Source organism: Falco rusticolus, chromosome 3 (assembly GCF_015220075.1).
Source record: "Falco rusticolus isolate bFalRus1 chromosome 3, bFalRus1.pri, whole genome shotgun sequence".
Lineage (NCBI taxonomy): Eukaryota > Metazoa > Chordata > Aves > Falconiformes > Falconidae > Falco > Falco rusticolus.
In genome coordinates this window covers 24952168-25528883 of record NC_051189.1, presented here as the reverse complement: position 1 = coordinate 25528883, position 576716 = coordinate 24952168, and the positions used below count along the sequence as shown (strand labels likewise).

The 576716-nt window shown below is 39.7% G+C and overlaps 3 protein-coding genes across 17 annotated transcripts in view; 2 read left to right on the top strand and 1 right to left on the bottom strand.

Annotated features, from left to right (window-relative positions):
• ZFPM2 (zinc finger protein, FOG family member 2) overlaps positions 1 to 23933 on the top strand; it is a 321580-nt gene extending 297647 nt beyond the window's left edge. For 2 of the 3 annotated variants that reach the window (XM_037381536.1, XM_037381535.1), the window contains 3 exons: positions 9520 to 9726; positions 14101 to 14325; positions 19603 to 23933. In XM_037381536.1, the coding sequence (XP_037237433.1) occupies positions 9520 to 9726; positions 14101 to 14325; positions 19603 to 22094 (2924 nt within the window). In that variant the 3' untranslated portion in view covers positions 22095 to 23933. The remainder of the gene's footprint in view (positions 1 to 9519; positions 9727 to 14100; positions 14326 to 19602) is intronic. The other variant, XM_037381537.1, reaches the window with a different exon arrangement.
• Positions 23934 to 197686: 173753 nt separating this feature from the next.
• On the top strand, positions 197687 to 487965 carry OXR1 (oxidation resistance 1). Of its 13 annotated transcripts, none has more exons than XM_037379603.1 (17): positions 197687 to 197850; positions 237779 to 237857; positions 350960 to 351156; positions 421866 to 421948; positions 431013 to 431120; positions 432286 to 432405; positions 437406 to 437558; positions 443359 to 443543; positions 447009 to 447802; positions 451676 to 451844; positions 454925 to 455087; positions 475140 to 475220; positions 478643 to 478768; positions 480506 to 480658; positions 484376 to 484471; positions 485065 to 485138; positions 485918 to 487965. In XM_037379603.1, the coding sequence occupies exons 2-17, from the start codon at positions 237841 to 237843 to the stop codon at positions 486051 to 486053; spliced, it is 2655 nt and encodes an 884-aa protein (XP_037235500.1). In that variant the 5' UTR covers positions 197687 to 197850; positions 237779 to 237840; the 3' UTR covers positions 486054 to 487965. The 13 variants fall into 13 exon arrangements, with proteins under 13 accessions (XP_037235500.1, XP_037235499.1, XP_037235492.1 ...); XM_037379602.1 differs by lacking the exon at positions 197687 to 197850 and adding an exon at positions 198215 to 198232; XM_037379595.1 differs by lacking the exon at positions 197687 to 197850 and adding an exon at positions 343417 to 343582.
• A 3258-nt stretch (positions 487966 to 491223) lies between these two features.
• ABRA (actin binding Rho activating protein) lies at positions 491224 to 499980 on the bottom strand. Its single transcript, XM_037382339.1, has 2 exons — positions 499148 to 499980; positions 491224 to 493813 (listed from the first exon to the last, which is right to left on the bottom strand). The coding sequence occupies exons 1-2, from the start codon at positions 499891 to 499893 to the stop codon at positions 493336 to 493338; spliced, it is 1224 nt and encodes a 407-aa protein (XP_037238236.1). The 5' UTR covers positions 499894 to 499980; the 3' UTR covers positions 491224 to 493335.
• Positions 499981 to 576716: the final 76736 nt, after the last annotated feature.

Sequence of the window (576716 nt, the reverse complement as noted above, 5' to 3'; positions counted from 1 at the left end):
TATTAAACACGCAAATCTACTTTTAATGCCTTTTACTTAGTTGTTTGTTTAGTAAGAGAGCCACTGATTTGTCACAGAGTCTTGTTTCCACTGCAGCCAATGTAAAATGTTCTAATGGCTTAAGTGGGAGCAAGATATTTTTTTTTTTAATCAAGATCTGCTACTTTGCTTCAATGGTTGTTATAGCTGAAGTAGACTAGTTCCTGAACTTCAACCTATGCACTGAACGTTAACATAAGGAAAGGTCTAAGACAGCTAGCAATAATAGCAACTGTTTTCTCAGGGTTACAGTACATGCAACTAAATGCTCCGGCTTCTGTTCATTATAAAAGGTGGCTTTTGTTTCATGCACAGCCTTGAGCTTCTTCTGGAGCATGACCCCTGTATTGAATAAGCAACCAGGTCGCATAGCCAGTATTTTCTTACTTTGACTTTGCTTCCATATAGCTTCCCCATTTGTCCTTATATTAGATGTGTTCATTTCCTTTACCAATACAACCTATCATTCCAGCTCCTTCTATATAATCCTTCCTCCCGCTCAGGTACCTTTGCTATTCTCTCTACGTTTGCCCAGGGGCAAGAAATGAGCCCTACAGTAGCAGGTGCAAGACAGCAGAAAATCCATTGATAAGATGTAGCATACTCTGCTTTCCCTGTAAGAAAAAGGTGCCATTAAAGCGTATCTATTGTCTCACTTAATCACCTCCTTTTTTCATACACTCCAGTCTCACAAAATAACTCTGAAAAGACAATCCACAGGCATGATTGTGTTTGTAAGGCTACAAAAAGGTCACCTTACAGCTGTGCTGTTAGGGAAGGGGGGATTGTAGGAATGTGTGTATCCAAAGCCCTGCTTCAGAGTAGTTGATTTCAGTGGTCCATTTTCTCTCTCTGAAACCTGGTGTATCCACAAAAGCTGAGGGAAGCTGTGGGGATCACCTGGGAATGTATCCTGGGAAGCTCTTTAGAAAATGCCCATTTACTGATTCTCTAAAAAGTAAAAGGGGAGATGAGTTTGCTGTGACAGTAAGTCTTAGCTCCTTTGCAGTGGTGGTGGGAGTGCAACGTGGGCAATGTCAGCAAATGTTTATTGTTGGGTGGGGGTTTTTTTCAAGCTGTTTATCATTTCCTTTCTGAAGGATTAGTAAATCCTGAAATAACACTCAAGTGAGACGCGATTCAAATGTAAAAAAGGTGTAGCACTCAATTCAAAACAAAGGAATTTGAAAAGAGGGGGGAAAAAATGAAGGAATTTCTAAAGTTGTGAAAGAACTCTTTCGATTTCCTTGTTTGAGTTTATGCTGAATTAAGGAAATATAACAGGTTTAGCATTTGTGGCAGGCTTTAATTTCAAACTCTGAGCAGCAGACTTAACTTCTTGTGATGTGGGAGGATATTACAGTTTTCAGCTTCATTCCGTAAATATTGCCATTTGTGCCAAACATTTAATAGTTTTACGCTGTGGACTGTCGTCCACCAGGAACTGATATCACCTAAGACTTTTTAGAGCCATCTAATAGAAAGATATGTATTCACTCTGATTAGCCCAGGATTTGAACGAGGGTCCCAGAAGAGATATATAAGCCTCTTAAATGCATAGAACTTCTAAGGATATGGGTTTAACTGTCTCCCCCTGTGGTAAATAAGCTGTGACAGCTCTATCAGGGGGGAAAATGGCAAATAAAATTACCACATTATTTTCCTGTGAATATTTTCGGAGCACTAATCTATTTTGCCTCTTTACCTAATAGAACTCTGTTGAGTGTTACATGCAGACATTTAATTGGAGGGAACACATAGAAATCCTGAAACTAACAAAAAGCAGGCAGACAACAGTGGAAAAAATAAGAGGTCAAATTTAAGCATTTGTTATAATCCTTGCTTTTCAGAAACAATATACTTCATTTGGGGTTCAGCTGATGAAGCTTTTTGTAGTATTAAAGAGCTGCTGCAGTACAGATCATGATGTTAGCAGTAGTTGTACTGCAGCAAAGACCTACCCCTTACACTGACTCAGTGATGCCAGGTTTTGGAGTCCACTACTCTAGGAATAGCAAGTTCCTTCAGTATTTTTCTTTTTCTCTTCATCAGCTATATAATGCCTGACAGTTTTAACTATAAAATAATCAATTCAGATAAAAACACTTATCAGCTGTCAGCATATGACTAAGCTGAAGTCAGGGCCAAAGCTTAGGTTGAGTCAGGTGCAGGAGTAGGAGCTATATTCTGAAGGAGTATTTTTCTTCCTGTTTCTGGTCAGACATTTTCTATCTCAAAATGCAGGAATTTTAAAGCCGCCTTCTTCAGTTTGGCTAGTGCCTTTAAGCTGACTATGCTTCTGTTTGGTTCTGAAAAATATTGTTGCAATTCCTTTATTTTGCAGCTTGTTCAGTGAGTTAAAAATAAAGCAGGCTCCATATTTTATGCTGAACATAAAGGTAATAGTAAAACTGCCAAAAGAACTGGTTTGTCAGCTGTGTTGGTCTAATTTTATATTTTTTTTTTTTATTTTACATTTTACTGCAGGGTTATAATATGCACTGGTTTCGTTAAAAATAAAGGTCAAGTATCTTTTGGCAATCTCCTTTGATCAGTAAACAAGGAAACATGATAGAAGATGTTAGGAAATCATCTCAGTCATCTTAATGTAGCACTAAAACTATTTTTTGTGAGAGTTTGAGAAGTCTGAATTTGCAGGGGTGATTTTTGAGACACTTCACAGAGAGCTGGTTGGAACCCCAGCATTAAAATACATGAATACAAAAATGCTGTGCAAAGTATGTATTTTGTGTACGTATGTGAAAAATGCGAAGAATTATTTAGCAACTGGAAAGACTGCTCACAAAATGCTTTTGATTTATTGCTGTATATACCACAGATCCATATCACTTATTCTTACATTATTTTATTCAAAAACTTGTATGAACCATGAGTTGGCATGTTGTAGAATACTGAAAAGGCATTAATCAACCTAAATAAACAAGTACATAGATCTATCTAACAACTATGAAGTAGTTAATAATTTTTTAGCAATTTTATTACAGAAAAAAGGTCTAAAAGAGTAGTGCTTAATTATCTGGACTCCTCTGTGCTGGGCTCTCTTTTGATTGTATTAATGAAGCAGCTGGCCCATTGTTTCTCTTTAATTCCTCTATTGTTTTAAGAATATGTCACAGCTCTTTATTCTTTTATCAGGTGCTGTGCAGGAGGATCCACACAATACCTCATATTCCTACTGTATTTGCCAATGCACAAAGAAACCTCCAAAGCATTTTTCAAAGAAGGGGCACACATAATTTATAAGTTCTGTTCCCTGTACCACTCTACTGTCAAAAATTTCAACAGTATTGGATTTGAATTAATTATAATTTTTTATTAAACAATGTGTCTACATATAGATATATGTACTTTGTTCATGTCAGAAATTAGAGATCTGCCCAGTAACTTGTGCCGCACTGAAATGGCATTCATTATGCTGAATCGTCACAACCCCATGGGTGAGAAGCAGGAGGAACCCAAATATGAAGATCCCATCCTATTGTGATGTGCAAATTCTCCTTAAATGCCTAACCTGTGCAACAAAGGATGGAAGATAATAAATTAACTCCAATCCCCATTACCGTTACTAAAAAGCATCATTTTTTACAAGTTGGAATCTTTCATTGGGAGAGGAAGGTTTAATTCAGTTTACAGTGCCCAGAAGTCACTAAGAGTAACAATCTGTTGTTTAAATAAATTCTGATAGTCTTTTGACCCTTCTTGCAAAAAGATGTGTGTACAGGAAACAGGCTATTATGTTGTTGCAGCAACACAATCAAATCCAGTAAGCACAAATTTTACTACACGAAAGCAGTACTTCTGAATTAACTGGCACTGAAAATTGGGTTTAATAGAATTTTCCATTGATTTCCTAAACTTGTATGAAAGATGTGAGCCATTGTGGGGTCAAAAACAAGACTCAAATGGTTCAGCAAAGAAAACCAACCGCTGCTAAAGACAGGAAAACTGGAATTGCCTTTTGCCTTTGAATATATGTTTATATTGTTGTTATGTTTCTTCATCCGTGAAAAATTCTGCACTTCCTTCCATGAAAGCTGTAGTCAATGGAAACATTGTTTTTAGCTACTTCCTTTCTTAAGTCACTTTTCCTAAAAGGAACAGTATGAATCAAGAGGCTTTATGGTTCCATCCATTTTGAAGTTTTTTTCTCCCGGAGGAGTTAATATGGGAGTCTGTCCTTATTCATTTTCATACTGTGATCCACAGATTCCAAATGTTTACTCCTTAAGGTCTTCAAAAAATAAGTGGGGAAAAAAAAGAAGTCCACCATCAGAAGGCTCGCTCTGCTGGGGTCTTTGTCTTCCCTGGAAGTGTTGTAGGGTTCTGAGAATCAAAATGGGTGAAGGGCCATTGCTTTAGTTAAATCTTCAGATCAGAGCAAATTCCTGCTTCCAAATAGGATAACAGAGGTCACTTTTTAAAAAAAAAAATCCAAATGTAGAAGGAAAAAAATTAAGGGCTATTTAAAAAAAAAAAAAAAAGGAAGTTTCTCTTGTATTTTGGATGTCTGTCCTACATAAAATAAAGTTTTTTATTAGCATGCATATCTATCACCACAGTACTCCTTATTCTGAATACAGAAGATAGAGTATTACTGCATCTAAATATGATTTAATTGGTTCAATTTACTATATATTTTTTATACTAAGTGTGGTTCCATATCTTGATGAGCCCAGATGTAGTTGCGCTTGTGGTTTACAGCATCCCATTGCTTGCGTTTTATTACTTTTACAAAGCAAATGTCTATCAATCATAGAGATAAATTAGAAAAAATTGTGCAAACATGACACATCGCTAAGATTTTTCCAGCATGCTATGTAATTATTAACCTGATTTTTGCCATTGAAAGAAGCCATGAATTACAGATAGCATGGGTGAAGTTAAATGCTTTTATATTAGATACATTTTGCTTATACAGTATTCTATAGGTATGGCCATACAATATAATTGAAGCTTTGTCAGCTCTGTAGCCTAGCAACAGATAATACTGTTAGGTTACTGAATTGCTCCTGGTTGACAAGTAGGGAGTATTTTTGTGTTTATCATGTTTGCTAATGATGGGATCCTTTCCAAAAGGCTTGTCTTAATCTTAATTAGAGTTTATCAGCAGAGGTCTGCATGACATTGTGCAGACACTGATTTCATAAATAATAAAAAGTGCAAGTGAAAAATTTGGCAGGAGAAGAAGATATTTAAGACCACTGATTCTTATAAGAGCAGCATGAATTTCCAAAATGTAATCAAGTTTGAACTGTGACTCTATTCTTTATTATCGAAACTTGCAGTACGCTCCACTGCAGTTTTGACAGCAATTATGAGTATGATTTATAAGCTTCCTGTTAGGAACCAGATCTGTTTGCACAAGAATCTTGATCATAAACATTACAAAGAACAGTAAGTCCACAGTTTTTCAGGGACATCAGGACCTTACTTTTTCCTTTGCATAGGAAGTTGTTTTGTTGGGGTTTTTTGTTTTGTTTTGTTTTAAGGGTGTTGGGTTTTATTCAAGCAGCAGAACTATTTGCACTGAAAGATGCAGACAAAGAAGAGAATCCTGAAATAACCTTTCCATTTGGTGGAAACTCTGAAGGTATCAGATAGCTGCTTCAGTGCCTGATGTCATTTGATAAAAAACTCATGCTAATGCAATTGGAATGTAATTTTTTGCTCTAGTTTGCACAATATGATATTATTTAACTTTCCCAACTTTCAATGATTAAATGAGCATTTCTAATTGCTTGCAATGTGAACTAGAAAAAGAGTTCAAGTAAACACATAGTGTTTAAAGGTATTTTTATTCTCTTCCTCTGCTTGATGTATACATGTTACATATCCACATAATTTTCTTTGGTTTAACCATAGATATGAAACAATATGTTGCAGGCTCAAGAAGCTTATTTTCAAATTCACGGAATCAGAACTAGACTTGTAGAGAAAATGGCTTTCCAATGTCACAAGGCCTTATGGTATTTCAGAAACTTTCCTTCTGCACTGGAACACGAGTAAGACTTTTCTTACCCCACCATGTAAAAACAGTAAGACCCTTTTCAGTACAAATGGATGACCAGTGTACTCACTATGGTCGAGAAGAGGGCCAAAATCCCCGTTCTACCATTGTCTTGCCTTCTCACCAAACAGTATAGCAACGACTTAATTTTTGAGGCACTGTGAAGTCACTCATGCCTGTTACTGCTTATCTGGACATTCTTCTTTTCTCTTCTACTGCATCTGTCTTAGGACTGAGAAACTTGGCCTGGTAAAGTTTTGGTAGAACCATTTCACCCCCATAAGCTTTTTTCTGACAAAAGGAACAGTTGGTTAAAATATTTCTAGCCAGCTTAGTCAGGACTTCATCTCATATAAATAACAGGCCTTTATGTTTCCTTATGAAATCTTCATGTCTGCAGATATTTCAAGCAAACATCTTCCCATCTCCTTCTCCATTGTCACCAGTACTTGGCAAAGACTTACATATTATCCTTTTGAAAATCTGTTGTTAACACTGCCCTTTGCTTTATGAAACGATGTTGTACACCTGAGAAATTACTGTGTATGTGTCAGTTGTGTCTTAGCTTGTAGAAATGTTTGCTTGAAGCAAGAAATTTTTTCCTGTTTTGTGACCACTGCCTGTAAGGAAGCCCAATCTCTGACAAGGATGTCTAGGCAGCATAATAATTCATATGATAGTCATGATTGTAACTTCCTATTAAATCTGGAAGCCTCTGCCAGGTTCTCTGCACACCATTTCCCTGACTGTGCAACAGAAAGCTCAAGAAGACTTCTCTTTCACTGTCTTCCTGCTGGGCATTTAGGCCAGTATATTTGCATTCACTGCATTAAGGGAAATAAAGTCGTTTGCATCTTTCAAAACAGCAGCTATTGCCTTACCCTGTGCAAGCAAGCACAGAGGGGGGCAAGGGGGGAGTGTGCTGTGTCCTGCCCCTGGGGGTGACTACTGCTGCAGAGGTGCTATACTGCATTTCCAGTAGCTGAAAGAACGCGTTGTTTGGGAGTTCGTCTGGGGATTTAACTTAACGTGATACCATGTACTGATGAAAACATGGCCATATATGTCATGATCACTTAAATGCCTCATTTTCTATAGAGTGGGATGAAAGAAAACAAAATAACAATGTAATTCTTGGATCTGAATCCTGCTAGGCTGAAGGTTTGTATTGAAACGCAGGAGTGGATTAAACTTCTGTAGTTCTGACTTCCTTAAACAAGCCAAGCTAAAGATTGTTGTGCTTCCAGAGCTGTCACACATCCCACTCAGCTGTGTCTGCCGTAGGTGTGACAGCCTCCAGGAGCTGGGTGGAGCAGACAGCCGAGGTCACTGCTGGCTTCAGCTGTCCAAGTTTAATCTGCTGCTGGACATGAGTCAACACCCTGAGGAGCTCTAACACCAGGAGACTGAGTCAGCCTTTTAGCTGATCCAGACTGATTGCAGCTGGAGACCCAGTAATCAACTACACTTTTTTTCCACCCCCCCAAGGGTACAGCATGTCAAGTTGTTTGCTGGGATAGAGAAAATCTCAGTTGGTTCTTCTGCAGTGACTCATTTTTATTTTATTAAGAAATGCAGTGAATAATACAGTCTAGAATGAGCTCTTATTCTCTATTAAAATGTACTGAAACATGTTGGTTGATTATTACACCTTCTGTATATAAATAAAATAGAGGCATGTGTTAACAATGGAAGCCCTCTTCCTCCCAGAACACAAACCATGTGGTGTTTGCAGTGACAGTACCCCGTTTCAGAGTACCCAGTTTCAGGTTCTCAAATTGCAGCATGCGTATCATGTCTTTTTATCTACAAATCTAATTAAGTACACTTCCAGCATTTAGCCTCGTTCTCTCTTGAACAGGTTTTATACCAGTTTTAACTTTGAAGGCTTCTGTATATTTACTTCTGAGTTATATCAGGCAGTAAGTCAGACTGTGCTCCTCATATGTTTGAATTCCTGCTTGGGCATTAGGATTCTGCATTTGTAGACATTTATGGCACTATCTTCGTATTTCATCTTCTTATTCTCTGGAGGAAATTACTCAGATTTGCACCATTTAATGCTGTAATCTTGGAGGGTAGTAAACCTTAGTATGCTTTGGTCCCATTACGGTAAATTGTTTGTAAACTTTGGAGCCATCTTCAACTGCTGTATTACAGAAGGGTGAATACAAAGACACTTTTTTGCTTTGAAACTTTTACACCACTTTGAGGTCTGGAAACTTAGCTTTTTTTTTCCACTGAAAAGCATCATCACTGGTGCTGTTTTGTTTGCTCATCTTTGAAAGCTAATAGACTGGTTTAATTAATTGTCCAAGATTTCTCTAAAACAATGTCCTAATTCTTCCATTTAGCTGTGGCATATCATACACTGTTGTTATCTCCTCTACCAGATTTTTGCAACAAGTTGTTTTAAAACTATAATCTCGTTGAGGGGAAAAAAATGAAGTGCAGTTGAAAAGGCAGTTATGCCGAAAGATAAACACAGCAATATTACTTATCAAAACGAGTACAGTTTTTGCTTGCCTAATGAATACAACATATAGCTTTTTCTATATATACAAAACCTGAGGAAAAAAAAGCCTTATAACATATAAAGTATGCAACATTATTTCAGGCATAACTGTATTGGATATGTATCTAGGCCTGAGAGTGTAGATAACACAATATAAGTGCTTTGCCTGTCTAAACAAGTTAAATAAATGAGCATTCACTATCACATTCAAATACATTAGTAGATGTGCTCGCATAGTTAATTTTCTCTTTAATGCACTACACGTGACATTTGCAGCACAGAGCTATAGTGTATCTTACTGTTTGATGAAAGTTCTTCCACCTCCTCCCCCTTTTAAACAAACCTTTATTTGAATAAGCCTTTATGAAACAGATCTTTGGCATATCTTCTTTTCAGGAAGTTCAGTCAGTGTAAGCAGAGATAAAGTAGTCATGTTACAAAGAATATTACATAAGGGAAGATTTTTTAGAAAAAGAGGGCAGCAAACATAGGGAGGGGAAGAATGCCCTTAAGAGGAAATCTGATTTCTTTTTGCAGCTGTTCGGTTTTATTGTGCTGTGATTTGGTATTCAAAATAAAACAAACCTGGAGTTACAAAAAAATATACAGGAAGTTTGGTGAAAAATAATGATGAGAAAAGTACCATATAATAGATTTTCACTTATATCTTGGTTTTCATAATGCTGGCCTTTTAGGAGACAACATGAAAAATTAAATTAATTTTCATGACGCAAATAATAAGGAAAAGAATCCCCAAATATACATTGAAGATTCCCGTATTGATAGAAGGAAGACAGTAAAAATAAAAATTATTTGCCTCTTTATCTTAAACAAGCCATCAAAATTTTAAAAAGACTGTGAAGATATGGCACTGATGTTTTAAGTTCTGGAATCTGATATCATCAATTAAATCTTTCTGCTTTTATGTTTCCTGTAGGGGGGCAGCTTTGGTGTACCACGACCAAGGCCATATCAGAGGGCGAAGAGCTGATTGCCTTTGTTGTAGATTTTGATTCAAGGCTGCAAGCTGCTAGTCAGATGACTCTCACAGAAGGGATGTATCCTGCACGCCTGCTGGACTCAATACAATTGCTCCCTCAACAAGCTGCAATGGCATCTATTTTGCCTACGGCTATTGTGAACAGTAAGTGATGAATATTATTCTCTGGTGATTTTTTAAAACAGGAGTACTTCAAGGCACATATGAAGAGCTGATACAGCAGCAGTGAATTCAGGACCACAGAAACCGCATGACTTAAAACCCGTAGCTCAAAGCCTACTTTTGTTCCCCCACCATCTGAAATGAACTCACAGACATAAAAGGAGGAGTAAGAGTGGTCTGGCAGCTGGGCTTTGCAAGAGCCTCACCCAAAGTATCTGACCTGCCCTCCTGTGGAGGTTCTGTGATACACTCCCTGAGGCAATAGGATCAGAAACTGTTAAAAACGTAGATAAGATGGGCCTGCTAGCTCACAAAGTCCAGCCTTTGCTGCTCAAGTAAGCCTGTTGCTTACATCTGCAGCTTCTGGTAATAATTCATGATACCCAATGGAAAGAAAGAACACATCTCCTCAATGGCTGTTTCAGAATGCAGTGGAGATCATGCCTTATAGCAGCCCTGATTTATTGTAGTATCTCTACTCAATGTTGCTATCCAAGAATGTTTTATGTCATTTGGACATCAATAGACCCTATCATGGGCAAAATACAGCATGTAGTTAAGTGCTGTCCTTGGAGAGGAGGGACAGGAGTACCTGATAAGTCAGTTCCTGAACTGGGACAATTCAGCTTGAATTAAATTTAATTTCTTTAACTTTTTCTTATTGCCTTTAAACAGCCCTAGTTCCTTATCCTCCTCTCTAAGAACTTTTCAAATATATTAGCTGTTACCATGATCCTCAGCAGTCATCACTTAGACCTATTGAACATCTTTAACTCTCAGCACTTTTTAAGCCTGTCCATTTCGACTGTGTTGGAGGCTTCACCATGCTTCCCATGATTTGTAAATATTGTAATTAGATACAGTAAACTACTGAACACAGCAATTGCAGGTGTGAATGCACATGCCAGCATATGATCTGCCACTCAGGCTCACACCAAATAACATTGTGTCATGAACAGTCACACCATCTTCAAGCTTTTTTGACAGGACTAGTTAAAACATCTGTGATGATGCATTTCATTCCATGTTTCCCTTTCTCTCTCTCTCTCTCTCTTTCTTTCTTTCTTTCTTTTGATTGCTTGTTTTCTAGGGAAACAATCTTGATAGTTGCACATTTATTGTTACCTGTTTTAAAAGATAAACCTTAAGATATCCAAGTCATCCAAGTCCTCCCTTCCAGAGAGTGAGCTGGCATCAACGTCCAGCCTTTTAGATAAGTGCATTTGTTTTTACCCCAGCACTAGGGCTGCTGTGAACTAACATACCTGTTCACAGAACCAGCAATTAACACTGTACAGGACCTCTCCAAAAGGTGTCAGAAGTCCCTGTAACAGACCACCAAGTTGTCACAGTTAGAGCAGAGCAGTGTTTCTAGACAACAGCTGCAAGGGAGCACCAGTGAGGAAGTTACTTTACCTAAAGGGCAAAGACTCTTTGACAGCTTGTTTCAGCTGAGGATATATTTTTCCTGCAAATCTATACAAGGCCAACTCTGGGCTTTGGCAAAATAGTCAGATTTCTGCAGCATCAAATTTCTGGAAAAACCTTTGCTACCACCACTGCATTTTGCAGGGCCCTGGAAAGCTACACTGATCATTGCAACTTCTGCTGCTAAGAGGAGTCTAAGTTGACTGTGCATCAGCTTTTACTGTACAGGCTTAGCAGCAACTTGGAGTAACCTTTGTACTGTTAACTCAGAGGCTGCTAAAGTAGCAAGTCTCACTGTCTGGGACTTTACACCCCAGTTCTGACTCTGTCTCTGACCAGATGGGGCTGTTCCCACATTTCATTGTCAACTTGGTGAAATTCAGTTTCTTCTGTAAAGTCTTGAGCTAGATGCAAGTCCAGTAATATGCTGAATGCACCTCTAGATATGTAGTGGGACATCTCGTAACCATTCCCTTGCTAGATCTCTGGAAAGAAAAAATCAGTTTCTAGAAAAATTAAGTGTTGTAGAGCTCTGTTTTAAGGCTTCCTAACATTTTCTATTTGAAAAATCAAAATTAGAATATCACCTTTGGGTCATGCAGATTGAAAGTATCATTTCCTGAATTGATCCATTGAAAGAAACTGATTTTTGTTGTTGTTGTTGTTTTTAAAGAATTAAAACATTAACATCAAGTAGCCTTTATCTATTTTGCATCGCTTTAGGGGAGCAATAGTTTTGGATCCCATCCCTATACATTGTTCTCCCTGGAATTCTATCCTCTCACCATGCAGAACTCCTCAAATGCATTTCCTCTGCATGGCATGTAATGGGAGTCATATATTCACCATGCATAACGGGAGCTACAGATTGTCCAGGCCATCTAGCCCATAGGAAATAAAGATGGCTGGAAGTCAAATTCATTAAGATAATCAGAAAGTTCCATTCTGTGGTGGAATGCAGTCAAATGAATTCAAATAAGACATGTTGCCCATATCAGAGTTCCCTATTATTACTTTTGGACTTTCTTTCTGTGGAAAAATGGTTCAACTTTTTTAAACCAAACTTTTCTGAAGCTAAAAACAAATGTTGAAATGTCAGCTTTCACATAAGATGCGACATTTCAAATCATGCAAGCTGTATCACTGATGTTTTAATACTGATATATACTGGAATACTAACTGCTCCATTAAATGTTTGTGTTTTAAATTCATGCACAATTATTCAGTGGCAAAGGGAAATGTGGAATAGTAGTGGTGAAAATATTTTATGCAAATTCATGAGCAGAAAAATAGACAAGCATTAGCAATGCAGTCAGAGATACAAACTAAGTGTAAATTTTGGCTGCATTTGTAGATATTTAACAAACAAAAGACTCATCCATTTCAATGGGTTGGAGTCTTCAACTTTGTTCACCCAAAGGAATTGGAACAAAGCAGTGATCCTATACATGTCAATATTTGAAATTAAACATAAATTGTCATGAATGATAATTAATTACATCATCAGCTACACGTGCCATATTTTCAGAGTGGCCAGCCATTCTTCAAGACTTAATTACAATCAGTAGTAGCTTTTTACATTCTGAAGTCAGTGGGAATTCTGGTGTTGGCCAAGATGTGTTTTGGTGTTCACTGCAATTGTCCATTCTCTGATCCTGAGGTTACCTAGCACAGTCTGGCTGCACTTATAATTTTATCCTCTCTTAGTCTCAAAAACAGGCGAGAAGTGTCCAGAGTAGTTGCAGGTAATGATCCTAGGCCCATGGTAACTCCTGAACTGTATGCAAGAACCTGGAAGATGTCAATTGTCTTAAACCAGAAGTGTGGAAGGGACCATTCTTATGATTTGACAATATAAATAAGAAGTTTTGGTGCTCTTGTCTGGACCCTGTCACTGTTTAATTTACTACTGTAGATGCACCCTAAAGGGCTGGGATTTCTTCCTTGTTCTTACCAATAGGATGGCAAGTCTTTTGTCCTTATGAGACAGATATGCAACATCTACTGTGTAGGTGTCCTTCTGACAGAGTATTAACAACCAAATACTCACTTTGTCTAAATACACAGTATTCATTATTACTCTTCGCATGAGCAAGGTATGTAGTACCTTCAGTACATGATCAAAATGTCTGCTCCTGTTGCTGCTGGGAAGCACTCTGCAAACTCTGCGTTGTCTTCCCCTCAGGGAAGGTGCTGACACTTTGGGATAGAGGACAAAGAAAAAATGCATTATTCTTAACAAATATCCCTTTTGCATAGGGAAAAGTGCAACAGTAACAATTTACGAAAAGTAAGAGAACAAAAGCGCGTTAGCAATTTGAACTGTAATATTATTAACAAAAGGAACCCAGGAAATGTTGCTCAGAGTGATATTACATTCAGCACTGTAGGATCTTAAGGAAAAACAATCTAGTCTGGCCTCCTGGATATCAGAGCAACAGGACTTGACAGTAATAAATGCATAAGCATTCTGAGAATATACATTTTTCAGAATGATCAGCAATTACCACTCAAAAAGTCCAAGGTCCAATGCTGAAAAGACTTGTGCACACAGAAGAAAAAGTGTAATTGAAAGATGTCACCTAGTGAGTAGTGATGTATTGGAAATACAGCTTAGTTCTTGAATTAGAACTGCATATTCACAACAAATAATTTCATTTCATTTTTAAATAATTGCATACCAAAAGCTTCTAGCTGCTTTTTTGTAGTAAATATTTTTTTAAATCTTCTTTTGAAAGAAAGAACTGTCTCCCACATTCAGTCTCTCACCTGAAAGTGACATTTTAATATACCTGTGGCTCTGTTTTCAGTATTTTATTAAATAAGCATGCATTTAATGGGGAAGTGAGGGGAATTAATCCAGCTGTGTTAATTGGTTGGCACTGAGTGCACCATGGCTAACCTGCACCTGGTTATATTTGCTTGTAGAGGACATATTCCCTTGCAAATCCTGTGGCATTTGGTATCGAAGTGAGAGGAACCTGCAGGCCCATCTCATGTATTACTGCAGTGGGAGGCAAAGAGAGGGGCCTCAGCTGTCAGAGGAGAATGAAGATGGTGCTCAGCAGATATCCAGTGTCTGCCCCTTTCCACAGTGCACCAAAAGTTTTTCTAACGCAAGAGCTCTGGAAATGCACTTAAATTCTCACAGTGGTAAGTACAGTACGTTTTCCTGGATTTAGCTATTTGAAGAATTATTCAATATACACATTCATTGGATCAATGTCTCTCCAAATATATGCAGGCATTGGGTGTAGATACCACCAAAATATCAACAGTTTCTTACCTGTGTTCTACACCAAGCACCATTCCAGCTAACCAGTGTAATTTCTCTTATCTAACAATCCTCATTTGAATGCTGTCTCTCTCTTAATGTGTGTATGCTCGCATACAGGCAGCATTTTTTTACTAGTGAAGGTGTGCTAAGGAATCCAGACACAGAATGCTGCTGCTTGGTCTCTACGCTCAATCAATTACTTCAGGATTTCATCCACCAAACGTGAGTCTGCTAGACTACAATCTCCATCTACACTGTTTTGCTGTTCAGTGGAGAAGTACATGCCACCAAAGAGCAAGTCCTGAACTGTGTATGATCTTTGGGTTCTAGAACAGGCTTCTTAGACAGGAGGCTTTAAGGACCAGGGTCCAGAACTCTGTGTCCTTTTCCCAGGACAAATGTTTCGTAAAAACACCTTGTTTGATATCAATATTCTCTTTTCTTCTTACAAATATAAACTGGGGAGAGTATTTTAGAATCATAGAATCATAGAGTCATAGAATCATTTATGTGGGAGATGACCTTTAAGATCATAAAATCCAACCATTAACGTAGCACTGCCAAGTCCACCACTAAAACATGTCCCTAAGCGCCACATCTCCATGTCTATTAAATACCATCAGGGATGATGATTCAGCTACCTTGCTGGGCAGCCTGTTCCAATGCTTGACAACCTTTCGGTGAAGAATTTTTTCCTAATATCCAATCTAAACCCCTGGAACAACTTGAGGCCATTTTGTCTCATCCTATCACTTTGTTACTTGGGAGAAGAGACCAATACCCACCTCACTACAACGTTCTTTCAGATAGCTGTGGAGAGCAGTAAGGTCTCTCCTGAGCCTCCTTTTCTCCAAGTTAAACAATGCCCGTTCTCTCAACTGCCTCTCATACGACTTGTGCTCTAGATCCTTCACCAGCTTCATTGCCATTCTTTGCACATGCTCCAGCACCTCAGTGTCTTTCTTGCAGTGAGGGGCCCAGCATCCCCAGGTCCTTTTCCACCAGGCAGCTTTCCAGCCACTCTTGCTCCAGTCTGTAGCACTGTGAGGGGCTGTTGTACAGGATCCAGCACTTCTCCTTCTTTGACCTCATACAATTGACCTCAGCTCATCAGTCCAGCCTGTCTAGATCCCTCTGCAAAGCCTTCCTGCCCTCAAGCAGATCAACACTCCCCCACAACTTGGTGTCACCTGCAAACTTACTGAGGGTGCATTTGATCCCCTCGTCCAGATCATCAATAAAGATATTAAACAGAACTGGCCCCATCACTTAGCCCTGGGGAACACCACTTATGAATGGCCACCAACTGGATACAACTCCATTCACCACCACTCTTTGGGCTCATCAGTCCAGCCAGTTTTTACCCATCAAAGAGGACACCTAGCTCAGCCATGAGCCAGTTTCTGCAGGACAATGCTGTGGGAAATGGTGTCAAAGGCTTTACTAAAGTCTACGTAGGCAACATCCACAGCCTTCCCCTCATCCATTACGTGCGTCATCTTGTCACAGGAGATCAAGTTAGTCACACAGGACCTGACTTTCATAAACCCATGCTGGCTGGGCCTCATTACCTCGTTGTCCTGTACCTGTCATGTGATGGCACTCAAGATTATCTGCTCCATAACCTTCCCCAGCACTGAGGTCAGGCTGACAGGCCTCTAGTTCCCCAGATCCTCCTTCTGGCCTTTCTTGTAGATGAGTGTGACATTGGCTAACTTCCAGTCTTCTGGGATCTCCCCAGTTAGCCAGGACTGCTGATAAATGATGGAGAGTGTCTCAGTAAGCACTTCCAACGGCTCCCTTGGTACCCTTGGGTGGATCCCATCAGGTCACTGACCATTTCCCCTTGGATTATGGGGGCTTCACCCTGCTACCTGTCCTGTCTTCCAGCTCAGGGGGCTGAGTACCCAGAGAACACCTGGGTTTACTATTAAAGTCTGAGGCAAAGACGGCATTAAGTACCTCAGTCTTTTCCTCATCCTTTGCCACTGTTTCACCATTCATCTAATCAAGGCTGGAGATTCTCTTCAGCCCTCCTTTTGTTGTTAATGCATTTAAATAAACGTTTTTTATTGCCAATTACGGCAGTATCCAGATTAAATTCTACTTTGGTTTTGGCCCCTCTAATTTTCTCCCTGTATAACCTCATAATATCCTTGTAGTCCTCCAGAGCTGCCTGCCCCTTCTTCCAAAGGTGGTAAAGTCTCTGCTTTTTGCCTGAGTTCCAGCCAAAGCTCTCTATTCAGCCAGGCTGCTCTTCTTCCCTGCCAGCTCTTCTTTCAGCACATGGGGACAGCCTGCTCCTGTGCCTTTATGACTGTCTTCTTAAATAATGTCCGGCCTTCCTGGACTCCTTGGCCCTTCAGAGCTCTCTCCCAAGGGACTCTGTCAACCAGGCTCCTAAACAGGCCAGAGTCTGTCCTCCAGAATTGCAAGGTTCTGCTGACCCCCCTCCTTACTTCTCAGAGAACTGAAAACTCTATCATTTCATGATCACTATGCCCAGGATGGCCTCCAACCATCATATCACCCACGTGTGTTGTCTGTGTCCATGTTGTTAAAATTATAGTACTAGATATACAAAAATTGGGATTACAAAATTCTGAGATTAAATATCTGGAATTCAGTGGGAAATTTATCTCCATCCCTGAAGGTCCTTTGTGTGTGTTGTTTGAATTTGGTTTGAATTAGGTCTGGAAACACAAGTTACAAGTTTGCAGAACAGTCTGCATTGGAGTTTTCAGTAGCAGAGAAAACCTACAAATAAGAAAGACTGCAGTGTCAGGCTATGGGTGTGTTGACTCTGTAGTGTAGAGAGCTGTGTCTGGAAAGGGGGAAGTGCATTACAGGAGTTTCTGATCTGTTAAAGGGATGGAGTCTAAAGGACAATAATGTGTGCTTTAGTCATGGAAGAAAGCCTTATTCAGCTACAGTGTAAAAAATCCTGGGAGAGTGGGAGTCTACTTGGTGGAGTTGGTGAAATGAAATATATTCCTCTGATACTTGGGCAACAATTAGAAATCTTGAAGGCACCATGCTGCCTTGAAGAAGATTGGTACCTCCATGAACAGGACTGGAAGATGCTGAGTGAGAAACTTCCTTATGTAGACAACACAGACAACATTTAACCATTCATTTAGAGGTCTGATCTTCTTGTGCTTCCAGACCTTAACTTTGAATATCAGGCTGTTGCCATTTTCTGTCTCTTGCCTAGCAAATATTTCACTGTTCAGTGAACCAGCAGAATAGTAGGAGCTGCTTCAACAAGAGCAGGTGAATGCAGCCCAGCATGTCTTACAGCCTAGTAATTAAAACCAGGTACTCTTCGAAGATAACAAATTAATTTCTCTCCAAGCAGAGGAAAATTCTGAAATCTTAGCCACAGTGTAAGAGTTGCTTCAGCTCTTTGTATTTAGTGATGTACTGTTGGCTTAGATGTTGAGAGGGTTTTCAGCCATGAGCTGTGAGTGACCATGTCTTCTTGCAATCCATAGATAAGCATCTGTGTTCCCTGAAAGACATAGGTCTGAGATCCTACTGAATTTCCAGTAAGAATCTATAGGTATTTCTTAGATCAGAGGCTAAAATCAGTCCTTCCCCTTCTTTTTGGTCATAAACTAGTCAGTTCAATAATTCTTGCTGTCTTTCAGATCCTGTCCATCTTTATTTTTCTGTACAGATTATCACAAGTTCTAGCAGCCTCTGCAGTGAGAACAAAACGTTCCTTTTCCAAAACCCCTGTAAGCTAGTGAAATGTTTGCTTCAACTTCTGTTACTGTTCCTGATGGGGTCTATAGCAGACCCACACCAGTGGAGCATGGAGCCCTGACTGAAATTCAAAGTCTGTAGAGACACCCTACTGTGACTGTGTCACGTGGTGTGGAAGCATATGAAACACCGTCTTATGGCAGTGGAGAAGCAAAAGCTTCATATGGCCTCCTGGCAAAAAAGTGCCTGATGGGGAATGAGCCCTGATGAAAGTGCTGTGTATCTCCTCGGCTCCCTTCTGGCCTCTGAGGCCAAGAGTAGGTCAGGTTCAAATGTCACTCACAACTGTGGGAGTCACTGATGCAAGGGCAGAAGTGAGGACCTCCAACAACAGAGTGACTTCCCACAGATGGAGCCACAATATTCTTACAGCTTGATGTTGCCCAACTACCATAAACCTAGTTTACCTGATCAAAACATGGTATGTGTTCTGTGTAGGCAGAAAAAACTGGTTTAGATTCTGAATATCATCACTGCCGATACTTTCTCAGTTTTTATTGTCTAACAGATAGTCAGAATCTGTGTTGCTGCAGTAGAGAAATTCGGTCCTGTACCTTTTAAAAGCATTTTCAGTTTCAAAATACTGTGAAACCTGGGTGGGTTTTTTTGTTTCAGCAGTGGTTGTAAGATGGCTTTGAATGTGCCATCTTTGAATGTGTGATAGGGAAAGCTGAAGTGATTTCGTGAGGAAAAGGTGTTGTATTACAGCAGTAGTTGCCTACAGCCATTATATGTAGAAGAGAAAATGTTGGTGAAGCCATGTCTTACTCCTCTTCCTCCCTTCACAGTGGCTGCAAATCATCAGTCCTTTCTGATGAGGATAGATTTATATCCTATTCCCACACTACAGCCAACTCAGACAAGCAGAGAGCTGAGCATCACTAATGCTCAAGATGCCACTTCTGCTCTGTCTGTGGCTTTCAGGCACTCTGAGTTTGAGGGCTGTACCTCAAGCCACATCATAAACTTGGGCTTCCTGACCTTGATGTACTTTCTGTACTTTCAAAATCTACAGTGATTGCGTATGGGGAACATTACGTCTCCTTTGGTTAAAACTGTAATTTCTATTCTATGGCCTTTTTCTTTTGGAGTAAGTCTGGTCTATTTTTATTCTTTCCCTTGTTATTTCTTTCCCTTCATCTCTGCTGAATGCATGCCGATGCTAAGGCTGTCCAAAGCAGAGCAGAAGTGTGCAAATATCCTCTAGCAGTTCAAGGAAAGAAATTCTGAAACAGTTCACGTATTTTCAGGGTGACTAATAACATCCGATCAGAAGAAAATTAGTGGTTCTCACTGTGTTTATACCTTCTGTGCAACTGATTTTCCAGTATACTTCATGAAGGGCAAAATAGTTACTTTATTTTGTATTCTACTTGTCTTTATAGGAGTGAAAATGGAAGAATTTCTCCCGCCTGGTGCTAGTCTGAAATGCACAGTTTGTACTTACACTGCAGACTCAGTGATTAACTTTCATCAGCACCTGTTCTCGCATCTTACTCAAGCTGCCTTTAGATGCAATCACTGCCATTTTGGCTTCCAAACTCAGAGGGAGCTACTGCAGCACCAAGAGTTACATGTCTCTGGCAACAAAATTCAGAGAGAAAGTGACATTGAACACTCTCCAAGTGGAAACGAGGAAGGTTTACAGCCAGCAACGGACCTGTTGAGTAGAAATGATGTTCCCCAGAGCCAAAAGACCATGCAGACTAAAGATGCAAGTTCTGATACAGAGCTTGATAAATGTGAAAAAAAGGCTCCGCTTTTCCTTCCAAACCAGAGGCCAGAAACGCAGCCTGCAACAAATAAGCAGAGTTTTTCATACACTAAAATAAAATCTGAACCATCCAGTCCAAGACTTGCTTCATCACCAGTTCAGCCTAATATTGGTCCTTCTTTCCCAATGGGACCTTTTCTTTCTCAGTTTGCTTTTCCCCAAGACATCACTGTGGTTCCTCAGGCTTCAGAGATATTAGCCAAAATGTCTGAACTGGTCCATCGAAGACTGAGGCATGGAAGTAGCAATTATCCTCCTGTAATTTACAGTCCTTTGATGCCCAAAGGGGCTACATGTTTTGAGTGCAACATAACATTCAATAATTTGGACAACTACTTGGTACACAAAAAGCATTACTGCAGCAGCCGATGGCAGCAGATGGCAAAGTCACCAGATTTTTCCAGTGTCCCAGAAAAAATGCCAGAAGCTGTAAGTCCCAGTAATGGTCAAAGCTCTATAAACATCCTGAATGCAGCTCCTCACACATCAGATCCAGAGAATCAGCTTCTGCAGACACCTTGCATAAACTCTTCCAATGTTCTAGATTTGATCGGGCCAAACAATAAAAGTCATGAAAAAGACTTTACAGCACAATCTAAGAAGTTGTCCGCTGCAAGCAATGGCGATGAGAAGATAAACGGGAAACCCTCTGATGTGAAAAATCCCAGTGCTCCTTTAGTAGAAGGGGAGAGTGATCCTAACAAGACCACATGTGAAGCTTGTAATATTACTTTCAGTAGACATGAAACGTACATGGTCCACAAGCAGTATTACTGTGCCACTCGCCACGATCCACCGCTGAAGAGGTCCGCTTCCAACAAAGTGCCTGCCATGCAGAGAACAATGCGTACCCGGAAGCGAAGGAAGATGTATGAGATGTGTCTACCAGAGCAAGAGCAGAGGCCACCACTAGTTCAACAGCGATTTCTAGAAGTGGCTAATCTTGGCAATCCTTGTACATCTACTCAAGAGTCAACAGAGGGCCTTGCAGAATGTTACCATCCACGATGCGATATCTTTCCAGGAATAGTCTCAAAGCATCTGGAAACATCACTGTCTATTAACAAGTGCATTCCAGTTTCAAAGTGTGATACTCCCCACTCCACCATGTCTTGCTTGGAGATGGATGTGCCGATAGATCTGAGTAAAAAATGCTTACCCCCCTCAGAGAGGACGTCCACTTCTCCCAAAAGGCTGCTGGACTACCATGAGTGCACAGTATGCAAGATCAGTTTTAACAAGGTAGAGAACTACCTGGCTCACAAGCAGAATTTTTGCCCTGTCACTGCCCATCAGCGTAATGACCTGGGACAACTCGACAGTAAGGTGTTTCAAAACCCAGAAAGTGAAAGAAACAGCCCAGATGTCAGTTACGAAAGAAGCATAATTAAATGTGAGAAAAATGGAAACTCAAAACAGTCCTCTCCTAATGGAAACTTATTTTCCACACACTTAGCAACACTTCAAGGACTAAAAGTCTTTAGTGAAGCGGCCCAGCTTATTGCTACAAAAGAAGAAAACAAACATTTGTTTCTTCCACAATGCCTTTACCCTGGAGCAATAAAGAAAGCTAAAGGAGCAGATCAGCTTTCTCCATATTATGGAATAAAGCCAAGTGATTATATTTCTGGTTCTCTCGTCATTCATAATACTGATTTAGATCAAAGCACAAATACAGAAAGTGAATCTCCTAAAGGCCAGGCGCCTTCGAATGGATGTGCTGTGCAGAAGAAAGAGTCTCTTCCACTATTGCCAAAAAACCGAGGCATGGTGATAGTTAATGGGGGACTAAAACAGGAGGAAAGACCTGCTGCAAACCCACAGCAAGAGAACATTTCCCAGAATCCTCCGCATGAAGATGGGCACAAGTCTCCTTCTTGGATCTCTGAGAATCCCTTAACTGCAAATGAAAATGTCTCTCCAGCAATTCCTACAGCAGAGGAACAGTTGTCTAGTATAGCTAAAGGCGTGAATGGTTCTGCCCAGGCCCCAACCAGTGGAAAGTATTGCCGACTGTGTGACATCCAATTCAACAATCTTTCAAACTTTATAACTCATAAGAAGTTTTATTGCTCGTCACATGCAGCAGAACATGTCAAATGAAACAATCGGTCACCTTTGGTACCTGTGTTTAGTATATTGTTCCATACAGTCTAAAGAAAGCTGTTTGAATTACATCTGGACAATCAGGAGATTTCACTATTGCCGAGTTGAAGACTTAAAGGTGTAATTTCATTACAGTCCATTAGTAAAGTGTATTATTGGTGCCATTTTCAAAAATATTAATTTATTTTACCAGCAGTATTCATAGCTGTAGTTATGTTATTTTTTATTTAAAAACTTTATATTAAAGTCATTTGTAATGTTATTGTATAGTTATTGTGTAGCACATATGGTTTGCACTGTATAGTAGATTTTAAAGAAAATAGTCGCAAACAATACAGAAAAGCATTTTAGAAATAGCTTCAAAAGCACTTGTGTATCCTGATTTTTTTTCTTATATGCTGTTGCAGATATATGTATATGCTAAAATATAACTTGCAAAGAAGTTTCAACTATGCTGTAAAGTTCGCCTTAAAATATCAATTTTTTTGAACAATTGGGCTCAGTTTGCACTTTATATTTTAGCAGATACAGTACCTTAGTCATTAGGCTTTGCATTTGTATGTAGCAGTATGTTTCTGTCCACTTTCTTAATCTGAAACGTACGTTAAATGAAGATGGCAATTTTTTTCTTGTATAGTACTTGTATTTTCTTTCGCTGATGCATCTCTGTCTCAATTTTTAAACCTTTGCTGTTAAATGCAATACTTTATAAAGAATGAACAAAATTACTGGAAGCAGTATTGTAAGTAATGAGGTCATATCAATCAGTTTTATCTTTTGAAAGGCACAGTCTAAAACAAAACCCTAAACTCAATGCTGCAATTATGAATCTAATTCATATATAAGATATATTTAAATATAAGAGTAGCAATACTGCAACTGGTGATCACAAAGATAAAGTTCTACTTCTGATAGAAATAATTTCTCAACAAATGTTGTTACTATGCATGTATATGGATGGAATAAAATTCCAGATCATTGGAGAAGTTTGGCAGTAATTTCTTTAAATTTGTTTTATTTGTTTTTCAAGGAGAATTTAGAGCTCACAAACTGTAATGAAGCTCTTAGGAACAGGATAACATTGCCCCTTCTTCAATGGAAGCAAAGTGTTCAAAGAGAAAACAAGTACAAAGGATGCCTCCACTTCGAGGGAGACCTTGCTGACAGGTCACTAGTACAATTAAGTCTAAGACAACCTAGTGAACTAAAACTTAAAATGCGAAGGTCTGAAACCATAAAGACTGTTCTCTTTAGTGGAGCTAAGGCAGGCATGCTTCCCTGACAGTACCTCCATACGTCAAAATCAGTGGAACAATCTGCTTCATAACATCTCTGGCATGATTCTTTATGTGTGAAAAACAGTAGCGTTCATTTAAATAGAACAGCAGTTTGCTCCACTAATTCAATATAGAAATACTATTCAATAGTTTATGTTATATTAAAATCTGAACTAATTAGCAATTAATACCCTTCACTTGCAATTGTTCAGTCTCCTGTACACTGTTTTTGTAAAAAAAATTTGTATTATGAAAGTCACCTATTAGTGCATTTTTCATGCCACAAATTTGAAAGCAAAACCATGACCCGAATAGTCACATGAAGAGTTGTATTTAATTTAGTTCCTATATCAGCCAAAGAAACAATACAGAACAAAACACGTAAAAGGATGGTACTTCAGCTAAGCAGCCAGTTGTAGTCTAGCATAACAGTATGCAATGCCACTGACTATCAGCTACCCCATCTCTGTGTACTTTGGAACTGTATTCATCCTTTTTTTATTTGTAAGTGTAGGTACATGTGATCCAGTAGCAAAAATAATAAATACTTCAAAAACTATTATTAGCAACTCTGGTGGTTAGCTGGGCTTTAAAAACAGAACAAGGGTGCTTAAAATTGTGCTAATTCTCACTCTCAACAAAGGTAACAGGTGTCTACAGTAATTTCAGTAGGGCCAAAATTGGTCCTATAGCAAATACTTTGGGTAATAATACTTGTGAAGGAGAAAAAGCATTACAAACACAGGGAGAGTAAAACAGAAACATTCATGACCATCAATTAAACATTTATTAGACAATTCCACACCAATAAATCTAAGACCTCACGATATTTTAGATGGCACATTTTGACCTTTTTGATGGCAAATGTTATTTTGAAGACTATCTATCACACAAAATTGGTTTAAAGAACTGAGTGACTACATCTGAATTGAAATAAGCTAATTCTAAAAGATCTGTATGCGTAGATGAAAACTTTTAGGTGAAGTCGGTCAGAAAACCACAGGAAGTGTAATTTACAATTGCTGAGCTCTAGGGGCATGTTTAGACCATGAGAAAGTAAAGAATACCATGGTTAAAGAGAATACCTAGCTGAAAAGTGGTTCTGAAAGGGAAAAGCCTTATCACGAAACTTTTTTGATCTGGAAATGGGGAGGGTACCTGATAGATTCCAGATGTAAATTAAAGCCTGTTGTGCTGCATTATATTCTTCCCACTGACTACTCCAATTGCTTTCACATGACAGAATTTACCTGGTAGCACTTTCTCTTAATAAATCACCTATTTGGTTGACTGGTCCCATTTTTACAAGTTCAAAACAAGCACAACCTGTTCATCTATGGGTACAGTTACTCAATTTTACACACATTGTACACATTTTACTTACTTCACTGGAGCACCTAGCAACTCTGACACATGCTAAACCCCCAAGTTACACCATCACACTGTCCAAAAGTAAAACTTTACACTAGCTAGGTGGGTAGCAAATATAGATTACTGATATTTGATTTCTTATACATTTGTTAAAAATACAAAGTGTTTAATAAAGATAGCTGCTGACAGCTGGGCTCAGGAACCATGTTTTCCTATAACTTTACACACTATTTTCCATTTTTTCACTATCTTTATTGCACCCATTTTTTAATTTACTCATTTGACATAAGAACATAAACACTTTGGCCATCAAGAAATCTCTCTCCTGTCTCTTAAACCAGTTTGCACAATACTAGCCTAATCCCAGCTGGGAGCTTTAAGTACATCTGTGTTTAAGTCATAAGTATTGTTTCCTTGAATACACTACTTAAGCCTGTTTTCTGATGAAGTGATTATCTGTATTCTCTTGAGATTATATCTATGCATTTGTTCAAAGTGATAATAGAACAGGTAAACTGCCTATTGCTAAAAACTTCTCTTGAATATAGACTCTTCCCTAGGTCTGCTTTTAGGTTTTTGTATGTTTATTAACTATTTATTAAATCACCTATGCAAAAAGAGTCTATCCTTAGTGAGTCTTTGGCACCTGGAACTCAGCAGGAAGCAGAGCACCTCAGTTAAATCGTTTAGATCTGCTAATCCCTGTCAGCTGGAGTCAGTGAATAAATCTTTGGGGCTATCAAGTAGAGATGAATAGCTCAACAAAAGCCATTAAAATATTTCCAGGGTTTATGATACAAAAAAAAAATAAATTGCTCCATGTGAAGACCTAATATTTAGAAGAGCTGATTCCTGCCTGACTCCCTGGGTACTGAATGCCTGGTGGGTTTTGCATTCAACTTTTTGATTTTTTAAGGAAGATGTCCTTATTTACAAAACATCCCATCCACATGCAGAGCTCAGAACTCGTGTTGTGGCTGCATCGCTGTCTGCCTCATGTATTTGTTATATCCTAAAATTCAGACTTTGAAAGGCTGTTGTGAGTCCCCATTCATATCACAGTTTTCACACAATTGTCATGCAATCTCTCAACTCACCATCTGAATTTTTTACACGATGGTGACTTTTTTCATTGTAACCATAAATCAAGTGGACATGTCTAATGCAAGTAGTAAAGGGTATTGCTACAAGCTGATGTCTGTCTTGAATGAGCTGTAATAGCATTAGGGTTATGGTGACATTTTCTCATTGCTACAAATTATCATAAAACTACTTCATTGGTACTTGCTGTGGATCCCCACTGCTAACTTTCCCAGTCTCTCATTTCTACCAGATAATTATTGACTACATTCATTGTCTGACACTGTCCACAGGAATGTATTGGTCACATCCCAAATACAATCTGAGAGCACGTATGAGGTGATCGCTCCCTTGTATAATAAATGCTGCACCACTGAGCAATGCAGAAGGAAAATAATAAGTAAAAAAAAAAACCAAAACCCAAAAAAACCCACCAAAACCAACCAAACAAACCAAAAAAACCCCAAACAAACAAAAAACCCCCAAACTGATGTAGAAATTCAAAAATGAAATCAAAGGCAGAAGCACCATCAAGGTGAGGTGGAAGTGGGCTAATTAATTTCTCTGAATGTACATAAGCTATTAAACAGATTCTACTCTGAAAGGATGGAGCTGAGGTGGATCTCTGAACAGCCTGGAAAATCAGTCTTAAAGAAAATTCTGTGGTGGGTACAATGGAAGAAGGGCGGTGTGGGATAATCTCATTGAGGGGCAAAGGACATAAGGAAAAATGGAATCAGCACTTTGTTAATCCGGGGAGTGTAGCATGGGTACACTGCTGGCTGCAGAAGGCAGCAGTTACAAGGCATCAGCACTACAAAAACAGTGCACATCCCAGGAGGCCTGTTGAGAGAGGCTAAAATAATGATGAGACAAAATTCTTGGAATATCATTCCCAAATGCTGAATATTGCCAGTGCAAAGGTTCTGGCTCCTGCTGGTCTCCTTTTCCCCAAGGCTGACAGCGAGGAAGAGAACCACAACTCTTCCCACCTTCCAGGTCACCTTCACAGCCTGGGCACTGCACTGCCAGGAACTGTCAGGACAGACATCACACAGAACCAATGTCTGTGGCCCTGCTGTCAATTAGACATGAGACAGATACTGAAGCTTCAGCTGTGAAGCCTGTGAGCATGCCTGGTCCTCTCATCTGAAGTCTTCCATGTAGGTTGCTGACGGTGCTTTGAATCCAGAGCCCCTTTGAGACTCCCTAGAGTCACAGCAAAATGAACTAAAATAATACTGGTGGCACTTGTGTATGGAGTGGAGCAGAGCATGGGGCAGGGAGGTGGGCAGGAAATCTGCACTCACATAATTAAAGCTTTTTCATGATATGGAGGCACAAGATGAATGAATTGTGACTGGAGGTGTGAGACAAGGCTTTGGTAGGGGTGAACAGGAAACCATAATTCTGACAGTTTCAACTTCTAAATCCATGTTTTTCTTACTATATACACAGACACACATATACATTGTGTATAAAATGATGAGCATGCCCAAAAGAAGAAAAGAATCTGAACTAGATTGAGAAGGTAGATCAGGGAGCTGAATGAGGTGATGCAATAGCCAGCCCCTTTAGTCCTCACTGCATAGGTAACTAGCATGTTTTGGTGCATGGAGAGTGATGACACATTCATTCACTCCCAAATTTAAATGTGCTCCTGGCAAAATTGCTGAAAGGAGCCACCTGAGCTGGCATGTTGGAGTGGGTGGTAATCTCCACCAGAGTGGTGGTGAGAGGCAGCTGCTGCCAACTCAGCTATGGGGCCGTACAGGAGGGAGCCCATGGAGACCACCGGTCCTGCAGCATTCACAGGACTCCCTTAAACACCTCAGCCTGTCAGGAACTTTTCACAGCCCAATTAATAATAAAAGCAATAGCTCACATACCACTCTTTTGTCTGCAGGTGCATATGGCTATGAATAACAGTTGTTCCTTTCAGACTTTTAGGTGGGGCACTGTAGAAGAATGAAGCTGGGTTAATTAGCATTATAATATACAGCTGTGGGCTGGCTTCAGGGGTGTCAGGTTGGCCGATGTAGATCAGGTGCAGCTGTGGTGGGTTCTGTTAAGTGGTTGAGAGCACTTGAACAAACAGAGAGAGGAGGAAGGAAGAGAAGAGAGAGGAGGTCCTGGATGAGATGAGGAGAAGGCAGCAGAGGGACTGGTGTGAAAAGTGTACTGGTATGTGATGGTAAAAGACCTTGTTGCAGCTGTTAGTTTGGAGAGTGCTGTGACAGGGAACTGAACAAGAAAAGCCACAAGTGTGATGAATAAAACTGGATAAAGCTGGAAACAGTTTCAGAAGTAGTTTTCATCTCAGCTTTCCCAGTTCTAGGTGTTCTTACTGAAACTGTGAAGCCAGGTTCATGTGATCTTGCAGTGATGTCTATATATAGATGTAATAACTTTTTGGGACCACTGGTATTATTACTGTTTTTAAAGCCCATCTGTCATCACAACAGTTTTCTGCTCAATTTTTCATGTTCACTAATAATAACCTTGCTTTAAGAAGAGAAATAGCTGCATACTAGAAGTTCTGTCCTGTTTGTAACCAGCAGCTAGAGAGATTATAGAAACCACAGTCCTCAGCCTACATGATGCCAAAAGCAGCCCTGCCACTCCCAGTCCTGTTTGAAGCATGAGCCTCAAGGGTGGTAAATGGAGAAGCTGAAATGTGAAATGGTAATACATCTTCAAGTCTACGTAACCCTAAAAAAGTATCCTTGCATTGCTGGTTTGTTCAGTCATTTAAGAGTATTCACCATCAATTTGTTTACTTTCCCTTTATTTTGAGCAAGTCTTGTTAAATCCCTTGCAATTTGAGTCCTAGGTGGATACGGGGAAAATACCAGTGGGGTGATTATATTGGCATTTGGCTTGAGGGAGAACAGACTGCTGCTTTGATGCTTTGACATTCTTGATCTTATGCTAATTCTGATAAAACTACCCCCAAGAGATACATTTATGGAACATAATAAAAGACCTGTAGGTTCAAAGACTGATCAAGGAAGAAAACTGTTTTTAGAAAGAAGCCATCTCAGCCTATGATTGAAGTTTCTATATTCAGTTAAGTATGCAAAGGAAAGGGAACATGTTGGTTCATTGCCATAAGTTTTAGAAGCAGAATAGAAAAGGAAACCCCTCAAATGATGTCTTTCAACATAAAGAGCAAGAAAGAAGTAAAAAATCCATTTAGATGGATAATCATTGAACTTTTTTCTAGACCAGAAGAAGGAAACTCTGGATGCAGTTTAGGGAGAATTAATATAACACTCCTTCCCCTTCCGCTTCCTTAAAACTCGCAGCACGACTTACAACAAGGCAGTGCACACAGCAGAAGCAAGGTGCAGGGTGCTGGGATGCAGCCACATGGTGATGAGGGATACTCTGCATGTACTTGCCACACCTCATTTCCCACATCCTTAGTCTGGCAGGTCTCTCATGGCTCAGCCAGGTGAATAAGGTTCCCCGCAGAGCCAAGGACCTTCCTGGGCCTGGGACAGCTGTTCTGGCAGCTGTTCATTGGCACTCCTAGCTGCCAGCAGAAACAGGGTTGTTCTCTGTCGGAACAGCACTGGGTGGAAGAAGCACAAGCTTTCCAAGTATATCCACAAGTATATGAACATTTATTGTTGGACACCTGACATTGCACAGCTTGCTCCCCCAGGCTAACTTGCTCACTTGATTTATAAGAAACACAAGACTGATTTCAAAGGATTAAGCATGTAAAAGGCAAAGCGCTACCTATTGGGAGATGCAAAAGTAAGAGCAGCGTTTATGGTTTTAGGAGGTTTTCAAAATACTAGGTTTTTACCTTGTTGCTTTTCAAATTATGTCTCAAATACATATAGAAATATGTGAGTGAGAGATTTCTCTTTTTGTTATTGCATAAGCACAGTTTGGTTCTTGGCATTTGGGTCTTGTTGAAGGAGAAGGGGTACCTACAAATGAAGAAGCATAATTTAACACAAGAACTAGAGTGGAAATGGATATACCAAAGGCTTGTCTCCTGGGTTTTCAGACCTCTGCCCCTCAGCCTGGACATCTGTCCATGCTCTAAAAGGTAACAGACTATGCAACCTACCACCACAGGAGACATGGTACGCATTCTCCTCTCGAAAAAGAAGTTTACGTGCACTCAGTTGGTCCTTGTCTCCTCCAGTTAAGTCCCTTTGTCAGGGCTTTTATATCCCTCCCCATGTCTTTAAACTCACTCCTCTCTAAGTGCTAGGCACCATAGCCAGAGCCTCAGTGAGTTTGCTTAGAAAGATTTCCTCATGAGAAAACACCATGAAAGAATGGGCACTTTGAATGACACTGCTGGTAATTTTAATGCTCACTGCTTATATAATAACCTAGTATATTCATCAAAAAAGTGAGGGCTGGATTCATCATGCTCCTCAGCAGTTGAGGTCTAGCCAGCTCTTAGGGCTGTCAGAACAATCCCAAGCCTTACGTGAGGGCAGCTACAGGGATGGAGAGAAGTTGGCATTTAGTGCTTTTCTCCTCCCACCTGTGTTACTCTGCAACACAGAGACTCATTGTACTACAAAGAGAGAAAGAGACAGGAGGGACTTTGAGGGCTGTAATGTGGGGAAGGGATCGGGGGGTTCTGTCATCACGGCAGTTTCTGTCTTTTTACATTAAGCAGACTTTGGGAAATGTTGGTTTATCAGCAACTGAGGCTTATTCTCAGTGTTGGAAAACTTGACATAGAGTATGCTTGTGTAAATTATATCAGAAATCCCCTTCCTTTTATGAGAAGTGTCCTTTCTTGGTAGGTAATTTTTATATTAGGTTAAAAAAAGTTGACAGTGTTTGCAGGAGCTATTAATATGTTAAAATACTATGAAGTTACTGAAATCTGTAGTAGCACTGAAATACATTCAAAGCTTTCATTTGACTTGTGGAACTAAATGTGGTTATGTAAGAGATGTTGACATGATTCCACCTATTTGAACTTTACTGTGTTAGAAAGATCCAGTGTCACTTTGTGACAGCCACTTCACAGAAGAAACTCTCTTGCTCTACCGGAACCTTCCTCACCAGTAACAATGTGTGTTCCTTTTTCCTTCAACATCAAAATATATCATAGTTTAGGTCTGTTATATTAGATTTGCTAATAACATTCACAATACAAAAGTAATACTTACATAAAGTATTCAGCTTGCAGTTATCCATTACACCTTCCTGATATGAAAGTGCTGTGTATACTTGCCAACCACGTATTATGGTTAAGCGATAAGTTAAGTTAGGTTTTGCATTTGCTTTAAGATCATGACAAACAAAATTAATACCAATAACCAGCAAGGTTAAAGTAGGATTCATTCTTAGATATTAAAAATATCAGTTTTCTTTCCCAAGCAATGAATTCCAAACCTTTCCTATCATCAGATGAGATTGAAAAGTAAAAATTAAATGTTGTACAGCTTTGTCCAGTGGTACTTATGAAGCATTACTCTGGGCTGTGGAAGATCCTGTTGTAGATGTGTCACTGGTGTGGAGAGGCATAGTTCAAGCACCTTCTACTGATGTTCAGAACCAGCAATGAAGTGAGAGATGTGATGCAGGCTCAGATGAAAATAAATTACTTCTTTCATTACAGTAAACAGTTTGATGCAAAATGAGGCATTCTGAAGACGTGAATTACCCTGCTTTCTAAAGTTCTTTTAGAAATGGAGGTAAAGTTAGTACTCCCCTAAGCATCAAAACCTCTTCTCTCTACAGGATTACCCACTGCTCCTAACAAGTCACCCATAAAATTGCAGGTCAGACATTTGGAACCTACATCTAATGCTAACAAAACTCTGATTGAAATGAATTATGGAGTTGCTCACTCTAGTTGCAGTGTCTATGACTAGATAAAAGAGAATATGGCTTCATGACCCTTATACAGGTTCTGCTGCCTTTATATACTATACCAACAGCTTCTTTTGTATGTAGTACCACTGGCTGTAGGGTAGAAGCCACTTGCTTCTCAAAATTATAGAGAGGTAAAGCCATGTCACAGCATGGCTGAGGCTGGCAGGCACCTCTGGAAATCACCCAGTTCAACACCACCCCTGCTCAAGCAGGGTCAGATTTCCCCCTATTCATTCCATTGCAGAAGCCTATCAGATCAGGCATGATTTTGTCTTCATAAATCCATGCTGACTACTCCCAGTCACCTTCTTGTCCATTTTTTTGCAGATGGTTCTTATGATCATCACCTTCCCAGGGATCAAAGTTAGGATCTCTTACCTGTAGTTCCCTGGATCTTCAAGATGGTAATGACATTTGCTTTCTCTCAGCACTCAGGAATCTCCCCTGGTTGCTATGACCTTTCATAGTTAATCAAGAGTGGATTCACAGTGATACCAGACAGCTCCCTCAGCATCTGTGAGTGCATCCCATTAGGTCACAAGGACTTACATGCGTCCAGTTTGTTTCAGTGTTCCCTGAACTTTTCCTTGTCCACCAAGCCAACCACCTCCCGGGCTGCATCAAAAGAAGCATGACCAGCAGGCTGAGGGAGGTGACTCGTCCCATTTACTTCACTCTTGTGAGACACCACCTGTGGTACTGCGTTCAGTTCTGGGGCCTCCAGCATAAAAAGGACATGAACCTGTTGGAGCAAGCCCAGAGGAGGGCCATGAAGATGATCAGAGGGCTGGAGCCCCTCTGCTATGAAGACAGGCTGAGAGAGTTGGGGTTGTTCAGCCTGGAGGAGAGAAGGGTCTGGGGAGACCTTGCAGCTGCCTTCCAGTACCTAAAGGGGCCTACAGGAAAGCTGGGGAGGGGCTTTTTGCAAGGACATGTAGCAATAGGACAAGGAGGAATGTCTTTGAACTGGAAGAGAGTAGATTTAGATTAGATATTAGCAAGAAATTATTCACCATGAGGGTAGAGAGACACTGGCACAGTTAGTCCAGAGAAGCTGTGGATGCCCTATCCCCGGCAGTGTTCCAGGCCGGGGTGGATGGGGCTTTGAACAGACTGGTCTAGTGGAAGGTGTCCCTGCCCATGGCAGGGCCGTTGGAACTAGATGATCTTTAAGGTGCCTTCCAACCCAAACCATTCCATAGTTCTATGATTCTATGGCACTTATCCTGGCCTCTGTTTAGAAGAAGGCCTAAGAAGTAATGCACGATTTAAAAACTTCTAGGTGAAGTCCCTGTAAATTGTGGGAGCTCATAAGAAAAATGGTCCCTTTCTGCACTACTCTGAGAGGTTACATGGGATTCCTAAGACCCATTCAGAGTCTCCTCACAAAAGAAGTTCATTCAGGAAATTTACGTTCAGATTCAGTAGGGCAGTAGAACTGTGTGATGGGCTGTGCAGATGTAGATATGGGACACAGAAAATAAAGAATCTTGGCTTCAGGGGATATAATCACTGACACACTGATGAGATCTCACTTGTTCAGCCATGAGCAGTTCAGATCCTGAGGGTGGACATGTTGAAAAATAAGATTATTCCTCAGGCATAAAGTATTATGTGAATGAAAATTATTGCTATTTTCCATACTTGGTGGTGAAAGTTTTCTTCCTAACCAAATAACCCAGTTTAAACAAGAAGCAAAAAAGTTGTTTATCTTTGATGTACGATATTTTTCTTTTATTTCACTGCAGAGTATTTAAAGATAATCATTAAAAACTATCACACAAACTTCAAACATGTGCAGATGACAGTTCTATCTTCTATGTAACAGTTTTCAGAAGGCTGAAATATTTTCAATACAAAAAGCATGAGTGTGCCATACCACCATGCTATTCCAGATGTCTGTTCAGCCTTTTGAATTACAATTTAATCAAGCCACCGTGGCAGACAAACGTAATGATATACCTGCACCGCAAGTATTTATTATGTTTGGCGGCTGTAGTGGTCAGGCAAAGTGCAGCTCTGCACAGAGTACAGTATATACTGTATTGTTGGGGTTCAGGAAAAGGATTACATTTGAATTGTTTGCATGTGATTGCTTGAGCAAAAGCAGTATGTTCTTGTAGAGGTGAAATGAAAGGCATTACTTACAAAGATTGACTGTCTCTCAATAGCTCATCCCCTAAACTTTTCCTAACAACAGTCTGAATGCCAGCTGGCGTCTTGAGCAGGAGTATAAATGAGCTGTGAAGAAAGCAGGGAGGACTGTCTTGAATTTGAAAGTGAATTTCAATTTAGCAATGCTCCAGATTTTTTGTTGTTGTCAGACCTCTGAATGTTTTGCAATGGAACACAGAGGTTTTGTGTAACAGGGATCCTCAGTCTGGACATTTTCTAGACCTGAGCTGCAGGCTCCATTTTCTAACTTTTCTCTGAAGAAGGGAAGCTGCTTCTACACTCATGAGCTCAGGAAATACTTTGCTGGCAAACACCAAGTAGCCTGTGACCTACTTAACGTAAAATAAATTTCTGGGTTTTAATGGTATTTATTTCCCTAGTCAATTATTTATAAAACAATTAAAGAGCAGAAAGTGTTCATAAAACAAATTTTGAGTAATTTTAATTAGGAAGGTGATTCAAGAATATTGAGAAATAAAGACAAAGTTAACTGAACGGATCATTCAAAGCATACCCAAATTTCTGCTCTCAGCTTTCCTTGACTACTACTATCTAATGGGTGCTCTGTGTGTGTGTTCAAAACATGGTTTAATAATTTAGGAAATGCAGCTATAGCTTCCAAATAATTGTGTGCTGCAGTTCCTTATTCATAAGTGAAATACAGAACAGAAGAATTGTTAAATAAAATTGTTCTGGGCATGGAGTTTAGCTCTGTAAGATTCATTCATTAGCTAATGGGTAACGAAAGATATGAAACACATTTGTATCAGGAAAATCTCATAAACATATGGAAAACAATTGGTATCATAGACTGTATGTGTAACCTACTCAGGAAAAGCTATGCTAAGGCAAGTGCATTGAAGTACATTGTATTTTCCTGTCCATAAACCATTCCAGAATTTTGGCCTTGTATGTCACAAAGCCAATTGCACTTCACGTTTTTAATAGTTGGTATTGGCCTCAAATCTCTTTTACAGAGAAACCCCTTTACCCCTTTACATTACTTAAGCATGTCACAATAGAATGAGGAAGGTGGTTGTATCCTTCATAGTTGTTTCTAACGTGGTGCATAGGGTATGTTCATCTAGACTGACTGTCTCCACCAGAGTTTCAGGAAAATCCTTGAATAATTTTTACTTTCCACAGTCCCTTTCTCATCTGGAGGGAGCTCTCATCAGCCATTAAAAACTGGCACTGGAATTTGTGGTATTGTCAGAGCACTGTTCAGACCTTTTCTTGGAAATATAGGAGGAAGCCATGACTATTTCTTAGCTCTGGTAATATCAGGAACATTTGGAATAAAAATAAGGACGTAAATTATTCCCATGATATGTCCTAGCACAGACCATTCTGATTAGCTGTTTTCCAGACTGCAAGATTGGTTCAGTTACAGGCAAACACTTCTCAACAGTGTGGCTCATGTGGGAGGGGTGGGTTTAATCTTTATTATTTACAAATCATCGTGTAGATATTTTATTTTAAAAGTAAATGACAAAAAAAGAGCCACATTGTATACTGTGATCAGAAGGCCTATCAATCAGGTTATTCAGTTTTCAGTTAAAAGATAAACTAATACTGATAAATTTGCATTTCCCCCCTCATTCTTTAATCTGACTTTTATCTTTTGTGAATGACATTGGACATATATAGTTATCCAAAATGAATATTTTGTTTATGTATATAGATTCTTCAGATTGCCCGCATTAACAACTCTTAACCTTTAAACTGATTTATAAACATGTAAGAATAAAATGTCAGCATTCATTTGTCATCTCGCAGTAAACTGTCAGCATTCGTTTCTCAGCTAAAATAGAATATCTGTCTAAGAATTTACATTAGGCTTTGTAATCAAACTAGATTAACAGCAGAGCAGCTCAGCATGAAAACTTGATATCAAGCATACACAGTCCATTAATACCTTAATGTGCATTCCAGGCTACATCTCGCCACGATCTGGTGAATTCAGTAGGACTTGTTGCTGAAAAATGTGGCTGACTCATGCAATCTCGTAGTCTAACGTATCGGCATAATGCTGTACTGGTCCATAAAAGGGCAGGAACAAAGTCTTAGAGGATAAATACTGGACATTGGCAAGCAATGGTGTATGTTCACGAGGAGTGAAAGAGAAAAATGCAATGAATGGATTTTGCCTTGGAAGCTCACACTGTATTCTATTGACCAAAACATGAGCAATATCATAGCTATTTGTTGCTAGCTGAAAGAGGACATTCCCCAGGGAGTTTTATGGTATCATCTGTTCAACTGGATGGCGATCAGTTTTCTGCAAATGTTCTGATAATCAGTTACACTGAGTTACTGCTACTTTAGACCTGTGTTTTATTTCCTGGAACAGACCTGGAATGCTGACTGAAATGGCGGAAGGAGCAACTCACTGCATGAAGAGGAACATCAGTGTGAATATACCCTATGTGGGGTTACTGCACTGACTTTATTGGATGCAAAGGAAAGATCAAAATCAGTGGGAAGACATGTGTTTTGGTGGTAGGACCCCATATTTCTGTACAAAATATGAAGGAAAAGAAATCACATAGAAGGACCCAAGCACCGAACTTGGTGCTGTATGGCTGGTAATGGCTGCGCTGACACGTGGCTGATCCTGAAGATATGGAGATGTGTTTGCTAGTGTGCTGTTTCCTCACAGTTCACTTCCAGTCATCCTCTGTAACACCAGCCAGAGTGCAATGCAGAAGAGTTACAAATGTAGGTGTTAAAAGAGGCCTGTGCATTCCTTGTCTAGCTGAGACTTGGCTGAGGGAGGAAGGCATCACACCCCAGTACCTTTCCTGGCCACCCCAGACCATGCGGTGGATGCACAGACATTTCTTGCCTGGTGCTGGGAGGGCTTGGTGCTGGTGTGGTGGTCCAGAGCTCACAGCCTTCACCTTCTGCGGTGTCTGGTGAGACCTCCCAATGTATTACCATTGCTCTGAAAAGATGGAAGAATCATCTCTGAGCAAAGATGAGAGGAGAATGTGTTTCTATAAATGTGTTAAAGTAGAAGTGTAAATGTTATGCTGAAGCCTTGCATTTATATTTAAATATTCAACAGCTACAAATGCAGGGGAGTCTGTATGAGGAAAGCCTGGATATTTAAAGTCTAACAGCTTTTGTTTAAAGCTATTCAGAGTATTGTAAATACATTTCATAATGTTTTATATTGTTTACAATGTATTCTGTGGGTATGTAATGTTTGCTTACTCAGAAACTGGATAGAATTTTTTCTTTGAAGAGGATGGGGAGTTGTTAACATTTATTTATCAGTGTTTTACATACCACCATTCGTGATTTTTAACTGTGTAATTCTTTCTCAAAAGTCATAAAAAATCCTGGCTTATAATTGAACACAGAGTTAAGTTTTGTTGCAGGGAAGTTAGGTCTACAAAACAAAATATAATATTATCTCAGTTCCCCTACTGGTTTGCACAAATATTTCCAAGTATTTAGTCTCAACTGAAAAAAAAAATAATTGGGGGCATTTCAAATACTGATTTTTAAATTAGTCAGAACTTTCAACCCTGTTGTGAGAGGCATGATATTTTTCTCCATTAATTCCAGTGGCAGGCAGCCTAGCTGCTGCCACCCTTGAGGTGTCTGTGTGTCTGTATCAGGATGGGGTAACTGGGCATTACAATTCCCCTGGCCATGTACAGCGTTGCTGCCTGTGGATCTTGACTTAATTAAAAGAAAGAACATTACCTCCTGCATGGCCAGTGCTACTGCACGCAGATTTTTATTTGTCTTTCAGCCAAATACAGACCTGACCAGAACTGTGTTGGTTATTTTGAAAAGATATAACATTTTCTTTAGGAAATTACACAGAACTTCTAAAAAAATCAGTATGAACATTGGAGTTTGGAGCAAGCTGTCTTGCAAGTATTACATACATTTTACTTTGTCCTAAATGCCTGGCACGGTCCCGCTTCAGTAAACTTTGCTTAAAAAAAGGGTAGTACTTTGTAGGGTTTTCATATTCCTAATGTCATGTTTCGATTTGCTCTGAGGAACAAACTTCTGATCCTGGACTTCCCTCTTCTGGCAGTTCAGTATATTCTTCAATCTTGACTTACGTGACTCAAGCGCCATGTGACTTGGGTGGTCAAACAAAACTAAGCAGTGTAACCTACATGATGCATATTGAACGCTCAATGCAAAAATATGAAGTAGAAAGAAGAAGAAACTTACTTCAAATTTGGTGAACAAATTAAAATAATATCAAGAAACATGAAATATTCCTGAACACAGTTATTATTCATCATCTGTTACTGATTCAGTATTGATAAAGCGTATTGATAAAGGTAGCTGTGCAGGATATATTTGGTGTATTCACAGATCATTGTAAAAGAGCAAAATATTCTTTACAATTAGCTGAATCCCCCTCACTCCTAATGTAGCACTCCTGACCATGGGCAGATTAGTGTGAAATTTAATTTGTGCTAATCTGTCCAAGAGCGAGGAAGCACAAAATATATTTTATGCAGTGTTTACCCACTTTACCCTATATAGATAAATGCATGAGTGACAAATCATGCAGCTTCAGGTTTAGCGGAGTGAATATCTATAGTGCCATTAGTCCTGGATTTCATTATTTCATTTTTGTTGCCATGGGAAAACAAGGACTGGACTCACATTCTTAAGCAAATATGTAAATGTAAACCTGTAAAGTTTTAAAATAGGTTTAGACACATCTACTTATATCTACAGAGTAGCTGTAACTTTTCTGCTAGTTTCATATGGGTTATATAGAAAATAGTCCTTTTCTCCTCTGTATGGTATTGCCAGTATTTTAGAGAACTTAACTAAATAGGTCTCTTAGGAGGAAAACCATTAAAAGCTACAGTTTGTGACTGAAACCAAGAGTTTAATTGGTTACATAAACAGCTGCTGCTCTGGTTTTGACTGTAGTAGGAGCGCTGCTGGATTTGCAGGCTCTTGCTGCAGGAATCAGTTCTGATTTGCTTTAGCGTGGTAAAACCAGATGTGCAGAGCGAGTCTGCTCATGCAGCAACACTGCACCTCCAAAAAGTCCTGCAAAAATGTTGTTACTGCTCAGACATTGCAAGGCTCTTCCAGTAATCCTCACATAGTTTGAAAACACACACTTTTTTCCCCTAGAAAAAGCCTGTGAAACGGTGGGATGAATGCTAATATGTGACACGGTTTAACAGTTATTTATAAGTGATATTTGGGAACACGTTTCCTGTAAAAGCGAGGGCCATCTAGTAGCTTCCAAGAGTTGTTTGGCAGTTACACATTTATTAAAAAAAAAAAACAAAAAAACAAACAAACCAAAAAACCTCTTCTCTGATTTATGTTTATGGACAAAATGGAATTGAGTATCTTTTCATTAGGAGTCTGGCAGTGTTCAGCCCATGTTTTGCTGTCCATGGACAAGTCTGTCTCTAATTTACTGATGCAATACAGTAAAACAAGGCAAGGGTTGTGAGCTTTGCGAGCAGTGGCAGGGATGCTCAGGGTGAATAAACAGGTGCCCGGTATTTCTGCAAATTTGGACATATTTCTTTAGGGTGAGATCCAAGTTGGACAACCAGTACATTGTGAGAATTTACCCATTGTGTGATTGCAATCTGCTGTGGACTTGCTTGCAAAAGGCTGCACTGTGATGTCCCACATGGCCTTTACTTTGCATAAGTAATTCAATCCGATCAATATGCACTCCCCAGTAGATGGAAGCAAAATCCTTATTTTGGACAAGTTGCTAAAAGCAGAGGCAAAACATCTTCACATTTGTAGGTACTTTAATTTCTGGGCTGTGGAGATGATTTAGACAGGATAATGGCAGTTTGCATTCAGCCTTTTACAAAGGCAGATTTTGATGGAGCTTTATGCAGCAAATGTTCTTTCCTGGTATTTGCTGCTTTCCTTTTATGACTCCCAGTGTCCACATTTGCCTGTTAATCACGCATAGCCAATATTCAGGTGGCAATGCCATGCTTTGGCAGACAGCAGTTCCGGATCCCGTTTGTTTTTTGTAGCCAAACATAAACAACATAGCAGTTCACTTTGAAAACCTTTGCTGCTATGGTTCAGCAGCCGAGTTACAAAATTAAAGGGCTGGAGTGTTAATGTGTCGCAAGGTCATACGAGAAAATAGGGCATTCTGTAGAACATTCGTATAGTTCAAAGAAAAGATGTATATTTTGCTGTTGTACAGAACCCTTATAGTTAATTAGTCATTATTATTATATATAATTTATTGTTCATATAAAACCACAGAGGCATGGCATATATTTATAACAGGTCTGTACCTCTTACTGTGCTAGCTAGCTGAGTCTGCTCATGAACCTCTCCAACTCAAATACCAATTTGAATTTCAAGCATGCAGAGGGGAAATATTTTGCCTTCCCAAATCCAGCCTCTTTAAGAGCCAATAGACTTCTGGCCTGATTCAGAATTAAATGTGCCTTTGACTTCCCTGATGATGTCCCTGATACCTCCTTGCATATTTATTTATAGCCTGCATTTTCTCTCCCTGGGGTGCAGCCCTTCTGAGGCTAAAAGCCAACATTCAGTTGGAAACTTCTGTGCTTATGCCAGCGAAGGCTTCTGCCTGAGAAGTGAGATGTGTGGCCAATGCACACCTCTAACCTGAAGAAGTCAGCCTAACGACTGGAAATTTTTAAGACCAGCCACTATGCAACTGTGTTTTGCCTTAGGAGCTTCCTAATCCCAGCATGCCCAACCTGTGGATTTTACATGTCAGGCTGTTTCCAGGTGCTTTCTAATACCATCTTATCACCCAAAGTCCTCCTTAGCACTTTATCTTATTCAGGTACTCTTGGAAAAATCTGGTATGCCAGGCTCAGCAAGGAGCCAAGAAAGAGTTGTGAACTGCTCTGTACATCTCCCCAGTGTTTTCAGAGGGACACATGAAGATACTTCTGCTCTGGGATATGTTTCCTGACAGTGCTGCTATTGACCTAGCTCAAGAGAACAGTGAGTGATGTGATAACACAATCAAGACTTGGTATTCATAATATTATTACAAGTGGCTCCTAGTCTATCACAACTAGTTCTGTCACAAAAAAAAAAAAATAAAAAAAATTCAAGCCCTTCTTAGAAGAGTTCACAGAGGTTGGCCAGCTTCTAAAATAGATGTCAACTGTCTCCACTTAACTTGGTTACTAATACACAGCATTACTTTAGCTCCAGCTATTTGAACAATACTTCTGACAGTTAAAGAGACTCAAATCCATCTTCTGTAATGTGGGGGAAAGGGCAATGCACATTCAAGTGAAAAAGAAAGTTCCTAAACTGTCATGTGCAGAAGTGCACAAAGGAAGAACAAAGGAGAAATGCAAATACCATCTTCTAATGGATTGTTGACGTTATGTTCCGGTCAGAGTTTAGCAGCAGTTGAACCAGAGTATTCTGGGTACTCTTTTCTGTCTCACTGATGAAAAGAGATCAAAAACGTAAACTGGATCAAACTCTTTCATGTCTGGATTGTCAGGTAACTTACACACCGTTTTACATTTTTCAAGGTAGCAGCATGTGTTGATAAGAGCTCTCAGTGAAAAGATCCTTGATTACATTTAGGACTGTCTTATTCTTCACCTTTCAACACTATTTTAACCTCTTTCTCAAGTTCATTCAAGAGTTGAGTCCTAAAATTATTTACAATAACTCACTGTGTGTGAAATTTGAAATTACAGTTCAAATTACTTTCTTACTCCCTTACACAGAAAATATATGATACTTGTGCCTACACATAGCAGACCCACACTCCCAGTTGCAGCTGGCATTATAGATTATAGATTATTATCTGTGCCTTTTTACAAGGTCATCCATTCCTTTCTTGTTGCCTTACGGGTTTTTCTGCTCTTGTCATTTAAAACGGTATCATGTCTATCGATCATCATCTTCATGTCTTCAGTTTTCATGTCAGCCTCTTGCTGTCTCAAATTGAAGCTTTAAAAATTCTTATCCTGTGCAAGCATTGTAACTGGAATCACACCTAACCTATTACTACTGCTGTAATATCTTCCACATGATTACTGTAAGTACAGTATGTCTGATATGATCTGGAAAGCAAAGTACAGACTCTGTAGTCGATAGTGACTTTTCTGCTGCCATTGGAAAACAGTTTTATCTTCCCAGGAATTATCATCAAAGGAATCTAAACACCTCAAAAACAGAATAAAATCTAAAACACATCTGCCAACTGTTTCTAAACATTTCACCTCTCCATTTAAGTATAAAACCTATAGATCTCCTACTGAAAGACTGTGATACATTTAAATGATTTGGTTTAGTAAGGAGAAATTAAAACCACCTGCACTACCTGGAATTATAACAATAAAATCGTAACGGTGGTAGTTTATATATTTTGATTACTCCATGAGTTACATGGACTTAAGGAAAATCAACTTTATAGCACTTCTGTGTCTCATTTGTAGCAGAACTTTGTAAGAAGGTAGATGCAAACTCTCTTCTTCCCATTAACCATCCCCAACTTTCGTTTAAAGGCAACTGGGTTTCAATAAAATGTTACAGAAAGGCAAATAAAGACTTAAATTGGTATAACAGCTTTAAAAGTATTAAAAATAGGTGTCCATTAATATTATCCATATTAATGGATATTTACTGTACTGATAAATCATTCTGTCAAGGCTGGGTTCAAAGCTGAATTGAAAAGCTTTAACGTTTATGGTGCAACTAAGCATTAACACATCAGCAAAGCAGAAACTCCTGATAGTTGAGTTTACATACTGAAAAGATTAAAAGTGTTCTAAATTTTTCACACACTACTGATATTTTCAATTGTTCCAGATGTATTTTTACTTCACTTATTGCTAAAAACTGTCATTTTAAAGGGTGTTAAGAACTATTTATGTATTAGTTTTTATACATATATATTTAATAAGGTCAAATTATGTGTTTCTGTGGTTGTTTTTTTCTGTAGAGTAGAACCTTGTAAGTGGATCTGTACATACTGTATTACCAAAATCATCTATATAGTAAATATAAATGCCACATCTAGTATTAATCATTTAAAATATATGAAAAAAAGTACCTCACAGCCACAGCTTTACTTCTAAACTAAGCAGAACCAGTTTACATTTGAGTTGTCTTGTCCCATCAACTGCCCATTCTGTTTAGCTACCAGTATGTTTCCTGGCAATTTTAGCCCATGTTAACTAGCTTTCTCACAGGCAAACCTGAGCATAATTTGGTCTTAATGACATTTAATGAGCAACTAGAATGCTCAGCCTCCTGTAGAGTGCAGCACCCTAATGGATCCTAAAATCCAAATTTAAATGGTCATAGAAATCTTCTGAGACAGAGATCTAAAACATCGCTTAAATTATGTGTTGAAAGAGGATGGGGAGGAAGAGCTGCATATTTGTTTTGAGAGCTTTTCTCCCATCAGAAAATAATATAAGGCATTCAGAATTTGATATTCCAATCCTTATGTGTTGACAGCACACTAATCTTGCTTAAGTTGCAGGCAAATACAGCAACTATGCCTTATTGTGACAGCATGATACCCAAGACTGTAAAAGATTTGGCAGAAGGAGGAGATTTTTATTTCTTCAGTTCTATCTGATCCTGTATGGTAACATCTCTAGGTCATTGTGTATTTAATGATGATGTTGCTTATGAATCAGGTCTGTAATGGCATACCTCCCCAGACTGTTTGAATAAATGCTTTTGTGTCCTCAAACACCTTGATACTACTGGCTTCCAGCCTGTTGCCAAAAGTGAACTGATTACATGGCTGGGGTATATTTTCTTAACTCCAGGTACCTACCAGCTCATAAATTTTGCTACCACCTTTGCAGTATTTTTCATAGAATCATAGAATCATAGAATCACTTAAGTTGGAAAACACCATCAAGTCCAACTGTTAACCCAAGACTGCCAAGTCCATCACTAAAGTATGTCACTAAGTGCTGCATCTACACATTTTTTAAACACCTCTAGAGATGGTGATTCCACCACCTCCCTGGGCAGCCTGTTCCAATGCTTCAACACCCACACAATGAAAAAATTGTTCCTAATATCCAATCTAAACTTCCCCTGGAGCAAGTTGAGGCCGTTTCCTCTTGTCCTGTCATCTGGGAGAAGAGACTGACCCCCACCTGCCTACAGCCTCCTCTCAGACAGTTGTAGAGAGCAATAAGGTCCCTGCTGTATGCAATAAAGGATGCAGATCATCCTTGGTCCTCCTTTTGTTTCTAATGTATTTGCAGAAACATTTTTTATTATCTTTTACAGCAGTGGCCAGCCTGAGTTCTAGCTGGGCTTTCACCTCTCTAATCTTCATCCTGCATAATCTCACAACACCCTTGTAGTCCTCCAGAGTTGCCTGCCCCTTCTTCCAAAGGTGGTAGTCTCCACTTTTTTCCTGAGTTCCAGCCAAAGCTCTCTGTTCAACCAGGCTGATTTTCCCGGCCGGCTGGTCTTTCAGCACATGGGGACAGCCTGCTCCTGCCCCTTTAAGACTGCCTTCTTAAATAATGTCCAGCCTTCCTGGACTCCTTGGCCCTTCAGAGCTCTCTCCCAAGGGACTCTGTCAACCAGGCTCTTAAACAAGTCTGTCCTCTGGAGTTGCAAGGTAGTGGTTCTGCTGACCCCCTTCCTTACTTCTCTGAGAATCAAATAAACTATCATTTCATGATCGTTATGTCGAAGGCATCCTCTGACCAGCACATCACCCACCAGTCCTTCCCTGTCTGTCAGCAGCAGGTCCAGCAGGGCATCTCCCCTGGCTGGCTCCCTGACCAGCTGTGCCAGGCAGTTATCTTCCACACACTCCAGGAACCTCCTAGACTGTTTCTTCTCAGCTGTGTTGTATTTCCAGCAGACATATGGTAGATGGAAGTCCCCCATGAGAACAAGGGCTAGCTATCTTGAGACTTCTCCCAGCTGCTTGTAGAATGTTTCATCTGCCTCCTCACCCTGGCCGGGTGGTCTATAACAGATGGATCCCCTTTTTCTGTTCCTTAAGACGGGAGTGGCATTTGCTTTCTCTTGGTCCTCAGGAGCCTCCTGCAGTTGCCTTGGCCTTTCACAGATAATCAAATGTGGCGTCACAATGACACACCAGCCAGTTCCGTCAGCATCCATGGGTGCATCTCGTTAGATCCCATAGACTTTCGTATGTACAGTTTGTTTCAATGTTCTCTGACCTGATCCTTGCCCACCAAAGTCTTCTTTGCTCCAGACTTTCCCTCTGGTCGCAGGATTATCTTGGCTGTCTGCACAGCCTTTGGGTATCCCACGATCCCTTTCAAAAGGCAAAATCAGGTAGACAAAGCAAAGGGGATCGTTTCCCTGGAGCACTGGGATTTTGAGCCAAGGGGCACAAGTGAGCTGTGTCAGCAGCCTGGACTGAGACTGACCATGGGATGCCTACAAAGACTGGCCAGTCTCTGGAGCAGCTCTGGGTTCAGGTGACTCCAGGAGCAACCTGTCAGCTACACATCTGAAATCCAGCACATGGGATCTTAAAAGGAGTTCAAATTAATGACAGCTTTGTACAGGAGAAACAGAGATCAGTCTGACAGGTAAACAAGCAGTTCTTTATTCTGGGCTTTGGCACTAGCCAGCTATAAGACTTAGACCCCACTATGAAGTCTCACCTCCAGTGACACATCATATGAAATGTAAAAGTCAACATGGGTTGATCAGTTGAGGTTCATATGGCAAATGTAGACTACAGTGGCCCAATTTACATGTAGTCACACCCTGACAAATAGATTTTTCCTTCCTGAAGGTACATTTTTCCACATTTTCTTTCTCTTCTGCCTCTGAAATTAGGAAAACATCATATCTTTTGCACCAAAAACTAGAAAAAAAACCCCACCTTAATTTCATTTCAGAAACTCTAAACCAGCTGAATTTGATGAGCGGCTTGGGCGTGAGTTATTAATGAAGCTGGCATAAAGTAGATAGGAGGTCAATAGGATACACATAGTAATTAAAATGCAAAGTTTGCATTGTTTTTAAGCAATGCCATTGGGATGCAGGATGCTAGTGGTGAATACAGTTTAAGAAACAACCCAATAACATCTATAAATAGCAGATAAAAGGATTTTTGGGGCATTACAGATAGTGAGAAAAAACTTATGGAAAAGAAAGATTAGGGTGTGGTTTTGGTTTTTTTTATTCAATGTTATTTCTTTTTATGGCAGTTTTTTATTAAAGTAAAACTGATCAAATCAGTAGCTGATCAAAACCTAAAATGAACTATTACAAATATTATCAATATGCACGTGTGCATGTGTTTTATGTGAATGTAATTTGCGTGACATAATTTAACTTCTAGTCAAAGTCAGTGGAGCCGTGATAGCCTCCTTTCCTTCCACACTGACAACCATATCTTTCTGCCGTAGCATATCATGAAGACTAATTATCTTGCATTACTTATTTTAATCATTTATCATTTGTTAGCCTCCCTATCAAATATATGTGTTCCTTTTAGATTTCACTATTTTAAGTTTTTTTGGTTTAGCACAAATTGTATTTAAAACAAAAATCTACTGAGCCCTTTCCCTATTGAATATTTTCTGAATTGCAGATACTACAATGGCAATGGTGAATTACTGCAGGATGGAGTTTTCTGTGTGTCTTCAAGGAAATTGCCAGCATGAGTATTTATGTAATTAGGTATTTGCATGAATATGCACAATACTTGCCTTGAACTTCTTTGCAAACCAAATGTTTTCTAACACAGATGTTAGTGTTGAATTAATAAAAAAGGTGTTCAATATCATGAAAGAAGACAGATTTCATTCTGGTAGCAGCTCAGAAAACCTGTTTCAATCTGTTCATTAATTTACTTGTTTCCAGAAACAAACTGCAACATATGAAAGATAGTAAGTGCTGCCCCAAGATGATGTCTTCTACTGCAGCCCTGCACCAAGGGGAAAGAGATCTAATGCACCCAAGGGATGCAGCACAATTTTCCAGCTCCCATTCCTTCTCTGGTGCATACCTGGGAAACCACAGCTTCCAGATGCTCACTGCTATGAATTAGAAATAGACTCTTAGTTTATCCCTGAAAAAATAAAGTGGCATGTGAAAGAGATTACACAGATCCAGAAAGATCCAATAAAAGAAAGTTCACTTGGGAGAAAAAGAAAAAAGGAAAAAGAGTTTCCAAGCAGCATCTGATTATAAAGATAGGTAGCACTTGTGTTGCCAGTTCATTGCATTGCTAGGGTCGCTGAGTTTGACGAGAAAATACTGCAGCCTCTGCTAGAATTTCACACAAAATCATTACAATTCTCATCATTTTCTACGCAAATTGCCCATAAGGGAGGGCTTCTTTAAACAGTCAGCAGCAATCCAACTCATGCTCATTGTACAGTGGTTGCTGTTGCTAAGGTTATATCTACACAGTAGAGTGCATAATAAATTCATAGACTGTAGCGTGCAGGAGTGTTCCTGTTGAGTGTCTGCCAGTGCATCCGCAGTGTTTGAGCGTGATCGCAGTGAGCGGTTTCCTGGCTGGCTCACAGATTCCAATGCGCTGTTGCAGTCCATGCGCATATCTACATGGTGGATGAGATTAAAACAAAACAAAACAAAACAAAACAAACACCATTGGAAAAATAAAAGGCTACCTTTTGCCTAGCAGACCTCCTGCACTATCTCTTTACATAGGTGTGTGGGACAGGCACAGAAAAAAGATAGGAGGTAGAGGGACAGTGGCAGGTTTTCAGATTGGTGCATCTGTATTCAGCTGTCCTATAGGAAATTTAGCATGCCAGAATTGGATCCTCTAGTTTAGGACTTCAGACTGCAATTAAAGGTGATACTTCGAAGCAGGAAGGGAAGAAGTGTAACTGCACCTCTGTAAAAGTGCAAAATATATAGGTGAGTGGGACTGGGAAGGGCTGCTGGCGGTGATGATGAAAAGTGATGTAAGGTATGCATCCTTACCTTCAGTAAGGTGATGCATCTACAAAAAGCAGCCAACCTATATAAACAGGGCTTTCCTCTGCTTCGTTTAAGAGATCAGTGTTATAGTTTTTGTTTTGGTGCTGTTAATCATAGGCCCTGGGCAACTAAACCTAAGCTTAAAAAAATCAGATGATTCAATCAAAAAAACTGGATAGGTAGTAACCACACCAGAAGTGGCAATTTTCAGTTTGTAACAGTCCATGTCCAATCCTCAAACTAAGGCTTTATCAATCCTTTTTTTCCTTACCCCTTTTTTTTTTTTTTTTTTTTTTTTTTCTAGACAGCGTAGACAGCAGAAAATCCTCAGTAGCAGCAGCTATTTAAAGTCCCTGGCCCAATATTGAATCCTCAGATTTGGCAGTAGCAGGTTTCAGCTGGATTTTCTGGGCAGTAAGTAACTCAGCAGCAAATTTACTCTTTTTAATACAATGGCAACAGCCCTTGGAAGTAACAGGAATGACTTCAGATGGTGCCAAAATTTAAATGAAAAATCTAACTATAGCTGGCCTTGCAGCTTGCTGGCAGCACACCCTGTGCTTCTGTGGGAGACCAGGGCTCAGGACCGAGCGGAGGGCTCCTGCCTGGCTGCCACAGGCGGCCCCGGGAGCACCGGGGTGACCAGCCCTCGCACTGCCATGGGCTGCTGTGCCAGCCTGACACAGCGCCTGAAAGAATGGGAGGTGTAAGCATCAGTGGCGGGCTATGGCAAAACATGTATTTTGCCGGACATTCAAGTATGTGTACGTCCAACAGGAAGACTCAAAAAAGCCTGAAGAACCCAGTCTTGGCTGCTTTCTAGTCCCCTGCTGCCATTTTTATTAATTTTTGTTTCTTATTCCTTTACACTGATGAACGCACTATTCCTTTACACAGAAAGGATGTAAGGATGACAAAAGTACCTCTCTTCAAGAACAGATTTTTCCTTTGGGAACTACAGAAACTAGATACTTAGCTTGTAAGATTTCTAAGATTTCTTTTAAATGCAGCTCACGTAGGTTTGCTATCTCTACAGCACAAGAGCACAAGTGCACACAGTCATCACTTTCTGAGAAAAAAATAATGGAAAAATGCCAGTGGAGAAGAAATACTTATAGTTGCAGGTAAACTTGCCTTTTCAGGTGCCCAATAGGAAGGTCCATGTCTTCTAGCCAGGCTAGTCCAGGCCGATACCTGCTTAGGATAAGCCTTAGCTTTCTCCTGGGAGATGCAGTGGGTATGTGAATACATATAGCAATATGTGTGCAGGCTGTGAGAATAGTCCTGGGAGTTGGGAAGCTGTTTCAGGTTTGCTAATACACACACAGCCTGCAAGGCTCTTCTTGCAATGAAATCCCCAGCAGTGTAACCAGGGAAAAGTAGTGCTTTCCCCTGCGTGGAAAAGACTAAGGGTCAGCACATAACTCCCAGTCTCTCGGCACTGTGGGAGCTGCACATTTTTACAACAGCTCAGTCTAATCAGTACAAACTTGAAGCATCTTCCACCACTGAGAAATAAAATATAGGTTGGAGAGTACTTAAGTGAGTCCAATAATCACTGCTTAAGTTAAGCACATGCCTCAGAGCTTTACTGTAATGTGGCTTTGGCAAAAGGACTGAGACATATTAACACAACTGCCTGGATTAAAGTGCACTATACTCACCTGCTTGCTCCTATTAAGAGCACATTATCAACAGACTTCTTTTAAATTTACTTGCTGTGATGCTGGGAAATTGTTTTACCTACTTTTGGGGAAAAAATCAGTTTCCAGTCCAAGTTGTAAACCCCTGAGAAAGGGATTTTTAACAGATCCCCCACTGTGATTGGAATGAAAACATATCGGAAAAAGCACATGTTGGGATGGCTGCCTCATAAGAAACAATGCCTTCTCCTTCTCAATCACGTTGTGATTGCTATTCTTTTAATACATCTCAGTCACCTAGCTAGACACCTTGCTTCACTTCTATATGAGGTATTGCAAGTTTTGAAACACACCCTGCCTGGGAAAGAAAAAACATAACAGCAAAAATGCCTAATAAACCTAAAACTGATCACTTATTTTCATTGTTTTAATGAACACAGAAACAAAGGGATGGAGTCAATACAGATCGCAAAGCAAGAAAATACCAAAAAAAAAGTTCTTGGGAATCATGAATTAGTACCCAAGCAGAGCAGAGTCCGGTAGAAGTTTGTAGTGCAATGAGGGTTTTGAAACATTGAGCAGACCTTACCAATAAAATTTTGCTACAGGCATTCACAGGCACACATTGCCTCTTATTTCTCACCCCCACTCTTGTCAAACACTTAATGCAGAACACATTTCGCTCCACTTCAAACACTGGAATGTTTGACTGTGTAAACCAAACCTCTACAGTTTCAGCTCTTCTAAGTCCCTTTAGGATCTTAACTTTGCCTATTCTGTCTTCTGTGCATGTACTCTTGAACCTTTGAAATTATTTGAATGTAAATTCATTTAATTGTTTAAAACCAGAAAATTAAGAAAGAAGATGACTGACATATTTTCCTGTATGTGTATATGGTATGTATCAACACAATACACATTTGCTGGTACAATGTATGTTTCAGGATATACAATGCCTGAGAGAAGTATTAAAAGAATAGTCCACAGCAAGGGTCTATGACTGAGAAATATTTTTGTCCTAGACTAGGACATAGGATGAGGCAGAATCAAACTTAATGGGAATGATCTATTTTTTAAGTCCATAGCACAGTAGCATGCTGTTACTGTCCATGAAACACATTTGTTCCTCATTTGTTACAGACAAGCCATGAGCAAAAGCTGTTGCAAAGTGTTTTCATTAGAATGAAGGCAACTTGCACAGACGTTTCCTTGGGCAGCACGTTCACTACGACTTGACAACAATCAACCTTATCATCTTAATTATGGTTAATATCAAGCTTTTTATCAGGGTTTCTATGACAGATTTTTTTGTCCAGATTCCTTCCTGTCTTTTCAGGGGCATAGTAACAGTGTTTTATTACTACATTGTATGGAATATTTCATGTGCGTGTTTAAGAAACAGGCTCAGTAAGCAAGCAATGTGATCATCAGGCGGTTTACTGACTGCTTGAAAAGTTATTTAATTCAAAGCAAGTACATAAAGAAGAAACAAAGGCAGCTACAGTTCACATATTACAAGCCTATCAAGAAACTGAATGCTAATACTTTGTCTCCATTTATATATTATGGCAAAAGAGGTATAATGGAGCAGGAAGTAGGCTGATCCCCTGTCAAAGTCATTTAATATTTTCTTGTATTAATATTTCCTCTAAAAAGTATTTGTTTTCTCTAAACAGTGTTAATTCTGGATAAGTCTAAAAAAACCTTTTTTTAATTAATTTATCTAATATTTCAGGCTATAAAAAGGTATCTTCTCCTGGATTTAGCTGATGAAACTAGTTACCAGCCCAGCTCCCCTGGTTGTTCATTATCAGCTATAGGACTGAAGCTATCATTTCTTCAGACCTGCTAGTGGAACTGATTGTGTGTGCTCCCTAATGCATTTCACTCAAAATAAGCTAAGGTTGTAAAGCCCTCCTACATAGGATGATGCACATCTGACATTCTGAGAAATGCAGGTACGATATGGACCATTTTAATTACTTTTCACATGCATGCGTAGAAAGATTAAAGAAATTGCTAATTGTTCTCACACTTATGTCAGTTGAACACCCAGGAAATCGTGTTGTGAATGTTTTCCAGGAAACTCAAGAGGTCTAGGATAAGTGGGATATGCAGAGCAGAAAAAAGAGTCCTTATGGGACTAGCATTTGTATTAGCTTAATGGATCTGTTTTTTAATCACTTAGCATGCCAAAGTGACTTGGCAAATAAGAGAGTAAAAGAGTACTTGCTCCTAGAAAGAGTGTTCTAGGAAGATGGAAGATTGATTACATAATATCTGTAAGAGTACCACATTGTTTTTTCACTTCTTATTTCCCTTTCTCTTGTTATCATCTTGATAATAACAAATCCAGGACTGGATTAGTATAGCCTTACAAAATTGGGGGCTGGATTTTTTTCCAGTTAAGTATAGCAAAGGAGGAAGTATTTTTGGTAAGTGGAGAAGTTTTAGGGAGAAGTGGATTTTATTTGAGACTTTTTTATATTGAAGAAAGACAGATCTTTAATTTGAAAGTTTTCTGCTGATGCAATTGTTATAAATGCCTTTGGAGCTGGAAACTAGACATGGTGGAGGTGGAGGCAGAAGAGCATATGACCACTGCCATGAACCCTGCAGGGGCTGTTTTTCCAGCACAGTATGAACTTCGGTGTTGACTGAATGCCTGCCAAATCCTACCAAAATTCTAACGCTATATCATAGAACTAATACCTCTTACTGGAGTTTGGCAGGTAACTTCTATGTGAGACATTGTGAATAGCTTTCTGAAGAAATAAAAACCTATTGTCTGATTATATTCTCTGCTTCAGTACTCACTTCTGGGTTAAAAGAGGGTGTGCCAATACAGATCTTTTGTTGCCTGGAAGTACCTGATTCTCTTCCTTACAGTTTCAGAGGCCTAGATGTGGTATGGAAATCGCACAAGCCTGTTCTTTGGCAGGTTCCGTCAAAGTTACCAACGGCCTTTGATGTTGCTTTCCAGCCTGACTTCATAAATTTGGCTTTGGCTTTTCTAGGAGAAGGATGACGGAGAATTCCTGCAAGTTATTTTTCATTTGAAGCACTGATTTTAAACAGAACTGTTCCAATATTTTTACCTCCAGATTCAGCATGTTCTGAAGTTCCTGGTGGGCTGCCTAGGGAGGAACGGTTTGCAGCATATGTAGAAGGTGCAGGCCCACCCAAAGGTTTCTCTTTGAATGGGAAAGGGCTCCTGCCCCAGCAGCAACTCTGCCATCGAAGTGCAGAATCACAGGGCTAGTTGGCTTCATCAGACACTGTCTCATCCATCCTGCTATCCCAGAACAGATCCACTTTCCATGTTAGTCAGAAGTTTATCTAAGAGATCTTTTAGGATATCTGTGCTAAAAACACTGTGAACTTTCACCTTTCTTTCTAATTTATTATATCGTCACCATTAGAAAGTTTTCCTTAATATTTAGCACTTCTTGCTAGAATTCATGCACATTTCTTTCCATCCTATTTACCATGGACACGAAGTACAAATTTAGTCCCTTCCTTACTGAAGCAATCTCTGCATATTTGTTAACCTGTTCCCATCAGTCTTCTTCTGACTAAATAAACCCAGTGTATTCAATGTTTTATGTTAAGTCATCTTTTCTAAATTTCTGATAGTTCCTTTTGCTTCCCATTGGATTATCCCCATTTTCTCTAATCATTTTTAAAGGCCCGCTTTAAACTACACAGAATAACCCAGCTGAGGTATTGGGAAGATCAAAAAGATTGACCCCAAGACTGACCCTGTGCACCTTGTAGTCTGTGCTCCTGTTTGTACATGGAAGGTACTGACAGGCTGCCTTTTCCACAACAGCGTGGCATTGCTGAGCTATGTTTTGATCCATTGTACAGCCAAACCTTTTCATGAACTACCATTAAACCAGTTATTTCTACCCTGCGTTTGTGTAGGCGAACAGCTGTGCCTAGCTGTGGCACCACTTACTAATTCCTAAAGGCCGTTTCTCCAGGATTATGTGATCAAGAGCTCAAGTGCCATAATGAATGGAAACAACAAGTAGGGGATACCTTCCCAGGTGGAATCTGTGCCTTGCACTGTGCACAACCAGGACTTCTCAGGCACATTTGCAGCTCAAGGCTCTTGTTAGACATGCTGCTATCTGCTCTTTGGATGAAAACTACAGTAAAGACCATTTCCTTGTATTTGTATTTGAAAAGTGGACCATTAATAGATATATTCTGTTTGTCTTTCATGTCTGTTCTTATTTCCTGAATATGAGAATACTATTACAAGAACCAGTTGAAATTTTGTTCAACGGTTACAAATGTTTTCTTTGAGACAAAAAGTTAATGGAAAAAATCAAAATTTCTATAAGATTTTTTGAATGACAAAAATTAAAGCTAGAGTATGCCCATTAGCATTTTAAAATACTTTTTTTTGAGTCTTCTAGTGGGAAAAAACTTATTTGCTAATCTGGTGCACTTATATTAACTAACTGTTTTCAAAGAAAATATGAAAAGTTCATGTTTGAAAATTAGGGGCATTTTCTTTATCTTCCTGCACCCTTTTTGACATTGTACTTATTTTAATATAATAAAATGGATTGTGTTCATAAGATGGGTGGACTATTTTAAATTTTTACTTGTACTTTTCCATCCTGTAACTTTTTTTAAAAATTCTGATTTTTTTGTAACATCCCAGTGAAATGCAATCTCTTGCTATGAGTCAGCTTGGGGGGAAACGAGCAGGAGAGCTGTGGGATTCTTGCTACTGGAAGGCACCCCAGCACTTGCTAGGTTGGGAGGGGCTCAGCTTGCAGAGGCTGAGACCCGTCTTGTTGAGTGTCCCCCAGTGAATATGGACAGCTCTGAATATGGAGGCTCAAAATCCTGCCAGTCCACATTCATTGCTGAGGGAGGTCAGCCAAGCTATGTGCAGAGCTGGCTCATAGAGGAAAGGGGCTAAATGCTCCAGCTGTTAAAAACTGAGGAAGCTCAGACCCAAATACCAAGCAAGAAGGAATTCTAAAATAAACATGCCCAATGGGACTAGAAGCAAAGGTAGGACTGATTCTATTTAAATCTCTGGTGCAGGCTCCAGTTTGAAAGGAACCATATTGCCACACCTTTGGGAAGAGCTCATTTGTACAGCAGGGTCCCCATCAGTGTCGTTCATTGTCTAAAGAACCCAGACAGCATCGCTGGCTGGTAGGAGATTTCTGAACACCACACAACTTGTACCATGCAGCATCTATTCCCACTCCCCTGCCTGGATGAGCACCTCCTTCAGTGAACGTGAACTATCCCTTTTGGTTTTGAATAGTTTCTTGGTGACGACTCTGAAGAACAAACACTAAAGAAGTACTACCTCCTGCTCTCAAGTGAAGCACGTCAAGAACTGTCCAAAGCTCATCTGGTCAGGTAAGCACCTAGCATCATCTGCACGTCATCTGAAGTGACTGTGGATATGCTGGTTTTACTGTTTCGTGCTTAATTCATGCATTCTTTTTAAGTTCATGTAATACCTGTACGTGGGTGACCTCCCTGCCGGCTCCTGTGACAAACCACAAGCTCTTGGGAACCACAGCTTCAGCTAAAGTGAACCTTCAGGCAGAGGAGGGCAGCAGTTAACGCACCGGGCTGGGACCTCCGCCTCTGTGGCTGTAAAACGCGATGCAAACAGCAGGGGGAAAAAAACAGTTATATTGACAAATACCAGCCATGATAACTGGCCTTATTCCCTCCTCTTCTGCAGTGTTAGTTACTGTGGTGGGGTGCTCTGAGTGTAGCATACCACCATTTTTAGACAACTTGCATATTAACTTTTTTTAGTTTTTTTCAAGTTATATATAGATTTATAGCAACATCACGAAATTTGTTTCTTCCCTTTCTTAGTACAAAATATGTAGTAGGTACACATGCAATACTGCAGAGGTGCTTAGTTAGGGTACTTCTGCTGCTGCCATTAATTTAATTCAATGATTCCTGTGGTGTTTGGTGAAGGATGTGTGACTTTATATCTATATTTAAATATTTGCTTTCTTACTCTACACTGTATTTCAAATCTTATTGAAATAAATAACAAGTTATTAAAACAATAAACCGATTCAAACAAAGTCTCCGGCAACAAAATGAAAAGATGAATGACCATCACAGTATTAATTGTAATTAAATTCACTTAATGAAATTAAAAAAGAAAACAATGTGAGAAGTAGCTTTTTTTCAGTGAGAATTTAGAGGTGAAAACAAGCTTTGGTGAAGCATTTGAAATGCAGCCCTATTGCAAAGCCTAAGACAAAAGCTGGCTCGGTGTAGATGAAGCACTGGTTGTGTTTGCCTCACGTGCAGAACCATGGACCAGGGCATGACACGCTCCCTGACCCTCGTGCCAGGCCTCCCCACCTGTAGCTCAGGCAAGCTCCTTCATCCCGTTCTTACTGCTCCTTCAGCACAGAAACCCTTTTTGTCTCCTACTGCCTTGGTGCAAATGAGGTCAGGCTGTCTGGGACAGGACACACACAATTTTTCCATCTACAACTCGATGGATCACAGTCACTATGCACTATGGATAACAGACCAAGCACAGGTGGTCAGGGCTGTAGCAATACCCATGGTGCTGACTGTATGCAGTAAACCTGTGCAAGAATTCAAGTATTTTTTTTTCCCCCAAAGTTCTTGGGATATGTGCCCAAAGCTCACTCTTGAGCACAGGCTTGCCACCAGTCACTTGGTCTGACTGCTACACTTAAAATATAAACTTTCAGCTGGCAATAGCAAAGAGAAAAACCACCTGATGAACAACAATACAAAAAAAAAATTAATTACTTGGCCTGCATCTGCCCTGCAATAAACCCAGTGATTTTCACTTTGCATTTTTAATCCACGGAATCTTTCCCATTCCTGACAGTGGCATTCAGATGTTCCCCAACAGTCCAGAATAGTATCGTTACGGCCCATGTCAAGCCAAATGTAAGGCTGGGGATTTCTGAACTGCTGGGTTGGGGTTCGGATGCTTTGTGAAGGAGTACGTCTCACACAGCCTCACCTCTGCAGGCAGTGCTGCCCAGCCCAGCAATGCGGCGGGAGCGCTGCCCCGAGCAGCCAGGCCCGCCGCGCTCGAAGTCAGAAACCCGCCTAGACCTTTCACTTCGGTTTTGCTACGGCAGTAGCCTCAGGTGGCCACGAGATGGTGCTACTGTGCTTTGGTTGAGGCTGGAGAGGTGGCAAAGGCAGCGAAGCGCTTGAGCCGGGCACGTCAGAGGTGTTGCGTGTATGCACATTGCACAGTTGACATTTTTTAATTTATTTTTTTGACAAGTATAGATGGATTTTAATTGCAGTGAACAAAACCTTCATAAAAATATCTTAGTGGAGGACACTGGAGTACAATAGACGACCATCTAGTATCTAACACATCTACAAGGGGAAGCCTAAAAGCAATTTTTAAATATCAATTTCAATTTATAACAAAGGATTCTTTTCCAACCAAATCTCGTCTAGATTAAAGCTCTCCGTGTTGGAATATACAGTAAAACAATACTACCGTTACAAAAAGAGGATATAGCTTTTTCGTTGTTGTTGCTTGTTTGTTAAGGATCAGAAGGGAAGACAGAGTCTCTTGTGTCATTTATATGGAAACTAATGACCCACTGGCATTCAAGAAGATCAACAAAATTAAAACACTCCCTTTTTGTCTTCCATATGTGCAGCTTTGAGGTCACTGTACTATTACTGTAATGCAGGGGCGGGGGGTGGGGGTGGGGGGTGGGGATTGGGGGAAGCCTAAGTACAAATTTAATCCAGTAGAAAATATTTGTATTAAACAGGAGGAGATTAACCTGGGCAACTGATATGTGGGAAATGACATGATTGTGCTTTAATTCCCAGGAGAGATGCTGAAGCCTGCCAGCTCCTGTGTTCCTGTGTCAATCTCTTTCCCAGAGTCACTTCATGCTGGCAGTTGGCACAGGTCAGCAAGTTGTGCCTCTGTCCTGAGGAACAGGGCAGGCAGTAATGTCACAGCTAGAGATTCCACATTTACTGCAAAGCTGAAGCTCTCAAAAGTGGGAGAAATGAGCTTGTGCCTTAAGCAAGGAACAGTCACCGTCCTGCCCTTCCCAGACTCATCAAGGAGGAGGAGTTTTGGCAGGATCACAATATAGAGAAGACTGAGGACCTCACCTGCAATGAAAAGGAACAGAATGGGGACATTTCTCTCTTTCTTCTGGTAAGAATTGTCTTCACTATTTAAATGCATAAGGGAACCGAAAGCGAACAGTGACATAAACTGCAATAATCCAAAGAACAGGTCACTCATCTCTCTTCAGTAACATGACTGAATTTGTAACTGCTGTGCTGGGGTCACCATGCTATGAAGTGCATACAAATCCCATGTCAGTCACTGTGTAAAAAGTAGAGCTGGACAGTCTGTAATATAGAAATGGACAGGAACACCTGCTAACCATATTTGCCTCTCGTAACTTTTCCTGTAATACTCACGTAAGATGTATACAGTGGTTGCTTTTTCTTTCAGCACATAAAGGGAAATATTAGACATGCCAGTGACCTATGAGCCATACACTACCTGGTTGTCAGTCGAAATCCAGATGAGGTGAGTAGTGTCTCTTGACCAACATCGGTGCATAGGCTGGATGCTGCCCACATCGTCACAAATGACATCCTACTGCCGTGTGAAGTATGTTTCTCCCAGATCACACTACTGTTGGTGGAGCCAAGAAGCAACACAACTCCTATCTGCATTCATAAGGTATTCGTGCAATTGGCTGTTGCTGTCAGATGGCCCAGGTATTCCAGTGTCCTTAGCAGTCTATGAGAGCCCAGGCATCACATATGATCCCATGTTTGCTATCACTGATAGGCTGAGTTGCTTTGTATGTTTTTCTCATGTTTTTTACTGCCTTAGTAAAGTTTGATTTATAATATGTTGTCAGACTCCATTACTGTTTGGACCACATTAATTGGCATCACAGACAGGATGGAGTCTTTTCAACACCTGCTGGAAGCTTTAGGAAAAAAGCAAAGTTGGAGCTCACCCCAATAGCAGTGGATTAGGTCTCAGATAACTGGACAAACCTGCAAGCTATCAGGAATTAATCTGAATGGTGGCAAAAAGCCAACCATTGCAAACAGGGTAAGGGCAAAGCTGCAGCCTTTTGAGTTGTGCTCTAGATGCAGCCTGGACTGAAATCACTGGGCAGCATGACACCCTTGGACAGGCAGGACAGCTAAGCAAGGGGCCAAGGGGGATGCAGCAGCATGGCGATCCTACTACCTGGCATCTTAAACCCCAGTATCAATGTTGGAGTATAAGTTATCCCCGTTCGCCCAACAGGCCCTTGAGGCACAGCACAATCATCCTGTTGCAACAGCCCAAGTTAGGGCCACCACCTACCAAGATGATAAAAATGATGGTAATTAGGATGAGGACATTTTTGGCCCTGGACCAGACCCTGACTCCTTTCAACTCTACAGAAGACAAACCTGCACCTATCCTGTGATTAAGGAGGAAGGTGCTGACCACACTCCTCAGCCTTGGCACAGTCATGGACTAGAAGTAGGAGCCCCTCCCCTATCTGCCTTGAACACTTGCTTAAGTGATGCTCCCTGGGTGACTGGTTTCATAAAAACCTAGGTTCTGGCACACTGGGCCAGCTCTAGCCTCAATAAGGTAGAAGTGGCCATCCTGCCCCTTGAACCCGGGGTGTAGTTGTAACCAGTCCCAGGGACAGGTAATGTTTCCATCCTGTGGAATGACACCCTTCCCACGGTGTGGGCTCTGCCCCATGACAACTGAGAATGCAAACGCGTATTATGCACCTGCCATAGTTTAAATCCATCTGTCAATTAAGCCCCACACAGCCGCTCACTCACTTCCCAATGGCAGGATATGGAAGAGAATTGGAAGAGTAAAAGTGAGAAAACTTGTCAGTTGAGATAAAGACAGTTTAACAGGTAAAGAAAAAAACACACACGCAAACAAAGCAAAACAAGGAATTAATTCACCCCCTCCCATGGGCAGACAGGTGTTCAGCCATCTCCAGGAGAGCAGGGCTCCATCACGCGTAACAGTTACTTGAGAAGAAAAATGCCATAACTCAAAACATCCTCCCTTCCTTCTTATTCCCCCGGCTCTATATGCTGAGCACGACATGATAAGGTACGGGATATCCCTTTGGTCAGTTGGGGTCAGCTGTCCCGGCTCAATCCCAGCTCCTTGTGCCCCCAGCCCACTCGCTGGTGGGGTGGGGTGAGGAGCAGAAAAGCCCTTGGCTCTGGGTAAGCCCTGCTCAGCAGCAACGAAACCATCCCTGTGTTATCAGCACTGAGCCCAGCACAAATCCAAAACAGCCCATACACGCTGCTGTGAAGAAAATTAACTGTCCCAGCCAAAACCAGCACAGTGCCCCACTTGAGCAGTATGAAACTACAATAGAGCGTGTTAGCCATTTGTGATTTACTTGACCAAGCTGGCATTGGAGGGAATCCCCTGGCCCTCTGGGCATCTGATGGGAGACAGCTAGCTCCCCAGCTCACACCCTTGGGTGTAGCTCTATGGCACCTACAGGCTACTAATGGCAGATCCCCACAGGGACAGAAATTGTTCAGAGAGTAGATTTATGGTCAGTTTTTGACAAGACCCCCACTTCCTGACTACATCCATGGCAATGGCTTCTGTGCCCAAAGGTCAGGTGTGGAGGAACCCTCATCCCCACAGAGGGTTGGGTACCTCCTCTAGCCAGAAGGGGACCACCTCCTGTTGGAAAGAGACTTCAGTCACTCAACAAAATCATAAATTGCAGAATGTTTTGTTGCAGCTTTTGAATGGCCATCGGCAGGTGGCCCCCATGAGCCACGTTAGCCCCTCCTTGCATCCTGGTGTTAACCCCTCTGCCCATCCTTATTCTCTCTCTCGAAAGCACTGCCACGGAACTGCTGGGTGAGTTGTCCACTGCCAGATGGAGATTTGCCTCCTAGATCTGTTTTCCAGCAGATGCCTGTGCTTACCTCGTATCCTAGCCCTGATTATAAAGTGTCATGAATGACCAGCACCCAGTCACCTTTGTTGGAGACAGTGGGGCACAAATCTTGTTGTTGGATTTATGACTCGCCCCTTCAGTCTGTCCTGAGGGTAACCCCTATGTTAATGTGGTGGAAATCTCTCAAGCTCCCAGGCAAGAGCCCAATATTAAGGTCCAACTCTTTTCCTTCTGTCCTTAATGTCTATACAGGCATGGCACTGGGACCATTTCTTAGGTATACACCTTCTCCAAACCCCTGCTCTAGGAGGCCAGTGGGGCAGATTTATCCCAGTCACTCTAAATGCTCTGGTGTTACTCCTTCCAACTGCACCACCTGTGCCACCCACTTCATTACAGCATGTGAAACAGTACCACATAGATCCCATGGCCACCAAGGCAGTAACTGCCCTCTTCAAGGACCTTTAGGCAAGAGGGATTGTTGTCACTACTGACTCCTCTTTTTAACTCACCCTTTTGGCCCATTCAGAAACCAAACAGTGACTGGCAGCTGATGGTGGATTACTGTTCTGTCCACAAGGCATCAAAAAATCCATTCAAGCAGCAGCCCCATCTATCCAGAACCAGAATTTTGCCGTTGAGTGGGTTGCCCATCCTTGGCTGGAGACCCTTGATGTTAAAGGTATGTCTTTTATGATTTCCCTGCAGCCCAACGGCTGTAAGCAGTTTGTGTTCACCTAGAAATCCATTCAATACACATTGACTCACCTTCCCCAGGGATTTATTCATAGTCCTGCAATTGCACATGCCATGTTAGCTAAAGAACTAGCTCCTGTAACCCTTCTGGTAGGGGTGTGCACATATCGATATATCGACAACATCCTTATCAGTCGTCCAGACTGCAATTCTGTACAAATTGCCGTGGACACTATGACCATGTATTTGCAGTCTCTTGGTATTGTCATTCCTGAGGGTAAGTGGAAAGAGCCTGCTCAGGAAGTTACATTTCTGGGACTTTGCTGGATTGGCAGCAGTCAGTACCTACTGAAACATTATCTGAACTCAAAGCTCTATCCTCCCCTAAGTGGCTAAACGATCTCAGTGACCTGTTAGGAACACTCAGGTTCTGGCATCACCACATCCCTGTGTTTGTGCTAGTAGCCAGTCCCTTGTACAATCTCCTAAAGAAGTGGTTGGTCTGGCACTGGGATGAAGTGCATGAGAACGCCCTGCAAATACTTCTTGAATCCGTGGAACAATTTCAAGTTCTGGATCCCATCCACTCTGGTCTCCCTTTTGATCTCCATATTAACATCTCTGATCAGTTTCTCTTTTGGTCTGTGACAGTGTCGACATAGCAACCCTGTAGACCTACCCAGTACATTTGGGAGTAAAGGGTGGCAAGGGACACAAGAGTGCTATATGGCATGGGAGAAAATGGTTGCTGCTACCCATGCAGCACTGTTAGCTGCAGCCAACATTACCCAGGATGACCCAGTGGAACTTAGAGACCCTATCCCAATTTTGTGAAGCATTACCGACTCCAGCACCATTCCTCAGGGCATGGCAAACTCCAGCAACATGCATAAGTTCATAATATATATTGCCCATCATGCTTGGACTGAAGGCAAGCCCTCCTACCTAGCCACCTCACAGAGGTTCACATTCCCTGGAAGCAGGGTGAACCTGGCCTCTCCAATGACACAGCTTCACCCATCAGGGAAGCCCAAACGCCACCACATGGCATGGAATTCATTGACAGAGGCACATACCATCTAGCTTCCACCTGGAAGTGGGTAACTGCCTGTATCAGTGGATGGGGTTGTAGATTGTACTGTAAAGCATTTGCTCAGTCATGGTCAAGCTACTCCTTGAACTGAGTTGGTGGCCACTGGATATAAGCAAAACACCAACCTTACCTAGCTTATAACATAAATATAAAAACCTGCCAAATAATACCCTAGCCTAAAACTTCATGTCATGTGATGATTCGAGAGAATCAAGGGGTGGAAATGACACTGCCCCTTGACCAACATCAGTGCATAGGCAGGATGCTGCCCACATTATCCCAGATGACATGTAAAGTACACTGCCATGTAAGATATGATTCTCCCAAGTCACACTACCATTAGTGGAGCCAAAGTGTGGCAATTCTTACCTGCATTCAAAAGGCATTTGTGCAGTTGGCTATTGCTGTCAGATGACTGGATGTTCAGTGTCCCTGACACTCCACCAGAGCCATAGCACACATCCCATCCTCTGTTTCCTGTCAGTGATAGTGTTTGTCATCTTGTGGGTGTAATGTTGCTCATCTTTCTTACTGCTTTGGTAAAGTTCTATTTATAACATGTTTTTAGACTCCATTACTATTTGCATGACGTCGTGTCATAAAATTATTCACATCTGTTGCCTTTAACCTACAGAAATTAACTCTAAAATCTTGCCCACTGTGTCCTGGATAAACAGTAAAAGGGAACCTCAATATTTGCAATGTTCTCTGTTCCTTTCCTACGCAGCTTGGGCCACATCTAGACAGCTGCAAATATCAAGATCATTTTACTTCATAATCTGATATATACAGCAATATTCCATAGGCAACTGAAGAGTAAAAAGGTATCTGATAAAAAGTAAAGTATAATATACCTCATAGAGACTCCAAGAATTAAATGGATGCAGAGCCTGAGGCATCATGCTATGAAGTCACGAGCTGAGGGTCAGCTTGCGTTCCTGGTACACTTATTTGGTAAACAGACTTACACTGTAGAGTTTATATGGGAATATCTGAAGTTGTTTATCCAGTTTTGCTATTTAAATACAGTGTCCTGATTTTTTAAGTCCTGAGGCCCTCAGTACCCTCCAGAGTGCCCAGGGGCCTCACCTGGGCTTTTCTGGGGCCCATTGGAGACCCCTGCTGAATCCCAGTGGTTTCCCCATTCTAAAAAAATCTAAAAGTCTAAAAAAAAATAAAATCACTTTCAAGTACAAATTTGCTTCTGTAGATATTCTGGAGGATTGTATAGGCTATGTTTATTGGTGCTTTTTAGCCCTTAGCACCCACATCTAAATCCTGTTCCTCCAGAACAGGTGCAAGACCAAAAATATAATAATGGGCATCATTCCAGTTCTTGTTTTCCAGGTCATCATCTGAAACTTCTTCAGCAAAATTAGAGGAGATGATTCCTCTTGTGCCATCCACCAGCTCTCCCACATACCGTCTTCATCCACCTGTTCAAAGACATTAGCATATTGACCAGCAGTTAGAGGAAGCTCTAGTTCACTGGAACCATCAAAAGGATCCAACATTCTATGAATGTTCAGAGCTTTCCCAGTTGCTGTTCCAGAGCCTGCAAGATGACAACCTGTTTTTCTGCTGCCGGTTCTTCTGCTTGACTCGCAGGGTCCTCCTCTGGAAGAAGGCAGGACCCAGGACTGTCCTCTACCCAAGCTGACTCTGAGGGGCTCTGAAACCAATTCTCCGGTTCAGTTACCCGGGCTTGAAACAGTTGTATGGCTTCTCTATTGTCCTTTTTTACTACTGCCAGAGCACTTTCTGCCATTTCTCTCCTGGCTTTCAGATTGTGCTTTGCATCTTCTAGCTGGGTTTGAAGACAGCCAATGGCTTGGATGACAGAATTTCTCTCCTCTGCCACACTTGTTAGTTGCCCCTTCAGGTTAGCATTTTCATCCTGAATCTTTTCTGCCCAGCGCATCTGCCCACAGAGGCAAGGATTTTCTTCAGCCAGTCTGGTGTTTTCACCCATCACCTCCATAAGCTGCACCTGTAACTTCTCACACCTTTGAGGGTGCTCAGATAATATGAGCCTTCTTCCTCTGCAGCCTGTTGCACATGAAGCTTCTCAGCTGCCTTCTGTAAAACTTCATTCTGCTGGTCCTGTGCCAGCAAAGCTCCAGCAGGCTCTCCGCTTTCTCCAGCCCTCTGCTGGAGCCAGCTGCAGGCATTCCCAAGAAGCACCAAGTCTTCCCCTAGAGGCTCTGGCACCTGGAGCATAGCACCTGCCACAGCTGAGCATATTGCCTGCTGCCAGGCACTGTGGCTTTTGGGGGGTGTCTCCTGTGATGCCAACCGGAAAGAGGCTCAGTCTGGCAGCTGGCCTTTGCCAGGGCCCCGGGCCCATTTCCACTGGGGGAGCAGGAGTTCTGCGTCGCTGGATGGCCCTGGTGCACAGGAGGGTCTTTGGGCCAGGTGCAGTGGCACAGCTCGTGGGAGCGGAGGCACTCATCCCCCAGCTCAGCCTGCAGCACCTCCAGCTCCCACCGGTACTCCTCCTCCTGCACAGGGCTGCCAGGGGTCTGCGCCAGGCCCTGGCAGGGTGAGGGGCAGCTGCACACCACAGGTCCCCAGCTCATACCATCCCACCTCGTGGCTGAAGGCATGGGGAGCAGGCTGTCATCCACCAAACACTGCTGCTGCTACAGTCACCACCAGTCATGTTCCCTGGGTATGTGAGGGGCAGCAGCCCCCTGACCACGTGTCTGCTGCTGCCTCCCTTCACCATGCAGGAGCAAAGAGATCATCTGCCATGGGCCAGGGGTGGGTGAGCGCAGCCTTGTATGGGATGTCCCAGCCCCCCTGCACACAATGTAGAGGTGGGCAGTATGGCCTTAGGTGGTGTGTCTTGGCCCCTTTTCTCTAAGTAACACTGATTAGCCAAGTCTGAGTGCCATACTTTTCAGCCGTACTAGCTTGCATTAATGTATTCTGGACTACCACGAGCGTCTTTGCACGGCACTGTGTTGCTTTGTGTAGCTACAGCCAAATATGAGTCTATACCAATGACAGCAACACAGACGTCTTCTGCATTCAGTTATTTTGTTGCCAGGACAGTTTGCAGAGCCGTTAAAGAGCATAGTGTACTTTAAGATTATATGTTGCTGGCAAAGATATCTGAGATCACAAACCCTGCTTGTGACACATCTTACTTGTCTGCAAATGTCAGCCTACACCGAGTCCCATTTGGAAGAGATTAATGGACATGGGAGTCTGCAGTAACGCTGGCTTATGAGATGCATTTCATCAGGCTGTACCATAGCTCAGCTCCTGCCTGTATGGATTATTTTGGTCAGAAACAGGATCTTAATAGCATGCTGACGACATACGTGCCAACATGAAATATACTTACACAGAGATATTCCGGAGACCACTCTCCAGAGACACCACTCATGTCTGATGCTGCTGGACCCGAAGCCGGTAAAGAATGTATCTATGAGAGCATGGCATCTTACTTATTCTGTACATAATTCATTCACCATGACCTCAAAACTGATACAATTTCCAGACTATTTTTAAATATCTCATCTCTTAGGAGACCGAGAAAGAGATGCATCCGTAGCACTCTGCCAACTCATTCCCGGTCTGTGCTAGTTAGTGCACTGCATCACTTTGCTATGAGGATTTATTTACAAAGAAGCAATTTCTCTGAAGGCAGGACAGATCCCACAAATTCAGGGTCTGAGATGAGTTCAGGTAAAGGTCTTTTGTCAGAATATCTGTGGTGCTTAGGGGTTCCTCAGTGAGCTCACTGTGCTCCTGGATCACTTCTTTTAACCTACAACTCACCTAGTACGAAGAAGATACCATTTCCCTCACGGTGGTAAAGGTTCACTGATGGCAATGGGATTTGTTACGTACGCAGCTGCTGTTATCAAGAGAAAGTACGACACCATCAGGGCCTTCTGCAGAGAAGCGTAGTTGTGTCCTAACCTTAACTGGAGAGGCTGATCAGAGCAGCCTCTCTGCTCTCCAGCGCTTTTTCCTGAGACAGACTTTGTGGGCTACAAGAACCTGAGGACACAGTTCAGGATAAAGTCAATAGTGCTATCTTCACTGCATGCAGAGGATCTCAAAAACTCAGTGCTAGAGCAGCTTTACTGCTATTGACTCTGTTGCAGTGGTAGGCAGCAACTTCAACAGTAGCAGCACCTAATGTTAGTGTTTTCTAAAATTCTTTCCTAGGTTATTAACTCTGATGTTTTAAAGATTATTTTCTTGGTAATAATTCTTTATTGTAGGTGTATCTGTTATGCTGTGCACTAGCGATTTATCTGGTGGTACTGTGCAGAGTTTGACTTTCTAGAATATCTTCCTGTGCAATGGAAAAGAGGTGGATAAATTCAGGTTAATATTTTCCCAGTATATCTCATGAAGTAATTACAATGATTCTCTTTTGTCTCTAAACAAGAATGGACGATCACAAGGTTTTGTTGCTACATTTGATTACCAGTTTGGCTTCTTATTTTTCTGAAAGTATTCCTCAGCTTTAGTACAGAGCTTGCATATGCTTAGCCACCTTCCACCCTACAGAAACACTTCCACTAGGATGTCTGTCAGGCTTTTCACACTAAAAAGTCAGTCAACCCACCTGCAGACAGTTGGTCTGGGGCTGCCTGAATCACGAGAAAGCAAAGATTTTAAGCTGCTGATGAAGTCTTTTAACTTCTGCAGTTTCCAGCAAGACACTGAGAATGAATGTACACATCATCACAAAGATGAAAATTTCCACACCACTCCATGAAGGCCAGTTAGTAAGGCAATTATCTTTAACCTCGGCCCCAGGGAGGCAGCAGACTTCCCTAAGAAGTGGGTCCGGTCTGCACACGGGACCTTCAGGAGAGAGTCTCCTACAACAATGTCCTGTCTTTTTTTTTTTTTTTCTTTAAGGAAGCAGTTTTGGTGCAGGGCGTAGGCTGACTTAACCTCAGTGACGCCTCCAAGCTAGAGGAACAATTGTCACTGTTGGGTTCCACTTGCAGAGCTTCATACCTGCCATGCACAGGGCACCTGAGCTGGTGGGCAGTCACAGAGGAGACGAGCCAGCTGTGCCGGGCAGGAGCTGGCCGCCATTGCCCCCCGTCCCTTCAGTCGCTGTGTTCAGCCAGGCGGAGTGAGGATGGGGAATCCTCCCTATCGTGCACCCTGCCTGCCCGCTGGGTCAGTCCCTGGGAAGAGAGGGTGCGATTCCAGTAGTCTGAATCTGCCTTGCGCTCCTGATACCCCTCAGCCTACTGACGCCCTCCCGGAGCTCTGTCACCGAGTCACTGAGAGGGGCAGTTCCTCCCCCCAGAGGCACTTCCCTCGGGAGCGCTCCCGGCTGCTGCCCCGCGCTGGCGTGAGAGCAGGGCACGGCCGGCAGCCCGGCACCGGGGTGGCAGCGTGCTGCCGCCGGGCTCTGCCTGGGCAGCTGCCTCAGGCCTGGCGGGCACAGAGCTCGGAGAGGCCGCGGTGCTCTGCCGGGCCGGTGCTGTTGCTCGCTGGTTGCGCTGGCAGAGCTTCGGTGCCCTTCCTGCACGCCCTTCTGCGCCAGCTGCTGCGCACACCGCCATGCCATGCCCTGTTGCCAGCCACTTCTTTGGTAGGTGCAGGGGACTCAGGCGCTGTGCTCCTGGCCTTGCCCACTGCCATCAGCCACTGCCACGCGAGCTGGGGGGCTCCTGGTGGCTCTTTCGGCTCCCCTGGAGGTTCCCCCAGCCTGGGAAGCGCCCCCCGTGTGCTGCACTTGAGCCAGTCCTGCCGGCACCAGAGCTGCTCGCCTCAGTGACTGAGTGCTGGTTTTGACTAGTATCGGTTGTGGCTTTGGGGGCCCCTTCTCGGCAGAGAGCTATGTGACAGCCCCAGGGTCAAGGTGCCTATGTCTTGGCAGCATGTGGGTGCTAAGCCTTTGCTCAGAGCTGCTGATGTCCTGGGGCCAGCAGAGCACACTTCTTGGGACACAGGCATCCTGCAGTCTGCTCCCAGCTCTGAAGCTTGCAAGGTGTGGGCTTCCACTGGAATTTCTTCCTTCCTGGAATGTTTTCTAATCACTGCAGTGTTAGCTAAGTGGAAGAGTGACTCATCCTCTTGTCTTCCTTTTTTTTTTTTTATTCACTTGCTAAAAATTTTTAAAGGCTTCAGTGTTATTATACGATGGATTGAAAACAAATTATGATTTCTGGAAATTTTCAGAAAACAAAACCTGTGTTTTCTGAGGAGCATTCTTATGAGAGCCTAAATATGGATATCAATTTAAACATGCGTTGAGTTTTATGTCTTTTCACAGCTTTTTTTTTCCCATAGGAAAAAGGGCAAGAATTATAAACTTTCAGTTCCTAATAATGGAAGAATTCCTCCTTTGCTCCTATTACTATTACCAAATTACTACACACATAGTCTCTGCAGGCACTGTTCTGTACTGCTGAGATTTTGAGGCCAGCATAAATTCACTGATTTCAGTGGAGTTACTCTATGTTTACATAGAGTTTGTCACGTATCTGGTTCTGTGTACCTGCCTGCTCATGGAAGAGATTTTTAATCAGAATAATACAATTATTCTCCAGCTTTCTGTTAGCAAAGTGCATATAATGCTCACAAAACTGATACCCTTTCTGATACTTTCAGTACTGTTTTTTCTTTTGTTTACACCATTTCCACCAAGAAGGAATATAATTAATTGCATGAGGTATACCATATAGCCACACGATAAAAGTTTGCACATAGTAAAAATAAGAAGGCTGAGTTTTAATTTTTTTAGTAACTGCTACTAATTGCAATGAATACGCTGTTTCTTTGGACAGTGCAAAAAATTTATGTCAGTCAGGACTTTTGTACACCGTTGTAAGATATGGTTAAATATTTGGTAACCAAAAGGTAGGATGGTGGAAAAGAAGTAGATAGCATGACAAAGTCAGTAGAATAGTAGAGGGGTTACTCTGATAAAAGCTCTGGTCCTCTCTTTTGTCTAGCCCAGTAGTTTGAATCCAGACTGCACAAGGAGCAAATGAAATCTTCTCTTAACACCTAACCAGTGTTCATTAGTCTTTGTGAAATTAATATGGGATTTCAGTTAGTTTTTAAGTGGATAGGAGTTTCAACCCGTGAAGCTAGGGGCCACTGGGTATGTCCGAATCAGTCTCACCCTTCCCCAGCTTCTCAAACTGCTGGGTATCCAATGTTTGTTGGACCACTGCCAGCAGCAGGATAAATTATAAATGAAGGCTGCCCATCCAGAATGAGTCAGACATCCCCATGCCATGCCAGGGAGGGATGTGAGGGAAAGCATGTGTTTCCATGGCACAGGATTACCTATAAGACTTAGGCTGTAAATGCAGCCTAACTGGCTTTCTTCTGGCTGGGACATCACAGCTTTGCCAAACAAACGCATAGACAAATGGCATCCCAGCATGTGAAACGGGCTCTGTGTTATGCTGCAAATTCATAAATTGTATTCTGGGGACCAAAAGACTATGTTTCAAACTGGCAGCTGTGAGCAGACCTCCCAGACCACAGGCAACCTACAGTCAAGTGCAGAGTACAGGACCCCATGCTGGAACTCCCCAGGCTGTGCATATTCCCAGGGAGTGCTGCTTTCCAGGGCTGACACTTCTCCATCCGTTTTAACTTCTGAAACCAGCAAAGTAACAAAACACAGCAGATGGGTTAGCTGTCCTTTGCAGAATCTGCATACAATCTCTCGTATTCAACAAGCGTAGGGAGTGCTGGGCAGCTCAGCAATTACAGCTATAGCTGGGTCACTACATCTTAGGGGTGACAAGACAGACCCAGATAATAACTTTTTAATTACAATCTTAAGTTCATTATCATTAATCTTCTCTGAGTCATCTTCTATGTTGAGTAGAGACATAGATGAAAAGGACAAACAGAAGCCAAATAAAACTGAAGCAATGAAAAAAGAATATAATAACATTTTTGTGTTTAATAATTTCATTATTGTTCAGAATTTGTTGATTCTTTTTTTTGTATATAATTCATCACAGGCAATCAAGAAGCAGAATTAAAACACATAAAAATCCTGTTCATGCTGTAGCCATATTCTAGGAAGTTTGACAGCTGACTTTGTTTCAATCTTGTATTACTTGCACTTGTTAAATAAAATGCATTTCTTTGGCTAAACTCAAGAAAGTATTGGTACTACACCTAAGGTTTTCTGTATTGTCAGAATGTACCTTCAGCCAGCTAGGGACTGATAATACAATGTTTTTCCATTATAAATTCTGTGATTTATAGGATTTAGAATTGCAAGGAAATTGGATAAATTGCTGGGTCCAAGAGGTAATACATTTTGTGCCTAAGGTACCATAGGCCTAAATAGAATTAATAAAATTTTAGACCAAAATGATGAATGATATCATATCCCCAGAATATTTTAGTGCTTCTTTTTCATTTTTCGTTTCTGTGTAATTCTTGGATCTGCACAGATCTGTCAAAATAAGCAGTATTTTATAAATATGGATGAAAAGCTGAAAAGAAGGTAAGATGCAGTGAAGACCATAATCACACTAAGAAGCCATATGTTAGCAGTTGTATTTCTGAAGCAGTTGAGATTAATTATTAGTAAACTTTGTGCCATGTTCAACATTGCACAAAATTTAAATAACCTCAACAACTTATTTCAAGCATGAAAACTTTAAAAATAAGTTAACTAAGTAAAATCTTGTTAACTGAAAGCTACCTTCACGCAGATATTGGTAACAGTGCTGGAGAAGGTGAAGTGTGCAGTCCCAGGCATGTGCAGGTATGGCCAGAGATCACTGCAAACAGGCAAGTATGCAGCAGTGACGCTGGGGAGTTACAACAGGGCTATAGCTGTGTTGCAGCTCTAGCTTTTGACTCCTGAAGTCCATTTAAATTCTCCTTTAGGTATTCAAACTCCTCTGAAATTCCTGGTTTCACACAGTTACTATGGATTGAAACTAGGTCTTTCTTTTTTTTCTTTTTTTTTTTTTTTAATGTAATTTCACATCTACACAGAATACAGAGAATTATATTAAGAAGGATCATCACAGTGAGACCAGCAATTTCTCATCCACTTGATCTGGCCCGAGGAGCCTCTTTTTGCTGGAGAAAACATTCTGATAAATGTAGAGAAGCAGGTAATTTCAGTGAGAAGCACTGCTAACCCACCTTACAAATGTGTAGGTTTTGGCTTTTCATGCCAGACTTCTTACAGCTGAGATATTAATTGGTGATGGTCTTGGCTTTCTGGAAGGATATAATACTTCAGCGGTAAGACAGTGGAAGGATCCTGTCCTAAAATTAAGTAGCTGGATAGCATTTTGTAACACTCAACTGGCAAAATCACAATACTTTTTTCATTATTATGAAAGATGAAAAATTCATCGTTAGTCATACACTAGGTGATGTATTAAATTCTGGAAGAGAATATGCTAATTCGCTTATGCATGAGGCTACAAGAAAAATCCAACTCACTGAATTAGATAATAGTTCTCAACCATTTTGAAATGCGACATTAAAATACCTCTGACACCAACTGAAATGTAATTAGCTTTAATTAAAAGTTTTTCCATTGGTCTGTTGCATGTTAAGTTTATCAATATGCTCATTAGTTAGGCTTTGTTGTTGAGGTTTTTTGTTGTTACTGTTGTTTTTATCTCCTTGGTACACTTAAACTAGGGACTGCAGTTATAAGGCAAGGCTGCTGCATACAGTGAGATGATAAAAAGTCCCATCTTTCACTCTCTTCTTGTCAGGCAAAAAAACTGAATGCATGGAGTACAGGATTATGTATTAATCAAGTTCACAGATGAACTAACTGGGAAATGCTATAAAGCAAATATATGTATGGAAATCTATGGAGCTTAGACTGATTTATCATAAATTACAAAAAAAATATTAAAAATAATCTGGGAAGAGCATAGCTGGCTAGGAAAAGCAAAGTGTGCAGAAATGCACATTTTCCTGTAAGAAAGGAACCTGGAAGGCAGCTCCTCAAAACTACCCCTGACAGGATTGAGTAATGTAAATATCGTATGCTGCAAAAAATGAAAAAATAATCTTGAACTGTCTTTGAAGAGGCATAAATTCAAAACAGAAGAAAAAGATTTATCTCTGTATATAGTCCTTGATTCGGCTATCTTTGAAGGCAGAATCACGGAGGCAGGCTGACAGAGACAATAAGGTGAAACACTTGTAAGAGAACTGGCCTCTGGGCATAACAGTTCAGAAGACCATGACGCAGGCTCATGCCTTTTGATGTCTAACATGAAATCTTGTTCGGGAAGAGGGGATGTAAACTACCTAAAGAAAAATAGCCTGGAAAGGATGAACTTAGTGGAAAGGAAAAGCTGCACTGCTCTGAAAGACTCTGAAGTAATGGTGAATCTTCCTCTGTCTGTTGATAATTATCTTTCAGTTTGCTTTACACACGACCTATGTTGCATACTTTTTGATAGTTCATGTGGTTCTTATGGCCTTTCAATTTCCTGTTGCAGCTTGGAAAATTAGCATCTTTCCGATAGAATGAAATGCTACATTTTACATTCTCTCTGTGAACCTGGTCCTCTAGTTTTAAGTGATACTGCACATGCATATTCACTTTGTTCTGTGCTTTATGATCCATATCACCATAGAAGAACATAATTTGCCTGTAAATTGTAGTTAAAATATTCTCTAGTGTCAATGAAATCCAGGTTTTCCTGTGGTCATCTTCTCAGCAAGGTGATATTTCCAAATGCACAGGTCACTGCAGCCACAGAGTCAGCCTGAAGGGAAATTCACCGTGGAGGGCAGTTCTATGAAACTTCCCATTTTCTACTATGGAACCTGGCCAGTTAAACCCAGGATTCAGCCTGTGCTTTGACCTTAACCTGTAGCATGCATCCGTGAAGACGTATTTGCATGTGGGAAAGGTCCGGGTCAGTCCAATAACTGAGGTGAACTGGAACAGGCTCACTGTATTTTTGTGTGCTCTGTGCCAAGATGGAAATAGCTGATATGAACTTTACGCCCATTTGTTTCTGGATTGGGCAGGGCAACCTTCACCATGTTTGCTAACAAGTTCTTCTCAGCCCTTTTGCATGTATGTGGCCCAAATGTTCCTACATCTTCACAGCTAATCATAGGGATAAGAAGTGAAATGACAAGGTGATCATAAAGATTCAAAAAGGGCTGGATTATGACCTGGATACTCACACAGTTCTGGCTGCAGTAAAGGCTAATAAAACATAAAAGAATTGATAGTTGTTGTGCATCAGGGTAACATCCTTAATATGGAGGTTGAGAAGGAGTCCTCATGCCTTAGTATAGATTATTCCCAGATCTTATTGCCAGAGAAAGGACACTGGATTGGATCTGGTCTGATCAGTTAACTCCATTCCTCTCTAATGGGTTAAAATAAATAGCCTCATGCCTGCCTATGTCAGCAAGGGAAGAAAAGGTGGTCTTTACTGCAGAACAGTAGTTTGAAGGGCTGTAGCAAAGGCTTGATGTCCTTCTCCACTGATGCCACACTTGTCACATTACCTTCCTTCACAGGTGAATACCTGTCTGTGATGATGAGGTTCCAGCAGCTGCAGGAATATGCTTTTACCCCACATTGCTGCATACTCCTTTGGTGGGAGCTATGCTTTGACAGAGACCAGGTATAAGGCACTAGGGACTGGCTTGGTCTGGGTAAATTAAGGTTTCACCCTCCAAACTGGATGCACACTGAAGAAATGCCATTGCAGAGCATAGTCTGATTGATGAGCCCTTTCTGCTTTTCAGGGAACTAGTGCTAGCTGCTGACTTTGACCAGAACAGCTTGGTGCCCCACAAAGTCACAGAGGCTCTTCTCAAAATCAGTAATGTTGAGTTCCCATTTGGGCTAACTGGAAAAATATTTTCCAATTACTGTTGCTGGATATCCTAAAGGACAACTTCTCCAAGGAGACTGCCAGATAAAAATAGGTGCAACCAATATTTTGACTGCAGTTTTAAAGCAGTTCTAAAATTTCATTACTTTATTTAAGACCCCCAACTAAAAGAAGATTTATCAGTCTGCAGTAAGCAGCATCTTCTCATAAGAGCTCAGCAGTAAGCAGACAGCAAACTGCTTTACTTGAATGAAAAACTGAAGTGTTATATAAGCTCTACTCTATTGGAAATGGATTAAAATGGAGCCTGTGGCCTTCTCACTAAATCACAAAAGAGACTTACTGCTGTGAATACTATTTTTCCCAGTTTTTCAAAGGAACCGTTCCTACTAAGAATTCTGGATTCTTTTTTATCCACGCAGATTACCTCCAGAGAAAGCAAGAATGCCTCCAAGGGACAGAGAGGCCCAGGATATGCAAAGGACACTTGCTAATGTTTGGTGCTCAGGGGTCAAGAAGGCTGTCCTCTCCTTATGGGCGATTGGTGCCTGCTGAGTGTTCTCCCTTGCAGAGAGAAAGCTAAGGGACAGCAACATAATTCATCCCCTCTGCCCTCAACAAGATGAAGCTTCTGAAAAGGGTATACAGCTTTGAAGTTGGTCCTGCTAACGTAGCTTCTGGAATAGGAAGTGTCTTTTCAAAATATTTTTAAGCTCTCAAAATGGTGATCAGCAGCTGAAATGTAGGAGATTCAACAATTCCTGACCAAACAGCAAGCACCAACATTCAAGCATCTACATTTTAGTAGACAAACAGTTTACTAACTTTTTTGATGCCCAATTGTTTCCAAACATAAACACAGAATGCCCCCTGTAGTGTGTCTTTGTCAGTGATTTAAGGGATGCTGCCTAACTTGGCACTGATGGAGCACATTGCAGATGTTTTGCCATCTGAATGGTGAGACAGCACAGGGCAGTACAAAGTCAGTAAATACTTGCAGCCAGCTCTGCACTGAATGCCCCATCATGATACTAATTAAAACAGAGGGTCAATCAAAGTGCAAAGTTCAGAAGTGATGTGATTACAGCTTTGCGAGTTCTTCCGTAAGAACGACTCATGCTCGACAGCACTTTGTCTTATGTGCCCTGTCACTGTTTAGCTGCAAAAGAAGCAGGTAGCTCCATGGGATTATTAATTCCCTGCAGATTGAATACCCCAAGAGTTTTCTGGTCTGGTTAGTTCTGATCCAGATAGATGGGGTCTGATAGGGGTTTTTCTGGTCAACATGATTTCATCTTGAGCTGAACAAAAAAGTACAGATAGTACTGAACATACTTTAATTCTCATAGCTTTCCTTATTTCTAGTTTATGATAGCTTTTATACTTTGTCAGGGTCAGTTTTGTATTGTATCTGTGGCCCAGCAGTTTTAATTTCAATCCAAGTGGGGAAAAAAATCCATAAATTTTGTATGGAAGAAAAAATATGGCAATATCCTCTACTGAAAACCAAACTACTTTTTAAATCTGAGCTGAAACAGACATTTCCCTCATTCTCATTTTTGTCCTGAGTATAAATTTCATCCTGCAGCTGAGTTTTTTGTTGTTGATGAAAGCTTAATTAAAAAGACTGAATTCCAGAGACATCCAATTTATGAGGTGAGTCATATTCAAGCTCTAAAAATATTGACAATGTTTGATTCTGATTTTGATTTTAATCATATGCTTCCTCTGTATTCCATTAGTGAATGATGTCAACACGTATTGATTTATATGTAAAAAAGAAAAGTACTGATTCACAGTAAAGGTCAACTGCACTGAAACAGATCTTACTGGCATGCAAAACTGATAGTTACTGTGACTAGACTTTAGCAGCTCTTACAGGGTGAAGAACATGGGGAGAACATTTATGTAATCTGCTGGGTTCTGTCCATGACAAGTGAATAAATGGGTAAATTATAAAAATCAAGACAAGCTGGTCATCTACTAGCCACCAAAGCTACCTTTTAGTTGTAGAATAAAATATCACACAATCTATTTATAAGCTTTTAAAAGATAAAATGGAAAAAGGAATCAAGAAAAAGCAATGTTAAAGCATATATTCCTTTATGTAACAGGGACTGCTCTAAGGAGTAAGGGTGGGGGAGCAGAATTTGACTTCAAAAACACTTTGGACACCATCCCACTTTACAATCCTGCCCCAAACCAGAGGCGCATGGTCTGGATGGAAGCACAGCCAGGTGGGACACAGTCATTTGGAAAAGCTACTTTCAGAGATTTGCTGTCAAAAGGTGTCTTAAGTGGAGTCCCAGGGGAATATGTCCAGAGCCAGTTCTATTTGATATTTCCATTAACCACCTGGATGATGGAAGAGAAGTACGCTTATGAAATTCATTGACAGCTCCAAGCCAGGACGGATGGCAAGCAGTATGTGGGACAGGAACAGAATTCAAAATGAACTTGATGCACTGAAATAGAGTGGGGGAGGAGGAGAGAGAGAAGGGCAAGGGAAAAGCTCTACATTTAAAGAGGAGAAAAAATTAATAAACACAACATGAAGACTAATTGGATATTCATTAGCATAGCAGAAAAGAATGTAGAGCTAGCAGTGGATCAGAAACAGGTTGCAGGTCTGGCTGCACCAAGATGCTGTCATAGAAGAGGCAAGTGACATACTGGGAGCTATTAATGGGAGAGGCAAACCTGAAGAAAATCCTTTATTGTTGATCATGTTTTTCTCTTAAAGAGATTTTTCTAAGTGCATGTGGAAGTTCAGTTGAAATTATTCAGTTACCTCTTTCAGGAGCTCAGCCAGTCTTTTATACCTGAAACATCCCTATGGAAGAACACAGATAAAACACGGGGGCGGGGGGCGGGGTATGCTCAGTCCTGTAGCAGTGATGCTGCTAGCTGTTAAGAATTAGATGACTTCCATTACAGAATCTGATTTTCAAGAGTTTATGTAACTTGGAAATATAAAGAGAAAGTGGCACTGAGGTTAAGGAAGAGCTAGTTTTCCTGGCATACTTATCTTCTAATTTCTGAATCTTTCATTGCAGCCGCCCCCACACCTGGCACTGTCAGTACTTAAAGCACTGCTTTCTCGCAGCTGTATCATCTCTTCATTTATACTTTGTATCGAAACAAAAAACAAAGCAAAAAAACCCAAACAAAGCCCAACAACAAAACCCCTAGACATCCTGATTCAAAATGCTTTAAAATAATATGGTAAATATTTAATGTTTAACAATATTTAAAAAAATAAATATATGGTAAATATTTAAAGCTGGCTTAGACATAGGGAAGTACTACTTAATTCCCTTCAGTACTTGCATCAAGAGGAACGTAGCTCTGCTTTTAATATTAAAATAATTGCATTGTCATTGTGTTCTATTCCCAGAAAGAGGCATTTTGAGGTCTTCCCAATCTTCCATCAAGTATCTAGGTGCTGCTTATCTTGGCTTTGTCATTCAGAAACTGTAAGTCAATGTATACTTGATAGTGACATTCATATTCATCGTGGCAGTTGAGGGAAACACATCACTAAACTATATAGCTAAGTCAATTTATTCTCTGTACAGTTAAAAAGTTATAAAACAGTATTTATAACCTTTGTGCCTTCTCGTGTACAAGAGTGAGCCCTGGAGACAGTTATTATTCCAGAGCAGGTAAGTCATCCTTTTTGCCATTCTAAACCTATTTACAAAATAAATTGTATCTTCATCTATTATCCACTGTGCCCATGCACAGAAGCTGAGAGGTCAGTGTGCTTGACTCATCACAAGTGATATAGATTACTTCTTGTATAGAACTACAAAAACTTATTTAAGATATGCAGAGCTTACACTTCAGAGGCTCTCAGCATAACACTTGTGCTTGAAGTATGCCTATCTTTGTTCTGGTCAGTTCTTGAATATTCACTGACTTAAATACCAACATACAGAAGTGGTAGAATTTGAGGTATTACTAGATATTATTGACCATGCTATAACCTGAGCAGAATCAGCATTTGTGGTAATACAGAACACAAACACCTATATAAATTACAGCACAAACTAGTAGGCTACAACAAGACTTTTACCATTGGTCAGGTTCTACTGTCTGTGCTGTTTCTCCTTCCTCCAAAAGCCAGACCACCTTTCCCACCATCCTCAGTGCTATTTAACTACTTAGTGCAACGAGCTACAGCTACACATCATCCATGTCAATCAACCCACTGCCTTCGAGGTAAAGCCACAGCTGCATATTATCAATGCTAACCAACCCACTGCCTGCATTCCTCTACATATATATTTAGTCTGAACCTTAATAATCTTTTCTCTAAATTCAAAGTATCTTCCCAGCCTTCCCTACTTTTCAAAAAAACAGAAGGCAGAGAAGGTATCTAGGCTGTCAAGCTATTTGTCCTATTTGCTAAAAGGCAGGGAGGTTGATAAGCTTGAGTATGAAAGGAAGAATCTTTATAAGAATATTAACAGTCTAGGTAAAGTGTTTGTCTTTAGGCAGTATCTGGAGATGCTTACCTATTGGGTTTTCTTCTAGTAATCTATATATATGTACAGGTAAGTACTGATTTCATAGTACTTGGGCAGAATTTTCATGCAGTGGGAAATTTTTCACCTTTACCTATAAGAGTTCTTCTTAAAATTTCATTTTCTGGTTTACATGAAGGCACAATGGCTCACAGGAGGGCTTACTGTGTACTTCACAAATGCACTGGCCAGGCTTTGTACAAAATTAAGCTTTCAGTGTGGCAAGACTCGTCTTGCACTGAAGATCGTTAGAAGAAATGCATGAAAAGCAGACGAGACTGAAAGAAGCATATGCAGTTCTAGTGCAGCTCCTTTGCTTTTGTAGCAATGCATCATTGTCTATGACAAATCCTTGTGTTTTCATCTATACATTTGTAATTTTGAAGGGAAGGCATGCCTGACATCCCTGTCAGTATACTGTCCTGTCAGACTGGGTGACGTTCTTTTAGAGACATAAATGTGTCCCTGTTCTGTAAGGCACCGTGATATTCCTGAGCAGAATACAAGAAATTGCAATTACAATACAAGAAATTGCAATTACAATAACTTTGCTGGTGAGTGGCAGCAGCTCCTGACCCAAATCTTAACAAAATATTCGCTCTTTCCTTGCATTCTTCTTCACCTGTCCCCTAATATCAGCAGCCAAAGTTACCCTCTGTTTCACTAATCATTCCTGACTTGTGGTTGTCAGAATTATCTATGAGAGTATGTTTGCTTAGCCGGTGTCTTTGCATCACGGATCTGGAAAGATGGCTAAGATGTGTTTTCTCAGTCTTTAACACACATTATATGAAAGACCTCTTCAATTTTAGGTAACATGCCGTCCAAAAGGAATGAAATGGCCTCATCTGTCAGTTGGATGTGTTTTGCCTCTCAGAACGTTTGCCTCAATCACAAATGTGGTAGATATATTTACAATGGCACCACAAGGATGACTGCACAGCATTTGTTCTGACTTTTCCAGAAGGCCTTGAGAAGGATGATGTACTAGCTTTCTACTAAGTTTAGTAGGTGATAAAGATGAGGAAACCTGGCCATCCATCACAAATGTGATTATGCTATGGAAAGTGGTCCATACGCTATGAGTTGGTCTTACACATGTAAGCAATGAGTCCTGCTTGAGCTGAAGTATTTCATTTGCTGTCCGCCAATAATAATTATCCCTTCAGTCTGGTGTGGCTATTTTTGCTTTCCCTGTCAGTGCACGCTTAAATGGAAACACTTGTCTCCATGAAAAGCAGATATGCTAAGATATTTAGTGCACACATTTTAGGCTACTGTTAGTTGGTAATTGAAGGTAATTGAAAGGAATGAAGAAAGTTCTTGTTTCTTTACTCCACTGTATATTTCTCACAGGGGCAAGGAGGGCACTGATGTTAAGATTAATTTTTCTGAAGCCATTTGCTCAATCCTGAACATTCAAGTTTATGATGACCTAGATAAATTGACAATACTGAACTCTCTGTAAATCCACTGATCTAAATGGATTTATGTCCCTGTACATTAACTGTGAATCTGCATATGATGTGCAGAGCTGTTTTTCCCATATGAATCAGTTTAAAATTCACTGTTTTCCCTAGATCTTCTATGTATACTGCAGGCAATAACAGAGCTCCTTGTCTTTGTCTTTGCTTTTTTCATAGTCTTTTTCCATAGGGGGTTTATTCTTTGAACGTACAGCCATACCAGACTAGCATTATACCCTGAAAAATTTGGTTACAACTACTTGAAATATTATACAAATTACAATAAAGAAAAACCCACAGCAAGCAGCAGGAACTTCTCTGTTACAGCCTCAGCAAAACTTAGACAGGAATTCATGCAGCACTCGGGAGTTAAGATTGCTGTCTTAAATACTCAATTAGCTGATCTCTCTTTAGGAGTGCACAGAGCAAAAGTTCCGATACTGTAAAAGTATTGCTACTTCCCTCTGCCAGACCGAGTTTCATCAAGTCTCTCCATTGCAAATAAATCAAAACTGTTCTCCAATAAAAGTAAGAGATCTCAATACAACTGAAAGGATACTAAGAATTACATGTTTTCATATTTGGATTCATGGAATTGATCGTTTTATCAGACTAGGATCTGCTGCTTTCTGGCCTATTTGCTAAGTGACAACAGCTAGTAGCTGACAGACCCGTATATTTCAGACGCCGACAGAAAATAAAATTTTAAAGCTACTAATACTTTACCCAAGATACTCTATGAATTATCCAGCCCAATCCAATAAAAGCACACATAAACTACCAAAAATGCCATTTGGGTAAACATCCTTTTAAAAACTAAACAATAAAATCCATGAACAAGAATATTTAAGAACCTTGTCTATCTCAATTGAGTTTGGCTTTTGTTATGTTTGAGAGAAATGGAAGCTAAAAAATTGCAACAATATTAAGTGACTCTTCAGAATCACTTCTGTTTTGGTTTACAACTATCTAGGAAAATATAAAAATAACTAATGGAAGAGACCGCCTGCAGCATTTTGAGCTTCTCTGTGTAGGCACCACAGAGCATCTCAATAGAACTACTATTTCGACAAAGTTATCTACAGACTCATCCCCAAACTTAAATGCTTATCTAACTATGTAGAATGCCAAAATCTGGTCTCCTATCCCAGCCCCAGCACCAACAAGCTTAGTTCAAACTCTGCCCTAAATGTCTGATGATTCTGCTTTTTTTTTTTTTTTTTTTTCCTCACTTCTGCTTGGAAAGTCAGATTTTCAGGTTCATTTTCTACCAGGATCTACACAATGTTTTGAAGACTGTTTCTTTTGTCTGTAAAGCCATTCATTTTACTGGTGTCTGGCATGTCCCCATCTTTTCTGTGCCCCCAGCAGCATTTCTGGAACACTGTGGTACTGTATGGGCAATAAAAGTTTCAGACAAATCATAGAATTATTTCAGTTGGAAAAGACCCTAAAGATCAAGTCCAACTTAACCTAACACTGCCAAGTCCACCACTAACCATGTCCCTAAGTGCCACATCTACACATCTCTTAAATTCCTCCAGACATGGTGACTCACCCACTGCCCTGGGTAGGTAGCCTTTTCCAGTGCTTGAGAAACCTTCTGGTGAAGAAATTTTTCCTAATATCTAATCCAAACTTCCCCTGAAGCAACTTGAAACTGTTTCCTCTCATCCTAGCGCTTGATACTTGGGAGAAGAAGCAGACACACACCTCGTTACAATAAAAAGCTGATTGTACTAACTTTATGTTGCCCTGAAAAAAATAAGGAGGAATAAAACAAGAGCTGCTCATGCTGTCATCTTAGAAACTGCAGGAGAAGAGCAAGCCAAGTGGCAGAAATCCCATTTCTCACCAAGAATCACCATAAGAAAAGAGTTGGGTTAGCTGGAGATCTTGCTGACATTCCTTTTTGGTGAGAAATGGTTTTCCTGATATGCACCTAGACAAATGTTTATACTGGAAAAAGACCTGGAAGATACAGTACTAGAAGACAGAAATAATGGGATTGCAAGGTTGGCAGTGGGGAAAACTATTTTACTTAAATATGGCTAGAATTAATTCACTTAGTGTGTCTGAGTGGGGTTTATATCTCTCCGTTAATTTAACAGCTAGTAGTAAACTGGTTGGGTAAAAGGTCATGGGAAACCCAGGTGGTAGTATGAGGGTGGAAAGGTGGAAAGCTCTTCGGATCTTCAGAGAGTTGCCTCTGTTTTATCCAGTTGCAGCATTAGGATTCTCCAGCTGTTAGAAGACAAATTCAATTCTAAATTACCAAATCTCAGCAACCTTATAATTTATGAGGAGCTACAGTACCTATTCAGACTATGTTGACTTTTGTCTCTCATGGTTTCTTACCTCCCCACCTACATAGAACTGTATCTTTTTAATGATCTCTCCAATCAGAATTGTGTTCATAGAACAGTCACTTGAGAAATTATTCCCACCAAGAGAGGTTACTTCTGACTATCAAGTCCCATGCCCCAAGGGAAAGTGAGAGTCAAGCACATTTACCTTACTGATGAAATGAACCTTTCTATCTAACGAGTTGTTTAAAAGTTAGAATAAAACAAATTTGAAGATCACTTATCTTCTAAAGTCATCTTGTGCGTCCTGAAAAGTAACTGATCTTAGAAAAGGTCTCTTGTGTATGTACCACCTTGTTTTACCTGGAAACGTGCTAGCATGCTTTTAAAACTTTTTCACTGTCTTCATCACAAAATGCTAAGAGTAAATAGTAACATTTGAATAAATTTAAAAGCCGTTAGAGAGGTTTCTCAAATGTGAATAAGGCATGGAGCCCATGGAATCTATGCAACTTCACATTTGCTTGGATGTCCCTTTAATCTGTTCTCTGATAGGATTGCACTGAAGGATGGGGGAACAAGGAAAATCTATACACAGGAATTATTTTTTCTGCTTGAGTCTGGAGTAGGTATTTAAACAGAATTGATAGGAAAAAAAAAAAGGCATTCTACTCCTTTCCAATGTTTCCCCTCTATCCTATTTCCATATTGAAGTCCTGGCTCTGCGCACAAATGAAGTATGCCAGCAATAAGACTGATGTAACGCTGATGTTATGAGAGGGATGAGGCAAGCAATCTGGAAGGCTTCCAGCAGAATCAGATAATCAGGATGAAGCACTTCACATGTGAGTTTGTAAACCCCAGTTCAGCAGACAGCATGCATGTCTACGGCAGGGCAGACATACAGTGCAGAGGCTTTTCTTACACTGCCTACACTGTGCACGGGATCATGCTGAAAAGTGAATCGGAGAACCTGAGAGTGGCTAAAGCCACCTTGTTGTACGTGTGTGTTAAATCATGTATAAGCAGGGATTTTGTCCTGCCTTTGTGTCCCCTCAGCCGAGCAGTATGCAGGTGTTTGCAGCAAGACCCTGCCAGGCAGCATACCTGTGAGAAAATACTGCAGTTCATCTGTTAGGTACAAGACCAGTTTTGTAAGCTCAGTTCTGCTACTGCTCTATCAAGGTCTCCAGTTTTCTTACTGACATCTCGGTCACTCCAGTTCTTGGTTGCTAAAGCCTGCAATTTTCTCTTGTGCTACAGGTCAGGTGTTTATCAGCTGTGCCTTTTCACTCCAGCAGCATTTCTGAAGCGTTGCTCACGTAGGATGTTATGTGGGTTTTGGCTGGCATAGCTTCACAGGGCTATGTTTGGGATCTGTACTGGGAACAGCGCTGATAACACAGGGATGGTTTTGTTACTGCTGAGCAGGGCTTACCCAGAGCCAAGGGCTTTTCTGCTCCTCACCCCACCCCACCAGCGAGTGGGCTGGGGGCACAAGGAGCTGGGAGGGGACACAGCCGGGACAGCTGACCCCAACTGACCAAAGGGATATCCCGTACCATGACACCGTGCTCAGGATGTGGAGCTGGGGGAAGAAGAAGGAAGGGGGGGATGTTCAGGGTGATGGTGTTTGTCTTCCCAAGTAACCTCTATGCATGTTGGAGCCCTGCTCTCCTGGAGATGGCTGAGCACCTGCCTGCCCATAGGGAGTGGTGAATGAATTCCTTGTTTTGCTTTGCTTGTGTGTGTGGCTTTTTCTTTACCTATTAAATTGTCTTTATCTCAACCCATGAATTTTCTCACTTTTACTCTTCCAATTCTCTCCTGCATCCTGCTATGGGAGGAGTGAGTGAGCGGCTGTGTGGGGCTTAGTTGCTAGCTAGGGTTAAACCACAACAAATGTCAGACACAACTCAATGACTTTTCATTCATTGCACTGCCGTGTTGCTGGCACTGGTCCAGACACCTAACTATAACAGCCTTGCCAGATTTCTGCTCCACTGGCCATGTGGTAGAACCTGCTGGAGGAGTAAATTTTGGGCCAGTTGTAATCTTGGGTTGCATCTGTCATATCTCCTACTCCTCTGCCAAAGGCACAGCTCTCTCCTGGGGGCCTGCAGAAGTGTGATGTTCTCAAGCTTTGCCTGTTCTATGGATACACTGTGTTTATGTGCATAATTTCTCCTCCTGTAGGTTTCACTTTGGATAGCATGAAAGATGTCACCAGAATTGTAAAAATTTGTTACTCTGTCTAATAAAAAATGGTATTTCAGCTTCTGAAACATTTACCTTTGGATAGCTCTACCTAGCACAGAACTGAAGCAGGAGAGTGCCGATGTATCAGTATTTTACAGGTTGGCGCTGTGTTTGTACCAATCCAGAAGATGTCCACTTGTATGAGGAGGCATCACACACACCCTGGGATGGCTGAGAGGAGGCAGGCACCGCTCATACCTCAGCCTTTGCTGACATGCAGGCTTCTGGCATGCTCTGTCTCCCACCACAGCTGACAGCAGCTGGTCTCTCACACAGGTGGGTGAAAGCTGACTGTTGACTGTGAGACCTGGAGCGCGGCTGATGGGATGGCATCAAGTCCTCTAGTGTTGTGTGCAGACAACAAATGTAGTGTTGCATTGCTTGTTAGAAATAAGATGCCAAACCCCAGCTTAAAACTGGCTAGGCATTTTTGCCTGATATCTCCTATTCAAAGGTTATTCTTGCACCCTATTCTGTCAACTAGATGGTTTCCTCCAGTTTCTAGAGTAATTTATGTTTCCTTAATTTCAGATTTCATTAAAATCTTATCTTTGACTGTAATTTTTCAAACTGATATTAAGATAGCAATCAAAATATAGTAGATGTTTTTACAGGTCAAGACTTATTTGTGAAGTGTCCGTTTAAGTTAGGCTCCAATACCATCTTGATTAGCTAATTAGAGATAAAGTATCCTACAGGATGTATTTCATTACTATTAATTATATCACTGTATTAAGATGCAACTGATCCATAAGGCAATGCTAAAAAATGATTAATTTCTGTGTTAATTATACAAAAGCTGCTTAACAGAGCCCTATGAACCCATCATCTCCCTTTTCATTAAAGTTGTCAAGTTAAATTATATCACAGAAACATTATTATTTATAACTCTTTACAAAATAGCTAAGACATAAATCCAAATATCTTATGAAATCAAAATGCTGAAGAGTCTTTATGCTATTATTTCATTAGGATGGAGACACTATCATTAGGCTCATTCAGCCTAATTGTGTGTTTGGGGGAATCAGTGTAATTCCTATTCCTTTTGTTTAAACATAAAACCCTAAAATCTTATCAGGAAAATGGAACGTGTTTCATATGAGGAGAGACTAATGGAACTTGGATTATTTAGGTCAGTAAATAGAATCACTGTTTCTATAAGCAAAGGGCAGACCAGGGAAAGAAAAAAAAAATATCTAATGGATGATGTTGGCAGAAAAATAAACGGATGTAGACAGGCCGTTATCACAGCTAAGATGAAAATCAGAAAATTTCTGAAGTCAAAGCATCAGGGGTTTGAAATAATTTCTCAATTGCTGCAATAACTGAAAAAAAACCTTACTTTTAAGGTGCTGCTTAAAGAGTTTGTGGAGAAAATTATCTGATGCTGTTGCTAGTGATAGAGGAAGAGTAGATTTGTGACCTTGGCGATGTTTTTCCAGTCCTATGGATTAGGTTATCTTATTAAAAGCTAATCAAATCAACAACAGAGGCTAGGTGATGACCAGAGGAACAGTGACAGGTCAAGAAGCTCAAGTAACCTGAGCAAGCAGCACACTGAATGAGTACCAAAAAAGAAGGATCAGGCCACAGTCCCTGGCTTTAAAAAGCATCTTTAAAAAAAAAAAAAAAAGTTAGGTCAAAAAAAGAAATGTTCTCTAGAGAATTCTGTGCAGACTAAGGGGGATTTTTGTGCAAAATGGTATAGGATTTACTATGGGATCAATATTAAGTGGAATGATAGTTTTTTGTTGGAGCAGAGACAGTTTCGGAGTTGTGCAAAGCTTATTATGGGATGTTTAAGGCATGGATCAAAGGCAGGGAAAAAAGGGATCAGGATGGATCAGGGAGGACCAGGCATGGGAAAGTGGAGGAGGGGTATAAAAGGGGCCAGTGTCATGTAAGCCACTTGCTGCTCAGCACTCTTGTCTCGCATCATCGTCGCTGTCGATCATATGTTCTTATTAAATACCATGTCTAAGCATCCTCTGTGTGTGTGTGCTTACTCTGAGAATATTCATGTGAGCTGCTTGTGAAATTCAAGCAGGGTTGAGGGGAAACAGGGCAAGAGCTCTGAGTACCATCTTTTGGAGAGACTGGGGTCAGAAACGGAAGCATACTGTGGATCCTACAATCCACAGGATTCAGCTACCTCTAACCACATTCCTACGCTCCAATTCAGGTATATAGCTTTATTTTTTTAAGTATTTTATCTTTATTTATTTTGTCTACCTTATTCTTCAAATTCTTCCCCCCACTAACTTGAAAAAAATTGTAGCATTAATGGATATAATATATGAGGGTTTGATGGCTTTTTGCTTAGTCTTATGTTTCATCATCCTTTCATTCTGCTGTCAACAGAGTCTCTACTTCATGAAATGTTGAGAATACTGGACTTGGTTTTGGATAAGAAACTTTTGGTTAAGAAAGATAAACCCCCTCTCATTCCTTCTGGTACTGGTTGTATTTTTCATTACCTTTTATTTATGTTACTCTTCTTTTACAACCTCTGAAACTTGTAAAGAGTACATTTTAGGAAGTTTCATGCTGTTGCTCATTAAAAATGAGCACTGACCCAAGTATGACAATCATCTTGGGTAGCTTTTAGAGGAGCTGTCAACAGGCTTAAGTTGAATGCTTAGAATAATCCTCAAGATTGTATTTATGACTAATTGCATGCACTAGAACTCCAGTACCAAGTTTGTCTTTTCATTGAGGACTCACACACGACATTTTCATGTATTGATGTTAACAGTAATCACAGGTTCTCTTCTTCTGGCAGTTTTATTCTAGGTTTATCTTTAAGTCTTGTAGTTTTATCTTTATAGAAGACTGACTGATTGAAACATTTAGATAAGTGTAAATAGGGCACGTCTCTTGTTTCAGCAACACAGTTTTCTTTTTAAATTCTTTAACAAGGTCTTAATCAATCTGGGAAGCACTGCACTAGATATTGTGTTTAATATCATGTCTGCTTATCTTTGCCTTCCAGAAAGAAATTCTGGGATAGTGCCTCAGCTTGAGTAAATCATTTCAACTGACTGACTTGAGTTAGCCAGTTGATTTGCATCAGTGGAGTAGTCAGTGATGCAACACTATGCAGACAGAGCTATCTATTGAAAGAAGTGTAATTTTTATATTTGATGTCTTTGTCAAACATAAAGACGTTTTTCTCTTGCTTTCCTTGCCATATTTCACAACCACTCCAGCTGGGGAACAGTCTTCCTTACAGTAGTCAGTAATTCCCTCCTACAATTTTGTATCCGTTATCTCCACCAGAATTAGCCCTTCTTTCTATTTTCTTCTCACAAGCTGTCATTTGTTATGAAATAACACCACCTTTGCTATCCACCATAAATACAGCCCTGTGTTTCAGACATAGGAAAGACCCCACATTTGACAGAGCCTGGTAAAAGAAAGGTTTATTCCACTATTTTCTAAGCCTTCAGTCAGGGATCCCCAGCTTGCAGCTGCCAGTTTCCTCCCACTGAGAATAATGCTAGAAGCCTTCTTTAAACCTGACTTGGAAAATAAAAATTCAGCTGCTTCTTTTTCACATTACACTAGAAAAGTCTGAAATATTTTTGAGGGCTTTCAGGCCTTGATTTTTTGCATTATGAATTCAGATCTTTGTCATTCAGTCTACCAGATTTGAAAGTCTGGTAATTTTAAGGGAAAACATAGACAACTGGAGGCATATGTATGATGTCTTCAAAATTATAAAGATGTATTAAAAAAAAAAAAAAAGCATTACTTTTAGTTTGGGTTCAACCAGTAGCCCAAATAAACTATCAGAATTGCCTGTACCTACAGACAACCCAATCAGTAACCCAGTTCTTCAGAATGGATAGTTAGATTTTTCTCTTTGATTTGATTTTAAATTGCAATTTAACCTTTCCAGATTTTCTTCCTTATGTATTTCATCAATGAATGAATGAACAAGGCATCATTTTTAAATATCATGCATATAAAAAAATATCAACTTTCTTTCAGCTTAAATAGTCAGACTGTTTACTACCACTGCATGAAAAGGCAGTGATACTAACCAGTGACACTGCTTCATTCTGTGTATTGTGCAATAACTTTTAAATATAATCAGATTATTTGAACAATATGACCTTGTGTTTTACTTTACTTACATAGGTGATCCTTAGAGTATCTTAGTTGTTGTAGTAGATTCCAGTTATTTTAGAGAGTACTTTTATTACATAATAACAGGCAAAACATTTTAGAGGCACTCAGTTTATTAGTCACAGACTTAAAAAATTCAGTGAAATAAATTTTCACTTTAAAATGTATCATGCAATAGCAGCAGTAAAACTCCTCTTAATACCTGGAAAAAAAGAAAACCAAAAAGTGTTCTCCAGAGGTATATTCAAAGCACCAGGAGCTGGGCTTTGAAATGCCATTTAAATAAGCTTCTTTCTCATCCCTGACAATAAAAGTAGCCCCTTTAGGTTCAGGTTGTTACTTTAATTGATATTTAGATGCTTAAGTCAGTCACAGTCATTGAAAAAATCCTGTCTTTCTTTTAATGCCTGTGTTCCTGATCAGTCTTTGTTCCAGATAATACAACTACTGTTTAATCAGTCAAACACACCTGATAATTTTTCTGTTTGCTCATAAAATGTCATTATTTGCCTATTAACATGTTCAGCTTGTGCATCTCACCACTTTTTTAAGGCTTTAACTGTATTATAACAGAGCTGTCCCTCTGTCATCTTCTGTACAGCACATTTTTAGTATTTCTTCTGTTCATAGCAACTCATTTCCTTAAACAAATCTAAAACCTCACTGCATGGTCTGTAATGTAATTTTAAGCCAGGGGGTTGTTTTTCTCAAATCTTGAGAATGTGTATTTACATTCTAATCTTGAAAATCAATAATTTCAAAAAGGAGCTGTATTAAAAACATATATTAAAGACAGTAATAGTAATACAACTGATGGTCTAATTATCACCTCCTCTTTCTTTGCACAGTGTCTGGAAATATGGTCAGAAAAGGCACAGACAGAAAAAGGTGAATGAGACAACAAGATTATGAAGGACACTAAAAATAAGAAGGTCCAAATTTGTTCTGACAAGACAAAGCCTGATGTGTAAACTTCAGAGTGGTTTGTCTTAGAAGACTGGTTACCATGCAAAGTCATGGCATATGTGGCTACACATACGGGCAACATATAGTGAGTCTAACTAGACCATATATACCACCTCTTCTATAGGGATTTTGCCTATGTGTATTCATATCACATGTAACAGGGTAACTATCTCGCACATGCTACAGGTTAAAAGCCTGAAAAGGTACAGATCCTGAGAAGCAGTCTGCCTTGCAGTAGCCTGCAGTGTTCACACGTGGTTTGTTGCTGTGAGGTGTTGCTAATATTAAAAACTGGTGTGTAGACAGCACCTCTAGATTAAGCAGTCCCTCAGCTGCAAGTAACTGGCCATAAGAAGTCTGTGCAGAAGAAGCATGGCACATTGCACCGTTTGGATACCCACTGGCAGGCACCAGAGTTTGCCCAGACTGCAACCAGGACACTGGACGGTCTGGTCAATGTGTCTCTGTGCTGCTCACCTGCACAGCCCAATAGAGGATGCACAAAAATGGCCTCTCCGCTGGAAAGGGAAAAGAAAAATCGCCTATGGGTTACTGGAGGATTATGTTGAATAAATAGTATTCTTCCAATTTTAAGGCAATTTAGTAGCTACTTAACTTTCTAAAAAAGTGAATGTCACTGACCTTTCCCTTTTAATGTATGAGCCCCCTGACCATGTCTGAGCTTCATAAAATTTAATTGCACTAGGGACCTCATTATTACATTACATTTCAGCATTGGTAGACTCAGGTATTAACTCAAGAATGTTATTTTTCAAGCCGTAAGATCTGTGAAAACAATATCTTCATCTTGGGAATGGAAAGAATAGAGAAGGCAGTTTAATCACACACCTCCGAAGAATCCATTTTGAATTGGTTTGTTTTTTCAAAAAGTCTGTTTTTCTGAGTTTTTACTTTACACACTAGTGTAGATAATGGCAAGTTTATTTTATGTTGGCATGTTCAATAAGACACATATTCTAATATATATTCATTAAGGATACTAACACATCAAAAATTTCTTCTTATAAATGTAGATGAGCTAACTTTCATCTGAAGTACTGAATATATTTATTCTAAAAATGTAGGGAAACAGACTAAACTTAAAATAGTCTTTGGCTCTGCACAGATGGGGTGAGGAAGTAGCAGAGGGATAGGTTTCTCCCTGTTGCAGACTTTTTCCATTTAATTATTTGCATGAATATAATTTAGTTTTCTGAATATCATTAAAATAAAATACCTTCCCATTTTCCTCATGCACTCTTCCTAAAAAACAGCAGGACAGAAAAAGCACTAGCATTTAGAGGTGATAGATAAAATTGCTGAAGCATTATCCTTAGAACTATATATCAAGACTGGAAACAAAAGAAAGTTATATTTTTAAAAGGTTGGGGGGGGTGGTTTTGGTTTTGGTTTTTTTTGTTTGTTTGGGGTTTTTTTTTGTGCCAGAAGAGTTAATCTGAAAGCTTCTCATTGAAAACTGCCCAAATTTTGTTTTTGCACATAACCTTGCAATGATGTTTCTTAAAAAACAATTCCTTCCATTCATTCCTCATTTGCAAATGAACGAGACTGTTTACCCCAGCAAGCACAGCATGTATCATTCTGTTGTCATCCTGTTTCTCCTTCTTCAGGCTGCTCCCTTCATTTTCCCTCAGTGCATTTCTGAAGAGCATATTATGTTCACAAAATCCTTATTTATTCAGTTAGTATTAGGTACTGCCTAAGATTGTTGATAATTCTTCCAGTGTTTACTGTCTGATTTCCTGCTCCATTGCACATGAGAAGCAGCACTAACGTGTTAGTAAATGAGCCAGCACAGTTGATGTGGTATATTCAGTATTAAAGTCTTGTTTAAAATATATCCCCAGAGGAAACCCTACAAGTAATGTTATTTTTTCTCTTGTGCTTTGATTGCTCTCTAATTATGTGACCAATGCTGAATATGTAAAATTTTACTGAGATTAATTTCTCTCCATTTACTGCAACCAAATTTTTTTGAAGTAGCGTGCAATTTGCCCATCTAATTCTTCAAATCATAGGATCTGGATCACATCGACATGCAACAATAAATTTCTATTAAAATCAGTGCAATTACAAGAGAAATCAGGCATTAAATATTAACTGTGCACAATTTTGCTCCATAAGTTAGTAGATATCAGTAATCAAAGTCTATAAGATGTTCTGACATATTTTTTATTAATTTCCATGCCTAGACTTCTGAAGAAAAGAGACTAATAAGATTTGTAGCCTTAATTTTAGCTTTAATGTTTGTTTTGAGAAATATATCCCGTCATGAGATAATCTGATATATTTTAAAATAACTGAATTAAGAAAAAGTCTTTTCTAAGTAATGTTGTACAGTGTGTAGATCCCCAAACTTGATTAAGGAACAGACAGAGGAGCCCGTTCCATGCCTTCCATCTATCACTGATTTGCACCTGCCGTTGGCAGGCACAGAGGCATGCAGGCAGCTGCCTGGAAGGGGCTCTCTCATATTTCAAACAGCAGGAATCTTCTGGCATTTGGCCATGGACTCACCTTTGTAATGACTGAAAATCCACATGCCGTCCTACTGCCAAGATGCCTCTGCTCATCCTTCTCACTCCAGAGCAGGGGAGGATTGAGAAGCCTTTTTATATTTCCTAGCTAACTGCTGAATGGAAAATACCAAACAGGTATTCAGTATTGTACAGACTTCTGAAAGAAAAACCCTGGTGATGCTAGATAGTGCAAACTGGGTTGAGCTGAGAAAAATACTGGAAAATCTACTTGACATTATACAGATACTTTTCCAAAACAGAAAATGCCATGCAGAATATCTTCTTTGTTAAACACAATCTTGCTGCTTGTATAAGAACATCCGCAAGGAGTTTACTTTGGGAAGGAAGCAGCTCACTTGCTGAACTCATCCTTGACATTATGTTCCTCTGTTAGGAAATACTGTACTTGGCACTTCTACAGCACTAGGAAAGACAAATTTTATCAAATACTGAAAAATCCTCAACGGATTCTTCCCTTGTATCTGAGAACTCCATACAATTTGCCTCTTATATTTCAAGTCAGGAAAATTTAAAGCAATTATAACAATTATATACCTCACCAGACTCTGCCTGAGAAATAGGACTGCAGTGACCTCCTCATAGTTTCTCCCAGATACTACCTTTCTTACCACCGGTGCCATTAATCAAAGATGTGCAGTGCGTATAGAACTGGAAATGAGTCAGCCGCTATAGATATATGTGACTCCTTGCAGATGCTCAGGCACCACTGAGTCATGACTTGAGCAACTGACTGCTTCAAATCCACACATTCTTTGAAGTATCCTTTCATAGAACAAAATGAGCAGCAAACTTGTTCCTAGTTTAGTTCTATTACATAACGAGATATGTCGGTGCCACATATTGCTGCACATAGATACCGCAAGGATGAAAATACGAATATGTGATTTTTCTCTTCCTTCTCCTGCTACTTGCAGCTAAGATGAAAGAAACATATATGTAAATTTTAGGTGTCTCTGATCATAAGAATATCACACGTTCGTTAAACAGAACTTGACTCTTACTGTGATAAGTTTTTAATCTTTCAGCCTGTTCAATAAAAGCAGATACATTGTTAATAAAGACATTGAACAACTGGAAATTATGGTTACAGGACATAAAGGCTTTCATTTACTGGTCATAAATTTTAGTGCAAAAGGGGTTATTAAATGCTAAAAGTTGATGCTCAGCCAGCTGACTCTAACCACCTAACAGCTAAGCTTCCAGTCCAAGCTGGGCACTCAGGATCTCTCCATAATCAAAGGTGAAACATTCTGCAGAAACTCTGATGAGCCAGTCACTCATTCCACCTATTATAACATTAAATGAAATGCCCTTGGATTTGCCTCTCTTTCTTGATTAACTAGTGTAGACTAGACGCTCATTTTTGGGTAGCTAAAATTAGTCGCCATGAATCCTAGCTTAGAAATTATGGAATATGCAGCCAGAGATACACTTTGAAAGGGTGCTTGCCTCAGTCCAGTTACTCTTGGCAAGATGTTCCTCATCAAATACTTAGCCCCATTGCTTTCATGTAAAACAGCCTTAGAAGGATAGCAAAACCATAGGCTTAAAAAGCCTGCTGGCAAAGAGTTGTTCTTTGTACCAGTGGACAGACATTTCCCAGTTTAGCGTAGCACTGCATTAAGCATCAAATATTTATTTCTGTTCTGAAAAAAAAAAAAAAGAAAAATATAATTTCTTAACATGTTTCAGTGAGATAGTTGTTGGCAAAGATAGTAAATGTCTAGTTACTTTAGACTGACTGGAAGCACAGCTCATCAGGGCTCATTGAGGATATACAATGTCCAGGTTATCCTAACACTGGAGTGACTGAAAATATTGCTCCTTCCTTCTCATTACATTTCTTTGCAAATGGGTTGGTTAAATCTGTATGTGCTTTTAGTCATCTCTCTGATTTTGCTGCCTGAGCTTACATAAAACCCAACCAAGTCTGTACGATCAGCTGGGGAACAGTAGTTAAGACTGCTTCTGGCTGTCTGAACTATTGTTAAGACAATAACAATAATATGTAAATTAAGAGCCTGTTCACTCATAATATTTCTTTCAGTGCTTTACCCATGCTGCAGTAAATATCACTATTGGAATTAATGCAAAACTAAACAGTTTTTTGTTTGGTTTTTTTTTTTATCTTGATGGAAAAACTATGCTTTAACAAACTTAACTGAGTGTCCTTAAAATAACTAACTAGTTAGTAAAACCTGATTCTTTAGAAAGTAATTAAACCATTCTGTTCTAAGTACAGACCGAGGGAATGAAACAGTATGTAGGTTTGTTTTATAATAAAGGGCAAAAAAATCCTAACAAATCCTTAGAAATGTTAATAGTAAGAACAAAAGACGTTTTAGCATGCATTCTTTTCTACTGGAAAAAATTAAATACCAGTCTACTACACATAATATTTCTATTAAATATATAAATGATATAAAACAGTATGTAAAAATAAGCAAATTCCTTTATCTGGGTGATGGTGTTTGATTTAACTGCCTTTATCAGAACTATAACCAAATCTATACTTTTTCAAAGAGTATCATTCAAAGAGTCAAAGACAAACAGTTTCCAGATTATATAAACAGAGATATTACCGTAGATTTTGGACTTTATTAGATACCCTAAGAATCCTGACATGCTCGGAAAACTGATTATTTCATCAGTTCGTTGAGTCAGGTTGAGTTCTGTCAGAGCAGTCAATATTTTGATCATTTTCCCGGTCATACTTGCAGTCAAAAAAATGGAAATTCAGTCTACTTTTCAAAGAAGTAGAACTGCCAGTTTGACCAAAATATAGAGAAATAAAGCCCATTTCAAGTACTTTTAAAGTGATGCCACTGATCCAAATTAAATGTAGGGTAGGATCACCTCAAGTAATTTCAGACACATGCATCTTAGTCAATGTTTTTTACAGCCTATGTGAGAAACAGAAATCTACAAAGCAGAGTTCCTTTAGGTGCTTTAGACACATTTATCTACTTTACATACATATCGTAGGATAAAATCAATTGCATCCTAGAAGTATATATATTTTCTCCATTGACTCAAAAGGAACATATGGCAACTGCTCATATAGTATTACCTACTTTGCACATATCTGTATTTCACTCAAGGAAAAAAAAAAAAAAAAAAAGCGCCAAAATGTTCATGTCTTAGCCCCAAAAGGAAAGTCAACTGCTATTATTTCTAGAGGGTCTCATTAAGAAATAATTTTACATTTACTTTACAGAATGTTATCCAAAAGTGGTTGGGTTAAGAGAAAAAAATCATATTTAGAAACATGGCTGACTTGGACTTCTGCTGTGATTATCCCTATTGACACAGGGATTGAAAATGCCTTAGAGCTTGGTGCACCTGCAAGTGCACAATGACCTCAGCTGTAGTATTTGCAAACTTCAGTAATCATTACAAATTGGTACCACACAAACCAAGGTAATTATCTTACCTATGTTTTTCAGATTCTAAGTAACTATCTGATTTCAAATATGACTGATTCTCAAACATGGATTATCCAAATCTGAAAGGCCTGTCAATCAAGATAGGAAAAATTAAACAGGAAACCATAGCTGATTTGGATAATGTGAGTAAAGAAATTTAGCCACACAAAGTGAATATATGCTTAAGATTTTATCATCTAGAATAATCTAGAAAGTCCAGGGGTTTAATCACATTGTCACTAATGAGGCATAAACTCAGATATGTCACAGCATTCAAAATAAACAGAGGTGCACCACAGGATGCATTTTCACTACAAAGAGGGAATTATCAGTACTGTTAGACAAGCTAATGAGTATAGTGCATATAAAATGCTCCACAGAGCTCTGGTCCAGAAAGACAAATGCCACCGAAGCTGAGGACTGGTATGACTGAGGAAGGTAAGAACATGTATCAGTGAGGGTATGCTAGAGAATCCAAGTTAATTTAACAAGTTCAAGGTTGCCTAGACTATCCTAACTTCTTAAGTGAGAGACAATGTTGGCGTAAAATGGATAAATTCATTTAGTCTGAAAATTGAAGGAAGGCTCATTAACCACCTGTATTTTGGAACAAAGACTTTCCATATAAGTACCTGTTGGGAGCTAGCAAGTCACTTTAAATTGGAGCTAGATATGTTTACAGAAAAATATCTGAGGCAGCTGTTTCAAGCAGCAGGGGACTTGATCTAATGACCCCGTTAACCTGTGTTCCTCTTACCTTTTGTAAACACCAGACTCCTCCTCACTTCCATGTATTATTAGGTCTTGTGCGTTTCAAAAAGATCAGTAAAGAACAACTACCTTGTTCTATGCAGCAAAGTCTTTTATTTTGAGGCACAAAATTCCAAAGGCTTGAGACCCAAACTGAGATAGCACATTGTTAATAAAAGATATTACATATCTAACACTTCTTTTCATAACTGCATCTAGAAGTCAGGCTGCTTGCACCAGTCTCATTTTTATCTGTTATATTTTTAGTTTGTTTTCATCTTCAGCAAGCGTTTTGATTCAAAAATAAGTATTAACTTGTTTGTTTGTTTGTTTCTGAGAGTTATCAATGTTTTCTCTTCCTTTCTTGCACAAAACCAGCAGATTTAGGGATTCTCTTTCAGGAATGCAAACATGTCCCTACTTCCCAGCATGACCATATTTGTTGTTCTTATGTCTTGTTTTTCTCTCTTCAATGGGATTCTGGTTTTATATTAATATTATTCTTTAACTTTAACTAAAGTTATATTAATAAGATACTGCAACAATCTTCCTCATGGTTAACTAGAAAAGATATGTAGGTTCACAAGCTTTAGGTATAACATAATTCAAGTTTGTAGCTGAAGTGTCGAAGCTAGAGCAAATGCAATTTGAGGTAGCGACATCTAAATGAAAATGCAATTCCTTCATCTCATATCAGCCACATTCCATGCTATTAACAGTTTGATTATTTTTTTTTTCTTTTTTCAGGAGGAAAGAGCAATTTTCCAAGAGGCAGCTTGCCAGCAAATTTATCTGAGGTATTTGCTGTCATTTTCCTGCATGGCATGGTGCCTAGAAGTCTAGCAATAAAATGTGAGTTTAACCTAATAAAGACAAACTGATATGCACAATAATCCTTCTTCAATTATAAAGATTTTTGGTTGTTTTTTTCCTACTGTACAGGACAGTCCACCAGAGGGTTTTTTTGAGCTCTAGTTCCAGCTGCTGCTGTAGATGCACTGTTTGGGCTTGGATAAATCACTGTCTTTCGTCTTCACTCACATTAAAAATGTGGGCCCTGTTGGGTGTCCTAAATTAATTAAGAAAACATCTGAGACACAGGCCCAAGGCACTGATAAGGTTTGTAGCTAACCAAAGTGAAATAGTAAATAAAAACCAACTTGTTCTCTTCCTACCCTTAGTCTCTGGCAGGGAATTACAGCAGTTCTGGACATCACAACTGAAAGCCCTGGAACTGCAGAGGAACTTTTTTTTTTTTTGACAAGGGTTAAGTATATAATTTGTACTGTTTTATAGACAGTTCCTTAAACGGTGTTCCTTAAATTAAAAACCTAGCATATCCTGCTCTTCTTTTACCTCGATTACATGTTCTGGATGTGTTCACCTACCCTAGAGAAATAGGTCCAGATCTTTTGGAAATAATATTTTAAAATTAGATTTATATAATTAAACTACACAAAACATGATGCAGAGGAATAGTGATATGTATTTTAACATCAAAGATTTGCAGATCTTTTCTACTGACCTTCTTTTTAATCACTTTGTCCTTTGGTAATAAAGTTAGCAGGGACTTTTTATTGCAGGATATTTGTACAAGATTAAAAAGATCCCCAGGAACTTGCACACTGTCAAGAGTAAATGAATATTCTATTCCTCTTGCTGTAACTGGAAGCATGGCAACTGAGTCAGGCATTAGCCTGTAACATTTTGACTTTCAGTAGTAGCCTTTAAATGGAATTAGTATGCTTCAAGAGTGCTTCAGGAGATCTTACTTCTAAAGTTTAATGTAGCTCAGAAAATGTAGGTGACATGGACAATATACATGCTACATATGCTTTTATATATTTGCATCTCTGGCTTTCCTTCACCTTTTATACACACAAACACTCCTCTCACATTGTGCATATGAAAGGTATATATAGTAATGAGAAAAGACAGAATGTTAAAATAGTCTAAAATACATGAATATGAATAGAAATTAAGAAGGATTTAATTTCATTTCTTTCTGTATACTTAACATCATATACTAAAATCCAGGACTAAGTCTATCTTGGTTGCAAAAAATGATGCAGTAATGCAGGATGTCAGCTCATACTGCATTACTTTCTTGGGATCTAAAACTTTTAGGCATTTCTTTCACACACATTTGTCCCCTAAACTTTGCAGTGATCCAGTTACAGGTGGAACACTTGCTAGGTCCTGTGTGAATAGCTGTGAGCTCTTAGTTTCTAATCATCAGTTTCTAGAACTCAGTAAATATGATGGGAAAACACAGGGTTGAGGGGTGGAAGAAAATCCAGAGCTTGTGTTCTCAACTTTATTGTGGCTGCCATTGTCATAGTCTTTAAAGATAAGGCTGCTTGGTCTTTGTTCTGCAGCATTCCTATTTTGTTTGCTGTGTAAGGTAATGGAAAGCAAAACCATTTTGTTTTGGTACTTCCTTGGATTAGGACCCTGGAAACCTGGATTCTGTTCATGCTTTTTTGTGGTAATGGGCATGCCTATATCACAATGCACAAATAAAGGGGAAGTAACTAGTTTTATTTGTTAATACTGACATTTCTGCACTTCTTAGTATGTAACTGAGGAACTGTAGCATCCTCTAAACATAATTGTATAGAATACAGTTCAAAATTTAAAGGAGATATGTTGGAAGTGGGGTGGGTAGGTGTCTTGGCTTTTTTTTTTTTTTTTTCCCCCCCAATTTTCTGTCTCTAATTCATCAGATGTAAATTTTCCATCTAGCTAATGGCAGGAAAGCAAAAGTAAAAAAATGCTTAATAATCTTGTGGTTAGTCCAAATGTATCTATCTGAATGATGTAAAATTATATAGACTATAAATTGTATTAATTTCAAGGACTGATTCAGTAAATTGCCTCTACCATCAAATCAACATAGGTATGCATACAAGGGTATTTACACAACCATACTTGATGTTTGTGCCAAAGAATGCCATGAAACATTTATTATAGAGTGGCATTTTTTTGCCATATCTATGAAAGTCACACAAAAATAGAAATTGAAAACTACTTTATTCTACCATCCACAGGAGTTTTCTGGCTGCATTCAACAGCCAATTTTGGCGTGCTACTACTTAGGACCATGATGAACTGCTACATTATACCCTATGTGAGCGAGCCATTCATTGTTCTAAAATCATTCTTACCTGACCGGTACCATATCCATTAAGTAAGCAGATTTTTTTTTAAGCAAACGTTGTTGGTTAATCTTACCACTCATAGCTTTGCAAAAGGAAGATTGTTACTTAACTGCAGTAAACTGATCATGATAAAATCATGAAAGAAGACAGCAGAAACCTTTCAAACAGAAGTGGTCACTAACTACTAGACCTTGCTGTTATTCTAAGTTACTATGAAAAGCAATATCAAATTCTAAGAAATACCTGTAATATTAAATACTACGCAAGCTTGGAAAATACAGCTCATGTTGACAATACTAGTGTTTTCATTAAATGTGACAGATAGACAGATTAAAAAAAAATATATCTGCAGTGTGCTGACACTGCATTGGAAATAATTCAATGATTTGTGATGATATTTGCTCAAGGTATTGGAGTTCAATACTCAAAGAATGTTACAAATAGTTAAGAGTTGCTCATATTGCTGTTTAATTTTCAAAAGCACAGGAAGACAGGAAGACAGTCCTGTGGCTAATACATCAGACTGCAACTTGGGAGGCTGAAGCTGAACTTTAACATTAGTTACTGTCTGTATTGGGTTCTTCATTTGTAACAACATGGCTGACAGGACTGCCTTTCGCTAACCCTTTTCACACCCATCTTAATCATAAGTTCGCAAGAAGAGAAACAGTTTCTTGCTGTGTGTGTGAAAATTACATGGTTTGTAACAAAGCTGTGATCTTGACTGGTCCCATTGACACTAGGATGTCACAAGAAACATAATAGCCTTGCTATTATTTGACTGAGTTTAGTATTTACAGTGTTAACAGTGATTGCATCTACTGCACTGTTACCTGCAATACCTGGTGCTTTCTTTGAGCTCCTTCCACAGGTCTTGGCAGGAACTTTCTCTGTTTGCCAGGTCTTGCAAACTAATGACCCAGTGTACAGACTGTGATGAGAGGATGTAGAGCAGAGCAGTATAACCATGTGACAGTTTTGCTCAGGTTAATTTTCAGTCTTTTGTGTGTCTTCTGGTACCTAAGCTAGCTTCTCTGTATTTGGTGCAGAGCCTGAGTAGTCAGATTTTCTTCTGAACTGAGTCCCTCAGAAGTCAGGGACTATTGCAAGAAGTATTTCTGAGCTGAGATGGGGCTAGAAATCAGAGAACACTCATAAGGATTTACAGTTTAGAAGTGATTCCACAAGGACAATTGAAGCAAACTTTTATTATTTGAAAATACCTCTAGGGATGTTAAAATATTAGAAACAGGATGGTTTAACCTTAGTGCAATGAAAGTCTTATATACAATTTTAATGAACAAGAACTTTTCAAGAAACGTGGTCTGACTGAAGGCATATACTCTCCTGTGGATTGATACTACATTAGCCTGTGGAATGCATCATGTTTCAGCTGAGATAATAGCACTTAGATTTTCAGAATGTTTCTCACATATGGACTGAGTCAAAGGTCCTTTGAAGTCAATGGCATTTTCCCTTTTTATAAGTACGCACTATTAAATCAGTAGAACTGAAATCATAGTCAGACTTAAGTGAAATTTTAGATGCAGATTGACATTAAATCTATGGTTCCTACCTCTGGAATAACTCAAAGACCTTTAATTCTAACTTCATATTACTCCACCCTGAATAATAACACTTCCAGGCACCTCTTGATCTGAAATGTAAACTTATATTGCATGAGCCAATATTTCAGAATTAATGCATCTTTGTCACAGGCAAACGCAATCTACTAAATTACCTAAATCACTAGAGGGAGACACATGCTGTACGTGGGTCACAGGCACTTTGTAGAGAAAAGCAGGTAAAAAGAGGTCTACACCTACCCAAAGAAACGTTTCCCTGTTTATCTAACCAGGTCCTGGCTGCACCTGGTATGATGTAGGTTGCATATAGGGTGTCTATATTAGTTACTTTGTCTACTTCAGAGGTTCCTTTGGTGGACAAATTTTTTTTTTTTTTTTTTCATCTACACTTGAGGAACCACATGGTACACTCTCAAGTACAGCACTGGTGTGCTCAAAACAGGTTCCTTTCTCACAGGACCAAGGTTGAAGTTTCACCATATGGAGAAACAGATACAACAGAAGTTCAACTGTATCTTCAGGTAGTAGAAAAGAAGTTTTTGTCTCTCTTTCTACCTCAATACAAAGTTCCTAAGGATAGCAGCGTTATTTGAGTTTTCTAACTATGCCTGATACCCTAATTAGCTACACAGCATGTATGAAGTAGAAGTCGTCCAGAGGGGAACTACCAATTTGAATTACTAAAGTTATTTTATAAGATTTAAAAAGAAAAAAAAAAAAAAAAGAGAGAAAATACTAACTTTGGTTCAAAGCATAGACAGTATTTAAAGGCTAAATAATTATTTATAGTAGCTGCAGAAGATTGAGCTGAAAGAAATGTAAAAATTTGGTATTTTTAGAAAAATAAAACTTCAAAGGAAATATGAAAACCATATAACAAGGACCCTGCTTTTGCAGCATTTACAATATAAGTAGCAAGAACCTTTCTATTCAGGAACCTGAAATTTGAAATAAAAACCTAACTAAAGCTACTCATAAAAATAACTGCTTTTCAGAAATTGTTTCATCTCAAAAGAATGACTTTTTATGAAGGAAGTAAGGGATATTTTAAAGTGAATGAAAGTTTTGTTTTCAATAATTAAATCTATCTTCATCCACATTTCATAAGCAAACCCACAGGCATTTTTGTGCCTTTCATGGATGACAGCTTTCAAGTTGTGGAAAACAAATCATGCTCATCCTCTTCCACATCTTGTATAGCTCTAGGTATTAGCAACTACAAAACATGTTATTTGTTCCTCATTATCACATGTAAGACTTCCTATGGATTATATCGAAGCTCTTGGAAGTGGCAGCAAAAAAATCCCTGTGGTAGGAACACAAGCAAGCCTTCATACCCTGGTGATGTATCACTGCATTATGACATTTCACAGTGATGGCAGGAAGAGTGTGAAGTCTCACTGTCATTACACTGACCTGAATAATTATTTGCTTGCTTTATAATTAATTGGAGGAGATGAACTTGCATACATGCTCTGTTTCTATATTATCTTACTTCTAGCTATTGGAGAATGGACATTCTCTTAAAAGAACAGGCATAAATTTGTTGCAGAAGTTTCATTTTCTTAGCTAATTTTTGTAGTCATTATTTAGCACTTAATGTTTCAGTAAGAGCAGAGCTCCAGAAAACTAGAGGAGTGAATGCAGATGGAGCCACAATAATCCTTTCTCCCAATTTTGATACCTATTGAAGGAGCAGTGAGAGTAAAATCCTTGCTCCTGTTGTCTTGTTGAGGGAGAACTGTAGTTGAAATAGCTGTCAAGCCCCCAGCCTTCACAAGCCCTAAGTTACTAAGTTTTAAAGACAGGGAGTACTGGCTGCTAGTCAATGGGCAATGTCCAGTTAGACAAATCAACCTTGTACTTGAAGACTTAGTAGCACTGTGTTATGACAGCTATTTGTAAGTATTGATGCCTTGAAATCAAAATAATCTTAAAATAAAGCAGTCTCATAAACCACAAAACCATCTGTGCAATTGGGCATGAAACAGCTGACATGGATGGGTCAAACAGTTACGTCAGTGTATGAAATCTACCTTCCCAAGGACACCTGAAGGAGAGTATTAATCACAGCAAGCAGAGCAACAGCAGCCACAATGACCTCCAAGTGAAGGAAACCCATGCTCATTAAAACCTCTGCCTGCATTTGGCCACTGGCAGTACAATATACTCATTGCACAAAAAAGCCAAAGGCAGAGCTGAACGTGACACCAACAGCAAAAGAACTTTAAAAGAGACATGTCTCCTCATGCAGAAGCAATAAGCTAAAGTCTGTGAGGCCCTTACCACTTTCTTCTTTAGATATTTGTACAGAGGGTATCTGAAGGAAAGACTGTCATCCAGCAGAACCGAAGCTTAAAACCAGAGCTATCATTTAATCTAGAAGCCAGTGAGTAATTCTTCCATTCTTGAACACTTCCTTAGAAAAAGAAATGCTGGTGTTGATTCAGCTAAATTGTCAGCAGCTACTAAGAATATACTGATATAATGCATTCTGCTGTGCCTTTAGTTTTCAGTAATATTACTCCTTATTATGATGTTCCTGTTGTACTGTTCTCGTGCCATGGTTTCTTCATACTGCCGTCATAGCAATGCCCATCCAAAACGGCAAACAGAAATCTTCAGACCATTGGGTAGGAAAACATGTATCAGGAACATTTTTGTTCAGCTGTGTGGACTCTAATTTACTTTATATGGAGAAGTCCCGCCACATGTATCTAAGACCTCAGGGTATGTGCTTTACATTACACATAATGCTTATGCCAAGCATCCAAAAAGCACAAAAACACTTTAATGAAGGACAGTATCAGTTTGCCTCTAGCTTTTATCTAATTTGAGTATAACTGGAATTGTCTTGTGAGAATTATGCTTGTTTGGATAAAATCTGAATTTGTTTTGCCTGCATAAAGACACAGCTTAAAGAAAAACTGCTACATTATCTAATATCAAGCAGCTTAACTACTACATCTAATTATATTAAAGACTCAACTACTGAAGCAATGCGAACACTTCAAATTTGATTATAAACATGAAAGCAAATGGGAAGCAGCATGTTTAACATAGATTGTGCTCTAAGTACCCTTGAAAAAATCTATGTCCTTGCCATCCTTTCCAATACTAAGCTACATTTTGTGGGTCATACTGTAAACCATACTTGGAAGAAACCTCCCTGGAGGAAATTATCAGAATTGCCTCTAGCTATCATCACTGCCTTTAGCAGCAGTACTGCCAATTTTTTAAAAAGAGTAAAAGTGCAGTCTGATTTTCTTTTCTTTCAAGTTCAGGAAGGAAACATTGCCTCAGTTTCCTGCAATTCATCTTGAATGTTCAGCTCTTCACAAGAAGGGTTAGAAAATTGGTCTTTTCAAATTGAAGTCTGAAGATTAAGCACTTCAGATCTGAAAATTAAACAAAACTATCAGGTGGGCTGAATTTTTCAACAGACTAAGCCTTGCACTTGCATGGTGGGAGATGCAGTCATCTTCAGCAGCTGTAGTTATGTGGCCAGAAATACCCCCAGGTGTTACAGAGGTGTTACAGAGACAGGCTTGCAGTACCTGACAGACTTTTAGAAGCAGCTTAATCCGAAGAGAAGCATAACTCAAAAAAAAAAAAAACCCCAATAAAACAAACTTTGTCTTCTTTTCTTCAATTCTCATTTCTTAGAATTTATTCTGCCAAAAAAACCCGATACAGGTGTGCTAATACATGATAGATGTCTAATATGACTGGAACTGGAGCTTGATACAGGATGATTTACTGTATGCTGACTTTCTGGGGTTGTCCTTCAAAGCTAGTGAGAGATGTAGTGAAAGCACAATATACAATATGCAAATATTCTGCAGTGGAATTTGGGGAGAAAAGTCAACAAACATGAACTAAAAGTTAAATATTTTTTTTCTTATGTTATTCTCTTATTACCATCCATTCCATATATTTTTCCTAGAATTTCTTTACTACTAGCATTTACTGTCATGAAGATTTTACTAAAATCACTTACAGGTTGCATTGGTTCTTTTTATTTCTGTGTGTTCTCCACGGGTGCTCCCAAGAGCTATTTGTTGATCAGTACGGACTGTGCGCACCCTGTGCATTTTCTTTGCTACATTTCTGTGGCAGCAGCCTTTTCTTGTTGTACAAGGTGCTAGGTTTTTTCTGATAAGAAGGTCCAGGCCTGCTTGTTTCCCTGACGTTATTCACACTATATTACCACACAGTGTAAAGGGCACCTGAGGCTGGACTCAGGCTGAGCAGTGATGGGGGGCCCTGCTCCTCCAGGCTGATTTGTGTCCAGGCAGTACAACACTTACAGGCAGGAATTCAAGTTCTACTGTAGGCCTGTGCTTAAAGCACTGTAGACAGTATCTCTTTAGGTGTCTGAGTGTACTGCAATCTTTATCACCTGTACGCTAGGCTGCATCATTAAAAAGTTTATATTTATCCCTGTAATTTGCTCTAATTATTTTTAATCTAAAGGATCAAACGAAGAAGTGTAGCTGTTCTGACAGCTGTTTTAGCAGTGAAGAATTTGCCATCTCAAGTGATCTAAACATTTTCGTTTGTCAGTCTCAATGACAGCAGTCATTGTCAGCTCTTTCAGAGATAAACCTCTGGAACATTATGCACAGTGAGAAATACCTTCCTTGTACTAGAAATGTTTTTTTTTCAAAGGCTTAAGGAAACTTTTTGTATGAGTGAGTTTGGGGAGCAGGTATAAAATAACAGTCAGTGTGCTATCTGAATGTAATTAAGAACTAAAGTCTTATAATTGTTTAGTTTGAACATTGTTTTATTCCTTTACAAAGTTTATGATTTTTTTCCCCTTTGTTTTGTGGCAGTGAGTTTCACAGGCTAATTGTGCACATATGAGTACCTGGATGTGTGCAGTATTTATATACACTCTAACGAATATGCTGCCTTGGTATTCCTTTGTTCCCATATCGTAAAAGAAATATCACTGTTCAATTAACATTGTTTGTAGGAGTGAGTGTGGGGGTTTTGCACCATGTTTTGCTTTCTGCCAGTTTCTAGTCAATATTGGTCCCTTTACAAGCCAAACTATCACCAAATCAGGAGTTTAACAAAATATTAATGGCAAATACTAATCCTGTGTAAAATATCCTAAGAAACCAATTAAATTCAAACCACAGCTGTATAAAAGCTGGTATGACACTGTTTTCATATAATTTCATATTCATAGCCTGGTGTCTACACTTGGGGAACTGTTCCTAACTACCACTCATTTTATGAAAACTTTGTGTAATCTTAATCACCAATTATTGTTATTTCTGGTTTGTAGAATATTACTGATCTACTTCAAAATCACCCCCTTTGCATTGTCCAGGTATGCTGATCAAAAGGAGAGAATTTACTGAAAAATGAGAGCTGCAAATGTTTTGGTGAAGCTTTCATGCAAAAATCAGAAAGAATAGAGATTATTCACTTGAACCAAGAGAACATGGTTTTGAGCATTAGACCTCTGTTCTTAGGTGTTCTTCTATATGTAAACATGGATGTAGAAAAGAGGTGTAATTATTTATAGCCTTAGATGAGATTTCTTGAAAGTGGTATTATTTTGCTAATTCCTTTCATAAATCTAAGAATTCAGCCAATCCCTGCCACTGCCCACCGCCAGGTTCTGAGCCAATGTGTGACAGATTGCCCCATACTTGTTTAAATGCTTGTAGAAGAGATGCTGGTGGGTGTAAAATTTTATTTGTCCACTTTGCTATTGGTTTACAGTAGTGGAAGGGCTAATCTTCTCAACTAACATGAACGGGCAGAACTGGCTTAATCCGTTATAGTGCCACTCTAAGTAGACCTGTAACAACAGAGACACTACAGTTTACTAATTTAAGCAACGTATAAAATAAGTTAGTAGTGATGACATAGTCCTGCATTATATGTCTGTCTTAGAGTTTCATAGTGGAAATACTACTGACATTTTTCCTTTTTAGAAACGATACATCTTCACATCACAGCTACAAAGGACACAAAATGCATCATCTCCCCAGGTGACACTTAGAACTCATATGTCAGATTCTATTTTTTCCTAATAGCTTTGCAGAGGTGATGCTGTATTAATTTCAGTAGTGTTCGTCCTGCTTCAGCTTGGAATATGCAGGTTTGGAATTTGCAATATTCGTTTAGAAATGGTCATGTCTGATGATGAAAATCATGAAATCGATTCCATGAAAAACGAAAACAAATGATTATGAGACATGTGCAATGAAATACCATGAAACATATTTTGTGTGAATGCTACTGTGCTTAGGCAGATAGTATGTTATGCTTATATCTGTTCAAACACTTATGTTAAACTCAGAAAGAATTCCATAATACCTAAGTACTGATAGCAAGAGATTTGACCAAACTATAGATTTGCTTATTATTTTAGTTACTAAACTATCTCTGATATTCTTTCATGTATTACAGATACCACCAAAAATATAAAAGCAGACTGTTTCCAAACAGTACAAAACCACCTGTCTTAATTAAGAAATATCCACCTGTTTCTAATATGAAATAAGTCTCAAAGTAATTAACCTATGTAATATAAAACATGACTGAATGAAAAATAATAATCTATAAGAAGTGTGTGTATGTGTGTCCAGAGGGAAGTAATTGCACTTAAACCAAAGTACAGTCAGAATTTATTAGCCTATTTTTACTTTTTTTTGCTGTCTCTACTAACTATTTATTTCAAAATAAAAGATGATAGGCTGTTATCCTAAAATTCTCTCAGATAAGCTTCTAAATTGGATATGCTGTTTTTTCCCAGCAGGAATTCATTTGGTCAAATTGATCTATGAGTCAGTGAACTTTACATCAACATTGGAAATACAGAAAATTCATGACACAGTGTACGTTAATAGCAAGAAAGAATACAGAACTGTTCGCAAATAAATTGGACAAATAATAATGTATTTTTGTTGTTGTTTTTGTTCTCTTGTCATCTATTCCTGCTGAGTTTCCTGTTAAATTTTAATGGCTTATTAAGGAAACTTCAACATAAATAAAATAATAAATATCAACTACTAAAAGAAGGTGAACAAAAATGTCAAGAAGTTTAAGTCACTTTTTTCTTACCTATTTGTGTCACAGCAAAATGACTTAATGTCTATGCAAAATTCAGTTTCAGCATAGTCTCAAAATAATTATTCCTGTTTATTTCTCCTAAAACTGAAAGCAGTATTTATATTATAGAATACAATTACTCCAACAAATTGGTTCCCACAAGATTTGTTTTATCTAAATTGATAGATTTATCCTTTCTTTCACAAAACAGTTGCACAGAAATTGGCCTCAAAAAAATGTCATATTTTACTTTTCATCATTTTGTTGTACTTTCCATACTCAGTGTAAGAAATGCTGCAGAGATGTACATACCTAACTCAAGCTCTGGCCTTTTAGTTATCTCAAAAACACTGGAGAGTACAAATATTTTGTCAGGATATCTACATTAAAGAGTACTTTTAACTCTGATTTAGAGATCTGGAGGTTGTTCTTTAAACATTTAATTGAAGACATCTTATTGCAATTTTTATTTAGAAAAGGAAGATGAAAAAATTAGCCATAGGAGAAAAAATCCGAAGGTAAGGGTCTGTTTTACTCATTATAGAATGTTTTCACATATCACAGGTGAGTTCACAAAAGGGTTCTTAACATATCAAGAGTTGGTTTTGTATTCATGCCAGGAATTATAAAAAAGCAGGAGTTAAGAACTGAATCTTAACTTTTAACTAATTTCTTCTTGTTTAAGATCAGCCCAGATTTAAAAGAAATGTGATTATTCAAGAGTCAAAGCATACTTAAACTTCTTTACGTTTTAATTCTGCAGGACAGCTTCATGTGGACTTTCTTTAATGAGGATACTTTGTAATTGATGGTGTATTTCCTGTTTGCTACAGCAATAATTTTTAACAGTTACAGGTTTGGTTGGGTTAGCTTAAATTTGTGAAAATGGCTTAATTATGGTGGATACAGAGGCTGTACCTATATTGTTCTGCTCCAGCATTCTGAGAAATTCTCAGATGCTCAGAGAAAGGGTCTGTGAACAGCTGGTGATTATTCAGTGCCTTCTTGCAGGTGTATGTCTAAGGTTCACAGAGGGGCACTGAAGCAAAGCCAAAGAACTCACAACCCATGTCTTTGATTAATATCTTTTGGGGAGCTCCCTGGTTCCCAGATTTACCTGTTACAACCCCTGGACAAGAAAGACTCTCTAGTGCCAAAATTCTGAGGGGCTTGCAGGGCCGTGCAGGCATATGAACAGGACAGACATGTGGAAGAACAACTGCCTTGCAAGCACTTGCCGGGGAGCTCCAAAGATGGGCACCTGAGGGCATGAGTCCAAGGCAGTTCAGCTTCATTAGCTGCTCACAAGCTGGGCACAAGTGGAAAGCCTCAGCCCGGGGTGCTCCAGATGGGCCAGTCCTCCCTGAAGGACAAATGCTTCTCATACCATGGAGAAATTAACACCTGCCTTGGGGTTGCTCTCCCTTACCATGGGATGCACTCCATCAACCCAGCTACCAACAACAGTAACGGCAATGACCAAACTAACTATAGCGATATAGGCCTTCACTTGCTGCAGTCAGTCTCAGACGGAGGAGGGAGAAGACATCAGCTAATACAAGTCAGAGTTTGAATGCACTTCTCTAGTGGCATTCACAATACTTGTCCCATCATGTCCTTTCATGCTTCATAGCAGGCCTCTGCAAAAATGAAACTGGATTACACTGAAAAGATGACGTACAGTAAGCCATTTTAGGAGACAAAAGGGATGCTTTAAAGGACAGTTATTTGCCACTGGTTTATGATGACACCACGTAGTGGCATATTTCGAATGCAGGGACAACAGATACCACTTTAGCTCCTACTTCTCTAACTGTGCTAGAGCAGAAATATTGGTCATACAGAGACCACTTGCTGTAACATGCTAAGTATTCATTTCTGAAGTGTATTTGACAGCATATATAAGGGTTTTCTTCATTTACTGTGCACACATGTGTTTCAAGTCACAGACTATTTGTTTTGTGTTAGCAGGGATTATTGCAAAGCACGTATTTCAGCCACCGTGGTAGGCTGGAGCTAGTGGCCAAGAAATAAGGTGTATCTTTTTCTCACCTACAGGAGACATCTTGATAAATAAAAAAATAAAACAGGCAAAACAGAGATGGTGCATCTCAGGAAAAAACATTTCCACTCATAAATGGAAATTTACCTACTCTAGCTGAACGAAAATAATCAATATCATATGTGCCTTGTTCCAGGAGCCTGCTGGGACTGTGCATGAAATGAGCCAGTTATCAAGCTACACTGAAACTAAAATAAGTGAGTGTTAAATAATTCTCTAGTTCCTCTTGGCTTGTTTCAGTGACAAATTCCATTTTAAACAGTTAAATGATTACAAGCTTTGAAATTAAATTTCAGGATGAATAATTAAGCAGCAGTCTCCAGTGTCTGTGAGAAATCACATTCCCTGCTCTAGAAACACTTAGAGTAATAGATACAGGAGTAGATTGGTAACACACTTCTGATTGAGTTTAGTCTGTGTAGAATGACTTCTCATACATTACAGTCAACAGTACGTTGAAGTCAGCTGCATGTTTTATATAATTTAGTTTAATGTTAACAAATTAGAAGAATAAAAATTCTCCAAATTACATTTATATTTAAAAATTAGGTAAATTTAGCTGCTTCTGTGGGAAGTAGCCAAAAGTGTAATCATTTAAAATTAGATGTATCTTTAGCTGAGACACATAAATAGACTGGAGATTTTTCTTTGATGCCAGGTTGAAAACCTTGTTAGAAAGAAATGTTTGCATGTTTGATTTACAGACAAGAGTTGTTTCAACTTAGAAAAACTTTTCTTTTCCTCTTGGCAAAACTAAAAAAAAAGTACTTTACCTTGTTCTGAAATGGAGAGGAATTATCTGTAGTAGAAAAATTATTGACTGCTCCAGGCACTTTTGCAAGTCATCTAAACTGACATTTCTGTGGTATCAGTAGAATTTCAGCATGGTTCTAGAAAAGGAATTTCAGCCAATCTAAATTTTAACTTCTCGAAGGAGACTGGGCAGCAAAGAAAATAAGTAAAGTTGAAAAAAATATGATTTTAAAACAGTTAGCAACTGATGATTAATGCCAAGAATCTGCTTTTCTCATGTGCATAAATGCTCTATTTCGGCTTTGGAAAGTAGGCTTATTGAAACACAGTATTTGCAAAACAGATTCTCATATGATGCAGCCATGCAAGCTACTAAAAAACTTTTCTACTCTTCTCCAGTGAGAAGTATTTTGGGGTTTACATCAAAGTTACTTGTTTTATGCTTCCTTTAAATCACACAGGTAACATTTCAAAAAATCATATGGATCACTGACAGTCCAACAAATACTGCATTAAGCCTTTTTAAGAACCACATTACTACAGGTGCAGTGTTACTACTGCATATAGTAAACTTAGAGCCAGCCTTCCAACGAACGTTGTTAAGTTGAATAATTTAACTGAGAGCAGTCGCAGAGATTCCCCTTAAAAGTTAACAACATGCATGTTATAATAGTAATAATGCATATGTAAATTAGTAACCAAGCCTATAATTCCTAGTACCATGAAACAGCAAATCTAAGACCTCATAAAAGGCCTGACAATCTTCATCATTCCAACCACATTTCTTTCAGGTAGTTTCTGTAGAAGTGATTCCCTTTGCTACAATAATTTCAGAGTCTGTGCAGAACATCAGACTGAACACCTGTCTTCCAACCTTAAACGTCTAATATCACCATGAAAAACCCCAGTGAGCCAGGTAATGGATGCTTGGAAAGGTATCTGTGGCTGAAATTACTCTGCATTGTTTCTTAGAACATGATATTGTATGTTTGGAAGCACCAGGTCAACTCGACTTGTGATGTCATTGAAGTGTATGCAGTACCTGTCACTCCTTCCCTGCATCATTATGAAATTAATACTAGTCAAGAAAAAGCAAGTGACTGCTTGTCACTGGCTTTGCATGAGAACTGATGAATGAAACACAGTAAAAGAAATAATCACAAGGACATGAGTAGAGCATGTTTCTCAGAATTCATGTATTTATTGTCCTACATGTTTCCATGAAATGAAGTTGTCTTGCTGAACCCATGCTATAAAAAAAAAAAAAAAAAAGCTTCTTTCCAACAAAACTCCAAATTCTCTCCTGGCCTTCCATACTGTTGTTGCTCTCTGGAAACCACATCAGTCAAACTTTTCCAATGGACCAGTGTACTGACCTTATTTTCTATCTTTATTTCTTTTTCTTTAACAAGTTTACATAGTCGTGTGTTTCAGAATAATGTCAACCCAGATGGAAATTAAAAGTGAATGTTCTTGACCCAGAGATTACTGAGTTCAGTGACTTTATTGCTTTTTGGCTACACCAAGATTCAAGGAGCAGAAGGATCTCATTAAGCGGTGCAGATTTTCAGAAGCTCACCTCTCATTAAAAATTAAAACAGTAACCAAGTTTTCAAAAAAGCTTAGCACCTTATCTACTGAGCTGTTTAATTAGCCTGACCAGAAGTGTCACAATGGGAGCTTCTGCATGCAGAACAGATTTGAAAACTGGCCTTTGAATTCTGATGATACGTCAGTATATTTCCCTGCATAGTTATTGTAAAGAACAGCCTATACCATCTCTGCTCTTCTCTAAAGCAGTGCATTGGTTCTCACACTTGCTTGAAAATTAGAAAATACTGCTGCTTCCTTCAGCCACTGTAAAGAAAACAGGAGAGCACTTTGTATTCTGGTATAATATTTTAGTATCAGATTCCTAATCCAATAGCATTGTTCCAATTTCAGTAGTTCAGTATTGGACCATTCTTTATTTCCATTTACAGTTTTTCATTTATACACAAATGACACTTTAAACTCTTCCAGTCATTATGCAGACTACATCATTACAACTATTTTATTTTCTTGTTTCACTTGCACAAAGTATTGACCTGCATCAATGTATAGAATGCATATGAGTGCCAAGAACTAATGACAGATTTTGTTTAATTGGAAATTATTACTGCACCTCACTTCCTGGCATAAGAACACAAATCAGTTTCAGAAATAAGCCAAATCATTTAGTTCAGGTAGAACGGTAATCCAGAGGTGAAACATTTTCAAAGGAAAGGAAAGTTTGGTTTCTTGCTGACAGTCTGCTGGAGCCGGAAGACAGGATGTTTGTGTAATGTGTTAGATAGGATTCAAACACTGAAAACATGTTGTCTGTTGTCAAAATCATTTAACATCTTGAAAGCATAAAGTACATGTAATTTATTAAGGTAAGGGGCTCATACCCTACTGCAAAATACCAGTAATTCCCAATGAATCCATACTTAGCCTCTCAAAGAGAACAGTAACAGAGGTGATACAGAATCATTCTATCCAGGAAAACTCTAAATGTAAAAGGGAACTCTAATACCTGCATGCAGACTTGTTAGTGAGCAGCAGTGTGAGCAGATAATCAGTACAGAAACACTTGAGACTACAAATAATCTGATCTACATCTTAAACCAAAATGGCTCACAGGGCTAGACATGTGTAAAGCACTTAAGTTTCTACCAGCAAAAATACATAAAAGAGTCATATGACAAATATCACATCTAGCCAACTTTTGCTTATTAAACTGATGAGTCATACTTCTTCAATTCAGGCTTTAAAATGAGCCCAGAATAAAAATAAAACGCACAAAAACCTGATCCACAGCTGAAGGAGTTCATGGCTCTGCCCTGACATCCTGGAAGGCTATGTTGTATCAATTAATGTACCAGTTTGTAAAATAATGTAAAAGACTGTTTTTCTATTAAGACCTTGCAGACATAGACAGATGTTCATGCATCGAAAGTAATTTCACTGATGGCTTACATTTACTGCCAAAGTTAAATTCCATTGCAGTTAAATTTTTATGCATTGATTTTTTTTCCATTCACGATTTTGTTCCTCTAGTGTTTTTGCTTTAGTTTGCATCAGCAGAAAACCCTGCATAGTGTTTGCATATCTAATAATCTAAACAAAAGAATGAGCTTCGGGCTTCCATTCAACGTAGTTCAACCCAAGCATGTGCTTAATCTCAGAAAATAACTATCCAGCTTGTTCTTGTCATGTAGGCTATGTCTGAAGCCTTAGAAGACAGAGGTGCTTATTGCTACCATGTGCTGCTGAAAGTAAAATCATCTTCAGAATTATTTTATTTATTGATCAGCATTAATCTAGAACCACTATTGTTCCAAGTTACGAGACTAGTTTAAAGAGGGCAGGACTCCTTGTGCACATGATGCAGCATCCCAGGCTTCCACAAGTGCCACGCTCAGAATTCTGGGTGTAGTGAAGACCACCCTTCCTGGAAAGTCTCATGAGCCAAAGCATCCACATGAGCAGAAAAGGGCATAATTCACAAGAACTAGCTCATCAATATCTACAGAAGGTGATTCATTTGTGTAAGTGTAATGCCCAGAATTCCTCTTGCAAGGAATTGAGGAATATCTGTACCTATAAACAGTATTTGTTGCAGACTAGTAATGATTTTCAAGTTAGTAAGTTTGATTGGCTTAGGGTACAACTAAAGCGCATAATTCAGAATATGAAAGTCTGAAAACTTGGTTGATACCCTCCACAAAATATTATCTCCATCAAGTTGTTGCTTTAGTGCTTACTAGCACAACATCTGTTTCCTGGAGTCTACAATCAACAGCAACCTAGAAATGTATGAACCACTTAGGTGCTACCACAAAACCAACAATTACCTCAAACACAGTAAATAAAACAATCCTAATCTACTCATGGTTAGTTTATCTAAGCCTCTGGGTCAGAAATGCGGCTGCTCTGAGGACAGTACTCCATAGTTTCACAGGTGGTGTGTATTCCCCAGAAAATGACATTCTCCCAGGTAAACAAATTAATCTTTCAGCAGAGAATTTATGTACAATCTCAAAAAGCAGAAACAACTTCCTTTTCATACAGAGTAAGATTTCCTAAAACCAGTAAGTTAAATGGAAGTAAACTCTCAAATCAGCAAACTCACAGTTTACAAACGCATCTCATATACCACAGTAAAAGCAACCCACACAAAATTACTGACATTATAGATCTTACACATGCATCCCACAATTGAATCTTTTTCTTCTTGCACCAAGTACTCTTATGGAAACTTTCCAAATAAAAACAAGCAATCCTTAAACACCAAATTATGCTCTCATACAGTCACAGCAAGCAAACTCCCTCACTCTCAAAAAAAGTAACCAAGCCACCTCTGGTCTTTCAGTGCTGATCCTCAAGAGAAACCCAAAGAATACAGAAGTCTGTCTTCCAAAGACCATCTTTCCAGCTGAATTTCATTAGACTGTGAAAAACATTCTTCTATGGCCCATTATGGTTTTCCCCAAACCTTTGTATGACTAATTTTGCACTATTCTAAAGATGTTGTTCCTGTCTTTACACTCCAGAGGCTGTTGTCTCTCCTTTTTTCTAATTTTATAGTGTATTTGTAACTATTCTCAAACTTTAATAAGCTTGATGTTTGTTTTGTCCATATCAGATCTGTTTGTGTGGCTAATAGCTTTTGTTTGCTCTTTTCCATTTAAAAATATTACCATTACCTTGTCTCCCTAATAGCTTCACTTCTGCTTTACATAGGTAATAAGTAATCATTGTCCCTCACTTTCTGCAACATAACCTCCTATGATTTGACATAATTTTGCTCTCTAGAGGGACTAGAGAGTGACTCTTCAGAAGCAGATCTTTAAAGCCTTTGTGCTTCAGGCTCCAGAAGAGGTCACTCGCAATATCTGTCTGTACCTCAACAGCATTTCAGTTAATCCTTTAATGACTGACACGATTAAATATTTTTTTTAGCACAGACTGATGATAATCTGATTCAATTTATGACCCATATTTTGCCTAGTAAAGAAGGACTTATTCTCCTGACTTGTTAGGGGGAATCTATAAAAGTGAAATCTTTAAATGGTGTCATAATCCTTTAAATCTGAAACCAATTTTGAATGGCTACCAACATTAACTATCACAAACACATTAAATCTTGTCCAGTTCAGGCAATATGGAGTTTGATAAACTTGCAGAAACCCACGTCTGACATTAAATGTATTATATATGGTCGTAAAGAAAAACTGATCTAAGAGTTTAACCATTGACTGCATGAACATTGTGATCACATCCCTGTGAATTTGCTCCTGCACCTACCTTATTTGAAAAAAAGTAAGAACTCACAAAGCCCTACACTTCCCACCCTCTGGGGAAGCTTGATTTATCTTCTAATTGGACACAAGATGGCAGAGCTTCCCAATGGAACTAGTACAACTCTGAAAGTTTTGGCTATGCCTCCTTTCCAATTTTAAAAGTTTGCCAATCACCCCTGCAATGACTCACGGGAATGTGAGTGTCTTCTAGTGACTTACTGCGAGATTAGATTTTTGCTGTCACATCTGAGCATCTAAGCTAAAGCAAATTGTATTATAAGCCAATTTCTAACCCACTCACCCATTTCAACCTGATATCAGTTATTTCCATCAACTCAACCAGATGACAATTTAAATGGATAAGATGCAGCAGGAAAAAGAGGGATTTTTCTTGTGTCTTTTTTTTTTACTAGTAAATCCACCTCTGTTTTCTTAATAAAAGTATCTGTTTCATGTAATTGAATTATACAATACAATTTTTTTATTGCAGTGATACACATATTCTTTGAGGCAGCAAGAGTTGGAATCTAGGTGATCAAGATTTTATTCCTAATGATCTGCTAAAAAGGAGTAATGTCTTTTGCAGTGAGCAGTTTGCTCTTCTTAGAAACACCACTATGTAAAAAACCTGGAATCTTAATAATGTAGAACATTATGAGAATGAAATATTATATGAGCCAAAGTATGTGTGACAAAAGAGGTTGAATTATTTACTCTGCAAAAATGATGTGGTGACATTAATTTTAATTTAAGATTAACAAATTGGCTCCATTCTCTTAAACATTTACTACTCATTATTTCAGATGTATCATATTCTAACTTGATACATTTAAATTATTATTTTTTTTTCTGGAAGACATTTTCCAAAAAGCCTAAGATGTCCCTGATTATTTTGCAAACTTAGCTTTAGACATCATCAGTGACAGTTACAGGTCACATTATTGGAGATCCTTTTCAGGCAAAGGATGCAAAACTGATTACCAGAAGGAAAAGTACATTGCATAAGCAAATTTCCAAGGTCATGTTCATTAAATTCATCATTGAGACAATTTGTTACTCAGAGTTGAATGAGATCAAAATAAAAAATTTAATTACAATTTGTCAGATATTTCAAGTTAAAAAAAAACCCAGTGATGCTAAAAGAGAAAAATCTATGAACAGGTACAAGAATGATACAGAAGACAGTATTATTTCTTGATTCTTAAATTGGAATTCTACATTAAAATATTAATATGTACAGCCTATTTTTTCCAGGGAGCATAAACATTTTAAGGAACTAATTACATAGAAGACAAAAAAAGAAACTTGTTGTATACCATATATACATTTTTAATACTAATCAATGGAAACACTTCAACACTCTTAAGAATCTAAAAGATGGCTCATTCATCAATATTTATCTGATGTTAGACCCAGAATGCCATTCACTGTGACAAAGCAATTTAGACAAAAGGGTAAACATTTTTATTCCCCTTACCAATCTGCATTTTCTTGTTCCTTACTTTTAAATTAGCTTGCTATTACAGCTATCAAAGTTTTTTAAAGTATCTTACTTCGCTTTGACCTGGTCTATGAGAGCAGAGTATCAATAGATAATGACATGAATATGAGGAACCATTGTGTAATTCAAACAATTTGGTTTTGTGACCTTGGTACCGAGATTGGGAAACTGGGATGCTAATTCAGTCTCTCCTAGAACCCCTTCAATGAGGTGTGTGGATTAGCCACTAATCTCTTCCTTGTTTGCTACAAGGAAGATTTCATCACAGTAAGAAATAAATTGGCTCTTTCTCACAATGAATGGTGGTGTTTTAGTGGTCACCTCCTCCTGGTCAGCAACAGGAACCAAACTTGGAGATTAAACAAGCAAAAAAGTGTTCTAAATTTGTTTCCTTCTAACATTTTCAATGACTAAATTAAATTCAGCAATGCAAACACCCAGTTTACATGCATTTCATTATTCCCCAACCTTCTACTAGCCTCAGGTTCTTTCTTTTTTCTTTTTCCTGTGAGAAAAACATTTTAACCTGAACATTCTGCCTACAATATTAACACAATCTGTGTTAATGCTGCAGCAAATGCTTCTCTGCAAAGCTTCAGATCCAAATAGATCTCTCATCTAGGAACAGGATTTTCTGGTACAAGGGAGGAATTCATCCAGCGGCTCTCCAGGAGCGATTACATCCAGTCTAATATTAATAAAATTACAGCCATAATAGGATTAAGTTAAGTAAGTTTATTTATTTATTTATTTATTATTTTCTTTGGCATGACTGCATCTGACAGCAGAATTTTCTGTTTTCTAAAATCACAAATTCTCTGGCATACAGCTCTGTCCAGAAATGTACCCAAAAAATAAATACAGATGAAACAGCATGGGCAGGTATTTTTAATAGTTTATACAAAACAAGTCATAGTTTTTTTGCAAGTTAATTCCCATCTCATATTCTGCACATTCTATGAGAAATGAGCTATTTATGTGATTTAAATTATATTGCCTACATTATAAGAAAACACAGTGAATTATGGTGTGCTGGTTTTGGCTGGGATAGAGTTAATTTTCTTCACAGCAGCGTGTATGGGCTGTTTTGGATTTGTGCTGGGAACAGCGCTGATAACACAGGGATGGTTTCGTTGCTGCTGAGCAGGGCTTACCCAGAGCCAAGGGCTTTTCTGCTCCTCACCCCACCCCACCAGCGAGTGGGCTGGGGGCACAAGGAGCTGGGAGGGGACACAGCCGGGACAGCTGACCCCAACTGACCAAAGGGATATCCCGTACCATATGATGTCATGCTCAGGATATAGAGCCGGGGGAACAAGAAGGAAGGGGGAGATGTTCAGAGTGATGTCATTTGTCTTCCCAAGTAACTGGTACACGTGATGGAGCCCTGCTCTCCTGGAGATGGCTGAACACCTGCCTGACCATGGGAGGGGGTGAATTAATTCCTTGTTTTGCTTTGCTTGTGTGTGTGGCTCTTCTTTTACCTATTAAACTGTCTTTATCTCAGCCCACAAGTTTTCTCACTTTTACACTTCTGATTGTCTCCCCCATCCCACTGATGAGAAGTGAGTGAGCGGCTGTGTGGGGCTTAGTTGATGGCTGGGATTAAACAATGACACTGGGAAGTTCCATATCAACAAATAAGAAAAGCTAATATATCAGACTGACGTTGGGAAATGTTTAACTTATCAGAGTTTATACTAATCAGATTTATTCACTTGGAAGAAAAAGAAAATTGCATGAATTTTAGAATCCTGAGACAAAAAGGAAAAGGTCTGGTGAATAGAGAAGTGTGTTATTTTATTAGTGGGTTTAAGACAGAAATAAGAATCTAAACGGAGTTTCCTTTCTCATAAGCTCATTTTATGAACTCCACAGTGTAGTCCATGGGATAGCAAACTTGAGAAGTGGAATCTGTGATCCTAACTATAAGGCAGCCATGTTGAGGGCACAACTTATGAACATGATAGAAAATAGGTCTGAATCACAGACTACTTTTACAGAGCTTCAAAACCTAAGACTTAAGCTTCAAAATATCTGATAGACACTTCTTCACTGTTCAAGAGAAATAAATCTGAAAGCAGCACAAATGCTGATACCCAGGCACAGTACTTATCTATATTCCTTCAATGTAATATACAATTTATATGCTACCTGGAATGCTAATATTTCTCAGAAAATCTAAAACCTTTCCTCTCTGCTACTGAGATATTTCATTTCAAGCAGCATTTGTTTTGTCTTTCTCATCCACATATTTCCACCTTCAGTTACTCCATGTTTTGAAATTGCATTAGACTGCCTAGTAATTCCCAAGAGGGTTTTCTGTCAGAATCCCAGGATAAATGAAAATGTGGCCCTTCTATTAAAGTATCTTTATAAATGAAGGAGACAAAATAAATATAATTGTGCCAATAAATAAATAAATATGAAACCCATCCTGTAAAAGATAATAAATTCACTTTTACATTACATAGAAAACTGCCCAGTGAAATTCCATTGCATGAGTTCAACATAAAGGACATAGAGAATGAGCTTTTTATTAGAATGTTTCTACAACACTTCCTGAATGAAAATGAGTGGACCATGGAAACACTTTTTTTTTAATTCATTCACAATGTTAAAGAAGGGATGGCTTTTTTCCCTCAGTGTCTGAACCCTGAGGTAGTGAATATTTTGGTTCATTTCAGGAAAAATCCTATCTGCAGTGGCCTTTTTTAGGTATATCATAACCTCTTAGTCTAACTTCCATCTCTCAGTAATTCTGTATTTTGCATTCTTCATTAGTCTTTATTCTTCTAGACCACGAAGTCTCTACCCTAATTAATGGACACCTTATGTGCTTGGTAGCTGGGCTGCATGCACTGGGTGGGGTGTTCTCACAGTTTCTTGCAGCCTGCAGGGATCATAATGTCTATTAAGTTACATAAATTGTCAAGACTGTATTTGTTCTCCAGATCAATACACAATGAAATCACCCTCTTCAGATTGTATTCTTTCTAAATACAGAACTAAAATGTCCACAGTTATAATTCACTCAAGAACTTGATCTCCTACTCCTATGATGATATCGCTTGCTTCCCCTCCAGAACACACATTTTTAGGAGGAAGCTTGCCTGGATAGTGCACAATCAATTTATTAATTTCCGGAGACAAAGCTGCTTGTTATTTGTAGAAGCAGACACAATAAAGTGGAAGAGTTTGTCCTATTCCTTTGGATGAAAAAATAATACTATTGAATAGTTTATTTTGACAGATATGATAACCACAACCACATTAAGAAAACTGCTGACTGATACTGCATACATTAAACTGCTATTAGCTGTGGCTTAAATCTAAGCCAAAACCAATCATGACAGTAGCTCTGCTATTAGATTCCTTTGTTGATAGGACAGTTTGCACTGAACTGGCTATCATAATTTCAGGAATGAGTGTAAACACTTTTTCTCCAACCTGCCCATCAAAATGCCATTCGCTTGCATAATTACTGGCCTCTAAATGAAGCTGGTTTATTCTAATACAGACGTGAAATATAAAACATGAGCTACCAAGAGTATCTGTGTGAGACTAAATGTGAGTGATAATTGGAGAGTGATTGCACAGCTGCTGAATATGGCTCCTTGTTTCTTTGAAATGTAAATATAATGTAGAAAGTTGATTACATTACAATTACAAAAAAAGGACAAGTGATAATCCTAGCATTTGGCTTTTAGTGTTATTTGAAGACTCCCCTTTCCCACTGGAAATTTTGAGATGCTTCAGTGTGTGTAAGAATATATTCCATGGGTTACTAATGACTCAAGCAGTGTAAGAACTTCTATCACAGCTACCTATACATTAACACATGCAAACACACATACAAACACACATGTGTACACAAATAAACACAAGTTCATTAGCAGCAGATATGACAATAACAATCCTTTTGAATTTATCAATAAAACTAACAAAATATCCCACAATGTGACTGAGAAGGCTATGTTCAAAGAATTCCTTCCTCTGTAACAAGAGGGTGTTGGGGGTTTTTTTAAATTTTTCCCAGAGTTGGTCTATTGAAACTCGTTCAAAGGCACTGGAGAAAACAAGTAGGAAATCAATTTGGGGGAGTAGATGTATCTAAATGACATCTGGATCACTGCCTTTCATCACCTCATCTTATCTCTACCTCTGTGACATGATTCACATAGCTGAATTACTAATGAAAAATAATCTGTAAAGACCAGTGCCTGTATATACCTCTAAGAAACACAATACAGATAGGGCTTAGGCTTACGTTGCCGCTTGCCTTCAAAACATAAGCATAATACTTGAACAATTTGATTTGGGTCTGTTTCACTACATGCAGAGTTTCTGAAAGCCAGTTCATACGCTATTTATGAGTATATAGCAGTTATTTATACAGTAGAAAAGCAAGACTAAAGTGATATAAGGCTAAGCATAAATTTCTTCGACACCCTGAAAAAGGCACTTGAGGAATGCATGCCAGTGACTGATGACTGATGAGTCAGCAGGGAAGTGCTGTCTTCCATCACTCATTGCAATGGGATGAGCTTCAAAACCTGAGCTAACCCTCCAACTCTGCTTTTTTTCCCCTCATGATTTTATACCTTTTCCTCACTCTGCTTTTTCCTGAGTTTCTGGCTTACTCATACTGGCTTAATAATAATTTCTATCTTTGTTTTTTGTTTCCTTCCCTCACATAGCTTTAGCTCATGAATTCACTTGCAGCTCAACAACATTTTCTTCTTCAGGAATGCTGAGTTGAAGTTACCCAGCTGCCCTTCACCAGAATGGGCCTTGCTCATGGGCAGCAACTTGGGTTGGCAGCTCCAAAAGGGAGCAGCCAAGCATTCGTTGGTTCCTGTGTTTGTTCTGGTGCTAATGTGAGATAACAGCTTCAAGGAATTCACACAGCTGAAAATTATTAACACAGATACTGCATATTCACCAACACACTTTTGTTATAAGATTTTTGGGGGCTACTGGGTGGGTACTTTTGTATACCTACCATGCTTCAGCTGTAGAGAAGACTGGAAAACTACCGGCTACGATAAGCAATAATACAATCAATATTTACCTGCAGAAATAAAACTGTGATATGACTCCTATGAAAATTGTTCGCCTGTTAGAAGCAGGTGTCTAAAAATCTAATCTGCTGTAATAATGAACAAGGCAGATAGCAAGTTAACATGCAGTACAAAGCTTGTATCTGTACTAGATGTATTGATTTAATCTATAAGCAATGGGTTACATGATGCACTTGTTTTTCATTCCTGCACTGCAGCAAAGGTTAACTTGTAGTTACCAGGAAGACAGGAAAAGAAAGTATGCTGGCTCAATGAATCACTTAAAGGATAAAAATACATTCTTTAAAAAGTACATATGGTTTTCAGATGACAGAAATGTCCAGGAAAAAGATTTAATGGTACAAGTGAAACAGCACCAGCTGCATCAGAGCCCTGTAGCTAGAAAGAAACGTTTGGATCGGCATAATTTATAAAGAAAAAAATTACATGAACATTTGATGGGCTTTCTGGTGCTATAAACAAGGATATAGAGCAATACTGAAATATATGTGCATTAATTTGCCCTAGAATGCTATAATGTGGGTAGAAAGGGATTCTGAAATGAACATTATTACAATTACAGAATATTTGTTTGACATGATGTACACTGTACTTTGTGCCAGTTTTTTTATTGCTACTAAAATCAACTATTGTTTCTAGACAATGGCTTTCTGAAGGTGAAGCATTAACTGCCATTGAGGGGCTTATTTCTTAGGGCTCGTTTCTACAGACATAATGTCCCCAAGCAGAATCAAGGTATGGTTTAGGATTCAAATATTTCATCTTCTTAAAATGGACATATATTACCAACCAAGGTGGTAAACTGCCACAATTTGAGAGACTTCTACACGAGATGGAGAGCTCTCGAGAGCTCTATGGCCCTGTTGCACAAGGAGACCCATGGAAAAGCATATATTAGAATAGCCAGATACAAAATGAAACATCCACAAGCAAAGGCTGGACATACTCTTGCATGAGCAGATGCAACATTTGAGAAAAAAAGAAAAATATTTAAGATTTCTGAAAGATCTATGTCCCTAGTGCCTAAGAGACCTAATGCAACTGTTGGACATACGAAGGTGAAACACTGAGAAGCTAAGGGTACCTACATTCCATTTCTGCAGCATATGGCACTGCTGAAGACATTGCTGGAAAACTGTTTTCTGTTAAGCTGTAAGCACTGCAGAAAGGATGCTAGAAAAGTAGAAGAGGTTTACAAGATAGGTACAAGGATTTTTTGAATAATATTTTTTTAATATTATGAATATAATGAATATGAATGAAAAAAATTTTGAACTGGGTAATTTGCTTACCAGTTCCATTCCCTCATCCAACAAGATGCAATTGCTAGAAATTAAAGTCAAGCAAATCCAAGTTAGAAACAGAAGTGATTATCAATTGGCATAACTTCTCTCGAGCAACGTGATCATTCATCTGATGTATGAAAACTTGGAATAGCATTATTTACCCCACCAGCTACCTCAATACCTAAAGTACCTAATTTAGGAGTTTTATAGTAAGCACGGAGGAATAATCATCTTCAAGGGACAACTGAAATTTTAGAAAGCCTGAATCACTGAAGTTCTTTCTTGATGCATCATAAATTCCTAAATTGGGAACCTTAAATGCTTAAAATTCAGTGAGATAAATCAAGGTTTCACTCTCCTAAGTTAACTTGCACAACTAACTGAATACAGTAAAGAGGAAATTAAATGAAAACAAGGGGGGAAATCGGGAAGCAAATGGGTATGAAGGGAAACCAGACAGAAAGAAAGAAGAAATACATTTTAAAAACTAGAGAGACAACACCACCTCACCAGAAAACTTGTCTCAGGGAAAATGATACTGGTGATTGGTCTTGAGAGTCAGTGGACCCAGGAATGGAAAGCTATTCAATGGATACAATAATAGCTATTTAGGGAAATAAGTAACCTGAAATGCATCATGTAATAAAAAGCAGCAGATATGATTACTCTTCTGCAGATGTGTGAAAACCAATTTTTGCTATCTTTGCACTAAAAATAACTGGTAATATGCCAATTGATTTCAATGGAAGTGAGTAATAATGGAGTAAATGACTGCTCATTTTAAATAAGCATGTCAAAATAAGGTCTCCAACAAGTCAAAGGATCGGATAAATGATAGAAGACAGGGTCTGCGTCAGCAAATACAGCCTGGGGATTGGGTAAGAAAAAAAGACATCTTAAAGAAAATTAAATGCAAGTGAAGAAAATGTAGTCTTGCAGAACTGTCACTGATGCTGAACTTCTACACAATAACAAAGTTGATGTTATTTTTGCCCCATAAATGTAGAAGCAAAATGGAAGTAGGATCTATTTAGAGGGCATTCACCAATGTTCTGCGCATCAGTCTCTTTAGCAAAAATTTGAAAACCTAAAGCTAGCAATTCCTCCAGCATTGATATTCTGTCACTAGAGAGGTGTTCTGTCAAAAACAAAATTTTAACTCAGTTCTCACTAAGTATAGCAGGGAGAGGGAATTAAGTAGAGAAACAAACCTAATGGACGTGACAACAAATTCAGATATCAGAAATCTAAAAGAAATATCAAGAAACACACATACTGCATTGCATTGGCAGAAGAAAAAAAGTAGACAGAAGGGAGATTGCATGCTTACAGTGCTAGAAGATATACAAACTCTTCCAAGAGAGATAAAGCATGTTGTAAACGCCTGGCCATTTCAATTATGTAAAACTTTGAAAATAAAGAGCTTTCAGAAGGTTTTTATCTAGATGTGATGATAAAGGTGAATAACAACGATAAGTGACAGACTTGTGTGTTTCATCAATATTTTATCTCCAGTTTTAAAGACAGGCTCATCTGACCTGAAAAGTAATTAAGGGTTTCTGCACTACTAAGTATCTACATATTTGCACAACTGTAAGGAGGATGCCACGTATTTAAATTCAAATACAAAATTGATAAAACCAGCTGGCATATAATCCATATTTCTATCAGTGTAGTTACCTTAGTAGAATTTGCTAAGTGTGGGGGGCTGACCCTGGCTGAATGCCAGGTACCCACCAAAGCCATTCTATCACTCCCCTCCTCAACCAGACAAGGGAGAGAAAATATAATGAAAGGCTTGTGAGTCAAGATAAAGACAGGGAGAGATCATTCACCAATTACCATCACGTGCAAAACAGACTCAACTTGGGGAAATTAGTTTAATTCATTACCAATCAAATCAGAGTAGAATAATGAGAAACAAAACCATATTTTAAAAACACCTTCCCCTCACCCACTTTTCTTCTTGGATTAACTTTACTCTTAGTTTTCTTTTTCTCCTCCAGCCACCCACCCACCCCCACTGCCCCCAGTAGCACAGGGGGATGGGGAATGGGGGTTGCAGTCAGTTCAACACATTCTGCCCTTGCTCCAGAGTGGGGTCCCTCCCACAGGAGACAGTCCTCCGTGAACTTCTCTAATGTTCTTCATGAACTGCTCCAGCCTGGGCCGCCCGTGGGGTCACAAGCCCTGCCAGGAAACCTGCTCCAGCCTGGGCTACTCTTTCCACAAGTACACAGGTCCTGCCAGGACCCTGCTCCAGCATGGGCTTCCCATGGGCTCACAGCCTCCTTCAGGCACCCACCTGCTCCAGCGCGGGGTCCTCCACGGGCTGCAGGTGGGGATCTGCTCCCCTGCCATTCTCCATGGGCTGCAGGACACAGCCTGCCTCACCAGGGGCTGCACCACGGGCTGGGGGGGGATCTCTGCTCCAGCACCTGGACACCTTCCTGCCTCCTTCTGCACTGACCTGGGGGGCTGCAGAGTTGTTGCTCTCACATATTGTCACTCCTCTTCAAAGGTGCAATTACAGTTTTGTCCCCCCTTAAAAACGTTGTCCCAGAGGCACTACCACTGTCTCTGATGGGTTCAGCCTTGGCCAGTGGCAGGTCCATCTTGGAGCCAGCTGGCATTTGCTCCATCAGACACAGGGGAAGCTTCTAGCAGCTTCTCACAGAAGACTGTAGTCCCTTGCTACCAAAACCTTGCTACACAAACCCCGTACACTAAGAACTGGATGCTACATACCATCTCCAAAAAGTTGCACTTGAGAGACATTGTACAGATGTAGCTGATAACACACTTTAGAGTGTATTATATCCATGTACACTACTGAAAAATATTCAGTGGTAGCCTGGACTACCTATTTGGCTGACTTTTTCTCCCATTTGTTCTCACAGCAGTTTTATGGGCTGTTACAAGACCTGATTCTCCACCTTATATCAAGTAAGAAATAATTAAGCTTGCATAACCATAGAGACAAATTCTGGAATGTCCTGACAAACCTACACAATTTCATGCACAGTTCTTACAGTGTGCTCACTTGTGATGCACAGCTGCAGGTTCAGGGAACTACCTCTACAGTCATGAGAGAATGTTTGATCATACTGTGCAGCTCCCTTGCTGCTACCTATATTGACCTGCAAACAACTGGGATGCAACTCTGAATTTGGGGAAATCTGCACACTCTCAATCTGTGTTTGTCCTGGTTTCTCATACTGCAGTCAGAGTACCAATGAATGCAGGAAAAGCCTGCACAGATTTCAGAAAGAGCCCTTATACTGTCTAAATACTGCAGAGTTAATACCTGTATTCTGTCTGGGCACATTGTCATTAGTCCATCAAAAAAATACGCAATAAATATAAATATTTTAGTAAATATCAACCACTCACTTCTGGCAAAGTTAGAGCAATAGTAGTACCAAGGTGTCATGTGTGAAGAGTGCTAAGTGCTTCAACAAAGGCTAGGTTTCCACAGACCCAGTCCTGAATTAACTTCCCAGACAAGTACACTTGCAACCCTGGAAGATGGTGTCCCTAAGCCTTAAAACTCTACAAGTGATTTGAGGTCAAAGAAGACCCTGCCTCGGTGCACTTGAACTCACACAGGGGATCAGAGGTAAAATTTCTACATGCAAGGAAGCAAGGACTAGTTTCCCTTAAACTGCCTATAACTAAGCCTATGAATGTTTCTCCATGTTAGTTATCAGCTGTTAATTTACTATTTTTTCATTCATCTTCTGTGAATGAGTTACAAGGCAGAAGCGATGGGATGGGATTTATCCATGGGAGCTGCAGGCTTTCCCCATCCTCCCTGCAGGCTCCTCTAGTGAGGCTCACCACAAGTCATGCCTCAGAGCCCAGGGCTGTGCATTGAAAACTGACAGAAAACCCTAATTCTTCTCAATTTAGAAACTAACCAAGGGCCATCTTGTACAGTATTGATTTCACACTCAAAATGGGCACCCTGTGTCCTTGAGGCTTAGTTCAAAAATTCAGGTGGAGAAAGGAGTGAGGAGCAGAAGCCATGCTGGCACTGGCAGGATAGAGGAAGCATGTCCATGAGCCTGCTTTCCCCAGGCTCAGTCACTCATCTTCAGTGAGCAACTTGGTCTGCTTTCCCTAGGCAGCTGGGGAGTAAAGCAAAGACATTCCGGTCAAAATGAATTGTGGAAGGGTTTATACTTTCTCTATTAAAAAGGGGGTTAATCACCCCCTTAAAAATTACTCTGTCCATCTCAAAAATGGAAAAATTGTTTTGAGGAGAAAAAGTACAGTTAACAAAGGACAGAGAAATTACATCAATCATAGCTGTGACTGAATGAGAAGCAATGGCCAATACAAGGTGAGGTTCAGCAGCCTGGTAAAGGAAACTCCCAGTTAGTTTGTGCTTGCAGTTAAATAATTTGAATTAGGTTTAATCTTAAAGATGATTAAATAATAAGTAAGCCAGTAAATCATAGTGCAAATATTTCATTATTTTGTAGAGTGTTTTAGCATATACCTCTGAGCACGTGAATTCAGATTTGGACTATATATATCCACACAGACAATACAAATGAGCATATCGACATATGCATAGAATGCTTCCCAGTCAGATGGACCCACTAGACTTCATTAATTTAAGAAGACCTTGCTGAAATTATGTCATGTTCAGCAGATTAGAAAGAAAAAATTAAATATTCATATTTGTTTAATTGCTTGATCGTAGGGTGTCAGTTAGTTTGCTGGTAGATTTTCAGTCATAACAATTAACCTTCCAGGTAACTTTTCCTTTATTTGTTTTAGAAGTTAGTAATTTGGGGCTGGAAAATAATTTCATGCTTCAGATATAACAATATATTGAGGCTTCTTATCCTCTCCTTGCACAGGGAAACGAGCTGTTATTATCAGACACGGTGCACCCACTATGCACTCAAAGTCTACTCCTGCTAAATTATAAGAAGAATTTTCCTGGTGCCACTAGGTTTTGATTTTAACACCCATAATTTATTCATTCTTGGTGAAGATGACTGATAATGTTAGAATGAATGGAAATGTCTCAAAAGAAATTATTTTTTTTGAACTGTAGCATAAGTTTATCCCGATTTACCATGTCTTTGATATGATAACACTGGCAACCCTTATGAAAAGCAAAACCATAGCCTTTGCCTGCCTGCTCATAATGGTTTGCTACTCCAAAATCATTAACAGTATTTTAGCTTCTGGAACAACAAACTTGGAAGTCAGACTGGATGTATATTCCATTTATAGTAATTATAATAGAAATATTAAATATAATAGAAATAATATTAATAGAGTATTTTTATGGAGAAAAGGGAAACAGACATTTCTACAAGGTAATAAAACCATTCTTCTTTGAGTACATGGTCCTTTTGCCACTGATTCTGTCTCCATCATGTTTCTTCCAAAGTTTCAAATATCATTTCCTTTTCAAACTGTCAAAAAAAAATAGGCATAAAAAGAAACAGGTGTCAACAATGCACAATCCACCTGTTAGCTGACATCTTTGGCATTGCATCATTGTATTATTTGCTGTGAAAAAAGGTTCTTTGGGCAATGTCACATTCCCTGATTTAAAATTGAGAAAGAAAAAACCCAGAACTTGTAATTTGTTCCTGTTTTTTTGTTTTGGTGGGGGGTTTTTTTGGTTGTTGTTGTTGCTGTTGTTTGTTTTGTTTAGGTGGGGGTTTTTTTGTGTGTGTGTACTATATACTATATATATAAATATATGTAAATTGCAGCATGAATGGGAAAGCGCAAGAGACCTCCCCCCCCCCCCCCGTTAAAAGAACATTTTATGAAGCAAGGGTCTGTGGAGTAAAGGGATTGTAGTAAGCATAGGGGAGTGTGGTACAATGTATTGGAACAAGCGTAGCTGGCAGATTGGTGGAAGCACAAACAAACAAACAGTTGGTTATGCTGACATTCTTTCTCTAATGTGACTGTTTTGTCTGTCTGTTTATATTTGGCTGTGTAATGCTCAGATCACAGCAATGACAGATCAGGAATATGTATCCTCTGTAACCATGAGCAAAAGCCTTAATGTCATGTTAATTTAGTCATGTATTTAACATACTGGTTTGCACTACATTTCTAAAAAAGGGCTCCCAAAAGCTACAATTGCAGTCTACTAGTTCAGTACATGAAAAGCAAGTGCCTGCATTTTTCCTGGTTTACTGACACATCACAGGTGATATGCCAGGGTGATGGGACATTGCCAGTTTTGCCCTCACTAAAATTATGCATGTAAAATACCAGTCAGGTGTCTAATATGTTGGATCTGTGATCATCAACCATAAACCTAGAATTCAAACCACTGCCAGCAGTGAGAAAAATAAGTCACTGTCACGACTGCAGATCTTGTAACCTCTGTGTGCTCTTGTATACCACAGAAATCTGTTAGAAAAACTTGATGTTATTGATTCTTTCTCTCCTTCCTGCTTTTTTTTAGAACATCAGCAAGGATTATGTAACAGAAGAGAATCTTCTATGGAACAGTTTTGAGATCATTCCTGCATTAAAAAAAAGGGGATAGCTATACTGCCAGTTCCATACATCGTGAATTTATTGTAGTAAGGTGTATTTAGTTTACAGAATTTTGTATAAATTTCCCTGAGTAAAACAAGTAATTCTGGATTTTGTAGAGGCTGATATATCTTACTTTGAAGGGAAGCAAGCTATAATGAAAGATCTAATTCATCTTACTCTCCATACTGCCACAGATCTGGAGACAAACCTAACAGCAGCAGTGAGTATGGGCTTTAAGAAACCAATTATACTAGTGAAGACACGATGGGCTCAGTACCTGCAGTGCTGCTTCACTAAAAAAAACAGAATCAAAAGTCAAGGAACCAAGGAAGATTCTATTATATTGGATGCACTAAATCTTTGAAGTCTCACTTTATCTGTAAGAAAGCTGTAAGACAAAATATCAGTTGTTCTACCTGACCCTTTCATTAGGGGTTTTGGGGAAGCTGTCCTTGGACTGCCAGCTCAAAGCTTTTCTTCTCTTAACTTTGAGAGGTCTTAACCAGTGCTTCTCATGGAGCCTTTCTCCCTGAACCACTTTTAATAATTTTTAAACTTAAACTTTGAAATGTCTCTGCTAGTTTTTGAACTTATAGCTTGATTTTGTTCCCATTTCCTACCTACATTCAGGCTGGATGATGAAATATTTACTTCCAACTTTAGGATATCCAACTGAACCAAGGTTCTTTACCTGAAATACAAACCTGTGTAGTTCAGAACATGCATTCCCTTCAACCCAGCAGAACACTGGCTCTACCTTCTCACCTTTCTCTCCTAATATTATGGGCCTGACTCTGGACATTTTTTTGGGATGACAATTCAGTTCTGCCTTCATTACTGAGAAGTCTTGACCTGCTTCTGAAGAGTGTTCTGTAAGGTAAAGTCAAAAGGCCTTATAAAACCTTTGACCTAACCAATATGAGCTGTGGGCTTAGGCCTAGATCCAGACATGTTCTGAACTTTACTGAATTTAGCACAAAGCTACAGATTAAAAGTGTAATAAAACTCTGAAGTATTTTTCAGCTTCTTCTCTTATGATTGCAATTGTCAGCTGCCCCAGTAAATAGTCAAAGCTATGCAAGACATAGTATGGGCCAGATTTTCTAAGCCATTGAGATCACATTGGGGTATTTATGCTGTATAAAGTGAATTTGCAGAGCACTATGATGCATAGATTTAAAATTCAGAAAGATGCTGTAGTTTGAGTTCTGTGCAGTTGTGAACAAGCTACCACATTAAATAAACCAGTGGCCTAATCAAGCCTGGGAGCTCTTGTATCGATTTTTGTTATATCAAGAAATCTAGCAAAAAAAACCCTACCAACCCTCTCTTCACCTCTGCAGATCTTGTAAATGTATATTCACTATTCCCTTAAATCCGTATCTGGAAGAGAATTAATAGCTAGGATACCACTAAACTGATGCTGTACAATATTGCAGGCTGTAGAGGTTTTGGAGATAAAAAAATACAAGCTCCTTGTTAGCTTTAGAAAAAAAGTTGTGAACCTTTACCACTATCACAGAAGTCATTAACCTAGCCATTTTAAAAGTATGTGTACTTTTTTTCCTCTCAACCATGCCAAGTAACACAAGTTATATCACTAGCTTTAGTGAGCATACAACACCTTCTGTGCTCCCAGTAATGACTGTGGTAGAAAGTCACACCTCAGGGTGTAAATTAATCACCTGCATTTAGACACTGAAAGAGAATCAATAAAAAACCTGTAGTACTCGTTGCTTTAACAAATTTCTTTCTAAATGCGCTTCAGCTCATTTTGGCTCATTATAATGAAAGTTTTCACTTAAAACTTGCAGCCTCTTTTTAACCCGAACCTTGCCAGGGCCCTGAGCATGTTCCCCTCCCAGGGGCACAGCTGGAGGGCGAACGCAGAGGCTAGCGGTGGCCCAGGGCCAGCTCCCTGGCTGAGGGGGAGCAGGGGGCTTGCCATAGCTCCTCAGCACTGACTCTGACCCCAGACCCCCTGCCTGGGCTTTCTGGCTCGGCCTCAGAGCCATCACATCACTGCGGACTGCTGGGCTGTCACAAGGCTGTGCCTAACCCGGGTCACTCTCTCTAGGCCTGATCTGACCTTGGCATGCCACTCAGCTTCCTGGCTCCTTCTTGCTGAGATCAGGGCTCCTGACAGCCATATTGCCTCTCCAGGCTCCCTCTCACCTTAGCTGATAGAGCAGCCAGCCCTCGTAGCACCCTGATGGTGCTGGCTGCCTCTTCTGCTCTGAAGAGGGTGACAGTGCTATAGAAAGTCTCCATGTAAGCTTATGGAAGCCAGAATCCACGTCATAAAAATGGCAAGACTTCTTAAACGAGTGAAGTGTATGAAAGAGCTGTAGAGGGAAGGGGATTAGTTTCCAGTAGGCTGGTTTGGTTCCATCTGAATAAACACCTTTGGTTCACAACATACTGTGAAGTGCAACAGTTGCGCAGCATGTACCAGTGTTATGTAAGGTGATAAAATAATAGAAATTATAGGGTTAATTACTAATTCATGTGTCAACTGTTCTTGAAGTCAGGAGGAGTTCAGCCAGCAATGTATCTGTAACTGCCTCGGCTTTGTTCTCTTTTTCCTGGGAACCCACAGGAAAGGGCAGTGAACTGCCAGCACTAAAATGGAGCCTTTTTTGTTTTGTTTTTGAAACATTATTCTTCCTTTCAGTCAGTAGTATTCAAATGGATTAGAGGCACAATCCTTGCAATACCTTTATGATCTGCTGAAGTATTACAGTTCCCATGGTAAAGGTGAAGCAGTGAAACACAGAAATCTAACACAAGCTCCAGAGACCCTTGGGTTTATTGGCGGTGTTATGAAATTTAGCCTAGTCCTGGAAACTGTCTCAATCTCCCTCTGAGGGAGTCCATCTCTCTACAGTGATTAAAATTCCTGGTGCTTTGTTCTGAAGGGCCTGAATTCCAGGTCACCACAGTGGACCAGTGTGCTGTTACAGAAACAGATAACACAATTTGTGTGGGGTTCTCCCACCTGAGGAACCCGGGGAATCCCACTTTTCCCTGGACAATCAATATGGCAGGGAGCTGCATGGGCAGGCAGTTCCCAGGGGCTGGGGCCTGGCAGGCAGGACCTGTCTCAGCCCCAGCCAGGAGCAGCCTAAGGTGGTCCCAGGGAAGGCCCAGCACCAGGCGTCGAGCACCCCACTGAGGATGGGGAAAGGGTGGGCTGGGAGGTGGGCCTGCAGGTGGGCCCGCCACAGTGGGGCCCCTGGCCAGGCTGGGCAGGGCTGTGGCGGGTGAAGATCAGCCCTGCTGTGGGATCGCTGGGGCAGGGGCTGCAGGTCGGCAGGGCTGTGGTGGGGTCCTGGCCTCTGGGCTGGGTGGGAGACACCCAGGGAGGCTCGGCAGGGACAGTAAGGTCCATTGGTGCCTTTAGGGCCCTGACATACTGATTGATTAATATATGTTGATCCTTTAAAATACAATTCATTTTCCCTTGACTTGTATGGAATTGACTTGAAGGAATTAAATAGTTTTAAATTGAAGTGTAATAGATCTTTTCTTATCTGAAATCATGATTATTCTTTTTCTATCCAATGTGGGCACAATAAAGATTTTTAGTAGGTATTGTTTTGAAGGCCTTTTTTAGCACAGGCAATTTTTTTTCCTCTTTGGAATATTTCAGTTTATATTTCTGGAAGGCATTCTAAAAAGCCCTCAATTTAAATACTAACACATTAAAACACCTTAATTTTTCTGGAACAATTCCCACACGTTTTTTAACTTCAGGTAATGAAAAAACTGTTCCATGGGATAGTAGTTAATAATCCTTTCAGCACATAGAAGCCCACCGCACAGGATACTGCATTGGTGGAGCTAGGGAAGCAGTGAATGGTTCATCTCATCCTGACGTTATACATTACATATTAGCTTGTAATCCAGTACTTATAGAAAAGTGTTTTATATACGAGCTAAGTTGAAATGTCAGGATCATGTCTTTGCTCCTACAGTTGCTTTCTGGAATTTAAACCACACCACCAAGAAATACAGCTTTCTGGGGTCATCTCACACAACTAAATGGAAAAAGGATGAAAAGACAGACATAGTGAATGACAATAGTGAAGCAACCCATCATGTGCCCAGTGCAGGGAGTGAACCTGGGCTTCATAGCATGAATTTTTCCCACCTTTTTACTTGACTACGTGATAGCGCACTGGTCCATTGTGGTGACCTGGAATTCAGGTCCTTCTGAGCAAAGCACCAGGAATTTTGATTACTGTAGAGAGATGGACTCCTTCAGAGAGAGAATGAGACAGATTCCAAGCTAGGTTCCTGTATAACTACTGCCAGCTCAAAAAGCTTCATATTATGAAGGACCAACTGAGTGCTTCAAAGCCTTAACCGTTCACATTCCAAGTCAGGCTTTTAGGTTGCCAACAGAATATGCTAGGAATACTACATGATAACCATCTGTAAATTAGTCACAGCAAGCCCTAAAAAAAGGGGGTGTGAATCAGATGTATCCTAAGGAACTAGACACCTTCTACCCCTTGAATTTCCTAGTGAGGAACCAGGGATTTTATTTCTTCCATTTGTGGTTGAAAGTCAACATTTCAAGTACTGCACAGGGCTTTATTAACTGGGGAGCGCCAAGCCCAGAGGTTTTACTTCCTTGAAAAAATGCCTTTAAAACAGGTACAGAAAAGTAAATCATTGTGTCACCTGCTACAGATTTCTGTTTGAAACTTGGAAATTTTTAAAATACCTAGCGGAAAGAATCAACAGCAAGAAAAGTCAATCGTGTTTGATCTTCTAGCTGCTAAGTCCAAAAGCTGCAGGTATCTAGCAGTGAATTCAGTGCTTGTAAAGTCTTAGAAGGGAGCAAAAGGGAATCTGTCCCTCTCATAAATATGAACAGGAAAAGCAATTTACCTTCACACTCAAAAGATATTGGTTTGGTAGAGGTTTTTTTTCTTTCTTAAGCCTTGTATGAAATAAGATCTTTTCCTAGGGTTATTTTAAAATATGATCTGCTTGAAGGCAATGTGCTCAGTCCCTGGGTGGGAAATATCTTTCATTTAAGTCAACAGCAATCTGTACTGCTGATTAAAAAACAAGTGCTGATGGGCTTCACAGGGAGTCTCATCGATCTTGCCTTAGCTATGAAGTTGATAGAGAAAATGGTGGTGGGAGGAGCGCAAGGATGGTAGACAGTGTTCCATGAAACACTGAACAACAGCAACAACAGCAGATCATGAATTATCTATACTTAAAAGTTCTATCAGTGTGGAAAACTGGCTCTGAAAAGATAATTTCAAACTGTTTGATGACTGCGTATCCAGGGAATTCAAATGAACTTTGTCACCACTGCCAGTTTCATAAAAGAATGAAGTCTCCAGAAAGGCACAGATGGTATTTCTGAATGAACAGATGATTATGCCAAAAGAATATTATGCTTGGAAACATATTTTATTGATATATGAGTAAAGCTCTTAGAAGGACAGCTATGGGAAAGAGGACCTAGCTCTATATGTAACACCTGAATACAATAAGAAAATTAGGCAATGGGTAAAGGTTATTTAGTGCATTCCTCAGTCATACTTACTGGGAATTAATTGGAAAACTATCCAAATGTCCTAAAGATTAAAATGGTACTATAATTAATGAGAACCGCAAGAAGATGTGTGAACAACAACAATTAGATAGTAATCTGTATTTTCCAAAAGTGAAAAGAGATTATGCACTAGCTATTGGATTTCCAGACAGCACCAGTATGGAGAACTTAGAAGAGGGGACAAATTCCACGTTGATTCTGAGTATAGGTTCATTTCAGTGAAGCAAAAAAAAGTTATGCTCATTGATGTTTGTGGATTACAAGCCCAAACATATGCCCCTTGTTGTGCTATAAATTAATGGGGTTACAGTGATTACATGCATGGACTTGGTTAGTAGAGTTATCTCGGATTACAGCTGTGTCATCCACAGCCACAGTGGGTTCACTGACTTCAGTGAAAATGCTGTGACTGTAAACCAAGGATCTGATGTGACAAAAGGCTAGAAAAGGAATGTATGATCTTTGCATTACTGGGTTTAAAACTTCATACTTGATATGACTATTTCTAAGTGAAGGCTGGAAACAACAGGTTTGGATTCTGCACTGGTTTTAAATCCAGAGTAGCTTGCTTGAGGTCCATCAGCTTTTTCTGGCAACTTTAAGATAGTTTATGTAAGGGAAGAAATGTATCACATGAGATTTTTCTCAGGGGTGAAAGGTATGCTGTAGTATATCTTGCAGGGCAACATCATAGGTGTCAGCCTCAGCTTTTCCCATACATTTTCTTGGGCATAGAGGGAAAGCCTTGGAGGCAGATGACCCTGGTGAAATAGTACAATCTCTGTAGTTTGAAGAAACTGCATTAATCACCAACATGACAGAAAAAAGAATACATACCCCTCAGACAATATTTATCTTGATGCCCGTGATGAAAATATGTGAGGGGTTACCTAAACTATTTAAAAAGTATTTGTGTTCAGTTACAAAATTATTTATGATATTAGGAATAACCAAGGGATTTGGCGCAGGGCAGGGGGGGACAGCAGAGATTAAACACACTTTTACAGGTTTCTTATCCAATGTGAGACAAATGCAAATTTTAGTGAGAGAAAAATTAGAAGGAAAAGAAGAGATTACAGGAATCCCTTCCTCCCACATGCTCTCCTGCTGCTGTAACTGACTTTTTTATGTTATCAAATGGAATACATGGGTCAGATTCCAACTCCATTTTTGCATTGGCGTAGGTTGATTTCAATGCCAATAAAGTCATATTAGTGCAAAGCAGTGAGACATCACCCACAAACCCATTTGTATGTGTGAGATGAATACATTAGCTTCTCAGCAGATGTCTGTGAATTCTTCCAGACAGAGCATGTCTCCAGCTTTCAAGAAATGTTTGTCAAAAGGAACATTGAATTGTCTTCAGCTCTGCAGCAACCACTCCAGGGGAGCAAGTGCTGAATGTTTTAAAGATAAGAGGCAATCATACTGCAGGCCATTGTCAGCTCCAAATACAGTGCCCATTGGCCTATGCACCACATCCTTTAGGACTTCATCGACACCTATGGTTGCTTTGTGTTGCCAGAGATATATCTTTTTAGGTATTCCTTTAGAAAATATCCTTCTTTTAGTCAGAGGGGGAAAGAGGGTGTGTAAATTACATTTTGAATATCCAGAGTTATTCACTAGCTCCATTTCCTGTGTTACTTCTGTCATTCCACCATTTTGAAGGAAGAAGTGGCTGGCGGAATTTCAGAAACAGGAGATCTTCATTAAGTAAGCAAGGAAAATATTTCCTAGCTTTCTAAATAGAACTTTTTAATGAATCACAGAAATTTTTTTGGTAATTAGAGTTTAGCTAAAGAGATTCTGTAAAATATTGGTGAAATCATAGGATTATCATTTGTGGTTTTAAAACACCTTCTACTGAACAATGTCAACACAGTGTGCAGACCTAAACTTAAATGACCTCCTAGGAGTCTACTGATGTAGACAAATTTAGTCTACATTTCTCCTGCTCATGTAGGATGAAGGCACACAGCACATGGGGAGGCAAGTCCTGAAACTCAGAGAATTAATAGTGGTATTCTTAATGTGGATTTTCATGGAGTCAGCACAGGATATTCTAAGTGGCTGATATAATACCATATTTTAATTTTTAGAGATCCCATAGTGGTGTCCCACAGGCAGGCTCAATACCTGCTGCGCAGCACCAATTCATACACCGAGGCAAGGTATTCCTTATTTCTTTATTCTAGTTTGCACAAATAGGGAACTAGGTGGTAACCCACAAATGCCTAGCCCCCCAGCTGTAAAAACTTTACACTATTTATACATTTCAGCACACAAAGAAATCACCCCTCCTTGGTTACACGTTACCCAACACCTTCATTACAAAGTACTACGTTTCCCATTTGTCAAATAATTCTCTCATTTCCCATGTTAATTAGTTTGCATGCTCAGTCTTAGCTTCTTTGGGGTCTGGGAGATGTCTTGAGTCAGTGGTCACGATCTCCCCCCACTGGAATTACCTTTCACCTAGTTTTGCTGAGCTCAGTGCCTGTGCTGAGCTTCCTATCAACCCATCCATCCTGTGGAGGTGCTGCCTTTGTGAAGTTCCTTTTCTGAACAAAAGGATTTGCTGGTACCTAACTAAGTGCCTAGCAGGACATACAAAGTAACCTGAATTAACCCTTAACAACTCATTCACTCCAGCTATCTCAAAGTCAAACCGCCAACAACACATTCAATTCCATCAACCACCCAATATCAATGGTAGGCACAGTATGTAGGAAATGTATAATGAGGCATTAGAAAAGTTGAAGCATGAAAATATCTGCAGGGCATTGGTTATGTTTATTCACTGCCATTTAGGCAACAGGAAACAGCTGCTATAGTACAAAGTGAAATCTCAGAATCTTTTAATCAATTTAATATACATATAGGAGGGGTATGCAAAGTCTGGAACAGACAGAACCAGTGACTTCCTCCCCTAATCGCTAGCAATCCCACCTACAGCACTCTGTCACAAACACCTTTCATTTGTTATTTGGTGAATACAACAGACATCATGCCATGATGTACTATGAATGTTAAATAATGCAAGTAACAGTTGAAGTTTATTTTACTGTGTATCAGTGTGCAATTAACTTGGCAAAGATTAGACAAAAATAATCAAATAGTGGCATTATGAGATAAGGCTGTGCATTGTTTTACTAAATGAAAATGTCAGGACAGTTGGCATTTAGAGAATGATGGACTTCCCAGCCCTTCCCAGTCTCTTTTTTACCTCTGTGCCAGCACAAGTCCACGGTGTCAGCTGATTTTGGTGAGAATAATAGAGTTAGTGATGATTTATTTGTGAATAAATAAATGGAAAATCAGATTTTTTTTTCAATATCAAATAATAGTACCAATTTCCTTCGTAGGTATATCTCACTGTATACAAAATTTTATATAGATAATTAAAGTATACTTTTCTGATTTTTTAAAAACAAATTGAATTTTATTGACAGAAAATGTCCATCAAGATTTGGATATAATGGTTCCAAAACCTAAAGTATGCACCAAGATTTCTGTAGCTCCCATGGAAAGTAATATGATCAGATGTTCAAATAACCACCAAAGGAAGCCAATATCATAAGTAATTGAAGAATTCTGCTAGTGCTAAGGACTAATACAGAAACAACAAGAAGCAAAAGAAACATTATTCAAGCTGGGCAAAAGGACAAAGCTCTTTTCCACACAGAGTTTTATAAGTACAACTGTTTCATGCAGAAAAGCTTTTATTAAGTATACTTTTATCTGTTTCAGTAGACAAATATACAGAATCTAACACCAGATATTTTCTATATAAGAGAAAAAAAAACCCTACTCACTCATTTTCTGACCATTCCTTTCTCTCCCATGGTATAGAGGAAACAGAAAACAAAACTTCTTCGGTTTATACCAACTTATCAGAGAAACTGTATGCAAAAAAGTCTGACCCTTTATTCAAAGGAGTGAAAGTTCACAGAACCACCCCATAGAAGAGAAAGACCGAACGAAAACTCTGTGTCTTCATTTAGTGATGATGAGAGGAATAACAGGTCATATCCTTTAATAAAGAACTTCTTTCTTGTCAAGAATGAAGAAGATAAAGTTTTCTTATCCTGTAGCTTTTGCTCCATAAGAGTGGAGTATCTGTGAAAATGTACCTCAACAATTGTTGGTCATACTTCAATTCTTTACCATATTTAAAAAAAAAAAAAAGAAAAGAAAAGGGGGGGGGGGGGTGTTGAAGGCTAGAGGAGATTGACAAGCTGTATCATCACACCAAGCACTCATTGCTCCCTGGTCCTACTAAACTCATCTGGTACCAATAGACTGCACTGCTCAGAAGACTGTCAGCAACCAGGAAGCCTTGTAAAATCAAGGTCTCCTTCATTTCAGAAACTCAGTAAGCCTAATGGATCTGGGTATGTTTGGCTTGAATTGGAATTGATTAGGGTAACACCTATGAGGCAAGAAAAATAGCAATTAACACATTAGTTCCTTAGGAAATAAGCACATCAGTTCAAATTAGCTGGGACCTGCTCTGATTATTACCTTTTTTTTTTCCTTTCCTATTTTCCTGTTTGTCTTCCCTTAACTGTATACCAAGAGAATGGATATTGATTTTTGAAATGCTAGTCTCCAAAACCAAACAATATTAAAAAATAATACCTGGCCAAAAGGTCTAAAGTAAAATCTTACTTTCTGATTTCTCTTGGAGAAATAGTGTATTAAAATATTGAATAAACCAAAACACCTTAAGAATTCAAATGCAGAAGATACCATTTATATATGTGGAGAGAATGAAGCTGTGACTGGCATTAGAATAAGAATGTCAGTATCTTCTCCATAAAGCAATGAAGGTAGTTGATGTATATTGTTGCAACAGTGTTCAGTTTAAATAGTGACCTAAGTATTAATTTGGGATTAGTGATCTACTACACAGTGGGTCGGGTTCATTACTTCCCACACATGCCTCCTGAACATTATCAGCAAACCCTTTAATGTATTCTAAGCACTGGATTCACTTCTGTGCAAGGAACAGATCAGTGAGAATCTTAGGTGATGCAGTGATTGTGGATTACTTTTATTTCATTGACTTCTCTTTGTGCTTGAGGAGAATTTTTTTGTTTTTACCTTGAACATTTCGTTTACACTGCATTGTGGAAATACATCAAATACAGCAGGCTATATAAAACTAATGTAAATGTATGTCCTGGTCTCAGCTGGGATGGACTTAATTACCTTCTTAGGAGCTAGCGCGGTGCTGTGTTTTGGCTTTGATGTGAGACTTTTCAGTTCCTCAGGCCTCGCCAGCAAAAAGGCTGGGGGGGCACAAGGAACTGGGAGGGGACACAGCCAGGCCAGCCAACCCCAACTAGCCAAAGTGGTACTCCATACCATGGGATGTCATGCCTGGTATATATACCTGGGGGGTTGGCCGGGGCGGGCAGGTCATTGCTCAGGGACTGGCTGGGCATCGGTCAGCGGGCGGTGAGCAGTTGCATCGTGCACCGTGTGTTCCTTTCTTCCTTTCCCTCCGGATTTTATTCTTTCCCTTCCCCTTTTCGGGGGGGGGGGGGGGGGCAACAACTGTTATTGTCATCATTGTTATTGTTGTCTTTCATTTTTATTCTATTTCAATTATTAAATTGTTCTTATCTCAATGCTCAGGTTTTACATTCCCTTCCACCTCTCCTCCCCATCCCTCTGGGTGAGGGAGAGTAAGCGAGCAGCTGTGTGGTACTTAATTACCAGCTGGGGTTAAACCACAACAGTGTATGATGAAGTTGAAATTTCTGGAGTCCAGACTTATTGTAAAACAGAATTTTCATTGTGCACTGAGCTAAACACAACTTTAGAAAACATACATATGCTATCCCACCAGACGTATTTGTGCAATTTGTTCTTAAGAGATTAAAGATCTGATGAATATTCTGCAAATATTTATGATTAACAAACACTGACCAAGCAAAGAAATGCTTAAAAATACATATGACTAACATGTAATTTTGATCTAAAATTAGGGCTTTTGATTGGGATAAAATGATTAATTAGAAAGGATCATTTGCATAACTTGTCTGCCAGGCCAGGACTTCAGGCATGACAAATAACAGAGTAAAAAAAGCACTGACACAAAACTGTTAACAGTTTGAGACTTCTGTCCTCTATGGAGGATCATGACCTGGTGATTAGGGATGAAAAATGAAAAAACCAGCAACAATTTTAGAAGCTTGGTGGAAGGAGGACAATCACCCCTTTAACATATATGGATACAAGATTTAAAGTATTCAAACACTACTGACAGAATAACGTGCTGGGAACATCAGGAAACAATTCTGGAAAGGAACAGTACAATTTAGGTCCTGACCTAAAAAGTTCTTTTTATATTTTGGCTTTGAACCAGTTGACCACGTAGAAGAGATTGTGATCTCTTCAGCAGTAGACCCTAAATATAATTACAGAAGCATAACAAAGTTAATCAGCCACAAAGCATACATCTATCTGCAGAGAGCTGCCCACAGAGTTTTAGATTGTTAAACAAAAAATTTAGTGCAACTGTGCAGAAAATCTATTACCGCTTATTTTCCTCTTTTAAAACTGTGTTTCTAAAAGAAGTTGTATCTTCAAGTATATTTTGTTCAAAGAGTTAGTTTTATTTGAAAGTACAGCCTACTAAACTGTAATGATTTTTATGTGTTCTGTACCTTACCAGATTGCGGTAATGGCGACATTACATTCTGCCTCCTATAAATGCTTCAGAGTTGACAGCTTCTTAACAAAGTGAACTGGAATCTTTTTTCTTCTCAATCACCAAGTAATTGGTTATCTATTACAAACAACGGGGTTTTATTAGTACCTATAAGTGACGTATGTAATCCCTGTACAATCTGACTTTCACTTACAAAATGAGGCATTAGCTGAAACATCTTTTCACTTGCAAGACCACTGCATTTGTTACAGAAATCCCTGTGTGGCAGTTTAACCCCAGCCCACAATTAAGCATCACACAGCCGCTCACTCACTCCCACCCGGTGGGATGGGGGAGAGAACTGGAAGAGCAAAAGTGAGAAAACTCATTGTTGAGATAAAGACAGTTTAATAGGTAAAGCAAAAGCCAAATGTGCAAAAGGAAAGCAAAACAAGTGATTCATTTACCACTTCCCATTGGTGAGCAGGTGTTCAGCCATCTCCAGGAAGGCAGGGCTCCATCATGCATAACAGTTACTTGGGAAGACAAACACCACAACTCCAAATGTTCCCCTGACTTTGGGCTTTATCTGCTATGGCAGTGACTCAGGACAGAAAAGGTGGTGTGTTGCAGAGTTCTTGGACCAAAGCCAGCTCAGGTTGTGTCACTGTTGCACTTGCACTGCTTCTTGTAAGGCTTGTTCTCCACTGGTTTGGGTGGTTCTTGCTGTAGCATTCCTATAACACACAACTCAAATCATGGGTTACAACAGTTTAAAGGTATTTCCTTTACAGTCGCCACCCCTGGTCCCTTTGGACCAGACCGTAGGGTTTAACATTGCAATGAATTCCTCCCTGTGTCCAAGCTCCAGCTTGTATTTATGCACAAAGTGGACCATCATCTGTGAGCCACAGTCTCTCCTTTGGTATACCTGCTGTGGCATAGACTTATCCACAGTCAGAATTTCTCTGAGGTGCATCTGGTCCAATGTGGCCTTATCCATGGGCCATAGTCCCATCAGAAGTAAATCTGTGCCGACATGGCCTTACCCCTGGCTGCAGTCCCTTCAGGGGTGTACCTGCTCTGTCATGGGCTTATCCACAGGTCACAGTCCCTTCCACTTGAGTTCACACTGCATTCCTGCCTGTCCAGTACAGCAGCACAGAAACAGGAGTGATGCCCTGGCCTTATGCCAGCCCAGGCACATCACCATTGCTGTTATTAAAATGCTCCCAGGCAAAGCACAGTAAGATGATAAGCAGTGCAGCAGGAGGGCAAGCAGCAAAAGCAAAATGCAGCCACTAACAAGCACTAGACTAACATACAGCAAGGCAAGCAAGCCCTATGGCAACCACAGAAACCTGCCAATTACTAGCTAAACAGCAGTAACAACTGTAAATTTAATCTAACACATTCCAATTGAATCTGTCATTATCGCGAACCCTTTGAGCCCCACACTGGGAGCCACAAAGGACTGTCATGGTTTAACCCCAGCCAGCAACTAAGCACCACACAGCTTCTCGCCTGCTCATTCCCCACTAGTGGGATAGGAGGAAGAACTGAAAGAGTAAAAGTGAGAAAACTTGTGGGCTGAGATAAAGACAGTTTAATAAGTACAGCAGGGCAGGCAGGTGTTCAGCCATCTCCAGGAGAGTAGGGCTCCACCACATGGAATGATTACTTGCAAAGACAAACACCATCACTCTGAACATCCCCCCCTTCCTTCTTCTTCCCCCAGCTCCACATCCTGAGCATGACATCATATGGTATGAGATATCCCTTTGGTCAGTTGGGGTCAGCTGTCCGGGCTGTGTCCCCTCCCAGCTCCTTGTGCCCCCAGCCCACTCGCTGGTGGGGTGGGGTGAGGAGCAGAAAAGCCCTTGGCTCTGGGTAAGCCCTGCTCAGCAGCAACGAAACCATCCCTGTGTTATCAGCGCTGTTCCCAGCACAAATCCAAAACAGCCCATACACGCTGCTGTGAAGAAAATTAACTCCATCCCAGCCAAAACCAGCACACCCTGAGAGACAACAAAACCCACAGGGCTGTTATTTGCAGTGCTACTTTTCAGAGTAGAGCAGCATCTTCAAAGATCTGTTTCCCAACAAGTCAAAGGAAGGAGCAGCCGTGTAACTGTCACTTGCTTTCCCCTTCAGATGTGTCTGTGTTTGGAATTGTCAACTAATGATGAAATAATTTTACTGTGAGGTCACCCCACTGCAGTATTTCTTCTTTATGCATTATATAAAGGTCTCCACAGATGTGTCCAAAACATTTCGATGTTGAGACTGACAAAATCATTTTGCATGGTATTTCGTCTGCCTGCAGCAGCTCTATTGAATGCAAAAACAGAAAAGGCTTTTCTATGAGCAAGTCAGGAATGCCTGGCAACTGTCCACAGGTGCAATTCAGTCTTCATCTTGTGAGGGGAGAGGCAGGGAGGTGTGCAGGGAACCCTTCCCTCTGAATTTTACATTTCTTGGAGCTCATGTCAGCATCAGAACTTCTGCTGATACAAGAAACAGCCAGGTAGGAAGTAGCACCTGATGTGGGAGAATACAGGGTGTTTGGTTCAGGGACAAACCTTCTACTAAAATATAAATATGTGAGTATATTTCAGGAAAAGCTGGACTGGGCCTTGACAGAGGGATTGCATGATAGTGGAATACAGAAAAGTAGAGGAAAGTTTCAGCCTGCTGAGTACAGGTGAGCAAAAATAGTTAAGTGGTTCACTTACAGTTAAAACCATTGTCCTATCCCACTGTGTGCAACTGGGGAATCATAAAGCATGCTGGGCACATAAGATAATTTCCACAGCTGCAAAAAAAGGGTGATGTGTGAAAATATGCATTTGGGGATTTGAGGAATGCAGGTTCCAAAAGAGAAGACATGCCTTAGTGCTGATCCTGAGGTTAGTATAACAACATCAAATATTGAAGAGTACTACAAATCTCACAGGATTTTGCATAGTCAAATGTTGGTAACAGTAGAGTAAGATTGTAGTTTTCAAGAAGGAAGCCTGAACCACTCAGAAAAACAGGTATCAGCTCTGAACAATACTTTCTCATTAGGGAAAAAACTTGTACTTCACACACAGAGCTCATGATAGCAAAATCTAGAACTGCTTATCGCCATGAGTTCTGCTCCTTTACATTTCCTGAAGCCTTTATACTGACTTAGGTAGTGGTGAACCTAGGCTTGTAGTGAAAGTAAGCTGACACTAATAAATACAGATTGTTTGTGCTCCCTTCAAGTAAGTCTTTCACTGCTCGTATTGAATGCTAACAATGAAAGGCTGTAAGGATCTATGAGCCTGCCTCATTGGTAAATTATGACAATCTAAATTAGGAATAGTAGTACTTCAGGAATAATGATAGCAAAACTAAAGTAAATAAAACAAAGCCTTGCCTCAAACTTTAGAAAAGTTAGTAAGGCATAATACGAGGGCAAAAATGGCATTTGAATTTTAAGGCCCTTCTAAACCAATGACAGAAATAGATCAGCCATTGTGGCTTCACTTATTTTTCCTTATAAGACAAAACCCAGATCTCTGGTATGGGATTCTTCTCTTATCCTCATTGGTTTACAGTTCAATCTGTTAAATAAACCATTTTATTTTAGCTCAAAATTACCTGATTTTCTTCCTCTGTCGGTATTTTTTACATTGCCATACAATCAGCTGTAGATGAGCAATTTTCATTAATGAAAACTGTGATGAACTTAGTGCATTGAAATTAGCTATCTGGGGAAAAATCCTGACAAAACTGATACTCTCAAGCCATTGATTGCTGTCTTTGTGACCTCCATTGCATGACCAGATATTTTTTAAAAGAAGTAACTACAAAGATCAGATATAGCAGTGCTGTGAACTCATGATAAATCTATACTGAGACCTTGTGGCTGGCTCAAGGGTATTCTTACTAATTAGTCTGATGAGGCTTTTAGCATTCTTAGTGCTTTTATTGAAGATGAGAGGCATTAATCATCAAGCCACATGATCTGTTCTTGTTAAAGAGGTACAAATCACTAACGCACATTCCCAACCAGAAGACACCAAGAAAGATGACACAATAACTAGCTAAAGACAGAACAGAAAAATTATTTGGATATGAAGCAGGCCAGAAATATTCAAAAACTACCAGCTGAATTTTCAGAGTAACTTTGAATAATTATTGGACTCCTCCTGATGTGTAAGTTCATAAGTGAACATGAAAGAAGAACTGGAGGTGAGATCAAGATCTCTTTAAGTCAGCATTTTAACCCAAATGTGTTTCCAGATTCTAAATAATGATCAGTAGTTATTAACAGTGCCATTCGTCTTTCCTCTAATAATTGAAAATGCTTGCAATCATTGCAAAGTAAAGCTACTATTTGACTAATGTGAAGCTTGCCACACTGGATCATGCCATTTGTTTGAACTAAAGAAAATAGTGCTGGGAGGAACTGTGAAATGTCATCCAATCCACCTTTGTACTCTACTGGTCCATTTATTTTAGTACCTTGCCTGTAGTAGCTGCCCAGCCTATGTGACTAATTCCTGATTTTACCAGTTTATACTGTTTACATGAACTAACAGAAGTTAATGAAAAAAAAATGTATCTGACAGTCTTTTAATTTTCATTTCAGAACTGTAATTATTTCTACTTCTATCTCTTTACATGTAAAGTAGCACTTAACTGTATATTTAACTAATGTCTATTGTAAGGGAAAATGTGGGCAAATATGCTTATAGGCTTTAATCCAGCTACAGAAAATTGAGGGTTTCCAGATCAAGGCAGTCAAGACCCTGCAAGAAAAATGTTTTATAAATACTCTAGAATATTGCTTTTTAGTTTGGGCATCACAGGAGGTGGGGTGGGGGGTGGGGGTGGTTGGTGGTAGCAGGAAAACTAATTGCATAGAACTACATAATGATTGCAAAAAAAACTTGCCTCTGGTGATTTGTATCTTTCACTTCATACATCATTTAAACCATGTTGCAGTGAGGCTCATAAATCAGAATATATCCTTAAAACAGGACTGAAAAGAAGTGAGTCAGTGCTCTCTGAGGTTTTATGAATACCTGCAGTGTTCCTGCCTGGACTTCCTAGGTATGACTCAGTTGTCCAGGCATAAGCTTGTACTGGCATTTGAGATGCCCTAGGTATCTTACCTGTCTTACACCTACGCCTTCTGAAGGGTAGTGGTCTGTTGTACCAGGTCCAGTGTCATTTTTGCCAGGCCCATGCAGATGTCTTGAAAACAGCATCTCATCTACAGCATCTTAAATAGCTGCAGACTGAATGCCACCTACTGTGTTCAGTTCTAGCCATAAGCCACAACTCATGCTAGAATAACGAAAAATGGCCCGAGAGTGCCATTGGCAGTCCTGAGAGAGTACATGACGTCAGCCCCTTTGCAGGGCAGGAACTACACAGACATCTCATATTTGTCTTCTGTCTTGTCAAGATTTGATGATGGTTTTGGTAGTAGTGGAATCTGATCTCTGTGTCCTTCTATACTGTACAGTAGTTCAGGAAACTTCCCTGAAGTTAACAATTTGATAGTGTCTTTGTCATATCTTTTCTTCCAGCTATAGCTGCACGGTTAGATGGACTCCCAACAGTAGCATCATAATTTTATTACAGTGTGTAAAGTAACTGTGATTCCAAAACAGGCTGCCAGCACCCTCTGATATGTTCACCCTTTATTACAGCAGATTTCAATATCTGACCCTCCCTGTAAAGTATGGCTTGCTAAGAAGTTGTTTCCAGCTGTTGAAATAGATATTGTTTGTAGCCTGAGAGGCTTTGAAGGCACCTTAGACCATTGTAATTTTTTTTACTTACTTACATGTCCTTTCATAACTGTCAGTGAATAACTGATTAAGGGTCATATCAATACATGTATACCAAGAAAAGTGGTATTTTTCATTAATCATGGGTTATCCTCAAACTACTGTAAATTAATCTCTATGGAAGTATGCATCAGTTCAGACCACTATTGCAAGGAAAAGGTCTCGCTTCAATTTTAGACATTAACACCTTGTCTTTGTTCATTTTAAAAGTGAAAACATATAGTTTTATTCCTGCATGGGTCATCTTAAGTTTTTGTCTGCTTTTTTATTGTCTTCTTACCTTTTTTTATATGTTCTTTCATTTCCCACTGAAAGAAGATTCTATTCAAAAATCTCATTATAGGGGTTATTGAAAACTTTTCCACAGCATGATTACCTTAGTGATAAGAAAGTTAAGAAAGTCTTTTAGAATCCCTCTTGACTTAAAGCTCAGAAGTCCTTATAGCATCTTGAAAAAAAATCTGTCTAATCAAATGTATTGAGGGAGCAAGAAAAGGAATTAGGTCTCAAGTTATAGCTGGTATGGACTGAAGAAAATAAAAAATAACCTTACCCTTTACTGACCCATTTTCATTTGTATTTGACTTTGCCTTGCTCACCATTCTAGCAGTGTTGTGGTTTAACCCCAGCCAGCAACCAAGCACCACACAGCTGTTTACCCACTCCCCCCTCACCCAGAGGGATGGGGAGAAGAGTTGGAAAGGAATGTAAAACTCAAGGGTTGAGATAAGAGCAAGTTAATAGGTAAAACAAAACCCGCACATGTAAGCAAAGCAATCCAAGGAATTAATTCACTGCTTCCCATGGGCAGGCTGGTGTTCAGCCATCCCCAGGAAATCAGGGCTCTGTCACACGTAATGGTTACTTGGGAAGACAAACACCATAATGCTGGGCATTGCCACCTTCCTTCTTCCCCCAGTTTATATACTCAGAATGACGTCACATGGTATGGAATATCCCTTTGGCTAGTTGGGGTCACCTGTCCTGGCTGTGTCCCCTCCCAATGTCCCGTGCCCCTCCAGCTCTCTTGCTGGTGGGCTCAAGAAACTGAAAAGTCCTTAACTTAGTGTAAACATCACCCAGCAACAACCAAAAAAATCAGTGCGCTATCAACGTTGTTCTCACACCAAAACTGAAACACAGCACTGCTCCAGCTACTAAGAAGAAAATTAACGCTGTCCCAGCTGAAACCAGAACAGGCAGATAAACGCAGAGTATAGAGCTGCTGCTTAAAACACCATTAAAACATGAGAATCATAGAATCATAGAATATTTCAAGTTGGAAGGGATCCATAAAGACCATTGAGTCCAACTCTCTGCTCATAGAACTAGCTAAACCTAAACCATATTGACTAGAAGAATCATCCAGATGCTCCTTGAACTCTGACAGGCTTGTTGCTGTGACCACTTCCCTGAGGAGCCTGTTCCAGTGACCAACTAACATCCCAGTGAAGAACCTTTTCCCAATGTCCAATCTGAACTTCCCCTGACACAGCTTCATTCTATTTCTTGTGTCCTATCCCTGGTCACCAGAAAGGAGATCAGCACCACTCACTTCGCTGAGAAGGTTGTAGGCTGTGATGAAGCTGCATGGCTGAAGAGGTGACGACATATAAAAGGGTGAAGAACATATAAATACAAAGTGAGGGTAAGTAGACAAAGGTTGAATTTTCAGTCTAATTACACGCACTAGGCAAGATTTCGTTTTCCTTGTGCTTGTTCCTGCTCTTAAATCTCTATGTATATATGCCCCCAAGTGAAGAACACTCTGTAGTGTGCCAACTATCTAGGTATCCTAGGTGAAAAATATGTTTATGCTCATAAGGAGGCTGTTTGGACTGCTGCCGGTCATGTGACATGTAATGCTGACCACAAGTGGCAGAGATGAAGGGGGCTACAGCCCTCTAACTGTTACTGGTACTGCCTTATTGCTTATATTTTCTGTCCCTCTTTCTTCCCGTGGTGCTTTAGACTTAGGCAGCCTCTGAAATTCTTGTCTCACAGTTTTCCAACATTGTTATGCTTGTGTCCAAAGACACTAAATAAACTCAGTGGGAGTTTATTGTGTAAATGTGGGATGCTTAATACCATCTTATGTGAAGCAGAGATTTCTGCTCTGGCAAATTACCTTTATCCCTGGTTTATTGCCTTTGCAATGTCATGTAAGTGCTCCTCTATAAATAGAGTGTACTTAAAAACAATGGCTATAAGCTGTTGATTCACAAGTTCACTCTATTGGAGAGGTCTTCTTTCAGAAAAACAACGTATAACCAGCTCTCTGTTTTATAAGAAGGATTATTTCCACTGAAAAATAATGTGTTTTACACAAACAAGTCAGCTTCTGAAAGCATGATTAAATTACTCAAAAGGAAAGAAAAGGAGTCATGTATTCCTTCTGTACATCTACATATTTCCATGCAGTTTTCCTTTCAAAATATGATGAAAGGTATGTCAGGTTCAGTTTGGGTTAAACAGTACACAGCTGGGGGGTTCTCAGCCTTCACTGAATACTGTGCACTACAGGCATACTCTGCTACTTGAAACATCAGTGTGAAGGTTAGGTTCCAGCAACAGCGTAGTACACATCCACAGTCTGTGCACCATTTAATGTGTTTCAGCAGACTCTTCTTCGGTAATTCTTAAGTAAAGAAAGGAAGAGGCAGAACCACTACTTTAGGATGGTCCATGGCCTTTCTTTCTCCTTACATTTTTTAGTTTTTTAGGAAGGTGTCATACCTCTGCTAGCTATTTCCAGTTTCAGGATCATTGTTAAGGTATTTAGATAAACAAACAAAATAATGGCACAGGGAGAGACAGACAACTAGGAACTCTGAAGAAAGCCTTTATTAGCATACGAGATATCTTTCAGAAGAGCTATGCCAATTTCTTTCCAAAAAATTTGATAAGAAAGTCTAATGGTTCCAGTTCTCCTGTTTCACTGTAAATTAAGAGTTACTCCACCACATAAAGCAACATAATTGGCATAGTTAAGCATAGGATTAGTCCCAAGGACTATTGCCTCAAAAAAAACCACAAAAAAACCCAGCTGAAAATACAACTAACAATTTAATTTGTTCCAGATATTTGTTTTTAATATGGGCTGCCTAATACATCTGTACTTTTAGGTTTTTTCAATACTATATATGACATGTAGAAATGTAGGAGGTTTTACAAGCTCTATTGAAGTAACACCCTTAACATCCAAAGAAGGAAAAATTATGTGAGACAGTGGATGTGAAATCCAGGGAAGCCTAGCAATAACATGGACCAGCTCCATCAGCACTGGTGCGTGCATCCCATCCAGTCCAATGGACTTGTGCATGACCAATTTGTTTAAACGCTTCCCAAACTGATGCTCCTCTACTGATCCTGTCTTTGTTGCCACAGCCTCGGGTATGAGAAATTTGTGCTGGAACCCTGGGTTTGTGGTGAGACCCTAAGAGATATTGTCTTATCATGAGCCTTTTATGTAAAATGGAAACAATACCGAACACCTTTTCAAAACAGTTTGGATGCACATGTGAATGCTATAGAAGAATGACTTTTTATTATTACTCTCAGTGTGTACAAGTGAAAATGCTAGTAGAGTTAGAATCACATGTGCTAATTAGTCATGCTATTTTTTATTGCTTTCAAGTCTGCTGTAGTCCTGTCTTCTCTCATATGAACCATATTGTCAACACACTCAATACACCTCAAAGATCCTGTGGGGAATAATCTATGAAGTGTAAGCATTTAAACAAATTGCCTCCTCTACACTTCATGTACGTTACTGGGTGCATACTATTATGCAAATGCAGAATGGAGATTGCCCTTATATTTTTGCACTTGGGCATATTCCCATTAACATATTATTTTCTCATTTTACTGTGAGGAAAGCTTGGGCATTATTGTCACTCTAATCTAGTGTAGGTATTACCCTGACATTTGAGAAGACTGGCAGCATGTTGTTTCCTTCCAGATTTCATAAATCTTCTAGAGAATAAGCAGACTGAGATCTCCATAGTTAATGTTCCCCATACCTATGTCCATGGCCAACTGGTTCTAACCTGTGGCGAAACAGGATTGCTAGTAGCCTGCTGCTGGCATTTCTCAATGTCATTCCCTGGATTCCTACAGTATTGTAGCCCAGATGCTATGATTTTCACATAAACTCAAAGAAGATTGTGAGAATGCAATATCTGCAGCACAGCTCTATGAAATATCTACGGTAAGATCCTCAAAGATAATTAGGCCTAACTGCAGACTAGGTGAACGTCTAAACCAGAGTGAGGTGCCAGGCTTCCCACAAAACACAGACAGCTCTAGTTTTTAAAACAGGGCTCTTTAGAAATCAGATTGTACAGGACGCTGCCTCTGAGTGATATCCAGAGCAGGATTTTCTGATGTAGCACCACCCAGAACAAGCAGAAAATACAGCATGGCTGTTTGAGTAAAGCACTCTGTCAGTCTTTTACTTCTTTTACTAGTGTGTGATGAGCAATTCCCAACATTAACAACTCAGCGAATTGTTCAGCTGCAAAAATATTGCAAATCCAGGCCAGAGTTTGTCAGTGCATATTGTACTGCCTAGAAAGAGAGAGGCTAATGAAAGCTGAAGTTTTATGGACTCCTTGATCATGAATCTGAAATCAGAGAGGAAAATCAACATTCCTAAGAAATTTTTGAATACCAAAGATAGCCACCCCCTCTGCAGGTTTGAAAGCTATATATCAGTTATTCTGCTGAGGGCTCCTTCAATTAATATTTTATTGCACTGGAGATAGCTGAGAAGGGCCTTTGATCCTAAAATATCATAAATTATGTACCCTTTTCAGGTGCTATGACTTATTCAATGGGAAAAAAAGGAAAAATAAACACACCCCTGGACAGACATGGTTATTGGGTTCAGGATCATAATTTACTGACTGTCCTTACTTTAGAAATTCCCTAAGGTTAATGGCCAACATGGCAAAATATTTGTCATCACCTGCAGCAGATATACAGCCAAGATAACACAGAATTTACATCCAAATGTCTGCTGAGGCTTAATCCAGTGAAGTGCCCCATTCAAGGAAACTGTTTTGGAGGTCAGGCAAACCTGTATGACTAAATGTGTAAGATTCAGACCAGAATCATATCCCAGGTCAGTCCCCCAAAGTATTTAATGCACTAAACCAGGTAACTGTCAGTCTCAACTAAATATCTCTTATGCATATTTATTGCAACACAAACACTCCAATCTTTTCACCCCTTAACTGATGTCTTAACTAGTAAGGTACTTCCTCCCCTTTCTCCTTATCTCCTGCCCTGCCCCTGTTGTAATAAGTAATTATTTATACAAAGTATAGCAGGTTGAATGGGTAAAAAAGGTGGTCTTCCCTAGCACAGCCAGTTCTCTTAGGATAGGGGGGACTGAGACTCAAATGCTGTTTCTGAAGTTGATCTAGGTGTAGCTAAACTTATCACCAGAAGAACATATGGGGTTGGGTGTGGATTAAATTTAAATCTGTTAAATAAGCAAGAGCATGTCTACTTTGAGAAAACTCTTTTGAACTTCTGAGGTTTCAGCTTGAGCCATGGCTCTAAGGTGCTTGTTGGGTAGCAGTGAAGTATCATTTTGACAGCCTGAACCCAAGCTAACATACAAATGTAAAAAAAAAAGAAAAAAAATCCATTCATCTTCCTCTCTTCTTTCTTGAATCAAAAAAGCAAAAAGAGGAAATTAATCAAATGCCGCAGTACAACATGTGTGAGTTACATAAGTAATGGTTAAGAACAGCAGAAGTTTCAGAACAAGCCAAAAGGACAGATGTGAGGAGTTCTGAATAAATTATATAATTAAATGTATGTCTAAAGTGAACAGATGATCAGTGACTTGCAGAAGTTATTAATGATTATAGAACATTTTAGTTAGAATCTCCAGAAACCAAGAAAAAAATGTGTGTAATTCTAGGTTTTGGTCAATGAATGTTGGTTTTGAAGTTTTTTGGTTGTTTTTGAAGAAAGCTGTTTCAAAAGATTCTGTCATCCTGAATTTATCACTCATAAAGATAGACGGTGAATGTGCGACACTTGGAAGGAGATACCATAAGCAATTAGTCAAGTCTAAATGGAGCTTTGTGTGTGCTCAGATATACCTTGCTATGTTAGAACATTTTTGAGTAAAAGCTGCAATGGCAATATAACTCCAATATTGTGCCAGCCCATTGCACACTATAGCAATGGGTAAGGTAAGTTAGACAAATGCAAGAGGAATGCAGAAGGAGAGCTGAAAATTTCTGATTTGTAAAACAAGTGTAATTAAAGAAACAAGGTTTTTTGGGGGAGATGTAGAATAACTTCCACAGTGGAGACCATTTCCTTCTCAGTGTACTCAGCTCTGATTGCAAATAAGTAATAACAACTGTAGAGTGCTCTCCATCCAGCACTGAAGACTGCCATTTCAGAAAGCATTTGGGAATAACCTTTTCTCACTTTGATCCTTCTGAATCCTTTCTATCTTTTTCTATTTGATCTGCCTCAGGCTTATATTTTCTTTTTCTTATAAGTGCTTAGGAACACATGAAGAGATGAATCAGTTACAGAAAACTTTCACTCAATACTCAGTAGGTGACTATGCCAGTTTCGTAATAGTGGTCAATGGAGATGATCTGATCCAGCCTATCCAAATCTAAAATGGAAAAGACATTTCCTTCTGAACAGTGAGCTGCCTGATAATGAAAGGCCAAAGAAATAGAGATTTATGGGTCAGCAATATACCCATCTTCACAAATAACTGTCACACAACTATATGTCTTGAGTAATTTCAGTGATGACATACCAATATTATCATTAGCACAGTTGTTAGCACAAGATATTAACACAATGTTGTAATTGTATTGCTATCTGAATATGGTTTCAGTCTCGTGGTGGTCAATGGTAAGCTTTCACTTACTTTCACACAAGCAGATTCAGGTTGTTAAAGAAGCACGCGTAAGCTGTTTGGATTGGATGAATCTCATCCAACTTTAGAAATGTGGATGTTAACCATCATATCTAAGCTACATGTCTATGTTTCCAGTGTAATGAATGGCTGGGTGCATCTCCAGTGTGCTTCATTTCATTCTGAATTTAGCATCTACGAGAGGTGGGAGGAATCACCCACTCTTCTTCCCTTTATTATAGCGAAACCTTTATCACTGTCTTGACTTGCTGCCTAAGTCTTAGATGAATAAAGCTGGATCATTTCTGTGGAATACAAATCCAATCACAACAGCATCACAGCCATGTCATTGTAACAGTATACTTTTCTTCAGATAGTAGAAGAAGTAGACGATTTTCATATTTTTTGGCTTAGTCAAGTTACAAAAGATTAACAGGAATAATATGATGTGGCAGAAAGAAAAAGTCAATATTAGAAAAGCAACCAATAGTAATACTAATGTTATGGATTTTTTTACTTACTAGGATGAGGGTCATCAGCTAATCTATTTCTTGGCTGCCAGTGGTAGCACTTACTTAAAATAACAATATTTCTGATGATATATAGAGAGTTACATCAGTACATCTCACATCCATTACATTGGTAAAGCTCTGTAATACAAAGAGAAGGTTGGTAATAGGTCAAGTTAGTAGCATTACATCAGTAGTATATTTCTAATTAACAACTGAATGACTGCCAAGCTCTGCAAATGGAGTCAACACCAAATGGATCTCTCCATCTCCCACCACTTATTTTATTACCAGATAGAGCTAGCATAATGCATTTCCCTGCAACTCTACAGTCATGATAAAGGTCAAAGTAAGAAAGAAGGAAAGCCTAAAAAGGGATATTAGAGGTGTGCTTGGAACAGAAAAGCTTATCAATTTGTCTGCCAGACATATGCTGAAGTGCTATGATCAAGAGGTGATCTATGAGAGACTTCTGTCACAGATGTATAGGTTCAAGTATAAATCTTTGAAATACAATTATTAATGCTTTCTATGTCCCTAGGGCAAGTATTTCCTTAGCTCTGAAATGAACATCAGTTAAAGGAGATGGAGGAAATAAAACAGAGAGTGGGAAAGGGAGTGGTTCAGCATAGAGGTGTAAGATGGTGGGGTCTGTAAAATCAAGATTATCCCAGTCTGCTTTTCCTTCATCAAATCCTGTGAGGGCAAAGATGAGCACTAAGCTAAGCACAGACAATAGAGCTTCTTCAGGGGCAGCAGCATCAAGAGCAAATGGATGTCTGTTGTAAATGTCTGTTGTGGCTGCTGTAGCAGCTAACAATAATTTTGCAGTCTGGATCCAGAGAACTGGGCCAGATCATCTCTGTTGTGGATGCTCCATCCCTGAAATTGTTCAAGGACAGATTTGACGAGGCTTTGAGCATCCTGATCTAGTGGAAGGTGTCCCTGCCCAAGGCAGGAAGGTTGGAACTAGATGATCTTTAACCATCCCTTCCAGCCCAAAGCATTCTACGATTCTATGACTCTTCTATGATTCTATGATTATGGCCCCTTTGGAGGCTCTGAATTGTTTTGGAGGGTCAATAATTGAAAAATATAGATCCCATAGCAAGGAAAGGTATGAAGGAAGGTAAAATCATTGTGTGGATTATTTCTTCCCTGTTCTAAGATGTCTTTCATTCATATATATACCATGTACTGTATTCATTTTTATATTTTTATCAATAGAAATGTTTTGTGACTTCTTCTTCAAGTATATTACTGCAGTAAAGAGGGAGTAGATTATGTTAGAAGCTGCCTTAGCCATGGAACATACTGAAAGGAACATACATCTCCTCCAGACAAATTTGGATGTGCCAATAGAAACACTGTAATACCAAGAGAATTAAAAATAGCTCCTAGTCACTTTTGAGATCTTGCAGGTAATAGTTAGTGATGTCCTCAGTCTGATGCAAAAGGTAAACCACCAACATGAGACAGGAAGAAACTGGCCACATGGCAGAGAAAACTAAATAGTGTGTTTTGTTCAATACAGGTATTTTTAATCTGTAAAACACATGATCTCACCACTGGCTATACTCAATTTCAGCCACAACTTCTTTCCAGTCCATACCCCCATAGCAATAACCGGTGTTAGTACTGATACTTCTTTAAAATTCCTGCTTTCTGTTTTTCCTTTCATTAGGCAACACTTTTTAATGTACCTTTATATTAAAAAAGTCCATTAGGGTGTCTGCTCAATATTCTAAAAATTGATCTATAAATCTTTACTCTGCTTTTTAGAACTGTTTAACAGTAAGTTAGTCTTTCAAGTTCAACATTCTTCACCCATGTCCCAAGGGTTAAAAAAGCTTAATACGTGATCAAAATCTAGTGCTATTTTTTTCGGCGTGCATCTGACTTTTGATCTAATCTACAGAGAGAGCAGGCTTTTAGAAATGATGCAAGCTGACAATTGATGTCTAGCTTATTGACATTTAGAAGGGTAATAGTTTGCTGGCAGCTTGTCCAGAAGAAGTTTCTGAAGCCTCAGTGTACACATCACCCAAAGCTCTCACCGAAGGCCAGTCTTCAAATGTCACTGCTAGAACATAAACAGATGAAAGGTTATCCTAATTAAAGCTGCACTGGGATAGTTCAAGACTATTAAAAAGAGGAAAAGAAATACTACAGAAGTCGTCTAAATAAATTTTTTTATAAGAAAGAGGAGGGGTTTGTTACTGCTTTTTTTTTTCCTAATTTTGAAATGAGGAAATTAAGACCTGTATTTCCTTTTTTTTCAAGTAAATGCCTTTAAACTTGCATTAATTCTCATTTTAAACAGTTCTTTCTAAGTTATTGAAGTCTCAGAATATTTTTTTCTTTTGGAAAACAAATTCTCATTTGGGAAAATCTTGACAGGTCTTGCAGAAATAAGCAAACGCTAGCATTATGGGGAGCACCAGAAAAGGCTACATAAAAAGGTTCTGTGAAGGATTAGGATAGTGGTAAGAAGAGGACTGACAACCTTTCTCCTGGCTCACTACTGTTTCAGATCCCTGTTCTATGCTGAAATAATTTCTTACTACTGTGCATAAAGACTCCTCTGCCTCATCATTCCCATCTTGTCATAAATGCTTCCCCCTTTTTCAGCCTCCAGCAAACTGTGTGAATGAAGCTGTTCTAACATTATGATACGAGAGCACTGCCTAGGAGTTCACCAACTTGAAAATTCATCTGCCTAATGATCTAAAGAGGCCTGGCCTGAACAACAAAGAAGCACTGGGGAAAATCCATCATTGGTGCATGAACCAGCTCCCCAAGTTCGTTCCCCACATAGGACAAAAATATTTAGCTACTTTTCATGTCTGAACAACTCTACGGAGCACAGTGAAGAAACATCCTATATGAACATATAGTTTAATGTCTTTATCAGTGATCTGGACAGGGGGATTGAGTGCACCATCAGCAAGTTTGCAAGTGACACCAAGTTGGGCAGGAGTGTTGATCTGCTGGAGGGCAGGAAGGCTCTGCAGAGGGATCTGGACAGGCTGGATTGGTGGACCAAGGCCAGTTGTATGAGGTTGAAGAAGGAGAAGTGCCGGGTCCTGCACCTGAGTCACAACAACCCCATGCAGCGCTGCAGGCATGGGGAAGAGCGGCTGGAAAGCTGCCTGGGGGAAAAGGACCTGGGGGTGCTGGTTGATGGCTGGCTGAATATGAGCCAGCAGTGTGCCCAGGTGGCCAAGAAGGCCAACAGCATCCTGGCTCGTGTCTGAAGCTGTGGCCAGCAGGACCAGGGAAGTGGTCTGTACTAAGCACTGATGAGGCTGCACCTAAAATCCTGGGTTCAGTTTTGGGACACTTACTTCAAGAAAGACACTGAGCTGCTGGAGTGTGTCCAAAGAAGAGCAACAAAGCTGGTGAAGGGTCTTGAGCACAAGTCTTATCAGGGGCAGGTGGGAGAAATGGGATTGTTTAACCTGGAGAAAAGAAGGCTCAGGGGGGATCTTACTGCTCTCTACAACAACCTGAAAGGCAGCTGTAGACAGGTGGGTGTTGGGCTCTTCTACCAGGTAACAAGTGATAGGACAAGAGGAAATGGCCTCCAGTTGCTCCAGAGGAGGCTCAGATTGGATATTAGGAAACATTTCTTCAGTTAAAGGTTTTTCAAGCATTGGAACAGGCTGCCCGAGGAGGTAGTAGAATCACTGTCCTCCCTGGAATTGTTGAAAGAATACATAGATGTACTGCTCAGAGGCATGGTTCAGTGGTGGGCTTGTCGGTCCTGGGTTAATAGGTGGACTTGATGATTTCAAAGGTCTTTTCCAACCTAAATTATTCAATGATTCTATGATTCTATTGGCTTTTTTAATGCCTTGCATTATGCAGAGCAGTATGAATCATAAAATCTGTAAGCTGCAAGACAAGAGACATCTTTTCATGTCAGCCTCCTCCCCTCTTGCCCAACACTGTTCCCAACTGAGTTTCTGTGGCTCCCACCACACACTGTTGCACTGTCACTGAAGGGCTGCCATTACAAGAATTGAAGTTTTCTTTGTCATCAATTAACTGGCAAGTTGGTGTTAGCCCTGGATAGGCCTTAGTAGGAATGAAGTTGTTCACAGAATAATGCCTAGTTGCACAAAACAGGAGCTCAAAAAGGGAACAGAGGTGACTGAACACGCACTGCACTAACAGTTTTCACATCAGGGTAGTTGCTGTCAAGCCCTCAGCATGAGAACTGGTGTACCACATTTAGAAGAAATAGAAACATAAAAATATGTAGTTTTCGATTCATATACCCTGATTATTTGAAAAATAGCAATTAAAATAAGAAGCACATCAGCAGTGCATAGACTAATTAATTCCTCACCACTGCACCTCACCCTGTGGTGAGTCAACAGGAAATTATTCCTAAACTACAGCCATTTCCCCCAAGGACAGTGCAATGGTAGAACATTGGTCTGTGTTGGGTTTGAGCACGGGATGCAAATATATGTACAGTTTCTGCTGGTATTTTAGCTCTTGAATACATTCCTCAGTGCAAACCCTACAACAGTCTGGAAGAAATTACTTCAGAGGAGTGGAAGACCAAAAAATGATTCCTGAAATGACGTGAACTTAGGCTCTAAAACCTACATATTCCATCTCGGGGATCTAACTGTATCTCAAGGGAATGTTATGATCAGCCACAGAGGGGCAGTTCCCAGTCTTCAGCTAACTCTTTTAAACATAGCCACACTGTGGAACAAACTGTCCATCCCATTTCCAATGTGTTACACCATGAGCAAATGCGTCAATGCTTACTTCCCCTAGGCCCCTCTGTCTGTGTCCCGTCAAGATTTCCTCCTCCAGAATTGTCACTCACCTCCCGCCCCATCCATTTCCCCAGTTTCTTCTCCAAGCTGTTAATGGGATCTCCCACAGCTTCACCTCTGCTCCACAAAAGAAAGCTGCAGTGAGTTCCATCTTACTTTCCATGAGCCCTACCCAAGTGCCAACGGTGCCCTTACACAATATGCTACTGATTAGAGGGAACTGGCCTTGTGCCTCCTCAGTCCCCTGCTCATTGAACCTGGCATTGCTCCTCTGTCTCTTCCCTTTGGAGAGCCTTCATCTCTTGGTCAGCCACCTGCCGCGTGAAGGCAAGGAGTGCTCCGCAGAGCACACTGCCGCACTGTGGAGGCACCCCAGAACGCTCAGTTCTCTCAGTCTTGCTAAAATCTGCTTATTCACAAAATCCTTCTTCATCTATGAGGCTATCTGTGGGTTAAGAAAGCACGAATATTGCAGATTTATAGCCAAGTTGCTTTGAAGATACTTAAAACTGCAATCTGATTTCAGAACTTTGCTTTCCTGCCAAAAACTTCACCTTTGTCTTCTCCCCCCAAATCCAGACTTGCTTCAGAGCTGACAGTTATATTTTTATGGGCTTTTCTGTATCCTGTTTTGGATTAGGGATTCATAGCACTTTTTTGCCAAATATAGGTCTGCTGCCTACACAGCGACAAAACATTTGGAGATGTGACATACAAGTCAGTATAGGAAGGTGCTTCAAAAGACTATGAAATTATGACAGACAAAAATTGCCAACAAAACCTGTCCATGTAACTTTGTGTATTGGGCTGTGCTGCATTAGACAGCCCAAAATGAAGGTAAATTGCTCATCTATTAGCTTTTATTTCCATTTAAGGATACTGTAAGTATAACAGGAGGAATTCTGGGACATCAGATAAACAGCCAATCTTACAACAAATGTAAACCAGCACCCCTGCACTTCTTATTTAGGAAAAGGAAAAGAGCTAGACAAGTTGTGCCAGTGATGGGTACAGAAATGAATGCACAGCAGGTCTGCAGCATGACCTCTCTGTGGATTTTGTCATGAGTCTGAATTACAGTAGAGCATTCCTATTGTCACAATTTTAGTTGGCTTTTATTTGTGCATGTGTAGTTTCTTGTCAGAAGTTGGTCCAAATCTACAATTACTTCTGAAGAACAACCGAACTCCATCCCTTTGGAATTCAGACTTTCTTTCTTCATAAATCGTAAGAACAGTTCAGGGCCTGACTCCAAATCTATTGAAAGCAATGTCTACTTTCCAACTAATAGCAAAAGGATCTGGTTATGTATAGAAAGATTCACTTCAAAATATGTACTGCTATTGGGTTTTTATGAATCATTTCAGAGGGAGCAAAATCTTCCTTTAATCCCCTACAAAATTGGAATGACATCTATTTCATACATTACATGGAAAAGCTGGACATTTATTGAAAAGCGGAAAGGTCCCTTTTCCAAAAAAGGACTCTTTTGCATGTTTTTTCTCCTGTCAGTTCAGAATACATTAGAATGTGGAAAAGCACTAGGTAGGTATGTAGTGCTATTAAAAAGCCAGAGAAAAAAGGGAACAGCAAAATGGCAAAATTATGAATATGAACATTATCTGTATTTAATTTGGCATGCTTAATATCTTAATTAATAATTTAAATTAATTTCTTCTTCTTCAGTGATATTTCTCAGGAAATATTTATTCTGCACCTGCTAAAAGCTGCCACCTACACAACTTCAGCTAAATTAATGTTGTGAACAAAAATATTCTATTCTTTCATAGAGGATTAGTAACACAGCCTGTTATTGAGGTTGCCTGACACTTTCCATTATAAGACTCTGCTTCTAATTGCTTATAACTATGTAAGACTCTTACCAGTTGCTTGCCAGATGCTACTTCAAGATGACATTCTTGGAACATTTCATGCAAAACAGTTCAGTCAATTATGAATTTAAGATAGGGAAAGAAAACTGATTTCCTACACTGAAAGTTTTACAGCAATATTGTTCTAGGAGTTGCTTTAAATGAAGACTTAAGTTGGCAGAAAGTCTTTCAGTGCTTGAGCAGATTTGCATGCAAAGTTGATGGAGTCAGTCTGATATTGCTGGTTATGTGCTACAGCAGTGACAGGTAATTTCTGAAAACTGTCTTTGCTTCTACAAAAGTTTGGGCTGTCAGACAGGAGAATATGTGGTCTGCAATATGACCCTTTTTTTCAGTAAGGATGGTTTTTGTCCCTGAAGATCATATTCCCTGACCATTTATCTTGTTTTCATTTTGCAGTGAGTTGCCTCACCCCATGAGGGTGAGATGAGAGCAGTCCAGATGGACTGATAAAGCAATAGCTCTTGCATCCACACTAGGTGTTTGATTTTTGAATGTGTTCCTTTCCTCAGGGACACCACGGAGTTCTTGCCCAACATTCCTAGCTGAGAAGTTCAAACATCATTGCTAAGCAACTCAAATTTGCCTCATAAATAGTTGCATATGAAACTGGTCAGCAGGAAAAAAATTGCAGGGTGTTTTGACAGTACATACGCACATACTGCAGCCTGCTCAGATGCCCTGAATGCCTCTTTCATCAGCCAGCCCACACTGGCCTTTCGGAGCAGGTTACTGTGCTTCCCATGGCCAATTTGTACAAAAGTGCAAGTGCACAGACAAAGAAAAACCTACGGAAATTATCCTTATCTGGATACCAGGCATTCTTATAGGTATATACATCTCCCCATACCATCTTTTAGAGGCAGCTGTATTTACAGGTCCAATCCTAGCTGTGTTCTGCTTACTTCTTAGCCTTACCAGCCCCCACGATGCACTGATTTTTCTCGATATGTGTTACAGGCTGTGCAAAGCTTGCCCTGTGGGCAAGGCTGGCACGCTGGGCAGCTGAGAGGATGACATGAGGAGGAGGAAAAAGCAAGGAAGGCTTGTCACTGGCTTCACACTGAGGACATCTGCTTTGTCCCCTTCCTAACCATAAGGACTTGGCAAAGTCTTGCTTTCCCCCTCTTACAGCCGCATCTGAGGCACAATGGCACAACCAAGTGCCTACAGCCTTTCACATCTTCTGTTCCTGCCTGGGAGCATTTGCAGAGGTGGAGTGCATCCTTCTCCGGTGATGTTTTGTGCTGTTCAGTGTCCTGGTTTTGGCTGGGACAGAGATAATTTTTCTTCCTAGTAGCTGGTACAGTGCTGTGTTTTGGGATTTAGTATGAGAGTAATGTTGCTAACACACCAGTGTGTTAGTTGTTGCTAAGCAGTTTTTACTCTAAGTCATGGACTTTTCCGTTCCCCATGCTCTGCCAGTGAGCGGGTGTACAGGAAGCCGGGAGGGAGCAGAGCCAGGACAGTTGACCCCAACTAGCCAAAGAGAGATTCCATACCACAGAACGTCACGCTCTGTATATAAACTGGGGAGAGCTGGTTGGGGGCCACCAATTGCTGCTCAGGAACTGGCTGGGCATCGGTGAGTGGGTGGTGAGCAATTTTACTGGACACCAGTTGGTTTTCCTGAGTTTTATTCTTCTCTCTCTTTTTATCTCCCTTTTCATTACAACAACTACTACTACTACTATGTATTATATTTTACTTTATTTCAGTTATTAACCTGTGCTTATCTCAACCCATGGATTTTACCTTTTTCTGATTCTCCTCCTATTCCCACCGGGGCAGGAGCATGGAGAGTGAGTGAGGGGCTGTGTGGTACTCCGTGCCAGCTGGGGTTAAACCACGACATTCAGAAACAACAGCTCATGACACCAAGTGAGTTACTCTACAGGGCCGTTCTTTGGTGCCAGTCAGAGAAGATCTTCATGGCATCTCCTGCCTTTCCTAATCTTCATTTCAGGCTTCTTGCAGCCTCAGGTTGGCTCTGTCAGCTGTCTGGCTTCAGAACATATCAGGATGGCCAAGAGATGGGGGCTATGAGAAACCAGTAACTCATCCACCTATGTTTTGGGGTATGGAGGGTGTTACTTTGGAGCAGTCTCATCTGGTGCCACAAAAACAATACCCACACAGGTCTTCAGGAAGACAGACCCCTAGTAGCAGGTTCTAGGAGGACCTTTTAGATATACACAAGCAAAAGTGTGACAACTCTTTTTTTTAAAGTGCTCTTCACCTTGGACTATCCCTGACAGCGCCATCGGAACGATCCTGGCTCGCCTGACCTCTCTCATCTCCAGTGATAAATAGTGTCTCGGTGTGGAAGCAACACTATGCCTGTCCCCATGTACTGGCCAGCTATGCAGAAGATGTCTCTTTCCTTGGGAAGCTTTCCCCACAGAAGAAACACCAAAGAAGATGCCAGATCCTTCCAAAGCAATGGCCATTGCATATATGGTAGCCAGGCTGTATGGAGGACAAACTAGCTTGTACTGAAGACACAGGGGTGGGTTGATCTGATGTGGAGGGGGTATGCCAGGAGCTAGAGGTGAGGAGAGCTCATGAACATCATGTGTTACCCACACTTCACAGCCCTACCTTCGCTTCTCAAGTATGCTTGCCATCAGGCTGACATCTGCCTCAAAACCAGGACGCACTTGTGATTTTATGGATGCTGCACCATCCTGCCCCATGTCTCCCACCACAGCTGGTGGAGCAGGGGCAACATGAGAAGACTGCAGGGCTGAGGCCACAGGCCCTTTGCACACCATGCAGCACAAGCAGTGTTTTGCCTGCCGAAGAAAGCCATCCCTGATTCTGTACTGATTCATTACTGTGGATGTTTCTAGTGACTGTAGGCTGCTGTTCGCTGTAATAAGCTGTAAGCGTGGTTGGGCCATGTCTCCTGGCTAGTAGGGAGGTAAGGAGACATGCGGGCAGCCACCACCATGCACGACAGCTGCTGTGGGAGACAATGGTGCCTGGCAGAGCTGTGCTCAATGGGCAAAAGCTGTCAGCATCAGGAAGGGCTTGTAAAATTTAGGTCAGCCAAAAGCTGATCTGCAGGCAGGGGAGGAGGAGGAGGACCTGCAATGTGGGTGCAGTTCCGGTGCTGGGAGCATATGCGGAGTGGACCAGGGCAGGAACCTTTGTGGGACAAGCACTGGTAGGTTCTGGCCCTGCTTTTGCATGTGTAACTTTCCCAACAGCATGGGGATCGCCTTGGGGAGTCCTGGCTCATTATGTTGCAAAGGCAGGGCACCACAGGGCACTGGGTTAAGGTTAGGGATAGACTTTAGGGTTAGAGTTCAGGGTGGCATTAAGGTCTTTCTCAGCTGGGGCTTAATGAAGATTACTTGGTATCACTGCTGAATAGTGAGGGGGGGTTAAGGAGAAGTTCTTGGGGCAGATCTAAGAAGAAAAACTGGGGAAAGAGGATGCTTAAGGAGATACCCATGCAATTTTTAAAAGTGTGTGAGGAAAGTCAGAGTTTAAGAGAAACTGAAGATTATGGATCAAAGCAACAAAACTACAACAACAAGAGGGAGATTGCACCTGTATCTTCTGATAATGGGATGCTGAATGCTTTTCAAACTATCCAAGGCAGTGCCATCTTGTTAGCCAAGTTCCTCAGGTCCTTGAGTGCTCCTGAACAGCAGAGTGTAAGGAATAACCTGTATAATTACCTTGCTGATATGGCTGTGGATTATTGCCAGTGTTGAGTTAATGATAGGGTTAATGACAGTTGAAAGAGAGGTGTTGGGAGAAATTTCTGAAGCGTGATCTTGTGGACTGTGTCTGCATTTTTTTCTTATTATTTTAACCTTACATATAGGCAGTATGTGCCCCTAAGTGTTTTTATGACTAGGAAATGAGGTACAAGGGCAAAACCTAGTGTCTGCTAACTCCTATGATCAAATGTGTTCACCTGTGCTAGCCTGAACTAAAATTAAGTTTTTACATCGGGAGCTTAATGGCATCATTATTTCCCTGTGACATGTATGCGTGGTGAAGTGAGCTATTAGATGTGTGTGCCCTGAAGCTATTTGTAAAAGGATCCTCATTGTGAGATACTTGATCTGCTATGATATGGCGTAGCTTAATGTGAGTAATCAAAGGGAAGACTGTCCACAGGCAGAAACAGCTGGTCCCTGCAAAAAGCCCAGACTGTGTGATGTCTCCCTCTCATCTTCCGTGGATAAGACGCAGAGCACCAACAAGGAGTGGCTGTGCTTGCCTGCCCCAGATTTCTTGCTTCAGGTTGTGCCAGAACACAAGTAGGTTCCATGGATATTAGAGCTGGGAGGAAAGGTTGTTGCTACACCTTTTTGGTAGGAAACACAGATTCTAGCAGTGGTGTTTCAGCTGCTCTGTCAAGCTGAAAAAGGGGGGAAGGTGTGTGTGCTAAGTGTGTAAGTAAGCAGTGTAAAGTCACTTTACAAGCCTCTATTCTCATGCTGCTCCTTGAAGTAATAGATTCTTCTGGCTTTTATGTCATTTGATACACTTGGTAATGACTACACGTATGGATTTCAATAATCAAATAAAAAAATCCATGCCAGAGAAAGTTGCTAAAAAGCTTCTTAAAGCAATATTGGCCTTATCTAATCAGTTACTTTTAGTTTCTTCACTTGCTCTTTCTATAGCTTATTCTACTTTGATTTATGTGGGATTTTTTTACAATTCTTTCAGCTATCTGCTCTTTATTATATGTATTATTCTAGCCATGTCCAGTGCAGAAGATAAGTTTGTTCAAAGCCCAGTATTTCTGTCACACCGAAGGCTATTTGTTACACAAGCATCTCCATTTAGATGCACTTAATGACAACCCTGTCATGTGACTGGTACTTGTAGTGCTCTCAGAACCACAGTACTGTGCTTAGATTCAAACTAACGTAATTGCCTGAAGAAAAGAACATGCGTTAGATGGGAATGTAAGTGTAAGCAGAAGCTGGAAACTATTTGTTTTAACAGGTCTCCACAATCTCTTATTAGAGGAACCAACAGATGTTAAAACAACCCTATACCTAATATTGAATTGTTTTCCAGCTGGTTCTTACTTAACTGTGTCTTATGATACATCAGTGAGTCACCAATATATTATTTATGAAAGCAGGATGCATTTAAGTTATATTTAGAATGCAAGCATATCTTACTAGAAAGATAATATTTAGCAGCTCGTGCAAGGAATACAGAGCAAAGTAATTACTGCTTACAGGCCTGGTTTTTACAAGGTGAAAAAGAGGGTAGTCAATCACATGCTTGTATAGAGAATGTAAAATACTGCCAGAGTGAAGAGGAGAGATATTACTTTATCAGCATTGCTGTTTGTGACTCCAGAAAGTACATAGTGAATTATACAATGTTACATTGCGTTGCAGGAAAACTGCCATGCAATTTTAGGCATTTCTGTCACAAGATGCTTAGCAGTGACTTGTTCCATTATTTGCAATACAGAACCACTAAACAAATAGTGCTGCATCAATTATTCTTGTATTCTTCCCATATATCCTTCATAACTGTGAATCTGGCAGGAAGTTACATACCTCTGAAAAATATTTAAATGTAATATGAAATATATTAACTATGGAAAAACATGTAAAAGTTGAATGTTATGTGTTTAATTCTGCTAGCATACCTCAAGAGTTACAGTGAGTTGTGACTCCTCAAAAGTAGTCTCCCAGTAGAGCAACCTTCTAGTAAGGCACAAGATGAAGGGTCAAATGAGAGAAAATTGGTTCAAAATGCCTTCCTATACACTGGACTGAGGGTGAGAGGAAAGAAGGAAGAATTGTTTGGTTCTTTGCCATTGTTAGGGATTAAATAAAACCTGAGAGAGCAGTAGTCTTGAAGAAAACATTTCTATGACTTAAAAGCTGTAGAGGTGCTCAGCAATATGACTACACCTTCCTGTATTTGAACCCTACACAGAGCTGGCAGGGATTATTCTACATCAGGGGGTAATATTTCTGTCTTCAAGCCACATCTTGCTCTTAGAGCAATGTGAGCCCGAATGAATGAGATCTGGTCTGGCATGTGATATACAGGGGCAGTGCAAATGCATCTTTCCTTCTAAGACATTACCTCTGACAGGATTAAAAAAGGAATGAATCTTCAATATTATCAGAACCTTTTTTCCCCTATATACCTCCATTAAGAATATCTCAACAATATCATGCTTATTTGAAATTTGTGTATTGGAGAATTAATTATATTTTCTCTTGGCATGTGTCAAGTAATTCCTGTTACTGAAAAGACTTAAAGCTATATGCAGATTTCAAAGCAGGCAGTTACTGGAAATTCTCAGTGTCTACTAAACTGCAGTCTGAATTATTCACTAACATGATACCTATGTAAAGTAACTTTACATACTGCTTCCACTAATCAAGAAAGTTTGAAATTAGTCTTACAAGAGTAAAATTTGTTATTCATTGAATACGACAGTAAAGCTATGAGAGATAATTATGTATGCGATTGTCATTCTTTAAAGTATTGCCTTCAATAATTACAAGTCGTGCTGTAGAACTATCTGTTTGTGGTATGTTACTACCCTGGGATTTACATCACTGCATAACATACGGTTTCTGGTTTGTATCATTTGCCAAACATGAACTTTGGTCTGACACAATATACTAAGATTTAGGAGGAGGCTGTTTTCTTTTCAAATGAAGATAACGTATCTGCTCTGGAGAACAAGGCAAGAGAAAAGTGTACATTTCTTACACCTGAAGAGATACGTGTTAAGAATTGAAAAATGGACCTAAAATTTGTCAAAGAAAACTTTGCATCAGCAATATTCCTTTGAAAAGTAGCCCAAACCTGTCCTAGTTATAAACCATTCAAAAATTTATATCTCATACATTCTTTGGCCACCAGAGCTGCCTGTAAATCAACCAAGTATTTAATATCACCAGTCACGCCCTAAGAGTGACAGATCATATTAAACTTCTCAGGTTCAGATTTCTTGGTGCTGCTGCCTGTTCTGACTCCAGCAAGACAACTGGGAGCAAGGGACTTTTTTTCCCAGGGTGCTTCTCATCTCTTCCAGCCAGATCTAGAAGCGCATTGCATGATGCTGTCTTAGAGAAACATAAATAGGATAAGACTAGGAACTGCAGAATAGGGTAAAGGATCAATTGTAGGATGGAGAAGCAGCTGTGACTTTAGCATATGAGAGCCTCTGCTAGAGAAAAAGCCTTTTGAGGAGCAAAAGAAACTGGCAAAAAAGGGTCTCTCCCACACAAATGAAAGAGAAATCCAGTGTTTGAACTTTTTATGTTCTCCTTGAAGGAAAGATAGATGTATTCAGAAATCCTGTGAAATATTATTTATTTGTAATTCACCCATGGTACAGGTCTGTAGACGCTCTTCGAAAGAGCAAGGAAAACACTTTAGGCTGACGTCCATGAAGAGTTAAAACATAAGTTGTCACTAAGTAGGAGACTGTCATAGGGTGGATAAGTTGCTTCAGTGTTGAATCTGTGAATGTGTTGGTCTTTGTGAAACTATGCTGAGGAGGGTGACAGAGACTTGCAGCATCTGCTGTGAAACTTCACTAACGTAGTGCATTACATTCATGCCTCAACTCCATGAACACCTTCATGTATGACATTGAAAATGGATAGTGTTGCACGAAAGGTATAAAGTACTGAGAGCTTAGCTTTAAAACAGGCACTACATGAAGTTCCAAGTGTAATTACTGCAAAAATGCTTTGAATTACATGTCTTTGTACTGGTATTTTGTTAGCATTGATAGAATTCTAACTTTCAGTAAATACCAAGTTTATACCAGTGTTTTATTGCCAAAATATAGCTTATAGCCATGCAAGTTTAGCATTTGTGCTACAAAGTTTACCAGGCTTTTAAAAATGCAGATATATTCCTGACAACGTAAATACAATCTTTCCAAGTTTGGCTCTGAAATGTTAGTTTTGCAATGTCCGTTCTCATATTTTAGGTGTGCTTGATGGAGCTGAATAGTGCTGAACAAACTGCTGATCTTTCATCTTTGGTTCAGTGGTTCAAGACCACAATGAATTGCTGAGTAAAGTGCAGGTTTTTTCAGGTCAGGCCATATTGCATAACAAGAAAAAGTTACCCACACCAGAATCTCTGCATTTAAACTGTGTTGAGCCAGAGTAAATACAGAGGGTCTCTACGGGTTTTGTCCTCTGGTTACTAGTAAGGACTGAAGCCTCCTTCTCTCTGTTTTTTCAGTGCTGTTGTCTATGCTAGCTCTATTAAAGCTATCATAGCTATGTTGACTCTGCCTCAGTGATACTTCATCCTGCTATCATCAGGTTATAGCTATGTTTTCTTCTGCAGCAGTGTCTGAGTTCTTAGACAAGTGACTTCTGTTTAATCTATAGTGTTAAGGCTTAGGGAGAGCCTGAGAGTATATCAGATGAGCTTTTGCTGAAAGTCAATGTAAAGACAAAATTAAGCATGGGAATTGATCCATGTACATTTTCAATTGAACAGTGTAATGTATCACCTGCACGATGCACCTGCTGTCATCCCAGACTCAGGGTGCCCTCCACAGCTCTTCAGTGCCAGTTTGCGGTTCCTGCTCTGTAGCAATACCATTTCCATCCTGTTAGACAAGCCAAGATGAAAGAGGAGACAGTGCTCTTTTAGTTCCTACACCACTGCTGGGACAGATGAATAATGTTGCCTAAGGAATCAACTATTCCTTCCTTCCTAGCTAAAGGACTGGTTAAGAGCCAGGCTTGAGCCACACTGTTGGTTGAAAAGTAGCTATTTTGAAGGAGGGAGATGTGAGATCAAAGCAAGATGCAAGATGCACACTATAAAGAGCTTACAGACCATGGGTGCAAGTAAAGCTTGGCTGTGGAGGATGCTTAGTGCCTTCCTCCAAGATCCTTGCCCTGCCATGCCAGCCCACCTGATCCTCATGTCAATGTGCAGCCACCACATGTTGGCTGTCTAAACCTTTACCAGAACAGTGGCTTGAGACAGGGAAATTCACCCTTCAGACCAGATTCACACGCCATTATTGTAGTTACCTACTGCATCTTGGGCTTCCTAAGGCAATCAACAGTGCTGACATTCCTTACGCCAACGGAGGTGACAAGTTGATCAGCAAAGTCTGTATGCCTGAAGCTCATTTCACTGTGACTTTATGGTGTATTGCTAATGCAGGTCTTCCTAGGTCACAGTGGATTTGTAGGCACTGGAGCAGTACACAGTGTCCGTCTGTTTGCTGCCTCAGTAAGGTGACAGTATGCCCTGCATTATCTACCTCCTTACAGATGCAAAGTTAGTAGCATTGAAGAGACAGCATGTATCTGAGCTGATGGTGCTTGTCCCCTGTAGGACTTTGTCATCCCTTTGTAGATGACCACAGGCCACACAGAAGTTTTAGTAAAGGATTAATCAATATGTAGCAATGAAGCATCTGGACCATAGACTTCATCCAAGGGAAGTCTTGACAACCATTGCTTCACTATAGTCTTATGGGAACAGATTAAGTAGCAGTTCTGCTGGAGCTAAAAGACCCCACAGTGTGTTTTGCATTCAAATGTATACATCACTGTTTAGCAAGCCTGGCACAGAAGGTGTCTTGAGCAGTTAGGGATGGGACAAAGAAAGGAAACAGCTCATGTAGGATGCTTGAGAAAATACATAGAGACTCCACTGTGTTGCCCCATTTGAGGTGCATTTTGTTGCTTGTGAGAACACCAGACTTGCTCATGCCTACCTATGCTGTTCAAAAAGCATGTGTGACTCATGAATAACCTGCAGTCCTCTGCCTTCCATATGGGAAGGAGGGAAAGGGAAGTCTGTCCTGTGGCTTGCCATATCCCGGGTGTGTCCAGGGAGACAGCATCTCTTTGCAGATCTTAACATCTTTTAATTAAAATATATATATATATCTTTTGCATCTCTTAACAGCACACTTGTGTCCATGTGCTCATAACTCTGACCTTTCCCGATCTCAGAGATGCACACATCCCTGGCTCTCAACACTCCCACTCCCACACTCACTCCAGTCAGTGGCACCATGGACACATGAGCCTCTGACCTGCAGTCTGACTCCAGCTGCTGCACACAGACCAAACACACACACACAGAGAACAGAGAGCCCCTCACCTAGAAGAAGAGTTAGAGATGGAGTTTAATGAGAAGACAGACTGCTCTGATCTGTTTTTTCCCCCATACTTGTTCTTCCTCAATTACCATGTTTGCTCCAGTCCCCCATTTTTGGTTCCTCCCTGTAATAAATCCCACAAAATCCCAGAACACTTTCCTCCAAAATCCAAAACACAGCACTGCACCAGGTACTAAGAAGAAAATTAACTCTATCCCAGCGGAAAGCAGGACGGAGTGCCCCCAGGGCAGGGACCTGCCCTGTGCTGTGCCCTGGAAAGCTGCCCCTGGGGACTCATGATGTTGTGTTTGACCCAACCTGTGGGGCTGATGCTCTCCTAGGACAGCCCTGGGAGGGTCAAGGCAGGCTATTATTTCCTTCCCCTGCTGCCCATACTTTTTTCATGGTCTTCTCAGAAGTAGACATTGTGTTAAACATGTGGACACATCAAGCAGAGGGGAGGGAGAAACATGCAAATCTGCCCCTTTCATCTCAGATGTACTTGCCTGCCAGACCTTAGAAGCAATAGCTCAGGGAAAGTAGGAACTTAAGAAAAACTAGCCCTACTGAATGAAGCTTTCAGACCCTCATTTCTCTAAATTTCATTAATATGGTAGCAGAGGTATAATTTGTCTTTTAGCTTTGCTCCTGTGGAACAAACACCTGAAGCTAAAAGCACAGAACTTAGACAACACAAGTCAATGGCATCTTACAGCAGAAAAAGTGTCAATAGACCTTTCCCATGCTGAGGTTCCAGCTATTTAGATAGTTTTCTTTTAAATCTGTTTTGCTTCCTTAAACAACATTGACATATATGTTGTTTATTCTTTGTTTTCACACCCCACTCCCTCCCTCAAATTAAGTAGTGGCAAGCTAACGAATCAATGGAAGCTGCGACACATTTCTTTCCATCATTCGTAATGTTTACTTGTCAATCTCTGTCAGCTAGCCATCGCCAGTCAGCGACTGGGCCTGGTCTGGGGGACAAGGCCACTGCATGGGCATGAGCCATGCTGTGCCACCCGGGTCAGCTCTGCCCCCACTAATTTACTGCTGCAGATATTACTGTGCGTTGCTTATGGATGAGCATGGCTGGGTGAGTGTCTTGGGAGGTAGGAGTTGCAAGTTTTAATTCTTATGGAGAGAAGAGGTCACTGAACTTTCCACTTCCCATTTTGAGCATTTTAGCTGTTTAGCTGGTAGCTAAGCTGGGGAGAGTACTCAGGAAAAAAGGCAAAAAGTCACCCCCATGGCAAGGGTGGTGAGATGACAATAAAACAGACACAGGCATTCAGGGAGACGCTTCATCCTGCTGCAGTACAGCAAGCGTCTGGCGAGAACATGCAGACTGGTGGGGCTTGGGACCTCTGTCCACACTACAGGACCTGATCCAGGGAAAATGCAAGCAGATTCTTTTGTGAAGAAACAAATCCATTTCTTTGGGCAATTTAAGTAAACTATGAATGAGATGTGTCGGGACTGTACAAGAATTATTTGGGCATTTCAAGATCACAAGTAGGCCCACACATGCCTAAATTTTCTATCAGATCTTGCCTGGGAGAGGGCCCTAATCTGCTCAGACCCACTAACCAGGATAGTCTCTCATCCCTCAGCTGTGATGGCTATTTCTCCTTGACTCAATATGACTCAATGATCTCCACACTGGTCATACTGAAATGCAAATTACTTGCTTTCATTAAGTTACTAAACTAACCAAGTGACTTTTCGTTGGTGATTGATAGTCCCTCTTCATCACCATTATCAAAACTTTTGTGCTATGCATAAATTGTTTTGGTGATTTTGTTTTTCTTTTTTTTTCTTCTCTGACAAAAACGTTAAATAACATAGATTTCAAATGACATCCCTGTAGGAAATCTTTATGACACATTACCACACACTCATTTTCTCTTTACAACCCCATTTTAAAATCCATTAGTTGGCAAGTTTTGAATCCATTTAATGTTTCCAGCCTAAGTTCATTATTGTGATTCTAGTTTCCTAATAAAAATGTGAGATGCTATTAGGACAAATACCTGACAGCATTTTCAAAAATGAATAAATTACTGATATTATTTATCAGCTAGTTCTATAATCTAAGAAAAATATCAAGTTAGGGTGAAAAAAATTATTTTGCATAGAATAAAGTTGATATAAAGAATAGAGGAATAAAATTATTTATTAATGATGATGTCAAATATTCTATTATTTGCCTAGGATGGAGATTTGATGTGTAGTTTGCCTTTTTAAAATATTGGCTTAAGATAAGCTTTTTTTTCAGTTCTCTGTGATTTCCCCAGTGTTTTAAACTTTATTAAAAAACAACATGTATAGCTGAAAGCTTATTAGATTATTTCTTTTCGGTGGTTTTAAGTGCATGTGTTTTAGGCCTCTTGGTAAAAAAGAAAATAAGGGGAAAAAAGACAAAAGGAAAAAAAGAGCTTTACTAGCTGCTGTTTCCACATTTTTCAGAAGTCTATTGGAATGGAACTTCTCTCTTCCACTCGTTATCAGCTCAGTCTCCCCTTTCACTTATGGAGTGGTGTTGGGGTATGCTTGTTAAAATCAACTCCAGTTCTTTGATGTTACTACAAACCCTTTCTCCACTATTCCCCACCATCTATTCAGACATTCTTCCAGCTAAGGAGTTCATAACTATTCTTAGCTTTCTGAAACAAAAACATCATGTACAGCTATGCATGTGTATGCTACTGTGTATGGTTATATGTGTAGTAACACATTAATTATGTTATTAGTTTCGACACTCTTCTACCTGCATACAGCAGACGTAATGAAGGCATGACCGCTTGCCCATACACTCTGATAAAATCTTGTTCCGTGATCAATTTCTCTTCATCTCATCATGCTTTGAAGTGGTACTCCAATAAAATCCATTGGCTGGAGGAAGCACAGGTGCTGAGGCAGTGTGCTGAGATCCTTGGTAGTAAGAGCAGAGGAAGAGAAAGCAGAGCACTGCGATTAAGTTACCAAATAGCTGTTCTGAGCCTTCTATAGCTCCTAGCTCAGAGACATGGGTTTGATAATTTTGGATATATATGACTTCAGTGATGTAATATGAATAATATAGGCCTAACATTACATCTCAAGAATATTCCAGATTAATACTATTTCCTTAAAATACATTATTTTGCACTATTATTGTTTTCCATAAGCAAAAATATGCAGCTTTAGTTTATAATGGCTGAGGGACAATATATCTAACTGCTAGTTCCGTTTTGATAGAAAGCGACCCTGACTTTTACATCAAGCATCTAGGCATTTTTAAAAAGAATAGAAAATGGTTGGCTGCAGAGAAGAGAGGAGGGTGTAACACTTGAAATCTAAATGCAGTTACAAATGGGTGGAGGAATGTTTTTGCATTTTCTGCCTGGGTTTGGAGGAATAACAGCCAACCAGAGTTGAATGCTTCTCTCTCTGAGCATTTGACAGTCTTCCTTATAGGATACAAACAGACACAATAAAAAAAAAGGCTTTAGCTGAGTAACAGTTACAGATTTTGTCTTTGTCCCACCCTTATCCAAAATCTTGTCCCCCTTACAGTGATGGTAAGTATAAATGACCATTGCTTTATCTAACGACAAGCTGTTTTGTTGGTTTTTTTTTTTTCCAAAGAAAAGAGGTTAACTGTGGCCAACTACATTTTTTATAGAAAAGAAGAAATTATATGACTCCAGCCAAATACATATAGTGAATAGCATATCAAAACTAACTGTGCAGTAATTTGTACAGAAATCAACTACACGACCATTGCATCACTTCATACATCAGAGTTCTCATTATCTGTATTTGAACCATCAAAAATATCAGTAAGGAATATATATCTGTATTCCAGGAAAGGAATAAGGCTCAAACATGAAGGAATCTATAAACAGTTTTTTAAGGGGGAGTGCAGCACTCAGCATAGCCATGAAAGGGGATATGTTCTATACATTAGCTAGAAAAAAACACAGATGATCCTTCTCAGATAAATTTCACACCTAAATCTTATTTCCTTTATTAGACAGTGTAAGGCCAAATCTTGAGACTTTTCTGTATCACTCTATATTACCTGAGTACTCCCACTAAGATGGTACATCCAAATTACAGCACAGAAATGTGACAGCTTATTGAAATGCAGTGCTATTAACTCTTCCTGCCTGTGCATCAGTCACACAAATCAGCATGACCTGTGTTTACTATTATATGCTTTTATTTGGAAGTATCGTGCTGAGCTTCATCTTTCACTACATTTCTATCCAGGTTTCTGATAAAACAATCTAATCTGCTAAAACAAGATTATATGGTAACTGTAGATGCATAGCATGAACATGTGATCCCTACAGGATTTCTCTATTAAACTTGCCTTGTTTCTCTCATTAATCTTATTGAAGGTTGTTCTGCAATAAAGAAAAGATGTAATCTGCCACTGACAAATTGCTTCAGATTCTTCAGTCCCCATATCTTTCTTTTCAAAAAGCTTTTCCCTCCATGTTTCTTCTGGTTATTTAAATAAAAAACAAGCTGAGGAAAAACAGGTTTTGTAGGTCTTTTCATAAGCCTTTGTAAAAATGCAGTAAAGACAATTCAAGTATTTTTCACACATGCTCAATCACGTTTTTTAAGGTTTTAGTTTCCAAGTGTTAGGGTCTTCCCATTCTGTGTGGTTTGGTCCTGTTGGTAACTTCTTGAACTCGACAAAGACCTGTTCCTTTGTGTTACCTGTACTTGCTGAATAGTGAAACAACCCTCAAATTGCAAACTTTCAGTTGGCTGCCTATTGAATAAAATTTGAAGCCCTAAGCTGGGAAGAAGACAGAAGCAGAACCTATTGAGCCCAAAATGCTAAAAGGTCATTTGTTTTAAACAACTAAAGATAAGAAATACCTAACGCCTCAACTGAATGCTCCTCTGTACACTCATCACTCTTTCTGAGTAGATGGGAGCCTCTTCTCCTCTCGGAGAAGCATCCTGAGCAGCAGAGGCTGTATGGTGTTCTGTAGCAGGACTCCTCTGCAAGACTGTTTCACTTGAAAGCAATAATTAAATACCCATCTGGTATATGTTGAAGACAGCAAGTAAAAGTGAGCTTTGCTCCCCAGCCTGTTGATAAGGTAATTTGTGCAGAAATGGGAGAAACTTGTGTTGTGCACTTTGCTCCAATGCTTATTCAACCTGAAGTATTTGTGGATTCATTAGCTGCAAGTATCCCCCTTCCAAGAAGAATATCATCATTACGGCAGTGAGTGGCATTCATGTTTTCACTGAATAATCCATTGAGCTGTTGATTATGTCAAGCAAAATGAAACAGCTTCTGCAAAAAGAGACAAACATAGCACTTCATCTTAGAGTACCCAGGAGTTTGATTGCTGGATATCCTACAGGGAAGTGGGAGACAGGGATTCAAGGGCTGCCAGGGACAGGAGGCAATTAGACTGGAGATTTTTGGTTGAGTGCTCAAGCTGCTTGAAGACAGGAGAGATGTCAACATCTCCTTTTCTTCTAGCTGTACTCGTGTGTAAACCCAATCTGTTCAGGGTTTAAATCGTCCCTTCACCCACATAAAAGAAACATGCTGTATCTGTGAATACTGACAGGATTCGTGTAAGATAAACTCATCATTGCAGTGGCTGAAAAAATACTTGTAGTCATTGCCAGAACAGACCTGTAGGTATAAGGAACCTTACTATCAAAACCTTAGGTAATGAAGGAGTTTGGACATTACCAGGGTGTGGCAGCAGCATATTGACAATTATTAAGAACCACATTTTCTACTTTGTTAATGCTTTTATCAGAAGCTTTCCTTCATTTTGCAGTACTTCAAACTTGAAACTTAGAGTACAAAAATGCTGTTTATTCCTACAAGGTTGTTGTGAAGTGCTGAAATACTTCACAGTAATGAAATTCCGTAATGCATATCATAAATACAAATTTCTAAAGTAACTTCCTGTAGGTAGCAGGTTCTATTGAGTGCATGAAGTGCTGTGATGCTGGTTTGGTTTATGATAGTTCAGATCCATTCCTTATTGAGAACCTAAGTTTATTTCAGAAGTTTTCGCAAGGAATTTTTACTGACATCTTCAAATCTTTGGCTTCACTTTTCTCTGTTGAGGTAGCTTCAAATGCTGTAGAATGCATTACATCTGTAAATAAGTATATTGTAAATAAAGCTCAACCCAGCATATTACTAAACATCTGAAACGATTCCATAGTTTTGTGACTATCAAGAGTAGCAATAAACAATTAAACCTCTATTAACCAGTGTCCAGCATGAAAGGCTGCTGAGAATGACATTCAGAACAATATTTTCAGAGTTTTACAAGATCATATATTGTGCTAGCATGTTCTCTATAGTTTTAAGACAGGTAAATCCTCCTCTTAAAATCTGTTGGGTGAGTGAACCAGGTAATGGGACATAAATGCTTTGTGCTTCAGCCACTAGGCCACCTCCCCAGAGGCCACTTACCAGCCACTAACTCAATCTGTTTGGGTGCTGCAAAGATGCTACAGGCCTGAGTGCAGTACAGGAAGGGTAAAACCAGTTTACATGGCCATATTATTTCTTCTGGCTGTTAAGGGTATGCTGCAGCTCACAGTTCTAAAATGCTTTGTCAGCTCAGCTGTAGAAAGTAGCTAGCTAGCCTTGCCTAGCTTCAATTAAGCTTCTTTAAAAGGAAGCTGTTTAAAAAAACTTCTGAACCAGATTAAGTGCAGATGTACAGCAAAGGTAGTTGTCAAAATCAATGTAAAGTAAAAGTAAGGTGACCTTATCCTTTCTGTGACATGCCCTCTTATATAGCATTTGTTTTCAGCCCCTCACATGTTTGTCTGATTCACGATCCTGTATCAGAATGGCATTTGCTATCTGCACTGTATTCAAACTAGCTTAGTGAACAGATTCTCTATTCTCATCACTTGCTCACCAGGAAATGTTGTCTTGAAGTATATACATTTTAAAAATACACTGGGCTTTTGTCAGTAATCTGATAAACTGTCATTGATTGTATTCAGTGGAATGTTATAAATACAACATCGTCTAAGTCCCTTGGAAAGCCATCATCTTTCGCTCCAGAAACAGGGAAGAGTATGGCGTGGAAATGGAAGAAGGACTATCTTTTTTTTTTTTTCTGGTTCCCTGAAAATCTTCAGTGGGGTTTTTATCTTCAGGTGAGTGATAGAGTTATGCATTACCTTTAGATGTAGTCTCTATTTAACCAGTTCTCCATGGGTAAGACATCTACATTGTCACAGCAGTTCAATATTCCATACAGAAATGTTAAAATTATGTTTCAGCTGCAGGGGCAAATGTTAGGGTGCCCTTGTGCTTGCTCACAGTTTGTTTTGTAAGTGAAATTTATGCAACTGCAGCCTTGCTATGTCCATTTCTGTCTGTCTGCCTCTGCTTTTTGGCAACTTCCAAGGCAGGAAGATGGCATTAGTATAAGAAAGGTGGGTTTTATGACAGCCAAGCAGAAAGACCAAGGAGAAAGATAATGGCTGTAGTGTCACCTCACCATTTATCTAATGTCAGAGGATCCAGAAAGGAAAGGCTAATCATAAATTCTGCAGATGACAGCAAATGTTTCAATTAGAAACTAATTCCTTGGTTCACAGTAGACAGAAATCCATAGGAAATCAGGCTTTGGATTCTGTTTATGGACTATTTGCTTGGATTACTTTGAAATTTTTAAGGAAGCATACCATAAAAAGCCCAAGAAGTTAAGATACTTAGAGAAAGTTGGGAAATAAATTACAAGAAACGTAGTAATTTCCATTCTGCTTCTGTCTAAATGTTATAATTAGGAAGTGTTAATATTAAATTTGTACTCATTGTAGTCTTCATTGTTAGTGACACAGAGTGTTCAGGGCCTCCTTAGAACTAAAGATGTGGGATTAGATTATCTCTTCCACAATGGGCTGTTTTGTAGAAGTGGGACATCTATTGATGTAGTGTTTATTAAATGAATTTGAACAGTACTGGAGAAAACACCGGTGCAAAGTACTCTGGAGTCACCAAAATACATACTTCTTGTTTCAAGAATATGACTGCTACTGAATTTGTGCTCCAGCAATATTAAACAATAAAATAAAAAATATCACAGGAATCCATTGCTGAATAGTAGCATAGAGTGTGCCAGCAAAGGATTTCAATCCCCTGCCCTGAGTTTATCACTATCCAAGTAACATTAATTTGACATGGCCAAAACTATACCAGCTTTTGCCTATATAGCTATGTTCATATACAGCACGATTATGGTGGTTTTTTTTTTTCTCTACAAGTTCCTAATACAAGTGTGTTTTAAAGCTGTTGTCATGGTTTAACCTCAGCTGCTAATAAGTAGCTCACAGCTGCACACTCACTGCCCCCTCACCCAGAGGGATAGGGAGGAGAGCTAGAAGGGAATGTAAAACTCAAGGGTGCAGCTTATGAAGACACAAACCCCAAGTGAGATCCCCCTTTGCATACAGAAGTGCTGGTTATATAAAATTTTTTATCCATCCAAGTTCTGCCCTGGAACATGCCTACATGCAGCAAAGCACCTTTGCAGATAGGTCACACTCCACCAAGCTGTTTGCTTCCTCCATGCTCACCTGATGAGATCTCTTCTTCCCTGATACTTAAGCTGTGGGAGGCTTTGGGCAGCCCCTCATTGCAGACAGGTGTGCACAGGACTGATTTGGAGGTGAGCTCCGAGAGCCAGATTTGGTGCTAGTGGCTTCCTCACTACATTTTAAGGCATAATCACTCTGCAGCCTGGCACCCAGACAACGAACAAAGCCTTTGCTCAGAAAGGGCCCTTACACGAGGGTTGAGATAAGTACAATTTAATAATTGAAATAGAATAAAAATGAAAGAACAATGATAACAATGAAGACAATAACAGTTGGTTCCCCCCCCCGAAAAGGGGAAGGGAAAGAATAAAATCCGGAGGGAAAGGAAGAAAGGAACACACGGTGCACGATGCAACTGCTCACCGCCCGCTGACCGATGCCCAGCCAGTCCCTGAGCAATGACCTGCCCGCCCCGGCCAACCCCCCAGGTATATATACCAGGCATGACATCCCATGGTATGGAGTACCACTTTGGCTAGTTGGGGTTGGCTGGCCTGGCTGTGTCCCCTCTCAGTTCCTTGTGCCCCCCCAGCCTTTTTGCTGGCGAGGCCTGAGGAACTGAAAAGTCTCACATCAAAGCCAAAACACAGCACCGTGCTAGCTCCTAAGAAGGTAATTAAGTCCATCCCAGCTGAGACCAGGAGAGCTGCGTAATGTAGAACAAGGTTCTAATGTCTGAATGCAACCATCTCTGCAGATAACACACTCAGCTACAAGTACTGCAGCAGAGTGACAGTGCCCTGACAACACAGCAATATTGGAAGCTATCTGCCTTAGGATCATAATTCTAGTATCCAAACTTTCTGCACACATGATCTCTTTTAAAGGAGAACATGTCACTGGTGAAAGCAACATTGTGCTTATCATACTCCTGGGATATCAATCTTAATGGTAAGTGACATTTCTTGCAGTGAAATCTTTTGTGTAGCCTATGGTAGATGACCAGATGTTGTATCAATGAAGTTTCCTGTTGTCTTAAGAAATGAAATGCAGAATGCCATTCATCTTTCATTCTGGCATTAAGATATACATATTGACTTTCTTCCAGTCAGCCTAGATATTCACAGTTTTGAATGAATTCCTTCATATGGCGACTCTAAAAACAACTAATTAGAAACCTATTATACGATATTGTGTCTACAAACAGGAGGAAAGAATCATTTTCCCACCAAGAATTTTCTTGGGGAGAAACACATTTAATTATTCATGACAGTCTACATTAAGGCATTTCTTTTTTACATTTGGAAATCTCATTAGCTTTCCACCCAAGCTGTTTTTGTTTGGATAGGTGTTTTTTGTTTGTTTACATGTTTTACAGATGTGAAACCTTATAATCTGAGGTCAGTGTCAGTCCTCTTATTGAAATTACATGAAAGCATAGCACTACTAAACTTGGACCTTACAAAAATTTATTTGAAAATTCCTCTCTAAATCATTTGCTTAACTTCCCATTAGTCAATGCCTGAGTCAGCAGCAGGCCCCCAGTTCAGAGCTTCAGGCTTTTGGGCCAGTGAGTTGCTGATGGTCTCATACCTTCACAGTCTGCAAGCATCAGACTTTGCATGTAAAAATTGGCCCTTTCATGGTATTACTTCAGTGAGATAGGCATTTTAGGATATTTATATATATATATATTTTACCATCAGGGGAAAAAATTACTATTCCAGAGAACATTTATCTGTTGGTTTAAATTGAGCAAATGTTAAAGGAAATATCCTGAGCTTTCAGCCTGAGAACGTATCTAACAGAACTGTAGGCTATAATTTAACTTTGCAGAAATGTTCTTAGTAGATAATATTTCCCCATTATTTAAAATACCACAAAAAAGAGTAAATTGAACAAGTATTCATACAACTATGCATCTGTGCTCATATTGCCACAGTCTATATATCTCTTGATAGCTCTTTCATGTAAGAGTCCCTTGTAGCTACATTCATCCATCCTGCCCGTACAGCTGGGAAGTTGTGCTGTTTCACCAGAACGGCACAGAAACCCAACTCACAGAAAAGAAGGGAGGTCCATTTAGCACTCATCTAAAACCTGTATCATCAAAATGTAGGTACCTGACTTTTTAGACATTCAAATTTTGGGATATCCAAAGTAGTACAAATCCTGGTTCAGGCCACCTCTTCAGTGGGACTCTGAAAGCTGCCACTTGTCAATGCAGCCTGGTCCAGTAGGAGCTTCCAGAGAGATCCAGAGGGTTGGGCATTGTACAGCTGACATCAGTGCTGCTCTGAGGCCACATTATACCCCATTGTTCAGTTAGCTCACTCCCACGAATAGGAAAGCCTATTTCTAAATCTCTGTTCTGCCTGGTTTGGGCTTCAGGCTTTCCTATTCCTTCTCACCGCATTGTTTTAAAATACTGTGCAGAAGATGCTTTTGGTCTGTAACAGTTAAACTTACTTCCTTTCGGTGGATAACAAAGTGTCAGGGAAGGAACTAGAATGTAACTCTGCTGAGAATTGCTTTAGGGGAGATTCCCATGGGAATGCCAGGTTATCTGTTGCAGAGGGAACCGAGACATGGATCCCTGCTCCACAGCACTGACCAAACACTCTGGCATGTGTGAACAAGACACATGGTAACTGCCACACCCAAATTCCCAGATCCATATTTTCCTTTAAAAGGAAAAAGCAGGAAAGCTCTCACCTGGACTCTTTCCATTATCTAGCATTAAACCCCATCCTAGGGTTGCATCTTTTTGCTTCACCTGTAGTTGATTCATTATCCCCAAGCCAGGGGGTGTAAGCCAGAAAAAAAAACCTTTGTTTCTGTGGGATTTTTGTCTCAAACACAGCACCTTTTGACTGCAACCTGCTTGCATCCAGATGGCTTGGGACGTAGGTGGGTAAAGGGCAGATCTGTGCAACTCCTGTGCAGAGAATTATATCTTAAACAGACGCTTGAGTAAAAGCTGTGAAGGAGAAAAATAAAAATAATTTAAATATTATGTTGACATAGGTTGTTGTTTGGTTTTGTGTTGGGGTTTTTTTTGTTGTGGGGTTTGGTTTTTTTTTTCCTTTGGCAAGAAAGGACTGAGTTTAGCATTCTAGAAAAGGATTCACCATTCCACACAGAATGAAATTTTAGTTTACCTTCAGCAACACAGCTCCTTCCTGATAGCTCTCCCTGGAGTTCCTTATTGGTTTGTTTAAGTGGTTCACTGCATCTGCAAATGTCATCCTCAGGTTGCAAACACTTCCAGTGGGGGACTTCGTACAGGAATCATGAGCACCTAACACAGGGTTATGGATTCTGGTGGACAGGTTAGGAATAACAGTCTACAATATGAATGTCCCATGTACACGCATTGAAATAAGCCTCAGCCTTAGCTGAAAACATAGAGGAAGCCCATGTTGTAAAATCTGGATTTGAAAATCTGAATTTGGATTCAGATCATCTGAATCCTGGCTTATGCCCTGAACTCCTGTGTAATTTTTTTTTTTAATTTTTTTTTACTGTTAAACAGTATGTTCTGATCCACCTGATGGAAGAAGTGTGTATATAAATATCACACAGCATTTAAAGCTTTTCAGCATTCCTAGATGAGTGCTGCTAAAACACTTTGCTCCAGAGTGTGTGAGATGATGGTGTGTCTGCCTTATCACACTGTCTGTGGATGGCTGGTCAACCCCTAGGGAGGTCCCTAGGTGCTAGTAAAAGATTGTGATACACATCTTTCTGCTGCATGCCTGGAAGACTACAGCAGGCCCTGCGCTTCCCAATGCAGTTATGACAGTCTTGCAAATCGCCTTTCTGGCTACATGACTTTAAATGATGAAGGAAACATTTATCATAAAGTATCTTGCTCTCCTCTTCTTTGTCCCTTACAGTTTTTGTATGCCATTGTCATCCTTTAGAAGATTCTGAAATTTTCTTGAAAGTGTTGGAAAATTTTTAGAAAACCTAAGTTTGAGATTTTTCTTCTAATTGCAGTCTTTCAAATATTGCTGTTAAGATGACCTAAAACCCTCAAGCAACTGATATTTGTATCTGAAGATATAGACAGAAACAATAACTGTCAAGATATTCATTTTTTCAATAAAGCATTAACTTTAATGTCTGGCTTGGCGGGATGGAGCATCTGTAAGGTTTTTTAAGTGTATAGCACACATTTGTGAGCCTTTCTCTGAAAAAAAGAAAAGTAGTTTCAACCTCTTCAGATGTAGTTTCATCTTAAACACCCCTAAAATAAGCATGACTTATTTAGTCCCATGCTTTTCACATATCTATCTATGCAGGTTGGTATAGGTAACAAAGAATGCTCAGAATCAGAATAGTATCAAAGAAAAATCAAGTTTAACAAAACTCAGGAAGTGATCATAATTTCATGTTAAAAATGCAGACATATTTAAAAAAACCCAACATACCAAACAACAAACCCAAAACCAAAATAACAACAACAAACTAGATTTCTATTAAATATTGCTAATTTAGTTATTCATTTGTCTTCAGTGAATTTTTGTTTTGCTACAAAATGTCAGTATTGATGCTTTCAAACTCAGGAATGCACTGTGTCATCCTTTGCCCAAAAGAAAAATGCTTACTGTGTTTGCCTTTCTGCATACTTCCCTAGGAGGACCTAAAATGAGCATTCTCAATTACAGTTATGGCTGGTCCTATTTGTTAGGGTCTGTACAGCTGTCTCATGCTTTTTTCTAGTCACATGTTCTCTTACAGTTAAAGAACAGTTTTAGCTTGCTGTAAAATTTTAATTGGAGAAAACAAAAGAAACACACAGGAACACGTAAGAAGTGCCCAGTGTAACATCGAGATCCAAAAATGACTATTTCAATTCCACCTATCCATCCTTTCCTGCCTTCCCCCTCCCCACGTGTCTTTTGAGAAAGCAATAGATCACTGTTCTATAACTATGTATATTGGAGAAGCAAAGAACAGCATGAGAATAAAGCCTATTGTTGCATCTAAATTTTGACATTTTAAAAATGAAACTAATTTGATAATTATGTCAAAAGAACATGGGAGCACCTGGACATTTTGTAAAAAGATTCATGTTTTATTTGTATGTATTTTTACTGCAAAATACCATTAACATTTCTAAGAAGTTAACTGCTTTAATTTGTTACTTGCTGTTGTGCACAGTGAATTCCTAAGGCAAACAATGACTGAAGTCTTAGAAATACAACTCTGGAAAATTTCCTGGAAAAAAAATTATGGCAGCAGACTTTGGTTCTCTCAACAGGGATGCCTCTGTAGTTTTTGTCTCTCATATATATGATGGTAAAACGTTTGCATCTACATCAAGGCTTATGCCATCACCTGTTTGTTTCTCATAATGCTCTTACTGAGCAATGCCATCATCTCCAATTCCTGTCCTTTAGAGTTTGCAGTGCATTGGAGGCCAGGAATTCTAGACCTAATAATATCAGGGATAACCTGCACTTACTCTCCTGGAGCTGGAAAAAGAAGATGAATAAGAAGACGAAGAAGAAGAAGGAGAAGACGAAGAAGAAGGAGAAGACGAAGACGAAGAAGAAGGAGAAGGAGAAGAAGATGAAGAAGAAGGAGGAGAAGACGAAGAAGAAGGAGAAGGAGAAGAAGAAGGAGAAGAAGAAGACGAAGAAGAAGGAGAAGGAGAAGAAGAAGACGGAGAAGAAGAAGACGAAGAAGAAGGAGGAGAAGAAGAAGACGGAGAAGAAGAAGACGAAGAAGAAGGAGAAGGAGAAGAAGAAGACGAAGAAGAAGGAGGAGAAGACGAAGAAGAAGGAGAAGAAGAAGGAGAAGAAGAAGGAGAAGGAGAAGAAGAAGACGAAGAAGAAGGAGAAGAAGAAGGAGAAGGAGAAGAAGAAGACGAAGAAGAAGGAGGAGAAGAAGAAGGAGAAGGAGAAGAAGAAGACGAAGAAGAAGGAGGAGAAGAAGAAGGAGAAGAAGAAGGAGAAGGAGAAGAAGAAGACGAAGAAGAAGGAGAAGAAGAAGGAGAAGGAGAAGGAGAAGAAGAAGGAGAAGGAGAAGAAGAAGACGAAGAAGAAGGAGGAGAAGAAGAAGGAGAAGGAGAAGAAGAAGGAGAAGGAGAAGAAGAAGGAGAAGGAGAAGGAGAAGAAGAAGGAGAAGGAGAAGAAGAAGACGAAGAAGAAGGAGGAGAAGAAGAAGGAGAAGGAGAAGAAGAAGGAGAAGGAGAAGAAGAAGACGAAGAAGAAGGAGAAGGAGAAGAAGAAGACGAAGAAGAAGGAGGAGAAGAAGAAGGAGAAGGAGAAGAAGAAGACGAAGAAGAAGGAGGAGAAGACGAAGAAGAAGGTGAAGAAGAAGACGAAGAAGAAGAAGAAGAAGGAGAAGAAGACGAAGAAGACGAAGAAGGAGAAGAAGAAGGAGAAGGAGAAGAAGAAGACGAAGAAGAAGGAGAAAGAAAGTGGTTTCCAGCCCTGAATTACAAGCAGACACTTCACATAATCCCCTCCATGAAAATTCCTGATTGTTATTGCTTCGTCATACAGGGATACTGTTCTCATTTTCCCTGTCTATATACTAACAGCTCCTTTATAGGAATTTGCCTTCTACATCATTTGCCTTCAGAGGAACAAGTTGTTCTTACTCTCAATAGCCGTTCCTTTTATTTATTTAGGGAAAGTAATAACCTCTCCTCTCAGCTTGTTTTAGAAAGCTAAACAAGACAAACTGTTGTTCCTCTTCTCACACAGTAAGCTCTCTGTATCCCTGGTAAAACTTTGTGATACCTGTTGCAGTTCACATTGCTCACTATTATACACATGCGAGTTGGTTATATTTAGAAATTTAGGTAAGGATATACAGAAATACAGAAGATCTGCTAGGTCATTAATTCCATCATTTTTCATTTCAGACTTTTGCACCCTCGTTTGCTCCCTACAAATATGTTCATTCTGAAATATCTCCAAACATGATAACTCTTAAAATAAAACTTAATCAGAAGAATTGAATCAGAAATTATCATTTAATCAGGAGTCATTTCCCCAGAGTCATCTCCTCAGACATAAAAAAAACAATCAGCATTTGGAACTCACAAATAAGCAAGGACTAAACACAAATCTAAAATGAACTGATGTTTTTTCTAAGATTTTTTTTTATGTTGTAGAATTTAGACTTTAATTTCCCCATAATAGCATAAGTTATACTTCAGCCTTCTGCACAAAAACCTTATTTGAGTAAAAAATAAATAGCATATGATGTTTTAAGATATACAAGACTAATAGCAACGCAGGTATTTATTTTATGAAACTTCATGAATTTCCTATTAGCCCTGTTAGCCCCCCTTTTGGCATTTACAACAATTGGTAATTGTTTATTATATATCCAAAAACATAATTAAAGAGATTTCTCTCTTAAGACATGTAAATAATATACCTCTGAGGATGCAAGCTTGATGGTACAAGAATCAGATAGCTGGAGATCTGTGTATTGAAAGAAATTTGAGAGATTAACTTATGTGACAAAAGATCTAAATTCAAATGAGCACCAACGTCAAACCACTATTACAGTCATTTCCATCTAGGCAATGTAGCAGAAAAAGTGGTTAAAAGCACAGCTAAAAATATCTACTGTGATTCAGAATCTTTGAAAATCCATGACAAAACAGCCAGTAATGTGCACCTGTGACCATTCTACTTGTTTTTGTAAATGCTTTGCCTTCATTTTTAAGAGAAACTATTTGCAATGCAGGACCTGAAAGCAGAAGATGCCAGAAGTTTCTAGCCTGCTGAGAAACAGCAGGTTTCTGTTGCAGCAAAGAAGTAAACAGAAAAAAAAATCAGAGATCCCTTTTTGTATTGGTTTAAATATTGCTAAAAATATAATATGTACTGTTTGCTGCATCATCCAGCAAAGAAAAGATGATGGGAACCAAGAATTCACAGCAGCAGCAAAAAGTGGTATGGACGTTCAGGTATTAGGTATAGAATGGGAAAATTTGTTGTGAAGATTGTGTCAAAAACACAGGTGCAAGATAGAAAACTTTTAAAAACTGGGTTGAATAAAGGAAATAGTTATGTGTTTTTCCACCTTTCCTTCCAACATGGAATTGAAAAACTCTGAAGTATTTCCTTTTTGTCAGTTTGAATCAATTTTTTTAAATAATTTTTTTGATTTATTGCCTATAAATATTTTAAAGAAAAGGTAAACACGTTCTGAAATGTCAAGATAAAAATGTGGAGGAGGTTTCTTTTTTTTTATTCAGATAAAAGGAAATATTCTAATCTTTTTCTTTAAAAATCTGCTATTTTTTCTGTTTAATTTGGGGGGTCTTACATAATTTATATCAAAGGATAAATTATTTTCATTTTTATGTAAGCTAGTTCAGCATTTTTATGGTAGTTGGAGAATTTGCTTATCTATTTATGTATTTTTTTAGTATAGCTTCAAACAAAGCTAGAGTTGAACAAGAAATTTTCAGCAGCTGAGACATATTTACATTGCTTGGTAGTATCCATGTTAGTTGTACAATTTAGTCTTTCTTTTTTTTTTTTTTACCTCCAGACAGAAGTGCACAGTTATTACTATTATGCCTACACCAGATAAGCAGGTCTGTGATCTTTCTGATCCTAAAATATCTGTGTGGTTGTCTGTAGCATCAACAGTAAAACTTTCATCACCTTGGTGCTTTGCCAATAAGCTCCCAAGGACACCTATGACAACAAGCATTTGCAGTTAACTCCTCAGTCTAGGTAGTTTTTCTTAAAGTTTACATGAACCATGCAAAAGGAATTCTGTCTGTTATGCCCAAAGTGAAATTACCAAGTTTCAAGGCAATTTTATCACAGTGATTCCGTGAATGAGGTACTTCAGGGGAACATCTGATCGGGCAGCCAGATTCCTTAATTTTCATTAATATATCAGCAAACTGCAATGCATGAATGTTTCATGGTCCTAGTAGTGCATTCCTTGCCTTTTACCATCCTCTGTGCTCCTTAACTTTGCTTTTGCTGGGTGCCAACCCTGCATGAAGCCTGAATACAAATACTGAAATACAACTTCAAGTACGTACCTTGACCAGCTATTTTTGGGCAGTCTATATGTCATTACATAACAGCATATATGCAATAGACAGATCTTAGCTTAGCTAAAATAATTTTCTCCAGTGGGTTGATTTTATATTCTTAAACCAGCTTGGAAGTAGTTTACCTTTTGGCTTACTGCATCTCTGCATTTTTCTGTCAGGGTCAGCAGAGATCAGCAAACATAGTATTTAAGAAACAACATTCCCCTTTTATTTTTCAGTTGCTTTTGGTTAGTATTGCTTTGGGTTTGTTTTTTGGTTGTTTTTTTTAATGGTGGAACCAGTTTTCTAGGTGGTTAAAACAACACTTCCCAGAGCTGATTGAAAATTCCTAAGTCTCTATCAAACACTGACATGTCTTCTTTTGAAAAGCATGTAACTAACTCTCCTTGTAACAGCATCTGTGAGGTATTGTTAGTTTCAGCAAGTTGTTTGGTTTTTTTTAAAAAAGGCTATTGAAGACTTTAATTATATTATTATTTTTTTTTACTAATGCGTTTTGCTTTATAAATTCACATAGAAATTTCATGGAAGGAAAGTTTTAACAAAGAAAACTTGCAGCTGCATTTTTTTCCCCATAGTATATTATTACTTGTCGGTTATTGGAAGTTCCCCTTTTTAAGACGATCATACCTTGACTGCTGTTAGTTTTTACAATAGTGGGATGCATGACATCATAGATGATCTCAGAGTACTTCTAGTCTTCATACTGATCTACACAAGATAACCAATAGCTCAAAGTCAGTGCATGCTCCTGGCCTGGCTCTGCTGCTACCAGAGGCCTTGCCTGATTTTCCTTTTTAAACAACTATATGACTTGTTTGAGATTACTGAGGGGAATCAAGGGGCCATATTAGATTAAATATTGATCCCAAAGTAGTATGCTGCACTTCTCTTTTTTGGTTTTAGTAGCAGCAATAATAGCCCTCTGCTCTTACTGCTGCTCTCCGAGAGACAGATATTTCCGGCAGCTTCTTAGTGCAGAGTGCTCCACACACACACACACTTCTTCCCACGTTAAAGATCTTATACTGTCTGTTTATTTGGGGGTTTATAATGTCTACAGCAACTTCTATGCCATACAATAAATAATAGAAAAGTTATGATTTCCTATTTTACAGGGGCAAAACCTCAGTAACGTTGAAAGAAGGCTGGAACTGATCTATGATTTATTTTGTTTTTGAAGAGCACTAAGACAATATTTCTGAAGCTTTTAATACATGTACATAGTGATATAAGCCTGCGACTGTATTAATAACACATTGCTCAATTATTGGTCTTTGAAAACAAAGCAAATTAATGTCACATATACAAATCTGCATAATGTGTGAAACTAATGCCTGAGCTGAATGAGTTTCCCATACACTACCAAGAACAGCACATGCACAACCTTAAAGTAAAATGTTCATTTCCAAACCCCCAAATCCCTGGCGGAACTCTCAGTTAAAGAAGTCAGGGATGGATATTTAAATTGCAATGTCTAAGTGAAATAAACCACCTTGAAAGGCCACAGAGTAATAAGTAATAGCAATGGCAGGATGAACCCTCTCTGCTTTACTCTGATCAAACTCCTCTAACTTGTAGGGGTAACAGTAGGAGGCTGTAGAAAATACATGGTTTGTCATTAGTTTCCTCCCAGGGACCAAAAACTGCTGTTCCGTCTGCTACTGACACAGACTGACCCATCAGCAGCAAAAATGGTTGGTTGACATAGTCAGGGACAAAGAAAGGATAACAGAAAGATAATGGGTTTCAGAAGGGTGTATATCCAAGAGTTTCAAACCACTCATGTCCACTGGCCATTTCTTCTGGAACGTACGGTAGCAGAGCCCCTCAAGTGGTAAATGGAATGGGTGCCCAATGGTAACAATCATCAATTATCAAGGATTGTGGGATATGGTTAGAGTCTTCTTTAGAAATCTTCTAAACATGCCTAGCAAGATACCTGTGTATTCAGGACTTACATAGGAGCTAGGAATCTGGCCGCTGTAAACATCAGTGCAGGGAAAGCTATTTATACCAAACCTCCAAAGGCCTTTGCCAGTCATGCTTAATGAATATGAATAGTGAAAGTGGGATTTTTTTATACAACGTCTTGGTTTATCAAATGTAAAAGAGACTATTTGCTGCATTACCCTTAAATTCTAAATAACACAGGGGCATGCCATTAGCTACCTCTACTTAACAGAGATCACACTTGTGGTTTGAAGCATGGGTATTACCCATCTTGGGGATGATACATAGTAACTTGCAACTGAATTTATCACAGGCATTATCTAGCCCAGTATACTGTCTCTAGCAGTGACAGAAGGAGATACCATTTGAAGACAGTATATAAACCTAAACAACTGTTTGTAGTCTGTTCACCTAATGCCCTAGAATCCACAGCACTGAAGGTGCTTCACAGCCTTTCCTTTTACTGTTTACACAGCTGTTGCCTACAGGTTTTGCCAATTATTTTTTGAACCTGCTGATAAGGTCTTTTTCCAGAACCCCTTGGGGTAGTACTTTTCAGAAGACTACTACCCACCGTGTCTAGGTGAGGGTGGTGGAAAGTACTTTCTTTCATGTTTACACTTGGATTAGTTTCACTGAGTTTACACAGTACTGTAGAATCTGGTGAACAATCATTCTCATCCACTTTTTGTCTTACCTACTGCTTCCATAATTTTGTAAACCAGAGCCATGTGCCCCCTTGTGCTTCTCCACATTGAAGGGCCCCAGCCCTTTCCTTCTCCCATCAGAAGCCAGTTGCTTGTTCATGATGGTTGCCTTTCTCTGCACCTTTTCTAGCTCTATCCAGGGTTGCAGATGTAGCCAAGCCTTCACCCCCAATGAAGCTTCATTGGCTTTTTTGACTACTGTTAACACATTGAACTGAGAATGTCAAGGAATGGTCGACCGTGACTCCAAGAGCTCGTTACCAAGTTGTAGCTGCCAACTCTGAGCTCAGTTTCACCTAGGCACAATTAAGATTATTTTCTCTAAATGTATTATCATATTCCTTGTGCCTCCTCCTCTTTCCCCTTCGCTTCAGGGACTCTGTGTAATAGACTCAGTTATTCCTAACAGGAATCCCACATTTCATAATCCCCTATGTCTTATTTTCCTGCTCTAGTAAAAAATTCCTTTGCCTTCTGCTCTCATTCCATACAAAGGCACTCTCCACAGCAGGGAAATTCATGTACCCCACATTCCTGTTCCCACATTTCAGGGTTCCATGCTTTATTCTCAATACCAGCCTTGTGTTGCGACCCCCAGCCTGGGGTTTCCCTACTTCCAGCCTGTTGGGGTTCTCTGGGGGCTGGTCCCCTTCCAATCTCTACTCCATATCTGCCTCCACAGCAGGAGGCCCTTACATGCTCCTTTTCCTCCACTCCAGCCACCCTCCTTGTACTTTTCCTCTATTTCAGTTACTTGATTTTTCTTAAAATTCAATGGACTCATGTCCTCTATCCTCCACAATGTCTTGAACTTTTTCATAAACTTTGGAAATAATCAGATGTGGGTTTTGAAACTTGTGATACAGATACATCATAATAATCTGATACACATTTTTAATGAGTATTTCAGACACTAAGCATTTTTCTCCAATCTTTCAGGTTGGGCTCATTTTCCTCATCTTTCTCTCACAGTTTTTTTCTGAAGGAGTTCAGTTTCAGGGTCAATGTAAATCAATGGTGGTGAGAGGGGAAAAAATAAAGATATTTTTGTTTAGAGGCCTAAGACAGTACTGAGTAAAAAATAGGATGCCTCTCCATGCACTCACTATGAAGCACCAGTCATCTGGTTTTATTTTGTGCTTCTTAGCTGTAACCCAAAAGCTGTGAGTTGAACGGTATCTTCCAGTAAAACTGTTCCTGTTCACTTGAGCACAACTGGACATGCATTGACCATGTCAGCTTTTCTGCTACTCTAAAGAACATCTCTTATTTGGGCCCCAGTCCAATTGCTGGATTCTCCCTGTGCATCTCTCTCAGTTCTCCTGTACCTAATAATATGAACTTTGATTTGGTGCCCTCTTCCTGTAGTATTTAGTTTGGAAAGATGTACAAGAAATGGTCATACAAAGGATCCTAAACCATGAGAAAATAACCGTTACCTTTTATCTGCCTCTTTACTAAAACTTCCAAGTTATATTCCTTGAAAATTAGTTTTGTCCTGCAAACAACTAAAACAAAAAAAAATATTAAAAAATAGATGCATATTCTACCTACTACACAGGAAGATTATGTACTTGACTGGGACAGTGAACTTGAAAAATAAGGTTGCTGGAATGTAGCTTTGAGATACACAAGGAGAGGGTAGAGAAGAGAGAATCTGAACACTGCTAACAGGGAGAAGGGTGAAAATAACAATGAGAGGAGAAAATTGAGAGGGCTGAGGTGAAAGTCTGAGAGCCAGAGCCGGTTGGTGGTATGTCAGAGCCTCAAATCACCAGCAATGTGGAATTATATGAGATACATTTGAAAAAGAAAGGTTTTACTAGAGCCTTCCCAAGTAATATTAAGAGAGAGTTGGTAAGGTGCTGTGCTATTCATGGACACCAAAGCTGCACACCTTTTGATGGCTGAGAAATTGTTCCTTTTCTGTCATTTGATAGGGGCAAGCAGCATAGCAGAGATTTAATTTTTTTTTCTGTGTAGGAACAAAGTGCAACTCCCATGAATATTTCTGCTGAGCAAAACTGGAAGGAGAAAGGGGCAGCATCCAGCTGCAGATGGGTGTCTGCCTCTAAATTTATAGTTCACTGGCTGGCACAGCAGATGCTGCCACCACTTACTTGCTAATGTCCAGTTTGGTAATTTGCATCTGGGTGATGATGGTGTCTTTTGAATGCTGGGACTATAAAAACTTATTATCTTGGGCAAAACCTTTTATAATTTAATGCAATTTACAACAACATGCTTGGGTAAGAAAGATCCATGTATGTTTATCTCTCCTTGTAAAAGCAGTGATATTTAACAAGTTCTGAATAAAATATGTTTTATTCACCATTATTTTAACAGAGACATTTGTTCCCATGATGGATAGTCTTCCACATTCCCTAGACAGTAACAATCCCCTGTTGGAAGCAACTCCCCTGAGACTCAAGATGTCTTTTGGTCTCCCGATTTATCTAGAGCTGTATGATGGTGAAGGCGCACACTGTTCTAGGAAATTCTCCAGAGGCTGCCTACCGTTCCTGCAGATCTCCAGCTGCAGCCAGAAATGCACTAGCCCTCTGTTATCCCAAATCTGAAGCCACACTCAGGAAACTGACTTTTGTGTTTCCCCTGCTATCTATCTCAAGATCAATAGCTTCAGGTGAAAGAATTACATAATTTTTTTTCATCACTTTGTACAGTTATACATGTTGTACAGCTTACAACTTTTTATAATATACAGTGTGACTGGCTGCTGTTAGACAGACTACAGAATATAATGTATCTCATGGCTTCCAGAGAACACACAATGAGGAGAAAATTAGTGAACGTGATTCATTCCCTTTGTAATACTTTAATCTTCATGACATCACCTTTTGTGTCTTCAAGTACTGCAGCAAAGTTACCTAGATAATCTTGTCTAATAATCTATCCCATTGTATGTCACTCTGTGAGGGAAATTGCTTCCTTGCTCTCACTTTATTTGACATTACTGACAAGGAACGTTTCCTTTCCTGATTATACTCAGCAACATGTAAACGAGCTTTTTTTCTGCAGTAGCTTTTGCTGAGGGCTGTGTTAAGAGTTCAGATTAAGATAAACTTCCAGTGGTCTCCTCTCATGTCTAGTGAAATAAAAGGAACTTTTTGAACATGGTAATCTTGACTGTACATACTATTGTACATGACATCATCAGAGTAGCAAGTCATCATTATGCAGATGTTGTCTGATATTCTTTTATCAGTGAGAACTCATTTAGCTGTGTTTTTTTTTTTTTTTTTTTTTAGTCCAGTGTCAATTTTCTGTATCTGTGAAAGCAGAATTCAGCAAAAACTCTGAACTCCTGCCAGGGTAATAGAATTTTAGGCTTTGTGGTATGCATATAGATCTAAAACTATGTGGCGTTGTCATGTTTATTCTTACTGGTCTTTTAGGAAGGCAGGGAATGATAAGCCACAGTTTAAAAACCACATCAGAAACTCTCATTCACAAATACTTCGGGGGCTTTGGGTTTCTAGCAATTATCTTAGGTTTGAAACACAGCAGTGACTGTGAAAGGGGAGCGTGATCGTGTCATTTCTCTTGCCACATAGATCTTCTAGCTTAGAAAATCGTATTTAGGGAGTTGCTCTGCAAGCTCTTCGCCTTGGACCTGTCACATTCTCACCCAACTGCTCTGGGCTTCACTGCGGAGGTCGCATGTGTTTGTCTCTCCCTAAACCTCGTCCACAAAACCGAACACTTCAGGGCAGGATGGAGATGTCTCCTGAGGAATACTGCATGAAAATAGCGCTTGGCACCCTCTCCCACAGTTTCTGACTTCTGGAAGCTGCTGCTTCACCGGGTAGCCCGGCCCCGAGGTGAATGGCCTGTCCCTGAGGTACGCTGCGCACCCCGGCGCTGCGGTGAGGGGCCCGGCGCTGCGGCGAGGGGCGGGCAGAGCCCTGCCGCCACCCCGCCAGTCGCTGCCGAGCGCCCTGCGGCCGCCGCCCCGCGCAGCCCTGCGCGCCTGGCGGGAGCAGCCGCGTGCGGCCCGGCTCCCGCTGCAGGGCGCGGGCAGGACCCGAGCGCGGGTTGCGCGGGCGTCGCCCCGGTTTCAGAGCCTCTCCTCAGAGACCGCGCGGAGGACCCGCGCGGCGGGAGGTGGCCCGCGCCCCCTCGCCGCTGGGAGTCCCCCCTGCGCGGGGCTGCGGGGGGCGAGGCCGCCGCTGCCCCTTTAAGCCCTAGCTGCTCCTTTCTGTGGCGCCTATTTTTAGCTCGTCCTCTTGGTAGCATCCAGCTCTACCCTCTATTCCTTCGCGCGCCCCCCCCCCCACCCCCCCCACCCCCCCCCGCGGTGGTAGGTTCCGCGCGGCGGCGGGGGGACTGAGCATGTCCGAACCCGCTCGGCAGCGGCGGCCGCGCCGAGGCTGCGCTCACGCGCCGCGCTCGCAGGGCGGGAAGGAGGGCGCGCGGCCGGGGGCCGCGTGAGGGAGGCGCGTGCCGCCGCCGCTGCCGCCGCCGCTGCTCCGCGGCGCCCGCCGCCGCCCGCAAGTAAGTTTCTCCGCGGGCGCGGGGTGCCCGCCGCGGGGCCGGTCGGGCGGAACGGGGAGGGGGGGGGCGGCCGGTACCTTGGTGCAGCCTCCCCGCGGCTGGGGCGGCCCGGGGCCGGGGCTCGGAGTTCGCCCCCCGCCCGCCCCTGGGGGCTGGCGTCGGGCGGGACGCGCGGTGCGACCGGCCGCCGCTGCCCGCCGGGGCGCCTCGCTGCCCGCCCCGGGGCTGTCGCAAGTGCTGAGGTGCCCGCGGCCCGTCCCCGCTGACCCGGGGTCAGCGGCTTGCCCCGCGTTGCGCGGTCCTGCCGCCTCGGGCGCGGGCCGCGGCCTGCCGGCTGGGCTCAGCCGCGGCGGGTCGGTGGCGGGCGAGCGCGTCTCCTCAGGTGCGTGCGGCGGCCGCGCCGCCGAGGGGCCGGTCCGGTGCGGGACCGGCGCGGTCCGCGGCTGCGAGCGGGGAGCGGGAGGCTGCGCTCAGCCCGCGCGGAGGCCGCCATACAAACGTACCGAGCGAGTAGCCGCGCAGCCGGTGCTTCGTCAGAACTGGCGAGGATGCGGTGTTTAAAGGAGTTTCTGATTTAACAGATGGTACCGTAGGAAAGAAAGTGTTTGCTGAGAGAAACCGTAACGACATACGGTATTGCTCCCTCGTGTCACAACTTATTCGGGGTGTTCTTTTAGCTTAGTAGGGGTACCGTATTTTAACTCTTGTCAGTAGCAAGCAAATACCAAACTATGTCCCAAGGGTTTTTTCCTCTGAAATTGGAATTTTGTTATTAATTTAGAAAATGCTTATTCCATTGTTGTACCTTTCACCTGTAAAGTCGGCTTTAACACTGCGTTACTGATATTGAGGAATGTAAAGTTAACTAGCTTAATGTTGAAAGTGACGTGATTCTGTTAATTTCTTTTCCCGTGCTCTGAAATGAGGAAAGGCTTTGGAAGCCGCTTCCCTATTCAGAGGCGGCTCGTTGCTATTTGCGAAGCTGTATGAAGACAGCCATCTAATTAAAATGTTAAATTATTAGGGGAAGGGGAATTTGAGGAGCTTTCTGTGAAACTGAGTGTCACTTATGAAAATTCAGCTGCTTGGCGTGTCACTGGTGGAAGAATAGGACCAAGCAAGGGCACTAAGGTGCTCTTGGTGGACAGTCTGTCTTTAATTTTCATTAGACCATTCTGGTAGGTATTCTCAGTTTAACAACCTGACTCTTGACGCTTCTATAGGCACAATTATCTTTGCACATTGACTTAGATTTGGTGGATTACTTAGCGATAAATATTCACATGAACTGAAGTGTCTGCAAGTTAAGCCTTATCAAAATTCTATATGTATTTTAAAGTAGTTAAAACCCCCAGAATTTGCCATCTCTACTGTGTATATTCTTGACTTTGTTAATTAGTGTTACTGTAGGGGAGACAGGAAGACAGCTGTGTGATTGTTTCCATAATTCTGCAACTCTTCCCCTCTCCCAAATGGAGCACCTCCCCCTCAAACAATAACAATTGATCTGTAGGTTTCTGAAAGCCAGTCAGTGTGTGTGATTGGGATCTGACTTGTGCATGATTAAACCTCTGTCCTGTCAGTTCCATTTTTTATGAGTATGCAATAATGGGGACAAAAAAAAAATAATAATCCTTGAGTAGATGCCTTTTGCCTGCCGCATGAGACCATAAGAGAATGCAGCAGGAGAGAACAGCTTGTGTTACCTATATTGACAGTGTAGTGAAAAATAAAGAGTGAAATTTTTCTGTGTGTCAACCTGCCAATTTTCTCTTGTAATCAGATTTCAGCTGAAATAATACCAGGTATTGGAAAAATAAAATTGATCAAAATATCTGAAGCCTTCAAAATCTGAGTGTTAAAAATGTCTTTCCTTACGGTCTTAGAGTAATAATTTGTTCAATCATTTGTGTTGCATTTTACTATTACAGCATTTTAATACTTCTTCTTATAGTTCCAGAGCTCATACAGATTTAATAGAATTATTTCAGCATCCTAACCAGATAAGCATTCTTTGATAGTCAGAACATAGGCTGATAGAGCATATAAGCGTATCCTTAGAATATAAGCTGTGGCATAATTCCTGTAGAGTCTCAGCTGATTCTTTTTTCTTGTCCAGGTTTGAGCCAAAGTACTGGAGATGAGAGAATTATTGGAGTGGCAGTGGGGTTACATATTAATTGTTCGGAAATCTCTAGTTAGCAGCTGCAGCGTTTACACATAGTTATTTTTCCCTTCAGGCAGAAAAAGTAACTAAACTTCTTTCTCCATGCATGCCTTCTGTTTAAAAGTCTTATTTCTCCATTATTTGCCTGATCTAAGGAAATATTTTCCATATTTTTATTTTTTTAATAAAGCGTGGCATCTCACATTATAGGTAATTGTATATATTCATACACCCAGGACTCTGGGGAGTAACAGAATTATGGAAAGAAATGTAAAAATAATTTAAAAAAAACCCAAACCCAAAACCCTATTCATAATGTTGTAGAAATTTCTTTCATAGGGAAGTGATTATTCTCTAAAGCTTATAGCTGAAGGCAGTAGTCTGGGATTGTCAGCATTACTTGTCAGCTGTTAATTTGTGAAAAGGTCTCTTAGCATTTGCTTTTGTTGATGAGCTACTGTAACTTACTACTTCTTTACCCTTTAGCGAGCTGCTGTTTCTTAGTTTAATATAGCAAAAACAGTAAATTAAGCATATTATTGAAATACATGTGAGAGGTGACAACCTTACAGAAGCAAAAAGTTACTGCTGACAAATGTGGTCAGGTGTCAGGTTAGCACAAGATTGCTTCATGTTCATGAATGGGTTCACTCAGGAGATATAGATGCTTTGGTTTAATAGAACTATTTGCTTAAATTTAGGATGGCTTCCTTGTCTGCTGCAGTAGATATTTGTTAAAGTAGGGGTTGGTCTTTGGCACGCGAACTGTTGCCATCAGAGACAGAAGGAGCAGCCTAGTATAGGCAAAGAAACTTCATGTGTTGTAAAGCTCTTGGGGAAGACCTTCAAGTGTTTGAAAAAGACACTGCTATCTTTGTTTCATCAGTGGTGTTTCATGCCAGCAACAGATATGCATGTGGTATGCTGCAGCAGTGAGCTGTAAATTACCCTTTTATTCTAGCATCTGCTCCTACCAGTTTTATTGAAGATTAGACATAGATATGGAGAAGGTATCTCCTGGATATCTCGGGATACGTTATGGATGTGTCGTACGGTTTCTGAGGCAGGAAGTTATTGGATCTGCCGGTCAAAATCTTTCCGATTATGCAGAGGCCTCTGTCACACAGGGGGCTTATCTGTGGCTGCAGCAGTACAATTAGCGAGTTTCTCCTGTATGTAAGGTTACTGCCTGTGTCTCGGTTACATGTTGAATCAAGTAGTGACCTCCTCGTTTCTTACATTGCTCTAGTAAAACAGAGACAGAAGGAGTATTTGCTATTTTTCGTTATTCTACTGCCTGTAATGGGGTTTGAAGAGGAAAATCAGAGAGGGAAGAGAGAAGTAGGGAGGAAAATACATAAACTTGTGTTAATCTTCCACAGCTATTGTACTGAGAACTAATAGGAGTTTTGGCTCCCTAACTCTTAAGTAGCATGAGGGAAAGGACCATTTGACTGTTACTCCTCAGTAATACACTTGTGTATCTTTATCGTTTGATGATTGAGAAATCGTGCAAAGAGAGGGGAGGTTAGACATAAAAGCAACGGGAAGAGAGCGCAGCTATCCACAAGCTGGATGTGTGTCCTAGTGGAGTTCCCAGTGGAATCCTGAACATGGCTTATGAACATGCTGTTTGTCACTAAACAAAGGATTGTACCTTCTCCAGGGCCAATGTAACGTGTTGTTCACATAGCCCAGGGATAGTAACATGGGAAAAAAAAATGGAATTCCGTGTAGCAGGATAAACTGTGCTGTGGTGTTACATGACAGGTGTATTTGTGTAAGTTCCTCCTTGAATGGCTTGAGGCCATGAAAGGTATACTAGTTTGCTCATTTGTTTTCTTTTTTCTGGAGCCAGTTGTTTTCAGGGTTGGGCCAATAAGTCTAAGCCGATTTACGTATTTCTGGCAAACCTTTATGGCTTTTCTATTCCTTATGATGGGGTCCTGTTCTCACAGCTTCCACACCCCCACCCCCCATTAGGGGTGAAGTAACAAAGTACTTACTGAGTAATAGTTAAGTAACATGGGGGAAAACTGACTGACTGATTTTCTTTGAGTTAAAATTGAAGGGACAAGGGGATTCCCCCAGCATTGCCATGGACGTTATAAAAACAGAGGGATGTGTGCAATGACATCCTATATAATAGAAACTGCTGGACTGTTGGGTCAATTCTTGCTTAAATGAGATTTACCATTTGGAAAAAAAAGTTCCTCTTCACTTAAAAATTTGGAGTAAATCTCTGTTAATAAATTGTGAATGCATCCAAATCTGTTCTGGTCTTTTCAGTTATTAATTAGCCTATGTGTTTGCCATTAATAACTTATTTTTAGTTTGGTAGTTGTTTCTATTCAACTTCCAGCTATCAAATCTAACTATCTGCCTGTTCGGAGCTACGTATTGTCCAGTATTTTTTTTCTATGAAAGTACATAGAGATCGATAAAGACCTCTTGATTAAGACAGCTCATCAAATCTTTTGCTGTTTATATTTTTTCAGTTCTATTTGATTTTTGAGACTGGTCAGTTTCTGTCTTTTCTGTCACTTGGAAGTTATATTGTGTCCTGTGTGCAAGTGCTTTTCTTGGATGTGCAGTAACTTCACACACAAAATGATTAGGGCAAAAAAAAGTCAGTGTCCTAATAGGAGGGAGAGAACATAAAGAGAACTTAAATGGTGAAGTATGTGCAAGTTGTTCAGTACTTTGCTAGGCTATCTCAGTGATCAACAGTGAAAGATGGATGAAAGAGGAAATACTGAACACTAAGAAGAGCTTAAGCTGATGTTAGCAAAACCAAGGCCATTTTCTGTGGAAGGTGGAACATTGTTGGTCTGTGAGTGTAAGAGCCATTGTTATAGTTTACACATTCTTCAGTAATCGGTGACCAAGGAGTAACACTTTGGGTCAGCCTGGGACATACCCGTTGCATCCCTATGAAGGCACTGTTGACGTCTGTGCAATCATGGACATACGGTATTTCTTACTATAAAACAAAGCTGTAGCAGTGCTGTGTTGGGATACTTATGTAAGACGAAGTGTTGCCTCTTGGGTAGTGTAGGTACCTTGTTTGCTCAATGGTACTATTTATACATAGTTTTGTTTTGGAAGGTGTTCTCAGCCATCGGGACAGATTACTAGGAACCATCCTGTCTGTCTTCAGTGGACAAATTTGGAGAGAACGATTATGCTATGTGAACATATAGCGTGGCTGCTTAATTGATAGATATGCTTTTTCTTTCTAGACACTTTATATATACAATTCCTATTCATTTCCCTATGAACTTGAGTTGTGGAAATGGAGGAGAAGAAGAATCATGTGTCTCCTCTGCTCCTTTGTATAAAATACTTTTGGGACTCATAGATATGAAAAAAATTCATAGGTAAAACATAGTTCACTTAAGTACTTCTACAGATATTAAGAAACCAGACATGTATATCAAGGTAAGATTCTGCTGCTGTAGTCAGAACTTTTGTTTTTCCCGAAGACATAGCACACCAGATTCCATGGAGACACTTTCTAAAATAACAGCAAATACATTATTAGTTATTTCTTAATCTAACCATAGCTGTACAAAAGCTTAGTAATAAATCATATTTCATAAATAATACAGAGCATACTAAAATGTTAGTATTTATAGTCACTGCAATGAAATTGGTTTCACTTGTGAGTTGTCTTTATACTTCCTTTGTGATTTTAAATTATTAATGTTGTATTTTAGAAATTGGTATTTATATACTGTTGATGTAACCCTGATCTATTCAGTCATCTGAATCTGGCAGTTGAATTCCAGGTTGTCTTATGCATTTTGTTGCATTGAAAAGGCAGGGCATCCGTGTTGTTGATACAAGCACATTCCAAGGTGAATAATCAACGATTATCGTAGCTTCTAAAAAGAGAAGCAGTAACAGCTTTGAAATACCCTTTAAAGAAGGAAAAGCCCTTACCCAGGACTACAAACAGCAATAGCAAGGGAAATGGATGCAAAATGTATTTGTTTCTTCTGGCTTTAATTCTCCTTTGGGATCTTATTGTTAGACTGTGTGGGTTTTCAATAAGTTTCTCTAGGATTATGACTGTATCCCTTTTTTTTTTTTCTTTTTTTTCCCCTCCCTTCTTTCCTAGAGTCAGTATGAACACTAACTGCAGTGAAATGTTATGGACATAGGACTAATGCTAATTCATTAGTAGTCACTCGTGCTTCTAGATGAATCCTCAAGTCCCCTGTGGTACTTTCTGCTTAAGTATTTTTCAAAGAATTACACTGATTTCAAGTGTGGACTTAAACCACTAGTAGAAGTCCCACTCATGCCTTCTGTTGCCATTAGCGTATCACCATGGCAAAAATAGTCTCTTTGCATGACAGAAAGGATGATAGTAGCGGGAGTTACCTGGTCCACATGGAACGCTTGACTGTGAAACACTTTTCCATATGCAAACTGTCATACCTTCTTTTTTTTTTCCTCATTTTTTTCTATTAAGTGTTGTCTCACTTAAAAGCTTATAACCTGAGTTTATGCTCCACTGAAAAATTTTACCTGAAGTAGTGAACGACTTAAGACATCTCTAGAGTGTGGAACAGTGGGAAAACTATGTGTAAGAAATTATAAAGAAAGTTTTGAAGTGGAACTAACATTTATTGAAGCTTCGCTGCTCCACTGATTTTTCTTTTTACTACTTGTCTGTGTCTCCTGTATGTTGTGTATACCCACTGTAGACTCTCTACAGTGGAGCATGTGTGTGGTGTTTGTGAGGCCTACATACAGTCAGCTGTTTTTACAGAATTATAGTGTATGTTTTGTGTGTATCTTCAAAATAAACTCTTAATACAGACTATCAAATCTGAGGCTCTGAGTATAAGATTTTTTCAGGTCTTCCTGCCATAATAGCTGCTTTATGTACTTTCCCAGCATAACCTTGTGCTTACTTTATCCTCAGACTGCACTGAAGTGTTGGGTGTAAAGCAGAATTGTTGTGCTGCATTGCACCTGAGAATACCTCCAGGCATGGCTTTCCATTCAAAGCATCCCTGTGTTCAGAGGTCCCAGAGGGCACAACTTCCTGCTGAGTGTGTGTGCTAACACCTGAGAAGACAGTGTCAAGCAGGACTTACTCAGCATTTGCTCTTTTCTGCAGTTCTTGTCTGTATCAGTGGTGGTTTAAAAAAAAATGTGAATTTGGGGTATGTTGTTTTTGTTCTTAATATCCTTAAAGCATTGAGGCACTGGGATGTCTGGAGTTCAAGTAACCTAATGAGCAAGCATCCTGACTAAAATGCTGAAGCAAGGAGAACTGTCCTTGGACTGGGGGCCATGAAAGAGAAGATCTTGGCTTTGGATCAGATTAGGACGTGGGTGAGCTGACTGAACAGAATCTGTGTTGGCTGGATGAGGTTGCTGGGGGATGGTGATGGGATGGGGCTGAGGGAAGATGAGAATGGCAGTGGACAACTGGGAAGATGCACAAGTAGCGGAGTCTGTGTCTTGTGGGGGCTTTACAGAGTTCAGAAGGAATCAAAAATTTCCAGTTCTTCTTGTCCTGTTGTAACTCAGGCAAGCTTGTTGTTAAGGTATTTCATCTCATTATTCTACCTCCTCACAACCCCTTACCTTTTTCATCTGCTTATTGTTGTAAACTTGTATTTCTGACCCTTGCAGGACTTAAAATACTAGAGCTGAAGCTGCCTGGATATCCACAGTAAATGAAGACTTTCCCATTGAACATAAGTCTGTATCTGTAAAATGAAAATAATAATTGCTGAACAACATAGCATGACATGAGAACATAATTTCATTAATGTTGGCAAAATACTCTTAATACTGTAGTGATGATCACCTTTGTTACAGTCGTGTGAGGATATTAATACTTCTGGCATCCTAGTAGAGCTTAAGTAGAGTACTGTAAGGCTGTGGACTGAACAACTCTGATCAAATGAGATGCTAGATATCTTAACTGCTTACTCAGTAAACTGTCCTTCCCATTCTCTAGAGTGTTGAAGCAGCCTTGTTGGAAAGCAGTGCTATGTGAACACATAGCTGAAAAGTGTATAAAGCTGTTTATGCATCCTCTTTGGGAATATTATGTAGACATTTGGTGACCCATGGTTCTTAAGTTTGTGAAATAGCAGCTGCTGTGTATGTGGGGCTGGTATCTGCTGAAGGCCTCATTAAACTGCAGCCAGCCTTCTGAGTTAAGATGTCTTTGAAGGGTAGAAAAGCTCTTTGTAGTGATAATGTGTCCATGGGAGAAGAGATCTGTGTAGCAGTCCTCATAATCAGTGCCACATATAAATAGTGGAGAGTAGGCGAATAGAGACAGCAGCAAGTGAGCCAGAATTAAGATACAAGCAGTCTTGATTTTGGTGAGTGTGATACTTTTCCTTACATTTTATAAAGGTAATATGGCTTTATGCATCAAAATTACATTACTTGTCTGCTGGAAGACAAATGCATATGTACATTGTATCCAACAACACTAGCAATGGTCTGCAAAAAGGGTGAACCTAGTGATGGTGGTAGTGGATGGAGTTACCCAGATGGAGAAGCTGCATGACTGAATGGAGCTTGCAGTGTTTGGGAGAGTCATGTGGTGATGAAATGTAATCAGAGACTATCTGCATATCTAGTTTGGCACAGGAACGTGGCACAGTGAACACTGAACTGCCTGACTGCAGTTCTGTCACCATCTCCTAATGTTGCTCTTAGCCAGTGTTGCAGTAAGTTTTGAGCAAGGCTTACATTGTACCCAGAGATAAGGCTTGACCTCACTAAAGCTTTGAAGGGGAGGTATTGCAAATATACACTCGTATTGAGAAATAGCCTGAAAAGATACTCTTAATTCTCATATGTATTTTCTCGAAATTTCTCTACCTTCTGTTTTCCCCAGTTTTCAGGCTCCTGTGTAAGGGACATGTCCTAAAACTGTAGCACAGGCAGAATGCAAACTTGTTACTGTTCTTTCCAATCCCTCTGTATGCCCTCAGTTAATTCCAACCATTTGTGTTTCTCAGGTATGCCCAAAGGCAGAGGCTTTGTAAGATGATGTGGCAATGGGCTGTAGAAATTAATTCCCCAGAGGAAGAACCATGTGTTATACTGTGTGATGTCATTCTGTTCTCCTTTGGGGAATGTGAGAGACCACTGGTTAGAATCCATGAGGCATTCTTCAGCTGAAATAAATGAAGTCTTGAGGAAATCTGTAAGTTGGCATTGATAGGGAGAAGTCATTCTATCTCCGTGAGACATGCAAAGGATCCCTGACATCTCTTTCAAGTTCTTATAACTGCTAATTGCTTTCTGCTTTTTAATTCTCCTTCCCAGGTACTTTCACAGCAAAAGAGGTTTTTGCCATGGTGAGTTGCAGTCTGAGTGAATCCAAGAGGAGGAAGGATAAAATAATAATAATAAAAATTTAATTAAATGCCTTGATTTATTCTACTTCCTTGTAGTACCCATTGATGTTTTAAGTCAGTTTTCTGTTTTTAGATCACACCTCTATGTAAACCAGTAGATCTTTAGATAATAGGAGTTGGCTTTAAATAACTTCCTATGACAAGCGCAGTACCTCTTTTCTTTCCCAAAGGTCTGTAAATATTTTCAGTGTGAATTAATTCATGTTTGCCAAAATGAGCTGGATTTACACCTGTGTGAGGCCAAAAGCAGTCACCAATGTGCTTTAATGCTTATAAGTCAAGTCCCTTCATGTAAGTGCATGATTATTTTAAAGAATGGTCTGGGGAAAAAGTGATAGTGTTTTTTTGGTGGGTAAATTATATATAAATTGTGCCCATCTATAGAAATACAGACTGAGATGGTGTGAAGCAGTGAAGCTGGTATAAGCAGCTTGTAGTTTTCCAGATGCTTGTACCTGACATTTTATACCGCAGTGCTTACACAGTAGCACCACACAAATTTCAGTGCATCAAGCATTCAGTTTCCATGCCAGGATTAAATTACTCAGGTTTGTTTGGAGTTCTGGACTGTTGCAATTTTAAACCACTACTGTTTTTTCATGTGTCCTTGTTTAGGAAGATTCCTATTCCATTTAATAAAAATTGAATTATGATAAATTAATGATTATGACCATCTCTGAGCTGCAGCACATATGAAGCCTGCAAATTTTTTTATGCTTAAGATAGATGTAACTGACAATTGTATTAAATCTTCCAGTCTGTTCTTGGTGCATTGTTAACTAGAAGTCTCTAGCAGGTAAAGAAAGACAAAATTCTAGTATTTTCTCTGAAGAAAGCAAACTAATCATTCACTTCTCAATCTTTTGTGAGAAATGCAACGTTATTCCTGAAGGACTTTAAACTATAACCCTCTAAGACGCTTTCCTTGCATAGCTTTTGAGCTGTGCACGGGCACTTAGAAGGAACACAAGAAAGCCTTCTTCATTTGGCGGGTAGATCAGCATAGCTAAGACAAGACTACTGTCATATGGACTTGATAATTCCTTAGCATGTGACATTTAGATAAAGTTCCTGTTCTTTTTTTAAACTGTAATCTTTTGTGTTTGCTTTAATATTGTCTCAGCTAGGCTCTTGATGTTGAAGAGAAGATACTTCTATCGATTTCACAAAATATATACATCACTTTGCATGAACAAAATGTGTAACACTGTGCTTTTATACAATGCAATAATGACTTAATCTATTTGTGAGAGTGCATGACTCCTAATTATGAATCCCAACGATGGATCTGAGGTGACAATTTGGCTCAAAACTTCTTTCCCTGCTCCCAACTAAATAATCTAGCCTGCCTCTGCATGCATACCGTTAGTCATTATGGGTACAATTTTAGTATTGCTAATAGGTCACACTAATTTTTACTTTTTTTTTTTTTAAATGCAGTTAAAAAAAGTGATTTGTATGACATCACTAGGAGAACACTTTAAAAATTGTAGTAATGTGTGATCTCAGTCACAGAAAGCATGACAAGTACAGTTGGTTAAAGGTGAGCTACAAGAACAACATTGAATTCCAAGTTTAAATCAAGGTATTTACTAATAGAGCTTGGGACAGGAGATTACAGAGTCGGTGCCTTAGTCTGTTAGTGTGCTACAACATTGAAATTCATGCCTAAACCTCTGCTTTTTTCCCCCTTCTACAAGTTATCTGTTTTTGGAAGTTCTAGTTCTGATCCTTTCCTACTAAGAGATGCTGATGTTAGAAGTCTTTATTATGAATTGATGACCTAATCCCAATAAAACTGTACAGCGTACTTCCTTGTTGAAACAAGGAAATTTAACCCTTCCCTTAAAGGGCCATTTCAGCAGGGTCTAGAACAGAGCCATGGGAGACAGACTTAGACTGACTGATTCTGTTTTAACATATGGAAGATGCTGGATCATTTTCCCTTAATCAGCTCAACAAATCCAACAGGTGGTGAAAGATAGGTTCTTCCCACGTGTTACTGAAGGGTCAGATAGTGTATTGCTAACAGCTTTGAGCCATGTGTGGAGAATATTCCTACCTTCTGTTCACCAATAGGGAAGCAAAATTACATGTTTATATTTAATAACATTAAGTGCACATGTATTTTCTGTCATCTATCTTCTGGCTAATTGATTATGTGGAACTAAGCTGCCATGGACTGGACATGCATGCTGCTGAGGGTACAATTTGTATTCTTAATCAGTTTTAAAAGTATGTAAAGCTTTTTTCTGGTGCGGCGCCACTGATTTTATGACATTTTTTACATGCGGCTGGTACCTAAATGCTGTTCACCACAACGGACATAAGGGGTGCAAATGTATTGCTGTGGGCAGAGCAGTCAGAGGACCCTGGAAGAGAGAGCTGGCTCTGTGATACAAATCCCTGAGTACTTTAATTGCAGTATAGATAGGAAAAAGTGTATTGTGCTTGTTCTTTGCAGGGTGTCAAGCCAGATACGGGGAGAAAAATAACTTGCATAAATCAAATTTTTACACGATGGCATTTTGTGTTATTCATTTGTTTTGCAAGTTCGAAGTACCTCTGCTGTGCTTACCAGTAAAATAGATTACAGGAAAAAAGCAAAAAAACCCCATTTATTCTCTTCCAGTTAATTTAGTTCCTGTTTATGTTTGGAAAGGAATGACCTTGAAACATTGTGGTTCACAGTTAAAATCTTAGGGTTGATATTGGCTTATATGCTGAGTGACCTAAATAAAAATAAGTGAACGATATAACCTTTTGTTGTTGAAATTTTCCAAGGTGTTAATTTTTTTCACTTCCCTATATTTGTTACATGAAGGATAAATTTAGTATTGTGAGGGCAATAACAACATTTCCAGTTCCATGGTCATAATTCTTACTTTAATGCTATCAGCACAGTCATGTTTATATATGCTTTTCATAATGTATCAGCATGAGCCACATTTTCATCTGTGACTTAGAAGCTGTTGTATTGATGCAGGGAACAGCATCATGAGGCTGTAGTAGTGGTAGAGAGTTTTCTGTGTGAATGGAGAATTTCTGCGCGTGCACCAACATTATATAAATAACCTCCGACAAGTGTTGAAATTCTGTTTCAGTTACGTGACAGTGTTATGTTTCTGTCAGAGGGCTGTTGTTTTCAAGCATCCCTATACATGCTTGCATTCGCAGTGTGCTAAAGGTAATTTGTGCCCTTCTATGTTCTGTTGGGATAGTGGTGAAGTTGCCATTTTAGTAAGAACATACGCTGTCACTCTCACTCCTCTTCTGCCTGGAATCACTTTCCAGGTGCCACAGTTGAATATTTCTAGAAAAAATACCTAATGCAGACAGTCTGAGATTATGTGGAAACTGCTTGTAATGGTCACGGTGTAATACCTGAAACACAATAGAGGAAAGTATTTATGCACAAAGATAGAAAGCTTGAATTAATCATCAGATGATGGTGAAAAACTAGTGTGTGTGTCCTGCCAGGCAGAACACCAAGTGACTTTAGCTGTAGTTCAACATAGTAGTATGAGTTTTTTAAAAATATAGGTGTGGGGTTAATATTATACTGTATCAATAACACCTTAATTAAGAGAAAGGAAGTGGTATGATTTTACATTAATGGGATGTGCAAAGCCAAAAGTGTAAGAAAGAATCCTGTTAGTGAGCTGAGAGAGACAAGGGAGTGTCTGAATTGCCTTTTTCTTGTGTGCTGCCTGTACTTTTTGGGATGATGTTCTCTGGTTCTATGTGGAGACTCTAGCTAAGAAGGGTAATAAGATAAGCCCCTTCTGGCTAAAAAAAGAACATCAGTGCTAAGCTTGAGGTTGAAGCATTGGTAGGCTCTCCTTAGGATTTCCACCTGGGACTGCAAAAGTATATAACAAATCCTTTCCTTCTCAGCTAATGAGATCTAGGGGGTTCCCGTACTGGTTGCCTCCTGTTTTAACCTGCTGAGAACAGCCCCGTAAAGCAGGCAGGTTTCTGACATTCAGTAATCTGTCAAAGTTTTGTGTCAAAGTGAAAAAAAGATATGATCTTTCCTAGTTTGGAATGAATAATTAAGGAGTTTTAAGCATCTGTTTTAAGTGGAAATGGACAAGTAGGAAATAAGTGATGTCCTCATTCAATCCTGATCTCAGTTCTACTCTTGTAATCCTAAAGATCAGTGAACTGAATGTCCAGTGTCATTTTAGTAACACTTGAGCAAGCAGCACTATTATTATTGATATCTTTATCTAGAGAGTTGAATTTAATAATAAAAACCAAGGAATCGCTTGATCTGTTTTGATGCTTTTCACATAGAAATAGTTATTTTAATTTCCATATTAATAATGACTTGCAAAAAAACCACTAGACCATTAAGTAGCAACTACATAGATGTTTTTTGGGAAAAATGAGGAAAGCTGTTAAATGAATTCTAGGTTTTAATCAGAAAAAGATTTAACTGCATAATTGATTTTATTAACAAAGGCATAATAGGGTTCCATTTTTTTCTTCTGTATTGCAGTTGAAATGTCCCATATGAGGATTTATAAACCTTAAAACTCTGCAAATGGAGACTCAAATACTGGCACCTTGTGTTTCACTTCTTTCATGTTGACTTTAGGGTATTATGTACACTCTCAGACAATCCCAGATCCATCTTAAAATTGAAGCACTTGCCATTTCATGATGTTTTTCCATGAGGTTTCTCTCTCTCAAATCGGACTTTTCAGTTACTGTTTGCTGTCATTCAGCACTTCTTGTTCTGTAATTTTATAATGGAAATGCTTTTGAATCCATCAGATTTTATTTCAGTCCCTTCTCTGTTTCCATGCTGTTTTCAGTCCCAAGTAGTTTTTAAGGATTGTTCTCAAAAAAGATGATTGGTAAAGTATACTGAGCTTCAGAAAGTAATAGTAAGAATTCATAGTTCCAAGCTTTTCTGCAAGAATAAAAAGAATGAGACTCTTTCTCTTTTGAATTTTCAGTGAAGTTGAAGCTTCACCACATAAAAACTAGGACTTTAAGAAAATCTAAGTATCATGGTATAAATCATCTTTAAAATGAGCAAACTCCAGTACTGGTAGCCTCCATAGTGATAAAAGCAAAACATAATGGCTTAAGAGTATGTGTGGTACTTCTGGCTCCTGTCTTATACCTAAATATGTAATTGGCCAGAAAACCAAATAAACAAAAGAAACATCACAAGAAAAGATTTGGTTTTGGCTACTTGCAATGCTAAGGCCAAAGCAGTGTAGAGGGTCTGTGCTGATATTTTTTTTGCAGTTATAGGTCTTGGGGGTGAAGATACTCCTAAGTGGAATTGAATTCAGTCATTGTTATGCTTGGTGTTCTACAGTGCTAAATTTCTACTGATACTTTGACCTTTACTGAAGCCAGTAAGAGCTTTGTTTAGGACTGTTGAAATTGGGCAGAAAGTTGTATGCCAGAGCACAGTATACACAAGGCCTAATATCTCAAGGCTCCATCATTTAATAGCTGTATTAGCTAGCTAATGGCTAAATTAGAGCTCTGTGCTTGAATTGTCCTATGAAGGTGTCTGTCTATTTTTGTCTTTCTCTCCATGGGTGAGAAGTAGCTACTTGACATACTACCTTATTTTCTTTAAATCAGCCTATTACCTTATCATCTTAAAATCAGCCTTCACCATTATACCCAGTATCTTAATTTTTCAGTCTACATTTGAAAATGGCAACTTCTGTTTTTGTGTTTCAGTAGTGGCAGTAGAGGTAACTCAGGTTTATCACTGGAACTTCTCTTTTGTTTATGTAGGTATTATAGGAAGATTAATCAGTCAGTCTTTGTTTGGCCACAAAATTGGTAGGTATTAGAAGTGTGCTAACAAGCTGAGTGTTTCCTCAGTGGAACATTTTACATTGATCCTTTTTGAATCATTGTAGCATGTTTTTTAATTTCTCCAGTTGTTCTTAAATGTGAATCCTACGCCTCTTTTTTGAAAGTGCTGTAGTTCTTACTCAATTACTTCCTTGTCAGTGTGGTTCATATTTTTTCTACATTCTCTCTTATTTGACCAAGTAAACCTACATGATATTTTCTTACTGAAGGGGTTAATTTTAATTGGGTCTATAGTTTAATTTCTTCTTGAGAGTGACTTTATGACATCAGTTTTATGAGTAAAGAAGCTACCTTCTGAAATCTGCTTTTTCTCCTTAAGTGGAACAATTCTCTATATACAGAATAAATGCTGAACTGATTTTACAGGCTTTTGTTAGGAAGTTTGGTAGGTTGTTCTGACCCAGCTCTGGCCTTATGATCCCATAATTCCTTAGTTCAGTAGTCTGTTTTTCAGTGAATGGCCTGATGTTACTGTCTTGAGTCATTTGTCATACCACATCCTTCCAAGTGCTTAGGATGAAGAATGTTTTAGGAGGAGCAAGTATTTAGGGTGGTTAGCGGACCATTAAGTGTTCTGTTCATCTCTGTGCTGCTTCCCCTGTTCAGAGTTGAGTGGGTATAATTTTGGCTGCAAGATTTTATGATACTTGTTATTCATTAAGTTGAAAAGTCCATCTGGAGAAGGTATTAATCCAAAATGTTATTCTGGTGCAGCGTGTTTTGAAGTTATTTGTTTTGGAGTGGGACTGATTTGACCAGTGGGATGTTAAATAGCGTGTGACTACTTTGGAAATCTTTTTTAGCATATTTAGATATGGCCATATACTTTCAGAGTGCTTCATGTCCTGTTTGATATATGCTGTGTCTTGAGCATGTCTGTGGCTTTTGTCACTCTTTCAAACATGTATATTTTCAGGGGATTAATTTATTTTCTTAACTTTTTTTTAATAAGGTCTAATAAAAACAATGGCTTTGACCTAGATTTCTTGCAAATTCTTTAGATGCTATTGCATATACTATTTGCAAATTATAGTTTAATATCAATGGGAAGCTTTCATTATTTTTTTAAATTGCAGTTTAACTGTCAGATGAAGTATTGTGTCACTCTTTCATATGTAGAGTTTGAAAGTAGGTAATTTAGAGTCAGCCTTTTGTGAGCAATTATTTTGCAATATTTAAGATTCCTGTCATATAACAGGATCAGTGCAGAGTATTCTTGGAGGGAATAATTTTTTTGGCTGTTGCTAGATTAGTCTTGAGACCTTGTTTCTAATTAACAAAAAAAGCCCAGCAGCATAATTCCATATGGGGCAAAAAACAAGGGAAAAATGCATGGCTGAGATAAGGCAAAAAGTTGTTCCTCAGCAGCATCTTAAAGACAGCTTCATGAGTTGCAGTTTTTCATTTTAGATTTTATTTTTGTTTGTAAACTGTTTAGAAAAAAAGGAAAGATAAGGTTAAACTATTTTTGCAGAAAGAATGATATTTTTTTTATCCCTAGCCTTTATCGGCATTTGGCTGCTGCAAAATACAATACTGAGGTCATAGGCATAGAGAAGTGAATAAACCCACAGTAGTTATAATGATAAGCCTAATCAGAGACACAATCTCATACTCAGTAGACTATGGGAGATGATCCAGTGTGCTCCTGCTGTGCGATCTTTCTATTTTCAATATAGAAAATCCAGGCAAGCTACTTGTCTCACTACAATTTGCTACATATACTTAGTCCTGGGCCACCTAAAATGAAAATACCATAAAACCCCGTAAGTGGTGTATATGCCCCACTAAATTTAAGCATTTAAACTTGGGGGTTTTGTTCAGTTCATTCATTGCTGGATGAAGGGTTTTTAAGTCTTTTTTGCATATGTGCATGTGCTGCAGTTGTAAGTTATTTATAAAATATAGTAACTATCTTTTCAGCTGTTTGAAATCCATTTGCCAACAGATGAGATTGCAGTTGATATGCCTGCATAGATGAATTGTGATTTCTGTATAGTTTGGCTAAATTGTACATACTTTATTGTAAAATCAGGAAATAGGTAGTGAGCTCATAATGAAATTTACAGTGTTGAAAACAGGGAGCAGTTTGTATTCTTTGGACATGAGGCTCTTTAGCTATGTCAGGATGATAAACAGAAACTCCACATTAATCTGACTTAGTAAGGAGCTTTCAGGATCACAAGTCAGCAGATTCATAATCTGGCTGTTTGTAAACAGATACAGTTATTGACCTTGTTCATTGTGGATGTGCTTCATCACTGTGCTTTAGAAGAGCCTAATACATTTTCCCCATTACCTAAATTGCATAAATAAAAATGGAAGCTAGATCTTTCTGCCATATATTTCTCAAATAACTGCATTATCCCATAGCTGAAGACCTAGTGCTGTTTTCCTGTTCTTATGCAATGTTTTTAATCCTCATTGATCAACATGCTTTAAGAATTAGAGCATCTAGTTTTTCACTCGTATTATTTTTATGGGCACACGGTACGTATAAACTTGCCCAGCTTAGAAACCACTGTATCAAATAAATTGATTAAAAACAAGTTGTATTTAAGGGTTCCCCTGATGGACCTGTTGTCTCTTCCTATTACTTTCTATTCTTGTTTTTATTATGCAAAATAAATTGTGTTCATAATCTAGCTGGCTAAGAAAAGATGAACAACAAACTCTTAAATTCTGCCTCTTTAAAGTGCTGAATACTAATTGGGTTTCTCATTAGAAACTGTCTTGAGAGGCAATATGACTATAGTATAATTGCTTGAAAGCAAAACATCTGCAAGACTGAAGCAACACCAAGTAGATTTGTTTTCTAATAAAGTACTTGAAAAGAATTAAAATGATTAATAATTTACATGCCACAACAATAATATTTTTCAATCCTGTGGTTTGTGTCTTCTGTTTCTCACACAGAAAGCACCAAACAGAAGTTTCTTAAAGGGGATACCTGAGACTTCTTATCGTCAGAAGTTTGCTTGCACACCTTTTTCTTTCTGAGATTAAGCTAAGAAAGTGCCAGATTGGGTAATACAGTTCCCATTTTTTGAAGAAAATAGGGCCAGATTTCACATACTACATCTTTTTGCGTTTTCCTAGACCTAGTTTCATGCTGTCAGTCCTGGCTGGACTTGTGTGAACAGTGCTTCAGTCCATCAGTGCAGTGATGGTGTATTCCTGTTGTGTTTTGTGTGAGAAGTTGGGTGCCTGGAGGGCTTTTCATATTTTGTGCCCATTTAGGGTATCGGGACTTGATCTGTGTATTGGAGCTGTGGAGTGAGAGTGTAATGGCAACTGTGGATGTAACTACTGCTCTGTAGCAACCTGTTTTCCTTTTACCTGACCTTTCCACCTCATGATTTAAAAATGTCAAATCCAGAAAAGAGGAGCTGGTTCGTGTGCATTTTTCAGAAGTGCTGGCTGCAGTCATTTCCCACCACTACAGAGAAGTAATCCATTTACACTTGCGCTTTTTTTTTTTTTTTACCAAAAGTATAGCTGTAGCTGATCAAACAGCAGATGACTAGGTAACATCTGATCTGAACAGATTTTAAATGATTTTTTCATTGATTTATGAAGTCTCCCAAAGTCTTGCAGGAGCTGCTGTATTTCTTTATATTTGATGGACTCCTGCATCTTCCCGAAGAAAAATACTATGCCTGGATGCTGGGGAGCATTTCAAAACTGTGAAGGTGGCACACAGCACATCATGTCCTGGCATATTGCTGCTTGCAATTAGTGGACAGATACTCTGTAAAGCACAATTGAGTAGCTCTATAGGAAACAGAAGCATCTGTCTTCCACCTACTTGCTGTCTTGGCTTCATGCCTCTTGCGTTCCTGATAGCAGTGTGTAGCCTTGCATCACTAGCAGAGCTGACTGGGACTTAGGGATGTGCAACCATCAAAGAATGGATTTTGGATCTTGCTCCCAGATGTTCTAGTTCTCCTTACTCAGTGTGGTAGAATGCCAACTGCTGCTATTTTAATTCACACTAAATGACAACTGAGTCCATCCAAGTAAGTGGAACTACCTTAAAAAAATTCAGAGCAGATCTGTGAATTGAGTTTCAAAATCTGATTGAAGGCAATCTGAAAGAGATCTCATGGGAAACAGGAAAAAAACAAACATCTTGCAAACCACTACCTTTGACACACTTGCATGTGTGCACACATACACACATGCACAGTGCTTTAGTGCCTCTGATGGAAAATTTGCAGTTGGTTCCAATTTGACTTAACATACTGTACTGCTGCCCACTGTTCATAGAAAGGCTTTGGATCTGAATTACTTATTTTTCTGGATGAAATTTTGTTGGCTGTAAACCTGTTCATTGTCTTTTTACTCAACTAATGGTAATGACTATGATTGACTCTAGTTCAGCCTCTCCAGCCATTTTAAAGAAGAAAAATAAAAATACAGCAACAGTGATGATTGATCTGCCTATCAAATAAGGAACTGGTAAACAATTGCAATATGTTTCCTGGGTGTATTCAGTTCCTGTTTGGGAGAAATAAGATGTCATAAATGGCAGAGTCCAGGAGAGAACTACAGCAGAGCAGTAAGCAAGTAATGACCAAACAAAAACCCCACGTAATGGAAAGAAACTTTTTTTTTGGTTTTCCTGAACATGATACAGAATGAAAAATGTTTACTAGTGTTCAGGACTAAAAAGAGAACCAAGTCATTCTACCTTTCTTCCCTTCCACTGCTACTTTAAACTCTCTCTAAAACAGTTTTGAGTTTTAGGCATTATCTTGCATGTCATCGTGCTACTACATGGTGCCTTTCCTACTGAGAACCTGTTATAGCACAGTGGCCAGTAAAGGCTGCCTGCTGCGAATGAATGTTGGCTACCCAAGGGCAATGACATCCTTCCTGACTTCACTTCTGAGTTGCTGACTGTGCCTCCCAGGAGGCCTACACGAAAGATCTTAATAACAAATGGTTCTTCAGTTCTTCTACCTATTCTTAGCTGGTGAAATAAATAAGATCTTAAAAAATGGAAAAGTATTACATTTTATTGTGCACAAAATGAAAAACTAACAATTCATTTTAGTTAACAGGTAAGAGTGGAGGAAAAATATTTGTTTATTCTTCTCTACACAACTTGGTGATTTTTTTAAATTTTTTTTTTAAATTGTCGTCCCCCCGCCCCCCCCCTTCATCTTCAAAAATGTATTTTAGCATCTGGCTTGTATATGGTTTCTCCAAGCTGCTCATAAATTCAAGCTGATCAAGACTTTTCATTGATCAGACTTTGATTTCTTCTCTCAGGCAAAATAAACTGAAGAATGCTGTATTTAGCTTTTTGTAGGAATACTCACTTCATTTATTTGGGTAATTGCAGTCGTAGTTTTATTGGTTCTTGAGGATTTTGGAATTTCAAAGTATTTCTAGAGGTAAATTTGTTTCTGTTTTTGTTGTCTGATGCTTGACTTTATTTTACATTTAGTTTTTGGGTTTCTGTTTTTCTTGGTGTCTTGAAAACTTTGACACTAATTAGCATTCTGATTATAAAGACTTTGCAAAGTTCTTTTGTTTTTGCATTCTCTAGTTTTCAAATACTGTTTTTTGTTTGTGGTCGTTTTTTTTTTTTTTTTTTTTTTTTTTCTTACAGAAAGAACACCACTGTAACATTGTCTTTCAACAGAAGGAAAATGGAAATTTTGAGGGTGAAAATATCCTGGGGTCAGTTTGGTTTATCTTACAGGAATAATTTACTGATCTTTGGTGTTGATGTGCTAAGTTTATTTACAACAAAGCTACACTTAGGTTTTGCCTGCTTCCATATTCTGGGTTGTTTCTGAATCGGATTCTACTGTGCAACAGACAGATTTAATTCCTCAGCCTGTTGAAGGCAAGCAGAATGGCCTATTGATTGCTTGCATCTTTCTCACAAACCCTGTAGTTAAGACTGACTGCATTGAAGTTGCAGGGTCTTACAGGACAGTGGCTGCATGCTGTTGTCAAACCAGGACATTCCTGTATCCTAGAACCTGGAAAAAGTGGCGTTTTCCAAAGATTCTTGAATAGTTGTAATACATTTTTACTTAGGGTAACATGCAGTAAGGCCAAGAAGGAGATGCATTAACAGTTTCACTTGTGCACCTTGAGTAATAGTCTCAGCTTTTTAATTAGGTTTGTCAGGATTTGCAGGTTGCCTTGTATGTTGGCTGGTATTCTTTCTTGCTGAATACTGTTGAATTTCTACAAATGGGATTTCCTGGGCCCATCTCCCAGTGTTGTTTGGGTTTTTTCTCTCACTTTTTAAAGAGATGTTCTCATCTGAGTCCTTTGAAGCTGTCTCACCTGATGAATGTGACCCATTCAAGGAGGTTGTACCCAAAATTCATTAGCTTTATCTATATTCTTAACCTGTTCTAATCAGTTTCCCCTATCACCCAAAATAAAGGCTTATTGTGCTTGCAAAACATGAAATACCTACATTATCCTTGACAAGAATTATTTTTCAGTTATTCTCGTGGCTGTCATTTAGAGTCCCAAGGATGTGCCAGAGCCAATAGATATGGAAGCAGAGAGTCTGCAGAACAGTCTTCTGTATCTGGCATACCTGGAAGCCAGAGGATGGCCTTCCAAGCTGGTGTGCTGTGTTGGGGATTCATAAGTTACGAGCACTTGAGGACCTCCAAGCCTATGACTGAAGGCCTATACAAAAAAGATGTGACTTGATAGATTTGAATAGGTATTGCCTGCTTCCATATTCTTTCAATGTATCTATTCCAAATATTTTGAGAGGAATGATTGGTTTTACATAGATTTGAGGCTAGAAAGAGCTTTCCAAAGAGAAAAATTACATAAATAAGGTGAAATTGAAAGCATGTGGTTTCTTCTCCAGAAAACTGGTATTTCAATGTTGATAATGTTCCCTTCTGTCTCAGTTAAGATTTTGAGAGCTGGACTGAAGATAAGCATGAAGGTAATCTATCATTGCAATTTTGTTTTCCTCTTACCTATAAGCCCACTTGTAAGCTCCAAAAAACCAAACTCAATAACATGACTATAGTAAAAAGACACACACACACACACAAAAAAAAACCCACCAAAAAAACCCAAACCAAGCGAGAGGGGTGCGCAGTTGTTCATTCTTATGCTACAAGGTAAATTCAGTACTCCCAGGTGTTACAATAACTCAGGACTATGAGCTATAGGCTGTTAAGTATTCTGCTTACCCATGTGTTTAACAAGTGATAAGTTATCTCAGCAAGCCTTATTCACCTACATCCAGTTCTTTCTTGGAGATTTTATTCTTCCCTTATAAAATAAAGTTTCTGAGTCTCTAGCAGATCACAGCATTTCTACCTCTGTACACAATTCAGTACTGATGCATGTTATGTTTTTCTGTACCTGTCTTAAAGGCAACACGTTGATGTTGCAGCTTTGAACCTTGGATGTGTTCATTTGCATCTCAGAGGAAAATCTTTGCTTCTGGAGATCCCTTGGCTCTACTGTACATCAAGAGAATGGCATGTACTGCAGAGAGGACTATGTGTACTTGTAGTAGTAACTATGGATCCCATGATTGACTTGTCATTTTTCCCCTACCAAGGCCGTAAGAGATACTATCAAAACCTTCCAAACAATTAAAATGAGGTGGGTTTTTCTTTGGTTGATGGGGACTTTTTCCCCTTTCATTCAGACCATAAATCTTGTACCTTTGGCAAAAATATTTTTTCCCATTTCCTGCAGAGATTTGGTGAGGTACCATACCAATAGCTGCCAAAAGACATCTATTCAACTCTTGTGTTGTGTCTTGGAAGAGGATCAATTTCCTTGTCAGATTTTGGCTGGTAAAATAACCACATGCAAAGCTCGTTCCTTGCTCTTTTTGATGTGAAAAAGTCTGAAAAGAAACGTGACATTTCTGAAGTTATTTCAACAAATTATGGACTATTAAAATTAAACTAAAACTTCCTTCAACATCTTTGCATTGATTAGACTTTTTTGAATCTCTTTGGTGTGGTGCTATAAACCTCTTCCAGCAATTACTGTCTTTGGTGAATCAAGGAACTTCATTTAGACAGTAGACAGGTTCACATGTTTATATTAAGATCTCCAATTGCCACGTTTAGCTTTCTGCTGGGAGGAGCTAGATACCATACATAATTTTATTGAAACTGCTTGATATGAGTAGCCTTATGGGCTACTGATTCCAATGGCATATGTGGTCTGCGAGGTGTTTTTATATACTTAAAGGGGTCGTATTAATACTCAGAATTATGTCTAGCCTTCTATCTCACTGATCACAAATTTAACAAGAACAAATGCCGGATTCTGCAACTAGGATGGAGTAATGCCAGGCAAAATGGGAGAGCAGCAGCTGGAGAGCAGCCCTGCAGAAAGGGATCTGGGGGGTGCTGTGACACCAGGCTCAGTATGAGCCAGCAGTGTGCCCTGGCAGCCAAGGGGGCAAACGGCGTCCTGGGGAGCATCAAACAGAGCGCAACCAGCCGGCCAGAGGAGGTAGGTGATTATCCTACTGCATTTAGTGTTGGTCCAGCCTCACCTTGAGCACTGCGTGCGGTGCTTGGCCCCGCAGTTTAAGAAGGATGTGAAGGCCCTTGAGTGCATGAGGAGGGCAACACAGCTGGTGAAAAAAGGGCTGGAAGCAGTGTCCTGTGAGGAGCGACTAAGGGCTTTCGGCTCGTCTAGTTGGGAGAAAAGGAGGCTGAGGGGCGACCTCATTGCTCTCTGCAGCTTCCTGAGGAGGGGACGTGGAGAGAGAGGTGCTGATCTCTTCTCCCTGGGGTCCAGTGACAGGACATGTGGGAATGGTTCAAAGCTACCCCACCCCAAGGGAGTTTTAGAGGGGGCACAAGCATGCATTTGTGTACCGAGAGGGTGGTCAAACACTGGAACAGGCTTCCTAGAGAGGTGGTTGATGCTCCAAACCTGTCAGTGTTTAAGGGGCATTTGGACAATGCCCTTAACAACATGCTTTAACTTGGTCAGCTGTGAATTGGTTGGGCAGTTGGACTAGATGATCGTTGTAGGTCCCTTCCCACTGAACTAGTCTATTTTGATAAAATGTCTTCTAACTTGCTATTAACACCATCTTTCACATTAGCCATTCTTTTTGCCCACTTTTTTAAGCTACAGGCAGGGTTTTTTGTAACCTTTTTTAACTGTCCTTTCAGGGAAATGAGAAAGTTCATTGGAACAGGTTGAAGTTGTTACTGTTCTTGCTACTGTGTGAGTCAGATCCTGTCTGTGAAGAAAAATATGAGGTGAATGCACAAAAATAGGGAAGGAAAAGAGCAGTGAGAAATGAAATGCATCATCTGTTCCTTGTACTGATGTTTATAGAGCTCCTAGTGTGACGTAGGTACCTGTTCAGTGGTTTGGCAAACCTATATCAGCCGAGGACTGTGTAAGACCTTGTGTTAACTGGTCTTTTAGCTGCCTGGCTAAAAGTCAAAAGCTGGTCAAAGGCTCCATTGCTGTTGCAGAGTATGAGGTTCTGGCAGTCTAGGTCTGACCTTTTCTTCCTGGTCTTTCTTCCCAGTCTTGTCTGTCTTCCCTCCTTCAACTGAAGGCTAGAAGAATTAAGAGACAGGAAAAAAGGGACATGTCAAGAAAATTAGCGGGAACGTCTTGTCTTGCATTCTAGGTGATTTTAAGACCTTACCTGAAGCCATAGAAAAAGGAAAATCATCTCCATGTCTCATTCCTTAACTTGGTTTATTCTTGCTGCCTCTTAGCCTGAGGGCAGCAAAGGTGTAACAGCACTGCAGTATTTCCTGTACTTCTACATGACAATGAACATGGTGATGGTGGTAAAACATGACGCATTCAGGCTACCTTTTCTAGCTTTAATGTCAAGGATCGTTTGGCTCCACAGATGATTAATGGACTAGGTATATTATTATTTATATTTATTAATCAAATCTTAAATCATATGAACTTGATGGTTTTCACACAAAAATATATAGGAAGTTGGCTCAAGCAATCACAGAACACATTAATAAATTCTTTTTGAGAACTGTGATATATTGTTGAGCTTCCACAATTTACAGAACACAAGACAGGGAATGATTAGCTGCATAGGAACACCAGGAAAAAAAACCTGTACACAGCAAACTGTATGTGACCTGCTGATGTAGACTACTGAGGTAGAAAAAAGGAAATATCAAACTGTAATATCTAACCAGGATTGACATATGTAAAATGACAGTCTCCAGTGTTTGGCATCCACATTTTAAATCGTGAAGAAAAACAATCAGAAGTCTAGAAAACATGGCCTCTAAAAAAATTGATTTCTAAGGGGTTGTTTGACCTGAGAGAGACATACACTGGGGAGACGTGAGAACAGACAATATGTGAAATGCTTTTGTGAGAAAGAGGGTAAAGAATTATTCTCTGTGTTTGCTGGCAAAGTAGCGATTAGAGATTTTGAGTTGTGACAAAGAATATTCTCAGAAATAGATTTCTGAAACTGTATTTCAGATTGTACAACCTCCATCCTTTGAGGTTTTCAAGAACAGGTTATAGTTAGGCTGATATATATTAGAAATGGCTAGAATACATGTCATTTTGTTTTTGGCAAAGAGTATAAAATAAGTAGTCTCCTGATTGCTATTAGCCCTCCTCTGTGTTCACTAAATTTCTGACACCCCTGTGATCCCCTGATTCTTTGTGTTCCACCTGTCTGCCAAACACAGCCTTAACATAATTGGGCACAAAATTTTTGGATGTTTTTATTTTTGGGGTAAGCCTCTCTTTTTCTCTTTAGTTTTTGCTGACTTCGTAAAATAATTTAATGTGTCTTCTAAGAATCGTTTATTTTGTGATGGTTAACTTTGTAACTTCCTAGTTTACCAAGAATTTTGTTCTGCTTGGAAAGGAAAATAGTAGAACTTGATCTGCTGGTGTTTAGAAGTGGAAAGTCACAATGTGACTGCAGCCAGCATTCTTTAGAATAGGACCAGGTGGGGAATATTAATTAACCTTTAGGGGCCACGATCCTGTATGAGTCTTTTCTCTTATGATAAATCCACTTTTGCTTCAGCTGTGCTTGCTGGGATGAAAGCTGCATAGTGCCAAGGAGTGGAATACTTTGTTATTTACAAAACTGGAAGTGTAACGGTTGATCTAAAAAACCTGTTCACCAGTTTTCACAGATCTGGCCCAAAAGGCTTGAGAGTGGCACAGTCTATATAGTCTGCAGCATTCTTAGATGTGATTCCAGCTGAGAACTTCGATGTATAGTCAGCTTTCTTCTTGAAAAGGAGCAGAGGTGGACAACAGCAAAACTGGATATATATAAATTGTGAAAGGGAAATAAAGTATTGTAAATATTTTATATTGTCATTTCTGTACTTATGGCTTCCAAAAGATAGGATAAAAACCATTAATGTCATTAAATGAATGGTAGTGGGACAACCACAGTGATTATGAATGAAAGATTTTTTCGGTGTTGATAATTTAGGAATAAATAGGGAGAATTGCCAGCTGATTAGGGGAGACTTTTAGTAAGTGAACTGTCTGAGAAGAAGCATTTCTAATACAGTCAGGAAAGTCTGCATTATTGTATCTTGGGATATATTCTTCAACCAGCTAATGACTAAGCATAAATACTCTTCATATTGTATTGAATAAATGTCATTCTCTTTTTATTTTCCTCCTTTTGAATAATAGAGACTAGATTAAGGGAAAATGCTTGAGTGCCTATTTAATAAGAAATTGATATATTGAAATTCATATTTTATATCCTTCTGTACAGTTAGGTGACATTGAATTTTAGATATAAGTAATTATCACTGGAACTGTAGTTAAAATGAAAATCAGTACTGTAACATTAGTTTAGAAGTCAAAATGTGAAAAACAAGCTATATAATTTTAAGATGAGTTTACTACTATTATCTGTAGCATCTGTAATCAGGTACAAAAAAATGGAAATGCCTCCTTGTATGGTGATAGCTAATAAACTTGTGTGGTTGATGTATTCTGTTTTGTCTGAGATACACTCACTCAGCTCCCTTTCAGATTAGTCCAGATAAATACAGCCGAGGCTCATCTCTATTTCTTCATCCTCCAAAGGTTTCTATTTGTTGTTCTATTTGTTGTGGCTGACTAGAGACTTAGGTCTGTATAATTGTTCCCTGCCATTGATCACATTTAGCTAACATTATTTTATTATTGAGAGGGGGCTTTTATCTGTTTAAAAAAAATACAGTACTTGTGAAATACTGAGCTGAGCTTACAGTACCACTGCATTTTATAATAGTGCAAAAGAGTACAGGAAAAATAGTAGTTCATCTGCTTTGGTCGCAGAAATTGTTTTATCTCTACAGCTCTGTTTCTGTGGAATTACGATTCCTGCAGCCCTTCCTCTGCTGCTGTAAATTATGTAACTATGTTTCGCCTGCAGCATTAGGAAATGATGTATAGAAATACACAGTTTTTTGAATGTCATGTAATCAGACAGATGTAAGACTTGTATTTGGTTTACGTAGCAAGGTTTCGCTAGTGGGGAGGTTGCAGGGGTGGCTTCTGTGAGAAGACTTGAAGAGCTGCCACTATGTCTGACAGAGCTAGTACCAGATGTTCCAAGATAGACCCATCAGTGGCCAAAGCTGAGCCCATCAGTGATGCTGGTGGCGACTCTGTGATAACATATTTAAGAAAAGTAAAAAAACGAAACAACTGTGTGGCAGCTCTGAGGGAGAACTTGGGGGGTGGGGGGTGGGAGAGAGGAACAATTGTAGACATCAAGGTCAATGAAGAAAGAGAGGGAGGAGGTGATCCGGGTGCCAGAGCAGAGATTCCGTGCAGCCTGTGGAGAAAACCATAGGGAAGCATGTTGTCCCCCTGCAGCCTGTGGAGAACCCCATGCCAGAGCAGGTAGATGTGCTCTGAAGGAAGCTGCAGCCCATAGATAGCCCATGCAGGAGCAGGCTCCTGACAGGTGCTGTGGCCCATGGAGAGGAGCCCACACTGGAGCAGGTCTTCTGGCAGGACCTGTGACCCCTATGGGGGACACATGCTGGAGCAGTGTCGAGGGAGTGACCCACCTTGGAGCAGTTCATGAAGGATTGTGAAGATCCAGTGGGATGGACCCCACAGTGCAGCAGGGGGAACCATGAGGAGGAAGGAGTGGCAGAGACAAAGTGTTATGAGCTGACTGTAACCCCAGTTCCCCATCCCCCTGTGCTACTAGAAGTAGAAGCTGCTGGTAGAAGTTTGGAGTGAAATTGAGCCTGAGAAGAAAGGAGGGGTGGGGGAAAGTGGTTTTAGATGTGTTTTTATTTCTCACTATCCTACTGTTATAGTTAATTGGCAATAAAATTAAATTAATTTCTGCAAGCTGAGTCTGTTTTGCCTTTGCCAGTAGTTGGTGAGCCATCTCCCTGTCCTTATCTTGACCCATGAGCTTTTCTATCTTATTTTCTCCCCTTGTTCTGCTGAGGAGGAGGAGTAGGAGAGCAGCTGGTGGGCACCTTGCAGCCATCCAAGGTCAACACACTTTTTGTTTTATATTTACAATATATGTGGGATATACATTCTGAAAGATCATGTCTTTTCTGTGCAGATTAAAACTGTCTTTAGAATGCCTTTTAATTGTACAGAGGATACAAAATATTATTAAAGATTCTAAACCTTAATAATCATTTGAGTTGTGACTTGGATGTTGTCTGACTTTGAAGTCTGCTTATGAAACTATTCCTGAGTTCACAGATGCTCTCCTTGTGCCAGTGCAGCCTGTGCTGTACGCTGCATCGTTTAAATGATCTGAGTTACTGTATTTTTTCTAAAGTAAATACTGATTTTTAAAGATTTCTTTTTGTTTGAGGTAAGATATTAATCTGATTCATTTCAGCTCTCTGATCTTCTATGACGTTATATTTGTACAGCTAAAGGGACAGCAAACTGAGGAATAGGAGTTAAAAAACAGGATGGGCCTGATAAGAGAAGACTTCACTTGCTACTGTAGGAGATCTGTCATGGAGCTATGTCTGAAAGCAGCAGCCTGCCTGCTGCAAGTGATGCTGGTTTCTTCGGCTTTGAGGAACATTAATGATCCTTTTGTGTCTACTTGGGATATTCTTGATTTTCTCAGAGGGGAGAGAGGTGAATAAGTAGCACCAACTTCACATCTCGTAGTAGCGGTAAATGAACCATTGCATCTACTGTTTGTCTCAGCAGATTTAGTTTTATCATTAATGTTCATTGACTTCAGGTAAGCTTTTGGAAAGAGGTTTTCTTGCCTTTTTTTTTAGCCTATTATTTTCAACTCCCCCCACCCCCCAAGGTTCATCAGGCTTTATAAACTCTTAGTAAATAAAAATAATTAAATCCTGATCGGGCCTGGTTACTCCCTGTGATTCTTCTCTGAATGCATGCTGTTTTCTGTTCATAGGCACAGCCATTAATTAATAATAAATAATTGATAGTTCAGCAGTTGTGCCTAGAGAAGCAGGGTTTTTTTTATTTATTCATTTTTTTTCCCCGCCTTAGATTTTCAAGGAACTTAGATTTTAAGATGATCTAAAGGATGTAGAGGAATGTTCCTTTATCCTGAAATCATAGGGAAGGAAGCTGTGTGTGCTGCTGTGAAGGTGAAGGAGGGCAAATGGTTGTTTGTTTTTATCTGTCTTATTTTAAAACAATCAATACATCTCTAGCATGCACTGTGAGCATGCTAAAGAAATTTTTTCTCTCCTGCTGCAATAGTTAAGGTTTGCCTTGAATTACCTACAGGCAAAGGTGGATGATTTAACAGGGAATGACTGATTGAGCACATCTACATAGCCAAGTTTTATATACTATGTGGATGTTGTGGCAGAAGCTACACTTAGCTATGACATGAGAAAGATACATGCATGGTATTGCACAATGTAGTAAAGGAAGAGAAACAAAGCAAATGGAAATGAAGGATATCGTGAGGCTTTGGTGATCATATTCTTTGAAAGATGAGGGTTTAAAAACAAAGGATGGAAGAAGAATTATCAGGTGAGGTCACCCGAGCTGTCACTGGGATGAGGAAGCAAACTGGTAATTATCTTTTGTTGTCTTAAAACCAGAAATATTTAACTTCATTTTAGAAGAAAAAAACATCTGTCATGGAAACTGTATGATTCAAATGAAAAGCACAGAGAGGTCATAATGTAATTAATTTATAAAGAAAAAACTAGAAGTGTAAGAAGATTAAATTAACAGGATTACAAATGTAATCATAACAGACAATAGTATTAGATCTTTGTGGTTGCTGTAAAAGACTGTTGATGGATGAAATAATCACCATAGTCAAATATATGAAGTTAATTTCTATATTTCTAAAATACTTTCCCTTCAGATATCAGAAAAAAACATGTTAATGAAAACAAACAGAATTAATACTTCTTAATGGCCATAATGTTGGCTGCCCTCATGATTTACAGAGGGAAAACTGAAGTATTTATTAAACTCTTGATACTGAACAGACCTTTGATCAACAACAGATGGCAGTCGGGCTTATTTCACTGCATAAGAATTGTTGTTAAAGATTTCATTTACATTTCAGATAAATCGGTTTTTACATTAGTAACTGTGTTTTGGTTTTCTCTGTTTAAATAGGACTTCATTTTATTGGCTCTCTTATTTTTATTTATCATCTAGTTGCTTAGGAAACCACTAATGACTTGGTTCCAAGAGCTGTCAAACTAAACCTTTCATTGTTTATTTGAATTGTAAGGTATACTTCCATCAAGTGTTAAGGTAATCAAACAAAACAGAAAAGAATCAAGCTATACAAGGCTATATAAGAGGATAAATGTGTTGCATGTTTCATAAAGGCTTGAAGAAATTATTTTGAAATGGTTGGTTGTTCAATATACTAAAAAGGCTGAAATAAGTGGTTAGAGATGGAGTTTCACAGAGCTTGAGGCCAGAAGTAATCAATCTCATTGATTGTATCCAGGGGCCATTACAGTTCTTCTGGTTAACCCTGTATGGTCCTAGTGGCTTTGACTAGACGTAGCATGTGTTTTTTGAAGCATAGCTTTTGAGAAGATGATGTACTCCTACCTAAGTAACCTATTACACTGCAGAGGGCTACTTGCTGTAAAACAGTTTCTCACATTGCTTTGTGCCTTAGTTTTTTTGCTTTGCTGTGTAAAGTTCTTGAAAATTCAGGTGACGTTTTCTTGCTTCATGAGCTTTGTATGTATCTGTGTACCATTCAGCAACTTTTACTCTGAGCAGTTCAGGCAGTTAGGGTATACAGTTCCCCACGTATGGAAGAGGGCAGATATCTCCAGAAGAAAGTTGGTATTTTCAAGGCAGAGAGCAGGAGAAAAGCACTGACCTACCAAAAATGTTCTGCTGTTAATGATCTTCCCCTTTTCTTCTCTGTGTGTGTGTTTTTGTGGTTTTTTTTTTGGTTTGTTTGTTTTTTTTTTTTTTCATCTTTTGGTATCTCTAAGGGTGTTGGTGAATTTATCAGAATTTTTTTTTTTTTTTTTCTAAGTGCCAGCAAATCAGTAACTTTTAATAATGTATGGTATTTAGGTTTAATGCTGTATTGTTGAGACACACTGAATACCAAGATTACATGTTTTTAATCTCTGATGGCATTGGGTGGAATTACTCAAAAGGCCTCCAATGTATGAAAGTACAGTTTAGCAAAATAAATGTAATTTGTGTTATTTGGTGATTTAGCTGAGTACAGAAGTGTTTGGGTAGCACTGGAGTCTTTTGGAGGGGGCCATTAACACAAAGGCCCTGCCTTTGGGGTGTGAGTATGAAGAATTTAGAGCAGTGTATTTGTTAAATATTGTATGGGTACTTCATGGCATACTTGCAAAGTTTGAATAATGTTTAAGGGCCTTAGATTCTTTTACATTATTAGTAATGTGTGTTTTGGGTTGTTTGGTTGTTTTGTGTTTTGTTGCTGTTGTTGTTTAAAGTGGTTATGATTGGTGAAGCACAGCAGTAACTGGTTTTGATAAATTGAGAAACTTTGTTTCCACGAAGTGATTGCTTTGTAGCAAGGACAGAATTGGGAATATTTCTAGTTAACTTTGTGCTTTGCATGTCTGCTGATTTGTTTCTTCTTAGCAGTCTTTTTCCAGAGATAGCCTGAATGAACCGACTGCCAAGCCTTTCTTAGAATTTTCCTTTCTATTTTACTGCAACCGTAATACTTATATCAAAAGCCATCACATATTGTCTTTAATGTATATCAAAGCTTTCCTGAAGTACAAAAATTGTTTCATCCCCATTAGCTTGTTGTCACTTCATCATACTGTAACTTCAGTAAGTATGACCTGTTCCATGTAAATCTATGTTCATTTTTACTTGCCTCAGTACGGAACTAGAGTTCTTTCTCTTATTTCTGTTTTTTATATTTTCTTCTTCACTTGTTTGCTTCTGCAAAAAGAAAAATAATTGTAGAACAGTGATGCTGCTAATAAACTTCTTATATATTCAGGTGTCCCCAGTGATATGGGTACTGGAGTCATTCCCTTTCCGTTCTTCAGGTTATTTCTTTTGAACTGTTAAAATTCTGTGTATAGTTCTTTTTATTTCAAAGGTAAGAGATCTCACAGCCTTTGGATTTGGTTGCTGTTTTGTGACTCAGTATTTCACATTGCCTATTTTTTTTTCTGCTTTTACTTTTCACTGCTTACTGTGCATAGTAGTGTTTCACTTCTCAGGTTTTGTCTCATCTGCTTATTGCCCCCACGTAGTTTTCAGTATCTTTCAACTCAACTAAGTCAGGTCTATATTTTGATACATTTTGTTCCTGTTTGCTTTTAGTCCTGTATATACATATAGTGAATCTACCTCTTCTGAAAAGAATTTAATATAATCTGTTTTTCTAACCTTTCAGAACAGAAATTTTAAAGTGTTCTTTTCTTGCTGTTTTCTTAAAATCTTACCTGTATTTATCCTGTCATCATACTTGTACTAGCATTATATTTTAATTATCTCAGCTTCAACCATCATTTCATATCCCCTTCCATTTTTTTGCTTCTTTATACATAGGCACATAGGATCTCATGATAACTCAAGTTGGAGGGGATCTCAGGAGGGCTCTATGCCATCTTCCTGCTCAAAGCATGGTCAGCTGTGAGATCAGTCCAGGTTGCTCAGGATTTTATTCAGATGGGTTTTGAGAAACTCCAAGGAGGGAGGCTGCACAACCTCTCTGGGCATTATGGTCCACTGAACTTGTTCCAGTTTATCCGTGTTCTTGCACTGAGGGAAGGTTTCAGAACTGGTTGCAGTATTTCAGGAATGGTCTGATGATATTTTGAATAAAGAGGGGTGATCCTTCCCTTTATCTGCTGGCCAGACTCCTGCTTAAAAAGCCTGGGATGCTGTTTGCCACTTCTGCACCAGGGCATGCTGCTGGCTCGTGCTCAGCTTGCTGCCTCCATGGTCCATCCAGCCAGGCAGTGCCTAGCCTATGCCACTGCAAGAGTTTCATCCTTCCCAAGTACAGGACTTTGTATTTGTTCTTGCTGAATTTCATAAGGTCCCTGTCAGCTGGTCCAAGTCTCCCCAGCTGACAGCCTTGTCCTTAAGCATCTCGACTGATCTCCCCTAATTTGGTGCCATCTGCAAGCTTTTGAAAGTGCAGTCCATTGCCTTCTCCAGGTCATTGATTAAAGACATTTTGTAATTCTATATGAACATTTTATGCCGTATTCATCACTATAATACAATTGTTCTTAACAGAAAATATTTTTATTCTTGGTACTTGTGCTGAGATTTGCATGGGTGTAAGTAGTCAGTGTGAATCTCAGTAAATTATGCTTAAATGTACCTGGTGTAAATGAAAAAGTTTACTGAAGTTGTGCTAGTTTTACTGTATAAAATAGGATCTTTAAGACAGCATTTTAGAAATCACTATTGCTATTAGGAGGTTGCTCGTTTTGGAATTTGTAGCCTTCAGAATTTACCTCCAAGCAGATAAATGATATTTCTCATCTTCTCCAGTGCAAAGTGACTCTGTTTACTTTGAACAGCCTTTCTTAGCCGTTTAATGTGGCTGTCTAGAAGAGATCAAGGATGGTTCTCCCCAGCTGTTTTGCCACTTTGTCCTGAGGACAGTACTTCCCACCAGAGAGGGATAAGGTTCAGCTGAAAGTCATTAGCTGACATGCAGTTACTCTTGATAAACCAGTGAAATTGTATGGGAAACATTTCTGTGCAGAAACTTACTGTGTAAGGGGAAAAATGTCCAAAGTCAGAATTAATGTTTAATTTAATGTATGTGGTGACCATATTAGTCTTTCTTTCCAAAAAGGATATAATTATGCCGCAAGAACAAGAAAGATGATGCTGCAGCAGAGTTGCTGCTGAGGTAGGTGGCAACGTATCCAACACCTTGCTCTTGCTACTTTTACACCAGGCACCTTCAAGGGAAGATGCTTCAGCTACTCGGTAATTTTATACCTGTTGGTTTTCCTCAAATAGCTTGTCCTGTTTCCTGAGAAACTGCAGTACCTTATATCATCACTAACATTATTTATATCCAAGAAGAGAGAAGTCATCAGAGCCCTTCAGTTAGGAACATAAGCCCATCATAAGAACATAAAGGCAGTTTTACCTACTAATGTAAGATGCTTAAAATATAATAAATGCTTGTGAATGGTGCTTTTTAGTGGAAACAGGGGTGATCATCAAATGGTTGAATAAACTGGGGTTAACATTTTAAAAGTTCCACTGATGCTCCAGGGATCATAAGTGACTGTGTAATTTTCAAATATGGGACCTGGACTTCCAGGTCACAATCTAAATACTTCTGAAAATTAAATTAAGGCGCTCTAGCCTTGCTACTTCTAAGAGAAGAAGAATGCCTGCCTCAAATCTTTGTAGTGCATTTACAGATTCAGGCTCCACATTGTATAATCAGCTGTCTAAATGGCTTGAGATACTTCATGTGTGCACTGGGGCAGAGGCTGAGTTGCAGTCCTTAATCTCATCCATGTTCCATCTCTGAGCTGCACATCTGACAGCATAGGCATAACTTAGGCTCCCAATTAGCCTGGCAATCGTAAATAGGGAACTGAAGTGTGATTTCCCAAGATACTCAGGGAATATGCATGCCCTATATCCATTGATTTTCAGTTGGAGTGTACACTTGGCTTGCTTACAGACTTCAGAAATTCTCAATCAAGACAGCTAATTTGAAGCATGAATTTGTTATGGTCTCAATGCAGAGACTGATGCTAGTGAGTGGCAAGGAGAATAATTGCATGGGAAGGAAAATATACTTGGGGCTGGTGATATCTGTGCTGCTTGCCCAGCTGCAAGGCTGTGATTGTGGAAACAAGCAGGCATGGAAAGGAAGAGGGCGGTTCCCTTTGACTCTTTGCAGCTGTACAAGTGAAAGAGCCACACCAAGACAAAAAAACAGACAGAAAACAAAAAAGGAAACGATTTAAGAGCAACTGGTAAATTGAGACAAAAACGTCACTGCTCAAACCCATAATGAAATATGGTGCTGTGAAAATACCACTTTCTCTTCTGGAGATAACAAGACATTTTACCTGGTGTCATTTTATCTGGTTTGACATGGAGATGTGAAGTCCCCTTGAGCATCTTACGAATTTAGGAGGGAGTTTGTAGACAAAAATCCTCCTGTCAGTCAAGATCATGTAATCACAGCTTCTTCCTGATGAACAAAACTTTTGTATTTAGATTGCACATTTATATTTAAAAAATCAACTAAACTAGGATAGAATTTTTTGTTTTGTAAGCTATGTCTTTTTGCTTTAAATTGAACGTTTGGGAGTAGGGCAGAAATGTTTCATTAGCATCAAAATTACATGTTGTGAGGGCAATGTGTTTATGCAATGGCATTCACAAGGGAAGTGAAGCAAGGTCTGGAGCCCTTGTGGGGAAGGACTGTGGGAAGGGACCTGGTGGGAGAAGCCTTGAGCTGGAGGGGCTGGTGCCTGCTTGTGCTTTCCAGCTGCTGTTTAGCTTTTCCTTGGGCAGTGGACTGGAGCGCTGTGAACAGGGGTTGCAAAAGGGACTCCATTGGGCTGGGAGCATGCAGGGTACCCAGAGCACTGTCCAGGCTGTTCATCATGGTTGGTCTTCTCAGTCTGTGCAGCAGATTGAGTCTCTGCTTCCATTTCTGCTGGGAGCTGCTTCTGGCACATTTGCATCTAGGCTGCTGCTGGCGTTGGCTGACTTCTGCTTTGGGAGGGCTAAGCTTGTGGGAGCAACAGTGGCACCCTTGTCACAGCCATTAGCACAGCAGGGACACAGAGCATCTCTGCTTAAACTTACCTGGGATGGCTTGGAGGGTGTGCAGTGATGGTCTCAGCACCCCACAGGGCATGCTCACTGGCACTGACTGATGGTTATGTCCTTGGCATGTTGGAGACCTTGACCCAGATGGCATGCTGAGGGAGGCTGCTGCTGGCCTGGTGTGGGGCTGCACAGTGCCTGGGGCCTCTCCTGGATTTGGGTGACAGGAGCCTCTCCTGGGACAGGCACACTGAGCGAGGCGCTGACTTGTGTGAGGAAGGAGCTGTGGAAATGATGAGCAGACCATGCATCACCAGAGAAGTGAGGAGGAGATACCTGGGGTCTTCACAGAAACTCTGCAAGGATAAGAGCCTGAGCCATGCTAAATGAGGAAGGAGGGACAGATGTAGACCACGGGTGAACAAGTAGTGGAAGGTGGCATTCAAGACAAGAGGGGGAAAGATAATGATTTCAGGCAGCAGAAGCAAGTTTCCTGCTCCACCTTACCAAACACACATAGCATGGCAACAGGTGGGAGAAATTAGGAGTTCATGCACAATTGCAGCACTGACCATATTGGGATTACAGAAAAATGGTGGGACAGCCTTCAAGCCTTCATGACTGTAGTGCTGTAGTGGATGATACAGACTTTTCAGAGACTAGTGATAAGATCAGGTGGGTAAGCCAGGAGGAGGGGTTCTGTATAAAGGAGTGGCCTGAATACTGACCAGGCTTGCACACAGAAAGGACGTACACAGATGATGGAAGCAGGGACAGACTACTTGGGGGCAAACATGGGACATGTAGGAGTATGTCGGGGTACAGTCAGGAAACCTAAAGCTCAGTTGGGACTGAAGCTGGCTGAGGAGGTGAAGAGCAATGAGAAATACTTCTGTAAATACATTGGCAGAGAAAGAGGAAGCAAAGGGAGCATGGGCCCATTGCTCGTTGTGGCCATATGGAAAAAAGGCTGAAGTATTTGGTGCCTTTTTTGCTTTTAATTTTGCTAGAGAGACTTGTCCTCAGGCCTCCCAGGTGCCTGAGCCTCCTAGCACAGTGAAACAGTACATGCAGTAGAGGAAGACAGCGTTAGGGATCACTTAGCCCATTTGGATGTACACAGCTCTGTGGCAACAGATTGGATGCACTCAGGGGTGCTGAAGGAGCTGGTTGATGGCAATGCAAGGCTGCTTTCTCATCTTTGAAAGGTCATGGCAACTGGGGGAGGTTCTTGATGACTGGAAAACAAACATTTAACCCAGAATGGGTGCATACTAGGACCAACACTGTTCAGTGTCTTCATTAGTTACATCAGTAACTGGGTGGAGTGTAGTTTCAGCACGTTTGTGGATGACATCACATTGCAAGCAGCAGTCAGTGTGCTGGAGGGCAGTGCTGTGATTCAGGGGGACCTGGGCAGGCTGAAGAAGTGGGCTGACAGGAACCTCACAAAGTTTAGCAAAAAAAATGCAGGGTCTTGCCCATGTGATGGCATAACCCTGTGTAAAAGGATGGGCTGGGGACCAATCTGAGGGGCCTAGTGAACAACACTTTCAGCATGAGCCAGCGGTGTGCCCTTACAGCAAAGAAAATTGCTTGCATCTCTCGGCTGCATGGGCAAGAGTGTAGCCAGCAGGTCACGGAAACATCCTTCCCCTCTGTTTGGCGTTTGTGAGATTCACTGTGGAGTACCGTTTTGGGCTCCCCAGAACAAGGAGACCAAACGAGGTGATGAGGGGACTGTAGCAAATGGCATATGACATCAGGCTGAGACAGCTGGATCAACTCAGCCTTAGGAAGAGATGGCCAACAGGAGACCTTAGTTCTGTCAGCAAGTACCTGAGTGGAGGATGTAGAGGAGCTGGAGCTGGACTTTTCTCAAAGGTATACAGTGGTATGATAAGAAGCAGTGGACACAAGCTGTAACATGGAAAATTGTGATTACGTATGTCCTGGTTTCAACTGGGATACAGTTAATTTTCTTCTTAGTATCAGGTGCAGTGTTGTGCTATGGACTTGGTGGAAGAACAGTGCTGATAGCACGCTGATGGTTTTAGTTGTTGCTGGGTAATGTTTATGCTAAGTCAAGGACTTTTCAGTTTCTCGGGCCCTGCCAGCAAGAGGGATGGAGGGACATGAGAAATTGGGAGGGGACACGGCCAGGAGCTGACCTGAACTAGCCAAAGGGATATTTCATACCATAGAACGTCATCCTGTTTATATGTAAGTTGGGGGAGGAAGAAGGAAGGGTGGGATGTTCGGTGTTATGATGTTTGTCTTATGTGTGATGGAGTCCTGCTTTCCTGGAGATGGCTGAACACCTGCCTGCCCTTGGGGAGGGGTGAATTAATTCCTTGTTTTGCTTTGCTTGTGTGTGTAGCTTTTTCTTTACCTATTTAACTGTCTTTATCTCAGCCCATGAGTTTTCTCACTTTTACTCTTCCGATTCTCTCCCCCATCCCACCAGGGGCAATTGAGCGGCTGTGTGGGGCTTGATTGCCAGATGGGGTTAAACCATGACAATTTATCAGGAAAAATGTTTTTACTGGAACTGGTTCCCCAGAGAGGTTGTGGACAAGTTCAAGACTCAACTGGACATATCCCTGAGTAACCTGATCTCATTATGCCTGCTTTGAGCTGAGGGTTGGACTAGGCAGACTTAATTATTCTCCTATTCTATAGTATTTTCATATTTATATATTTTTTATATTTTTTATAAAGTTTGGAATTTTTTTGTGTTTAAATAATATTTCCTGAGGCCCATACTTAGTAGGCCCACTCCAGGAAATTTCTTATTTATATTAATGATTTCTTTCTGGAAAAATGACTAATTTACTACGGTAGTCATTCAACAAATTGAGCACCAAAATGCAGTTAAGATGTAAATTTCTATAGCTGTGTTCAGACTGGTAGTTCAGGAAGTTCTTGTTTAGTTGCTTTGAGGCACCTGAATTTCACTCCAGCACGTGAATTCCCTTTTCAGAGGCAAGGGCTTTTAGATGTTGTGCTACCATATAGCATTATACCTAACTCTTTGGTTGAGTAACTGCTTTAACAACCTCAAGTTTAAGCCCTACCAGTAGGATTTCATCTTAGTTTATTTAACTTACATCTTTTGTTTGTTAATCTTTACATTGTTTTGCTAACCTTAGTATTTCTATATAACTGCCACGTGTCCTCTGAAGTGGCACTGGAATATGTTTACTAATTTACTTATTGTTCAAAATATTAAAATCAAGGTCCTGAGTTGCTTGATCTAAAAATATCTTTCTTTCTTTTCATCCAGGTCAACAGAAACAGCCTGTGCAGAGCAGTGCATTCATAAATGTGAAACAAGCCCATACCATCATGTTTGGCACTAAGAGGTCAGTTTTCACCTTTGTTGTTTGCTTTTCATCTCCAAAAAATAGTATTGCTGTTGTGACTTCAGTCTGAAAATTGTATTTTTTTAAAATGTGTCGTTATACAAATATATCAGCTAGATACATTGCTCTTTCTATTATATTGATTGTTTTTTCTTTACTGTGCAGCTCTGGTCTACTTTAATTGACAGGTGTGTGGCATACAGGCCATGTAGCACTAAGTCAAATAGTATCCCCAAGGCATTATGGGTCACAGCAAGACTACCAGAGAAGACACTGTACTAGTGCTGGAGGGCATCCCTCCTGTTTCCAGGGTATGGAAAATAACACCAGGATAACAAAGCACCAGTGTAAGATAGGTTCTTTTCTGCCATTTTAGGGTGTCTGTACTGAATATAAGGTAACCTCCACCTCTTATTCTGCATGATTCAGTGTCATACCCTAAAATGTCTCCAAAAAATCAACATTTTTGAATCTATGCTGTCTCCTTCCTTCGTCTTTGAGTGCTCTCCTTAAGCATCAGGTATCTTGTGTCGTCAACAGACAGCGTGGCCTTGCTTCCCCCACAGTTCCTGCAGCTGCACAGGCTGTCGTGACACCTTGAGGCACCTTGCCAGGTCCAGCTTCTGCACCTGTGGGTCTGGAGGTGATTGTGATTCCTTCGTGAAACAAAGACACTATAGACCATTATTCCCCTGTATGAGCTCCCTGTTTTTTTCATTTGTTGGTAGGCTTTTAGGTTATTAGTACATGCTAGTCAAGGACTTCAACACTTGTGCCCCAGTCGCATGGCAGCCTAGTGAGACATTTGCCCCATGCAGTGGCAAAGCACCTTTAATCTGGTACCTGGAGAAGCAGCTCACCTCTTCTGAACTGTTGGAAAGAGGGCAGGCTAGTTTGTCCTTAAGTAGCTAGCACATATGAAGCAGCATCTTCAGTGCCTGCAGGAATCAGGGGTGGCAAATAACAAGAAAAAGCAGCTTGGTTTTCCAAGGCATCAGCTCCCACACAGTTGCGCAAGGCTTCTGTGTGAGCTGCAGCCTGGTCTGAGTCAGGGTGCTACCAGGGCCTGCCCAGTCCCTTGTGCTCTTACAAGCCTGAGCACTGCTCTCTCACATGGCAACAAATTCTATGGAATATTTTATGTCTCTCTGAAGTGATACTGGCATCTGACTCCAGGCTCTTGTTACCTTGTATACAAAAAGCAAATGCAGTACATTTTTAGGGTAACTTTTCAGGAAAAGTAAACTTTGGTCTTATCTTTAGGTAAGTACAGAACTTGTTTTATTAGTATGATGCGTTTAAGTTAACTGTTTCTGAGGGTGCAGTCAAGGAATTGCAAACTTCCCATTTGAGGATTTTGGGTTTTAATTGATTGCCTCTGCAGAATGTTAACACTTAAGTTAACCAAAGACATTCTGCTAAGTGAAATAAATTACTACATTACATTATATTGTAGTGGGTTAGTTATTTCTGCCACTGTTTAATATTACCCCATATGAACTCCTTCTGGGCTGATCTAAACTTTTTTTTACTCTCAGGAGAGTCTATCTTTTCTTAGCATTATAAAGCAATGACAAAATGAAGAATTGTGTTTGATTGGTAGCCTTGAAACTTCTCATTCTTTATCTTTTTTTTTTTCTCCCAGATTGAATCTTGATTACTATGCAAATGAAAATTCCTCATAAGGAATACTGCAGGCAATATGAAATTCTCTTTCATGTCTGCAAACAAGAGGTTTTTTGAAAAAAGGCACATCTTGGGAACAGAAGTTCCTTGCCTCTCCGTTGTACTGTATTCTGCTGTTTCTCACTTGATGCAGATGTTTGAAACAATTAGACAAAATAAAGGATTTCCTGGTTCTGGGAGGGAAAGGGGCAGAGTGGTCTTCTGTAATTCTAGCCTTCTGTGTGCAAACTGGGAAATTACATCAAGTGTTCTTGAGATTGGTATCATATTTTAGTTACGCAGTGATTGAGTACTTACCAGGTATTTTGCTCTCCCAGTTGCAGTAGTTTTGAATTTAATTTTCATAGAGGACTGTTAAGTGTGAAAAAGAAAGAAAATCTTGAGGTTTTATTGATCATCTTTAAAAGTTATAAACTCCTGCAAATAGACTGCCTGAAACTATTGAGAGTTTTTGTAAATCTTGGTTTGATATGTTAATTCTTTTCCTAAAAACAAATATTGTATTTATGTGGAAATATCATGAGGAACAAAGCTATTTTTCTGTAGGAAATGACAATTTAAGTTTTATTTTCTTGTAAAATCAGTTTTTAATTGGTTCTAATAATACATTGCTAATTATAATTTCCACAAAACATTTAACAAAATTTACAAAACTCTGACTCAGAAACTGAATTATCTACTGTCACCAGATCTTTGGAAGTTATCAGGTATATAGTACCTCAGTTCCTTTTTTATTTATACCTTTTTCTTAAATTTGTATACAAAGTCTATTTTTAGTCGATAATCTTTGTTGAACGGACTGAGCAATGAAGTCGATAAAAGTGAGTGTTGTATATTAGAACAGCTTTGACAATTTGTATGTGAGGAAGATATCTCTCAGCTGCTTTATAAAAAGCTGTATTGTTAATGTGAACTGACATCACTAACAGAGGTGAATTCCTCTTGATTCCAATTTAATTTGAGAGCTGATCCCATCCTTCTACACACTGAACTATTGTGGTTTCTCTGTGTTATGTTGTATTCTGCTCTCATCCCTTTCTCTATCGTGTTAATGTTTCTTCAATTAATTAAATCTACAATAGACTCCAACATTGAAATAGCAGAGGTCAGTATGTATACCAATGAGTTTCTGGTATGTTGTATTATTCATGTTGTGTACTTATTTCAGTCTTGCAAGAGCAATTGCTGATCCCATTGTCCTCCTGTGGAATGGAAAAGTGTGTACATGGCTATAGAGAAGGTATTTTTATTTTGTGGAAACCAACTTTATATGTGCAAATTGCTTTGCAAAGATAGGCTCTAAGTTAGCACATCCTCAGGATTTTTAGTAAACTCTGTCTGACTGTCTACCTACCACTGGCATCATGATGTTCAGGAATACTCTAACCTGTGGTTATATACGTTCTTCAGTTTAGAAATATTATGTTGTATAACTCATTTAAACTGGGTTGTGGTGGATCCTTGGCTGGACACCAGGTGCCCACCAAGCTGCTCTATCACTGTCTTCCTCAGCAAAACAGGCAAAACAGGGAGGGGAGAAAGTAAGAGGGGACCCCCCCCCCCCCCAATCTTACAGGCAAGGTAAAGGCAGTTTAATAAAGCAATAAGAAAGGTTGTGCATGCAGAAGCAAAGGAAAACAAAAGCTGTTACTCTCTACTTCCCATCAGCAGGCGATGTTTGGCCACTTCCTGGGAAGCAGGGCTTCAGTACACATAGTGGTTGCTCTGGAAGATGAACATTGAAAATAATGAATGTGTGGTGTGTGTCTGTGTCCTGTCCCGTCCCGTCCCCCTTTCTCTTAGCTTTTATATCTGAGCAGACATCATATGGTATAGAATGTCCCATTGGTCACTTTGGGTCAGCTGTCCTGGCTGTGTTCCCTCCCAAGATCTTGCCCACCCCCAGCCTGCTGGTGAGAGGGGGAATGCTGGAGGGGCAGCCTTGATATGCTGTGCAGCACTGCTCAGTGGTAGCCCCAACACTGGTGTGTTACCACCCCCTTGCTAGCTGCCAACACAGGCACAGCGCTCTGAGGGCTGCAGTGGGGCTCAGCCAGACCCAATACAAATATCCACACAGCCGGAGAGTATTTCTCCTGGATGGCATGCTCAGTTCTCTTTTCCTTCTGTAGCCTAGATCAGAGCACTTCAAAAGATGGCCTAGGTGACAGACCTAACCCCCAGTGCCCAGCTACATAAACTTCTTAAATGAGTTCAGCAGACTGAAGGAAGCATTTGTGAGAAGCAGGAGGTTAGAAATATGAGGACATTTGCTTAAGTATATGTGCAGTACAGTTCCATTTCTGGAGCTGCATCCATTTGTCCCATTTTTCAGGAGTCTTGCATGTGGCATATGTATTGGGCTTGTGGAGGGGTACCACCTTAGTCCTGCGAAGTGCACGGACTACCACCAGTATCTCTGGCTAATTAGAAGTTAGCTGCCACATCCAAGTATGTCTGAGCTGTCACCTGCCATAAGTGTGTGACGTCTCCTTCACCCTCCACTGCTTTGAACCTCAAAAAGGTCCACAGAGCTAAGATTGCTGCTAGAGCTTGTGTGATCTGTTGCCAGTGCTTCGGCTGTTGAGGTCTACTTTTACCAGGTTTAAATCAAACTCTTTTTGGAGGAAAGAAAGAAAAGGTGAACAAAAAGAGGAAAGGACTCTGATCTCTAGACCCCCTGATTGCCCTGATGTGAACTCAGGGTTTATTTTTATTTATTATTGCACTTTATTTATAGGGTGTGACTCCAGCCTGAGGCACCGGTGGCTAATGCAGCTGGTAGCTTCTGTTATGTGCCAATGGGTGGTTTGGTGCTTTGTGATGGATGGCCAGGTTGTGTGAATGGTAGCGCTGTCAGCCTGCGCCAGTGGTCCAAGAGTTTCATAACAGCAGTTGTTTCTGGAGGCAAATAATTTTCTTTCCAAATCGTATTCCAGTTAGCCATCCTGGAAAGTTATAGTAAATTTTCTTAGGCCAGGTCTGTCAGCAGCAATTTGAGTCCTATGATAAGTAGAAAAACAAACCTTTCTTCCAGTGTCAACTTATATTGGCATGTTTATAATCTTAGATAATAGCTGAGCTGGGCAAGTAATGTGACTGGTATAGAAGGAGGATTAAGGGATTTGGAAAGACACATCAGCTTTTTATTCACTGACAGCTACTGACTTCCTGTTCTTTTACCTAGTTTTGATTAGAAAGTTAAGGAAAAAACCTGTTCATTTATAAACTCCTGATAAGAACAGACTGTAGTGTTTTCAAGATAATATAAGGCTAGTTTCCTCTTTCTCCTTAGCTGCAGAAAGGCTATTTTTATATATGGTTTCTAAATTTCATGGGTTTTATTGGCATTACTCCTGGACCATTCCTGTGTTTGTTCTGATTCCTCTGCCAGGTTCTAAAGCACGGCCAGTGCATGGCCACGGAAGTCTGTCCGTTAGTGAACACTAAGACCATGTGTCAAAGTTCTTTTCTTTGAGATTTGAAGCATACAGAAATAATTATCTGTTTTGACCTAAATTCACATGGTGCTTACTGTCCCCTTTTCTTTTGCTTTTTAACTGGAAGTGACACTACTTGAATAAAGCTATAACACACATTGTCTCTTCTGCTCTGTTATGGAATTAACTTTTCTTTCTACTGAACTTTGTTATGGTAGTGAGCTGCAAAATAACATCTGTTGACATGGACTGAGTTTACTGCCATTTCTTAAATGTGAACTTCCAATGTTTTGTGCTATTTTACTGCTTCGGGGCCTGGAGGCTGAATGATGCGGGTTTATAAGGCAGCTGTAGGACTTGGTTTCAAGTTCAACCAGTACAGACACCTAATATATAGGTGTATATAGGGCAACAGAATGTGTAACATCCTATTGACTTGTCTTTTGGTTTTCAAGGGTTTTTTCCCTTTTACACACCTGGCCGTTTTTTCCAGCCTGTGCTATGAGAGCTTGGATTTATTAATAGACCATGTAACTCTTCAGATAGGGTAACTCAAGCCTTCATGCATGCATGGTCTCTCTGTCGTGGAATTAATCCAACATGGAGTACAGGTCTCTTCTGATAACCCACAGTTGCTCTCGGCAGCATTTGTTCTAGGTGTGGGTAAACAAGAAGTGGACCTGAGCATGTTGATCCAGTAATGAATGATTGCTTGCTCACATCAGATGGCAGCAGGGAAGATTTTTCTTCACCTTAAATGGTCACACTACTCCAGTGCCAATTGATTCAGGATGTAAGGGGCCAAATTCTCTGTATTTCTTGACAGCTTTATGTGTTTGTAGATCCAGAACTTAATCGTACAGCAGAACTTCAACTTCCCTGTAGACCGGCAATTTGTCAGGTATTTCCTCTTTAAAGTCTTAATTCTGCATAGTATTCCTCTTTTCATTGGATTCGGTCTTTGCACACACTGTGTTCTCTGATACCTTTGCGCCCAGTTTCCTGTCTACCTTGTCTAAGCATCTGCTGTGAATCTTCTGCCTCTTGCTCTCGGTTCACCCACTTAGACTCAATTCACTGAAATTCTTAATGATCCCCTTGTGACCAAGTCCATCCAGGACTCTGTACTTGGGCCTCTGCGACTTGGTAGCTGCTTTTAACATACACTTCTTGAAATTTTACCCTTTGTTATCTTCCCTGAGTCTCACTTCTCCTAATATTACTCCTTCTGCTGGAGGAAGGAGAGTTTTGATCTTTGTTACTTCCTCTGGTAATAATGAAACTAAACTCCAAAGTAGCAATGTTTAAATAATGAAGTAGTAAGATAAAAATTTGATTTGCCATGGATCTGAAGAAAAAAGTTCTGAAGAGATTATAGATTATGTGGTGGGTTCACCTCAGCCAGCAACCAAACACCTGCACAGCTGCTCACTTACTCCACTGTCCCTTGGGATGGCGAGAAAAGAGAAAGAAGGTATGAAGATTCGTGAATCAAGATAAAGACAGGGTAATAGGTGAATCACAAGTGCACAAAAGAAAATTGGGAATTCATTCACTGCTTCCCATTGGTAGGCAGATGTTTAACCACTTTCTCGAAAGAAGGGCTTGAACACATGTAATGGTTACTTCAGAAGGTAGGTGGCATAACCACAGATGTCCCTCTTCCTCCTCCTTTCCTTCAGCTTTTATTGCTGTTCACAAGATTGTATGGGTGTGGAATATCCCTCTAGTCACTTGTGGTCAGCTGCCCTGCCTGTGTGTTCTCCTAGCTTCTTGCTCATCCCCCCTGCCTACTTTTAGGGGGAACAAGACAGGAGGACAGAGTGGGAGCCAGAGGACTTGACACCGTGTAAACAATAGCCAAAATAGTAATGTGTTGTCAACACTGTTTTAATGACAGATCCAAAACACAGTACCATATGGGCTGCTATGAAGAAAATTAACTCCATCCCAGCCAGACCCAATACAATGTAATAAGCCCAATCAGTGTTATATACTGGAGCTTAAGCTCCAATAAAGTGGTTGCATATATAACAAAAGATAGAAAATACACATTTTTAGTTTACCGGTCCATCTAATAACAATTTAGCTTCCTATACATACAAATAAAATAACAAAAATTTTAAGCTATGGTGAACAGCTTTTAAAAATTTGCTTCAAGCAACTGCATCCTTAATTATAAAATGTGAATTAGTGTTTGCATATAATCTGTTTCTACAAATTGAAATATAAAAGACATTTAAATCTGTTTAAATTTATCTTAAGTGATTAATATTTTCTCAGTTATATTTTTACAGAAGTCTATTTTACATTAAGGCTCTACTCTGCCTCGTGTAGAGCCTTTCAAAGGCATTTGCATGTGCTAACCAGCCAACATAGCATGCATCTTTTTGTTAGAGAAAATAATCTCCATTTCTACACCAACTTCACGCTGTAGCTGAAATACTCAGAATTATGTAATTCTCTTACTGTGTTTGTTTTCTCTATGTTGGAGTTTTTGTAAGAGTGTGATTATTGCCTGCAGATTCTTTAATCATAACCTGTAATACCTGTTGTGGTTTAACCACAGCTGGTAACTAAGTACCACACAGCCACTTGCTTGTTCCCCACCTCTCCTCCCCATAGGGATGGGGAGAAGAATAGGGAAGGAATGTAAAATTCAAGGGTTGAAGTAAGAAAAATTTAACAATTAAAATAAAACACAGAAACCCAGTGATTACAACAATAGTAAAAATAATAACAATTGTAATGAAAGGGAGGGAGAAGGGGTGAGAAATAGAAACCAAAGGGAAGGGAGAAAAGAAGACAAGTGATGCTCAACACAGTTGCTCACCACCCACTAACCAATGCCCAGCCAGTTCCCAGCAGCGATCGGCAGCCCTGGCCAACTCCCCTGTTTATACACTGAGTATGATGTTCTGGGCTATGGAATATCCCTGTGGCTAGTTTGGGTCAGCTGTCCTGGCTGTGTCCCCTCGCAATTTCTCATGCCCCTCCAGTCTTCTTGCTGGCAAGGCCTGAGAAACTGAAAAGTCATTGACTTAGTATAAGCACTACTTAGCAAGCGCTAAAAACATCGGTGTGTTATCAACATTGTTTTTACACCAAATCCAAAAGACATCACTGCACCAACTACTAAGAAGAAAATTAACTCTATCCCAGCTGAAACCAGGACAGTACCATAAGTTTCTGCTTCAAAAGTGGATGGCATTTCACATTGCAAAGAGGACTGAATATCTCAGTAACTGGTTTTTTGTGTTTTGTTTGTTTTGATTTGCATTGAAATGCTTGTGTGTTAATTTAATTCTCCACTGGATCTCAAGCAATCAGTGAGTGAGCAAAACTGCAGACACCTTTCTTGTCATGTTTCCAGTTTCCTTATGCTTTGGAAGTTTCAGGAGGCATGGGATTTCTGAGCAAGACCCTTAATATATGTCGTATATGTGGCTGAGCTCTTCCCTGTTAGACCATGTTCAAGCTCCTGCTGAAGGGCAAAACTGGCATTTCTCAAGTCAGTGCAATTCTTTTGCTTTTATTCTAGAAGTCAGGGTTTCATCTGAGTTTTCTAACATTCTTTACCAAGAGTATGCAGGATGAGGAGAATGTTGTTTGGTTTTGCTTTTCAAGAAATGCATTTGGAGGAAGATATGCCAGGGTATAAACTGATGGTCAGTCTTGCTGAATGATGAAGTCAGTTGAAGGCACTCGTGCTCCAGTTCAGTCATTTCTTTTTGTACAGGAAAGTATGAAGATATTTTCCAGACAAGGTTGAACTTTTCCTCATCCTCAGATTTTGTGCTGAGCTTTGGGCCTCAGTGCCCTGCAGAGATCTCCAGTTGTTGGTATGTTTCAAGTCTTAGCAGAACTACTTCTGAGAGATTCTGGCTGTAAAAATAAATTTTAAGATTTCTCTTCTTTAGGTCAGAGAATTAGCAGTGCTGCCACACATGAAACCTAGTTTAAATTGAAAACCACTTCAACTTTAATGTGAAAGGCACATGTATGACAGTCAGCACCTAACAGAACCAAGTGGCATCATCTAGATCCTGCTGCATCTTTCACATGTAAGAATAGCTACACTAGTGGTCAGAAATATATTTTCTCTTGGGGACTGCTTGCCAGATACATCTCTCAAACCTTCCGAAGCAGAACTGATAGCACATGATGAGAGCTGTTGTGGTGTCCTAGAGACTTTCAAATGCTTCTGGCAATTACATGATTTCTCAGATGTCTCCCTTTCTTCACATGCTTTTTCATTTCCCTTCCTACAGTCATAATACTATCAGAGCAAAAGGCTTTTCTCCCTATATCTTTATTTCCTAACAAAAATCCCAATATCCTGATAAAAACCAAACCTCATTTCACAGTGTGATACGTCTGTGTCCTGCTTGTGCGTATAAAGCCCCAGGGTTAAATTTTCAACATGGTGAATAGTAGATATCCACACAAATCCTGTTGTCTGCTAATGAGATTTGTTCATGCTGCTCCCTGACACCTTTTTAGACACTCATACTGGTGATTTATTTTATTAACGATGTTACAGAAGACACTTAGTAAAGTGTGTTTTGAACTGCGTTCGGCAACATGAAGCAGTCCAAGGGAACAGGACCAAGTAAATGGCTGCGTCTGTGCTGTATTGCTGCAGATAGTGGTCATAGGTTGTTGGCTCCGTATTTATGTGGTCATAAATTGTCTGTTCTGCTGACCCTTTAAAGTAAATGAACGAGAGCATCAGCACTGCTGGCTTTCTGGCAGGAAGCCTAAGAGCAACTTGGTATGCCTTTTGTGTCTAGCTAATGCCACTTCACTAGAAAGTTTTAATTAAGTGCATGTCTGTGTGTACAGAGAAGAAATCAAAGGCACTTGGGAAAAAGAAATTGTATCAGACTCGCTGAGGAGTAATTTGGTGAGAGCACTAAGTGACTTTCAATTAGTTGGAAAATATTTTCTTAAGTATTGCTGAAAAGTACAAGAAAGTCAGTCTGAAGGGAAGACTATAAGATTAGTCTGGAGATCTAATCCATTTGCTCCATACTTGTTGGAAAATGTTGTGGTAGTAAAAGTCAGAGGTGTAGGGATTGTGAAACTAATCTGATATGCTGGATTTCATTAAGCTCCCTAACTGTAATTATCAGAGGAAGACTAGAAGCTGGTTTGCCTACAGCTAGTATTTTGATTTGTCATTTCTGTAACAGTTTCTGAGCGTATAAACATCCAAAAATGCATTATTAATACAAGTATAATTTTTATGGCAAATCTTCTATAACTGGGTAGTCATATTAAAACTTTAGTTGTTGAAAATGAACTTACTATGTGGGAATTTTAGCTGTTTCCTGGTTCTCATAGTTACAGGAAGAAAATTCACTGAATTCTCTCCAGACTGTCAAGAAGGATGGCTCTGTATGAAAAGAGCAGTTTGAGGAGCAGGGGTAATTTATTTACCACTAGACATGGTGCATGATCTATTTTGGATAGTCTGGTGTGATTCATTGTTTTATCTGCATTATAGCAAAGCCAAAAGGGCCAACCCAGGTTTGTACAGGGCTTGTTATGTCATACTGTATTTGCCTTTAATCACTGTAATCTTTTTATTGCCTCAGTACAGCATGACTTCCACCCTTTTAGCCATATTTCAACCGAAGTAGAAAACCTGCTTTATTATTTAACTTTTTTTCCAGAAAAAATGGAACTTTCTCAAGAGCCAATCCAAAACTCTGCAACAAACTCCATGAGTTGCTGGGGATGGCCATGTAGTCTTAGCTTTTGTCCCTATTTGATCTTCCATCTTTAATATAACGCTTAAGATACTCTTTGCATTAAATAACCACAGTGATAGAAAAACATCAGTGTCATAAGCCTTTTCATGGCAAACTCTTTTGTTCCTCTGTATGACGAGTGATTGGTCAGCTTCTTGTATTCATCTTACTTTAAATGCATAATTCTCCTGTGAACTGCTCAGTCAGATGAAGTCCCTCATCCCTAAAGCCCCATTTTTTTTATTTATTTCTTAATATGGACAAGGTTATTTTCTGAACACAAAATTCTAGGTCTGATTTCCTAATACCATGGAGACATGGTATGACTGGAGTGTTGGAGTGGAAGGGTACAGGCTCTTTGGGAAGAAGAGGCAGGGGAGGCGAGGAGGGAGTCTTGCTCTCCGTGTCAGTGACCAGCTGGAGTGCATGGGGATGGATGAGGAGGCGACTGAGAGCTTATGGGTCAGGATTAAAGGGAGGGTAGGGACAGGTGACATTATAGTGGGGGTCTGCTACAGGCCACCCGACAAGGAAGACCAGGTGGTTGAGGCCCTCTACAGACAGAGAGGAGCAGCCTCATATTCCCAAGCCCTGGCCCTCATGGGGAACTTCAACCACTTCAACCGATACCTGTTGGAGGGACAACACAGCAGAGCATAAGCAATCCAAGAGGTTCCTGGAATGCATTGATGATAACTTCCTTCTTAAAGTGAGAGAGGAGGCAATGAGGAGAGGTGCCATGCTGGACGTTGTTCCCACCAACAAGGAGGGGCTAGTATGGAATGTGAAGCTCAAGGGCAGCCTTAGCTGCAGTGACCATGAAATGGTGGAGTTCAAGATCATTAGGGCAGTGAGGAGTGCCACAGCAAGGTAGCTGCCCTGGCCTTCAAGAGACCAGGTGTCCCTGTTCATGGAAGGTGTTCCTGCCCATGGCTGGGGGTTGGAACTAGGTGATTTTTAAGGTCCCTTCCAACCCAAACCATTCTTTGATTCTATTCTAATTTATTTCTCTATTCCTGCTTATGTTTATGAAAAAGTGAGTCTGAAGATTCTGCTTTCTTAACATGAATTATCAGATGCCATTTCAGATGTATACAGCAGATGAGGAGTCTCATGGGAAGGGGAGAAATAAATGCAAATCATAAAAGCAAAAAAGCCATCAAAAGTTATTTACCTTTTGGCAAATCATTGCATTTTCCCTGACTCTTTCTAATCTGAGAGATGAGAAATGATTTGGCATTTATTAGCAGAAACTAGTTGTAAACAGAATTATCTTTTTTCTGTGAGTATTATGGAGCAATGTTAGATGTCTCCACTGCTCGTGACGAAGAAAGGAATCTTTACGGACAACATGGGGAAAGTCCAAGAACGCAGGAAAATGAAGTATCTCAGAGTATTCCAATAAAATTAATGAATACTGTGGTGTTAAGACTTTTGCTGTGGTCTTAAAGCCTTTGTATGATCACTACTTCACATTAAGTTAGAGCAGTGGTCCTGTGCAGAGTGTAGGGAGACATGAGAAGTGTTGCCTCTGTTACCATCCCCACCCCATACACCAGGCTTGTGCGTGACTTCTCAGGCAGTGCATAGGGAGGCTCTGGAATTTGTTGCAGCAGCATGTGAATGCTAAAAAGTTCAGGAAGCATAAACCCCCTCTTTTTTAATGTGGAGGTGGTCAAACACTGGAACAGATTGCCATGAGGTTGTATGGTCTCCATCCTGGGAGATAATCAAAACCCAACTGGTTATGGCCATGAGCAATTGGCTACAGCTGAGCTGGCTCTGAGCAGAAGGACAGTCTGGAGGATCCCCAGAGGTCACCCCCTGTAGAGCAATTATAGAGGACTGTATGAAAAGTATATTTGTAAAAAGGTTGTGATGATTGTTAAAAACATAAGGTATGAAATGTTAAGAATTAAAAAAAAAAGAAAAAAGGGAGGAATTGTAGAGGAATGAAGCTGGGTTAATTAACTTTGAGAATATACAGCTGTGGGCTGGCTTCAGGGGCAGTGGGCTGGCTGGTGTGGATAAGGTGCAGCTGTGGATAATGTGCAGCTGTGGCTGGTTCCTGCTAAATAATTTAAATAGCTCTAAGGGGTATAGGAGAGGAGTACCTGATGAAGAGAGACCTGGAAGAAGCAGAGGGAGGAGAGAGGGTACCCTGGATGGAGGAGAGACAAGGAGAAGGATGCTGTAGAGGCAAGAAGCAGGGTGGACTGGCCTGAAGAGTATGAAGAAACAGCATGAACAGTAGGTGAACTGTTGAAACCTTGTGGGGGATTGGTGGCTGTGCTGGGACGAGGCATGGGAACTACTTATTGAAGTTAACCTGGTATGTGAGGGTAAAAGCCTTGTTGCAGCTGACTAGTTTTGGTAGTGCTGTGACAACCACCAGCCTCAGTGACTTGTGGTCTGTTGCAAGTGGTAAAACACAAAGAAGTGCCTCTGCATTATGAAGCCTCTGAACTCCATATTGCTGGGAACAATGAAGCTTTGTCCTACTGTTTGACCTGCTGTTTGCTACTGTATTGATTTCTCCCTTAGGGCTGGTCTTGGCCACTGCCCCAGAGGATGCTGACATAGGCTCACCACTGGTCTGAGCCAACATGGATGCTCTTATGTTTGTTAAGAGGATGCTGGGCTAGACTGCAGATAAAGAGTTATTGTGGAGGAGGGATTGTTTAGGAGAGCAGGGTAAAGCAGTGCAGCACAGGAAGGGTCCTGACACTAAGCCATGTTTTTCCTGCAGGCATTATAATTCAGGGCAGAGATGCTGGAAATCTGGTCAATGCCAGTGTCCCCAGTCTGATCTGCCTGGGCTGCTGGTGGGGTCAGCAGCTAAAGAGCAAGGCAGATTGGTGCCCTGTTGCTCGCTTCTTATCTATGAAATCTCAGCACAGCTTCCTCTTAATTTTAATTGCGTTTTAGTCCAGTTGTTGGGGAACCGATGTCATCTAAGGAGCTAAACAAATTGATGTTTGTGACATTTGACTGCTGGGCAGCTGGGAGGCTTTGATTTGTGTTGTAACACTTCTTTGGTTTCACCTGTTTTAAATAGACAGGACTATTGTGTTAACAGTTGACATTTCCTTAAGGTATGTGAAAGGTTAGCCACAAACTCTAAAGGCCATGATCGGAGAAGCCAAAAAGGAAAGGTTTGAAATGTGAGACTTCTGAAGTTGGAAATGGAGATGAAGCAAAGCAAATTAAATTAGAAAAGGAAAACAAAACCTGCGCATGCCAAAGACTGCGTCTTCTTCAACTGTGAGTCCTTCTTGTCTTTATAAATAAACAGTTTTCTTTTTTTAAATAATTGGTGATGACTCAATAGCTCATCTTTACTATTGTGTATTTTAAATATGCAGACTTCAGCAAGTCTAAATCTGTGCTCTTTGGGGAAAAAATAAGGCTTTAATCATATTCAGACCAAGCCTGCCTTTCATCTGGTAGCTTACTTGCTTTGGCAGGTGAATCTAACTTGTTTTTAAACACACTCACCTACTTATATAACTTCCCTTATGGAGAATTTTTAATTTTTATTTTACCTTAACTGACACCCGTCAGATAGAGAGACAAGTTTATAGATATTTGCAGTTTATTTTTATATTCTAGTTGATGCTTACAGTATTGTCTCCTGAAAATTAAGTGTTTCTCTTATAAAAAAGGTGAGCAAAATTGCACGTGGAGAGGTATTTGTTGTTGTTGTTATTCAGTAAACCCCCCACCAGGTAGTGAGTGAAGGATCTCAACACTGCTGTGTGTATAGCTTCTGCTTTGCCCAGTGCTGATTGCCCCAAGGCTGTGGTACAGCCCTGCTCCTCGTTTTACTTAATGAGAAAGAAAGGTAGGAAAGCATGTAGTTTTGTTTCCTTAAAGGCTGTAAGACGTAAGGCTTGTGGGCCCTCCTTTTCGAGGAGGCATTAAATGAAGTACCTGGGTGCTTTGGTGGGGAGTCTCTGTAGCCTTGCAGCAGTGATGGGGACCAGCTACTGATGCTTTGCTGTGTTAGGAGGGCGGGAGCTATCAGAGCCTAGTGCTAGGATGGAAGGAACAGGAAAATAAATTTATTCCAGTTAAACATGAGTATGAAATTACTGCTGTGAGATGAAGGTGAATATTTCTAGCAGCAACCAGTGGATTGGCCCACAGGAAAAAGACAGCATTACCTGAATTTTGCAAGTGGAGCAAAACTTTGGCTTCAAGACAGGCATACCTACATATAAATAATGTTTTTTTTAAATCATTTGCATGTGTTATGAAAAGCACTGGAAGCAGAAAGAATAATAGGCTGCCCCATATTGTGATGATGTCTGTTCATAGTAGATCCACATGCAAGCTTGGCTTGCAGCAGGTAGCTTTCTGCCCATGCTATCACAAACGTCTCTATGCTATCAGAAACAGCTTTGTGTTATTTTCACTTTCCAGGCACTCGTGCTTCCTCACACCAAAGATGCCTTTTGGGCCTGCCCCTCTACAGTGTGGCTTATGCCAGTAGAGATCCAGGACCCCTGCACTGAGAGCAGAGCTTCTGCGTGCATAATCTTTAATGTAAGGATGGACTTGCATTGTCTGAATTGATTCCAGTTCATGAAGCTGACATTTAATTGACATCAGAGTTAAGCATCAATGTCCTCAGCAGAGTTAGTTCAGCTTTCATATTTTAATAACTGTGAACAGCATGGAGCCCCTGGTAGATTTGTTTCAAGCTAGATTCGTTAGGGCAAAAATGATCATTAGCTTCTGGTAATGGATTGTTTCTCAGTAAGATAAATGCAAATTCAGGCATGCTTTGAACTGCCTGTGTAGGCTTGTTTCAATGACAAAGGGAGCAGGTGAGCATGGTATCCTGATTATTCCTTTTACTTCTGTTAAAAAAAAAATCTTTGAAGACCACAAAGTGTTGGATATACACTGTCCTATCCACTAATGAGCCATAGAAGTAATGAGAGATCTCAAAACTCCCTTAATCTCCACCTCCATAGCATATACTTGGCTGAACTTAATCTAATTTTTTCCAAAGTGACCTGTGGATTTGGCATCAGGAGAGAAATACTGGAAGCTGTTTCTATCCATTTCAGTTGTTCAGTCACGTGCACTGACTGATAAGCACTGATCAAATCTGGGTATCTATTATGCTTTGTGATGAGCATATAATGAGATGGTCTCTGCCATGCTGTATTCTCCTGTAGTCCGTGGGCAACATTCATAAAACCAGGATGAGAAAAGTTTGGTGATAGCCATTTGTTTGCTGGAGAAAATCTTACATGAAGGAAAAAGTACTGTGTGGCAGTATCCTGTCATGTCTGATGGTGCAGTCGTGGTAATGGTGGAAGCCTGGCTTGCCCATAAAATTAGCTGTTTCCCTGAAACCCCTTCAGGGGGGCTTCACATAGGGTGTGAGGTCAGCCTCTGTTCTTTCCCCTTCCGATCAATAAGAGCTCTGCTCACAGGTGCAGGTCTGGCTGCAGCTGCCACACAGGAGCAGGGAAATCCTTATACCTTATTAAGTGAGAGATTGTATTTAGTAGAGTCTTGTTGAAAGAAAACCGCTGCTTTGGTAAAGCACAACATCTTCGTGTGGTGCTTACCTCCTGTTTGCATTGGCATCCTGGAATATGTTTGTTTGAAAAAGTGTATAGTCCCTTTCTAAATAATAATAAAAATAAAATATTGTCACTTATTCATTTATATATCTTAATTTTTATATCTTATATCTGTGTATCTTATTTACCAGAAGCACTTCCTCATGCACCACTCAAGATAAAAGATTTCTGAGCTTCTTCTGGTTCTCTTATTTGTGCTTTGTGACATTTGTTAGTGGAAGTATTCGCAGCACATGCAAATGTTAAGTTTGGTCTCAGTCCTTGTGATTAGGAATAGCTAAAATGTATGCAGTTTTAATCTCAGAAAAAAGTCAATCATGCTTCCTTTAATAATGGAAGTTATTTAAGTCTGGACATCATGTCTAGCTAATATGATTACTTTGGTTTTAAAGTGAGTGGAGAGCTCATGTTCATGTGAAGAGGTTGAACCTTGCCTCACTAAACAGCTTGTATACAGAAGAGTGCAGATACCGGCATGTGATTGTGAAATAGCTAGCATACATACTGATGATCAGATCTTTAAAAAAATAATTGTTCTTCTTTCCTCCAAATACTTCTGTAGATTCTGTCCAGTCCATCTTGTGAAAGTTCCTGAAAGTCAATTTATTGGAAGAGACTGTCTTCATAGAAATAGTTACTGTCAGTTAAATGTGTGCTTTGCCACAATTTGGTGCATGTTCTTAATAGTGACTGTAACCTACATAACATTAAGAAAGGATTTGGTAGATTTTTTTGTTCTGTTCAGGCCATTAATTCAGGATAAATGATCTGCTAGAAAACAAGAAATTGAACTTTCTACAGGGATTTCTTGTTGAAATCTTCTTGTATTTGTTGTTTATGATGGCCTCGGATTTAACCTTCCCCCTCTCCTTTTGTGTTGTCCATTATTATAGTCTGAATATGAAAGAGCTGACTTGACAGAATGTTGTGGTTTATTGTGTAATTTTATTAAAAATCCAAATGAAATCTCATCTGCACACCTAATTCACCCATTGCAATGTGTTACTAGAAGGGAAATGCTGTTAACTATAAGCTATGCAGGGCTCATGCCTGCAGACTTGTTAACCTGTGGCTCTGTGCGTCCTGTTACGTTGCTGCTGTTTCATAGGTCCAGCAACTCCTGTGCAACCTTCTCCAAAACGGAGACTTGAATCAGGGAATGAAATCCTCGGACCACTGAATAACTTGTGAACTCCCGTTGGTGTTAGGGTTTTTCTTACCCTCAGTGGTGGCCGGAGTCCCATGCAGTTCTCTGTCTCTCTTCCCCCCCATGCAAGCCCCTCAACTGGTATTAAAGTAGGGTTAGGAAGGGACTGTAGAAAAAAGCTACAGTTCTGAATAGGTGTTTCAATGCATAATTTATTTAGTGAATGCTTTCTCACTACTAGTTTTCTAGGGTGCTTGAGCAATCTCAAATACTCTAGGTACATCTGTTCTGATTCGTATGATCTCAGTATTCAGATTACAATTGAAATGAAGCTAAGGAGGTTCTAGACTTCAAAGCTGCTGTTTTGCTTGTGACATACAATTATTTCATGCTCTCTCTTCCTCCCTTTCCCCTCCCTCTGCCTCCTTCGCCCCCCCCCCCCCCCCCCCCCCCCCCCCCGTTTTCCCTCAGACATTAGGAAGAGACTATACTGTCAGTTCAGTTTAGATCAAATAACTTCTAACAGTACTTGGACTGATGCCTGTATAAGGTAGTTAATATATTACTATTGTAAATTATGTTTGTAGGACTCGCAAGACTATAAAGAACCAGAAGTAGTAAATAAAGAAATCTGGATACTTATTTCAGGTTTCATCCAAAATGTATCCCACAGGAAGATCAGCCAACCCAGCACCCTGCAACTTAACAGCTGCGGATTACTGCTTTAGGCAGCTGCCTGTTGATTTTGTTGTATGTCTGGCAGACTCAAACATGCTGGACTTGCTGTGCGTTCATAGCAGGCAAATGTGCTCCTTTCAGAATTGTAGTACTGGTAGAATTGCTGCCTGGAACATGGAATTAAATACTCATTTGGCATTACCAGTTCAGGAGATGGTGATCTTAACATTCATTTCTGTGAGGATGTTCTGTAACATCTGTAACATGCCTGTGTGTGTTGATGGACTGTAATGCTGCTTGCCTAGTAAGAATGGATAGGTTAACAGCACCCCATGGGTTAAGGTTCTGGAGAAAACCAGATGAGTATTTTTGTAGTAGGTAAGTATTTTGGGTAGGTAAGTAACTCTACTGAAGGAATGTTTGGTAGCGTTTGCAGATGGAAAGCATTAGCTACCTTTGTTGGAATCTGTGTTAATATCACATAATTAAAACATTCCCTTGGTCTGTTTCTTACTCTGGAATAATTCATTAATTCATCTTTTTTAGCTGCAAATTTATGATGATCTGATGCTATGTGTGTTTTGCAGTACTGGATATTTAACATTTACAGCTTATGGTGCTAAAAATCCCAGTATTCCACTTCATTCATGGGAAGAGTGTTCTTGTGACTGATGTTTGCGACCTGTTTTTTCAGAAATACTTTGTATTCCAGAATATCACTTAATGTGTACTTAACTCTAAATGTAATGTGAAAATTTAATTTACTAATTCATACATGCTTTTGAGAGGTTTTTGAATTTTAACAAAACAAGAATACAATGCAATATCCAAAGAGAGCAAGTTAAAATAAAATAAATAAATAAAAAAGGGCCTTTTTGTGAGATAGAAGCTGTATTTCTGGGGCCAAAATAACAGGTCACCTCTGGCAAAAGGGGGAGAGAGGGAGGGAGGTTCTGGCCTCACCCTGTCATGCTCTGCTCCACTCACTGCCCTGCTCTTGCCACTTAAGGAAGTGCCAGAGCTTTTTAGGTGATTTCCTGGCAGGTGGGTCCCACTCCCTAAAGCAGAAGACAATCAGCTCCGGGGAGTAACGTTTCTTGCTACATCAGTGAGGCATATAGCCTGATATCAAGCATCACAGCTGGTGCAGGGAAGATGCAGGGCTAGGGCATGCATTGTGGTGGGGAGGAAGCAGAAACCAGATTCTGAGGGTTGGATTCCGAACTGCTTGCTGCTTTAGGCTGAGAAAATTAGGTTCCGTTTAATTAAAAGGTCCCATTTTAATTTAAGACCCCTCCTTTTGGCTTTTTTTTTTTTTAAGAATAGAATATAATAGAATATTTCAGTGGGAAGGGACCTACAACGATGATCTAGTCCAACTGCCCAACCAATTCACAGCTGACCAAGTTAAAGCATGTTGTTAAGGGCATTGTCCAAATGCCCCTTAAACACTGACAGGTTTGGAGCATCGACCACCTCTCTAGGAAGCCTGTTCCAGTGTTTGACCACCCTCTCGGTACACAAATGCATGCTTGTGCCCCCTCTAAAACTCCCTTGGGGTGGGGTAGCTTTGAACCATTCCCACATGTCCTGTCGCTGGACCCCAGGGAGAAGAGATCAGCACCTCTCTCTCCACGTCCCCTCCTCAGGAAGCTGCAGAGAGCAATGAGGTCGCCCCTCAGCCTCCTTTTCTCCCAACTAGACGAGCCGAAAGCCCTTAGTTGCTCCTCACAGGACACTGCTTCCAGCCCTTTTTTCACCAGCTGTGTTGCCCTCCTCATGCACTCAAGGGCCTTCACATCCTTCTTGAACTGCGGGGCCCAGCACCGCACGCAGTGCTCAAGGTGAGGCTGGACCAACACTAAATGCAGTAGGATAATCACCCACCTCCTCTGGCCGGCTGGTTGCGCTCTGTTTGATGCTCCCCAGGTCGCCGTTTGCCCCCTTGGCTGCCAGGGCACACTGCTGGCTCATACTGAGCCTGGTGTCACAGCACCCCCAGATCCCTTTCTGCAGGGCTGCTCTCCAGCTGCTGCTCTCCCATTTTGCCTGGCATTACTCCATCCTAGTTGCAGAATCTGGCATTTTGACTTGTTGAATTTCATCCTATTAATCACAGCCCAATGTTCCAATGTATCTAGATGGCTCTTCTGCAAGGCCTCTTGTCTCTCAAGAGCACCTCCTGGTTTGGTATCATCAGCAAACCTGCTGATGGTGCATTCCACTTCTGCATCCAGAGCACTGATAAATATATAGAACAGGACTGGCCCTAGAAGGGGGCCCTGAGGAATGCTGCTGGTGACCAGAAGGGAGCTGTCAGAAGTAGGATTTGGACCCACACCTTCAGGGGAGACCGTGACTTGAACGCAGCATCTTAGACTGCTGGGCCATCCTGACCCACAGGGCACTGCTGCTACTCCTGTATAATTTGTGTATTAGCAGATATTTTTAGTGGTGCTATATTGTACTGGTTTTCTCACACAGAGGATATTAAAAATATTCTAAAGTAAAATGTTCATTGTGTTGAATCTAATGTAACGATAATAAGTGATGTTAATTTGGTACATGCAGCTGTTTCATTCTGTGAGTATCTGAGTGTTGGTGTCTTGAGAAAGAAGGAGGGACAGTTGTGCATAAATTATGTATGTCAGGTAGCAGAAGTTTGAAGGTGTACAGAAATGAATAAAAATGTGGTGTGTTGCACAAAGGCATTACTTAAAGCTGATTTGTTTCCTTTAATGTTTATGAAAATTCCCTTGAGACAGGTACAGGTTTTTCATGATGAGAGTTCACTGCAGTATTTGAAAGGGGACTGTAACATTTAAGCAAATTGTGTGTCCCTATGCTGCATTTTTATAAAAAGAATTCAGATACTTGAAAGCTGCATTCAGGAAGCTCTAAACATACAAATTTGGTCAAGATTTGGGAGTAAAAGGCAGTATGGAAGGCAAAAGGTATACTTGTTTGGGAGCTTCAGGTTTAAAATCCAATAGCTTTGTTTGGAATGTAAATGTAATAAAAAATGTCAAATTTTGGAATGGGATAACCAGAAACTGACTATCAATCAGAAATGGCAAGTATACCTCTGGCCCCAAAACACAATTATTTCCCAGAACCTTAAGGAACAAAATTTTCCAATAGCAAAAAAAGCCACAGTCTCTATGAAATGGGTCAGAATTGATACTGATTTTATTTGGTACTGGTATTGGAGGAAAACAGTTGCTACTGTTTGGAGAAACCAGTTCTTCTGGCCCCAGTTTGTCAATTTCTTTCTTGCACTTGACAGCCCAAAGTGCTAGACCCAGTACTCTGATGGAGTCTTACTGGTGCTGAGTAGAGGGAAATAAGACTTGTCTTGACCTGTTTGCCATGTCCTTCCTTGGAGATACGCAGGAGTTGACTGGACAAGGCCCTGTCTTGTCCTGACTTCAGAGTTAGATCTGTCTTCAAAGTTGGCCCTGCTTTGCACAGGGTGTTAGAGTAGGTAAGTGCCAAAGGTGCCCTCAAACCTTAATTGTTCCGTGATTCTACAATTATGCACCATAATTTTGAACCATTTTATGTAACAACACTCCTATGAATTGAGAGTATTAATGCTGTAGCATGGATATGCAGTTAATGTGTCCTGAACCTTTGCATTCTTATCCTTGTACTCATTCCAGGGCAACAGGTAGTCTTGTCTGAATCCCAACTGTATGTAAAGACTAACTTGTATAACCAATATTTTTATAACATACTGGAAATTTTATGCTTCTTGTTATGATGGGAGACACAATTTAACTGTGATGCATTTCAACGTTCCAGTCTTGGAAAAATAGCAGCCTGATTGACTTACTGGGAGGCATTCTTTGATGGGCAGAGGTGCAATTTTCCCATATTTAGAACTAGTAATATGTTTAAATACAGTGGAAAAGGACTTGGTACCAAAGATCACAAAACCTGTTTATATGGAGTTACTAGTTTTGCCCAAATCGGAGGCTTAGCCATTGTGGTGGCAGAAACAGAATTAGTCCAGTTTTGTAAGTCTTCTTGCCCCCTGTAGCAAGACAGGCAGAGTCCAATAAGCAGAAATACAGATGGCAGAGGTGTGGCCATGGAAGGCTACTCAGTAGTAACTCCAGAATGAGCTGGGATTGCAACCTTCACCCTTTCTCCTATCAGCACATAGCTGTTGTTGGAGCCAGTAGCTCCAAACCCTTATGTTCACTACTTCAAGACACAGTGATGGTGTAAAGATGATTAAATGTCTTGAATGGCTGGGGAAATTAACAAAATAGGTCTTCATTTAAATCAAGTCCAAGTCATAAAGATAGCATTACCCATTGGCTTCAAGACTGGTGGATTGTGCAAGGAAGGCTCTTCTTGCAGAACTGAGGGCGTACCAAACATACAGTGACTCAGTGAAATATCAGCCCAAGCATACTCCTGGACAGCACCAGTGTCTCCTTTATCAGTGGGAATTTTTTGACCCAGAACTTAAGTAGTTAATTCACAGGCTGTTGCCCAAACATCTGCTGATCTGGCTAACTTGCTGGTCAAAATGTAGTAGTCCTTTGTATACAGAGGGTGGATTCAGCCTCTATTGCTCATCCCATGACTCAGTTTCATATAGCAGTTGCCATACTGACTTAATTGAGCTCTAGTAAGTGAACTGGAAATCTCAATATATATTACATATTTGTAAAGATTTATGGAAGTTGTGAGGTTATGCAGGGCAAAGATTAGAGAGGTGAAAGCCCAGCTAGAGCTCAGGCTGGCCACTGCCATAAAGGATTACAATTTTCTTACAGATACATTAGAGACAAAAGGAGGGCCAAGGATAATCTGCATCCTTTATTGCAGGGGTCCTCAAACTTTTTAACCAGGGGGCCGGCGCACGGATGCAGTGGCAGGCAGTCATCTGCGGCTGCTTGGTTCCCCCCCAAACCCCGGCGGGGGTGGGGGGCAGGGGGGGCCTGTAAATACCGGGGGCTGGATTGAGGACCCTGGGGGGCCATATCCAGCCTGTGGGCCGTAGTTTGAGGACCCCTGATTTATTGGATGTAATGGGGAACATTGCCAAAAAGGACGAGGAAAAGGCTGAGGTACTTAATGCCTTCTTTGCTTTAGTCTTCAACAGTCAGACCAGTTACCCTCGGGGGTACTCAGCCCCCTGAGCTGGAAGACAGGGATGAGGAGGAGCAGAATGAAGTCCCCTTAGTCCAGGAGGAAATGGCTGGTGACCTGCTGCTCCGCTTAGACATGCACTAGTCTATCGGGCCAGATGGGATCCACCCGAGGGTACTGAGGGAGCCGGCAGAAAAGCTCGCCAAGCCACTCTCCATCATTTATCAACAGTCCTGGCTAACTGGGGAGATTCCAGAAGACTGGTGGTTAGCCAATGTGACGCCCATCTACAAGAAGGGCAGGAAGGAGGGTCTGGGGAACTAGAGGCCTGTCAGCCTGACCTCGGTGCCGGGGAAGGTTATGGAGCAGATCATCCTGTGTGCCATCACGTGCTTCATGCAGTATAACCAGGGGATCAGGCCCAGCCAGTGTGGGCTTATAAAAGGCAGGTCCTGCTGGGCTAACCTGATCTCCATCTATGACAAGATGACCTGCCTAGTGGATGAGGAAGAGGGTGTGGATGTTGTTTTCCTGGACCTTAGTAGAGCCTTTGACACCATCTCCCACAGTATTCTGCTGGAGAAACTGGCTGCTCATGGCTTGAACAGGTGTACTTTACACTGGGTTAGAGCTGGCTGGATGGCTGAGCCCAAAGAGTGATAGTAAATGGCGTTACATCCAGGCTGCAGCTGGTCACAAGTGCTGTTCCCCAGGGCTCAGTATTGGGGCCTGTCCTGTTTAATATCCTTATTGATGATCTGGACGAGGGGATTGAGTGCACCCTCAGCAAGTTTGCAGAGGACACCAAGTAGAGGGCGGGATGTTGATCTGCTGGAGGGCAGGAAGGCTCTGCAGAGGGATCTGGACAGGCTGGACCAATGGGCCAAAGCAAATTGTATGAGGTTCAACAAGGAGAACTGTTGGGTCCTGTACTTGGGTCACACCAACCCCATGCAGCGCTGCAGGCTGGGGCAGAGTGGCTGGAAAGCTGCCTGGAGGAAAAGGCCCTGGGGGTGCTGGCTGACAGCCGGCTGAACATGAGCTGGCATTGTGCCCAGGTGGCCAAGAAGGCCAACAGCATCCTGGCTTGTGTCCAAAATAGTGCAGCCAGCAGGACAAGGGCAGTGATCATCCCCCTGTACTCGATACTGGTGAGGCTGCATCTCAAATACTGTGTTCAGTTTCAGGCCCCTCACTACAAGAGGGACACTGAGGTGCTGGAGCGTGTCCAGAGGAGGGCAACTGAGCTTGTGAAGGGTCTGGAGCACAAGTCTTATGAGGAGCAGCTGAGGAACCGGGGAGAAGAGGAGGCTCAGGGGGGACCTTAATGCTATCTACAACTTAGCTGAAAGGGAGGCTGTAAGCAGGTGGGGGTCGGTCTCTTCTCCCAGATAACAAGTGACAGGACAGGAGAAAACAACTTCATGTTATTCCAGGAAAGGTTTAGATTGGATATTAGGAAAAAATACTGCGAGGGTATTGAAGCAATGGAACAGGCTGCCCAGGGGGAGGTGGTGGAATCGCCATCCCTGGAGGTGTTTAAAAAATATGTAGATGCGGTACTTAGTGACATGGTTTAACAATGGACTTGGCAGTCTTGGGTTAATGGTTGGACTTAATGATCGTAGAAGTCTTTTCCAACCTAAATGATTCAGTGGTTCTGTTCCCAAACTGCTTTGACACAAACAGCTTAACTGTCCATCACACAGCTAGACTCACTGGACTTGAGGCTGGAGGTTGTTCTGTTGCAGGATGTTGATGGGCTCCATCAAATGTTTTCCTCAGCCACTGGAATGAAAGCCCCTGGAACGTGAGGTATATTGGTATTACCCATCAGAAGGGTTAGCTCTGCTGATTCCTGAGTACGTGTTCTGATGATAGCAGGTGAAGAAAAGGAAACTCAGTCCTGTTGGGTAGTCCCTCCTATGTCTTTATTCTGATGCCAAACCTAAAATTTCAGTACTAGACTTCTATTCTTAGCAATTTGGAGAAAAGCTGATTCCATTTTGCATTGTTTGTGTGTGCAATGAAAAGCAGTGTAAAGTCTGAGTTTAGTTTTCAGAATACCTGATGACAGATGACATTCTTCTAGAAGGTTCAATGAGATAATGGAATATACTTATAAAAATAATTTTAATGTTACTGTGCATAATAAAATCCTTAGTAATGAGTTGTCCTGTGAAAGCATGTTTGAAGATTCAAATTAAGAATAATGCTAAACCCGTACAAGCTAATGTGAAAATATTGGCAATAATCACACTGATCAGTGGAGCTTCCAGTGCTGTTCACGTTACAGTGAATTAATGGATTTAATCAGAGTAACAGGAAACATTTTGAGGCAAAACAATCTTTTCTTAAGTAGAACTATATGAAACACTAGGATTTTTCTTTTATTTTTACTTTTTCCCCTTGTGAGTTTACAGCTATTATACCTGCCTGTATTGTCAGTTGGTGAGGTTCATGATTACGTGGATTTTACATGATGCTTCATAAAACTTTTTACAATTAGAAAGAGAAACAATGTAAATTCTGGTTTTATTTTGGGGAAAATCCAGAAATAACAGGTAGCAACAAGGGGTTTTCCAAATTCAGAAGAGTGGCCAGACTCCACACATGGATGTGGGTACACAGTTTTTCTGATTCTTCTCCATCTTCTGGTTGTTACTTCCTAAACACTTTCTGGAAGAAGATATTTCACCCAAGACCATTTACAGCTGAAATGATGTGCAGAATGGTCAGCTAGGCTGGCAGGTCTTGGGGCTGTAATCTTCTCACCCGGCACAGCTGGGAAGAGAAAGTAATGTGTACTCGTCAGCTAACATTCGCACAACCCTGTCAAAACTTGAGGAAGCTGCAGGGGTCTGAGGCTGGTGGTGCTGTACAGTTTTAATACTGAATTTGAAATTGTTCTCATAGATGTCATGGTAAAACTTAATGTGCTTTAGTGATTTACACTGACGTCAGTGTACAGTAGCAGTTGATCTATTTAAAGGCCAGGTCCAGCGTCTCTAGCACTAGCGATAAAAGGTATCACAACATTCCTTGATATCAAAGGTGTCTCTCCCACCGTTTCTGTCCCTCCTCTGTCACTCTGTAGCCATTCCTTGCCCACTCTGGGTTTCTGTCCTGCTTTAAGCAAAGCCACTCACAAAGTGAGGGCATCTTTTATGCTTTTGTGTTGTTCTTTCTTTGAATAGGTGAGTTGTTTTCCTCCTGATGTTTCAGGGCTCTCCCTGTGGGCCCTGAAAGAAACACCAATTCAGAAAGAATGGCTGAATCCTGTGGGACCACTGCATCTCCTTCTAAAGAGAAAGTGGAGTATGTTACATGGATGATATGATGCTAAACCTTGCTTTAAAAATATAATGCCTTTTCAATAATTTTATGACTTTACATTTTGCTCCTAGTTCTGCAAATGCAAATGTGCTTAACTTTACAGGTATCACTAGTCCTGTTGTCAGATCTTTTGGGTTGTGCAAACAGCGATAGAAAGATGCATAGACTCAAAATGTTGTCAGGAACCTGGGAAGCTCTCTCCCTGCCCCCTGTGATCTTTGGAGACCAGACTCACTCCTTTATATTAAAAATACATTTACATCGGTAGCTGAAACAGATTGTAAGCTGGAAACATGGCTGCTATGCATCGGGACCGTGTCGTCTCAGCTGCCAGCTGCCTTTGCAGCAGAACTTCAACTCTCGTTGTGGTCACACTTAGGAATGGGCTTGAATAGTAATAGAGGCTTTGTCCTGGGCATATTCCATCCATTCTAGTGGGAATTAAGAGATTCTGAGGGGGGCAACTTAGAAAAAAAATGATCTTTGTCTGACTATATTCACATGGGTCTTTATGAAAGAACGCATCTTCAAAATACTTTATAAATAAGATGCTCATAAACCTGCTTCAGATTAAGTGCATTCCCTTAAATTCCCAAAGTTAGTAAACTACATTTGAAAATATGAAGCAGATTAGATGTGTGGAACCCTGTGGTGTTTATAGGAGGTTGAGAATGCTAGAGAAGGCTGGCATAGCGTGTCTGCACTGTTTGTGATGATAATAGAAAATGCCTCAGGAGCATATGTTATCAGCAGGATCCAGAAGAGGTACATCATCCGCGTGTGGCAGGAGAGGGAGAATTTCTTCTATCCCCTGAAACTGATGCCGAGTATCAGCTTTTTTTCCCTCCCAAATCACTATTTCATCATGAACTTGAGCACAAACTGGAGAGCTCTTTGCTCTGTGATTGCCATCTGTTGAACTGGAATAACTTTTTTTCTTAATACTTCTAATGCCAGAGAGTAAGTCAGGGAGTTCTTCAAAGCAAAAATATAGAACTGCCTTTATTTTAGTGATCATGTCTGCTCTTCACAAGAGCCACAAGTATGGGCTTTTGTTCCTGATTAGGGTAAGGCATCAACAGCTGTGAAGGTAGTGGATTTCTTGTCCACTTTGATTAGAACATATTCACATGAAGAGCCAAGCTCAGTCCTGTTCCCGACCTGTCCTCTTCCTGTCTAGTAACCTTTTAACTCCCATGGATGAAAGTAGTTATGTTTATGACTGTAAATACAGGGTGTGGCTCTGGGTGTGCATTTAATGTGGTTGCAGTAAAAGGTGACTTGGTAGCTGACACCGGGGCAGAACCTGACCTGCACAATCCTAATTACTAATTGATGAGTAAGCATCTAACCTGACTTGCAGCTTCCAGCTCAAGTGTTCTAGCAATGAAAAATATCCTTGTTTGGATAAGTGAAAAAAAACACCCTAAAACCAAAGAGAATCTCTAAATCATTGGAGATATGGTAAGCATGAAAACTTGTAATAACACATTAACTATATTTATTCTATTTTTATTTTATTTCTTTGTTATAATCTATTCTATTTAATCTATTATTACTAATCAAATTTATTTTAATTTTTAGATGACAAATTCTTAAAATATTTCAAGCACAACTGCACATTTATACTCTGTAAAGTTCTGCCCTTATTTACAAAGGGAATAGCAAAGAAGCTATTGATCCTGAAGGAGCTGAGCATTGCAGCCTCATGATAGTTAAGTGATGTTAAAAGAATCTGATGATCTGCTTCCCAGACTATCAAGCAGAAGAACCAGAGATAAAAGTAGTTTCTTGCTAGACCTGTGCCGGAGGCCCTATGTCTCTCTTGGCACTCTCCAGGAAGGCTGAGACACAGCAGAGAATTTTTAGCTTAAACAGGGCTAAACAGACCTGGCTGCTAGACCTGGCCTCGGAGAACTGGGTGTAACAGGTGGACTTAGTGAAGAGGGAGCTCAAGAAGACCTTGCCTCCTGCTAGCTAGAGGAGGGAGAACCTATCTAGAGTATTGCAGGCGATTGGCTTTTCCAGATTTTTGCAGGGTAATAAACAAGCTTTGAAGAAAGGACAGTAAGCTGACTGCAGCTTGGTTTCTGTTTAAGAAAGTCACTTCCTACCTGTAAATTTCTAAGAAAACTGTAAATCCCAGCCCTGTTGGTACTGAATATTAATTGTGCTTGGCACCTCCTTTTGCACATTCCAGCCTTTCTCTCCTCTCCTGATGGAACCGATGGGGTCTGCAGCCATTTGCTCTCTGATACACAGGTGAATGTTGCTTCATAGGTGCAGAGGACAGAGGTAATGAGCTTATTTATATGGGCTTATTTGCAGTGCAACAAATGAACAGTGCCAGTAATGATAAATAGTAATGATACAACATATATAATAAAAATACTAAAATATCTAATAATGATCAGCATGTTATAAAGTGTGGAAGGTGTCTCAAGAGTGTTGTGTGTTTGGAAATTGGGGTTTGTCAGTGCAGTTGTCAATATTAGAGTCCTGTGATTGTGTTGTAAAAGAAATAAGTAATATGTTACGTGCAAGATACTTAGCCCTTCACTGTGTACAGAAAACAATAACCCAGTAACTGGCAAATATTAGCCAGCTCCTTAGACTTCCCTTTTTCTAAAAGCAAGATCTTTACTCATTTACTTCCCTTATCCTAAAGAGAGATAGTATCATCTTTTCTTTTCCTCAGAAGACTTTATATTTGCATGATTAATATGTTCTTTGCACACCATGAAGATGGGATCGGTCCATGCTGACTCCCCATCAATCTCCAATTTAATCTCCAAACTAACATAAGGAGTATTTATGTTTGCAACAAAAAGAAATTGTGCTGGTTTGAGTGTGGCTTTCTTGTTTACGTTTTAGAAACTGCTTCAGGATCTTCTTAATGTTTAGAGAAACTAATATATTGGCTTTTTGTGGTGTTGCTGTTGGCATTTCCTAGGGGAATTGCTGAAGATATTAACAATTTCCCAGCACAGGCATGCTGCAATGGAATTGTTCTTTGCTTTTGGCCCTGACACAAATTCCCCTTAACTGATGTTTTTGCTGAAAGTATTGTGATTGTGACAACTTAGGTGAGTCGGTGTAAATTTGAATCAGTCTTGGCTATTTTAGGGAGCATAAATATGCTAAAGTCCTTAGTATTTTGCTTCTTGCAGATAAAACAAGCAGAAGGTACCAATTTATTGTGTGCATCAGAGCCTCTATGCTGCACAAACATCTGCAGTGCAGAGTGGGGAAAAAGTCTTCAAGGAGCGTTGGTAACTGGCTAAGCCTGACACCCAGGACAGCTTGTAACAGCCTACAGAAATTGGTCAGTTAGAGGCTTGGCTAATTTTTAAGCCGTTGGCCATGACAATCACATAGTAGAACTTGCCCTTATATGTGTAGTGTAGGCCTCAAGGGCACTGTAGATAGGTACATACTGATGATGTGAGTTTGCTTTTTTTAAGCCATGTTTTGGACCTGGGCACTGCCATATTTTTAATAATCTGGTCAGTACAAACAGTGCATAATTACATTAGCAATTAACCTGGGACTATCCACTTAGAGAATTTACTTAACTTTTATTGTGTAAAGGTTCTGAAGACTCTTCCAAGCAAGTTGGGTTTTGTTCTGGAATCCCTGATTAAAAGTATGAAGCTTTTACATGCAACCAGACAGCCAGTTTGGCCTGTGGTCTGTATTGAAAATACCCACATTGTTACATACAAGAACTGGCTATAGCTTACAATCTTTTAGCAATAGAGTATCTTTTTTTTTTCTGATAGTCACCATGTATTGCAGCTATGGAACAGATTTTCCTCAAAACACATGCTCTTTTAAAATCTTTTCAACTGAAAAGCATTTCTGTTTCTGGGATTATCCTATCCTCAGCTGTTATATTCTCTGTTTTCAGTGAAGTTGTAGAGAAAGTCGTTTGCAAGACGGACGTGCAGCAGCATTTTGGCCATGTTGTTTGTTCCATTTCCGAGCCCTTCGGCGGAAGCTTGGGGAGAGGCAGTCTTTGTTGGTCTGTACTGTTTCCCTGCCTTGAAAAAGAACAAAAACTGTCAGGAAGAAAGATAGTCATCCTAAGGGTAGACTCCAGTTACATTAGAGAGAATAGCAGCCACTTGGAGATGGGACTGGAAGGCAGCCAAAATGACACTGTAAAATTTTTCAATAGTCTGTCCCTATGCCTGTCTTCCAGTGATCGACAGAGAATGTAATTTCAACCTTCAAACTATTCACTGCAACCATAGGGAAATGAATGCCGTTCTGGCTCTATTTTGAGAGTGTTGTAACCTAGATGAGAAGATACTCTTCTCTCAAATGTGCGTGTTGTTCTACTATTGCAGTAAATCATTGCAGATGTTGTTACTTACTGGTTTAAGTAAATTGTCCTTTTGACTGTCTTGTATGTGTTTCGTAAGGAAAAAAAGTTGGCCTTGATCAGTGGATATAACAGAATTTCAAAGAGTGTTTTGATTAAGGATTTCTCAGGTGGTCCTTGCTGCTTGTAACATTAGCTGGAGGTGGTCAGCCTGGAATTGCTAAGTGAAGTCATGTTTTGAGGCATTAGCGTAGTGGAGAGATCAACTGGCTTTCCTTGTAATGTCTGCAAAGGGGTTTAATTCTGTGCTGTAACTTCTTCATGAAAATCTCTCAGATTTATGTATGTAAAGGCAGATGGCCAGTGATTTACAGCAAGATTACAGCCTCACGAATCTCCAGCAATTTCAAACGTGTATTTGCAGTAACATCTATTCCTTCCTTGTGAGAGATCTCTGTAGCCTCATGTCATTGTACATGAGGCATAACCCATTGAACCTGGTGGTTCTGTTTTCAGGCACTGCTGTCCCCTCCCCAGTGGGATCTCTACATATGTCTTCTGAGGGAGAGAAGGAGCTGAGCCCTTTTTAATTTTAAAATGCTGCATTTTAGTGAAAGAGGTGATGCAAGGATATATAAAAAATAAAAAGTTGCATTATGTAGATGGCTCCTTAATAAAAATCTCACTCCTACTGTCAAATATTTGGGGTCTTCTCTGTTAAAATGTGTCTATTGTAATATTTGTGCAATGCAGTATTTGTGTTTTCTTTCCTGATGAAATGTAGGGTTGTATTTGTAATGCCATGTAAAAAAAGGCAACACCCTGCCCCTTCTTTTTAAACATAATGATAATGAAATAGTTGCTTCAGTAAACAGGAAAGCACAGAGGTGGGAGGTGCCCTCTGTGAATATGTTTTGTATGTAGAGAAGGGAAAATGACATTCACCTTCAGAAAGATGAGCTATAGGATTCAGGGACTGAAAATTATAGGTACAATAGGCATACATACAGGTTCAGTTGCCATTGAACATTTTTGTCGTTAAACATGATTTCTCAAAGCTTTTAAGTACTTTATTCTCAGCTTCCCACCGAGTAACCTGCTCTGTTTTACTGGCAGATGTACAAGTACAGGGGAGGTAAATCATCTGCCCAAAGCCCTGTAGTCCCGCCCAGGCCATGGACAATCCGTGAAAGTGCCACTAAGTTTGGCACTTATTATGAGGTGTATAGGGTATTGCATGAAAAGAGGGTCTTGTCTAAAGTCCCCAGTGAACACAGTAATTACGAAAAGCAGTGGTTTCCACTATGAGTAGTCCATTAGCTGCAACAGAAACTGTGTTGATGTGTTCAGAATAAAATAATGTCTTTTTGTTTTTTCATTAAGTGTAGGTAGGGCTGCATTCTGCAGTGCTAAAAATCTGGATTTATGACATGTTGGCAGCTAAAGTGCTCTTCAGGCCAGATAGTTTTGCCTAATAAATTTTTTGTAAATATTTGACAGAGCAAATAGAGCCGTATAATAGCCACCCGTAACTTCAGTATTTGCTAAATGCACTAGAATCTAGCGCTGTGGCTCAGATTTCTGTCTCTCACAGTGCTTGTGCAGTCTGTTGTCTCTAAAGACCATGACCTATGAGATGAAAATAATGGCAGGTGCTTTCTGTAATGTGGATGGCATGGCTTGCTGGCATGGGGCTCCTGGGCTTAAAAAGGGCACTGCTGTTAGCCATGTCTGTCCTGGGGATTCTTTGGGAAGACAGGGCATTGTGCAGCCAGAGCTGCATCTTAGACCTCAGTGTTACACAGGCCTGCAGATGCTGATTACTTCCCAATATGTTTGTCATGAATTGTCCATAAAATTTTCTATTATAAATCCTTTCTGAAAACATGCAGTTTGTTACAAACACTCTGCTTGCTTCCCCCCCTCCGTGCAAATTATGGTAAATGAATGAGGGCCAAGAAGAAGACTGAATGAGTAAAGGAAGGAGACAAACAAAAGAGAGGTGGGGCGGGGGGAGTATGAGAGAGTGAATGGAAACAAGGGACAGAGCTGAGAAAAAATGAAGTTACATATGTATAAACATTTTTATGGCTCTAGGAAATATAATAGATTCAGGATTATAAATTAAGGAAAGGTAGCACAGCAGAAATTAAAACGTTTCCAATATTGGGAAGATCTCCCAGGTGTCTTGCATTGTATTAGTAAGTCTTAGTTTCTTCTGAAGTATTTAAATGTAGAAAAGCAAAGTGAAGCAAAAAAAGAAAAAGGAAAACTGAATAGTGAACTGCAAAATGACGAAGGTGATCAGGGAAAGAAGAAGAGCAGAGGAGGAAGGCTGCCTACGTTCACTTTGCTCTAGTGCATTTTATGCTCCAGGTCAATACTTAGGGCCCCAAACATTTTCAGACTACCTCTCCTAGTATTGCTTTTGCTTTTCTATTAAGAACACAAATGCCATCTAAATGATTTTGTGTTTTTTTCATTCCTTTTAAGGTACGACTCAAAATATGGTAGTTAAAAATGTTCTTTTTTTTATGCAGTACAGCTATGTCTCCTCCTTCTTCTCTCCCTTCACAGAAAAGATGCATTTTTTTTTACAAAGAGAGAAAAGTAAGTTTGGTGGTGTGTTGTTTTTTTTTTTTTTTCATTTAGGAAAGGGAACAGCAGTTAGCATACCATCGAGAAGCATGGACTAGCTGCACCTTGAAAGATTCAGTAGCTAATTCTCCAGATTTTCAGGCACAAGGTACCACATTCAGTTCAGGGCTCCCCAGTACCAGACAGAATCTGTTAAAACGTATCCAGAAGAGGGCCATGGAAATGGTCAGAGGGCTTGAACGCCTCCCCTGGGAAGACAAGCTGAGAGAGTTGGGGTCATTCAGCTTGGAGAAGGCTCTGGGGAGACCTTATTGCAGCCTTTCAATACATAACAGGAGCTTATAACAAAGATGGAGGGAGACTTTTTAACAGAGCCTATAGGGACAGGACAGGACAAGGGCAAGGACCAATGGTTTTAAAAAGAAAAAGGTTAGTCTGAATATAAGAAAGAATTTTTTTACGATGAGGGTGGTGAGACCCTGTACCTGATTGCCCAGAGAAGCTGTGGATGCCCCGTCCCTACAAATGTTCAAGGCCAGGCTGGATGGAGCTTTGAGCACCCTAATCTAGTGGAGGGTTTCCCTGCCCATGGCAGGGGGGTTGGAACTAGATGATCTTTAAAGGTCCCTCCCAACCCAAACCTTCTGTGGTCTGTGAGTCTATATTCCTTGTAGCTCAGGAGCTCTGACCCCTTGAACATCAAAAGGTTTTCTCTATTGATTAGCTCATTAATTTATAAAGCTTTACCAGTTCTACTGATATTTGATTGGTCTCTTATTTGAAAGGAACTCCTCCATTTAGACAGTTTTGAACCCACCCTTAGTATCTTCTCAGTAAAGGTTTTACTAGAAAATCATTGTTACCTTGATATCTATCATGTGACTCTCACTTGAATAGAAAACCCATTGATAGAGGAACACAAATAAACCCCATAACAGAACTCCTGTAGCGTTACTGTTGTTGCAGAGCCAGAGTAGTGCTCTTTGTATGTGATTCTCTTGGGCTTTATTTTTCTAATAAGTTTTCTATTTTTCAGTGTTACATTTAACGTTGCTGCATTTGTAACATTGTGAAGAAGACAGCAGAGAATCAAAAGAAAACATTTTTCAGTTTCTTTGTGTATCATTTGTTCTTTTCAGCCAGTAAATGAATCTGAGCGTCAACTTTCTTGAGTATGAAGGTAGCCCAGCTCAGGGAGATACTTCTGATTCTACAGAAAATGTTTTTGTCGTTAGACTTACAAGGAAGTTTCTTGATTGACATTTGCACTTAGTTTTGATATAGTCAATAATAAGTGGATGCAATGCTTCCAAGGGTTAGGACTGCGAAGCCTGTATCTTGGATGATGCTTAAGAAATAATCCTGCTAGATGTTTCTTCATACCATATTATCTGGTAAAAGCAGGAGTTAAGGAGCATCCAGAGTTGCTTAGCACCTGACAGAATAAGGCTCTTTAAAATTATTTCTTCCTGTTCCCTGCTTTTGAATCCATTTCCACTGACATTTTGAATAATTTTCTAACATGGTAGCTATGTAATGCTTGTCCTTGGTTCAGTGAAAATAGTATTTCCTAAAGTGAAATACTTTTATTTCATTTATAACATTATTTTATTTTATGTATTCTCAAAACTGTGTCTGTTTTTTCTATGAGCATGAGATTAATTTTCCTGTCAGGTTTCTCTTGTTTTTAAATTTGTCTCCTATCAGTAGCCGTTTTTGCCTTGATGTCAACTTTACACTGTTTTATGGTTAAAAGTAAGTGGTACTTTGGGTGGAATGGAACAAAAATCCAGTGTGAATGAGCTGATTTGATAATATGCCAAAAAGCAACCAGTTATTTCATTAGAAGCATGTTTTCCCTATTCCTAGAGGCTGCATAATTTAAATCAGTAATGTTAAGAACAGAACATAGAATTAAAATATAATTAAAATATAGGTTACTAATTAGTGAAGATTTAATTTCCTGTACTGAAATGTAATTAGGTAGTGTAATATCAGTGATATTGTCTGTCATGCGATACGGGAACATGTGCCTATTTGCATATATGCTGTCTCCATGTATAGTATTACCTTCACAATAATTCTTTAATTTGGAGGTTCCTTACATAGTGCTTGTGTTTTCAAAACAACATGTCTCTCCATTCTTCCTCATCAGACCTTTCTGTCTGATGGCCTGTGTCAGTATGTAAAAATGTGCATCTGGCTAATGAGTATTTTGTGGCCAGGCCCTGATTTTCAATGCCTATTTGAGATAGCTGACCTGTGTCAGGGGAAGTTATGCTGGTTCTTGGTGTTCACAATGTAGAGGTCAGTGGGAAATACAGGCAATGATATGTTTGTTTGAATCACTAGGAAGGGGAAGAGAAGCAAAAGGATACACTACACAAAACAACGGATGGCTTTAGAAAAGGTCATTTAATGCTCATACTGCTTTTTGTATTATAAGGCAAAACATTAATTTAAAAGAATTTAAAAGGTGATGGGTTTATGCCTACCAAAAATACATGTATTTTTTGTAACACAAAAAACCCCACCCCAATTAACCTGTGGGGCTGATGCCACAGAGGCAGAAGATCTAGGGAGTTCAAGAAGGCCTTCACATTCCTTCAGTGGTAATGAAACACTCAGGATTTTGTTAAGACAGAGTGATGTTTTTTTCTAAAGAATACCAGAAAAATCTGCATTGCTCAGGGAATGAACCTTCTGGCTGACTAGAGTCTGCAGGAAGCTTTCCTTGAGTTCTGCTCATTGGTGCTGGCTGCTTGTCAATAACAGGACCTCAGTTCTCGCCCTAGATTTCTGCACTGTTTTTTGTGGTGTTTTAATTCCCTTTATGTGATGGAGCTAAATCTGGATACACAACTTATTCTAGAAAAAAAGTAGACATAATGTGAAACATTCTTAAAAGCATTGCTTTCTGCCAAGGTTACTTCTAAGGTCCTGGCCAAGTGAAGAGGAGAGTGCAGACACCACAGCTACAGCCCACCACTCTGTCCATTTCCCATTTCTCCAGTGAAGGAAAAGCTTGTTAGATCAAAGTCTAATGAGTCATGTCAGCTGGCACTTCATCTGCTAATGGACCACAATTAAAACATAACAATTCACATTTCTGTGTGCAGTGTTTTTGGTACAACTGAGCAAAAGTTTACTCACAAAATCAAGTCCAGGGTGGATGGGGCTTTGAGCAACCTGGTTGAGTGGAAGGTGGCCCTGCCCATGGCACAGGGGCGTGGAACTAGGTAATCTTTAAGGAGCCTTCCAACCCAAACCACTCTGTGTTTCTATGATACTAAGACATGTATTGCTGTTATTGCTTCTCTGTTTTTTGTTCTAGTTTCTCTTGGGTCATAAAGAGGGTGTGACTTTTTATCTCAGCATAAAACTACTTCATCTAATAGAATAGTTCTAATTTTTTTCCCCTGGTTATTTTTGTTTTGATTTTATACAATGGTTAAATGTTTGTTCCACTGTGTTAATAAAAGGTGTGAGTTCAGGTTTTCAGTGCTGAAGTGCTGCTTTGTTACTGCCCACTGCATATCCATCTCCATCATGTTTGTTCTTAAACTTGCCAGTTCTTTTTAATGGGTTGCTTTTATGTGTCTAAATAGATCAGTGATACTATGAGGCTGAGTGGGATTTTCCCAGTCTTCTTGATTTCCTTCATAAAAATTATTGACTTTTAAGCTCTCTTTCAGAGTTTGATAATAGCCACTTCTGATACAACAAAAAAAGAGACCCTAGACTTTTAAGAATATTCGAAAGAGGCTACAAAACAGACTGTCAGATTACTGTTCACTTGAATGATCATAGTGATAGAGAGTTGAAAAGAAAATTTGCATAACTTTTCAAACAGAAAAAGAAAAAAAGACAAGATTGATATCATGGTATCAAATGTTATGCTGAAGGGTCTTGCATTTATTTTCTTACAGTTCTCTTTGGCCTGTGGGGTTAGTGGAGGATAAGTCATACCGTACTCACTTCTTCCTCTAGGCTCCAATTTTCTTTTCTTATGTGGAACTTCTAAGCCTGAAAAATTTCAGCTGGAGAAAGGATACATGAATTGATCTGATTATTTGATGGTTGCAAACAACGATTACTTGAGAGTACGATTTGGAGCTAAGAACCGTAATGGCACTTAATTTAAGCAGTCAGAAAACTCTTGGATTAAAGGTAAAGATAATGTCACGTTGGAAGAGTTTAATTCTTGATGTACTATTGAGTCTTAAATTCACTGTGCAGCAGGAAAAATGTAACTGAGAAAAAAAAAAAAAGGAGAAAGTAACCACTACATTTGCTCCTGTGAACCAGTTAACAGAGTTCTACAACCTTTCTCACATTTTACACCTGGACTTAAAATATTCACATACAAAATGTAGAAGTCATCAAATATTCCATATACAGGATGGAATTCATATGCCTGATGTTTTCTGATGGACATTCCTCTCTATAGACCTTTAGTAGTATAGAGCAATTTCCCAAAAGGTACAGGAAAAACCATGAAAACTGATAAACTGAAGAGAATTCAAAAAAAGAATGTGAAGAAGATGGATTGACTAGTTGTGGAGGTGATTTTGGTCCATGAGAACATAGTAACACTTCTCAGTGGTTATACCCTGAGGATACCAAATACATCTTCACTTTTGTTTCTCATTCCCACCCTCCCTTTGCATGCATCTCCCAGTGAGTTAAAAGTCGGCTTTCTAGTCGCAAGATTAGACTCTCATTTCTAAATTACATGAGCTTAATGCTAAGTCTCAGCTCAGAATGGTTTTGTGTAATATGGGAGGGAATTCTGTTCTCTAAGTCAGTGAAAGTTCATTTGAATATTGTTTAAAATAGGAATGATTAAAAAAAAAAGGCTAATTCCCACAGGAAATTACTGTGGCATCTAGGTTGATAAAGGAGCTTTTGATTTTTCTTCATTGGATGTCATCTTGAAAAATTGCTGAGACTTCTGCTGCTGATGTTGGCAGAAGCAGGTTCAATGCCTGGATGACTCCTTTATTAATTGATGTTAGTGTTAGGAATTATCTCCTTACTTTAGCTTGACTTCATTCTTTTTCTTGTGTCCTTTATCAGTTCATGATAGCAGAAAGCTTTGGAAAGGATTATTAAGCCTGTCCCTCTGTCACAAAACTGTTACCCGTGTTCCATCTTTATAATGACTGCGAAAATACCCCTTTCTGTTTTCTATGACTTGCTTTCTGTACGGACATATGAAATAATTCTAAGAGAATGTAAAAACATATCAGGGGAAGCTTTTTTTCTCCTCCATATCTCCCAGAAGCCAGCCCCACTTCTGGAGCAGGAACACTATGATAATATATCACAGGCTTGTTATATTAATTACTGTACAATATATCACAAGCTGCAAAGGTCTTGTTCTACAGTAAGGCTACTAGTTGTAATGGCACCATGAGGAGATTTAATACCATTCATGCAGAACCCACTTCATCACTGCTTTATAGTATGTAAGATAACAGTTCAATAAATATTCTGGGCCAGCCTAGATGAATTGAACATTGAATATGAGATTTAAAATATTTCTTTGGTTTCTTGCCAAAGGTATTGGTCACATACTGTGCATTTACAACTCCTGCATGGCTCAGGATTTGAGTTTTGCTCCTTAGACAAATGACCATGTTGCTACATTAATTGCAAGTTGACTTCAGACTATTTTGGTATAACTATTAGCTTTGTTCAAGTCAGGTTTTAAACCAGCAAACATGTGACTCATAGCATGCAATTAGAATCATTATTAGAATCACTGGAATATGTTACAAACTAAGCATTCCGACTTCAAAAGGAATTGCACATTTAGGCAGTTCTATAGTGTTTTCTTAAAGCCAAGCTAAGCTGATTCCACATGACAGCAATCTTAATGAGGCTCAATAAACAGTGCAATTTGTAACCTCGGGCCAACTGCTGAGCAGAAGCCAAGAGCAGTGCTACAGCTTTAGTGAACCCATTACTGTGAAACATGCTGGATCGTAGAGCAGCCTGAGTCACTCATTGCACAAGAGATGAAGCTCCAATAAATAAAAATGAATATCCAAGGTGACGGGCGACAACTTTGTGCATACATGATATTCTCTGATTTGACAGTGCCTTGATATGGTCTTAAGGCATGTGGCTTAACAGCCATTTACATTTTTAGCTATTGAAACCTCTTTTTTACGTGCAGACATTATGGGGCTTGTGGTTTTGTGTAAATATTACAAATTTCCTTTGCTTACTTTTTGGGCCTAATTCTCAGAGCTACTCAAGATCTAAAACATCCCCTACAAACTGTTAGGGTAGTCAACAATGCCAAGTTATGCTTATTTGTATTAAATACTTCTGAAGGTGAATTGCTAGAGGAGCTTGAGTGAGTGTGAAATGCTTTCAGTATCTCAGTGACAAGAAAATAGTCTTGAGCTGCTTATGGCAAACCCTGTTGCTGGCCCATTCATTTGCTTAAGTTGAAAATGAAAGAGGAAGTTAATCTGTCTTGATTTTTTATTTTGCTAATCCTTTAATTTTTCCTATCCACTTTTTAAAAGCAGTCATTTTTAATACAGCACTTATTTTTGTTCTTTTCTTCGGAGACTTTGGTGCCTCTGCAAGGAAACTATCAGTTGCTGGAGTCAGATACAATGTTAGCACTTGTCAAAACAAGCTTTCTTCTAGCATTAATGTAATATAAACTGGTTAACATTCTGCAGTATTCCTGCTTTTGCAGTGTTGTGGATAGAAATCCACAGTGATACTGAATTATCATAGATTTACAGTGTCACTGTTTATTGAGTTATGGGGTAGGATTCTCAAAACCTTTCCATTTCTTCTTTTGCCCAGATTAAAATTTGAGTATGTCACCAAAATCAGGAGTAAACCTCTTAACACCAATATAGCATTAAGAAGTAGGCATTCTCTTTATTTACAGCCCTGGATGCATGGAGGATTGCTCCACCCAACATGCACACCAAGTTACTCGAGGGCACACATTATGTATAGTGGAGCACTTGTACATTCGTAGTGTATTACGTATTCAGTTTCATTCATGTATAGGATTGGTTACACGTTTCTCACTTCAAATGCAAACGAGTATACGTCCTCAGCACTGCTGAAGATTTTACTAACTACACATGCTCCCCGAGTGGGGGTTTGCCCTCTTTTGGTGTGTGTATGTGTGCTGTTTAAGTTGGAGGTTGCAATCTCCCACTGCGACAATTACCTTTGTCCTAACTTTCAACCAATTTTCTGTGAATTGCAACACTTCATCAACTTGTCTGCTCTTGCAGCCAGATCTTCCTCACTTGGAGGCTTCTTTCTGCATAACTTAAGATAACTGTTCTTTTCACCATCCATTCTGTGTTTCCCGTCCTTCCCAAGGCTGACTCCCTTGATTAGAAGTCCCTTCATTTGTCACTTTTAATAACTTTGGGAGTCAGCTTGGCCTGAGCTTTGTGCACAGATTTGTTTAATGTATAGCTAAACACTAAATCAGTTTGGTAATTCAGGAGTTTAGGCAACAAGTACATTGAAACTCCCAGCCTTAAGCTACCTTGTGTTTTCAGATATAGGAGAAAGTATTCTGGGATTTTGAGCTTAGCACAACTCGAGGCCAGTTTAAATCACAGTCATATTCTGAGTCGCAAGCTTCCCACAGCCGTAGGCTGTTTTCTGCCCGTGGGGCCGATACCAGCCCATCTCCCCACACCAGCTTCTCCACTGGCCTGGAGCTGCATGAAGGTCCTCCAGAAACAGTCTGCACCCCTTGGGAACAAGGTGAGGAAATAGTGGTTAATAGAACACTAGAGGCAACATGACTTCTCTCCTAAGGTGCTGCGGCTCTCCTGGTGTCTATGACAATATTCCTAAAGGGTCTCTGGAAAAAAACAGTATGAATGGATGTAGGAACTGAAAAGAACAGGGAAGAGCACAGCTGCATTATTTAAACTTGAAGTGAACAAGGATGTTGAACCAGCCCTACAGCTGTTTCTATGCATCAAAGGTATAGACCAAATTAAACTGAAGAAGTGGTGGAACCGGTTAAAAAATTTAGTATTGTACAAGAAAAGAGGCAGACATTTGTTTACATTGTTGGGAATAGTATATAATGTGCTGGATGTTTATTCATATTTCCCTGGGATAATCTTATCAAAAAACCCTTAAATCTTAGCAGTTAACAATGTGTGCCAAATTTGTGATTCTTAAATAATTTTTATCTGTGTGGTGGGTTGACCCTGGCTGGACGCCAGGTGCCCACCAAAGCCATTCTATCACTCCACTGCTCATCTGGACAGGGGAGAGAATATATAACGAAAGGCCCATGGGTCAAGGTAAGGACAGGGTAAGGACAAGGTAAGATCAGTCACCAACTACCATCACAGGACAAACAGACTTGACTTGGGGAAATTAGTTTAATTTATTACCGAGCACATCAGAGTAGCATAATGAGAAATAAAATCTTAAAAACACCTTCCCCCGACCCCGCCTTTCTTCTTGGGCTTAACTTTACTCCTGATTTTCTCTACCTCCTCCCTCTGCGGCAGCACAGGGGGACAGGGAATGGGGCTGTGGTCAGTTCATCATATGTTGTCCCTGCTGCTCCTTCCTCCTTAGGGGGAGGGTCCTCACACTCTGCCCTGCTCCTGCCTGGGGTCCCTCCCACAGGAGACAGTCTTCCATGAACTTCTCCAATGTGAGCCCTTCCCTTGGGCTTTAGTTCTTAATGAACTGCTCCAGCATGGCTCCCCGCGGGGTCACAGCCCGGCCAGCAGCCCTGCCCCAGCCGGGGCTCCTCACCATGGGGGGTCACAGGCCCTGCCAGGAGCTGCTCCAGCGCAGGCTGCCCGTGGGGTCACAGCCGCCTTCGGGCACCCACCTGCTTTGGCATGGGGTCTTCCACGGGCTGCAGGTGGGGGGGCTCCACTGTTAACTTCCCTGGGCTGCAGGGCACAGCCTGCCTCACCGTGGGCTGCACCACGGGCTGGGGTGGAACCTCTGCTCCGGCGCTTGGGGCACCTCCTCCTCATCCTTCTTCATTAGCCTTGGTGCTGGGAGAGCTGTTTCTCTCACATATTCTCACTCCTTTCTCTCTGACTGCAATTGCTGTTGCACAGGCTTTTTTTTTTCTTTAAATACATTATCCCAGAGGCGCTAGGACTCCTGTCCATGATGGGCTTGGCCTTGGCCAGTGATGGGTCCGTCTTGGAGCTGGCTAGTATTGGATCCATCAGACATAGGGAAAGCTTCTAGCAGCTTCTCACAGAAGCCACCCCTGTAGCCCCTCTGCTACTAAAACCTCGCTGCGCAAGCCTGATAACACCTGTCAGCTTTGCAAAGTTGCTGAATAATAGTTTAAGTGGTTAACACTGAAATACAGGCTCATCACAAGTTTACCATTTATGCTTTTAATCTTCAACCTAGTAAGATGGCAGAAAAAAATATGTTAAAATATCATGGACCTAGTGCAAAAAGATTATGCAATGAGATGCTGTTCCCTATTTAGTGCAGATAAATTACTGAATGGCAACAACAAAGCATGTTGTCATCTGCTGACATTTAATTCAGTAGAAAACAGAAAAAATGCACTGTTAGAAAGTGATATCAGAATCACTAGGGATTTGCAAAGATATATAGAGAGACAAACACAACAAAAAATCAATATGGTTAGTGTCCTGGGCTTTATCACCACTTCACAAAATGATACGGTTTGTATTTACAGTTGGGAATGATGTCCTCAAATAGTGGTGACATTACAAGAAATGATTTGGTCATCACTCAGACCACTAAGGGATAAACCACTTTTTTTTTAATCACTGGAGGAGAAGAAATGACTGATTATAATATACTATTTTTCCTTATAATGCGTCAGGCATAGTATGACAGAGACTGAGATATCTGAGCCAAGCCACAAAATGCAAAGCAAACTTCTACTGGGTAGTTCAAACATGTGGAGTTCCAGGTGGCATTGTCCATAATCTGAGATTAAACAAGCATTGTTAGTTTGTGTTTGCAAGCAGATTGACAGTTGGTATTTGAAGTTGTTCTTAAAGTGACTATCATTCATGATTATCTTCATTAGACGATAGCAAGTGTTTCCTTCCAAAGGACACTGGCATGCAAATAGTTGTGTGGAAGTAGTTTTATAGTGTCATTACCCACCGAGTGTCCCTGCTAGATTAAAATACACATACAGAAGGAAGATGGTTGTGGTCATCTTCCTTGCCTGTGGTAAACTGGAGGTTTTACAAGCCTAAAATTGTTTAAAAAATAATTAGGTAACTAATCTTAGCATATTATTCAGGAAAACTTTTCCTTGGAGTAAGGCTGAGTGTTTGACTTCTCTAGTTGTGCCTTAGCAGTAACATGTATCAGTAGTGCTGTGACTTTTCAATTGTCTATAGACTCCTCTGTCACATGAATGTGATGCCATGGCTTTATGCAGCTTGTTGCAGTGTAGTATCTGGACTCATGCTGGGCCTAAACTTTAAATGATATTCTGTTCTAAGGAAAATGGCACCTGATGTCTTTTCCAGTGTTGCTGTTTCTGCACGCAGGAGTATGTGATCACAGACTCAGGGAAGCAAATAGGGCAGCTGTGCAGAACTCCATGCTTTCAGTTGCTCCACATTACAGGTTGCTGGCTTATTTATTGAATCAGAATTTATTGCTGTTCCCCATCTCTGTAGAAGTTTAAAAGGATAAAAAGCTAAAATGGACTATAAATCCAGCATGTAATCTCTTACGATACATATATCTGTAGGCCCTGAGGCCAGTTTTCCTGAAGTTAACCTATGGGAAGTCAAGGATCACTCCCGTTTGCCTGTTGTACCTTGTGATGTATTCCTGCCACTGTGATAATAAATCAAGAGGTGAAGTAATCTGATTTTGAGTGGAGATAGATAAGGCACATATACCAGTCCATGCCAGACCTCAGATGTTTGCCTGTAGTGGAAGGAGAGCAGATCTTCTCTTGGTTAGTATCACCTGTGTTTGTGGTTCCTGGGACAGATTTTGGGTGGGTGGGGAAATTGAACTGGCCGGGGTCTCATTATGTTGCACATGTGATTGTGGCCATCCAAGTGTGAAAGCCCCAACCCTCAGCCGAATGAGGGGTGAGCCACCCTTGCTGCACTCGTGCAAACGAGCAGTGCAGGAGAAGACATCTCAGTAATCCAGCTAGGGCAGGTTGCCAGTGCCGGGAATGAAGGGCACGGAGCAGTGGCTGTTGATATCCTTTACTCATTCATTCTGCCTTTGCCTGGAGAGTCTCCAGCTCACTTGTGTACTTTAGTTATTAAAAATTACATTCTAAATTCCTCACTGCAGGCAAGTTTTTATCAGCGACTGGTGTAATTCTTGCGATGAAAGCATAAACTTTGTTTTTTCAAAATAATATACAAGCATCAATGAATTGTTCGCATGTCTGTTGAAGCTCCTCTCATCATTCTGAATATCAGAGAAAGAATCCCTTTTCTTTTTTCATCTTAAATTAGATTTACTGTTTGATTGATATTCCTTTTAGAAGGAAATACCGGTATAAAAGCCTGGGGGCAGTGATAATCTAAAGAAAGATATTTGCTATCAGTTTGTGTTGACTTTATTGTTCTGGCTAGGAGGACTTCATTTAGCCTCAATAGCCATCCTGGATTACTGCAAACTGGTAACTGGGTTGAAAATGAATAGTATTTTGTTAAATTGTCACTTGAGTCATTGTTGTCATCATAATTATTTTGATGACATACTCAAAACAATTGATTGTTACAAAGTACAGCTATTGTTCTGTTGCTATCATGCTGATTTTCTAAAATAAGAAGGTTTATTTATTTAGATCTTAATTTATACATGGAATAAATGACAGACAACTTTCACTACTTGGTAAAGACAGAAGTTCAGAATAAAATCAGATACTTTGAAGTATTTTCAACATTAGACGTTCCCTTGTAACCAGAAGGTAGGAGATGCTTACAAGAAAGGTTAGACAGCAAGATACCTAAACTCAGAACATTGTACCCAGGAGGCATAAGGCCAGAAGTACTCATGTAAGTCACCACCACCCTGTTACAAAGAAACACAACATCAATTTAAGCACACTGAGAATGTTGTCTGTAGGGTTTTTGCCTTAATTTAAATTTGCTTTTAGGGCACTGATGGGAAATCCTCTTTTATTCATGGCTAGTAATGGTTTCATCGGAGTCATTGAGTCTGATCGTCACTTGTTAATTAAATTGCTAATTATTTCTAATAAGAATATAAAAAAGAAAAATACCGTAGTAAAACCCCCTGTCATATTTTATTAAACAAGTTGACCCACTAATTTCATGTTTCTGCAAGAACTTTAAAAATGTCACTTTAAATTAGATTGCAGCTTATTGATGGAATGCTAAGGAAAGTAACCATTCCATCCTTTTTGTTATAATTCCACAGTCTCAAGCTATATTGCAACATCTTGATGAGTGTTTCTATGACAGTTAAAGCAAAGCCTTTAGCACTGATCTCTGCACTGAGAGCGCCTGGATTTAGAATCCCTTACGCATGAAAATTCGTAATTAAATCAGTACAGGATTGATTAGTGCAAATGCTTACGTATGATGTTTCACAGATGAAAATTTCTGTCATACGGCTTCAGTGCCACACTTGCTCTGGCCGGGAGTGGCAGTGGGAGAGGGCTGTGCTGGGAGCCTCGCAGCCTGCGTCGAGTGGGGCATGTGTGCCCCACTGCAGGGGCTTAGCAGCAGCTGAGGGGGATGCTGCTCCTGCCTCTGCAGGAGGAAGGTCTTTTTACCCTGCCTTGCTGAGGCAGCCCCTGCAAGGAGAGGAGAAGGAGCGGGTGCCGAGGGATGGAGGCATCACTAGCACAGCCAGCCTGTGGCTCTGTGAACAAAACAGCTTGTCAGAGCCTTGCAGAGCTGTCACGAATGAGGGGTTTAGGTTAAGTTGCTTAAAGAATTGCCATCAGAGGTATAAGCAAAATAGTTTTAATAGGAATTTGTGGGAGTGTGACTTCACAAAATTTAGTGACAAGGTTTACTCTATTACTTATAGGTAAGTCTCACAAAGAAGAATCAAATTAAAATCAAGCTGGAATGATTTACACAGAGACTGAAAACATAGAAGGGTAAGGGAGACCCTCCCACTGGGTCATGAGGTTCAGAGTGCACTCCCTTGCCTTCTAAACTCTTGATAGAGCTTAGATGTGGCTAGATCCAACCTTAGTCTCAGACTTCAGCGGTTTATATCTAAAGATGTCAAGGGTTTTGTTCACAGTTTAAGGTTGATCATAGGATTTTAGCAGGACTTAATGATTGAGTAATTTATCATTTACAAAGTGAATCAAATAGGTTCTATTTAAACTATAAAAGTAGCTTAACTACAGATTCAAAATGGTAATACTTAAACTATAATTATTATGAGGTACCTAAATCAATTCGCACACATATGCACACAGACACAAAGGAACAGATGTGTGGAGATCTATGTACGATGTACCTGTTAAAAGTTCCCCTCGAGTTCAGTGAAATACTCACATAGGGCATCTTTGCATTTCTCAGTGGGTGAAGGGTTGAGCCTTGAGAAGCAGGGAAATCAGCCCAGGCCCTATTGTCAGCTTTCAGCAACAGTCCCCCTTGCATCGCAGACTTGGGAGTTTGTGAGCTCTGACAGGTGTCAGCCTCAGAGGGAGATGTTGTTTGCAGCCCACTGTGGTCCAAGAGAGCTCAAAGGGCCTCACTTACATAGAGTCAAGGAGGATGGACTTTAATCATCAGTAATTTTCCATCCTGACCGCAATCCGAGTCAGTAATTAACCAGATTTTTTTAAAGTTCCGTTGATGGTGGTGGTGTAGCACTCAGAGTTGTAATAGTGTTCCCAGGCTTGTTAAGGGATGTTACGGTTCAGATAATGAATGCTCCAAGGCTGTCAGGTGTTGTTGCTGTTCCGCTAAGGAATGTTTCTGGTACAGCCAGTGCAGCTTCTCACCTCAAACATGCAAGAGTTGCTGGTACAGTCAAGGGACACTTAACTGCCCAACTCATTGCACAGGCATGACAGGGATTCCTGAGATCGTAGAACAGCCCAGGGGAGGGGACAAGGTGCACCACCACAAGAGCTTCACCTGGGGAGTGTTGTAAGAGATGGTGTTCCATAAAACTCAAAAAAAAGAGCTGGGAATAAGTATGATGGTTCCTCCCTCCCTCTTCCCATCTCTCTTGAATGTGAAGTAGTTGCCAGCTAGAGGATCTGAAGAAAAAAGAAAGGAGAAAATGACAGAAAATAGTCTTGCAGTTACCATCTTCTATCCTGAAACGTGTAGAACCAGACAATCCTCTGAGGTGATTTAGTCAAGAGTTGAATTGATTTAGTTTTGAAGGGGAACTGAAGTTTTTGATACTTCTATTTGAGTTCATAAAATTTATTTGTGGTCTTTATCTGAGTACTTGCTGCTAGCAGGCAGCAGAGGAGCAGCAGCAACACGGCTAGAGGAGGGGTCAGTTTAGCATATGGTGCATTTGCTGCTGCTTGCTTCTCTGCTGCAAATCCATGAAGCTGTCATTTGTAATACAGAAGGGAGGGTGGGGATGCTTTGCCACCTGCATAGCTCAGCCTCTGGCATCAAAAGTGGTGCTGGAAATGGCATCAAAATGACATTGGTGTTAACTGAAGACAAGATGATGTACAATGACATTGAAACAATTGAAGAAAATAAAGAAATATTTATGGGCCAGGGTACTATTACTAATATTACTAACGATCACTGTTAGAGCTCTCAAGATATGTGTCCATTTGATGGAAGGTGGTAGGGGAAGATGTAAAGGTGGAGGGAGAACAGACCCTGATAAACCCAGAAACACGAGCAGCTGTGGCAGTCAGGTAATGAGCAGTAGAAGCAAAAGAAGTGATACAAACTGTGTGGCAGGTTTGCAGTTACAGTGCCAGCTTTGTTGCCGCTGTTTCCCAATAGTCAGAGGCACAGTGGATGGCTGTTCCCTTCTCCTTCCCTGGCCAAACACCAACATCCTCTGAATTAACAAAAGCCCAAGCTGCCTCATTCCTCTGAGATTCGCTTTGACAGGAATGGGCTTGGGGGGAAAAAGCAAAATCAACTAACTAGTAAGGTGAAGCAATGTCACTAATAACACAAATCACAGGACATCATCTGTCCTCAGCAATTCTGCATCAAGATACCTGCATCAGCTCCTCTTATTAAAAATGTGTCTATGCAGATTTGGATTTTAGAAGATATTAGGATCACAAGCAGTGATACAGGAGCAGCTGCAGCAGGAAATAGAAGTAATTTTGTGAATACAATATATAGTTGATGTTTTTAACAGTGTCTCTTGCAAATAGGAAGGAAAAGATAGTTTCTGGAGTTGGAAGACAGTTGTAGTGGAGCTTGGTGACTCCAGACCTCACCTTTCGTAAAGGATATTGGATATTCTGTTAAAGTGGATACACTTAAATATGTTACATGTAGGTGTTACATGGATATATGAAAAGACAGAGGAACTTTTCATGGAATGTGCTCCTTCTAGTACTTTCACTGTAAGTTTTTTTGTTTGTTTTTTCCTAGCAGTAGCCTAAAAATAGTTGAACTGTTGTGGTTCAGTATGCAGATACATGGTTCAGATTCATGGTAATATGACTGAGTAGAAGCTCTGCATGTGTTCTGGCAGGAATATGTTAAGATACTTAATGACTGTCTATGCACACTGCTAATTTGGACTGGTATTTTTAGTTGTACTCCCAGTAGAAATGGCACTGAGTTTTTGACAGCATCTCACTGATAGCTTTGGTAGCTGACTCTCAGGGGAAGGGGGTACTATGGAGCTGCAGTAGCCATCCCACCATTAAGGCTGATGACTGCTTCACTCTGATAAACCCAGTTTTCAATTAAACAAAATTTCAGAAACAAAACAACTGCCTAAAATGACACATCCTGTTCTTTCCAGTGAGAGGCTTGTTTTTTTCCTGGAATATCCAGGGGAGGGACTCTGAACATATGTTAAAGCTGTACTTGTACAACTTACTGTATATCCTACCAACCTTAATCTGCAAATTTTCAATTGGTGTTGTCTTGTTAGGTGTGTTTGAAGATTGTGGTGTTTTTCTCCATCTTTTCTCTTTCTGTTTTTACAACAACAGGTTGGTAAATGAGAGAGAAGTACTTTACAGAGCTTGTAATAATCTTTATGAAAACCTGTGGAGATGCTCAACCAAGAGTTCTTCAGATAAATTATACAAAGCAGAAGGGGACTTAAAAGGATGGGTTTTTTTTATTTTCCTAGCTTATTTTACTTACTAAGGCTGCACTGTGATAAACTGCATATTTATATTTCATATATGGAATAAATCTGCAGACTAATAATGATACAAATAATCTGGGATAAAAAAAATAATTTCTGACACCAGAAATCATAACTTTCTGAAACATTCTGTCTGTAGGACAAAAAAAAAAGCTATTTTTGGTTCCTTTAATATTCATCATCAGAACTACTCTTCCATGAAGGTCTGTGAAATCATCCTGTTGGGCATGCAAGGATTCCTTGTGAGCAGTTCTCAGGGTTTTTAAGGACTGACTTTGCTCTTTTAGTGCTATTTGAGTTTTAGAGGGCCAGAGCCCTTGTAATTAGTGCTGCCAGGAGGCCTGCAGAGCACCTAGCGTGTATGCTGGAGGGGGAGGACTGCTCTGATGTACAGGTAGTGGATTGCGAGTGACAGGCAGAATAGATGCCTGGATTGTTTTGAAAGTACATTTATTTCAAGCAACCAATTTGTATTGATAGCCCTGAAGATACTCAGTTCTTAACCATGATTTCAGACATAGTTGTTGCTGTTACTGGGGACTTCTTTGTAATTGCATTTCTTTTGGGTGGGAGTGTTTAGGGAACTAAAATACCCCCAAAATTGAGCACTATACTGAGTTTTCTCCAGTAGTTTTTGTTATAAAAAACTCTTATACTACATGTCTGCTGGATACCATAATTTGCCTGCTATCCTGTATTCGGTGTCTACTGCATCTCATGCCTTTTACTTCCAAAACGTGCCAGCATTGGAAGGCACAGAGTACACACAGCAATATAAAATAAGACATTCTGTGGGCTGCAGAGTGGCAGAATGCAGAAGAAGCAGTGGCTAGCTGGTGAAAAATCCAAGCAAGCTGAACTCTCAGTTTGTGTTTAGAAGACCTGGAAGGCTTTGACTAGATTGCAGGTGGGCCCTGAATTCCTGCACGTTGCTCTTTGCTGTCCTCTTAACTAAAAATATTTTCCGGAATGGAGGGTGCAGGCACCTTGTTTGGGACTTTCCTAACTCCTGCTGTGTTCAGTGGATCTTTCTGCGGATGAAAGCAGAGCAGATACCACTCAGTGAATAAAGGCTCTTTTGTGCGGGAGAAATGGAAACAGTAAATGTCAGGTGAATGTGCTGGGCAAAATATGGGAAGCTGCTCAGATAACACATGCAGACTGTTACCAGAGATTGGTTGTTCTCAAGGAATATGGGAGGTAAGAGGAGGGTGGCATAGAGGGGCACTCTCCTGGGAGCTGTGTGACAGCAACATGCACACTGTCTATGTCTGTGTAGCAAGGAATTTCCTCAGTATAAGTGGCCTTTATTCAGATTCTATTTTGCCATCATTTTACATAAAGACCAGTTTGTATCGATGACTGTGGATAATAAGAGTCACTAGGCTTGGCGACACCTTCCTAATTTCTTTTCCCTGTCTCTAGTATAGGCAGATGTATAGCAATAATGCATAGCAAGGCTTGATCTTGCAAAATGACGGTGCTTATGATCCAGTGGCAACAGCTGAGCACAAGTCCAGCACCACCGGGGAGGCACTTTGTGGGAGCGGGGAACGGATGGGCTGCTTGTGAGGCAGCCAGTGGGGTAGCCATCCCCATGTGAGTGGGGTGGGCTGGGCTGGTTGGTGATGGTGGCCAGTGTCAGCTCTGAGTCTCGCAGTCACCCCACAAACTGATGGCGGTGGGGCAGGTCTGAGGGCGGGCTGGGAGGCTGGCTTGCAGGTAGGGCTCTGGATCAGCAGCTGCAAAGGCAGGCTTGGGCATGGTAGCAGTGCCACTGTGACACTGCTCACCCATACTGGATTTCCCTCCAATAAATTACTCCAAAGTTTAATTTCTCTTACTGTCAGGAATTTAATCTTAAGGTTTCATTCATCTAAGTTCAGTTTACAGCTATTGAATCTTATGCCTTTGTTTGCAAGACTGGAAAGTAATTTTCCTCTAAGCGATTTCCATATGTAATCATATAAATTCAGTGACAATTCACCTTTCATCCTTCCCTTATGAGCTGAGTAGATTGAACTTCTTTAATTTAGCATTGCAAGGCTTATTTTTCAGCTGCAGGGTTACTTTTGTTCTCCTTCAAAGTTTTCATGAAGTAAGTGGAAACAATAAACTTTATAATCAGAAATGGCATTCTCATTTGGTAGTGTTTTAATTCAATCGTATATGAAAAGAGAAAGATTTCAGTTTTTTTTCCCCAGCATTGGACCTAGATCTTTATGAGAAGGCAGACATGGCTTTAGATAAGATAACCAAGTCTGTCTTTGAGCTGTTTCTTTCCAAGTCAAGGTCTTTCACCCTTACTTGGAAACACGTTATCTTGGAGAACAAAAAAAGAACATTGACGTGACAAAACCTTTTCCAAAAAACCCCATATTGACTGGCATCAATTAGTTTTCTTGCATCTAATTATTGATAGATGACTGTGATAATAACAGTGAAGAAAAACCTTAGAGGCCTTGAATTTTTCTGTGGGTGGTAAGGATACCTTTAGATAACAGTAAATACTATCACATTTTAATGAGGAGAAAAGATTTTGAACTAGCTTTTGAAACTAAATGTAAAGATTTAGAATTAGTTTTGTAGTGTGTGTGGGAGAGGAAAGGGGGGCCTTTTACCGTGTGTCTCTCTAAAGCAATGTTTTGTGTTGCTACATTGATCATTGGAAGAATAATGCTGGATTGAGCCAGACTCAATATGCTCATTCCTTTATTAGAATTACTGCACAGAAAAAGATGAGTTGATGACTTTGACAGAATTACACACCAAAATCTACTATAAGCAAGAAATCAGGTTTTCTTAATGCACTTGATGCCATTCAGTGATATATCTTCCCAAATTTTATTTGCAGGGTGGTTCTTGGGCACAGATACTGCCATGTGGATTGAGAGCTGTCTTGCGGGCTGTCAGCAGAAAAGGCTGATCATCTCTGCAGGGAGCTGGTGCCAAGCTGGGCGCTGCAGGGCCATTAATTCGAAACTCTTCTACCATCTGCTTTCAGGAAATAGAGAAGGGAACGTCACTGACCTTCGGGGTGTTTTTGCTTGTGGCTATTAGACAGTCTTCGATACTACTGAGCCCTGGCTCTGAGCTCTGCCTGCAGTCCCTTTCCCTCACTCCAGCTCCTGCAGTGAGCCCAAAGGACGCTGACCCATTAGAAACTTTGTAAGACATTTACTCCATTATAAAATTACTTGGACAATTATAGGAATGGCGCATCAAAATTTTTATTCCCAGTGAGTAAGGTTTCAAAAACAAATCAAAGAATCCAGACATTTCTTAAAAAGAGTGAGCATGCCCCAGCTGCCCAGTGAGTCTGGCAGACTTGGGTGGTGTTGCTTCTTTTGCTGTGATGGCATGTCTTGCTCCTTGTTGTGAGGCGTAGGTCTGTGCTAGCTACAAATTAGTACGGAGCTGTAAAATGGTGAGGAAACCTGCCTGCTTGTGCACTAACTCCTTTGTCTCAACTGCACTTACTCCCTGTGTGTGGCACCGAGCTGGAGCAGTTGTCCTGCTTGCTTTATGTCCCAGGGAGCAGTGACAGTCTCTGCTAGCACAGGCGTATGATCTTTTTATATCAGAGCCTGGTTTTGTAGTCTTGGGGGTTGACGATGGGGAGGAATAGCTAAAGCACTGGCACAAGAAACAATGTGATAAACCTTCAGTTGGGAATTGGGAGAATTTGCAGCTCACAGGTTTGCAGTTCCATGAGAGTTTTTTTTGAAACCCCCAGTATCCTTGCTAGAGGGCTGATCTGCTTTGAGATGTGGGTGGTCAACCATTTCTGCCTTCTTCCCAAATCTCCTGACCATGCAAGTGAATTGTGATGAAAATAAAATAGCTGCATTATGTAAATCTGAATGCCCTTCCAGCTGGAGAAGAGGATGAAGCTTAATATTATTATTGTGGTGGTCTCAATGGCCTTTTTTTATTGGACACATAAGACTGTCAGCATGGGGAATGAAATGCATTTGAGACTTGTGCACATCTGCACTGGCCTCTTGCACTTGTAGGATTTATTTTTGACTTTTTCCATTGTGCTTGGAGTGCTTAAAAGTGTCATTTGCAAAATTAATCCATGAAATGGAGGAAGAATACTCATCGCATTTGCAGAAATGGAGTAGGGACTAAAAGCCTCATTCAGCAAATATTGCAGATGTCATATTGTGCCAAAAAATAGCAAAAAATTTAAGAATTACTTTAATCTAATTTTAAAGCCACATAAAAATTAATGGTCAACAGACATCTGAAATCTTTGAATATTTTGAAAACAAAAGAAGCCTTGAATTGTCTATAGTAAGACCAATTATTAAAATATTTTTAATAGAAGTATCATAAAGAATATTTTATGAACTTTTAAATTAAATTTTTTTCTTTTAAATGAGAGATTAAGCAAGTAGCAGTTCACATTTGAATATTAGTTTGGTAGCATTTCCACTTGAAAAGCAGAAGAAAAGAAAACTCTGTGTTTAAAGTAAATTTTGATGAAAAGTGCAGAAACTCTTAAATAAAAATCTTTGGCTCTTTTAATGAAAAAAAAAAAGAGGGGGGATTTTTAGGGACGTTAAAAAATATTTCCATCTGTGATTATTTTTTTTCTGAAAAACATATTTTTTTCATTATCAGGTGATGTAAATTTGCTGCTGATGGTTTAGGGAGCTGTTCTGTGGAGGTGTTTTGTTAGCACTGATAGCTAAATGAGACCCAGCCAAGTAGTGGCAAAAGTCAAAGTGAGACACCTTCCTGAATGATTTATAACTTTATTACTTTATATATTTATTTTTTTTAAGTAAGATTTTTATTTTGACAGGTGCTGTACAGCATCCAAACAACAACTGTCCCACCATAAAACTTCTATTTAAAACTGGAAACATATTGTTATTAAGATACATCATTTCTGGTAGAATCTGCCATTAAATGATGCATTGGAAACAGTTCAATATTTGCTGTACAATAATATTGTGGAATAGAATTAACAAGACATAATCACTTTTTAGCAGCTGAGCAAGTTATTAGTCTTAGAGTAATACTGTGTAACTGTGAGGTTTTTCTGTGGTCTTTTGTGAGAAGAATAACAAATAGCAAATAAGGTTCTTGTGGCACCAGTCTTTTAACTAGTTGTTCTGGAAGAAAAAAGTGCTTTCTGCATATCACGTTTATGACTCCGACATGAAAATACTTAGAAAAGGAACTCTCTTTAAGTCTTTGGCCACTTTTGTCCTCAGAGGGGTGTAAATATGTACAAATAAAGTTATTGCCCATCTTGCTAGTTTTTGATTCTCCTGCCTTCTCACGGAGGTGGACCTGCAGGGGCTGGGCTGTGGCTGCTCTGCAGAAGGACAGAGCTAATCATTATATTGGCATTCAGTCTGTCCCTTGTGTAATCCTTGTCCCTTCCCATCTTTCTATATTCCTCCTGTAAATATTAATGTGTTATTTCGGTTGAATTTTAAGACTAATTTTTTTCTCTTAAGACTAATTTTTTGTAATTATTTGTGCTTCTACCTATTTCTGAAAGATTTGCTTAAAAGCTGTTTAGGAATGTAAGACAAAACAATTTTTCTTCCTTGGCAGTGAAGACTAAGGAAAGTTAGAAATGCTTGGTTACTGAAATATTCAAACCTATTTAGAATTCAGACAGTAATTCCTGTCTGTTCAGACAAATATTTGTTCCTTCTGTGAGGGTGGCTCCCAGTGCAATCTGATAGATTGGGTACTCATGCCAGTCTTAATTCATCAGAGATTCAAAAAGAAACAAAAGTGAATATTCTGAGCAAGATCATCTTGCAAGTGAGAAAAATATCTGGAAACTTCCACTGTTGTAGTACCCTCCTCATAAACACTTTCAGAGAGTTGGGGGATAGTCACTTCTCTCTTTCCATCCATCACTGCAGGTAAAAGATTTTCACCCCAAAAATCTCTTTTTGGTGCACTGATAAGTGATAATACTCTAGTGGCCACAGCACCCAAGCCTTGTTTTAGGCATTATTCTCTTCCTTCCCTGCTAGACGCTGCCACAGAGCAAAGCAGGGGTCCTTTTCCCAGCTTCTCTTCCTCTCTTCTTTCTCCTCCTCCTCCTCAGTTCTTCAGGTTGCATAGCACTCAGGCTGCATGTGCAAGATCTACGGAAGTTTTATTATTTATTTATCTTATTTTGGTCTTTCTGAGCTGTCTGGAACAACTCTTGCGTTCTTAAGGTACTGATAATTTGGAGCAAATGCAGCACCACCATAATTCTTACCAGGGAGACATCTTACATTTCTCCTTCTCTCAGTAGGCAGATGTCTACTTTTGCTTATTGTAATGCATGATCCCTAGAAAAGATTATGCAGTAATCAAACTGAATATTAATATTTTCTTTTGTTTTCACAGTACCCTTAGGGATAAAATAGGTTGTAGATTACATTAGCTGTGTTTCTGGGGTTTGGGTGTATTTTGGTGTGGGGTTGATTTTGTTTGGGTTTTTTTCCCTGTGTTGTGCTAAAAATCTCTAAGCTGTTATTAGGCACTGTGTTCTGAGTGAAAGAGTACCACTTGACAGTTCACAAAGTAGCAGAATATGCTTTTAAACAGAAGAATCCATTACTCTGGTAATGGGTGGTTGAGAGCAGACTGGATGATCTGATGTAGCATGCCCAACTTTCACGTGCAGTGTTGGTCCAGCTGTCATCGTTTCTTCTGTCCTTGATGGCTGTAGTCTAGCAACAGTAACATGAACGTGAAACCCTTGTATTCAGGAGACTTATATATCTTCTGCCTTTGTGATGTTTAAATGGTTGCCAGGGAAATCAAAGGAAGGCCTGTTCAGAGAGGCAAGGAATTAGAGACAAACTGGTCCCTGGTCCATTCTTCATGGGAATAGTGTGACATTGCAGCAACAACAGCATGAATGGGAAATTTGTTTATTTTTAGCTATGTTACAGCAGTTTCCCATTTGCTCATTATTCTGAATTTTTGAATGTAAGTTTGCTAGCTGCAGGCTTCTGTATCTGTGTGGGCAGTAGGAATGCACATAGAAAGAAAATGTACATTAGGAGCAGAGCTGGAGGGGTCTTTAGCAAGAATGAGCTAATGCAGAGAAACTTACTTCTATGCACTGATTATATATTTGTTTGAATCTTTTCGTTGTTAGCCCTAATAGGGTCATCTCTGTTTGGGATGATGACACTCGTTACCTTAGTAACTCGTTTGAATTTACATTTCTGCTGTGAGCAATTTTCTGTTGTGCTGAGGAATAAATGTCCTTATGTGTCAGGTACATTGGAAATTCAGTAAGGAACAGTTCCTTACATCTGTTGTGCTTCTCAAACCTGTAACTACATGGGAGGAATGTGGAAAGTACAGATTATAAGTTCTGTGTTTCCTGGCAAAACTATTAGCAAAATATTACTGAACTAGGGGTAGGTATATCTGAAACTGCTACTGCTGTGGCTACTTCTCATTAGGAAAAAAAAATCTTTTTTCTCAAGAGTCCAACATAAGAAAAGAATATATGCAAACTTGAAATGAGTGTTGTGATAGAAATCTATTCATAGGGCCTTAGCAAGTAGATCTCCTACTTCTCTGAACTACCTGGATTTCTGTGATGTGCAAAACAGGGTGCCTGAGCAATACTTTGCTCTAGAAGCCAGCTGCTAAACCTCCACTGCTGGAATTTTCCTTCTTGTCGCTGGTTCTTTGTGTTGGCCAAGGATACTTTGTCCAGCTTTTATACATGAATTCTCAGATTTGATTGAAATCTAGCAGCTTGTTATCCCTTTGTAATTAAACTGGTTTTATGTGGTAGTCTGTGACAAAAGGCTGTAACCAGTGTTTGGTCTTTTTCCTTCGGGGAGACCCTTCAAACACAAAATGCTGTAGGAGATCCATGGTAACCAGCTCTTCACAGCATCACAGCCTCCCCTGTTCTGCAGGGACATGTTGGTTGGGCAAGAGTGAGTTACATCTGAAAGGTGGAGTTTTGTAGGAGAAGAGGTGCTGCATTAGTGCAATAAAATGCATGAATTGCCAGTGTCAGAGGAGGGCAGTAACAGAGGTTAATGTACTCAAATCTGACATATTTGTGTGTACAGACATATGGTCTGGATATAGATCCTAAGATGGAAAGGAGTCCACATCTACTGGTGAAATGTGTGAATACGGCCTGCATTTCTAGAGCGTTGCTCTTATCTGTTGCCTGGGCCACATGGAAATTGTCAGAACAGCTACAGCCTTTTAATTAACAGCCTGTGAAGGAAGGTCTACATATGTTTATTTTTAAATTAATAAGGTTTAAAAGAAACCAGGAATCTGCTATGATTGCATGCAAATAAAGAGGTGCTTATTTCGATGTCTATATGCTTCTAGCCACACAAGTGCCATGCTGACATAGACCTAGGATTTCCAAGTTGAGTTTTCTGAACAATGGCAATTTCATTTTGCCATGTGTTTCTGCTTTGTGCTGGAATAGATCCAAAACCTTCAAAGCAGCATCACAAAATGAAATTGTGTGAAAGTATCTGTTTTCAGATTGGAAAGCTTATTTTTTTTTTTATTTGGCATCTTCCTTTGTAGGTGACAGAAGTGTACCATGAGTGACAAAAACGTATCATACAGAAACCTTTCCACTGAAGTTGATACATCCCAGTGAAACATTTCAGCCTTGATGAAACAGCATAATTCTGTGGAAAAAAACCCCAACACCCAAAACATTTTGTCAAGTTTTGACAAGATCTAGTTTCTTTTCAGAGAAGTCTCAGAGTAAATGGATTAATTCAAGCTGTTTGCTTCTCTTTTTATTCTTAATAGGACTATTTTGCCATAAAGATTTTTTTTTCCAAAATATACCATAGCTTCCAGCCTTCTGAGACCAGTGTTCATCTAGCACTGCCTGCTAGGTGATATAAAAAATGACAGGCCTGGAACCAAATGTGTCATTGAAAACTAGCATGAACAAAAATGTCAGTCGGAAGTGATAGCTAGAAAAGCTAAAGGTCTCCCTAGGAGCCATTATCATTTGTCTTTTTCTAATTTGGCAGTGGATGCTAGCGAAGTCTGCTTCCTCATGTTCCTCAGACTACAGACCTATCAAACTGACATGCTAGTTCAAGTGCATGCTGGAAAGGTATACATAACTTAGGTGCAGGTGCTAGCGCTGATCAGCCTCCAGCCTGGTGGTTTGAAACGTGAAGAGTTGGAAGCAGGCTGACTTTCAGAGATGAAGAGCACACTGGAAAAAATAATCACCTGAGATGCTTGGTCCCTTCCACTGCAGAGGATTTTTCCCTTATACTTAATGAGGTTTGCATGAAATTTTGAACGTTGTCATAGTCCGGAAATGTGGTTTTGAGAGTGATTATGTCAACTTTGTTCTGCAGTAAGTAAACCATGTATTTAGTATTGACCAAGCAGAATATATTTTTAGGACTTTCAAAGTCAATAGGAATAATGTGTTACCTGGCACAAGATTGTGGGTACTTGATTCGATGAAAGGCCTATGAGCCTACTCCTGTCCCACATGCCTGTGAGGTTCTCTGGATGAGACAGCTGTCATCTGCCTTTGTGAGCTCCCAGAAGACTGCATCTATCTCTTCAGCAAATGTGGGCAGCAGCAAGGATTAGGCGAAATAGTTCTTGAGACTGAGAAATACCACTTGAGAATTACAAATACTGAAGAAGGAAGCATGGCCCCATCCTACCCATGGGCATGGCCTGTGGATGAAGTGAGGACAGCTTGCGGGTGAAGGCATATCATCCTTTCCCTCCCAGCTATTAGGATGTTACATCCAAGGTCTTCCCCACTTGTGCCAGCGTGGCTGTACCGTAGGCCAATTAACTTTTCTCATCTGCGCTGACTGAAGTCTAGTGCCATCAGCGTGAGGGCTTGAAGGGATGCCTGGGAACATTAATTTGCAGGTCCAATAATTATTATTGTCAAGTGAGTGTCATCTTTGCAAATTACAGCAGCAGGCTGTATCTTCACTATATGCTGTTAAGGTTTCTCACTTCATGGCAACCTCCCAAAACTGTGTAAGACTTTCACTGGGGTGGAAGCAGTATCAGATGTGATGTTCTAGGACAGGCCTTGCTAGCAGAATGGATTCTGAGGAATGGAAGCAAATAATCTGTGTACGTGCAATTTTATTAGCCCTCCACCGTCAGGTAGAGGAATTTGTGATAGTCTGAACCGAACAAAGCTTCTGCACACCTTTTCTGTTTAGATCTGCTTGAACAGAGCTACTGCAACTTGCAGAGTTTCTAGCCATCGTTCTTAGCATAGTCTGAACAACCTGACATAGGACAGATAAACTGAAACCTGTGTTAGCATGTAGGTGTAATGATATTTTCTTTATTCACTTATAGATGTTTCTGTTACAGTCTTTCACATGCAAGAAGTATATGAGTGGATGCTTCTTGATCCCTCTTGGGGATGTGACTTCCTTCCGGGAGCGTGTACGTGAGGTGACACTGAGTACTTGGTGATGTTTTGGGCGATCAGTTGCATTGGCATGTGCAGTCTGTTGCACGTTACAATTCTGTTGCTGCAAACGTTCCTTCCGTACTCACAGGAGCACTGGGTCCAACTGGCTATGGCTTGTCAGCTGACAAACTAACTGCTGCTTTAATAATGTTGTAGTGTTTTATTTCACACGGCTGGTTTGAAAATACGAGGTGATACATGCACGGAAATTATTATTTCTGCATTGATCAGCCTATTTAAAGGAAAGAAGTCATTGCAAGCCATGGGCAAATGCCAGCAAGCTGACTTACTGTTAGCAAAAGTAAACAAGCAAAAAGCTGGCAGCCTGTATGTGAGGCCAAAATGTGTTTTGGCTTTTATGGATAAACCTGACTCGGGGTGAAGTCCAGCTTACTGTAAGAGAAAGTTTTATATGGCTGTGTGGCGCAGGGTCGGTATTGCATCCCCGGCTGCCGGGCGCCGCCGTACCGCCGCCCGGTGAACGCCGCCTCGCCCGGCCGGGGCCGGGGCCGGGGCCGGCCGGCAGGTGGCAGCCCCGCTCGCCCAGCTGCCGTCCCGGTGCTCCCCCACGGCTCGGCCTCACGCCGAAAGGATGCTGAGATCTGGGGGAAGGTTTCTGCCCCAGCTGCAGTTCCAGGCTGGCTCTCTGCTTCCCGTCCGTTCTTGTCCGGCTGTATGAAATGCTTTACAAGCCGCACGTAGCCGTGTTTCAGAAAGAAAAACACCCAAACCAACCCAAACCAACCCCCCCGTCTGCCTCCTTGTGATGTGGTGCCTTTGCTGACTGTGGGTGCAGCGCAGCCAGCCTCTGGCGGCAGCCAGCCAGAGAAGGGTGACGGTGTGGGGGACAGAATCCTTTCACAGGGTTATAGGACCGCTTGCAGTGAAGCAGCACACAAAATAAATGGTTCCTCTGGGTAGGAGCTGTGATTTGCTGCCTGTGTGCTGCCTTGACCGCAGGCGGAGCCAAGCCCTGCCCTGGCTGCTGTCCTCTGCCACCAGATTCCTGGCTTTGGAGGTAACACATATGGCACTCTGCTCCAGCTCTGAGCGGCTCCTGTAGTGCCACGGAGGGCACAACGATAGCATAGGCAAGAGGCTGGCCTGAGGTGTTCTGCTTCTTGATTTTTTTACCTCTTTGGAGGTGACTGGGCTGTCTACAAGATTGCATAAAGGCTGGAAAGATGGGTGGGCAGAAGAGTCTGTCTTGGAAAACTATAGTTGTGAATACGTAGCATGGCTATCAAAAAGTAATGTTTAATTATCATTGGCCTCTTGATAAGAAAAGGTACTCCGTAGGTTGCAATTCATTGAGCATATCTGTAATGGCGTGAAAATTTTGCTCATTCTCCTTTCTTAAAGTGCAAATATGTTCATTTACTGAAACTTCTGTATATAGAAGGTGAATAACTTTTTGTTTAAATTTGAAGTAGACTATTATGTATGTTCAGAGAGGTGGTAGGTGCCCCATCGCTGGAAACATTCAGGGTTGGGCTGGACAGCGCTTTGAGCAACGTGATCTAGTTGAAGATATAGGGGGGTTGGACTAGGTGAGGTTTAAAAGTCCCTTCCAACCCAAACGGTTCTATGGTTCTGTGATTCTGTGATCATACTCCTAGACTTTTTGGGTGTGGAAATGTATGTGTACCTGCAGTAGACTTTGAGAGCTTAATGACAGATGACTATCCTGAAAGGATCATCCAATGCTTTGACTTGGGAGTGACTTGCAGAGGGTGACTCCTCCTGTGAAACTGCAGTATTTTTAATAACCCTCATGAAGCAGACAGGACTTGTGTTTCAACGATCCAAACCCCATGGTGGAATATTATAGCCTTGCAAATCTCTGCTCTCTGAAGAGCTCCTGATTTTAATAACAACTGTCCAAGATGTGTTTGCTCCTCCCAGCCTGGACAGAAAGCAGAATGCCAGTAACACAAAGTATCTTCCCTTCTCCTCTGGAGGTATTCTTTTTTCCCCTTCCTCCCTCTGCCCCCCACTGTGTGTCATGGGCATCCTGTAGGGCTTTCCTCTTCTCTGAAAAATGCAGCTTTTTGCACCAGGAGAAGCTACAGTGGCCCCTTTTCAGCAAAATCTCTGTACAGTCGAGGTGCTGTGGGTGTGCCAGGCCCCTGTGTGTAACTCCCAACAGTTTTCTGTTTCACAGACCTCTCTGAAGGTATTTGGACATATATATCTAAAGTCTTCAGGTGATTTCAAGGAGATTAACATGATTTTACAGTTTGTCCTTAAAGTTGTAAATAAGATTCAAACCCCCAGATTTTCATGTGTCTTAAACCAACTAGTGGGGGTGGGGGTGGGGGTGTGGGTGCCCGGGTGCTGGCGGTGGCTCTGTGAGGAGAGGCCGGGGCTGCCCCGTGCTGGTTCCAGGTGCTTCCAGCTGGCTCCAATGGCCCCACTGCAGGGCATGGCTGAGCCCCTGGGACAAGGTGGCGGTGCCTCTGTGATAACAGCTAAGAAAGTGAAAAAAATCCTGGAGGAGGTAGAAGAGTGAGGAGTGAGCTGAGCCTGGGAAGGAGGAGGGGTTGGAGAAGGTGCTTTTAAGTTTGTTTTTATTCTTTACTATCCTACTTTGTTATTAATTGTCAATAAAATTAATTTCCCCAAGTTGGGTCTGTTTTGTCCATGACAGTCATTGGTGAGCCATCTCCCTGTCCTTACCTAGACCCATAAGCTTTTGCATCTTATTTTCTCTCCCTGTCCTGCTCAGGTGGGAGAATGCGATCAGCTAGGTGGGCACTTTGCAGCCAGCCAGGGTCAACCCACCACACACAAACATTGCTTTACTGCAGGTGCCATTAAGAAGACCAGACTTTTAAACAAAATTTTTGGCAGGGAGATTTAAAAAAATAAAAGAAAACCCCTATGTCTAGCATCACTTGTTCTATCTAGGCTCAACACTAAGAATTTAACTCTTGACTGTATAGAAAGCATTAAACAAGTTTAATTTTCAGAATGAAGAAAAAAAAAAAAGCAAAGCACTATGTTCTTCATGGTGCATGTTGTTTATTTTGATAGTCTATTGAGGACCAGCTTTAGAAACTTTTTTGGGATTTTCGTTCATGGGTTGTAAGTAAAGCTGCTGTGTTTCATGGTCCATTACTTAACTTGCCTCAAGAATGGATAAATACATCACTAAAACCTGGTACCATGTCTAATGCAAATACAACTTGTCAGGCCAGCGCATCAGAGTTGATCTTCATATCAGGCATGAGAACACAGTCACTTCGGACAAACAATATTCCCATGCAGTTGGTTTGACTTGATGTAAGATGTTTGCTTTGATGAGACAGAGACTCTACTGTATCTTATCCTTCCAGCTTTACATGAAGAAAAAATGTGAGAATTTTCTCAGTTGCTAATATTGTGTTGTTCCTTTGTTTTCTCTGGCTTTAGTGTTCAGAAATAGTTTCCTATATACCCCCTGCAGGAACCTAAATAATGGTTTAGTGACTGGGATGAGTAAAATAATTATTTGCTCTGTTTACTTAACTGAGCATTTATAAGAAATTATGCTGTTTAGAAAATTGCATATAACATCAAAGTCCGGATTTGCTTCCACAAAATCCTATTACATTCCAGGCGTCAAATTGAAAAAAAGAGCATCCGTTGCCCTCCACGTGGTGGTGGTTTTGGTTTTTTTTTCTTCCCCTGCATGTGATCTGTATAGAATCAGTGAAAGCATTAGGAAAAGAGGTATGTATGCACGTCAGCATATAGATGCACAGACCATATGCATGCACGTTAGCTGTAGACCGCTGATTTTATTAAAGGAGCTCTTACTTTGTTTTATTATGGCTGTTTTCCTTTCCCGTCTACCTTCCTCTACCCTCCTTCCCCCTCCCAGAAAGCTAAGTTTTGACTTAGTGTGTCATTCTGGAAAAAGAAAATCCATGGAGTGTCTTACACTGACAATTAAGAATGCAAACAGTATCATAAGCTATTTCTTCAGATACAGATGTTTGATCTTCTCACAACTCCTAATTTTAATTTTGTGGCCATTTGAGGAAAGTTCTGCTTTATGAGCATTTCTGACAAAAGCAATCTAATCCCCAATGCACAGCATCTGCTCATGTGATCTCTGTGCCTGAATCCAGAGAACTGCACAGTGCTTGGCACACACAGTCACATTCATTCACATCACACATTTTTGGGACCTCACTCTGCTGTCAAATTTCCCTTGGCTTCCCCCTTCCTCAGCAGAAAGATTAAATCACTCTCAGTCAGGTAAAGTCAAATTAATGGGTAGGCAGATGCTGTAACTATCTCTTCAAGTGTAGATATAGATAGCACTTAGGGGCATGGTTTAGTCGTGGACTTGGCAGTGTTAGGTTTACAGTTGGACTCAATGATCTTAAAGATCCTTTCCAGCTTAAATAATTCTATGATTCTATCATTCCATTTCTCAACATTTGAACAAATTTACAGAGGCTGAGCTGTATGTGATGTGCTAGGATATAAATATATGCATGTGTGATAACAAAAACTAGTTATCCCACGGATGTGAATACTTGAAATACAGACTTGGTGCCTGGACAGTGGAAAATAATATGCTTTTTATGGGGAATGAGGGGCTCTCCCAACGTATGTTTGCTGTAGGAATTTATTACATTGTACCCTTTTAAGATGTTGAAGTGAAGAAGGAAAGAAAATTGCTTTAGTAACAGCCTGACCCCAATTTTACCAGGATTCCTGAAGGAAAGGGAATTATTTATCTGAACCTATTTCTAAACAGATATTAAGATCATTTTCCCTAAGTGATTTAAACTTGTTTCTAATCCTCTGACAATCTTAATCAACAAGTTTAAAATGTTGTTAAAAATCTATTTAAGGCTTATTACTTTGATCTTATTGCCAGTAATTGAAAGGCACAATTCTTAGTGAAATCAGTGCAAAATAACTTTGTTCACCCACCATCATATAAGAGCATGCAAACAATATAAAAACACGTTGCAGGGAATATGTATCTGTTGTGTTGTTTTACGGTGTTGTATTTGTTTACACAGGAGGCTCTCTAATGCTGTGTTGAAATTAATCAGAAGAATCTGTGCTGCAGCAGCATCCTTGAATGGGTACCCAGCCTAGAAGGTGCCCACTGGGGCCCTTCATCATGCCCTGACCCAGATTTCAAGGAGCTGTGTGTCCTCCAGGCCATGCTGTCCTGGGCAAGAGTCTCTGAGCATTCCTGCCTTTCTGCAGCCGCTCTCCTGTGATTTCCCCTGGCAATCTGTATTTTGCACTCTGGGTTGGGAAAGGGGAGAGGGAGCCTAGCTGCAGTGGGGGAGCACAACTGCACTGCAGTGCCATCATGCTGCCAGCAGCACTAGGCAGCCCTGACCCCCACAGAGATGCAGCTGCTGTCTTAACAGGGCTTGCTATCCTCAGCCTTCTTCAGGGGGTGCGTGAACCTGTTTCTCTTGAACCTCTTCATGGCCATGCCATCCTTGGTGGCTGCTTTGGTCAGAGGGCTCTTTCTTGGTCAGGAGTGGCTGCTGCTGGTGCAATCCCTGCAGATCTCTGCCGAGCACTGCTGGTGTTGCCCTCTTCTGAGGATGCTATCAAAAGACAGAAGAGTACAGGTGAAGCTTCCCGTGCTAAGATTGTCCCCTTCCTAGCAGATGGAGGCAGTTGTCATGCCTGATCTGGCATGATGCTGTGTTATGTATGTAAGAAAGAACAGTGTACCTTGCTAGTGCCAGTGACTTCTATTATGGTATGCAATACAAGAGAACTAGGGAAGGCAGTGTGATTGTGCAAGCTAAGCTGTCTGGTTATGCTTTGATAGACTTAAAGTGATTTATGCAGAGATATTATGGTTCTTACAGCTCCCTGTCAGCAGCAGCCTGAAGGACCCTCTTTTCTTGTTTTGCTTGGACTGTTCTGAGCAGGTCCCAAGGCTACCACAAAAGTTAGGTATCAGGTGGTGAAAGGATTAGTTCTCAGTGACACTCGGGGAGACACAGCAACAGGTTGACAATGATGGTAAACTGATGGGGTCTCTGCTTTCAAGGTCTCCCTGACATTTGGTAGAGCTTTGTACTGTTGGACTTTCCTTAGCAACTAAGCATGATTCATGCAAACACGTCTGCCATGACAAGTCCCTGATAGATTCTGTGTACTCCCCAGAACTCCTGCCCTTTGGAAGTGAATGGGTTATTATTTCAGTTTACATTGGTCTCAGTATATTTCTCAGTGATTCCTCTATTATTCTGAGTTTGTTTGGTTGTACTTTTTGCATACTGGTTTTAAAAGGATGGGGATGCAACCACCATGTAGCTTTGTATTTCTGGTTCCTCTGGACCCCCCTCCAAAGATCAAAAGGGGAATGAATCTAAAGTTCCGAAGTCACTTAATATTAACATAATTAAATTCTCAGTGTGACTGCAATTTTAGGCTGAGACTAAATGTTCAGAAAAGTATTTGTAGAAAGATTTTCTGTTGCTGAGTTGCTGATTCAGGTTTTACTTGTTTGTGCTTGTGCTGTCAATGACAGGTCTGACCTCTTAATACCTTACATCTTCCAGATCTTTTACCTGAGGACCTAGTGTTTCCCTTACTGGGTTCATCTGGGCATCTTTAACCTAATTAGTTCCCTGATAGCAGAGGTGCCTCAGGCACTGGTAGTGTCTTGCTCATTCCTGTTGGCTATTTACATTTTTAGTTTTTCTTTTAGTGTCTTTAACAGGAATACTTGAATTAAGTAACATCAAGCCTAAAAGTTGAAAATTCTGATGAAAGAAACAGGAACTTGGTCTAAGTGGTCTGGTAGTATTTTGTCTAGTGGCTGAAGTCTGAGGCTCCTTTCCATGAAGATAGATAGCTTTGAAGGAAGAGGGGACCATTTCTGCATGCGAGGCATGTTCTGTGCATCTTGCTTTTCTCTCAGGGTTGTGGATGATATTTTTAAAGGCTGAATCTGTCACTTCATATCACATTGCATTGTTTTTCAAGGTCTGAGGAGCTGGCGCTTCTCAAATAGCCAAGAGTGTAGACTGACTCCAGAGACGCCCGGATGCAAGCATTGTCCATGCAGCAAAATGGAGCTTGTCCTAGGGTTCGAGCTCCTTTTTTATGTCATACTGAAATACAGAGCAATGTGTCCTTCCTGCATGTGAACAGAGCTGTTTAACTCACTCTTGTCCAGATGTGCCTAATTTGTTTGAAAATGGATCTTGTAAACTCATATCTGGATCATGTATTCCTTTTGGGTAGAGCAGTAGGAAGGTCTGGCAGTGAACCTACAGAGTTTGTTGGGCCCTGCGTTACAGGTTTTAGCCTTTATTGGCCAACTTGACACTATGACTGTTGACAGCTTCTAGATTGAGCGCTGGCTGTCTTCCCCTTCTGAGCTCCTCATTGTCCCAAATGAGGACTCAAAACATACCATTATGCCTTCTCGCCCACATGGCTTTTCTTCCTTCTCAAATAACGAAGGTCTGGGTGGGATCATTGCTTTATGGCTCAGTCTTCAACTAGAGAACACCATGAAGCTTCAAAGTTCTTCTTGGCCCACCAGCTTAGACATAGTGACAGGCTGCATATTAAGTTAGACTTCAAAACAAGACAGATGCATGGTTCTTAGTGGTTGCAGAAGGGAAAGGTGGTGATGGAATTACTCCTTAGAGATCACTGAAGATTTTATCTAGTTTGTAGTGTGTTGACGCCGTGTCAGATATTTCTCTGGTGGTTGTTATTTCGCTTTGTTATGCCTAGAAACACTGGGAAAAAGGAACAATAGCTGAGATGTTTTTCTGTCATTTTATGTGTACTTGAAAGATGAACAATTTGGACACACATTTAGCAGCTAAAGGGAAAGCACTATACTGTATGCTGGAAAAGGCAAATCATGTGTTCCATGGTGATGGAAATGGTTCTTTCAAGTAGAAAATGTAAGCTGTGTAAATTCAGCTGTAGTAGTTTGTTAACCAGCAGATGTATCCACCCTAGGCTTCTGCTTGAGCAGTGCAGAAGAATCTGGGATGCATAATTGTTACCAGTGCTGGAACACAAAATCTTAATAATGATTTTTACCATGTAACTCAAAGTTAACATTTTTATTTCAAATGATGCTTTCCAAAGGCAGCTTTATGTTCAAAGTACTTAATTAATTTGTGTTTCTATAATTCATCATGCTTACTTTGAGTAAGGAATAGCCTAAAGCTGTGTTTCCTCATGTATTGAAATCCCCATATGGAAGTATTATATCAAGTAAAGTGAAACTACTTTAACTTGCTTTTTTAGCTATTTCAGCTATATCAACAATTCAGCAAAGATACAAACCTGAAAAATTGGTGCACTGCTAGCTTCATCTGTCTGTATTGTTGTGGAAAACTTCCAAGCAGATTTTTCAGGTTTGCTTTGGCAAGTGGTTACCAGTGGGATGGATGGTTGCTGTACATAGCAAAGTTTTGGCAATAGAGTTTTGTTTGTTTAATCAGTCTTTACCAAAAACAGGCAGAGAAGGGTGGCAAAGCTGCTCAGAGGTATGGCTTGACCTCCATACAAGGAGTAAGCAGGGACTGTTCAGTTTGAGAATGCACACGTGCACACACACACCATATCTGTAGAGCATCCATTAAATTTAGCTGTCAATAGTTTTGAATTGTCACTGGATGCTACAGGGACACACAGGTTCTTTTAGGGATCCTTGGCAGAATGAGGACTGGCCACATGGTTGTAGTTATAATTAGAGCTTTATTATTGTATTAAAATTTTAATAATCACCATCGGTTATAGTTAGCTACAGTTTCTAGCTGTTAGCGTAGCTCGGTATTACAGAGTATTCTTAGCAATTGTCATAGCTTTCAGTTAAATAGAATTTCTAGTAATCAGTGTAGCTTTCTTACTATCTAGAGTTTTTTAGTTACCCGGGCCCTCAGAAGATTGGATCAAATTCTTAATATTCAGTGTGTGATACAATATCCATAATCTAGATGAGGACTTTACCTAAAACAACATGAGTCACTGACTCAGTCTTGGAGAAAGCAGGTGATGGTAGGGGTGTCCCAGACCCCTGGGGGATCATGGGGTTTGCCATCCAGCAGCAGTTCTGGTCTGTGTCCTACTTAGGATTTGCAGCTGCTTGAATTTATAGGCAGTAGCACACGTGCTGGTATGCTTCCCACTTCTCTGATGGGTGTCACCACATCCTGGCGACAATGCCTGGTTGGCAGATGGCTTTGTCGCAATGCTGACAGGGGGTTTGTCTGTTCCATAATGGGGGTCATCATATCCTGGTGACAACCACAGTGTTGAAAAGGGGAAGAGAGAAAGGCATGATGTGTGATCAGCATGCTCACCTATTACAGCTGTTTGTCTTAGAAAATAAGACTGGGTTATGCTAACCGTATTACCGGGGTCAGGAACAGGGTGTACCAGACGCAGAAACAGAGTAAGTTATTTTCCACCTAAACCAAAGTAAATTGCCACAGGTTCCCACAGAGGCCAAAAGCATAACTAGGTTGAAAAAGGCATCAAACACAGTGGTCCAGATGTACTCTCTTTGATCTATTCAGCAAGTTCCTAAGCTGCCAGTTTTTGGAAGGATAAATACAGAAGGATAATATGTTTGCCTTTTTTTTTATGCTCTTTCTGTAAGTTGCAGTTTTTGGCTACTATTTGGAATAGGATTGAGAAGAGAAAAACAGTTGTTCTGGGCAGTGTTGCAGTTCCTGTACTGTCACAGTTACACTGGGTACGTAAACTGCAGGGGAAATGGTATTTAAAACACACACACACAAAAAGAAGGGAAAAAAAAAGAACCCCCCATTTGTTACGTTATTGCAGATGTATCTGCTTACCTGGGCTGTGCCTGCCTGCCTCTTTCTAAGGCTTTGCATGAAATTAGGAAGGTCCATGTAATATTGATGAGCCTGTGCAGTGATTATGATGAGGAACACAGGATCACTGCTGGCTCTCTCTGACACCATGATTTACAGTGACTTCCTGGAGGATAAGACTGGCATTTTTGTAGCCATTATAAATGCTGTTGAGTTTTGAGTGCTCATCTGCAAATGCTTGATCAAAAATATAAGCATAACAACAAATACCTATTTGCATGCTGTTGGATGTGTGGAATAACAAAATGCCAATTACAGTGCTGTTCAATATTAATGCTTGGAAATAATTCTGCTGAAGGTAGCAATGTATTTAGACATTTTGCAAGTGGACAGTCTGAACTGCGCATGCGCCTCTTTCTTACAGCAATATGTGTGCCATACATCGCAGAGTTTGCATAATTCATGGCAGCAAGCTGTATAACTGCGCTCTTACGAAATTTGCATGAAAATCAAGATTTTTGGTATTCAGGAAACTGTGGGCATATGTGGAGTATCCAAGAGCTTTTACGTGTAGTTGCTTTGTGTGTAGTTTGCAATCAAGTAAGGCATAGATCTTCTACAGTGATTTGAGATCATTTTAAGGAGATTTACAGTAGCTGTCTGTAGAATCTTTTACACCAGTATTGATAATTATTCATGTGGTTTCATAATGCTAAAAGTTACTTTTGTTCTGCATTTTGTTTCCTAAACATTTTAATGTGTTTTCTTTGAAAATTTTATCCTGCAGAGAGTAGCAAGCAGTAAAGCAGGTGTAATGTGCTCTTGTAAAGGTTTGAAATTACCAGTGTTCACCATGTGCAAGTATCCTGGGAATTGAAGGTACTGCTGTTTCTAAATCCTGATGCCAGTTAGCCTCTGATTTAATGAGGAGAGAAGGAAAATTGCTGGTACTGAAAAGTGCATTAAGATGTAAAAGAGCTTTTTATGCTTCTGAAGGATTGTTTTTATAGCACTTTTTTGCTTTTCTGTTCAGGCACTGAAAATACTGCTATTCTAGACTGGTATTTCCTCTGCTTTAAAATTGTTTTGGTTTTGGTTTTTAATTGAAGCTTTTTCAAAATTACAGAAAACACAAGGGGTGAAGAGATACTTTAAAAATAGCATTATTTCTAAAACAGAGCTGTCCAAGACTTTGGTTGCTCAACAGCAGAAAACAGAAAAGAGAAAAGTGAGATGACTCTTGATTTTCAGTGAGGTGTTTTCCTTGTGTCAGAGAGGATCTAACCCAGGCAGCTGTCCGGGTCAGACCATTTAAATCAACTGTGGTCAGGAGAGTTGAATGTCAGCAGGTTTTGGATCAGGCCCTCAGGGCAGATAAAACCTCAAAAGTACTTAGTTGTTAAGCCGGTGGGTTTTTTTTCTTCTTTCTTTTTTTTTTTTTCTTTACTGCTTTAAAGATGTTATGTGTATTAGATTTTATCTAATGACCTTCTTGTAAAATTTTAATTTGTTCATGTATCCAAATAGCTATTATATTACTTTTGTTCATACATATTCAGATTACTAGAGCAAAATGAGGTTTCAGCACAAGTGCCATTTTCAGTCCTTACTAGTGCTGTGAACCATCACATTTGTAGCTGATTTGTAATGTTGGGCTATGAAAATTTCCATGACCGTCTTCTATGTTTGGTTTGGGGTTTTTTTTTTTTTTACATTTAATTAGTGAATTTAACTACAAGAGCAAAAGAAGAAAAGCTAGAATCAGATGAAGTTATATACTTTTTCCTTGTTTTGCCTAATTTACAGTCAGAGATTAATTATTGCAGGTGTAAGAGTTGGTATGTTAGTGCCCAAAGAAAATACTGTAATATTCTACTGTATTTTGTCTCCATGCCTTGTTTGTCTACAAGGCCATTTTTGAGTGCCTTTGTAACAACAGAGGCAGTGGCAGGTTTTTATATGAATACCATCCTGTGCATCCATCATGACAAAATCTGAACACATTCAAACATTTCTCCTAAAGGGGTCACAGTGGGACATAAACATGAAATGGTCAAGCAATGTTTTTGATCAGGGGTGCCATCTTTGAGGAAAGTCTGTGCAAAAGTAGCCCAGAAAATCAGGGAACTGGAAGACTGAGCTGTGAGGTGAGGCTAGCATTGTGCCGAAGGTGGACACCCAAATGCTGTATGATGGTTCCTGTTCCTGTGTCCCCCATACTCCTGGCCTGACTGTCTTTCAATGTCAGTGTCACACATGAAGGATGTGGCGGACATGGCTTCCCACTCTGTGTCCAGTTACTTCTTTGTTTTCTTTCCACCATTGTTATAAAGTGCTTAAATAAGACACTACACGTCTTGGAAAACATTAGAAAGCCCAAGCCCCACTTAGTAATTGAGAAATGGACTATGTGAACCCAACTGGTAGCAGAGCAGAGGTGAAACAGATCAGATAAAACAGTATTTAGTGGACACCTATTTTATTGCTCTGGATTTATCCTTCTGGACAAGGCTGACTTTACCAAATGCATGGCTGTGAAATTAGCACAGAACATTAACAAGAAGGAAAACTACAACCTGGAGGCAAGGATAAATCCCCAGCTGCATTAGGAGAGTGAGCACAATGTATTTTGTAATTTAAAACATTTAATGAGAAATTAATTCGTTCTTATTCCGTGTGCTCCCTGAGATACGAAGCTCCCCAAAGCTCAGGATGTGATGCAGGCAGTATGTTTTCCGAAGCCACATCTGCTTCATGGTCACCAGAATGTGCTGCAGGACTGCTTGCTGCCTGGCTGCTGTCAGTACCTACAAAGCTTTTTATAGCCAGCTGTAGACTTGTGATGGTGAGTAGCTTGTTGGTGTGAGACAGTCTGCTGGTTGTAGACAGAGAAATATGCAAACTGATCTGCATGTCTGTGTTTTGCATAGACTGAAGAAATGTCTCAGCAAACAAAACAAAGTACAAACATCCAGCTCTGTGAAGAAAGGCTGCAGTAAAGTTCTTTTCCACAGGAGCTGTGACTAAGAGTTGCCTGAGTGTCCAGAAGGAGTGGGGAGGAAGGAAGCATCTTGTGATCCAGCAAGATACAAAGGTTGAATTGAGTCAAGATGGGAGGAGTGCTTGACCTTGCTTCACCTCCTGGCTTATCTGTAGGGTTTTTTTCCATTATCTCTATTCATTGAGGTTGTCTGTGCCACTTATCTGTGGCATCAGCAGTGATATGGCACAGGAGATGGCCCACAAAGCAGCATGGTCCCTATCCCATACTCTGTGTAAACACAGTCTGTAGAGGAATTATAGAGGAATGAAGGCAGGTTAACATTGAGAATATACAGCCCTGGGCTGGCTTCAGGGGCGGTGGGCTGGCTGATGTAGATAATGTGCAGCTGTGGCTGGTTCCTGCTAAGTAGTTAAATAGCTCTGAGGGGTATAGAAGAGGAGTACCTGATGAAGAGAGACCTGGAAGAAGCAGAGGGAGGAGAGAGAGTGCCCTGGATGTAGGAGAGACAAAGAGAGGCCCCAGGAAAAGAAGGGGGCCTAGATGAGGAGTGCCTGGCTGGAAGAGGAGCCCAAAGGAGGAAGACTTCAGATGCAGCAGAGGCAAGAAGCAGGGTGGACTGGCCTGAAGAGGATTAAGAAACAGCACAGACAGTAGATGGACTTTCAAAACCTTGTGGGGGATTGGTGGCTGTGCCGGGGCAAAGTGTGGGAACTACTTATTGAAGTTAACCTGGTATGGGATGGTAAAAAAAGCCTTGTTGTAGTCAGCTAGTTTTGATAGTGCTAGGACAACAGTCTTCAAGAGAAATGTCTGCAAAATCCACGTAGCATTCATGCCAGTGATGTTGGAGGAAGTCTTACTGTCCTGTCTGTTGAGTGTCTCCCACATCATGTTGTCACCACGGACGTGTGTTGACACCACACACGCTTGTATGTTAAAAACCTGGCTGAGCAGAGGTCGTCCTGGCTAGGCTCTGCTTATTCACAAGTCTTAGGAGAAATGGCTGAGTGAGCTGGGGTTGTTTGGCTGGAGAAAAGGAGGCTGAGGGGAGACCTTATTGCTCCCTACAGCTACCTGAAAGGAGGTTGTAGCAAGGTGGGTGTCAGCCTCTTCTCCCAAGTAACAGGCAATAGTGAAAGGGTTAGAGCTCCAAAACCAAGGGAGATTTTGTAAATACTTTAGGTATTTAGTTGAACAAAAGAGGATCCAGATGGTTGTAAGATAAGGAGTGGGAGTAAGTTAAGGGGACACCTGGATAATCTCATGGTAGACAGCTCAATCTTGAGAAGGGATGCACAGACCACAGAGATGAAAGTTACAACAGAATGGCCTTGAAGGATAGGGTCTACTGATCCCAGAACTGAGTTTGTGCAGAAGTAAATGTCAATCAGCGGGCATAGTGAAGAAGACTACAAGCCTTCATCTGAAGACCCCGAAGACCACCACGAAAGATGACTGTGCATGTGGACCAGATATTTGCATATGTTAATGAGTTCCAGGAAATCTTGTGTATATGTGAATGAGTTCTCAGAAATTTTACGACTACGTATAACTTCATGATATATAGTCTCTAAAAGTTTGCCAGACTGGGGGGTGTGCTTATGGTAGAACTATCCCTGGTGCTACCCCAGCGCTGCAATAAAGAATACCTTACCTAGTAACAGTCTGCTGTTATTGAGTGTTATTATATCGGACTCCTTATCCAGCCACACCTAGCCTCCAACTTCGGTGAGGTTAGAAAGCAAGGGGGTCGGGATGCTGCTGTTCTTAGTATCAATAGGACAAGACGAAATGGCCTTCGGTTGTGCCAGGGGAGGTTTAGATTACATATTAAGAAAAAGGTTTTTTCACCAAAGGGTGGCCAAATATTGGAACTGGCTGCCTAGGGAAGTGGTTGAGTCACCATCCCTGGGAGTATCTAGAAGGTGTGTAGATGTGGCACTTAGGGACATGGTTTAGTGGTGGACTTGGCAGTGTTAGGTTTACAGTTGGCCTTGATGGTCAGCAAGGTCCTTTCCAACCTAAATGATTCTATGATCTGCAGCTGTGCATGAGCTTGCTGCTCAGATCTGTTCCTGCTGCACTTCTGAAGCTCGCACAGAGCTCTCAGCTGTGCATGAGTTTTGTTGAACCTGTGTAGTCTGGATATCAGACAGGAACAGGCTCAAGCAAAGGTTTTGCCTGTATTGCATTTAGGCCTAAATCTGACTTGGATCTCAGCTTTGAAGTGTAAGGTTGGGATATTTCTTTCTTGCCTTATGGCAAAGATGATAAAAAAACTTTAGTGATGACAAGGCTCTCTAAAAGGCAGATTAGTTGTGATTTTTATAAAATCTGATGCATGTTGTACTGAGAAAATACTAAGGAACAGGTACGTGTGTGTTAGTTGTATGTGTAACAGGCAAGATGCATGTCATTGGACTTCTTGTGTGGGAAGAAAAAAATACCTGTCCTAATTTATAAAAAACCTAAAGTAAGCATGGATGGAGGACCTGACAGCTGACCTCATTAGAGAGAGGCTGACTATAATGAAATGTCTTCCAGCAAATTAACTAGTTTGTTGAAACTAAAAGAGCCTCATCTTATGGCTGGGTGTTAAGGAGAAATACTTCTCTGCAATATTACTTGAAGCACAGTTCTGGAAAATAGAGATACAAGCAAAGAATTTAATAACAGTATCAATATTATGTTCATACATCTGCTACAGATAAGGTATGAGTCGGTATCAATAGAAATGCAAATTATTAGTTAAAGGTGTTATTTAAATGTAAAATACTGCTAGCCCTGGTTTATATTCTCATTTTTAGATTAGATTTTTATCTTGGATTAGATTTTGTCAGCTCTGCAGATTGTCCACATTTCTGCTAGTAGAAACAGGTTGCAATTAATTGCTCCTCTTCTATTACAAGTGCAAAAACCTTCCCCCAATTTTCTTTTGTTTTTGTCTTTCTAGCATTGCTGTTTCAGTCAGCCATCATCTGATTTAAGCTCATTTTAGTATATACAAATCTTTTATTTTTGACAGTTCCCAACAGCAGAGAGATTGCTGCCCATTTATTAAAATGGACACATGATTTGAAATGCCTTGATTTCAGATGTCAGTAGATTTGTGGAATAAACAGTTCCATTTTAAAAGCATGTTAGGTTGAGAGATTTTTGGGTAGAAGACTTGCTGTCAGATTCTAGGTTTGCAACATTATTGAACATGTGGCTTTGATCTTCTTTTAAAGATTAAATCTTGAAAATAACAAACCAAGTAGTGCATTAATAGTGTTAGACTAGTGTATTTTATTAAAGCAGAACAAGAAGTGTGGTAAACCAGCATAATCCACTAGTCTACAGGGATGACTTCATAAGGTGATCAAGGGAAAATTTATGGCCAATATTTCAAGTCAGGCTTCATGAAGGAAAAGATTTATCAAACATGCCAGTAATATAATTATCTCTTGCTCAAACACAATGACAGAAGATTGTAAAATTTTAGGATATTAACACCACTCGTCTTGCTGTAGTAATGAAATACTTTAACTTAAGAAGAAAAAAAACAACCAAAAATCTAAATCCCTTGATTATGCTATGCAACAAGCAGAATCTCCCATCACAGGTATTTCTTTTTTAAGAGGTAGGAATACCAGTTATCATGCAGCTCTGTAGTATACTGTCTCAAATTCAGAGCAAAACAAAATGATTTCTGTGTGCAATTTTCCATGATGGTGAATTAGAGAAAATTCTTAACCCTGTCTCTGAATCCTAAATAAAATCAGCATTGTGGGAGTGTGTGCCTCTGCCATCTCCACCACTGGTATGGTGTTCAGGAAGGCTAATCAGTCTTGCAAATTTTTATTTTGGTCATGGGGCAGACGATTCAAGTGGAAGCTAAAGGAGATGGCCAGCTCGTTGTATGGTGGGCACTATGTAATGACCAGCTATCAACTACCAGCTGCGTTGGTCAGGAAGTGTCCCTTTTAGAAAAATATTCGTTATGAATTAAAGTAGTTCAAAATTTTGCTGTCCCCCCAACTGAAAGATACGGTGTTTGTGATCTTCCTTTCAGTGGAAAGGAAGACAAATTCATGTAACACAGACTATGAGAGCTCTGTGGTGAATTAGCACATCTCAGCAGCAGAGAAAAAAAACTCCTTTAAATAGCTGGTGCTGCTTGAAAGGTGAATATTTAACTACATCTTCATGTGTGACATAGATTGCTATGCAGAGAACATGCTCTTTAGACCTTTTATAAATCTGAGCAAATCCGTGCATTCTTGGGTGCTTTGGAGTAGAGAGGACTAGAATCTGGTTTGCAGTTGTTCATTCTCCAAGGTTGTTTAGTCCTATTTAAACCAGTGGGCATACCGAGTTCAGCGCCCCAAATTCTAACTCATATATAGTGTATCCCTGTAGAAGATTTGCTCAAATTAATGTAGCTTAAATATGCATATGACCCAGCTTTTAAACTAATTACAGAGAAAATAAGTTGAAATACATAATCAGATCTTTGCATGAAGTACTGTAAGAAAGCTTTGCAAAAATTCCCCTGAGAAGAAAAAGTCAGGAAAGGTTTTATGTAGTGCTTTCCAGTCCCTTTAATCTTAAGGAAAAGTTATTTTTCTTATAATGACAAAACTGTGCAAATTGTAACTAATTATGGTATGATTAGTTTGTCTTCATTCGGCTTTTATGGAGGGTTGGCGGGAGGAGGTTTATCTTGGGGTGTGCTGTGCATTTGCTTTGCTTTGCCTCCTTTTCTAGGGGATAGGAAAAGAAGGTTTAGAGTAAGCCTCAGCGAGACTATCCAGTGAGTAGAAAGAATGATCGCTTCCACATAGCATAAAAAATTATTTATCTCTTTGTTTTATCTCCTGCGGGTTGTTGGGACTGTGCCGAGTGCAGACCAGCAGAGACCAGGAGTGGCTGGTAGTGGATGGTATGATGCAACTTTCTTCTTCTGCTCTTGGTACCCAAGCAAGTTAAGTAGAGGAACCAAAGACATTAATGAATGTATCACTGTGCATGGTAGATAAATTGTGCTCCTCTAATTATGCTGAGGGGACTAAGAAACAACCTTCCTCTGGGTAATTTGGGCATAATTTTGTCAATCCCATAGTCCTGTCAGCCATAGTTGTGTCTTTGCTCTAAAATGGCAGTGCTTGAGGTGCCATTTTTGCAAGTGTAATGTCAAGACAAACCAGATCAGGTTTTCTATTTGTTTGAACAGTCCACGTTTCTTTATAAAACTATCTGCTTTATATTTAAAAGGTCTTTGTTAGCAAGTGGTGTACATTGATAAAATGATGAAGGGAAAAGCCAAGTCACTTTGATTTTAATGCTCAACTAGCTGCTCTCAGAAGTTAATACATTAGCTATCACTTCCCTGCACCTTCAAAGAACAGTATTTAAACCTTCCTGACATTTTTTCCTAACATCTTCCTTAACTGCAGGTAATTTATAAACCTCTAAACAAGTATGAGTCATCCTGCTTTTAAACTCAGTGACTCTTCTGCACTGAACAAATAGCGCTAGCCAGGAAAGGAAGTTTCTCTTCAAAGAGAAGCTGAAAATGTTTTTAGATTTATGCTGTCATCCTCTACCTCAGCAAAGCCAAGCTTGCGTATGTATGCGCCTTGGATGCATTTTATGTTCTCTGGTGTTTTAAGCACATCTATGTGTGAACTGATTGTTGTAACAAAGATGCCACGTATCTGGAATAAGTAGGGCTGGGCTCATTACTTGATAAAGCCCTTAGGAAGGAGCTGATGGCCTTGCTGCATTCCCAGCTGGAACTTGTGGTAGAGCTGACCTCCCGGCAGAGGAAAGGTAAGAAGGAGGATTTATCTTGGAGGTAAGTCCTTAAACCTTCCTGTCACTGATGGAAAAAAGTTGGAATTTTGCAGATCTACCTGGTCCTGGCTGGCATAATGTATCACTGAGCTTTCTGGACACATATGTTTGTCACTGTGCAAGTTTTATAGCAGTCCTGGTTTCAGCTGGGATAGAGTTAATTTTCCTCTCAGTAGCTGGTGCAGTGCTGTGTTTTGGATGTGGTGTGAGAGCAATGTTGATAGCACACTGATGGTTTCAGTTGTTGTTCCCTCATGTTTATACTAAGTCAGGGACCTTTCAGTTCCTCAGTCCTTGCCAGCAAGAGGGCTGGGGGTGCACAAAAAATTGGGAGGGGACACAGCCAGGCCAGCTGACCTGAACTAGCCAAAGAGGTATTCCATACCATGGGATGCCATGCTCGGTATATGAACTAGGGAGAGTGGGGTGGGTTGGCCGGGGCCTGTGGATCGTTGCTCGGGAGCTAGCTGGGCATCGGTTAGTGGGTGGTGAGCAATTGTATTGTGCATCACTTGTTTTCTTTTCTCTCTTCCCTTTGGATTTCATTTCTCCCCCCTTCTCCCTCACTTTCATTAGGACTGTTATTAATGTGGGGTTTTTTTAAAGTTTTATTTCGGTTATTAAATTGTTCTTCTCCCAACCCCTGAGTTTTACATTCCTTTCTGATTCTCCTCCCCATCCCTCTGGGTGAGGGGCAGTGAGCGAGCGGCTGCGTGGGGATTGGTTACCGACTGGGGTTAAACCAAGGCAACAGCCTTGTTTGTGTGTCTGCGGTTGAGGTTGGTCAGCACTGTTGTGCTGTCATGGTGTTATTCTCCTATCCAGAACAAGCAGTGATGCCACTTGTTCTTGAAGTTGTAACTCTGCGTGTAAGGCATATATTTATATCAGCAGCTCTTTAGTTTTGAAGTCACTGACAGTAGATGATGAAAGAAACTCCAGGAGCCTACTGCTGAATGTGGTGAGAAATTGGGATCAGATCATTGTTCTTAAACATACTTCTCAGTCCAGCTGTGCTGCAGGATTTTATAAGTATGTTTGGTACCGTGTTATTAGCCGAGCCAGGCAGAGGAGGAGCCACTGATGCTGAGCAACAAAGAACTAAGAACATGCTGTAATGTACGTTGTAGCCTGCCAGCATATCCCCAGTATGTCTCTGATCAGAACTTAAACCTCTGTTAGTTTGAAAGTCCTTGAAAGGCCTTGCCTGAGTTGTCCAGTTGGATGTGCAATGCCAAGTGGTGGTGGATCCGTGTCTATCTCCTCTCCTGCAGCTGGCCTGAGGCACTCTGGCCTTTGGGAAACTGTGTAGAAAACCGTGCACTGTTGAAGCACACTATGGGTGTAGGGATTTACTGGGCCCAAGAGCATCCTGGATTGGTATCTGAAGTGTGTTAAAGATTTATGTTCTGCAATAGAGTGTTATCAGCATCTACTTCAGGTTTGAGATTGTTAGATACAGGTGTGTGTGGGAAAGATAAGCAGCAGGTATGTTATTAAGACTGGTTCTATGGGAGAAACTATTTGCAAGTTTGTAAGAATGAAAATCACTTGACCACTGAAATTCTCTGGAGTTTGCTTTATTGCTAAAGTAGCTCTAGTTCTGAACTCTTCTGTTGCCATTTTCAAACAATACTTTGGCATGTTTTAACATTTGCTTTCATGCCTTTGGTAACTCATTTCAAGTACTGTCAAACAGAATACAGCTTCGCTGTATCACATTATTGGATGATTAGGTTATTGCAGGAAAAGTTTCCCACAATCATTCTTTGTTTCACTTGCAATAAATATCAGGAAGAGTTTAAAAATCAGTGCGTTTTGCCATCCTTTGATCTTCTCCAAAACACCGTGAAGTGCTGTATACAAATGCTGTGTGCAGCAGTAACTCATACGGGCTTTGAACTCCGCAAGAAGCCAGTAAAATAAGCTGCCTGAAAGACCTACCCCAGGGAGCCTGGAGGTCTGTGGCCACTTCAGCCCGTTTGAGTACACCATGATGTGCCGAGACTTGCATAACAGAAGCTTTGTTGGACTTTTCCCTCCCCTTCTAGGTGAGCATAGTAATTGGAAGCTGGAAGATAAAATTGGAATAGGGAGGCGCAAAAGAAGACCTGACTGGGAAAACTTTTTTTTTTTTTTAGAACCCGTTTCTCAAAACTTTACAATTATCCTAAACAGATCCTGAGAAACAGGTGACCAAAACCATAAACTACATGTGTCCAGATATATTCTTCTGCTATTAACTATGTATTAAACAAAATAACTATAAAGATAAAGCTAAGAAATAGCACTATGTAGGAAGGTTTTAATGATGGAATAACAAATGGTGTAACATCTCTCTTTTTGAACAAATTTTATCAGTAGAAATCTAAACTGGAAAAACTTTTAGAAACCGTATCTTCAGGGAAAAAATACTGATCTTTCTCCTGTTAAATGTCAATATAATAAGCGATTCTATATTAATCAATGCTTTCTGAGAAATCCACTACTCCAGTCGTGAGCAGTTGGTTGCAGATAAATAACTTCTTTTTTGTGCACATATTCTCGAGTCCATTGGATGCTGAATTTTGTGACTATTTTTAAAGGATGTGACACTGCCAGTGCAAACTTTCCACCACTGCCTTTCTTTAAATACTGAAGATCCAGTTCTGCTCTTTTTGAAAAGAGTGGATGTGTAGCCACTGACAGTAAGTTGTGGAGAATAATGTTGTGCCAAGCTGCAGCTTTGGGGATGTCTTGCATCAGTGCTTAATTTGAGAAATCTTAGGAAATGCATTTTAATCTTTTCCCATTTAATTATTTTTATTACATCTTGTAAGATCTTTCTTTTGCACTGCTTTTGCTAAGTTAAATATTTCACATTGTTGACAGTGCAGCATGTATATTAAAACTACACTCCATTCTTCCTACTTAAAATTACAACAGCCTTATTCCAAATGTTTAAAACCATTAGTCTGTTTCTTACACTTGGCAGTTGTATAGTGACCATGCCAAAGTTTTGGTAGAGGGGGGCTTTGGCTCTGTGACAAGGGGCCAGGAGCTGCCCTGTGTTCAGCACAGCAGGTCCCAGCCAGTTCCACAGCGAACCCACTGCAGGACACAGCTGAGCCCATGAGCCAACAGCAAAACCTGTTTGAGAAAGGGCAAAAATAACGAGAGAAGGAATACAGAGGAACCAGAGGGAAGAACAAGGCCAGAGGAGAAGGAGGTGCTCCACAGCAAAGGGGCTGTGGCCCAGAGATGAGCGCGTGCTGGAGCAGGTGCACCGCCAAAGGGCCTGTGGCCCATGGAGGATCTGTGCTGGAGCAGAAGCCTAAAACAAGAAGGAAGGAGCGGTGGAAGAGAATAGGAAGCAGAGCATGGCTGAGACAAACCGCTATGCTCCGACCCTTCCTGCACCACCTGTCACCTTACCTAAGGGGCTGAGTATGACCTGTGGTGATAATCAGGGGAGTGGAGACCAGGAAGGGGGAAGGAGAGGCGTCTGGAATAAGTTGAGGCTGGGAAGAGAGAGAGAGATGTGTTTGTTTGGGTTTTTTTCCTGAGTGTATAATTATTTGTCATTTTTGCTGATTTCCCAGTATGTTAATCATTACTTAAATAGTTAAGCTAAATGACAATAAATTAAGTGTCCCCAAATTGAAGCTGTTTTGCCTGCAGCAGTACTTGGTAAAGGATTTCCCTGTCTTTATTTCTACTGGCAAGTTTTCTCATTTTCATTCTTCCTCTTTTCTATCATGTCCTGTTGGGGACAGAGGGAGCAAGCAGCTGGTTGGGTGCTTGGCTCCAGCTGGGATCAACCTCCACAGCAATCTGTATCTCTGCAGTTCTTCACACGTGCTTTCCCAGTATTTGTTACTGACTGCCTTTAAAAAGAGTCAATTATCAGTGGATTTTTCCACATCAATCTTCCTTGCACCTTCTAGAAACTCTGTAATACCTGAAATTAATATGTGTTTCCTTGCTAAGTATTTTTTACTGTTTCCAAGTATTTTAAACGTAATAAAAATAATTTACTGATGCAACATACCAGCATGTGTTGGTGCCTCACTATACCTTTGACACCCAAAATACTTTTTTTCCAGTGATGCTCCATTTGAAATCGACTTGTCCCCTTTTGCTCTTAGTAAAAGAAAATGTGGTACTGACTGGAAAAGGAAATACCTAACATGAACGTCACAGAATTAAAAAGTTTGTGTTGAAATTTATATGATTTTTTAAAATATAAAATCTATCTTGACAAGGAATGGGCGTGGAAATGGGCATTTTTCTGTTGAAAAGCAAAACTGTGATGATTATTTTTACAGTGGTAAGATTCTGACATCAAGCTACTTCTTCTTGTGGAGTTAATTTGTCACCTTCAATTGCCAATGGTGTCTGTGCAGGTAGCCCTTTTTTCTGATGCAGAATTTATTTAAAGTTTGGGTCTAATTTTGACCGTCGCTCACAGTTAGACCTGTCAAGGGTATGTGAATTGTGACAAGAAGTCTAATGGGATTTCGAAGGAGGGAAGTTATTTCAGCAATGATGAATTTTCCTGTGTCAAATGCATTAAGCTGAGGGTGTCATCTGCCTCTCTTGCTCATCCCAGCAGCTTCTTGTTCAGCCCTAGCCCTAAAGGATCCAGGATGAAGGTAGCAGAAAAAACTTAGGAATTACACAAAACAGGAAATAATTTTTCAGATTAAATAGTGCTGTAGTGTGCAATATTGCCACCGTGGGATTACACAGTGAATGCTGTATTCCCAGGAACGAAGTAACAAGAAAACCAAAATACTACACTTATTTTCATCTCAGAGTAGCCATATGTTTCAAGTTACTCTTAAACTGGTATGATGGCTTCTGGATGAGCCAAGATGTGTTGTGGAGAATATAAAATGCTGTACGTGCCAAAGCTGCTAAGTCTTGAAATGCAGAGCTACCAGAATAAGCCTATTTGTTGCATGTTTTTATTGGGAGGAGGTAAAACCTACTTTAATTTGACTTTAACTCTCAAGATATGAAGTCTGGAGAGTTAATAGAAGCTGATTAAAATGAAGGTTCTTTATTGTTTGTTTTTTCTATCCGGTATCTCTAAAAAGTAGCCAGAAGACAAAAAGTTTGTTCAGTTCTAAGAATATGCCCCATCCTGTGTTGCCTTTATGGTACATCTCTGGAATGGAGTCTTGCTTTGTGTCCCTGTTTGCGAATGGAAAGCCATATTGTGTTTTAAAGCAGTCCATTGCTTACTTCATATTAGGTGCAGAAAAGTCTAAATATGCATATCTAATTGATATTTATAGCCTTTTCAGTGTTCAGAGTTCTCAGAGTCCCTCGAGAGATGGAAGGAAGCTATAGAACAATTTCCACTGAAATAAAAATTACTGTGGCTTTTTCTAAAACGGGATGTTTTCTCCAAGGCTAATCACTTTACTGCAGTACTTACTGTGGTTTTCATTAGAATTGATGAAAATAATACATATAGCAAAAGAAAATCTGGCACTGTGGTCGTAGTTAAAGAAAACAGGAAGTATTTGTTATTAACTTGTAAAAATAAGAAGTTCAGGTTTTCCCAATAATTTCTGACTGTCACGAGACTCTTAATGCCTGGTTTCTGTTAGCTGTATAGCTCTTGTGAGTTTCTACTCCAGTGACAAACTGTCGGATGAATACAGTCTTTTTCATTGACTCATCTCTTATATGTGACAACCACCAGATTTTGGGGTTGTGGAAGAAAATTTGAAAATAATTAATTTGTCTTGCCCTAACTGTAAAAGAACAAAAATCCAGAGGAGTTATCTTTAGGAGGGAATGGGTAAAGGCAAAAAATACTGTATTTGTTAGAAAGGGAGGAACACAGTATCTTGACTTCTTACTCTACCATAAGTAATCATCCTATAAAAAATGAAGAACTGAAAAAGTTGTGTTCAGTGCACAATTAGGATTATAATTTTATTAATATAGCTACGTATTTTTCCCACGTTCTGAACATAAGATAAGCCATACAGTCCTGATCCGCTGAAATGGAGAGAAACAGATAAACTGGCTTTGAATTGTCATACATTCAGTAGAGATTATTCTGGAATGCTTTTAAATGCACTTTTAAGCTTGGTTGTTTATGGAAAGGAGGCAAGACTTTTCTGAGAGGGAATTTCACATTGCACCTTCTAAGTACTGGACCTCAGGTAGGGTTTGGAGGGTCTGTTGGGGATTAAGGAGACTTTAGGAAGAATATGAGCAGAAGTCTTCCAGTTCTATCAAAAAACATTCCAACGAGCTGTAGCTTGGACAATGGGATGTAACCATTGCTTTGCCTTTTTTCTGAGAATGTTATGTATTAGTTGAATCAGTATCTGTTTTTAAGGCCTTGTGTGAATTAATTATAACTGTTCAGTTATTTTCCGTAATGGTTTTTGCTTTTTCCTACATTTAAATGTGTTCTCTCTTTTGTTCTGCTCTGTTTGCCACAGTAATGTATAGCTTTATATTTTTGTTTAAGCTACAAAAGGAAGAGAAAGAATATTAAGCAATTCTTTTAAAACATAACTTTTTTTTTTCGTTAGCAATGAAGAACCTATATGTAAGACTACCTGCCTCTGTTTTTCATTGTTATGTATTTCTCAAGAAGGGAGTTCGTAAGACTTGATGGATTTAGATATGGTCACTTGTTATTACTGTAAGCAGTCACACTGAAGTCCATCCTGTGTAACTCTGTGCTGAGTTGCCCTAGGTTCCTTTTATAGTCCTTGGGAGAGAAAGAATAATCTCCAGGGAGTGATTCAGCTCTTCTAAGATCTGAATTGCAATCCGGAGATGTCTCTGTTCTTCATAAATGTGAGGTCTGTGGGATGACATTTCCATTTTCAGTTAGGCAGGATGAATCCAGACCTTTTTGTGTAATACAGATGTCTCTCTTAAGTAATTTGAACTTAGAAGATACATTTCTTTTGGGCATCAGAAGAAATGATGCCTCTCAAGGGTTCATGGAAGGTGCACGCTGTTAGTGGAGACAGCCCTGGATGCTACTGGTTGAGCAGCAGGTAAAGGAGCATGTATTGTACCATCTCGTTACCAACCTACATTATGGGTCTTGTCCCATTCAGTAGTGAAGGAAGAACAGTTATGCTGTGATGCGTTGAAGACCATGATGGGCTATGGCGTATTTCTTATATGTATGATCACCTGCAGGTCAGAAGGGTAAAGCAGCCTACAGTAGTGTAATTAAGCCAATTAGACTGTAGACCAAGATCTTCCTTGCTGTTCTGTTAGGTTTCCTTTAATCTTTTCCAACAGAGTTGTTTCTGTGGAAAGCCACTGCTCCCTCCACTGCTGAATATAGCTGACATTTTAAGCTACTGCTTGGGTGCTACTCTAACAAGCTGCCAGGTCCAGTTCTGATTTGTCTTACTTGTTCATTTGGCATGGAGTAAATTGGGAGGCAAGCTGTCAATACGTGCCACGGGGAGGAAGGCTTTGCTATTGTAATGCAGCAGAATGAGGAGAAAAATGTCTTCATCTGGATGTATTATAAACTGTTGCCCTTTCTTTTATCTGAACCTTCTCCAGATTTTTCTTTAAGAAATGTTCCTGTTCTGACATTAATGATACCCTGTTTCTGTGGGAAAGTGAATTCCTGCAAGGTTCTTCCAGATTGTTGGATAGAAGAGACATGTGACAAGTGCTGTAACGTCAGTCTGAGCCCTCCGTGCAGCCCACCGCTGCAGGCAGAATTCATCCATGTCCACGTGATGTTCTCTGGCTGCTGATTATGCAACATTATAATGACAGGACATAAAAATGTTCCTGCAGAGAGAACAGAGGTTTACAAAAAATTTCATCAGTTCAGAGTTTTTTCTAAAGCATCCCTAAAATAGCATTAGTACATTGTAAAACTAAAGTTCTTGCAAACTTTTTTTCATAGTCTGGTGAAAAATGAAAATGGAAAGAGAAATATTGTGATAAAATAAATGAGACACAAAAATGGGAAGAACAAAGAAAAAAGATATAAAGAAGTAAGATGTAGGACATATAGGAATAAGAAAGACAGAGGCTAAAGAAAGTGATACTGCATAGGAGCCAAAACGCATTATTCTTTTGAGGGCCAGTACAACAGTTGTGATCACTTAAAATTGTAGAAAAAATCAAGAGGAACTTTAAAACGAAGAAGCAAGGAAAAAAAAAATGAGTGGAAAACCCCATGGAAAATGTGAGATAAAAAGGATAAATTTCACATAACTTTACATTCAAGTGCATATAGCTTCTGACCATGCTTACAGGGGGTATAGAAGTCATATATTCCCATGTTGTAAAGGCATAGTATTAACTGTTTTGAGAATTGACAGTATGTGTCATATAATATTCTTCACCAAAGGTGTATCTTCTGTCAACTAACTGACCTGCAAGAGTGTGCAGGAGGGCAGAGTGGATCAATTAGCCTAAAGAAAATCCAAAGTTTGCCCATTGCAGACAGATGTGTCCTTGCTATGCAAATGTTAGATTTAAATTTAGAACTGTTAGAGTTCTTCCAAAAAGCATGCCTAGCTAGCGCAGAACACAGTATACCTGGTGGTGCCGCAGAATGAATGGCCACATCACCCTCCACATATTACAGAGTGGTGAATAAATAAATAACTCCCAGTTGTTCAGAGCTTTCCTCAGCTAGTATTTCATTTTATCCCTCTGTTTACAAAGGCAGGTATTTTATTACTTGCCCTGCTTTTCTTCACTATGGAAGATTTATGAGCAGTAGATACATGGAGTTATAAACAGTTCTTTAAGCAAGATTCAATGAGAGGCTGACAAAATATTTATTTTAGTTTTACAAAGTTAAACATTAACATTCCTACCTATGGCCAAGCTTTATTACTCTGGCATAGCCCTACCTGTATCTACTGTACTCTACTGTACAGTACCAGGAACCTGCTGTCTGGATTCTCATTCTCCTCAGTAGGCAATACAGTGAATAGATGTTAAACCAGTTGCAGTAGGGCTCAGGTAGGGCTTCAGATCTTGAAGTTGATAAATTTGCCTCCAGTTATGTATAAGTTCTTGTATTCCTGGCAGAGTGGAGTAGTGAGGTTCCGATGGACATTTCTGTGTGCCTGTAGAGTCCAGCCTTGGTCAGAACATATTAAGGCACCAGTGGAAATGTGCCACAGTCTCTGCTCGCACCTGCTGTTTTTTCATGTGCTTACAGAAATGCAAGTCTGGGTTCCAGCCTCACGAGTATAGTCCTGGATCAGGAAAATGGTTCCGCTTCTTTTTACACTGGTAGAAACATTTGACCTTAATGTATGTTAGGTTAAACCAGATTGTGTCCTGAATGGAGGGAAAGTGGTCTTTGTGTCATCATCCCTTACTTGCACCAAGGAACCCCTAATGAGTTCGCGAGCATGCTTACACTTTTTTTGCCACATCAGGACCTTAGTTTCTGGATTTTCCTAGCACCTTTCTGCATTTGCTACAAGTCATGGTTTCTTAAACAGCTTAAGATGGGAGATGGCTGCTATAATTTAGGACTTACTCTTTTGCAGTCATCTTCAGAAAAAGAAATAAAAAGTTGGCATTAAAAGTAGTGGTGCTTTTTTTTACATTTTTCCTCTGCAGTAAGGGTTTGGAAAATGTTTCAACTGAGGTACATGACTTGAGGTATATTTAAACCTTAACCACTGCAAGCTGGGCTTTGTTAATCTAGAATCCTTGTTCTGCAAGGCACAGGAGGATGCATAAGTACTGAACATGTGAGGAGAGCAGCTATATACTTAATAGATGTATGTTGACCATCAGAGGTAGAAGGATGTGTATACTTCAGTGGTATCCCTGTCCACTCAAAGGAATGAACGGTCAGATATACTGGCAGGAGGAGCTGTATGATATTTACTCTCTTCCTAGAGGCTTTTGAGGTTGCAGTGTTAGTAGGGTGTCACTCCTGCCTTTCCTCTGGAGCAGTGGTAGAAGCTCCAGAGATTGCATAGTGCCTGAATCCTCCTCCATGCTCCCATGCATATTGTCCTTTTGGCTGATTCCTACTTGTCCTTTCTGAGGTGGGTGTTCTGGGGAGCTGGAAGCAGGGATACAGGTAACAGTTCCTCTGGCACATGCAGATACCGCTTCTAGTTAACAAAGAAGTGAGTTGTGATGAAGCAACTGGAGGTGGATGCCAGCTCCATTTCTGTTAATTAGAGAAGACCACACATTCCATGGCCAGGAGTCCTTATTTAATGTTACAGATTTATGGCAATGAATATTCATCGGTCATATCAGCCATTAGGCTTCAGACAGAGAGAGACCATAAGTATTTATGGTAATCGCTGTGGGTGTCCCTGTTCAGAACTGCTCAGTGTCCCAGTTAGCTGCCTTCACCTTGCTTGGCTGGTGGCTTCTGTTTTGTCCTTAGTTTTCTCCCATTGTATTTGATGGTGGTTATGATTGTGGAAGATGAATGGCACTGGCAGATGCAATGAGTGTACAGTACGGGAAGGTTTTTGCACAGAACGCTCCTGTGCTCTGCCTGGTTTCATTTCTGATTTTCAGGAGCCCTGCTGCATTAGCCCAGAAGCCTGCCCAGCATGCTGCACCATGCAGATGGTGGTGTGAAAAACTGCCTGGTAAAGATGGGGGTGAAGTCACTCTATGAACATCACACTATGAACAAACCGAACTTAAATCCCAGAGTTTGGAGGTTAATACTGTATTAAACATCTTGGATGCTGAAATTAGATGCCTCGTTCAATGCAAAAATTTGATGTTAAATATTACTTAGCTTTGCTTCTGAGCACTGACTAGCTCTAATTTCAATAGGTGTTTCTGGCTGTTCAGTGCCTTTGAACATCGGGATGTTCCTCTAAATAGGAATATGTTTTTTTCACTGTGCACAGTGCAATTGATGGTCTGAAATAACAATTCCATTTTATTGCTTGGCATCCTGATAGGTTGTTGCAAAAACTGTTGCTAAAACAAAATTAATTGGAGTGGCCATGCTACAAATATCACAGCACATCTCTTTTTCTCTTATTTGCTTCTTAACTTTTAAAATGCTATCTAATTTCCTAGCACACAAGTTCCTGGAGCTGGAACACCTGGAACTGAGCACAATGAGCTCTGCATGTTTCAGAGAAAGGTGTTCCACCCACTTCGTGGGTGGTAGGGGAGTAGGGAGATGTGAAGGATTAGTGCAGGCATGGGGAAGTGAGCCTGTAGGTTTTCAGCTGGGAGGATTCTGACCAGTGATGCAAAAAATTCCCTAGGGGAAAGCTGAGTTTAAGCACTTCCTAAATTACTGGAGAGAGGTGATTGCTATATCAGTTTGCTGGTGTGTCTGCAATCATCAGTAAATTTTACTGAGAATGGAAATTCTTCTGCTCCACATTTCTAGACATTAATTTCAGCCTGGATGCATCCTTTCAGTTATGACCAGGTAGTTTAATGTCCATACCTTCCTGTACCATTTACATTATGAGGCAACAAGAGAAATTGCAATGAGACATTTTTTCTAGAGAGGACACCAATCAGTTTAGTATTGGGTTTGCAGGCAGTGCTGTACATATAGCTTCTTAGAAAACACCAAGCTGAAAATATTATAGCATGAGTGGTCTGATTATTTTTTTAAAACTATTTTTTATTGGGGTACTTTTATTGTAAAGTCCTTTGTGTAATGCCAAGAAGGATGTTAGCAACCAGCTTACTTTAGGAAATGAGCCTTTCTAATGATGCACTTCTGTTCCATAAATTGCAAGATGGAGAAATTTGATCTGATAGATTTTGAGGTGGAAGTGAAGAAAAGCAACAGACAGGGCCTCTATTAGTTTTAAGACTGTTCATGTATTCTCCTTGAAAGGACAGGAAGAAAGAAACCATTAGAGAAGAGCAAAGCTGCATTAATAATCTTTTATAATAGCATAGATGTTAACACCATGAGCTGCAAAACATGTTCTGGTTTGTTTTGAAGGTGAACTTAATGATCAGTGCTGTTTTAGTAAAGGAAAATGGTGAAACCTGAGGTCATCAGTGATATCAGTTCCTAAATTTACATTCCACCTTTTAAAACTCTGTTGAAATACAATATATGTTCCTTAGATGCCATTTCTAGAAGGAAAATTTAGACTAGGAGTCAGACTGTTCCCAGCTGAAACCTTTATTTCAAAATGCAGGTAAGAGGCCAAAATGATTAAAATCATTGCTGAATTTTACTGTTATGACCTTTGGAACATTAATTTTATTACAGGAGCTGGGAATCAAATAGAAACATAAATGCCCTATTATTTTTTTAAAAAAAGCTTTGTTTTAAAAGACAGTTGTCAAAGGATGGATCACTCTTACATTACGTTAAACATAACAAGTTTAGGTGTTGTCAATGATACATCATTTTATGGGGTAAATAACCAAATTAGTTCATGCTTTTATATTCCCTCTTCCTTTCAAATGACAGCTAAATGGGAATAAATTGCCTATCTGTTTCCAAATGTCACTCTTAGCCACCTGCTTTCTGAACTTCAGAGATGCTCACCAACAGCCCTGGTATTGCTTTGCTTTCCTGTGCTATTTATTGTTAATGTCAATGCAAGAAGTTGTTTATTTCTCAAACTGCTTTTCTTCTGGGAAATCAGGGATGTATGCCTCCTTTCAAAATTGACCTTCAGTGTTTCAAACCTACCTATGATCAGAAAAAGAGACATATTGCTGTTCCCCAGATTCCAACAGGATTAAACCCCTCTTGTTCTCTAAAACTGCAGTGTGATTCATGGGGTTTATAAGGCAGTAATCTCTTGCAAGATTTCTTTCAAACTGCAGTTTCACAAGCCTGTTATCCCTGATAAGTTTTGTGGTTCACTATCATCTCACATCTCATGTGTCAAGCTGGCTCTGAGAGCTAGCTAACACACTCAACAACTGCTGATGAAAATGAAGAACTTGAAAAATAAAATGTGACTTGTAGAAAAGCTGGAGAATTCCTATTTATGTGATTGCCCTGGATGAGTCACTGAAGTAGAAACAAGGTGGCTTGTGGTGAGGGAAGGCAGCTGACTCCAAGAGTTGTCATTCCAGACTATCTCATGTGTCTTGCTTGGTAGGAGGGACAGAAGATGGGATGAGAGGTAGGGAAAAACAGTTACTTAAGGTGTTCCTCCTTCACAGAGTATCTAGGGGTAAAAGCAAACAAAACCAAACCCTGGATGTAGTTCCTTGACAAGCTTAATAGCTTTGATGAAGGGAGCTGGCTATGGCAGTGGCAACATGACCTCTTTGACAGTCTCGGTTCACAGGGTAGGGGAAGGTTAAGAGACTTGTGCCTGGAGAAGGAAATGTTCAGCCTTCTCTTTTATTAATTTCAGAGTTGAATTGATTCCCGTTCCTAAAACACAGTTTTATAGCAAGCAGGCATTTTAGATGATAGCACCTATTAGACACTCTCCTGATTTTGTCAGTTTTAAGGGCACCGATAACTGTGGAGTGACAAGAGATAGTCCCGTTACGAGAGATAGGCACTGACCTGAGAGGTGGCTGATGTCAGTGCCATGGCAAGTGGTCGCTGAGAAAGTCACTTAGAAAACAGATTGCTTTTGCCGAGGGTTCCTGGTATTAGAGTGGCTCTGCGGAGAAATTGTTTTTGAAAGCTGCTGTCATTCCTTAATGCAGGCCTTGTTTTGCTGAGTACAAGGTTATGTTATAACAGCTTTTCCTTTCAGTATATGGGATCTGAAAGTACTCACAATTTTTTAATGGAGTGGGCTTTTCGCTTTGACAGGTGACAGCCTCCTGACTGACAAAGGTGCTTCTAAGTTTATGCTTTGGCATTAAAGCTTTTTCATTTTCTTATAAGCAGGCTAATGGGTAAAAGAATTCCAGTTGGCTTATAAAGACACATGGATATTTTTACATTAACGGGCGTGTGTGTGTGTGTACCTTTTGTGTTAAAGCCATTTGTGGGGCAAGAAAAAAAACCCCAAAACAACAACAAAAACCACAAATAGGCAATGATCGTGTAAGATGCTACATGCATTCAGGTGTCTGTGTTGACCTCTTTGGGGATGCGGAGAGCCCAGGGTTATGGCTGTGGTCGGACGCTTGCAGGACTGATACTCTATTGGGCATTGGTCCATCATCAAGCACAGAGATCTTGGGGCTGTCTTGTTGGCTTCACCCTCAGAAAATCTGGGGAGGGAAGTGGGAGGAATGAGAAGGCATTGCCTTATTAATTGTGTCTTTTGTGTTCTGTTGCTGTAAAATGATTGTTCACTTTTGGGATTTCCCTGTATAATTGTGTCTTTCAAAATAGCAGTGCAAGGTCTGTCCCATACAGACTTGTTTTTCTCTATCCTAATTTTTCAGGTAGCCTGAATAACGTGGTCATACACCAGAAACTAGAGCGTACACAGACATCAATAATCTCTTACTTTTCGTGTGTGGGTATAACGCCTCAGTCTCCAGAAAGATTTAATCTGTTTGTTGGGTCCTGCATTGCCCTCCATGCTGATGGCACCCTGTCTCTCTTTTGTTGCTCCAGCAGAACAGAGTGGATGCAGGTTGGGGTACTTCAATATGGACTATCAAGGGTGCAACCAGGAAAACCCTCCTAGAGGAAAAAGAAGCCCTATAAATCTTGAGAGGAACTAAATGTATGCATGTCCTGCAGTTCATTCCCTCCTTAGAGAAGGAAGAAAAAAGGGAGGGGGGGGAGAAAGAGGAGAGGAGAGGAACTGAGGGCGCAAAAGACATGGGACTCCCAGAATGGACCTTCAGGGTGGGAGCGAAGTCTGCAGGAGCAAGAGGTAGAGAAGTTGAAATGACAAGGCAAGGACATCCCAGCTCTGTTGGGCACATCTTTCGTGATAGAGTCCTGCCCTCTTGAGCAAAGGCCTCTGTTAAGGGGTGACAGTTTCAAACTGCTGCTAGGATGAAGGCCCAAGAAACAAAGAGGAAGTGATTTCTTACCAGGGTGTTATGTGCAGCCAGTTTAAATTGATTTTGTATTATTTGTATTCCTGATTGAAATGCACAGGCTGCTACATCTGCAGTAGTTCTGACATTCCCGCTCTTGGAAGCTTTCCAAAATCTGATTGCTTGTATTATTTCTCCATCTATCTTTTCTCCTTAAAAAAAAATATATATAAAAAATCCCTCCCGCAGAGAAGAGTCTATGTAAATCTAATATTGAAGTGGCTTAGCTCAGTTCTGTGAATTTTCTTATCTAAGTTTTTCTTATGTGCTCCTTTAGTCCTGTAATCACAGAGGAAGTGGACCAATATGAATGCAGAAGTATTAGGGAGAAACAAGGAGATTAAGATAGGAGGGCTTTTCAGAGTAGTGCTGTCTGCTTGATGGGAAGAGGAGGAGGAATCAGAAGGCAGCTGAGCATGGGAAGCAGGAGACTTGCTGTGGTTTTACTCTGTCGGCCAGATGAAGGGCAGCGCTTACTGTCTGCCAAGCTTAATTTCAAATCCTGAATTGTGGGTGGTTTGTATTGAAAATAGGGAGATGAGAAGAGCTATAGTGAGTTCATATTGTCTTTGTTTTGAAACTTTTTAGGCATTTAGTGGTAGGAGGAAATGATGAAATGCATAACTGTTTTTTGCAATTCTGCAGTGCTCTGACAAAAGCTGGAAGCAGCACCTTGAATTTTTAGCAGTCACCCCCAGTGAGACACAGTTGTTTCAGTGACTCTTCTCTGAGCAGTGGTGAGTGACTAAATAACCTGTTCCTCTGTGTGAATGGTGTACTGAAGTGCTGATGAATAAACAAGGTTATCAGCTGTAAGAAGGTGGCAATATGGGTAATGTTCTGTCAGTCTGGAAGCCTGAAGTTTTAGTGGGGGAATGAGTGTAAAAGGACAGTCGGTCCAGCTCCACTAACGACTAGTGAACAAAATGAGAGGAGGAAGTCAAGTCTTCTTTGGACCAATGTGGCTGCCTAGGAACCCAGCCTCAAGTATCTACCACCAGTCAGAAGTTTAAAATCTTAACATCTGACTGACAATCTCATCCACAGTACAGTCACAATTCAAGTCATCTTGAATCTTTGAAAATCCCTTCTCTGAAAAGCCTGGAAACACTGTGGAAAAAGAAGCCCCTCGGGCTTACGAGGGGTCATGCAATGCATGCTGAATGCATGCGTGCAAAAGTGTGTCCTGGCATAAATTGATTTGTGTTATCTCATTCCCTGCAGCCATTCAAAAAGACACTGAATTTGCCTTCTAATGTCTTGAAGATCTCATTTATACATTTAATTGCTACCCGGAAGGCATCTTTGGCAGGAGTGTGCAGTGAACGTGGCTGGTTTGAAATGCAAAGGTATTTTACTTAAAAAGAAGTAAGTAAAGAAAGAAACCATATCATCAGATGGCAGTGAGAGCTATTTGGAATTATGCTTTTGGTTTGATCTTTCTCAATACAGTGAAGGAAACCAACAGAAGTGTGATTTACTGCATTATAATTTTCTGTTATGGCACTACCGTTGTTTCCCAGTCATCAAAATTCTGCTGCTGCTGTTTGAGTGTTGGGAAATCCTGAAAGGGCTGGACAAAATGCAGTGAACATGTGTTTGTTATATATTAAATATAATGCTGGGAGTAAAAAATACTCTTGGGAAAGTAAGTTTAGCAGATTCCAGGTTTAGCTGGCAGCTGATCTGATCACACAAAGATTATTGGTAAATGAAACTGCCCTTTATTTCATGTTGGACAGTGTTCCGCAGCTGGGGCAAGTACCTGTGTCTCCAGGTTGCAGTGCTCAGCAGTCTCAGCCTTGATTTTGTAACAGACTAGCTGACCAAAATACTTCTGGTTTGCTGATGCTGATTATGAAGCAAGAGTTGTAACTCTTGGCGTTATCCTCAGTGCAAAGTTTTCCTTCTCCGTGTATGGGCAGTGGTGCCTTTTGTCTCCATGCGGCTGTGCAGCTCTCACCTTTGCTCACAGGACTAGATCCAGAGGGATTTCTTTGCCTACGTGTGTGAAGACCTTGGCCTGGAGGGCATCTTCAGTAGCCGCTTAATGGACGGGCAGCAACACACAAAAACACAGTGTCTGGTACTTTCTTTTAAAAGGTGCTGTTAAGAGATGTGGTTTCCCCATTTATAGAGTAGTTTGGTGATTCACTGGAGCCAGAGATCAGGTTTTGATGTGAATGATGCATTTAACCTTGGCCACGTTACGTAGGGGCAGATCCTCCTTCTCCCCCAGAAAAGGCATGCAGGCAGATTTTTGATATCCAAGTCCAGACAGAAGTGCCTCCTTGAAAGTTCTTGCAATACAGATGGCTGATCTGAGCAGATTCAAGTCTGTAACTTACAGCTTCACAGGCTCTCTCTCAATTTTAGGTTTTTCGCTGGTGCTTCCCTGCCCTGTTGAAATTATTTGTGTTAGGAGGAATTTAAACTGGAATAGACCATAGAAGAGGTGCACCCGATGCAACCTGGGTCCTCAGTACAAGAAATGGACCTGTTAGAGCAGGTCTGGAGGTTCAGAGTTTCAATTTTTGTGGATTGTAGAGATTCTTTTATGGTTCATGAGCCAGTATCGTTGTCTCTTTTGGTTTTCCTTGCTGAGACAATTGGAAAATAAAATAGATCTTTGGGCCTAAGCTGCCTCCAATCAAAGTTAGCTTTCTTTTTTTTTTATGGCATTGTTTTCCCTTACAGAAGTGTGCCTGATCTAAGTAGGACTGTGCTGTGTTTCCAAGTTAAAAAGGTGTATACTTTCCTACAAAAATATACAAGAAGCGTTTGGCTTTCTCATTCCAATTAAGCTCCATGTTGTAAGTCACTATTACTTCACCTATGTACAATTTAGCATAAACAGAGTCAAAATGATGTCATCAAAATGATTTATCTTTTTACTTCGTCGTAACAGCATCCTGAAACATCTTGTGATTCTTCTGTTCCTTCCCTGCTCTGACTATCCTTCCACTTCCCTCCCGCAGTCTTTATCTTTAAAGCTTTATTGATCATTATTATTTAACAATATATGTATATAGAACAATATATTATGGGATGGAGATTTTGGTTCCTGAAGAGTTTTTTTTCTTCCCTTTTCACATCTTGTAATTGATTTTCACACAGTGGGATTCAAAATGTGCCTGGCCCTATCAGCTTTTTACTAAGTTATATAACATCTTAGTTTCTCAGCTCTCTCTAAAGGTGAAGCGCAGTAGCTGCAGCACAGATGACGAGGTCAGTTCTCATACATTACTGTGTCTACCCTTTCTTCACTTCTGTTACATGTCCCCCTTTTTTTATAGGAGTAAATGAATAATTTCTAGCGTATTAACATTAAAAGCTTTATATTCTCAGAATATGTGTACTTTTATGAATTACTGAATTCTAAACCATTTTTTTTCTGCAGTATAAACTGCAGAATAAATGGAATGGATGGTCAAGGAACTCTGCATTTTGTTTACATGAATTATGAGTACTACGATGTTCTAAACACGTTGTTTGTGGACACAGTTGTGTTGGAAGAGCTGTGGGGCTGGATCTGCAGGAGGTCACTGTAATGATCAGTACCAAGACAGACACTGGACTGGTGTTATGTCATTAATATTCCTGCTGCAGAGTGGGAACAAGCTTTCTGTCTGATTTTTGTATCTCCAGCGGAATCTTTGCATTGCTTAAAATATTTCGGTAAAAATGCAAACATTAATCTTACAGCCAAACTAAGTCAGCTCAGTCTGGATTTCATTTACCAAACCCTTGCATTTTTCTAGAGGAAAGTATTATTTTAGACAAAATTTGGAAAGCAAAGAGTTTCCCTTGACTCCTTGATGATTTCTGGGTTTTGACTTTGGTGGAAAGTTATTTTTTTTTTAGCCTAAACCATTCTGAAAGTGGAAATCTTGACTGCATGAAACACTGGAGCTTTCAAGGTCTGTGCTGAAGGAGCTAGTCACGGGTATTTATGCTGCCAGAATTTCAAGGAGTGGACCCTGCCTGGCACATGGAGCTGGACCAGAGCCATTTGTGCACCACTGCAACAGACAGGAGCACGGGGTGCCTGTCGGCCCTTACCCAACTGTGCGCAGTGAATGCAAATGCCAAGCAGTGCCTGTGTTTAGTTTGGATGGGCAGGAGAGTGAGGAACTCTACTGTCTTTTCCCTTTTTCAATTGCTTTGAGTTTGCTCTAAAGACTTACACAGGTTTTAATAGGTATTTTTTGCAGGCTACTAGTATGGTAAGAAGTTACGCCCAAATTTTCTGGCATCTGAACTAAGTATAGATAAATGCAAAGGGCTATTGAAATGCGCACAGGGAACAGAATCCAGTCACTTCATTTATTTCTGTTTATTTATGTCCCTAAATTCATCTGCTTCCTCATGTTTTTCATGTGCAAGTGAGAGGTTTTACCTATCTGTTCTTAACAGCAGTTAGCACGGCTTAGCCATAATATTTTGATTTCCTAATAGTTACTTTTCATAGAAGATTAGCCAAGGAAAAAAACCACACATTGTGAGATTAGTTAAATACGTCTTGAAATCCTGCCAATACTTCCTGAAAAGAAAATGTGATTTACTGATTCTTGCTCTGCATTTAGAGGAAAAGCCTCTGATTTATATGGTAGGATTTCGAAAATCTTGAGAATTTTATTGCATGCATCTACATGCAGCTTCCATGTTTTATCTTGTATGGTGTTTTCTTACAAAATCAGGTGGTTGTTTAACAGTTTTGCCTAGAAGCTGAGCTCTAGTTAGGAAGCTAAATACATAAATGTTTCCAAACTCACTTGCCTTATTTAACACACTGTGGCCTCATCTGTCTTCTGGGCTCTGGTTATGATCACTTCCAACTGTGTTTAAGTCTCTCCTTGGCTTCTCTTTTTCACAGTCAGACACTAGCTCCTTGTCTACTGTGCCTTCCCTGTTCAGCTGCCTGTCAAGGCTCATATCTGATCATGGGGATCTTAACCTGGCAATGCCAGACCAGCCTTGAGCTGCTCTTTGTTTTGGACTAAGGGGGAAAAAAGCCTCACTGTGCTTTGGAAAGCCACAGTACAGTGCTTTTTGATTGAATTCTTCTTTAAATAATGTAATTTACTGTGATGTCTATAGATTGCTAGTGTCCGTCAGTGGGTGTGGCTGCAGTGTTTATAGCAATCCTGCTCTCTGGGCGTATTCATTAAAAAAATAACAATGAAAAACCTTGCAGGGAAGCTGTGTTCTACAGGCTCGTGTTTCTATGTTTGTCCAACTCTATTTTGTGTCATTGTGAGTGAAAAAAAATAATAGGAAAAGATTGTTGCTTGTCACAGGCATAAATCTAAATGGTGGTTCTAGGGAAAGGTCATCCTTTTCTGTTGGTGAGGACGTATCTTTACTTCAGCATGAAAGTGAATTATGGTTTTAGGTTGTCTTCTTGAATCTCACTGTGTACTGCCTGTAGGTCCCACCTGCAGAAGGAAAGAGGAATAAGTGATGATGAGTCTCTTTGCAGCGTACCCGGGCAGGAGCTGCAGCTGAGCAGCAGAGGCTGAGTGCCATTACTGCCACTGCGGAAGCATGGGTGGCTGCCTGGGAGTGCTGCTAGGCTTCTCCTACCTTCCCGTTTTCTCTTCCAGCCAGTGTCTGCCCCCCATCTGCAGCTGAAAGGTTAAGAAGATACCCACTCTGTGGATAAAGCTTAAATGATCTCTTTTGTACTGTGGCAATGCGACTGCAGCATTTGTGAGGACTGCCCTTCTTGGTATCTCAAGTTCTTGCTGGGAGCACGTTCCTTCCTGCTCAGTCCACCAAGGCTGTGTAGTGGTAACTGTCCCTAGTAGTCAAGCAGCTGATCTGTAAATCTCTGAGAAGAATAAACTGCCTGTGCTTACTGCAATGTTGCAGAGCCAGGAGCTGCGGTCTCCAAAATCCTCTTCACGCCTCTGACAGAGAGCGCCATTACTGAAGACAGAGCAGCTCAAACACTGCTAACCCACGAGAGCTTGCTCAAGCACAGGAGCACAGACGCAAGGTGTATCCTGAAAGAATGTGAGAATTGTTTTGCTTTGGTGTTGCACAGGAATATTTTGCTTACCGGGAGATGAGCCTTAAGGCGAGGATCTGAAAAGGCTTGTGCCATCCTGGGCACTTATATGCCTCTCAGCCATCAACTACTTTGTGTTTATATAATACAAGTTCTTAAAGGCTTCTCGATGCTCTGCAACGTAAATAAAAAGGTTTGATATTTAAATGTTTTTATGGTGTAGCAGCTTGCTAGATAACTGTATAGAAGGATGCTAGCTGTCTGCTCTCAGATTTTAACATGTGCATGCGCCTACTGAGCCGACTGGTCCTTGGCAAACTGTGACCTGCTTCCCCAGCTGGTACAAGAAATATGGTTCTGCCATACTAGGATGCTGAAAAGAGTGCAGATACCTCAACTCCTGCAAATCTGATCTTTCTTTTCACTGTTGACATTCAAATTGACAGCTAGAGATTTACATTGCACATGTTAAAAAACAAAAAGTTGGGTGGTATCTGTTGATAAGCTGTGCTGTGCATTAATGGTCACCTCCTTCCCAGGATGGAGACAGCTGAGCCACCTCACTGGTGGTCTCAGCATCAGGCAGGGACCTAAGGACGCCACTGAATCAGGACCCCTGTTGGGAAGCTGGGAGAGACTCAGAAGTACAGAGCTGGTTTATGAAAGACTGAGCAGTAACACACTTCATCATGCTGCTCTCTATTTTAAATGAATTGACTGGGAACACTTGTCAGAAATAAGTTTAGCTCCTGAGAAAATACTGACAAACTTGATAACTGCAGTACTTGATGTCAAGGTGCGTTTGTTAAACACAATTTAAAATTGAAGCCTTCAGTCTGTACCTAACAAAATGAACTTTGCTGGTTTTGAAAATCTTTTTCCATATTTATAGATATCATTGCTATAGATACAAAACAAGAGTCCCTACCTTTTTTAAGTGTATTTTCTTCCCTAATGTTAAAGTTTTGCTACGTGGCGTAGAAACAGGGTATATATTTTTATGCTAGGAAAGACTGAAAAACATATTTTGTTGTTTAACTGTTTTAAAATGTGTAAATTTTGTTAAACATACCCTTTTTTAGAGTCCTACATCTTTATTTCAATCTGAACTATGTAAGTACCAGGCTACGTATTTATTTTGCCTGTCACAGTTGTCGGGGGAATGCCCAACCTTGTCTGCTTGAGGCTCAGGCCACAGGGATGCCCGTGCCACCCCAGCAGCTGGCTGTCCTGGCACTGTGCACAGACACGGCGCTCAGGGCACTTGCTGCCTCGTCCAGCACATCTGGTGGTGGCAACATCTTGTATAGTCTAGAAGTGCGTTACATTCAGTAAATGGGGGAAATCAAATTGAATGGTGACACTTTTATTAAAGACAGGTATTTTGAAATAGTGGAAATCTGCTATCTAAACCTCCGGTGGCTTCCAGCAGCCAGATACATGCTTTGATCATTGGGTCATCCATCCACAGTGGCTTGATAATGGGAGCAGAAAACCAGGATTACAGGGGAGGACTTGAAAGGACCCAAGACTAAGTCTTCTTAAGAGGCAAGAGGGAATTTTGTTTGTAAGGAAACTTGAAAAGATAAACTAGCTGTTGTAATTCTTAATTTTTTTTTTTTAAAAAAAGCTAGGATGTGGAGAAAACTGCACTGATAGGGATGAAGGATGCCATTGAACATAATCTCTGTCCTTGCTTGAGCCACTTCATTCTCTCCTGGGGATGCTTATGTCCTGGTTCTCACTCCTGTGGCTCCTGCAGCTCCTGTTCCCTGTCCAGCAGAGCTTCCCCTGGTGCACGGTATCCTTGGCCACCAAGGCGGTGCATCAGTGCTTGTGGGGTGTGCTTGGAGGGTGAAGGCTTACAGAAATGTCTTTACAACCTTTAAAGCCTTGTGGGAACAAAGTAAAAAGTTGTTAAAAATGTTCCTCCTACTACCACAGAACTGAGAAGCAAAATAGTTGTGTGGGTTTTCTGTTTGTTTTTAATAACTAGGCACTATTTCACAACCTATCTGTTCAGATGTAGTTTCTCCTTTATATATAGATCCTCTTAGTACAACCTGTTATTAATCGGCTTATCAAGTGGTATTCCTTACTTTTTGGGATGACAAGATGTGAAAACAGACGTGCTTGTTATAGCGTTTTCTCAATAGGTGCAGTTAGCAGATTCACATTTTCTAATTGCGTCTGACGGAACCTTAACAAGGCTCTGGATCTCTGTGTGCTGTGTGGCTTCAGCATCCCAGTGAACAGAGTATGGATGGGCATCCCCACCGAGCCCTCTGGGGTGTTCTTGGAGCTCTGGAGGAAATGCCGGTAACCGCTTTGCCATGTTACTGACCCCAGGTGACAAGAGAAAGCTGGTCGGGGTTAGTTGGAGCTGAATACTTAGAGCAGGAGGGTCTCCTGCCGGAAAGGGTAGGAGGATAATTTTGTTGTTTAAGTACAAAATATTCCTGGATCTTTGAAGATGTTTTTCTGCCATCTGGTATAAGCTTGACTAACCTGATTTATGAATCAGAAATGCAAAAAGAACCAGACAGGCACTTTTTCAAACCTGTATGGCTAGTGCCCAGTGAAACTCCCTCAAGAAAAAGTAGCTTGAATGAACGTGTTTTCAGTGGAGGATGGGGTGTATATATTAAATAACAGTCACAAAAGCTAACCAATATAAAGCTTATTTTTATACAGTCTATATATTTTCTGCATATTTCACCAAAATGCTAAAATTATACTTACTATTCAAAATACTTGAGTTACACATGAGTTGAATGGCAAAAACTCAGTTCTGCTTTGGCTATGGTGATGGAAGGATTTCTCATTTTGCCTTGTTTCTAACTTGCCTTTGACAAGTTAGGTGCTCCCACAGGGATTTTATTTATATATTATTATATCCTGCAGAGGACTCTGAGAACCCATTTGTCTTCCTAGTGAGGACCAATACTAGATGTTTTAGTTTCCTCAAGGAACAGCTTCTGTTCCTTCCTTCACTGTAACAAGAGCCTGCCCTTTATGAGTTGGCGCTAGTTGCTTCATTTTATAACGGTGGCTTTTTGTCCCATGAGGACTTATAGAAGAATATGTTATGCACATTTCAAATCTCTGCACTCTTTATTTCAATGATAATCTATATTGCAAAAGTATGAAGACATGATATTTGTACAAATTGGGTATCTTAGTTGCCTGAGATAAGTGCTGTTTGGCTCACAGTTTAAGCTTTATCCAGTCTTGTCATTGACCTGTATTCAATGAAGACACGTGGGTGCTTCCAAAGACTTCTAGATATTATTTTTTTTTTTCAGTCCTAACATCTGTGTAATGTGCTGTGTCTGGTTCTTAGGAAAGTGAAACAGCAATTATTGCTTTCACAGTGCAGCCCCATAGCCCCAGTGCCTGGTGGGACACAGATAGCTTTGCCCAAAGGGCACTTCAAACCTCAGTGTGGGGATGAGTCTTGTGGCTCTGGGAAGAGGAGGGGAGGCTCCATTTGGGAAGGGGAATTGGAAGAGTTTGGATGTTTGCCTGTGAGATTTTTGCTGCTCTGGATTAACGCCCTTCCTGTACCGTGGTCTGGTGGCAGGTCACAAAGCGTGGTCTTTGCACTCTCTGCAGCATGTCCCAATGCTCGGACTAAAGACAGAGTCTGTGTTGCTGGCTGCACCTCTGGTTCCAGGACTGGCATTTGCAGCTGCCAAGCAGCGCTGTGTAACACGGTGTGACGAGGCAGGCTGCCCAGCTCAGGAGGAAGGTCACACTGGAAGGTCCCCACGTGCCTGGAGGCACTGCAGCCGATGGACTGTTGTATCTGCCTGGGTTGAGATGCTCCTGGCTGGATCTCACTCATGTTTATTATCTTTTCCCCTTTCACAAAATACCTTTACACCTCACTGAATTTTCAGTGATGAAATTAGAATGTCTTATTCCATGTATGTCTTGTGGAATGAAGATAATAATGATGTATACATACATTGTTTTATATTTTGAAAGAAGTCTTTAAGTGGTTTCACTGTGTACATTTCAAGTTCTGTGAGCTACTGGGCAAGGCAGAAGAATGAGCAGATTTGCATTTCCGTATCTTAGGACAAGCATATCCACAGCATGTGCTTCAAACCTGAGCTGCGGTTGCCTGCTGTGATGATGCTTATTTGTTGAGATGGTACAATTAGAACAAACAGATCTGTGGTACTGTAGGGGCATTGTAACTTCCAACCTTCTCTGCCATCTCTTTGAGAAGTTAAAAAGGCCTTTTTGCTTTCAGATTTGACTACATAAATGTATGCATGCTATGATTGCATATACCATAGCAATCTTAGGAACATTAAGTACCCAGGGATATAGCAGCTGACTTGTAAACAACTCAGAAAACAGTCAAGCCTAGGGTTGAAATCAGAAATGTAAATGTAATTGCCTAAATTAAAGGCTGTGGATAAAACAGCTTTGTTGATGCATAAATTACTTGCAGTTAACAGAGAAAATAATTGATATTATGACAAAGTTAATTATATGGAAAAATGCTACGAATTTATATGGCTTCATTGCAAGTGAGGTATTCTGTGTCTCAGGGTATGGCATGCAGCTCCCAGGTCACAGGCTACACCTGCCTTTGAAAACTCTGAATTCACTGTTCAGGAGAGAGAAGATGGTAATATAGGATGTGGTCCTGCATAATATAGGATTTGTGAAAATCTCACAGTAATGTTCAAGGGAATAGGATCTGGGTGCTGGTTGCATAGGCTATAATAAAGAGATTTCAGAACCAGCTCCTTCTAATCAGGTGAAGAAAAGACTTTCCTTAGTGATCCTTAAGATAGTTTGGACAGTTTGAATCCATCCTTATAAATAAAGTTGCATTAGATATAATGCTACAGCATTAGTGAGACAAACAAGAATTAAATAAAAATGATTGTCGCTTTAAAACCATTATGCAGAATTTTTCTTTGCTGAATATTACAGAGCTGGAAATTTCAAGACCCATGCAAATTGTACTAAAGTAGATTTGCATAAAGCACTGGAAGAGCTTTTGAGAAAATGAAACTAGTGGGAGTTATTTAAATAACAGTGTAGCAGCTATTAACAAAATAGCAAGATTCAAAATTGTAATTTACTTTACACATCTCCTAAAAAAGTCCAAAATCAAGATAACTGTCAGCAAATAGTACAGCATTGCAACCCACCCTGTTAAGATCCTGAAAGAATTTATCAAGAAATTCTCATCCCTGACAAAACACACCCCCCAGTTGCAAAACATATTACTCCCACCATGTAAAGCAGCTGTAAAATTTTATACAGCCATGGCGAAGCCATATGATCTTCGGCTCTTAATCCTTACAAAAGCTCAGGCAGGAAAAAAACCAATTATTTGTATATGCTGTGACTATTTGAGTTACGTTATGTATTTAGCGTGACTGCTGCCATCATCCTCTCCATCATCATCATCTTCATCACTTTCCCACTTCTGTGATGCCTCATCCTCCTGCAAATGTACATTCCAGTCCCATCTGTGGTGTGTAGAGCACTTTGACTCCTTTGCCCATGGACTCACTAACGCTTCTTTCCCAGGCAATGAGAATGCCTTGTCACACTTGAACCACAAGTGGATTCTGGATTCCCCCGCTTGGAGTTCATGGATGTAACCGGGCAGCAACCTATCTATATGTCTTCTGTAAATGGTCCTCCAAGGGTTTACCTGTAGCGGTGCTGTCATGCTCCCAGGAATAATCACAAGGTTTGTGTTCATTTAAGTCTTTATTCTGTGATGTGCCCTTGAAACACGAGGCACCAGTGTTGTCTAGATCTTGTTAGAAGGATGTGGGTTGCCTGTTCTACACATCACAAAACCAATTTTTCAATCATTTAGATATTCTTAATCTTTTCCCCCTAAAACCTGGTGGAAACTTTGTTTTGGCATTGTTTTTTCTTAGAGAATGAGGGATGGTGGCAGTTTTCCTGCATGTGCTGGGACCACTTCCGTAAGGATGACGAGGAAGTGTAGAGAGTGTGGTTTTGGTATGCTTTCTGGTCCCTGATATTTAACAACTGTTGTGTCTTTAAACTTGCATGGTAAATTTTGGTAGAGTGTGTAAAGGAACGAAAGAGAGTGTTTTGTATGCTTGCTGTACGTGCTCAAATACATATGCTGGAGCTATAGAGCAAAATATGATGTTGAAATGCCACTATTTTTCTGCACATAGCTGTTGTGCACTGTTTTATTTCCTGAAGCTGAGCTGAATGTTGCATTGCTGATACATACCTGTCACTGAATTGCTTTTTGGGCTGTGTAGGTGTGAATTCATTCCTAATCCTTTCATAACGCCACCCCTGTGAAGGTCATCTTGTTCTTGTCTTCTTGCTGTCAAATGATCTTGTAAGCTGTTTGCATTATCAGAAAACTGCTGCATGATCAACATGTGAAGTAACAGTCTGAAGAGCTTTTCTGTGGTTGTTTTTTCATTGTTGTTCTTTGTTTACTGACAGACATTTATTTTATTGGTGTTCTATTTTCTGTGTGCTTTGTGGTAGTTGGTTTTGTTTCCCTCTGCAATTCGTAATGACCAATTGGGATTTGAACTGCAAGCGTCTTGTACTCGGTTGTGTGTAGCACTTAAAAGCAGTGGATACATAGGGATAATACGGCAGATGGAGCATGCACTGAGTGGCTCTTTCCCTGTGAGACCCTTCCATCTTCCAGCAATCCTTGGCTCAAAGAATTTCCTTGCTGAAGTACCTGCATGTTTCACAGCGGCTAATGGATGTTTTCTGCCTGACTCATGTCACTGTTTTTTATACCTAGCGATACTCCTAGCCTGCACAATTATTTCCATCATGCAATTACATACTGTTCAAAGAAGTACTTTGTTGTGTTTATTTCAAACTTGCTGCTTGCCTTCGTTTGGTTCTTTTTCAATCTCCTGCGGCGCAGACCCATTTGCTGCTCCACTTTCCCACGCCTGATGGCTGTAGAGGTCCCTGTGCTGGTTCCCAGCCGGTGGCTCCTTCCTGCAGCCTGTTTTATCTCATCCCAGGAGGAACCAACAGACTCATTGTCATCACAGGTGGTTTTTCTCTGTATCAGTCTAGTCCTGCTGGCTTCTTTATGGGAGGGGATGGCCAGAGCTGCAGGTGGCGTTCAAGAGCATTAAAGAAACGATTTTCCAGCAGCCCTCCATGGCACTGCCACCCATTGCAAGTGTGCAGAAGGAGCCTCAGGCAGTAAATGGAGCCTGACTGCAGACCCCGAGCCTTTTACCTGATCCCTCTGGATTACCACAGCAGCTAAAAAATGACGGCCATGAGCAAATGCAGATTTATGTGGAGGCTGGCGGGGGCAGTGTCCACAGGGGAATAAAGTTGCTGGTTTTGTGGCTAGTCTGTGCAGACACTGGGGGTTGGGCCACCTCCTGTGTTTAAGTTGTCAGACCTTTGCAGTGCTGTGTTGAAAACAGAAGTTTACTTTTGTCCACAATCAGATAAATCTTGGCTGTCAACATCAGTTTAAACCACATTTCTTGCTACAAAGAAACCAAATTAATAACCAGCTCTTCTGGGCATTCAAAAATACTAAATGCAACCCTGAAGAATAAGCATCACTCTTCAAATGAGTAGTTTTGCTTCTCCTGTTAACTGTGGAGAAAAATCTCTGTGATAGTCACAAGTGGTGCAAGGAGGTTTTTTGTATTCAGTAGATAAGAATGAGCTAGGCTTTCCTCCAAATCTTTGTTGCAGTAAGGGATTTTTGCTTAGAAATTCAGAAAGACCAAATAGTACAGGTTCTTAGCCCCTGGGATGTTTTGTATGCTTGTTTGTTTCCACCATAAATGGTTTAAACACCTTTTTTCCCCTTTCTTTCAGACTGGACTGCCAGCCATGATTGTTTTAGGTGCTTTCAAGATAAGTTTAGAGAATAATGCCTCTTTTTTTTTTTTTTTTTTTTTTTTCCTTTCTTGCTGTTTTAGAAAAAGTCAGTTCACAATTATAACATGAAAAGTGCATGGATGGTATTAGGAATGGAATATGTTTGTGATAGTGAATATCAGGGATGAAATCCTAATGCTCTTTAAATCTATAGCAGACTTTCCAGGGAATTCAACAGCCCCAGGATTTCAGGACTTCCCATATCTATGGACTGCCCAGAGCACTTGGTGGTAGGTTCCCCAACACCTGGCCCAACCACATTTTCTTTTTGAGGGAAATGGTACCAGTCTGTTCAAGGTGACCCATTCCTGGGAGGTACTGCTGGGGAGCGCAGGACACCAGGTGGTCAGGAGGAGGTAAAAGCTGGAGCCATCTGTTAGGCTGTTTCTAAGATGCAGTAGAAAACATCAGTTGTATGCAGAGGATGAAAAAAGAAAAAAAAGTACAAGTTCAATAGCTAGTCAGTGTATCTACTTACAGGTGTATCATATCACACAGCTTGGAGATGCACATTGCTCCTGCATTAGCTAAATGAGCAAATCCTCTGCAATCAGTAACTGGCAGGGTGCTGAGAGGCAGATGTGGGCTTCGTGCCTCTGTCCGGTGGGTTAGAGGCACTGAGGAGTCACCACATCGAAGGTCTAAGACAGCTGGAGTTATGGGGTGAGAGGTTCTGGGAAGAAGCAAGATATAAATGGAGCAAATGGGGGTTTAAAGGGTTTTTAGCAATAGTGCAATGGAGTTATACAAATAGGTGTGTTATCTAAACCCCAAGGTTGCAAGCAAACACAGCATTTGCAGATCCAGTCAGCAGCAGCTGAGTAACCAGCCCCTCCTTTGGCCCTGCTTGACCTGCCACCCAGGATGGGTTGTCTCAATTAACATCACCAGGTGGCCCTTCATAGTCATTTGGCTCCTGAATTTACCGCTTTTGCTGTGAAGGTGCCTGTCTGTTCTGACTCCCAAGGGAGAGCACAACCCTATTTTACAGAAGCCACCAGTAGCCCGAAGACAGCAGCAATGACCAGCTCAGGGTTTCACACCTCTCAAGGGCAGCAGGTTTTCCTTTTTTTGTTGCATAGTTTTCCCTCCCCTGGTACTCCTATAAGTTAAGGACAGCTGCAGAAAAAGATATTTTGGTCCCTTCTACTTCAGATCTTAGGCAAGTTAGGAGTTTTTCCTTGCTATCAAGTACGCATTTCCAAGCTCGACTGGTGCAGTGCTGACTTTGAAATCCTTGCTGGCATGCTTTCTGCCAGCTGTCTGCAGCAGTGTCATTTTGGGTCACACCAGGCAATATTGAAAACCTGTGTTGCCCATTGTTGAAAACTTAGTTGAAGACTGCTACAGAATACGTCGAGTAAAAGATAAAAAAGATTTGCCACGGTATTTCTTATATCTTGTATTTATTTTTCTACAAGCAGACAGCCTGAAACAAAGCAAGAACAAGGAATGTGATCCCAAAGCATTTCACATTCAGATTCTTATCTGTCAAAGAATAAATCTTGCTTCAGCCCAGCTGTGCAGCTTTAATATAAAGAAACAAAACCAAACACAACACGAAGCCAGGAATAAAGCAGGGCGCTGGAGAAGGGTCAGGCTTACAATGAATTCATTCTCTTGGCTTCAAAACACAGAACTCAGGCTTTCTTTGCAAGACACGGTGGTGTAGTGAAGATGCAGCTCAAAGGCTGCAGTGTTTTTTTCAACCATTTTTCAGCCATGATTGTATCAATGTACGGGTCAGGTGGGCTGAAGGAAGATGCATTTGAGTAAGTTGCATGTTTTTCTCGAGTCATTCCTATAAAGTTGTGTCCTTACTTGAACCGGTGTCCCACTCAGCTGACCCTGTTACTGTGGAGTCTGGATTCATTCTGACCTTGTGTCTTTCTGTCTTTCCTGGCAGCACAAGCACTGTCACCGTGGTCTCTCAAGAACAGTTTGACAATATTACGTGCATTAGCTTTTGTGTCATGCTTGTGTTCTTTAATTGTAGTACTTCAGTAGCTATGACCCTGGCAGTCTTACATTGAAATTATTTTGGATTGCAAGAGTAGATAACTTTTTGGACATCCCTTTGCTATAGGTATTTCAACTGAGTCTTTTATTAATCATAAGTCACCTGAAAAAGGCCATGTGTCATTTTTACTGCTCAGATGATAGGTATTATCCCTTTATTCCTATGTGATTCTAGAAGAATAGACACAGTATGTTTCTCACAACAATCTGGTATTCCCCACAGTCCAGCAAGCTATTTTATTATCTACCTCCACACTGCAATTCACAGCTTTATTAATTGGACTGTCCTTCACACAGCCTTGGTGGTGAAGAATGTGTTCATAACGTAGTTGAGAATATAAATCATAATGTTATTTTTCGGTTTGTATTTTTATTTAAGTCACCTGCTGTCTGTCTTCCTCTGGGGCAGAGCACAGAAATGACTAATGCAGGACAGGTATACGCTTACCCATCTTTAGACCTCATTTGCCTTTTTGATTTTATATTTGATTTTATTTTGAGATTATGGAGGTACTGAACACTTTGTAGCTTCTTTGCCCACAAGTATTTTGCACAACATAGAAGCAAGACAGTGTAATCACAGTGGAAGCTTTGGTCTGAGATATTAGCATTACTTCTTGAAAACTAGTGATTTTCTTCCCAGAAGTCATCCTTTAAATCTTCCAAGAGTTCTTGTGGTAAGGAATTATAGAGAGACTTTTTATATCACCTGAAATATGGCATATTCAACAATGTAGCAGAATTTAACATCATAATGGAAGACCATTTCATTGTTAATGAGTCAGTGAAATATTCCAGCCTTCATTTTAGGTAAATACATTTAACCAGCTGTAGGCTTAAAGCTAGAACTGCTCAAAACAGGGTCTCAGTTTCTGAAGCATCATTTCAAAAACCAGAACTTTCTTTTCTTCTCACACAAGGATGCCCTGCCCAGTCTTAACTTGATTTTTACATATATCAATGCTTATAGAAGTATTCATTTAGTTCATCCCAAGCTATTTTGGCTGGTGTCCCCACTGACTCCATAGATAGGTCCACTGACAAAGATCCTCAAAGTAAAGATAGTTTTATCACAGTGACAAGTTGTTCTTCCCATATCTGTAGGTCTCTTTGAACAGCAGGAGCTAATGTAAGCAGCTGTTATATGTGGAGTAGTAGTTGTTCATTGTTTCCTATAATGACACTTCAACAAGTCACTAAAATAAGCTACTGTGGCTACTGTACACTAAAATTAACACAGTGCACTGTTAAACCACAACCCATCGAGGCAGGATGCCACCTATATCAGAAGTTTATATGAGTTCAGGAGTAATTAAGGACAAACTAGGAAAATTAACCCCAAGAGCTAAGAAAGGCGAGCGATCTAACTCAAGAAAGCCGTAAACCAGAGTTTGCTGGAGCCTGGAGGGATGTCCTGGGGAAGGTCGCACTGTGCACCTGCCTGTACTTTTTCTAGATGAACATCTGCTTCGACCCAGTATAGCCTTTCTTATATGTAGGAGAGATAAAGGTCCTTGTCATCCTGAACTGTTTGTGTAGAGGCACTGGAGCTGAGAAGCGTTGCTTGAAATGCAAGACACTCTAGGCCTGTCTAGGGAAAAGGTTGTAGGGGAAGCAGTCTTCCTTATTGGACCAGAGAAGTTAATTTCTAACTGCTAGTCCTTTCCCTGGACTAGCAATATCCCATATGAGTATAGTAATTTTGCCTTCATAGTGTCATTCATAACATGCTACATACACTTTGATACTTTAATGTATCTTCCAGAGCTTGATCATAACCTGAAGATTTTCTGGTCTACTAATAGCAGTAATTGTTATTATGATATTTAATCAGTTAATCTCTTAAACTAGCAGATTCCATCCTCGATGCAGGAATCCATGCTGTTTAATTGCAACCAATATATGGAGAAAAACTAAGGAATCACAGAGTTAAGAGGGAGGCTGCTTAGCATTAAATTACTACCCTAATAAAATTATCCTTTGATATTACAGAACTTTATCATTTTACTTTACTTGCTCCAAAATTTCGGAATTATTATGATCCTTTCATCTCAGATCAGTATCTCACTGCAATGCCACAAAGCTCTTTTATTTCCAGGATCAAGTCATGTAGTCAACTATATACATCTGTAGAGATTTAATTTAAGAAAAGTGTTGACAAAATCCAATGTGTCTGTAGTGAACTGCATCATAACAGAGCATTTGTCTCTATTCAATAACTCTAGAAGAGTAATAACTTCTTTTTTATGTTGCTAAAGATAGAGGAGATGCCAGAACTATGCTGATTCAGTGATGAGAGTGTACTCACCACCACTCTGAGGAAGGATTTGAGAGTTTTTCTAAGTCTCTCTCCCACAGAACTCTTGTAAAATCACTAGATTTGAGGAGGAGTGGAGAGCAAAAATGTCATTTTCCTTGACTTTATTAAAGGCTTTTGACACTGTCTCTCACAGTATACTTGTACCCAAGTTCTGATGTTACATCTGGATGTGCGGATGACTAGATAAGTAAAAAACTGGTTGGATGGTCAGGCTCAGAGGATAGTGGTTAGTAAGTCATACTCTACCTGGATGCCAGTAATGAGTTGAATAACACTAATTTCTTTGGCAGGACAGAGAATTTCTTTACCTCTGTCCACTGCTGTGGCAGTGCACAAAATGGTACCTGGGCTTAGTGGGATTCTTGAGTTTTGGTGAGAAACAAAACTTTGAAACTATTGCAGAATGAAAAATGGTGTTGCAGAGCTACATCTGAATTCAGATGATCGTAAGTCAGTTCTTTTCTCTTGGGGCTTTCAGCAGCTTAATGCAAATTATTTAATTTCATTGTACTCCCCTCGTCTGTGGAAACTTAAGCCAGCAACTTAATGCTAGCTTAATTGTTGGCAGCTCACCTTCTCTGAAACGGATTAGGGATTGATCCTTCAAGCAGCTCAGCAGTCTGGTCTGTGGGCAGTTTACCATTTGTAGCTCCATGGAGATGGAAGTGCTGTAACTGATTGAGCAGGAGCTGAAAGGGGAAGTTAATGCAAGGCATAATTTAACACTGCTGGTCTCTGTTCTGCTGCAACATGCATGAAGTTTTGTACAATGAGTATATTGCTGTTATTCTATACATAATCTAGGTATAAAACGATGATTAGTAATACCTTACTGCCTTAAATTGCCTTTAGATTAAAGAAAAAGTCCCAGTCGGTGGATATTAGCGGGCCAGGATGCAACCCAGTGGCAGCTGAAGCTCAGACACCTCAGCCCAGTAAATCTTTGCTTGCCACTAAGACAGCTACTGCTGAGGAGGAACAGAACAACACCACAAACACCCAAAGGCACAATCCACGGAGGAGTGAGTTGAAGAGATATTACACCATTGGTGAGTTTCCTTTCACGGAAAAAAAATCAAATATACTTACTAAAAACACAAGGTCTTCCTGTTTGGTTTTTTTGTTTGTTTTTTTTTTCCCCATGTTTATTTTCCTTTGTTTAATTGCAGTTAGCTGCTAAGATTACAAATGCCCACAGTGAGCATTAAGATGTTGTATCTTCATGGTCATGTCAAGCTACCCTGAAGAATTAACTTGCTTTCTTTATCGTGCACCATTTAAAAGAATTTTCTTCTGCTTTTTTTTCTCCTAAGCACAAATATTGAAGAAAGCATTAAAGCGATTTTGGGAGGAAAGATATTGGAAGAACATAATTGTCTTTGACAATTAATTACATCAAGTTTTGGCAGAGATTGTTTGAAAGCACCTGGTTAGAAAGGATTTCCAGTTTGGAGAGGGAGGAGGCATGCTGAGGGTGAAGGATTAATTAGGGGTTTTTCTGGGTATCTTTCTCTGAGTATTTTTACTTTCTGAATATTCTTCTGCAATTTCAGCATCTACATGATTCATATAAAACCATCTTAGGCACCCTGGAAGATGCTTCATAACTTTCTTCCTTATAAATCTTTTCGGGACTGAGCCTGAATGATTCCTGTGGCAACATTTTGCTTCTCTCCTGATTAAAACTGAGTGGAGAGTGGCCTTGCAGTGTTTGTGCTGGGGTCATTAGCTCTTATGAGAGACAGATGGGCTAATGGGAGTGGTACAAACAAGAGGGATGGATGCTAGTGCTGTGGTTTTAAGAGTCAAAACATCAGTAGATTTAAGAAAAAGAAATTATGTATTTTAATTATGGATTTGTGTGCCACTGAATTATTTCAGTATAATGTGATTAGTTCTCCTGTTCCAAGGTAACTATTTGTGTGTCTTTAACTTGTCTAAAGGGTAAAGAAAACATGTGTTTTGTTAAATACCTTTCATTGTGTTATATCTGAACCCTTGAAAGTTGCTGTCATCATAAGTTATGTTGTTTTTAAAGAAGGAAACTGCAGTAGTAATCTACACATTATGTGTTTGCAGTTTTTGGTGCTCTGCATTCAAATTGGGCTGTTTCTGAAAACTCACAGGACTTTCAATTCCCACTTAATGCTGCCAATCCCAAAATAAATAAAAATGAGGTAAAGTGAAGGCATTGATGGATTCATTAGCATCTTGGACAATAGGTCTAAAATTTTACTTTCAAAATCTCAAATTCCATAATCCTTGTTCAAAGAAGATTCTATTGTACCACCTGTGAGAGTAGCACCCTAAAATAAATCCTTTATACTTAAGTGTGGAACATATTTTCTGACAAAGCATACTTAAATCAGTGCACTTTTTACTTTAAAAAGTATTCTGTAAGAAATACTGCTCTATAGCTTTTTCTCTCCTCCTTCCTCCAAATAATCTTAAAGGAATATCAAAAATATGCCAAGATTGCTTCATATCTGAAGCAGGGGATGCAATGGGGGAGTTTTGCATAAGGGTAATAATGAATGTAGAAATCTACTACATCATCAAAGTAAGTTCTTAATCTAACTCAGGATTAAAAAATATTATTGTTAAATTGGCCTTAGTTGAATGTTTTTCTGTGATCACCCAAAATATAGTCTGTGCATGGAAGCACAGACTCAGGTTTGCATTTATCTACTTGTTAAATTTGACTCATCTGGATTTTCTTTTGGGAACCTTTACAGAATCCTTACAATGTGAACTCCATCAATGTTAGTAACCTAGAAGTGCTTCTAGTGATCACAAAGCCTGAGCACTAGTGGCTCAGGATCTAACTTCCATGCTGGAATAACAGAATGTTGTTCATATGTTTGATTACTTTGTTTGGATATTGTGCAGCACTTGGTTTGACAGACGTGTTGACTGGAAAAAGACCTCTGAAGGTTATATAGTTTCATGTCCTGTTTGAGGTGGGACATCAGCCAACACTAGATCAGAACAGCCAAAGCTTTGTCTTGCTGAGTCTTGGTGATCTCCAGGGGTGGATACTCCACAGGCTCTCTGGATATCATGCTGGAACGCGGACAGTGTCTCCATAGACAACAGCATTCATGGGCAACTTGCCTGTAAACAGATGCTAACGTTTGTGAAAAATGGTTGTAGACCCTGGGGAAGTATGAAGGAAACCGACCACAAAAAACTGGCCAAGCTTACATGTTTTCCTCAAGTATGATCTTCGTTATTATTGTACAGAGTGCTGGGCGAGGTGGCCTGGCTAGACTGACCCAGTATGGGAGAGATACTGGTTTTATGTCCTTGTATATACAGCCTTGTCTATGTGACTTGCCTAGACCACAAGGAATACGTAGCTAGAGCCAGTATTTCTGCATACTACATAATATTTAAATTTCACTTTCAGGCAAATTGAAGAAACAAGAGTTCCTCAATACCTTCACAAACGTTTAATGGCACACATTCCTGAACATTGTGAAAATGAGAGGTTTAATCTTGGACAGCACAGTACTGATACCAGATGCATGTGCTTACTGTACTGGCCGAGTTGTTCTGATACTGAGTTTTTGACTTTGATAACCTGAGAGAAAGAGTAATTAACTTCTTAGAACTCCCATCAACTTCAGCATCCTTCATGACCTGTATCACCCCCTTGATTTAAAAGTCATTTTTATGACTTGAGCCAAAAACTATTTCTAATAGTCAAAGTCTGATCAAATAGTTTGTTACTTTTTGCAGATGAATGTACTTACACACTTGCAATGGACTGGGACTCTAAAATAGGAAGATATTGGATTCTAATGATGTTTTGGGTACAATTGGCTATTAAATAGCTTAAACAAGCGCATCAGAGCTGTTGCTGGCCTAATGCAATTACACGGGTTTTTACCTTGTTTTGCCCTTGTTTGCATGTTGTTCTCTACTAAAACAATCTGTGTCCAAGATCAAGCAACATGAACTAATCATTACTGTGATAAATGGATCAAGAAAATGTGTTAGAAAACTAATGTTCTCAGCTGGCTTTGTTTCTTTTGTTTTAAAATTAGTATTCTGTTACATTAACCTTAGACCAAATTGGCAAATGACAGCGTTTATGGTAGTGATTAGTGGAACTTGAGCAAACAAATGCTTGTTTTCATTAATCATAGTGATCTTCAAAGTACTTTATAGATATGAGAACTGAGTTCAAATCTGGATATGTAAAAAGTATGACATCTATATTTAGACATGTACATATATACAGTTTATATGTTTTTAAATGTACATGTCAGCTTCACATTGCCTATTAAAACTTAACTTCAAGGCCTAGCCAGGTTTGTTAATGGCTGCCCATTTTGTTGAATAGCCATGCAGCTTAAGATTATGTATAAAGAAATGTGTAACCAGCTTTATCAACTCATGGAAGGAGTAAAATCAAAACTATTTAAGTGGGTGTTTTATTATTATTATTTATTTGGCTATGCAGGGAACACTTCAGAGATCTTTACACAAATCTCAGTCTGCTTTGCAGACCCAAAGACATGAGCATTTACCTTGCACACAGCTTGTGTATGCTTGCAGCTACTGGGAGCAGATACAGGCATTGTCTGCAGACTGCTCCTAAATACTTTGTAGCATCAGAAATTGTTTACAATTTTCTGTGTCACCTTATGCATACACAGATTTACCTCAGTCCTTTCAAAGTTAAATGTGTAACAATGAAGGAATATCCTGGTCATTCCAAGAGACTTTAAAATTTCATCAGCACTGCCCCTGGTTTTGAGAGCTCTCCACAAGATACACATTTTGCATTTCATCTTTCCTACAGGCTGCATCTCAGATGCTTCCCAAACTTAATGAGTGCAGTTCCACTTCTTCAAAGTGGGGCGAAAGTAGGTAAGAGAGAGAACTGGGAGGAATAGGTGATGGGGAACAAGTTGTGTGCTTGGATGAAATGAAACAGAAAATGGAGGGTTGGTGAGGGGGAGAAATAACTCTTCCATATGGCAGGCTCAGCAGTCAGGAAGGCTGCTGCACCTCCAGTGCTGAACTGGTGTGAAGAAATTGAGTGGGAGCTCCTAAATTAATAAGGCGAGTGTAGGAAAAACAGTCTGCAAGGTGGGTTGGATGAAGTTTTTTGGAGAACTCTAGAAACAACGTCCAAGACACTTAAAATAAAACCCTAAAATTAGACTTTTTAGATGCTTCAGGCACTTAAAAATCCAGGCCACTTATTTCTGAAGGGCTTATTGTCAAGCAGCTCCCTCAAAAGAGAAAAAGAAGGTATCTGGGTCTTCAGCACTGTAGAAAGTGGGCTGGAATATTATACAATGGAGAATTATATGGGTGACCTGAATTCAAAGCAGTAAGGCTGTGTCAGCTTCATGCCACGTTCAGGCTACAGCTGCCTCTTAGGTGGCTTGCAGTGAGCCTAAGTGCAGCATCACAGCTGTGTTGCTTGTAGGACCCAACTGAAGGGCTGTAGAATCATACTTCATGGTATGATGCCTCTGGTATGATGCCTCAGAAGATTCGTGTAGTAATTTATTAAGGTGACTGAAGTAGCTAATGTTGTTACCCTATAAAGACATACACTTGAAGTGTATACTGTGGTTGTCATCAAAGCCATGAAAGCCTGGTCTGTAGGGCTTAGATGCCTCTAAGAGGATATGCCCAGTAGACTATCTACCTAGTAACTCCGGTTCTGTAGATGTAAAAGGCCTTCTTTTGTTCTGTTTGCCATTGAAATGAAACTGCAGCACTTGTGTGGAGTAAATACGTTATGTGAAAAATAAGATGGTTGCATAAAAATATTCTCCTGATTCTAGGAATCGGGCAAAAGAAATCATGAAGCAGGGCAGCAATTAATACTAGAAAATGTTCGAAGTACAGTGTTGGAGGAGAGAGGAGGAACACAGCAATTTTTATTATACCTTCTAATAAAAGCCTTAATGCAAATGTTGCTGTACAGGCTTCTGCTAGCACAGCTTATTTCGTTTAGAAGACAGCTGTCAACTGTCTCAGGAGGCGTCTTCTGTTAGTATAGCCTCTATCATCAGTGGAAGGTATTGCTGCTACAGCTACACACACACAGTAGTTTAGATAGCATACACAAGTTATGTATATGTATACATAATATACAGCATGAGGATGCTTGGGAAATGCTAATTGCCAAAGTTCCCTCCCCTTTAGTGGTTCATTTTTAATGGAACTATTTCATGTTCCACTTGTAAAAATAATAATAAAAAAAAGGAACAAGCTCTTTTCTTTTCCAATCTCTCGTGCAAATGAGATGAGTAGAAGCCTTAACAGAGAAAATGTCTTCTACTAGCTTGACCTGGCCATACTAGTACTCTACATTTGTATATTCCTTGAATATTGACATGTTATCTATTCAGAGTAGTAGAATTAACTGATATAAAATCAGTGTGGAAGAGAAATTAAGCTTTTCAGATAAACAGCTCTGAACAAATACATACTAATTGACTAAGTTTCCAAAACAAGTGCCTAGTACCTAATGCCAAATTGATAAAGGAAAAGAAAGACTTTCCTGTGGACTCATAATCTTGTTTGTAAGAGAGGCCATTTCTGTGCGTAGTCACTTTAAATTTAGTGGGGTTTGTTTAGTCATTACTGCTAATTTAGTACTTCAAAATGTATTACTGTTATAAGAAGATGGATCTTCCAGGGAATTCAATGGCATATAAATGTAAGTAATGACTGGTCACAAGAGTTATTATTAATGCACAAAACAGTATGAGAGAGTGTTTTTAGAGCGATAAAGAATATAATAGAGAAGATTTTGTCAGGAAATCTAAAACAAAATCTTTTTTTCAAGTGATTAGTAAGTGAGTTCTTCCTGTTTATGAAAGGGAGAACTACTTGAAAACTGACCAAGCTACTATTCAGTGGATAAAACTGTACCTAACTCTCACGCTATATGCTTTCAAGTTAGTCCATTTAAGTTGTGACTTTTACAATGACTTGGAAGCATAAATAAATTCATATTGTTTACACATGCAGTAGATATACTTTATTTCTGTTTGCATACTTTCCAGGCTGCTTCCATAAAATTATTACTTGCATTGGAATACATCAGGGCTACATGTTTGTTAATTAAGTGCTAATTCATCTGCATTTATTACTAAACTTATATGGTATCACGCTGTCTGCAAATATGTTATGCAGGACTAACATCAGCTCAAGTGGTGATTTCATGTGTCGGAGATCTGTTACCCTGATGGAACTTTGTCACTTATGGGCCAGCTGAGCCATTTTAGAGAGCTCGTGTGAAAAAGCCATAGACCATTGGTCAGGCATGACAGTGAATCTGCTGTTGGACTCAAAACTGGAAAAGGAGAACATTGTTGCACCTGAAAATATATGCTTATTTACAATCAAGCTGAGAATCTTATGGGGTTTATCTCATGGGACTATTTGCTGTTGTGGTCACTGATTAAAAACAAAGTCAAGGGACTGCCTCTTGCCCTCTCCTCTAAAATAAGCATAGAACTTACTTGAAGGGAACACACTGTGGCATTGTGGCTGTTTCTTTTTTAGTGCTTAAATCCCTTCCTGCTCAGACAGATTTTATTTGGAGTGCTCTAGAAATATCCTATGCCTTTTAGGGGACGTGATCAGATAATAATTTATGTATTTACTGTGGAGAGGTTTTCCTGCAAAGAATACTCCACTTTCTTTCCAAAGGTGTCTTTGAAAGGTTCTTCTTATCATTTGGCAGTTGGGTTTATTTGCCTCTACTCTTCTGCAGAATTTAATGTGGTTCCTTTCTGTAGTGGCTCCCAAATATCCAGTTTCCCCCCTATTTGCTCTTGCTTATTGCTAAGACAAGCAAAGCATGTTACATAGGTAGGTATATTAGAAGCTGTTGGATAAGTGGTGGAGTTTGGTGCATTAAATGCTGTAAATTTGGGCTGTGTCCTCTCCTTTTTAGGGAAGGACAGATGGGAGATGAAGCTCCCAGCTCTCGGAGGACCCAAGTGCTGTTTGCGCACATTTGCAGTCTGACTGTGTCCTATTCAATGCACTTGCAATTTCCTTGTTGAATGCTCACTGCTTTTTGAGGAACATCATTCCAACTGCTTCGATTTCCCTAGCACATTATTACCTGTTTGAGAGTGATAAGGAAAGGGAAATAATTTGTGGAATGTGTGGATAATAAGTGGCTTTCATAGCAACAGTAACTATGCAAAAATCTTACTCGTTCACCTTGCCTGAGGATTTTTGTTAGTGATTCTGATCACATAGCTACTCTGGATGAGCAGGCAACCATTAGGCAACCATTTGTTCTTGTCTTTGTCTTTTTTTTTTTTTTTTTTTTTTAGAATGTAGAACTTTGAGCTGTTAAAAGCCAGTTTAAAATGTTGAATCCTTCTGTTGTCCTTTACATATACTATGTATCCTTTGAATATATATGAGTTCTGAGCTATAGAGACAACATCCACCAGAAGAGTGATGCTCATTAATGTCCTTTCATCTCAGCATGTCCCTTTCCTTAGCATCTGGTTTTGTTTTTATTCTTATAGATTGCTATCATATCATCTACTGAGTCAACTTGGACAAGAAGTGTTTCAGGATTTTATAATTTCCTTGCTTTACATCAGGGCAAAGCTGAAACCTTTTATAGTTCTATAGGCAAGCTACTCAACTTGCAAGATCAGCTAATAATATGTACTCTGGTGATACTAGAAGTTGAATCTCTGGGAGAGAAAAAAGAAACAACAGAGAAATTGATTTGACTTGTAAGCTCTAGACTGACAGAGGGTGCACCACCTTCAGCCTCTCTCTTCTTGGAGACCTTCTATGTAAGGGAAAAATGACAGAAAAAGGGGCATGATTTCTAACACCTCAAATGTAGTTTAAGCACCAGCCTTTTGAGTACTGCACAAATAGTAGATTCTTCCTTCTAACAGCAAAACGCAAACAAGGAAAATGTGGATTCACTGCTGAAGTAGCTGAGTGATTTAGGGATAGCAGATGCAATAAGGCTGAGGCTTTTGAGCCAGGGGACAGGCTGCTGGAGAACAATAATTACTGGTATTGGGAGTGGGCTAAGTCAGGGATCTCTTGAGAAAAATCTCGATCCGTAGAAGTTCTTGGGACACAGTGGGAGATAGTTAGCCTAAATTGGAATCTAAGAGGTTTAGACCTGATATAAGGATTTATTTATTATTATTTTCCCCCGTGGGGAGAGTCAAGCAGTGCATCAGGATGCACAGAGAGGTTGCCAGGTGTCTAGAGGTTTTTTTAAGACCCAACAGGGTAAAGCCCTGAACAACCTAGTCTGATCTCATAGGTGACCCTGCTTTGAGCAGGTGATCAGACTTCAGACCTCCTGAGGTCTGTCCAAGCCTGATTCAGGCTTGAAATTGGAGGGAGTGAGTTTTCCTACACAAGCAGGGGGCTGTTTCTAGCTTACCGCTATCATCAGTGGAGAACACCCACCTCGGCCACTACTAAGAGCCCAAAATTTGCAGTCTTCATCACGGACTGCTAGACTACGTTGATTTCCAGTTATTTTATCTGGTAAATTTCTCAGTTGGAAGAGGGAATATTGTCACACCAAAGCACCTATTGTGATTATTCCTATTTTAATCATTCTGAAATTAAATGTGAGTTTACCAGACAGCTTGATAATTCTATATGGCTAAAAAAACCTGCACTAAAACTGTTTATAAAATTTGTGATTTTTTAAAATTAAAAAGAAAATGTTTAACATAGCTGAATTCATAACCTTTTAATCTGATTCCCCACTCTTAAAAAACCAAAAAAACCAACAAAAAATAAAAAACAAAAACACGTAAAATATCACAGAAGACCTGTTAGTGCAAGGGGACTCTGATATTTCTGTTTTAGGGATCCTTTCTGTTATCTGTGTAAGTATTATGGAAGCTATGATTTTTGGGTGTTAATCAGAGACCTAAGTTCATTGAAAGTGTCAAATGATATATAGATTTTATTTGTTCCCATAAGTTTTCTTTAAATCCATAAAAAAGCCTGCAGAGATGGGGGGCGGAGGTAGAAAAAGGGCATTTGGAAGGGACCAGAGCACAAATGCTGAAGGCAATCTGAGTTTGGAAAGTGACTTCCCTTCCCTCTGCAGCTCCCACCACGTTGAGGTGGTGAAGCCAGTTAAGTTTCCTTCCATACCACGTATATGTGAGCACGAAATCTAAGATCAAAGTCTAATGTTACTTATTCTGGGGTAGCTACACTAAAGCAGAAGTTGGTTTGTAATACAGTGGCGGAGTGGCCAAATCCGGTTGATGCTGTGCATGGATAGGACCGGACAACCTCCAACCCTACCTGATCCTTGGTGCAAGAGGCACAACCAGTCTGTTGCCATGACGTGTTTCCGATGCTGTGGTTGTGCTGAGGCAGGGTGGCCTGCGCTGATGGGGTGGGACTGTCCCCCTCCCCTGTGAGCAGATTGCTTTCCTGTGAGTCTGGCAACGATCTAATTCAAGCCATTCTCACCGCACTGGGACAGCACCCACCCACCGTTTGGCATGTCTGGGTCCTGAACATGAGGGACCACCAAATATCTTGCAGCACATACTGGGCTCCAAACGAGCTGTTTGAACAGATTCCTCTTCTGCTGCCATTTTTTCCTTTTTCTTTCTTTTTTTCAACTATTTTGTACCCTTCCCTGCATTCAAGCTTTCTCTTTATATTGATACATAACTAAGAATGAGATATGATTTTCACGAAACAGAGCTGCTGGATTAATCTCCAGGACAGTTTGCTATGAAGTTCCTTTTGGATCTTAATGAACTGGCTTGTTGTTATGCTCTTCCCCAAAAAAACCTATGGGATCTGAGTGTTATTGCTAAACCCTGATTTTTTGTCTTGGGACAGGATGAACAGTTGGATTTTATCATGGAATTATTGTACTGTTGAGCATTCCACAATTACAGAGTATTAGTATGCACATAGGAGTATGCTAAGACTTTACAAGCATAAAATATTTAACATTTATGAAAGAAGCCTCTTTATAAATCTAGATACTAATTGGCCAGATACGTTCATGAAAACTAAATAGTGGCAGCAGCCCACTATGTTTCCAATGAATCTCATTAATTAATATGCTGGAGAGATTCTTTTATTCTTTTAATTTGCAGAAGATAGTGACAGTCTCTTTCCTCTGCCAGAGGAAATGTGGCAAGCATGATTTGTTGTAAGAGCTGTTGACTAGCAGTTTCTCAGGCATCTTAGCCATACATTTGTTTAAGAACATGTGTGACCACTTGAGTATGTAATTAGGTGCTTTTGTGATCTACCTACAGTGTAATTATGTCTTTCCCTTTTCATTTGTTTGTAAAACAGTGTTGAGATTAGTTGTTCCATGGTTTGCCAAGTTTCTGATGTTCTTGCTCTGAATAAGTGAGAGAAAATAGGTCTGCCATAGAGTCATTTTTGAAAACCTGCAGCTTAAAATGTACTATGAAAATTAAATGCTGTTTTGAGAAATTTGCTTAAATTCATTCTGCAAATGAAATGGCAAATATTCTATCGAAGAACAAGAAACTCTCATTTTAATAGATCATCAGATGCCGATTGTTCACAAGTCAAGACTTCCCCGCATAGCTGCTAACATTAACGTCAGCTGAGTATTGAAGACTGCTGGGATTGGAGAGAAATCGTTGCCAGTGTGAATCCTGAGAAAATACTAAATGACACCAGCGCTGACTCTGAGCTAACAAAAAGTCGTCCAGTGGGGTGGCCCAGACTCAGCTCCAGTGGGAAACATGACTGCCTGTGGGACTGTAAACCACAGCTGAGTCGGATTTGACAGCTTTTAGTTAAGATAGAACAACTTGCCTGTGTTACCTGACACTGATCTAAACCTGTGGGGTTTTTTCATCAATATTAAATACATGCATTCCAAACCTGTCAGACAGAAGAGGATAATATAACAGTTATAAAAGAAAAACCTTATTTCTTATTAGCAAGGATTTCGTTGTTTGCTGGAAGACAAACCAAACCAAATAGTTTGGCCTGTTCACATACTGCATTTTTCTTTAAGGGTTATGGGCAGGTTTATAACTCATCACAAGTAAAACATATGAGAGTTAAGACAGAGAATTTGAGAAGGGCTCACCTCAAACCCTATAGCAGTCTCTTGCAAGATAGGAAGCATGTGTTTTGCTATGACAAGGTTGTTCTGAAGGATTGTTTTTTTAAATAATACATCCATTGAAATGGCATATTCTTAGGAATAGCATGTCCTTGTTACACTTGATGGTAACTAGCCTGCCAGAAACACTTTTTTTCCAGTAAGATCCATTAATAAGGGTGGATTGGGTTCAGCTCCGTGTCTCAGTACTCACTGAACAGGATTGCTGCATTTGATGGTCTTTTGGAAGCCCCATCTCTTTCACCATTTTGCTGCCGTAAACACCACCAAATTCAGTTTCTTATTTCATTTACCAGAGGACAGAAAAAGCATAACTTCCTTTTCTGTTGGATAGTTTACCAATTTCATCTTCAGGGCAATTAACATTTTTCTCTTCACTGGCAAGAACAACACACTGCAACTAAGTTCTTTTATAATGATTTGATTTTTTAATTTTTCTGGAGTGTGTATGCTAAATGACAGTTACGAACAACTTGAAAACAGGACATTTAATTTTATTTTTTAAACATGAATAGTGAAGCTGTCTTACATTAGGAGAGAACAGAAATTCTTTATTACAACTTGTATCTGTATTACTTAGAAAAGAATGGCTGAGAGATTATTTCATATGGTTGAAATCATATGCCTGAGGGATCTGTAATTCATCTGAATAAACCACGAGTTAATAAACTCTGCTTGGGTACAGAAAGAGAGATCTGATTGCAGAGGGTATCTTGGAAACAAGGAGTGGGCAGCTCTCGGGTATGAAGAACCTAGGGTCAGTAAAGCACCAACACAAGAAGAAAGCAACAAAAGGGTTAGAGTGCAAGCAAATGAGAAAGGAGCCCAGGGAGTGAGGAGGAAAGGTGCTATCAAAAAGCTTGCTTGAGAAGAGCTTGAATAATGATGCAGTATATCAGAAAAGCCCTGTCTCATGCCATAATCCAATGTTCTGGTAAAAAAAAAAATCAGGCAGTATATTTTGATTCTTGCTCTGCTGCTGACATTCCTGTCAATTGCATTTAAATTTTTCCTTTCTAGCTTTCTAGCTTTAAAGAACAGGGAGAGATTTTCTAGCAAATTTACTTTATTGGTAAAAACACAGAAATCTCATTTCAAATATACTGATAAGAAGTGCTTTCCTTCTGTGAGGGGGGGAAAGGTGGAAACATTTAGCATGTTTTAGGTACCCACCCACTTGTAGACTTGGTACTTGCCCCTTTTCTACTGTCAAGATGATTTACGTGTGAATAGGATGCAAAAATAGAGAGGAAAACCCCTAAATATAATTTAATTTTTAGATGATAGAGACTCCAGTGGGATTATGTTTTCTAACCAATACACACAGTATGTCTGAATGCAAAACTATGTGTATGGTACCTAACCTCATACACCGAAGAGGTATCTGTTGCTTAACAGAACAACTGATGTTTCAGTTTTACAGGTAGCTTATGAACATTTCAATTAGTATAATACCTCAGTGCTCTGAAAGATAGGAGATGCACATTGCGGTGTGTTGGTGTTTTTAGCACAACGTATAAAGACTGTTCTATCTTTGCTAAAGGAAACAAAGAAATATTTCTACAAACAGGAAAGATAAGTCGTTAATATTTGCAATTAGTGTGATTTTCTCAGGTTATATTCCATGATCTTCATGTTCATCTGCTCATTGAAACAAGTTCCCTTAAAACCACCTGCAGTAATACTACCGCTTTCTCCTAGTATTTATCCCGTTGAAACCTCCCAGGTCTTCAGTTAGCTTACCAGTTTGTTGCTTAAGACAGAAATATCAGAAATATGCAATATATGTGCAAACTGCAATTATTTATACCAGCACCAGCCTTGAGATGTAGATGTGTGTCCTTGCCAAATGTCAAGCTGACAATATGCCTGTTTGGGGAGATCAGCTGTGTTTTTAAGTCCAAAGCACAAACCAGTGTCCAGGTCAGTTGGCTTTCTCCGTCCGGTCCCAAACCTTCCTGCAGGGCCCTGTGTAACCCCAGGGTAACACCACCACCATGTGCCTTCCCAGGAGCCAGGCACTGAGAAGAGAGATTTGGAAGGCTGTATAACAGTGCCACCAGGTGATAGCATGAAAGGCAGGGTTTGCTGCAGGAGTAATTCTGTTCAACAATTACTTGCAGATTGACTCTGTTGTAAAGCGTCATTTTCCCCCTTAGGCTAGTGTATGTATATGTTCAGAGAGAAATCTAACCTGTTTGCTGTAAGATCCATCACAAAGACAGTGTCTGTGTATGGGGGATTTATTGGTAGGGTTTTTGGGGGGGCAAAGAGTGGGTGTCTTTTGGGATTCTTTGCAATTTTTGTGGGATTCAGGGAGGCGTGTTCGGGTTATGGCAGAACAGTTCATCTCTCTGAGCTTGTTTGCTTCTGATACAGCACAGATGAGAGAAGAATGAGGACAATATTCTAACAAATACCAGTCTAATGTTATTTATGTGTGAAACCCCAAGGCATATGGGATAAATGTATTAATTGGTCTTGATGCCAGTTTGAGACTAGGTTATTTAGCGTCAAGTAATGTTATTTGAAAGCAAATTTAATTTATATATGACATCTGTGATGGTCCTGCTGGAGTGATTTATGTAGAAAAGTTGCTAGGAATGTGATCCCATCCTAGTTGGGAAATTCATATTAATGAAAGAAGATATTTGCAACTCTGAATAGTTTGTTAGCTAACTAGTGTTAGTTGTTTGCTAGTAGATGTATTAGCATAATGGAAAACCTGTTGTCATGCAGTCTACCATCACAGCAAGAGAAAATTAAACAAACAGGAGTCCCTTACAGCACAGTATATTCAGTAGGCACTGAAAATGGTAATACAGAATGAATACATTTTAGAAATAATTTCCCTTTTAGATATATTCACGTTTGTTAGTATAAACAGGGGCTTCAGTTAAAGTGTAATTGGATTTCATTGCTTGAAGCAACTTGCCCCAGTGCTTATCCCACTTGGGGAAATGCTGCAAGTTGCTGAATTAATGGATGGTGGAGGAACCAATGTGTTTTCAATTTAATACTTGCGTTCCCTCTACCAGAGCTTGTTGCTTCCTAGGGTCTAAGGATGTAAAGACACAGAGAACAAGTCTTCCCACTCTTGGAAGTTACATTTCTTCTTCAGGAAAGGAAGCGAAGACATTTCCCCCCCCCAGCTTTAAATTCACAGCAAACAACTAATGGAGAATTACACTTTCTTTCTGTAAGCTTCTATAAACTCTATAGTTTGAGCTACATGTCTTAAAGTTTGTGAGAGTCCTTACCTGTCATTTTGTTATTTTCTGTGATTTTTCAGTGGATCCTTCTTCACTTGAAAAGGTAGGATTGTATGCAAGATAAAGACATGCTAAAACTTCTTCCTTCTCATAGTAAACACAACTTGATGAAAGCATACTTTGTAAACAGCTCTAATATTTGTTGGTGGGTAGAGGGTTTAAATCCTGTTGTATTTAAGTGATTTACTCAAAGCCATCTTCATGAGGATGGTTTTGGTCTGTTTAGGCTGTAATCCAAAGAACAATTGTAATCCAACTGCCTTCAATACTGCATGAACAGCTTCAGCTCAAGCTATTCAATACAGATAATTTCTGTTTGTCTGGGTATGGCTTAAAATTTTGTTTTAGATTTTGTTTCACTGGTGCAAGCAGGATCAAGCAATTTGCCACCACCTTTCTTAGCAGAACCCTACTAAAAAGGCTGTTGAAATCAGTGAGATAATTTCATTTCTTTAAAAACCAAGGGTCTGTCTTCCAGTTCCTCAATACTTGTAAGTTTTGTATTGAAATATACACAAATTCCTGTTCAAGTGAGCTGAACTACTTCCATGAAATTCAAATTTGGTCATGGGTGAAAATGGGTTAGGATGAATGGGTAGTTTTGCTCTGTTGTATGAATGCTGATGCCCTTCATTTTCGTAATGCTGACAGCACCATCAGGTAAATTAGCTTCTTTGCAAGGCACATTATTTGCTCTGCTGTTTTATAACATTCCTTCTTCCTGATTCCAGCTCATATTTCTGATTACAGTCTGTGAATAAGATACGTAAGGGTAAACTGTCCTAATCGGAGAAGTAAAATTTCCTGGTAAAAGACAGTACTGGCAGTGTGGTAGTTGTACCAACTGGAAATTCTAGCAGAAGCCACTGAAGTTGGGAAGAAACCTCAGCAGTTTCAGAGATTGCAGATATGATCTGATACAGGCTACAAGAGTCTCTTCATAATAAATTATGTATGACACCACTGAAGTTATTAGTGTTTCTTAATGGCTAGTGATTTAAGAGTTTTTCAAATGCAGCAGGTATTTATATGCTGGCATCGTTCAGGGGGAGGAGAGGGTCGTCCCTGCATTGCAGATCCTAATTAGCTGTTACCCAGTTAACTGCTTGAAAATATCAATGCCTACAAATCTGATAATCAAGTTAGATTAAATGCTCTCTGTTTAGCCATGTAGAATTTGTGAATGCAGATAATTTAAAAACAAGTAAGCTTCATAAGACTTGGGGGCAGATACAAAAATGTATGATTTTTTTAATGTTCTGTACAAATATAATCTACACTGCTATGTTCTGTTGTGATCCCTAGGTAAAGGTATAAATCTGCACAAGCTGTCAATGTTCATAAAGTTTGCTATGGGTTTGCTTCATCAAAGCTTTAAGCAGAATCTGGCCCATTGTTTCTGCAGAATGCTATTCAGTAGGCTGTATGGGGTAAGGGTTAAAATGGCTTCACCTGCATAAGGGTGTTGTGTTAGGAATTACTGTGATTCAGGCAGAAGTATGGAATTAGTGGGAGCAGCCCAACAGCTCCCTACCTTCCAGGCAGGGTGTGTGTGTGCACGGTGCACTGCTCGAGCAGAGAGGTGTGCAGGAGAGAGGGGATGCAACTTGCTTGTTTCTTCCACCACTTCTTGTGCCAATAGATTTGCACTGGCAGTGGAATAGTCTGTTAGCCCCACTGAGTTCACAGCTTCAGTCCAAGAACTGGAATTCCTCTTACAACTTGAATAACTTGATAACTTAATTGCAGTGTTTGATTCTGCTTTCTCCAGCTGTTTCACTGTGCTGCCCAAATGGTGTCCACATCTGCTTTTGGGCCCTCCAAATGACAGTGATTTTTAGTAAACATGTGCTTTTTAATAATTATTTACTTTGTATGTTGTGTGAATTTTTCCTTTTAAAAACCCTAACCTTGAACAACAGGAAAGAATTCAGCCAAAAGACTTTGCAGTATCTAAGCTAGCCTAGGAAGGAGCAGTTTGTGCTGTTCACAGAGGTAAAACATGGCCCTCTTGGAGACCGCTGAGCTCTCTTCAAATAAAAACATGCAGTGAGAGCCCCGTGTGTGAATTTCTAAAAACACTGTGAATCAGGATCTGCTCACTGAAGTAAAACTTCTGGAGGCACAAAATGGAGTGGAAATTGGGTTCTGGTTGCTGTGCAAAGTGATCATCAGCAGCAAAGGAAATAAACCTCTTCGCTCCAAGTCTTCCTCACATGTGGTTGCACAGTTGTTGCAGTTTCATAGCCATCCACCCAAAGCCATCTGTAGACATCTGTCCTGTGCCTATGTGTAATCAAATCAACGAGTTTTTAGCTTCTGCTGTAAAATTAATGTGGCAGCAAAAATACTTTTTCAAGATGTAAGTGTAGGTCTTCTGTTACAGCTCCTGCTCTAGATTGTCAGCGTGAAAGCACAACTTGTGAGACATGAGCTCTGTGTCTGCCATGTAAATAATTGCCGTGATTTTCATAGCATTGATTAATATGAATGTAACTCTTCCTGTTATCTAGAAAAGGAATGTAAATATGCAAAAGTGGTTCAATCCAAAAGTTAAACATAATTCTATACGATCTGTTCTCAAACCTTGAAATATTTTAAGAACATCTTTGTCTCTAAATATTTTGCTAATGAGCACATAACGAATTAACCACTTCCTTCATCATGGAAAGTTTCTCAAATATTGGAAACTTACTGAAATTTGGTAGTGAGGACACCCTAATGTTGTTAAAGCACATGATTTACTTCTTGAATTACAAATTTTGACTGATTCAAACTAATTATAAGATTACTTGATTAAGCAATGACAGTACCTTGAATGAGCACAGTGTCCTCCCAGTAGCCGTCTCATTTAGTCATTTGTGAGTAATACTAAGTGATCAAACTATTACTGTGACATCTGGGAGCCCCGCTGGTGAGCCTCTGGTGCTTGGTGCATTACAAACAGGACAAGAGACAGTCCCTGCTCCAGAGGGCTTGCAGTCTGAGAGACTGCTGGGGAGCACACCGCGATAAGCAGCCCAGAGGAAGGGGTGAGTGTGTCCATGCTGTGCTGGAGCAGGCCCCGTGGGGGCAACAGCTAGCCCAGGAGGCTGCTCTGAAGACATTTGCCCTGCCTGTAGATACCTGGGTTTGTTTATAAGGTGTTAAACTGAGCCAAGGGGATCCGATGGTAGACCTTAAGGTACAAATGGTGCCTGTGCAGAGCTGTGTCTTTTCTGCGTCTGCTTCACCAAAGCTACAAAGCTTTGCTGTAGCATGTGAATTTACTAAATCAGATCGCCACGAGCTTGCAGATCTGGGCACAGCGCTGCCTTACCTGCCGGGCCAGCAGTGACCTCAGCTTCTCTTACTGCTCTCAGCGTCGCTCTAGGCAGTACAGCAAGAGACTTTAGCAGCAGCTTAGTGGGGATTTGGAAGGGTGCTTAAGAAAGTCCTTCCAAGGAGCAGTACTAGAAGAAGAACAAAAGTACGGGGGAATTAAAAGTAGTTCATTGAAGCTGGCCTAATTGGCATATCCGAGGCAGAAGCCAGTTTCTCCTAGTAAAAACATATGAGAGTCAGGAGGAAATAACTTTAAGGTATTATAGAGTATTCAGGACTAAGAGGAATGAGTTGCAACAAATTGTTACATGTTTTTAGGGTATAGTTTTTGCTCATTTTGATTTATTGCTGGTTTAAAATGTCAGTTAAATAAACAGAGCACATTTCGCCTATTTACCTGCTTAAAATATGGCCTTAGGGGGCATGGAGGGAGTTGCTATTGTATGTATCAGGAGTCAGGTGTCTCAGAACCTAATTTTCCTCTTTTTTTTTTTTGTGGTGGTGGTGTGTTTGGTTTTTTGTTGCATTTTGTAGCAAGCTGAGTACGGTCTTTAGTTGACCTATGTGCCCTGAGATGAGAGCTTGAACGGATGTTTTTGGTGTCCTAAAGTTTTAGATGATTGTGATTTCTTAGAGCTTGTTATTTAACTAATGTTTTCCTACTTCTCAGAACTGTGTTTAAAAAACCCTGTTGTTAGTGTTTTATGTTTTATGCAACAGTATTATGTTTTATATGGGATAATCTTATTGGTGCAGCCAAGGGAACGTATAAGGAAAACTTCCCTGTCTGTCCTCCATTGTGAAAAGACAAACAGCAATTCACCTTACAGTCTCATTTATTATAACCATGCATGTCCTCTAGCAAAACTCTTTGCTTTTGAAATATCAGACTGCAAGACCCAGATTGCAGTTTTACTTTTACAAAAAAGTAATATTTTTTGTTGTTGTTGTAATGGTAACTTGGTGTTACAATATTTTGAATTTACAGAAGTCCTTATTATTTATTTTTCAGAGGTTAAATACTTTTCTACGATTCTGTAAAGAATTAACTAGCTTCCCGACTGAACATTGAATGCTACCAAAAGAGAAGAAGAAAGGGAAAAAAAAAAAAAAAAAGATAGATACTTTAACTGCTAGGAAGAGTAATATTATACCTATTTGAGCTAATATGCTGCAATTATACTAGTAAGAGCTCATTGAATTAACAAGAGGATATCGACCGTTTTCACCCTAGAACCATCGCCCAGAACTAATTCAGGCTGGTGTCTGTGGGTGGGATCTGTCTCAGTGGGATCTGTGCCTCTGGAATGAACTGGTGATAATGGGAATAGTTTCTACTGGTCAAGTTGTCATAAAAGATTATACCAATTAATACTGATGAGCTGCTGTAGTAGCAGCCACAGCACAGAGACTTAAAGGTGGAGAGTCAAAAGCAAACATTAGCGTCTCACCCATGAAGTGGTCTCTCCAGAGCTGTGTTTAACCTGATTGGTAAGACGGTACTGAGAATGCACTCGGGTATTGTGGTAGTACGATCTGTCATGCTAATAAAACAGGGTCTCCAGTCTTCAGTGCTCCACTGCAATGTACCGTACCCATCATTGCTATTAACATTCAATTGCAAGTTGTGAATGACTACAAAACCCGTTGCATGTGGCAGAAGGAAGCATTTTACTAACTCATGGCAACAAAACCTACAGCTCAATGTGAAGATTGCCAGACTTGTGCTTATGCCTTGGAGGACTACCAGGCATAATTGAGGCTGGCCCAAACTTTGAAGGTATAGGCACCTTGAAAATAGACACAAAATGAACAAAGTATGCCTTTTTGTTTCCTTCTTCTAAATACTCAGTTACTGTACAGTTAAAGAGAAAGCATCTATGCACTTATGACTGTATGGTACATTATATTAATTCTGTATATTAATTCAGAAGTGATGTATCATTTGTGAATGTAGGCAGGGATTCAGGGACAAACTACTTCCAGCTTCAGCTTGGTTACATGAGGGAGAAGGTTGCTGAGAACCTTCCTTTCTCTTCTGGCCTAGAACCTTCTTCCTACTGGGGTGAACCTGGAACAAGATCCATTCAGGCTGGTACAGAGCACGCTGCTGGCACCTGGGGAGCAGGGGGAGCAAGCTGTTTGCTCTGCCTCACAGCCCCTGCAGTAGTTTCTCCCAAAGACTGGGGTGTTTGAATGTTCCTTAGATTGTCTTCTCATCACCCACAATATTTTGGTGTAGCTTTATTCTGCCCTCAGCACACACAGTGGTGCCTTCAGGGTTCGGTTATGTATTTAAATGGCTACGAGGTCTGCAGACACAGTAGACTGGAAATTTGTGTGATGATACAAAATGAGCAGAAGTGAGGTGATGAGGGATCTGTGATCTCTAAGCATGTAAAAAGAGCTGAATAGTGGAAAGATGATTTAAAATAAAAGAAGTCTGTGTCATGTTTGTTATACGTGTCTTTGCAGCAGCCACAAAGATTCTGACAGGCTGCAAAAGCATGCAGAACCCTGTCATTCTGCATGAAAATTCTAACGTTTAAAACTAACACACAAACATGCTAGGATTTTTTTGTGTGTGATTCTTTGCTGGATATTTTAGTCCTACTTTCTCTTTCAGTTTTGTGCTCCAAATGATATCTTTCTTATTAGCCTATGGAGTTCAGATAGGGCAGGCATTTGGGCTGTTGCAGCTGTGAACTGTGGTAACAACTTGTATGGTGACTGATTCTTCCCTGGAATAGAGTTTTTAAGGACACAATGTGTTCAGCAAGCTCCCTTCTTCACCTGTTATGTGGATGACTTTCTCAGACATAGGTCAGGCATAAATTCCGTTCTTTTGACATGGCACAGCCCCCAGATAGCATTAATGTCATATCTACAAATACAAACAGGCCAATTTGCAATAAAAATCACTAGTGACATCTATCAACTAGATTGGATTAATCAGATCATTGGCACTGTAGTAGAGAATATAATTGTTCCTTGATGTGAATTCTGAGCCTCCAGTTACACAATCAAAATGGCACTTTCCCACAAAGATGTCTTGAGATGGTATTCGCACGCCTACATCCCTAGCACTGCCTGGTTTCACTTATTTCTTGTCAGGGCTGTATGAATTGTGTGTTAAGCATAGATTTGGCACTTCCAGTATGTTTTGGGGAGAGTTTATAAACACAGTGTAGTGCCTAAAATACCGTGTTGTGACAGAGCTTTTCTTTTGCTAAGTAAGTTTGTTTTACCATTTTAATCATTCAGTTTTATAGGAAATGTTAGTGGTATAATAATTCTGAGGAAACAATCATGTTACAGTGTATTGTAAATAAATCTATGCCTTAGGCTTTTAGAAACATAGTAACTTGTCATTGTCTTTTTTTCTTTTAAAACTTGTATACAATGGTAGTATATTGTAATATAACATTAATTATTGGTGATATTTATATGGTTTGAGAATCTCACAGTTTCGCGATGTAGAACTAGAAGTATTTTTAATTGTTATTTTTGACAGAGGAAAATACATTAGAGAAAATCAGGAAGAAATATGAGTTCATTTGATTTCTTTCAGTAGTTTTTTTGTTGTGTTGTTGTGTGGTTGGGTTTTTTTTGTTGTTGTTCATTGCTGTATCTTCTCTTGCATTCATAGACTGGGATGATTTCGAGCTTTCAGAGGACTGGTTCGTATTTTACTATTCCACGCTAGAGTATGTCTTAAGATTTTCTTTATGAAATAATGATGGCAAAACCAGCAGGCCCTGAAAGAAAAAGGAGGAAAAAAATTTAACTTGACCCCACAAAAAAATCCAAGCAGCCTGTTCTGTCTGTCTGGCGAAGTGGCTGCTTGAGGACTTGCCTGCAGCAGCCTGCTTTTATCTCCTGCGGTAATGGGAGGGGGAAGAGAGAGAGCTGTGGCATGTGGATAAGGAAAGGCCTGGATGGGGTGGGATGGGATGGGAAGTATGCAAAGGCTTGAGAGCAGCACTGGATGGAGCTGCTTAAGGATGCAGCAGGTTCTGCCTGCTATCCATGCCAAGGACAGCTTGGCTCTCACAGAGCAGTTCGGCATCTCTTCACTTTTCAGTGCCCCCGCTTCTGGAAGACTTCATTAGCTTGAGCAGAGACGCACTCAGCTGGCTCAGACCCAGCTGAGAGAAGGCTGATGAAGCCATGCACGCTGAGAAAATTGGTGCAAAATAGTGATTCTGCTAGGCCTGGCAGAGCTAAGAAAATCTCATTGGATTTAGCTAAGTATGCAGAGCCATTTGAGCCACATGTGACATATGTCCATGCTAGTTGCCTAGTGTGCCTGTGAGCTGCCTTGGTTTTGCATGATGCTCGCCCTGGGTAACACGAAGTGGTCAAGTTGTCCACGGATCCTGGAAGCAACAGAAGTAGCATTGCCCTTGAGTTAATAAGCTGTGCTAGGTCTTCTGTGAATTATTTTTTTTAGGCAATTTCAGATACAGTGGAAACTAATGGATATGCTAGACTTCTATTCTCCCTGGATAACGGGAGAACAAATTAAACATTTTTTTCAAATAAGATAGTTGGGGATATTGAAAGTATCCCCTGACTTAGGTTTTATCATGTGCATGATTGCCTTGGGCAGTAGCTTCTATTGTCTCGCTGTCTTAGCCTGTTGTAGTATTCAGCTGCTTCTTTCATGTAGCTTGAATGAAGCTGTTAGCATACCATTAAGTTTAAGAACTGTCTTTGCCTAGAGACAAGATCTCATATTGTCTAGAGATTAAAGCCTTGATTGATGGCAGCCATTAACACCATCTCAAGTTAAAATATCTTCATGTCCACATAGCCTATCCAGACCAACAGGTACAATATCTTTTCCCTTAACCAATGTGATCCTCTCTATTCACCCACCCCTGGCCTGGGAAGACAGCTGAACTGTCATAAGTATTACTGAGTTTGTGGCAGGTTTACATCAGGACTCTCGGCTGGGGCTTCCCCAACGATGCAAGTGTCACTCATTTGGGCTCTGTCCTTTCATTGGGACCAGTGAGGACTCTGAAGTCAACCAGTGGGGCCGAGCTGCGGAGGGATGGGTGTCTGTGGGTACTGCATGGCACTGATTTGAGAGATTCTGCATTGCTTCTTTGCACCATATTAAGAAAAAATAAAAGGCTTCCCATTTATATAGTTAAAATTCATAGATTAAGAATTATTGTAGTACCATTGTCTGGATGTCTCATGTGCCAGGACTAGGTGAACGCAACACCAGTATTGTGACGTTATCACAAAAAGTTTGTTTACAATTGAATACGATTCCTTAATAAGTAAATTTGCTTTTACTTTTTTGAAATTGGAAGAGTTGTGTTTTCTTTTCTAATCTTGTTTTCTGTATGATTACAAAAGGTTATTTACAAAAATACTTTCATTTCTGCAGCGTAGATATAAGCTCATCTTAGCCTTCCTGAGCTGAGGGGTATGGCTTGTAACATTAGTAGGAGTGCTTGGGGTGCAGTGAGGGATATGGAAAACAATCCCCAAGCTTTGGGATAGATAAAAACAGAAGTAAAGATCAGAGGAGCAAAGAAAAAATAGTGAGGGGATGAATAGGAAACTGGGTAGATCTCATACTCCAAGGGCAAGGATGCCTGCGATAAACTGAATCTGCATAACTTACTGTTAAAGCGGGTTTACATATATTCCTTATGGGTTTGGGTATGCTTAATCAATTAAGAACATAACTTGTTTTTCGTAAATACACAAGATCATGTCTTAAATGTCCAATCTGTAAGGTCAAAGTCTTAAAGCCAGTTTCTTTATTAAACAGGCAATTGTGCCAGGGTTTATGTGAATCCATGGGACCAGATAGGATGCATCTGAAGGTGCTGAGGGAGCTGGCCCACTGTAAGACCTCTCTCTGTCATCTTGGAAAGGTGATGCAGTCAGGGAGCTTTGTGAGGACCGGAGATAGAAAAATGTCACACCTGTCTTCAGGAAGGAGGATCTAGGCTAGCCAGATTCACCTCAGTCCCTGGGACTGAGCAAATAGAAGCCACATCCAGGCCCACAAATACTAAGGTAATGACTAGGACCACCTAGCATGGATTTACCAAGGGCAAGCATTGTCAGAGCAAGTTCTGACACAGAGGAATGGATCGTCTGATGAGATAGATGACTGGCCCACTGGATGAAGGGAAAGCAGTGGATATTTTGGAGTAACCTCCAGAGGCTACTTCTTACCTAAATTATTCTGTAGGTTTCACCTGAATTATTCTGTGGTTTTCAGCTTATGGTCCATGAACTCTGATGGACATGCAATGCTCCTGGAACACTCACACAGCAATGAAGGCTTAGGTCTTAAACTGTATACCGGAGACTTGTTCTTCACAAAGATGCTGGCCCTGGACCACCAGTGAAAAAACCCTTATTGTTGTATTTTGTCTTCAATTAAAAAGAAACACATTTTGCTGAAAACTGACTATTTTTAACTCACTCTAACTGTTACATTCCCATCCTGCTGCTGTGGTTAGAGAATACCTTGTGAAAAAGCTGTTTGGGTCACCCTGCATATCACTGGTGAAGAATTAAAATAGTCTTGAGTCTGCTGAATAATCACAGTAGGGATGCAGGATGCTGTGGCTTGTGGACTGAGGATCCCAACACCTCCTGTCTTTAACGGTGACTGTGCTCACGGGAGACATATCCATAGCACCTTGAAGTCCTGCTGGCCACATAACTGGGACAACACGAAGCCTGGTCCCTGCAGGAAAGCATGGCCAAAAGGCTGGGTACTTTGTCCATGCTGTTCTGACTAGAGTGCTCTCAACACCTAGGTGCATCAGTGACTCCAGTGCCAGCACTACCCCCATCGGTGACAGGGAGAAACGGAAGAGGTTTTTGAGAGCTGGTAATGAAAAGAGACCCACCGCTGAGGCTGGCAGCAGTCACAGTTTGGGGGAGAGCAGTGTCATGCGCAGCCGCTATCTAGAAGTGCCAGACTGTATTTTGGGTTTCTATTTGTGTTTCTGAATCTGGTAATTCACCTTGTGGTTTTAAGTGAGGATTGCAGCTGGAAAACAATGCAACGTAGAGAAGCTTAAACTATATAATGTGAGTAAATAAAAATGAATACATGAAATGGACTAGTACAAAGCCATAATACTGAATCCTGAAGTTTGGGTGGTTGGGTTTTTTTCTATAGGAAAAAATGCTTCTGACTTTTCCTTAGGTAAATGAATAGCCTGGATTTTGAAGTTGGATTTTTACTTTAACACTGTGTTTTGTCATTTTGTCTAATAGTCCTGTTTTCAAATACAAAGCCATCTGAAATCTCTTTCTGTAGACTTTTGTGCTGTAAAATATGCTAGAAATGTATGTGGCTGTATTGGTTTCTGGGGACAAGTTTGTGATTATTCAGGTGAGAGATGCAAGCACTATACATTAGCAGAGCCCTCAGAGCAGATTTAAGAGGGATTTAAGGTGCACAGGCTCTGTGTTAGGCCTCTGCAAAGGAGTCAACTTATGCTCTCTTCAAAGTTTCAGGCTGAAATCCTGAACCTCATAAAATGGATAAAAAAATTCCGTTGATTTCAGGAAATTAGGATTTCAACTTCAGAGTTTCATCTTGTGCCTATCAAAGTGAATGAGTAACGCCACTGATTAGCGTGAGATCAAGAATGAGTCACTAGCCCTCTGTAGTCACTAACGATAAAATATAGATGATATTCTTTTAGGACCTTTTAGGATCTTTTTCACATGAACTTCAAAGAAATGATGATAAATGTCTACATAAATAACCTTGGTAACATCAGAAAAGAACAGTTTTGTGCCCTCAGGAAAGTCTATGGCAGATAACGACAGATTTATTACTAAGCAGAATGTATATTGGGGGGCGGGAGGGGCTGTTTGTTGGTTTGTTTTTTTTTTTTCCTTTTTTTAATGAGGCATCAGCTGTTTACTAAAGACTAATTAGAAGAAATTTGTTAGCATTTGTGGATTCATTGCTTTCATGATTCAGGAGATAAGAGAAAGAACAAAGCAGGCTTTTTACTCTCTTTAATGAAGTGCTTCTTAATAAACTACTAGTTAAAATCTTCTGCACTCATATTTGATGACAGTTAATATGGGACAGAGAGCGCTTCTTACTGAATTGGTTTCTGTCAGGAGTCCATCTTGTGAACAGGTTGGCCAAAAGGGTATGTGTAGATCCAGAGTGTACTTTTGCACATCAACGCACACGGATGTGCCAGGTCAGAGCAGATGAAGGGTCAGTGTCTGGCACCCAGGAGGCTCCCAGCACCAAGTCCTGGGTGCTTCCAGCCTCAGGATGTTCCCAGTGCTGCTGTGGTCTTCGGGTGTCTGAAATTCCCTGCTCCAAAAGCTGAGACTCTGCTGGCCTGAAACTTTTTGCTGAGGTGCAGAGAGATATTTATACAATCATACCAGCGCTTGGAGCTGACTCATATTTGCACTGGTGCCGGAATAATATATTTCTGCAAGGGAAAATGAACATACAATTTCCAAAAAAAGGGAGCCGGACTGGATCTTGTTTAGGTGTCCAATTAGTGTGTCTGGGTTTGCTTACAGCTGATGTGATGTATGCTTATGTGGTCAAAGAGAAATAATATATTTAATATGGAAAAAAAGGTCTCTTGCCTTGATTTCATGAGATGAACCATTACATGTTGAAGATCTTATTTTTCGATTATTCATGATTTGCATCGAGGAGTAAGTCTTGTTTTGTCAGAGAGCCTTGGTTCAATTAAGCAGGTGAGCTTTCAAGATGTTCATTATACTCAAATGCTGGTCACCCTGAAATTTTAATACAACAGGCAGAGAGTATGTACCTGTGACAACCCATGTACCTGAATGCACATAAAGTTTTCCAGCGCATCAGGCTTTCCAGCACAGGGAGGACACAGGGATTTTCCCCCTGTGGTTTGGATGAAAGATGAGAGGAGTCTTGCCCTTCGCTTTGTACTTTGAAAGAGCAAAACCGTGTACCCCCTGTCACATGGTCAATACCTGGCAGGTGACTGAAACACGTGGAGGCTGATGGCAAGGGAGGACGAGCACCCAGTGTCAGGCTGCCCTTGCTGCCTGCTGGCTGGCAGCGCCTCAGCTGAAAAGCACTGCTGTGGGTTATTTTCCATCAATCAGGCCTTTGATATAAAAAGGTAGAAGCCAGGGGAAGTTATTTCTTTTTAATTATGAACCTGTGTTTTCCTGATGGGTTAGTACTATTAGAGAGCTTATTTAATGCAGCTTTCAGTATTTTCATTGGTTGCAGCAACAAAATAAGCTTACTTTTTTTCTTCCTGCATAATGCAAGACAGTTTTAGACTTTGATTTTCAGATTAGATAAAACTGTTTTACACTGAGTTGGAAGTTTTATTAATACTGAATAGTCCTCACTGTGCAAACTCAATCTTTCCTTATCCTGCTCAACTCCAGCCTTTAACTCATCAAATGAACACAAATAATTTCAGCGTTGTACAAAACAGAGTGAATTGGGTAACTGCGGTGTAGTGGTGCACTGAGTGAGCTTACAAAGGGCATTTCTGCCTTGCTGCTATGCTTGTATTTCTGTTTTATGAAGACAGGAGGTGGACAGTGTCTGCTTTATATTGCAAAAATGGGAAATCAAGCCTAATATGAACAACCAAACTACAAATCTAGACAGTCTTCAAAATAATCGCAATTAAAGAAAAAGTGCTGCCTACAACTATACAAACTTTACAACTGAAGATTGATATAAGAAATCCTGGGACGCCACAAGCCTGCCTTATAAATCCTCAGAATAATTTCTTGTCGCAGTTCAGCAAAATGAGTAAAATGTTTTTTTGTAATACATCCTTTTTTGAAGTATAGATACCTAATACTTATGTAAACCAGGGTCTTCCACAATGGAGACCTTCTCAGACTTCTTACCTTTCATCATGCTCCCATACCACTGCCTCCCTGTCCCTTCCACCCCCCACCCCCCCCCGCCCGAGGTGTCACCCAGGGCATCTTCCTCAAGCAAGATCCTGCTCTTCTCTCTTCTCACCATTGCCTTTTGGCCCTTCTTTGCCAGTGCCCTCAGGCAGGCTTGGTGCCCAGTGGCACATTTCCTCTCAGATATGTTGTGGTTGCCAACCCAAAGGTGGGAGAGGAGTCCCCCCTGAATTTTTTTTTGTGCCTGCACTGTACTGGTTGCAGTCTCATGTCTTGTTCTTGTTCCTCCTCAGAACAAATGAGCAGGTGAGTCTGCTGCAGCTTTCCTCTCTGCCTGCCAGGTGACTTTCTCTGTTAGAGGTACCCCAGAAGATTGAATGTTGCTCTTGAATGTGGCCTAAGTTATCAGATATATACTGCTTATAAGACATTACTGAGAGTGTCATAAGCGTTGTCTTTATTACAGATTTAACTTTAGGGAAGTGAAGTGGGAGTGGTAGGAAGAAGTTCGGTGTCCGTCAGCTGAGTGTAGACAAGATACTCTGGTTGCTATATTTTACAGAGAAAGTTCCTTCTGCAGAGAGATCCTTAGGAAAATAGGAAAGAATATCCAGGGTTATTCAACTTCAAACCCCACCGCTTCTGTGGGTATACTGATTTTGGTTACTGCTTCTAAAAAACATGGGTGAATGAGTTTGGGATTCACCTTCAGTGACATAGGTGGATGCATGTTACTTCTGTAACATTTCAGTGGAGTTTAATTAAATGAAATTTGGGCAAGTCTAGGTTAGTGTGTAGTGCTGATTTTGTCTTCCTTCTCAGACTACAGATGGTAGATACTTCTACAGCAGATAATCTGTGGATATAGTTGGCAATCAGGTGGAGTCCTAGCCGGCAGCATATATAGCTTCTCAATTTCTCAAATAATACAGACATCCTGAAAAGGACAACTCTTCAAAACTACTTCTGCTTCAGTGTTAGCTGCTAGTTGTTGGGTAGATACCATTTCTTCAGTGGTTCCAGCCATAGAGCTCGTGACCCATTCCTCACCTCACATGCGTATTGAAGTGCCCATAGTTTCAACCACTGCTGTCTCCCTTTGGGTGCACGGTGGTGGGGCAGTTCCTTCCTCACCATGTGTCCCTGGAGGCATTGGTGGGGATCTTCACAGCTTTGCTGCTGGCTCTGCATGCAGGCAGCATCTCCACCTAGCCACTGTTTCTTGCTGCAACCATTCCCCCTTTGAGCTTTTTGCTTCCTCTTATGGGGAACCTGAAATACAAGCTGACGGGCGTTGGTGTGGCTCTTGCGAGGCATAAGGCACTCGGAGCAGGGTGACACCATCAGGAGTTCTGCTTATGGGGTGCTGGTTGCCATCCACTGCAGCTGTTCCCTGTTACGCCACACCAGTGGGGGCAGATTTCTGCCCATGTAGCTGATACCAGCTCTTTTTACATTTAGTTTTCCCATTACCCCTTTGTATTTGTTTATAATTGAAGTTTGCCTAATTTAGACTGCTTCAGTTTCTAACTTACATTTAATTTTTGTAGCAAGAACTGTAGTACTGACATGACTGTGGTTAAACCCCAAAGAACACAAATGCTGAATGTGACTTTCCCTTCACATTCCCAGGGTTTGAACTCTCTGCCCCCTCATAGCATGCTTTGCTCGCTTATGTCCTGCCAGATTATTTCTGATACCACTTCCTGACTTGTCTGGTGATTCTTAGTGTGCTGCTTTGCTGTACTTCATTGGAGACACTGTTATTTTAGGAGAATCATGTCCCATCAGATTAGTCATTTGAAATGTACTAGAGAAACATATGTTTATATGTATGTGTATATATAGTGCTATTTATATTTTTCGCTCTATCTTCAAAAGCCATGTAGAAAAACCCCTGAAGAACTGTTTTGTAAAAGGCACAGAGAATGAATCAGTAAAAGTTACCACCTTTTCCACTCTGGAAAGTAAACAGGTACATGAAGGCAAGATAATTTATCACAAAAAGGCTATGGGTCATCATATGAGGTAGTGATGAGGCCTTTGGGTGAGGTTGGTTCTGATCAAAAAAGTGCTGAACACTTAAGGATTCAATAAGATTTCATTATCATATGTCACTCTTCTGAATTTCTATATGACCACATCTTTCCAACCCCTTGCTTCTGGTACTGTATAAGCTGCTAAATCCTAGTTAGGGATGGGTCTGTTCTTGTGTTGTCTTCTTCCCTGCAGAAAGCGAAGTCAGTGCTGAATCAAACCACAGACATGCTTATGGCAAAACTTAGATCAACTTTACAAGAATGCGAGCATAATTCAATACAAATTCGGTCAGTATACAACAAATAGGTGACTCTGTAAGTAGTATTCACTTGTTTGTGTTTTAGTGAGTAAAGCACAGGTCAGAATTAGAGAACCCATGTTGTGCCCTGCCCCTCCCCTGGGAGCTCCTTCTCTTCTCCCAGGGCATCATGTTCTTCTAGGCTTCTTCATCTCCATTGCCTTGTACCCATCCCTTCCAATGTGCATCTGGGTGCCCCAAGCTGGTGCTGGTCCCTACCCTGTGTCAGGGGGAAGGATAAGCCAGCTGGAGGGTCGCTTGTCAGGAGGCACCAAGTACTTGAGCGTTAGCTCTTCATGCTTTGCCTGCAGCCCGCTGTACTGCTGCTGGCAGTGCATCTGTGACCATGAGGAAACTGCTGCACTGAAAATACTTGTACCATAAATAAGAGTTTTACTATGTTATGCTGGACTCAGAGGAACAATCTTCTCGCTTCTTTTCAAAGGAAGAATGAAGCAGGGCAACACAGGGGTTTTTTTTGTGGTAGCTAGTTTTATCCTGCAGGGTGGAAAGATTAAAAAAAGACAGAATTTTATTTACTTTAGCATAAAAAAAAAAGAACTGTGTGGAGGATTTCAGAGATTTGGATGCAATTTATCGCTCAGTCATAAGTGGGCAGGAGAGCTACACGTTTCACTTCAGTAAAATTGCAAGGAAGTGGTTCTCTTTGAAAATCAATGAAAACCTTTTTGGCTGCAGGAATACAATGTTATGCATTTCTCATTAAGAAGTTGAACTATGCTTTATGGCTATTTTTATGTACTATGGTCAATTTTAGGGTTTTACAAAACAGCCTGAACATGTTTTATCCTTGAAAAACTGGGAAATCATTCAATATGTGCCCACAAAGGCAGTTTGCAGCCTGCCCTGCCAAAGAGTCAGCAGGTACACTGACAAGAATTTTGATGCTCTGTTAATAAAGAGGAAGCAACATTGTGATGGATTTATTATGGCAGGGTTTTTTTGATTGGCAAAGAAAACATGATAAATCAATTCAATACTTCTAACTCCATTTTCTGTTTTATTTTTATTTTTCATCTGGCTTAGCATTTGTTGCATTTCAAAATACATTATTTACCAATAACTGTGCATATATACAAGAAAATCTATTTTTACCTTGGTTCTCACAGAAAGGAACACTAACTTTGCTGTTAAGTGAACTTGCTTATGAATTCCTAAATGTGTATGCCTTCATATGATTTAAAAAATGGATATGAAAGTGCTAATCCTTAAAAGGAAAATTATTTAGAAATTTAAATTCCCCATGTCAGAAAAATGCCCTTTTTTTTTTCTTTGAAATCTATAGTCATTTAAATGTCTCATTAACTTTAACAGGGATAATACAAAGGCAAGTCAATTATTTTAGGTGCAGATCCTGCATATGTCCATTCATAGCCTTATGTAAAAATGTTCTGGTAGATTTATTTAGGCTGTGTGATTAAATAAAAGATGAATTTTTACCTCACTGTGAAAATGAAAGCTTTCTGATTAGCAGTTCTCAGAAGTTTGTTAAAACTGCGGAGAGGGAATTAGTGCTGATTAATGAAATTGCAGTTGATTCATTGACATATCTAGTGCAGGAAGGTGTGGGCAGGATGCATACTGCCTTTTGGTTAGAGCAACTGGAGTTATTGCATGATGCCTGTAGAAATTACTCAGCTCTATAGGAGTGGGACTGCATTATTTTTGTGTGCATAATTTACCATCTTTCCTCATTCATGGCATTGTGACAGTGCATGACTCTGCACTAGCTTTAGTAGGATTTTGCTTCACCCTGTGTCCCATATGCTTGGGAGTTCACTGCGCACTGATGTGCTGGGATATTAAAACTCCACTGGGTATAGAAGATTTTCTGAAATGTGAATTCCACTAAAGGATATTGAGTTCTTTGCAAAACTATTTTCCTTACATGAAGTTTTACTTTTATGGTTTCAGTTCCACAGGGACCTGTATTTGGGGATAACAGGCTCCTTTGCACAGTACATGCAACCAGGAAATACATGTTTGCAGTAGACAATGTTTCTGGTTTGACTTGTTGCTGTTATTTCCTTTCTGGATCAGACATGAAAACCAGGTAACAGGAATTAAGTTCAGAATCTCAAAGAATGAGTAAGTAGCATATGTACCTGCAAACCCGTGCAAAATTTATTAGTTCAGATATAATGGTAAATCAATACTTTCAAACCCCAAAACCCGTAAGGCTTGCTGGAACACAGAGCAGAGTTACAAAGCAAGACTATTCCCTTTTTTTTGGTAGTTCATTGGGGTTTTTATTTTGGGGAGGTGGGGTTATTTATTTATTTATTTACTTTGCTGTATATGCCCTGCCTTTTTAGATAATGCTTTGTCTGAGATTAACCACATCAGTGTGTTAATGTGTCATTATTTAGTATGAACTTCAGAGACACACATGACAAAATCCGTATAATTCTCACCTTCCAGCAGCCAGTCTCTTGTTCGGGCCATGTATTCTGAAGACCATGTTAGAGATCGCTTGTCAAGTACCTTGAGCCCACTTGGCGAGTCTTGCAGTAAAGGAAGCTTTTTCTTGATTTCAACCCTGCTTTATATGTGATTCCCTGTTTTGTATGTGATTTTTTTTTTTTTTTGAACACTTTCACAATCTACTGGATCACTAAGAATGAGGATGTCGGTTTTATCAATATGAATTAAGGATTATATTGCTACAGTAATGTCACAAATAGCTGCAAGCATATAATCTTTCCAGATAATGTATTTTTATTGCAGTCTGTAATTAGAAAAGCTGTGTACAACTTTTCACCTATGTATCACCTCTATACAGATTTATTACTACAAGTCTATAACATTATGGTTTGCATTTTACATCCCTAGGATGTTTGGATTTAATGAGAATGTTAACAGTGCCACATTCTGTCACAGAAGGAAGACTGGGGTTTTCAGTTTTAGTATTGAAGGCTTGGCTAGTCAATGAAATAGATGTGTTTGCTGGAACCACACTTGAGATTCCCTTGAAAGCAAGCCCAGATCTAAACTTTCCAAGACAAATTGTAATACTTTGAGCCAGAAGATCAAACCTACCATCTGTGAAGCTGAAATGTAGTTTTGCTGCTATTTGCAATACACAGACCAAGGTCATGTGAGAAATCTGCATATTGGCAAAGCTCTGATGAGGGAAATCTTGGGCTGAGGATGACAGCAAACTGGTGCACACCTTAGGGATGAGGAATTCTCATGCAGTTCCTCCCCTGCCTTGCAGTTTTTGGCTTGTATTTTCATACAGCTCCAAGGTGTGGCTGCTTTGTAAGAATAAAATGTGTTTTGCTTAAACTGACTTTAACCTGATGGACATTCCTCCTTAGCTTCAATATTATGCCCACAAAAAATAATTGCAGTCAAAACTTACAGCTTTCATCCAGAATACTCAGAAGTCACTATCAGAACCAGAGCTATACCAGCCGTCACAGTCAGGCTGTTCTTTCTGCTGAGTATAGGTTCTGTTGCGCTGTTCCATGCATTATAGGAGAAGGATTCAATTAACTTTAAATTATCTGTAATAAAAATGAGAAAGCAATTAAAATGAATGCAGTCTTCTTCAATGCTAACTTAAATTCAGAGCTTGGAAAGTTATCAGAAAGGTTGCTTGTTGCTTTTATTTAAGATCACAATTGATATTGAGGAACCACACTTCCTTTTTTAAAATGTGCTTTCCTTATGTAGTTCTGCATATCCTTTATGAAATATTTGGTTAATTAATTACAGTTTTAAGGAAAAAGAAAATTGTCATAGAGAAAGCAACTGCATTCTGTTAAATATCCTTCCTGAGAACTCATTTTATGAGGTACTTTACATCCTGGTACAGCAATTTAGCCAAGATTTGAAAAGATCCAAATAAAGAGAAGTTATGGACAGTTTCCATGGACTCCTGAATGTCGTTTTTCAACTACTGGCAAATATGCCTCCTCTGTAGGCATATAGATGCAATGCAGAAATTTAAGGGAAGTAACATCAAAAGGATCACCTGCAGATTCAAACTGCATGGACAACTCTCTTTCTGGAAGGTAAAAGGGACTGTAGGAGAACAGGGAGAAATTACTGCTCTTCTCAAAAGCCCCTTTGACAATTTCTGTCTTTACTTACTGACAAAATCTTTGGAAGAACATAGCAGGTATAGCTTGTGACTCCAGTTTCTTTATGTGGAACTGTAACTGTTATGGGATACAGCTTGGAAGACTCTGAAGTCCTCGGTGCAGTGTCTTTTCTGAAGGATGTACCTCTGGTGGACCAAGAGTTTCTGCAATAACAGACTGAAGCCAGGTACATAGGGTTTAGGCTGTTGAATCCAAGTTGAATCAGATCTCGAGCTCCTGCTGGTCTGGGTGGTTTTTTTTTGTACAATGCTGTCTTATATACAAACAGCCTTCATGTTTTACCCTTATTCATGCCATCGCGGAAACATGGTGGGATGACTCGCCCAACTGGAGTGCTGATAATATGGGTGGTTATAAACGTTTCAGAAGGGACAGACAAGGAAGGAGAGGTGGTGGGGTAGCCCTGTATGATAGGGAGTGTTTTGATTGTCTAGAGCTTAATGATGGTGATGATAGGGTTGAGTGTAAAAACCAGGGGGAAGGCCAGCAAGAAAGGCCACCTGTCATGGTGGGAGTCTGTTACAGGCCACCCAGCCAGGATAAAGAGGCAGACAAAATGTTCTTCAAGCAGCTGGTAGAAGTCTCACAGTCGTTAGCCCTTGTTCTCATGAGGGACTTCAACTTACCAGCTGTCTGCTGGAAATACAACACAGTGGAGAGGAAACAGCCTAGAGAGTGTGGAAAAACAGCTGGTCCATGGGCCAGCCAGGGGCGATGCCCCCTGCTGGACCTGCTGCTTGCGAACAGAGGACTTGTGGGTGAAACAGTGGTTGGAGGCCGTCTGGGACATAGTGGTCACAAAATGGTAGAGTTTTCAGTTCTCAGAGAAGTAAGGAGCAGGGTCAGCAGAGCTGCAGCCTTGGAATTCCGGAGGACAGACTTTGGCCTGTTTAGGAGACTGTTTGGTAAAGCCCGTTGGGAGAGAGCTCTGAAAGGCCAAGGAGTCCAGGAAGGGTGGACATTCTTCAAGAAGGCAGTCTTAAAGGCACAGGAGCAGGCTGTCCCCATGTGCTGAAAGATGAACTGGCAGGGGAGAAGACCAGCCTGATTGAACAGAGAGTTTTAGCTGGAACTTAGGGAAAAAATGGAGAATTTGTGCGCTTTGGAAGAAGGGGCGGTCAACTTAGGAGGACTGCAAGGATGTTGTGAGGTTATGCAGGGGAAAAATTAAAAGAGCCAAAGCCCAAATAGAACTTGATCTGGCTACTGCTGTAAAACACAAACAAAATTTATAAAATTCTTTGAATACATTAGCAACAAAAGGAAGGCTAAGGAGAATCTCTATCCTTAATTGGATGTGGTAGGGAAACATAGTGGACAAAGGATGAGGAAAAGGCTGAGGTACTTAATGCCTTCTTTGCCTTCATCTTTAATAGTAAACCCAGGTGTTCTTTGGGTAGCCAGCCCTCTGAGCTGAAAGACAGCGATGGGGAACAGAATGAAGCCCCCATAATCCAAGGGGAAATGGTCAGCAACCTGTTACACCACTTGGACACACACAAGTCAATGGGGCTGGATGAGATCCACCCAAGGGTACTGAGGGACCTGGCAGAAGTGCTCACCAAGCCACTCTCCCTTTATCAACAGTCTTGGCTAACTGGGGAGGTCCCAGTTGACTGGAGGTTAGCAAATCTGACGCCCATCTACAAGAAGGGCAGGAAGGAGGATCTGGGGAACTACAGGCCTGTCAGACTGACCCCAGTGCTGGGGAAGGTTATGGAGCAGATCATCATGAGAGCCATCATGTGTCACATACAGGACAATCAGGTGATCAGGCCCAGCCAACATTTGTGAAAGGCAGGTCCTGACTAAACCTAATCTTCTATGACAAGGTGACCGACCTAGTGGCTGAGGGGAAGGCTGTGGATGTTGCCTACCTAGAGTTTAGTAAAGCCTTTGACACTGTTTCCCACAGCATTCTCTTGCAGAAACTGGCTGCTTACAGCTTGGATGGATGTACTCTGCGCTGGGTAAAAACCTGGCTGTATGGCTGAGCCCAGAGAGTGGTAGTAAATGGCATTACTTCCAGCTTTTTATTACATCCAGCTGGCAGCCAGTCACAAGTGCTGTTCCTCAGGGCTCAGTACTGGTGCCAGTCCTGTTTAATATCTTAATCAATGATCTGGATGAGGAGATCAGGTGCATCCTCAGTACGTTTGCAGATGACATCAAGTTGGGCAGGAGTGTTGATCTGCTTGCACGTAGGAAGGCTCTGCCGAGGGATCTGGACAGGCTGATTCAATGGATCCAGGCCAGTTGTTTGAGGTTCAACCAGGCTTAGTGCCGGGCCCTGCCCTTGGGTCACAACAACCCCAGGCAGCGCTGCAGGCTGGGGGAAGAGCAGCTGGGAAGCTGCCTGGGGGAAAAGGCCCTGGGGGTGCTGGCTGACAGCCGGCTGGGCATGAGCTGGCATTGTGCCCAGGTGGCCAAGAAGGCCAACAGCATCCTGGCTTGTATCAGAAACAGTGAGGCCAGCAGGGCTAGGGAAGTGATTGTCCCCCTGTACTCAGCACTGGTGAGACTGCACCTCAAATACTGTGTTCAGTCTTGTGCCCCTCACTACAGGAAAGACACTGAGCTGCTGCAGTGTGTCCAAAGAAGGGCAGTGTAGCTGGTGAAGGGTCTGGAGCACAAGTCTTGTGAGGATCAGCTGATAGAACTTTGTGTGGAGAAAAGGAGGTTCAGGGCGGATCTTATTGCTCTCTACAACTACCTGAAAGGTGTTTGTAGCGAAGTGCGTGTTGGTCTCTTCTCCCCAGTAACAAACGATAGGATACGAGGAAATGTCCTCAAGTTGTGCCAGGGAGGTTTGGATTGGATATTAGGAAAAAAAATCTCCACTGAAAAGGGTGGTCAGTCATTGGAACAGGCTGCCTAGGAACATGGTAGAATCACCACCCCTGGAGATATTTAGAAGATGTGTAGATGTGGCACTTCAGGACATAGTTTAGTGGTGGACATGGCAGTGCTAGTTTAACAGTTGGATTTGATGATCTTAAGGGTCTTTTCCAACCTAAATGATCCTATGCATCGATGATTTTGGTACAGACAGCTCATGTAGGGTTTTAGCTTTAGAGTCTTCTCCTTTTCTTCAGAAGATTAGAGATACATTTATAAATCTGAAGATTTAGTTCTTTTTGACAGTGATTGCAAGCAATATAATTTACTACTCTTTGAGGAGGGAAAAAAGAGAAGGAGAAAAGAGGGACCGGTGGTGAATGTGTTTTGAGGAAATCTGAAAGGAGATTGTGTAGACCTGTATTACATATTTGTTCCTGAATATAATCATAAGTATTGGAAGACTTTGTGATCCATGCAGTAGGACAGGAAAGGAAGCCGCTTCCAGAAAAATGGGATTTGGTTCACTTAACAAACAAAAGGTTATGTTGCCTATCAGCCAGACCTAGTAGGAGCTTCACGGCAAATGAAGTAGTACTGGAGCTATGGGATGCAAATCATAGAATCCTAGAATGGTTTGAGTTGGAAGAGACTTTTAAAGAACATCTAGTCCCACCCACCTGCCATAGGCAGAGATATCTTTCACTAGATCATGTTGCCTAAAGCCCCATCCAACCTGACCTTGAACACCTCCACTTATCGGGCATCCACAACTTCTGTGGGCAACCTGTCCAGTTATGTCACCACCCTCATCATAAAAACTTTCTTCCTTATGTCCAATCTAAACCTACCCTCTTTCAGTTTAAAATCAGTGCCCCTCGTCCTGTCACTACAGGCCTTGGTAAAAAGTCTCTCTCCATCTGTTTTATAAGCCCCCTTTATATACTGAAGGTCTCCTCAGAACCTTCTCCAGGCTGAACAACCCCAACTGTCTCAGCCTTTCTTTGAAGGAGAGGTGCTCCAGCCCTCTGATCATTTTCATGACCCTCCTCCGGACCCATTATAAGAGGTCGATTTCTTAATTGTACTGGGGATCCCATAGCTGGTAACGCAGTACTCCAGGTGAGGTCTCACAAGAGCAGAGTAGAGGGGGAGGATCACCTCCCTCGACCAGCTGGCCACACTTCCCTCTATGCAACCAAGGATACCATTGGCTTTCTGGGCTGCAAATGCACATTGCCACATCATGTCCAATCTTTCATCCACCAGGATCCCCAAGTCCTTTTCCACAGGGCTGCTCTCAATCCCCCAGTCTGTATTGATACTGGGGATTGCCCCAATCCAGGTGCCTGACCTTGTATTGGCATTGTTGAACCTTATGAGTTTTGCATGGGCCCACTCCTCAAACCTGTCAATGGCACTCCAGATGGCATCCCTTCCCTCAAGTCAATCAACTGCACAACTCAGCTTGGTGTCACTTGCAAAATTGCTGAAGGTCCACTCACTCCCACTGTCTGTCTTGTTAATAAACATTAAATAGTGTTGGTCCCAGTATGGACCCTTGAGGGATACTACTCGTTACTGGTTTCCATTTGGACATTGAACCATTGACTATAACTTTTTTTATGCAACCATCCAGCTAATTCCTTATCAGCCATAACAGTCCATCCATCAAACCCGTATCTCTCCAATTTAGTGGCAAGAATATTATAAGGGACTGTAAATAATTCACTTCATCAACATAGCTTTTTTAGCTGGTGACTTTTAGGAGGTTTTGGACTTTCTTGGGGAAAAAAATCACGTGGAAGTTAGAGGGGCTCTGTGATTTTTCTCAACCATGTAAGCATGGACTTCCCCCTATAATATGGCTGGAACTTCATTGCAGTTGGAAGGGACAGAGAGCTTCTCCTTCCCACTGAGATTCAAGAGGTTTCAGAGATCTTATTTTTTTATTTATTTTTTTAAGCCATGAACTGGCAGTTTTCATGTGGTGGCTTGGGATCCTAGCAGTTTGTAAGAAATTACTTCAGATTTCATGCCACTAACTAAAAGAAGCTTCTAGCTAGGCTTTGGTGATCCCCATCCTTCACAACTGGATAGGGACATCAGCTGTGCACTGGCTGGGACTTGATGTGACAGAAGAGTTCTCAAAAGACAGCACAGCTGCTATCCGCAGTTTTCCTTAGGGCTTGCATACGGGGGCTTTTCTCTTTGCCGGTCCATTTCTGAAGGGAGAGCTGCATGTGTGAGCTGCTTGAAAATACAAAATTCTGGGCATTCTTCCTCAGGGATTCCTCATTTCAAGTTCAGAGCAAGATCTGGTCTGTCTCTGATGTGGCTGCAAGGAGAGATTCTGGATGTGGAAATAGCTGAGAGCCAAAATGGATAGAATCCAGAATCCTTTGCACTTTTCCAGCTCTTGTTTCACAGAAATGATCATATATGTTTATGGGTACTGGAGAAATTTCTCTGAGTGTTTATGTTTTCCAGGCAATCTTTTCCAATCCTGTCCTGCCATCCAAGGGGCCAGGGGCAGAGCTGTACCGCCTGTAGGTTGAAGACTTGCCCAGGAGAAGACACTGCAGTCATTTTGAGTTTCGTGACAAAAGATAGAATAAAAATTGAGGATGATCCTTAGCTAAACAGAACTAAGTCTTCACAGTTGACACTGAAAAGAGCATGAGCCATGGAGTGACTTGCAGCTTTGTTAAGTTACGTTATGTACTAAGTTATGTATGTGCATTTGGGCATTTCTTTTCAGGTTGTGCCACTGTTGCCGTGTGTGGCATCAGTTTCTCATAACCCATGTGGATGGAGGCTGCAAGCCCCTCCACAGAGGTCAACTTGTCACAGTTCCAAAAGGATTTCCCAAAGATGAATAGGGAACACTGAAATGTTTGTGATTCCTCAGCAGGAAAACGATGGTCTGGTGCCAAGGGCCAGATCAGGGAGCTTTCTAAGCATATCTTGGGTTGGGGCAGGTGGAGGAGAGCTGAAAACAGCAGCTCAGTTTCTTTGTCCTGCTGGGTCTTCACCTATTAGCAGGTGCTGGTGGAAGATGGGGAGGAGCGTGTCCCCCACCACATTATGTTTCCTACATTCAAAATGAAGTTGTGTCTTCCAGCACAGTTCGGCTGCTGCAAAGAAAGGTAGTAGAAAGAATTGCTGTCATCGAAGAGTGTGCAGAAGACATAATTTCTGCTCCAAAGTATTTTTAAAATCTAAAATCTCATAACATAAGATGCTGCAAAATTGCACCGTATTATGTTTCATCACTGCTGAGATTTTTTTTCTTCTCTATTTTTCCTTGTCTCCTTATCATGTTTTTTTTTCTTACAGTTCTCTCATTGTCATTCCAGTAGGTATGTACTGTATCACGGCAGTGCTTGAAGAAGAGCTGTTTATACAATGTGAGCAAAAACATACTGCAAAAAATACATAGCTGTAAAAGTAAATCAGAAGACAGAGAGAAGAGAAAAAAAAATATTTTCTAGGTACTCAGATGAGGCAGAATATATGCCCGCAGACACAGAGGAGTCAAAGGTTGGACTTAGAGCATCAGTAACATACAAAGAATCAGTCCTTTTAGGCTTCCTGCAGTAGGTGCTGTTATTTGTGAGGAGATCCTGACCTGCTTGTTGCTGTTTCCCAGAGGTCACCTTCTGCTCAGGTGGTTCCATCAAAAACGGAAGTGGGGGAGAGAATGAAATGCTGTCTGCAAATCTTTCATTTGCACTAAGAAAACCTTCCAAGAGAGCAATAAAAATTGCATGGACATGCTTCTTCCCTTCTTGTCCAGTAACTGTGCCCATGCCTCCATTACCCCCTCCCAGGACTATATGGAATGTGTGGTATTGTGAAATTTTGTGTGTAATAAGGGAACTCTAATGCTGGAAGCGTAGACTGCTTGGTCTTGTTACTAGTTCTACTCTTTTCCTTTAAATTCTCCATCTTTGGTACTTGTGATTTCAGTACTGTGTGGATTTTCAGATACTGAATCTCCATGCCTCATACTTGTTATAGTCTCCTTCTTTTTGCCTGCTCACTGCTAGGTTTTGCTCCTTCTGTATAAACAGAAATTTGAGAGCTGTGGTTTAGAATCCATCATGGAGAGAAGTGCTCTGGAAATAAAGTAACTGACTGTACTTTTTGTGCCTTTCAAGGACATAGTTTCTTATGTGCCAGAGAAGAGGAACCAGTGAGTAAACAAAAAGGGAGAAACAAAAAAGTAAGACCTCCTGCACTCCAGAATATGACCAAAATAAATATGAAGCTAAAGTCCATCATGTGGCCTGAACATTGCCAAAACTTCTATGACCACATACTGGTAGTACTGGCTTGCAGAATCCCCATTAATAAAGGGTTTTGCATAGGAACCAATAGCAAGGTACAGTTTTGAACTGATACCTATTGGAACATTCTTTTAAACAAAATTTGACAAAATGTACTATATTTAGACTTGTACTTTTCCACTGTCAAAATGTTACATCTCAAAACTCTGCAGAATGCCCTCCGGGAGACACACATTTCTGTATTTGGAAAGGAGGCAAGAAAAGGTGTGTCTGGCATGAACAAATCTTGGTCAAGTGCTTCACTTTAATTCTTCTACTTCATGCTGGGTTTGTTCTGAAAACAATTAACAAGAAGAGAATGTTCCCCTTTCACTTTTCTCTTGAGTAACCCTTTTGTGCCCAGGGTACTCGCCAGTTTTATTAATGTTTGGAAATAAGATTTTGTAGTGGAGTAAGAGAAGCAAAGTGCAGGACTTGCAGTAGCACCACAGGGGTTCTGCTGTATAATCTCATGGATCCCCACTCAGTGCTTTCCAAACACATCACTTTGTGCTCTTCAGACAACCTCTCTCTTACCCAAAAGCAAAGCTGAGTTAAGAGTGTGACCCAGGAAGCCAGAAGAAATTGGCCAAGAGCATCTTTTTCATTTTTTACCATGTCCATTCACTAGATGTGCCCTGGAGTTAAGCCCTTACACTAGTGCCATCTCCAATCAAGTACTTCTGCACTGGAAGAATGTACCAGCATGAGTCTGCCCTTTGGAGAACTTCCAAGGATATGATTTGTAAAGCTAGCTAATGCCAGAGACTGTACCTTCTTAGAGGTCAGCGATACAAGATTCATTCCTGTACATACAAGGAATTCATTCAGAGTATGTGAATCGTGATACTGTGTCCTTTCTTTGGAAAATCATATCAGATGTGAAAATAACTGTTTCCTTCAGTTGTAAATTTTGTCCTGCAGAACAGCAGCCACGGGTTGTAATTGAAGATACAACCATAAATGTTCATGCTCTTTGTCAAATCTGTTTAACTGTAAAGGAAAAGAAAAGCCACAGAACTCCATTTCTTGTGAGCAGAATGGTTCTTAGCTTCTACCCCCACTCCCCCCACGCCCCTGAATGATCCAGTAAACAGTCCTTATTAAAAGGGATCAAGTAAGGCCAAGTGTTAAAGAAAAGCAGCCTTTAAAGATGCTATTTGGTACTAAGCTAATGCACGCTTTGGTAAGTGTCTTTTCAATGCAGCTTCAGGCACTTTATGTGTATCTGTATCATCAGCTGTATAAAGCTACTATTATTGTTAGCTCAGATAGTGGTTATGTGGGAGAAGAGACTGTTCTCATCAACACAGATATCAAAGATAAGGGAGGGGGGAAAAATAAGCATTTAGCATTGTAAATCTGAAATACAGTCATACTTTGTTCACGGCAGGTAACATAATGTCTCCTTGAGAAAACTGGGTGAGTCAGGCAGTTTATTACTGTTTTCTAGTAAAGCTGCTTTAATTGATAGCCATATTTTGAAAGGGAAAATTTGTTCTTTTGGGATTGTTTGTACACTTTCTTTTTAGTATTTTGTTTGCTGGTTATGCAAAGACTCAGATTTCCATGTAAGCAGTCTGCAGTTTGTTTATTGTCGTATGTTAAAACACTTTGCCCCTTATAGTTTTCTGCTGACTCCTTGCTGTGATATTTTGATCATTATTAGAGAAATCAAATGTTCTCTCCCTAGCACTGCAAGAGCTGTCTCAACTTGTTCAATGCCCTATTTTCCCTGAGTGCACCACATTTTCATTACAGAATCAGCCCACTGAACATCTGAAAATTTAACTTAGAGAAGTACAGTGGCATTAGTTAAGATATTTCATATGTTTTATATAAGTAAAACCATGAAAGGGGAAAAAAAAAGATTTCTGAGAAATGTAAATTACTAAAGTACAACAATCAATCGCATGCTGCTTTGCTGTAAGTAATCAAGGGGCTCACAATATCATTTGACTGCTAACTAATGGAAGGAGAATTTGTTGCACTTATGGGTAACTGTTCACTGAAAAATCACTTTTTTCCTCCCTCCTAAAAACATTATTGCAACCTGTAAAAGGGAGTAAATGTAAAGAGCGGTATCTCAGGTAAGGTTGGGTGTGGTTGAGTGTCTGTAAGTATGAAAGAAAGAAAGAAAAGCAACATCTGAAAATGGTTTGGAGATCATCCCTATGGGTCTATTTGCACTTAACCTTAGACTAATATTTGGATTTTCTTCTTGAAGCATGAGTTCTGGAAAAGAAAAGGCAAAGATCTTAAAAACAAACCACTTTGAAACACAGGAGATCAGTTTGGAGACGCTGATATTAAAGAAATCCAAGTCTCTGCATTATAGATGTGGATGGCAAGAAAATACTTTTTTATGGAGTGCCTTTTGGCTCACAGCAGGGCTGACTGGTCAGCATGGTAACACTTAATTGCCTCAGAACTTCCGCAATATTCTGTTTGATGCTAAGTCTAAAAAAGTGTTAGAAAAGCAGTTCATTTAAAGGGGAGTGACAAAGAACATTGTGGTACTAGCATCTCCTTATAATTTATGTTTTTGTTAAGGAAAAATAATATTTTTTGTATTTTTTGGGGAGGAGACAAAAATATTACTTTGCAATAAAAACAACCATGGCTGCTCTACTTTTGAATATTTATATGAATTTTTACCTCAAGTGATGCAAAATGCTTTTGTAAAATGCAAGAGGCATGGCAGACCACAAAATTGAGCAAGATTTTCCTATCTGCAGTATGTCATGGCAATCTGCCCTCTTAAGGTCTAATTACCTCTTTCAGAAGACTTGGTAATTGTGCAAGCTGCACACAGTTTCTGTTCTTAATTCTTTTTCTTTAGGGTAATAATGCTGATACTTGAAGAAGTGTCTTGCTGTCCAAACAAACTAAAAGCATTTAAACAGTCAAAACACTGCTGTGGATATCAAAGATGTCTAATAAATTGCGCTTCCCAGCACAGAATATCAGTGAGGCTAACCACCCAGTGATGCTGGTTTGGTGACTGAGACACCTTTGTCCTGAGTCAGACCGGTTTACAAAATGGAAAGACAGCTTCCACAGCCAGACCATTTTGGTCATAGCGTGTCATGGGTAGCACTTATGTTTTGGTGAACGCAGATCATCACGTGGCACCTGAAATCCCTATTTATGTCACCATGAGAGGCTTACTCCCCTCTGCTGTTTCATTCAGTAAAAATCTTTTCTATGCATCTGCCAAAGCACTCATCCAGGCCCTACAGCACTGGTGACCTTGTTTGGCAGGCATACGTGCAGTCCATGTAGGATGGGTGGGGAATGTTTATGGTACCAGCAAGTCTTGTGTCATCTGGCCTGAATAACCTTGGAAAGTGAATGCTATAGCCTGTGCTCCGTGGTGTCATCACGTCTATTAGAAGCAATATTAAATACTAAGTCTGTTGAGAAAGAGTGAATTGTAATGTGCTGTCTACAAGTTCTAATTGACCTTAACCTTTTTGATCACGTAAGTAATCACTACATGCATAAAAACCATATAAAGCACACTTTATAAAATGAGATTGTTTGCTATCTTGTTTTCTACCTGCTGGTTTCAAAATATAAAGGCAAAACACTAGTCTTCAAAGAAGTTAAGGAAAGGTCAAGAGTATTCAGTGTAAAAATTACGTCTCATTTGAAAGAATACTGTCTTTCTGTGACTTACAAAACAAAATATATCTGATACTAAAAGAATAATAGCTTGAAATAAAATATTTAATGCCAGGAGTGGTGTTGGGTTTGATGTCTTTATGCAGAGAATGCTGAATACAAATTACATAGTAAAAAGCCTGGAAAGTTTATGGTGCTGAGGCTAAAAGAATTTTTTAGTGGAGCATACCTTAATTTAAGAACTCCTTATTACATATAAATTGAAAATGTGCATCATATGAAAATAAGTGGTACAAATAAAATTATGGATATTTTTATTAAGGCTTGTGACAGTTGAATTTCATAAAAACAGTGAAGATACAATTCCCTTAAAAAATACAAAGTCAAACAGTCAAATAAGGAAGTATATACAAAACAGAATAATCATGTATTTTTAATCCAGAGGACGTGGCAAGCATGGAGGATACTAAGAATTTAAAGTATTTGTAGGTGAGTAGATGTCATGCATCTACTAAATCACACCTGCAATGTCTGTGTTTACCTTTGAAGCAAAATAATTTCATCAGAAAGGATTTCAGTATCAGGAAGCCAGGATGACTTCAGTACACAGGAATCTGTTTAGATTATGAATTGTTTGGGCCACTGGTTTGTTTTATATCTGTGTATTTTCACGAGCTGAGTACAATCTCAATGCAAAACAAACCCAAATTCTCTGCCTCCCTTCACTTTTTCTGGAAGTGTTAAAAACTGAAGTCAGGATAATGATGGTATTTATTAAAATACTTTATTCATTCTAATAATTCAGTATCTGATTCCTGTGGACTCCAGTAGGACCTGCGCGGGCTAGTTCTGTGCTGTCGCGCCAGCTGCACTATGCTGCCGAGCTGTCAGAAAGATGCTCTAAAAAAAGGGGCCAGCACCCTCCACATTATCCCACACTGTCCCATCTGCAACAAGTGCATCAAGAGAGAAAATATAGTAGCAGGGTGAGGTAAAGGTGAGTAGAGGGTAAGGTAAAACGTAGCCTTCTACCAGTTCATACAGCTGGTAGTTGAACCAAACCATTAGAAAGTAAACCATAGTTTCTAGGCAGTTTCTCAAAGCGCTGAGCACCTGAGTGTTGGAAGCTTAAGTCACAAGTGAATGTAGCTGTTTGGCACAGTCCTTGGATTTCTCTCCATTTGGGCACAGAATGCATTTTTTTGGGAAAAAAATGTGGTCATGCTCGTACCATGCTTGGCCAAAGAAAGCAAAGTAACAACTGCTAGTGCTTTGTGCTGTGCATCAACAGTAAGAGTATCTTCCCTCTGACTGTGTTTTAAAATTGTTTTAGCTCAATCTTGTAGATTTTGCAAGTAGGAATTTTGTAGCTTATTAGAGGACTGACTCTGACACAGTTGTAAGACGTTTGCAAGCAGATCTTGGGTGCTGCTGCTGCTGTCTTTTGGTAAAGTATCTATCTGTTTAGTAACTCACACATGAGTAGACCATTATACTTGATGATAGCTTGTTTCCAAATTCATTTTTTGTTGGTTTTTTTTTTTTTTCAAAATGAAATATTGATACTGGGTTACAGGCTTTTCTCAGTAACACTCTCTTCTGTAGGCCACTTAATCTCTCAGTTGTAAGTTCTTCCATTCCTGATAATAACTTTGCATGACAGTAAAACATTATTTTGGATTACAAAAAAAGTTAAAATATGATCTCTCTTCTTAAAATCCCTGAATTCTGAAGATTCAATTTAATTTTTGGAAACCAAAGAATCACTTATGTCTGCACGTGGAGGAGCAGTGCTGTGAAACTCCTGTGTCAGCTATTTGTATTAGGAGTGTGAAGCAGCATCTGCGGAGTCAGGGCGTGGGCAGGCTCCGCTCCCTGCCTGCCAGCAAGCTTGGCAGTGCAGCTGTGCCAGCACAGAGGGGTATTTGCGGTGATAAATCTAAAGCTGATGTAGGATATATTCTCTGCCCTTTCAGGGTCACAGTTTGCTTTTCAGGCCAGTCTACAGCCACTATAACGTACCCAGGATGTTTGACAAAATCTGTTAGCTGTCCTTCAGTTCTTTCTTTTTTCTACATTTGTTTTCCTTTGTGGAGCACAACTTCAGAGCCCTTAATGCTTACACATTTGAGAATTCCTGACAGTCCAGTTGGAATCTTTTCCATACAGGGTCCTGACTTTAATACTGCATACCCTTTATGTTTACGACTCCTCTTTAAATAAAAGTACAACAGCACAGGTGGTGAGATTTCTAATTTTTTGGTAAGTCATCTGAGATGGAGAAGCCACGCTAACTTCCGTTCACTTCAGGGGATAAAAACAGGGAGAGAAATGATGGCAAAGTAAAGCTTTTCTTCCGTTGTGCTTCAAGATCTGCAGCAACTGAGGTGTCTCATATCCCTCTGAGTCCCCAGACCTGTTCTTCTGAGCTTCCTCAGTCTATAGAGGTCACCCCCTTCACACCACAAACGACCCAAGGAAAGAACTTATGGAGGACTTCTCCTGGTTCCAAAGCAAGGGGATCAGGGCAGTGTCATGGCAAGTCCTAACATCAGAATGGCTGGGCAGGATGAGGTAAAAGTAATGCTGTGCTCACATCCAGCTTAGTGTCCTATTTCCCACAGTGGCCAGTGGCAGGTGGTAAATATGGCAGGACAAGTATGGAAAGATGTTTTGCTGATATTTCCTCTGAGCTTTAGGAGGTCTGTGGCATAGGGACTTCCAGAAACCAGAGTTTGTATCTGCATTCTTGTGCTTAATGCATCTTGCTGGACTTTGTATGATTTTTTCTGATTACTTTCTGAACCATTTATAGTTTTGGCATACACATCCTGTGGTAATGAATTCAGTGATTCAGTTATGTTGTGTAACAAAATGCTTCCTTTCCTGTAAATCATCTTAGTAATTTTATTAGGTGCCCCTACTTCTCTTACAATGAGAAACGGTGAATAGTTTTCCTCTGATTTGTTTTCTACTTACCTACATTGTGGGGTTTTTTTTCTACTTTCCTAGACAGAAGCAGCTTGACACCTTTGTTGCTCTTCTCAGTGCATTTTCTGGGTACATTGCATCTTTTTTTCAGACAGGGTGACCAGCAATATAATCTATATTCATGGGTAAATTTAAAGAGCAGTAACTATATTTTTCTAATAATTCATATTTATTTTGCCTTTCAGATGTCTGGTGACTGACATTTTCATGTATCTCTTTACTGGATGGTAATAGCTCATTTAAAGCTCATCACTGTGTGTATGTATAAACATAGTTATACACTCAGAGGAAAACTTGTCTTTACTCTGCATTTATCAACAGTGAATTTTACCTGCCATTTTGTTTATGATACTCATTATGAAAAAAAAATAATTTTTTTTCAGTAGATTTGACTTTTCCACATAATTTTGTATCATCAGGAAACTCCATCACATTCTTGTTCTTTCCTCTTAGCCTAATAAACCAGTAAGTTGAAAAGCATGAATCTCTGTTGGGCTGCACTGATAATCTTTCCTCCTGTGTTGTGAAATCTGACCTCTTGCTTACTGTACTTTAAAGGATATTAAATGACAAGTCCTCTAACCCCTCCAACAGCTTCATTTCCTTGGTTGGGGACTTTGTAAAAAGCTTTCTGAAAATACAAGTACACTGCTATCAACTGATGATTCCTTCCCACATGCTTATTGACATCTTGAAAGAAAAGCTACAGATTAACAAACCAAGACTTAAACCTTTTGTTGATACATTGGTATTTAACTTATCCAGATGTCTTCTAATTCTGTTATTACAATTTAATTTCTTCATGAAGTCTTGATAACACAGGAGGTCCTTTACTACCACAGAGTCCGTAAAAGCTTTCTGTGCAAAAAAAGGAAAGTTACTGGGGACCTAAAACAAGTCTAAAATATTAAAGTGTTTTGGTGTTTTGTTTTGTTTTTTTCTTGTGGAAGTGATTTCAGGCTTTTAATAAAGATGGTATTTAATTACAGCAATTAAGAATCTGTCATCACTAGTGAACTTCAAAATGAACAGCTGTAATTTTGGTGCTTGAAGAGACAGATGAGAAAGACCACTCCAGCGTATTTAAATTTAAGATGAAATGAGTCTTTATAATCAACTAGTATTATGGTGGCTTACTAATAAAAATTGAGCAATTGCATTTAATGCAGAGTGAGACTTACTTATACAAACCTGGTTTCCTAGAACAGCATCAGCATCTCAGCACTTAACATCACTATCTTACTTCTGCAACAGTGCATCATGCACCCAGCCCAGCTGATTAGCTGAACTAATCATTCAGACTTCTGGAACAAAAATGAGACAGTTGCACTACACTACAGTTACGGTACCATGCTACTAGAAAGCACACCTTTCTTCAGTAACCTTGAGCTATGCAGCTATGCCATACCCAATGCAGGACTTCAATATGAGATTTGCAGGAACTTGAGAGGCCAGTTCGATCGTGATACAAGTATCTGATTTTTTCCCTTTGTATTTAATAAGAAAACAGATCAAGGCTAGGCAAAAGGTTTTTATCTCTTCTATTCTTAGCATCACCCTTCCATTCACTGAGGCTTGTTGATCTTACTAAGGTTCATGGCTAAACCAGTAGGCTCTAGATATTTCCAACCTGGAACGAGTATAATTCATTAACATTAGGACTTATAGTTGGGAGAAATAAGCTTTTGACTTCTGCAAAACACAGCAACATGTTTCCTAGATGAGAAGCATGTCACCAGTGCTTCATGCTTAACCACTCAGGCAAATCACCAATTCTGAGTCTTGATCCTGAGGCACTGGAGTACAAAACCTTGACAGATAACCTTTAATCACGTATCATAATTCTGTTTCTTTGGGATTTTGTACAAGATATATGTACACAATATTTCATCCTCAGATGAAATACGAGGAAGACAGTGAGATATGCTATTAAGTATTCTAAATGAAGGCTACAGAAGAGCCCATCTAAACAAATAGAAGGAAATTAATCAGAGGCAAATTGGACATGTAAAGCTGTGTATGTGCATAGGTTCTTAATGGTGTATACAGCATTGCAGCTAAATGCGGCTGAAGCAAAAGAGACAACATACTGCAAATATTTTCTGGGGAAAACTGGCAGTAATTGAAGTCAAGGTACTAAAATGTGTGAGAGAGAGAGATGTGAGAGTTAAGCTGCTAAATCTTGGGGGGGGGGACCTAATGTGTATAGGATACAGTTTCTTCATTCAGAGATAATACAGTAATGGACAGCTTTCAAATGATTTAGGTAGCTGGAAACAATGTATTTGATTTTTGAGGATAAATTGTAGTAATTATCCCCAAAAGGACAGAGTGAGTAACCATCCACAGGTTTTTTACATGATGTTATGGGAGCAAATGACTCAAGCATATGCTTGTGATGTGGTGCCAGTGGGGGAGGGAAGGAGAGAGAGACCAGATGTTCCTTAAGAAGCAAGATTTAACAAGAAAGAAAAAGCAGGACTTCCTCCCAATAAGATCAACATACTCCTTCTTGGTTTTAATTCAAAAGAAAATTTCAGGAATGTCCTACACAGATTTAGATGGCTCAGGAAAAGGTATGTACAAAAGGCTTTCATACACTTACTTTACTTAAGGAATAGCAACCACAAAAACAGGTAGCAAAGAATGGAACAGAATTCCTGTTCTTTAATCCTTAATCCTAGAATGCACTGCCTAAGTAGGAGCAAGTAAAATAGCAAATCAGTAATTCTGCTTGAGTAAAATCACAAGCAGCAGCAATGTTGCTATTACCCTTATTCTGGCTCCTGATAAATTCTGATTATATTTTTGACCCATTTATCTCAAAAATATCACTGCACTTCTCATGGTATTCCTGCTTAGAACTGGCATTATGTGGCTGCTCATCAGCTCTCCTTAAGTCTGCTTTTTCCATTAAAAGGATCCTTGTATCTTAGATATCTTCATGTCTAAAGGTTGCAACTAAAACTCATAGCCTATAACTAAAAGCCATGCCGTTTTATGAATTGGAAACTAATCTGGTGCCAACTGAAGATAACATGTGACTGTTGGTTATGTCTGCAAACAGACAGGACCTGTTCATTATATAGTCACTTCAGTGATTATTAATGTGAGCTTTTGCCCCCAAGACAGGACTATGGCTTTCTAAAGTGTGTGAATCTTGCTATAAATAGGAGGAATACAGCTGGTCATGAGGTAGCAAGATATTGATCACAAAGCAGACATTTTTTGTGTTAGTGACCTGAATCAATGCTTTGATTTGAAGTCTCAGTTGTGTTATGATTGCTTGGTCTTCAGAAATGATGTACCACAGAACTGAACTTTTAATAACTCTGGCCTACCAGAGGTACATTCTATTTTATTACAAACCAATCTGGCAATGTGAAAAGGTCTATTGTGAATTGGAATCTGGTTCTGTTTTTTCTGAGGAAGTATTAGGAACCTCCTTTCAGATACAGTACATCAACGTGATAAGCATTTAATGAGTGTTAAGGAAAGAATAGTAACAGTTATGCTGCAAAAAGGAAAAAAAAAAAGATTAAGCCAAGACTGTCTGCCCAGGATTCAAATACCTGATAGATTTTCTGATGACTTTTTGTAAGCCATTATTTATCATTTGCATAATTTATGCCTCTGTGGAGGATGGGATTAGCTAGTAAATACTACTAATCTATTATACTGTCTGTTTTCTACATTTAGTTTCTAAACACATGATGAAAGAACAGAAAGCCAATGAGATGATTACATGGAGACGTCTCTGTCTACTGAAAATTAACTTTGTTCAGCTAGTGTTATACCTAGTGAGCATCCTCAAACTGCACCCATGTTTGCATATGCATGCACATGCATGCGTACCCTTCAGGGTCCAAATAAATTTTTATAAAATTCCCTGAACAGAAAAGAATACTCTGTTTATAATAAGCCACTATTGACCAAATAAATATGAACTGAAGACCTGGAGGTCATTTCATGTTTATTTGATAAGGCGGTCTATATATAGAGCTGTGTAATTGCAGTTGAAACTAAAGTCCTGTCATAAACATGGAAAAGTCCCAGTACAATACGCATTTGTCCTCAAGGCCATATTTGAAAACTTCCGTGTTGATATCTTTGTTACTCTAACAAATGTTGACATGATATGTTATTGTAGAATGGACCATTTCAACATCTAAGCATAAATATTATATTCTGGGAAAATAAGAAAAATACAGGTTTAGTTTTAGAACATATGTTTTTGTAATGCTAATGCTGTCACTGCTTTTTGAAAAAAATTGTAGCATAAACGAGAGTTTGGTAGTGACTATGGGATACAGTTTTTCAGAGAAGATGGTTAGCTGCAGTCAACAAAGGTTTTCACTTACCTGATTCTCTGAAAAATTCAGACCATATGCAGCTGAAATTTTGGCATGCTTTTGCAATCTGATCAAATTACTTTTCAGGATGGGATTAAATGTATTTTATAGAGTAAAATACACTCCTTCACTTTACGCTCCTTCTATTGAGTTTCATATACCTAGTATGCATTTTTGTAACTACAGTCCTATGTATGGCAGTACAGGACAGTTGTGAATCAATTAACTTATTTTTTTTCTGGTTTTGCAATACCCTAGATTTGATTGTACTTTTTATTTGTATGGTGTTTCTATCTTTACTATCTAATATAAATTATAGTATGAAGATTCTTGAAATCTGCCTAGAAGAGCAAAAATTGCTTTCTCTTCAAAGGTGAAAAGGATTTGGTGGGTCATCCTAGAGTATACACAGTCTGACTTGGATTAGGTTACTTACCAACCTAACAAACAAAAATGTAACATTTATGTAACTACAGTCTGTATTGGAACAGAAAAACCACAACAGGTCAGATGTTGCAGTGGCATCTGACAGAAATTACTTGTCTTCTTGAAACATTTTATATTTGATAAGGCAAAACCTAAATACAATGAATGTTATGGGACTTAAATGTTACAAAATCACATCTAAGGTCCACATGTTTTGATGCTTAAATGCATTGTAGGGGGAGGCTAAGATGCTCAAGGTCCAAATGTTCTCCTCAGCCTGGAGAGACCTAATGTCTAGTTGTGGTACCTTTACTTTATACAGCTTGTACAAAAGGAGATGAAAGATTTATTGAGCCTGACTTGAAATACTAATAAAGTAGAAGTTTGGTTCAGTCTTCTACTGAGACAGCAACTCCCCTAAAGGAGACGCTGTAATGGTTTCCTGTCTTTGTTGGTGTTATTTCAGGAACAATCAGATACTAAACATAACCTATACTTGAAGTATCACAGTCCAGAACCAAGGACTGCCAAAGTCCGTCGTTGCTCACGTTTATTCTGTCTTGTCCCTTCAATGTGACATTTTCCACTGAACAGTGAAGAGCATCAATAGTCAAGGTGGCAACTGGCCCCCATTTCGTTCTGATCTTACAGGGAGCTGGTTAGTAAAAACATAATTATATGCCTACCTGCTGAAGTCTGAAATTCCAGGTTTACCACTTCTGAGGCTAGTATGCAGATGATAGCTTCCTTCTTGTCAACTGTCTAATCTGAAAAGAGTTTGTGGTATTGTGAAAACTATATGGACAGACACACCTAACCCACAGTTCTCTGCAAAGAATCTGTTTTAAACACACATTTTGCTGAGTGTCACCTGCTGGTTATTTTCAACTTCTCCCAAATTTACAGTGACACTAAATTGTCCTTTGGAACTATTTGGACCTTCTTAATCACAAAAATAGATCTGTGCAACCATTATTAGTTCTAGAACTGTGTACTTCCATACTTCATCATTCAAATTAGTGAGCTCATAGGGAAATATGCCTGAGAATGTGGGAGTTCTGCATGCCTCAGCTCTAGTCTCTCCTTTAGGGACTGCATGTGCATTCTGTATTGTATTTAATTTTTACTGAAACAGCGTTGGAAACAGACTGCAGTCTGTTTTTCTGTGTCTTAAGAGTTTAGATTTTTCAATAGAAAAAATCCTGAATTATTTTACCTTACTAAAAATAGGTTTCATTAAAAATTAAGAGAGAGGCTAGGCTTTTATGCATGTTCTAATTCAAATCCCTATTTTAGACACTTATTATAGGTTTTGCAACCATATAAATGGTAGGGTCTTGACCAGACATGGTAATTTAGAATACATAACAAAGGCATACAGCATCCTCATAGCATCACATGAGAGTCGGTGCCTCCAGGAGTAAGGAAGCTTAAATGAGGCATTTGATTCAAGCTTTAAAAATTACATGCTTGTGTATAGGTTGCGTATATATAAATGAACACTGACTGATTGCCAAATGACTGACATCAAGATTTTCACCTCAGAAAGTATGTACAAACCTTGTTTCTCACAAAATAAAGTAATTTTGTGTTAATGCCTGGTGTACTTTTGCCTGCAGCTTGGTAGCAGTGGAAATTTGGCCAGATGAACTGCAAGGGGCCTATGTCCTGTACACCAGGCATGTGAACTGTCCAAGAGCTAAGGAAGCTTGCACGGCATCTGCTGGCATTTTGCTTGGACTAGTTGCATCAATTTGCATTTATTTGCACAAGCAACAAATCCATCCCCCAAAAAATGACAGGTCACTACCAGTTGCTGGAGTGCTGTGACAGTTGCTACCATTTGCTGTGGTTTTATCTTTTTTTTTTTTTTTTTGTCTCCTTTGAAATACTTGTATGTATAATTGTGTGTTCAGACCTTGGAAATATTCTTTGCTCATTGTGTCCTTTTCGATTTGACTAAAACTGATCCCTATTTTTAGTTCCCTACGCCACCAGTTCTTTTAGGATGCAGCTCAAGCAGCTGTGTGTGTGCTCTGGTTTGGGACTTCGGGATCTAGCTACAAGACCAGGTTGTGCCTTTATTGACAGCAACGGATTAGCATAATGTGTTATTAAGTGTTGCATCATAAAGGCCTACAGACATTTCTGTAGCTACTATAGGTATTTTTGAGAGTAATAGTGATATGAAGGCATCTGTTCTTGTGCCACAGTTTCACAATCACTTTGAGCTGACATACAGGGGCACTGAAGACCGAGAGGCTGGCTTGAAACTTCCTCCCTCCCTTTCCTCTCTGCCAGCCGTTTCGGCTCTTCCACTGTTTTGCAACTTGTGCTTCCACAGGTGTTTACACACAACGCAACCAGTTCTGGAGATCTAACTGGGGATAATATTAACTCCACAACAAAATAAATACATTTAGTTAGTTTTGACTAAACTAAAAGATACTTTTAAATGGATCAGCAATACTGCACAGTTCATTCACTTGCCAAATGAATGCTCATGCTCATACTGGTAGCACAGCAACCAGCAGAAGCAACTAAGAGCAGGCAGGACCAGCTCCTTCTTTTGGAAGGCCAGTTTTAAGTGACTGAGTTACAGAGATATGCTTCCTGCGCTGATACCACAGCCCAGAAAATAAACCCAGGAGAGTTTCTTGTTGCACATTCATAGATCAAATACAAACTTATTAGCCGACCTCAGTGAAATACTGGTTGTTTCTAGACATTGAGGACATAGAGGCAGTATGATCAAGTTTCTGTAAAGATGTTCAAGATCAATAGAAGTGTAAAAAATATTGATCAAGAAAAACTGTAGAACATTTATCTTGGTTTAGTTTTATGACAAAAGGGACACACATTGCTTCTGTACGTAGTGTTTATGTTACTCCTACCAATCAAAAAGCTAAGGAATGCTGCAAAGCTTTTCAGATGGGAATGTGGGCTATAGGCTATACCAGGGGTCCTCAAACTTTTTAACCAGGGGGCCGGCGCGCGGATGCAGAGGCAGGCAGTCATCTGCGGCTGCTTGGTTCCCCCTCCAGCCCCCAGCAGGGGTACTGGGAGGGTTCTGTAAATACCGGGGGCCGGATTGAGGACCCTGAGGGGCCGTTTGAGGACCCCTGGGCTATACTCTTAAATCCCAGTGTATTAGATTTTGTAAAAGACACAGATTTAAGCCAGGTCAGGTTTTGGACGAGAGATTGTTGTCAAAAATCTTGCTATCATAGGTATGGCACAACTAAGTTGAAACAGCATCTTAAAGCTCCTAATAGTATTACCAGTTGTTTGTGTTGAAGGTGCCTACTGAAGTAGTATAGTTTTGACTATATTCTTCACCATGTATTTCCTCAATGCCTTGAAATTTTATCAGTGGTCAGTGAGTGTGACATACCTTAAAGAGTACTGTTACCTTTTTATGAGCACAGATACCTAAATCTTGTTTTCATAGTTAGAACAGTTCAGTTGAAGAATTTGTTCTTAGTAACAACATTGCTAAATGGCTAAATGGATGCCTTTGAGTATGGGACATGATTTTCAGTACTGTGAAAATCACATTGCAATAATAGTTGATCATTTTATGATTTATAGACTTCATTTAGCATATTTGTGAACAAAGCAGATGAAAGCAGCTAAAATGTAATAAATTCATAGTTATAAAAATATTTACCTTGAATACTTAATCAAAATATTGGCTGAATCTGTAATTCTATCACTGCAATATAATAATAAATGCTGCATAATATGGGTTTGGAAGAGGAAAAAACCCAACTATTTACAACCGCCGAGGAAGAACATGCCATCAGTACAATAACTGATGATGGTGGCTAGAATTCTGGTGGATAAACCAGCTCGAAGTTTCAAAAGTGCCGAGCACCACAGCTGTAAAATCGTGCCTGATGCAAAGACATAGGTTAATTTTACCTTAAAATAGAATCAACAGGGCAAAAGACCAACCATAACTTCTTCACAGCAGAAACATTGTAATGAAATGAAAACTAATTACAGTGTTTAGGGCAAGACAGATCTGGCAGGCAGAACAGTTTATAAACTAAACATGTAGTGGCACTTAAACAATGCAGTGACTCTGCAGTTTCTGAGTTGTTCGGTAGTCCTGGAACAGACAGATTACACATCCGTTTCTACTGGTGGGTTTTGGGGAGGGGGAAGGAGAGCTGATTTTGCTGAAATTTTTTTTTTAATGTTTCAGTGAGGAGGTTTTATTTGGAAAAAAAGGCTTGAACATCATTATCTCCTGAGCAGAGACTGATTTAAGTAGTAGAAAGGTTGATTTGAGTGTACCGTTTACATCAAGTAACCCTCAGAAATCAGCACTCCAAAATGCTGACGTTAAACTCTGATTTAATTGAGCAGCTGCTACAAGTGAATAGGAGTTGAGATAGCTCAGCGCTTTGTTCCTCTGTTCTGCATGTACACAATAGATTTGGCTCAACAAGAGCATTTTTTATTAAACAATGCTTTCATTTGCAGCTAGATGCAGCATATAATTGTATCATACTCTGATTACAATGTAAGCACATTAGCTTACAGTTCTGCGTTCTTAAGGTCTATGGCACAGGTAGCAGATACAGATATGGCTGTTCTTCCAGCCTCAACACGTGCTGAACGCACATCATAAGGCAGATCTTAATCGTGAGGTTCAATGCCTTAGATATTTCTCATTCTGTTAAAATGCTGGATCATGTTCTAACTGGTTTTATTTCTTCAAAGTTCCAAGAATTGTGAGGACAAAGAATGCGAGTGGTACAGATGAACACCACAAATCAAACCTCCTTTTCATAAAGAAACATTTGCATTTCCTAGTTAAATTTTGCTGGAAGACGAAAGTGACGTAGCAAGTTCAAAGGCTGAGTCAGGTATCAGCATCACGAAGGCTCAGAGGAGGACAGGGGACATGCCAGGTTGGCACAGCAAGGGCGGTGGTGTCCCAGATGGCAGGGAAGTCTGAGTGAGTGAGCAAAAGCAGAACAGCAAAACCACAGTGCCACAGCTGGTCTTGTTTTACAGTTACGGTGGTAAAACATCTTCATAGCCACGACTGTGAGAAGATTTAAGAGATTGCTTTGACTCTTGATCTAAGTGATTCTTAGTAAAGGGAAGCCAAGACACGAAAGCTGGAAGTTTGCAGAAAGCTTCGCAGCACATGGTTGCAAACCTACGAGCTTTCACAAAACCCCAAACTTCATAAAGACGCACAGGTGGCCATGAGCCTGCCCGAGACTAAAAGGACGCCATGTCCCAAGCGTCCCGGCTACGGAAGCGGGAAGGAGACCCAGGCGCCCGCCGCTCCCGCTGGTTCCCCCCTGCAGGGCCCGCAGCCCCCGCAGCCCCCACAGCCGCCTGCGGCCGCGGGCAGGCCGCCTTGCGGCAGCGGGCGCAGCCTGGGAGCCCGCCGCCCCCTGCGCGTCCTGCGGCAGAACAAGGAGCCGCTGAAGGATGCGGGGCGCTGAGGCCGCTGCGGGAGGGCCGTGCAAGGGCTTGAGGAGGCGCTGCCCCTCCGCCGGAGGGCCCCGCGCCCGCACCGCGCCGGCCCCGCCGCCTGCCCCGGCCCCCGCGGCCGCGGCTGTCACGGCCCGCTCCCCGCACGGCCCCCGGGTGGCGCCCGTCCGCGCCCAGCGCCGCCGGCGGCGCCGCGGCCCCTTTAAATGGAGGCGGGGCCGAGCCCCGAAGTTTGCACAAGTTGCGGAGCGGGGCCGGCGGTACTGTGGAGTTGTGTGTCCCGCGCCGCCATGGCCCCCCCCGGCCGCTAGCAGCCCCCCGCCATGGACTACCTCACCAACTTCACCGGCAAGGGCGGCCGCCTCCTGCGCGGCACTGCCAGCCGCCTCTGGGGGGCCGTGCCCGGCGGCCTCCGCCAGGTCCGCTTCCAGGACGGCCGGAGCCGCGGGGCACCGGGCCCCGCCGAGCCGGCGCCAGGTACTGGCGGGGAAGGGGCCGAGGGAGTGGCGGCACTAGGGGCAGCGGCGGGGCAGGGGCCTTCCCGGGCATCGGGTTCGGCTTCTCGCCCGCTCTGAGCCTTCCTGGCGGGGAGCGAGCCGCGGGGGAAGCGGGAGCAGAAGCGGGAGGGGGTCCCCTCCCCAGCGGGGATCGGCCCGCCGTGCCCGGCCGTGGCAGGGAGACCCGCGGCGGGCTGCTCTCCTCCGCTGCCGGGGCGGCCCCGAGCAGTGGCCGAGCGAGGAGGCGGCGGTGGGCGAGGGGGAGGCCGGTGCGTGGGCCACGGCCTGCCCCGCCGCGCTGCCGGGCGCCCGCCCTGCTGCCGAGCCTGCGGGAGCGGAGCTGCTCCCCGGGCGGGTTGCACCGGAGGACGGGTCTCATAACAAAAAAACAACCTTCGCTCTTGCCGCACGTCTTCCTGATTTCAGTGACAGTGCCACTACTCTTGCTCTCATCACGCCCCACCCCCCTTCCCTGGTACTTTTACTGACCAGGGTGAGGGAGAGCAACAGGAGCACAAGGCCCTTGGTTCGAGGGCTCCCTTGTGTGCGGGGTGGTTCCTGCGCTCCTGGTGAACGGGCACTAGTGCTTTGGCAGTACGTTTAGTGATGGTAAGGGCAGAAGCAGTACGTCTGCCTTGCAGTGGTCAGACAGCTCAGTCAGGAGCCAGGGAGTGACTCAGTCCTGTGCCTGGGGGTCAGCGTGCTGCTGTTGTCACCCCCTTTCTTGATAATGCCCTTCGGCTCTAAGTATGGCTATTGTAACTTACTCACCTGGAGTGAGCACGCAGATTGGCAAGAAATACCATGAAAACTGGAGGGATGGACAGCAAATGTATGCAGGCTGTGTGTGCTGAAGAGGGCTGGGCAATAAGGACTCTAGGGAGGTAAAGCTCTTGACTGGAGGTTTAAAAACAAACCATGACACAACAGGTAAAAGCAGCATGGTCTAAGGACTGCTTGGAAAGAAGAAGACGTATATATGGACTAACATTTGTGAAAATGCTTTATAAAAGTTTGAAGAGCAGTATACAATGAATAGTAAATCTCCCTCCCACCCCCCCAGTTTCAAGAAGCTCTGTGCTAAGTGGATGATCACATGTTTTTCATAGTCTGTTGGGTTATGCTAAGTCAGGCTTCCACTGAAAGGTAACACTAAAGACCCATGAAGTTTCTTTGTTACTTCAGGTTATTTTGGAAGGGTAAAATAGTTGTTTTTATGAAGAGAAGCAAAATCTGCTGCTTACTATAGTAGGCAAGGCAATAGAAGTGTCTATACAGTCTGTCAGATGTAGATGATACTTCCTTGTGTGCCTTGGATCACAATTCCTAGACACAAAGCATAATAGGTCACCAGCTCTATTTACAGTGCCACTTTCTTTCTTCTGTGTCTGTCTCCCTGAAGACAGTCAGGGAGAGAAAGAGACAATAGCTTGTTTTTCAGCAATGAAATGAAGTACCTAAGTATCTTGTGTAAGGCCTTTACAAACTGTTAAAGGCTTGTTAAAAATTATTACTTACTCTCTTCTGCAGAAGCAAAATGGCAGTAAAACTCTTCAGCGTCTTTTAACCAATTACAAGGCCATGTGTTCAGCTATTAGTCTAAAGCATCTCCTGTAACATGTGATTTCTTGGAGGGAAAAGCTTTCTTGACTGGTCTTCCCATCTTGCTTTGGGACAAAGGATGAACTTAGACTGCATTATAATGTTTTGGGGTTTCCCTAGCTTTGAGCAGGAAGTGTATTTCCTCAGATACTTTCATATTGTAATACTTAAAACTTGTGTTAATGAAAAGTGACTGCAGTTCTGGAATGTAGTGTGGGTTTCTGTGTGTATGGAGTTTGATGTGCCTTTTTGACAGGACAATGCTTAGGATTTTCTCACCTAGGCAAAGCACAGTGTGCGAGGCAGTTAGACCTTGGCCCTTCCATGCTGTCTTCTCCTTTGCCTGGTTTCTGTCAGTTATGGGCAGAAACAAATTCTTGTGCCTGTAGAATTCTCCTGGCAAGCATTTTGCTGGCATTCACAAACCTCCTGTGCCCTGGTAATGGGTGCTGTGGAAGCTGTAACAATGATAACAATACTTCAGTTGAAATCCAACCTCTGTTTTAATTAGAGATGAGTCCCCTGACATTAACTTAAACTTTAATGGCAAATCCTGACTACTCCAAATGTTCAACTTCTGTGTGGTGTTCTGTATCCAGGCCTACCTGTTACTCTAGATTTTTATCCCTGCTGAAGACTTTCAGAAGGATCTTCTCAGTGTTCATTTCTTTGCATGGTTCAGTTGTGGCTATACATTAATTCTGAATAGTTCTTCGTAAGTACCTTAAAACCATGTTTCCAAATTTCTGAAATAAAACCCAAACTTTTCTGTTTTTAATTATTTTTAATTTGACTTCTATAATAATGCATCTCAATTTTATTCATGTAATATTAGTAAATTTACATTTACTGTTTTTTTACTTGTCTTACTGAACAGCTGCTCTGTAAGGTTTCCAAGTTCAGGGAGGCAAGTCTGTTCTATTGCTGTACCATAAATCACTGTTCTGAGCCTGTGTACTTCTTTAGGGATATGTAGAACAGTATAGAATATTTCTTAGTGAGGAGGAAGAAGACACTGGGAGACTGGGTAGTGCCATAGGAGGCTCTAAACCTGTTTAACCAGTTTACATTGTGTCAGCAGCCAAGTAAGTGAAATAACTTTAGAAAGGTGTTCTGTCTTTTTAATGTTTTTGGTGGAGGATAAAAATACAAGGAGAACCATAAATTCTAGAGAAAGCATCTGGATTTAATAAAGATGCTACCTATAATTTCAGTGTGTAAAGTTGCTTTTTTTTTTTTTAAGGCGGCTTTGTAAGCCTTTGAAATATAACTTCTAAAGACAGTCTATTGATAAATTCTAGAAGGAGCTAGTATGTATGTATGTGTTCAAGGCCTGGATTTACCTAGAAACTTTGGCTTGAACAGAATGTAGCTGCCTTGTTTATTGGTATTGTAGGTGTTCCTATGTTGAAGTTGCATGTGTTTTTATTTGCTTTAAGATGCAACTCAAGGCTTAAGGGAATGTGTGATTAAGGATTATCTTTACTGCAGAATTAACTTGAGTGTTCAGTTTAATTTGCATCTCATCTATACAAACATCTTACTTAAATGAGTCAACAGCATGTCTCATAGTTTAGCATGCTGTTTGCTTTGTCTGCTGTGTGAGAGGGAGTGTAGCTAGCAGTGAGGGGTATGGTTATGCTGCCTTTCTGTGATGCTGATGAGGCCATAGTTTGAATATCTTCCTTGGTTTGGTGTACCGCAGTTATAGAAGGCTGCTAAGAAACTGTAGACAGTTCAGCCAGTATGTTTAGAGGCGTGGGATTTACGGCCTGTGAGGAAGGACTGAGGGAGCTGGGCTTTAGTCCTACGAAGAGGAAACACTGGCAGCTTAAAAGCAATCTAGTTGTGATCTTGTATGTGAGAAGAATGTGCTCCTTTAGGTAGTGGTAAGACATGATGAAAGAAGGGGCAACAGACATGAGAGTTAGCTTGGGAGGTTCAAATTGGACAATGGAAAACCTCACAAGAAGAGTGGCCCATCACTGGGACAGGTCACAGTTTTAAGCTGACCTAATTTGATGTTGACAATATTAAAGAGGTTTCTCCCAGATAACACTCTGATTCTGTGAGGATATTCTTCCATACCTGGACTCTCATGCCTCTTCCCTCCTAGACCTTTTCACCTCATTTCCATCTGTGGTCACTTCATGGAAGGAGAAGATACTGCACAGGCAGTCTTGATTTCCTGCAGTATGTCTCTCATTAAGTACGGAAGTTAAAGAACTGAAAATCAGTCACTCAGGATTCCATGTTCAGAGAGTCCTCGTAATCGGTCTATTGGGAAAATTGTTTTAGCTGCTTCCTATTAAAAGGTTGTTTTTTCTGTTGTTGCTGGTTTTCTCCCTGAGGCTCAACTTGATTGTTCAGTTCTGAACCATGTGGCCTATGGGTTTATTTACTTTCTTTTTTTTTCTTATCAGCTTTCGAGTCTTGATTAGCATGATAGCCATACACAGTATATCCAGTAAGCCATGTGGCCCGTCAGTCCTCTGTACTGTGGTGAAGATAGCAGCAGTGTGTTAGAAAGATAAATGTGCAGGGGCAAGTTATATTACATTTGTCAAGCTCTGCTGTAAAAATTAGTATCCTCATTTCTAAAAATCTGTTTTGGAATAAAGCAGACATATGAACGAGGTATGTCATTCCCTCACTTCATATATATTCAGTACTTCTAAGAAATCATCTTTAACAGGTGTATGATAAAGTATGAGAGAGGCTTCACACTGGGGAGACACAGTTCTGCGAGTTTTCTTGCACACACTGTTCTGGGTGAAGCACATGTGAAATGTACCAGCAGCCTTTACAAAGATGCTAATGCTTAGTTTTCATGTCTGAAAATACTTCAGTTGGTACAGGCATAAGAAGCAAATGTGATCTTGGAATGTATCAGGCTGGTGACTCAGTCATCTTGTGATATGGTAATGTAGGCACAATCTCTTCTTCTGATTTATGTGCTACTAGTATATAGAAATCCTTAAGTATTCCCTCAGTGTATGTGATGTTAAATGATCTTTTAATTCATGTTATGCTTTGCCTAGCCTTTGCTGTTGATTGTGCTTCCCAGTTTCTTTGCTGATATGCAACTGAGCTGTTTCAAAAACTAGTCAATTTGGAACTCATTAATACACCCCTCCATTCTGCTAGTTTCGATTTCACTCTCCTGTTTAGTGAATTTTTTATATAACTTACAGTTCTTAGCCCATTTTTTGCTGTTCAATAGAATTATGATATATCAGATGATCAGACTGCAGTTCAGTTCATATTGGTTTCAGTCATCTGCTTGATTAGTTTATAATCTAAGTAAAGTTTATTCTACTTCGACTGTATTGCATTTCTAATGTGTCATGTTGCATTTTTATCTTAATTATTCTGTTTAATTTCAATTTCTAACACTAAAACAGTTTTGATGATGGTGTTTTATCAAGAACCTGCATGTTCAGGGCTGCCTTTCAACTTGCTACGTGTATGAATAATACCTTTCTGTTCATCAGTAAGCAACACCTCACTGCGTTCGATGTGTAGATCTCCCTCTGGCTTGGCTTGGTGGTGGCCTCATGCACCTGCATTGCCTGCCAGAAAAATGTGGGAGGAATCAGTTAACAGTCTTGCTTGCATTTCAAGTTATCTGTTAGTCCTGCTTAAAGTAGGGAAGACTGTGACTTCAGGCTAGATTTCTCAGTGCTTTATCCAGCTGGGCCTTGAAAATGTCTGAGGATGGAAACTGCATAACTGCTCTGGGCGATTAGATCTTTACCTTTTATCCAGTGACAAGCTCTCCTGTTTGTCTATTATGTTTGTTGTCTTTTGTTCTTCTACTATGCTATATATAAAGAGCCTGGCTCTTGTCATCTTGGCACCTGTGACACCTGTGGGGCGGTTGCCTAGAAGGTGCAGAAAAGCTGCTGTTACAGTCCTTCAAAACTATCTCTGCTTCAGGCTGGAGAAGCTCTGTTCTCTTAGCCTCTACTCACAGCCCACTACTATGTTGGTGGCCCTTCCCTGCAATAGCTTTCATTTATTGATGTCTTTTTTACGTTGAAAGGGATTGGGAGGGAGGGGGATGGTGACTTTAAAGCAGGTATTCCAAAAGCAGAATGCCAAGTTAAGGAGAATAGTTGCTTCTCTCTGGTTCTTTCAGTCTGCTGGCTATGCTTCTATTAATACAGCTGAGGATGTTGTTGGCCCATCTTGTTGGCAAGGTACTATGCTGTCTTGTGTTCAGCTTGCTGCCTACTAAGACCCCTAGGTTTTTTTCAGCAGAGCTGCTTCCCGGCCAGTGTTGAAAGGGCTCTTCCTTCCCATGTGGCGGATTGTTGACCTATTGAATTTTATAAGGCTGCTGTCAGCTTGTTCCTCCAGCCTGTCCAGGTCCCTCTGCATGACAGTCCTGCCCTCAAGTATGTTGACTGGTCCCCTGAGTTCAATGTCATCTGAAAACCTAGTGCAACAAACTTGTATGTTAAGATGTTTACTGAGGCATTGGGTGTAACTTCACATATGCAGTAGATCTGTTTGCATGTTAGCAGAGCGGTTGTAGTGCACAAGTCTGCTGCATGGTTAGGATAAACTGACTGACCTTGAGCTCTTCAAAAAACTAAGCAAAGTGTTAATTTTTTAAGATGTGTAAGGGTAATTTGATATTGCTGTGTGATGGTCAAACTGCTTGTTTGGTATTGTGTAGACTTGAAGATGTACAGCTAAATGGGCTTAAGTATTTGAAAGATGTGGACAATAATTACTGATTGGAAAAGCTGACTTCCTTTCCTGTTCCAGTAGACCAGCCACGATTTTTGCAAGTTTTCATTAATATATGCGTGTGCTCTGTGGAGAGGTTGTACAATAGGTGGAGATTGCAGTTGGGTAGGCTTTAATATATTGAATTGTATACATGCATCTTTCAGATGGAACAGAGAAGGAAGCTTACTGTTGTTAACATATGCTGTAGCATAAGCTGAAAATTTGGTGAAGCATTTGTTTACCCTGAACATGAAATGTTATTTTAGAAGAAAGCCCCAGTGACGCGTATACCAGGAGTGTCATGCACGAAGCTGGCTTTGTCTCCTAGCCATTTGGAGAAGTGGTCTGCCTTAAATTTGTTTCTATTTAATTGGGTTTTGTCCTTAAATCATGCATTTAATTATTTCTGCCTATCTGCTGTGCAGCAGACTGGATAGCAGAAATGAGTTTTGTGTTAGGGGAACCACAATGAACTTGAATTAGTGCTGAATCTATGTTGCAGGAAAAAGCTATTTTGATGTGTTTGAAGTGTTGATGCAGCATTAACAAGGTCTTGGTTTTATTGAGGAAAAACTTGAACCAAGGAATCATGTGGAGAACAGTGATAGGGATCAAGAGTTTTGAGAGCATGGCTTACTTGGAAAGAGTGTATTGCAGAATATGTAGCAGTTGCTTCTTAGCCAGAGGAGACTAAAGGGTTCACTGTTTATGACGCTGCCTTGGTGTGAAAACCTACCATTTTGGCTAGAAAACTGTAAGCTACTATTAGGGCATCTTTGTTTCCGATTCCTAAGACATTGGAAGATCACAGACAATAATACTGCAGTAATTAATTAGCACAAGCATACCTAACTGCAGAAGGAGGAGAAGGGTCAAGGAGGCAGTTGCTTTACTCGGATGTAGCCCCTGCTGTTAGGAACCCCAAGTCACCAAGCCTTACGGAATATAAGAGTTTTCTACTTCAGTCCTTTTTTTCTTTATGAATAGATTATAAATATGTAATTGTTACTGAGCAGACCTAATCTAATAAAGATGTAATGTCTATGCTTCCTCTGTTTTATCAATCAGACAGTTATTACATGTGCTGCTAAATAGCAATGTATTTGAGAATATTTCAAAGAATCACAAGAAAGGAAAGAAAAGTAGTCTTTCAGGGTTTTAATAATCTTTCCACATGTGTTGCATCTTTTTTGTTTTCTTAAGATCCTGTGAGAAATTGTGCCCTAGACAAGCATTTAACAAGGTTGCTGCCTCAGCCTTTTTCTTAAACACATATAAACCTAATGCATAACTTGCAGTTTGGCGGGAGGGAGATAAATAATCTTTTTCTCATATTCTTTATCATAATAAGCTCAGTTAATAGTTGTCTACAACTTCCATTAATTGTTGACTTGTTCAGCTTGCTTTATCTCAGATGATGCTTGTTTGGTTTATCAATTTATTCCTCTGGCAAAAGTGATCTTAGTAATTCTGTTAACATTTCAATGACTAGAAGATCAGCAGCTGAGAAACATTGCAAGTTATTTGAGATTGAAGCTTATCAGGCAGAAAAATCATAGGGTAAAGGAAAACTTTTATCCTCAAGCTCTGCATAGAGCAAAATAGATTCTCTTAAGCAGTTCTTTGCATGTATCATTGCACTGTTACTCACAGTACAAATCTTGAGTTCTCTTTACCAGCTCTTAATTGCCAGAAGTCCAAAGGATGTGCTAGAAGCATCAGGAAACTGAAAGTCTACAGTTCAGCTCAGATGGCATACTAGAAAATGAGAAATGTTATTCTTGTTATGTCAGTTTGAACTAGCAATGCCACAGCAATATTTTCAGTCAGCCAGAACTCAGTGGCACAGGGCTGTACAGAGGCAATTAGTAGAACTCCCTGTATAAATGTTGGAATTTAACTTCAGTTGTCTTCAAATCTCAGTGGCATAATGCCACTGACTATTGTATGTTTTAAGGTCAAAGCTGCCTCATTGAAAACTGTATGTTCCTGAAACATAATACTCAAAAAAAACCCTTTTCCTATCTTGTGTAAGTATGTTGGCATACCAAGTCCTCCCTCTGGTTATGTTGATGATCATATGTAACCATTCTTACGTAAGTTTTCCTATGCACATGTTCAAAATGACACCAGACCAATACTCAGTCTGAACACCACCTTTTGTGTCTTTATAGTTCTAGTTTTTAAATACTAGACAGTTGAAACATTTTCTTGTCATTTGTGGATCTGTCAAGTACTACTTCACTTAATTGTTTGAAGCTGTTGCAGAGGCCTGATCCTGTAAAAAGGGAGTTCAGAATTAAAGCGTCAACCCTGATGTTACCAAAGGTGTGGTCTTATTTCTGTCTAAACTAGCATGGCTGGAGACATGATAACCCAGCACTACAGATCCTCTTGTTAAACAATGTTGACTCTTGAGGCTGTGTGGTTGGTGGTGTCAGGTTTTTCTTATACCTATGGTCTGAGAACATCAGCCTTTGGTAGTCTGGCCAGCTCACTGCTGTCAGATAAGACGATTGTGTGCAGCCTCACAAGATGAGCTCGTGTATCAGGAAAATAAGTAAAACAGAAGGATAAGCCTGAATTTCATTGATGCTGAGGTCTTTTCAGACTACTGCATCCTGTGCTGGCAGTTGTTTCCACTTTCACATGCTTCCTAGAATACTACAAGCACAAGGATGGCTGAAAGATGCATTTACTTCCCTCTCAAAAGTAGCCTGCTTGTTCAGCAAGAGAGGGTTTGAGGCTTTGCAGTATGCCATCAGGGGGGTTGAATTCATGTCTGTGCTACTCTGACCTATTTTTACAATTTAAGTATCTTCTAGTTTTGTTTCTGAGACAGATGAAATTTTCAGCTCTGTATGGACAGCTCAAGCACTCAGGCTGTGGGCAGAGTTGTGGATTTGGATAGTGGTGCTTGGCCAGCTGGGTAGTCAGTGCACGGGTAGCTCAGCACTGCCTGCCTCCATCTCTTCGTGACTTGGGGGACTTGGGTCACAGCAGGTTAGAAACACTTTAGCCCTGTATCCATATAGTGAGGGGGAAATACCACTGACGCAGAGAGAAGGAATGAAAGTGGCACTGATGGGAAGAGTAGGGATTACTGTCTTGGGTATGGGAGGGGGTGACATTTAAAAAATATGGAAAATTGCAGATCATGTTATGTCTGTGGCGAATTTGTGCTAGGAGTTCTCCTGGCATCTGCTTTCCTCCAGGGTGCCTCCAACAGAGACTATCCTTTCCTGCCCCTACTCCTTGGCTGCTATTATTTTCCTAAAGTTACCAGAGTATTCTGAAGTCTAAACCAGCAGGGCCTTCTACCCTGAAGAACAAATAACTTTTCTTTATTTTTGACATACGGAACAGAAGTAGTTATTTGCGCAAGAATTATTTTACTGTTCAGTTACTTTAGAGGAAGAAGATAAGCTAATCTTGACCTCTTGAGTAGCATCTGTCTGCAAAGTCTTTAGACACTCAAACATGAACTAGTAAGAAGAAAAAGGAAACTTAAATTTGGGTTAGGAACAAAAAAACCTGCACATGACATTGGGCTATACAAATGGAGTGTGTATATACATTTGTGGTATGGGGCAGCTTTATTTCTCTCTGATGGGGGGAGTGGGGAGTAGAAGATGATGCTTGTTCTGCAGTGGGGTGCTCCATCTATAGATTATTAAGGCATTTATGGGATCCTGGTTGAAATCAGTCTTCAGCTGCATCCTTTGACTTCTGCTTAGGAGTATTTGAACCAGACTGCTGTTGAAAGTGATTAGGCTACTGGCAAAGCTTGTGATATGGGCTAAAAAGTTTGTAACAGCTACAGTCAAGCAGCTGTTGCAGTTTTTCAGTGTCTTGCTGAGAAGGCACCTGTTGTGTTGCAAGGTCAGGTAGAAACTTCGGTAACAAAATACTTGACCTGAAAAGGAGAACGTTGGCTACTATTAAGTCAGCACACAAACTTCTAGTGTATTTTATTTGTTACTGAGTTGGCTTACTTTCTCCTAGAGACATTTGTAGTGTCTTTTAAAAAATACTAATATAATCAGAAATAAAGGCTTCTTTAGGTAACTTTTTAAAAGCTGCTGTTGGTAAATAAGGGAAGAAATATCTTTTAATGTATTGGCTGAAGATAGCAGGATGTAGAATTACAGTGTCTAGGTTCTCAGAATTTCTAAAAAGATTTTTAAATTAGGCTTAGTCTTGACTGTCATTTATAGCTATAAAAAACTTGGTATAATTAGTGTCATCTATAGATCAGTTTTTCTTGTAGGTGTGGGAGCATTCCCTCTCAGACTTCATTCAATATATAAAAAAATTAGTCCAATGTTTATTTCCTTATTATACCCCAGAATACTGCTTATGTTGAATGAGCTAGAAATCAGTTTTGCTGTTGTCTTCTGTACCTTGCCCTATATAGCAAATGTAAAATGTTTGCTGAGGTTTTTTGTAGTGGATTGTGTGTTCTGTTTTCTTTTTTTTTTTTTTTTTTTTTGGCACTGCAGAACTTCCTGTGTAGTTTGTGTTGGGGTTTTTTTCCCTTTCATACCTTGATAGTTTCAGCTATCCATGTGGAAATTTGGGAGGGGGTACATAAAATTCATGCAAGTATTTGCTTAATCTCTTCAAGTGTTGCAGTGGGGATACTAGTTAAAAATAATAATGCACAGAAGTTGCTGTCAATTTATAGCAGGTTTCCTTAATACCTAAGGTGAAGCTTAAATAGACATAACAGTACGTTTTCTATTGTCAATCTAGCTATGTTAAATTTTTTTAAAAAATATACTTTGTAAGATCTGTTTCTTCTATTCAGTTTGGTTTGAAATATTTGACTAAATGTATTCAGTTTGTGGTAACAGAAATTTGAATGTATCAAAATGGGAATATAACCAATACTATTATAGCAAGAAAATCTCATCCACGTAAGTATTTTGGGCACCTTAGCAGCAGTTGTTTAACTGTTGAAGGTGGAGACCTTGTGACAGAGACCTAATTTAAGAGATTAATCTCAAAAATATGTGTGTATATAAATTGATATGTTAAACCACTTTTCTAGAGATGTAGAATTCAATGCTTACATGATTCAACAGGAAGTACACTGTTGCATTTGTAATAAATGTTAAGTCAATTAGTGTAAAAAAAGTAGGGTATACTTAGGCACAAATTGTTGGTTTGACCTATGAAATAGAGGTCATCAAAGTAGTGCCCCAATAAAAAGAACACTTCTTAACTTGTGTTATTTAGAATCTTTATTGTTTATGTACAGGCTGTATGTGTTTGCTACAGACAGGATAATTGTGATGGTAAACACTAATGCTCTTTGGTTTATAATAAAGCTATAAATACTCTGTACTTACCAAACAGTGACAAAAAATCCCAGCTGATTAGATCAAACATACAGGAACTCTAGATCATCTGCCCTTTAGGTGAAAGCAGACTGGATATGATACAAAACCCAATTAAACTCAGTAGTTACAAAAGTATTGCTTGCCTGATGGAGTCAATCTCCTATTTAGTCTTCCTTCATTAATAGCTTCCTGGATAGCAGCAGGTACTTAAGCAGTTAGTTGATTCCCAGTTATCGGTGGTTCATATTGGTCAAATTCGTAAAGCATTGCAGACGAATGATGTCCCTATTCTAGCAGCTGGTTGTCTGTTAGACAGAGGCACCAGGAGCAAGCTGTGTAACTGGTGAATTGAATGTCTGCCCACGGGGCAGTAGTCAGCAGCCTGTGACAGTACTGAGAAAGAAGAATGAATTTAACACGCACGTTGCCTCAATTTTTTTCAGACACTGGCCAGAAGAAGACCCCAGACAAGAAAGATGGGCGACGAATGTCTTTTCAAAAGCCTAAAGGGACTATTGAATATTCTGTAAGTTACTGCTTTATTGTTAGAATGTCATTACATAGCAAGTGCAGACTTAAAGTATCATTACGAAATATAAGCAAAACACAAATGTACATTACCTTTAATCTTAGAATTCTGTGTATCTGACAGCTATTTTGACAGGAATTAAATCAGGAATTAGCTAGTAGTACTTCAGTAATGCTGGTTGGTTGGTTTTGTTGGTTTTTTGTTTTTGTTTTTTTTTTAAATTTATGGGGTTTTTTCTTAAAGCCCCACAAACTAACAAATCTGACCTGTTCACTTTTGGGCAGCTAGTTAGAAACAGTAAATAATGTTAATTATAAAATCATGTGCAAGTTCCCTGCTTTCAGCATTATTAATGAACTGTTGACATCAGGAGAAATAAACAGAATGAAACTGGAGGAGAAGTTTTATCCTGATACTGACCTTCTGGTGTTCTCCTAATTTTCATAGATCTATTACCTTTTAATGTAGAGATCTGTTTCTGCAGCAGTGTCTGAAAATGGAGCCTTTCTCTGCCTGTTCTGTTCTTGAAATGACCCTCAAACTGTGCTGCAGTCAGCTTTTCACATTTGTGGTTACTAAGGGAGACTGAAGTGGGAAGTATCTGTCTTGTGTTATATACTGGAAATATAATTAAGCCTATAAATAATGCTTATAGGGTTGATGTTAAAACAGAAATTCTGTCACAGTTATCTTTGAATGCTTTTGAAGCCAGACATGATAAAATAAAAATGAGAACTTCTTTTTATGAAGTCTTTACTTGACCTCTTGATATTTTCTTATTCCAAAAACAAGAGATATGGGGGAGACTTAATGTTAAATTAAGCCAAGCTGTGATATAGCTTAACTACTTAGAAGGCTGATAGTCATTTGGAGAGGTGCAGAGGATGTGTGTGTTGGAATGAGTAGTTCGTTAGTGTGGCTTATATTGGGAATTTGAATGTAATTCTAGCCTATACTAAAGACTTCCTTGAAGTTGAAATTAAAAAATATAATAATAAATTTCTGCAGCTTAGGTTCCAGCAGCTGAAGAGTGGTAAAGTAAATGTGACTGGTTCTATTACATTAACCCCATTTTGCCTGAAATAAGAAAAAATGCTCAATGGGACTGTAAATCTGGGGTTCCCCTTCAGTCAGTAAATCCTTCCACTTGTCTCTTGCCACCATGTGCATGCATTTACCTTTTTATGTAAGATTGCAGGCAGAGCTAAAGCATCAAGCTTTCCTTTATTAAATCAGTATGTTTGTGCCAAGTTGTCATGTACTTTTGCAGGGTTTTGTGCTCCAGTAGGTGGGGGTTTAGTTGCAAAAATAACTTTCTTAATACATACTGAAATATGCATCACTTCCTTGTGAGTCAGAAAGACGATTCACAAGAATCAAAGACTTTTTGTCATTAAACTTAGTCCAACTTAAAAGGAGCCTGTTGCACGTATGGAACATGGTGTATTTCAGCTTCACAAATGCTGTATTCTGTGTGGTCTTGCTGTACAATTAACTCATGAAGCACTGAAGCTCTGAAAACTTGGTGTTACTTTTGGTTGTGTTGTACACATATGTTTTGATAAAATACACACATGCAACCCTTAGGAACTGAAGTTATGTTTGTTATATGTATAAGAGAGGTCTGGCAACTATTGTGATAATTTGCTACCGTTATTATTTAAACTTCATTCCTTGTGGAAAGGTGAACTTATTTATGTTGGTTTCTACCTTCATCTTACTACTTCTCAAAGCAGCAACACACATGTATGTATTTATATGTCTGCATGTGTTGCTGATTTGAGAAGTAGTAGAAGGGCAAAGGCAGAAACCGGACCTTCCCCCACCCAATATTGTTGAAAAGTTAGTGGGGTTTTTTGCCTTTTCTTAGTACTAATGTAATGTGTTTGTTTTTCCAGTCGCTATGTGGTTTTAGGAGGGAAGGGCTTATTTGTATTTTTGAAGTTTGTCGTAAGATGTAGTCACACTGATACAGGCTAGGGATTTTTAATTTGAAACAGACTTCCCCACCAGATTTTCTTTTAAAAATATATAAAAATAAATATTCTGGGGAAAAATAAACAATAAAATATAATTTTTCTTCAAAGCTAAAGCCAAAAAGCCATTAAAGATTTTAATCTAAAATTCCCAGTGCATAAAATCTTGGAACTGCTGTTCCGTATGTAACACCAGTGAGATGTCTACAGATGTGGTACTAGCTGAAAGAAGCAAGTCCTCAGCTGCCCCTAAATGTTACAGAAAAGTTTGGTTTATTTTCCCTGTTACTGGTTAGTTATTAAATAGATTATTTTTTTTAAGTTAATATAGTTTCTACTTTTCTGAATGTCAATCAACAGATTAGATCCAAATTGATATCTGTAATTTCAGAATTCAGTTGGTGCTTTAAGCCAATTGTTTTCCCCTACTATGCAAAGCTGATGCATGTGAACAGGCGCTAAGGACCAGTAGAGCAAAACAGATGAGGTGAATTATTTTCAGTAGTTAGAACTTTCTCTAATCCTTTTTGTGTTGTGAAAATAGCTTTTTTATGTTGCTTATTTCTCATAACTTTATTATATTAACACTACATTAGAAGTATTTTGTGTTAACATGTTGTACAAACACAACCACTGTCTGCCTACAGGTGTTAGAGGAGCCAACTACAGATAAATAAAGGAGCATAACCAGTGCTGGCTACTCATCACCAATGATAATAGCATGCTAGCAGTTCTGTGACTTCAACAAAAGCCTTCTAAACCCTCTTTCTTTTGAGGAGGAGAAGGAAATAATTCTGGCTATTTACAGAGGGTTTTTTCTCAAGTGCAATGGACTACATAGGAAAAGTAATAGATTTATTTTTTTAAATAAAAAGTGCAAGTCGAACAGTGGAGGCAGATGATCTGGTTTATCAGTGCTGGAGACTCCGCTGTAAGACTTCCCTTTCCTACTTGCTCCCCTTTAACTCTCTGGGGACTGAAGGAGAAGAACACAGTCTGAAATAGCAGATAAGCACCTAATACACTGAGTACGTTGTCCAGATCATGAGAAAAGCCTGATAATTAATGAAGGTCACAGAAGCCTATAGGAGACCAGAGTCTTAAGGCAGAGTTCTAAGCCAGTCCTCAAGTCTTCCTGCATGTGATCTTTTCCTGGTTATTTAGTGGCAAGTCCAGCATCTAGAAACTGGGTCTAGACTTCTTTTTGTTGTTGTTTTAGTTAGAAACCAGTTAAATATACTGAGAACAAAACTACAGAGGCTTCTTGAAGTCAGGTTTCTAAGGTAAAACAAGGAGGAGGTTTTGATCCTTTCTTAGCTCAAGGGGTATGGGTGCCAAATGTTTTTGTGGTGACCATCAAACAGATGACATCTTTTGTTAGACTTTGAACCCCCATAAATACTTAGAATTTCTTCTTTAAAGGACTTGCTGAACATACGTGTTTTGAGAGTAGACAAATGGTGAGTAGCTACTAATACTTTTCTAGAATTACTGTGGATTTCACTTTCAGACGTGGGGTAGCTTGGATAGAGAGCGGTGAAGGTTTTTCTCTTTTCTGGTGCAGCTAGTTTTATTGCCATTGTAGGCCTTTATGTGCTGTTTATAGATGACTGAACACTGAAGAGTTTTCACTTTTTCCTGGGTGCTTCTATTTCAAAACCAGGATTTGTGTTCTTGTCTGACACATTTTTCTTTGAGCAGGCCAGTGTCATAGTCTCTTTCCCAATTTTGAGGAATTTAGAAAATGTGAATCATAATGATGACATTGCTTATCATCATTATGACATATAAATAAAGATGACAACAGATTGCTGTTGTATCTTTTACCCAATTTTAAAATTTTTTGAAGTTGCTTTTATGTTATTTACAAGTTCTGTTTTCCTGGTGTTGCATATTGTAGATATCAGATCTATTAACAATTAGGTAATGTAGTCATAATCTGATATTTCTAAAGGGTTGGGTACAACACCAAAATTGTTGTGTTGTCTTCTCCCCTTTATTTTCACCTCTCCTCCTAGTCTTAGTTGCTTTCAGTACTTTTAACTATTGCTTTATTGTGTTCTGGTTCTTGGACAACTAGTCCTGAAATACTTTAAAAAAAAAACAAAAAACCCAACCACCAAAACAAAAAAAACCCTAACAACCCTTTGTACACTCTGATTCATATGTATTCAAAGTATAATTTTTAGTGGAAGAATGAGTGAACTCCAGTTGTTGAGATGCAGTGACAGTGAAGTTCGTTAAAATATCAATAGAGAATTTGGGTTTTGTCCTGGTTTCAGCTGAGGTAGAGTTAATTTTTCTTCCTAGTCCCGGGTAGAGTGCTGTGTTCTGGATTTAACATGAGAATAACGTTGAGAATATACTGATGTTTTTCAGTTGTTGCTAAGCAGTGTTTATACTAAGTCAAGGACTTTTCAGCTTCACACACCACCCCACCAGTAAGTAGGCTGAGGCTAGATGAGAAGCTGGGCGGAGACACAGCTGGGACAGCTGACCCCAGCTAACCAAAGGGATATTCCATACCGTATGATGTCACGCTCAGTATATAAACCAGGCGGAAAGGGAGTTCTGCTCAGGAACTGATGAGGCATTGATTGGTGTGTGGTGAGCAATTGCATTGTATATTGCTCGTATATTCTAATTCCTTATTATTAATAATAGTATTTGCACTTCCTTTTTATTTCCACTTCCTTTTCTGCTCTATTAAACTGTCTTTATCTCGACTCACAAATTCTAAGGTTGTTTCCCACCCCCCCACCCCCCAAGTCAGTTCTCTCCCCCATCCCACTCAGGTAGGGGGGAGTGAGTGAGCAGCTACCACAACAGTGTTAAATAAGATTTTTTTAAAAAACTTTGCTAGCTGCTAATCTGACAGAAATGAAGGCAGTTTGAACCATAGTTGGTGGTGACTCAGAAGCTATTTGTCTACAGGTGCACACAAGCACACCTGGCAAGCATGGGTATACAAGTAGTGCTCCATAAATGGGAAATGGGTAATGGGATGCACCTCTGATCAAATGGGGACACAATGATTTGAAGAGAGTGTTCTGATTTGGGATTTTATTGGAAGATGAAGATGGAAGGTATGACTTGTGGCTCTTTCTGTATCTAGTCATACTGTAAAACTTGATTTTAGCTAACTTGGAATTTTAGACTTATCTGTATGCATATGTGAGTATATAAAGTAGAAGTAACTAGGTAATAATGTCTTATGTGTCATATTTCTATGTAAAAGTTGATGACAAGAAGCTTTTGCAACTGAATATAGGAAAGCTATTTATATTTTAAGAAGCTCTTTTTCAACAAAAGTTGTACAAAGTAGAGTTTGTGTGTGTTAATATACAATTCATGTTTTCTTTTTTCATTAATCAATGTCTTTCAATCTTTATACTCCAGTCAGTATACTGAAGAAAGAAAAGCCAATGCATGATATATATTGAACTATTTCAAGGCACCAGCTGGCATGCTCGAGTCCATTTCAGATTGTTTCAGGGAATAAAATAGTATTTTCACGTGTCTAGTGGTTGTTTTTGAAGTTTACTTGTATTGGAACAAAACTTGCTGTTATGTTAAAATAATGAAACAAGGCAATCACTTGTTAATCATCTCCCTTTCTCCTCAAAAGGGCACATTTTCCCGTGAAGATTCAGCATAGTGTCTTAATATCCAAATGTTTATATAAAATTCTTAATATTCAGAATAACACTTAAATAGCTACATGCATAAATGTATAGAAAGTTTGCTTTCTGGGAGACATGGAATGACTTTTTGCCCTCCTCTGTAGCACTGAATTGATGGGGGGGAAAAAATGATTGGAAAACCTGGAGCGTGGCTGTGGTGTGTGGTAGTGCGTTTTTAATGTGTTAGTTCTTAAACTACGCTTTCCACAAAGTTATTCTTGCAGCTTTTGGCTGTTCAGATTCTATTGTTTGAAATAGTAGAAAGCCTGAGAATTGGAAAATAAGCCTTTGAATACAGGGAGCTACTTCAGGAAGTCTTTATTCCGTTAACAGTTTCTTTGTTTTAAGAAGGTATCAGTGTTGGTCTCTGAAATCCTGTGTAGTGTGGAGATTCGCCTGTGTAAACTTTACAGCCAAATAAGAAAAGGAAGCTTATATTTGCTATTCGTGTGTTCACGATTTGTGAGATAAACCTTTTAGTTGCCAAGGGATCTCACCAGGTGGTTTTATTTCTGCAGGATGAAAAGAGTGAATGCACTCTTAAGAGGCTTAAGTTTTGTGGGTTTTTTAATTGGACGCTTTTAATTTCATATTATAAGTTTAAAATCTCAAATGTTTCAACCCTTAAGTGATACCTAAGGAATATCTACCTAGCAGCAGTTATTTTCTCTCACATAAATGTTGGGAGGACTTTTGAATTAGTGAAAGCTTTTGATTCTCACTTTACGGTTTGTTTTAGCAATCTTTCTGTATTATGTAGAGCTTCTGATGGGAACGCTACTGTTCCTTGATTTGGTTGTCAGTTTGTTATCTGTTCAACAAGTAGTACATGTCTAGTCAGGTTAGGGTCCTATTCCAATTTCTGCTTTAGTATCAATTAGAAGCGGTATATGAGAACTTCCTTATTTTTTGCATATCTGTGTGACAGTACAGTACTGAATTACTAAGATGTATTACAATACAGTCTTTCATACCTGGAAATACTAGTAGAGAGTATTTTTTTATTATATTATGGAGTTGTATTATAGAGGTGTTTGCCATTTTGTTAACTTAATGGCGTGCTTTAGAAAGAGTTGTCATAACAAATTGGAAACTTGGTAAAAATCATTAATTGCCATTTGTTTAGCAATACTTACCTGTTTTTTTGGTTTGTTTTTTTTTCTTCAGTGAATCTAGGTTGACAAATGCACCTTTATAAAATTATAATGAATTCTGTATGGAAAGGAATTCTTAAACTCTTAATTGTGACTCTTAATTACGTTAGTATTCCAGTTATGGCTCTGCTTTTATCTGTTGAACTGTAACTGCCTTCAAAGTACATTAGACTTGTAGCACTTTTTCCTGCAGGACAACCTTCTTCTCTATTTAAAGAATATAGTTTTCTTCTTTGTATCTGTCAGTTATACTTTTGTTATTCCTGTACTGTCAACATGTGTTCCCTAACATGACATAACTTTGAAAAACGTTAATAAAGAGAAAGCATTTCTTTTCTTAAATGCTTTTCGGGTGGATGTTCTGTTCAGTGTTAAGTTTAGGAATGTTTAAGCAGGAATGCATTTTTGTAGAGCAGTTACTTAACTTTTTGTATGCTGTTTTTATTTTGCAGCCAATAAGAATGCCATTTGCCAGCTACTCTTGCAATGCAAATAAAATGTGTTAAAATGCTAAATATTTAATTACCCAATACTAACTAACACTATGACCTGTTGGTACGTATTCTTCCACTTTGGCAGAACGTTTGCTACTCCTATGAAGAACGAATGTGCCTTGTTACATTGTACTGACAGCAAAACATATGTTTATTAGTTATATGGCATATACCAATTCAACTGGAACAGTCCACAACAGAGTATGGCTGGAAGTAGGCTAGTCCAATGTATGTTTTATCACTTACCTCTATTGCAGTGTGGTTATGGAAACAGTATTTCAGTCTTGGTTCCAAATGCTGCCTTTTTTCTGCATGACTATGTAAGGTCAAGGTCTACTGTCAGAGCCAGCCAGTACCAAAAACTGTTAAAACTTGGATGCTCAGAGACTCTTTTTTTTTTTTTTCTCTCCTCTCAATTTTTTTTTTTCTGCCCCAGTTCAACTATTCAAGCAGAAGTAAAGGATACCTACGTTTAAGTCTAGCAACAGCTGACAAGGCATACATGACATGGTGCTCCTGCATACTTTTCAGGAAGTGAGGGAAGGAGCAGAGGATACCCAGTGGTTATGCAGAGATAGTAGCCAATGGCGTTCTCAAAACAGTTGTGTGTCGAACATACATTATGAAGAAAAACATGGTTTTGTCTTTTACTTTTTCACCCCTTCCTCACTTTTCCCTTGAAAATTAAGTAAAGGGAATTTAGAAGAGAAAGCATTATTTCCTGTAATTGCCTAGAAAAGTTAAAGTGAACAGCCTGAAAATAGAAGGAAAATTAAACCTGTGAATAATTAGTTTGATACTTGCTATTTATATAGAGTGGAAGGTGTATGACTTCTGCAGATATAGAAGGAGGGACAAATGAGAAGACATTTAAGACAGGAGTCAGTGGATATTCTTTTTTTCTAGCTGTGCTCCCTGTTTAGTAACACAAATGTAGCTTCGCTTATATTGCTTCATCTTCTTTTAGCTGATTGAATTTTTTTCCTGATGCAGTGTTTATGAAGCTCTGTGCCATTACACAAAATTCTTTTTTGTTGTATACACCCTTCTTGCATCTTCTTCACCATTAAGTGGTTGATACGAATTCTTTATTTTGAAATACTCTCTGTGAATAAAACTTTTTTCCTTTGCCACCTTCTGTTTGTTCATATTGAATAAATTTTGGGAGATGGTGGTGAAAATGGGCTTGGAAAATTCCTTGCTCAGAAATCACTCGCTCAAAATGCTTATGCTCCATCTGCTGTTGTACTCATTGACCTGTTTTGCTTCAGTATTTTTGCTTTTTATCTTAGTGATGGATTTTACTTGAAAGTTGAGTTAACAGAAGCTTATTTCAATGGGAAGAGAGTGTGTTACCGTATAGACATTGCTTTAGCTTTTCTGTAAGTGAAGAACGGTTGAAGAGGGAGAATGAAGGGTTCTGTGAAACTAGTCAGTCATGTATTGGACTCGTGGTACCCAGCAGTGAATTTGTAGACCAGAAGTTCAGCTCAGAGTGTGTGACTGAGACTTCGTCCCCCTGGCAACGTAGTGGGCAGGCAGTTGCCCTTACATGGGGTTGCAATAGATGAGTATTTAAGGGTAGGTATGCTTTTTTGGGAGTTGGGCTTTAGGGTTTTTTGAGCAATCATAACATACAAAGACTTAAAAGTTCATCAACATCTTGATAAAACTACACATGATAAAATGTGTAAGCTGCTATTTGAACTAACTGCTTACAGGTTTGTTTTTCTTTTTCTCCCCAATTGATACAGGTGGAATCAAGAGATACTTTAAACAGTATTGCCTTGAAATTTGATACAACACCCAATGAACTGGTTCAATTAAATAAGCTTTTCTCCAGAGCAGTCGTTCCTGGACAGGTACTATTACACTATATATGTTACTTACCCAACAAAGACATTTTTCTGTTTCTCATCTCTACCAGAGAAAGCGTTAAAGTACTCTTACTGGTTTTCCTATTGGCTTTGTAAAAGATTTTCACCTTTTCTCTTGTTGGTGAATTCCTTGTGCCTATTTAATAACTTCTAACAAGGGAACATGTAATGAAGCTATCTTGTCTCTCTTACATAAGATCAGAGGACTTGTAAAGCTAAATTTACTTAATGGTATAATAACAATTGCGTACAAGCTGAGTTGTTACTTTGCAAATACAGCAGGCTGTTTACCAGCTCTAGCTCAGAAGACAAATTCACAGTACAGCTTACAAACAACATTCCTGACTCCATGCTACTGCCTGCAATTCTATTGTAATAAATTGAACAATGTTTCTATTCCAGTCTGACAACTTGCTGTGTCTAGCAGCAGTATGTGAACTATCATTCACTTTTTATAGGTCGTTATTGCTTCCATCTTTTTCTTTCCCTCTTTTGCCTTCACTTTTCACTTCTCTTTGAAAGCCGCCTCTGAGAACAAGTGATAGGCCAGCTACAGTGTTAACAATTTGCCATTCAATATTAGCTCTCTGTTTGAAAAAATCCTGTTTTTATTTCAGTTTGTTGCAAAACTTTGTCTAGGTAGCTTGAATGCCACCTATGTCCAGAGTAATGTATTTAAGGGGTGAATAACTTAAGCTGATTTTTTTTTTTTTCCCCCTTACATTCAGTGTTAAGAGCTGTATCTATGAATTTTGTTTCCCAACCTTTTTCTTGGTTCCTTAAATAAGGAAAATAAAAACAGCAAAAGAAATAATTGGGCAGGTCTTCCTTGGACACTGTATTGGGTGTCTCTGGCATGCTGTGTACTTCTAATGCTTTCTGTCTGAGCTTTTCCCTCTATTATTATGACTAGAAATCAATCTTATATCAAGATAACATTTTAAAACTTGAAAAGCTAAAATTAAGAAGCACTTTGTGTGATGTTGGTTATTCTCTCAACTCATAATTTTTGTTAAAATTAATGGGAGTAGGAATGATTTTTTTTTTTATAGCTTATTTTGAGAAAGCATAGCAAATATACCTGAACTGGTAGGAAGCGTAAAGTAAACCTGAAAGCATAACTTCTAACTACATTATATCTTCTTTATAGATTTTGTATGTTCCTGATCCAGACTACATTTCTAGTGTGGACAGCTCCCCCTCTCTAAGTCCTATAAGTCCCCTATCGCCTACATCTTCTGAAGCAGAGCTTGACAAGGCTACAGTAAATGTAGGTATACCTGTTGTCCTTGAAAATAATTTTCCCTTACAAGATAAATGTTACAGATGCTATGCTTTCTTCTTAAACTGTCCTTTTGTTTTTGAAAGAAAGTACTTAACAACACTTGGAGTTGAAAAATAAAATAGTACCTTTTTAAAAGCTTTTAATCTTTGTAAGTGACAGTTTTCTGTGTGAAAACTGATTTGAAGGCAATTTATTTGTAGCAAAATACTATCCTTACATGCTGAAGTCTTAAATACTAGTTCCTGTTGTTTTTCTGTATTTATTATTTTTCGGAACTAGTTAAAACATTTGTTTGTAGTCTTATTGATAGTTTTTGTAGCAAGGATGCTTTGGCAAGAATACTCAAGCAGCTAAAAGGTAAGGGCTCTCTCTGCTTCCTGTAGGGGAGTGTGGTGGTTCTCTAGTTTGATTTAGCAAAATGAGGTAAAGAAAAGAGTCTGTCTCAGCGAAGGACTAAATCAGAATTGATTATAGCTGGTTTCTATTCAATAGTTCTACCTTGGTAGACTTTCAAATACTAAAATTGTTTAGGCATCAAAGCTGTGGTGTAATTAAGCTCAAATGCAGATTTTTGGCTAGGAGCTAGCTTTGTGAAAGCATGTCTTTCTAGGAACACTCTTTACTGTTAACAGAATTCCAAGACAAGAACTCCAACCAGAAAGATGCAGTATCAGAGCCTGAGCTTCTCTGCAGTTCGTGCAATTATGACCTTATTCAGATGTTTCTTAATATGTCACTGTGATTCTTCTACCAGTTATTATCTTTTGTCTTGGATAACAAGCTTTTTTGATAACACTACCTGATAGTACTCAGTCAAGCTGTCAAATGTATACTCCAGGGTTCTGTATGCTCAAAGTTTAGGATGTTTTGAGATTTAAAGCATTTATTTATTTGCTTGCATGACTTGTTCCAGAGAAGTTTATATTTAAAGGTATTGCTTTGTTGGTGAATACGTTCCCAAGCTGCATTACAAAGGCTGTGATGACCCTTCTACTGAAAATTAATGTTTGGTTTTGCTGTTACGCCTTTAGTCTGACCTAGTACGCCTGATCTCGTGAGATGTCTGCTGTCATTTGTACAGAGTAATTTCTTTTATGTTTTATGGAAAACAGAAGGTGGTGTAGCAGAGGAAACAGACTAGTCTGCAAGAATACATTTTTTCCATATCAGTCTCAGAATGACTGTAAGTGTTAGGATAGGCTTACCCATATAGCATATGTTGTGAGCAGTTACTCAAGGGAAAATAGTTAGCTTTACTATGAGAAATCAGAGCTCTTCCTACAATAAACTAGATCCCATATCAGAAAAATACTTTATTTTTGCTCTTGTGAATTAATTTGTATAGCTTGTTTTATGTAGTAGATAAGGAGGCTTAATCATGTAATCATATCTGTAGTTTATTTGGAACTTCTATTGAGTGTATGCACAAAGCAGAAATAAAAGCTTGAAAATGTAGAAGAAACAAAGATTAAAATATTTTAAAGTTAAAATCCTTTTACGCAAAAGGTGGTTTTGTTTAGTGTAGGCAGTTCAATGTTAGCAACAATTTGAGTGTTAAATTTCATGTAACTGACATTGTATTGTTGCAGGGCTGTTCTGTGCATATCATTACATGTCAAGGATCGCTCCAAGCAGTTCATAAATGCTTCAGGGAAAGTCAAACAAGCAATGTGACAATATAAAAAGTTTCTGAGGTCTTTCAAAGTACACGTGAGGAGGGAAGGGAGATTCCTAAATACAGTTTGTCAAAAGAAAGCAGGAAACAGATATCACTTCCACTTGTCAATGTGGACTCTCTGTGTGTGTGTGTGTGTTTGGTTTTGTTCTTCAAAAAGTCTATCCAGCAACACAAAAGCACTTAACTTCCACTTGGGCAATTAAAGCTGGAGGGTTTGTTCTTCCTTTTAGCACCTGTTTTCCAGGTTTCTCTCCTCTCTTTGCTGACTGTTGTGCTTATGAGCGAAAGAATACTAGCATACATTCTCTAATGCCTCTGTATGGATTTCTGTCATCTTTCGACTCTGCTCCAATTTTGACTCCAGATTTGCAGTTTAAATTTAAGCATATTTCAGGGTAAAGAGGATACATTATTCTCCCTGTATAATGTAAAGCAGTTTTCTCTCTTTTACAGTCGTTGAAATCAATGAGTTCTTGCTAGAAATTGAGTGAGATGACTAAGCAAAATCTGAGGCAAAATATAAACTATGATATGTTCTGTTCTTTTGTTTGATAAAACATGTGAGTAACTTAACACAACCATGTGACTAAATACAAAACAGCATGGGGCTAATATGACCTGCATAACCCTGTCATGTTTTTTTATGTTGCTACACTTAAGCTAGAATTTTAGTGTGTATTTCAGTAAGTTTGTTAGTGTCAGTGTGTGTGTAAGAACTCAGATATTATTTTTTTTTAAAACCTTTCTTATGCTGCTGGGTTTTGGAAGGGTTTCTTCATTCAACAGCATGATGTGCACGTATTTGAGAAGTTCCAATAAGCTTTACTACCTTACAAAATTTAAAATCCACTTAAAAATAATTAGTGACAACGGTGTAATTATTAAATTTCAAAGTCTGCTCCTAGTAGTTTGTTTGCTTCTGTGTCACGTGGCAATATGAATGAGAAATAGCTGGCTTATTCACAGTGGACTTGGATATCAGCTGAGGACTGTTGCAGTGCTTGCTAAGTTACATGCATCACAAAGGTGACCACGTAATTTTTAGAAGAAATGCATATATAGAAGAAGGATTAATCTCCAGGAAGTTTGGGTTTTAGTTGTATCCCCATTAGCTTTTTCAGCAAAACCCAGTTCAGTGTTCTATAAGTTGCTTTGGCTTCTTTTGTTTGCTTTCTAACTAAAATTAAAAGATGCTGACAAAGGTTAAAGTAGTGCCAGGTGAGATGGTGAGCTGAAAACAATTGTGCATAGTGTTCCTGGATATGGTTAAAGGCATTTAGCTGCAATCTGTACTAGTGAATAGAACTAAACAGCAAAGCAGAAAACCAGAGGAAACATAGTTCACGCTTTTTTATAAATAGTGGTTTTTTTATTAGTAAGTAAAATTAGCAATTATTTATGAAATGGCAGTCTTCAGATGTTGGTTAAGCTCTAAACCAGGGCTGCTGTGACTATAAAACAGGCTTTGGTGCAACCTGCGTGCTATACATGTAGCTTTTCTTTGAAAACATATTTTTTTCACTGTCTATCCTGTCCATGGTATGGTTTCCATGTTCACTGCTTTGTTAGATGTACTGTTAGAGTGCAAGCTACAGAACTCTTCCTATTATCTGCCCAGGAAAGTCATGAAGGAAACCCTTTGGAAGTTATGTCCAGGCATGTGAAAGACTAAGATGGTTGGAAATAGCCAGAGGGAATTTGCAAAGGGTATATCGTGCCTGACTGAAGTGATTGCTTTCTGTGATGAGATGACTGGCTCAGCAGATAGGAGGGAAGAGTGGTGCATGTTGTTTTACCTTGACTAGAGCTAGGCCTTTGACACTGTCCTAAGGCAGCTGTGTTGTAACACTGGGGAAATGTGACCTGAATGGGTGTGCTTCAAGATGGGTTGGAATAATTGACAGGATCTTTGGGCTCAAAGAGGTTTAGCATTTGTCTGTGTGGTTGGTAATTTTTTGTTTTTCTGTGGCAATAGTTACAAATCCTTGAGTATTCCTGTTGGGGCTAATACTGTTGATAATCTGCCTATCAGTGACTTGACTGGTGGGACAGAAGACAGAATGCACTGTCAGCAAGCTTGGGCCAGGAGGACAGCAAAAACTGGGGAAAGTGGTCAATACACTGAAGGGAAGGGCAAGGGCTGCTCATCAGAGAGACACTGGAGAGATGAAGTAGCAGAAACCTTATGAAGTTCAACAACAGCAAAGACCTGTCTGGGAGAGAAAGAGCCTCACTTGGCAGTACAAGGTGAGGATTGGTAGCTGTGTAGCAGCTTTGCAGAAAAAGGCTAAGGGCCAAGGAGAGATACAGGCTAGCGTCTTGGTGGAGATGTTGAACAATGTCTGCTTGTGATGGTGAAGGCTAATCGCATGCCAGGTGGCAGATGAAAGAGGAATACCAACAGGTTAAGGGAAATAGTTATTCCACTGCCTGGGGGGGCTTGTGAAGCTGCATTTGCAGTGTTACGTCCACTTCTGGCACCTCCAGTATAAGGCAAAGATTGACATGCTATTAAGATGTTCAGGGAATGGAAACATATGAGGCACAAGGATTAGCCAAGAACTGTTTGTTTTTTAGTCTGGAGAAGAAAATACTAATGGACAGCATGACTTCTGTGTTGTACTACCTAGTAGACAGGTCAGAGGGAGCGAAAGGAGAGTTGGGGTCTTCAGAGGCCCATTGTAAAACAATGAGCAGCAACAGCTACAAGTTGCTGCGTGAGAGGTCCTGGTCAAATAACAGGAAAATATTTTTCACTGTGAGGATGGTTAAACACAGGTTTCCTGAAAAGGCTGTGGATTCTCCAGCCTTGAAGACTTAACTGGAAAGGCCATGAGCAACATGATCTAATGCAGGCTTAGGCCTGCTCTGAGCACAGGGTTGGACTAGCTGACGTTCCGACAGTGGGTATACTATTATGGGAGACATTTAATAGCACTTCTGTTGAAGCTGGAAAGTAACCCTTTCTGCTAACTTCCTCTCAAATTTTGCATGTGACAGTATATCAGATAGTATCCCTCTGTGAGTTCTGATCATTATTTTGTTGTTTATTCCCAGGTTGATTCTGTGTGTCTTTGCCCACCTGCATTTCTTATTATGGGCTGGTTAAGCTTTGCTTCATTAGTTATGTACACTGTCAGGTCGAAGTAGTCCTTCTAAACCTCAGTGGATTTGGAACCCCATTTTTAAGTTTGCTTTCGTGTCAAAGAAAAAATTTACACAATAGAAGATCTCTTAAAGTTAATATCAAAAAAGCCAGGTTGCTAAGTTGTTGTTTGTTTGTTTGTTCTTTAATATTCCCTTTTAGGATCCAGATGGAGTCCAACAGAAAGAGTTGGTTGCTTCAACAGGACATGTATGTGTTCGTCCTACAAGAGTGGTATCATCTACCTCCGAAGAGGAGGAAGCATTTACAGAGAAATTTCTAAAAATTAATTGCAAGTACATCACTAATGGCAAGGTACTTAAACATTCAGGTTTTACTGTTACTATATGGGATGCAAAAATTGAGTACATTTAAACCATAAACATGCAGTAAAATTTAGTTACTGATAGGTAGATGGATCAGCTTATATACATACATATGTCTATATAAAAATATTCAGGTTTTCTATTCACTATTTCCTTTGGATTCCCAGACCACTTGTTTCTTGGACATGGTGCGGGCAGTTAATATGGGATTAACCTGTGACAAACTTCCCTATAGCCATCCTATTAAGTGATTCTCTAGTGTTGAGGGCATGAGGGCTGTTTGTTATGTTAATACCTCTCATAAATAATTCTCTTTACTTACAGTGAAGAGGTGCATGCCTTAAACTATGACAAAATATGTAGTTGGCTACCTTTACTTCTGTTTTCCTAAAGCAGAACAGTATGAGCAGGATTAACCTTTGATTCTGTAAACAAACACTTCTGCATTGGGTATAGTATGGTAGAAATACTGGGGTCTTTTACTTATTTTTCTTTTTTGCAGCAGTAGTTATGGTTCTCTCAGCAGTGTCATTACAGAAATGCCTCCAAGTTAGTGCACTTAATTAATTTCCATTCGGCTCATTGGTGCACAAGTCTTCTGCAGATTTTTAGAGACTGAGATAACGTCAAAAGGCTTTACCTCAGAACACTTTAGGAAAGAATAAAATCTATTGCTCTCCCACCCCAACAAAAAATTGCTATTAGACACTTCAATCATCAAAAAGCATGTCTTCACTCAAGTGGAATGAATGCAAAGAAATTCAAAACAATCATAGTATTTCCTCCTTCACCAGGAGTCTTGAGTATGTATATACAAATACTTCTGATTGTGTTGCTCAGCAGTAGGCTTGCAGATAAGTTACACTAATGATAAACAGATTAACAAGATTCACCTAAAACTGCGTATTGTTTTTTTGTCTTTGGCAAGGGAAAGGATTGCAGATCGATATATATCTAGACTTGAAGCCTTTTGACAGTGCAGGTATATTGGGAAGAGCTGTATGTTAGAAGTTGGAGCGAAAGTACTGGTAAAAGCTTTGTTTGTTACTTTGGTGTACTTTTGCGGTTAATTTACTTCACTCCTTGCATTCTGTCCCTGGGTGACTTCTTAGGTTGATCCTAGCCAAGCTCTTACTTACCGGTAACTGTAACACTGGTTAAGTGCTGTGATGCAGAGGAGTTGAGAACTGTGAGCCTCTGTTAGAAACTGGCTGTACTGGAAAAACATGCTCTAAATTTTAACACTAGATTATATTATTCATGTTCTGTAATTCCTCATCAGAATATTATGGGGAGTGTTCCCAGCATCTGTTTTTGGCTTGTATCTCTACAGCCTGTTTTCTAAGAGCTTCAAGGAGAATTCGGTTTCTAAAGAGTTGTGTATCTACTGCAGCATCAGTCTGAACCTGGGGAGGTGGGTGGGGAGGCAAATAATTATTAACTTGCTCAGATTTGAGTGCCAGATTCCTTAAGTTTAGCATGTAATTTAGCCTTTGTGTCATATGTGGTAGGAATGTCTTCTGGCATGTTGTCTTACCCTCTCCTTTCCTGATGATGCAGGATGATAAATCTTCAAAGGTTTTCTGGAGAAAGCTTAAAAGATTGATCTTCTCCTTCCCACACTGAAAGTGATTTTTAAGCTCATAATTAACTGTTATATAGGGCTTCAGATGTGAAGTTTGTCATCACTGTGACTGATGCTCATAAACTAAAATCTAGTGAAAACCTATTTTTCATTATGTTTCATTTCACATACACAAAAGGGCTTGCATTAAAGTAAGACAGCCTCAGGTCTTGCTTTTCAAGACTGCTTATACTTTGTGTTGGTTTTAATCACACCTGTGACATCCTACGCAAGCACGCATAAATTATCCGAGATGGAGTGACTGGAACCTGGAAACATCTGCTGTGTTACTGTTTGCTCTCTGTCACCTGGCTATGGCTTGTGTTAGAGGCAGGGTGTTGGGCATAGTTAAAAATGGGGTGCTATGATTATGCCACATCCTGGTCAGAGAATACATCAGTGTAACGGGTGTGCTGCAGAGTTGCATCTTAACTCACTGTTTATTGTGTATGTAGGCATGCCCTTTCTTGCAGCCACAGTCTGGTTCTTTGTAGAAGTGTGTTGCTCTGGTTTTTCATTCTTTGCACTATTTGTTGGAGGCAGGAAAAGGTATCCTAAACAGTCTGCTTGATTGAAACTAAAACTAATAGAGGAGCTTTGAAATTCTTTTTTGTTTCTTATGTTTGCTAGTTTACTTGCCTTGTTTTGAAAAGTAGTAGGTAAACTACTAACACTAAGGCTTAAAAAAAAAAAAACCACCAAAAAAACCCCAAAACAAATAAAACCACCAACCTGGAAATACAGGCACAAACCCCACAAATATATCATTCATAAAGTGAAAAAGTGGACACTGAGGTTCAAAACTTCTGCAAGAAATAAAGAATAAAACTATATTGTTATCTTTATGATAAAAGTTTCATAAATTGTGAGTTAGTTTTTCTTCTGCATTGTGTGTTCAAGAACGCAATGGAATTATTTAGAGCTAACACCTGTTTGAAAACCACTTGTCAGGAAATCCTCCCAAACTTCCAGTGTGTTTTACTGAACTGCCTAATCTTAATGTTTGGGCTTACCTATGTCATAAAGTTTGGCTCTAATCCTCCCTTTGTAATGATTGTTCAAACTTCTGTCTCTGGTATTGTGTAGAATTTAAAGCTCCCTTCTTCATGAGGTTTAAGGAACTTTAATGGAGAGAAGTTGAAACTGATGCAGAATTGAGTGTCTGCATGCAGGTGCAGTTTAATCTAATTAAATATGCATGCTCTTGGTTATCTAGATTAATAATTTTCTGGACTAGCTTTAAGACAGGAGAGATCTGTTTTTAATAACCTAGTGTGTTGTCTGCATGTTTTTCAGTAATAAAGTGGCTCAGCATTTGTTCTTGAGGCTGTAAAATCTGAACTTCACTGGAATAGAAATTCATTTTCTGTCTTTAGAATGTCTCGCATGCAGGAAACTTGACTTCTACAAGTGGTATTTCTGGGAGTTTTGTTCACAAACCAGAACTTCCTGTAACAGTATCATGTTGAACTACTCAGTAGCTATATGCAGAGTCTTCATTTTTACTTCAGTTTCATTGACAGACTTTTTGATATTTTTTCCCCTGCCTCAGCAATGAATTAGAAGCATGGTCCAAGAGAAATAAGTAACAACTTATTTGGTGGAGTATGTCTGAAAACACTGTTTTCCATGATCAATTTAGTTGCTTGTAGACTTTTTTTAAATTATTTTTTTCCTCCAGGACTAGAAAACTAGGTGGTTAGAGCAAATGCTGGTGCTATACTGGAGTCATATAGAAGTTCATAGTATGCATGCTGTTGGCCAATCTTGCTGGTAAAAATACTTTTTTGAAAATATTTTGAAAATTGAATTTGTATAAAATAGCCAGAGCTGTTTCTAAAATGTTCAGCAAATACTTGGCTTACATAGAAGGGATCTGTGCTGAAGACACATCATGACAGAATATGACCACAAAGGAAAAACTGAGCTCATATCTTTGTGTTGATATGGGTAGGTGAGAGCATAGAAAGTGCTTTGCTTAGTAAATAAGCCCTCATGTTATTCTTCGCTTTGAAGAATATATTCACAGTCAAATTATTTTCAGCAGCTCAACTAGGCCAGAGAGAGAGGCTTTAGAACTTTCTCCCTGCTCCAAAAGCAAGGAACCAAGATGATTGAATGAGGAGCAGACTGGTTCTTCATATGTATTATTCTAACGTGACTCTACTGTTCAGATAAGCAATGTTAAATTGACTTATGAAAGTTAACTTATTTCACAATCAAATATTCTTTAATGAGTTTTTGACCTGGGCTGCCAGCTAAAGTAGTCTTTTAACTTGCTTTTCAGAGCACAAGTAAAGCATTGAACCTTGTTAACACAGGTGATATGTCAGTTGTTACAGCTCACCCCTTCATAGAAAAATGTCACCTCCTTTCATTGCCTCAAAAGCTTTAGTACTTACTGTGTACTTAATTTATCAAGGAACATTCATGAAATAGTGAGCAAGGGAAGACAAAATCTTAGCCTTGAAATGAAGAGTTTTCCAATGAACTTGATTCCTGATTGTTTCTACTGGGTAGTATGTAATTTTAGAATTTGGTGTTGAATGTTTAAACCCTTCAGATACAGCAGTCACACAACCTTACTTTTTGTTATTTTCTCTAACCTGCCTGTTCTGAAGAACATGCAACATATGGGCAGTGAAGTAATAGAATAGAATACTTCAGTTGGAAAGGACCTACAATGGTTATTTAGTCCCAACTGCCATCAAGGCTATGGCCTTAACTTTTCTGGGTCAGATCTGCAGAATATTAATAAAATTCCACCTTCATGTGTGGTCATTAATGAAAGAGCTCAGATCTAGAAATGGTGCTGCTTTCCTGCATTACATACTGAATTTATGGATGTAGTATTTGCTTAAAGAGAAGAAATCTCTTGATTGTCTACTACTTTTGAGTAGACTCACTGACTTCTGCAGTCATGTTAAATTTATTTTTTAGACTACTCTAGATATGACCAAATACAGAGTACTTTCAACAGCTGATATGTCTTCTTGAAAACAATCCCCCCAATACACTATGTTTGTAATTACTAAACATTTTATCAGTGAGCTGCGTATTTATTCAATTCCTGATGAGCTTCAGCAGCATATGAAGCAGCCCTCTCTATGCTCTCACCCACCCATATCAACACAAAGATTTTGAATGTGTTTCTAAATCTGTAAAGGATTCAAGTTCTGTAACTGAAGGATCACTATCATCCTGCTTAAAGCTAGATTTCCCCCAGTTTGTAACTCGGACTCTATTGTTTTAACAGTTTAATGCATTTCCTTAGCAGGCAATAAAAAAAAAGTCTTAAGTGTTTTGTAAGTTTGGCTTGGTATGTGTATTGTAAGAACCCTACAGTTCATAGTATACGTATCAACATTCTTAAATTTTTTTTGTACTAGGAAGTTTAAAATCTACTTGTATTCATGTACTGCAGCAGTGTTGTTATGATTAAATCCATCCAAACCTGCATCTTGATGCAGCTGCATCTTCAAAAAATTTTAATACTTTTAATAAAGTTTAATTCTATAAATGTATTTGTTCGGTCAGTCAAGAGGTTCATTAAGTCAGAATGACTTGTATCAGATACTGCTGTTGCTTTTGTGGAAAGAAAATGAAGATAATTGACTGTTTTGGAAGACATTTCTTTTTATTATTCTTTAGTTAAAATGGAAAGTGAGATGTTTTAAAAGTCAGGTTTTCAACAGTGCTTGAAGTTTCTAAGTTTCTTGCGAAACTAGCAATTAGCCCTGTGGTTATCTGGGAAGGATGTATCTTTTCCTCAGAGCAGCTGCCTAGCATGTCCTTTAGGGTGCAAGGCCCTTCCCCTTGTTTTTTGGTTGGTTTTTTTTTTTGTGGTTGATTGTTCTTTTTTGTTTGGTTTGGTTGTTTTTTGGGGTTTTTTTTTTGGTTTGGTTTTTTTTGTTTTACTCAACCCAACTGTTAATTCATTGTGAGGAACAAAACTGCTTGGGAAAGTAAATGGTGTTAATTTGCTTCTAGAAACAGAACTGTTTTTCTGGAGATAACTACAAAACACAAGAAACTCTATAAAGTTGCTTTAAATATAAAGATGCTTTAAAAACAATTAGAAAACACCTTTTTCCTACAAAAACAATGAAGAATAAGCTGAAATATGAAAGAGAAAATTTACCATTTCTTTTCCCTCTCGTTTTAGGGTACGGTCAATGGTGTGCTGCTAGTGACGCCAAATAATATAATGTTTGATCCTCATAAAATGGATCCTCTGGTCCAAGAGAATGGCTGTGAAGAGTATGGCATCATGTGTCCAATGGAAGAAGTGATGTCAGCTGCTCTGTATAAGGAAATTGCGGACAGCAAAATTAAGGATTCATTAACCATGTAAGACTGAATAATATTTACAAAGCTTTGAGTAAATATTAACTGTAGCCTGATTGCTGACCATAGCAAAACTACATTTTGTGCTGTTGTTTTCCTTCTGAAGAACAATATCAAAGATTGGCTTGGAAAGACCCTGGAAAAAACGCGCTTTACCTTAACTTCTTGGATCTTATATACTATATAGAATAAATCCTTTTCTAGATACATGGATACTAGTTTTCTCCAACAGTCTCTTAAAAATCAGCGTATAGCAAGAGGGACGACACCACTTCCTCTGTCCCTTCCCCTCTATGAAAACAGTAACAGATGTGTTTGATTCTTTGGTAATTTAAAAACTCGTGTATAGAATAGAAAAGTCCACCTTAGCTTTAGGTGCAAATCTTTGTTTACCATTTTCCACTTGCTTCTCAAACTCCTAATGCTCTGATAAATGGTTATAAGGTTAATTTTGAGATTTATGTGTAATTTTATGGCATTAGGAGCATATTTTTCCCTTTTTGGCTAGGGAAAGAACTGCATATTTGCCTTTAGGTGTAGCCTTGTTTGGGGTGAACAGAGTGAATCTGGATTGATGAACTTTAATCGCTGGTGTTTAGCATGATAGGCATAAAAATTGACTTTAAACAGCATTATGAGAAACCTTTATCCTGGTCTGTCTGCCTAATTTTTACACTGTCCTCAGAAGTAGGATAAATTCTGACACTAAAGCAAAAAAGGGATAAAAAAAAAAAATAATGAAAATTATGCCATTTTACCTGTCACCGTTCATAAAGTGCAAACATTTGCAGACTACCATGACCATCTTAGTTCAGGGAAATGGGCTGCTTTAACCAAGGTAGAGTTGTCTATAGGTATGAGAGGGCAAAGCTGTTTGCCTGATGTGTCACTCCTAAAAGGAACCATTTTAAGAAAGGTGTAAAGATACTAATTAACTCTGGAAAATGCCCTTGTACAGTTCTTACGGGTAATAGATAAGCATACACTATTGATAATCTTAAATATCTGGAGACCCAGAAGATATAACTTCTCTTGCACCATTTTTAAGCTTGATTTCAGCAGAGACCTGGTAGTAAACTGGCGTCTTGGCATGGTCTTGTTCGCTGCCTGAAGTCATGTCTGTCTGGAAAGAACAACAAATGTATGCATTGCTATAGCAGTACTTCTGGGGCTTTTGACGTAGAACAGTGATGTCTTCAACGCGATTGCTTTCTGGACATTTGTTTTCCAGATTGAGTTTTTAAAAGTTGCTCAGAGTTTCGACTTCAATTGATGTATAGTGCAAGTAATGAGATTTTGAAAACTAGATCACTTTAATCTACCTGTTTGAATCATTATATTGCAGTTGCAAAACAAGTGGTCATCTTGGCATACTTAGTTTCTTCATGACTCAGTGTTGACTTAAAATTTACCTTCCATGCTCTGAAAATTCTAGTGCTCTTGTAGCACGTGTGTTTTCTGTTTTGTTTATATTATAAGTCAATATGGAATAAAAACATGTCTAATAATAAAAGGTCACACTGTGTTCAGAGCCCTGTGTGTCCAGTGCTGCTGACCTCTTCTGTCAACTTCACAAACTATTACATGGAATACTAACTTAGCATTTTCTTCAGTTCCTGCACTTTGGTGCCTTAAACTTCATTGAAATTTGAAGCATGTTCATAAAATTTGGGGAAAATAAAATTTAATTCTGTAACCAGAAGTCCCAACAGCTACAGCTAGATCTGCCAAGACCTGTGTGTCTCAAGGTATTTGAGACTTAAATCATGTTTTTCCACTACTTGTTTTTTATCCCCTACATATTCCACTGCTATAATTAACCCTCTCTTCCTCTTCCAATTTTGCCAGCTGTCAAGCTTGTTTGAAACTGGAAAAACAATCTGAATGCTGAAAATATGATTATTGATATAATGGAAACTGATCACAAACCTGATGAATTCTTTGCTGCTTAAACCTGCAATTTCATGTTGTATGGTTTCTATGTATAAGCCACAATCTATGCTGAAACTGGGACCAAAAAAATCTTACCTGAAAACATACAGATGTTTTACGAATTTCATGACCCTTATATTGTGCTTGTCCAAGAGAACCTATTAACAGCATAATCCTGAAATATTAAGGAAAGAGCCAGTCTAATAGGTGATAAATCCTAAACTAATCCACGTACTTTGTAGGCAAAATTACTATATCAGCACAGGCTTAATGTGAGCTTTGTGTTAACACTTGGGTAAGAGGGTGCATATGCTTTGCAAACATCCTGAATTTTAGCGATGTATCAGTAATGTCAGTAATATGACTTAACTGAATAAAAAGTTTTCAAAATGTGGAGTGGATTTATCCTTCTTCAAGATGGGATGTTAAGGTACAAGCTACTTAAAAGCATTTGGTACTAGGTAATGGATGATGTAATACGCTTGTGGTAACAAGGGAGATGATACTGAGAACTCCAGTCAGAAGTATGTTTAAATATGAGAACTTTTTTATGAAGGTTGTGTACTGCTCAATTTTTTCAACAACAGTGGAAGAGTATGAGTCATGTAGATCTAGCTGAGCATGTTCACAGTCCCCTTGCAGTCATCCTTCTCTAAAACTCGTAGAATTCCTGGTTAGTGTATTTTGAAAGGCAGGTTTGAATATTACATCCTTTGTGGAAAATAAGGGGAGGGGGGGAGTTATGCTTGCTTTTTTCTTACGCTGTTTATCAACATTTGATGTCTCATCTCATAACTGTTTCATTGTATCAAGTACTTTGCAATTTATTTTGTATAACAGGTTGCCTCAAATTTATGTACCAGACTGATGAAGAAGCTATAACTGTTTTGGGTATTTTCCATAGGCAGAATGGAAAGATCTACTCTGATGGTTCCTGCTGTTCTTCATTGACTAGCTTAGGTAGTTAAGGTTGGACCAGATGATTTCTGCCATTCATTTCTTACCAGTGAGCTAGGTGTCAACGTCATGATAGGGTGGGACATATCTATAGAATTGTACTGGCCTCTTTGATAGACAAAGCTTAAAAGACCATGGAAGATTTCTACCTTCTGTTTCTACCTAGTATTGGAGATTATGGTTGTGTGTAGCTTTTTATTGTTGTTCACCCGGGTTTTATTTTATCTTTGCACTTTAATCATCTCAAACAATCCTGTTGGTGTCATAGGAAAGTTTCTCCTTGTGAACGCAGTGTCGTGAAGTTTAGAAGTCTTAACTGTGTCATGCTGCCAAAAGGTCTGCTATGAGTTTACTGTTACAAGAACATGGTTTATGTTTGTTTCTTATTCCTGATGCTCTGGATTAAGTTTGGGTTTTTTTTCACTGTGGGGTTGGTGGCTTTTGTGGGGTTTTTTGTTGTGGTTTTTTTTTTTTTTTTTAAAGCGCCTTCAAATTTTTCAGCATTAAACAAAACTTAGTAAAGAAAAGAGCTTGATGTAAAAGGCACCTGCTATAACAACATTCTTATTTGCTCAACAGAGATGTAGAACAGCTGTCTGTAAGGGAACCTTGCTATTCCAAGAAAGCTGCGAAGAGTAATACAGATGAAATGGATTCCAGGATTCGGGATACAGGCAATGACAGTGCTAGTACTGCCCCAAGGAGCACAGAGGAGTCCCTTTCAGAAGATGTCTTCACAGAATCAGAACTTTCTCCAATACGTGAGGAACTTGTTTCCTCAGATGAGCTTCGACAAGAGAAATCTTCTGGAGCATCATCAGAATCTGTCCAGACAATAAACCAGACTAGTGCTGAATGTTTAACAATCATTTCAGACTCAAATGAAGCTGCCAGTGACTTAAAACCGAGTGCTGAAATGGTTGTAAATGTTAAACAGTTTGGCACTCACAGCTTAAGTTCAGAAGGTGTTGAAATGTCTATAAAGGGAGTACAAGAACCCAGTGAAAATATTGCAGATGTCCTCCAGCAATCTTTGCAAGGATCACATGGTAGTGAAGAGCATGACCAAGAGGCAGCAGTGGGCAACAATCAAGATTCCTCACTAGGGAAAGAACCAGAAAGAGACAGTAAGATGGAAGAGGAATATCCATGTTGTAAAGATACCAGAGACTCTCAAAAGAAAAAGACAACCAGCAAAGGAAAAGTAGTGAGAGAGCAAACTCAAGACTCTGAGACAGAAGCTGAGGAACTCCGCAAACTTTGGAAGACCCACACTATGCAACAAACGAAGCAGCAAAGAGAGAACGTGCAACAGGATTCACAGAAAGAAATTAGTCAGAAAACTGTGACTGCAGGAGATGGGCAGTTAGAAGGTGAGTGAGTCATTACTTGAAAATACAGTGTTAGCCTTCAGATTTATGATGTATCCCGTTCCAGCTCGTTAGAATTCCTGTCAGTTTTCATTCTGTAGAACATATCTCCCCAAATATATTGCTTGTATTTCTTATTGGCTTGAAGATATGCCTAAGTTGTACCTTATATAAACCAGCGGGGAAAATATTCCTCAGGAAACTGAAGATGCAGATACATTTGTTGCTGTCATTTTTCCTCACTGAAATTATATTTGCGGTCATACTGCAATATAGTATCTTAATAGGGAAGACTTAAATGAGCCTGTAAAATTAGGTCCGTGATGCATTGGTCACAGTAGAGCTCAAAATTAAACATGTTCTTTAGCAATTACCTAGCTGTTGCTTAAATTGTGATCTCAATGTACATGTGTATGAATGAATTTCAGGGAATGAATTTCATCTTACCTGTAGCATGTCTACCTTGTGGTTACCATTTATGATGTGAGCAACAAACACTGGAGTTTTAACACTGATACATCCAGAAATCTTGTTTCACTTGCATCTTGTCATACTTCTATGCTGATTAGAATGAGTTTTAGCACACACAAAGCATTTCTTAGGATAAAGACCTGCATGGTAATAAGCTAATGCTATGAATATGGGAACAACTAGGTTTGTTTCTTGAGTACCTTTCCTCCTTTACAAGATCAGGCCCTGGGGTTGTTAGTTGGAAGTTATGTTGGAAGGCTGAAGTTACTAGATTCATATAAAAATGCTGCATCTTTTGTAAGTAACTTAAAGATGCTTCTGTATGTGTTTGATTTTGCTTTATAAAAAATTCATAGGTCACTTTCTGATGCCTTAGCATCTTACTAATGGAGATAAGCTAGTTGTTTTATTTGTACAATATTTTGGGGGCTTGAAAGAAAACAATCTAGTGACAGGCATTATAGGTGCATTTGAAGGTCAGATTATTTACACAAATTGTTAAAAGTTGAGATAGTATTGAATAGAGGGGTATATTCTTTGGCTGATAGAAATTTACCTTATGCTTCAGAATCTGATATGATGGTTTTGCGGTTTGTTTTCTTCCTTCTGTTACGGAAGTAACTGAATTTTGAAATCTGAAGCCGGTTAATAGTTGCATCATTCTGTGATAAGCTTGACTTACAAGGTGTAAAATGCCTTAAATATTAGAGGAAATCCTCTGGCAAAAATGTCAGCTAGCAGTAGCTGCTGATAGTGACTTCTAAAAAATGCAAGCATCAATATTGTTTGTAATTCAGTTATATTGGATGCTTTAGTTCTGGTGGTTTTCTAAAAGATTGTATCAGTGAGTGCATCTGCAGTGTTTTCATGCATGATGCAATTTGTATGTACCTACTGTGTAACAGTACATAATCAAAAAAGTGTCTGCATATGGTCAGAATAAGGAGTGCTGGGTGGAAACCTGCATGTGGTGTTACAGCCTCACTGCAGGCTGTGGGGATAATACAGAAACAAAGAAAAGCACAGGTTACTTTCTGGAGGTTTTTGCCAATTATTTCAGTCCAAATTCAATTGGCATTATTGTATGTTTCTTATTCTTGCATGTTGTATTAGCATAATGCAAATAAAACAGTAAATTATGAATTAATATTTCTCAAGCTAGACAGATTTGGTGAAGCTTCTACTGGCTTTGTCTACTGGCAAGTTTAAATAGAGCCAAGGTAAAAGCATAGATGTATTTCTTAACCTCTTGAAGGTCATCAAAGACTAAATATGACAGGTCTATTAACAATATGTCAGTAAAACCAGCAAGTTTTAGGAAACACAAGAAACAGTGCAATATTCTGTCTATGGGACTAAAACTCCAAAGTAGTCATACTCTGAGTTTTGTTTCATTAGTTTACCTAGATAGCCTTTTTATCTCCTGCGTATAGTAAAGACTTTTAGTTTAATTGCTTCTCTTTTGTGGGGGTTTTGAAATTTAAGATTTTGGGGAACTACCATGTCTTGGTTTTCGCAGAGGTCACATTTTTGAGTGTGTTATTAATGATCTGTTTGTTTTGAATGTTGGATAGGTGATGCAATGCAACTTGTTAACAGTGAGTAGACTAGAAGAGTTAAAAAGGTCTCCCTTGAATGTTGCCTTTTTTTAAAAAAAAAAAATTACCCAGGACTCTTATATTGTTGTCTCTTCATACAGGCACAGTAACCACTGGAATGAAATAAAAGCTAGATTTAGGAGATACTTGGAGAAGTTGTAATGGTCTATAACTTTGTGTGTATAAACAAGCTGAAATCTCATTAAAGATCATGTCTGTTTGCTGCTTAGTTGGGTGTTGACAGGTTGAAAAGAAAAAAAAACACCTAAGACACACAACAGTCATTACTAGAAGCTTTTTTCTGATTAATTCTGTGTTAAATATACAAAAATGTATTGGAGAACACACCAGAAAAAAGTGTCTTAAATAGTCCTTTTGAGATTTGGGGGCAGGGCTAAATTTTTCTAATTCTCTCTTAGCTGGATCTATATAATCCCACTCACTTTTCTTCAAGTTGTGATACAAATCCCACTTCTTTCTTTGACCTAGAGCTCAGAGAAGTCTAAACTGTTGCTTCTCAAGGACCAAAATCCCAAATATCAGAACTGTTTAAGAGTGCTTGTAATACTGCCACAAAGCTCATGTGCCAGTTCTATGAAAGTGTTTCTTTTGGGTTCTTTTTGTCTTTTGTTGGTTTTTTTTTTTTATTTGACAGTTTACTTCTGAGCTTACAGATTTACAAAATACTTCCAAGTCATGCATATTATGACTGTTTTAACGTACTGTATACTGCACATAGAATCCTGAAATGTAACTGAAAATCAGGAGGCGCACATTTAACTATCTACTAAAACAAACCCTTCTTGTGTGAAACAATGCTATTCTAATCTTTATGGTGAAAATACGGTTGAAAAACATACAGTGGCAAAGTTTATAGATCAAGAAGGTGATGTTTTCTGTGCATAGTGTATCTGTAGTCTTGCACAGACAATGAAGAGAACTTCAGCTGTAAAGGTGAATGTCCTAGAAAGTTGTGATGTATCTGTATGTACATGTCACACCAGAGGTAGGATAAATACTTTGTTGGCATAGCTGATCATAAGAACTCTTAAACTTACATTTTTCTTTCCTTGCTTTTAAAAATTCTCTTTTGGTTAGAGTTTCTTTTCTGAGATTTTGGCAGGTAATCTAGCAAAGAAACAATTTTGAGAAAGTTGCTTCTTTACCTTGTGCTGATTTGACAATCCAAATCTTCAGCATAATCATATAGTTCTATTAGTTCAATTAAACATACTACTGGAGGGGAAAATCCCCATACCACAACAGCCAGTATGTTTCATCCTGAAGTGGTGTTGATACCTTTGAAGTGTTTGATATAGCTAACAAATCAGAATTCATGTCAATCCATTATTAGTAGTCCCTGAACTTTTCTTTTTAAATGAAGAGTAACTAATGAACAGCTTTACTATATGTGAGTCAAACCTAAGTGCTTATGTAGTGCTCCATCTTTTGCACGTATATGGAATATGATTTTAACAGTGGGAGGGCTGTCTGATCCAGTGTTGAGGGATATGCATTGCGAATACCTTCTGAAATACTTGCAAGCATGGATGGAAGACTATCATGATGTGATCAGGGGTTGGAAGCAGAAACAAATGTTAGCATGATTCAAATGTGTTGTACTTGGAAGTAGATTCTGCTGGTGCAGTTTATGTAACAAAAAAATAACAGGTAACTATTCCTACCTATGTTACCTCACCTATTACTTACGTCCCATATACCTGTATTGCCCAATACAAAATTGGCTAATAGTTTTGTTAAGCTTTTTTGTATTTTGTGGATAGCTTACTTTTTTCTTTGCTAATAGGTCCTTCACTGACGAAGGAAAAAAGGCGACATCGATCTCACAAGTTTCTGCGTCTCAGGGTTGGAAAACCCATGAGAAAAACATTCGTTTCTCAAGCAAGTGCATCAATGCAACAGTATGCACAGAGGGATAAAAAACATGAGTACTGGTTTGCTGTTCCACAAGAAAGGTAAGAAGGAGGTAGACTGTAAAACTCAACACTTTCTGATAGGTCTTTGAGCTTTTTTTTTTCTGCACATTAAAAATTTTTCAGCGACTGTGTCTACAAAGCAACACACAAAAAAAGGGTCAACAACCGAGGATATTGATGATTGGCTTGTGCTTAACACTGGAATGCCTCGTTGCCATAAAGTTTTACTGATTTACTTGAGTTGCTTTAAGGTTCAGCCAATAGCTTCTCATGGTATTGTTTAGGCTTGTCTTTGTATAATAAAAGAAAGATTTAAGTAGGTGGTGTCTGGTGGCGTAAGTGAGTTTTGCAACCAAGTTTTGTTTTCATTAGCTGTGCTTCCCATTATTTGGAAACTTTCTAAAAATTCTCTCTGCTTAGAGCTGTGAGTTCAGAAGAGCTAGCTGGGGTTCTTTTGTCTTATCTTTATATATGGAACATGAAAATTTTCCAGGAAGTAACTTAAATATATATACTGGAAAAATATCTATATTTGTTGCAGTGATTCAAAGACATGAGATGTCCATGCTCACTCACCGGTAAAGTCTCGCATTCTTACATGATCTTTACTGCTAGGAAACTGTGACTTATTTTCAAGTTGAATATGGTTTTGGGGGCTATTGGAGATTATTACATCCTAGTCAGAAGAGGGAGGGGGGAAGAAGGAAACAACAAAAAACTTATCAGCTGTCATCTTGTATAAATACCTATACGCAATGATCAAGTTGCTTTTCCATGTTTTCTTTTGAGCTGAATGGCATAGAATGTCCAGTTGGGGCACTGCAGTTGAGGACAGATATGGATCATTTGGAGAGAGTCCAGAGGAAAGCAGCAAGACTAATTAATGCCTAGAAAGTGTAACATATAAAGAAAATTAGAAGTAAGTGGGGTTCTTTAATCTAAAGGAGAAAAGGTTGATACAAACATAAAACTCATTTCATACTTTAAAGCTGGCTGCAGCAAGAAAGGCAGTAGTCTTTATGTCCACTGTGAATGGACATGTGTAATAGACTGAAATTGCATCAAAACATTTGAGTTTTCAAACAGTGAGAATTGAGTCTATGCTAGTGAATCACTAACTTGCTTTTAAACATCATCCCTGCCACCCTTAAGTGGTGGAGATTATGGTATTTCTTGAGACAAATGTCTGTCATACTGATTCTGATATAGTTAATCCTGCCTGGGCCAGGTGACTTTTTGGGGTGGTTATATCAGCTCAAATTTGAGTGTTTAATTCCTATCATATTTAATTTGAAAATGTCAAAGTTTCACGTATGGCAATGATGTCTAGGTCAACTGATTAAAATTACTACTGTCTCTTTGGTTCATTTTCTAAGGTAGCAGAGCAGCACTTATCTTCAGCATAAAGCAGAATTTACCATGTATTTTGGAAGAAATACTTCTTAGTTTGCCATCTGTATCTGATCTCCTTGGAAATTACTCCACTGATGAAGGGTTTCTCTTTCTAGCTGCATGGGGAATTAGTAATCTGTGGCTTTTCCATCCAGTGTGTGTCCTATGTTTTTGTACATGGTCACATGTGGTGGTACTGGGGTGTTTGTTTACTTAGTTCAGTGTTAACCTGGCTGAGTGCTACTCTGCTTTGGTCAAAATATTCCACGTCAATTCAGTTGTCTTTGTCGCCTAGAAGTAAGAAAGAGAAAAAAGTAGAGGTCTGACAAACCTGTATCATTTCAGTGTTCTTATTCTCAAAAGAGAAGTGCCTTACAGTTCCTTAAACATCAAGTTTTATTTACTTTTTTAACTGCTATTACTATACACAATTTCAGGTTCTTAAAAAGTGAAAATTGGTATATTTTTTCTACTTGTAAGACTTTAAAATTGGTACCTCATTCAGAGCATGAGAAGTCTGCAGCTTCTTGTTCTTTGTCATAGAATTTATCTAGCCATATGCATCTGAAATGTTCTGTTTTCTCTTACTGTCAGAAAAAATTGTCTTTTCTTTTTTTAATCAGTGTTATGCAGGATCCTTAGTTTTAACAAGAGGGACTTGAAATAACTGACCCTGTTGTGAGACTGCTATTACATGCCTGTGTGCTGCATCCTTTTAGACGTAGAAGCACATGAATGTTATAGCTGCAGTTCTGAAAGACTTTGCTGTTCTGTATTTTCTTGCTGTTCTTCCAGTATTCGGTTTTGTAAGTAGTAAGAAGGGGGTAGGGGGGCAAAAGGCTAAATATTGTTCTTCATGCTAATCCAGCATGCAGAGTCACTGTAGCAAGTATCTTTGAAGAGAGACATAAAGAATATTCAAACCCTTGGGAACCAGAGCCATAAAGCTCTGAAGCTGTCTTTTCCATGATGAAGAGATCCTAGTAGATTCATTGCATGTCCTTTTTCTAAATGCTCCATCTGTGCACCTACAGGAAATACTTAAACAGTATAGACGGACATCTATTAGGATTGTAAATAACCTTTCTTCTGCGAATTTGGGCATTATGGTTCTCTAGTTTGGAAGAACATTTGTGGCAGATAACTTAAAAGGAGGCAAATTTGAATCTTGGTATGTACTGCAGTTAGAATAGTCTGTAGTTTCTGATCTAGCTATATATATGCACGCTTCCAGCCGTACCTCTTCATATCGGCAGTAATTCTCCATGTCTGTGTATCTTGGTTACATGTCTTGGGAGTGTTCAGTTCTTATTCAGGGGTGGACAAAACAGATAGGCAGACATTTTTAAATGACAATTTCATTTACGTTTTTAAGTTACTTTAAGATATTTAAAAAATATTAGTGTGGGTTTTTTATTTTGGAAGTTATTTCAATTGTAAACAGAAGTTTCCAATAGAAGTGCTTGAAGGACTGTACTTGTGTATGAAAACATAGCTAGTTAATTGCCAGCTTGTTTCCTATTTTCCCTCCAGTATCAGCTTCACGTAATTAAAAAGAAAAAAACCCAGCTAACTAGCTTTTTTCAAATGTCTCTAATATCTAGTAAAACATGAAATAGTAAGTATTTTCACTTTAACCTTAAATACTTCATAATTATTAGGCATGACCCAAAAGATCACAAACTTATCTTGTTTTTCTTCCCTGTATCATTACTTGACTTCTCTAGGACAGATCACTTGTATGTCTTCTTTATCCAGTGGAGTCCAGAGATATATGCAGAAGATACTGGGGAATCTCTTCAGGAACCTGGATTTATAGTGGTGAAAAAAAAGGAAGAGCCTGAAACTAGTGAAGAATCTACTACTGAAGATGCTGCTAAAGAGTGGGAGGTAAGGAAGAACAGTGTCAGTGACTACTTTTTTTTTAATTAATTCATAGGAATATAGTTAAAATAATGTTAAATACTTTCCAATAAGAAAAGCAATGTACTTAGTCTGCTTACTATGATCATGACTGCTTAATTTATGCCATCCTAATGCTTTGCTCTAGTTCAGGGCAGCATTTCACAATTACAAGTCACTCTTGTATGAAGTAAATTGTAACTTAAAACTCAGAGTTGAAAGGAATGCAAGTACAGCAAAGAAGTTGGAACTTTGAAGCAGACTTAGTTTTCAGTCCAGTAAACTGACAGTGTTCTGATGTTTATTATTCCTGTTATCTAGAATGTTGAATACTTATTGTAAGCTTCAAAAGAGGGATGAGACAATAAAAAAAGAAAATTAATCTATTAATGACATGTTTTTCCAATAATCCAGTAACTTCTCATTTATAACTTCTTCATACATTAAGATGCTGTTGCATGGATTTTAGTAATGTAATGTAATTGGAACTTTTATTTTCTGTAGTAAACACATTTCTGCCATGTGAATCTGTGTCCACTGTGTTTCTATGGACACATCTTTACATGTCTGCATGGTTTTGTTTTGTATTGTACACACAGTTAAAGCACTTGTAGTCTTGTGCATTCAAGTGTCAGTCAGTCAAAAGTTTGATTCTTGTTATATATATATTGAAGTATCCCATCAGTGCTGTTTAACTTGAGTGTGAGGGCACAACTGCTATCTCTGACTATAAGACTGATTTTTTTTGTTTTTTCTTTTTTCTTTCTCCTCCCTCCTGCCCCACAATAGGCAGTGTTGAAGTTAACGACATCCATACTTGTGTTTATATGTAGACTATAAAAGAAATTTTTAAAAACTGTAGTAATCTAACTATGGGTAATAGTTTTCTTCTTAACTCCAAAATTTATAATTGTAGAACTCTGCCTTCAAACTCCTCACTTAGGTGAAGTGTTAGGCTGTGGTTACAAAACAGTATCTATGCAGGTCAGTGATTTTTTGCATGGAAAATTTTTGTTTTGAGGCATTGAAATTAGTGTCATAAAAGTATGTCTTTTGAATCTTCATATTTTTAGAGTATATATTGAGTATTTTTACCAGCAGTGTATTTTTGTGTTGAGTCTTGCTCAAAGCATTTATAAGTATTTGATGGGTTTTTTTTGCAACATAGGGATCAGTGGCAAGTAATCAGTATTATGGTTTAAGGCACAGTATGTCTGTCTTAGTGAGTGCTTCAGTAACTTTGCATCTTTAATATATTTACAGAATAATGTCCACAGAAAATAACGCAAACTTTTCTTCTGATTAAATGTTAATTTTTAATGAGTAACTTGTGAAAATAGTAGAGGCAGTCCTTTTCCTACATGTATTCAAATCTCTTCAAGTTACTTACTACAGAATGAGGTCATGCCTTCAGCCTTTATTTAGGTCTCCCTTGGAAAAAATTGTAGAAGACATTTCAAAAACATTGTTATTCCATATATGGTATGTGAAAATTATGTTGTTTGGTTTGCTTAATATTATCAAATAATAGTTTTCTGGATTTAGAATTTGGTGTGATTAGTGAGATGGATAATTCCTTTTAAAAAATGTTATGCAAGTACAAGAAATATGCTAATATGGTCTTCTGTGCATTTTAACTTGACTAATGTGGCTTTTTATGACTGACTTCTAGCACAAATCTGAAAGCTGTTAAAAACTTTTTAATCAGAAATGTTTGACAGTGCCAGATGGTTCAACCTGTGATTACATACAACTGAGTCTTAGTGGCCCTTAGCATATGTGCTAGGAAGTATCAGTACATATAGGGAGTTGTAGCTGTTGCCATACCAACTATTCCCACTGATTTTTGGTCAGTATTTTTGATCAATATACTTCTTTCATTTAACCCAGCAAGTTTTTTTTCTTTGTCAGCTCTTGACCCAGGTGTAATTGAAGGTAGCAGGTGAACACATCATTGAAACCTCTTTGTGGGTATTGGGATGAAAAATAGGCTGCCTTCTTCAGCACATCGTGATGGGAAAACTCAGGGTGGAAAGAAAATGGAAAGCAAAATCTTGATGTACAAATATATCACTAAGAATTGTTGATTGTTGAAAGAGGCAGCTAGTGGAGTGGCTTTCTTTTCAAAAAATGTTCTCTCTGCTGTGCTTGTACAGTATCTTAAAAATGGAGAAACAGGGAAGAGGATTAATGGGTAACCCAGTTATGGTGGTCTGAGACAGCTTTTGCTTCTTTGGTAGTCCTATGTTAACACATTCAGCTGCAGATTTTTATCAGGAGACTTTAAGGAAAGTCCTTAAAGTCCTTTCCTTTAGTGGAAAAGGAATTACGGGAAGAATGAACAAGCAGAAACAAAGAGCAGTAACATGTGAAACAAGTAGTAGGGGTTGGTTTGTAAGTTTATTAAATGGATCATTGAATAGGACTGGACTCTTAACGTGAACTTAATCTAATTTTTCAGCTGCTTATGCTTTCTTCTTTACCTGTATACAGAGTAGTCAATTTCCTATCAGCCTTTTCCCTTGAAGCAATCCAGTAGATACAACCTCAACTGACCTAGTGGCAAAGAGATCAAGACTCCTGCCGTCATACCAAACACTAATTTTTACAAATACTGCACTAGATGAAGTGTTCAAAAAAGGAAAATAAAAACCCTACCCACACATCTGGGGAATCCTTCAGCTGATTCTTTTTATATTATATGCTGCAGTTAATAGATAACTGACTTCAGAAATAACCATGAATCTAACATTACCATCGATAAAAGTGACTAGCTTCATAGTCATTGGTTACTTAGTTCAACACAAACTCTCTGTGGGGTACCTTGTAGCTCCTGTTGCTGATGTTATTCCTCTCTATCTGCCTTCCTGAGATGCTTCTGCCTGTGCCCTTGGCAAAGCTTTCTAAAGGATAATTTTTCTGCTTAAGATCAGTCCATGCTAAAGACTTGTCTCTGGAGTCTACTAGAAATTTATAGACAATAATTTTATTTTATTTATTATGTAAGAAATTAAATAGTGTTGCCAGGTTCTTGGCGGTGCTATCCCCATCTATTTTCGTCCAGTATCTCTTCTACCTTCTTGTACTTGTATACCTGGCATACATCAAGAAAGAATGTGTTTTGGGTTGGGTGTGGGGAAGGGGGGTTGGTTTGGTTTTTTTGTTGTCCGTACTGAGCCTTGGAGCTATAGAGGTCTATTTATCATGGTATTCATTTTTTTACTTGGTGTAAGTTCAACGGCTTTCTTTATCTGTTAGGTTTCTAAACACTGTTACTTATTAGCGCTATGTGCTGATAAACAAATGCTTTCTCCAAAGCATATTCTGTACTCACATCTAAACGTGGCAGGATTTGACAGCAAGCTGGCAGGTTCTGTTCTGTGGTGCCTTGGAAACAACTTCCATTGGTACTAACCAAACTAATTTTCTTTCCTTTTCAAGTTAGAGTTGTGTGTATAGAAACTAATGACACAGTGTTAAGATAGCTGCTAGATAGCTGCTGATGCAGTAACATCATTTTGGTGCCAATTAGTACTACAGATTGAAAGCATTAAGAAGTTGTCACCTGGTGTTGGTAGAGGCATGGTACCACAGTGTTTGAAAGCAAGGGTGGGTCCTGAAGCACTGCTAATCGGGTTGGTCTTATGCTCAAAGAAGTTTTAAGATGAGTGAAAAAGAAAAACTGCTTGAACTCTCCTACGGTTTCCAAATCCTGGTTGAGAAATGAGATTTCAAGTAACACAACTATTACCTGTTTCTGTAAAATAACAGCTATTAGTTTCTTATGTCTGCATAAAAGATTGGTTTTCTAAAAGAGGTGTTGTTGATGTACCCTGTAAAGTATAAATGTTATTCTATTGCATATACATTTTAAAAAATGACAAACACAAAAAAAACCCCAGTAATCAGAGCTGAAACTATGAACCACACCTGGTTATAGAACAACTTGAAGTAAGATTTTAAGTGCTGCCCAGTATGCATTATTTTCTGTAACCTTTCTTGCAAATTCTAACAGTTTTAATGCAGGGAGAAAATCTGCATTCTTTACAAAAAAAAAAAGTAGGAGTAGGAAGTGAAAGCTTTGTGATTCATCAATCCCAGAAATTCCAATTATCTGGTTATTCTACTACTGTTTTCCTAAAATGGATTGTAAGACTTTGACAGGCTTGTTTCCACTGCTGTTGCTGTATGAAGTGGCAGGTGGCATTTTGAAGTTGACCATTGGAGGTAAAAGACATGGAAAACAAGTACTCATGTAAAATATCATTAACCATATTGGGGTGTTAAATGAGGCAAATCAACTTTCCACTGAACTTGTGTACTCGTAGAAAGTGCTTATAAGATGAAATATTCTTCTACAGAAATTGACATGCACATGTAAAAAATCAGTTCAAATCTTTAAAGAATCAATTTATCGTATCGGGGAAGAAAAACAACTGAAACTAATTTTCCAAGCAAGGTTTTTAGTTTTAATACTACACACAAAGGAAATGGCTACGCTCTAACAGTTTAACACAGGGAGGAGCGTATTAGAGGGGAAACAATGGAAATAATGACTTGCATAAGAAACTTCAGTGTGTAAAAGAGAAATGATGGAATTTGTGCTTTCCCATGTGAGTTTTATCATAATTTTTTGCATCTTCTATTTGTATCTAACTAAAGGACTAGTTGGTCTCTTGTGGGGGGGAAGGGGAGAAGAAAAAGAAATTACAGAGATCCAGAATACCTTAATTTGCTTATTTAACATTTCACTTGGTCTGCAAGACTAATTCTCAAAGTTAATGACATTCCTTGAATAATAAAGGGACTCGGTTTGTTGTATTCTATAAGTAGGTAACTTACTTTGATAGGGAGCTGGAAAACAGATCTACTATTATTGACTGTATGTGTATAAATGAACTTTTATTTCTGTATGTAATAATGACTTACTGACATGGACCGCTAATCTAGCTTTTAGATTCCAATTGTGAAACTAGAACAATGTAGTACCTTACATACTGTTTTCAGCTGTTAAGTGTCATTATTATCATGCAGTATTGAAAGTACAGGATTTATGGTGATAGATCAGATCTCTGATCATCAGACAGAGTATTAATGCAGAAGAAAAAAATAATTACTGAATGTGGCCACAGCTAAATGTTTCAGAGGTGTTAAAGAAATTTCATCTTGGGCACTTGTGAAGAAAACAGTTAAGGATCATTTTTATTTAAGCCCAAAATCTCCTAAGGAAACAGAAGAATTGCTCTGTGCTAAATAATTCTTAATTATTTAAAATTTTGATACTTCCTTCCCTCCTCCTGTTTCCCCCTGTCATTTGATCTTATTCATTGCTATTATTCAGGATTGAGTCATACTTCAGGTCGACATAAATCTAAATATTCATCCACAAGACATTTGAAAACAGGAAATTTGTTGTCTTGGGACCTGCGAGCTGGTCTTAAAGTAGTTGGAAGCTCATCTGCTTTATTGTTTCCGTTAGCTTGTCAACTGTTTGGAGAATACAGAAAATTAGTTTGATTTAAAGCTTTCTAAAGTTAACTTCCAAAACAAATCATGAGTTAATAGATATTTGCAAGTTACTTTTTCCAAGATTCACTGGGTCATGTTCTGGACTTGCGTTTCATAATTTTTACCTTTTAGTTTTGCATTTTAAATTTCTGTAGAAAATACAACGCTTCCAGAAAGCAGAAGTCTCTTGTAACTCACTTTTGAACTGAATTTCAGTTGGAACTTTTAGACTTGTTCTGAAAGTGTTTCCTAGATCAAGCCATTAGTTGCAAATGAAGTTACGCCTTCCTGAAATGGTATTTGGGTTAGATGCTCAACATTTCAGTGTTAACAAAACAGTAACTTCTGGAGTTTCTTAGAATCCTGTGTCTGCCTATTTGTAGAATCATGAAGGTCAGAAACAGTGATTATGTCTCCTGGTCAGGAAACATCAGAAAAAAGTTTTTCAAGATTGGAGTACTGGATGTAGGTGCTTAAGTTCTTTATTGGATCTGGACTGTAATCTACATTTCTGTATTAAAATAGTCATTTCAGTATGCACTGCTGTCTTAATCAGATTTTTTTCTATAAATTGGTTTCCATTCCCTACTCTATACTTCAGTGCTTGGATACTAGTGAAACTAGTTGTCTCTTTGTTGTGTTCACATTATAAAATGTGGTTTAATCATAATGCTTTATGACAAGCTGGATAATACTGGATCACTAGAGAGAAGAGAAAGCCTGAAAGTTGTAGACTTCTTAAATGAAACTGCACGCAGCGTAAAGAGATGCACTGCAATTAAGAGTCCTCAAAATAAGAATATTTTCCAATATGTTTTTGAAAGGTCATCACTTTATGATACTACATTGAATATACAAGCTAGATCATTGTTGGCTTTTTACATTGTGCATTGCCTGTTAAGAAATTGGTTGTGTCATTATGCATGTGTTGCTGTGCGTTAGCAAGTATGTTTGATAGGCTTTCCTGTTGTGCTGGAGGATGAGTGTCTCTTGAATTTCAGCAGTCGTGCAATACTAGAAATGTTTCTGTCAATTTATTGTGGGTGGAGAGAGACTAATGTCCATTAACATAATGCCAGCGCTCTTTGTAGAGACTGGTAACATTCATTTGTGCTTTTGCAATTAACTCGAGCAAATACTGTACTCTCAACTTCATGCATGGGGTATTTCTTGCTTTGCTCTATTAGTTTTCTCTACTTAATCTATTTGGAATCTGTTTATAACTTGCAAGTGAAAATTCGGATGTTTTCACTACTTGGAGCTGTCCTGTAGTTGGAATCATGAATGTGGAATTGTAATGTTATTTCATGTATCAAATAGAAGTGGGGCAGTCCCTCTGCTAAAAGTCGAAGTGGAATCGCTCAACTAAAAAGCTTGTACTTTTGGGACTCCTAATGGTTTTCAGCGTAGCTTTGAAATTCCTGAGGAAAATTTTGTGGATGGAAAAAGCTCTTTTTTTGCCTTCCCATAAATTGTTGAAAGAAACAAAGGTTGACTTCTCAAATTAGATTCCTTTCATGGAAACATATATCAGGCAACTAAGCGCTGTGCCAGTCTGTGTTGTACTAGATAGGCTGCAGGAGGTGGATTTTCATACTGTTTAGAGTGTTGCTTGTAGCCCTAAAGGGAAAGGGATCAGACCTCAGTTAGCTGTAACGCCATGTTAGCTTCGCCTGCAACAACTTCTACAAAGATCCAGTTATTCTAGAAGAAAAAGTATTAGGTTTGCACAGGAGCCAGACCTGATTTTTAATTTTTTTTCTTTAGTTTTAATTGCATTCTAAATTCAATACTCCTGAACTTGGTACCTTTTTTTTTTTAAGTCATCTAAAGGCTCTTTGTGCCAATAGAACTTGTCTGCATTGTATTAAAAACAAACCAGACCTTAATTCCGCTGACTTTTGTATGCCTTTTATCATTAAATTAGGAAACTGCCTGTCTTTAACCTATTGGGGTTCCTTCCCAAGGTACCAATTCAGCATCTAAAGTAGGTGTCTTCCTAATTTCGAAGTTCTTGGCAACTTATACCCTAAAACTATAATACAAGAGTAAGCATACAGGATGTACATCTTTTATCAGAGCTGTCAAATGCTATTCTAAATTTAAAAATATTTTAAGACTGTAACAGAGTTTATAATGCTAGAGTTGTTTTTTGTCATATTATACTAATGTGTATTGAAATTACGATATTGTAAACACTACTTGAGGCAGCTTTTGTTGTTTTCCTTTGGGCTCTTTGATGGGAGTTTTTATTATAACTGTGAAACATGCCTGTGAGATGTAATTAAATAGCAATCTCATCTCTTTAAAAATACATTTGAACAAGTAGGCTACTGAAAGTGAAACTAATATCACTGCTTATTGATTTGCTTGGAAACAAATCAATACAACAGCATAAGAACAAGCTTTCTTTTTGTCAGTCAAAAAAGCAAGTGAGTCAAGAATTGCACTGAGATGCTTGAGTTGCACAAACTGGTTCCTGCAATTTCTGCTTTTCTCAATTTTCAGGGCAACTTCTGAAAATGGGAGTATTAAATTCTGAGAATAATCTTATTTTATGCATATGCCTCATACATAATCTCAGGAGATGCTTGGGGATGCTTATCTTCAGTGCACCACATTTGTGACTTTTCATCACAAAACCTGGTCACCTACATTACTGTTTCACGTGGAATCAACAGCAAGTTCTAAATAAACTGCGTAATTATGCTCCCCCACCCCCAGTATCTCTCCGGGCTAACCTCCCTCCCTTAAGAGGGAAGGAGCAGGGGAAGTAAGTTACTTCTTGCTAAGTAACACTGCTCACAAAGTGTGCATGTTAAATATAGGGACGTAGATTCAACATCACAACTTTTCTGTCATTGTGGTATTCAGGACGTTTGTGTTAGCTACTGGGTGAAACAGAATAATGCAGTCTAATCAACTGCAAGATGTTCTTTCACACCCAGCACCCAACCTGCCTACTCAAGTTAGAGTTATTGTACTTCCTACCCTGTTTCAGGGTTATGACATCTTGTGAGCTGATAAATTAATCTGGTATGGCAAAGGTATAAACTAGATAGTTTGCTTTGTGAGTGGAAATAAGACCTTTAAGTTGTACCTTTATTTGTTGGCACTCTAATTTTTTCCAAAAATCTTGATTTTCTGATAAACTCACTTACTGAAAGGACTGCACTTCTGCCCTGACTGAGTGTGTGGGGATTTAGCTGGTTACAAAACTAACAATTATAATAACAAGATTATATTCAAAATGTAAGTAGATACTGTGTTTGCTCGGTTGTTTCCCTAGCAAGTAGGTGAATGTTCTTAAGTGTTTGCTGCTGCTCTGCACCTATGTTGAGTCTGAGCCGGTATTCCTCTCTAGAACCTTTTTAATTAATAACTTTCATGGCAAGGCGTATATCAATCAAAAGAATATGATGTTCTGATTCAAATTAACAGTTCAGTAGTATAAACCATAAATGCAAAAATAGAAAAGGGCAGCTTATTTTATTTATCCTTAATTAAAGGACAGTATACAGTGTCTTGTGTGAAGTTTTTTCTCTGGCTAATAGAAATAAATCTTCCACCAATTTGGGAAAAAGACTGTTAAAGGGCTGGGGTGGAGGTCGGTCACAAAAGAAGCTTTTGAATTAAGTCTGCACTGTTTCATGATGATGCTGAGGCTCTCCTGACCTGCTTCTACCCACCCTCCTCCAGTAGATGCCTCCCAGCTGCAGGGCAGCTACCAGCTGGTGGGAGTAGCTGCTGCTGGAAGACTGAACATCAAAACAGACTGGCAGGAGGTCTGCTCTAGAGAGTTACTAGTGCATTTATTCCCACTAAACTTTGAACGTCTAAGTAAAAAAGTGAATTGTCAGATCTAACAAAGTAGTTATTGCTGTCTTTTCTTTTGAGCAAACCTTGTTAAATATTTTTGAGATTTAGGAGGAGCCAGTTTTATTCTCTCTAGAGAAGCCAATATTGCCAAGTTGTTTGAATGGTTTAAATGTTGTAGAATAAAAAATTGTGTGATGGCTTAGACCCTTTTCTTCCTCCCCTAGTTTTTAGAGAAAGAAGTATATTGGCAAGTGTTAGGGAGGAATTTGGTTTTTTTTGGGGGTGGGGTGGGAATGATTGATGGGGGAAGACTGCTGAACTAAGGTGGTGGGGGAGCTGGTTGTGGGTCTAGATTTTGCTTCGGGGCTTAAAGTTGCATGTCTAGAGACAGGTTTTCTGCATACTCTCAGTTCCTTTCAAATTTGCCAGGTGGGGCAGGAGGAGACTGCAACTTACATAATTTTTAATATTTTTTATTAATATTGATTGTAATTTTTTCATTTTAAACTATGTTAAGTCTCTCCATTTTTTTGTTCTTGTTTTATCTCAGTATAGCTTGCTTACTTAAAACCAAGATCAAATAGACATACAGTGTGTGTTTGAATCTTACACCCTTTGACTGTGTATCTAGTGTATATTGTGTGTGTGTATATATAGTATATTATTGAATTTCCTAAATCCCAGCTTTTAAATGTCCCAGTGACAAAAATGTTCTTACTGTCTTAATAATTCTCCTAAGTTGGAACAAATGAGTTACTGACTCTTGAGAAAGGTTGTAAACTGAGGTGTTCCAGGACAAGTTCTGGTACTAGTTTTCTCTGCTTTGAGCATCTTGGCTTTTAGATTGCAGTGCAACAGCAGGAGCTTTAGTGTTGCAACACTGCCCTGGCCTATTTAATGCTTTTACCCAGGACTCGGAGCACTTGGTGGTTTTGGAGGGGTGGGGGGGTGGAGGTGGAAAAAGCCTCCATGTGCTACTACAAGGAAATTCTGAAAGGATTGCTGTGCACATTACTGTTGCACGTGCCTGTTCTTTTAAACATTCTTCTTTAAGGAGAAAAAAAAAAAATATGATTCCAAAAATACTTTATTGCTGGGACTAGCATTTAACCCATACAGCAAGTTCAGCTTATAGACAAAAAATGATTCATTTTCTTTTTGTACCTTAAAAAAATAATATATGAAAATGCAGGGAGGCTAACAGTTACTGAATGCTTTAGAACGTTTTGTATAAAAAAAAAAAAAACTTCACTGACCACCTTTTTAATTGGTTGTGGACTCTAAGGCTGACAGGCTTTATGTGCAGCTGTCAACTAAGACAAACTTATTTTAATATTAGGGTGCAAATTTGTTGCCATTATTCATAAACAAGTTCTAATTATAGTGTAACAGAATATTGCAAGCAGTCCTTGGGGATTTTTTTGTGTTGTTCAGTATTGTGTAAGAAAAATTGTTCTGTATCTTTAAATACTTTAGCCTTTTTAACAAACTACTCCTCTGCAACCACCACTTGAATACAGAAACCTTTATTCTTCTGTATCGTCATCATTTGCGATACATCCCCCTACTGTACACTCGTTCATTTGTTCCCTGCCATGTCAGTCAAATGTGTGTGTCTAGCAAACTATCCTGTCACCATCGTGGGCTTCTGCCTGTGCCTGGAACTGACAGCAGGTACAGAGAATGCTTTCAAACAGCTTTGAATGATTGGTTTTTTTCCAATTTCTTTTTTTAGTCTCATTTTATTTTTAGAAGGGAAATGTCTCGTCTGTGGTATGGGAAGAAGGGAAGAAAGCACCAGCCAGTAAATCATAAATATGCTCTGGTAATTTTCAGTGCAGTATGTTCATGTCTGTTATTGCTTTCTTGTGATGTTGTGGTGCAGAGACAGTTTCTGGAAGTTTAAATTTTGGATGTGTAAACAGGATGCTAAGTCACAAATTTTCATTACTTTTAGGTACATAACCTAATTGCTGGTACTCCACTGGCGTTAGATGAAGAGAAGCTACTTGAGCACCGCGTGTAGCATTTTTTGGGTGTTTTGTTTGTTGTTCTGGGTGTCCGTCCCCCCCCCCCCCCCCCCCTTAGCATATTGCATTTGTTCAACAAAAATGTGATTTATAGCTAAATACTGTGAACAACTGTTTAATTGGCATTTAATTACGCCAGTGTAAACCTCCTGAGTTACCACTTGATTATACCTTCTTATAAGTCATTCAACCATATGAAGGTCTGATAATTCTTCCAAACTGATGGAGATGAATATGCTGTAGTCCCACTCTAGCACTTGTAATGAAGCAGGAGACCAGTACCACAATTTTTGCTGTTTGATTTATGAAAGTAACTGTGCTGTTTTTTTCAGTGTTGTTTTCCCCCAAAAGACTTGCATTTGTGGTAGTATGTAAAGGAAGTGGAAGTCTCAGAGAGACTTGCAAAACAATAACATCTTGGGGGTAGGAAGGAAGTGATCTTGAAAATATACTTGTTGTGCTTGTACCAGCTGGTAGATTGGAAGATATTTTTCATTCAGACTCTGCCTGTGACAGGCTTTTTATCATTTAAGAGTTATAGGTCTCCGGGTTTGGGTGCATACTTCTTTCAGAGGTGCTTTTGACTTGTTTTTATTTTGATCTTTATTTGTAGTCAGCTTACTTGCAAAATATGAAGTTATCATGTGGCAACAGCTGGTTCTGTAAACACTTGTTCCTAACAAACAACATATTTGTGACATAATAGGCTTTTAATTTTCCTCTTTGGCAATGGAATGTAGAATGGAAATGAAATTCCTAAATTAACTCAAATGTAACTTGAGCATATCCTGTAGCACTGTAAAAGGTATCTGAAGTTTACTCAGAATGTGTTCTTCAAAATATATACATACATATATATATATGCAGACATATAGCTATATCTTGCCCAGCTAATAAAAGGTAGTTGTATCCCTTGTTACAATTATTTCCTTCGGTCCAACACTTCATTTAACCAGAGTCCAACTACACTAATAATCGCATTAGTTATTGGCTTTTAAGGAGACATTGAACTGAAGAAGACTGTATGAGAATCCTCTTTCCGCAAGAGAGGTAGAGAATAGGTATTTTAATATATAAAACAAGTCAAATCAGAAAAAAAGGATATAGAAGTATCTACAGATGGCAATATTTTTTTAAATGTTACTATGTTAACAAGACATGTCTATTCTTCAAGTTGGGTCTTTTCCTTCCATGAATGATCATAAAGCTAATGAGCAAGTGGAGCCTTCTTAGAGAAAAGAGGGAAAGGGTATTGGTACCATTACTTCTGTGTTATGCAAGATGAAGTGGGATGCATATTGAAAAGACTGGCAGCTTATATGAAGTACAGGAGTTTGACTAAATGGTCCATTAGTGCTTTTGGATGAAAACCCATCTGACATGAAATAACGTATTTGCTGGGTCAAATGGAGTGATACTATGAAACAAGAATGCTTTCCTGAAGCAACTATGTCACCCTGGATTGTTTACCTGAAAAGCATTTATTTTTGTAGTGATAAATTTGGGCTGAGCATTGTAGGAGTTCAATGCTTTCCCAGGATAAGCGTTCAAAATTTTGTTGACTAATCAACACATTATGCTCCCCCTTCAAAAATACAGTAATGTTTGTTTCCCACTTTTTTGGTAAATCTGTTTGGTATTTACTGTGTCTCTTTACTGGCATGTCTTTTGTTTACAGTACAATAAGTTTCTAGAATGTCAAAAATGCAGGCAGCCATTCTTTCTGTCAAAGCACTTTAGACAAAAGACATCAGGCAATCAAAGAGAACAAAAGGTGATTGCTGCCTTTGGGAATACTTGTCCAAATGCTTTGTAAAACTTCCATAGGCAGCATATCCAAAGGGGACAAAACCAACAGAACCTTACCTTTGGCTTTTATATTCTTAAGATACTATTCAAAGGAAATTAAAGTGGTGTCGGTTTTAATAGCTTGAATGATTTGAGACTTGCACAACTTCTGTAGTTCTTGATTTAATGGTTAACTGTAGTTGTTAGGCTAATGGCTGTATTCTTTGGCTATTATGGAGGTATAATAGGGGCTTACATTTGAAAGATGAGAATTTAGTACTTAATCCGTGTGTACGTCAGAACTGCAAGGTTGCATCAAACAGACAATACTGCTACAAAGACCTTTTTACAGTCAGCTTTCCACACTGATTTTGGTTTGGAGTAATAGAGTGAACTGATGAACTGAGACTCTTCAAAACAAAAAATGCAGAGTGTAATCCAGTACTCTTACACTGGTCACTGAGCCTAGGACCTTTCCTCAATGACAGATATTTGCCATAACAACTGTCCTAAATATTTACGGGGTTTATGCATCATACCTTGACTGATCTTCCATTTAATTATGTTATTTCTGTTTTTAATAATTGTGAAATATTAGGCCTCACTACAAATGCAAAGTATGGTAGCAGATGAACATTTGGGAAAGTGGATTATAGATTGAAGGAAAACAAATGAGTAGAAGCTTAGATTTTCTCTGTCAACAGTTTTTAATGATCTGTGCAATCTGACGTTGATCCTTTTTCTGATTTAAGATACAAACGTTTCCATACTGGGCTGTAATTCAATTACCTGCTTTAAATATGTGCAGCATTTTCTTTTCATATGTGAGAGGATCTCTGTGTGGCACTATCAGAAGTGAGATGTAACCTTTCTCAGCCTGCCTTCTGGATTGGCTGCTTGAGGCTAGGCACCAGGTGCTATGTTTTCAGCGACTGAACCTCTGGTTTCTCTGCTTGCTCGTGCTGAAACTTACTTAAATTGGTTTGCAAGAGAGCTGGGTTTTATTGGTAATGTTGCTACAGATCTTTTTTTTTCTTTGGACAAAGTGAGTGAAATCACCTGACCTGCCTCTGTAAGGAAGTAACTTTCATAAATCTAATTCTTAGTTCTTTGCACAGACATCCTAAACTTTGTTTAATGTTTGCCCATGTTAAATTTAGTTTTCTTGCAGGTGTTATTACATCTCTCAAATTAAGGATTTCTCATATCTTGAAAAAAATAGCTTGTTATAAAGGTTTCCAGGCTCTGTATACTTTGTGTGCTACAGGCTTTGATTGCTTTCATCTCAAGTTCATTTATTAATTCTGGTTATTGCAGATATTTTAATTTATCTTCACTATATGTTAATTATGGCTTGGCACAGTTGCTGTGGGCTTAGGGCACTTCCAGGCAGATTCTTAACAGTCCATCCTGCAGAAGAGCTGTGCAGGCAGTATGGATCACAGGGAGATTGTTGCTGTCATGTATTGTACTCAGCTCTTCTGTCCCTGCTCTGGAAAACATAGTGGTCTGCAGAACAGTTCAGAAGGCCAGTTTTAAAGATGTTGAAAGAGAGAAAGAACTGCTGTGCCAGCCAACCCAGGGGACTGCTGTGATTCTCCAGTCCCTTTCCTCTGCTTAAAATGGATAGCTCCTGTACCTTCTCTTCCTTGTCACCAGTAGAGTGACAGGGAGATGAGTTGGCTGAAAACAACAAGAGGCAGAAAATGGTAAGCTTTGTAGGCATGCTTGTTAAAAATTAACCAAATTAAATTAGTCTTAGTTTTTTCAGAATGATACCTTGCAACTGTCTAAGGTGGTAAACCTCATGTATTAATGCATTATTGTAATGTAACCAGTATGTCCCAAATAATAGTATTTATGATGGAGAAGATTGCTTCTTCAAAATTATTTCTTTCAAGTAATGTCTAACGTTTTGGGAGGAAACTAAATTTGTCTGGAAAAAAAAATGTTACTGTTTCTCTTAAAATAGTCTTAACAGCATTCAGTTCAGAAGTGTACCTTTTATTTTTTGTTGGAGGATATTTACAGCCCTTAAAAAGAGACTGACCTATTCTCCCCCCTCCCCATTTACTGATGAATTGGGGATGGACTGATATCGTGGAGTGACTTTGTAAATGGCTGCATAAAATTATGATGGCATTTATTTTTTTTTTCAATTAAATGTCCTGGAAAGGTGAGACTTTGACTCTCAAGAAATAATACTGATGAAGCTTGAAGTTCACCAGATTTTACACAGATGTATTAATATTCAAAATAAAATTGTTCAGCTTTCATTTTTGTTAAATATTTGAGTCTTATTTCATATTTACAGTTAATGAGGGTATAGATAAGTTATGCTGAAGAGAACAGTTTATACCATTATGCTTTCTTCATTCTTATCTTTCAGAAGCACTGTTCAGCTCTGATAAGACCCTCCCTTTCTCTAAGGAGACAGAGTTAACAAGTAGCTGAAACTGAAAGTTTAGCTGTGCTTGATTTGAGGGCAGCACTTACACCACCCTGTTAGCGAACACGCATTATGTGCATGTGTGTTGGCCGCTTGTGGCTGTGTTAAACTGGGAGGAATGCCTCACCGGTGTAAGCAGTTTTCATGTTTATAGCTGTGTATAGCAGATTTGATATAACCAGTGGCTGAAAGGGCTGATGTGTCACCATCTGCATGGCTAACTGTCCACTGCTCACTGTGTATGCCAGTGTAGCTTGTAAGAGTTATATACTCCGACATACTTTCAGAAAAACAAAGTTTAGAAACATGAGTTTCTCCAAAAGGAGAATCCTACCTCTTGATAAGTTGACTCATTAGTAAGCAAATGCTCAATTTGACTCACTGCATTAAATATTAAAGCTGTTGTGTGTTCTGCTAAGTAGTTAACTGACCTGTACAAGTTGTGGAGTCAAGCTGAAAGGCATTCGCAGTACAAGAGTCATTAAAACTCATTCCATGTTTTCTCATCAACGTTGCTATTATGAATAGAGCAGATAGTATTAGATCTGTAAGGGTATTAAGTATTAGATTTTTGAGGGCCATGAGATGATCAGAGGGCTGGAGCACCTTTCCTATGAAGACAGGCTGAGAGAGCTGGGGTTTTTCAGCCTGGAGAAGAGAAGGGTCTGGGGAGACCTTCAGGTACCTAAAGAGGTCCTACAAGAAAGCTGGAGAGGGACTTACTACAAGGGTCTTCAGTGATAGGACAGGGGGTCATGGTTTTAAACTGAAAGAGCATAGGTTTAGATTAGAAATTAGGAAGAAATTCTTTGCGAGGGTGGTGAGACAATGGAAGAGGTTGCCCTAAGAAGTTGTGGCTGCCCCATACCTGGGAGTGTTCCAGGCCAGGTTGTATGGGGCTGTGAACAACCTGATCTAGTGGAAGGTGACCCTGGCCATGGCTGGGTCATGATCATTAAAGATGATCTTTAAGGTCCCTTCCAACCCAAATCATTCTGATTCTGTGATATATACCATGTAATGCCAAACTTTATTAGCCCTTGGAATTGTCCTGTTGTAGATTGTTCCAAGTTCCTAAGCAGAATCATTTTTGCCCTGAAGCACGCTAATCTGGCTATACATGTTATTTGTCTCTGTCTATTCCAACCAGTGCTTACTTAGAATAAAAGTTGTAGCTGTTCTTTGTTCCTCCTGCATTCTTTTTGAAGCAGAAAGGAGCCAGAGAGAACAGAGGGTCCTTCAAGAACACTTCCCGATCCTGAAAAGGTAGCTTTGTGTGTCAAGGAAATGCATGCCAGTACAGCATAGTGAATAGAGCGCAGTAAATAAAGCACATAGCACAGTCATACAGGCCTGCACTTTAATCCTGGGCAGAATACTTAGATTGCTATAGTTCTGAGCGATTTGGAAATTTCTGTGTGAGGGCATGGACTGTGTTGGAATTTGGAAAGCCTTGTCCTATGCTTTAAGGACTTAAATGCAAGACTTTGTCCAGATCGGTTCAGGACTTTGCTCAGTCAAACTTTGAAAGCCTCCAAGGATGAAGATTCTACAGCATCCCTGGGAAGCTTTTTCCGGTCCTTAACTATTGTTAACATCAACCCTCTGAGCCCAGTGGTCCCACCGGTTTTTCAGCCTTGTTCTTCATGCATTTGATACGTAACTGGTTTGATTGCAAGGCTGCTATAGGATAGAATCAAAAGCCCTGATGAAACGCAAATAAATGGCATCCACTGCTACCTGCCCAAAAATGAGAGAAGTGTTACTACAAAGAAATACTCTGTACTGAAAACACAGTCCAATATGACGCATACAAAACCTGTATGTCTTTCAGGAATGAAAGACCTTGCTTTCCAGATCTCTTAATACCCTATGAAAAACTAATGAAGTTCTGTGTTTAAGAATGAAAGCTCAAAGTGGAATAAGGTAGAAAGTAGCTCCTGAAATGATCAGGAGACCAGACAGCTGATGTACGGATAGGGGGCAAGGGAAGAAAATAATAGGTGTATTTAGCTTGGTGAAATAGACTAGAGGATTAATATCATATAAGGAAGCAAAATGAAGAAATCTTGATAGAAGAGGAAACACAGCATAAGCAGACTATGAATTAAACCAGGTTATAAAACAGAATAAACTTCTCACTAATACTGCTGTTTCAAAACAGCTCCCTTAAGACTGGCAGGGACAAAATGCTAGCTGTTTTCAAGATATGTCTCAATCAGTTCCTGAATTAAGTTGCAGAAGGTAGCTATTAGTAGGCTTAGACATACATAACTTCAGGATTCTGTTGCTCATTTAATCCTCAAGTACATAATCTTGTCCACTGCAAGGCAAAAGTAAAACATGTTGACTTAAACCATCAGCATTTTATAGGTGGTCAGGTACAGTAGCTGTTGCGGTATCATAATGTATTAAGTGTATTAAAGCCTGGTTTGGTGATGAGTGGGTAACTTTGAGATAATTTGTCTTGAGGTTTACTCACGGAATTTGGTATGCATTGTATACTTACCATAAGCAGTGGGTTTGAAAGGGGGGATTCCTTGCCTTTAATTTTTCCATTAATAGTTCGACAGTCTATGACATGCTATTTATGGGTTTGTCACTGCATGCTAATGGTCTGCCACAATGCAGGCTTTTGTTCACAAAACAAATGTAAAGATGTAATGTGATGGTGTGCAACAGGCTCAGTATACCAAAGAGGAGTTATTGTGTACATACTTGGATAAGTATTCATGTTTGTCTCGGGTAAGAAATTTATCTAAATACCTTGTGCACACTTTCATGAGGGTTGCAAGCACCCCTATGGCATATGAAAAGGTGTGTCAGATCTTGATCACTGAGCAAAGGGGTTGATAAGCAGTTCCCAGGTGCAGAATGGTGGTAGAATATGCATTTTTGACAAGTTGAAAGCAAGAGGGCATTGGCTATAGAATTGTCTGCATTGCAGTATGTGAAATAGCAACTATATAATGGTGTGGGGGATTGATTCCCCATGCCAGAATCTCCTTATGTAACCACTCATTTATGGCCCATTGTAAGTTAACTACTGCCTCTTGTGTAAGGGGCTGAACTTAAAGAAGCAACAAGGGTCAAGGGTCCAGTCCTCACACTGTTGCGTTTTCAGGGTTACATTCATAAGGTGTTGGTATAAACGATGTAATTTGCAATGAACTGTCATAGCAAATAAAAAGGACAAAACTGCACTACCACGTATATGCTTGAGTGGGATACTGCTAAAGCTTTATGTATAGCTGCTTGATTCTGAAAATGCACAAACCAATGCAACTTCCAACAACGTTCTTGATATTTTTTAAGAGAATAGTAGAAAATGGTGGAAACAAATTGCGTGCTAGTAATTACTGATTATTCAGTAATAAAACTGGATGTCACAAGTATTCCTTTTTCCTTGCTTTGCAGCTGCATAGGGTAAAGTGAACCATCGCTGCTCAAGAGCCAGTAATGCATGACTGTGGGCTCTGTACTCAGGACAGTGGCGAGTATCTGGCCAAACTCCTTGTAGTAGGGGCAGGTAGATGGGGAGCTGCTGGACTTGTGGTTATCTTCCTTTGCGCTGTGGTAGGCTCTAGAAGTTTTTAATACACTCTTACTACATGGGACATCCATTTAATCTCTCCACCAGCTGTTTTAAGATGCTTTTATATGAATGATGATTTTGAGTCATTCTCAAAATCACATTATTGCTGTAGTTACATCAAAATGACTGTTGTAGTCCTTTAGCCAGCTTGTTGCACCAGAGCAGCATGTTCCAGACCTTTCTGGATAAAGGCTTTCTGGCTGTATATGTCCTGCCAAAGTGGAGGTGCCATTTGGAGTGAATGCGTTGACAGATGAGCAGCTCCTGAAGCTTTGGAGGTGAATAGAATGTCCAGGATAAAGATACTGTGAGGTAATACTGGGGAGTTACTAAACTTTAGTCCTGCTACATTGTCTTTAACAGTTATCTTCACTGCCAGATAGAAGAGTCAAAATCTACTGAGAAGCCTGAGGTTTGCTTCTAGTCTTTATTCAGGAAAGCAACCCAGGTTCATAGAACTCATTAATCTGGGTATAAAGAGTGTTTGAGAGGACTTTCGTCTGAAGAGTTTGGATTAAGGCATGCAATTCAGATTGACTTCTAATTTAGCATCCCGATACTGGTAACTTTATGCGCTTCTATATCAGCTCTATATTCATCCTAGAGCAGTGAGATATATCTGTCTGCTAGTGCCATTAGTGTTTAATATGTAATTTTGCTGTGTCTACTCATTTGTCTAAGATCACCCACATGTGCATTGTCCTTGCAGGAGCAAACATCTTGTAGTACTTCTTGTTTGTTTGTTATCATCGCACATTTTCCCTTCATTACTCTTCCACTTTTTTCTTTCTTATCTTTTTACTTTTCTTCAACTGTCAGTGGAATTATTGTCTTCCTGTCTCCATATTCAGGTAGTGTCAGTGGCTGAGTATCACCGCAGGATCGATGCTCTAAATAGCGAAGAACTGCGCACACTCTGCAGACGTCTCCAGGTGCCCTCTTCAGTAGTTTAAATCCCATCTCCAGATACTAAAACATCTTTCTTTGTAGTGTCTTTGATCAGGGCAAGTCCCGCACCCGGGTTTGTCTTGTCTACAGCACTACAAGGATCCAGCAGAAAATTCCTTTGGTTTGGACATATATTTAACTGTGCAATGCTATGATGGAATCGGTAATTTTTTGATGGAATTATTACTTCCACATTTTTCAAACAGGAATTTTCTGTCAGAATTTGAAAATTTGTTCTTAGTACTGCTTGACTTGGAGTGATGTGTTTTAACTTCCACTTCAGACTGGTGTGTTGTGTTAGGTAGAAGTTTTCCTAAAAAGAATGCAAAACAGGTGAAGGATCCAAAACCTTGTTGCATAGGTGTTTAATTTTATATAGGAATCTTTCATCAAGAATCTCACAGTACTTAGCAAGTATGAAGATTCACAACTTCTGTGGAATAGGTAAGTATTTTTCCTGTTACACAAGCAGGTAACTGAGGCAGTTCAGCACAGCTGAGGGGCACAGACATCGAGCTGGTAATGGAACTGTCAGTTTCAAAAATGGTACTTTGGAAACAGTATTTTGGTTTGGATTTCTGAAGGTTTACTGATACAGACTTAAACCGCTATTTGCATTCTCTTTAGGTGTTTCTTAGTTCTTTGACATTTATAAAACTGTTAGTTACTATCTATGTCATACATAACTTACTGGTGGAAAGCTTCTAAGGAGTTGTAAGCTATGTATTGAGTATTTTGTTTTCCTGTAGTAACTGTCTGCTGGAACTGTAAAAAAGTTTCAATTCTGTTTTTTTTTTACTTTGATCTTGAATTTTTTCACCTATTATGTAATAATACATAAGAAACATTTTCTTAGTTCTCTTATTTCTGTTTGTTTAATATTCAGTAATTTAAGTACTTTGCAACCATACCACTTACTAACATTTTATAGATCAATAATGAGCATGAACCCAAAAGCTGCACTTGTAGTTCTATAGTAAAATTGGAAAATTTGGGAAAAAAAACCCCTTTCGTTCCCACTTGAGAGCAAAACAGTTCTGTTTCTGGCAAGTGGTGATGGACAATCCTTGTATTAATATCCTGGAATTGTAAGAGCTTTTTCCAAATGTCTTTCCCCTGGAATGCCCAAACTCAAGGTTTAGGCCAACTTGAAAAATCTGATGTGATGGACTAGAGTCTATAAAATCTGTGCTCTGAGGCCTTTTGAGAGTTTGTGATGTAGGCTGCATGGCAGTTACTGACCTCAGAAGCCCTTGGAATCTCACTACAGGTCGGTTAGCTCTGTCAAAAGTTAAGCGGGAAATTGATTTGCAAGTTTCAAATCTACAGTGCATTCTGTCAAGCAGATACCTTTGAACGGATATGTGTCTTTGTCTGCTTCTACAAAGCAGTGTTGTTCCTAGAAGACAGTTGTTTTACTGTAACAATAATTAAAAAAGGCAAAAAATCCAGCCTACAAAAAGCCCAAACCCAAACAAACAAAAAACCCACAGTCGCCCCTCACCAATTCTTAAAGTGCACTGCACAAAACATGAATAATTTGGATTAAGGAATAACAAAGGGGATAAGCTTTCCGCTGCACAGCTGAACAATGCTGAACTTCTATGGAGTTGAAGTAGTACTATGTGATGGAAGAAAAGCATTGAATGTGGAGAAGAGTTGGACTATGAAATAACATGTTTTGTAGATAGTACTCTGTAATGCAGTCTGTAGGTCATCTTTTTGTATGTGAAGCTATATGGATAAATGCATATACTTTTTTGTTGTGATATGAAAATTATTGCACAGTTTACATTGGAAATGCTTGTTACCTTCCACTAAAAAGTAGAAGGCTTGAATCTTTTGCTTGCTTGATACTCACTTTCTTTAAGCCCACCTTTTGTTGAGTTAAGAATTAATATTGTAATTAAGTTATTGTATAAATATGCTTTGATACTTCATAAGTATTTTTAAGTAACAGGAGTTTATGATAGTAATTTTTTTCATAGTTCTTCAGGGAAAGGAGAGGGGTGGGGTGATTTTTCTTTCTTTTTTTCTTCTCCACAGGTGGTTTATTTGTTTAAATATTCCTATCTGTATTTCAGAGAGATTTTTTATTTGACTTTTGTTTTGTAACTGAGAAAGTTTTTTTCACAAAAGCTTGGCAAAGTTTATCATGTTGGTACTGTGAAGTATTGTAGTTGTGTCCTGTATGTTCAGAGTATGAGGTATGTGGCAAACAGTGGTTATTATTCTGGAGTTGATAGGTGGTTTTGGCAGTTATTTTGTTGAAATTCTCAGGATTCAGACTGCAGATAATTTGGGCAGTGTGACCTTCAGTGAAACTTCATCAATGAAAGGCTGATGAATTTTTCAAATGTGTTCATTCTTATTAAGATCCCTTTTTTTTTTCTTCAGCAAATCTCTCAACATTTTAATAAGTCTTGTTGTAGTGGCTTAAGCTACTAACTTCCTTCACTTTGTCCTACTCCTCTGTCAGATTTCATTATCCCCACAGCAAGTTTTAAATATCCCTGCAGCAAGATTTATGGAAGGAAACCTGTTTGGCTCTCACTAATCTAGTTCTCAGCACGTGGCATTTTAGCTTGAAAGTGCCAGTGAATGTGGACAGGAGTAAGAAGCTGTCGTGAACTTTACTTGATGAGTTTTGTGGCCTTTTGCCACCTCCACTGAATGTTGATCTACAAAACTCAATAGGGTAGGTCTAAGGGGCAAGTAGCTTAGACTACCACACGATCTTTATACATAATGTATCTTTGCCAAGCCTCGAAGCTCACTACGCAGCATAAGTATTACTGCTGCTTTCCCCTTCCTACCCTCTCCATTTTTTCTTCTTTGAGTCTCATAAGTACTCCAGCAAATCAGCTTATGGAGCATCAATATTCCTAAGGCTCCATTCAGATGGTTTACTCAAAATACTTGACAGCAGTCTTTCCACATGTCTACCACGTATCTGAAAACTTTCACAAGTACTTTAAAAGAATATTGCATCAGAAACTACTGACAAATGTCCATGTTGAAGTTTCAGATCCTTTTCTGTCTAGATTTTTTTTAATTAGATATAATATGAACATTATGTTAATATTAAAAAGCAAGAACTTTCTAAGCTGACCTCTGAAAAGCATTGGTAGTCCTTCTGCAGCTATATAAGGACTCTTTGTTTCGCTGTTTTAGCATAAAACCATCGGTTTCTTCTGAGTAGGTATCAGTGTAATCTATAGTTAGTATATAGTTGAGTACTGGCTTGCTATTGGAAACTGAAAATCTTGGTCAGATCAAATCTAATGCATTTTTTTAACTTTTTAAGGAGTTGCGTAACTAGATCAGTAACTGCATGACTTCAGACCTGCAAAATTTATCTCAAATAGGATTGGTAATACTTACTTTCTTATCGTTCTTTTTGTAGATAACAACAAGAGAAGATATCAATTCAAAACAGGCAACAAATATCAAAACAGAACTGGAGCCTGAAGCATTCCGGCCAAATCTTAGTGATCCCAGTGAATTATTACAGCCAGAACAAATTGAAAAGGTATTAACTTATGTTAATTTACAATCCTAAAAAATGGCATGTATCACAAATGCTATGACCCTAGTGTAAAACACCCTAGTAGGGAGACCTTGTGTGATATTAAGTAGAACAGAATAGAATCATTTAGATTGGAAAAGACTCTTAAGATCATCAAGTCCAAACGTTAACCCAGCACTGCCAAGTCCACCACTAAACCATGTCCCTAAGAACCATGTCTGCGCATCTTCTAAATATCTGCACAGACGGTGACTCAACCACTTCCCAGCCACTCTTCCCCCAGCCTGCAGCGCTGTGTGGGGTTGGTGTGACCCAAGCGCAGTGCCCAGCACTTCTCCTTGTTGAACCTCATACAACTGGCCTCAGCCCATTGATCCAGCATGTCCAGATCCCTCAGCAGAGCTTTCCTGCCTTCAAGCAGATCAATACTCCCCGCTCAGCTTGGCATAGTCTGCAAACTTTCTGAGGGTGCACCTGATCCACTTATCCAGAATGTCAATAGATAATAAACAGGACAGGCCCCAGCATGGAGCCCTGGTGAATGGCACTTGTGACCAGCTACCAACTGTCTGTAACTCCATTCACCACCACTCTGGGCTCAGCCGTCCAGCCAGTTTTTCACCCAGTAAAGAGTGCATCCACCCAAACCGTGAGCAGCCAGTTGCTGCAGGACAATGATGTGGGAGAGGGTGTCAAAGGCTTTACTAAAGTCTAGGCAGATAACAGCCACAGCCTTTCCCTCATACACTAAGCCGGTCACCTTGTCACAGAAGGAGATCAGGTTAGGCACCCAGGACCTGCCTTTCACAAACCCATGCTGGCTGGGCCTGATCACCTGCTTGTCCTGTACCCGTCATGTGATGGCTCTCAAGATGATCTGCTCCATAACCTTCCCCAGCACTGAGAGAACTGTCAGCACTGACTGACAGGCCTGTAGTTCCCCAGATCCTCCTCCCCCCCTTCTTGTAGATGGGCACCAGAATTGCTAACCTCCAGTCAACTGGGACCTCCCCAGTTAGGCAGGAGTGCTGATAAATGATGGAGAGTGTCTCAGTGCACACTTCTGCCAGCTCCTCCAGTACCCTTGCATGGATCCTGTCCAGCCATTTAGACTTGTATATGTCTAAGTGCATAAACACGACATAAGTCATAGCTAAAATTTTGCTTTTTTTCTTATTACAACTTTCAATATGTCATGATAACACTAGTCTTTCTGTACCCTTATTTCATTCTTCCTTGAAAAATGCTTGGCTTTCACTGTGGTTCTTACTTTCTAGTCCAAAGTTAGTTCATTAAATTTTTAAAGACTTGATTTAAGGTTGACTGCATTCAAGCACACAGGAACAGGGGAGCAAGCATCCTTTACCCTTCAGCTTGTTTCCTGTTTTCTTGAGTGATCTAGTTCCCCAACACTGAGACATAGTATTGTCATGGAAAAATAACTACATGTCTTTACTTTCTTTAGATGAACATTTTAGAGACCTTACCAAATATGTTCTTCCATTGGTAAATCATTCTTCTGCAGGTCACTGGTAGAAGTAGGAAAAGAAACCTTGAGAGATCAGGGGTGGAAAATATACATGTGAAGCTAAATTTGGAGTTGGTCTGCAGTTCTAAACTAGCTTTTCAGGCCACTTGTAGTAGTTCAGAAGAACAAAATCTGCTTTCATTTATATGTAATATATTCTTTAAAATAGTAAATATATATAATAAATGAGAGGGTTGTCATCATGTTAACAGCTCACAAAGTCTCTTCCACCACGGACCATTGGATATCCATGGACTCTTGTCTACAGTACTGGAAAGCATGGCATGAGCTTGAAGACTTTGTATCGAACGATGCTGGGATTAGACACACCTGTACTGCTGGTTATCAAGGACAGTGATGGACAGGTAGGAAAATGTTTGTGTGGAGGTAGGGTACCCATTAAGAAAATTGTTTGAGGAGTATAAGGGAATAGTTGACACGAGCCCATCGTGGGAGATAGTTGTGTGTGTCAGGCTGGTTTTCTCCTTGGTTGTTATGTAGAGGCTTTTAAAAATGTGCTTCACTGTCAAGCAATCCTCTGACATGCTACATTTCTAGGAAATAATTTAATAATACAAGTGCACTGTCACAATGCATGAGTCTCATAATACCCAATGACTGAATTTACTTTTAATATTTTTAATGCATTTCTATAAAGCAAGAGAAGTATAGTCTCTAAAACTTTTTGATGCTGAAAGATCTTGCTGAGTTGAAATGGGATTGCCAGCTGTGGCTAGTGCTTCTTGGTATGTTCTGTGGCTGTAGCAAACATCTCTTTCCCATTCAAGGGCTGTGGGATCTTTGCTACATTATTAATTTTTTGTCCTTGAGTCTATGTAGTTGCACTCTATTCTCCTTTGTCTGGGGTATAAATTTCAGAAAGTGGATCACATCTCACCACTTCAATAGCAAACATCCTCTCTGAGTATTCCAGTAACAGGTGAATGTTCTAGGCAGCATGAGACTTCGATTCTTTCTGAAACTTCTGTGCTCTCCCATGGAAGCAAGTTACTGCTGTCATGAAGTATTGACAGACCGCTGCAAAATCTGTAGCATATGCTTCACTTATCTGTCCCGCTTTGGTAACTACTGTTTATTTTCAGAAGCATGGGCATGCCACCTCATATCATTCAGGGGGTCTGAAAACTGTAAATGAAGGATGTGTTTTTTAATTCAGGTTACAACTTGGTTTGGTGGGATTTTTTCCTTCTGTTTCCTGCCTCAGGGATCCCTTAAAAAGAAAAATCCCTGCTAGTAGAGCACTTTTCCCCAGAAGTTCTTTAAAAGGGAACCTTTTTCTTCACTTAATTTTTAATCTTGGAGATAAAAACTAGTAACTAGGCTTGAGATGTCTTGATAAACATCAGCTTTATTTTAAAGGTCTTTAAAGCCTTTGGTAACTTTCCTTCTCCAATTCGCATACTAGCTTCTGAAGATTAATTTGTGAGATACTTACTTCCCAGTACCTGATTATTTGGCCCAGAAAGAGAATGTCCCTTTTCTGATAGGGCTGTCTTGCCACCAGCATGTAGTGTTGTTCTGTTGCTGAAGTATAGAGATTACCTTCCGTATGAATATCTCAACTTGCATGTTCAAAAAATGTCACATTCACCCAATCAAAACAGGGGACTCGTAGACATGTCATAGTGGTTTGGGGAGGGGTTTTTTATGTGAAACAACCCATGGCAAATCTCAACTTACATGTTCCCAGGCACATGCCTGTATGGAAGTGTTCCTTGGACTTTTGTGTCAAGTAGCCACTGAACTTACCTTTCATAGTTTATGCCAAATCCTACCTAGGTTTCACACAAGAGTGAGTGAAATCCATATACAGTGAGCAACGTATGCTACAGAAAGAAAGGCTCTGACAAGGTGTACATGCTCAGTCCATCACCAGTGTAGTGAAAGTGAAGTTTTCTGTGTCTCAGGCTATTAATGAGAAACATCTTTGCATTTGACAAGGAAAAACTCATTTTACACTATCTTTCCATACATTGAATTTCCATAGGTTTTGAAGTCTTTTTCTTCTTGATGCAAGGATCTACAATAATGAAAAACAGGACAATGGTAGCCTACTGTGCCCTTTGGTAATTAATCAGGGTCATCTACTTTTTAAATAAGCTATCGATTTTTTTGAAAGAGGTTAATTTATTTTTAATATCTTGTAGTTTCCTGACAGTTAGTCCTATAAAACTGCTTTCTGTAACCTAAAAAGAATTGGAATATTGCTTATATAGGAGAGTATCCAGAAATACTTCACTAGCAATATGCTAAGATAAATACTATTTATGCTTTTACAGAGTGTGTTTTAAGAGAGAGCAAGTGTTTTCATATTCTAGGCCCCAAGATCACTGCCTGTTTTCTAAGCTATCTGGTTTGGAGATGATCCCAAATGAGGCTTATCCTTTTTGAAGTGTGACAGAAAATGACCAGACAGTTTCTTGCTACTTGCTGAGCATACATCCTCAGTCCTTTTTGGCATTCCTTGTTCTGCCTACTTTGTAGCTTTTATATTTATGAAAGAAATTGGTTTTGTCTTACCCTCAGTTGAGGTACTTTTCCTTCAAACTAGAATTCATTTATTTTCTGGGCTACTTCCTCGAGACCCTGTTCTTTGTCTTCATAAACATGGACAATAGCCTTTATCTGATGTTGACAATCAGTTGAGTGAGGAGCAAGTGTAACCTTGTAACTTTTCATAATGTAGTTCAGTAAAGGCTAAGTTTCATCTTGTTTTTTTCCCCAAAAGTCTTCTCCAAGCTCAATTTCTTTTTAAAATTGATTGGCAATTTTGCTTAAAGGGTTGGACAAAGAAGAAAAAAATACAAACCACTCACAAAACAAAAAAAACCAACAACAACAAAACAAAACAAAAAAAAAAAAAAACCACCCATGAGCCAAAACACTCAGACCCATGAGGCCATCTAACTAGTAGTGGGCTAAAAAAAGAAAACTCTAAAAAAGCTGTAGGTTTTGGTAACATTGGAGACTCATTGCAAACCACCTACCCTTAAAAAAAAAAAAAAAAAAAAAAAAAAAAAAAGACACAAAAAACCAAACAAACAAAAAAACCCCCCACAAAACCAAAAACACCACCCACAGGAAAAGGAAGAAGGGGGAGGGGGGCAAGCCTTCTGGAAAGTAACAGGAAAACAAAAATTTTTTTCTTCTTGAAAGAGTTCCTTCATTTTCATCTGACTTGGTCTGATTTCCCCAGAAAGCAAAATTCCCCAGAAAGCAAAACATAAGAGAGAAACTACCATTTAAGCCTGTTCTTGTTGTTTAGATGTGTGGGGTAACAGAAATATCTGGCCAGCGTTTGATCCTATATGTTGAGTGAGATAAATGTCTGTGCAAAGAAGTTTTGGGCTAGTCTTCCTGTGAGCTTGCATTAAAACAGAGGTACCGAAGCTTGCACCTCAGTTCATGGAACTTAAAGCTTTTAGACTGAACTTGCTGTTTAACAGTGCATCTGAAATTGATAGAGGTTTTTGAAAAATGAGTGCCTTTAGTGACTGATACTTTTCATCATCTTGTAGTGTAAGTTTAAAACTTCCTCCAGCGTAGAGTGTAAATACTGGTCACGTGTATGCTCAAAGGTAATTCACTTAAGTAAAGGAATAGTTTTACACATGACTAAAATATCTTGTCGGTGTAGCGATGTTTTGACCTTTAAAAATAGGTAACATAAGTAATAAAATACAAGGAAACTTCTCTGGCTGTTATGACTAGAAATTTGGTAAGTCCTACCTCTTCTGCTCCATAACAATGCAGTCTCAACAGTGACTTGTAAAATGTGCAGTACTAGCTTCATTACATTAATTTTGTTGGCCGTTGTGCATATCACTAAAATTTTATTGCAAAGTGATTAGTGCTTGAATTAAACAAAAGGGTTGCAAAATATCTACTATTGGCGTGATTGATATGTTAGACTTAAGCCTCAGTCTGATGTGCATTATCAGGACATCTGAAGAAAATTATCCCTGGTATTCTTTAGAAGACCAGCAATCTTTTTTCTCGAAACCAGTCAGATGCTGTGTAGTTTTTCTTACGTATTTTCTCTTGCCTATTTTTGCTTACAGGTTTTTGGTGCACTAGCATCTGAACCATTTAAAGTGAGTGATGGTTTTTATGGCACTGGGGAGACCTTTATGTTCACTTTTTCTCCAGATTTTGAGGTAAGTAGTAATTACTTTGTATGCTTTTGCTTCCCTCCCTCCCATATGCATTAACCTGAAATACTTACTGAATAAATCTAACATTACATAATCTGGAAAAATTCTAGGAGCTGACCCAAAAATGTCATCATACTAGTTTTTTCCACAGAATCCATAACTGCATAGTAAATTGGTAGTGTTTGCATAGTGAGAAACACATTCAACCTGACTCTTTCATTGTACTGAAGATTTTTCTACTGTTCTAAATTCTGCTAGATGTCTATCTGAAAATTGACAAACTACATCCTTTAAAGGGCATATCATCTAACGAAGCATATTTTCTTGGTGTTTTTCATTGTGTAGAAGTGTCAGTGCTTAAAGACCACCTGTTTTGGAATGGTCTTATTTTAAATAGTATAAAACATACAAGAATTATTGTCTGCATATATCTGTTCCCTGAATCTTCTGTGTAAACTTTGTAACTTCATTAAATTGGTCTCTAGCTACCCATAGTTTGTCTCCACTGATGTTTAGTTTCTTTTCTACCCAAACAAAAAGTTAAAATACCTGAACTTACTAGTCTGTTTTGGGGTTGTTCTCCCCCCCCCCCTTAGGTTTTCAAATGGACAGGAGACAACATGTTCTTCATTAAGGGAGACATGGACTCCCTTGCTTTTGGTGGAGGAGGGTAAGTAGTGGTGGTGGGGTTTGTTATGAGTCTGTTAAAAGTGTGCATGTCTGCATAGCTTTGAAAAGAAAATTTTGAATTGACTTCAGTTTGATAGCTCAGGACTCAACAGTTACCAGCCAAGAAAGATTTAGTATGTCAGATGTTTAGCTTCCTGTGTCGAGGAAACTTGAACAGAAGGTTTGTCTTCAGTCTAGTATGGCATCAAGTTTCAGCCTGCAAGGTTATGATGCCTTGCATGCTCTACTTGCCTGTGCGTCTGGTATATTCCGGATGGACACAGGTTGTTACGATTCTGAGGGTACGTAAATGTGAAAATTATGTTTAACTAGAAGAGGCTTGCACCAAAACTCTTTTTATACCAAGACATGTCAGTGTCTTCAGAAATTATATGTTGTCACCCACTTCCTGCCCCCTCGTCCATGCAAGTGCATAAGCTTCTGGGATGTTTCCCTTACTTGTTATCAGCATTCTCCTCATGTATAAGAGTACTTTTATGCCCTTTTCTTAATACAAATGGAAGGGGCTGAAAACTGAGGAAGTCTGATTAGTTTTTTATTTCAGAATATCTGAAAGAAGGATATTCCCAAACTAATAATAAGGGGGGGTGTGGGGGGAGAATCTTGGCAGCTTCAAATTTATCAGCGCCTATGAGTTACTTGTGTCAAAAAAGAATTCTATAGTTCCTCTTCATTTCTGAATTCTGAATGAAGAATACATTATTAGGTGTAATGCTTATTCCCTCAGTCTTTTGCTTTAATACATTGTCTGTCTTGCAGAGGGGAGTTTGCTCTTTGGCTTGATGGTGATCTCTACCATGGAAGAAGTCATTCATGTAAAACATTTGGGAATCATACACTTTCTAAGCGAGAAGACTTCATTATTCAAGACATAGAAATATGGGCTTTTGAATGAGTATTTAACTATTTTTACAGGGTATTGTCCCAAACCTGACATGAATCAGTGCAGCTCAAAAAATCCCTTGGAGCAATATAATGCACCATTTTACCTTTCTGATTGTTTTTGATTTTGGTGGGGGTTTGTTGTTGAGTTTTCAACGTGGCCATCTAGTTACTATTTTTAAATAGCAGACTTTTTTTCATGCTCTCATATCTGTAGTATACTGTCCTACTTTTTCTAAGCTTTAGACACTTTTACAAAATAAAGAACATGTAGACTAAAAACTAACACTGGTTACTTTGGGCCTTGCGGCCTACAAAATTTTCTTATCCTTACTATAGTCACCTCCCAGGTTTCCCACACACACCTTTCTGCAAACCTGTTAGGGGGCTGCTTCACTGAATATAGGTTATTATTTTTGTATTCAAATTATGTCTATGAATGAAGTTTGCCCTCTGTGAACCTGTAAGAAGAAAGCTGCGTGTGGGTATTTGGCAGCAGTACTGCAGAGATGGGTCTGGACCAATGACAGGTTAATTCATACTGTGCCACAAATAGATGAGAAGCCTAGCATTCCTTCATAACACATACCAGTACACATATGGTGAAGTTAGAAGATATCCTAAGTCAAAAGTGCCACTTGTCTTGTTTATTGTTCATGTTTAGAAAAAGTCAGTTAATACGTGTTCTAGCTGCATGCTGATTGTGTTAAAAAGTGTTTTGCACATGCTGTTAATGATCTGCAGGTTTGGGACAAATACTGACAACATTGAGCTACATGGCAAGGACTTAAAAATAGCAAGGGAATGTAAGAATATGATATTTCCACAAAATCAAAAGGCTAAAGCAAGCAAAAGTTGGTGAACAATTTGTAGCTATAGTAGGGCATTAAAAGTACAGAAACAGATGCATCTTTCTTCAGCATAAAGTGTCAGATATATACTGTTATACTGTTGTAGCCGTGTAGCACATCAGCTCCAAGAATATAGCTTATTCCTGTCCAAAGAACAAAATAGTTGTGGTGTTTTTGAGTGGGTCTATGTTGTAAATCTACAGTTAGCACCAGCTCTGATTAAAATGAGATAATGTACTATAGGTAGACAATATTGTAACTCAGTAGACTCGTTTAATATGCAAACTTACTGTCATGTGACCTCAAAAAAAAAAAATGACAGGCTAGAATACGGTTCCAGTAGCTCTTGTCCACTTTTGTAGAAAAATTGATAAGCCATTGTGGCAATAACAGCTCAACAAAACTATTTGTTTCAAAGCTTTTATTCTATGTTCTGCAAAAACAAAACAAAAGAAAAAACAAAAAAAAATCCCAAAAAAATTGCTGTTAAGTGTGACAGTGACTGACTTTGTGCTGAAATTTCAGCTATTTCAGATGAACATTGTATATTATCTTGTAAATTAATGTTTAAAGTAGTTTTGTTATTATAGAAAAGTGTTGATTGACGGGTTGCTTATAGCACTTTAAATTATTCTAGAAATGGAATAAAAGCCAAATGGGTTGGCTTAAGTAGATGTAGTTGTATATTATTTCAAAATACTTACATCTCTGGAAAGTTTTAAAAACTTATTTGAAGACAGCTTACTGCTATGGTAATGAGAAAGGGCAGATGTTTCACCTATAATATGCTAATGCTCAATATGAATAGAAGTACAGGGCTTTGTTTCCTGTCTCTATGTATAGCTCTTTATCCTTATTAGAACTTAGTACAATGTGTAGACTAAATGTTTACAAAATAAGGAACTGTAAATAAATTGAAATGGCTTTTCTCCCCTTTGGTCTTCCACAGCAGTATTAATGTCTTTGTGGAGTTAAGACTGATTATTACAACAACAAAAATCCTGTAATGGATTTAAAGTACTATAAGGTCACAGTGATGTATAGCAAATAAATCTAAATATATGTAAAAATAAACATGAGTTGGAATTTATTTAGAAATTGGAGTTCACCTAGAAGCACAAATGCAGGTTACCGCTGTTCATGTAGTAACATTACTGAATACATAGGGTGTATTTGCTCATCTTTCTTGGGAGTTCTGGGTTTTGAAAGCCCAATGGGAAGTGGTGAGAGTGAAATGTGCTGGCTCCAGCCATTTTCAAGAGCAGAAAAAAAGAAAGGTGTCTCAGATTATCCTTGCTGACAAAATACATTAATTAAAGTGCTTAGTCTCTATCCTAAGATTGTACTGCAAATAAAGCATATTTTACATTTTAAAATGCTACTGTGAAGACTTTTATTAAAATTATAGTTTGAAGAATTATACAGGAGCACAGAAAATCTTCAGTAGCTGATTGTTGCTGAGTATTGGACCAGTCTTCAAAAGGCACATGGGGAAAAAAGTGGAAAGGAACAGCAGTATAGTAAGCAGTACAGTAGCAATCACACTTGTATAAATACTAAATTATTTAAGGAACAGAAAGACATTTGAGCTAAATCATAAGTGACTGTGGTAAGTGATGTAACTAGCTGTCGAAAGGATCTACAGAGTAATGCATGTGTATTAATGAAAGACCATGGATTTTATTAACCAAAGGTATAGTTAACTTCTATATGACACATCTAAAAGACCATACAGATGAGATCAAAGGTACTGTCTTGATGTACCTCCTGCCTTCAACTCAATATGAATTTTCTGCAGTATAATTTCTTTCAATCTTTCCTGGCAAGGTTTGCTTCTGTGATTGTATGGAGTTGAGATTTGATATATGCTGAAGGCTTTTATGAGCCAAGTTTTGAAAGAGTTGGGTATCAGGAGACTGTCTCAGCATACAGTACTCGGATGTATTCTTTGACTAACTTGATGCCTCAGATACCTGGGATTCTTACCATGTCATCTTTCAGCTCTAAATCCGATCAATGTTAATTACTCTTTTTGAGTAATCTACAAAAGGGCATGATTTGTCACGTGGCTTGTGCTTATATCCTCCTGCTCACATGTATATACTACATTAGACTATTTTTTTCCCTATAGGTTTTATCACATATGCATAAAAAAGTCTTTGAAGAGGAGTAAAAACTTTTACCACTCACTCTGTTTCAGATTAAAGTAAATAATAATCTTTATTTGGATTCTCCCCAGTATTCCTTTCAGAATGTGAATCTTAAATCTCTCTCATGTTCTTCCTTTGCGAATGAACACGTCATCAGGATGTTTTACTATTGCCACAGCAACAGGGAGCTCGGTTAAGGGACCAAACCTCTGCTCTTTCTCCCCTTAAGAGGTCATGCTACTGCAATGTGAATAGAGCTACGCTGTGCTACTAGAGCGGAGAGTGTCCGGCTGAGTGAATGGTGTACGCTTAATGTAGTGCGTACAAACCAAAGCGCTGCCGCCGGCTGTTCCGCTGCAGTATCGCCAGTGTCGGATCTGTTCAAGCTCTGGTTTCTGCTGTCCTGCTTATCTAGCAAGCTTTGCAATTCTTGTTGAGTTTCTGTTGTAATGGTTACGCTGCTAGTAGTACACATACTGTTGAACGCTGTGCTACGTAAGTGCCCTGGCGTGGTGCAGTGTATACATAGCAGCTGTATGTATACACTGTAGCTTTGGCCACAGGGCTTGCCAGTATTTGTTCTGTGATCAGTGACCGAACATCTCATCGAAAATATTATACTTTCCACTACAGCTAATTTTATTTCAGTAGCCTTCCCTTGTTTTAAAAATGAGCTGTAATACTGAGTTGTGGCTGCACGGAAGTATTTTGAAGGAGGAACTACTGCCGTGGAGGAGAGCTGATTTCCACTGTGTGGGATACACATCCAGTGAACCATCCACTTGCTTCAAGCCACTGCAGCAACTGATTTAAGACCTGACAAAATACAAAGGTTTGAAAGTCAAATTTATTTCTTCTGATACAAATTCCACGCTTTTACTTAAGCATGAAAGCTGCATTCAGAATATGGAAAATGTACCTGGCGGTTCCTACAGAAGAGATGACTTTTTCAATACTGATGAAGAAAGTTTGCTTTCCTAGCAAACTACACAACCCTTGCAAGAGCAACACAAGCCTCAGACAGGAAAATGAGGGAGATCTATTACTTATCAGAAGGAAGTGTTTCATATAAAACATCTCGGGGATGAATATAGTATTTCAAAATATAATGTGGAACTGTAAGCCACCATGAGAGTAACTGGGAGTTGCTAACTATCTCGAAGGTTAACTGATAGGTTTGTCAACCATTGGAACAAGCTGCCCAGGGAGGTGGTTTAGTTACCACCCCTGGAGGTTTTTAGAAGATTTGTGAATTGTGGCACTCTGGGACATGGTTTAGTGGTGGACTTGGTGATCTTAAGGGTCTTTTCCAACCTAAGTGATTCTATGTTCTGTTCTCTCGACTAAATGAAATGTTGATATTCAAGGAGTAAAGTGCCACTGGTCCATTCTATCGCTGAATGTGTTCGAACAAAATTTACAGAAGTTCAGTTCTCTGCTACATTCCATAGAGGAAAAAACAGGAACGTTCCGCATCTCCTCTGTCACTGAATTACACTTCAGCTGGGAAGTTTGCCCTGCAGCTTAGTCTGTCTGGTCTTGCCCCCTAGTATGAGTATATCCATTATATGAAAATGTTAAAGCATAGTCTTGTCCACAGTGACTTCTGGTGGGCATACAGGAGCCTGCAAAAAAAGTCAAATATCAATAGCAGTTGCTCACAAATGTTTAAGTGGATGAAACTTTTATGAATCTTAGCATTACCGTTAACTTAGGTGCAGATGTGCCTAAATTTCAGACATTGGGAGCAATTGTTGCCTCTGAAGTGTGTGCGTAACTTTCCCTAATGAACCTGAAGTAAGATGATTGTGTTGGACTGAATAAACTGCAGGCATTCTCTAAGTCGCTTGTCTGCCACCCTGCACTGTATGGGGCAAGGGCGGTAAAATGCCAGAGCTAAACCTGCTTGTGATCCGGTCAGCACAACCCTTTTTGTCAGTAGGCGTACCACAAGGCGGAGATTGCCCTTGTGTGAGTGTAAACGTGAGTAATACTGAAGTACACCTCTTCAGTGGTATACTACAGTTTGAGTGTTTCAGTACCAAAATACATCGTGCCTACTGTCTCAGGTCAGCGAGTGAAAGCAGATGTATATGATTCTTCATACAATCGTGAGGTGCTCTTGGGCTTTAAGTCACACATGAACAGAAACACTGAAAAAAACATCTGCGGTGAACTGTTCCTCTGCTGTGTTGCCCTGTGGTAGGGTGAGAGTTCTCATGAGCAGAAATAAGTGATTAACACTCATGTGCCTTTAGTGTGTATTCTTGGTATGGGTATTTTGTATAAGGACTGTTTCATTTCCATGTACTCCGAAATCTTGTTCTGGTGCTTTGAATGGAGAAACCTTCATAGGGAAACATTTTAACTGCCTATGAAAAGGAGAATGTACTAATGTTTTGAATCAACTTACCAATATTTTATTTTACAGCATATGCACGCATCTGTCTTCTCTAGTGTGTGGGAGGAATAACCCAAGAAATGATCGATTAAAGGTTTTATTTATAGTTCATGAATTGTTTTGACAACCAAATTTCCTTAAGACAATTTGGACAGCTATAAAGGTCATTACATAAAGATGTAAAGAATAAGGTAAGAATATGCAGGTCAATATTATGATATGTCAGTATTACACTTAGAGGTCAGTTTTGCAGGTCAGCTTGAATAGTCTGAGAGATCTCAAGAAAACATTACATAAGTTCCAGTGAACCTATCATAATTATTTTTTTTTTATTCCTTAGATTCACAACATATAACTGAAAAATTAATGAATTACTTAAACTTACAATAGACATAGTAATCAGTTCTTGTATTGGTTACATGAAATATTTGATTCCTTTGTTCATTGGAACTTCAAACTGGAGTACCTGTACTCATAATAAGATAGCAATACTTGTTTTATTACAGGGACAAGATGTTCATACACCTTTTCTTCTGTAAGAACATATTTGCTTTTTCAGTTTTAAAGAATCCTATGAGAAGAAAAAAAAAGGCCACTTTATATTCATTATGCAAATTACTTGCCCAGGTATCTTGGTCTGAAACAAATGCTTTTCATGTGAAGCATATTTTTAGTAGGGCAGCTATTTTTACGGTAGTAGTTTAGAGAAACAGTGATGTATATAATCCAGTAAGCATTATAGACCTTACAGAGGTCTCAGATTTGTGCATAATACAAACAATTTTAAGACCTAAAAGTATTAGTTCGTTAGACTTTACTCATCTTCAGCATCACTTGAACTGAAATACATTATTTCAGTGACATCAGAATGGTTCAAACAGCAAATGCTCTAAAATTAAGGCAGTGTTTCTGTGTAATATGAAACACTATTTTCCTTAAAGTTAGTTGGTTTTAGATATGAACACTGTTTTACATCTTTTCTTACAGAGGTATATTTCAGTGGAAGATGCTGGTTGTAGTCGCTTTTTTGCTTTACACAACAGTGCGAGTACCTGACTGGTTTTTATATGTGATATGTTATTTTTCCCTATGTTTCTAAGAACGGTATTTACATGATCAGATAATACATTGCACAACATTGTGTAGGAGGTATTTTCTGCGTGGTTATCTATTCAAAACTTTTCTGTGCACTACATTCTATTGGGTGTTTCCTCTCCAACATCATAACTCTAAATACGAAACTATCTAATAAATTAATTATAGAAATACATTAAATATAAAAACTCATTTATAAAAAGAAGGATTTTGTCTTTGTATATGATATGTAATAGAAAGCTATGTCAATAGTTGCCACAAAATAACTGCAGTAGCAGTTTCACGTCCTGCTTGTAAAGGAAACAAATACGGTATCCTTGATTCTGTGTTCAAATAAAACGACTTTTACATGTGTTTAAATAAATTAGTTAGGAAATAAGTGCACAAGATCACTTTCACAGATTAAAAACTTGGTCTCAGCTTACACTGTCATTCAGCTTCTGATCTGGCATAGTTTGTATTCCTGACATCCCAGTTTAAGTAGTTGGGAAGATCTTGAATATAAGAACAAGTAAAAATCAGAATTCTTTTATAGCTATTTATTATAAACAGCTGCTTATATTCAGTATAGAATTTCTCTTTATATTTCATGTAGTAATTAACTGAGGTGTCCTGCAAGGCCTCCTGGTACAGAGAAAAATCCATTCAGATGCTTGCATTATCATGCAGTAGTTAGAAAAGCAATGTCTTTTCTGTGTGGGTGCACAGGGGGGATCTCATATTCAGCGTGCAAGCGCTAATAGCAAGGGAGTAGTGGAAAAAGGTTTTCCAAAACAAGTTTTTCTTGTTGTAGCATGCTTATTTCAGTAAAGTAATTATGACATTATCATCCCTTCCTTGCCATAACATTTCTCCCTCAAAGTGCACCAGGCCATGTTTCCTGGCTCTCATAAGGATTCCAACAACCTTATCTGAAATACGAACGTATCTCTCAAAGAGTTCCCCAAAAGTGACTTGGATCTTGCCGTCGGGCCGTGGCTTAGCCATCGATTCAATGATGAAGCACATATCCCTGATCTCTCGGTGGATATGGGCCTCGGCTCTCTTGGCTCTTTCAGCAGTTTTGGTTCCTTCCTTTGGACGGCCATAGCCTTCATCACCTTTGTGCAGGCGCGTGGACATGGCCAGCTCGTGGTCAAATTCCTCGCTGAAGGGATTCAGCTTCTGCGTTATGATGTGCTGGTCGGCCCATTCTTGCCATCTGTCCTTCAGGCTATTAACAGGGCTGTACTTCCTCTGCGCTTTGGTGCGCGCTGCTTCACTAAGCCTGCTTGCTCTGAAAGACATGAAAAGGGCTTTTGAGCTTTGCATTTCATCACTGAATCATACAGTTCTGCTACTAATCTCTCCTATCGGCTTGGTCACCATGTTTTTCCAGACGAGATGCTAGCCACCAGGTGGCATGAGTTCACTACTTCTAAATGAGTTCTTTGGGGGCTTCTAGTCCACGTTCCAGTTACCACTCAAAAGCGAATTCACAGATCGCAGCTTGAGCCCACCTACACTGCCACCCTCCAGCCTAGAGTTGGGCCCATTTTGACAAACTTTGCCTAGAATGGCTTGATTCTGTAGGGGAGCAAAGCAGTATGTTGCTGATTACCTGCACTCTCTGTACCTTTGGTCAGTCCTGCAGGTCCCTATTTCTGCCTGCCTGGCAGAGCCTGACATCTGCCTGCCCTGATGTGATAGAGGACGATAACTGCAAAGTCTGTGGACTGGGTCCTCAGCTATTCTTGCCTGAGAAACAGAGGGTGATGTCTAGAAAAATCTGTCCCCTGTAAAAGATGTCAATGTTTAAAACAACAACAAAAAGCTAATAGAGTGCAGTAAATCTGCCCATGCTTGTATGTGTGAAGTATGATTCTGGACAAGTACTGAAGTCCAAAATTCACATTCCCACTAGCAGGGTAAAAGCCTGAAATAAACTTAAGGCTATTGCAATTTCTGTCGAGGTCAAAAGATGAGGAAAGTTCAGAGGTCTTACTGGTGGGTGGGTGTGTGTGTGTGTGCACGCACATAGCAACATCATGTTGCTGGATGTCTCCAGGCAGACACATTGCTGATACTCTGTCCTCTGGTGGCCAATCTTGCATGTTGTGGGGAAGCTATAGATGGTCTGAGCTAGTCTTTGTGCTGTCCACATTGTCATCATGTCTGTACAGAGCTTGGCTAGGGAGAATGTTGCGCGGTGGCTGTGCCAAAGTAATTTGTTTTTCTAATATTTTTACTCCCTAGAAGGCTGCTCTGAAACCTCCCTCGTAATGCCAGCTGAATATTAACAGTAATCCTGGAGAATCAAAACACAGTTTGCAAAACAGCATAGGGGACTGCAAACCTGCAGAATCCCTGCACTTGGGCATTCCTTGGTTTTCTACTAAGCCTGCTGAAAGACAGAACAAGAGTAACAGAGATGTCCCCAGTTCAGGTCTGTGCACCAGAAAGAAGCCAGTACTGGGCAGCATTGTAGTGCTAGAAGCAAGAAGTACAGACACTGTGCTGGGGATAGAAGGACTAGGAGAGCAGGACCACTTTTTAGCTCTGGAGTTGCCATTACCTTGGTCTAGTTGTATTGAGGAACTGTATTTAAAAAGCTCCAGAAGACTCTTCCCCATCAGTATGGCAAAAAGCATCAGAAGAACTGAGCATATAGTTGCCAGGTAAGTGCACCTTTCTTCTGTGGTGCGACTGCAAAGTGTCCTGAGAGTAGGCAAGCATCTAGGTGTCTGTAGGTTTGTGTGTGTGATTAACAGATACGTGTTGGCAGGAAAGTGTTAAAATATATCAGTGGAGTAAAGCTGGACAATTTTGTTGTCCAGTGATAAACCAGATCCTCCTGTATGTAAGCTGTTGTCACACAGAGAAGGGGAAAGTCATTATCCTTTGTCCCTTGCCCTGAATAGTGGATTCATTGCCCAGAGGAACTGTGGGCACGGGGTTTGGTTATGAAGAAGTTTGTCTCCTGAAACCTGTGCCAGTGCAGTCTTAATTCCAGCTGAAGCTCAGATTGATTTCTTCCCTAGCTCTTCATGTGAGAAGGTATCAGTGAAGGGGGGTTGTAAGTGAATCAAAATTGCCTAGAAGAAGTGATACCAACAGTCTCAGTGGAGCTGATGAGCAGATGCCATCACAGAGGGCTTATCCCCCAGCTACAGCCAGCTGCTCACCCTTCTCTCCAAGGGCCAGACCCCCCAAGAAGGTCCTGGAGCTTCAGTTTCCCAGGTTGAGGGAAAAGACGACAGTGAGTGAGATGATAAAACCTTTACAGAGTTACGCTGCCTCTTTTTCTTTAAGTATAGTAAGTATTCTCGCCTTTTCCTACTGAAACCTTTAATTTTTTTTTTTTTCTAGCTGAATGCTATTATCAACTTCCTTACCAGAATCGTCTTCTCACTGGTGAGAAAAGCACCATCTTATCTATCCCTTTGCTTTTATCGTGCCCCGCATGGGTTTTGGAAAAACTTTAATGTTACTATCTTTTTTTTTTTTTAACACATCTTCTGATTTACTCATTTCTGGTGGCTGAAGTGCATTTTTCCCCATTGTTTATCTTAATGACATGGTAAACTGTGTACATGTCAAAGAATTTTTTTTCATGTTTGTACTGCACCTACAAAATGTATCATGGATGCAAAGCAAAGGCTGTGAATGTCAACCCACTTTGGTACAGGTAAAGCATTTCTTAATCAACTAAGTTAACTTGTTAACCAGGATGATCACCTTAAATGTATTCTGAACTTCTAGGAGAACAGTGTCCATGTTCCCCCTGACCCTTTCTGTAGGGGAAAGGTATGGATCCGTTTTCAATGGTGTGAATTTCATATCACTGTTGCATCCCTTTGGCTCCTAAGCAGGAATGAAATGGTGTTTCCTGTGCCTGTTAACATGGGGTTACCGTGCCTTCTGTAAGGAAGCAACCTTATTCCTATAAATATTGCAGCTGGAAATTATGAAAGTGCTAATGCGAGAAAAAAAAAAATACTGACACTGATGCTTTTCTCCTAGAATACAGAGAGGAAAATGGGAGATTTGCTTTAACAGCCATGTACATATGGCCTTTTTAAAGAAGATTAAGCCACAATGAAAGGTTCTTAAAAGTAGCAGGCTAAAATAATGTATTCTCGGGCTATAAAATATTTTTTAAAAAAATTACTATTTAAAAAATCCAGTCCTGATAACAACACTGTAAATTCAGAAAATTGCTTTTGTGTCAGATTTCAGTGGGAGAGAGCTGTAACTAACAAAAAGGGTGTTGTTTCAAACATTTACACCTCAATAAATATGGCTAATCATTTTTTTCATAGGTAGCAGCACTAAAATTAGACACATAAGGAAAATACAAAGTTTGACAGATAGTGGGTTTGCTTCTACTATAGCATTTTTAGTGAGCCACTTGTTTTAATTGAGGTTATTTACATACAATACTTGCTGCAAACACATCCTCTTTTCCCATTGTATGTGGGAAACTTTGTTTTGAGGTCCTAACTTCTGTCAAAGGATGGTACACACAGCCTCTTCCGAAAGCAGGGGCCACAAACTTTCAAGCTCTCGGTTACTGGAGAGCTTTTTTCACTTTGGCTATTAACCATTTGCTCCTTGTGAGAGATGGCAGGTCAGCTGTACAGCAAAGCACCATTCTAATCCCCAGTCTGAATAGTTAAAATAGCTCTGCATTCAGATGGCTGTGCTAAAAAGTACCATATGGTTGAAATCCATGACTATGTGAGTCGTAGTCTAATGCTGGTCATGGTAAACGCTTGTCAGTAGTGAGGTGTAAAACCCAAGCAGTGGGAATGGTACAGCCTGCCTGTCTGCAGAGGGATCACAAAGTCTGTTTTGGCAGTTTCATCAGTGCTGGTCCCAGTTTTTCATTTCTGAAACGGTAATTAAGATACGGTATGAACATATGGGCCCTGATCTCTTGCTTATGCTCCCTTGCTCACCCTTTACACACAGGCCAGTTGGGCGGGTGAAAGCCCTGCCTCCTTGTCTCAAAGTGCCGCCCGCTCAGCTCGTGCTCACGTTGCACACACGCGGGTGATGGATACAGAGTGGAAGCAGTGGAGACTCGGGGCCCCACCACAGGATGCTTCCTGGTAGGAACTTATGTCCTGGTGTTCCTCCTTGTGGGCTCGGGCAGACCAAGCTCTGGCAAGCCCTGCCTCAGTTCAAGCTTCGCCACCAGCTGCCCTCCCTGCCCAGTGACGCCAGCGGGCAGCATGTGGGCTGCACCGAGTCGCAGCTCAGCGCCCACTAGCCTCGGAGGCTGTGCTCACTCTCCTTCATCACAATTTTAGAGCTGGATGTGAGGTTTTACACCAGAACAGTTCAGGTTCAACCACACATTCCTTTCTGCTGTTTTTGTTCCAGGATGTTACCAAGTTTGTAAACCAGAGGGCTGGAGCAAACAGCATGCTACATCCATAACAGCTGCCTACAGTTTCCCATCTTGCAGCATTGGACATAAGGATCTTTTAATCTTTTACCAACAGAAGAGTGATTAATTAGTTTGGCATCTGCCCATTGGCAAGTCTGGCCGCAGCAGAGCTGTTTGCAGCTGTCTTCTGGAAAGGTGGTCCTGCTGGAGATCTCTGGGAAAGGAAACTGCAGAATTTCTACCAGACTGCTGTTCCTCTGCTCTTCTGGGTGACTTCCCATGAATTGCATGGCTATGGCTGAACACCACTTGTTTACTGCCTGGGCTCCTAATTTAATATGTACCTGCTATTAGTAGTAATCTTCAAGCATAAGCCTCTTACTGAAAGAAGTATTACTCAAAACTGTCTGATGCTATGAATTTGCTACTTAACTCAAACTTTTAACTAGAACCTGTAATAACTCCATAGGTAACAGATTCTGTTTCCTTTTTCTTCACACAATTTACAGGCATAAGGAAGTCTATTATAGCATGATTCAAATCAATTCTGCAGATGCTGAGGCAGTCGGGATGCTTTCTAATGTAAGTCTGGGGTCCCAGCTCCTGTGAAAGTTTTTATTCTTTGACTTGATGAATTCTGAATCTGTGGAAAGCTTCCAAAGAGAAGCAGTCAACCCAGCTTTTGTTAAGATGCACTTAGAAGTAATTCCTGCAAAGTCTGTTTTGGACATTCTCTGCAAATTCCTCCTGAGAATATTTAGGTTTTATACTAAACAAAATAATAAGTATTTGGAAATACTGTTTGTCAAGTATATTCCTTTAGACTTAACATTTGCTGAAATAAATGAATAGCTGTGGGCTCTTGGCGAGGTAAAAATTGTTGTTCTGAAATATGAACTAAAGTATTAAGAAGTAAGTAGTCATTTCCATGAACCAGTAAATCCAGTGTGAAAATTAAAGATAATTAACATTTCCCAAACATAATTTCCTGTGATTATATATATATCACCTAAAACCCAAGGCTACAGTCAGATGTTGTTGACTAACTACTTAAGCACAGAGAGATATGTGAAAGGTTTCCTGGATTTTTGTTTTTTTAAAAACTTTTCAAGAATAATGGTTTCTCTTTGACCATTTCCCACCATTTCCCCCCACATCTTCCTCGTGGAAACCTGTATATGTCTCACAGTCCCATGCTGACCATATGTGATAACCTAATAAAGATGTTTTACTTACAAAGATGGCACAGGTCGTTTAATCCTCACAGCTGTCACCTCTTGGTCACTATCTTCTTGCTCAAGTTTGTCCTCTGCTTCCCCATAGCCACTGTCCTCTGCATCCAGGCTGCCATCATGAGACTTAAGCAGCAGTTCTTCCTTAGCCCCCTCTTTGTCCTCTTGTTCCATCTGTTTCCAGCCCTTGGTCAACTCTGATACCATGTTTGAACACTTTCTCCTTATCGTTGGAGATAATTTGTCACTAAGAATTTTATCAATAGCACTTGATTCTTCTTTGAGCTTGGCTGTCTCGGAGCTGCTATTCTCATATCTTTCACTGAGGAGGCTAACATCCCCTCCTCGTTCGTAGGCTTTGCTTACAACTGTTTTTGTCACCTCTTTGCTTTTAATGCTGAACTTTTTGAGGGCTTCATCTGATTCCCTTGAATTTTTTTCAGCATCTCTTATCGTCACTGATTCCTTTGCTATGGATTTTTCGTCACCTTTTCCTTGGTCCCTCTTGACAGATGGAATTGTCCATTTCTCAAAGGATCTTTCTTGTGCAGGCTGAGCTGATGAATCTTCTGCAGGGGGGGCCCATCCAGGGGGCTCCTGGGCTTGCTTTACGTGGTGGTCAGATACCCACTGCTGCCAGCCTCGCGCCAAGCTGAAGACTAGGCTGGCCATTCGGATCTTGTGGACAGCCCTTTTCCCAGGAGTAGTACCCAGCTTTCCTTCAGGAGCCATGTTGCTGTCTGCTGCCATGCTGGCTTTTCCCCTTCTTATGCTAAGCACCTTCTGAATGAACTTCCTGAAGTGAATAATGCCCTCCGAAGAGAGCGACAGAGATTTAAATAGCAGCAGGAGCAGTTTGTGCCCATGGAAAATATGTGAAACACTTCTCACAAAGATACAGTATCCTCAGTGTTACGGAGGTCTTTTTTTAAAACGCAGGGTTGCATTTCATCACAGCAGATGAATGATGCATGATGCAAACAGGGTGACACAGACCTGTGCTGCAAATAGTGGGAAATTAACAGCTCCTTTAGTGCCCCCTTGCCTGGGGCTGTTCAATTCTCAATTTATTGCCAAGGGTCTTGTTCTTCTAGAAGTGCAGAACTTGGGTTAGATGTACTGAACAGAGTGTATGAATCTGATAAATGTGAAGTGCTGGCAGTTGCTAACAGCTTTGGCCAGAGTAGAGACTCCTCATCATCACAAGTAAATAGCGGTCCACGTCAAGGAGTGTAAAACCAGAAGCAGGCTATGAATGAGAATTTTTTAGATGCATTTTCTACAAAGGTGCTAGGTGAATTCTTCTTACTGCTCATATGTCCAAGGAAATTCAGCTTTGTTAATTTTTTAAAAGGTGTTTATGTGCTCTGTTCCCAGTCATTATCTATTAATGTCCATCTATTTAGAACATACCTTCAGGGGGGTCTGGGAACACTATCGTGTTTGGTGTCAGTGCTAAGGATGAAGGAGTCACTCTCTCTAGTCTGGGGATTAATATGGTAAGTCTGACTCGATCAGATGGATGACTGATCTCATAGTTTTAGGATTTTGAAAGAATAAAGTATAACCTATTTAATTCCTGACTGCTTTTCAAGACAGTTGTATATAAAACTTGGGGTTTGCCTATGTATTACTTACAGCATAATTATGTTTACTACATACAATATAGAAAAAATTCAGTTTCCTGGAGTGTGTTCATACTTGAATTTGTAAAATTTTTTAGTGAATTGATACATCAATTGTTAGATAATAATAAGCAGACATTTTCTGAGATACCATCCTGTGATACTTCATTTCTTAGTATATTTCCTAAATAGGAACGCAAGATGTCATTGCTTTTTCCATCCATACCTTGCAGCTTACAGGGTGACCTGCGACACTTGCCATACGGTGCTCTGAGGCATACTGAACTTCAAGGAATTCTGCTGGCTTCGTTGGTGTTACGTCAGAGATAAATATGGACTCTTGGTATTCTGCCGCCTTCTCTCTATTAAAGGCCGAGCTCTTTGAAGTAGGTTATATCATATCTAGCTCTTGTTTAATAATGTAAGACTATATCATACCTTTGACTTCTAGGCAGAATTCCTCATTAATCTGTGGGGTCATTGCCTCTTCAAAACTGATGATATAATGTAAGTTAGTGTTGCTATTAGGTATTTCTTCATGTATTTATTTTAGAAAGAAATGTGTCGCCTCTGTGGACTGTACGATCTTGGTTACTACCAACTGCATCATAACTGTGAAAAGACATTGTGATGCAACTTGATTAAGAAGCATGTATTACAAACATTTATTTTGGTGGCATTTTAAGGCTAATCAGGAATGGGAGCTTCTTGTGTATAAAAAGTACATATACTCATGCATGTATGCTCACAGGGTGGTGTATGTTCCCTAAGATACAAAGAAGATGCAAGTGAAAGAAGAGAATAATACATATGCGAACAGGAGTATGACAGCAGCTCATTATATCATTCCATGTGATTTCTTGAGTATAGGGGTGGGCAGGGCTTTAGGAATGAGATGAAAGCTAAATACAGAGGCAGGAGGTGAGGCCAGGGAAGGAGTGCAGTGAAACTTAAGTAACTGTGGAAAGACAGTCATGGACTGTAAGGCCAACAGGGATGCCTGTTGTAAGGTAGGATCAGCTCTACCTGCATGTGTTCAGGTTCCTGGTTTACCTGTTCTTAACGACTACCAGCAGTACATACTCCCCACTCTGCCTAGACAATCTATTCCAGTGGTTAACTGGCTTAAATAAATCATTTTTAACCTTCACCTATGTCACAGCACCTTAAGGCCCTGTCGCTGCCAAGAACAGACAAATCCCTACCCTTTCTGAGGCAGCCTTTCTTTGTGAAGACTGCTGTACTCCTCCTCAATCTTCCTTCCGGACTTTTCTTGTGTTTTTGTGATCCTTCATCACACTCTTGCCAGCTTCTGGGCAACGTACACTAGGTCTGCATCTTTCCTCAAGTGCGATGCCCAGAATGGTGATGGTATTCTGGTTTAAGTTTGCCATGGTGCGGAAAAGGAACAGATGTCTTGTACGTTGTGCTCCTCGTTCATATTCTACTTGTAATCCCCAAAGTTGCCAAAGACTTTCCTGCTGAATAGCTGTATGTATTCACAGAGCTGACTGTTCCTTCATATGTGACCATCTTTGTTATTTGTGTTCTAATTGGTTCAGATAAGTTTTTCAATTTGTCATGACCAATTTGATTTTTAATCCCTGTTCCAGTGTTCTTGCAATTTGATTCATATTTCATAGATGTCCCATCTAGTCCACGTTTGGAATCACAATTGAAAATAGCAGGTAATTATAAAGTAGACTCAGTTAATAAGAACACTCAATTTGATAGAGAGATATTGCTATTTATTTTTATGTGGATTTCCAGTTAAATTTGTACTATTTCAATGAATTTTGCATATGGCATAAAAATTAAAAAAAAAAAAAAACCCAACAAAAAAAACCCCAACACCTGATCAGTATCAAGAGGTGTAGCATCTGCTGCTTTTGCCTATCTTTGAGGGTTGGACCAGATGACCTCCATTGGTCCCTTCCAACCTCAACCATCCTGTGATTCTGTGATCTTCCAAAGACTGCTACTTGGCTTTAAAAAAAAAAAAAAAAAAAAAAAAAACAAACACCCAACACATTAAGTTTGGTTTAATGTAATTTGTAAAATCAAAATTGTTTGTAACTGTCCTTTTTACAAAGGCCTCTGCTAGGTTTATTACTGTAATTACAGTTGAGGTTCTTGAACACTTTTACTTTCATGCAGTCTTTGCAAGAAGTTGTTTTGAAAGTCATGGCATTAGAAAAGAATTGCATTCTTGAGGAATGTTTGGAAATTACAGCACATTTCAAAGAACTTGTTAATAAAGAGCCTCTTTTTTTTTTTTTTAATGGACTTGACCTCGGTGTACTGGTCATAGTTCTACAGACCTAATGTTTACATAGTTTAAATAAATGACAACAAAAAGTTACAGACTAATGAAAAACGCCCAGATTACAGATCTAAACTACTGTTAAATCCATCTTGCATGACAATATGTTAAACAAATGTTTAAAGTGGTCACTATTTTAAGCTGAAGTTATAACATCACAGGCTTCTCCAAAGTGCCAGTGAAACTTTAATGTAATTATTCTGAGGATAACTATATTTATGATGCTTAATTTTAAGGTGTACAATGATGTTGCCTTGAAAGTGTTGAATGGTGCCTTATTTTATATGATGTTGCCAGCAAGAAGTTAATCATAAGAGAAGTATAAATAATTCCTGAGTCATCCACTGAGATTCATACTTGGAGGGCTGCATACTTTACAAATGTTTTACTGCATTAAAAATAGAATTTATTACTTCATAGCTTTTAATTTTAATTCTTAGTGGAATAACAGGCCAAGGCTACACCTAAATTTCTGTGCCTAATCTCCCTACTGGCACTTAAAAAGCCAGCCCTTAGGGGACAGGTATGTTTTAGGTGGCCTGAGTATGGACCATATTTTCTATGTGTCTTCCGTACCTGACAGGGTCACAAAGTATACTCCAATGCACAGCAAGGTGTGGTGAGACTGACTGTGTCGTGGGCTTTCACAAGTTTAAAAACCGTGCTTGAAGTCAGAGTTGAGAGACCATTTCTTGCAGAAGGTATATAGGAGATATAGCAACTGGAGAAAGTAAATAGATGAGCAGGATCGATGCTTCATTTGAAAGTTGTAAAATCCCTTTTCCTTGCACCTGGCTGCCTACAGTTCTGGGATTTTAATCTATCTGAACCTCTAGACAAGACTGTACATGTTCCTAGGACCTTGTTGTTGTTTTTCAGTTGCTGCATTTCACTTAATAGCTCTGATTTCCTAAATCCAAGTTATGAGGACCAGCTGGGAGGGCCACCAATGACAGTGGTAAAAATTGGGATGTTTTTGTTGTGTGGAAGGTTTCTTTCCCCCCTCAATGGATTATTCTTTGTATAGTTATGTACTATTTAAAAATTCTTTTATTTTCTGTCATGCTGCGAAATATTAACGGCCTCTGGGAGACCAGTTTGTCTTTTTTTTTTTTTTTAAGGATGCTTATTTTAAAAGTAGGACCATATCCTTCATCCATTACTTTACTTTGTCAGACATTGAATAAGTTATTCAATGTTTTTGATGCCTTAAACAAGGAATTTAATTTTCAACCAATTGTAAGTCTATGCAAGATGCTATCTTCCTCCTCAGAGTTAGTGGTGAATAACAAGAACAAGCTGTGTTTCATGTAAAGTATTACCAGCTGCTATTATCGATAGGAACCTTAAGACTGAATTTTCTTTTCATCATGATGCTGTTAAAGTACGCTGTGTAAGAACATCATATGTTGCCAGTGATGACAGAAAAACCTGGCCATAGGGTTAGAGTTCTGGATTTCCTTATTTTTGGAGTTCATGTCAAACATAACACTTCTAGCAACAGTAACGAGCAGCTGTGTCCCGTCATCAGCATGCAGTTTCATGTACAATCCAGGTGTCTAAGTCCTGAGAAAGTGACCGCTCCTGAGCCTTTGGACTACTGGTCCTCTCTGGCCGGCCATTAACAGAAGGCAGTCTATGCATTCATTGGTGCCATTTGTTGTGATTGCATCCTGTATATAGCCATAGTCTTTTTTGGTGAAATTCTGTTGTACTGAGAAAACTATCCCTATGTAATTAAAGGGAGTCTTGAATCTACATTTCATTATGTGTCATTTCAGTGTTCAACAATATGAGAGATTCATGGGCTTATTCATGAGCTATCATGACAGCTCTGCTTTATGAAGAACCCAGCAAAGCCCTAGTCAGAGTCCGGGTTGAAAGACTCCTAGTTGTGGAAGGTAACGGGAGGAGAGGGAAGACCCACTATCCAGTAGCAGCAGCTGTAAAGAATTGTAGAGCATAGCCCCATGAGCTCCTCTCGCTCTAGGTGAGACGGACTTGAGTGCAAGCCAGCCAAATAATAGAAAACAGCCCTGTAGAACTGGCTGAAGATGAGAATTCAGCATGTCCGCAGTCTGGCAGAGGAGACCTGGCTGCTAGAGTGAGAGAAACCCCAACTCAGGATGCAAATGCATACATCTATCTTCAAGTTCCTATACAAGCCCTGCTACTGACGTGACAAAACTCCTTGCTGTCTTGAATATCCTTACTCTTCTAAAGTTGTCTTCACTTTACAGAAGAAGAAACCTAAGATCAGGATGTAAAGCCTCAAAGCATTTGACACTCTCTTCCTACTTTGCATATAGTACCCACGGCTTTCCTTGGGAGCTAGATGCTGCAAGGAATCCATGCAGTTTAATCAAATTTATAGGGAAAAGAAGTGAATGTAAGTTCAGATGCTTTTAGTCCCCATTGTACCTTCAGCATTAATACGTCTTGTATCTGAATGTCTGTAGGGAGTGAACAGAAACAAGTTAACAAGCAGTAATGAAGCGATTTCATTTAAAAGTGTAAGCAGACATCTGCAGGAAATCATTTGCATTAGGCATTCAGTGCTGTTTGCATTATGAGGAAATTTCTGAAGATCCTGAAAATGAGATAGCCTTTAAAAGCTACCTATAAATATGTTGCTATCCAAGTTTATATTGATCATATCTCTTTGTCAGTGAATGGTTACCTTTTCTGATAAGAAAATTATTTAATATTATGAGCAATTTAACTTTAAGGTTCCAACTTGCTCACATATCTAGTTTACAGCTTACCAAGAATAGTTTTATGGCTTCAACAATATGACAGTATTGGCTGCTACTGAAACCTGTCCCTGAGCAGAACATTGGACAAGGAGGAATTTAAAGTCTTCACTAACTTTGCAATATGAGACGGACGGGAGCCATACCAGAATAGGTAGAACCTGAAATTCAGACACCTAGAATGTAATGTGATTAGATGATAGATGTATTTTAAACATCTACAAGGAAGAAATAACAAATGAAAAAAAAAACCCAACTAAAGCACAATTTGGTATAGACAAATTATATATTACAGAACAAGAGATAAGAGGTATAATCCAATCTCCTCCTCCACCTATTAATAAGGCAGTGTTCCCATATGTTATGGTTTTCATTTTTTTTTCTGTTAAAATTAACTGCATGCTTCTGTTTATTGGTTTTGTAATCTGTTTCTCAGATTTGAAGGTGGCAAATAGGACAGGAAAAAAGAATTTTCAGTTTTCCGAAGATTTTTCCTTTCAGAGACAGTGTGTTCTGGTTAATTAGAGCAGTACAGAGCAGATCTGAATGAATAACTTTGAGTGTTGGCTTCATCATTGGTCTGTTTAAAGTGCATTTACTTCCAGGTATTACCAGGTGTGCACCTCTTTGTTCTCCTTTATTAACTTTACAATCTACAAGTTTTATTTAAGATCTGACAATACAGAGTATAAACCATATGGTTGTGCCATTGATGCATATAGTTGACCAACCACAGGTTTTTTAAGGATCGTTGAAAGTTTACATTTAACTCTGAACAGAGTTGATAATTATTGTCATTATATTTAGTCTTGCAACTTAAAAAAGAATAGTCTATGTTACGAAATCATAATTCAAGGAAGGAGCAGTAAACAGACAGGAAGTTTTAGGAAACATTCAAAACACAGTAAAACCTACATATAGAAAGAGAAAATGCAGAAAAAAACAGTTTATGTATAAAATAAATACAATATTTCATTATTTGCTTTGAAGTGTTGTAATTCAGATCAGGCTTAGATCTGAGGAAACAGGCCTATCTCAGTATTTTTTAAGTATTTTACTGTAAAGATTTTTTTAAATATTCAGTGGGGGAAATACCTTGTATTAGGCAAATACTGCATCTTTTAAAATCTATCATTAGCTAAAGCAACTAGCATATCTTCAATGCTCCGTCAAAGTCATGCTCAGCTATATGTTTTCCATATTTTTAAAGGTCCCGATTGCAAAGATTGTTTGGAACAAGTGACATTATGGCCCAGGTTGGAGATATCCGTGGTAGAAAAACAGGAATCCTCTTGGCTAGTTCATCACGATGTTTCTCATACTACAGGGGATCTCATTTTAAAAGTGATACTGGCATACTGAAGCTGTAACTGTGGCTGTGATTCTTGACCTTTGGGTAATGCAACGAAGTCTCCGAGTGCTGTCAGCTCTGCCTGCTCCCCCGCCCCCCCTCCGCTATTGCATTCCACTGCAACAGGCAGGACATACCGTTATTTATTAGTTCTCACTTAACCACAACTGCTTTAACAGCATGCAGCTGTGTTATTGTTACTAGAGTAGACCCCTAACTTTGCTTGTCTTTACCCGAGTGAAAGTCCCATGGTCAGTCTACAAGAGAGTGCTGCTCTGTGAAGTTACTTGCATAAGCCGGCTGACATTAGGGTGTCAAGGGAGGTGAGTGATGGGAATTTGCAGGAGGACCAGGTGATATTTACGCTGTCATATGGGTATTTCCATGGCTCACAACTAGGCATCAATTGCCAGGGAAGTCAAGAGCTGAGATTCCATGGCTCTTTTGGATTAGTTTGATCAAAACTTCAAAAACATGTTAGATTAAGTTACACTGGCTACCTCATTTTTAAACTACTCTTCAGACGTCTGCCTTTTTTCTTACATTACCTAAGAGCAATTAATGATTAAGATGTAAAATTCTTTGCAAGAAGGAGATGAGAGCAAAGGAGTGGGATCTGGAGGTTTATGCCCCATGACATTATTTAAATCTGCCCATCATTTGATTCACAGTGTGGGAGCAAGCTGTGTTTTCGCCTTGGACACAAGGATGCCTCGTTGCTGGTAGCAGTACCCAAACCAGAATGAACTGTTCTGGGAGGGCGTCACAGGTATAATCAATTCAGTTCTCTCATCAGCTTGGTGTGCTAATGTGTGGCTTCCTTATGCTCTGCTTAAGCACGATGAACAGGTACGCTTATTAATCCAGTGTATGATTTAGAGATTCAAATATAGATAAGTGTTTAACAGAGATTTGGAGAGAAAAAATCGACTCGCCACATGTTTTTTGACTGAACCAAGTCCCTTCCTCACAAGTGGTGTCAGCTGTTTGAGCACAGAAAATTGAGGAGGTGGTGAATTTTCAAGAGTGGGTTTTGGTTGTTGATAACGCATGACTGGCAGCTTGAGATGTTTTGCTTCTCAGGCAGGTAAACTGGTTCTTGCTGTCACTGAATTGGGCCTTTCTAGCTCATCCTACATCACTAGTCACTGCTGACTTAACCAGTGTTGTATATCTCCGGACACGGTTAGGAGTGGGTTTGACTGACCATAACAACTTCAGTGTTCTTTAACAGCCCCAGAATACAGCCCTTAGCTTTTCTAGCTCTTTTCTTAAAGAGAAAGAATAATGATGCTTGCATTTGAAGAGTGCTATGGTACCCACAGCACTTAACTGGGTACGGTAATTCTGGAACTATTGCATTTGCCTTTTTTTCTCTGTGGAGCCTGTTAAGGTTTGTGGCAGAGGCCAATGGATCTGCTCCTGAGGGCTTAACAGGTTTTCCAATATCAGTATCAGAAACTGAAAACAGAAAAAAACAGTATCAGAAACTGAAGTCAGACATAAGTAATCTAATTTTGCTCTTTTCTCTTAGCCAGATGATTGCGAATATTTTTTTCCCCTGAAATTGCTGCACTCTATCAATATTGGTCTTTATTTCTCTCTTGGTATTTCTCTTCACATAGTGATTTATAAAGTTCCAGCTTTATTCAGGAAAGAAAGAGAAAGCAACTGGGAGATTTTGAATGGTAGGAGGGAGGTAATAAAGATAAAAGTATTCTCATCGTACGCTTTGAAACCCACTGGGAATCACATGAGAAGCATTTCAGTGAACAGAATCCACAGGCAAAGGCTGGCAGCAAGCAACGCACTGAGCCAGGATACCTGCTCGCAACCTCTCTTTTAAGGGCTCTCCTGTTTTGTGAGTTGAATAATAAAAAAAGGTAAGATCTAGTCGAGCCCCAAGGCTACAATATTCTACATGTTTGGCAACCAGCTTAGGAAAAATCCGTAGCAGGAAATATATCTGCTGTGTGTACGTTAAAAGTACAATAAAAATAGTTGGATGCAGGAAGAACTTTTCTCATTGTCATTGTTTTGGGGGGCTGGTTGCAAGCCTTCAAAGGCACTTTCTCCTGAGATTCACAATGGAGATACGTGAGGGAGGCCTTGAGCTGGGATGAATGCTCAGTGCAGCTCCCACCTCTCCACCTCTGTTACCGGTTTCTCCCCACGTTGTGCTCTCATGAAGCACACAGTCTTCTGGCTTCTTGTGCAGCTCCTCCCTGCTGGTGCTGCTCATGCGTCCTGCCTGGGCTGTTGTGCACGTGAGACTGGATCCATGTAGTGGCTGTGCCCAGCACTGGGAGCAGAGTTCATGGTGCCAAGCACTGAAGGTGTTTCAAGAACATCGTGGGAAGAGCCAGGTACCCAGAGCAGGGGTCCACAAGAACTGGTCAGCTGAGGAGGTAAAGGGGAGGAAGACATTCTTCTACTGATCATTACTGAAAATTTTTGATTCTGAGCTGGGTACTAGGAATAATATTTAATAGTAAATAAAGTAGGTTAACAATACAGAAGAACTTCTAAAGGATGATTTGATTTGTATGACTGATTTTATCTAATTTTATCTAATCTTCAGTAAATAGTTGTACGGGGCGATTGTGCCTTTCATGTTTGTGGTATTGCCTCTAGTTTGGGATGGTTCCTTGACATTTATTAAAAATCTACCAAAGACTAAAGTCCAGCTGTGAAACAGTACTTTTAGGAAATCTCAGTATTAGAAACAGATCAAATTGCTGTAGCTCTCCTGTTTAAAATTATACTTTTTCTACATACAAGCAACACTGGATGTCTTACTGAATGCATATTTAATGTTTTAACACAAAAAGCAGTTCAAACCTAGGGACATCTGAAAGAGTCAGATTCTGATATCTATTCTGATATAATGAAGGGTGGTAGCCCATCAGTAGGTGAAAAAGCTTCTATTTTAATTGAACTACAGACAAGCCGATGTTATTAGGACTGAAGGATATGGACAACTATGGACCAACCACAGGATGAAAGTCACAGGATGGAGTTCACCACCCTGAAAGGTTCATAGCTGCCCAGGCTAGAGTGCAGAGCTAAGAGATGGCAGTAATGAGTGCATATATCACATGCTAACAGAAACATAAGTAAACATTTCATAATCACCCAAATAAATCTGAATATATGTTCTACATTTTCTTGAGTGCTGGATGGGTTTTCCCTATGGAGGACATGATACATCTTACTAGATTGATTTTAGGGAAGTGCTCTTCCAGTTCATTTGGAAATTGCTAACTTCAACGTGTTTGAGAATAACAATGGCAACAGGTTTTTAAGTGTCTTAGTGACACTGCAAATCAGAACGACATCAAGGTATCACAAGTTACTTCTGGAGATATCTTTGGAGATTATATGAGTTAGCTCCTGCCTACTCCATTCTAACAAAAACTTAATTTGTCTCTCCTTACTGTCATGAATAATCATGAGCATTTGCCATAGTACATTTAAATACATGCCTAAGTCTAGGAAGACTTTAATCTTTCATCAAAATGAAGCTTTTGATCCAAGGTTGCTCAGGCATTTCTGCAATGAAAATGCAATGGCTTCATTTGGATGGAATTTGTAAGAAGCTTTGTGAAGCTTTGAAGCAATAGCCAGCACACTCCTCTGCCAAATTCACCCAATTTTGCTTTGGAACGTTTACGTCCTCTGTGACTCAGCAAGGGTCCTTGTGCCTGTTGTTACTTTAACCATGACACCAGGGGTTGCAGAAGAAATAATGATGGAATTAAGATACCAACATTGATCCAGAGCCCTCTTACTGGACAAAACCAGTCAGAAATATTCTCCCATTAATGAGCGGTATGGGTAACTTTGGTGTAAGCATGGAGCTATGACCTCCCCCTCTTTCCATGCTCCTAATGCTTATTCATTCTCATGCTCGATGTGGTCTCAGTACAGCTTAGCTCTTCTCTAAATTTCACCCTGCTTTCCGAACAAGGGGATTTTTCATAGTCTAGTCAAGATTAGTTCATATAATTGCATGACTGCAGTAAGTCTTAAGAGTCACTTTGAACACTTCTCATCGTTTTCATTTTTCTTGATGAAATTCCAGATGGAAAATGGAAAATGAATTCACAGGTTAAATTTCTTCCTATGACACTATCTGTCCTACTTCTGTATTATTAGACCATTACAGCATCTCAAAAGAATAGATAATCCCTAGTCAGTGTGACTGGCTTTAAAAAAAAAGATGCTGACCTCCAAGCCAATGTAAATAGATCATTTATGGAAATAAATAAATTACTCTTGGAGCCAGACTTGTCCCAAATTCTTCTGTGAGTGGAGAGTTGAGCATAATTGAGAGATCAAGAGTCATGAGGTTAATGAGGTCATACTGCCAGGGTCCGGTCTGGGTTTACTATAACATGAAAGACTCAGCTCTGATCCTGACTGGCACGTTCACTTAGCAGCAACACCATCCCAGCAGCAATCTGTTCAGAAACCTGAAACCACCTTCCATGAGACATCATCCTGCTGCATGACACCATCAGAAGACATATGTTCCTCTGCACGTGAAACCACTTAGACCGACTTGCTCCATGTTTTTTGTAAACATGTTTGTTACGGAGAAAGAGGGACTAATAAACCTTCTCCTTTTTAAATGTGGATGGACTGTAGAGTCCATCCAAAAGAATTATCAAAATTGTAGCAAACAGTGTTGGATAACTCATACGAACTTTCCACTTATCTCTCAATGAGCTCTATGTGAACTGTGTAAAATACCATATTTAACATTGCACATTAGAAAAAGCTCTTACAATTAATAGCTCTTTATCTGAAAAATGGGAATGATGTGCCTCCTGCTGCTGAATGTTTTATACGAGCTGGCCCATTCCAGTATAGACAGGTGTCATGAATATTTTTTTATTGATGATGTTCTCAGGATAGTGTGTGGTAACAAAGCTCAGAAAAAGTGTAATGGCTTGTTCCAAAAAAACCTTCTGCCCTGTGCACTGAATGAGGAGACATTTCCGTGGAAGGTAGGCAAAGTTCTTGGGTTGAGACAGATGCCTGGGGCAGAGAAGGAGCAGAGCTGCGCAAGCGTAGGCTTTTGTACTTTTGTAAAGTAGTACTCCTAATACTGTGCTACAACGAGAGCAGTTTTTTGCATGCCACAAGATATTTTTTGAAGTTTATTAGAAAATATTCTATGGAGTACTTTCTCTGTTTGAATATAAAGTTACATAAAAATCAAATGTTTCTAGAAAATAGGTCAGTTTCAACAAAATTCTGAAATAACATCGGGAATTTTCAAAACTGCATTGTTTGGCACCTCGTAAGAATGATCCTACACTTCATCTGCCCCCACAAAGCCCAAAGACTTTTTAAGGAAAAACTGAAAACAGTTTGTAAAAATTAAAAACATTTCCCTTTCAGAGCTTGAAAATGAAAATATTGCATTTAATTTTTCAGTGTTTTATTTCAGAATTTACTATATGTAACATTAAATGTAACCTCACACTGTAAACCTTACTTCTGTAAGAATCAAAACTTCCTACCCCACCCCAAACCCCTGGAAAATTAGTTAAATACTTCTGCTTCCTCCATTGATTTTTCATTTTGGGAGGAAAGCAGACGACTTTATTTTTGCTACATCTAAAAAGGGAAATCACTTATTTTCTCTGTGTATCTCCCAATGTCTCACACACGTGTTCTTTGTGAGCACTGCCAACTGCTGAACTAAGTTACTGCAGTCCTTGTCAGAGTTGCTGCCCTCCTCTTCACTGCCATTGCCACACTGACCGGAGTTTGTCTTTCCAAAATGAAACTGATGAGAGTTGCAGTATCTTCAGGCAGCAGCTGTCAGGCCCTTTACAACATCAGCAGTTCTGTAGTCTCTTAGAAATTCTGGAAATAACCTATTAATATGTTTCTATAATGACATGTAGTGTCTTTGCCATACAGATCTCTGGCTTTTTCTATCTTGACTTGGGCTAATAAAGCTCTGTGAACTCAAATGTTTGTTACACTGAAATTAGGCTGCTCAGTAATTCTGTGGACGGAGATTTCCTGTCTCTTTGGCTGCACAGTGTGGTTTTTTACCAGACCTGAATAAGTCTAATTTGAACATCGTAATGCACAGTGTATTAGTGCTTTAATAGTTAATTTACATTTTACAAAGTTTTATGGTCATGCTTTATGTTAATTTTTAATTGTTTCATTGCACCTCGCTGGCTCCCTCTTTGTTGTTCTTTGGCATTTTCATTTGATAAAGTATTTCTCTGGGCTGTTCTGCAATAGTCCTTTGAACAAAGCAGAGAGCCTAGAAAGTTTATAAACAGAACCAACATCAAAGATGGGGGGATTTTACTTTTGCTTTGTTTAAATAGAGCCCTGGGCTTAAAATTTCCAATCACATACTTTAAACTAGATTGCAAATCTATTTCTAAGCATCACATCCAAATCTAAGCATCAGCGCATTTCTTAATTGCATTTTACTCCAAAAAGAAATTGGTCCTAAAGTTTTCCAAATGCATAAAACATTTTAAAAAAAGAAACACCGTGTGTGGTGTTATGTGTTGTGATGAAGACTATCTTAATGGCATCTCAACCCAAACCTTGTGACTCTGTTCCATGATCTTTTAACGAATGTGAGAATCATGGGGAACTGCTGCAACATTTGATTAAAATGACCACCACATCACTCAGGGAGAACTTTCCTATTCCTGTTGCTAATACATCACAGTGGGGCCAACACTGCAGAAATGCCACCTAGCACTACTGTGGGGTATCAAGCCTCCCATTCCCCAGCAATCACAAAGAAAAGAGTAAGATCGTTACAAGTTTCTCTAATTGAAGGTAACACTTTAGATCAGTCACATCATGTATTCAGGTCATGACAAGGAATGGAAATAATTTTAGAGTCAGTGATGGATGGTCCCCTGTTGGTAATAGATGCTGGGCAGGAACTGATCCTCGGTTCTTAGACCTCTCTGCAGACCACAAAAAAACAGTAAGGCCTTGAGAAGTGTACTAAAGTCTGATAGATTCTTTTTGTGGGTCCCCAAAAGGTTAAGAAAGGAATGTCTGCTACCAGACCTTGTCTTCTTCCTACTGCCATATTCTGTAAAACTTTTTTTTTTTTTTTTTTTTTTTTCCCCTCCGCAAGTCTATCAAAATTTGTATGAAGCTGCGAAGGGAATAGATGAAGTCTGTGACTGGATGTCAGCTGCTAGAGGCTGTGAAAGCCATGGCTGGTATCAGCTGTCATTTTATCACTCCCTCTCTCCTCCCATAGCTGTTTATGACCATTTACTGTGGAAGGCAACACAAGAAGGCTCCTGAAACAATGCAACTTTCCTGTGTCAGCCTTAATAAAACCAGTTTTCTACTGACTGCCTTCCAACCTGATGGATACAAAGTTGTCCTCAGTTAAGCTTATATGCTAATTTAGGAGCCAGATGACAGTAATGGACATACAGCAAAGCATATTTAGGAAGCTTAGGCAACAGAAAGCACTGCTGCACAGCTTAGCAACGCAAAATGTTTCTACAAGCACCTCAGATCTCTCCTGTTTCTCCACAGTAGCTTTCATAAAAAAAAGAAGTTGGATTGGAGACCTTGTTCTTTTCTTGGAAACAGTAAAATGTGTTTGTTTGGGGTTTTTTTTTATAATTGCATAAAGCTCTAGCGTGAATCACTGAAAAAAATAATTTCCCTGGTACAAGGAAACCTATTGTAGTAATGATGTGTGGGAGGCAGAGGACTTTCCTGGGGCTATTTTGTCTTTGTGAAATAAATTTCCACAAGAGCAAAGGATAAATCTTGTCATCATCCTCCACAAATGACTGCTGTTGCTGTTCCACATACAGCACCTGCTTACCTAAACTGCTTCTCTAAGCAACTAGATCAGCCTGTAAAGTTTAAAAGGCACAGGTCAAGGAAGCATGATCAGTTTGGTGGAACAGTCTCAGTCAACATTGATTTGCAACTAAGGGCAGAACATGGCCAATGAGCAATCACCCAGGGCCCTTAAAAGCAAAACTGCTGCATCTGCTTCCTAGAAAATACATCAATAGTTGTTTTGCTGGAGGCAGAGGATGACTTCAGACCATGTAGATTATTACTTCAGATTGTGAAATTGGACCCTGGGCAGAAGTAGGCACAGCCGTGCTACCTTAATGGTAGTTAACGGCAGTTGTTACTGCTTCCTCCATTATCAGCAGCAGAAGCTAGTGGCTGGAACAAGCTGCTGTTCCTTCTCTGTCAGTGGCACATAACTCAGCATTGAGAGCACCAGGTGCAGCCTTTCTAGCCTTAACAGCCAGCAATCTTATTAAGGCTACCGAAGTGAAGACCAAGGGAGTTTCATATCAGCAGGTCAAATCCTAGCTGGTATCACCTGGATGGCTTCTTAGCCACAGACTGATCCTTAGAACTGCACTTCTAATTTCTTTTAAAGACTTTTTTTTCCATTGGCTTCATTTTTTCCTTGTAACCAGGGCTCTGATCTTTCTTTTCAGGGATCAGATTTGATCTCCTTCCTCTTAATTTTCATGGAGAGAGGGTGTCCTGGTTTCAGCTAGGATGGAGTTAATTTTCTTCTTAGTTGTCAGTAGCTGGTGCAGTGCTGTGTTTTGGATTTATTATGAGAATAATGTTGATAACACACTGATATTTCTAGTTATTGCTAAGTGATATTTATACTAAATCAAGAAGTTTTCAGTTTCTTAGGCCCTGCCAATGAGAGGGCTGGAGGGGGCAGAGAGAACAGCTGACTTGAACGAGCCACAGGGATATTCCATACCACTGAAGGTCATGCTGAGTATATAAACTGGTGGGAGTTGGCTGGAGCTGCTGACTGCTGCTGGGGGACTGGCAGGGCATTGGTCAGTGGATGGTGAGTATTGGGCATCACTTGGGGTTTTTATCCCTTTTGGATTTTTTTTCTCTCTCTCTCATTTACAATTATTGTTGTTGCTGGCAGTAGTAGTATCTTTTAATTATTAAATTGTTCTTATCTCAACCTACAAGTTTTTCTTTACCTTTTTCCCCTGAATTTCTTTGCCATCTCTCTGGGGGCTGGGAAGCAAGTGAGCAGCTGCACAGTACTTAGTTGCTAGTTGGGCTTAAACCATGACAAAGGGCACGTGCAGAAACAGAAACTTGGCTTGAAAGAAGCTTCAAACTGTGATCAATGAGGACCTTGCACCTTGTGCAGCACTCATTTTTTCCTACTGGCTCCGGCTAAAAGTAATCAAAAAGAGCCTGACAATAAAGCACCACAGCTATAAGCTATTGCATAGGAAGTATGAGCTGTCTCCCCGCTCTAGCATCATCAATAACACTGAACTATTAATGTGAAAATACATAGAACCATATCTTCCTTACTGTGGTAGTTTTCATTCTACTTTCTCATATTTAATCAACCAGCAGTGGCTAGCAGTTGCAGAGTAGGTATTTTACCAGAAATCTGACAACTGATGTTGCTAGCCCTCAGCCAAGCTGCTGGAGGATGCCTTATGGACAGGGAGAGACTCCCATGGCTGAGGGGGAAGGTATAATCTAGTTCACAATAGGTATGTTTGCAGTTCCCTGAGGGAAGGGGCAGTAAATATGCCAGATCACTCTTAACGTGAAATGAGGCTAGCAAGGAAATTAAGTTTACAAAAGATGGAGAGGATTTTGTAAATCAGTCTAGAGACAAACAGGCAGGAAACGCAGTATCTCAATAAATACCTGGTACTTCATTACAATTTCAGATATATATTTTTTTTTTTTTTTTTCAGCTAGCAGAGCTGAGCACTGAGATGGAGGGACACAAATCTTATTGGATGACACAGCTGGTGCCCGATTCTTGGACAAGTCACATTCTTCCAGTGTTGTCTTTCCAGGTAATTATTAGTGGTATATGGAGGACATTGTAGGTGTTGTTTTTGTCTTGCTATTGTTCAGATGGGAAAGGAAGGTCTAGTGGATTATTCAGTTTAAAAAATGTGATTCTGTGCCAAACAACTTGCTGGTATCATTTGAAGAGGAGGTAGAACAGGGTTCTGCTCATTTTCTTCTGAGATTTTTCACTTTTGGAAAGTACAGAATTTCTTAAAGATCTTAATCAGTTAGTGTTCTGTGAATTCCTGGAAATATTTCAGCTTGCAAACTGTGTCAGTCTTCCAATGAGAACTTGGGTAAAGAGGAAGATCAATAAGTTTGGGGTTGTATTTAATAGGAATAAAAAACTGAAAAAGGCCACACGGCAAACAGGAACACTCTGTGCAAATTGTATTGCCAAGGTTTTCATCTGACTGTGGGATGCTTGGCAGTAGCTTCATTGGGATGTTGCCTGTGAGATGCTTTGCAATTGCAGAGAGCTGTTGGTTTGGCACCAGAGCTTGTGCTGGCTGGACAGAGCAGTGGGGCACGACTTGCCTTCCCTCCCTGCACAGCACTGTGCAGTGCAAGGTGGGTGTGCAGGAGGCCATGCTGAGGCAGAGGGTGGGACCCTAAAGACCCTCACCATGCTCTCTGGTCACGAGCTTCAGTGTCCCGCTAATGGCTGCCCAGGCTGTTTCACCTCTGCACATAGATTTAGCTGCCGCCTTCTAACAGAAGGAACCAGTGGGCACCTCTGAAGATGGCTACCTAGCACAGCTTGTGCAATGCCACCTCAGCCAGTGGTGTTTCAGGAGGAAAGCATGCACTATTCAACCTCTTTTGTCTCTTAGAAGCAGCCAAAACAGTTTTTGGCACTTATCCCTAGCTGCAGCAAGCAAATCAAATGAATGATAAAAGCAACAACAGCAACTACCAGCTTTAGCCTTTCATTTCCTACATAACTTAGAAGGATGAAAGATTTGATGTCTGAAGTTATCGATGTGTGACAGCTTGCCCATTAGGTTTTTTCCTTCCCTTTTAACTAACTTTCAGGAGTAATTTTCCATTCCCATTTATTTTCTTTCCTAGACACATTGCACAGTTTAATGTCCTCAGTTGTTGCCAGGGAAACAGATTTTTGAACCTGGCTTGTCAAGCAAATGAAGGAACAATTATTATTGAAGTATTTCTATAAATTTGGATCAAAGATAATCACATATTTTTTTAAGGTAATATTGGTAACACTTTTTTGTAAGATTACTCAAAACTTCTAGTGACAACCCCTTGTATTGTAACTCCTGCTGTTCAGCGTGGTATTTCCTTTGGGTGCCTTATTTGGAAAGTCCCACCAAACCTGACCCAGCTGTTTCCAAGCAAAGGGAGCCCAAAATGGTTTAGATGTCTTAAACTTACTCTTACAGCTCTCTCCTCTGTGTGTAGAGCTGCTGCTCTGGTGCAGCAAGGTGAAATTTTCCAGGGAAGAAACTCTCAGTCAGTAGAGGCTTGGAGGGAGAGGAGGGAAGGTTTTCTCTCCTAGAGTCCAGGCCTGTGTTTGGGCTACCACCTTTCCCAGATGAAGCTGCAGCTATACCTTTAGGTGGTTTCTTCCATTCTGCTGCTCGTTGGAAAGGAGTGTGGAAGTGTGGGCAGGCATCAAGCTCAGCTGGTGCTGGGCTACAGGCGTGTGCTGGGCGATGGGTTGTGTGGATAGCCCAGAGTTCTCTCCTTCACCTTCTGATGCCTGTGTGAGCACACAGCTTCTCTCTGCTTAGTGTGGTGACAGGCCACGTCATCTTAGAGTTCAGGAAGACTCAAATGCAGTAGGCACAGGAGGGGAATGGAGGGGTGGGCATGTTAAGCTGCCACCGAGGTTGGCTTCAGCCCAATGTGATCCCAGGGTTGTTCCCGAGACTCCCTTCTGGAATGTGCAGCTCCTCCTGAGGTCAATGGGTATTTTCAGTTTGGCTGTTTGCACTTTGCCATACTGACTGCACAGTCTTGGCCAGAAGTAGCAGGCCGCTTACAGTTTGTAATATTCCTATCTATAGAGCCTTCAACTCTAGAATTTAAAAAAAATATAAATTAAAATCAGTATTACCTTACACTTCATATAGCTATCTCAGGGAAATGATCATAACGCACCCCGAGATAGACCTTTAAATGAAAGGAGTCTGCACTGTTTCCTCCGAGAACCTTCCTGTACTTCATGGTATTTATGTTAACTTCATGAGGAATTTTTTTCTTTTTTTTCATCAGGATACTACCTGTCAGTGAAAATCACTATGCACTCAGAAACTTCATCCTACTAGTGGAATTACTAAATTGTAGCGGTAATTTGGTAATGAAAGCTGTTTCTACAAAATTGAGAATAAGGGTAAAAAATATACATGCATAGACTGTCGAAAACTTATGGGTTGGTGTAAGGCAACTGACATGAGGAAACTTTTTTCCTTTCCCGGTACAATTAGGCAGGCTGTGGGACGGATTTCACTGCACCCTGGTTACAGTATACATATGGAGCCTGCCTGGCTCACCAACATCCTGGAAAGCCTAAAGAGAGGTGATGTGACATCACTTGCTCTCCACCTCTACTTAGTCTTCTTGAACAGCTGCTGGAAGATCTTATTATACCTACCCTCTCCTAACAACTAATATTTATCTGAAAATGTCAGATCAAACTATTACATCCTGAAATTTTTGTTACTGAAATTTTTTTTTGGTTCTTTTCTTTTCCTCTCCTTTTTCTTAAGATGTAACATTAGATGTACTTATGTGCTTAAAGTAAGATATTTTGAGTGGTTGAGATCCAAGTTAATAGTAAATTTCTTGGTTTTGTTTCTTTAAACAAAGGCTATATATAGCTATACTGCTGCCTTGCTATAAAAATCTTATTCATTAAGGATCAAAAGCCCTGACTCATCTAACTTGGAATAAGCATTTTGGGAAGTAATGCAATGGGTTTTTCACCCTGATGCCCTGGTTAATGCACTGCAGTTGCTGATGGATAGTACCACTGCTTCGCTGTGTTGAGACCCCAATGGGATCTTTTTCTAGTTTTGTTACTTGTTAGTCACTTCTATCTTTGGAAGTTTGCATATGTTAAGGATCGTGTTTAGGGTGGCTGGACTGTACGTCTTTTCTTGAAAATAGCAGAAATATCCCTTTTGTTTCTTCTCAGTTGCAGACTGTATCTGTTTGGCCATTTCTAGTAACTGGTAGTCAAATACTCCAAATGAGACATTTGTTATAAAAGGCTCTTTCTACTCCTGTTGTGAGAGTTAATTTTGAAGTGGCCCCGGTGTTGGTTTTGTTCTGAAGTGTTCTTTACATTTGCCATTTACAGAAGTGAGAGAGCTGGGGCGCAGGACCCATGTGGAGGGCTGGTGATTGACAGTGCATGTAGAAGTGCAGTAACTGTTAAGTCTTTCTAGCCAGACTTGTCAGGGTTTTCTCTTGGAAGACAGATATTTAAATAAAGACTTTAATACCCAAACAAGGTATCAAAGGACAAGCTACCACGTTAGCTTCTCTATGGTAACTATCTTTGTGTGCTTTTCAGCTATCAGGCACTCTTCAAGAGGTGAAAAATGAATTGATTTGCACCTTAATTGATAAGTAAGCCACTTTCAATTAATTGGCTGACATTTGCCATGAGGTACACAGGCATGGATTGACCAGGGAGGCAAAGAGGAGGGTTTTGGCAGGTCCGTCGATCCACAGATGGGACACGCACCCCTCTCCCCCCTGCCACGGCCGCTGCCCGTGCCCCCCAGCATCCCATGGCTGGCGGTGTGACTGGGCAGGCCTTGGCTTAAAGCGTGCTGCAGGCAGGGCTCGGCAGGTCTGCCAGCCCCGCAGCCTCCTGCTGAGCTCCCCACTGCTGTGCCAGCATGGGGGAGGGGGGCCGGCGCGCCCTGCGCCAGCCTCTGCTTTCAGGAGTCAGCCAGAGGACAGGGCTTGCTAATTCTTTTAAGCTAGCCACCCGATTCAACGGTCCTTTCCTTCATCAGTAAGCAAGCCGCAGATTTTTTTTGCATGAGCAGGTGGGTTCTGCCTCCAGTGAGGCTGGGGGCAGTGGGTGCCTACCAGTTCTGGGCTCCTGGCACCTGCCAGCTCCTCGCTCGGGGGGCTGGGTGCAGGCTGGGGGCTGGCACTGCTGTCTCCCTCCTGCTGCTGCCTTTTAGTCTCTTCATTGATGGTTGCTGAACCTTTACAGGAGGTTAATTTCTTTGGGACTATTTATTGGGCTAAGCCTCCGTTGCTTCATGCATGTGGCATAAGAGCACAGACTATCTCCTCTCAGCACGTGGGGGTACCCAAAGTATGAGTTGTAGGTGCTTCAGCATTTCTTCTAGGCCCCTCTTGAAGAGGGACGTGCCATGCTGGTAAGGGTGGAGCAGAGATCCGCACCCTCAACACCAGCCACGGGGCTGGCTCATTGCAGGGAAAGGCATCCCACGGGTTACCCAAGGAAGCAAGAGCTTCAACAGAGTAGAAGCTGTACAACTTAAGTTGGTTCATCATTTGCTTCAATATTAAACAGTAGCACTGGAAATGTGGCATCATTTATGCCAGGCAATTAGGAACCATTAATTGTTAGAGCCACTTCAGAGTTTCCGACTTTGCAGAGGCACTCAGTGCAATGCTGAGGTCAAACAGGCATTGGCATGATAAAATCCAGTATTTTTTTTCTAGAAAGCCTGAGTTATGCAAAGACCTAATTTTCTGTTGCTTTACCTGAAAGACAGTCACTTATTTAGTGTGCCAAAAGAAATGTGAAATGCAAATAATGTTACACTTCTCTAAATGACAGTACAGCCAGGGTAGTAGGAGATATGGTTCAAAAGTTTGACGGTTGAGTGTCCTTATTTGCTTGTGAGTATGCTGTAATCTGAAATGGAACAAGAGTGTTTCTTTTTTTCCTCTTCTGTGGCAGTTTCAAACCTCAAAAAGTGTGACATGCAGTAAACCCCAGTGACTGTTAACTGATGGAATTGGAGTATTCCGTGAAACAGTGCTGCTCCTCACAAACCATGCTGTACTGTGTGAGATGCTCTTTTCGGGGTGAATAATGACTAGAGTAGCGGGGCTGGTCCCTAGTTTGATTATTCCTGTGTTGGGGTAGTACCTGCAGTGTCAGAGTGAAAGGGAGAAGCTTTTCAGTGTGCTGAGGAATAACTGAGCAGAAGGAAAGAAGAGCTGCCATCTTGTGTGGGAAACAGAGACTGCACTAAAGGAGGCTAAAATTATAAGACAAAAAAAAATATATATGCCTTCAGAAACTCCTCAAGTAAATATAATTTGTAGTGACTAGTTCTATACTTTTTAAAATTTGGTTGTAACTAATACAAATTAATCCCTTTGTCCATAAGCTCTGGTTTTCTGGCTTCAGCATTACTGCAAATCCATCGAGAGGATGCTGAGGCAGTGGGAGCAGTGACCCTTTCTTGGTCTGCACCAGCTAGCAGAGCTGGCTGGCCACAGAGCAGGTCATCTTGCAACCAGGAATGCCAGTCCTGTACAAAGTATCTTTATGTGATTTTGTATGTCAAATACAGTAACCACAAAGAAGGTTATGGTCTGTTACATGGAGCTGATGAACCAGGTGGTAGCAAGCATCTTCCTGGAATCCTCTTGGTAGGTTCTTTATAGGATCTGGATTAATTGCTTTTTTTGTGTGTTTTTCTTGCTGGATGTGGATGCTTAGCACAATGAGGCAAAGAAGTGTTTTTGTCAATACTGGAAACACAGAGATGCTTTTCTAGTTTCTGTTTTCCCATTCCCTCCTAATTCCTAAAAGCAAAATTGAATAAGTCAGCTCTAGTAGCAGATTTTGAGTAGATCCAGATGGACAAGACTGTATGCAAAACCCTCACCTGCTCTCCCTTGGTTGCCCTTGGAAAAGGAAGTGGGATGCTGGGTTTCTGGAGTCCTAATATGGGCAGGCTGACACTGTCCATCACTGCGTCATCCACAAAGTGATTGGTCCTGTGTGCACCATTAATAGCTGCATTCTCTGCCTCTACCAGTGAGCAAATGTAGAGTGAGATGTACAGTGACACCTAAAGAGGCTATCCCAGATGTGCTGCTGAGATTTTATTACATCCATACAGATATCAGATGAGAGATGATTGTCAGTATTGCCACTGATGAGCAAGGAAAAGTATTCCCCTTTTGTTTAGACAAGGATCTTCCCCTACCACATTACACAGGAATAAAGCTGGAGTCTTCTCCAGCCACTGAGGCAGCAGCAGGAAGTATAGCAACGACCTTACTTCAGTTTTTGCTTTTTGAGAGTTACCAGTGGTAACCAAACTTGAGGACATGAAGACCTTATGGTAAAACTGAGTGTATGTAACACCCAGGCAGAAGAAAACAGTCCCCGTGCATGTACATGGATGGGTAAGGTCATGGAGTTTCTGATCGTCATAAGTGGAGAGACAGAGGATGATAAGACTACCAAAAATTGGATTCTTAACCAAGAAATCTGCATAGAATAAGGGAGCATGTATGTCAACATCTGCATTTTTTATCAAATGGAAGACATTGCCTTGCAAAGCGAAATAACACCTTAGCCAGGGCACAGAGTATGTCTTCATGTTGGAAAGGCAGTCTTTGTGTCTGAGGTACTGTCATGAGAAAACCGCTTTTGGTATTTGGGAGTTAGCCCACTGGTTTTGTCATGACCTCAATGAAGCTTGGAATCCTGAGGTGACAACCCTGCAGCTGCTAACTAGGAGACAGAAAGCACATGTCCTCACCTTCTTCTGCTCGTCAAGTACCCAAAGGATACTGAAAGGTTTAGTTTGTTCTGTCAAGATTACTGTCATCTAAATGTCTCTGCCATATTAGTTCTGTTCCCATTAAGAACCAGGGGGTGCAGTCCTCCTGGGGAAAAGTTTATTTGATTTCAGCTACATCCTATTAACAGCAGAATTAGCAGAGACAGGGTATCCTTGATGTCTCTGAGCATCAGAATAGTATCAGATAAACCCTGACAACTTTATTACTGTAGGTGGGCTATATAGGGAGATCCTGAAAGAGCAGGTCGACTTCTTCACAGTGACAACTCTACAGAGCTTTAGCAATTATCTAACAGCAGATGTTAGTACATGAGCTGGTGGATGCTGAATTTTGAAAAACTGTGTTCACAAGGGTGGGCTTACTGCTAAGGATGTAGAGAAAGAAGCCTTCTTACTTCAATCACTGGTTAAATCCAAACCAAACAAGTTTGGCTTCTAAATCAGCTACCTCTTGTAAAATCTCATCATGTTTTTTAATTTGGAGTTTAAGCGTAGTACTTATGGTGGTTCTTATCCAACTGGCTGTGTCAAGTTAATGCTTTATGTTAATGGATCTAAATAAACAGTATAGGCCCTTTATTCCTGGGCTTGTGGAAACAATTAAAATTGTTTGCCATTAAAGTGGTATTGGGAAGGAAACCCAGCCAAATCAGGCACTTAAGGTGTCTCAGCATGAAACTTAGTTATTTCTTGTTCAAGTTGACCCTTCTGAAGGCCTTACCCTCAATCATTAGGGACATGCCAGAACTTACTCTGTTGTCTAGCAACAAGCTGTTCAAGTGTTTCTTTAAAGACTGCTGAGAAAGACCAAAGAGGAGCCACTGACACTGTTCTTCTAGACTGACTTCCATCACTGACAGTTTGGCTTTTCTGCACTTCCTCCCTAGCAACCAATAAACAGAAAAGAGTCACTAACTTCCTACTTTTGTGTTTTCCTGTAATCCTCTTGAGACCCAGCACTGTTTCACTACCAAGAGATAACAACCTTCAGTAAGCCCTACGTGTATTAATGAGAACAGTGGAGATCATCTACCTTTCCCTTGTAAAACATGATCTGCTATGATGACTTGTAACAAGTTTTCTGAGATAGGCAACTGTTCATTGGGAAAAGATTCAGACTCTGTGCCTTACAAAGGCTCTATGCAAGTTTAGCTAAAATCTTTTCATTCTTTCTATTTGGGGCTTGCAGGCATTCAAACCCCCTGGTAGATGCAGCTGCCCCAAGATATCCCTTCACATCTCCTTGGTGTACCTCATGAAATGGTAGTGACACACCCTCTGTTGATGGTAATTGCCAATCTTCATTGTAGGTTCACATTTAGATTATAATATTTGAGAACACTTGGCCATTTTGTGATTGCCTAACGGTGTCTCACTGCCTCTCATTTCACACTGTGAGACTCTCCCAATTTGTACCCGAAATCCTTACTAGTCTTTTTGTATGTGGGCATGCACCTAAATTTCATCCTGTTCACAGTACTGTTCCTTATGTCCATCTAATGCCATCTTGTATGCTATTTTAATCTCTCTCTGGTGTTCCTTTCCAGCTATGTCATTGACACATCTTAAAGCAGGGGTCCTCAAACTTTTTAACCAGGGGGCCGGCACGCGGATGCAGTGGCAGGCAGTCATCTGCGGCTGCTTGGTTTCACCCCCCAACCCCTGGCGGGGGGGTGGGGTGTCTGTAAATACCAGGGACCGGATTGAGGACCCTGAGGACCCTGGGGGGCAGTATCCGGCCCGCGGGCTGTAGTTTGAGGACCCCTGTCTTAAAGCATGCTACTTCTTGTGACAAAATCTTTAATGAAACTCCTCCCCAAACCAAGCCTTGCAGGGCTGCACTTTAGCTCCTTTTCTTCTCCCAGCCTGATACTTCACCTTTCAACACTACCCACAGCTGGTTTCAGCTTTTCATAATTCTTTTATTGTTTCTTTTTCTTTTCTATTAATGTCTCATGCGATAGCCTATCACATTCATTGAAGTCCAGATAGATCAGATTGCCAAGAAAATCAGCAACAAGAGACACAGACTCAGTTTGGCACAGTCTGCCCTTGATGAACTCAAACACATTAAGCCCTTTACTGGGCATCTCTATTTCCTTTAATATTCAGCCTATCAAACGTTTTTTGGGGTAAGAAAACACATTCAGACACAAATGTGGGGAGAGGGAAGTGAGATCTGTAGTCACGTGTACTGTTTTCTCCTTTTCAAACATACATAATAGGCTTGCTTTTCTGTACCATCATTTGCTAAATACGTTAAAAATCCTTACTAGACTGTGATTCCATGTTCCCATTCCTTCAGTGTTATATGACTGAAGCTCATGCCTCGGTTTCCTAATTTGAATGTAAATACTGTATTACCCGGAGTGTGGGCATTGAAGAACTATTTCAGGCTAGAGCTAAAAGTAGCATCTACCATGTCATTAGGAAATGTACATTACCGTGCTCAGTCTGACCTGTTCTTAAAACCATAGAGAAGCTCTCAGCACATAGGCAAACACAAACCCGAATTACATCTGCGCATTATCACATTTGCTGGTATGCTAATGACTAAACGCATGATTCAAGAAACACTAATTGCTACCCTATCCACATACCAGAAACATCCATGCTTTTAAATGTAAAGTATGCGTAATCAAGTTTCAGCTATTTAAATTCAGTTCTAGAAGCAGATGTAGTCAGTCTGTTTTAGTTTATGGAAGGCCATTAACCAGTCAAGATAACTTCACTTGCATGCCTTGAAGAGAATAATGGAAATTTACTTTGACTCACCTAAGCGTTTGTGTCTTTTTGTGGAGTTCCTTCAATGGATCAGAGAAGCTTAGACAGCAGGAGCAACCTATGGTTATAAACTCTATTGTGAACTTCAGGTTGCTATAACCTGTGACAAATTTTCAACTGCTTTGTTTTCATATTATGTGTTCTTTGGCAAAAGGAGACAGGATTAAAAAAAAACCAACCCAATGTTTGCTCTACTACAGAAACTGCTATGAACAGAAATACATATAAACAGGAAATTTTATCAAGATGTGGCTAAAGAAAAGATACTACATGTTAAAGTAGCAAATATTAAAATACAGAGTGAAAGGAGGTAGAAGGACTTAGCAATAACGATCAGATTACTAGTACAGTGACAATATCTGGGGTTGTAGTTTTTTTGCCAAATCTTTCAAAGTGATGAATAAACTTGCAGTTTCCATCCTTCCCTTGCATTTTTTTTTTCCAGAACTAAGCCCTGTATTTACTTTAAAAAACACTTACTTTTTAAAGTTGGTAGCTGGGAAAAGGGACACATAGCTTAGCAGGACAGTTTTGCCACTGCTAAAATTCACCCAAGTTCCTGACCATAGGGGAATGACAGTTTATGGATTTCACTTCCTTATGATAAATCTGTGTAACCATATAAAATAGTGAGTTAGAAGTCCTTCTTACTTAATTGAGTTTAATTCTGTCCTTGGGATTCTGAGTTCTGTACAAGTAATTAAATACAGTAACACTATGCTGTATCTTGCAGTATATCAAGATATTCCTCAGGCAATTTGGGACAAAGTTTATTAAGAATAAGCTTTATATTAACATTCAAAAGAGAAAGTTTCCTTGCAGTGAGTTTGGATTTCTGCTTTCAAGTATATGTTTAAGATCAGATGTATGGGCTTTTCAGCATGTATTAAGACTACTAAATCATGCTGGTTTTATTTTCAAAGGATCTGAGTTTTTGAGGTGTGGTTGGCCAGCTCAGTTGGTAGTTACTCATTACTTCCAAGTAGTGTCTCTGTTTACTCCCTGATAGGCTTTACTACAATGGAGAAAATTGCTGTGTGATTTCTTACACCAGGGAAGCATAAGCATGTACTGGGCATTTTTTGAGTAGAGGCAGCAATGTTGAATCACTAAGTGGATGATGAGATAAAATGGAAAGATTAAACCTCCTTGTATTTCTCTTTGTTTTAATTCTGTCTTTATACACACAGCTTAGACTGGTGTTGCATGGGTATCTCTGGAAAAGCTTACCACACTTTCTTCAAAACAATTAATGCTACCTTTGTGAGCTCATAGGATTTCTGTGGTAAAGATCAAAATTGTTCATTCCTACTCTGGAACATATTATCTAACTCCTACCAAGCCTGGGATTTGGATGTGTGTCCTTGTTTGGCAGCAACAAGTTCTGTTCTTAGGCTACAGAGCTGGCTTTTTGTAAGCATAGTTTTAAAAATGTAAATGCAGTGGACCATGTTTCCCATGGAATTAAAATAATGTGCAATCCTAATTTATTGCATTCCGTGATTAAACAAATAAATTCTTTCTTATGTATTCAAATTGCCATCCATCAACTCTTTCAAGACTGAATCTGTGGTACCCTTCTAGATAGCTGGAGAAAAGGCTTTCATTAATTATCACATGCAGTGTTATTACTGCCTGTACGCTGCTGGCTGCAAAAATAATTCTTTGTGTTTCTTTGTGGAAACTTACTGTTTCTATCTTGGCAGCAAATGTACTCACTCAAAGCTCATGAGCCTAAGTAGCACCGCCACCATATACAGAGCTCTGTACACACCTTAAACCTGTATGGAGAAGGTAGCAACCCTTCAAGTGGAGCATTTATCTCATTTAAGGAGAGGAGCAGAGGCCATACTCGGCAGGTAGACTAAGCAATGTTCCCTCACAAACTTGAGGTTGCTGTGCAAACTGCTCTGGGTTGATGGAGAACTTAGATCATAGAATCATAGAATGGTATGGGTTGGAAGGGACCTTAAAGTTCCAACCCCCTGCCATGGGCAGAGGCATCTTTCACTAGATCAGGTTGCTTCTGTCCAACCTGACCTTGAACACTTCCAATGATGGGGCATCCACAACTTCTCTGGACAGCTTGTTCCAGTATCTCACCACCCTCATCATAAAAAAAATTTCTTCTTTATGTCCAGTCCAAAGCTACTTTCTTTCAGTTTAAAACCATTTCTCCTTGTCCTGTCACTAGAGGCCCCAGTAAAAAGTCTTTTTCTGTCTTTAAGTATTGAAGGTATCTCTGGAGCTTTCTCTTCTCCAGGCTGAACAACCCCAACTCTCTTAGCCTGTCTTCATAGGAGAAATGCCCCAGCCCTCTGATCATTTTTGTGGCCCTCCTCTGACCCACTCTAACAGGTCAATGTCTTTCTTGTACTGGACACCCCATAGCTGGAGGCAGTACTTCATCTGGGTTCTCATGAGAGCAGAGAGGGAGAATCATCGTTGACCTGCTGGCCATGCTTCTTTTGATGCAACCCAGGATGTGATTGGCTTTCTGGGCTGCAAGATCTCATTGCTGGTTCATGTAAAAGTTTTCATCCACCAGTATCCCAAAGTCATTTTCCACAGGGCTTTCAGTCCATTCATCTCCCAATCTGTATAGGTACTGGGGATTGCCCCAGCTCAGGTGCAGGACCTTGTACTTAACCTTGTTAAACTTCATGAGGTTTGCATGGGACCACTCCTCAAGCCCATCAATGTCACGCGGGATGGTATACCTTCCCTGTAGCGTATCAATGTGGTTAAATCCACAACCACAGATGCAGTGGAGAATTATCCATTTCTTACAACTCTAACTGTTGTATTCTGTGGCCCCAAGTAGCATTTACAGTAAACATCTTTCTTGCCTGTGGACGTTAACTGCCTTGGTACTAGAAAACTGGTTTTAAATTCATTGATTTGGTAGCCTTCATAATTTTTTTTTTTAGTTTACAGTTTTTACACCTTGCTGGTAATTAATGTATCTGCCCTGTTCTGGCCAGTTCCTGTCATTTTCCCAGCCAGAGAAATTCAAATTCTTGCATCAAATCTTGACCATTTGTTTAACTGGTCTAACTTAAGTTTGACATAGCTGAAGCCGAGATATTTTTGGTCTTCTATTTCATTACGTAATGCTTGCAAAACGCTCGGTGCAAAGCAATGTTACATTTCACTACTGTTATGAGTTACTGTATTATTCCTCTGAGTTACAGGCTGTTTCATTACACTTTTCAGACTATTCCCTGTGGTTGATCCTTTTTTTGCCAGTTGGGATATACAGATATGTTGTTGCAGGTTGAGTAACATCTACTCTTTTCTTTCAGAAATCACTTGAACCTACAGTGGAGTGGAGCACACCCAGAATAAGAACTTAATTTCATCCTGCTTTACATTTAGAGCTCAGTGTCTACTGCTACTATCAGTGGACTCGATTGTCTAGAAAGCTTTACAATGTGGTACATTTTGTCTGTGTTTTCCTGTGACCTTACTTATTTATGATCTTCATTTTTATTTCTTATCTCCATTTCTGGCTGCACCTTGTTTGACAAAAAGTAAAGTCTATGATAATTAAACTCTTTAATGATGGTATGGAAATGTTAAAAATCATTCTTAATTGTGAGGACTACATAAGTACTACAATACAATGAAAGGTATTTTGACGATAACATCCACATGGGCACTCCTGAAGCTTCAGCTGCTGGCAGAAAATTGAGATGGGATAGAAATTTGTATTTAGAACTGTATTTGGGTGTTTTTCAGTTTTTCCTATGACAAGAAAGAGTAGGTTAATACAAGAAGCTCAGTGCTGCTCCTTGCTCAAAAATTATAACAAAAAGATGGAGCTGCAAAAGGAAACAGTTTGGGACAGAAGGTGCTGATCTTTCAAGAACACAGTTTAAGACATGTCAGTTATTAAAAGTAAAAAAAAAAATAAAAAAAAAAAATGGGGCAGGAGTCTTGGCTTGCCAGTAGACTTTTCTGGGTTTGCCAGGGGCTGGAGTTGGCCAAGTTTCTCTCAGCTGCTTGGAGGATAGCAGATGTGGGAGCTTCTGGAAAAGGAAATTTATGTTTCTTAGGGCCTGAGGCCATGGAGATTGTTTACGTAGATTGATAAGTTTATTTTGAAGGAAGGATACTCTAATAGCAGGATCTGAAAAGGAATTCTTCTTTACTTCTTTATTCAAATCCATATGAGAAAGGAAGTGAAGAGCTTTGAAGCTAGGATTTAGTGCCATATACACATCAATTTGGCTTCTCCAAGTGCATCCCTCAGGGGAGAGGCCCTGTGCCTTTGCATCCCAGGTTGGAAGCCCATGGTTCTCTTACATTTACACTAGGGTAAAGGCTATGGTATTTTTGTGTTTGAACTCTGTTCATCCAGAAGATCAATCAGATTATTTTTGCTAATGTTTTCCTTTAGGAGCTTTTCTTGATTTGGGAGAATGAGAAGTCACTTTAAACAAAGTGCTGTTTACTCTTACCACAACATAAAATGACAAAGTGGGTTTTTTTAAGTCTAGAATTGTAAAGGAGTACATGAGTACCCACCTGACTGGAGCTTTTACATTCTGTGGTCTGGATGCCAGTTTATTACATAGTCATTTCTGCTGCTTACGCTGCATTTTTATAGCTAAACAAAGACATATTCATGTCTTAGCTGAAGCATATGAACTAGTTAAATAATACTCGGAAAACATAAAGTGAAGTAGTGGCATTAAATGCATTACTGTGATGCTTTTGCAAAGAGCCTGCTATCTGGTTGTCATCTTTTTCACCTTCCTGCTTGCATTTCCTCCCAGTCCTATAGTAAACAGCCTAATGGACATATCATGGCACTCTGATGCATTGTTTTGGGGAAGGTGAAATCTGTCACAGGGGGAGGTGAACTGGAACTGATTTTATGTTCCTATTCACTTTCACAAGAATGCAAGAAAAAGAAAAGCAAAGGGAGGTGGAGCGGTAAGGGGAGAAATACTTTAAATAGTATTCTTGACATTTTGAAATAATGATCATTGGCACTAATGCCGAAAAGCTTATAAACCACTGCCTTATGTGGATTAAAGAAGTAGAAAGGCCAGATCCCTCTTACGCAGAGCAGTTTGTAGTGCTATCTCAGTTTGGGGGATTAAGATGGATTTCAATAGGCTTACATTTCCTAACAAGTATATGACCACCAGTGCCCCTACGGCTCCCCCAGTGCACACTCTGACCACCTGTGAGGCAAGGGAAACTCATTTTTCTTCTTGTAAGCCAGATCCAGCACTTGTAGCTAGAAACAATGCTTTTCTTGGGCTGTTATCTACTCCTATCGTTAACTGTATGAAGTAATGTGGATTGTAACAGAAACGAGGAGTAGCGGCAATATGAATCAAGGTTAGTCTGGAGCTCTTGGCAATGCAGAAGAACACAGATAAGAACAAAACTGCTTCCTTCAACCCTCTCTGCTCCTTTGCTCCAACCTTCAACAGACTTTTTTCTATGCTGTGACGTGCCCCTGCCTTCTGTGTTTTTTCAAATAGCTTTCAACAACTTTTGAACACAACCATTATGGAGGAATTACATTTTTTTTCCTGGGTTTAAACTATTCTGGCAGTTTCAGTGTACTTGCAGTGCCAGCCAGGCTGTCTTCCCTCCTAGCAGCCTGACTGTGCAAAGACTGGTGGGAGCATAGTCAGCCCCCAGCTTTGCAAGGACAGAAAGCTCTGTCACAACAGAGTACTTCTCACCATGTGTAGGAGAGCTATATAGACACAGGAACCGATCCGATGGGGGAGAGACAGACATCTGTAAAGTGAGAAGGCAGTTAATTTGTGACAGAAGGTGGTAAGTCTATATGAAATTATAAGTTCTGTTGGGGATTGGGTTTTGAACTGTCAAAATTAGTCTCTGAAGAGCCTGCAGGGATATTTAGCTGGTGTCAGTCCTGACTGGGAAAGCAACCTGCTATCTCCTCGAAGGACTACTGTGGGGAAGGTGGTGGGTGCCCTGCAGGCAGTGGGCTGATGGGGCTGTGCTCCCCAGGGGTAACTGCAAACAGGCTTCAGGTGCTGAGGTTTGTGCAACCTGGTGATGTGAACTCAGGCCCTGGTACAGAACTCTGTGTCCCTCCTGAGCACCTGGTACTGAAGGTGGGGTAAACCAAGGTAGGAAACACTGCAAAGGATGAGGTTCTGTGGTGGCTTTGGCAGAGATGCTGGTTTAGGAAATCCTTTTCTCCTGCCTCCTTGTTCTCATCCTCAGTCACAACCCTCACTCTATGCCACAGCTCCCTCTCCCTCATCTGTGCTGCTAAAACTGATATTGGACAAGCTGTAAACCTGACCTCTATACCAGGATGTCTCCTTTTTGAAGTTTTCTGGTCAGTTTTTCCACTGTCTTGCCAAATGTACTCACAGGCTGTTTGCACAAGCTTACTCATTAAAGAAAAAGATCTGATTTACGATCACTTCACCCCCAGCTGTTAATTCTACACCTGTCTGAACTTCCTGCTCCTCTAGTTATTCCTGCTATAAACCACATTTCATTATCAATCTGCCTCATAAAATAGTCAAACAAATGGTGTATCGTGCTGGCATCACGGAAGTGGAATAGCAGGAATGAGCATTGAGGAACAGTCTGGAGGCTGGAATGATTAAATCTGTATCCAATATGTGTTCATGTGGCCACAGCCTGAGAAGTCAGGTAGTCCCACCTGAAGCTTCAGAAATGCAAAACTTTTTTTAGTAAGAGTATGTAATGGAAGATGTAGAAAGAAGCCAGCTGGTCTAGCAGAGATAGCTCTTCACTCTGTGAGCAGCAGCAGCCAGCAAAAGGAGATATCTGACTCCCAGACCTCCTGCCAGACTCATCTTCTGGCAAAAAATCCATTCATGAAAGTGTTAAACCCAAGTGCTTTCCTTAACGTTAGTTGCTCATTAGATCTGTCTATGTTAGGATGACAAAACAGGAGTACCCAGAAATGGTGGGATAAATTTGTTTTAGTGCCATCAGCTTTATGGTGTGAACTTATCTCTGTAGTTTAATAACATTTTCTGAGCTGGATGGTGACTGATGTAGACCTCTTTTTCTGCTGCTTAATGCTGAGACATCAGGTGGACCCTGAACCTTGTGCTTCATTCAAATGGAAAATACAATTCATTTTTTGTACAGACTCAGACAGGCAGGTATGGCTGGGGAGGGCTGGGCCTCACCAGTATGGGAGGAAGCAGAAAGAGAGGTTTGTGTAAAAGCATAATTATACAAAAGGCTCAGATAAGACAATTTCAGATGCAAGGTGGCCTGCATCTTACATTTATTGCTTTCAAATAGATACAGCTTCCATGTGTTTTGAAGGTAAAGTCACTGTGGTTATGAAAGTCCTGTTAAAGAAACTTAACAGGACCTCCAGGTTCCTGGAATGTGTGGAAGATAACTGCCTGACACAGCTGGTCAGGGAGCCAGCCAGGGGAGATGCCCTGCTGGACCTGCTGTTGACAGACAGGGAAGGACTGGTGGGTGATGTGCTGGTCAGAGGATGCCTTGGACTTGATCATGAAAGGATAGTTTTTTGATTCTCAGAGAAGTAAGGAAGGGGGTCAGCAGAACCACTACCTTGCAACTCCAGAGGACAGACTTGTTTAAGAGCCTGGTTGACGGAGTCCCTTGGGAGAGAGCTCTGAAGGGCCAAGGAGTCCAGGAAGGCTGGACATTATTTAAGAAGGTAGTCTTAAAGGGGCAGGAGCAGGCTGTCCCCATGTGCCGAAAGATGAGCTGGTGGGGAAGACCACCAGCCTGGCTGAACAGAGAGCTTTGGCTGGAACTCAGGGAAAAAAGGAGACTTTACCACCTTTGGAAGAAGGGGCAGGCAACTTAGAAGGACTATAAGGATGTCACAAGGCTATGCAAGGTGATGATTAGAGGTGAAAGCCAGCTAGACCTCAGGCTGGCCACTGCCATAAAAGATAACAAAAAATGTTTTTACAAATACATTAGAAACAACAGGAGGGCCAAGGATAATCTGCATCTTTTATTGGATGCTGCGGGGAACATGGCTAAAAAGGATGAGGAAAAGGCTGAGGTACTTAACGCCTTCTTTGCCTCAGTCTTTAATAGTAAGACCAGCTATGCTACTCTTTGGGTACTCAGCCCCCTGAGCTGGAAGGCAGAGATGAGGAGTTGCAGAATGAAGTCCCCATAGTCCAGGAGGAAACAGCCAGTGACCTGCTGCTCTGCTTAGATGTGCACAAGTCTATGGGACTGGATGGGATCCACCTAAGAGTACTGAGGGAGCTGATGGAGGAGCTCGCCAATCATTCATCAACAGTCCTCGCAAACTGGAGAGGCCCCAGAAGACTGGAGGTTAGCTAGTGCGATGCCCTTCTACAGAAAAGGCAGGAAGGAGGATCTTAGAAAGTACAGGCCTGTCGATCTGCCCTTGGCTCTGGGGAAGGTTATGGAGCAGATCATCTTGTGTGCCATCACGTGGCTCATGCAGTATAACCAGGGAATCAGGCCCAGCCATCACAGGCAGGTCCTGCTGGACTAACCTGATCTCCATCTATACAAGATGACCTGCCTAGTGGATGAGAAAGATGCTGTGGAAGTTGTCTACTTGGACCTTAGTAAAGCCTTTGATACCACCTCTCACAGCATTCTCCTGCAGCAACTGGCTGCTCATGGCTTGGACGGGTGTTCCCTACGCTACGTTAAAAGCTGGCTGAACGGCCGAGCCCAATGAGTGGTAGTAAATGATGTTACACCCAGGTTGCAGCCAGTCATAAGTGCTGTTCCCCAGAGCTCAGTACTGGGGCCAGTCCTGTTTATTATCTTTATCAATGATTGGATGAGGGGATCGAGTGCACCCTCAGTAAGTTTGCAGATGACACCAAGTTGGGCAGGGTGGGGCTGGTGTTGATCTGCTTGCACGTAGGAAGTTGAGGGATCTGGACATGCTGGATTGATGGGCCAAGGCCAGTTGTATGAAGTTCAGCAAGGCTTAGTGCTGGGTCCTGCACCTGGGTCACAACAGCCCCACGCAGTGCTGCAGGCTGGGGGAAGAGCGGCTGGAAAGCTGCCTGGAGGAAAAGGCCCTGGGGGTGCTGGCTGACAGCCGGCTGAACATGAGCTGGCATTGTGCCCAGGTGGCCAAGAAGGCCAACAGCATCCTGGCTTGTGTCAGAAACAGTGAGGCCAGCAGGACTAGGGAAGTGATCGTCCCCCTGTACTCAGCGCTGGTGAGACTGCACCTCAAATACTGTGTTCAGCTTTGGGCCCCTCACTACAGGAGTGGTGTAGAGGTGCTGCAGTGTGTCCAGAGAAGGGCAACTGAGCTGGTGAAGGGTCTGGAGCACAAATGTTATGAGGGGCAGCTGAAGGAACTGGGGTTGTTTAGTCTGGAGAGGAGGAGGCTCAGAGGGGATGTTACTGCTCTCTGCAGCTACTTAAAGGAGGTTGTAGGTAGGCGGGGGTCGGTCTCTTCTCCCAGATAATGAGTGACAAGCCAAGAGGAAACAGCCTGAAGTTATACCAGAGGAGGTTTAGACAGGATATTAGGAAGGATTTCTTCACCAAAAGGGTGGTCAGTCATTGGAACAGGCTGCCCAGGGAGGTGGTGGGATCACTGCTGTGGAGGCATTTAAAAAGCATGTAGACTTAGCACTTAGCGCTATGGTTTGGTGATGGACTTGACAATCCTGGGTTAACAGTTGAACTTGATGATCTCAAAGGTCTTTTCCAACCTAAATGATTTTATGATTCTATGAAATAAAGAAGAATTAATTTTGTCCTTGCCATGCTGTCATCCTAAAGTTAAGCAACGGTATTTCCTAAGCTGAGTGAATGTCTGGGAATGTTTAAAAGCACTGAGCTTGGCTTTTAAGAACAGGACATATGGGAAAGTAGTTTCCTTTTTGTGTCAAAACCATAAAAAGCTGTGCTTGGAGGAATTATAATGAAGTAGTGATACTTGTCAATCTTCTTTCATATTAAAGGTAAATAAGAACAGCAAGCTGGTCCACTTGTCAGACTGATTTGCAGTAGAACAGGATTATCCATTGCAATATCAGGCCACAATATAACAACAATTACTGTTACAAGAATAAAACTTAATTTCTTCTTTTCTGAAGGTGACTCTTGAGAAGCTTCTGTTTACTCTTCCCTTTAGGCAACTTTTGAACTACATTTTATTCTTTCACAAAGGATTTGAAAATACTGTTTTCCTGAAATCTCTTAAAACACTGAGATATCTGTCTCAGAAATAGACTTGAGGAAATTTGATGCAAATTTTGAAGCTTTAGTTAGGACTTCTGACCTGATACACTAGAAAACATTCCATGCTCTTCTCTGCCATTGCCTCTGTGTGGTTTTGGCATGAATCAGCCTTTTGACCTAAGCTGAGCTACTTAAGGACATCTTGTGTAATGTCAATGTGGCTATAAAAGAGCAAGAGCAATTTGATAGGAACAACTTTTTCTTCAGGGAAACAATCCAAGGGTTAAGCACAGTACCTGTGGGATCACATTCTGTACACCTAAAGTCCAGACCAGCCTTTTAAAGGAAAATTATGTTTTCCACTCTTCTATGAAAAACACCTGGAACTGCAGAATGGTTTGCAGAGTAATGAGTTTTGTTTTTCTTAGATGTAAGGGAAAAAAACATATTTATTTTGCCATATTCCACTTCAAATTTGCAATGTTTTTTTTGCTCTGAGGCTTTTAACAGAATTCAATAAGCCATCGTAGAGTAAGGCTGTCAGATGTAGATGACATTCTTGTGACCTAGGGCTGAAAACAAACAAATTACGAGAAACAAGTGGACTTCTCAAGTAAAAGATGGGAAGTCCATCATCATTTATTCATGAATTATGAAATATTGTATTTTCTGACTAGAGATCCATGGTATATTTGGACCATGTTTACAATCCATATTTATGGTTTCAGTTAGGCTGTAGTTTAAGACTGTGGTGTTCATGTTGGGAAAAACTCAAGTCAACCTGTACAGAAATTATTCACCAACTTGGATGTGTAAAGAACGCTTTCTCCTGGAATTTACTGCATTTGTTCTATAAATATTTTAAAGCACGAAAGTCTGTGGTCATCCTAATGTTTAAAAAAGTCAGTAGTTAGGGTATAAAAACCATATTCCTGCAATTGTAGTTTTTTTGGTAGGTGAACAAAGAGATGTCACTTCCTTTCATTTATCTCCAGAACCTCTGATTGGTGGATATTTTACTGTTCTTTTGCTTGTGTTACAATACAACTTGAAAAAAAGGTTTGCTTTTAAGCAGCTTGGTATGTTAAAAATGCTGCTATCTGGAAAAGCTGGAGAAATTGGGGAATATCAGGAGTCTATTGCTTAAAGCTGACCAAGAGCAGCCTTACTTGGTTCCAGTTTCCAATTGGACTTTCTTAAACAGATGGATATAGAAGGCCTGAAATAATACTTTCAAATAAAGAACATGTTCCTCCTTTTCTTTGACTTGTCTTTGATCAATATCGATGTAAAATAATGGCAGGTTTTTGACTTTCAGGTGCTTGGAATTGTTGCTCACTGGCTGTGATCATTATGATGTTTCGGTTTTACATATAGCTGTTTATAAACCTCATGTTGATAAGCTATTCTGTGTCACTGATCATTGTAAAGAATCTGAGTTTTGTTTGAGTTTTTTCTGCAAGTTCAAAAGACTTTCTAATCTTTTTTGATCCATAGTATATCTATACAATGCAGATAGATATAGGGCATGGTTGAAAATTAATGAAGAACCTAGAAAGTTGTTTTCTACCAACATATTCTTATATTGTCATTTATCTCCCATAATACTGGTAATAGCAATATTTGATGGACAGCTGGAGAAGTAGTGTTAGAAGCAACTGTCATGGATACTCATACCCAGGCTGAGGAATGCACCCTGATCGTGATACTGAGGAAGAATCCCTGAATCCTCAAGGGAAAGTATCCATATTTGTATATTCAGTCTATGTCTCTCAGAATTTAGATATGAAAGCATAATTTGATTGTTATGCTACTTTGAGTATCACTGGAAGTGTCACTTAGCAAGCATCAGTGCAACAAACCCCAAAGTCTCCTGACCCAAAAGAGCAGTTAGCCGTATGCATCTTTTAAACTTGGTGGCTAATGCTTGAGACTTGGGTGCCGTGTGGTGCAGCTTTCACAAGGGAGAAACAACTGTCTCTTTTCTTCTGACACTGGGTTAGTGGATGAGTTCAGCTGAGGAAGTTGGGCAATCACCCAGATCAGAGCAGAGATATAAATATTAGCCAAGCATTCTCATGGGAGGTCCATAGAATTTAAAATTGGCTTCCTTGATTGGTCTCAGAGCCTGACAGAGCTTGGCAGACCCATATATTTTCTCAGGCATTAAAGAAGCACGGCTTGATTATCTCCTTAAATGTTTTCTTTCTTTTTTGTGAAGTATAGAAATTGTGGAATGACTTAAAAAAAAAAAAAAAAAAATGGAAAGTTTGTATCCTGAATCTATATTTATCATAGAAGAAAGGGCTAGGAAAGATCTCAAAAGGTCACCTAGTCCGTTTTCCTATCCCAAGGCAGGATTAATGACACACCAAGTAGCGTTCCCACGCTGTGGTGCACTGGTGATGCATGAACCCCTTAAAAGTGACTGTAGCAGTACTGTACAGTTACAGCATTCTGGGGCAAACCTTCAGTGCACAGGAAATACTATTTTCAGGAGATCTTTTTGGATAGGCTTGCTAAGCCTGCAGCAAGCGGAGGGGGGCCTGTAATTGATTGAGTCTGTTCAGCCTTGGAGGACAGTGAGAGCAGCTGACTGCTGGATATAGCAGGATGCATCCCTGTCTCCTGTTGTTCATCTGGGCTTTCTGCCCATGGTAGCTTTCCTGGCTTGTTTCTTTTAGCTAGTGATGAAGCTGCAGTCCATGGGTTTCTCAGCCACTCTGGCTAAATGTGTCCATGTGCACTCTCTGGCACTGACACTGCCTGGTGTGGTCTTCTCATTATTATACTCTGACACCCCTCAAAATAAGATGGCCACTTGCAGGACAGCTTCCTTTCGGTGGTGACACATGGCCCATTTGGATTCCAAAACCAAGCACGGGAGTAAGAAAAGCAGATATTTTGGGAGGCTAAAACATGTCCAGGGACCATTTTAATAATTTAATGGAAAAGGTAACTGAGCCCCTGTGCCTGGGTAGAGTCCCTGTTGCAACTGAGTTTAGTCTGACAGATCTAGCCCCCACCCTGTAGATGCAGCCTCTCCCTGCACCTCCTTTCAGACTTCCTTTATGCATGATCTCTGTATGAAGTAATCTTCTCATCCTGGCAATGCAATATCACCATCTAGCAGTTTTCCACATATTCTGGTCTGTAGCTTCTTCCTGTGTTCAGTTTACCCCAAGGCTCAGATGACTGCTAATAACTTTCTGCTGTGACCTTCTACCTATTCTGCTCATAGTGCCTGTTTTGGGGACCCCCCTCAGTCCTGTGATCCACATTTCCATCAGGGATGCTGGGGTAGGGACAATACAGGTGAAGTTAAAGAGCACAGTTTTGGGGACACAGAGGTTGCCTTTGCTAGTCAAGTTGAGAGGACGCAGTAGGAGGCTGAAAAAGATGGGTTGTGGGAGGGGAATGCAGAGTGAGGTTGCCACCTGATGAAAGGATGTAGGAGATGATAGGGTAACAAAGTCTAGTGGCTAGACATTGATTCATATCACCCACTGACAAGGATGGTCAGGAATGCAGTCTGTGTAGTGTTTGAGATAACATATAGAGCTGCTAGTTCATCAGGGTGCTGATGGCCAGTGCTGATGCAGGAGTATAACCTTGGCTTTTGGGTGAAAGAAGCAGAGTGTGTTATTAGGCTGCACAGGATGACAGTACAACGGAACCTATACCGTTGTAGCCACATATCCCATCCTAAAATAAGTGAGCTGATCAAAAAAGACCTTTTGGAAAGGAGGTCTGCCATGCCTGAAAACTTTACGTCTTCTCAGAAAGGTAAGTATCTAATGGAGATTCAACCTTTTTTGTCTCTGCTGAAGGAGGCAGAAGAGGGACAGCGGTATTCCTAAGACCATGTCTTGGACTGAAAGAGGCAAATGTTTCTCCTGGAAAAAACCTGAAAGCCGATAGCTTTCACCCTGTGAAAAGAACACCCTCAGGGAGTCAGTTTAGAAAGGCATATTACACTGTGCTGACATGTTAGTATGACTTTATGATTGAAAATGTAGATTTATAACCTTAGCTTTTGATAGTGACTATCTTAGTATTTTGTGAAGAAATACAAGGTAGCTAGGCCCATGACTATCATCATGGCTTTGCTTCCATAGTGCGGTGCTGGGCTTCCATCTCTCTTGGAGGAGAAGAAAGAGCTATGCCAAGAGATATTTTTGCTCAAATTGCCTGTTAGATACTTTTCCTGTGAGGTGCAAAACCAACAGAAGCAGAGCTGACTTTGGCTAACACTTGACTGACCGTACAGTGGTGTCCTTCTCTTTGACAAGAACTTTTCTTTCCACTTGCCCTTTCCATAGCTGCATATTGTGATTTGTCAGAGCATTTTGGCAACCTGGTCTCCCGTCTAGTTTAACATTGTGGTGTTCAGAAGACAAGTGATCCTCTGAGAACTGTAGCGTGTGTGTGTGCTATTAGGAAATGCTGTAATTAATGGCTGCGGAAATGTTAATGTTGAAATGTAATATACAATAATTCCCTATTCCAAATTTCTGAACCACAGCAGATTGCATCATGTTTTATGATGTCCTCAAGGTAGTAAAGTATTTATGGGCATATAAAAGAGAAATTATTTCCTAATAATTCAGCTGTTCAGGAAGAATACATTTAGATGTATGAGTTAAACTTCATTACTAAAACAGCTTTCTGAAGTTTGGTCTGAGACTGTGGATTATATTTTTGGAGTAACTAAGAATATCATCAATACACCACTGAACTCACCTTTCACTCCAGACACAAGGAAAATGTTTTTGCTCTCTTTGTCTTTCTCATACATCGGTTGTATTTCAACAAGAACAGTTCGGAAAGCAAATTGAAACTTAAGTACTCCAGAGAGGAAAGTGAATACTTACAAGAAGAAAGAGAATAAACAACCAAGTTATGGTTGGAAACCTCTTTGACGAGCATCACATCAAATAATAGTACCAGTCTGGCTTTTAAAAGGTGTTCTTTTGTGTTTCTGGGAACATTGCAAAATACAGCACATTAACCTAGTTGACTAGAGTCTTAACTACAAACTGAAAATTAACTTGTATTTCTTTGTATTTTCCTTCCATATTCAAATGGGAATGCCATATTGTCTTTTTTACCAGTGTCCAAAGAAACTGATGTGTTGCACAAGTCTTAATAGACTATCAGAGTCTACTAAGGGTTTCTCCCCAAAACTTCCTCTCACCTTCTCCACTAGTTATTAGCATCCCTTTGGTAACTTTTCAGCAGAGTTCAGTCTTTGTAGAGATGCAAAAAAGGGAAATGACCTGGCATTAGTCAGTGATCTAAACAAATACATGTATCCCAGAAAGGGCGCTCAGCCTAAAACCTGCATCCTTCAGCCTCATGTGGGAAAACTGTTTCACCTGTGTGGAGCCACTTGCATGCATTGAAACATTTGAAGAAAAAGAAATCAATGGTCTGGAAAATGTTATACTTGCTGGAAAATATATAATGAGATTCTAGCAATAGCTCAGCTATGTAAGCACTAGAGGCATGGTCATGAACATCTGTTGGAAGCACACAAACCTTGTCTGTGCTAGGTGCTTGGCACTCACACAGCTGAGCTGCTGCTGAAATCTAGGTATGAGCTGTCAGAGGAGAGGACTGATCTACTTGGTGCTATGAGTGCAACTTTGCTTTTGCCTCCTGGTTACAAGTTTTCAGGATAATATCAAGTTTGGGTTCCTCCTGTCCACTTAAAACCGAACATACTATTTTTTTAATTGAAAATTTCATTATGAGACAACCTTTACCTCTATAAACACATTCTTAGCTGTTAAGTGTAAACTAGAGTTACGTGGACAATACTAGGACCCACAGGTCAAATACAGTCTTTGCGGAAGAGGGTGTTGCTTTACTTACTCCTGTTTTATTTAGGACTTCTTAGCTGCTCAACTACTAGGAAGGTATGGCTAAGGATCCTAAATTAGGAAATTGCCTTGCCCACTCTCCCAGCTGTGGGAGCTCTCAGAAGTGATGTCTGAAGTGACATGTGACCAAAGTGTTTGGGAACTCGAGTACGTGTAAGCTAAACACTTTGTAATGACAGCTGTACGCTCGTTCCAGCAAAGCTATGCTATAGATGAGGCAGACCATACTGGTGGATAGGTGATTACTGCCACTGAAGAAACGTGGAGGCTACAGGACTTTTCCAGATGGAAGTCTCCCAAGGTTGTCTATAACTCTGTGTTTCATGAAATCCTTTCATACAAAAGTTAAATATGATACCCTGTATGCATACCAGTATATATCTTCTTATAGGCTAATTATACCTATTTTTTTTCCTCAGTATCTCTGGGTTCACTAGAAGCTGAACACTTGCATTTCTTTGAAGATCTGATTCTCACTGCCTTAATGACATTCTCATAGGCTAAGAATATATTCATTATATGTATGGGAAATTAAGTTTTCAGCTAGATTTACCTATATTCTTGCTGTTTTAAGCAAACCTTCCTTTCATTCACTAGTTCAGCTTTTTGTAGCAAAAAAAAATCAAGGGGGAAAAAAAAAAAAAAAAGCTTTAACAACTACCTTGTAAGAAACTTACCTAGTGCTTACCTCACAGCTTTGATATCAGAACACTGTATATAAGACATTTTGCTTTGGAGGTGAGAGCATTTAAACTTGTCTTTTTTTTTTTTTTTTTTTTTACTTTGCCAAATGACATCCAAATATCAAAAATCTTCAGACTCCAGAGCTATACTGTTACAATAAGCAGTGTAGCTCTTATTGTAACAGTATAGCTCTAAAGTCTGAATAAGAGCTATACTGTTACATCATATCAATATTTAAAAAATGTTTAGTGCTCTGAGATCCTATGATTACCTTCTAGCTATTTTGATGGTAATATGCAATTACCAGAAACTGCTTATACGTCATGGAAAAAAGGATTTATTGTTTGTATGTTTGGAGTGAGGATATAATTTTTCAAGATTGACTTTAAATCGACTAAAAGAAAAAAGGAAGATAACCTAGGTGTAACTGAGATATCCTTGATTTGCCTAGCAGTACATCTCCATTAACTTTCTGTGGCAGGAATCAGCCTGTAGATGTCCCCCAACACATGTTGTGCTATGTCCAGTAGTTCAGTTCTGTTGAAAGCAGCTATCACATTTATAAATTACCAACAGCTGAAGTTAAAGAGAGACAGAGAGATGAAAAGCTGCTCAGGAATGGCTATTCTGTGGGAGGACAGTGGAGGTAATGACAGAGTGAAGAGCATCTCAGACCAAGAGAAACATGAGCTAAACAAGAGCTGATAAGAGAAATCGAAATAATAGTCTTACAGAAGGCTGAAGACATCAGAAAAAGGCAGCCAAAAATGACATGCTTCACTGTGACTCTCAGATATGGAAATGATAGATTTTCCTCTGGCTTAGTGCACCAGAGCTGACCTTAGCACTGTAATACATGATGAAAAGAATGCTGCGCTTCCGTGAAGTGACAGGTTTGTGAGTGCACAATGTTTTCGACAAAACCAGCAGCTTAGAGGGAGAAAATATAGCTCAGCCCAAGATCATCCTAATGAGATGATGAATTTTGGTGACCTTTACTTAAGTTTAGCTAATGTGCTGAATAGTGCCTGCATATCCTATGGTGGAGCTGGCTGAGCCCTCAGTGTGGGTTGTAATAATGGGCAGAATCCTAAGCAGTTGCTTCTTTCATCCGTTTTGCAACCTGTTGTCTTCCAATAGATAATTGGTTTCTTTTTACACAAGACTTAGATAAATGGCTTCAACTTGTAACAATACCCATATTCACATGCACCAGCATACTTGTCAAAGAGAAAGAGTATTCAGTGGTCACAAGGTATTATTTGCTCTGTTATTTGTCATTTTGATAATTATTCTTCTGCTTTCAAAACTATCCATGAAGGATATGAAAGAATACAGGGTAACTTTCCCCCCAGCATAGCTAATGAAGAGTCAAAGTGAACAGTAATGAGTGACCTTGAGCTGAGAAATTCTAATTCTATACACATTTTGTAGCACTTATATATTACCCTACTGCTTTTCTATCATAGATCACACCACAGTAATAGAAAGTCAGCAGCATTTGTTTTACAGGTAAGGAATATAAAACCACAGAATTTAGAGCAAATTTCTTCCACCATGGTAGATTCATAGAATCATAAAATCATTTAGGTTAGAAAAGACCTTTCAGATCATTGAGTCTAACCATCAATCTAACTCTACCAAGTCCAATACTAAATCATGTCTACAAGTCTTTTAATTGCCTCCAGGGATGGTGACTCAACCACATATCTAGGGAGCCTCTTCTAGTGCTTGACAACCCTCTCAGTGAAGAAATTTTTCCTAATATCCTGTCTAAACCTCCTCTGGCATATCGTGAGGCCATTTCTTCTTGTCTTGTCACTCATTATCTGGGAGAAGAGACCTAATCCCACCTGCCCAGAGCATCCTTTCAGGTAGTTGTAGAGAGCGATAAGGTCCCCCCTGAGCCTTCTCCTCTCCAGACTAAACAACCCCAGTTCCTTCAGCTGCCCCTCATAACACTTGTGCTCCAGACCCTTCACCAGCTCAGTTGCCCTTCTCTGGACACACTGCAGCACCTCTACACCACTCCTGTAGTGAGGGGCCCAAAGCTGAACACAGTATTTGAGGTGCAGTCTCACCAGCGCTGAGTACAGGGGGACGATCACTTCCCTAGTCCTGCTGGCCTCACTGTTTCTGACACAAGCCAGGATGCTGTTGGCCTTCTTGGCCACCTGGGCACAATGCCAGCTCATGTTCAGCCGGCTGTCAGCCAGCACCCCCAGGGCCTTTTCCTCCAGGCAGCTTTCCAGCCGCTCTTCCCCCAGCCTGCAGCGCTGCCTGGGGCTGCTGTGACCCAGGTGCAGGACCCGGCACTGAGCCTTGTTGAACCTCATACAGTTGGCCTCGGCCCATTGATCCAGCCTGTCCAGAACCCCTTGTAGAACATTCAGGTCTACCTGTGTCCCTCCTGACAGATATTTCTATAACCAGCCCTTAACATCTGTAGTAATGGACTCTCCTAAGCCTCCCTCCAGGCAAGCTACTCTGATATTTCGTTATAGTAAACATTAGAAAAGCTTTTTGAATAACTTCTTTGATCTTGCTGGCTCCATCTTCTTTTCCTGTCTGTTGTGGACATAGCTAATAACAGAACCTCCAACGAAATAATTGTCTCTTGTAACAATGATGTGCATACTGGAAGACTACTATATTCTTACTCCTTTCTCCATCCTCCTCTTCCATATTTCTTTCAGCCCTTTCTCTGTGAAGACTTTTTCAAGATTCTTGTCTTTTTTTCACTGTCCTCTGGAGTCTCTCCAGCTGTTACAGTTTTTTTTGGAAGGAAAAACGTGATATTGTCATATTCAGCTTGTCTTTCACCATAATGTGCGTTATTGTTTCTGCAGAACTGTTAGTTAAACTTTTGCTTTGTTTTCCCCATTATTTTTGTCTAAACTGAAATATTTAGATCCTAAATCTTAATTATCTATATGCTAAATACAATCTTCAATATTTTTCCACCCACTTTTCAGTAGCTTCCTGTAAATACCTCTTACTCAACCCTGAGATCGTTGAATCAATGTAATTTCTCTCTATAATGGTGGAAAAATATCCTTAGAGAAACTAAGTAAACATGAAGATATCTTTATTTCAGTAAGATTTTGGGCATTGTTAGTGAGGAATCTTACTTGACTGTTACTCAACTGTTATTCATCTGTTACTAGTCAGAATTACTTTCCCAAAGTCACAAAGCAAGCAGTACATTTCTGCAGTACAGAAATGGAGATCACATTCTTACCGGTTCATAAACCAACAGTGAAAAATAATTAAATCCTGGAATAACTAAAATGCTCAAGAAACATAAAAAATCTGATATACTAAAGTATTTCTAAAAATCAATTTTTCATGGATAAACAACAATACGTTTTTTTCTGTGTGTGTGAAAGTCAACACTATAACATCTTAAAAAGACATGTTTACAAAACCTGTTTCTAGTAGTTTCTAAAGGAACTTGCTGAAAAATTCTCTGAAGGAAGTGTGTATCGGACAATATATCTGCCCTCTATGCCAATGTTTTGTTACACGGTTCTGCAGTAAGCTTTTTCTCTTTCTATGGATGAGCTAGGATGAATACATTTCCGCAGACCTACCGCTTCTGGCCTGTTAGAGGATGTGTAAATGAGCTCTTTCACTTGTAGAGTGAGGCCCAGACTAAAGGAATGTAAAAAATTGTATCTGAGCTTTCAAGAAATAAGTTGTACACAGGGGACTTGCTGTGAAGGAGCTGTTGAAATGTAAGGTGCTAAGACTTTTATAACAAGGTAACCACATACATTGAGCCTTCAGTATGATTGATTGTGGGTTTTGTAGTATTTTTGTGGTTTTAGTTTTGGGTTTGGTTTTTTTTTTTTTCATTTTCTTTTTTTTTTTCTTTTTCTTTTTTTCCAGTGGTGATGTATTGTATTTTGCTTTGTTTTATGATAAAAACCTGCAGCTGTATTGTAGGAGGCAGGAAAAAGGCAACTTGACCTGCTGACTGTTTCATTGAGACAGAGGGTGCAAGGAACATCTTGTATTTCATCATCCCTCCAAAGATCAACTAGAGAGATTAAGGAGAGCAAGTGAGAATCAGGTCTGGGTGAGCAGTACTATTAGCCAGTGAAAGCTATGAGTCAAGTACTAACCAATATTTTTTCTGGATAGCTACCCCATCAATCATTCTCTCAAAGCCAGAGCAGGTGTATGAGAGTTGCATTTGATAGAGATTGATTCTACACATGATAATCAAGGACCCTGAGAAAAAATTCACATCAGGTTACAAGCAAGCCAGCTTACTTGGCTGCAATGTAATCAGAAAAGCTGTGAAAATTTCCTGAATTTCAGCTTTTCACTGAATCTAGGGTGGTTTCCTAGTGCCTTTTGCCATGTAACCATAGAATAGTTCTCAGTGGCCTAGTCAAGGATACATCCATAAATAAAATTAATTCATTTCTCTTGTTGGCACTGTAGAGTTTACGCATTTCTTTCTCCTAAGAAGGTGGAACAAACCCAGTTAATTTATCCTTTTAAATTTTTTTAAAAAATTGTTTAATTTAATTTCTCACTGTATCAGTCAGTTACTCTGCTTCCACTGGTTCTTGCCTTTTGTGGGGTAAGGAGAAGTTGACCTCAGTACTGGAAATTTTCTCTCCAGTTGTATCGAGATGCAGAAGAAGATAATTTCTTTCTTTGACCCCAGCCATGCACACAAATAACATATATCTCAATATGCTGAGATCAGACACTAAGGGGAGCTGGCGAAGACAGGTACGTCACATCAACAGTGCTTTCCTTCTTCTGACTTAATCTCACTAAAGGTTGTTTTCTGTACTTTTTCTTCCTAATTTAATCAAATTATTTTGAACTAGTTCTCCTGATACCACGTCTAATTTTTTGCAGTTCTATAGAGACTAATCCAGAAAACCACAGGTTTAGTTTTAAATTTGTACATATTTTTCCATAGAAAATTTCTTTGAGGAAACATCATCTACCTTATTCAGAAAATGGAACTCTCTGGGTAGAAAAAAGTGGGGACAAAATATCTCCTTTAGATGGATGGACTAAAATGGTATATTTATAAACATGTGAAATTGTTATGGAAACAAACTCTGTGGTATTAATTTTGAAAGAGTAAATGGACCCAGGGAAGGTGTTAACCTGATCATATAGTTGTAAAACTTTCACACGTAACACAGATATTTGAGTACAGAGACCTTGGCTTGCTAATTCCCATGGTAAATAGACTTGAATATTCATGCCAAACACTAAAAAAAAGTGACTACACTGTACAGGAGGAAAAAACACAACAAACTGAAACCAGACAAAGTATAAAACATAAGGGGATTTTGAAGCTGTAAGGTTAGGAAGCTGCCTGATTGTGCAAAGCAAATCTATCTGGGTGTCTCCTGAGTCTTTATTGTCAGAGATGTTGGTTCAAGGGCTCTTAATCTGGAAAGCATATTGATTAGTAGAGAAGAATAAGCTGTTTCTGCTGGTGATTTCTGTTAAGCACTCTGAAGCACAGGGTTGTTTTTAGTCTTTTTTTTCTCTGATAAAAAAGATGGAGGAATGAAGGGAGGAGAGGTTAGACAGTAGCAGCAGGTGAGGTAATTGGGCCTCACTCCTGGTCCTGGGAGCTGAAGCACCTGTTTATTCGTGGTGGATGGTGGGAGCTAGTGGGACAACCTCAGCTGCTAGCTTTGCAGGTCTGGCTCAGTACCGCAGCTGAGGTTGCAACCTGGCATGTCTGGCTGGGCTCCCACTGCCTCTCCTGGAGTGGGCTTCTGGGACTGCTCCATGGAATGAGTGCAGAGTCATGGGCAGAAAAGCAGAGTGAAGGAGAGAAAAAGGCTAGTGTGTTTGTGTGTGAAGGGGGCTGGGAGGAAGACGGTGACACTACAGTGGTATGTTGTGGGAGAGAGGAAGAGGCTGGAGTATGATCCCCTGTTCCTCCCAAGGTGAAAGTTTCTGTGGTGCTGTGGTCCTATACATGGTCATATGTCTGGGGTTGCTGTCTCTAGCACTTCCAGGGATAGGAGATTAGCTGTGCACACTGTCAGGAGGTCTTAGCTGTGACACTAACATCGAGAGTGTATCAAGGGAAGATATTGGTTATAACATACATTCAGAAGTAAGACTGAGGACTTTTCTTATAAGTGTATTAGGAAGAAATCATTTACTGTGAGGATGGTGAGCCCCTGGAACAGGTCGCCCAGAGAATCTGTGGATGCCCCATCCCTGGAAGTGCTCAAGGCCAGGCTGGATGGGGCTTTGAGCAACCTGGTCTGCTGGAAGGTGTCCCTGCCTATAGCAGGGAAGTTGAAACTAGATGGTCTTTAAGGTCCCTTCCAACCCAAACCATTCTATGATTCTATGACCTTGGGTGGGTTTTGCTCTTTAAAGCTACCTTGAGGGACCAGCTGAATATATATTTTTCTAAATCATAGTTAAGAAGAGTATTCTGAAATATTAATTCATGCTGGAATGCATATTATCTGCATGCTGCATTGCTCAGGGCAGAATCAAATGCATGAAGAAGGTGGACTGCACCCGGGGAACGTGTTGTGTCCTTGCAGAGGAGGAGGATGTGGTTCACATCTTACTCCCCAGTTCTGATTGTTTTGTTACCAGGATCCCCTTCATTCTTACTCGGCTTCAGGATGAGTTCTATGTGGTTATCATCTTCCTATATACATTAGTTTCCTTTTAAAGACAACCTGGGGATGTGGACAGGGAGGAATCTGTGGTGCGCTCTGATATTTTCCCAGAGTAGTCAGTGGACCAGGGGTGTGCAATGCACCCATTGTGTATCACTGCCATAGGCAGGGGCTCCGCATGGAGAACAGCATCGATATCACCAGGAAGAGTAGATCTTGGCAGCGTCCTCAGGGATATCTGCTGCCAGTAGAGGACAAGAAGTAGCAGAGCAAAGCATCACATTTCCTCACTGTGGGAGAGGAGCTCTTTGTTGCCTTGGAGTATGCTTTTTTCATCACTGCAACCATAGTGAATGCTATATCCTTCCTGGACACCTTTCTTTTGGTCAGAAAGCAGAATTCTTCCTAAGGGACTGTATTAATGTCCTCATGACATCCTTTCTAGCAAGCATAAGACTAAGATGGCCTGGAAAATAACCTTGTTTCAACTGAATGGTTAAATGTGATCTTAGCTAATATAAATGCAATGTATGTTGATTTCAAACTTAATGACTTACCAAAACTGGGAATTCTATTGTGTTATAGGAAGTTTCTACAAACAAAAAAAAAAAAGAAAAAAAAAGATTAAATGAAAGAAGTCCATAACCTGTGATTATACAAGACCTCCTTTATCTCAAATTTTCACAATGGTGATACGAGAGAAAGTTGTAATAATTAATTAAAATGATATTGTTCATTATAATCAAATTATACAACTCTGCTGGCTGCTTTCTATAAACATTACACTACAGATTCTGAGGGGAAGCTGAAATGTAAACAGTGATTTTTTTACATAAACATTCACTAAGTGTCTTACTCTTTTCCTAAAGACTGCACACCAGCACTTGATTGAGGACCTAAATTAAATTGTTTGAAGACAGGGTTTAACATTTTTCAGTACAGATAAACAATGTACTTCAAAGTAAACACTGCTACATGATGTAAGCAACCTTAGGAGTATACTATTTTAATCATTACTGCTGTCATTGCTTGTTTATCCTTGATGTAACATCATTATCGGAAGTGAAATTACCTTTGATTTTACAGATGTAAATGGGCAAGTTTAAATTCTCAGTTTCTAATATGTAAACAACTAAGTTTCACGTGTCTCTTGTGAACATAGGAGGTGCTATTAAATGGCAATAATGACTTCATATCTGGTTCATGAACAAAACAAAAACTTGGGGGTGCTTTATGTGCAAAGCAAGAAGGCCGTTTGGGTCTGTTTATCTTTGAAATGTTTCATTTCTGTTGTGTGTGTTGCTTGAGGTCCCTTGTAATTACAGGTTTCTATGGCTGCTTGCTTTCTACAACCATGTTATAACCTCAAGGCAATCATTCTCCAACGGTATGGACAGGAGATCCTAGTATGTCCTGGGAAATCTTCTTGTATGTCCAGTTCAAAGTCAGTTCCTTGCTGGCGTTTAGTGCAAAGCCTGAGATGAGGTACCCACGTTCTGACTCATTAAATATTTCTTAGTTTAGTTGTTGCCCTAATCTAAGGTAGTGTTGTTTTGACTCAAAAGATACCTGTGTATTCTTCATGTCTGGAAGAGTGCAGCACTCTAGGAATGTAAATGACTGTCAGTGGTATACCTGGGAGAAATGGGCTTACTACATACAGCGTCTTGTGCCTCTGTCCTCCCATTCCACTCTCCTAAAGCGGCTTTTTATGGCAAGTGCTGCAAAACAGAAGCCAGTGTGAAACATGCTTCTGAGCAAAGTGACTCTGTGAGGCAGAAAGTTAGAACCAGAGAACAAAAGGTTAGTTTTCTTGTAGAAAAGATAACAGCTTGAAACTCTCTCCCCACATTAGAAAAGGGTGCACTAGTGAGGTTAGGTCAACGCACACATGTTTTAAATTAGTGGTTTCTAAACAAGGAAGTGACAATTATTTGTTATGATTATTTGTCAAATAATCACATCTGTACCTAATTACCATGTATGTGCCAGTGTTTGCATTTCTCAGTAGGCTGATTGCAGTGAGAACAGCATTAGATGGTAAATTGTGAGCCCCCATTTTAATAGGCATGAACATTTTAACGTAGTATACATTGTGTTAAAAGTTATAAATAAAAGTGCCATATAGCCCTAATCAGTCTCACTCCTTATCTTTCATTTGCAACGTTTACAAAACACAGCAATGAATCTTACATAGTCTCTGCGATGTGGGTTTCTCTCATTCTCAAAGTCTTTTTATCAGATAAATTTTACCCTCATTGGTTTATTACCAAATAGTGTTCTCTCTTTGTTAATACACACATAGCCTCACTACGCCATGGTCAGGCTATTGTCACTACTAATCTTATTTATGTTTCTTTCTTCTATCAGTGCATGTAGTCCATTCCTTCAGAAACACAGGTTTTCATCAATGGTTTAATTTCCAAGGTCAGCTGCAGTCTTATTTTAAGTGTCACAAACTCAGCTTTTGAATAGCAAAGAAAAAGTCTTTCAACTCTTATTTGAATAAAAACAGAGATTTTTTTTTTTCTTTGACATTGTTCTCCTTTAGAAATTCTTATCTCAGATTCCATCCAAAAGTATACTTGGGGAAAGGGAAATTGCAAGTATGCCTTTACATGAGTGTTTGTTTGCCCCAGAGGTGTTTGCGCTGTCATCTTTTAAAGTGCTTGAGTTTAGGAGTCACTTGGGGTCCAGGAAAACATAACATGTGCTTGAATTATTCCAAAGCTTTGGACTGAATCCTTGGAGTATGTGCAGTGCTGTCTTCCCTGCCCTGAAAGAATGCTTTCCCAGCTGTGTCGGGGGTTGTAACACCCCGTTATGTCATTCCTCTGTGCCTTACAGAGAGCAGGGAGGGGGGAGATGTGTATTGCCATCCTGTTCTTGGTCATAGAGCATGTCTGTGACAAATACAGTTAGGGAGATGCAGTGGGAGTCCCTGGCTGGAGGAATGCTTCTGTGGTTTAGGCTTTTCTTACAGCACCCTGTTTTTCTGTGGGGTCACACTTTGGCACAGTCACTCTGCCTTACATGGTGGGAAGTTTGAGGTGTTGCCATTCAGCCCCATCCACGTACCTTTGCCTGCTTCTGGTATCTTTCAATGAACTCATTCAAGGGACAAGAATATGGCCTCTTTGTCTCAGACCCCACTATCCAAACCCTCTCTAGCCCAGGGCTGTGAGCTACAGCCAAGTGGGCAACTGTGATACAGCAGTTGTGCCACCCAGCAGGCCCACGTGCATACGTCTTTTGCACAATTTCTCTTTAGGATAAGCAATCAGACAGAGGCTTCAAAAGAAAACATTGGGTAATGTAGTAATGGGAATAGATACAGTAGAAAAAAGAAAGTTTTAGCATAATTTGTTGTGTGCCTGGAATTAGCAACCAACCATAGAAAGGTGTGATGTTCATCATCTATAACAGCATAACATCACATCTGTTACATATTTTCCTGCCCATTTTTAGGTAAGCCGAGGCCCCAGGGATGATCGCACATGCTCTCCTATGCTGATCTTACTCTAGTGTCCAAGGGAACAAAATTACCATTGATCTTTGCTAAACACAGAGACAGGATCCTCTTGTTTCAATCGTTTTTTGGCTTATCAATTATCTTATTTTCTGGTGTTAAACGGTACTATGCTAGCCTTAAAATTGAAGTTGGAAAATTTCTAACCTGGCAGCTGTCACCTTGCTGTTCAGCAAAGTGAATTCAAGCCACCTAAGGCTGAAGTGGACCTCAGATCCTGTTTTCCAATTTCCTCAGCATGTGCTGTCATGAGTAAGTTATTGCTCCTAGGTAAGCATCTCTGTGCTCCTGTGTGCATGCTTAGCAATCACAGAGGGTGAGCTTTGCATTGAACTCAATTCTGCCCAAGGGAGCTAGGAGTTTAAGCATACCTATTGGACTGTTTTCCTGTGGGACTTCAGGTTTACTTCAAGTATCCTTCACCAGGGCTTAGACATGCTCCCCCACGCAAAGTGTTTCATGATCCTGTTTAAGAAATTCCATGTTACGGCCCTGAAAGTTGTTACTGAATAATTCTAGGTGCATGAGAACAGTTGATATGAATCCTGAGACTTGTATGCCTGAACTCACTCTCAGTTTGACCTTTGATGGAAATTTTCTGGTCTGAATCCATTCACAGCTCAGAAGAAACAGTATCTCCCTTTCCAGAGGGAACGTATTGATGCATAACGCGGAAAAGTGTTATGCTAAGAGCAAAAGGGAAGGATGAATTTTGTCCTGTAGTGTTAATCAGATCTCTTCAGAAGCTTTGCATGACTGAAATACTAAATCTCTAATTAAAGCTCTAATCTGTTAGAGGAAAAGGAAAGATACATGCTCTAATTTCATTTCTGCTTAGGATGAGTGTTTCAACAGATACCGCAGAAAATATTCACTTGGGTGTCAGCTAGCATTAAATCAGCAAATTGTATCTGAAGACAGAACTACAGACTGAAGGTAAAATGTACATTAGCATGGTGGAATTAAATCTGAGCAGCTGCTTGTACTGTCTTGTTGACTATATTTAAACTTTGCACTTCTGGGAAATAATAGATGACTTCTATTAAATGAATGAGTTGCAGTAAATGTGGGAAATTCTACTACTTCCCTTATTGTCAGATAGGAAAGAATTAATTACAAAGTCAAAATCTGTTGGATATTTAGATTATAAAGACTGTGAATGAATTAAGGCAAATGACATCATATAAATAAATATGTAATGCCAGAAGGGACTTTAATTTCTCAAAGCTGAAACTGATTATGAATCAAATCATCCAAAAGAAAATTTAAACAGAAAAATATGATTCCTATCTGAAAATGCTGAAGAAAACTTTACTGAATTCCTCCAAAACCACAATCTGAATTAAAAAAAAAAAAAAAGTCTAGGCTATTCAAACAATCCAACTCATAACAGCCTGGTGTAAAGAAGAAATGGAATTATCTAAGTTGAATTTTATAGCAATGGATATATATGAAAAGTCAGGAATTGGAGACAATGATTCTTCTTTTTGAAGCATATACCTGGATTGAAACAGAAAAATGAAAGAAAAAGTATTAGCCCAGCAAGGTAAAGTAGAACTTAAAGGAATTTTCACGCAATATGTTAGAAACAAGGAAAATTAGAATACTAATATTGGACTGAATAATACTGCAAAAAATTTGAGTGTGTTAATTATTATCTATCTTGAGGATAAAAGAATGGAATTGTATCACATAATGGTAAACATACGTTTTCTTTTCCGCTAAAATGTTAGCTTAGCAGGATGTCATACGGTAATTACTAAAATTTAGGTACTTTAAAATTACTCGTCCAAATAAACCGTGCCCAAGAGATTTAAAAGATATGGTTTGGGAGCTGTCTTACATATTCATATTTATTTTCAGTAAACCAGGGAACACAGAAAAATCCAAACTAAGCTAATGTCAAGCCAAAATCGGGATATGAAAAAATCTGAATAATTCATAGACCTGTCATTATAACTTTGATAAATGATGGTATGGTAATCAATTAATAAAGAATTAAGGGGGGGGGGGGCAGTAAAATTAACACTAGTCAGCATGAGCTCGTAGAACTATTCATATTAATGTTGTATAATCACTTTTGTCAATAGATAGAGTATTAATGACATAGTATATTGAATGTTCTTTTAAATACTTGAATTACTACACCATTGTGGTTTCATTTAGGAAACTAGAGTTCTACAAATGCTATATTTTAAATGGATCAAATCCTGACTAAAGATGGATGTAAATTGGGATTTATTACTGACAGAGAAGTGGGACTTGTGTTAAAATAAATTTTTTCATAATGTTTCTTTGTCCCAGGCTTTTAAAAATTATCATAAATTACTTGCAAGAAACATAGTCATCACCGATTTTAGTTACATGTAATTCCAGGCTTAGGTGACATAAAACAACTGACTGGAGTGATGTGGATCCCCTTGTGGATAAGAGCCAACCAATAGTATGCAACTCTATTCATGGCCAAAGGAGAAATGCATACTCACAGGAACCCAAAAATTAAGTTATGGTTATAGTACTGATGACTTTTTGAGGGATCAAGGACTAAACTGACTTGGTCATGGTGGATAAGCAGTCATTTCACTGTAAAGTCTTGAAGCTTTTCTCTGACTGAAGATGTTAATGAGATCTGTGTCTTTCATATACAAAGCTAAAATATTAAGGAGTAGGCACACGATGTACAGCGAAGCATGAAATGCTTCTGCACTCCTCAGATATTCAGATTTAGTATACGTGATTTAAGATACATATTGCAATATTGCATGAGGTTCCAAAAACAATTCAGAGTCATTAATTATTTGAAAAGTTATACTTTATAGTAAGAAATTGAAAAATAGACTGTTTATCAAGAAGAAAATTACATGGTGGTTGAACACTGGTTTTAAGTCTTCTGTAAGAAGAGCTCTATTTCACAGTGGATGGCTTTAGTGTGACAGCAAAAGATGTTATAAAAACAAATGGATAGAAGTCAATAGTAGGGAAATTCACTTTAAAATAATATGACAATACTTATGAGTAATATGAACATTTGAATATTTATATATAAGAGGCAATATGATAATCTAATGTGATATCCATAAGTAATATGATAGTAACAGGAAAGTAGTATAAAAGTTAAGCAATAATGGAAAATTCTCAAAGCTTATAAAAAAAAAAATCTCTGTCTGGACATTGTAAAATCCTATTTGTTCATCAACAAGTTTCAGTTAGAAAAGTTTCAAAAAAAGTTTCAGTTACCTTCATGAAGTTACGTGGCCAAGATTGTACAATAAGGCACACTTCACAATCATAGTAGTCTATGATTGCATCTGTGACTTTGTGAAAGAAAGCCTCGCTCCAGCTAACCAAATCAGAAAAGCAGTTGTCTGTGAGCTAGACTTCCTGATTGAATGTTACTAACACCAATAAAGCTAGGTCTCTCCAGTGGTTACGCACAAGTCTAAAACATCTGCTAGGGGTCCTGTCAATTTTTTTTATTTATTTTCTGTACTAATTCTTCATAGGATTTGAACTTCAACTGCAGCTTCTCTAAGGTGAAAACTTGCAATTTTTACCTGCATTATTTTATTTCTAAACACTGTGGAAGTATAATTCCTTAAAACTGAAATTGTATATTATACAATATTTTTATCTTCATGTTTATGCAATTTAATCCAGTGACTGTGGTCTCTGAGCATAATTACTCTAATCACACAGTTTTTGGTGTGTCCTGCTTTTTCCTCTGTGTGCCATATATTTGTTCTGATGACACAAAGGGCATCGGATACAGTTTGTGAAAGACCTCTTGAGTGTTTTAAAACTTTCACATTGGTACAGTGGTTGTCATTACAAAATGGTACCTAATATATCACTCACTCCCTATAATTCCAACAGAAAATAACTGTATTTGTTGGCAGATGTTTATTTCTTAATAGCTCCCAATAGTACTTCCTTCATGTAATGCAATTTTAGGGCCAAAATTTGCCCTTAGATGAACTTGTCTTTGGTGGTTTTGAGGCTGCAGTACTTCTAACACTGAGTCTTTCAAAGATAAATGTTATGCCTGTATTTGGAGGTCTCTTTTAATCTTGGCAGACAAAGGGGTATGCTCTGTCTTGGTACATGTGTGAACCAATCACTTTAGGAATGCCAAGTTATCAAGATCCTATCTTAGACATTTCAGGTCAGTTCTGAAAGGTAAGTTGGATTAACCCATCCTTAAAAGACAGAGATCTAGAACAACCTGTTTAGTCAAAACCTCAAAAACTCAGCAAAAAAGACAACTGAGAAGATCTATGACTAGAAATAACATAAAAGCACAAATAATGAGGAGATGGTGAATGCTTACTAGCCCTTAATACCAGGAGAATACAGTAGAAGCGTAATCAGGAGTCAAGTTCAAGAACAAACAGAAGACACAGTTGTTCACATCTGTCTGTGGCAATGAGCTCCATAGATGAAGCAAAGTGTACAGGCTGCCAAAAGTATAAATGGTCCAAAAAACTATTAGGTGCATTCATAAGAAAATTGATGATTATGAAGATGAAAAGCTGCAATCTCTGGCTCAGGATATGCCTAAACCACAGACTGCCAGCATCTGGGAGGATGTGCCGTGGGGACTGTCACTGTACTCACTTGGTTTTTATTCCTTTTCCTGAAACAACTGCAGCTGGCAATGCCAAAGACAGGATCTTGGGCTAAAGAATATTTAATCTGATGCACCACAGCTATGCTTATAAAAGCCCAAACACAGTTTTATTTTAACAGTGTTTTTTTTTCCAAGAAAGACATTTCCAGACTGTACTTTATTGAATCCATGACATCTCATGCTAAATGGTAAAACATCATTCACTATTGCAAGACACCTAAAAAAAAAAGGTAAGAGTAGTTCAAAGTAAGAACCTTATCTATGACTTATTTCCCTTTTATCAATTCTGCTTAAATCATTAAGGTTTCTTCTAAAGTAGAAGTATTTGTAATATATTACATAAAAGTCTGTCTTCATGCTGTATTTGTGTTGTCATTATTGATTTATGTGGTTTTAATATATTAGTTTTTAATTTCTTGGAATGTTAAGCAAGTCTTTAATGTAGTTTCAATCATGTCCTTTTAGTATTTTTTTTAATTCAGTTTGAATTATTTAATGGTTTAATAATTTTATCCATCATTAAATCATAACATTTACCTCAGGAGCTGTCTTGACTACATAGACTTCTGTATTTTAGATGGAAAAAATGCAACTCAATTCTCTAGAAGTTTTTAAAAATCACAAATTCCAAAATTAATTACTTTGCCTCAGAATAAAACACTGTGCCCTGAAACGGCACTAGCTTTTATTTCTGTAGACAGGCTTTCAGTATATTCCTATCCAAGAAAATGAAACACTTTATTTCTCCATAATGCAGCACATACTTTTCCAGTGAAACTGACTCATGATGTCAAAAATCTCTCTTTCAGTCTTGCTTCACAGTATAGCAAATGTGTGCACACATGCACACACTTAGAGGACAGCATACATGTTATTTCTGGCTATAAATAAAACTAACAAAGAAGGTTCAACCAAGCACAAAAGGCAATAAAGAAAATAAAAGTGATATGGACAATCAAGATGTTAATGCCCAAGATGCCCTGAAACAATAGATTGCAATTCCTACATAAGAATGGAGCAAACAAAAAAAGCTATAGGTTACATTGAGGAATGATACATAGCTAAGTTTGACAATGATTTCCACACTGCATTTTAAGCCATGCTACCCCTAGTGAAAAGGAACAGAAAAACTCTTCCGAGCACAAGCACTGGGAAATTTTCTTTTATTTCAATAGATCTCAGGCTCCTTTTCCATTTGGCCTAAACCACAATTTTTAGTCAATGCTCTTTCTTCTTTTTTCTATTTTTTTTTTAATTCTGCTTGGCCTAATCACGGGCCTCAAAGCATGAGTACTGGTTATTTATGTCTACAAAACAATTTGGGAAGCATAACAACTATACTTTTGCTGATCTGCCTCTACAGCGAAACAAAAGATGCTTCTGCTTCCCCTCACCATATTTATTGTACTATCCAAACCCATGGACAACTCTCCAAGATGCAGTAACAGTAAACTTCTTATTGTATAAACAGTTCTCTCACACTTTAAGTGGATTGGAAGTAGGAGAGCAGGGAAGATAAATGCCAGATTATTTTATGAAGCATAATATATTTTATGCCTGGTCTTAGCCAAAATCATGGATGAGAAAATAGCCAAAAGAGGAAAGTGATACTGTCAAAGATGTTGCTATGCTTGCATGTGTTAGCTGTAGGAAAAAGTTAACAAAATTACCATGTGCATTTTTAGCAATTATCTGTTCTATCTCTTATTATGCTACATAGATACTGGTAAAAATTTGCCAGCCCATTATCTGAGTACCGTTTCTGCTTTGCTTTTATTGGAGCTACCATGTGTATTAATTGTCTGTTAAAGGTTGCTAGAAAACCTTCAACATGTCCGTCTGTGGAATGAAACAGGGCTGGAGCACGGGTACCAGTAAGAGAGCCAGGATCCAAATGCCACCTTCACTGGAAGGGTTGAGCATTTCTCCCTAGTTCAATGTGCATTTAAGATTTCAGCATTCAACAGCAACCAAATGGAGAAAATGTAGAGACCCCCCACCTACTCTGATGCAATGCCACCATCTCTATCACCTTCAAGTTTCCTATGTTTAAGCCTACTTAGGTCTTTAATTTTAAAATATTTACCTTCCATTTGTTTCCCATCCTGATCCAGTTAGTTTGGGAGGCAGTGCCATAATAAAACATCTGGGATTCATCAAATGTTCTTTTTAAGATAGGTTTGGTGTGACCAATCCCAGATGCTCAACAACTAAAGTAACATATCAAATGTTCATAGGTTTTGGCCAAAATCAGCTTCAGCCTTCCATACCTTGAAAGTGAAGTTCTTTAAGTAGATATGAGTTAAAGTTGAGTAATCTATTACAAAACCAAAGCAAAACAAAACCAAAAAGAAAGGAAGGAAAAAATTGTGAATGAGTGCCATCTTATTTAAAGTACAATCAAGTGAGACAAGTTGGATTAGTTTATATGTCATTTTAGGTTGGATTTTCAATGTTATCAGTTATTGGATTTGCCCAAGACTTCTTATCAGAAGCTCTTTCTTTCAGTACTTACATTTTGAACCACCAGGGTAGCTGGCTCAAACAGGAAACTTTCAAGGAGATTTGGGTCAATGCAGTTCTGCTTCTCCTGAGAAGATTGAGGAAGAGGGAGGTATTCACTTGTCCCTGAGAAAAATATTCTAGAGAACTGTTGTTAGAAAGTCTCTCAAACCAAATGCAGTGAAATAAGATCTTTGGGCTAGGTGGAGGGGAGAGGAAATACAAGGGACCCCCAAGTCAGAGAAGGGCCTTCTGCCTCTGCTGTAAAGTTTTAGCCCGGCTTTAAGATACTCTGTTACTATCACTTGGGGACAATTTTTAAACCCCTTATTGTATGCATGCTTGGCACCACCCAGGCGATGTCAATGCAACATGTCCACTGATGCTGACAATCACATAATTGTAGTGGGAATGTTCTGATTCCAAGAGATTTTAGTAAGTGTTTGATTGAGTTTCATTTATTGCTGGAATAAAGTTTCCATATGCATAAACGTGAGATGGTTACAGAAACCTTCAGATGGCTTAGTTACAATAACTTAAGCTAGGCAATTGAATTAAGCGCCAGTTGTTGATTGGAATCCATACAGCTTTGGCATCAAATGTAAGACAACCATATATTTATAGGCACAGTCACATAATATGTAACTGGTGTAGTTTCTACTTCTCTGTTCTAAAACCAGAGCACGTTCATTAAGGAAATTCTGAGCTGAAAGAACACCAAAAGAAAAAAAAATGGCTAATTTCTCCAGAGTATGTTTCATTTTTTTATACTAACAAAACAGTTTCAAAAGCTATTATCTAGTGAATTTCCAAGGTCAGAATTAAACAAAAGTATTCCTTTAATCCGAAAATATCTCATTTTTTAATGATATCAGTGTCTCATTTCTAGTCTTGTTAAACCTGTCGCTGATTCAACAGCCTATATCATAATTTTCATGATTGGGAAAAGGCATTGACGTTCAGGAGAAAAAGGGGATTCTTTCTATGGAACTTCAGGTAAATTATTTGTTTTATTTTTTTGGTGTCTGTGCTTTAGCTTTCTTGAATATTTGAAATATGTGTGACAGTCCCAATCAAAATGGACTAAAAAGGAGAATACTAGTTAGGTGGACACCGGTGTCTGATAAGCACAGTTTATCACTACCAGCAGCTCTATGTATTTTTTTTCTCAATTTGTATATTTTCAATATATTCAATATAGTTAATAATTGCAAGATATAACTAATGGCCATACTTATCAATTGCTTTTTCTAGTACCAGCATTCCCAGATTAATCTGACTTTGAACTGGAGTGTCTTAGGACTTGATCCCTGCTCTCTTTTTTTTTTTTTTTTTTTTTCTTCCCCCCCCCCCCCCCCCCCCCAACTATCATCTGATTATATGGAATGGTTTTTGGAGATCACCAAATTACATGGGATGGACAGCACATCTAGTCTTGGTCAGGTGATGGAAAGAAGTTTTTCAGGTTATTTTCAGTGATCTAGCTGTTCCTTTATCTTCCTTTATGTTCCTCTTTCTTCTCTGTGAAAGTAATTCTGCGGGTTTTTTGGGTTGTGGTCGTTTCTTTGGTTTTGTTTTGGGGTTTTTTTTTTTGATAGATGCATGGGATTTTTTAGTCCCAATTGATATTAAGATTTTCTTTTACTTTAATACATCTCTGCCTTTTAAAAAAAATCATGTTTAAAATGATGGAAGGCAATTAGTGAAAAAAGACCTCAGAAAAATCTCAATTGGCCTACTGTGCTTGAAACAGCTTTGGATAATGAAAGAAAAGAATTGGTTTCTCTTCAGAAAGTGTTATTATATGGCAAAGCATGTCATAAACAAATTGTGTAGCATTGTTTATTTGTGATATAATTCTGTCTAGGAGCCTCACCATTCAGCAGAAACCCCCTTTCTAATCCTTTACATAGCACTTAATGGCACTTTGAGGATCTCTGAAAGTGACCAGGAAATTAAAATGCAACTGTATTATAACATAAAGTGCCTTATTTAAAAGTTCTAAGAAGATTGAAGTCCATAATGTTTGTGAGCTTATTCTCTATAATTATACAAAACTTTTCCTCTAATTCTTTTGGGGGGAGAACAAAATCAATATATTTGCTGTTAAACAAGTCTGACTGTAAACAGCTTGTAATGTAATTATGCCTTACCTTTCCTTTAGAGATGGCTCATCTTCTGCCTTGCTTCAGCTGTCTAGCACCGAATCAAAATAGTATACATCATCCACACAGGGAATTAACATTTCTGGGGCAGAGAATGTTCATATGATGGGAAAAGGTGGACTGTTTTCTTAGACTTTCAGATTCCTAGTGTAGCCTAGAAAACAAAAACCACTTCTTGTGCAAGAGAGCTATAAAACCTTTTTTTTAAAGCTCTCACTCTTAAAACTGAACATGGAAGCTATAGGGAAAGAAGTTACCAAGCTCATACAAGGCAGACTTCAACATGACAGCAGTAGGTTTTAATAAAAAAACAAGAGCTTTTTCTGGTTAACCAGAAACACAAAATAAAGGCCAATTTGTAATGTATTCATTCTAGAATTAAATATTTTAAAAAATATAAAATACAAGGACTTTCTTGCTTATTACAACATTGAAAACCAAGAAGAAGTGATATCAGGTAAAAGGGCAGAATGGGTTGTGAAATGAAGAAAAAAGATAAGTATGAAAGATTGGTAACAAAGGGGTTGGGGATGGGGAAAGACAGAAGTAAAAAGAATGATAAGAGGAAAAAATGCTTAAAGTAATGAAAAACTTCAGTGACATTGGTTTGACCCTCTGACATGTCAGACACTTGAAAATGTTTTAGATTATGTTAAGATTTTGGAGAAATGGATGAGGAAAAAAAAGAATGAATGAAAAGACAAAGCAAATTAACTTTGAACAAGGGCACCTCTATAGTACATTTCCCCACATCAAATCTTGCCATCTGACTCCTGAGAAATATGGTACAGAATGTATAGAAGAGAAACAAAGAAGAAATAGAGGTTGTTTTGAGTCTTCAAATCCAGACTTCCCTCCTTTTAGTCTGGTCACATTGAAAAACTGGAATTGAATAAGAAATTAAAGAAGCAACCAAATAATATATTTACTTCATGAAGAGTTGCATCTATGTCATCAAAGTGCTCTATTTGGCTAAGTATCCTTAAGCTGCAGCTGCTTTCTGTTAGCTTAAGAATGGAATGTGATAAAATGAATAGGCAAAGTCTTCTAAATTGAAAAATTTTCTCTGTAATGAATATTTAAACAAAAATCTTTGTTATAGGGATTTGTGCAAGTAAAGAACTTAGCAAAATTTAAAAATAAATTTTTCGGATACAATATAACTCTTCAGTGGCTAATTGACGTGGCTAGAGAATTATATATAATAGGGATGCAAGATGAGTTACATGCAGTACACAACTTCTTTCCCACTGATGACCACTGGAACGTTTTTTTAAGCAGCTAATACTTTACTTATTTGGAGAGAGGATAATGGGTAACTGGTCTGCTTAAGTCTGACAATTCCTAGGTTACCTATATACTCTAATGCAAACATCTTTTGAACTCTTCATCCTAGAATGTATCAGACCATAAAGATTCAGTAATCAGATAAAGTTGGCAGCACGTTTCTTCAGACTTCATCCATCAAAGACACAGAACAACATTTTGAGTTATTTTAATGTCTGCTGAATAGAACATTTTGAATCTCCAGTTGAAAATAAATGATTTCTGTCACAAGTCTGGATCTAATCTGTCCTAAGTCTTTCTGGCTGTCACCAAGCCCCTTTTTCACAGAAGAGAGGATGGATATAAAATAAATAACACATTCCAGTATGAAAAACAATTACCAAGAGGCTGATTTTGCTTCCATTTGCAGTGGTGAGAATTCATGCTTTATCCCAGTGAGCTCTTTTTAATCTAAGCACAGCTATACACAGGCAGAAGAAACTGCATCTTCTTCCTACTGTAGACCCATTTCCCAGGGTCCAGCGTGCTCTCTCCATCTACCTGTGAGCATAAAGCTCAAAGGCAACAAACATGGAACATATTTTACCTAATTTTGGTTGTTTCTGAGCTAAAATTTGCTTAAAGTTTGTTTGTCAATATAATTTTGTAGAATGCAGAGAAAAGTAATGCCACATAGTTTACACTCACTTTTTTTAGATGGAATGAATCAACCACTGAAGATACCGAAGATGGAAGAATCACAGGTCAACGATTTAGATGTCAAAGTTAAAATGCTGCCAAGGTCATTCTCCTCATACTCTGCCAGTTACTCAAATAGGAGTTCCCAATGTCAACAGTAAAAACCATGTCACTGTAGTGTGCATAAAAGCAGGGGGAAATGGAGTAATGAGTAATAACTTTCAACATAAGCTACAACTGATCTAACTTTGAAGTTGGATCTGACCTCAATGTGAGCCTTATTTGGAGCAGAAGATTGACTGAGATGACTTCCAGAAGATTCCTCTCATCTGAGTAATTCTATGCTTCTACAATATCACGGTTCAGGTTTACAGATCATGAGATTTACAGGACTGGACTGTAATTTCAGTTTTCCATATAAATGCAGCATATCTCAGACTACACTATCAAGTATATAGAAATTAATTTCAACAGTAGTAGAAATATTGCAGTCAAATTTTTTATTGAAGCTACTAGTGAAACATATCAAAGATAGCTGTCTGAGGCTATATGATGCACGTTTTAAAAAAGAAATAATTAAAATGAAGCTGAAACACATGGAAATAAACTCAAGGAACATATGCCAATAAAAAGACGAAAATTTCAAAGAGAAGTAAAAAATTGCATTTAAATTCACAGGCTTTCACTCACATGAAAACATTTTACTGTAAACAATGGATATTGCTTTCTCTTTGCAAAATGTAAAAGCCTTTTCTTTAGCAAAGGAAAAGAGATCAGTCAAGCAAGACCTTAATTGCTGTTGATCTCAGAAAGATCCTGATAAAATATACCTTGAAACATGCACACAAGACTTCTGATAAAAGAGTTCATTGATAAACCCTCACCATGTTCGCTACATTAAGTAGTACTCATAAAATAAGTTAATCTTGTAAAGCTTGGAAAGTCAGAATAACAGCGTGACAATGCAATAACTTCAGGAAAAAGCAGGAAACAGACTCAATCTCTCATGAGTTACAGTGGCAGACACAGAAAAGAGAAACATATTTCCTCCTCTTCCTTCAACTGTCTGCAATTAATAAGCAAGCGGTAGGATTAATGTCATACTGATTTTGGCCAGCTACAAGTCTCATGCCCAGTCACAGAGGGATAGGATAGGGACTTTTTACCCAGTCAATGGAGAAAACTGGTATCTCCAGATACGTAGATTAGGTACTGGTGACTATTTCCTGCCTCAGCCACCTTAGTTAAGTGTTAACCACCTAAAGTTAAACCACCTAAAGCCGGCTGGGATGAGTTTGGGAAAAGGGAGCTGTATTTGAACACCAGGAAATGGACATACTTGTAAGATCACAAACCCATCATTACCACAATTGCTACAGATCAAACTGGAGTTATTCTCTCATATATGCAGTTCAATCATACCATTTGAATCCTTGCATTTTACATCCCATGCCTGCCTTTGCTTATACTTACAGCAGGGGTACATATGCTACAGCAGGTATATGAATGTGAGGCACTTAAATAGGGATATACTCAGATCTAGATTTTTTTAAATCCTAAAAGACTTCTGCAAATTTTCACTGTCTTTAGTGGGGGCCTTAGAAATGTCCTGTGAACACTCAAAAATTAATAATATCTGTGTGAAAAAGCATCCTGAGAAAACAGTCATTTTGTCAAATTATTCAAATTTTAAGCTAAAAATTATGCTAAAAGTATTTGCAATATAATGGGCTGAGTGCATAATTCCCTTGCTTACATGGAATTATTGTCTCAAAACAAAATGAAGTTGATTTTTCTATTACATTTCTTTCTAAAAATCTACAGGAATACATAATTTCAGATAAATGACCTTTATATTCAAAGATGAGATTATCATAATTGAGAAAAAATTACACCTCCTTTTTACTATATAGCTTTAGGATCAGCATTTTACTTTTCTTCAGTCTTCTTGAATACATTCTTACATATTTAGTGTTTCACCAAATGATTGAGATCACTCAGTGGCTGAGATCAGAGTTAGCAGCTTCATACAAAGAAATGGCTTTATCTCTGTTAGTATCCTGAAAACTAACAGATTGCTAAGGAAACAAAATTGATTGCTTAATATTTTCTCCCACAGCCTTTTCGCAGGATAACATGCTGATCATTTTGCTGTCTTTCTATATACATGACTAGTCCATCACTTGGGTCTCTTCTGACTCAGTCTGTATTAGAGATGGGGACAACTGTGTTTTCTTCTGTCTATAATGCTAGCATCTGGTGAGGAAAAGTTGGCCCTGGTGTGTTGCTTCATGCAGCTCAGAAATCTACAAGAAGGGAAGGGATGGAGTCTCTGAGGCATGAAATGGTAACCAGCTTCGTACACATACTGCAGCGAAGGGGGCTCCTTGGCTCTGCGCTGGGTGCAAGCATCCTGGCAGCAGCTCTTCAAATACAAAGAGCGAAACTTTAACTTAACAGGAGCAGGGTTATCTTAAACTGCATCAGACCAAGGCAGTAAAACAGAACCGGGCTTCTGAACCTCATCCTGAAGCTAAGTCAGTAGAACGGGTTGGAAAGAAAAATAAATCATGATTGCCTTAGGTGAGCCATGATTTCTGGAAAGGGAGGCTGGACAAGTCTCCTTTCGATGTGTACAGAGTACACTGTGCTCAGAGGTGACTGGCAGTTCTCCTGGTGAAAGGATAAAGTAAATTATGATGCAGTCCAATGAACTCATTATCTGCTTTTCATGCCACCGCCATATCCTTTCCCTCTCCAGGATGTTGGCTTCAAGCAATACTTGAATTCCCATGCTTTAGGCTGAGCTAAGATCACATGGCTTTAGTTCTTGGACTGTTTCAGCACCAATTTTAGTTTTTATGTTATTCTGCCAATAAGAAAAAAAGATGCCAACTTGCTGAAAGACAACTTCAGCTGCTATATGAGAAGTCATGGAGCAATTGACAGATCATATAATTAGTTTTGTTAAGACTCATTCAATTTGCCACCACAATGAGTACTCACTCCTTAGAACGAATCAAAAAATCCACCACCTTTGGACATGAGAAACCTATTTTTGTGGCACTATTGCCAAGTAATCTAGACAGTTCACTGTACTTACCGATAAGTGTCTTTTGTAGATGGCCACAGCTTCTATGACCCGTTGGGCAAGGGATGCTTGCTTGCATGGTGGCACTGTGTAGTCATTCTCACTGCTAACACTGGGCAGCATCCTCTGCTTCACTTCACATCTACATATCTGCCGTGTACTACAACATGCTATCCCTGTGGTATAGAAAAATAAAATAATTAATCAGTAGTCCAGAAAGACAAAGCAATGATGATGTGGAATTTAGGTAGGAAAAAAAAAAAAAAAAAAAAAAGAATAGTCTTCAATATTTCTTTGCAAAGCAGATGATATTCTGATGCCCACTGACATATGATCTTGGCTTGACTGCTACATTGCATCATTTTACATTGTCTTTTTTATATTCTGTGAGAAATTAATGACCAATTCCAACATTTTAATGAATTTTATCTCTATACACTTAGCGTTAAAATCCATTTTAGCGTAATTTATCCAGCTTATAACTTGCTCTTATCAGATGGCCCATGGTCTAAAGGAGAGTATCTGGGTGGAGGAAAGGCACATCTGTGAAGGGGCAAAACGCATCTTCTGTGGGATCAGCTCCAATTCAGGCAGAGACTAGGAGAAGCTGACAAAGGTGGGGAAAGCTAAGCAGCCCCAAATCATAAGCTTTGGACTTCTTTGATAGAAAGAAGTAAGTTTTAAAAATGAGCTGAATACAATCACCATATTTAGGAAAGGTAAGGCAACTCAACTATATTAAGTGTTTCTTAGAGAAGCAAAGAGCAAAGTAACTAGAGCAGGGGTTTTATACTTTTGGGAATTGTTTTTTTAAAAACAAAAATTTAATCCAGGAATATCTCCCACCTATGATAAGGCATCTGCCTGGTTACTATGTCTCACTGATCTCAGTTTAAAAGAAAGGACACAGTACTGTGAAAGGTGGTTCAGCAGCTGCACAGCCACAGCCCATCCCCTGCCTGGGAGCTGGGTGGCACTGCTAGGGACACCAGTAGGACCAAGAGGCCATTACTGCCAAATGAGGATCCTGCTTGTGAGCAAAATTTGGCTGTGATCTCGTCAATGTCTGAAGGCAAAGAGAGAGATACTGGACTTTCTGGATGCAGATTTTGTTATTACAGAAGAAGATGGTCAGGCACACAGTCAAGCTTGCTTGGACACCAAGAACTTGAACATAGAGTAGAAACATCCTATTGTATTACACTGAATTTTGCTGAGCAGACCTCTAAGCGATATTTTCAAGGAAGCCCAAGAAAATTAACTAGCTCTGGCTAGGTTATGAACTCTGAGGTTCGTAACAAAGGAGAAGTATCTATGTTAACGAACATTGTTCTCATTCTTTCCGTCTCCAGCCCTACAGAAGTTGACACGGTAGTTTAAGTTTAGTTATTGAATTAGACAGGACTGTTCAGCTAATTATAATATACCACAATTAAACATATCTGTAAAGCATCAGGCCCTGTGACAGTTAATTCCAAATTTATTCAGGAACTCTGCATTTCAGAGAAGAGTCACAAGTCAATCACGGTATCTCTGGCACAGAAAACATTTAGTTAATTACACCAAGTAGAACAACTCTGTGAGCACAGACTGAAGCATCCTAATGTAAAACAGCCTGAAATCTGATGATTAAACCATGCAACTGGAAAACAGGACACACTCATGATTTTTCAGGGTCACAGCACAAGGCAGCATCTGTCCCCCTGACTACACCAACAATTGTCCACCTAACTGTTGTTGAAGATCGCTTCCTTAGGGACCTCTTCATCTCTCTCACCCTGCCCTTTCAGGATCAGCACCTTCAGTTACCTCTGATTCCACACTGCCCTATGCCTATATGCCTAGCAGGAATTGAGTGACTTAGGAACCAGAAGAGACTGGTTCCAGTACCTGACTTTCAATTAGAAACCCATGGAATTTGGTGACCAAGTGCCTAAATCACTATTAAAAATTAGCTTTAATTGATCTGCTTCAAACCATTTGAAATATTTACATTTTTTACAGGAATTATGCATCAGGACTTCATTGCTAAAACATTTATTATCTTATTTCGCAGATCCTGGCCAAAGAAAAACAGCTTTAAGAGTCAAGAACCTGTCAAGAAGCAACTTTATTGACCATGCCTTCAAAAGTAGTGAGAGCATTTAACATAATATTTTACTGGGAAAGGATGGAAATGCAAAGTATTTTTGGCCTGATATAGTAAATCATTTTCCTCTTTGGTATGGCAAATAGAGGGACTGTTATCAAAATAGATCATCCCTCAGGCTAGTATATTCTGCTTTTTAAAAAAACACGTCCTTCTTCCACAGGATGCATTTGAGTGTGTATGAAAGGCAAACACAGATGAATCAGATTAATAGTATGGGAGCATGTCAGCTTGAGATCATGTAAGGATCAGCACTTGCCAACAGCCGGCCACAGTCAGAGTGAGAACATAAGGCTCACATTACCCCCATCCTCCCCTGAGCAGATACAAATCTCGTGTGTCAAGTGTATGTTCAGTGCTGGTTAATCATAGGGAGAGCAGTCACACCGTCAGTCTCATGACTGACATCAGTACTGCACCAGCCAGGAAAATAAATCTTTCTTTGCTCAAAGTGCACTTCATGCACTTCATTTTAAAGTAATTTCTGGGACTGTCCTCCATGTTAAGTATTTCCATAGCTTCCTGAAAACCTCTTTTTTTTTTTTTAATCGCCAGCTGAGACTGCTTTTAGTCAAGTTTTTATTTCAAGGTTATACCAACGTCTATTGATTAAAGAGTTGCATAGGAACATCTGTTTTCAAATCTCCCACCCATTTGTCCATAATATTTCTTCTGAGATTTAATATATTTGAACAACAAAACAAACATCAGAACATAAATTCAGCTAATAACACATCTGAATATCAGTCTTCTTTAGCCATCCACACTGTGACACACATGCTTAGGTATGTTGATAAATATACAGATAGTAGGGAAGAGAAAATTCAGGATATTCTGGATAAACCACCAGTAAAATTTTTAGTGTTCCTGCTGATGAGTTTTAGCTACTAACTGCCAAGGAGGCAGGCTCTTGAGTATGCAGATATTTGTAGAGTTACGTAAATATGTCAAACACACTTTAAACTGATTTAGACTCTTTGGACTTTTTTTTATTTTTACCTTTTATAATTAAAACCAAATATGTGTTCTTATTTGTTTCATGAATAGTTTGTAAATAAAAAAAGAAATCTGAATGCATGTGGCATTTTAGTCTTTGTGCACAAAATATATTAAATATTGGGTTTTCAAGATGTTTCAGTAAGCATTTCAATAGTCACAACTCTGTCCAAGACATACAAAATAGAAGCTCTATATGCAAACATTTCATTTAAGCATAAAAAAACATTGTTAAGACTAAATTAGAAAAGAAAACAAGGAAGTTAAAGATTTAATATTTTGCAACTATTTTGGATTTGTAAGGTGTGAAACAGACATGTTAAATACAGCACACAAAGCCATAGATAAATATTATTTGCTAGACTTGACTGTAAGTGAACTGAAAACACAACTCTAATTTCTCTTTTTCCAAGGAAACAACAATCACTTAAGCATTTGTATTCCAAATAACTCTTCTGAATACTAACCAGTGATTTTGATCTCTCCTAGTAGTCCAGAAAATAAAGGATTTATTTATCTAATATCAGTCTTCAAATCTTAGCAAAACCTAAATGCAATGCTGATGTTAAAGAACTGGGTTTGATAGCTATGTTTTTCCTCCTAGCTTACTAACGAAGCAATTGCCACAGTCAGTCACAAGACAAGTTTGCCAACTGCTGTCCTTCAGGGGGTGTTTCAGGAAGAATGCATGTGTTCAGTTACGGCTCTGAATATAAACCCCTCATGCTTTATAATGGAGCTCTGAAACCAAAGCTGTTGAATATGTTCTGGTATAACAGGGAAGAAATAGAGACACCAACACCCCAATTACCCAATTTTTCTGGAAGTCTTCCAGAACAAGTTCTGTGCTGTTTTAGACCCAGAGCTTCTGGAGACATGCCTTAGATCCTTCCTGCTAGATCACCCAAGTACATCCCATAGGATGAAAGAAGTGTGATTCCCTTCTTCCACACACCTAGAAACCCAGCAGAGAGGGAACAGAGAAATCAAGACATGACAGTAAATGTTAGCTTCTCTGGTGACTGACAGCTTAGCTGAGTACAGAGCAGAAAGATGCCTGTTCCGATCTGTATCTCATGCCTATGGTCTACTAGAGGTTTATGTCTGCTGGAAAGCACCCAGTCTGGTGAATCCATGGGCTTAATGCTAGGGAAGCAGAGCAGGGCAGTACCTTGATTTTCATGGAGCAATGTCATTTTCATCAGGTTGGAAAGCTTAACCATTCCTGCACAGGGACTACCGCTCTGAACCATCATGAGTAAGAGGCCAGTGAAGAAACAGTTTGGTCACAGCTTCAAAATCCCAACTTGCCGGCTTTTAAACTCGAAAACTGCAGACTGGTGATTTGCAGTAAGCATAATAGTAACAAAGTTTTCAAAGACATTCTTTGTTTGAAGCAAATAAATCAGAAACCTTCAGTCAGTGAAGCTCTTCCCTTACTGGCCCAACTGTAACATTACAGTTGATAACAATCTTTACGAAACAAGAATTCAAGTTCAGTAATAAAACACTCTTCAGTATGATCTCCATCAGTATGGATGAAAGACCAGAAGCTCAGATTATATTCTATTCTATTTGTAGACTTTAAGCCTAAAACAACAAACAATTAAAAAGTAATTTTAAAGGCAATTACCTCTACAGAAAGAGCTATAGTTATTTCCTACATGTATGTGACAAAAGCCATTTAATCTACTGTTGCAAGATTAGCTATCACTAAATATTCATAGAAGAAACACCTAGAGTCTTCTGAAAAGCACAGTATTTCTGTAATAATTGTTAGAATGAAATACAATTGCTGGTTGCTAAACAATCCCTACTAGTTCTTTACATTAATACTGAGGTAAATGACATTTTCAATGGCATTATAAATGACAGTCCAAAAGAGGTATGCAAAAATTGTCCCTCGAGAGTATCAGTTTACTTTTTGGATCATATCCAAAGCTCTCAAATTTTTGAAATACTTTCTATTGCTTTAAATCGGGTCAGGCCCCCCATACATTAAATAATTCTACATATTCTACCTAATATTGCTCAAGGGTCAACAATTTGGTAGTTACAATATTTTCCCTAAAGAGCTGTTTCCGTATCATTTCCATCTTTTTCTACTCCTGGTTTTCTTTAAGAATGCCATTTTGGTCTGGCATTTTCATTGTTTTGTCACAGTTTCAGAAAACTGATGTAGACATTTTTTTAATTAAGAAAGGCTCTTCTTGGCACAGTACCATGCCTTCATTCCTTTACATTGTGTCACAGGTTCAGCCTCTGCCCAAATTAGTATCAATAATAATATAACTAAGAAAAACGAAACCATGTTCAGATAACTTCAAATACAATGAATCCTATCCATTAATTAATATGCATCAATTGTAAAAATAAGATTTGATATTCAACTTATAGAATCTACTAACACACATGCATCTAATTTTTCAAACTTAACATAGCATTAACTTTCATTTAGCAGTTTTCTCTTCTTGTAAGCTCATTACAGGTTACACTGGCATTGCTAGGGTTTGTTTTTCAATTATACTCATCTGGATACAAGTGTAAAAAATCCTTTATATAAAATAAACCACTTTTCCTAAGGAAAGATACACTTGGAAGACCAATGAATAGCTATTTGCCAACATGAGCAGCAATATTCTATTTATGTTAGTAAATTCATTTACATGTGTAAATGCAAATACGATCAATTACATTCTGACAAGTCCCAGATCCTATCTCAGGGTGGAGCACAACCTTTGCAGCACTGACAGTCAGAAGATACGGTGAAATTTTGTCAGCAGCTGCTTGTGGTATTCTGGTCTTCTGGAGGAAAACCAGAGATTGTATCTTGACAAAAATCTGTCATTTAAGTCTAGATCGGTATATACATTGAGAACAGGGAGAAAGAGTAGCGTACACAGAAGTATGACTGTTGCTTTGTCTTTGAGGTGATCTAAAAGAGGAATACAGTATAGCTGGTCCAGTGCTTTACAAATTTCCAGAACCATTGTTGTATTATAACCAGTGCAAAAGGAATTTTTCCTTCTCTTTAGGGTTGAAAATTCACCTGTTATTAAATCATAAATGCACATACCCATGGACAGAACTTTGCCTCACTACATTTAACATAGAGAACACTTCATCAACATTTTCAGTCTTGCCACTTTATTTTCCTTTTATGATACCCAACACGCAAAAAAACCCCTTGTGATCTATGAATATGAAACTACATTAATATATTCAGATTGATAAAAATGAGGGAGCCAAAACTCAGGCTTTATCACTAGACAGTCATTGAATGGCAAAGGAAAATAAAGACTTCTGTAAGTAACAGCCCAAAACACTAGCCAGATCTCCATTTGGGAAGTCTTTCTATGAATTAGGTTATTCTAATAAAATAGATAAGGACTACAAAAGTTCAGCAATACTTTTTGCAGTATGATTGGTGGTATCATTAGGTCCCTGATGCAACAAACAATCATGTTCAACTTTATATACATGAAAAAACTGTCTTTCTGCTCCTCACTTGGATTCTGGCTGCTCAAAATGTGGCTGGTGCAGGGTTGGTACCTTTACAACTAAGGCTACCTGTCTGAATCTCCGAGTATGTATAGCTGTGATTCAGGAACAGCAACACATGTCCAACCCCAAAAGCAATATAATAGAATGTTTCTATGGTAGGTACGAGCACTCAAAGCATAAGCTTAATTATATATTTAGCCACTTAGGCAATTAAAAAATCTTAATACAAGCACATGTAAATAAAAAAATGCAAAAAAAACACAGAAGAAGAAGAATGAATGCTGAATAATGCCTCTGAGTTTCTCAGATTCATTTTGAAGGGAAAGAGCTGGGAAAGGGTTTATTTCTACAGCTTTACAGTAGTATATGACAATAGCTTGAAAACTCAAGGATGTGAAACCAATGTTTCATTTTATAAGCAGTATAAATGGAGGTAAGTATTTAGAGTCATAGCTGTTAGTAGAGCAGTGGATAAATGCTTTAACCCTTTTGATTTTAAATACTTCTCTGTTTTCCATTCTATCCTGTAAGAATACAGTTGTTCCACTAAGCACTGCAAAGAAAATCCAGAAATTCAACGGATAAAGAGCGGGTTTGGATTTGTAATACTAACATTCATTTATTAACAAGCAGCATTCAAAGTCAAGAATTCCTTTTCGATGCAAACTCTGCCCCAATGGCCATGCACATATCAACAACCACAACACAGGTAGACTTGCTGTGATACTTACTAACCCAGACCATGATCTCTTCCAAACAGGCATAAAAGCCACTCATATGGTATATTTCAGTATGAAATGACATAAAATGATCTTTGTTTACATCACCCTAAGATGCTGAGTGTGTTGTACCAAACTTTTCTGGTTCTTATCTAGTGAACTGTGGTCACCTAAAAAGGTTATAACTCTTGTAATTTTAGAATGCAAAAGAAATATATACGAAAAAATCAATATCACTAGTTTGGGCAGTAGACCATGTAGGCATCAAATCAGAGCTATGTTAGCTAGTATAATTTTTTTTACATATTATTCTTCCCTGAAGTAGGTAATGAATTTTGATAATGCTAAATATGGCATACTAGCAATTACAAAATTAATAATTACATTTTACCTGGAACTATTAATAAAGAGAATGTGTGCTTGGGAAAATCGATTTTATTATTATCTGAATGTCATAAAGCTTTGTAATATGTATTTTTTCCTTGTACAGTAGTAAATGAAATGTAAAAGAGGTGTTTTTAATCCAGTCTATAATATTAACGTGATTGCATTTGAGTCACTGAGTGTTTTTTCCTCTTGTAGAGACAAGAGCTCAGTCATAGCCAGCTGGCCAATCTTTTAAGCTACAATTCCACTGTGAGTAGTAAGTTCTATATAAATATTCAAATTTTACCAGGTCATGGGAGACCTTCTTCTGAGATAGGAAAATATGTGAAGCATTTTTATTACAATTAAAGAGTAAGTAACACAGTTGTGACGACACAATTTATGTCTGAAATAATTGTAAAATAATCAGAGTAATTAAAATGTAATAGCCATCATATAGGATCCAATTTACTAAAAGGTTTATAGTAGCACATTATTGCAGTCTGGTGCCCACCTGTCCTGAGCAGTTATGCAACAGGAACCTTGCTGTGAGTTCTTGAAAATGTAATAATATATTATTAGCACAGGGAATTCTGGACAGATGCCAGACTCGTCCCAGCCTCTGCTGCTAAAGTAGTAGTAGAGCACGTGAGGGCTGGAGATCAGGCAAGGCATTTAGACCCAACATTGATCATGCAAAACCATGTGCCTCTGCTGCTGATGTACTGGGAAATACTTCCATTTCCTATGTGCCAAAGATGCTTCCAACACAGCTACCCAGGTAACTGCCAAGAGCCCTGGTGTCCAGGAATTCCCGTGAGCCGAGACTTCGTTCTGACAAGCAGGATACACAGGTTTGAATGTGGTGCCTTCTAGGTTTTTGAAACCATCTTGCAAAATGGGAGGCTATAGTGTCCGTGATGTTTAATGGCAGCCACCTACAGTTCTGCTACCTGAAATTGAGCTTTTAGGATAAAACAATTACATTAAGTTAGGTAAGGGAATGAAAATGGTTCTACAGGTTATTGCATTCTCTTGGGCATAGGCCATTCTGCTCCACTGAATGTAGCCGAGTATCTTGCTTTCGGAGGAGGGATT

What these genes read in the sequence shown, in the direction of transcription:
- ABRA (XM_037382339.1), bottom strand. Translation starts at nt 499,893, where the DNA reads ATGGCAGCAGACAGCAACATGGCTCCTGAAGGAAAGCTGGGTACTACT. An exon ending in AAACGACCTGTGCCATCTTT is followed by an intron (nt 493,814 to 499,147) that starts GTAAGTAAAACA and finishes CATGTCTTTCAG; the next exon opens with AGCAAGCAGGCTTAGTGAAG.
- OXR1 (XM_037379594.1), top strand. Translation starts at nt 316,841, where the DNA reads ATGGCCTTGCTGCATTCCCAGCTGGAACTTGTGGTAGAGCTGACCTCC. An exon ending in AGGAGATGGGCAGTTAGAAG is followed by an intron (nt 447,803 to 451,675) that starts GTGAGTGAGTCA and finishes CTTTGCTAATAG; the next exon opens with GTCCTTCACTGACGAAGGAA. An exon ending in AGCCAGAACAAATTGAAAAG is followed by an intron (nt 478,769 to 480,505) that starts GTATTAACTTAT and finishes TCATGTTAACAG; the next exon opens with CTCACAAAGTCTCTTCCACC.